Source organism: Scyliorhinus torazame, chromosome 4 (genome assembly GCF_047496885.1).
Source record: "Scyliorhinus torazame isolate Kashiwa2021f chromosome 4, sScyTor2.1, whole genome shotgun sequence".
NCBI lineage: Eukaryota > Metazoa > Chordata > Chondrichthyes > Carcharhiniformes > Scyliorhinidae > Scyliorhinus > Scyliorhinus torazame.
The window spans coordinates 366,871,001-367,378,698 of NC_092710.1; the positions used below are offsets into that span (position 1 = coordinate 366,871,001).

Here is a 507,698-nt window from a genome sequence, read left to right on the forward strand (position 1 = left end):
TAAACATTACAAGCATAAAGGAAGGGGATGGATCTTGGGAACCTCCTTGATCAGTACGTTCTCAGGCTAATGCGGAAGGGGGCATCTCTGGATGTGGTGCCGGGGAATGACGTGAGGCAAGTGGGCCAAGTGACTGTGGGGAACACTTGGGTAAGAGTGATCATAATTTTTTTTTACAAAAACATTTTATTAAGACATTTACGATTTTATAATAGTAATTACAAATGTAAACGTAACTGAATAAATAACCCCCCCCCCAACCCCCCAACCCCCCAACCAACAACCATACTCATCCAACATGGCTTACACACACAGTTCCCCAGTCCCTCCTCCTCCACTCGCTGGCCTCGCCTAAACTAAACTATCTCCCCCTACCCCCCTCATTCCGCAACCCCCCCCCCTTTATTGTATCGGCTAACAGTTTCGTTTTTTCCTAAGAAGTCGATAAATGGCTGCCATCTCCGGACGAACCATAACGGGGGCTGTTTAGCACAGGGCTAAATCGCTGGCTTTGAAAGCAGACCAAGGCAGGCCAGCAGCACGGTTCAATTCCCGCACCAGCCTCCCCGAACAGGCGGTGGAATGTGGCGACTAGGGGCTTTTCACAGTAACTTCATTTGAAACCTACTTGTGACAAGAAGCGATTTACATTTCATTTCAACATTGACCCTCTCAGGGCGAACTGTCCCTCCACGCCAATCAGATCCGTCTCCGGGCTACCAGGGAGGCAAAGGCCAAAACCTCAGCCCCTCTGGCCCCCTGGAATCCCGGGTCCTCCGACACTCCAAGAGTGATCATATTATCATAATGCTTGGACCGGGAATGGAGAAGAGAAAGGAGCAACGTAAAGAAGAGGGTTAACTTCAGTGTGATGAGAGGGGGTCTAGCCAGGGGGAAATGGAATCAGAGACTGACAGGAAAAACTGGAGCAGGAACAGGTGATCTTTAAGGTCCATCTTGGACCATCCAATGGAGTGAAAGGTGGGAGATAGGGAAAATAATTAAACTAAAATAAAGAGCTTGTGAATCATGGCAGGTGAATTCTTCAAGCCAGATCTAAGTGAAATGTTGAGAGAGGAACTGTTCCAACTAGCAAGAGAGAAACTGATAGAATGGCGATGGACGTGAAGGGGAATCAGAAAATCTTCGACCAGCAAATGAGTAATGAGTCGGTAGTCAGAGGTGGGGGTGGGATTTTCCCGCTGCGCAGGCCCAGCGCGGTCCCGGGCGAGACAGGTGAATCACGCGAGAACCCAAATCGTGCTTCACAGTGGGCGCAAGACCTTGCGCAAGTCACGTGACTCGCGGCGCCCGGCGTGATCCGGCCTCAATGGGCATGCGCCAGATAATTATATTTAACTGAGATATTGGGCTCAATGAAAGATCCCGGAGGCGTACGCGCCCTGCGCCCGGGAGCCAATGGGTGGGCCTCAAGCGGGCACCTTTAGCGCTGCAGGCCATTAGACACCCTTGGGTGGTCGGGGACAGGGCAGGGTAGTACCCGGGCACCCCTGCCAGCGCCTGGCACACTCTGGCACCTTGACACTGCCAGCCTGGCCCCCTGGGCCCCTGGGCTCGCCGGCACTGCCAATGTGTCAGGTTCACACTGCCAGGGTTTCGAGCTGGTTTGCTGACAGTTGTGTCGCTGGCCGGGGGGGGGGGGGCTTCTGCCGGGGACTAGTGGGGGATGGCCAGGAGGTGAGCTGTGGGGTCGGGGTGGGCGGGCACGGACCACCATTGCCGCAGCCGGAAAGGCAGGGATGCAGCGGCGCACGCCGCTGACTGCCCCCTGGGTGCCCTCCGGCTCCAGCCGACCCATCAGCTGCATGGGCGCGCTCCAACGTAACCATGCCATCTTGTTGTCTGGGACGAGGGCTTGGTTCTCCGATTCTGCGGCTAGGTGCCGATGCCGGGGTGGGAACTGTGCTGTTTTACAACGGCAAAATTGGTGCCGAACCCTCACCGGTTCCCTGACCGGTTAGGGGCTAACAGCAGCGCCTGGTCGAACCCCCAGTTGGCACGCCAAAAACGGCCAGAGATTGTCAAGCAGTGACTAGTGGGGTATCGCAGGGATCTGTGCTCAGACCCCAACTGTTCACATTGTATATTAATGATTTGGACGAAGGGACTAAATGTATTATTTCCAAATTTGCAGATGATACAAAGTTGGGGGGGAGAGTGAGCTGTGAGGGGGATACAGAGATACTTCAGCGGGGATTTGGACAGGCTGAGTGAGTGGGTATGTGTGAGTGGGCAGATGCAGTGTAATGTGGATAAATGTGAGGTTATCTGCTTCGGGAGCAAAAATAGGAAGGCAGATTATTATTTGAATGGGTGTAAATTGAGAGAGGCGGACACTCAGCGAGACCTTGCTGTCCTCGTGCATCAGTCGCTGAAAGTAAGCGCGCAGGTACAGCAGGCAGTAAAGAAGGCAAATGGTATGTTGGCCTTCATAGCGAGAGGATTGGAGTCTAGGAATAGAGATGTTTCACTGCAATTGTATCGGGCATTGGTGAGGCCACACCTGGAGTATTGTGCCCAGTTTTGGTGTCCTGATCTGAGGAAGGATGTTCTTGCTATGGAGGGAGAGCAGCGAAGGTTAACCAGGCTGATTCCTGGGATGGCGGGACTGTCATATGAGGAGAGACTGAGTCGGTTAGGATTATATTCATTGGAGTTTAGAGAATGAGGGGGTCTCATAGAAACTTACACAATTCTACCAGGATTAGACAGATTCAGAAAGAACGTTCCCGATGGTGGGGGAGTCCAGACCGAGGGGTCATAGTTTGAGGATAAGGGGTAAACCTTTTGGGACTGAGGTGAGGAGAAATGCCTCCACCCAGAGAGCGGTGAATCTGTGGAATTCGCTCCCACAGAAAGTAGTTGAGGCCAAAACATTGTGTAATTTGAGGAAGGAATTAGATTTGCTAACGGGGCTGTTGTGTTCTGTGACCTTGTCCTTGCAATGATTCACACAGAATTGCTAGTGACTTCACGAGAATGATGATTTATTGACGTACACGTGATAAGGTAACAGTCAGAATGCCACACAGACAAAGTTACTGGTTGAGTCACACCGGGCTGGATTCTCCGTTGCTGAGTGCTGACATCAGGGACACCGGCGGGCACGCCCGTGCTGATTCTGCGACCGGTGAGGGGCTAGCAGCGGTGTCGCTGGGATCACCAGCGAAACCCACAAAATATGGTGCGGGAATCGCCGGGTCCGAGACGGACACTCGCAGGAAGCTGCAGCCGCGATATACCCCCCCCCCACACACACACACTGATCAGGGCTGGAAAGATGGGACAGGTTTTGCCGGAGCACCCGTACAGCTGATGCTGGCTGTGGTAACGGTGTTGTGTACCCGTCCGCCATGACTCCACAGCCCGCCTCCTGGCCACCCCCCCCCAGCAAGTGGCACGGCTGGCGGTGAAGACTGGCGGTGCTGGACACTGTCCGTACGCCCTCTCTCTCTCTCTCTCAGCACCCGCCACGCCAGGGTCACGATTAGCGAGAGCACACGTGGACCGCGCCCTCGGGAACTCGGCGCGTCGGAGGCGGAGAATCGCGGGTGGGCCCACGAATGATATGCGAACAGTGTTTCAACGACGCGTGGCGTGCATCACAGTGACGCTGTTTTCGGGGAGCGGAGCATCGTGATCCGGCATCGAACCGACGCTTGCCGCGTTGGGAGCTGTTCTCCGCTCGATCGCACGCCCTGATTTTGACATCGGCCAACGGAGAATCCAGCCCATAAACTCTCCTGGAATTACCCTGATGTACGACTGTCCTTGTGTACGCCTTACAACCTTCTGCCGACAACCCGATGTCACATGACTGATGACTGGCGCCACCTCTTGGTGGGAGGTCATATTACTGAGTGTACACAATATTATTCACAGAAATATCACCACAATGGCTAAAAGCATCAATGGATATGGGGGAGGCTGGATAAGGGCAATGAACGTGATCACAGTGAAGGGTCATGATCTGGAGATGCCGGCGTTGGACTGGGGTGAGCACAGTGAGAAGTCTTACATCACCAGGTTAAAGTCCAACAGGTTTGTTTCAAATCACTAGCTTTCGGAGCACTGCTCCTTCCTCAGGTGAATGAACAGGTAGGTTCCAGAAACAGTGAAAGGTAGCACAGGCTCACAGGGCCGAAAGGCCTCCTCCAGCTTCTATTTTCTATGAGGAATGTGAGTGAGACGTTTAGGCAGGAAAAGCTGGGATTGTTCTGGGATTAAGGAATGGGAGGTTTGAGCGAGGTGAGCAAGGTCAGGACAGGTTCAGATGAGGTCGATGAAGAAAAGCTGATCCTATTGGCTGATCTTCCCATTAGCAGTATAGTTGACACTGCTCGCAGAACAATACTTTGCACTGTACCGCGGGCCACGTGACAATAAACAATCCCAAATCTAACCAGCAGTGCAGCAAGCAGTCAGCAATCCCCAACAAGAGGACAGCACTCACTCAGCACTGACCCTCTGACAGTGCAGCACTCCCTCAGTACTGACCCTCTGACAGTGCTGCACTCCCTCAGTACTGACCCTCTGACAGTACAGCACTCCCTCAGTACTGACCCTCTGACAGTGCAGCACTCCCTCAGTACTGACCCTCTGACAGTGCTGCACTCCCTCAGTACTGACCCTCTGACTGTGCAGCGCTCCCTCAGTACTGACCCTCTGACAGTGCAGCGCTCCCTCAGTACTGACCCTCTGACAGTGCAGCACTCCCTCAGTACTGACCCTCTGACAGTGCGGCACTGCCTCAGTACTGACCCTCTGACAGTGCAGCACTCCCTCAGTACTGACCCTCTGACAGTGCGGCACTCCCTCAGTACTGACCCTCTGACAGTGCAGCTCTCCCTCAGTACTGACCCTCTGACAGTGCAGCACTCCCTCAATACTGACCCTCTGACAGTGCAGCACTCCCTCAATACTGACCCTCTGACAGTGCAGCACTCCCTCAATACTGACCCTCTGACAGTGCAGCACTCCCTCAGTACTGACCCTCTGACAGTGCAGCACTCCCTCAATACTGACCCTCTGACAGTGCAGCACTCCCTCAATACTGACCCTCTGACAGTGCGGCACTCCCTCAGTACTGACCCTCTGACAGTGCGGCACTCCCTCAGTACTGACCCTCTGACAGTGCAGCTCTCCCTCAGTACTGACCCTCTGACAGTGCAGCACTCCCTCAATACTGACCCTCTGACAGTGCGGCACTCCCTCAGTACTGACCCTCTGACAGTGCAGCACTCCCTCAGTACTGACACTCTGACAGTGCAGCGCTCCCTCAGTACTGACCCTCTGACAGTGCAGCACTCCCTCAGTACTGACCCTCTGACAGTGCAGCACTCCCTCAGTATTGACCCTCTGACAGTGCAGCACTCCCTCAATACTGACCCTCTGACAGTGCGGCACTCCCTCAGTACTGACCCTCTGACAGTGCGGCACTCCCTCAGTACTGACCCTCTGACAGTGCAGCTCTCCCTCAGTACTGACCCTCTGACAGTGCAGCACTCCCTCAGTACTGACCCTCTGACAGTGTGGCACTCCCTCAATACTGAACCTCTGACAGTGCGGCACTCCCTCAGTACTGACCCTCTGACAGTGCAGCACTCCCTCAGTACTGACACTCTGACAGTGCAGCGCTCAGTACTGACCCTCTGACAATGCAGCACTCCCTCAGCACTGTCTCTCTGACAGTGCAGCACTCCCTCAGTACTGACCCTCTGACAGTGCGGCACTCCCTCAGTACTGACTCTCTGACAGTGCGGCACTCCCTCAGTACTGACCCTCTGACAGCGCAGCACTCCCTCAGTACTGACCCTCTGGCAGTGCAGCACGCCCTCAGTACTGACCCTCTGACAGTGCAGCACTCCCTCAGTACTGACCCTCTGACAGTGCAGCACTCCCTCAGTACTGACCCTCTGACAGTGCAGCACTCCCTCAGCACTGACCCTCTGACAGTGCAGCACTCCCTCAGTACTGACCCTCTGACAGTGCAGCACTCCCTCAGTACTGACCCTCGGACTGTGCGGCACTCCCTCAGTACTGACCCTCTGACAGTGCGGCACTCCCTCAGTACTGACCCTCTGATAGTGCAGCACTCCCTCAGTACTGACCCTCTGACAGTGCAGCACTCCCTCAGTACTGACCCTCTGACAGTGCAGCACTCCCTCAGTACAAAGAACGAAGAAATGTACAGCACAGGAACAGGCCCTTCGGCCCTCCAAGCCCGTGCCGATCATGCTGTCCGACTAAACTACAATCTTCTACACTTCCTGGGTCCGTATCCCTCTATTCCCATCCTATTCATATATTTGTCAAGATGCCCCTTAAATGTCACTATCGTCCCTGCTTCTACCACCTCCTCCGGTAGCGAGTTCCAGGCACCCACTACCCTCTGCGTAAAAAACTTGCCCCGTACATCTACTCTAAACCTTGCCCCTCTCACCTTAAACCTATGCCCCCTAGTAATTGACCCCTCTACCCTGGGGAAAAACCTCTGACTATCCACTCTGTCTATGCCCCTCATAATTTTGTAGACCTCTATCAGGTCTCCCCTCAACCTCCTTCGTTCCTGTGAGAACAAACCGAGTTCATTCAACCGCTCCTCATAGCTAATGCCCTCCATACCAGGCAACATTCTGGTAAATCTCTTCTGCACCCTCTCTAAAGCCTCCACATCCTTCTGGTAGTGTGGCGACCAGAATTGAACACTATACTCCAAGTGTGGCCTAACTAAGGTTCTATACAGCTGCAACATGACTTGCCAATTCTTATACTCAATGCCCCGGCCAATGAAGGCAAGCATGCCGTTTGCCTTCTTGACTACCTTCTCCACCTGTGTTGCCCCTTTCAATGACCTGTGGACTTGTACTCCTAGATCTCTTTGACTTTCAATACTCTTGAGGGTTCTACCATTCACTGTATATTCCCTTCCTGCATTAGACCTTCCAAAATGCATTACCTCACATTTGTCCGGATTAAACTCCATCTGCCACCTCTCCGCCCAAGTCTCCAAACAATCTAAATCCTGCTGTATCCTCCGACAGTCCTCATCGCTATCCGCAATTCCACCAACCTTTGTGTCGTCTGCAAACTTACTAATCAGACCAGTTACATTTTCCTACCTGCATCAATCATCTTAGTGACGTCCTCGAAAAACTCTATCAAGTTAGTGAGACACGACCTCCCCTTCACAAAACCGTGCTGCCTCTCACTAATACATCCATTTGCTTCCAAATGGGAGTAGATCCTGTCTCGAAGAATTCTCTCCAGTAATTTCCCTACCACTGAAGTAAGGCTCACCGGTCTGTAGTTCCCGGAATTATCCTTGCTACCCTTCTTAAACAGAGGAACAACATTGGCTATTCTCCAGTCCTCCGGGACATCCCCTGAAGACAGCGAGGATCCAAAGATTTCTGTCAAGGCCTCAGCAATTTCCTCTCCAGCCTCCTTCAGTATTCTTGGGTAGATCCCATCAGGCCCTGGGGACTTATCTACCTTAATATTTTTTAATACACCCAACACCTCGTCTTTTTGGATCACAATGTGACCCAGGCTATCTACACACCCATCTCCAGACTCAACATCTACCAATTTCTTCTCTTTGGTGAATACTGATGCAAAGTATTCATTTAGTACCTCGCCCATTTCCTCTGGCTCCACACATAGATTCCCTTGCCTATCCTTCAGTGGGCCAACCCTTTCCCTGGCTACCCTCTTGCTTTTTATGTACGTGTAAAAAGCCTTGGGATTTTCCTTAACCCTATTTGCCAATGACTTTTCGTGACCCCTTCTAGCCCTCCTGACTCCTTGCTTAAGTTCCTTCCTACTTTCCTTATATTCCACGCAGGCTTCATCTGTTCCCAGCCTTTTAGCCCTGACAAATGCCTCCTTTTTCTTTTTGACGATGCCTACAATATCTCTCGTCATCCAAGGTTCCCGAAAATTGCCGTATTTATCCTTCTTCCTCACAGGAACATGCCGGTCCTGAATTCCTTTCAACTGCCACTTGAAAGCCTCCCACATGTCAGATGTTGATTTGCCCTCAAACATCCGCCCCCAATCTATGTTCTTCAGATTCCTCCTAATATTGTTATAATTAGCCTTCCCCCAATTTAGCACATTCATCCTAGGACCACTCTTATCCTTGTCCACCAGTACTTTAAAACTTACTGAATTGTGGTCACTGTTCCTGAAATGCTCCCCTACTGAAACATCTACCACCTGGCCGGGCTCATTCCCCAATACCAGGTCCAGTACCGCCCCTTCCCTAGTTGGACTGTCTACATATTGTTTTAAGAAGCCCTCCTGGATACTCCTTACAAACTCCGCCCCGTCTAAGCCCCTGGCACTAAGTGAGTCCCAGTCAATATTGGGGAAGTTGAAGTTTCCCATCACCACAACCCTGTTGTTTTTACTCTTTTCCAAAATCTGCCTACCTATCTGCTCCTCTATCTCCCGCTGGCTGTTGGGAGGCCTGTAGTAAACCCCCAACATTGTGACTGCACCCTTCTTATTCCTGATCTCTACCCATATAGCCTCACTGCCCTCTGAGGTGTCCTCCCGCAGTACAGCTGTGATATTCTCCCGAACCAGTAGCGCAACTCCGCCTCCCCTTTTACATCCCTCTCTATCCCGCCTGAAACATCTAAATCCTGGAACGTTTAGCTGCCAATCCTGCCCTTCCCTCAACCAGGTCTCTCTAATGGCAACAACATCATAGTTCCAAGTACTAATCCAAGCTCTAAGTTCATCTGCCTTACCCGTAATACTTCTTGCATTAAAACATATGCACTTCAGGCCACCAGACCCGCTGTGTTCAGCAACTTCTCCCTGTCTGCTCTGCTTCAGAGCCCCACTGTCCCTATTCCCTAGTTCTCCCTCAATGCTCTCACCTTCTGACCTATTGCTCCCGTGCCCACCCCCCTGCCATACTAGTTTAAACCCTCCCGTGTGACACTAGCAAACCTCGCGGCCAGGATATTTATGCCTCTCCGGTTTAGATGCAACCCGTCCTTCTTATACAGGTCACACCTGCCCCGGAAAAGCTCCCAGTGGTCCAGATAATGGAAACCCTCCCTCCTACACCAGCTGTTTAGCCACGTGTTTAGCTGCTCTATCTTCCTATTTCTAGCCTCACTGGCACGTGGCACAGGGAGCAATCCCGAGATTACAACCCTAGAGGTCCTGTCTTTTAACTTTCTGCCTAGCTCCCTGAACTCCTGCTGCAGGACCTCATGCCCCTTCCTGCCTATGTCGTTAGTACCAATATGTACAACGTCCTCTGCCTGTTTGCCCTCCCCCTTCAGGATTCCCTCTACCCGTTCGGAGACATCCTGGACCCTGGCACCAGGGAGGCAACATACCATCCTGGAGTCTCTTTCACGTCCACAGAAGCGCCTATCTGTGCCCCTGACTATAGAGTCCCCTATTACTATTACTCTTCTGCGCTTTGACCCTCCCTTCTGAACATCAGAGCCAGCCGTGGTGCCACTGCTCTGGCTGCTGCTGTTTTCCCCTGATAGGCTATCCCCCCCGACAGTATCCAAAGGGGTATATCTGTTCGAGAGGGGGACAACCACAGGGGATTCCTGCACTGACTGCCTGCCCTTTCTGGTGGTCACCCATTTCTCTGCCTGCACCTTGGGTGTGACCACATTTACATAACTGCGATCTATGACGCTTTCCGCCACCTGCATGCTCCTAAGTGCATCCAATTGCTGCTCCAACCGAACCATGCGGTCTGTGAGGAGCTGCAGTTGGGTGCACTTTCTGCAGATGAAGCCATCCGGGACGCTGGAGGCCTCCCGGACCTGCCACATCTCACACTCAGAGCACTGCACCCCTCTAACTGACATTGCGTCAATTAATTAAAATTAAAATTAAACTCCTGCAAAGTACTGATCTTCTGACAGTGATGGTACGCAGTTGATTTAAATTGTTTTATTTGTAAGCTATCCATGAGTTCTTTGAATAACCTTGAAGTAAAATTTGACCCTTGATCCGATTGTTATTCAAAGAAGTTGAATGACCTCAAGCTTATTCAAAGAAGTTACGGATAGCTTAGGAATAAAACAATTTAAATCAACTGCGTACCATCCAGAATCACAGGGAGCATCAGAAAGGTGGCATCAGACATTAAAGACAATGTTGAAGGCTTATTGTCAAGATTGTCCAGAGGATTGGGATAAAGGAATTCCATTCGTACTGTTTGCAATTAGGGATGCTCCTAATGAGTCAACCAAATTTAGTCCTTTTGAACTAATTTTTGGTCATGAGGGAAGAGGACCACTTAAATTGATTCAGGAAAAATTGGTGGGTGAGAAATCGGAAATTACATTACTCCAGATGGTATAATGTAAGTTATGCCATTTGGCATGAAAAACGCCCCAGCCACATTTCAACGGTTAACTAACAAAGTTGTTTCGGGATTACCCAATTGTGCGGTATACATCGACGGTCTGGTAATTTTCACCCAGACATGGACAGAACCAGCTGATGGAGTTATTCGATCGACTTCAGGAGGCGGGTTTGGTGGTAAAACTCGCCAAAAGTGAATTTGGAAAAACAAACAAAGAACAAAGAACAAAGAAATGTACAGCACAGGAACAGGCCCTTCGGCCCTCCAAGCCCGTGCCGACCATGCTGCCCGACTAAACTACAATCTTCTACACTTCCTGGGTCCGTATCCTTCTATTCCCATCCTATTCATATATTTGTCAAGATGCCCCTTAAATGTCCCTATCGTCCCTGCCTCCACTACCTCCTCCGGTAGTGAGTTCCAGGCACCCACTACCCTCTGCGTAAAAAACTTGCCTCGTACATCTACTCTAAACTTTGCCCCTCTCACCTTAAACCTATGCCCCCTAGTAATTGACCCCTCTACCCTGGGGAAAAGCCTCTGACTATCCACTCTGTCTATGCCCCTCATAATTTTGTATACCTCTATCAGGTCGCCCCTCAACCTCCTTCGTTCCAGTGAGAACAAACCGAGTTTATTCAATCGCTCCTCATAGCTTATGCCCTCCATACCAGGCAACATTCTGGTAAATCCCTTCTGCACCCTCTCTAAAGCCTCCACATCCTTCTGGTAGTGTGGCGACCAGAATTGAACACTATACTCCAAGTGTGGCCTAACTAAGGTTCTATACAGCTGCAACATGACTTGCCAATTCTTATACTCAATGCCCCGGCCAATGAAGGCAAGCATGCCGTATGCCTTCTTGACTACCTTCTCCACCTGTGTAGCCCCTTTCAATGACCTGTGGACCTGTACTCCTAGATCTCTTTGACTTTCAATACTCTTGAGGGTTCTACCATTCACTGTATATTCCCTACCTGCATTAGCCCTTCCAAAATGCATTACCTCACATTTGTCCAGGTTAAACTCCATCTGCCATCTCTCTGCCCAAGTCTCCAGACAATCTAAATCCTGCTGTATCCTCAGACAGTCCTCATCGCTATCCGCAATTCCACCAACCTTTGTGTCGTCTGCAAACTTACTAATCAGACCAGTTACATTTTCCTCCAAATCATTTATATATACTACAAAGAGCAAAGGTCCCAGCACTGATCCCTGTGGAACACCACTGGTCACAGCCCAAGTCACTTTCCTTGGCCATACAATCGGACAGGGTCGAATTCTCCCACGGGATGTGAAAATAAAAGTTATTGAGGAGTTTTCAATACCCTCAAGATGAAGGGAAATAATGCGATTTCATGGCATGAGTAGATTTGATCGAACGTTTGTGCAACGTTTCTGTAGCGTGGTTGCTCCACTGATGGACTTGCTGAAGAAATATCGAAAATGTCAGTGGACAGCGGAGTTTCAACAGGCATTTGACTGCCTGAAAGCTGCGATAACCAATGCTCCTGTGTTGGAGAATTACAAGGGACTCTGTGTTCAGGTTGAACTAAAGTATCTGACTTTAAAGAGAAATGCTGAGGCATAGAGAAATGGACAGATCGTGCAGAGACCTTCTTGTTCAAAGGGACTGTCAATCGAGAAAGATTTCAGTTGGAGGAAGAAGAACGAAAAAAGATGGACTATATTATTATACCAGTTTGAGTGTGTTGTTTTTTGAAATGAAAAAGTATATTTACTGTGTGCATATCTTTTTTTTTTAAATAATATTTTATTGAAAATTTTTGGTCAACCAACACAGTACATTGTGCATCCTTTACACAACATTGTAACAATACAGATAATAATGACCTTTTTAAATTTAAACAAAAACAACAAATAAATAAATATTAAATAACAAAAAATAAAAACTAGCCCTAATTGGCAACTGCCTTGTCTCAGGCCACCCCCCCCCCCCCATCCCCCCCCCATCCCTCCCCCCCCCAAGTCCTGGGCCGCTGCTGCTGCCTTCTTTGTTCTCCCCTATCTATCTTTCCGCAAGATATTCGACGAACGGTTGCCACCGCCTAGTAAACCCTTGAGCCGACCCCCTTAGGACGAAATTAATCCGCTCTAACTTTATGAACCCCGCCATATCATTTATCCAGGTCTCCACCCCCGGGGGCTTGGCTTCTTTCCACATTAACAATATTCTGCGCCGGGCTACTAGGGACGCAAAGGCCAAAACATCGGCCTCTCTCGCCTCCTGCACTCCCGGCTCTTGTGCAACCCCAAATATAGCCAAACCCCCAGCTTGGTTCGACCCGGACTCCTACTACTTTCGAAAGCACCTTTGTCACCCCCATCCAAAACCCCTGTAGTGCCGGGCATGACCAAAACATATGGGTATGATTCGCTGGGCTTCTCGAGCACCTCGCACACCTATCCTCCACCCCAAAAAATTTACTGAGCCGTGTTCCAGTCATATGTGCCCTATGTAATACCTTAAACTGAATCAGGCTTAGCCTGGCGCACGAGGACGACGAGTTTACCCTGTTTAGGGCATCTGCCCACATCCCCTCCTCAATCTCCTCCCCTAGCTCTTCTTCCCATTTCCCTTTTAGTTCGTCCATCATAGTCTCCCCTTCGTCCCTCATTTCCCTATATATATCCGACACCTTACCGTCCCCCACCCATTTCTTTGAGATGACTCTGTCCTGCACCTCTTGTGTCGGGAGCTGCGGGAATTCCCTCACCTGTTGCCTCGCAAAAGCCCTCAATTGCATGTACCTGAATGCATTCCCTTGGGGCAACCCATATTTCTCGGTCAGCGCTCCCAGACTCGCAAACTTCCCATCCACAAATAGATCTTTCAGTTGCGTTATTCCTGCTCTTTGCCACATTCCATATCCCCCATCCATTCCCCCCGGGGCAAACCTATGGTTGTTTCTTATCGGGGACCCCCCCAGTGCTCCGGTCTTTCCCCTATGTCGTCTCCACTGTCCCCAAATCTTCAGTGTAGCTACCACCACCGGACTCGTGGTATAGTTCCTTGGTGAGAACGGCAATGGGGCTGTCACCATAGCCTGCAGGCTGGTCCCCCTACAGGACGCCCTCTCTAATCTCTTCCACGCCGCTCCTTCCTCCTTTCCCATCCACTTACTCACCATTGAAATATTAGCGGCCCAATAATACTCATTTAGGCTCGGTAGTGCCAGCCCCCCCCTATCCCTACTACGCTGTAAGAATCCCTTCCTCACTCTCGGAGTCTTCCCGGCCCAAACAAAACCCATGATACTCTTTTCTATCCTTTTGAAAAAAGCCTTCGTGATCACCACCGGGAGACACTGAAACACAAAAAGGAATCTCGGGAGGACCACCATCTTAACCGCCTGCACCCTCCCTGCCATTGACAATGCTACCATATCCCATCTCTTGAAATCTTCCTCCATCTGTTCCACCAACCGCGTCAAATTTAGCCTGTGCAATGTGCCCCAATTCTTAGCTATCTGGATCCCCAGGTAACGAAAGTCTCTTGTTACCTTCCTCAACGGTAGGTCTTCTATTTCTCTACTCTGCTCCCCTGGATGCACCACAAACAGCTCACTCTTCCCCATGTTCAATTTATACCCTGAAAAATCCCCAAACTCCCCAAGTATCCGCATTATTTCTGGCATCCCCTCCGCTGGATCCGCCACATATAGTAGCAGATCATCCGCATATAAAGATACCCGGTGTTCTTCTCCTCCCCTAAGTATTCCCCTCCATCCCTTGGAACCTCTCAGTGCTATCGCCAGGGGCTCAATCGCCAGTGCAAACAGTAATGGGGACAGAGGACATCCCTGCCTTGTCCCTCTATGGAGCCGAAAATATGCCGATCCCCGTCCATTCGTGACCACACTCGCCACTGGGGCCCTATACAACATCTAACATACCCCTCTCCGAACCCAAATCTCCTCAACACCTCCCACAGATAATCCCACTCCACTCTATCAAATGCTTTCTCGGCATCCATCGCCACTACTATCTCCGTTTCACCCTCTGGTGGGGCCATCATCATTACCCCTAACAACCTCCGTATGTTCGTGTTCAGCTGTCTCCCCTTCACAAACCCAGTTTGGTCCTCATGAACCACCCCCGGGACACATTCCTCTATTCTCATTGCCATTACCTTGGCCAAGACCTTGGCATCTACATTGAGGAGGGAGATTGGTCTGTAGGACCCGCATTGTAGCGGATCCTTTTCCTTCTTTAAAAGAAGCGATATCGTTGCTTCTGACATAGTCGGGGGCAGTTGTCCCCTTTCCTTTGCCTCGTTGAAGGTCCTCGTCAGTAGCGGGGCGAGCAAGTCCAAATATTTTCTGTAAAATTCAACTGGGAATCCGTCCGGTCCCGGGGCCTTTCCCGTCTGCATGTTCCTAATTCCTTTCACCACTTCTTCTACCGTGATCTGTGCTCCCAATCCCATCCTTTCCTGCTCTTCCACCTTGGGAATTTCCAGCCGATCCAAAAACTCCATCATTCTCTCCCTCCCATCCGGGGGTTGAGCTTCATACAATTTTTTATAAAATGTCTTAAACACTTCATTCACTCTCTCCGCTCCCCGCTCCGTCTCTCCATCTTCGTCTCTCACCCCCCCTATTTCCCTCGCTGCTCCCCTTTTCCTCAATTGGTGTGCCAGCAATCTGCTCGCCTTCTCTCCATATTCATACTGTACACCCTGCGCCTTCCTCCATTGTGCCTCTGCAGTGCCTGTGGTCAGCAAGTCAAATTCCACATGCAGCCTTTGCCTTTCCCTATACAGTCCCTCCTCCGGTGCTTCCGCATACTGTCTGTCCACCCTCAAAAGTTCTTGCAACAACCGCTCCCGTTCCTTACTCTCCTGCTTCCCTTTATGTGTCCTTATTGATATCAGCTCCCCCCTAACCACCGCCTTCAACGCCTCCCAGACCACTCCCACCTGAACCTCCCCATTGTCATTGAGTTCCAAGTACTTTTCAATGCATCCCCTCACCCTTAAGCACACCCCCTCATCCGCCATTAGTCCCATGTCCATTCTCCAGGGTGGACGCCCTCTTGTTTCCTCCCCTATCTCCAAGTCTACCCAGTGTGGGGCATGATCCGAAATGGCTATAGCCGTATATTCCGTTCCCCTCACCCTCGGGATCAATGCCCTACCCAACACAAAAAAGTCTATGCGTGAATAGACTTTATGGACATAGGAGAAAAACGAGAACTCCTTACTCCTAGGTCTACTGAATCTCCACGGGTCCACCCCTCCCATCTGCTCCATAAAATCCTTAAGCACCTTGGCTGCTGCCGGCCTCCTACCAGTCCTGGACTTCGACCTATCCAGCCTTGGTTCCAACACCGTGTTAAAGTCTCCCCCCATTATCAGCTTTCCGGTCTCTAGGTCTGGGATGCGTCCTAGCATTCGCCTCATAAAATTGGCATCGTCCCAATTCGGGGCATACACGTTTACCAACACCACCATCTCTCCCTGTAATTTGCCACTCACCATCACGTATCTGCCCCCGTTATCCGCCACTATAGTCTTTGCCTCGAACATTACCCGCTTCCCCACTAATATAGCCACCCCCCTGTTTTTCGCATCCAGCCCCGAATGGAACACCTGCCCTACCCATCCTTTGCGCAACCTAACCTGATCTATCAGTTTCAGGTGCGTTTCCTGTAACATGACCACATTTGCTTTAAGTTTCTTAAGGTGTGCGAGTACTCGTGCCCTCTTTATCGGCCCGTTAAGCCCCCTCACGTTCCACGTGATCAGCCGAGTTGGGGGGCTTCCCACCCCCCCCCCTTTGCCGGTTAGCCATCATCTTTTTCCAGCTTCTCGCCCAGTTCCCACGCGGCTGTATTTCTCCAAGACGGTGCCCCCCCGCCCATCCTTTCCCGTACCCACTCCCCCCTTTCCCCAGCAGCAGCAACCCAGTAATTCCCCCTCCCCCCCCCCCCCCCCGCTAGACCCCCCGCTAGCGTAATTACTCCCCCCATGTTGCTCCCAGAAGTCAGCAAACTCTGGCTGACCTCGGCTTCCCCCCGTGATCACGGCTCGCCCCGTGCGGCGCCCCCTCCTTCTTGCTTCTCTATTCCCGCCATAATTATCATAGCGCGGGAACCAAGCCCGCGCCTCTCCCTCGGCCCCGCCTCCCATGGCCAACGCCCCATCTCCTCTCCCTCCCCACCTCCCCCCATCACCACCTGTGGGAGAAAGAAAAGTTACCATACCGCAGGATTAATCATACAATCCCTCTTCGCCCCCCCCCCCCCACTCGTCCCACCACTTTGTCCAAACGTTCATTTTCGTAGTCCAATCATTCCAATTTTTCTTCTACAATAAAAGTCCACGCTTCATCCGCCGTCTCAAAGTAGTGGTGCCTCCCTTGATATGTGACCCACAGTCTTGCCGGTTGCAGCATTCCAAACTTTATCTTTTTTTTGTGAAGTACCGCTTTGGCCCGATTAAAGCTCGCCCTCCTTCTCGCCACCTCTGCACTCCAATCTTGATAGACGCGGATCACCGCGTTCTCCCATTTACTACACCGAGTTTTCTTCGCCCATCTAAGGACCATTTCTCTATCCTTAAAACGGAGAAATCTCACCACTATGGCTCTGGGAGTTTCTCCTGCTCTCGGTCCTCGCACCATAACTCGGTACGCTCCCTCCACCTCCAACGGACCCGTCGGGGCCTCCACTCCCATTAACGAGTGCAGCATCGTGCTCACATATGCCCCGACGTCCGCCCCCTCCACACCTTCAGGAAGGCCAAGAATCCTCAAGTTGTTCCTCCTTGCGTTATTTTCCAGTGCCTCCAACCTCTCCACAGATCGTTTCTGGTGTGCCTCCTGTATCTCCGACTTCACCACCAGGCCCTGTATGTCGTTTTCATTCTCTGCTGCTTTCGCCTTCACGACCCGAAGCTCCTGCTCCTGGGTCTTTTGTTCCTCTTTCAGCCCTTCAATCGCCTGTAATATCGGGGCCAACAACTCTTTCTTCATTTCCTTTTTTATCTCCTCCACGCAGCATTTCAAGAACTCTTGTTGTTCAGGGCCCCATATGAAACTGCCACCTTCCGACGCCATCTTGGTTTCTGCTTGCCTTCCTTGCCGTTGTTCCAAAGGATCCGCTGCAATCCGGCCACTTTCCTCTCCTTTTTCCATCCGTGTCCAGGGGGAACACCCTTCTGGTTTACCGCACGGTGTTTTCAGCCGTTAAAATTGCCGTTGGGGCTCCTATCAAGAGCCCAAAAGTCCGTTTCACAGGGAGCTGCCGAAACGTGCGACTCAGCTGGTCATCGCCGCACCCGGAAGTCACTGTGTGCATATCTTAAAGGATAGTGCAAAGTTGAAAAATGAAACCATCTTGAAGTTGATGGGGTTTTTTTTCCTTGGGGGGAGGTGTCATGTGAGAGTACCTTTAAGAAATGGGTGTTTAAGAAAAGTACCTTTAAGAAATGGGTGTTTATCAATGAGGTCAGAGTCTGGGTGGAGCTGGGCTGTCTATCAGCTTTTTACTTTTGTTTTAGGCTGTTTGGTGCAGGGTGTGTTTTAGTTTTGTTTTCAGAGCTGGATAGCTGCAGTCACAGCCAGAAGGGGTATTAGTCTCTCTCTCTGTGATCTAAAAACTGTAAATCGATCCTTTGGTGATTTAAAACAATAACTGCTCTCAGTCGTGACTTTAACCTGTTGTGCTGCAGTTTAAAGGTTTTTTTAAAAATCTTATGGATGTTAAAAGGACAGCTTACAGGGTTACTGAGTGTTGTAGTCATTGGGGGTTGTATTTGAATTAATGGTTGCTAAGATGTTCACTGTATGTTTTAAAAACGTTACCTTGAGTTCATAGAATAAACATTGTTTTGCTGTAAAAAATACTTTTCCAATTCTGCTGTACCACATATGTAGAGTGGGCCGTGTGCTCCCCACACCACAATCTATTAAAAACTGTGGGTCAGGTGAACTCCATGATACACTTTGGGGTTCTCTAAACACTGGCCCATAACATGAGGCAGTTTTGCACTGTCAGAGGGTCAGTACTGAGGGACTGCTGCACTGTCAGATGGTCAGTACTGAGGGAGTGCTGCACTGTCAGAGGGTCAGTACTGAGGGAGTGCTGCACTGTAAGTGGGTCAGTACTGAGGGAGTGCGCACTGTCAGAGGGTCAGTACTGAGGGAACGCTGCACTGTCAGAGGGTCAGTACTGAGGGAGTGCTGCGCTGTCAGAGGGTCAGTACTGAGGGAGTGCCGCACTGTCAGAGAGTCAGTACTGAGGGAGTGCCGCACTGTCAGAGGGTCAGTACTGAGGGAGTGCCGCACTGTCAGAGGGGCAGTACTGAGGGAGTGCTGCACGGTCTGAGGGTCAGTACTGAGGGAGTGCTGCACTGTCAGAGGGTCAGTACTGAGGGAGTGCTGCATTGTCAGAGGGTCAATACTGAGGGAGTGCCGCACTGTCAGGGGGTCAGTACTGAGGGAGTGCTGCACTGTCAGAGGGTCTGTACTGAGGGAGTGCTGCACTGTCAGAGGGTTAGTACTGAGGGAGTGCTGCTCTGTCAGAGGGTCAGTACAGAGGGAGTGCTGCACTGTCAGAGAGACAGTGCTGAGGGAGTGCTGCATTGTCAGAGGGTCAGTACTGAGCGCTGCACTGTCAGAGGGTCAGTATTGAGGGAGTGCTGCACTGTCAGAGGGTCAGTACTGAGGGAGTGCTGCACTGTCAGAGGGTTAGTACTGAGGGAGTGCTGCTCTGTCAGAGGGTCAGTACAGAGGGAGTGCTGCACTGTCAGAGAGACAGTGCTGAGGGAGTGCTGCACTGTCAGAGGGTCAGTACTGAGCGCTGCACTGTCAGAGGGTCAGTATTGAGGGAGTGCTGCACTGTCAGAGGGTCAGTACTGAGGGAGTGCTGCACTGTCAGAGGGTCAGTACTGAGGGAGTGCTGCACTGTCAGAAGGTCAGTACTGAGGGAGTGCTGCACTGTCAGAGGGTCAGTCCTGAGGGAGTGCTGCTCTGTCAGAGGGTCAGTACTGAGGGAGCGCTGCACTGTGAGAGGGTCAGTACTGAGGGAGTGCTGCACTGTCAGAGGGTCAGTACTGAGGGAATGCTGCACTGTCAGAGGGTCAGTACTGAGGGAATGCTGCACTGTCAGAGGGTCAGTACTGAGGGAATGCTGCACTGTCAGAGGGTCAGTACTGAGGGAGTGCTGCACTGTCAGAGGGTCAGTACTGAGGGAGCGCTGCACTGTGAGAGGGTCAGTACTGAGGGAGTGCCGCACTGTCAGAGGGTCAGTACTGAGGGAGTGCTGCACTGTCAGAGGGTCAGTACTGAGGGAGCGCTGCACTGTGAGAGGGTCAGTACTGAGGGAGTGCTGCACTGTCAGAGGGTTAGTACTGAGGGAATGCTGCACTGTCAGAGGGTCAGTACTGAGGGAGTGCTGCACTGTCAGAGGGCCAGTACTGAGGGAGTGCTGCACTGTCAGAGGGTCAGTACTGAGGGAGCGCTGCACTGTCAGAGGGTCAGTACTGAGGGAGTGCTGCACTCTCAGAGGGTCAGTACTGAGGGAGTGCTGCACTGTCAGAGGGTCAGTACTGAGGGAGTGCTGCACTGTCAGAGGGTCAGTACTGAGGGAGTGCCGCACTGTCAGAGTGTCAGTACTGAGGGAGTGCTGCACTGTCAGAGGGTCAGTACTGAGGGAGTGCCGCACTGTCAGAGGGTCAGTACTGAGGGACTGCTGCATTGTCAGAGGGTCAGTACTGAGGGAGAGCTGCACTGTCAGAGGGTCAGTACTGAGGGAGTGCTGCACTGTCAGTGGGTCAGTACTGAGGGAGTGCTGCACTGTCAGAGGGTCAGTACTGAGAGAGTGCCGCACTGTCAGAGGTTCAATACTGAGGGAGTGCCGCACTGTCAGAGGGTCAGTACTGAGGGAGTGCTGCACTGTCAGAGGGTCAGTACTGAGGGAGTGCCGCACTGTCAGAGGGTCAGTACTGAGTGAGTGCTGCACTGTCAGAGGGTCAGTTCTGAGGGAGAGCTGCACTGTCAGAGGGTCAGTACTGAGGGAGTGTTGCACTGTCTGAGGGTCAGTACTGAGGGAGTGCCGCACTGTCAGAGAGTCAGTACTGAGGGAGTGCTGCACTGTCAGAGGATCAGTACTGAGGGAGTGTTACACGGTCAGAGGGTCAGTACTGAGGGAGTGTTGCACGGTCAGAGAATCAGTACTGAGGGAGTGCCGCACTGTCAGAGGGTCAGTACTGAGGGAGTGTTACACGGTCAGAGAAACAGTACTGAGGGAGTGCCGCACTGTCAGAGGGTCAGTACTGAGTGAGTGCTGCACTGTCAGAGGGTCAGTTCTGAGGGAGAGCTGCACTGTCAGAGGGTCAGTACTGAGGGAGTGTTGCACTGTCTGAGGGTCAGTACTGAGGGAGTGCCGCACTGTCAGAGAGTCAGTACTGAGGGAGTGCTGCACTGTCAGAGGATCAGTACTGAGGGAGAGGAGCACTGTCAGAGGGTCAGTACTGAGGGAGTGCCGCACTGTCAGAGGGTCAGTACTGAGGGAGTGCTGCACTGTCAGAGGGTCAGTACTGAGGGAGTGCCGCACTGTCAGAGGGTCAGTACTGAGGGAGCGCCGCACTGTCAGAGGGTCAGTACTGAGGGAGTGTTGCACTGTCAGAGGATCAGTACTGAGGGAGAGGAGCACTGTCAGAGGGTCAGTTCTGAGGGAGTGCTGCACTGTCAGGGTCTGTACTGAGGGAGTGCTGCACTGTCAGAGGGTCAGTACTGAGGGAGTGCTGCACTGTCAGAGGGTCAGTACTGAGGGAGTGCTGCACTGTCAGAGGGTCAGTACTGAGGGAGTGCTGCACTGTCAGAGGGTCAGTACTGAGGGAGTGCCGCACTGTCAGAGGGTCAGTACTGAGGGAGTGCCGCACTGTCAGAGGGTCAGTACTGAGGGAGTGCTGCACTGTCAGAGGGTCAGTACTGAGGGAGTGCTGCACTGTCAGAGGGTCAGTACTGAGGGAGTGCTGCACTGTCAGAGAGTCAGTACTGAGGGAGTGCTCCCCTGTCAGAGGGTCAGTGTTGAGGGAGCGCTGCACTGTCTGAGGGTCAGTACTTAATGAGTGGCGCACTGTCAGAGGGTCAGTACTGAGGGAGTGCTGCACTGTCAGAGGGTCAGTACTGAGGGAGTGCTGCACTGTCAGAGGGTCAGTACTGAGGGAGTGCCGCACTGTCAGAGGGTCAGTACTGAGGGAGTGCTGCACTGTCAGAAGGTCAGTACTGAGGGCGTGCTGCACTGCCAGAGGGTCAGTACTGAGGGAGTGCTGCACTGTCAGAGGGTCAGTACTGAGGGAGTGCTGCACTGTCAGAGGGTCAGTACTGAGGGAGTGCTGCATTGTCAGAGAGTCAGTACTGAGGGAGTGCCGCACTGTCAGAGGGTCAGTACTGAGGGAGTGCTGCTCTGTCAGAGGGTCAGTACTGAGTGAGTGCCGCACTGTCAGAGGGTCAGTACTGAGGGAGTGCCGCACTGTCAGAGGGTCAGTACTGAGGGAGTGCTGCACTGTCAGAGGGTCAGTACTGAGGGAGTGCTGCACTGTCAGAGGGTCAGTACTGAGGGAGTGCTGCACTGTCAGAGGGTCAGTACTGAGGGAGTGCTGCACTGTCAGAGGGTCAGTACTGAGGGAGTGCTGCACTGTCAGAGGGTCAGTACTGAGGGAGAGGAGCACTGTCAGAGGGTCAGTTCTGAGGGAGTGCTGCACTGTCAGAGGGTCAGTACTGAGGGAGTGCTGCACTGTCAGAGGGTCAGTACTGAGGGAGTGCTGCACTGTCAGAGGGTCAGTACTGAGGGAGTGCTGCACTGTCAGAGGGTCAGTACTGAGGGAGTGCTGCACTGTCAGAGGGTCAGTACTGAGGGTGTGCTGCACTGTCAGAGGGTCAGTACTGAGGGAGTGCCGCACTGTCAGAGGGTCAGTACTGAGGGAGTGCCGCACTGTCAGAGGGTCAGTACTGAGGGAGTGCTGCACTGTCAGAGGGTCAGTACTGAGGGAGTGCTGCACTGTCAGAGGGTCAGTACTGAGGGAGTGCTGCACTGTCAGAGAGTCAGTACTGAGGGAGTGCTCCCCTGTCAGAGGGTCAGTGTTGAGGGAGCGCTGCACTGTCTGAGGGTCAGTACTTAATGAGTGGCGCACTGTCAGAGGGTAAGTACTGAGGGAGTGCTGCACTGTCAGAGGGTCAGTACTGAGGGAGTGCTGCACTGTCAGAGGGTCAGTACTGAGGGAGTGCCGCACTGTCAGAGGGTCAGTACTGAGGGAGTGCTGCACTGTCAGAAGGTCAGTACTGAGGGCGTGCTGCACTGCCAGAGGGTCAGTACTGAGGGAGTGCTGCACTGTCAGAGGGTCAGTACTGAGGGAGTGCTGCATTGTCAGAGAGTCAGTACTGAGTGAGTGCCGCACTGTCAGAGGGTCAGTACTGAGGGAGTGCCGCACTGTCAGAGGGTCAGTACTGAGGGAGTGCTGCACTGTCAGAGGGTCAGTACTGAGGGAGTGCTGCACTGTCAGAGGGTCAGTACTGAGGGAGTGCTGCACTGTCAGAGGGTCAGTACTGAGGGAGTGCTGCACTGTCAGAGGGTCAGTACTGAGGGAGTGCTGCTCTGTCAGAGGGTCAGTACTGAGTGAGTGCCGCACTGTCAGAGGGTCAGTACTGAGGGAGTGCCGCACTGTCAGAGGGTCAGTACTGAGGGAGTGCTGCACTGTCAGAGGGTCAGTACTGAGGGAGTGCTGCACTGTCAGAGGGTCAGTACTGAGGGAGTGCTGCACTGTCAGAGGGTCAGTACTGAGGGAGTGCTGCACTGTCAGAGGGTCAGTACTGAGGGAGTGCTGCACTGTCAGAGGGTCAGTACTGAGGGAGAGGAGCACTGTCAGAGGGTCAGTTCTGAGGGAGTGCTGCACTGTCAGAGGGTCAGTACTGAGGGAGTGCTGCACTGTCAGAGGGTCAGTACTGAGGGAGTGCTGCACTGTCAGAGGGTCAGTACTGAGGGAGTGCTGCACTGTCAGAGGGTCAGTACTGAGGGAGTGCTGCACTGTCAGAGGGTCAGTACTTAGGGAGTGCTGCACTGTCAGAGGGTCAGTACTGAGGGAGTGCCGCACTGTCAGAGGGTCAGTACTGAGGGAGTGCCGCACTGTCAGAGGGTCAGTACTGAGGGAGTGCTGCACTGTCAGAGGGTCAGTACTGAGGGAGTGCTGCACTGTCAGAGGGTCAGTACTGAGGGAGTGCTGCACTGTCAGAGAGTCAGTACTGAGGGAGTGCTCCCCTGTCAGAGGGTCAGTGTTGAGGGAGCGCTGCACTGTCTGAGGGTCAGTACTTAATGAGTGGCGCACTGTCAGAGGGTCAGTACTGAGGGAGTGCTACACTGTCAGAGGGTCAGTACTGAGGGAGTGCCGCACTGTCAGAGGGTCAGTACTGAGGGAGTGCTGCACTGTCAGAAGGTCAGTACTGAGGGCGTGCTGCACTGCCAGAGGGTCAGTACTGAGGGAGTGCTGCACTGTCAGAGGGTCAGTACTGAGGGAGTGCTGCATTGTCAGAGAGTCAGTACTGAGTGAGTGCCGCACTGTCAGAGGGTCAGTACTGAGGGAGTGCCGCACTGTCAGAGGGTCAGTACTGAGGGAGTGCTGCACTGTCAGAGGGTCAGTACTGAGGGAGTGCCGCACTGTCAGAGGGTCAGTACTGAGGGAGTGCTGCACTGTCAGAGGGTCAGTACTGAGGGAGTGCTGCACTGTCAGAGGGTCAGTACTGAGGGAGTGCTGCACTGTCAGAGGGTCAGTACTGAGGGAGTGCTGCACTGTCAGAAGGTCAGTACTGAGGGAGTGCTGCACTGTCAGAGGGTCAGTACTGAGGGAGTGCTGCACTGTCAGAGGGTCAGTACTGAGAGAGTGCTGCACTGTCAGAGGGTCAATACTGAGGGAGTGCTGCACTGTCAGAGGGTCAGTACTGAGGGAGTGCCGCACTGTCAGAGGGTCAGTACTGAGGGAGTGCTGCACTGTCAGAGGGTCAGTACTGAGGGAGTGCCGCACTGTCAGAGGGTCAGTACTGAGGGAGTGCTGCACTGTCAGAGGGTCAGTACTGAGGGAGAGCCGCACTGTCAGAGGGTCAGTACTGAGGGAGTGCTGCACTGTCAGAGGGCCAGTACTGAGGGAGCGCTGCACTGTCAGAGGGTCAGTACTGAGGGAGTGCTGCACTGTCAGAGGGTCAGCACTGAGGGAGTGCTGCACTGTCAGAGGGTCAGTACTGAGGGAGTGCTGCACTGTCAGAGGGTCAGTACTGAGGGAGTGCTGCACTGTCAGAGGGTCAGTACTGAGGGAGTGCTGCACTGTCAGAGGGTCAGTACTGAGGGAGTGCTGCACTGTCAGAGGGTCAGTACTGAGGGAGTGCTGCACTGTCAGAGGGTCAGTACTGATGGAGTGCTGCACTGTCAGAGGGTCAATACTGAGGGAGTGCTGCACTGTCAGAGGGTCAGTACTGAGGGAGTGCTGCACTGTCAGAGGGTCAGTACTAAGGGAGTGCTGCACTGTCAGAGGGTCAGTACTGAGGGAGTGCTGCACTGTCAGAGGGTCAGTACTGAGGGAGTGCTGCACTGTCAGAGGGTCAGTACTAAGGGAGTGCTGCACTGTCAGAGGGTCAGTACTGAGGGAGTGCTGCACTGTCAGAGGGTCAATACTGAGGGAGTGCTGCACTGTCAGAGGGTCAGTACTGAGGGAGTGCTGCACTGTCAGAGGGCCAATACTGAGGGAGTGCTGCACTGTCAGAGGGTCAGTACTGAGGGAGTGCTGCACTGTCAGAGGGTCAATACTGAGGGAGTGCTGCACTGTCAGAGGGTCAGTATTGAGGGAGTGCCGCACTGTCAGAGGGTCAGTATTGAGGGAGCGCTGCACTGTCAGAGGGTCAGTACTGATGGAGTGCTGCCCTGACAGAGGCTCAGTACTGAGGGAGCGCTGCACTGTCAGAGGGTCAGTACTGAGGGAGTGCCGCACTGTCTGAGGGTCAGTACTGAGGGAGTGCTGCACTGACAGAGGCTCAGTACTGAGGGAGCGCTGCACTGTCAGAGGCTCAGTACTGAGGGAGTGCCGCACTGTCAGAGGCTCAGTACTGAGGGAGCGCTGCACTGTCAGAGGCTCAGTACTGAGGGAGTGCCGCACTGTCAGAGGCTCAGTACTGAGGGAGCGCTGCACTGTCAGAGGCTCAGTACTGAGGGAGTGCCGCACTGTCAGAGGCTCAGTACTGAGGGAGCGCTGCACTGTCAGAGAGTCAGTACTGAGGGAGAGCCGCACTGTCAGAGGGTCAGTACTGAGGGAGTGCTGCACTGTCAGAGGGCCAGTACTGAGGGAGCGCTGCACTGTCAGAGGGTTAGTACTGAGGGAGTGCTGCACTGTCAGAGGGTCAGTACTGAGGGAGTGCTGCACTGTCAGAGGGTCAGTACTGAGGGAAAGCCACACTGTCAGAGGGTCAGTACTGAGGGAGTGCCGCACTGTCAGAGGGTCAGTACTGAGGGAGTGCCGCACTGTCAGAGGGTCAGTACTGAGGGAGTGCTGCACTGTCAGAGGGTCAGTGCTGAGGGAGAGCCGCACTGTCAGAGGGTCAGTACTGAGGGAGTGCTGCACTGTCAGAGGGTCAGCACTGAGGGAGTGCTGCACTGTCAGAGGGTCAGTACTGAGGGAGTGCTGCACTGTCAGAGGGTCAGTACTGAGGGAGTGCCGCACTGTCAGAGGGTCAGTACTGAGGGTGTGCTGCACTGTCAGAGGGTCAATACTGAGGGAGTGCTGCACTGTCAGAGGGTCAGTACTGAGGGAGTGCTGCACTGTCAGAGGGTCAGTACTGAGGGAGTGCTGCACTGTCAGAGGGTCAGTACTGAGGGAGTGCTGCACTGTTAGAGGGTCGGTACTGAGGGAGTGCGGCACTGTCAGAGGGTCAGTACTGAGGGAGTGCTGCACTGTCAGAGGGTCAGTACTGAGGGAGTGCTGCACTGTCAGAGGGTCAGTACTGAGGGAGTGCTGCACTGTCAGAGGGTCAGTACTGAGGGAGTGCTGCACTGTCAGAGGGTCAGTACTGAGGGAGTGCTGCACTGTCAGAGGGTCAGTACTAAGGGAGTGCTGCACTGTCAGAGGGTCAGTACTGAGGGAGTGCTGCACTGTCAGAGGGTCAATACTGAGGGAGTGCTGCACTGTCAGAGGGTCAGTACTGAGGGAGTGCCGCACTGTCAGAGGGTCAGTACTGAGGGAGTGCTGCACTGTCAGAGGGTCAATACTGAGGGAGTGCTGCACTGTCAGAGGGTCAGTACTGAGGGAGTGCTGCACTGTCAGAGGGTCAATACTGAGGGAGTGCTGCACTGTCAGAGGGTCAGTACTGAGGGAGAGCTGCACTGTCAGAGGGTCAGTACTGAGGGAGAGCTGCACTGTCAGAGGGTCAGTACTGAGGGAGTGCTGCACTGTCAGAGGGTCAGTACTGAGGGAGTGCTGCACTGTCAGAGGGTCAGTACTGAGGGAGTGCCGCACTGTCAGAGGGTCAGTACTGAGGGAGTGCTGCACTGACAGAGGCTCAGTACTGAGGGAGCGCTGCACTGTCAGAGGCTCAGTACTGAGGGAGTGCCTCACTGTCAGAGGCTCAGTACTGAGGGAGCGCTGCACTGTCAGAGGCTCAGTACTGAGGGAGTGCCGCACTGTCAGAGGCTCAGTACTGAGGGAGCGCTGCACTGTCAGAGGCTCAGTACTGAGGGAGTGCCGCACTGTCAGAGGCTCAGTACTGAGGGAGCGCTGCACTGTCAGAGGCTCAGTACTGAGGGAGTGCCGCACTGTCAGAGGGTCAGTACTGAGGGAGCGCTGCACTGTCAGAGGGTCAGTACTGAGGGAGTGCCGCACTGTCAGAGGGTCAGTACTGAGGGAGTGCCGCACTGTCAGAGGGTCAGTACTGAGGGAGTGCTGCACTGTCAGAGGGTCAGTACTGAGGGAGAGCCGCACTGTCAGAGGGTCAGTACTGAGGGAGTGCTGCACTGTCAGAGGGCCAGTACTGAGGGAGCGCTGCACTGTCAGAGGGTCAGTACTGAGGGAGTGCTGCACTGTCAGAGGGTCAGTACTGAGGGAGTGCTGCACTGTCAGAGGGTCAGCACTGAGTGAGTGCTGCACTGTCAGAGAGTCAGTACTGAGGGAGTGCTGCACTGTCAGAGGGTCAGTACTGAGGGAGTGCTGCACTGTCAGAGGGTCAGTACTGTGGGAGTGCTGCACTGTCAGAGGGTCAGTACTGAGGGAAAGCCACACTGTCAGAGGGTCAGTACTGAGGGAGTGCCGCACTGTCAGAGGGTCAGTACTGAGGGAGTGCCGCACTGTCAGAGGGTCAGTACTGAGGGAGTGCTGCACTGTCAGAGGGTCAGTACTGAGGGAGAGCCGCACTGTCAGAGGGTCAGTACTGAGGGAGTGCTGCACTGTCAGAGGGTCAGTACTGAGGGAGTGCTGCACTGTCAGAGGGTCCGTACTGAGGGAATGCTGCACTGTCAGAGGGTCAGTACTGAGGGAGCGCTGCATTGTCAGAGGGTCAGTACTGAGGGAGCGCTGCACTGTCAGAGGGTCAGTACTGAGGGATTGCTGCACTGTCAGAGGGTCAGTACTGAGGGAGTGCTGCACTGTCAGAGGGTCAGTACTGAGGGAGTGCTGCACTGTCAGAGGGTCAGTACTGAGGGAGTGCTGCACTGTCAGAGGGTCAGTACTGAGGGAGTGCTGCACTGTCAGAGGGTCAGTACTGAGGTATTGCTGCACTGTCAGAGGGTCAGTACTGAGGGAGTGCCACACTGTCAGAGGGTCAGTACTGAGGGAGTGCTGCACTGTCAGAGGGTCAGTACTGAGGGATTGCTGCACTGTCAGAGGGTCAGTATTGAGGGAGTGCTGCACTGTCAGAGGGTCAGTACTGAGGGAGTGCTGCTCTGTCAGAGGGTCAGTACTGAGAGAGTGCCGCACTGTCAGAGGGTCAGTACTGAGGGAGTGCCGCACTGTCAGAGGGTCAGTGCTGAGGGAGTGCCGCACTGTCAGAGGGTCAGTACTGAGGGAGTGCCGCACTGTCAGAGGGTCAGTGCTGAGGGAGTGCCGCACTGTCAGAGGGTCAGTGCTGAGGGAGTGCCGCACTGTCAGAGGGTCAGTGCTGAGGGAGTGACGCACTGTCAGAGGGTCAGTGCTGAGGGAGTGCCGCACTGTCAGAGGGTCAGTGCTGAGGGAGTGACGCACTGTCAGAGGGTCAGTACTGAGGGAGTGCCGCACTGTCAGAGGGTCAGTACTGAGGGAGTGCTGCACTGTCAGAGGGTCAGTACTGAGGGAGTGCCGCACTGTCAGAGGGTCAGTACTGAGGGAGTGCTGCACTGTCAGAGGGTCAGTACTGAAGGAGAGCTGCACTGTCAGAGGGTCAGTACTGAGGGAGTGCTGCACTGTCAGAGGGTCAGTACTGAGGGAGTGCTGCACTGTCAGAGGGTCAGTACTGAAGGAGAGCTGCACTGTCAGAGGGTCAGTACTGAGGGAGTGCCGCACTGTCAGAGGGTCAGTACTGAGGGAGTGCCGCTCTGTCAGAGGGTCAGTACTGAGGGAGTGCTGCACTGTCAGAGGGTCAGTACTGAGGGAGTGCTGCACTGTCAGAGGGTCAGTACTGAGGGAGTGCCGCACTGTCAGAGGGTCAGTACTGAGGGAGTGCCGCTCTGTCAGAGGGTCAGTACTGAGGGAGTGCCGCACTGTCAGAGGGTCAGTACTGAGGGAGTGCCGCACTGTCAGAGGGTCAGTACTGAGGGAGTGCTGCACTGTCAGAGGGTCAGTACTGAGGGAGTGCTGCACTGTCAGAGGGTCAGTACTGAGGGAGTGCCGCTCTGTCAGAGGGTCAGTACTGAGGGAGTGCTGCACTGTCAGAGGGTCAGTACTGAGGGAGTGCTGCACTGTCAGAGGGTCAGTGTCATCGGGGGCGGTGACTGTTTCTGAATGCTCCGCCCCGATGACCCTCCCCCGATGCTCCCCCCGCTGACCCTCCCCCGATGCTCCGCCCCCACTGACCCTCCTCCGATGCTCTGCCCCCACTGACCCTCCCCCGATGCTCCACCCCCGATGACCCTCTCCCGCTGCTCCGCCCCGATGACCCTCCCCCGATGCTCCGCCCCCAATGACCGTCCCCCGATGCTCCCCCCACTGACCCTCCCCGATGCTCCGCCCCCAATGACCGTCCCCCGATGCTCCGCCCCCGCTGACCCTCCCCCGCTGACCCTCCCCCGATGCTCTGCCCCCGCTGACCCTCCCCCGATGCTCTGCCCCCACTGACCCTCCCCCGATGCTCTGCCCCCGCTGACCCTCCCCCGATGCTCTGCCCCCACTGACCCTCCCCGCTGACCCTCCCCCGATGCTCTGCCCCCGCTGACCCTCCCCCGATGACCCTCCCCCGATGCTCTGCCCCCGCTGACCCTCCCCCGATGACCCTCCCCCGATGCTCTGCCCCCGCTGACCCTCCCCCGATGACCCTCCCCCGATGCTCCGCCCCCGCTGACCCTCCCCGATGCTCCGCCCCGATGACCCTCCCCCGATGCTCCGCCCCCAATGACCCCCCCCCGACGCTCTGCCCCCACTGACCCTCCCCGATGCTCCGCCCCCGCAGACCCTCCCCCGATGACCCTCCCCCGATGCTCTGCCCCCACTGACCCTCCCCCGATGCTCCGCCCCCGCTGACCCTCCCCGATGCTCCGCCCCGATGACCCTCCCCCGATGCTCCGCCCCCAATGACCGTCCGCCGATGCTCCCCCCCACTGACCCTCCCCCGATGCTCCGCCCCCGCTGACCCTCCCCCGCTGACCCTCCCCCGATGCTCCGCCCCCGCTGACTCTCCCCGATGCTCCGCCCCCGCTGACCCTCCCCCGCTGACCCTCCCCCGATGCTCTGCCCCCACTGACCCTCCCCCGATGCTCCGCCCCCGCTGACCCTCCCCCGATGCTCCGCCCCCGCTGACCCTCCCCCGATGCTCCGCCCCCGCTGACCCTCCCCCGATGCTCCGCCCCCGCTGACCCTCCCCCGATGCTCTGCCCCCGCTGACCCTCCCCCGATGCTCCGCCCCCGCTGACCCTCCCCCGATGCTCCGCCCCCGCTGACCCTCCCCCGATGCTCCGCCCCCACTGACCCTCCCCCGACGCTCTGCCCCCACTGACCCTCCCCCGACGCTCTGCCCCCACTGACCCTCCCCCGACGCTCTGCCCCCACTGACCCTCCCCGATGCTCCGCCCCCGATGACCTTCCCCGATGCTCCGCCCCCGATGACCCTCTCCCGATGCCCTGCCCCCGATGACCCTCCCCGATGCTACGCCCCCAATGACCCTCCACCGATGCTCACCCCCGATGACCCTCCCCCGATGCTCTGCCCCCACTGACCCTCCCCCGATGCTCCGCCCCCGCTGACTCTCCCCCGCTGACCCTCCCCCGATGACCCTCCCCCGATGCTCTGTCCCCACTGACCCTCCCCCGATGCTCTGCCCCCACTGACCCTCCCCCGATGCTCCCCCCACTGACCCTCCCCCGATGCTCCTCCCCCGCTGACCCTCCCCGATGCTCCGCCCCTAATGACCCTCCCCCGATGACCCTCCCCCGATGCTCCCCCCACTGACCCTCCCCCGATGCTCTGCCCCCACTGACCCTCCCCCGATGCTCCTCCCCCGCTGACCCTCCCCCGATGCTCCGCCCCCACTGACCCTCCCCCGATGCTCTGCCCCCACTGACCCTCCCCCGATGCTCCGCCCCCGCTGACCCTCCCCGATGCTCCACCCCCGATGACCCTCCCCCGATGCTCCGCCCCCAATGACCCTCCCCGATGCTCCGCCCCCGATGACCCTCCCCGATGCTCCGCCCCCGATGACCCTCCCCCGATGCTCCTCCCCCGATGACCCTCTCCCGCTGCTCCGCCCCCGAGGGGCCGTCTCCCCAGCGGTGTGGATCACGCGTGGTCTGAGGTTTCGCCCGCCTTGCGTGACGGCTGCGGACTGTGTCGGGCGCTGCCACAGCCGGGCGGTGGTGGGTGAGGGGACCTTTCCGCTGGCCGGGGGCGGGGCTTTGGCGGGGGCTGGGCGGGACTGGTGGGGGTGGTCCGGGGTTGGCGAGGGGGTGTGCGCAGGGGGGCACTATCTGGCGGGCCGGCGCCATGTTGTACGGCACGACCGCTGCTCATGCGTGGCCACGGAGCCGGCAATTCTCCGACCGGTCCTGTCGGGGGTGCCGGGACTTTTACTGCTCGCCCCCTCCACAGGGCGGCCCACCAAGCTGGCATCTCTCATCCCAGTTTCCAGCACTTGGTCGCCTTGCCGGGTCTGGTTCAAATACTGCTCCAAATACTTGTTCAATGTTGTGAGAGTCCCCGCCTCTCAGGCAGCGAGTTCCAGATTCCCACCCGCTTCGGGTGAAGAAGGTATCCCCCAAATCCCCTTGAAGCCTCTTTACTTACCTCTAATCCGCGCCCCCTGGTTCACGACCCCGTGCTGACCCCAGTCAATGGGACCTTTGTCCATGTTTGCCTTGTATTATCCAAAATATCGCTGGTTTTGAAGGCAGACCAAGGCAGGCCAGCAGCACGGTTCAATTCCCGTATCAGCCTCCCCGAACAGGCGCCGGAATGTGGCGACTAGGGGCTTTTCACGGTAGCTTCATTTGAAGCCTACCCGTGACAAGAAGCGGTTTTCATTTCATTGCCTCCTGATTGAGGGGGATTGAGCTGGCTTTCAGAGAATGTCTCGTGGCGTTAGGACCCTGCGGGAATCAGGTCCAGCAGGCTGCACACAAACACACACAGAATTAGTATGACGGACAGTTGGATCGGACGAGTTTATTGGAGCACTCGGTCTGTGGAAGCCCCAAATGTTGAGACATGGGGATAGGCGTGAGGGAAGTTGGTGAATATTTGCCGGCTGCACTTGTTCTGTTGGCTGGCCCGCTCGGATCAGTCGCTGTGTGAAGGTTGCAGGTAGGCAGCGAACGTGCTTGCGATCAGTGACGGTGGCTGGCTGTGTGTGATTGTGCCAGGCAGCTGATTGTGGGAGTGTTCACGTCTGGGGGCCCCCCGCCCCCCTCCCGCCAGCAGCACAGAGGCAGAACCGGCTGCCTGCGATTTCACTTGGAGCAGATCGCCAAGGATAGCAGTGTCTCTGCGACCCTTACAGACATCAACCAAGGTCGTTGAGAGAAACCCCAACAGACCTTCAGCAGCCTCTGAGAGTCGGGGGGGATTTCTTCTCCAGATCCAGTCTTCAGCCTAATGTGTCTCTGGAATAGATTGTGTGTCTATCTGAGTGGCATCTTGTGTGTGTATCAATGACATGTCTTTCTGCCTGTTATAGTGTGTATATATGACACATGTGTCTCTGTATTGTACTGTTCTCTATACATGACACGTGTGTCTCTGTATTGTACTGTTCTGTATATGTGGCATATCTGTCTCTGTGTGTTGTACAGTATGTGTACGCAGGGCATGTGTGTCTCTGTGTGTTGTACAGTGTGTGTACGCAGGGCATGTGTGTCTCTGTGTGTTGTACAGTGTCTGTACACAGGATGTGTGTCTCTGCGTGTTGTACAGTGTGTGTACGCAGGGCATGTGTGTCTGCGTGTTGCACTGTGTGTATATACAGGACATGTGTGTCTGCGTGTTGCAGTGTGTGCCTATATAGGACATGTGTGCCTGCATGTTGTACTGTGTGTATATACATGACATGTGTGTCTGAGTGTTGCACTGTGTCTATATACAGGACATGTGTGTCTGCGTGTTGCACTGTGTGTATATACAGGACATGTGTGTCTGAGTGTTGCACTGTGTGTATATACAGGACATGTGTGTCTGAGTGTTGCACTGTGTGTATATACAGGACATGTGTGTCTGAGTGTTGCACTGTGTGTATATACAGGACATGTGTGTCTTAGTGTTGCACTGTGTGTATACACAGGACACGTGTGTCTGCGTGTTGCACTGTGTGTATATACAGGACAGTTGTGTCTGCGTGTTGCACTGTGTGTATATACAGGACATGTGTGTCTGAGTGTTGCACTGTGTGTATACACAGGACATGTGTGTCTGAGTGTTGCACTGTGTGTATACACAGGACATGTGTGTCTGAGTGTTGCACTGTGTGTATATACATGACATGTGTGTCTGAGTGTTGCACTGTGTGTATATACATGACATGTGTGTCTGAGTGTTGCACTGTGTGTATATAGAGGACATGTGTGTCTGCGTGTTGCACTGTGTGCCTATACAGGACATGTGTGCCTGCATGTTGTACTGTGTGTATATACATGACATGTGTGTCTGAGTGTTGCACTGTGTGTATATACAGGACATGTGTGTCTGCGTGCTGCACTGTGTGTATATACAGGACATGTGTGTCTGAGTGTTGCACTGTGTGTATGCAGGACATGTGCCTCTATGTGTCATACTGTGTTTGTATACAGGACATGTGTGCCTGAGTGTTGCACTGTGTGTATATACAGGACATGTGTGTCTGAGTGTTGCACTGTGTGTATATACAGGACACGTGTGCCTGAGTGTTGCACTGTGTGTCTATACAGGACATGTGTGTCTGAGTGTTGCACTGTGTGTATGCAGGACATGTGCCTCTATGTGTCATACTGTGTTTGTATACAGGACATGTGTGTCTGAGTGTTGCACTGTGTGTATATACAGGACATGTGTGTCTGTGTGTGCACTGTGTGTATATACAGGACATGTGTGTCTGCGTGTTGCACTGAGTGTATATACAGGACATGTGTGTCTGAGTGTTGCACTGTGTGTATATACAGGACATGTGTGCCTGAGTTTTGCACTGTGTGTATATACAGGGCATGTGTGTCTGAGTGTTGCACTGTGTGTATACACAGGACATGTGTGTCTGAGTGTTGCACTGTGTGTATACACAGGACATGTGTGTCTGAGTGTTGCACTGTGTGTATATACAGGACATGTGTATCTGAGTGTTGCACTGTGTGTATATACAGGACATGTGTGTCTGAGTGTTGCAATGTGTGTATAGACAGGACATGTGTGTCTGCGTGTTGCACTGTGTGTATATACAGGACATGTGTGTCTGAGTGTTGCACTGTGTGCATATACAGGACATGTGTGTCTGAGTGTTGCACTGTGTGTATATACAGGACATGTGTGTCTGAGTGTTGCACTGTGTGTATATACAGGACATGTGTGTCTGAGTGTTGCACTGTGTGTATATACAGGACATGTGTGTCTGAGTGTTGCACTGTGTGTATATACAGGACATGTGTGTCTGAGTGTTGCACTGTGTGTATATACAGGACATGTGTGTCTGAGTGTTGCACTGTGTGTCTATACAGGACATGTGTGTCTGCGTGTTGCACTGTGTGTATATACAGGACATGTGTGTCTGAGTGTTGCACTGTGTGTATATACAGGACATGTGTGTCTGCGTGTTGCACTGTGTGTATATACATGACATGTGTGCCTGCATGTTGTACTGTCTATATACATGACATGTGTGTTTGAGTGTTGCACTGTGTGTATATACAGGGCATGTGTGTCTGCATGTTGAACTGTGTGCCTATACAGGACATGTGTGCCTGCATGTTGTACTGTGTGTATATACATGACATGTGTGTCTGCGTGTGGCACTGTGTGTATATACAGGACATGTGTGCCTGCGTGTTGCACTGTGTGTATATACAGGACATGTGTGTCTGAGTGTTGCACTGTGTGTATATACAGGACATGTGTGTGTGAGTGTTGCACTGTGTGTATGCAGGACTTGTGCCTCTATGTGTCATACTGTGTTTGTACACAGGACATGTGTGTCTCAGTGTTGCACTGTGTGTATATACAGGACATGTGTGTCTGCGTGTTGCACTGTGTGTATATACAGGGCATGTGTGTCTGAGTGTTGCACTGTGTGTATACACAGGACACGTGTGTTTGAGTGTTGCACTGTGTGTATATACAGGACATGTGTGTCTGCGTGTTGCACTGTGTGTATATACAGGACATGTGTGTCTGAGTGTTGCACTGTGTGTATATACAGGACATGTGTGTCTGAGTGTTGCACTGTGTGTATGCTGGACATGTGCCTCTATGTGTCATACTGTGTTTGTATACAGGACATGTGTGTCTGAGTGTTGCACTGTGTGTATATACAGGACATGTGTGTCTGCGTGTGCACTGTGTGTATATACAGGACATGTGTGTCTGCGTGTTGCACTGTGTGTATATACAGGAAATGTGTGTCTGAGTGTTGCACTGTGTGTATATACAGGACATGTGTGTCTGCGTGTTGCACTGTGTGTATATACAGGACATGTGTGTCTGAGTTTTGCACTGTGTGTATATACAGGACATGTGTGTCTGAGTGTTGCACTGTGTGTATATACAGGACATGTGTGTCTGAGTGTTGCACTGTGTGTATATACAGGACATGTGTGTCTGAGTGTTGCACTGTGTGTCTATACAATACATGTGTGTCTGAGTGTTGCACTGTGTGTCTATACAGGACATGTGTGTCTGCGTGTTGCACTGTGTGTATATACAGGACATGTGTGTCTGAGTGTTGCACTGTGTGTATATACAGGACATGTGTGTCTGCGTGTTGCACTGTGTGTATATACATGACATGTGTGTCTGAGTGTTGCAATGTGTGTATAGTCAGGACATGTTTGCCTGCATGTTGCACTGTGTGTATATACAGGACATGTGTGTCTGCGTGTTGCACTGTGTGTATATACAGGACATGTGTGTCTGAGTTTTGCACTGTGTGTATATACAGGGCATGTGTGCCTGAGTGTTGCACTGTGTGTATACACAGGACACGTGTGTCTGAGTGTTGCACTGTGTGTATACACAGGACATGTGTGTCTGAGTGTTGCACTGTGTGTATATACAGGACATGTGTATCTCAGTGTTGCACTGTGTGTATATACAGGACATGTGTGTCTGAGTGTTGCACTGTGTGTATATACAGGACATGTGTGTCTGAGTGTTGCACTGTGTGTATATACAGGACATGTGTGTCTGAGTGTTGCACTGTGTGTATATACAGGACATGTGTGTCTGAGTGTTGCACTGTGTGTATATACAGGACATGTGTGTCTGAGTGTTGCACTGTGTGTCTATACAGGACATGTGTGTCTGAGTGTTGCACTGTGTGTCTATACAGGACATGTGTGTCTGCGTGTTGCACTGTGTGTATATACAGGACATGTGTGTCTGAGTGTTGCACTGTGTGTATATACAGGACATGTGTGTCTGCGTGTTGCACTGTGTGTATATACATGACATGTGTGTCTGAGTGTTGCAATGTGTGTATAGACAGGACATGTTTGCCTGCATGTTGCACTGTGTGTATATCCATGACATGTGTGTCTGAGTGTTGCACTGTGTGTATATACAGGACATGTGTGTCTGCATGTTGCACTGTGTGTATATACATGACATGTGTGCCTGCATGTTGTACTGTCTATATACATGACATGTGTGTCTGAGTGTTGCACTGTGTGTATATACAGGACATGTGTGTCTGCGTGTTGCACTGTGTGCCTATACAGGACATGTCTGCCTGCATGTTGTACTGTGTGTATATACATGACATGTGTGTCTGCATGTGGCACTGTGTGTATATACAGGACATGCATGTCTGCGTGTTGCACTGTGTGTATATACAGGACATGTGTGTCTGAGTGTTGCACTGTGTGTATATACAGGACATGTGTGTGTGAGTGTTGCACTGTGTGTACGCAGGACTTGTGCCTCTATGTGTCATACTGTGTTTGTATACAGGACATGTGTGTCTCAGTGTTGCACTGTGTGTATATACAGGACATGTGTGTCTGCGTGTTGCACTGTGTGTATATACAGGGCATGTGTGTCTGAGAGTTGCACTGTGTGTATATACAGGACATGTGTGTGTGCGTGTTGCACTGTGTGTATATACAGGACATGTGTGTCTGAGTGTTGCACTGTGTGTATATACAGGACATGTGTGTCTGAGTGTTGCACTGTGTGTATGCTGGACATGTGCCTCTATGTGTCATACTGTGTTTGTATACAGGACATATGTGTCTGAGTGTTGCACTGTGTGTATATACAGGACATGTGTGTCTGAGTGTTGCACTGTGTGTATATACAGGACATGTGTGTCTGAGTGTTGCACTGTGTGTATATACAGGACATGTGTGTCTGCGTGTTGCACAGTGTGTATATACAGGACATGTGTGTCTGCGTGTTGCACTGTGCGTATATACAGGACATGTGTGTCTGAGTGTTGCACTGTGTGTATATACAGGACATGTGTGTCTGAGTGTTGCACTGTGTGTATGCTGGACATGTGCCTCTATGTGTCATACTGTGTTTGCATACAGGACATGTGTGTCTGAGTGTTGTACTGTTTGTATATGCAGGACATGTGTGTCTGAATGTTGCACTGTGTGCATATACAGGACATGTGTGTCTGAGTGTTGCACTGTGTGTATATACAGGACATGTATGTCTGAGTGTTGCACTGTGTGTATACACAGGACACGTGTGTCTGCGTGTTGCACTGTGTGTATATACAGGACATGTGTGTCTGAGTGTTGCACTGTGTGTATATACAGGACATGTGTGTCTGAGTGTTGCACTGTGTGTATATACAGGACATGTGTGTCTGCGTGTTGCACTGTGTGTATATACAGGACATGTGTGTCTGAGTGTTGCACTGTGTGTATATACAGGGCATGTGAGTCTGAGTGTTGCACTGTGTGTATACACAGGACACGTGTGTCTGAGTGTTGAACTGTGTGTATACACAGGACATGTGTGTGTGAGTGTTGCACTGTGTGCATATACAGGACATGTGTATCTGAGTGTTGCACTGTGTGTATATACAGGACATGTGTGTCTGAGTGTTGCACTGTGTGTATATACAGGGCATTTGTGCCTGCGTGTTGCACTGTGTGTATATACAGGATGTGTGTGTGAGTGTTGCACTGTGTGTCTATACTGGACATGTGTGTCTGAGTGTTGCACTGTGTGTATATACAGGACATGTGTGTCTGAGTGTTGCACTGTGTGTCAATACAGGACATGTGTGTCTGAGTGTTGCACTGTGTGTGTGTACAGGACATGTGTGTCTGTGTGTTGCACTGTGTGTATATGCGGGACATGTGAGTCTGCGTGTTACACTGTGTGTATATACAGGACATGTGTGTCTGAGTGTTGCACTGTGTGTGTATACAGGACATGTGTGTCTGAGTGTTGCACTGTGTGTATGCTAGACATGTGCCTCTATGTGTCATACTGTGTTTGTATACAGGACATGTGTGTCTGAGTGTTGTACTGTTTGTATATGCGGGACATGTGTGTCTGAATGTTGCACTGTGTGTATATACAGGACATGTGTGTCTGAGTGTTGCACTGTGTGTATATACAGGACATGTGTGTCTGAGTGTTGCACTGTGTGTATACACAGGACACGTGTGTCTGCATGTTGCACTGTGTGTATATACAGGACATGTGTGTCTGAGTGTTGCACTGTGTGTATATACAGGACATGTGTGTCTGAGTGTTGCACTGTGTGTATATACAGGACATGTGTGTCTGCGTGTTGCACTGTGTGTATATACAGGTCATGTGTGTCTGAGTGTTGCACTGTGTGTATATACAGGGCATGTGTGTCTGAGTGTTGCACTGTGTGTATACACAGGACACATGTGTCTGAGTGTTGCACTGTGTGTATACACAGGACATGTGTGTCTGAGTGTTGCACTGTGTATATATACAGGACATGTGTATCTGAGTGTTGCACTGTGTGTATATACAGGACATGTGTGTCTGAGTGTTGCACTGTGTGCATATACAGGACATGTGTGTCTGCGTGTTGCACTGTGTGTATATACAGGACATGTGTGTCTGAGTGTTGCACTGTGTGTCTCTACAGGACATGTGTGTCTGAGTTTTGCACTGTGTGTATATACAGGACATGTGTGTCTGAGTGTTGCACTGTGTGTATATACAGGACATGTGTGTCTGAGTGTAGCACTGTGTGTATATACAGGACATGTGTGTCTGGTTTGTTGCACTGTGTGTCTATACAGGACATGTGTGTCTGCGTGTTGCACTGTGTGTATATACAGGACATGTGTGTCTGAGTGTTGCACTGTGTGTATATACAGGACATGTGTGTCTGCTTGTTGCACTGTGCGTATATACAGGACATGTGTGTCTGAGTTTTGCACTGTGTGTATATACAGGACATGTGTGTCTGAGTGTTGCACTGTGTGTATATACAGGACATGTGTGTCTGCTTGTTGCACTGTGTGTATATACAGGACATGTGTGTCTGAGTGTTGCACTGTGTGTATATACAGGACATGTGTGCCTGCGTGTTGCACTGTGTGTATATACAGGACATGTGTGTCTGAGTGTTGCACTGTGTGTCTATACAGGACATGTGTGTCTGAGTGTTGCACTGTGTGTATATACAGGACATGTGTGTCTCCGTGTTGCACTCTGTGTATATACAGGACATGTGTGTCTGAGTGTTGCACTGTGTGTATATACAGGACATGTGTGTCTGAGTGTTGCACTGTGTGTATGCTAGACATGTGCCTCTATGTGTCATACTGTGTTTGTATACAGGACATGTGTGTCTGAGTGTTGTACTGTTTGTATATGCAGGACATGTGTGTCTGAATGTTGCACTGTGTGTATATACAGGACATGTGTGTCTGAGTGTTGCACTGTGTGGAGATACAGGACATGTGTGTCTGAGTGTTGCACTGTGTGTATACACAGGACACGTGTGTCTGCGTGTTGGACTGTGTGTATATACAGGACATGTGTATCTGAGTGTTGCACTGTGTGTATATACAGGACATGTGTGTCTGAGTGTTGCACTGTGTGCATATACAGGACATGTGTGTCTGCGTGTTGCACTGTGTGTATATACAGGACATGTGTGTCTGAGTGTTGCACTGTGTGTATATACAGGACATGTGTGTCTGAGTGTTGCACTGTGTGTCTATACAGGACATGTGTGTCTGTGTGTTGCACTGTGTGTCTATACAGGACATGTGTGTCTGAGTGTTGCACTGTGTGTGTATACAGGACATGTGTGCCTGCGTGTTGCACTGTGTGTATATACAGGACATGTGTGTCTGCGTGTTGCACTGTGTGTATATACAGGACATGTGTGGCTGCGTGTTGCACTGTGTGTATAGACAGGACATGTGTGTCTGCGTGTTGCTCTGTGTGTATCTACAGGACATGTGTGTCTGAGTGTTGCACTGTGTGTATATACAGGACATGTGTGTCTGCGTGTTGCACTGTGTGTATCTACAGGAAATGTGTGTCTGAGTGTTGCACTGTGTGTATATACAGGACATGTGTCTCTGCGTGTTGCACTGTGTGTATACACAGGACATGTGTGTCTGAGTGTTGCACTGTGTGTATATACAGGACATGTGTGTCTGAGTGTTGCACTGTGTGCCTATACAGGACATGTGTGTCTGAGTGTTGCACTGTGTGTCTATACAGGACATGTGTGTCTGTGTGTTGCACTGTGAGTCTATACAGGACATGTGTGTCTGAGTGTTGCACTGTGTGTGTATACAGGACATGTGTGTCTGCGTGTTGCACTGTGTGTATATACAGGACATGTGTGTCTCCGTGTTGCACTGTGTGTATAGACAGGACATGTGTGACTGAGTGTTGCACTGTGTGTATATACAGGACATGTGTGTCTGAGTGTTGCACTGTGTGTATGCTAGACATGTGCCTCTATGTGTCATACTGTGTTTGTATACAGGACATGTGTGTCTGAGTGTTGTACTGTTTGTATATGCAGGACATGTGTGTCTGAATGTTGCACTGTGTGTATATACAGGACATGTGTGTCTGAGTGTTGCACTGTGTGGACATACAGGACATGTGTGTCTGAGTGTTGCACTGTGTGTATACACAGGACACGTATGTCTGCGTGTTGCACTGTGTGTATATACAGGACATGTGTATCTGAGTGTTGCACTGTGTGTATATACAGGACATGTGTGTCTGAGTGTTGCACTGTGTGCATATACAGGACATGTGTGTCTGCGTGTTGCACTGTGTGTATATACAGGACATGTGTGTCTGAGTGTTGCACTGTGTGTATATACAGGACATGTGTGTCTGAGTGTTGCACTGTGTGTATATTCAGGACATGTGTGTCTGAGTGTTGCACTGTGTGTATATACAGGACATGTGTGTCTGAGTGTTGCACTGTGTGTCGATACAGGACATGTGTGTCTGCGTGTTGCACTGAGTGTATATACAGGACATGTGTGTCTGAGTGTTGCACTGTGTGTATATACAGGACATGTGTGTCTGCTTGTTGCACTGTGTGTATATACAGGACATGTGTGTCTGAGTGTTGCACTGTGTGTATATGCAGGACATGTGTGCCTGCGTGTTGCACTGTGTGTATATACAGGACATGTGTGTCTGAGTGTTGCACTGTGTGTCTATACAGGACATGTGTGTCTGAGTGTTGCACTGTGTGCCTATACAGGACATGTGAGTCTGCTATACAGGACATGTGTGTCTGTGTGTTGCACTGTGTGTCTATACAGGACATGTGTGTCTGAGTGTTGCACTGTGTGTGTATACAGGACATGTGTGCCTGCGTGTTGCACTGTGTGTATATACAGGACATGTGTGTCTGCGTGTTGCACTGTGTGTATATACAGGACATGTGTGTCTGCATGTTGCACTGTGTGTATATACATGACATGTGTGCCTGCATGTTGTACTGTCTATATACATGACATGTGTGTCTGAGTGTTGCACTGTGTGTATATACAGGACATGTGTGTCTGCGTGTTGCACTGTGTGCCTATACAGGACATGTTTGCCTGCATGTTGTACTGTGTGTATATACATGACATGTGTGTCTGCATGTGGCACTGTGTGTATATACAGGACATGCATGTCTGCGTGTTGCACTGTGTGTATATACAGGACATGTGTGTCTGAGTGTTGCACTGTGTGTATATACAGGACATGTGTGTGTGAGTGTTGCACTGTGTGTACGCAGGACTTGTGCCTCTATGTGTCATACTGTGTTTGTATACAGGACATGTGTGTCTCAGTGTTGCACTGTGTGTATATACAGGACATGTGTGTCTGCGTGTTGCACTGTGTGTATATACAGGGCATGTGTGTCTGAGAGTTGCACTGTGTGTATATACAGGACATGTGTGTCTGCGTGTTGCACTGTGTGTATATACAGGACATGTGTGTCTGAGTGTTGCACTGTGTGTATATACAGGACATGTGTGTCTGAGTGTTGCACTGTGTGTATGCTGGACATGTGCCTCTATGTGTCATACTGTGTTTGTATACAGGACATATGTGTCTGAGTGTTGCACTGTGTGTATATACAGGACATGTGTGTCTGAGTGTTGCACTGTGTGTATATACAGGACATGTGTGTCTGAGTGTTGCACTGTGTGTATATACAGGACATGTGTGTCTGCGTGTTGCACAGTGTGTATATACAGGACATGTGTGTCTGCGTGTTGCACTGTGCGTATATACAGGACATGTGTGTCTGAGTGTTGCACTGTGTGTATATACAGGACATGTGTGTCTGAGTGTTGCACTGTGTGTATATACAGGACATGTGTGTCTGAGTGTTGCACTGTGTGTATATACAGGACATGTGTGTCTGAATGTTGCACTGTGTGCATATACAGGACATGTGTGTCTGAGTGTTGCACTGTGTGTATATACAGGACATGTGTGTCTGAGTGTTGCACTGTGTGTATACTCAGGACACGTGTGTCTGCGTGTTGCACTGTGTGTATATACAGGACATGTGTGTCTGAGTGTTGCACTGTGTGTATATACAGGACATGTGTGTCTGAGTGTTGCACTGTGTGTATATACAGGACATGTGAGTCTGCGTGTTGCACTGTGTGTATATACAGGACATGTGTGTCTGAGTGTTGCACTGTGTGTATATACAGGGCATGTGAGTCTGAGTGTTGCACTGTGTGTATACACAGGACACGTGTGTCTGAGTGTTGAACTGTGTGTATACACAGGACATGTGTGTGTGAGTGTTGCACTGTGTGCATATACAGGACATGTGTACCTGAGTGTTGCACTGTGTGTATATACAGGACATGTGTGTCTGAGTGTTGCACTGTGTGTATATACAGGGCATTTGTGCCTGCGTGTTGCACTGTGTGTATATACAGGACATGTGTGTGTGAGTGTTGCACTGTGTGTCTATACAGGACATGTGTGTCTGAGTGTAGCACTGTGTGTGTGTACAGGACATGTGTGTCTGTGTGTTGCACTGTGTGTATATGCGGGACATGTGAGTCTGCGTGTTACACTGTGTGTATATACAGGACATGTGTGTCTGAGTGTTGCACTGTGTGTCTCTACAGGACATGTGTGTCTGAGTGTTGCACTGTGTGCCTATACAGGACATGTGAGTCTGCTATACAGGACATGTGTGTCTGTGTGTTGCACTGTGTGTCTATACAGGACATGTGTGTCTGAGTGTTGCACTGTGTGTGTATACAGGACATGTGTGCCTGCGTGTTGCACTGTGTGCCTATACAGGACATGTCTGCCTGCATGTTGTACTGTGTGTATATACAGGACATGCATGTCTGCGTGTTGCACTGTGTGTATATACAGGACATGTGTGTCTGAGTGTTGCACTGTGTGTATATACAGGACATGTGTGTGTGAGTGTTGCACTGTGTGTACGCAGGACTTGTGCCTCTATGTGTCATACTGTGTTTGTATACAGGACATGTGTGTCTCAGTGTTGCACTGTGTGTATATACAGGACATGTGTGTCTGCGTGTTGCACTGTGTGTATATACAGGGCATGTGTGTCTGAGAGTTGCACTGTGTGTATATACAGGACATGTGTGTCTGCGTGTTGCACTGTGTGTATATACAGGACATGTGTGTCTGAGTGTTGCACTGTGTGTATATACAGGACATGTGTGTCTGAGTGTTGCACTGTGTGTATGCTGGACATGTGCCTCTATGTGTCATACTGTGTTTGTATACAGGACATGTGTGTCTGAGTGTTGTACTGTTTGTATATGCAGGACATGTGTGTCTGAGTGTTGCACTGTGTGTATATACAGGACATGTGTGTCTGAGTGTTGCACTGTGTGTATATACAGGACATGTGTGTCTGAGTGTTGCACTGTGTGTATACACAGGACACGTGTGTCTGCGTGTTGCACTGTGTGTATATACAGGACATGTGTGTCTGAGTGTTGCACTGTGTGTATATACAGGACATGTGTGTCTGAGTGTTGCACTGTGTGTATACACAGGACACGTGTGTCTGAGTGTTGAACTGTGTGTATACACAGGACATGTGTGTGTGAGTGTTGCACTGTGTGCATATACAGGACATGTGTATCTGAGTGTTGCACTGTGTGTATATACAGGACATGTGTGTCTGAGTGTTGCACTGTGTGTATATACAGGGCATTTGTGCCTGCGTGTTGCACTGTGTGTATATACAGGACATGTGTGTCTGAGTGTTGCACTGTGTGTCTATACTGGACATGTGTGTCTGAGTGTTGCACTGTGTGTATATACAGGACATGTGTGTCTGAGTGTTGCACTGTGTGTCTATACAGGACATGTGTGTCTGAGTGTTGCACTGTGTGTGTGTACAGGACATGTGTGTCTGTGTGTTGCACTGTGTGTATATGCGGGACATGTGAGTCTGCGTGTTACACTGTGTGTATATACAGGACATGTGTGTCTGAGTGTTGCACTGTGTGTGTATACAGGACATGTGTGTCTGAGTGTTGCACTGTGTGTATGCTAGACATGTGCCTCAATGTGTCATACTGTGTTTGTATACAGGACATGTGTGTCTGAGTGTTGTACTGTTTGTATATGCAGGACATGTGTGTCTGAATGTTGCACTGTGTGTATATACAGGACATGTGTGTCTGAGTGTTGCACTGTGTGTATATACAGGACATGTGTGTCTGAGTGTTGCACTGTGTGTATACACAGGACACGTGTGTCTGAGTGTTGAACTGTGTGTATACACAGGACATGTGTGTGTGAGTGTTGCACTGTGTGCATATACAGGACATGTGTATCTGAGTGTTGCACTGTGTGTATATACAGGACATGTGTGTCTGAGTGTTGCACTGTGTGTATATACAGGGCATTTGTGCCTGCGTGTTGCACTGTGTGTATATACAGGACATGTGTCTGAGTGTTGCACTGTGTGTCTATACTGGACATGTGTGTCTGAGTGTTGCACTGTGTGTATATACAGGACATGTGTGTCTGAGAGTTGCACTGTGTGTCAGTACAGGACATGTGTGTCTGAGTGTTGCACTGTGTGTGTGTACAGGACATGTGTGTCTGTGTGTTGCACTGTGTGTATATGCGGGACATGTGAGTCTGCGTGTTGCACTGTGTGTATATACAGGGCATGTGTGTCTGAGAGTTGCACTGTGTGTATATACAGGACATGTGTGTCTGCGTGTTGCACTGTGTGTATATACAGGACATGTGTGTCTGAGTGTTGCACTGTGTGTGTATACAGGACATGTGTGTCTGAGTGTTGCACTGTGTGTATGCTAGACATGTGCCTCTATGTGTCATACTGTGTTTGTATACAGGACATGTGTGTCTGAGTGTTGTACTGTTTGTATATGCAGGACATGTGTGTCTGAATGTTGCACTGTGTGTATATACAGGACATGTGTGTCTGAGTGTTGCACTGTGTGTATATACAGGACATGTGTGTCTGAGTGTTGCACTGTGTGTATACACAGGACACGTGTGTCTGCGTGTTGCACTGTGTGTATATACAGGACATGTGTGTCTGAGTGTTGCACTGTGTGTATATACAGGACATGTGTGTCTGAGTGTTGCACTGTGTGTATATACAGGACATGTGTGTCTGCGTGTTGCACTGTGTGTATATACAGGACATGTGTGTCTGAGTGTTGCACTGTGTGTATATACAGGGCATGTGTGTCTGAGTGTTGCACTGTGTGTATACACAGGACACATGTGTCTGAGTGTTGCACTGTGTGTATACACAGGACATGTGTGTCTGAGTGTTGCACTGTGTGTATATACAGGACATGTGTATCTGAGTGTTGCACTGTGTGTATATACAGGACATGTGTGTCCGAGTGTTGCACTGTGTGCATATACAGGACATGTGTGTCTGCGTGTTGCACTGTGTGTATATACAGAACATGTGTGTCTGAGTGTTGCACTGTGTGTCTCTACAGGACATGTGTGTCTGAGTTTTGCACTGTGTGTATATACAGGACATGTGTGTCTGAGTGTTGCACTGTGTGTATATACAGGACATGTGTGTCTGAGTGTAGCACTGTGTGTATATACAGGACATGTGTGTCTGAGTGTTGCACTGTGTGTCTATACAGGACATGTGTGTCTGCGTGTTGCACTGTGTGTATATACAGGACATGTGTGTCTGAGTGTTTCACTGTGTGTATATACAGGACATGTGTGTCTGCTTGTTGCACTGTGTGTATATACAGGACATGTGTGTCTGAGTTTTGCACTGTGTGTATATACAGGACATGTGTGTCTGAGTGTTGCACTGTGTGTATATACAGGACATGTGTGTCTGCTTGTTGCACTGTGTGTATATACAGGACATGTGTGTCTGAGTGTTGCACTGTGTGTATATACAGGACATGTGTGCCTGCGTGTTGCACTGTGTGTATATACAGGACATGTGTGTCTGAGTGTTGCACTGTGTGTCTATACAGGACATGTGTGTCTGAGTGTTGCACTGTGTGTATATACAGGACATGTGTGTCTCCGTGTTGCACTCTGTGTATATACAGGACATGTGTGTCTGAGTGTTGCACTGTGTGTATATACAGGACATGTGTGTCTGAGTGTTGCACTGTGTGTATGCTAGACATGTGCCTCTATGTGTCATACTGTGTTTGTATACAGGACATGTGTGTCTGAGTGTTGTACTGTTTGTATATGCAGGACATGTGTGTCTGAATGTTGCACTGTGTGTATATACAGGACATGTGTGTCTGAGTGTTGCACTGTGTGGAGATACAGGACATGTGTGTCTGAGTGTTGCACTGTGTGTATACACAGGACACGTGTGTCTGCGTGTTGGACTGTGTGTATATACAGGACATGTGTATCTGAGTGTTGCACTGTGTGTATATACAGGACATGTGTGTCTGAGTGTTGCACTGTGTGCATATACAGGACATGTGTGTCTGCGTGTTGCACTGTGTGTATATACAGGACATGTGTGTCTGAGTGTTGCACTGTGTGTATATACAGGACATGTGTGTCTGAGTGTTGCACTGTGTGTCTATACAGGACATGTGTGTCTGTGTGTTGCACTGTGTGTCTATACAGGACATGTGTGTCTGAGTGTTGCACTGTGTGTGTATACAGGACATGTGTGCCTGCGTGTTGCACTGTGTGTATATACAGGACATGTGTGTCTGCGTGTTGCACTGTGTGTATATACAGGACATGTGTGGCTGCGTGTTGCACTGTGTGTATAGACAGGACATGTGTGTCTGCGTGTTGCTCTGTGTGTATCTACAGGACATGTGTGTCTGAGTGTTGCACTGTGTGTATATACAGGACATGTGTGTCTGCGTGTTGCACTGTGTGTATCTACAGGACATGTGTGTCTGAGTGTTGCACTGTGTGTATATACAGGACATGTGTCTCTGCGTGTTGCACTGTGTGTATACACAGGACATGTGTGTCTGAGTGTTGCACTGTGTGTATATACAGGACATGTGTGTCTGAGTGTTGCACTGTGTGCCTATACAGGACATGTGTGTCTGAGTGTTGCACTGTGTGTCTATACAGGGCATGTGTGTCTGTGTGTTGCACTGTGAGTCTCTACAGGACATGTGTGTCTGAGTGTTGCACTGTGTGTATATACAGGACATGTGTGTCTGCGTGTTGCACTGTGTGTGTATACAGGACATGTGTGTCTGCGTGTTGCACTGTGTGTATATACAGGACATGTGTGTCTCCGTGTTGCACTGTGTGTATAGACAGGACATGTGTGACTGAGTGTTGCACTGTGTGTATATACAGGACATGTGTGTCTGAGTGTTGCACTGTGTGTATGCTAGACATGTGCCTCTATGTGTCATATTGTGTTTGTATACAGGACATGTGTGTCTGAGTGTTGTACTGTTTGTATATGCAGGACATGTGTGTCTGAATGTTGCACTGTGTGTATATACAGGACATGTGTGTCTGAGTGTTGCACTGTGTGGACATACAGGACATGTGTGTCTGAGTGTTGCACTGTGTGTATACACAGGACACGTATGTCTGCGTGTTGCACTGTGTGTATATACAGGACATGTGTATCTGAGTGTTGCACTGTGTGTATATACAGGACATGTGTGTCTGAGTGTTGCACTGTGTGCATATACAGGACATGTGTGTCTGCGTGTTGCACTGTGTGTATATACAGGACATGTGTGTCTGAGTGTTGCACTGTGTGTATATACAGGACATGTGTGTCTGAGTGTTGCACTGTGTGTATATTCAGGACATGTGTGTCTGAGTGTTGCACTGTGTGTATATACAGGACATGTGTGTCTGAGTGTTGCACTGTGTGTCGATACAGGACATGTGTGTCTGCGTGTTGCACTGTGTGTATATACAGGACATGTGTGTCTGAGTGTTGCACTGTGTGTATATACAGGACATGTGTGTCTGCTTGTTGCACTGTGTGTACATACAGGACATGTGTGTCTGAGTGTTGCACTGTGTGTATATGCAGGACATGTGTGCCTGCGTGTTGCACTGTGTGTATATACAGGACATGTGTGTCTGAGTGTTGCACTGTGTGTCTATACAGGACATGTGTGTCTGAGTGTTGCACTGTGTGCCTATACAGGACATGTGAGTCTGCTATACAGGACATGTGTGTCTGTGTGTTGCACTGTGTGTCTATACAGGACATGTGTGTCTGAGTGTTGCACTGTGTGTGTATACAGGACATGTGTGCCTGCGTGTTGCACTGTGTGTATATACAGGACATGTGTGTCTGCGTGTTGCACTGTGTGTATATACAGGACATGTGTGTCTGCATGTTGCACTGTGTGTATATACATGACATGTGTGTCTGCGTGTTGCTCTGTGTGTATCTACAGGACATGTGTGTCTGCGTGTTGTACTGTGTGTTTCTACAGGACATGTGTGTCTGCGTGTTGCACTGTGTGTATATACAGGACATGTGTGTCTGCGTGTTGTACTGTGTGTATATACATGACATGTGTGTCTGCATGTGGCACTGTGTGTATATACAGGACATGTGCATCTGTGTGTTGCACTGTGTGTATATACAGGACATGTGTGTCTGAGTATTGCACTGTGTGCATATACAGGACATGTGTGTCTGCGTGTTGCACTGTGTGTATATACAGGACATGTGTGTCTGCGTGTTGCACTGTGTGTATAGACAGGACATGTGTGTCTGCGTGTTGCTCTGTGTGTATCTACAGGACATGTGTGTCTGAGTGTTGCACTGTGTGTATATACAGGACATGTGTGTCTGCGTGTTGCACTGTGTGTATCTACAGGATATGTGTGTCTGAGTGTTGCACTGTGTGTATATACAGGACATGTGTGTCTGCGTGTTGCACTGTGTGTATATACAGGACATGTGTGTCTGAGTGTTGCACTGTGTGGAGATACAGGACATGTGTGTCTGAGTGTTGCACTGTGTGTATACACAGGACACGTGTGTCTGCGTGTTGCACTGTGTGTATATACAGGACATGTGTATCTGAGTGTTGCACTGTGTGTATATACAGGACATGTGTGTCTGAGTGTTGCACTGTGTGCATATACAGGACATGTGTGTCTGCGTGTTGCACTGTGTGTATATACAGGACATGTGTGTCTGAGTGTTGCACTGTGTGTATATACAGGACATGTGTGTCTGAGTGTTGCACTGTGTGTCTATACAGGACATGTGTGTCTGTGTGTTGCACTGTGTGTCTATACAGGACATGTGTGTCTGAGTGTTGCACTGTGTGTGTATACAGGACATGTGTGCCTGCGTGTTGCACTGTGTGTATATACAGGACATGTGTGTCTGCGTGTTGCACTGTGTGTATATACAGGACATGTGTGGCTGCGTGTTGCACTGTGTGTATAGACAGGACATGTGTGTCTGCGTGCTGCTCTGTGTGTATCTACAGGACATGTGTGTCTGAGTGTTGCACTGTGTGTATATACAGGACATGTGTGTCTGCGTGTTGCACTGTGTGTATCTACAGGACATGTGTGTCTGAGTGTTGCACTGTGTGTATATACAGGACATGTGTCTCTGCGTGTTGCACTGTGTGTATACACAGGACATGTGTGTCTGAGTGTTGCACTGTGTGTATATACAGGACATGTGTGTCTGAGTGTTGCACTGTGTGCCTATACAGGACATGTGTGTCTGAGTGTTGCACTGTGTGTCTATACAGGACATGTGTGTCTGTGTGTTGCACTGTGTGTCTATACAGGACATGTGTGTCTGAGTGTTGCACTGTGTGTGTATACAGGACATGTGTGTCTGCGTGTTGCACTGTGTGTATATACAGGACATGTGTGTCTCCGTGTTGCACTGTGTGTATATACAGGACATGTGTGTCTGAGTGTTGCACTGTGTGTATATACAGGACATGTGTGTCTGAGTGTTGCACTGTGTGTATGCTAGACATGTGCCTCTATGTGTCATACTGTGTTTGTATACGGGACATGTGTGTCTGAGTGTTGCACTGTTTGTATATGCAGGACATGTGTGTCTGAATGTTGCACTGTGTGTATACACAGGACACGTGTGTCTGCGTGTTGCACTGTGTGTATATACAGGACATGTGTATCTGAGTGTTGCACTGTGTGTATATACAGGACATGTGTGTCTGAGTGTTGCACTGTGTGCATATACAGGACATGTGTGTCTGCGTGTTGCACTGTGTGTATATACAGGACATGTGTGTCTGAGTGTTGCACTGTGTGTATATACAGGACATGTGTGTCTGAGTGTTGCACTGTGTGTATATACAGGACATGTGTGTCTGAGTGTTGCACTGTGTGTATATACAGGACATGTGTGTCTGAGTGTTGCACTGTGTGTCGATACAGGACATGTGTGTCTGTGTGTTGCACTGTGTGTATATACAGGACATGTGTGTCTGAGTGTTGCACTGTGTGTATATACAGGACATGTGTGTCTGAGTGTTGCACTGTGTGTCTATACAGGACATGTGTGTCTGAGTGTTGCACTGTGTGCCTATACAGGACATGTGAGTCTGCTATACAGGACATGTGTGTCTGTGTGTTGCACTGTGTGTCTATACAGGACATGTGTGTCTGAGTGTTGCACTGTGTGTGTATACAGGACATGTGTGCCTGCGTATTGCACTGTGTGTATATACAGGACATGTGTGTCTGCGTGTTGCACTGTGTGTATATACAGGACATGTGTGTCTGCGTGTTGCACTGTGTGTATAGACAGGACATGTGTGTCTGCGTGTTGCTCTGTGTGTATCTACAGGACATGTGTGTCTGAGTGTTGCACTGTGTGTATATACAGGACATGTGTGTCTGCGTGTTGCACTGTGTGTATCTACAGGACATGTATGTCTGAGTGTAGCACTGTGTGTATATACAGGACATGTGTGTCTGGGTGTTGCACTGTGTGTATATACAGGGCATGTGTGTCTGCGTGTTGCACTGTGTGTATATACAGGACATGTGTTTCTGCGTGTTGCACTGTGTGTATAGACAGGACATGTGTGTCTGCGTGTTGCTCTGTGTGTATCTACAGGACATGTGTGTCTGCGTGTTGTACTGTGTGTTTCTACAGGACATGTGTGTCTGCGTGTTGCACTGTGTGTATATACAGGACATGTGTGTCTGCATGTTGCACTGTGTGTATAGACAGGACATGAGTGTCTGCGTGTTGTACTGTGTGTATATACAGGACATGTGTGTCTGTGTGTTGCACTTTGTGTGTATACAGGACATGTGTGTCTGAGTATTGCACTGTGTGCATATACAGGACATGTGTGTCTGCGTGTTGCACTGTGTGTATATACAGGACATGTGTGTCTGCGTGTTGCACTGTGTGTATAGACAGGACATGTGTGTGTGCGTGTTGCTCTGTGTGTATCTACAGGACATGTGTGTCTGAGTGTTGCACTGTGTGTATATACAGGACATGTGTGTCTGCGTGTTGCACTGTGTGTATCTACAGGACATGTGTGTCTGAGTGTTGCACTGTGTGTATATACAGGACATGTGTGTCTGCGTGTTGCACTGTGTGTATATACAGGACATGTGTGTCTGCGTGTTGCACTGTGTGTATATACAGGACATGTGTGTCTGCGTGTTGCACTGTGTGTATACACAGGACACGTGTGTCTGCGTGTTGGACTGTGTGTATATACAGGACATGTGTATCTGAGTGTTGCACTGTGTGTATATACAGGACATGTGTGTCTGAGTGTTGCACTGTGTGCATATACAGGACATGTGTGTCTGCGTGTTGCACTGTGTGTATATACAGGACATGTGTGTCTGAGTGTTGCACTGTGTGTATATACAGGACATGTGTGTCTGAGTGTTGCACTGTGTGTCTATACAGGACATGTGTGTCTGTGTGTTGCACTGTGTGTCTATACAGGACATGTGTGTCTGAGTGTTGCACTGTGTGTGTATACAGGACATGTGTGCCTGCGTGTTGCACTGTGTGTATATACAGGACATGTGTGTCTGCGTGTTGCACTGTGTGTATATACAGGACATGTGTGGCTGCGTGTTGCACTGTGTGTATAGACAGGACATGTGTGTCTGCGTGTTGCTCTGTGTGTATCTACAGGACATGTGTGTCTGAGTGTTGCACTGTGTGTATATACAGGACATGTGTGTCTAGTGTTGCACTGTGTGTATGCTAGACATGTGCCTCTATGTGTCATACTGTGTTTGTATACAGGACATATGTGTCTGAGTGTTGTACTGTTTGTATATGCAGGACATGTGTGTCTGAATGTTGCACTGTGTGTATATACAGGACATGTGTGTCTGAGTGTTGCACTGTGTGGACATACAGGACATGTGTGTCTGAGTGTTGCACTGTGTGTATACACAGGACACGTATGTCTGCGTGTTGCACTGTGTGTATATACAGGACATGTGTATCTGAGTGTTGCACTGTGTGTATATACAGGACATGTGTGTCTGAGTGTTGCACTGTGTGTATATACAGGACATGTGTGTCTGAGTGTTGCACTGTCTGTATATTCAGGACATGTGTGTCTGAGTGTTGCACTGTGTGTATATACAGGACATGTGTGTCTGAGTGTTGCACTGTGTGTCGATACAGGACATGTGTGTCTGCGTGTTGCACTGTGTGTATATACAGGACATGTGTGTCTGAGTGTTGCACTGTGTGTATATACAGGACATGTGTGTCAGCTTGTTGCACTGTGTGAATATACAGGACATGTGTGTCTGAGTGTTGCACTGTGTGTATATGCAGGACATGTGTGCCTGCGTGTTGCACTGTGTGTATATACAGGACATGTGTGTCTGAGTGTTGCACTGTGTGTCTATACAGGACATGTGTGTCTGAGTGTTGCACTGTGTGCCTATACAGGACATGTGAGTCTGCTATACTGGACATGTGTGTCTGTGTGTTGCACTGTGTGTCAATACAGGACATGTGTGTCTGAGTGTTGCACTGTGTGTGTATACAGGACATGTGTGCCTGCGTGTTGCACTGTGTGCATATACAGGACATGTGTGTCTGCGTGTTGCACTGTGTGTATATACAGGACATGTGTGTCTGCGTGTTGCACTGTGTGTATAGACAGGACATGTGTGTCTGCGTGTTGCTCTGTGTGTATCTACTGGACATGTGTGTCTGCGTGTTGTACTGTGTGTTTCTACAGGACATGTGTGTCTGCGTGTTGCACTGTGTGTATATACAGGACATGTGTGTCTGCGTGTTGCACTGTGTGTATAGACAGGACAAGTGTGTCTGCGTGTTGTACTGTGTGTATATACAGGACATGTGCGTCTGTGTGTTGCACTGTGTGTATATACAGGACATGTGTGTCTGAGTATTGCACTGTGTGCATATACAGGACATGTGTGTCTGCGTGTTGCACTGTGTGTATATACAGGACATGTGTGTCTGCGTGTTGCTCTGTGTGTATCTACAGGACATGTGTGTCTGAGTGTTGCACTGTGTGTATATACAGGACATGTGTGTCTGCGTGTTGCACTGTGTGTATCTACAGGACATGTGTGTCTGAGTGTTGCACTGTGTGTATATACAGGACATGTGTCTCTGCGTGTTGCACTCTGTGTATACACAGGACATGTGTGTCTGAGTGTTGCACTGTGTGTATATACAGGACATGTGTGTCTGAGTGTTGCACTGTGTGCCTATACAGGACATGTGTGTCTGAGTGTTGCACTGTGTGTCTATACAGGACATGTGTGTCTGTGTGTTGCACTGTGTGTCTATACAGGACATGTGTGTCTGCGTGTTGCACTGTGTGTATATACAGGACATGTGTGGCTGCGTGTTGCACTGTGTGTATAGACAGGACATGTGTGTCTGCGTGTTGCTCTGTGTGTATCTACAGGACATGTGTGTCTGAGTGTTGCACTGTGTGTATATACAGGACATGTGTGCCTGAGTGTTGCACTGTGTGTATGCTAGACATGTGCCTCTATGTGTCATACTGTGTTTGTATACAGGACATATGTGTCTGAGTGTTGTACTGTTTGTATATGCAGGACATGTGTGTCTGAATGTTGCACTGTGTGTATATACAGGACATGTGTGTCTGAGTGTTGCACTGTGTGGACATACAGGACATGTGTGTCTGAGTGTTGCACTGTGTGTATACACAGGACACGTATGTCTGCGTGTTGCACTGTGTGTATATACAGGACATGTGTATCTGAGTGTTGCACTGTGTGTATATACAGGACATGTGTGTCTGAGTGTTGCACTGTGTGTATATACAGGACATGTGTGTCTGAGTGTTGCACTGTCTGTATATTCAGGACATGTGTGTCTGAGTGTTGCACTGTGTGTATATACAGGACATGTGTGTCTGAGTGTTGCACTGTGTGTCGATACAGGACATGTGTGTCTGCGTGTTGCACTGTGTGTATATACAGGACATGTGTGTCTGTGTGTTGCACTGTGTGTATATACAGGACATGTGTGTCTGCTTGTTGCACTGTGTGAATATACAGGACATGTGTGTCTGAGTGTTGCACTGTGTGTATATGCAGGACATGTGTGCCTGCGTGTTGCACTGTGTGTATATACAGGACATGTGTGTCTGAGTGTTGCACTGTGTGTCTATACAGGACATGTGTGTCTGAGTGTTGCACTGTGTGCCTATACAGGACATGTGAGTCTGCTATACAGGACATGTGTGTCTGTGTGTTGCACTGTGTGTCAATACAGGACATGTGTGTCTGAGTGTTGCACTGTGTGTGTATACAGGACATGTGTGCCTGCGTGTTGCACTGTGTGTATATACAGGACATGTGTGTCTGCGTGTTGCACTGTGTGTATATACAGGACATGTGTGTCTGCGTGTTGCACTGTGTGTATAGACAGGACATGTGTGTCTGCGTGTTGCTCTGTGTGTATCTACTGGACATGTGTGTCTGCGTGTTGTACTGTGTGTTTCTACAGGACATGTGTGTCTGCGTGTTGCACTGTGTGTATATACAGGACATGTGTGTCTGCGTGTTGCACTGTGTGTATAGACAGGACAAGTGTGTCTGCGTGTTGTACTGTGTGTATATACAGGACATGTGCGTCTGTGTGTTGCACTGTGTGTATATACAGGACATGTGTGTCTGAGTATTGCACTGTGTGCATATACAGGACATGTGTGTCTGCGTGTTGCACTGTGTGTATATACAGGACATGTGTGTCTGCGTGTTGCACTGTGTGTATAGACAGGACATGTGTGTCTGCGTGTTGTTCTGTGTGTATCTACAGGACATGTGTGTCTGAGTGTTGCACTGTGTGTATATACAGGACATGTGTGTCTGCGTGTTGCACTGTGTGTATCTACAGGACATGTGTGTCTGAGTGTTGCACTGTGTGTATATACAGGACATGTGTGTCTGCGTGTTGCACTGTGTGTATATACAGGACATGTGTGTCTGAGTGTTGCACTGTGTGGAGATACAGGACATGTGTGTCTGAGTGTTGCACTGTGTGTATACACAGGACACGTGTGCCTGCGTGTTGCACTGTGTGTATATACAGGACATGTGTGTCTGCGTGTTGCACTGTGTGTATATACAGGACATGTGTGTCTGAGTGTTTCACTGTGTGTCTATACAGGACATGTGTATCTGAGTGTTGCACTGTGTGTATATACAGGACATGTGTGTCTAAGTGTTGCACTGTGTGCATATACAGGACATGTGTGTCTGCGTGTTGCACTGTGTGTATATACAGGACATGTGTGTCTGAGTGTTGCACTGTGTGTATATACAGGACATGTGTGTCTGAGTGTTGCACTGTGTGTCTATACAGGACATGTGTGTCTGTGTGTTGCACTGTGTGTCTATACAGGACATGTGTGTCTGAGTGTTGCACTGTGCGTGTATACAGGACATGTGTGCCTGCGTGTTGCACTGTGTGTATATACAGGACATGTGTGTCTGCGTGTTGCACTGTGTGTATATACAGGACATGTGTGGCTGCGTGTTGCACTGTGTGTATAGACAGGACATGTGTGTCTGCGTGCTGCTCTGTGTGTATCTACAGGACATGTGTGTCTGAGTGTTGCACTGTGTGTATATACAGGACATGTGTGTCTGCGTGTTGCACTGTGTGTATCTACAGGACATGTGTGTCTGAGTGTTGCACTGTGTGTATATACAGGACATGTGTCTCTGCGTGTTGCACTGTGTGTATACACAGGACATGTGTGTCTGAGTGTTGCACTGTGTGTATATACAGGACATGTGTGTCTGAGTGTTGCACTGTGTGCCTATACAGGACATGTGTGTCTGAGTGTTGCACTGTGTGTCTATACAGGACATGTGTCTCTGTGTGTTGCACTGTGTGTCTATACAGGACATGTGTGTCTGAGTGTTGCACTGTGTGTGTATACAGGACATGTGTGTCTGCGTGTTGCACTGTGTGTATATACAGGACATGTGTGTCTCCGTGTTGCACTGTGTGTATATACAGGACATGTGTGTCTGAGTGTTGCACTGTGTGTATATACAGGACATGTGTGTCTGAGTGTTGCACTGTGTGTATATACCGGACATGTGTGTCTGAGTGTTGCACTGTGTGTATATACAGGACATGTGTGTCTGAGTGTTGCACTGTGTGTCGATACAGGACATGTGTGTCTGTGAGTTGCACTGTGTGTATATACAGGACATGTGTGTCTGAGTGTTGCACTGTGTGTATATACAGGACATGTGTGTCTGAGTGTTGCACTGTGTGTCTATACAGGACATGTGTGTCTGAGTGTTGCACTGTGTGCCTATACAGGACATGTGAGTCTGCTATACAGGACATGTGTGTCTGTGTGTTGCACTGTGTGTCTATACAGGACATGTGTGTCTGAGTGTTGCACTGTGTGTGTATACAGGACATGTGTGCCTGCGTATTGCACTGTGTGTATATACAGGACATGTGTGTCTGCGTGTTGCACTGTGTGTATATACAGGACATGTGTGTCTGCGTGTTGCACTGTGTGTATAGACAGGACATGTGTGTCTGCGTGTTGCTCTGTGTGTATCTACAGGACATGTGTGTCTGAGTGTTGCACTGTGTGTATATACAGGACATGTGTGTCTGCGTGTTGCACTGTGTGTATCTACAGGACATGTATGTCTGAGTGTAGCACTGTGTGTATATACAGGACATGTGTGTCTGGGTGTTGCACTGTGTGTATATACAGGGCATGTGTGTCTGCGTGTTGCACTGTGTGTATATACAGGACATGTGTTTCTGCGTGTTGCACTGTGTGTATAGACAGGACATGTGTGTCTGCGTGTTGCTCTGTGTGTATCTACAGGACATGTGTGTCTGCGTGTTGTACTGTGTGTTTCTACAGGACATGTGTGTCTGCGTGTTGCACTGTGTGTATATACAGGACATGTGTGTCTGCATGTTGCACTGTGTGTATAGACAGGACATGAGTGTCTGCGTGTTGTACTGTGTGTATATACAGGACATGTGTGTCTGTGTGTTGCACTTTGTGTGTATACAGGACATGTGTGTCTGAGTATTGCACTGTGTGCATATACAGGACATGTGTGTCTGCGTGTTGCACTGTGTGTATATACAGAACATGTGTGTCTGCGTGTTGCACTGTGTGTATAGACAGGACATGTGTGTGTGCGTGTTGCTCTGTGTGTATCTACAGGACATGTGTGTCTGAGTGTTGCACTGTGTGTATATACAGGACATGTGTGTCTGCGTGTTGCACTGTGTGTATCTACAGGACATGTGTGTCTGAGTGTTGCACTGTGTGTATATACAGGACATGTGTGTCTGCGTGTTGCACTGTGTGTATATACAGGACATGTGTGTCTGCGTGTTGCACTGTGTGTATATACAGGACATGTGTGTCTGCGTGTTGCACTGTGTGTATAGACAGGACATGTGTGTCTGCGTGTTGCTCTGTGTGTATCTACAGGACATGTGTGTCTGCGTGTTGTACTGTGTGTTTCTACAGGACATGTGTGTCTGTGTGTGGCACTGTGTGTATATACAGGACATGTGTGTCTGCGTGTTGCACTGTGTGTATAGACAGGACATGTGTTTCTGCGTGTTGCACTGTGTGTATATACAGGACATGTGTGTCTGTGTGTTGCACTCTGTGTATATACAGGACATGTGTGTCTGCGTGTTGCACTGTGTGTATATACAGGACATGTGTGTCTGCGTGTTGCACTGTGTGTATATAAAGGACATGTGTGTCTGCGTTTTGCACTGTGTGTATATACAGGGCATGTGTGTCTGCGTGTTGCACTGTGTGTATACACAGGACACGTGTGTCTGAGTGTTGCTCTGTGTGTATATATAGGGCATGTGTGTCTGAGTGTTGCACTGTGTGTATATACAGGACATGTGTATCTGAGTGTTGCACTGTGTGTATATACAGGACATGTGTGTCTGAGTGTTGCACTGTGTGCATATACAGGACATGTATGTCTGCGTGTTGCACTGTGTGTATATACAGGACATGTGTGTCTGATAGTTGCACTGTGTGTATATACAGGGCATGTGTGTCTGTGTGTTGCACTGTGTGTATATACAGGACATGTGTGTCTGAGTGTTGCACTGTGTGTATATACAGGACATGTGTGTCTGAGTGTTGCATTGTGTGTCTATACAGGACATGTGTGTCTGCGTGTTGCACTGTGTGTATATACAGGACATGTGTGTCTGAGTGTTGCACTGTGTGTATATACAGGACATGTGTGTCTGCGTGTTGCACTGTGTGTATATACAGGACATGTGTGTCTGAGTGTTGCACTGTGTGTATATACAGGACATGTGTGTCTGCATGTTGCACTGTGTGTATATACAGGACATGTGTGTCTGAGTGTTGCACTGTGTGTATATACAGGACATGTGTGTCTGCGTGTTGCACTGTGTGTATATACAGGACATGTGTGTCTGCGTGTTGCACTGTGTGTATATACAGGACATGTGTGCCTGCGTGTTGCACTGTGTGTGTATACAGGACATGTGTGTCTGCGTGTTGCTCTGTGTGTATATACAGGACATGTGTGTCTGCGTGTTGCTCTGTGTGTATATACAGGACATGTGTGTCTGAGTGTTGCACTGTGTGTGTATACAGGACATGTGTGTCTGTGTGTTGCACTGTGTGTATCTACAGGACATGTGTGTCTGAGTGTTGCACTGTGTGTATATACAGGACATGTGTGTCTGAGTGTTGCACTGTGTGTATATACAGGACATGTGTGTCTGAGTGTTGCACTGTGTGTATATACAGGACATGTGTGTCTGAGTGTTGCACTGTGTGTCTATACAGGACATGTGTGTCTGCGTGTTGCATTGTTTGTATATACAGGACATGTGTGTCTGAGTGTTGCACTGTGTGTATATACAGGACATGTGTGTCTGAGTGTTGCACTGTGTGTATATACAGGACATGTGTGCCTGCGTGTTGCTCTGTGTGTATATACAGGACATGTGTGTCTGAGTGTTGCACTGTGTGCCTATACAGGACATGTGTGTCTGAGTGTTGCACTGTGTGTATATACAGGGCATGTGTGTCTGCTTGTTGCACTGTGCGTATATACAGGACATGTGTGTCTGAGTGTTGCACTGTGTGTATATACAGGACATGTGTGTCTGAGTGTTGCACTGTGTGTATATACAGGGCATGTGTGTCTGCGTGTTGCACTGTGTGTATATACAGGACATGTGTGTCTGCGTGTTGCACTGTGTGTATATACAGGACATGTGTGTCTGCGTGTTGCACTGTGTGTATATACAGGACATGTGTGTCTGAGTGTTGCACTGTGTGTATATACAGGACATGTGTGTCTGCGTGTTGCTCTGTGTGTATATACAGGACATGTGTGTCTGCGTGTTGCTCTATGTGTAACTGTAACTTCCGTGTTTTTATTGAATCATTGATGCTGCGTTGTGGTGGTGAATCCTTCATTGTGTCATTCCCACCGGATCCTGCCCCTCTGCTGTTTCCTCATGTTCCTGAATATCTTTTCGATTATGTGTTGATGCAGTTCCTTATGAATGTTTTAGTCGAATAAACTATCATTTTCCTTCCTAGCAGAGCTTTTTTAGGTCATAACAACTCTCTGTGTAAACAAACCCTCGCTCGGTTCCTGGATCGTGTCCAATAACTTTAAATCAGTGCCCTCTGGTCACCGTCCTCCTTCTGCTACTGATATTGCTCTCTCCTTTTTTATCCTCTTCAAATCTTCATGATTGTTATTGCGTCTATTAAACGTATCCTTCCCCCTTTCTGCTTCCAGGAGAACAACTATCTCGCCACTTAACTGCAGCTCCTCTACCCGACAGCCATCCTAGTGTGATACCCTCAATAACGACGCTTAGAGTGCAAACGGTAAAGAAGACTTTAATAAACTAAGAACTAGACTGGTGCCGAGACGTGTGCTAACAGTGGCGCCACTCACAAGGCGGCCCCTTATATACGGCTCCCAGATGGGCGGAGCCGGAGGCGGAGTCCCCCAGGGTTCCAAGCCCGGTCTTAAAGGGGACATCACCTTACATGATGACAAGGGTACAGTGTTACAGTAACCGTTCATCACGCCTAGTAAATCCGATCTTTTACTTGGGCATTTTACTTGGTGTGGTCCTCAGTCTTGGGCACATTTCTCCTGTTGGAGTTTAACCTGCGATGGTTAAATGTTTAGCGTACCAACCTTACTGTCACACTCTCTGCTCCTGTAAATAATGCCGAGGTTTCCATTTGCTTTGCAACCGCTTTCACAACTTGTCCATAATTCCCAGGGGATCTCTCAAATTGGAACTCAGCCGGCATTTATTTCTCCTCATTCGTAACTAGGCTGCACAGAGTTTGAATCCGGCTGTGAAGAGACACAACGGCCGTCGGGATTCTTGTATCTTGCCGTCAGCGTGCCCCCTCCCATGGGTTTGCTGGCGGCGTTGGGGGGGGGGGGGTCTTCAATGGGAAATCCCACCGCCAGCAAACGGGGCACCTCTGAGAAACAGGCGGCTGGGGAACTGGGAGCAACAAGTTACATTTTATACTGCAGGGGGGAAAGTGTGCTGATTGGTTGGGATAGTCAATTCTTATTGGCGTGGCCATGGAAAAATCCCTGCGCAGCGACATCCTGCCCAAGCTCCCACCTAATGCAGGAAAGCTGCACAGCTCCAACACCTGCTTTTCGTTATCTGAGAGCGGGTCCCTGTGTGTGAACGTCCGTCATTCCACGTACGTACAAATCAGATGCGTTACGAGCTGGATTGATTATCTTACAGTTCCCCGCTGCGTTCTCATGGCAAGCCCTCTGCCAATCAGAGTCACCCTTTTGGCCTCTTGGAAAAATTGTTGTGATTGTTTGAAATTTAGCATTGGTGTGTTTAACCTGATGAGTGCCACATGAAAAACTTTGACAATATATCACTCTTTTCAGCAATCTTCCAAACCCTCTGCCCTTACGAACTCTTCTCGTCCTTTTTTCCATGCACCGAAGTGGGAATTCAGTAGACAATTGCCACTAACATCCGTTTTACAATTCAAGCCCGTTAGAAAATTGGGGGGGAAAAGGTCCAAAAGTCCGACCAGAGCGGGGGCCACCAAATGTGCGACTTACTCCTTCATAGCCCCCACCGGAAGTCTCAGGGAACCAGGGTTGACAGGAGAGGTTGAATGCTTTGTTAAGAGGAAAAAGGTGACTGATGTAAGGCTGAGGAAACAAGGTTCAGACAGGGCATTGGAGGGATACAAGATAGCCAGGAGGGAACTGAAGAAAGGGATTAGGTGAGCAAAGAGAGGGCATGAACAATCTTTGGCGGGTAGGATCAAGGAAAACCCCAAGGCCTTTTACACATATGTGAGAAATATGAGAATGACTAGAGCGAGGGTAGGTCCAATCAAGGACAGTAGCGGGAGATTGCGTATTGAGTCTGAAGAGATAGGAGAGGTCTTGAACGAGTACTTTTCTTCTGTATTTACAAATGAGAGGGGCGATATTGTTGGAGAGGACAGTGTGAAACAGATTGGTAAGCTCGAGGAAACACTTGTTAGGAAGGAAGATGTGTTGGGCATTTTGGAAAACTTGAGGATAGACAAGTCTCCCGGGCCTGACGGGATATATCCAAGGATTCTATGGGAAGCAAGAGATGAAATTGCAGAGCCGTTGGCAATGATCTTTTCGTCCTCACTGTCAACAGGGGTGGTACCAGGGGATTGGAGAGTGGCGAATGTCGTGCCCCTGTTCAAAAAAGGGAATAGGGATGACCCTGGGAATACAGGCCAGTTAGTCTTACTTTGGTGGTAAGTAAAGTAATGGAAAGGGTACTGAAGGATAGGATTTCTGAGCATCTGGAAAGACACTGCTTGATTAGGGGTAGTCAGCATGGATTTGTGAGGGATAGGTCTTGCCTTACAAGTCTTAGTGAATTCTTTGAGGAGGTGACCAAGCACGTGGATGAAGGTAAAGCAGTGGATGTAGTGTACATGGATTTTAGTAAGGCATTTGATAAGGTTCCCCATGGTAGGCTTATGCAGAAAGTAAGGAGGCATGGAATAGTGGGAAATTTGGCCAATTGGATAACGAACTGGCTAACCGATAGAAGTCAGAGAGTGGTGGTGGATGGCAAATATTCAGCCTGGATCCCAGTTACCAGTGGCGTACCGCAGGGATCAGTTCTGGGTCCTCTGCTGTTTGTGATTTTCATTAATGACTTGGATGAGGGAGTTGAAGGGTGGGTCAGTAAATTTGCAGACGATACGAAGATTGGTGGAGTTGTGGATAGTGAGGAGGGCTGTTGTCGGCTGCAAAGAGACATAGATAGGATGCAGAGCTGGGCTGAGAAGTGGCAGATGGAGTTTAACCCTGAAAAGTGTGAGGTTGTCCATTTTGGAAGGACAAATATGAATGTGGAATACAGGGTTAACGGTAGAGTTCTTGGCAATATGGAGGAGCAGAGAGATCTTGGGGTCTATGTTCATACATCTTTGAAAGTTGCCACTCAAGTGGATAGAGCTGTGAAGAAGGCCTATGGTGTGCTCGCGTTCATTAACAGAGGGATTGAATTTAAGAACCGTGAGGTGATGATGCAGCTGTACAAAACTTTGGTAAGGCCACATTTGGAGTACTGTGTACAGTTCTGGTCGCCTCATTTTAGGAAGGATGTGGAAGCTTTGGAAAAGGTGCAAAGGAGATTTACCAGGATGTTGCCTGAAATGGAGAGTAGGTCTTACGAGGAAAGGTTGAGGGTGCTAGGCCTTTTCTCATTAGAACGGAGAAGGGTGAGGGGCGACTTGATAGAGGTTTATAAGATGATCAGGGGAATAGGTAGAGTAGACAGTCAGAGAATTTTTCCCCGGGTGGAACAAACCATTACAAGGGGACATAAATTTAAGGTGAATGGTGGAAGATATAGGGGTGATGTCAGAGGTAGGTTCTTTACCCAGAGAGTAGTGGGGGCATGGAATGCACAGCCTGTGGAAGTAGTTGAGTCGGAAACATTCGGGACCTTCAAGCAGCTACTGGATAGGTACATGGATTACGGTAAAATGATATAGTGTCGATTTATTTGTTCTTAATCTAGGACAAAAGTTCGGCACAACATTGTGGGCCGAAGGGCCTGTTCTGTGCTGTATTTTTCTATGTTCTATGTGTGTGAGTGGTGGCGGGGCGGGGGGGGGGGGGGGGGGGGGGGGCGCGGTGTGGGGGGGGGGAGGGGGGGGATTAGAATATAACGTGTTGCCATGGCAGCACTGGGTAACTAATTAATGTTTCTGAAGAGACGATAAAGGCAAGTATTTTTGGGCAGTGTGTAAACGCTGAAGAGTTTGTGGAGCAGTGCTGGTGAAGAGGCAGACTGACTGGCAGACAGAGGCTCACTGTTTCCCTCTCCACACCCGCTGGGTTTATCCAGCATTTCCTGATTTTATTGTTACTGCTCTGGGAACGCAGGCTGTTCCAGCTGACAACGGAACCTCACAGTCTCGAACACACGAGTCCCGTTGATAGGCTCAGTGACAGCCAATGGTAAGGCTTGCCCGGTCACAGATTTCTCACTGAGCACTGATTGGCTAGACTGACGTCTCTGATGACCGGGTGGACCTTACTTTCAGGTTAAATGGACGCGAATCACATCTGCCGCATTGCCAATTCGGTCCATCAGCCCGGCACTCGGGTGGCATTACCAGAATCCATCGTTCTCCGCTACAGTATCGTGTATTTCCAGCTCAGAAAGCCATCGCTCTCTCTAATCCCATGCTGGACACAGAGGCAGCTGGTTAATTGCCACTAAAATGAGACTATCAAGTGTCTATCCACAAGTGTGAAGTCAGGACCTGAAATTATCTGAATATTGGGTTCCCAACACCTACGGATATTTCGGCCCAATCCGATATTCACGCCACACAAGTGCCCGGCAACGACCATCTCCTACACGAGAGGATCTAACCACCGCCCCGTGACATTCAATAGCATTCCCATCGCTGAATCCCCACAATCAACATCCTGGGGGTTACCATTGATCAGAAACTGAACTGGACCCAGCCACATTAATACTGTGGCTACCAGGGTAGATCAAAGGCTGGGAATCCTACAGCGAGTAACTCACCTCCTGACCCCCCAAAGCCTGTCCACCATCTACAAGGCACAAGTCAGGAGTGCGATGGAATACTCTCCACGTGCCTGGGTGAGCGCAGCTCCAACAACACTCAAGAAGCTCGACACCGTCCAGGACAAAGCAGCCCGCTTGATTGCTCCCCTTCCACAAACATTCAAACCCTCCACCACCGACACACAGTGACAGCCGTGTGTACCATCTACAGGATGCACTGCAGTACCTCACCAAAGTTCCTTCGACAGCACCTTCCACCCCACGATCACTGCCATCTAGAAGGACAAGAGCAGCAGATACCTGGGAACCCCACCACCTGGAGGTTCCCCTCCCAGTCACTCACCACCCTGACTTGGAAATATATCGCCGTTCCTTCACTGTCGCTGTAAACATCCTGGGACTCCCTCCCGAACAGCACAGTGGGTGTACCGACACCTCAGGCACTGCAGCGGTTCAAGAAGGCAGCTCACCCCCACCTTCTGAAGGGCAACTCGGGATGGGCAATAAATGCTGATCTGACCAGCGGCACCCGTGCCCCATGACGGGATTAAAAGAATATTTGACTTCCCACAAGTTTTGAATTTCACCTGCTGGATACCGGTCTCTCTCTCTCTCTCTGTGCCGCTGAAAACTCTTACTGCTCTCCTCTTTCTTTACCCTGTCATTCATAGATTATCATAGAATTTACAGTGCAGAAGGAGGCCATTTGGCCCATCGAGTCTGCACCGGCTCTTGTAAAGAGCACCCTACCCAAGGTCCACACCGCCACCCTATCCCCACAACCCAGCAACCCCACACTACACTAAGGACAATTTTGGACACTAAGGGCAATTTATCATGGCCAATCCACCTAACCTGCACATCTTTGGACTGTGGGAGGAAACCGGAGCACCCGGAAGAAACCCACGCACACACGGGGAGAACGTGCAGACTCCGCACAGACAGCGACCCAGCGGGGAATCGAACCTGGGACCCTGGAGCTGTGAAGCAATTGTGCTGTCCACAATGCTACCGTGCTGGCCATTCTCCCAGTCCAGCTCGTTCATACATGTCAAAAAGAGCTATGGTCCTCACACTCATCCCTGGGGAACACCGCCCAATCCTTAAAACCATTCTCTACTCTCTGTACTGTCACTCCCGTTACTCCCAAACGCTTCCACTTCTCCAACAACACCGTCATCAAGCTCCTATGAAAAGTCCCGAGAAACAGGAAACGTGGGATATCTCAATGGGCCTGGCAGTAACTGTGACGAGACGGTGAATGTTCGGAGTGTGTGTGGCCTCTTCAGTGGGAATGTGATGGTGAGGGAGGGACCAGTGGAGCCAAAAGCAAGGTCAGGGATAGGTTAGAGGGGGGGGGGTGATTAAATGCCAGCGATATCGTGGAGACAAACTCTCCTTTCAGGTGAAGCAGCAACCTCCTCCCGTTTGGTTTCTGGTATTCGCTGTTCCCAATCCGGTCTCCTCTCTGTTGGGAAGACTCACGGCAGACTGGGGGACCACACTGTGGGACTGTTGCTGCCGTTTCACCTCACCGTCCTGCTCTCGTGCCCGCACGTCTGTCCTCGGCCTGCTTCGGTGACCCAGTGAAGCCCAGCGCAAACTGGGGGAACGACACCTCGGGCGCGATTCTCCGACCCCCCCCCCCCACCCCCCCCAGGCCGGGTCGGAGAATCGCCGGGGGGGGGGGCGGCGTGAATCCGCCCCCGCCGGCTGCCGAATTGTCCGGCGCCGTTTCTTGCCGGCCCCGCCGGTGTAAATTAGAGTAGGTCCTTACCGGCGGGACCGGGCGGCGCAGGCGGCCTCCGGGGTCCTCGGGGGGGTCGCGGGCGGATCTCTGCCCCGGGAGGTGCCCCCACAGTGGCCTGGCCCGCGATCGGGGCCCACCGATCCGCGGGCGGGCCTGCGCCGTGGGGGCCTCTATTACTCCGCGTCGGCTGCTATTCCTCCTCCATGGCCGGCGCGGAGATGAACACCCCCGCGCATGCGCCAACTCGCGCCGGCTGGCAGAGGCCCTTCGCCGCCGGTTGGCATGGCGCCAAGCCCCTTCCCCGCCGGCGGGCGCGACACAAACCACTCCGGGGCCGGCCTAGCCCCTGAAGGTGCCGAGGACTCCCCACCTTCGGGGCGGCCCGACGCCGGAGCGGTTCACGCCGCTCCTTCCCGCCGGGACCCCCCGCCCCACCGCCGATTCCCACAGAATCCTGCCCCTCATCTTCCAGCTCGGCAGTTCACAGCCTTCTGAGCTGGACATTGAGTTGAACAACTTCAGATTCTGTCCTCCATTCTGAATTTAATATTGTTGTTTTCCCCCCCAAGTGCTGTTCTGTATCTTGTTTTCATGTTTTACTTTCATTGTGTTTGCGTATATGGCCTGTGTTTGTGGGCTGTATACATTGTGTTTGTGTACATGGCCTGTGTTTGTGGGCTGTATACATTGTGTTTGTATACATGACCTGTGTTTGTGAGATGTATACATTGTGTTTGCATACATGACCTGTGTTTGTGAGATGTATACATTGTGTTTGTATACATGACCTGTGGTTGTGAGCTGTATACATTGTGTTTGTGTACATGGCCTGTGTTTGTGGGCAGTGTAATTGTCGAAATTACACAAGTGTGTGTGTTCATGGTGTGAGTGCGTGTGTGTGTGTAGGGGGGGTGCGGTGTGGATGAAGGTGGTGATGGTAACAAAGGCAACAGGTTTGAAATCCACTCTGCGGTATGCAACCCCCCCCCCCACCCCCACCCCGCTCCGTGAATCCCTCTGCCTCTGTCGCTGACTCTCGTCCTTTACAAACCCTCCTTAAAACCTACATCCAAGCCCCAGTCAGCCCTCCTGATATTTTTCCGATGCCTCTTTGAAAAGTTGTTAAACTGTTTGTTTTCTACATTAAGAACCTGGACGAGGCTTTTGTGGGATGAGATGTTTTGTGGGATGATGCCTGATCTTCACTGACTACTGAGTTAGTTTTTTTGTGTTAAGTATGTGACTGGGGAAAGTAAAGCAACTTGATGGATTATCAACAAAACACTTTGAAAGGAGGGGAGCTGATTCAATATAACAATTGGAACATAAACGATTCCTGTCATTTAAAAGCTTTGCTGTTTTACCTTCCCTGATCGCTATTTCACATTGCTCCACGCCAAAGACACGTGGAACTATTGAACATGGGGGGGGGGGGATTCTCCGCCCACCAACAGCCCGTTAACGGTAGCGGAATCGGCGCCGGTGCGAGCCCGTTAACGGCAGCGGAATCGGCGCCGGTGCCAGCCCGTTAACGGCAGCGGAATCGGTGCCGGTGCGGGCCCGTTAACGGTAGCGGAATCGGCGCCGGTGCGAGCACGTTAACGGTAGCGGAATCGGCGCCGGTGCGAGCCCGTTAACGGCAGCGGAATCGGCGCCGGTGCCGGCTCGTTAACGGTAGCGGAATCGGCGGCGGTGCAAGCCCGTTAACGGTAGAGGAATCGGCGCCGGTGCCAGCCCGTTAACGGTAGCGGAATCGACGCCGGTGCGAGCCCGTTAACGGTGGCGGAATCGGCGGCGGTGCAAGCCCGTTAACGGTAGCGGAATCGGCGCCGGTGCCAGCCCGTTAACGGCAGTGGAATCGGCGCCGGTGCGAGCCCGTTAACGGCGGCGGAATCGGCGATGGTGCGAGCCCGTTAACGGCAGCGGAATCGGCGCCGGTGCGAGCCCATTAAAGGTAGCGGAATCGGCGTCGGTGCGAGCCCGTTAACGGCAGTGGAATCGGCGCCGGTGCGAGCCCGTTAACGGCGGCGGAATCGGCGTCGGTGCGAGCCCGTTAACGGCAGCGGAATCGGTGACGGTGCCAGCCCGTTAACGGTAGCGGAATCGGTGACGGTGCCAGCCCGTTAACGGTGGCGGAATCGGTGCCGGTGCCAGCCCGTTAACGGCAGCGGAATCGGTGCCGGTGCCAGCCCGTTAACGGCAGCGGAATCGGCACCGGTGCGAGCCCGTTAACGGTGGCGGAATCGGCGCCGGTGCGAGCCCGTTAACGGTGGCGGAATCGGCTCCGGTGCGAGCCAGTTAACGGTGGCGGAGTCAGCGCCGGTGACAGCCCGTTAACGGCAGCGGAATCAGCGCCGGTGCGAGCCCGTTAACGGTAGCGGAATCGGCGCCGGTGCCAGCCCGTTAACGGTAGCGGAATCGACGCCGGTGCGAGCCCGTTAACGGTGGCGGAATCAGCGCGGGTGCCAGCCCGTTAACGGTAGCGGAATCGGCGCCGGTGCCAGCCCGTTAACGGCAGCGGAATCGGTGCCGGTGCCAGCCCGTTAACGGCAGCGGAATCGGTGCCGGTGCCAGCCTGTTAACGGTAGCGGAATCGACGCCGGTGCGAGCTCGTTAACGGCAGCGGAATCGGCGCCGGTGCCAGCCCGTTAACGGCGGCGGAATCGGCGCCGGTGCCAGCCCGTTAACGGCAGCGGAATCGGTGCCGGTGCGAGCCTGTTAACGGTAGCGGAATCGACGCCGGTGCGAGCCCGTTAACGGTAGCGGAATCGACGCCGGTGCGAGCCCGTTAACGGCAGCGGAATCGGTGCCGGTGCCAGCCCGTTAACGGTGGCGGAATCGGTGCCGGTGCGAGCCCGTTAACGGTAGCGGAATCGGCGCCGGTGCGAGCCCGTTAACGGTAGCGGAATCGGCGCCGGTGCAAGCCCGTTAACGGTAGCGGTATCGGCGCCGGTGCGAGCCCGTTAACGGCGGCGGAATCGGCGCCGGTGCCAGCCCGTTAACGGTAGCGAAATCGACGCCGGTGCGAGCCCGTTAATGGCAGCGGAATTGGCGCCGGTGCCAGCCCGTTAACGGTGGCGGAATCGGCGCCGGTGCGAGCCCGTTAACGGCAGCGGAATCAGCGCCGGTGCGAGCCCGTTAACGGCGGCGGAATCGGCGATGGTGCGAGCCCGTTAACGGCAGCGGAATCGGCGCCGGTGCGAGCCCATTAAAGGTAGCGGAATCGGCGTCGGTGCGAGCCCGTTAACGGCAGTGGAATCGGCGCCGGTGCGAGCCCGTTAACGGCGGCGGAATCGGCGTCGGTGCGAGCCCGTTAACGGCAGCGGAATCGGTGACGGTGCCAGCCCATTAACGGTAGCGGAATCGGTGACAGTGCCAGCCCGTTAACGGTGGCGGAATCGGTGCCGGTGCCAGCCCGTTAACGGCAGCGGAATCGGTGCCGGTGCCAGCCCGTTAACGGCAGCGGAATCGGCACCGGTGCGAGCCCGTTAACGGTGGCGGAATCGGCGCCGGTGCGAGCCCGTTAACGGTGGCGGAATCGGCTCCGGTGCGAGCCAGTTAACGGTGGCGGAGTCAGCGCCGGTGACAGCCCGTTAACGGCAGCGAAATCAGCGCCGGTGCGAGCCCGTTAACGGTAGCGGAATCGGCGCCGGTGCCAGCCCGTTAACGGTAGCGGAATCGACGCCGGTGCGAGCCCGTTAACGGTGGCGGAATCAGCGCGGGTGCCAGCCCGTTAACGGTAGCGGAATCGACGCCGGTGCGAGCCCGTTAACGGTGGCGGAATCAGCGCGGGTGCCAGCCCGTTAACGGTAGCGGAATCGGCGCCGGTGCCAGCCCGTTAACGGCAGTGGAATCGGTGCCGGTGCCAGCCCGTTAACGGCAGCGGAATCGGTGCCGGTGCCAGCCTGTTAACGGTAGCGGAATCGACGCCGGTGCGAGCTCGTTAACGGCAGCGGAATCGGCGCCGGTGCCAGCCCGTTAACGGCGGCGGAATCGGCGCCGGTGCCAGCCCGTTAACGGCAGCGGAATCGGCGCCGGTGCGAGCCTGTTAACGGTAGCGGAATCGACGCCGGTGCGAGCCCGTTAACGGTAGCGGAATCGGCGCCGGTGCCAGCCCATTAACGGTAGCGGAATCGGCGCCGTGCGAGCCCGTTAACGGCAGCGGAATCGGCGCCGATGCGAGCCCGTTAACGGCAGCGGAATCGGCGCCGGTGCGAGCCCATTAACGGTGGCGGAATCGCCACCGGTGCGAGCCCATTAACGGTGGCGGAATCGGCGCCCGTGCCAGCCCGTTAACGGCAGCGGAATCGGCGCCGATGCGAGCCCGTTAACGGCAGCGGAATCGGCGCCGGTGCCAGCCCGTTAACGGCAGCGGAATCGGCGCCGGTGCGAGTCCGTTAACGGTGGCGGAATCGGCGCCGGTACGAGCCCGTTAACGGTGGTGGAATCGGCGCCGGTACGAGCCCGTTAACGGTGGCGGAATCGGCGCCGGTACGAGCCCGTTAGCGGTGGCGGAATCGGCGCTGGTACGAGCCCGTTAACGGTGGCGGAATCGGCGCCGGTACGAGCCCGTTAGCGGCAGCGGAATCGGCGCGGGTGCCAGCCCGTTAACGGCGGCGGAATCGGCGCCGGTACGAGCCCGTTAGCGGCAGCGGAATCGGCGCGGGTGCCAGCCCGTTAACGGCGGCGGAATCGGCGCTGGTACGAGCCCGTTAACGGTAGCGGAATCGACGCCGGTGCGAGCCCATTAACGGCAGCGGAATTGGCGCCGGTGCGAGCCCGTTAACGGTGGCGGAATCGGCGCCGGTGCGAGCCCGTTAACGGCAGCGGAATCGGCGCCGGTGCGAGCCCGTTAACGGTAGCGGAATCGGCGCCGGTGCGAGCCCGTTAACGGCAGCGGAATCGGCGCCGGTGCCAGCCCGTTAACGGTAGCGGAATCGGTGCAGTTGCGAGCCCGTTAACGGCAGCGGAATCGGCGCCGGTGCCAGCCCGTTAACGGTAGCGGAATCGGTGCAGTTGCGAGCCCGTTAACGGCAGCGGAATCGGCGCCGGTGCGAGCCCGCTAACGGTAGCGGAATCGGCGCCGGTGCCAGCCCATTAACGGTAGCGGAATCGGCGCCGGTGCGAGCCCGTTAACGGTAGCGGAATCGGCGCCGGTGCCAGCCCGTTAACGGTAGCGGAATCGGCGCCGGTGCGAGCCCGTTAACGGTAGCGGAATCGGCGCCGGTGCGAGCCCGTTACCGGTAGCGGAATCGGCGCCGGTGCCAGCCCGTTAACGGCAGCGGAATCGGCGCCGGTACGAGCCCGTTAACGGTGGCGGAATCGGCGCCGGTACGAGCCCGTTAACGGTGGCGGAATCGGCGCCGGTACGAGCCCGTTAACGGTGGCGGAATCGGCGCCGGTACGAGCCCGTTAGCGGTGGCGGAATCGGCGCTGGTACGGGCCCGTTAACGGTGGCGGAATCGGCGCCGGTACGAGCCCGTTAGCGGCAGCGGAATCGGCGCGGGTGCCAGCCCGTTAACGGCGGCGGAATCGGCGCCGGTGCGAGCCCGTTAACGGCAGCGGAATCAGCGCCGGTGCGAGCCCGTTAACGGTTGCGGAATCGGCGCCGGTGCCGGCCATTTAACGGTAGTGGAATTGGCGCCGGTGCGAGCCCGTTAACGGTAGCGGAATCGTCGCCGGTGCCAGCCCGTTAACGGTAGCGGAATCGACGCCGGTGCCAGCCCGTTAACGGTGGCGGAATCGGCGCCGGTGCGAGCCCGTTAACGGCAGCGGAATCGGCGCCGGTGCGAGCCCGTTAACGGTGGCGGAATCGGCGCCGGTGCGAGCCCGTTAACGGCAGCGGAATCGGCACCGGTACGAGCCCGTTAACGGCAGCGGAATCGGCGCCGGTGCGAGCCCGTTAACGGTAGCGGAATCGGCGCCGGTGCGAGCCCGTTAACGGTAGCGGAATCGGAGCCGGTGCGAGCCCGTTAACGGTAGCGGAATCGGTGCCGGTGCCAGCCCGTTAACGGTAGCGGAATCGGAGCCGGTGCGAGCCCGTTAACGGTAGCGGAATCGGTGCCGGTGCCAGCCCGTTAACGGTAGCGGAATCGGAGCCGGTGCGAGCCCGTTAACGGTAGCGGAATCGGTGCCGGTGCCAGCCCATTAACGGTGGCGGAATCGGTGCCGGTGCGAGCTCGTTAACGGCAGCGGAATCGGCGCCGGTGCGAGCCCGTTAACGGTAGCGGAATCGGCGCCGGTGCGAGCCCGTTAACGGTAGCGGAATCGGTGCCGGTGCCAGCCCGTTAACGGTAGCGGAATCGGAGCCGGTGCGAGCCCGTTAACGGTAGCGGAATCGGTGCCGGTGCCAGCCCATTAACGGTGGCGGAATCGGTGCCGGTGCGAGCTCGTTAACGGCAGCGGAATCGGCGCCGGTGCGAGCCCGTTAACGGTAGCGGAATCGGCGCCGGTGCGAGCCCGTTAACGGTAGCGGAATCGGCGCCGGTGCCAGCCCGTTAACGGTAGCGGAATCGGCGCCGGTGCGAGCCCGTTAACGGCAGCGGAATCGGCGCCGGTGCGAGCCCATTAACGGTAGCGGAATCGGCGCCGGTGCCAGCCCGTTAATGGTAGCGGAATCGGCGCCGGTGCGAGCCCGTTAACGGCAGCGGAATCGGCGCCGGCGCGAGCCCATTAACGGTAGCGGAATCGGCGCCGGTGCGAGCCCGTTAACGGTAGCGGAATCGGCGCCGGTGCCAGCCCGTTAACGGTAGCGGAATCGGCGCCGGTGCGAGCCCGTTAACGGCAGCGGAATCGGCGCCGGTGCGAGCCCATTAACGGTAGCGGAATCGACGCCGGTGCCAGCCCGTTAATGGTAGCGGAATCGGCGCCGGTGCGAGCCCGTTAACGGCAGCGGAATCGGCGCCGGCGCGAGCCCATTAACGGTAGCGGAATCGGCGCCGGTGCGAGCCCGTTAACGGTAGCGGAATCGGCGCCGGTGCGAGCCCGTTAACGGCAGCGGAATCGGCGCCGGTGCCAGCCCGTTAACGGTAGCGGAATCGGCGCCGGTGCCAGCCCGTTAACGGTGGCGGAATCGGCGCCGGTACGAGCCCGTTAACGGTAGCGGAATCGGCGCCGTGCGAGGCCGTTAACGACAGCGGAATCGGCGCCGATGCGAGCCCGTTAACGGCAGCGGAATCGGCGCCGGTGCCAGCCCGTTAACAGCAGCGGAATCGGCGCCGGTGCGAGCCCGTTAACGGTGGCGGAATCGGCGCCGGTACGAGCCCGTTAACGGTGGCGGAATCGGCGCCGGTACGAGCCCGTTAGCGGTGGCGGAATCGGCGCTGGTACGAGCCCGTTAACGGTGGCGGAATCGGCGCCGGTACGAGCCCGTTAGCGGCAGCGGAATCGGCGCGGGTGCCAGCCTGTTAACGGCGGCGGAATCGGCGCCGGTACGAGCCCGTTAGCGGCAGCGGAATCGGCGCGGGTGCCAGCCCGTTAACGGCGGCGGAATCGGCGCCGGTACGAGCCCGTTAGCGGCAGCGGAATCGGCGCGGGTGCCAGCCCGTTAACGGCGGCGGAATCGGCGCTGGTACGAGCCCGTTAACGGTAGCGGAATCGACGCCGGTGCGAGCCCATTAGCGGCAGCGGAATCGGTGCAGGTGCGAGTCCGTTAACGGTGGCGGAATCGGTGCCGGTGCGAGCCCGTTAACGGCAGCGGAATCGCCGCCGGTGCGAGCCCGTTAACGGTGACGGAATCGGCGCCGGTGCGAGCCCATTAACGGCAGCGGAATCGGTGCCGGTGCGAGCCCATTAACGGCAGCGGAATTGGCGCCGGTGCGAGCCCGTTAACGGTGGCGGAATCGGCGCCGGTGCGAGCCCGTTAACGGCAGCGGAATCGGCGCCGGTGCGAGCCCGTTAACGGTAGCGGAATCGGCGCCGGTGCGAGCCCGTTAACGGCAGCGGAATCGGCGCCGGTGCCAGCCCGTTAACGGTAGCGGAATCGGTGCAGTTGCGAGCCCGTTAACGGCAGCGGAATCGGCGCCGGTGCCAGCCCGTTAACGGTAGCGGAATCGGTGCAGTTGCGAGCCCGTTAACGGCAGCGGAATCGGCGCCGGTGCGAGCCCGCTAACGGTAGCGGAATCGGCGCCGGTGCCAGCCCATTAACGGTAGCGGAATCGGCGCCGGTGCGAGCCCGTTAACGGTAGCGGAATCGGCGCCGGTGCCAGCCCGTTAACGGTAGCGGAATCGGCGCCGGTGCGAGCCCGTTAACGGTAGCGGAATCGGCGCCGGTGCGAGCCCGTTACCGGTAGCGGAATCGGCGCCGGTGCCAGCCCGTTAACGGCAGCGGAATCGGCGCCGGTACGAGCCCGTTAACGGTGGCGGAATCGGCGCCGGTACGAGCCCGTTAACGGTGGCGGAATCGGCGCCGGTACGAGCCCGTTAACGGTGGCGGAATCGGCGCCGGTACGAGCCCGTTAGCGGTGGCGGAATCGGCGCTGGTACGGGCCCGTTAACGGTGGCGGAATCGGCGCCGGTACGAGCCCGTTAGCGGCAGCGGAATCGGCGCGGGTGCCAGCCCGTTAACGGCGGCGGAATCGGCGCCGGTGCGAGCCCGTTAACGGCAGCGGAATCAGCGCCGGTGCGAGCCCGTTAACGGTTGCGGAATCGGCGCCGGTGCCGGCCATTTAACGGTAGTGGAATTGGCGCCGGTGCGAGCCCGTTAACGGTAGCGGAATCGTCGCCGGTGCCAGCCCGTTAACGGTAGCGGAATCGACGCCGGTGCCAGCCCGTTAACGGTGGCGGAATCGGCGCCGGTGCGAGCCCGTTAACGGCAGCGGAATCGGCGCCGGTGCGAGCCCGTTAACGGTGGCGGAATCGGCGCCGGTGCGAGCCCGTTAACGGCAGCGGAATCGGCACCGGTACGAGCCCGTTAACGGCAGCGGAATCGGCGCCGGTGCGAGCCCGTTAACGGTAGCGGAATCGGCGCCGGTGCGAGCCCGTTAACGGTAGCGGAATCGGAGCCGGTGCGAGCCCGTTAACGGTAGCGGAATCGGTGCCGGTGCCAGCCCGTTAACGGTAGCGGAATCGGAGCCGGTGCGAGCCCGTTAACGGTAGCGGAATCGGTGCCGGTGCCAGCCCGTTAACGGTAGCGGAATCGGAGCCGGTGCGAGCCCGTTAACGGTAGCGGAATCGGTGCCGGTGCCAGCCCATTAACGGTGGCGGAATCGGTGCCGGTGCGAGCTCGTTAACGGCAGCGGAATCGGCGCCGGTGCGAGCCCGTTAACGGTAGCGGAATCGGCGCCGGTGCGAGCCCGTTAACGGTAGCGGAATCGGTGCCGGTGCCAGCCCGTTAACGGTAGCGGAATCGGCGCCGGTGCCAGCCCGTTAATGGTAGCGGAATCGGCGCCGGTGCGAGCCCGTTAACGGTAGCGGAATCGGCGCCGGTGCCAGCCCGTTAACGGTAGCGGAATCGGCGCCGGTGCGAGCCCGTTAACGGCAGCGGAATCGGCGCCGGTGCGAGCCCATTAACGGTAGCGGAATCGGCGCCGGTGCCAGCCCGTTAATGGTAGCGGAATCGGCGCCGGTGCGAGCCCGTTAACGGCAGCGGAATCGGCGCCGGCGCGAGCCCATTAACGGTAGCGGAATCGGCGCCGGTGCGAGCCCGTTAACGGTAGCGGAATCGGCGCCGGTGCGAGCCCGTTAACGGCAGCGGAATCGGCGCCGGCGCGAGCCCATTAACGGTAGCGGAATCGGCGCCGGTGCGAGCCCGTTAACGGTAGCGGAATCGGCGCCGGTGCCAGCCCGTTAACGGTAGCGGAATCGGCGCCGGTGCGAGCCCGTTAACGGCAGCGGAATCGGCGCCGGTGCGAGCCCATTAACGGTAGCGGAATCGGCGGCGGTGCGAGCCCGTTAACGGTAGCGGAATCGGCGCCGGTGCGAGCCCGTTAACGGTAGCGGAATCGGCGCCGGTGCCAGCCCGTTAACGGTAGCGGAATCGGCGCCGGTGCGAGCCCGTTAACAGCAGCGGAATCGGCGCCGGTGCGAGCCCGTTAACGGTGGCGGAATCGGCGCCGGTACGAGCCCGTTAACGGTGGCGGAATCGGCGCCGGTACGAGCCCGTTAACGGTGGCGGAATCGGCGCCGGTACGAGCCCGTTAGCGGTGGCGGAATCGGCGCCGGTGCGAGCCCGTTAACGGTAGCGGAATCGGCGCCGGTGCCAGCCCGTTAATGGTAGCGGAATCGGCGCCGGTGCGAGCCCGTTAACGGTAGCGGAATCGGCGCCGGTGCGAGCCCGTTAACGGTAGCGGAATCGGCGCCGGTGCCAGCCCATTAACGGTAGCGGAATCGGCGCCGGTGCGAGCCCGTTAACGGTAGCCGAATCGGCGCTGGTGCCAGCCCGTTAACGGTAGCGGAATCGGCGCCGTGCGAGCCCGTTAACGGTGGCGGAATCGGCGCCGGTACGAGCCCGTTAGCGGTGGCGGAATCGGCGCTGGTCCGAGCCCGTTAACGGTGGCGGAATCGGCGCCGGTACGAGCCCGTTAGCGGCAGCGGAATCGGCGCGGGTGCCAGCCCGTTAACGGCGGCGGAATCGGCGCCGGTACGAGCCCGTTAGCGGCAGCGGAATCGGCGCGGGTGCCAGCCCGTTAACGGCGGCGGAATCGGCGCCGGTGCGAGCCCGTTAACGGTAGCGGAATCGGCGCCGGTGCGAGCCCGTTAACGGTGGCGGAATCGGCGCCGGTACGAGCCCGTTAACGGTAGCGGAATCGGCGCCGTGCGAGCCCGTTAACGACAGCGGAATCGGCGCCGATGCGAGCCCGTTAACGGCAGCGGAATCGGCGCCGGTGCCAGCCCGTTAACAGCAGCGGAATCGGCGCCGGTGCGAGCCCGTTAACGGTGGCGGAATCGGCGCCGGTACGAGCCCGTTAACGGTGGCGGAATCGGCGCCGGTACGAGCCCGTTAACGGTGGCGGAATCGGCGCCGGTACGAGCCCGTTAGCGGTGGCGGAATCGGCGCCGGTGCGAGCCCGTTAACGGTAGCGGAATCGGCGCCGGTGCCAGCCCGTTAATGGTAGCGGAATCGGCGCCGGTGCGAGCCCGTTAACGGTAGCGGAATCGGCGCCGGTGCGAGCCCGTTAACGGTAGCGGAATCGGCGCCGGTGCCAGCCCATTAACGGTAGCGGAATCGGCGCCGGTGCGAGCCCGTTAACGGTAGCCGAATCGGCGCTGGTGCCAGCCCGTTAACGGTAGCGGAATCGGCGCCGTGCGAGCCCGTTAACGGTGGCGGAATCGGCGCCGGTACGAGCCCGTGAGCGGTGGCGGAATCGGCGCTGGTCCGAGCCCGTTAACGGTGGCGGAATCGGCGCCGGTACGAGCCCGTTAGCGGCAGCGGAATCGGCGCGGGTGCCAGCCCGTTAACGGCGGCGGAATCGGCGCCGGTACGAGCCCGTTAGCGGCAGCGGAATCGGCGCGGGTGCCAGCCCGTTAACGGCGGCGGAATCGGCGCCGGTGCGAGCCCGTTAACGGTAGCGGAATCGGCGCCGGTGCGAGCCCGTTAACGGTAGCGGAATCGGTGCCGGTGCCAGCCCGTTAACGGTAGCGGAATCGGAGCCGGTGCGAGCCCGTTAACGGTAGCGGAATCGGTGCCGGTGCCAGCCCATTAACGGTAGCGGAATCGGCGCCGGTGCGAGCCCGTTAATGGTAGCGGAATCGGCGCCGGTGCGAGCCCGTTAACGGCAGCGGAATCGGCGCCGGTGCCAGCCCGTTAACGGTAGCGGAATCGGCGCCGTGCGAGCCCGTTAACGACAGCGGAATCGGCGCCGATGCGAGCCCGTTAACGGCAGCGGAATCGGCGCCGGTGCCAGCCCGTTAACGGCAGCGGAATCGGCGCCGGTGCGAGCCCGTTAACGGTGGCGGAATCGGCGCCGGTACGAGCCCGTTAACGGTGGCGGAATCGGCGCCGGTACGAGCCCGTTAGCGGTGGCGGAATCGGCGCTGGTACGAGCCCGTTAACGGTGGCGGAATCGGCGCCGGTACGAGCCCGTTAGCGGCAGCGGAATCGGCGCGGGTGCCAGCCCGTTAACGGCGGCGGAATCGGCGCCGGTACGAGCCCGTTAGCGGCAGCGGAATCGGTGCAGGTGCGAGTCCGTTAACGGTGGCGGAATCGGTGCCGGTGCGAGCCCGTTAACGGCAGCGGAATCGCCGCCGGTGCGAGCCCGTTAACGGTGGCGGAATCGGCGCCGGTACGAGCCCGTTAACGGTGGCGGAATCGGCGCCGGTACGAGCCCGTTAGCGGTGGCGGAATCGCCGCCGGTGCGAGCCCGTTAACGGTGGCGGAATCGGCGCCGGTGCGAGCCCGTTAACGGCGGCGGAATCGGCGCCGGTGCGAGCCCGTTAACGGTAGCGGAATCGGCGCCGGTGCGAGCCCGTTAACGGTAGCGGAATCGGCGCCGGTGCCAGCCCGTTAGCGGTGGCGGAATTGGCGCTGGTACGGGCCCGTTAACGGTGGCGGAATCGGCGCCGGTGCGAGCCCGTTACCGGTAGCGGAATCGGCGCCGGTGCCAGCCCGTTAACGGCAGCGGAATCGGCGCCGGTGCGAGCCCGTTAACGGCAGCGGAATCAGCGCCGGTGCGAGCCCGTTAACGGTTGCGGAATCGGCGCCGGTGCCGGCCATTTAACGGTAGTGGAATTGGCGCCGGTGCGAGCCCGCTAACGGTAGCGGAATCGGCGCCGGTGCCAGCCCGTTAACGGTAGCGGAATCGGCGCCGGTGCGAGCCCGTTAACGGTAGCGGAATCGGCGCCGGTGCGAGCCCGTTAACGGTAGCGGAATCGGCGCCGGTGCGAGCCAGTTAACGGTAGCGGAATCGGCGCCGGTGCGAGCCCGTTAACGGTAGCGGAATCGGCGCCGGTGCGAGCCCGTTAACGGTAGCGGAATCGGCGCCGGTGCCAGACCGTTAACGGTAGCGGAATCGGCGCCGGTGCGAGCCAGTTAACGGTAGCGGAATCGGCGCCGGTGCGAGCCCGTTAACGGTAGCGGAATCGGCGCCGGTGCGAGCCCGTTAACGGTAGCGGAATCGGCGCCGGTGCCAGACCGTTAACGGTAGCGGAATCGGCGCCGGTGCGAGCCCGTTAACGGTAGCGGAATCGGGGCCGGTGCGAGCCCGTTAACGGTAGCGGAATCGGGGCCGGTGCGAGCCCGTTACCGGTAGCGGAATCGGCGCCGGTGCCAGCCCGTTAACGGCAGCGGAATCGGCGCCGGTACGAGCCCGTTAACGTTGGCGGAATCGGCGCCGGTGCGAGCCCGTTACCGGTAGCGGAATCGGCGCCGGTGCCAGCCCGTTAACGGCAGCGGAATCGGCGCCGGTACGAGCCCGTTAACGGTGGCGGAATCGGCGCCGGTACGAGCCCGTTAACGGTGGCGGAATCGGCGCCGGTACGAGCCCGTTAACGGCAGCGGAATCAGCGCCGGTGCGAGCCCGTTAACGGTTGCGGAATCGGCGCCGGTGCCGGCCATTTAACGGTAGTGGAATTGGCGCCGGTGCGAGCCCGTTAACGGCAGCGGAATCGGCGCCGGTGCGAGCCCGTTAACGGCAGCGGAATCGGCGCCGGTGCGAGCCCGTTAACGGCAGCGGAATCGGCGCCGGTGCCAGCCCGTTAACGGTAGCGGAATCGGCGCCGGTGCGAGCCCGTTAACGGTAGCGGAATCGGCGCCGGTGCGAGCCCGTTAACGGTAGCGGAATCGGCGCCGGTGCCAGCCCGTTAACGGTAGCGGAATCGGCGCCGGTGCGAGCCCGTTAACGGCAGCGGAATCGGCGCCGGTGCGAGCCCGTTAACGGCAGCGGAATCGGCGCTGGTGCGAGCCCGTTAACGGTGGCGGAATCGGCGCCGGTGCCGGCCCGTTAACGGCAGCGGAATCGGCGCCGGAGCGAGCCCGTTAACGGCAGCGGAATCGGCGCCGGTGCCAGCCCGTTAACGGTAGCGGAATCGTCGCCGGTGCGAGCCCGTTAACGGCAGCGGAATCGGCGCCGGTGCCAGCCCGTTAACGGTGGCGGAATCGGCGCCGGTGCGAGCCCGTTAACGGTTGCGGAATCGGCGCCGGTGCCGGCCATTTAACGGTAGTGGAATTGGCGCCGGTGCGTGCCCGTTAACGGCAGCGGAATCGGCGACGGTGCGAGCCCGTTAACGGCAGCGGAATCGGCACCGGTGCGAGCCCGTTAACGGCAGCGGAATCGGCGCGGGTGCCAGCCCGTTAACGGCGGCGGAATCGTCGCCGGTGCGAGCCCGTTAACGGCAGCGGAATCGGCGCCGGTGCCAGCCCGTTAACGGTGGCGGAATCGGCGCCGGTGCCGGCCATTTAACGGTAGTGGAATTGGCGCCGGTGCGTGCCCGTTAACGGCAGCGGAATCGGCGACGGTGCGAGCCCGTTAACGGCAGCGGAATCAGCACCGGTGCGAGCCCGTTAACGGCAGCGGAATCGGCGCTGGTGCGAGCCCGTTAACGGTGGCGGAATCGGCGCCGGTGCCGGCCCGTTAACGGCAGCGGAATCGGCGCCGGTGCCAGCCCGTTAACGGCAGCGGAATCGGCGCGGGTGCCAGCCCGTTAACGGCGGCGGAATCGGCGCCGGTACGAGCCCGTTAGCGGCAGCGGAATCGGTGCAGGTGCGAGTCCGTTAACGGTGGCGGAATCGGTGCCGGTGCGAGCCCGTTAACGGCAGCGGAATCGCCGCCGGTGCGAGCCCGTTAACGGTGGCGGAATCGGCGCCGGTGCGAGCCCGTTAACGGTAGCGGAATCGGCGCCGGTGCGAGCCCGTTAACGGTAGCGGAATCGGCGCCGGTGCCAGCCCGTTAGCGGTGGCGGAATCGGCGCTGGTACGGGCCCGTTAACGGTGGCGGAATCGGCGCCGGTGCGAGCCCGTTACCGGTAGCGGAATCGGCGCCGGTGCCAGCCCGTTAACGGCAGCGGAATCGGCGCCGGTGCGAGCCCGTTAACGGCAGCGGAATCAGCGCCGGTGCGAGCCCGTTAACGGTTGCGGAATCGGCGCCGGTGCCGGCCATTTAACGGTAGTGGAATTGGCGCCGGTGCGAGCCCGCTAACGGTAGCGGAATCGGCGCCGGTGCCAGCCCGTTAACGGTAGCGGAATCGGCGCCGGTGCGAGCCCGTTAACGGTAGCGGAATCGGCGCCGGTGCGAGCCCGTTAACGGTAGCGGAATCGGCGCCGGTGCGAGCCAGTTAACGGTAGCGGAATCGGCGCCGGTGCGAGCCCGTTAACGGTAGCGGAATCGGCGCCGGTGCGAGCCCGTTAACGGTAGCGGAATCGGCGCCGGTGCCAGACCGTTAGCGGTTGCGGAATCGGCGCCGGTGCCGGCCATTTAACGGTAGTGGAATTGGCGCCGGTGCGAGCCCGCTAACGGTAGCGGAATCGGCGCCGGTGCCAGCCCGTTAACGGTAGCGGAATCGGCGCCGGTGCGAGCCCGTTAACGGTAGCGGAATCGGCGCCGGTGCGAGCCCGTTAACGGTAGCGGAATCGGCGCCGGTGCGAGCCAGTTAACGGTAGCGGAATCGGCGCCGGTGCGAGCCCGTTAACGGTAGCGGAATCGGCGCCGGTGCGAGCCCGTTAACGGCAGCGGAATCGGCGCCGGTGCCAGACCGTTAACGGTAGCGGAATCGGCGCCGGTGCCGGCCATTTAACGGTAGTGGAATTGGCGCCGGTGCGAGCCCGTTAACGGCAGCGGAATCGGCGCCGGTGCGAGCCCGTTAACGGCAGCGGAATCGGCGCCGGTGCGAGCCCGTTAACGGTGGCGGAATCGGCGCCGGTGCCGGCCCGTTAACGGCGGCGGAATCGGCGCCGGTGCGAGCCCGTTAACGGCAGCGGAATCGGCGCCGGTGCGAGCCCGTTAACGGCAGCGGAATCGGCGCCGGTGCGAGCCCGTTAACGGCAGCGGAATCGGCGCCGGTGCGAGCCCGTTAACGGTGGCGGAATCGGCGCCGGTGCCGGCCCGTTAACGGCGGCGGAATCGGCGCCGGTGCGAGCCCGTTAACGGCAGCGGAATCGGCGCCGGTGCCAGCCCGTTAACGGTAGCGGAATCGTCGCCGGTGCGAGCCCGTTAACGGCAGCGGAATCGGCGCCGGTGCGAGCCCGTTAACGGTGGCGGAATCGGCGCCGGTGCCGGCCCGTTAACGGCAGCGGAATCGGCGCCGGTGCCAGCCCGTTAACGGTAGCGGAATCGTCGCCGGTGCGAGCCCGTTAACGGCAGCGGAATCGGCGCCGGTGCCAGCCCGTTAACGGCAGCGGAATCGGCGCCGGTACGAGCCCGTTAACGTTGGCGGAATCGGCGCCGGTGCGAGCCCGTTAACGGTAGCGGAATCGGCGCCGGTGCGAGCCCGTTACCGGTAGCGGAATCGGCGCCGGTGCCAGCCCGTTAACGGCAGCAGAATCGGCGCCGGTACGAGCCCGTTAACGGTGGCGGAATCGGCGCCGGTACGAGCCCGTTAACGGTGGCGGAATCGGCGCCGGTACGAGCCCGTTAACGGCAGCGGAATCAGCGCCGGTGCGAGCCCGTTAACGGTTGCGGAATCGGCGCCGGTGCCGGCCATTTAACGGTAGTGGAATTGGCGCCGGTGCGAGCCCGTTAACGGCAGCGGAATCGGCGCCGGTGCGAGCCCGTTAACGGCAGCGGAATCGGCGCCGGTGCGAGCCCGTTAACGGCAGCGGAATCGGCGCCGGTGCCAGCCCGTTAACGGTAGCGGAATCGGCGCCGGTGCGAGCCCGTTAACGGTAGCGGAATCGGCGCCGGTGCGAGCCCGTTAACGGTAGCGGAATCGGCGCCGGTGCCAGCCCGTTAACGGTAGCGGAATCGGCGCCGGTGCGAGCCCGTTAACGGCAGCGGAATCGGCGCCGGTGCGAGCCCGTTAACGGCAGCGGAATCGGCGCTGGTGCGAGCCCGTTAACGGTGGCGGAATCGGCGCCGGTGCCGGCCCGTTAACGGCAGCGGAATCGGCGCCGGTGCGAGCCCGTTAACGGCAGCGGAATCGGCGCCGGTGCGAGCCCGTTAACGGCAGCGGAATCGGCGCCGGTGCCAGCCCGTTAACGGTGGCGGAATCGGCGCCGGTGCGAGCCCGTTAACGGCAGCGGAATCGGTGCCGGTGCCAGCCCGTTAACGGTAGCGGAATCGGCGCCGGTGCGAGCCCGTTAACGGTAGCGGAATCGGCGCCGGTGCGAGCCCGTTAACGGCGGCGGAATCGGTGCCGGTGCGAGCCCGTTAACGGCGGCGAAATCGGTGCCGGTGCCAGCCCGTTAACGGCGGCGGAATCGGTGCCGGTGCGAGCCCGTTAACGGTGGCGGAATCGGCGCCGGTGCGAGCCCGTTAACGGCGGCGGAATCGGCGCCGGTGCGAGCCCGTTAACGGCAGCGGAATCGGCACCGGTGCGAGCCCGTTAACGGCAGCGGAATCGGCGCTGGTGCGAGCCCGTTAACGGTGGCGGAATCGGCGCCGGTGCCGGCCCGTTAACGGCAGCGGAATCGGCGCCGGTGCGAGCCCGTTAACGGCAGCGGAATCGGCGCCGGTGCCAGCCCGTTAACGGTAGCGGAATCGTCGCCGGTGCGAGCCCGTTAACGGTTGCGGAATCGGCGCCGGTGCCGGCCATTTAACGGTAGTGGAATTGGCGCCGGTGCGTGCCCGTTAACGGCAGCGGAATCGGCGCCGGTGCGAGCCCGTTAACGGCAGCGGAATCGGCACCGGTGCGAGCCCGTTAACGGCAGCGGAATCGGCGCTGGTGCGAGCCCGTTAACGGTGGCGGAATCGGCGCCGGTGCCGGCCCGTTAACGGCAGCGGAATCGGCGCCGGTGCCAGCCCGTTAACGGTAGCGGAATCGTCGCCGGTGCGAGCCCGTTAACGGCAGCAGAATCGGCGCCGGTGCCAGCCCGTTAACGGTGGCGGAATCGGCGCCGGTGCGAGCCCGTTAACGGCAGCGGAATCGGTGCCGGTGCCAGCCCGTTAACGGTAGCGGAATCGGCGCCGGTGCGAGCCCGTTAACGGTAGCGGAATCGGCGCCGGTGCGAGCCCGTTAACGGCGGCGGAATCGGTGCCGGTGCGAGCCCGTTAACGGCGGCGAAATCGGTGCCGGTGCCAGCCCGTTAACGGCGGCGGAATCGGTGCCGGTGCGAGCCCGTTAACGGTGGCGGAATCGGCGCCGGTGCGAGCCCGTTAACGGCGGCGGAATCGGCGCCGGTGCGAGCCCGTTAACGGCAGCGGAATCGGCGCCGGTGCGAGCCCGTTAACGGCAGCGGAATTGGCTCCGGTGCCAGCCCGTTAACGGTGGCGGAATCGGTGCCGGTGCGAGCCCGTTAACGGCGGCGAAATCGGTGCCGGTGCCAGCCCGTTAACGGCGGCGGAATCGGTGCCGGTGCGAGCCCGTTAACGGTGGCGGAATCGGCGCCGGTGCGAGCCCGTTAACGGCGGCGGAATCGGCGCCGGTGCGAGCCCGTTAACGGCAGCGGAATCGGCGCCTGTGCGAGCCCGTTAACGGCAGCGGAATTGGCTCCGGTGCCAGCCCGTTAACGGTGGCGGAATCGGCTCCGGTGCGAGCCCGTTAACGGTGGCGGAATCGGCGCCGGTGCCGGCCCGTTAACGGCAGCGGAATCGGCGCCGGTGCCAGCCCGTTAACGGTAGCGGAATCGTCGCCGGTGCGAGCCCGTTAACGGCAGCGGAATCGGCGCCGGTGCCAGCCCGTTAACGGCAGCGGAATCGGCGCCGGTACGAGCCCGTTAACGTTGGCGGAATCGGCGCCGGTGCGAGCCCGTTAACGGTAGCGGAATCGGCGCCGGTGCGAGCCCGTTACCGGTAGCGGAATCGGCGCCGGTGCCAGCCCGTTAACGGCAGCAGAATCGGCGCCGGTACGAGCCCGTTAACGGTGGCGGAATCGGCGCCGGTACGAGCCCGTTAACGGTGGCGGAATCGGCGCCGGTACGAGCCCGTTAACGGCAGCGGAATCAGCGCCGGTGCGAGCCCGTTAACGGTTGCGGAATCGGCGCCGGTGCCGGCCATTTAACGGTAGTGGAATTGGCGCCGGTGCGAGCCCGTTAACGGCAGCGGAATCGGCGCCGGTGCGAGCCCGTTAACGGCAGCGGAATCGGCGCCGGTGCGAGCCCGTTAACGGCAGCGGAATCGGCGCCGGTGCCAGCCCGTTAACGGTAGCGGAATCGGCGCCGGTGCGAGCCCGTTAACGGTAGCGGAATCGGCGCCGGTGCGAGCCCGTTAACGGTAGCGGAATCGGCGCCGGTGCCAGCCCGTTAACGGTAGCGGAATCGGCGCCGGTGCGAGCCCGTTAACGGCAGCGGAATCGGCGCCGGTGCGAGCCCGTTAACGGCAGCGGAATCGGCGCTGGTGCGAGCCCGTTAACGGTGGCGGAATCGGCGCCGGTGCCGGCCCGTTAACGGCAGCGGAATCGGCGCCGGTGCGAGCCCGTTAACGGCAGCGGAATCGGCGCCGGTGCGAGCCCGTTAACGGCAGCGGAATCGGCGCCGGTGCCAGCCCGTTAACGGTAGCGGAATCGTCGCCGGTGCGAGCCCGTTAACGGCAGCGGAATCGGCGCCGGTGCCAGCCCGTTAACGGTGGCGGAATCGGCGCCGGTGCGAGCCCGTTAACGGTGGCGGAATCGGCGCCGGTGCCGGCCCGTTAACGGCAGCGGAATCGGCGCCGGTGCCAGCCCGTTAACGGTAGCGGAATCGTCGCCGGTGCGAGCCCGTTAACGGCAGCGGAATCGGCGCCGGTGCCAGCCCGTTAACGGTGGCGGAATCGGCGCCGGTGCGAGCCCGTTAACGGCAGCGGAATCGGTGCCGGTGCCAGCCCGTTAACGGTAGCGGAATCGGCGCCGGTGCGAGCCCGTTAACGGTAGCGGAATCGGCGCCGGTGCGAGCCCGTTAACGGCGGCGGAATCGGTGCCGGTGCGAGCCCGTTAACGGCGGCGAAATCGGTGCCGGTGCCAGCCCGTTAACGGCGGCGGAATCGGTGCCGGTGCGAGCCCGTTAACGGTGGCGGAATCGGCGCCGGTGCGAGCCCGTTAACGGCGGCGGAATCGGCGCCGGTGCGAGCCCGTTAACGGCAGCGGAATCGGCACCGGTGCGAGCCCGTTAACGGCAGCGGAATCGGCGCTGGTGCGAGCCCGTTAACGGTGGCGGAATCGGCGCCGGTGCCGGCCCGTTAACGGCAGCGGAATCGGCGCCGGTGCGAGCCCGTTAACGGCAGCGGAATCGGCGCCGGTGCCAGCCCGTTAACGGTAGCGGAATCGTCGCCGGTGCGAGCCCGTTAACGGCGGCGGAATCGGCGCCGGTGCGAGCCCGTTAACGGCAGCGGAATCGGCGCCTGTGCGAGCCCGTTAACGGCAGCGGAATTGGCTCCGGTGCCAGCCCGTTAACGGTGGCGGAATCGGCTCCGGTGCGAGCCCGTTAACGGTGGCGGAATCGGTGCCGGTGCCAGCCCGTTAACGGCAGCGGAATCGACGCCGGTGCGAGCCCGTTAACGGTGGCGGAATCGGCGCCGGTGCGAGCCCGTTAACGGCGGCGGAATCGGTGCCGGTGCGAGCCCATTAACGGCAGCGGAATTGGCTCCGGTGCCAGCCCGTTAACACCCCCACCCCCACACACACCATCCCTCACCCCCACACACACCATCCCAGCCCCACCCCCACACACACCATCCCAGCCCCACCCCCACACACACCATCCCAGCCCCACCCCCACACACACCATCCCAGCCCCACCCCCATACACACCATCCCAGCCCCACCCCCACACACACCATCCCTCACCCCCACACACACCGTCCCTCACCCGCACACACACCATCCCTCACCCCCACACACACCATCCCTCACCCCCACACACACCATCCCAGCCCCACCCCCACACACACCATCCCTCACCCCCACACACACCGTCCCTCACCCGCACACACACCATCCCTCACCCCCACACACACCATCCCTCACCCCCACACACACCATCCCTCACCCCCACACACACCATCCCTCACCCCCACACACACCATCCCTCACCCCCACACACACCAGCCCTCAGCCCCACACACACTATCCCTCACCCCCACACACACCATCCCTCACCCCCACACACACCATCCCTCACCCCCACACACACCATCCCTCACCCCCACACACACCATCCCTCACCCCACACACACCATCCCTCACCCCACACACACCATCCCTCACCCCCACACACACCATCCCTCACCCCCACACACACCATCCCAGCCCCACCCCCACACACACCATCCCTCACCCCCACACACACCATCCCTCACCCCCACACACACCATCCCTCACCCCCACACACACCATCCCAGCCCCACCCCCACACACACCATCCCTCACCCCCACACACACCATCACTCACCCCCACACACACCATCCCTCATCCCCACACACACCATCCCAGCCCCACACACACCATCCCTCACCCCCACACACACCATCCCTCACCCCCACACACACCATCCCTCACCCCCACACACACCATCCCTCACCCCCACACACACCATCCCTCACCCCCACACACACCATCCCTCACCCCCACACACACCATCCCAGCCTCACCCCCACACACACCATCCCTCACCCCCACACACAACATCCCTCACCACCACACACACCATCCCTCACCCCCACACACACCATCCCTCACCCCCACACACACCATCCCTCGCCCCCACACACACCATCCCAGCCTCACCCCCACACACACCATCACTCACCCCCGCACACACCATCCCTCACACCCACACACACCATCCCTCACACCCACACACACCATCCCTCACACCCACACACACCATCCATCACCCCCACACACACCATCCCTCACCCCCACACACACCATCCCTCACCCCCACACACACCATCCCTCAACCCCACACACACCATCCCTCACCCTCACACACACCATCCCTCACCCCCACACACACCATCCCTCACCCCCACACACACCATCCCTCACCCCCACACACACCATCCCTCACCCCCGCACACACCATCCCTCACCCCCACTCACACCATCCCTCACCCCCAGACACACCATCCCTCACCCCCACACACACCATCCCTCACCCCCACACACACCATCCCTCACCCCCACACACACCATCCCAGCCTCACCCCCACACACACCATCCCTCACCCCCACACACACCATCCCTCACCCCACACACACCATCCCTCACCCCCACACACACCATCCCAGCCTCACCCCCACACACACCATCCCTCACCCCCACACACACCATCCCTCACCCCCACACACACCATCCCTCACCCCCACACACACCATCCCAGCCTCACCCCCACACACACCATCCCTCACCCCCACACACACCATCCCTCACCCCCACACACAACATCCCTCACCCCAACACACCATCCCCCACCCCCACACACACCATCCCTCACACCCACACACACCATCCCTCACCCCCACACACACCATCCCTCACCCCCACACACACCTTCCCAGCCTCACCCCCACACACACCATCCCTCACCCCCACACACACCATCCCTCACCCCCACACACACCATCCCAGCCTCACCCCCACACACACCATCCCTCACCCCCACACACACCATCCCTCACCCACACTCACACCATCCCTCACCCCCACACACACCATCCCAGCCTCACCCCCACACACACCATCCCTCACCCCCACACACACCATCCGTCACCCCGACACACACCATCCCAGCCCCACACACACCATCCCTCACCCCCACACACACCATCCCAGCCCCACCCCAACACACACCATCCCAGCCCCACCCCCACACACACCATCCCAGCCCCACCCCCACACACACCATCCCTCACCCCCACACACACCATCCCTCACCCCCACACACACCATCCCAGCCCCACCCCCGCACACACCATCCCAGCCCCACCCCCACACACACCATCCCAGCCCCACCCCCACACACACCATCCCAGCCCCACCCCCACACACACCATCCCAGCCCCACCCACACACACACCAGCCCAGCCCCACCCCCACACACACCATCCCAGCCCTCACCCCCACACACACCATCCCAGCCCCACCCCCACACACACCATCCCAGCCCCACCCGCACACATCGTCCCAGCCTCACCCCCACACACACCATCCCTCACCCCCACACACACCATCCCTCACCCCCACACACACCATCCCAGCCCCACCCCCACACACCATCCCAGCCCCACCCCCACACACACCATCCGAGCCCCACCCCCACACACACCATCCCAGCCACACCCCCACACACACCATCCCAGCCCCACCCCCATACACACCATCCCACCCCCACACACACCATCCCAGCCCCACCCCCACACACACCATCCCAGCCTCACCCCCATACACACCATCCCACCCCCACACACACCATCCCAGCCTCACCCCCACACACACCATCCCAGCCCCACACACACCATCCCTCACCCCCACACACACCATCCCAGCCCCACCCCCACACACACCATCCCAGCCCCACCCCCACACACACCATCCCTCACCCCCACACACACCATCCCAGCCCCACCCCCGCACACACCATCCCAGCCCCACCCCCACACACACCATCCCAGCCCCACCCCCACACACACCATCCCAGCCCCACCCCCACACACACCATCCCAGCCCCACCCACACACACACCATCCCAGCCCCACCCCCACACACACCATCCCAGCCTCACCCCCACACACACCATCCCAGCCCCACCCCCACACACACCATCCCAGCCCCACCCCCACACACACCATCCCAGCCCCACCCACACACACACCATCCCAGCCCCACCCCCACACACACCATCCCAGCCCCACCCCCACACACACCATCCCAGCCCCACCCACACACACACCATCCCAGCCCCACCCCCACACACACCATCCCAGCCTCACCCCCACACACACCATCCCTCACCCCCACACACACACCATCCCTCCCCCACACACACCATCCCAGCCCCACCCCCACACACACCATCCCTCACCCCCACACACACCATCCCAGCCCCACCCCCACACACACCATCCCAGCCCCACCCCCACACACACCATCCCAGCCCCACCCCCACACACCGTCCCAGCCTCACCCCCACACACACCATCCCTCACCCCCACACACACCATCCCTCACCCCCACACACACCATCCAAGCCCCACCCCCACACACACCATCCGAGCCCCACCCCCACACACACCATCCCAGCCCCACCCCCACACACACCATCCCAGCCCCACCCCCACACACACCATCCCAGCCCCACCCCCACACACACCATCCGAGCCCCACCCCCACACACACCATCCCAGCCCCACCCCCACACACACCATCCCTCACCCCCACACACACCATCCCAGCCCCACCCCCACACACACCATCCCAGCCTCACCCCCACACACACCATCCCTCACCCCCACACACACCATCCCTCACCCCCACACACACCATCCCTCACCCCCACACACACCATCCCAGCCCCACCCCCACACACACCATCCCAGCCCCACCCCCACACACACCATCCGAGCCCCACCCCCACACACACCATCCCAGCCCCACCCCCACACACACCATCCCAGCCCCACCCCCACACACACCATCCCTCACCCCCACACACACCATCCCAGCCCCACCCCCACACACACCATCCCACCCCCACACACACCATCCCAGCCCCACCCCCACACACACCATCCTTCACCCCCACACACCGTCCCAGCCTCACCCCCACACACACCATCCCAGCCCCACCCCCACACACACCATCCCTCACCCCCACACACACCATCCCAGCCCCACCCCCACACACACCATCCCAGCCCCACCCCCACACACACCATCCCACCCCCACACACACCATCCCAGCCCCACCCCCACACACACCATCCTTCACCCCCACACACCATCCCAGCCCCACCCCCACACACACCATCCCTCACCCCCACACACACCATCCCAGCCCCACCCCCACACACACCATCCCACCCCCACACACGCCATCCCAGCCCCACCCCCACACACACCATCCCTCACCCCCACACACACCATCCCAGCCGCACCCCCACACACACCATCCCAGCCCCACCCCCACACACACCATCCCAGCCCCACCCCCACACACACCATCCCAGCCCCACCCCCACACACACCATCCGAGCCCCACCCCCACACACACCATCCCAGCCCCACCCCCACACACACCATCCGAGCCCCACCCCCACACACACCATCCCAGCCCCACCCCCACACACACCATCCCAGCCCCACCCCCACACACACCATCCCACCCCCACACACACCATCCCAGCCCCACCCCCACACACACCATCCTTCACCCCCACACACCATCCCAGCCCCACCCCCACACACACCATCCCTCACCCCCACACACACCATCCCAGCCCCACCCCCACACACACCATCCCACCCCCACACACGCCATCCCAGCCCCACCCCCACACACACCATCCCTCACCCCCACACACACCATCCCAGCCGCACTCCCACACACACCATCCCAGCCCCACCCCCACACACACCATCCCAGCCCCACCCCCACACACACCATCCCAGCCCCACCCCCACACACACCATCCGAGCCCCACCCCCACACACACCATCCCAGCCCCACCCCCACACACACCATCCCTCACCCCCACACACACCATCCCAGCCCCACCCCCACACACACCATCCCTCACCCCCACACACACCATCCCAGCCCCACCCCCACAAACACCATTCCAGCCCCACCCCCACACACACCATCCCAGCCCCACCCCCCACACACACCATCCCAGCCCCACCCCCACACACACCATCCCAGCCCCACCCCCACACACACCATCCCAGCCCCACCCCCACACACACCATCCCAGCCCCACCCCCACACACACCATCCCAGCCTCACCCCCACACACACCATCCCTCACCCCCACACACACCATCCCAGCCTCACCCCCACACACACCATCCCAGCCCCACACACACCATCCCAGCCCCACCCCCACACACACCATCCCAGCCCCACCCCCACACACACCATCCCAGCCCCACCCCCACACACACCATCCCAGCCCCACCCCCACACACACCATCCCAGCCCCACCCCCACACACTCCATCCCAGCCCCACCCCCACACACACCATCCCAGCCCCACCCCCACACACACCATCCCAGCCCCACCCCCACACACACCATCCCAGCCCCAGCCCCACACACACAATCCCAGCCCCACCCCCACCCCCAACATCCCACCCCCACCCCCACACACACCATCCCAGCCTCACCCCCACACACACCATTCCTCACCCCCACACACACCATCCCAGCCTCACCCCCACACACACCATCCCTCACCCCCACACACACCATCCCTCACCCCCACACACACCATCCCTCACCCCCACACACACCATCCCAGCCTCACCCCCACACACACCATCACTCACCCCCGCACACACCATCCCTCGCCCCCACACACACCATCCCTCACCCCCACACACACCATCCCTCACCCCCACACACACCATCCCTCGCCCCCACACACACCATCCCAGCCCCACCCCCACACACACCATCCCAGCCCCACCCCCACACACACCATCCCAGCCCCACCCCCACACACACCATCCCAGCCCCACCCCCACACACACCATCCCAGCCCCACCCCCACACACACCATCCCAGCCCCACCCCCACACACACCATCCCAGCCTCACCCCCACACACACCATCCCAGACCCACCCCCACACACACCATCCCAGCCCCAGCCCCACACACACCATCCCAGCCCCACCCCCACCCCCACCATCCCACCCCCACCCCCACACACACCATCCCAGCCTCACCCCCACACACACCATCCCTCACCCCCACACACACCATCCCAGCCTCACCCCCACACACACCATCCCTCACCCCCACACACACCATCCCTCACCCCCACACACACCATCCCTCGCCCCCACACACACCATCCCAGCCCCACCCCCGCACACACCATCACTCACCCCCGCACACACCATCCCTCACACCCACACACACCATCCCTCACACCCACACACACCATCCCTCACACCCACACACACCATCCCTCACCCCCACACACACCATCCCTCACCCCCACACACACCATCCCTCAACCCCACACACACCATCCCTCACCCTCACACACACCATCCCTCACCCCCACACACACCATCCCTCACCCCCACACACACCATCCCTCACCCCCACACACACCATCCCTCACCCCCGCACACACCATCCCTCACCCCCACTCACACCATCCCTCACCCCCAGACACACCATCCCTCACCCCCACACACACCATCCCTCACCCCCACACACACCATCCCTCACCCCCACACACACCATCCCATCCTCACCCCCACACACACCATCCCTCACCCCCACACACACCATCCCTCACCCCCACACACACCATCCCAGCCTCACCCCCACACACACCATCCCTCACCCCCACACACACCATCCCTCACCCCCACACACACCATCCATCACCCCCACACACACCATCCCAGCCTCACCCCCACACACACCATCCCTCACCCCCCACACACACCATCCCTCACCCCCACAGACAACATCCCTCACCCCAACACACCATCCCCCACCCCCACACACACCATCCCTCACACCCACACACACCATCCCTCACCCATACACACACCATCCCTCACCCCCACACACACCTTCCCAGCCTCACCCCCACACACACCATCCCTCACCCCCACACACACCATCCCTCACCCCCACACACACCATCCCAGCCTCACCCCCACACACACCATCCCTCACCCCCACACACACCATCCCTCACCCACACACACACCATCCCTCACCCCCACACACACCATCCCAGCCTCACCCCCACACACACCATCCCTCACCCCCACACACACCATCCGTCACCCCGACACACACCATCCCAGCCCCACACACACCATCCCTCACCCCCACACACACCATCCCAGCCCCACCCCAACACACACCATCCCAGCCCCACCCCCACATACACCATCCCAGCCCCACCCCCACACACACCATCCCTCACCCCCACACACACCATCCCTCACCCCCACACACACCATCCCAGCCCCACCCCCGCACACACCATCCCAGCCCCACCCCCACACACACCATCACAGCCCCACCCCCACACACACCATCCCTCACCCCCACACACACCATCCCAGCCCCACCCCCGCACACACCATCCCAGCCCCACCCCCACACACACCATCCCAGCCCCACACACACCATCCCAGCCCCACCCCCACACACACCATCCCAGCCCCACCCACACACACACCATCCCAGCCCCACCCCCACACACACCATCCCAGCCTCACCCCCACACACACCATCCCAGCCCCACCCCCACACACACCATCCCAGCCCCACCCACACACACACCATCCCAGCCCCACCCCCACACACACCATCCCAGCCTCACCCCCACACACACCATCCCAGCCCCACCCCCACACACACCATCCCAGCCCCACCCCCACACACCATCCCAGCCCCACACACACCATCCCTCACCCCCACACACACCATCCCAGCCCCACCCCCACACACCATCCCTCAGCCCCACACACACCATCCCAGCCTCACCCCCACACACACCATCCCAGCCCCACCCCCACACACCATCCCAGCCCCACACACACCATCCCTCACCCCCACACACACCATCCCAGCCCCACCCCCGCACACACCATCCCAGCCCCACACCCACACACACCATCCCAGCCCCACCCCCACACACACCATCCCAGCCCCACCCCCACACACACCATCCCAGCCCCACCCACACACACACCATCCCAGCCCCACCCCCACACACACCATCCCAGCCTCACCCCCACACACACCATCCCAGCCTCACCCCCACACACACCATCCCAGCCCCACCCCCACACACACCATCCCAGCCCCACACACACCATCCCAGCCCCACCCCCACACACACCATCCCAGCCCCACCCCCACACACCGTCCCAGCCTCACCCCCACACACACCATCCCTCACCCCCACACACACCATCCCTCACCCCCACACACACCATCCAAGCCCCACCCCCACACACACCATCCGAGCCCCACCCCCACACACACCATCCCAGCCCCACCCCCACACACACCATCCCTCACCCCCACACACACCATCCCAGCCCCACCCCCACACACACCATCCCAGCCCCACCCCCACACACACCATCCCAGCCTCACCCCCACACACACCATCCCAGCCCCACCCCCACACACGCCATCCCTCACCCCCACAGACACCATCCCAGCCCCACCCCCACACACACCATCCCAGCCCCACCCCCACACACACCATCCCAGCCCCACCCCCACACACACCATCCCAGCCCCACCCCCACACACACCATCCCAGCCTCACCCCCACACACACCATCCCTCACCCCCACACACACCATCCCTCACCCCCACACACACCATCCCTCACCCCCACACACACCATCCCAGCCCCAACCCCACACACACCATCCCAGCCCCACCCCCACACACACCATCCGAGCCCCACCCCCACACACACCATCCCAGCCCCACCCCCACACACACCATCCCAGCCCCACCCCCACACACACCATCCCACCCCCACACTCACCATCCCAGCCCCACCCCCACACACACCATCCTTCACCCCCACACACGCCATCCCAGCCCCACCCCCACACACACCATCCCTCACCCCCACACACACCATCCCAGCCGCACTCCCACACACACCATCCCAGCCCCACCCCCACACACACCATCCCTCACCTCCACACACACCATCCCAGCCCCACCCCCACACACACCATCCGAGCCCCACCCCCACACACACCATCACAGCCCCACCCCCACACACACCATCCCTCACCCCCACACACACCATCCCAGCCCCACCCCCACACACACCATCCCTCACCCCCACACACACCATCCCAGCCCCACCCCCACAAACACCATTCCAGCCCCACCCCCACACACACCATCCCAGCCCCACCCCCACACACACCATCCCAGCCCCACCCCCACACACACCATCCCAGCCTCACCCCCACACACACCATCCCAGCCCCACACACACCATCCCAGCCTCACCCCCACACACACCATCCCTCACCCCCACACACACCATCCCAGCCCCACCCCCACACACACCATCCCTCACCCCCACACACACCATCCCTCACCCCCACACACACCATCCCAGCCCCACAAACACCATTCCAGCCCCACCCCCACACACACCATCCCACCCCCACCCCCACACACACCATCCCAGCCTCACCCCCACACACACCATCCCAGCCGCACCCCCACACACACCATCCCAGCCCCACCCCCACACACACCATCCCAGCCTCACCCCCACACACACCATCCCAGCCCCACCCCCACCATCCCACCCCCACCCCCACACACACCATCCCAGCCCCACCCCCACACACACCACCCCAGCCTCACCCCCCCACGCACCATCCCAGCCCCAGCCCCACACACACCATCCCAGCCTCACCCCCACACACACCATCCCTCACCCCCACACACACCATCCCAGCCCCACCCCCACACACACCATCCCAGCCTCACCCCCACACACACCATCCCAGCCGCACCCCCACACACACCATCCCTCACCCCCACACACCATCCCAGCCCCACCCCCACACACAACGTCCCAGCCCCACCCCCACACACACCATCCCAGCCCACCCCCACACACACCGTCCCAGCCCCACCCCCACACACACCACCCCAGCCTCACCCCCCCACGCACCATCCCAGCCCCAGCCCCACACACACCATCCCAGCCTCACCCCCACACACACCATCCCTCACCCCCACACACACCATCCCAGCCCCACCCCCACACACACCATCCCAGCCCCACCCCCACACACACCGTCCCAGCCCCACCCCCACACACACCATCCCAGCCCCAGCCCCACACACACCATCCCAGCCCCACCGCCACACACACTATCCCAGCCTCACCCCCACACACACCATCCCAGCCCCACCGCCACACACACCATCCCAGCCCCACCCCCACACACACCGTCCCAGCCCCACCCCCACACACACCATCCCCGCCCCACCCCCACACACACCATCCCTCACCCCCACACACCATCCCAGCCTCACCCCCACACACACCATCCCTGCCCCACCCCCACACACACCACCCCAGCCTCACCCCCACACACACCATCCCAGCCCCACCCCCACACACACCATCCCAGCCCCACCCCCACACACACCATCCCAGCCTCACCCCCACACACACCATCCCTGCCCCACCCCCACACACACCATCCCAGCCTCACCCCCACACACACCATCCCAGCCCCACCCCCACACACACCATCCCAGCCCCACCCCACACACATCATCCCCCACCCCCACACACACCATCCCAGCCTCACCCCCACACACACCATCCCAGCCCCACCCCCACACACACCATCCCAGCCCCACCCCCACACACACCATCCCAGCCCCACCCCCACACACACCATCCCAGCCCCACCCCACACACATCATCCCCCACCCCCACACACACCATCCCAGCCCCACCCCCACACACACCATCCCAGCCCCACACACACCATCCCAGCCTCACCCCCACACACACCATCCCTCACCCCCACACACACCATCCCAGCCTCACCCCCACACACACCATCCCAGCCCCACCCCCACACACACCCCAGCCCCACCCCCACACACATCATCCCCCACACACACCATCCCAGCCCCGGTTAACGGTAGCGGAATCGGCGCCGGTGCGAGCCTGTTAACGGCAGCGGGATCGGCGCCGGTGCCAGTCCGTTAACGGCAGCGGAATCGGCGCCGTGCGAGCCCGTTAACGGCAGCGGAATCGGCGCCGGTGCCAGCCCGTTAACGGCAGCGGAATCGGCGCCGGTGCAAGCCCGTTAGCGGTGGCGGAATCGGCGCCGGTACGAGCCCGTTAACGGTGGCGGAATCGGCGCCGGTACGAGCCCGTTAACGGTGGCGGAATCGGCGCCGGTACGAGCCCGTTAACGGTGGCGGAATCGGCGCCGGTACGAGCCCGTTAGCGGTGGCGGAATCGGCGCTGGTACGAGCCCGTTAACGGTGGCGGAATCGGCGCCGGTACGAGCCCGTTAGCGGCAGCGGAATCGGCGCGGGTGCCAGCCCGTTAACGGCGGCGGAATCGGCGCCGGTACGAGCCCGTTAGCGGTGGCGGAATCGGCGCTGGTACGAGCCCGTTAACGGTAGCGGAATCGACGCCGGTGCGAGCCCATTAGCGGCAGCGGAATCGGTGCAGGTGCGAGTCCGTTAACGGTGGCGGAATCGGTGCCGGTGCGAGCCCGTTAACGGTGGCGGAATCGGCGCCGGTGCGAGCCCATTAACGGCAGCGGAATCGGTGCCGGTGCGAGCCCATTAACGGCAGCGGAATCGGTGCCGGTGCGAGCCCGTTAACGGCAGCGGAATCGGTGCCGGTGCGAGCCCGTTAACGGTAGCGGAATCGGAGCCGGTGCGAGCCCGTTAACGGTAGCGGAATCGGTGCCGGTGCCAGCCCGTTAACGGTAGCGGAATCGGAGCCGGTGCGAGCCCGTTAACGGTAGCGGAATCGTCGCCGGTACGAGCCCGTTAGCAGTGGCGGAATCGGCGCTGGTACGGGCCCGTTAGCGGCAGCGGAATCGGCGCGGGTGCCAGCCCGTTAACGGCGGCGGAATCGGCGCCGGTGCGAGCCCGTTAGCGGCAGCAGAATCGGCGCCGGTGCCAGCCCGTTAACGGCGGCGGAATCGGCGCCGGTGCGAGCCCGTTAGCGGCAGCGGAATCGGCGCCGGTGCGAGCCCGTTAGTGGCAGCGGAATCGGTGCAGGTGCAAGCCCGTTAGCGGCAGCGGAATCGTCGCCGGTGCGAGCCCGTTAGCGGCAGCGGAATCGGCGCCGGTGCCAGCCCGTTAACGGCGGCGGAATCGGCGCCGGTGCGAGCCCGTTAACGGTGGCGGAATCGGCGCCGGTGCAAGCCCGTTAGCGGCAGCGGAATCGTCGCCGGTGCGAGCCCGTTAGCGGCAGCGGAATCGTCGCCGGTGCGAGCCCGTTAGCGGCAGCGGAATCAGCGCCGGTGCCAGCCCGTTAACGGTGGCGGAATCGGCGCCGGTGCGAGCCCGTTAACGGTAGCGGAATCGGCGCCGGTGCGAGCCCGTTAACGGTAGCGGAATCGGCGCCGGTGCGAGCCTGTTAACGGCAGCGGGATCGGCGCCGGTGCCAGTCCGTTAACGGCAGCGGAATCGGCGCCGTCCGAGCCCGTTAACGGCAGCGGAATCGGCGCCGGTGCCAGCCCGTTAACGGCAGCGGAATCGGCGCCGGTGCAAGCCCGTTAGCGGTGGCGGAATCGGCGCGGGTGCCAGCCCGTTAACGGCGGCGGAATCGGCGCCGGTACGAGCCCGTTAGCGGTGGCGGAATCGGCGCTGGTACGAGCCCGTTAACGGTAGCGGAATCGACGCCGGTGCGTGCCCATTAGCGGCAGCGGAATCGGTGCAGGTGCGAGTCCGTTAACGGTGGCGGAATCGGTGCCGGTGCGAGCCCGTTAATGGCAGCGGAATCGCCGCCGGTGCGAGCCCGTTAACGGTGGCGGAATCGGCGCCGGTGCGAGCCCATTAACGGCAGCGGAATCGGTGCCGGTGCGAGCCCGTTAACGGTGGCGGAATCGGCGCCGGTACGAGCCCGTTAACGGTGGCGGAATCGGCGCCGGTACGAGCCCGTTAACGGTGGCGGAATCGGCGCCGGTACGAGCCCGTTAGCGGTGGCGGAATCGGCGCTGGTACGAGCCCGTTAACGGTGGCGGAATCGGCGCCGGTACGAGCCCGTTAGCGGCAGCGGAATCGGCGCGGGTGCCAGCCCGTTAACGGCGGCGGAATCGTCGCCGGTACGAGCCCGTTAGCGGTGGCGGAATCGGCGCTGGTACGAGCCCGTTAACGGTAGCGGAATCGACGCCGGTGCGAGCCCATTAGCGGCAGCGGAATCGGTGCAGGTGCGAGTCCGTTAACGGTGGCGGAATCGGTGCCGGTGCGAGCCCGTTAATGGCAGCGGAATCGCCGCCGGTGCGAGCCCGTTAACGGTGGCGGAATCGGCGCCGGTGCGAGCCCATTAACGGCAGCGGAATCGGTGCCGGTGCGAGCCCATTAACGGCAGCGGAATCAGCGCCGGTGCGAGCCCGTTAACGGTTGCGGAATCGGCGCCGGGGCCGGCCATTTAACGGTAGCGGAATTGGCGCCGGTGCGAGCCCGTTAGCGGCAGCGAAATCGGTGCAGGTGCGAGCCCGTTAGCGGCAGCGGAATCGTCGCCGGTGCGAGCCCGTTAGCGGCAGCGGAATCGGCGCCGGTGCCAGCCCGTTAACGGCGGCGGAATCGGCGCCGGTGCGAGCCCGTTAGCGGCAGCGGAATCGGCGCCGGTGCGAGCCCGTTAGCGGCAGCGGAATCGGTGCAGGTGCAAGCCCGTTAGCGGCAGCGGAATCGTCGCCGGTGCGAGCCCGTTAGCGGCAGCGGAATCGGCGCCGGTGCCAGCCCGTTAACGGCGGCGGAATCGGCGCCGGTGCGAGCCCGTTAACGGTGGCGGAATCGGCGCCGGTGCAAGCCCGTTAGCGGCAGCGGAATCGTCGCCGGTGCGAGCCCGTTAGCGGCGTCGCCGGTGCGAGCCCGTTAGCGGCAGCGGAATCGTCGCCGGTGCGAGCCCGTTAGCGGCAGCGGAATCAGCGCCGGTGCCAGCCCGTTAACGGTGGCGGAATCGGCGCCGGTGCGAGCCCGTTAACGGCAGCGGAATCGGCGCCGGTGCGAGCCCGTTAGCGGCAGCGGAATCGGTGCAGGTGCAAGCCCGTTAGCGGCAGCGGAATCGTCGCCGGTGCGAGCCCGTTAGCGGCAGCGGAATCGGCGCCGGTGCCAGCCCGTTAACGGCGGCGGAATCGGCGCCGGTGCGAGCCCGTTAACGGTGGCGGAATCGGCGCCGGTGCAAGCCCGTTAGCGGCAGCGGAATCGTCGCCGGTGCGAGCCCGTTAGCGGCAGCGGAATCGTCGCCGGTGCGAGCCCGTTAGCGGCAGCGGAATCAGCGCCGGTGCCAGCCCGTTAACGGTGGCGGAATCGGCGCCGGTGCGAGCCCGTTAACGGTAGCGGAATCGGCGCCGGTGCGAGCCCGTTAACGGTAGCGGAATCGGCGCCGGTGCGAGCCTGTTAACGGCAGCGGGATCGGCGCCGGTGCCAGTCCGTTAACGGCAGCGGAATCGGTGCAGGTGCGAGTCCGTTAACGGTGGCGGAATCGGTGCCGGTGCGAGCCCGTTAATGGCAGCGGAATCGCCGCCGGTGCGAGCCCGTTAACGGTGGCGGAATCGGCGCCGGTGCGAGCCCATTAACGGCAGCGGAATCGGTGCCGGTGCGAGCCCATTAACGGCAGCGGAATCGGTGCCGGTGCGAGCCCGTTAACGGCAGCGGAATCGGTGCCGGTGCGAGCCCGTTAACGGTAGCGGAATCGGAGCCGGTGCGAGCCCGTTAACGGTAGCGGAATCGGTGCCGGTGCCAGCCCGTTAACGGTAGCGGAATCGGAGCCGGTGCGAGCCCGTTAACGGTAGCGGAATCGGTGCCGGTGCCAGCCCGCTAACGGTAGCGGAATCGGAGCCGGTGCGAGCCCGTTAGCGGCAGCGGAATCGGTGCAGGTGCAAGCCCGTTAGCGGCAGCGGAATCGTCGCCGGTGCGAGCCCGTTAGCGGCAGCGGAATCGGCGCCGGTGCCAGCCCGTTAACGGCGGCGGAATCGGCGCCGGTGCGAGCCCGTTAACGGTGGCGGAATCGGCGCCGGTGCAAGCCCGTTAGCGGCAGCGGAATCGTCGCCGGTGCGAGCCCGTTAGCGGCAGCGGAATCGTCGCCGGTGCGATCCCGTTAGCGGCAGCGGAATCAGCGCCGGTGCCAGCCCGTTAACGGTGGCGGAATCGGCGCCGGTGCGAGCCCGTTAACGGTAGCGGAATCGGCGCCGGTGCGAGCCCGTTAACGGTAGCGGAATCGGCGCCGGTGCGAGCCTGTTAACGGCAGCGGGATCGGCGCCGGTGCCAGTCCGTTAACGGCAGCGGAATCGGCGCCGTGCGAGCCCGTTAACGGCAGCGGAATCGGCGCCGGTGCCAGCCCGTTAACGGCAGCGGAATCGGCGCCGGTGCAAGCCCGTTAGCGGTGGCGGAATCGGCGCCGGTACGAGCCCGTTAACGGTGGCGGAATCGGCGCCGGTACGAGCCCGTTAACGGTGGCGGAATCGGCGCCGGTACGAGCCCGTTAACGGTGGCGGAATCGGCGCCGGTACGAGCCCGTTAGCGGTGGCGGAATCGGCGCTGGTACGAGCCCGTTAACGGTGGCGGAATCGGCGCCGCTACGAGCCCGTTAGCGGCAGCGGAATCGGCGCGGGTGCCAGCCCGTTAACGGCGGCGGAATCGGCGCCGGTACGAGCCCGTTAGCGGTGGCGGAATCGGCGCTGGTACGAGCCCGTTAACGGTAGCGGAATCGACGCCGGTGCGAGCCCATTAGCGGCAGCGGAATCGGTGCAGGTGCGAGTCCGTTAACGGTGGCGGAATCGGTGCCGGTGCGAGCCCGTTAATGGCAGCGGAATCGCCGCCGGTGCGAGCCCGTTAACGGTGGCGGAATCGGCGCCGGTGCGAGCCCATTAACGGCAGCGGAATCGGTGCCGGTGCGAGCCCATTAACGGCAGCGGAATCGGTGCCGGTGCGAGCCCGTTAACGGCAGCGGAATCGGTGCCGGTGCGAGCCCGTTAACGGTAGCGGAATCGGAGCCGGTGCGAGCCCGTTAACGGTAGCGGAATTGGTGCCGGTGCCAGCCCGTTAACGGTAGCGGAATCGGAGCCGGTGCGAGCCCGTTAACGGTAGCGGAATCGGTGCCGGTGCCAGCCCGTTAACGGTAGCGGAATCGGAGCAGGTGCGAGCCCGTTAACGGTAGCGGAATCGTCGCCGGTACGAGCCCGTTAACGGTGGCGGAATCGGTGCCGGTGCGAGCCCGTTAACGGCAGCGGAATCGGCGCCGGTGCGAGCCCGTTAACGGTGGCGGAATCGGTGCCGGTGCGAGCCCGTTAACGGTAGCGGAATCGGTGCCGGTGCCAGCCCGTTAACAGCAGCGGAATCGGTGCCAGCCCGTTAACGGTAGCGGAATCGGCGCCGGTGCGAGCCCGTTAACGGTAGCGGAATCGGCGCCGGTGCGAGCCCGTTAACGGTGGCGGAATCGGCTCCGGTGCGAGCCCGTTAACGGTAGCGGAATCGGTGCCGGTGCCAGCCCGTTAACGGTGGCGGAACCGGCTCCGGTGCGAGCCCGTTAACGGCAGCGGAATCGGTGCAGGTGCGAGTCCGTTAACGGTGGCGGAATCGGTGCCGGTGCGAGCCCGTTAATGGCAGCGGAATCGCCGCCGGTGCGAGCCCGTTAACGGTGGCGGAATCGGCGCCGGTGCGAGCCCATTAACGGCAGCGGAATCGGTGCCGGTGCGAGCCCATTAACGGCAGCGGAATCGGTGCCGGTGCGAGCCCGTTAACGGCAGCGGAATCGGTGCCGGTGCGAGCCCGTTAACGGTAGCGGAATCGGAGCCGGTGCGAGCCCGTTAACGGTAGCGGAATCGGTGCCGGTGCCAGCCCGTTAACGGTAGCGGAATCGGAGCCGGTGCGAGCCCGTTAACGGTAGCGGAATCGGTGCCGGTGCCAGCCCGTTAACGGTAGCGGAATCGGAGCAGGTGCGAGCCCGTTAACGGTAGCGGAATCGTCGCCGGTACGAGCCCGTTAACGGTGGCGGAATCGGTGCCGGTGCGAGCCCGTTAACGGCAGCGGAATCGGCGCCGGTGCGAGCCCGTTAACGGTGGCGGAATCGGTGCCGGTGCGAGCCCGTTAACGGTAGCGGAATCGGTGCCGGTGCCAGCCCGTTAACAGCAGCGGAATCGGTGCCGGTGCCAGCCCGTTAACGGTAGCGGAATCGGCGCCGGTGCGAGCCCGTTAACGGTAGCGGAATCGGCGCCGGTGCGAGCCCGTTAACGGCAGCGGAATCGGTGCCGGTGCGAGCCCGTTAACGGCGGTGGAATCGGTGCCGGTGCCAGCCCGTTAACGGCGGTGGAATCGGTGCCGGTGCGAGCCCGTTAACGGCGGCGGAATCGGTGCCGGTGCGAGCCCGTTAACGGCGGCGGAATCGGTGCCGGTGCCAGCCCGTTAACGGCGGCTGAATCGGTGCCGGTGCGATCCCGTTAACGGCAGCGGAATTGGCTCCGGTGCCAGCCCGTTAACGGTGGCGGAATCGGCTCCGGTGCGAGCCCGTTAACGGTAGCGGAATCGGTGCCGGTGCCAGCCCGTTAACGGTGGCGGAACCGGCTCCGGTGCGAGCCCGTTAACGGCAGCGGAATCGACGCCGGTGCGAGCTCGTTAACGGCAGCGGAATCGGCGCCGGTGCCAGCCCGTTAACGGTGGCGGAATCGGCTCCGGTGCGAGCCCGTTAACGGTAGCGGAATCGGTGCCGGTGCCAGCCCGTTAACGGCAGCGGAATCGACGCCGGTGCGAGCTCGTTAACGGCAGCGGAATCGGCGCCAGTGCCAGCCCGTTAACGGCAGCGGAATCAGCGCCGGTGCGAGCTCGTTAACGGTAGCGGAATCAGCGCCGGTGCCAGCCCGTTAACGGCAGCGGAATCAGCGCCGGTACGAGCCCGTTAACGGTGGCGGAATCGGCGCCGGTGCGAGCCCGTTAACGGCGGCGGAATCGGCGCCGGTGCGAGCCCGTTAGCGGCAGCGGAATCGGCGCCGGTGCGAGCCCGTTAGCGGCAGCGGAATCGGTGCAGGTGCGAGCCCGTTAGCGGCAGCGGAATCGGTGCAGGTGCGAGCCCGTTAGCGGCAGCGGAATCGTCGCCGGTGCGAGCCCGTTAACGGTAGCGGAATCGGTGCAGGTGCGAGCCCGTTAGCGGCAGCGGAATCGTCGCCGGTGCGAGCCCGTTAGCGGTGGCGGAATCGGCGCTGGTACGAGCCCGTTAACGGTAGCGGAATCGACGCCGGTGCGAGCCCATTAGCGGCAGCGGAATCGGTGCAGGTGCGAGTCCGTTAACGGTGGCGGAATCGGTGCCGGTGCGAGCCCGTTAATGGCAGCGGAATCGCCTCCGGTGCCAGCCCGTTAACGGTGGCGGAATCGGCTCCGGTGCGAGCCCGTTAACGGTAGCGGAATCGGTGCCGGTGCCAGCCCGTTAACGGTGGCGGAAGCGGCTCCGGTGCGAGCCCGTTAACGGCGGCGGAATCGGTGCCGGTGCGAGCCCGTTAACGGCGGCGGAATCGGTGCCGGTGCCAGCCCGTTAACGGCGGCGGAATCGGTGCCGGTGCGATCCCGTTAACGGCAGCGGAATTGGCTCCGGTGCCAGCCCGTTAACGGTGGCGGAATCGGCTCCGGTGCGAGCCCGTTAACGGTAGCGGAATCGGTGCCGGTGCCAGCCCGTTAACGGTGGCGGAACCGGCTCCGGTGCGAGCCCGTTAACGGCAGCGGAATCGACGCCGGTGCGAGCTCGTTAACGGCAGCGGAATCGGCGCCGGTGCCAGCCCGTTAACGGTGGCGGAATCGGCTCCGGTGCGAGCCCGTTAACGGTAGCGGAATCGGTGCCGGTGCCAGCCCGTTAACGGCAGCGGAATCGACGCCGGTGCGAGCTCGTTAACGGCAGCGGAATCGGCGCCAGTGCCAGCCCGTTAACGGCAGCGGAATCGGCGCCGGTGCCAGCCCGTTAACGGTGGCGGAATCGGCTCCGGTGCGAGTCCGTTAACGGCAGCGGAATCGACGCCGGTGCGAGCTCGTTAATGGCAGCGGAATCGGCGCCGGTGCCAGCCCGTTAACAGTGGCGGAATCGGCTCCGGTGCGAGCCCGTTAACGGTAGCGGAATCGGTGCCGGTGCCAGCCCGTTAACGGCAGCGGAATCGACGCCGGTGCGAGCTCGTTAACGGCAGCGGAATCGACGCCGGTGCGAGCTCGTTAACGGCAGCGGAATCGGCGCCGGTGCCAGCCCGTTAACGGTGGCGGAATCGGCTCCGGTGCGAGTCCGTTAACGGTGGCGGAATCGGTGCCGGTGCGATCCCGTTAACGGCAGCGGAATTGGCTCCGGTGCCAGCCCGTTAACGGTGGCGGAATCGGCTCCGGTGCGAGCCCGTTAACGGTAGCGGAATCGGTGCCGGTGCCAGCCCGTTAACGGTGGCGGAACCGGCTCCGGTGCGAGCCCGTTAACGGCGGCGGAATCGGTGCCGGTGCGAGCCCGTTAACGGCGGCGGAATCGGTGCCGGTGCCAGCCCGTTAACGGCGGCGGAATCGGTGCCGGTGCGATCCCGTTAACGGCAGCGGAATTGGCTCCGGTGCCAGCCCGTTAACGGTGGCGGAATCGGCTCCGGTGCGAGCCCGTTAACGGTAGCGGAATCGGTGCCGGTGCCAGCCCGTTAACGGTGGCGGAACCGGCTCCGGTGCGAGCCCGTTAACGGCAGCGGAATCGACGCCGGTGCGAGCTCGTTAACGGCAGCGGAATCGGCGCCGGTGCCAGCCCGTTAACGGTGGCGGAATCGGCTCCGGTGCGAGCCCGTTAACGGTAGCGGAATCGGTGCCGGTGCCAGCCCGTTAACGGCAGCGGAATCGACGCCGGTGCGAGCTCGTTAACGGCAGCGGAATCGGCGCCAGTGCCAGCCCGTTAACGGCAGCGGAATCAGCGCCGGTGCGAGCTCGTTAACGGTAGCGGAATCAGCGCCGGTGCCAGCCCGTTAACGGCAGCGGAATCAGCGCCGGTACGAGCCCGTTAACGGTGGCGGAATCGGCGCCGGTGCGAGCCCGTTAACGGCAGCGGAATCGGCGCCGGTGCGAGCCCGTTAGCGGCAGCGGAATCGTCGCCGGTGCGAGCCCGTTAGCGGCAGCGGAATCGGTGCAGGTGCGAGCCCGTTAGCGGCAGCGGAATCGTCGCCGGTGCGAGCCCGTTAGCGGCAGCGGAATCGGCGCCGGTGCCAGCCCGTTAACGGCGGCGGAATCGGCGCCGGTGCGAGCCCGTTAGCGGCAGCGGAATCGGCGCCGGTGCGAGCCCGTTAGCGGCAGCGGAATCGGTGCAGGTGCGAGCACGTTAGCGGCAGCGGAATCGTCGCCGGTGCGAGCCCGTTAGCGGCAGCGGAATCGGCGCCGGTGCCAGCCCGTTAACGGCGGCGGAATCGGCGCCGGTGCGAGCCCGTTAACGGTGGCGGAATCGGCGCCGGTGCAAGCCCGTTAGCGGCAGCGGAATCGTCGCCGGTGCGAGCCCGTTAGCGGCAGCGGAATCGTCGCCGGTGCGAGCCCGTTAGCGGCAGCGGAATCAGCGCCGGTGCCAGCCCGTTAACGGGCGCGGAATCGGCGCCGGTACGAGCCCGTTAACGGTGGCGGAATCGGCGCCGGTACGAGCCCGTTAACGGCAGCGGAATCAGCGTCGGTGCGAGCCCGTTAGCGGTGGCGGAATCGGCGCCGGTACGAGCCCGTTAACGGTGGCGGAATCGGCGCCGGTACGAGCCCGTTAGCGGCAGCGGAATCAGCGCCGGTGCGAGCCCGTTAGCGGCAGCGGAATCAGCGCCGGTGCCAGCCCGTTAACGGTGGCGGAATCGCCGCCGGTGCGAGCCCGTTAACGGCAGCGGAATCGGCGCCGGTGCGAGCCCGTTAACGGCAGCGGAATCGGCGCCGGTGCCAGCCCGTTAACGGCAGCGGAATCGGCGCCGGTACGAGCCCGTTAACGGTAGCGGAATCGCCGCCGGTGCGAGCCCGTTAACGGCAGCGGAATCGGCGCCGGTGCGAGCCCGTTAACGGCAGCGGAATCAGCGCCGGTGCCAGCCCGTTAACGGCAGCGGAATCGGCGCCGGTGCGAGCCCGTTAACGGCAGCGGAATCGGCGCCGGTGCGAGCCCGTTAGCGGCTGCGGAATCAGCGCCGGTGCGAGCCCGTTAACGGTAGCGGAATTGGCGCCGGTGCGAGCCCGTTAACGGCAGCGGAATCGTCCCCGGTGCGAGCCCGTTAGCGGCAGCGGAATCAGCGCCGGTGCGAGCCCGTTAACGGTAGCGGAATCGGCGCCGGTGCGAGCCCGTTTGCCGCAGCGGAATCGGCGCCGGTGCCAGCCCGTTAACGGCAGCGGAATCGGCGCCGGTGCGGGCCCGTTAACGGCAGCGGAATCGACGCCGGTGCGAGCCCGTTAACGGCAGCGGAATCGGCGCCGGTGCGAGCCCGTTAACGGTGGCGGAATCAGCGCCGGTGCCAGCCCGTTAACGGTAGCGGAATCGACGCCGGTGCGAGCCCGTTAACGGTGGCGGAATCGGCGCCGGTGCGAGCCCATTAACGGTGGCGGAATCAGCGCCGGTGCGAGCCTGTTAACGGTAGCGGAATCGGCGCCGGTGCCAGCCCGTTAACGGTAGCGGAATCGGCGCCGGTGCAGCACCAGTTTTGCTGTCGTGAAAGTCAACAGATTCTGCGTTGGCGTCAATACTGAGACTCGAGAATGGAGATCCGTCCAGGGAAATTTTTCAGAGTAATACCAAGTTACCGGATTGGATTGGAGGATTTATTGTCACGTGTACTGAGGTGCAGTGGACAGTAATGTTCTGCGAGCAGCTCAGACAGATCATTCCGCACATGAAAGGAAAATACTAATAGGGCAAACATAAAATACACAATGTAAATACATAACACCGGCATCGGGTGAAGCATACAGGGTGTAGTGTTAATCAGGTCAGTCCATAAGAGGGTCATTTAGGAGTCTGGTGACAGTGGGGAAGAAGCTGTTTTTGAGTCTGTCCGTGCGTGTTCTCAGACTTCTGTATCTCCTGCCCGATGGAAGAAGTTGGAAGAGTGAGTAAGCCGGGTGGGAGGGATCTTTGATTATGCTGCCCGCTTTCCCCAGGCAGCGGGAGGTGTAGATGGAGTCAATGGATTGGAGGCAGGTTCGTGTGATGGACTGGGCTGTGTTCACGACTCTCTGAAGTTTCTTGTGGTCCTGGGCCGAGCAGTTGCCATGCCAGGCTGTGATGCAGCCCGATAGCAGGCGGGATTCTCCCTTCTGGGGACTTAAGTCCCCATGCCCGCCGGAAAAAGGGCGGGAATCACTCCGGACTTTTTCCAGAAAGTCCGGGGTGATTCTCCATTTTCAACGCGGCTAGCACACCGCTTTCAATGACCCCCGACCGACGCCGTGTCGATCGCGCGCTCAACTCCCGCCGATTCTCCGGTCGCCGGAGAATTGCGTGCCAGCGTGGGAGCCTATTTTGGGTAATTCGACGCCCCCGTGCCGAGTGCGATTTCGGAGCGGAGGGTCGGAGAATCCCACCCAGGATGCTTTCTATGGTGCATCTGTAAAAGTTGGTAAGAGTCAATGTGGACATGCCGAATTTCCTTAGTTTCCTGAGGAAGTATAGGCGCTGTTGTGCTTTCTTGGTGGTAGCGTCAACGTGGGTGGACCAGGTCAGATTTTTGGAGATGTGCACCCCGAGGAATTTGAAACTGTTAACCATCGGCCCAGTTGATGCTGACAGGGATGTTTTCAGTACTTTGCATCCTTTAGTTTTTCTGACATTGAGGGAGAGATTCCGCTGCCGTTAACGGGCTGGCACCTCCACTAGGTTCTCTATCTGTCTCCTGTACTCTGACACATCATTGTTCGAGAACTGGCCCACTGCTGTAGTGTCATCACCAAACTTGTAGATGGAGTTGGAACCAAGTTTTGCCACGCAGTCATGTGTGTACAGGGAGTAGAGTAGGGGGCTAAGTAGGCAGCCTTGCAGGGCCCTGGTATTGAGGACTATTGTAGAGGAGGTGTTGTTGTTCATTCTTACTGATTGTGGTCTGTGGGTCAGAAAGTCGAGGATCTAGTTGCAGGGGGAGGAGCCAAGTCCTAGGTTTTGGAGCATTGACATGAGCTTGGCTGGGATTATGATGTTGAAGGCGGAGCTGTAGTAAATAAACAGGAGTCTGATGTAGGAGTCCTTGTTGTCGAGATGCTCTGGGATGAGTGTAGGGCCAGGGAAATGGTGTCTGATGTGGACCGGTTGCAGCGGTATGCAAATTGCAGTGGATTAAGGCGTTCTGGGAGTATGGAGGTGATGCGCTTCATGATCAACCTCTCGAAGCACTTCATTATGACTGAAGTCAGGGCCACTGGTCGGTAGTCATTGAGGCACGTTGCCTGGTTCTTCTTTGGTAACGGTATGATGGTGGTCTTCTTGAAGCAGGTGGGGACCTTGGAGTGGAGTAGGGATAGGTTAAAGATGTCCACGAATACCTCTCCCAGCTGGTCCGCGCAGGCTCTGAGTGCACGACCAGGGATCCCGTCTGGGCCCGTCGCCTTCCGTGGGTTCACTTTCAGGAAGGCCGATCTGACTTCGGAAGCTGTGATGGTGGGTATGGGTGAATTATGGGCTGCTGGGGCACTTGACAGCGGATTGTTGGTTACCTGCTCGAACCGAGCATAGAATGCATTGAGTTCATCGGGGAGGGGTGCGCTGCTGCCGGAGATACTGCTCGGCTTTGCTTTGTCCAGTGAAAACAATCCTAGTTTATTCAACCTCTCCTCATAGCCAACACCCTCGAGACCAGGCAGGATCCTGGTGAACCTTCTTTGCACTCTCTCCAAAGTTTCCAAGTCCTACTGATATGTGGTTACCAGAACTACACGCAATACTCCAAATGCGGCCTAACCAAGGTTTTATACAGCTGCAACATGATTTCCCAACCCCTGTACTCAATGCCCCGGCTGATGAAGGCAGCGTGCCATATGCCTTCTTAATCACCTTGGCCACCTGTGTTGCCACTTTTAGGGAACTGTGGACCTGCACGCCCAGATCCCTCTGCATGTTAATGTTCGAAGGCTTCTGCCATTTACGGTATAATTCATACCTAGATTTGATCCTCCAAAATTCATCACCTCGCATTTGTCCGGATTAAACTCCATCTGCCATTTCTGTGCCCAAGTCTCCAATCTATCTATATCCTGTTGTATCCTCTGACAATCCTCGGCACTATCAGCAACTCCACCAATCTTTGTCATCCGCAAACCTACTGATCAGATCACCCACATTTTCCTCCAGACATTTATATATACTACAAACAACAGAGGTCCCAGCGCTGATCCCTGCGGAACACCACTAGCTACAGATCTCCATTCTGAAAAACACCTTTCCACCGCGGCTCTGTCTTCTAGAACCGAGCCAGTTCTGTATCCATCCAGCCAGCCCACCCCGAATCCCATGTGATTTTAGTTTTTGTACCAGTCTGCCATGTGGGACCTTGTCAAACGCCTTACTAAAGTCCATATAAACTACATCCACTGCCCTTCCCTCATCAATTTTCTTTGTCACCTCTTCAAAAAACTCAATCAAGTTGGTGAGACATGACCTTCCCTGTACAAAACCATGCTGCCCGTCACTGACCAGTCCATTCCCCTCCTAATGTGCATATATCCTGTCCCTCAGTATCTTTTCCAAAAGCTTCCCCACCACTGATGTCAGGCTCTCCGGCCTTTAGTTTGCCGGGTTATCCCCGCTTCCTTTCTTAAACAAGGGAATAACATTGACTATTCTCCAGTCCTCTGGAACCTCGCCTGTGGTCAAAGAGGATGTGAAGATGTCTGTTAAGGCCCCAGCTATTTCTCCCCTTGCCTCCCTCAGTAACCTGGGATAGATCCCATTGGCCCAGGGGGCTTGACAACCTTAATGCAATTTAGGATATCCAACACTTCCTCCTTTGATATATTGACGTTCTCAAGATCGTTCACACACCTATCCCTGACCTCAACATCCGTCATGTCCTTCTCCCTGGTGAATACCGATACAAAGTACTCATTAAGGATTTCACCCACTTCCTGTGGTTCCACACATAACTCTCCACTGTCCTGGAGTGGGCCTACTCTCTCTCTTGCTCCCCTCTTGCTCCTAAGATATCCATAAAAAGCCTTGGGATTCTCCATGACCATGTCTGCCAAAGACATTTCATGGCCCCTTTTAGCCCTCCTAATTCCACGTTTAAATTCCTTCCTACTTTCACTGTATTCCTCGAGGTCTTCGTCAGTGTTTAGATGCCCCGGTCATCCTTTAACTATTGACTAAGCTTTTAATTTCCCTTGTCATCCATGGTTCCCGAATCCTGCCATTTCCCGAATCCTGCCATTTCCCGAATCCTGCTATTTCTATCCTTCAGTTTCACGGGGACAGCCTGTCCTGCACTTCAATCAACTGGCCTTTAAAAACCTCCCACATGTCAGATGTGGATTTGCCCTCAAATAGCCGCTCCCAATCCACATTCCCCAGTTCCTGTCTAATGAAATGAAATGAAATGACATGAAAATCGCTTATTGTCACAAGTAGGCTTCAATGAAGTTACTGTGAAAAGCCCCTAGTCGCCACATTCCACGCCTGTTCGGGGAGGCTGTTACGGGAATCGAACCGTGCTGCTGGCCTGCCTTGGTCTGCTTTCAAAGCCAGCGATTTAGCCCTGTGCTAAACAGCCCCTTTGGATGTAATTGGCCCTCACCCAAGAAAACACCCTCACCCGCCACTCTTGTCCTTATCCGTGATTCCCCCAAATCTTACGGAATTATGGATCACAATTCCGTACGTTTTAGGGTCCTTTTGGACGGGGATGAGGGTAACCCTCGCGTTAAGGTGCTAAACTTGGGAAAGGCAAATTCCAATAACATTAGGAATTTGGGTTGGGTGCGGCTGTTGGAGGGTAAATCAACATCGGGCATGTGGGAGTCTTTCAAGCGACAGGTGATTAGGATTCAGGAAAGTCACGGGCGCCGGCGCGCGATTCTCCGCTCGCCATTGGGGCCGGCGTGGTTGGCGCGGCACCGGTCGGGGGCCGCGCTACGTGGCTGGCCCGCCGATTCTCGGCCCAGGGTGGGCCGAGCGGCCGAGTTCCGCCGGGTCCGTCCACACCTGCTCTCAGCCGGCGGGAACGCGGCGTGGAAGGGTCGGGAGGCGCCTGTGGGGGGTGAGGGGGGTCCGACCCGGGGGGGGGGGGGCCTATCTTCTTGGTGTCGCTCCGCAGTGTGGGTCGGCCATGTCGCGTGGACCCCCGACCGGAAGAGCAGGGCCCCGTATCGGCTGCTGGAGCGCTCCCGGGCCCTGCTCGCCCCCTGCAAATCACAGAATCACCCTGGACTTCCTCCAGCTAAGTCCAGAGTGATTCGCGCGCGTTTTTCCGCTGGTGTGGGGACACAGCCCATTATTGGAGAACCCCGCCCATGGACCCATAAGCGATAGTATGGTTTTGTGAAGGGGAGGTCGTGCCTCACTAACTTGATCGAGTTTTTTGAGGAGGTGACAAAGATGATTGACGAGGGGAGGGTGGTGGATGTTGTTTACAGGGACTTCAGTAAAGCCTTTGACAAGGTGCCTCATGGCAGACTGGTACAGAAGGTGAAGTCACACGGGATCAGAGGTGAGGTGGTAAGCTGGATACAGAACTGGCTCGGTCACAGAAGGCAAAGGGTAGCAGTAGAAGGGTGTTTTTCTGAATGGAGAGTTGTGACTAGTGGTGTTCCGCAGAGATCAATGCTGGGGCCTCTGTTGTTTGTGGCGTACATAAACGATTTGGAGGAAAATGTAGCCGGTCTGATTAGTAAGTTCACGGATGACACTGAGGTTGGTGGAGTGGCAGATAGTGTTGAGGATTGTCAGAGGATACAGCAGGACAGAGATAGGTTGGAGACATGGGCAGAGAAATGGAATTTAATCCAGACAAATGTGAGGTAATGCATTTTGGTAGGTCTAACATAGAGGGGAAAGATACAGTAAATGGCATAATTCTTAGGAATATAGAAAGTCAGAGAGATCTGGGCGTGGAGGTCCACAGGTCTTTGAAGGTGGCAACACAAGTGGACAAGGTAGTCAAGAAAGCATACAGGGAGGGCGGCATGTGGCGCAGTGGTTAGCACTGGGACCGCGGCGCTGAGGACCCGGGTTTGAATCCCGGCCCTGGGTCACTCTCTGTGTGGAGTTTGCACATTCTCCCCGTGCCTGCGTGGGTTCCATCCCAAATCATACGGAATGCTTGCCTTCATTGGACGGGGCACTGAGTATAAAAACTGGCAAGTCATTCTGTGGGTGTATAGAACCTTGGTAAGGCTGCACTTGGAATATTGCGCACAATTCTGGTCGCCACGCTACCAGAAGGATGAGGAGGCTTTGGAGAGGGTGCAGAGGAGGTTTACCAGGATGTTTCCTGGTCTGGAGGGTGTGAGCTATGTGGAGAGGCTGAATAGACTCGGACTGTTTTCATTAGAAAGTCGGAGGTTGAGGGGGTGACCTGATAGAGGTCGACAAGATTGAGGGGCATGGATAGAGTGGATGGGCGGGCACTCTTTCCCAGGGTGGAGGGGCCAGTCACCAGGGGGCATAGGTTTAAGGTCCGAGGGGCAAGGTTTAGAGGAGATGTGCGAGGCAGGTTTTTACGCAGAGGGTGGTGAGTGTCTGGAACGTGTTGCCAGGGGAGGTTGTGAAGCAGATACATTAACGGTGTTCAAAAGGCATCTTGACAAACACATGGATAGGATGGGCATAGAGGGATACGGCACAAGGAAGTGTCAAAGGTTGGTACCATGACCGGTACAGGCTTGGAGGGCCGAAGGGCCTGTTCCTGTGCTGTATCGTTCTTTGTTCTATTGTCACTCAGCGTAAAATGCTCCCCCACTGAAACATCAATCACCTGGCCTGGCTCCTTCCCCAATACCAAGTGCAGTATGGCCCCTCTCCCTGGTTGGGATTGTCAACCTACTGTATCAAAAAACCCTCCTGGACACACCTCACAAATTTATTTTGTGTTTTCTTTATTCGCTCCTGGCATGTGGCCGTCGCAGGCTGGGCCAGCATTTATTGCCCATCCCTAATTTCCCTTGAGGGTGGAAGATAAGAGGAAACCACACTGCTGTGGGTCTGGAGTCACGTGTAGGCCAGACCGGATAAGGACGGCAGATTTCCTTCCCTAAAGGACATCAGTGAACCAGCTGGGGGGGTTTTTACGACAATCGACACCAGTTTCACAGTCATCGTTAGACTTTTAATTCCAGATTTGTATTGAATTCAGACTTCACCATCTGCAGTGACGGGATTCGAACCTGGATCCCCAGAGCCTTGCCCTGGGTCTCTGGATTACTGGCCCAGTGAGAATGCCCACTGCAGTTTTCAGTACCTGACTACACAACTGCTCCTCTGTCTCCAGCGGGATGCTGGGAGGTCAATAGTACACTCCTGACCTTGTGATTTCACCCGTTTTATTCCTGAGCTCCACCCTTAATGCCTCACTACAATATCCCTCCCTCGATACAGCTGTGACCTGCTCCCTAATCAGCAATGCGACAACCCCACCCTGCTGTCCCGTGTAAAACAACAATAGCGCGGAATGTTAATCTGCCAGTCCCGTCCCTCCTTTAACCTTTTCACCGTGACTTCATTGCAGTGTTAATGTAAGATGACCTGTGACAATAATCGACATTATTATTATACCTCCGTAATTGCAGTTACATCATAGTTCCAAGCAGTAACCCAGGCTCTCAACACGTTTTACCTGTTATACTTCTCGCATTGAAGCAAACGGACTCTAGGCTGACAGTCCCACTGTGCCCTGCGACCTCCCTCTGCCTATGCGCTACGTTTACCTCAGTCTCACTTTGTCCCCAGTCTCTGCACCTACTGGCCTGCTGTTCCGGTTCCCCCCTCCCCACTGCCACGCTAGTTTAAACCCTCCCGCACAGCACAAGGAAACCTCCCACCCAGGTTATTAATGCCCCTCCAGTTCATGTGCAATCCGTCCTTTTGTACAGGTCCCACCGTCCCCAGAATATATATCCATAGATCTGAAGCCCTCCCTCCTACACCGGCTCTTTAGCCACATGTTGAACTGTACTATCTCCCTGGTCCAGGCCTCACTAGCATGTGGCACGGGGAGTAATCCTGAGATTATTACCCGGGAGATCCTGCTGTTTAGCTCCTGACCTAATTCCCAGAATTGTCTTTGCAAGACCTCTTCCCTCTTCCTTGGTGTACAGGTTCACAGGTCAATGAAAGGGGCAACACAGGTGGAGAAGGTAGTCAAGAAGGCATACGGCATGCTTGCCTTCGTTGGCCGGGGCATTGAGTATAAGGATTGGCAAGTCATGTTGCAGCTGTATAGAACCTTAGTTAGGCCACACTTGGAGTATAGTGTTCAATTCTGGTCGCCACACTACCAGAAGGATGTGGAGGCTTTAGAGAGGGTGCAGAAGAGATTTACCAGGATGTTGCCTGGTATGGGGGGCATTAGCTATGAGGAGCGGTTGAATAAACTCGGTTTGTTCTCACTGGAACGACGGAGGTTGAGGGGCGACCTGATAGAGGTCTACAAAATTATGAGGGGCATAGACCAGAGTGGATAGTCAGAGGCTTTTCCCCGGGGTAGAGAGGTCAATTACTAGGGGGCATAGGTTTAAGGTGCGAGGGGCAAGGTTTAGAGTAGATGTACGAGGCAAGTTTTTTACACAGAGGGTAGTGGGTGCCTGGAACTCACTGCTGGAGGAGGTGGTGGAAGCAGGGACGATAGTGACGTTTAAGGGGCATCTTGACAAATACATGAATAGGATGGGAATATCGGGATACGGACCCCGGAAGTGTAGAAGATTTTAGTTTAGACGGGCAGCATGATCGGCACGAGCTTGGAGGGCCGAAGGGCCTGTTCCTGTGCTGTACATTTTCTTTGTTCTTTGTTCCTGCCAATGTCATTAGTACCAATGTGGACAGTGGCATCTGTCTGTTTACCCTCCTGTTTCAGGATGCCCGCTAACCGTTTCAAGACATCCAGGACCTTGGCACCAGGGAGGCAACACACAATCCTAGAGTCCCGTTTGCGGCCACAGAATCGCCTGTCTGTGGCCCTGACTATCGAGTCTCCGACTACCATCACTCGCTTGGACTTAGCCCGGCCATGTTCTGCAGCAGAACCAGTTGTGGTGCCAGAGGCCTGGCTGCTGCTGGTACCTTCCCCTCAGAGGCTACTATCCGTCACCCCCCCCCCCCCCCCTCCCTCCCACAACAGTATCCAAACGGTATACCTGTTTGAGAGGGGATTGGCGCAGGAGACTCCTGCCTTCCCTGCCTGCCTCTCCTGGTGGTCACCCATCTACCTGCCTGGACTTGTGGTGTGACCACCTCCCTGAAGCTCATGCCTATCACACTCTCTGCCCCCTGTGTGCTCCGCAATGTGTGCAGCTGCTGCTCCTACCAAACTACGCCGCCAGTGAGGGACACAGCTGGTCACACTTCCCGCAGATAGAGTCGTCAGGGACATGTTGCCCTTCATTGCGGGAGGATTCGAGTACAGGAGCAGGGATGTGTTGCTGCAATTATACTGGGCCTTGGTGAGGCCACACCGGGAGTAGTGTGGGCAGTTTTGGTCTCATTATCTGAGGAAGGATGTTCTTGCTGTGGAGGGAGTGCAGAGAAGGTTTACCAGACTGATTCCTGGGATGGCGGGACTGACTTACGAGGAGGGATGGAATCGGTTAGGATTGTATTCGCTGGAGCCGAGGAATGAGGGGGAATCTCACAGAAACCTATAAAATTCTAACCGGACTGGACAGGGTCGATGCAGGAAGGATGTTCCCGATGGTGGGTGTGTCCAGAATCGAGGAGCACAGTCTGAGGATACGGGGTAGACATTCAGGACAGAGATGAGGAGAACTTTCTTCACCCAGACAGTGGTCGGCCTGAGGAATTCGTCACCACAGGAAGGAGTTGAGGCCACAAAAATGCCGGCTGGATTTTCCGTTACTCAGACGAAGTGTTGACGCTGGCGCAGGATTCATGGAGTTCCACAGCAGCAAGGCCGGAGCGGCATCCGGACCGAATCAGCGACCGTTAAGGGAAGAGCACCGGCAACACGTGGAACTCAATCGACTGCAATGAGGAACGTGCCAGATTCACCGGGTTCGCAATTGACACTCGGGAGGTGACAAGCTGCAGCAGATACACACGTCACACCCCACACACACCATCCCTCACCCCCACACACACCATCCCTCACCCCCACACACACCATCCCTCACCCCCACACACACCATCCCTCACCCCCACACACACCATCCCTCACCCCCACACACACCATCCCTCACCCCCACACACACCATCCCTCACCCCCACACACACCATCCCTCACCCCACACATACCATCCCTCACCCACACACACACCATCCCTCACCCCCACACACACCATCCCTCACCCCCACACACACCATCCCTCACCCCCACACACACCATCCCTCACCCCCACACACACCATCCCTCACCCCCACACACACCATCCCTCACCCCACACACACCATCCCTCACCCCACACACACCATCCCTCACCCCCACACACACCATCCCTCACCCCACACACACCATCCCTCACCCCACACACACCATCCCTCACCCCCACACACACCATCCCTCACCCCCACACACACCATCCCTCACCCCCACACACACCATCCCAGCCCCACCCCCACACACACCATCCCTCACCCCCACACACACCATTCCTCACCCCCACACACACCATCCCTCACCCCCACACACACCATCCCTCACCCCCACACACACCATCCCTCACTCCCACACACACCATCCCAGCCTCACCCCCACACACACCATCCCTCACCCCCACACACACCATCCCAGCCCCACCCCCACACACACCATCCCTCACCCCCACACACACCATCCCTCACCCCCACACACACCATCCCAGCCCCACCCCCACACACACCATCCCTCACACCCCACACACACCATCCCTCACCCCCACACACACCATTCCTCACCCCCACACACACCATCCCTCACCCCCACACACACAATCCCTCACCCCCACACACACCATCCCTCAACCCCACACACCATCCCCCACACACACCATCCCTCACCCCCACACACACCATCCCTCACCCCACACACACCATCCCTCACCACACACACACCATCCCTCACCCCCACACACACCATCCCTCACCCCCACACACACCATCCCTCACCCCCACACACACCATCCCTCACCCCCACACACACCATCCCTCACCCCCACACACACCATCCCTCACCCCCACACACACCATCTCTCACCCCCACACACACCATCCCTCAGCCCCACACACACCATCCCTCACCCCCACACACACCATCCCTCACCCCCACACACACCATCCCAGCCTCACCCCCACACACACCATCCCTTACCCCCACACACACCATCCCTCACCCCCACACACACCATCCCTCACCCCCACACACACCATCCCAGCCCCACCCCCACACACACCATCCCTCACCCCCACACACACCATCCCAGCCCCACCCCCACACACACCATCCCAGCCCCACCCCCACACACACCATCCCACACCCACCCCCACACACACCATCCCAGCCCCACCCCCACACACACCATCCCTCACCCCCACACACACCATCCCAGCCCCACCCCCACACACACCATCCCAGCCCCACCCCCACACACACCATCCCAGCCCCACCCCCACACACACCATCCCAGCCCCACCCCCACACACACCATCCCAGCACCACCCCCACACACACCATCCCAGCCTCACCCCCACACACACCATCCCACCCCCACACACACCATCCAAGCCTCACCCCCCCACACACCATCCCAGCCCCACTCCCACACACACCATCCCAACCCCACCCCCACACACACCATCCCAGCCCCACCCCCACACACACCATCCCAGCCCCACCCCCACACACACCATCCCAGCCCCACCCCCACACACACCATCCCAGCCCCACCCCCACACACACCATCCCAGCCCCACACACACCATCCCAGCCCCACCCCCACCCACACCATCCCTCACCCCCACCCCACACTCACCATCCCAGCCCCACCCCCACACACACCATCCCTCACCCCCACCCCACACACCACCCCCACCCCACACTCACCATCCCAGCCCCACCCCCACACACACCATCCCTCACCCCCACCCCACACACCATCCCAGCCCCACACACACCATCCCAACCCCACCCCCACACACACCATCCCAGCCCCACCCCAACACACACCATCCCAGCCCCACCCCCACACACACCATCCCACACCCACCCCCACACACACCATCCCAGCCCCACCCCCATACACACCATCCCTCACCCCCACACACACCATCCCTCACCCCCACCCTCACACACACCATCCCAGCCCCACCCCCACACACACCATCCCAGCCTCACCCCCACACACACCAACCCAGCCCCACCCCCACACACACCATCCCAGCCTCACCCCCACACACACCATCCCAGCCTCACCCCCACACACACCATCCCAGCCCCACCCCCACACACACCATCCCAGCCCCACCCCACACCCCGTCCCACCCCCACCCCCACACACACCAGCCCAGCCCCACCCCCACACACACCATCCAAGCCCCACCCCCACACACACCATCCCAGCCCCACCCCCACACACACCATCCCAGCCCCACCCCCACACACACCATCCCAGCCCCACCCCCACACACACCATCCCAGCCCCACCCCCACACACACCATCCCAGACCCACCCCCACACACACCATCCCAGCCCCACCCCCACACACACCATCCCAGCCCCACCCCCACACACACCATCCCAGCCCCACCCCCACACACACTATCCCAGCCCCACCCCCACACACACTATCCCAGCCTCACCCCCACACACACCATCCCAGCCCCACCCCCACACACACCATCCCAGCCTCACCCCCACACACACCATCCGAGCCTCACCCCCACACACACCATCCCAGCCCCACCCCCACACACACCATCCCAGCCCCACCCCCACACACACTATCCCAGCCTCACCCCCACAGACACCATCCCAGCCCCACCCCCCCACACACCATCCCAGCCCCACACACACCATCCCAGCCCCACCCCCACACACACCATCCCAGCCCCACCCCCACACACACCATCCCAGCCCCACCCCCACACACACCATCCCAGCCTCACCCCCACACACACCATCCCAGCCTCACCCCCACACACACCATCCCAACCCCACCCCCACACACACCATTCCAGCCCCACCCCACACACACCATCCCAGCCCCACCCCCACACACACCATCCCAGCCTCACCCCCACACACACCATCCCAGCCCCACCCCCACACACACCATCCCAGCCTCACCCCCACACACACCATCCCAGCCCCACCCCCACACACACCATCCCAGCCCCACACACACCATCCCAGTCCCACCCCCACACACACCATCCCAGCCCCACCCCCACACACACCATCCCAGCCCCACCCCCACACACACCATCCCAGCCCCACCCCCACACACACCATCCCAGCCTCACCCCCACACACACCATCCCAACCCCACCCCCACACACACCATCCCAGCCCCACCCCCACACACACCATCCCAGTCCCACCCCCACACACACCATCCCCGCCCCACCCCCACACACACCATCCCAGCGCCACCCCCACACACACCATCCCAGCCGCACCCCCACACACACCATCCCAGCCCCACCCCCACACACACCATCCCAGCCTCACCCCCACACACACCATCCCAGCCCCACACACACCATCCCAGCCTCACCCCCACACACACCATCCCAACCCCACCCCCACACACACCATCCCAGCCCCACCCCCACACACACCATCCCAGCCCCACCCCCACACACACCATCCCAGCCGCACCCCCACACACACCATCCCAGCCTCACCCCCACACACACCATCCCAGCCCCACCCCCACACACACCATCCCAGCCCCACCCCCACACACACCATCCCAGCCCCACCCCCACCCACACCATCCCAGCCCCACCCCCACACACACCATCCCTCACCCCCACACACACCATCCCAGCCTCACCCCCACACACACCATCCCAGTCCCACCCCCACACACACCATCCCAGCCCCACCCCCACACACACCATCCCAGCCCGACCCCCACACACACCATCCCAGTCCCACCCCCACACACACCATCCCAGCCCCACCCCCACACACACCATCCCAGCCCCACACACACCATCCCAGCCTCACCCCCACACACACCATCCCAGCCCCACCCCCACACACACCATCCCAGCCCCACCCCCACACACACCATCCCAGCCCCACCCCCACACACACCATCCCAGCCCCACCCCCATACACACCATCCCTCACCCCCACACACACCATCCCTCACCCCCACCCTCACACACACCATCCCTCACCCCCACCCTCACACACACCATCCCAGCCCCACCCCCACACACACCATCCCAGCCTCACCCCCACACACACCATCCCAGCCCCACCCCCACACACACCATCCCAGCCTCACCCCCACACACACCATCCCAGCCTCACCCCCACACACACCATCCCAGCCCCACCCCCACACACACCATCCCAGCCCCACCCCACACCCCGTCCCACCCCCACCCCCACACACACCAGCCCAGCCCCACCCCCACACACACCATCCAAGCCCCACCCCCACACACACCATCCCAGCCCCACCCCCACACACACCATCCCAGCCCCACCCCCACACACACCATCCCAGCCCCACCCCCACACACACCATCCCAGCCCCACCCCCACACACACCATCCCAGACCCACCCCCACACACACCATCCCAGCCCCACCCCCACACACACTATCCCAGCCCCACCCCCACACACACTATCCCAGCCTCACCCCCACACACACCATCCCAGCCCCACCCCCACACACACCATCCCAGCCTCACCCCCACACACACCATCCCAGCCCCACCCCCACACACACCATCCCAGCCCCACCCCCACACACACCATCCCAGCCCCACCCCCACACACACTATCCCAGCCTCACCCCCACAGACACCATCCCAGCCCCACCCCCACACACACCATCCCAGCCCCACCCCCACACACACCATCCCAGCCCCACCCCCACACACACCATCCCAGCCCCACACACACCATCCCAGCCCCACCCCCACACACACCATCCCTCACCCCCACACACACCATCCCTCACCCCCACACACACCATCCCTCACCCCCACACACACCATCCCAGCCCCACCCCCACACACACCATCCCAGCCCCACCCCCACACACACCATCCCAGCCCCACCCCCACACACACCATCCCAGCCCCACCCCCACACTGACCATCCCAGCCCCACCCCCACACACACCATCCCAGCCCCACACACACCATCCCAGCCCCACCCCCACACACACCATCCCAGTCCCACCCCCACACACACCATCCCAGCCCCACCCCCACACACACCATCCCAGCCTCACCCCCACACACACCATCCCTCACCCCCACACACACCATCCCTCACCCCCACACACACCATCCCTCACCCCCACACACACCATCCCAGCCCCACCCCCACACACACCATCCCAGCCCCACCCCCACACACACCATCCCAGCCCCACCCCCACACACACCATCCCAGCCTCACCCCCACACACACCATCCCAGCCCCACCCCCACACACACCATCCCAGCCCCACCCCACACACACACCATCCCAGCCCCACCCCCACACACACCATCCCAGCCTCACCCCCACACACACCATCCCAGCCCCACCCCCACACACACCATCCCAGCCCCACCCCCACACACACCATCCCAGCCCCACCCCCACACACACCATCCCTCACCCCCACACACACCATCCCAGCCCCACACACACACACACCATCCGAGCCCCACCCCCACACACACCATCCCAGCCCCACCCCCACACACACCATCCCTCACCCCCACACACACCATCCCAGCCCCACCCCCACACACACCATCCCAGCCCCACCCCCACACACACCATCCCAGCCCCACCCCCACACACACCATCCCTCACCCCCACACACACCATCCCAGCCCCACCCCCACACACACCATCCCAGCCCCACCCCCACACACACCATCCCAGCCCCACCCCACACACTCCATCCCAGCCCCACACACACCATCCCAGCCCCTTCCCCACACACACCATCCCAGCCCCACCCCACACACACACCATCCCAGCCCCACCCCCACACACACCATCCCAGCCCCACACACACCATCCCAGCCCCACCACCACACACACCATCCCAGCCAACACGGAGGCAGTGAGGCGAGCAGCACCGAGATTCACCGACGCCGAACTGGAGACCCTCCTGGACGCGGTGGAGCAGAGACGGGCCTCCCTGTACCCCGTCCCGGGAAGGAGGCCTCCCCCCCCCCCAGCCAGCCTTGCCAGTGTCAGGAATGCCAGCCCCGGTCACAGCTCTCTCCGTCCCACCTCCTCTTCCTCCCTCATCAGCAATGGTGCCTGTTCCTCGATTTTTAAAAGCACCAGCCGGCAGGTGATGGGGTAGCGGTCTTGTCACTGAATTAGTAAACCGAAGACCCAGAGTCTCTGGGGTCCAAGGTTCAAATCCCACAGGGGCAGATAGTGAAATTTCAATTCAATAAAAATCCTGAATTAAAAGTCTAAAGGTCACCATGAAACCATTGTCGATTATCGTTCAAACTCACCTGGTTCACTCATGTCCTTTAGGGAAGGAAATCTGCCGTCCTTACCCGGTCTGGCCTACACGTGACTCCAGACCCACAGCAATGCGGTTAATTCTTAACTGCCCCAAATGATGAGCAACCGAAGTTTACTGTCCGTGCGGAGTGGGAAGCATTAACGACGCTGGGAGTGGGAGCATTAACGACGCTGGGAGTGGGAAGCATTAACGACGCTGGGAGTGGGAAGCATTAACGGTGCTGGGAGTGGGAAGCATTAACGGTGTTGGGAGTGGGAAGCATTAACGGTGTTGGGAGTGGGAAGCATTAACGGTGTTGGGAGTGGGAGCATTAATGGCGCTGGGAGTGGGAAGCATTAACGGTGCTGGGAGTGGGAAGCATTAACGGTGTTGGGAGTGGGAAGCATTAACGGCGTTGGGAGTGGGAAGCATTAACGGTGTTGGGAGTGGGAAGCATTAACGGTGTTGGGAGTGGGAGCATTAATGGCGCTGGGAGTGGGAAGCATTAACGGTGCTGGGAGTGGGAAGCATTAACGGTGCTGGGAGTGGGAAGCATTAACGGTGTTGGGAGTGGGAAGCATTAACGGTGTTGGGAGTGGGAGCATTAACGGCGCTGGGAGTGGGAAGCATTAACGGTGTTGGGAGTGGGAAGCATTAACGGTGTTGGGAGTGGGAGCATTAATGGCGCTGGGAGTGGGAAGCATTAACGGCGTTGGGAGTGGGAGCATTAATGGCGCTGGGAGTGGGAGCATTAATGGCGCTGGGAGTGGGAAGCATTAACGGTGTTGGGAGTGGGAAGCATTAACGGCCCTGGGAGTGGGAAGCATTAACGGTGTTGGGGGAAGCATTAACGGTGCTGGGAGTGGGAAGCATTAACGGTGTTGGGAGTGGGAAGCATTAACGGTGTTGGGAGTGGGAAGCATTAACGGTGTTGGGAGTGGGAGCATTAATGGCGCTGGGAGAGGGAAGCATTAACGGTGTTGGGAGTGGGAAGCATTAACGGCCCTGGGAGTGGGAAGCATTAACGGAGCTGGGAGTGGGAAGCATTAACGGTGTTGGGAGTGGGAGCATTAATGGCGCTGGGAGTGGGAAGCATTAACGGAGCTGGGAGTGGGAAGCATTAACGGTGTTGGGAGTGGGAGCATTAACGGCCCTGGGAGTGGGAAGCAGTAACGTCGCGGGGAGTGGGAAGCATTAACGGCGCTGGGAGTGGGAGCATTAATGGCGCTGGGAGTGGGAGCAGTAATGGCGCTGGGAGTGGGAAGCATTAACGGCGCTGGGAGTGAGAAGCATTAACGTTGCTGGGAGTGGGAAGCATTAACGGCTCTCGGAGTGGGAGCATTAACGGCTCTGGGAGTGGGAAGCATTAACGGCTCTGGGAGTGGGAGCATTAACGGCTCTGGGAGTGGGAAGCATTAACGTTGCTGGGAGTGGGAAGCATTAACGGCCCTGGGAGTGGGAAGCATTAACGGTGCTGGGAGTGGGAGCATTAACGGTGTTGGGAGTGGGAAGCATTAACGGCTCTGGGATTGGGAGCATTAACGGTGTTGGGATTGGGAGCATTAACGGTGCTGGGAGTGGGAAGCATTAACGGTGCTGGGAGTGGGAAGCATTAATGGCGCTGGGAGTGGGAAGCATTAACGGTGTTGGGAGTGGGAATCATTAACGGTGTTGGGAGTGGGAAACATTAACGGCGCTGGGAGTGAGAAGCATTAACGGCGCTGGGAGTGAGAAGCATTAACGGCGCTGGGATTGGGAGCATTAACGGTGTTGGGAGTGGGAAACATTAACGGCGCTGGGAGTGGGAAGCATTAACGGTGTTGGGAGTGGGAAACATTAACGGCGCTGGGAGTGGGAAGCATTAACGGTGCTGGGAGTGGGAAGCATTAACGGTGTTGGGAGTGGGAAACATTAACGGCGCTGGGAGTGGGAGCATTAACGGAGCTGGGAGTGGGAGCATTAACGGTGTTGGGAGTGGGAAGCATTAACGGTGTTGGGAGTGGGAAACATTAACGGCGCTGGGAGTGGGAAGCATTAACGGTGCTGGGAGTGGGAAGCATTAACGGTGTTGGGAGTGGGAGCATTAACGGTGTTGGGAGTGGGAAGCATTAACGGTGTTGGGAGTGGGAAGCATTAACGGTGTTGGGAGTGGGAAGCATTAACGGCGCTGGGAGTGGGAAGCATTAACGGAGCTGGGAGTGGGAGCATTAACGGTGCTGGGAGTGGGAAGCATTAACGGTGCTGGGAGTGGGAAGCATTAACGGCGCTGGGAGTGGGAAGCATTAACGACGCTGGGAGTGGGAGCATTAACGGTGCTGGGAGTGGGAAGCATTAACGGTGTTGGGAGTGGGAAGCATTAACGGAGCTGGGAGTGGGAGCATTAACGGTGTTGGGAGTGGGAAGCATTAATGGCGCTGGGAGTGGGAAGCATTAACGGTGTTGGGAGTGGGAGCATTAACGGTGCTGGGAGTGGGAAGCATTAACGGTGCTGGGAGTGGGAAGCATTAACGGCGCTGGGAGTGGGAAGCATTAACGACGCTGGGAGTGGGAAGCATTAACGGTGTTGGGAGTGGGAAGCATTAACGGTGTTGGGAGTGGGAAGCATTAACGGTGTTGGGAGTGGGAAGCATTAACGGTGCTGGGAGTGGGAAGCATTAACGACGCTGGGAGTGGGAAGCATTAACGGTGTTGGGAGTGGGAAGCATTAACGGCGCTGGGAGTGGGAAGCATTAACGGTGTTGGGAGTGGGAGCATTAACGACGCTGGGAGTGGGAAGCATTAACGGTGTTGGGAGTGGGAAGCATTAACGGCGCTGGGAGTGGGAAGCATTAACGGTGTTGGGAGTGGGAAGCATTAACGGTGTTGGGAGTGGGAAGCATTAACGGTGTTGGGAGTGGGAAGCATTAACGGTGTTGGGAGTGGGAAGCATTAACGGCGCTGGGAGTGGGAAGCATTAACGGTGTTGGGAGTGGGAAGCATTAACGACGCTGGGAGTGGGAAGCATTAACGGTGTTGGGAGTGGGAAGCATTAACGGCGCTGGGAGTGGGAAGCATTAACGGTGTTGGGAGTGGGAAGCATTAACGGTGTTGGGAGTGGGAAGCATTAACGGCCCTGGGAGTGGGAAGCATTAACGACGCTGGGAGTGGGAAGCATTAACGGTGTTGGGAGTGGGAAGCATTAACGGCGCTGGGAGTGGGAAGCATTAACGGCGCTGGGAGTGGGAAGCATTAACGGCGCTGGGAGTGGGAAGCATTAACGGTGTTGGGAGTGGGAAGCATTAACGGCGCTGGGAGTGGGAAGCATTAACGGCGCTGGGAGTGGGAAGCATTAACGGTGCTGGGAGTGGGAAGCATTAACGGTGCTGGGAGTGGGAAGCATTAACGGTGTTGGGAGTGGGAAGCAAAACAGCGCTGGGAGTGAGAAGCATTAACGGTGCTGGGAGTGGGAAGCATTAACGGTGTTGGGAGTGGGAAGCATTAACGGCGCTGGGAGTGGGAGCATTAACGGTGTTGGGAGTGGGAAGCATTAACGGTGCTGGGAGTGGGAAGCATTAACGGTGTTGGGAGTGGGAAGCATTAACGGCGCTGGGAGTGGGAAGCATTAACGGTGTTGGGAGTGGGAAGCATTAACGGCGCTGGGAGTGGGAAGCATTAACGGTGCTGGGAGTGGGAAGCATTAACGGTGTTGGGAGTGGGAAGCATTAACGGCGCTGGGAGTGGGAGCATTAACGGTGTTGGGAGTGGGAAGCATTAACGGTGCTGGGAGTGGGAAGCATTAACGGTGTTGGGAGTGGGAAGCATTAACGACGCTGGGAGTGGGAAGCATTAACGGTGCTGGGAGTGGGAAGCATTAACGGAGCTGGGAGTGGGAGCATTAACGGAGCTGGGAGTGGGAGCATTAACGGCGCTGGGAGTGGGAAGCATTAACGGTGCTGGGAGTGGGAGCATTAACGGCGCTGGGAGTGGGAAGCATTAACGGTGTTGGGAGTGGGAAGCATTAACGGCGCTGGGAGTGGGAAGCATTAACGGTGTTGGGAGTGGGAAGCATTAACGGCGCTGGGAGTGGGAAGCATTAACGGCGCTGGGAGTGGGAAGCATTAACGGCGCTGGGAGTGGGAAGCATTAACGGCGCTGGGAGTGGGAAGCATTAACGGCGCTGGGAGTGGGAAGCATTAACGGCGCTGGGAGTGGGAAGCATTAACGGCGCTGGGAGTGGGAAGCATTAACGGCGCTGGGAGTGGGAAGCATTAACGGCTCTGGGAGTGGGAAGCATTAACGGTGCTGGGAGTGGGAAGCATTAACGGCGCTGGGAGTGGGAAGCATTAACGGCGCTGGGAGTGGGAAGCATTAACGGCGCTGGGAGTGGGAAGCATTAACGGAGCTGGGAGTGGGAGCATTAACGGTGTTGGGAGTGGGAAGCAAAACAGCGCTGGGAGTGGGAAGCATTAACGGCGCTGGGAGTGGGAAGCATTAACGGTGTTGGGAGTGGGAAGCATTAACGGCGCTGGGAGTGGGAAGCATTAACGGCGCTGGGAGTGGGAAGCATTAACGGCGCTGGGAGTGGGAAGCATTAACGGCGCTGGGAGTGGGAGCATTAATGGCGCTGGGAGTGGGAAGCATTAACGGTGCTGGGAGTGGGAAGCATTAACGGTGTTGGGAGTGAGAAGCATTAACGGCGCTGGGAGTGGGAAGCATTAACGGAGCTGGGAGTGGGAGCATTAACGGCGCTGGGAGTGGGAAGCATTAACGGTGCTGGGAGTGGGAAGCATTAACGGTGTTGGGAGTGGGAAGCATTAACGGTGCTGGGAGTGGGAAGCATTAACGGTGTTGGGAGTGGGAAGCATTAACGGTGTTGGGAGTGGGAAGCATTAACGGTGTTGGGAGTGGGAAGCATTAACGGAGCTGGGAGTGGGAAGCATTAACGGTGTTGGGAGTGGGAAGCATTAACGGCGCTGGGAGTGGGAAGCATTAACGGCGCTGGGAGTGGGAAGCATTAACGGCGCTGGGAGTGGGAAGCATTAACGGAGCTGGGAGTGGGAGCATTAACGGTGTTGGGAGTGGGAAGCAAAACAGCGCTGGGAGTGGGAAGCATTAACGGTGTTGGGAGTGGGAGCATTAATGGCGCTGGGAGTGGGAAGCATTAACGGTGCTGGGAGTGGGAAGCATTAACGGCGCTGGGAGTGGGAAGCATTAACGGCGCTGGGAGTGGGAAGCATTAACGGTGTTGGGAGTGGGAAGCATTAACGGTGTTGGGAGTGGGAAGCATTAACGGCGCTGGGAGTGGGAAGCATTAACGGCGCTGGGAGTGGGAAGCATTAACGACGCTGGGAGTGGGAAGCATTAACGGTGTTGGGAGTGAGAAGCATTAACGGTGTTGGGAGTGGGAAGCATTAACGGCGCTGGGAGTGGGAAGCATTAACGACGTTGGGAGTGGGAAGCATTAACGGCTCTGGGAGTGAGAAGCATTAACGGTGTTGGGAGTGGGAAGCATTAACGGTGTTGGGAGTGGGAAGCATTAACGGTGTTGGGAGTGGGAAGCATTAACGGCGCTGGGAGTGGGAGCATTAACGGTGTTGGGAGTGGGAAGCATTAACGGTGTTGGGAGTGGGAAGCATTAACGGTGTTGGGAGTGGGAAGCATTAACGGTGTTGGGAGTGGGAAGCATTAACGGCGCTGGGAGTGGGAATCATTAACGGCGTTGGGAGTGGGAAGCATTAACGGTGTTGGGAGTGGGAAGCATTAACGGCGCTGGGAGTGGGAAGCATTAACGGCGCTGGGAGTGGGAAGCATTAACGGTGTTGGGAGTGGGAGCATTAACGGTGTTGGGAGTGGGAAGCAAAACAGCGCTGGGAGTGGGAAGCATTAACGGCGCTGGGAGTGGGAAGCATTAACGGAGCTGGGAGTGGGAGCATTAACGGTGCTGGGAGTGGGAAGCATTAACGGTGTTGGGAGTGGGAAGCAAAACAGCGCTGGGAGTGGGAAGCATTAACGGCGCTGGGAGTGGGAAGCATTAACGGAGCTGGGAGTGGGAGCATTAACGGCTCTGGGAGTGGGAAGCATTAACGGCGCTGGGAGTGGGAAGCATTAACGGAGCTGGGAGTGGGAGCATTAACGGAGCTGGGAGTGGGAAGCATTAACGGTGTTGGGAGTGGGAAGCATTAACGGTGCTGGGAGTGGGAAGCATTAACGGAGCTGGGAGTGAGAAGCATTAACGGCGCTGGGAGTGGGAAGCATTAACGGTGTTGGGAGTGGAAAGCATTAACGGTGTTGGGAGTGGGAGCATTAACGGCGCTGGGAGTGGGAAGCATTAACGGAGCTGGGAGTGGGAAGCATTAACGGAGCTGGGAGTGGGAAGCATTAACGGCTCTGGGAGTGAGAAGCATTAACGGCGCTGGGAGTGAGAAGCATTAACGGTGTTGGGAGTGGGAAGCATTAACGGTGTTGGGAGTGGGAAGCATTAACGGCCCTGGGAGTGGGAAGCATTAACGGTGTTGGGATTGGGAGCATTAACGGCGTTGGGAGTGGGAAGCATTAACGGTGCTGGGAGTGGGAAGCATTAACGGTGTTGGGAGTGGGAAGCATTAACGGTGTTGGGAGTGGGAAGCATTAACGGTGTTGGGAGTGGGAGCATTAATGGCGCTGGGAGTGGGAAGCATTAACGGTGTTGGGAGTGGGAAGCATTAACGGCCCTGGGAGTGGGAAGCATTAACGGTGTTGGGATTGGGAGCATTAACGGCGTTGGGAGTGGGAAGCATTAACGGAGCTGGGAGTGGGAAGCATTAACGGTGTTGGGAGTGGGAGCATTAATGGCGCTGGGAGTGGGAAGCATTAACGGAGCTGGGAGTGGGAAGCATTAACGGTGTTGGGAGTGGGAGCATTAACGGCCCTGGGAGTGGGAAGCAGTAACGTCGCGGGGAGTGGGAAGCATTAACGGCGCTGGGAGTGGGAGCATTAATGGCGCTGGGAGTGGGAGCAGTAATGGCGCTGGGAGTGGGAAGCATTAACGGCGCTGGGAGTGAGAAGCATTAACGTTGCTGGGAGTGGGAAGCATTAACGGCTCTGGGAGTGGGAGCATTAACGGCTCTGGGAGTGGGAAGCATTAACGGCTCTGGGAGTGGGAGCATTAACGGCTCTGGGAGTGGGAAGCATTAACGTTGCTGGGAGTGGGAAGCATTAACGGCCCTGGGAGTGGGAAGCATTAACGGTGCTGGGAGTGGGAGCATTAACGGTGTTGGGAGTGGGAAGCATTAACGGCTCTGGGATTGGGAGCATTAACGGTGCTGGGAGTGGGAAGCATTAACGGCGCTGGGATTGGGAGCATTAACGGTGCTGGGAGTGGGAAGCATTAACGGTGTTGGGAGTGGGAATCATTAACGGTGTTGGGAGTGGGAAACATTAACGGCGCTGGGAGTGAGAAGCATTAACGGCGCTGGGAGTGGGAAGCATTAACGGCGCTGGGATTGGGAGCATTAACGGTGCTGGGAGTGGGAAGCATTAACGGTGCTGGGAGTGGGAAGCATTAATGGCGCTGGGAGTGGGAAGCATTAACGGTGTTGGGAGTGGGAATCATTAACGGTGTTGGGAGTGGGAAACATTAACGGCGCTGGGAGTGAGAAGCATTAACGGCGCTGGGAGTGAGAAGCATTAACGGCGCTGGGATTGGGAGCATTAACGGTGTTGGGAGTGGGAAACATTAACGGCGCTGGGAGTGGGAAGCATTAACGGTGTTGGGAGTGGGAAACATTAACGGCGCTGGGAGTGGGAAGCATTAACGGTGCTGGGAGTGGGAAGCATTAACGGTGTTGGGAGTGGGAAACATTAACGGCGCTGGGAGTGGGAGCATTAACGGAGCTGGGAGTGGGAGCATTAACGGTGTTGGGAGTGGGAAGCATTAACGGTGTTGGGAGTGGGAAACATTAACGGCGCTGGGAGTGGGAAGCATTAACGGTGCTGGGAGTGGGAAGCATTAACGGTGTTGGGAGTGGGAGCATTAACGGTGTTGGGAGTGGGAAGCATTAACGGTGTTGGGAGTGGGAAGCATTAACGGTGTTGGGAGTGGGAAGCATTAACGGCGCTGGGAGTGGGAAGCATTAACGGAGCTGGGAGTGGGAGCATTAACGGTGCTGGGAGTGGGAAGCATTAACGGTGCTGGGAGTGGGAAGCATTAACGGCGCTGGGAGTGGGAAGCATTAACGACGCTGGGAGTGGGAGCATTAACGGTGCTGGGAGTGGGAAGCATTAACGGTGTTGGGAGTGGGAAGCATTAACGGAGCTGGGAGTGGGAGCATTAACGGTGTTGGGAGTGGGAAGCATTAATGGCGCTGGGAGTGGGAAGCATTAACGGTGTTGGGAGTGGGAGCATTAACGGTGCTGGGAGTGGGAAGCATTAACGGTGCTGGGAGTGGGAAGCATTAACGGCGCTGGGAGTGGGAAGCATTAACGACGCTGGGAGTGGGAAGCATTAACGGTGTTGGGAGTGGGAAGCATTAACGGTGTTGGGAGTGGGAAGCATTAACGGTGTTGGGAGTGGGAAGCATTAACGGTGCTGGGAGTGGGAAGCATTAACGACGCTGGGAGTGGGAAGCATTAACGGTGTTGGGAGTGGGAAGCATTAACGGCGCTGGGAGTGGGAAGCATTAACGGTGTTGGGAGTGGGAGCATTAACGACGCTGGGAGTGGGAAGCATTAACGGTGTTGGGAGTGGGAAGCATTAACGGCGCTGGGAGTGGGAAGCATTAACGGTGTTGGGAGTGGGAAGCATTAACGGTGTTGGGAGTGGGAAGCATTAACGGTGTTGGGAGTGGGAAGCATTAACGGTGTTGGGAGTGGGAAGCATTAACGGCGCTGGGAGTGGGAAGCATTAACGGTGTTGGGAGTGGGAAGCATTAACGACGCTGGGAGTGGGAAGCATTAACGGTGTTGGGAGTGGGAAGCATTAACGGCGCTGGGAGTGGGAAGCATTAACGGTGTTGGGAGTGGGAAGCATTAACGGTGTTGGGAGTGGGAAGCATTAACGGCCCTGGGAGTGGGAAGCATTAACGACGCTGGGAGTGGGAAGCATTAACGGTGTTGGGAGTGGGAAGCATTAACGGCGCTGGGAGTGGGAAGCATTAACGGCGCTGGGAGTGGGAAGCATTAACGGCGCTGGGAGTGGGAAGCATTAACGGTGTTGGGAGTGGGAAGCATTAACGGCGCTGGGAGTAGGAAGCATTAACGGCGCTGGGAGTGGGAAGCATTAACGGTGCTGGGAGTGGGAAGCATTAACGGTGCTGGGAGTGGGAAGCATTAACGGTGTTGGGAGTGGGAAGCAAAACAGCGCTGGGAGTGAGAAGCATTAACGGTGCTGGGAGTGGGAAGCATTAACGGTGTTGGGAGTGGGAAGCATTAACGGCGCTGGGAGTGGGAGCATTAACGGTGTTGGGAGTGGGAAGCATTAACGGTGCTGGGAGTGGGAAGCATTAACGGTGTTGGGAGTGGGAAGCATTAACGGCGCTGGGAGTGGGAAGCATTAACGGTGTTGGGAGTGGGAAGCATTAACGGCGCTGGGAGTGGGAAGCATTAACGGTGCTGGGAGTGGGAAGCATTAACGGTGTTGGGAGTGGGAAGCATTAACGGCGCTGGGAGTGGGAGCATTAACGGTGTTGGGAGTGGGAAGCATTAACGGTGCTGGGAGTGGGAAGCATTAACGGTGTTGGGAGTGGGAAGCATTAACGACGCTGGGAGTGGGAAGCATTAACGGTGCTGGGAGTGGGAAGCATTAACGGAGCTGGGAGTGGGAGCATTAACGGAGCTGGGAGTGGGAGCATTAACGGCGCTGGGAGTGGGAAGCATTAACGGTGCTGGGAGTGGGAGCATTAACGGCGCTGGGAGTGGGAAGCATTAACGGTGTTGGGAGTGGGAAGCATTAACGGCGCTGGGAGTGGGAAGCATTAACGGTGTTGGGAGTGGGAAGCATTAACGACGCTGGGAGTGGGAAGCATTAACGGTGTTGGGAGTGGGAAGCATTAACGGCGCTGGGAGTGGGAAGCATTAACGGCGCTGGGAGTGGGAAGCATTAACGGCGCTGGGAGTGGGAAGCATTAACGGCGCTGGGAGTGGGAAGCATTAACGGCGCTGGGAGTGGGAAGCATTAACGGCGCTGGGAGTGGGAAGCATTAACGGCGCTGGGAGTGGGAAGCATTAACGGCGCTGGGAGTGGGAAGCATTAACGGCTCTGGGAGTGGGAAGCATTAACGGTGCTGGGAGTGGGAAGCATTAACGGCGCTGGGAGTGGGAAGCATTAACGGCGCTGGGAGTGGGAAGCATTAACGGCGCTGGGAGTGGGAAGCATTAACGGAGCTGGGAGTGGGAGCATTAACGGTGTTGGGAGTGGGAAGCAAAACAGCGCTGGGAGTGGGAAGCATTAACGGCGCTGGGAGTGGGAAGCATTAACGGTGTTGGGAGTGGGAAGCATTAACGGCGCTGGGAGTGGGAAGCATTAACGGCGCTGGGAGTGGGAAGCATTAACGGCGCTGGGAGTGGGAAGCATTAACGGCGCTGGGAGTGGGAGCATTAATGGCGCTGGGAGTGGGAAGCATTAACGGTGCTGGGAGTGGGAAGCATTAACGGTGTTGGGAGTGAGAAGCATTAACGGCGCTGGGAGTGGGAAGCATTAACGGAGCTGGGAGTGGGAGCATTAACGGCGCTGGGAGTGGGAAGCATTAACGGTGCTGGGAGTGGGAAGCATTAACGGTGTTGGGAGTGGGAAGCATTAACGGTGCTGGGAGTGGGAAGCATTAACGGTGTTGGGAGTGGGAAGCATTAACGGTGTTGGGAGTGGGAAGCATTAACGGTGTTGGGAGTGGGAAGCATTAACGGAGCTGGGAGTGGGAAGCATTAACGGTGTTGGGAGTGGGAAGCATTAACGGCGCTGGGAGTGGGAAGCATTAACGGCGCTGGGAGTGGGAAGCATTAACGGCGCTGGGAGTGGGAAGCATTAACGGAGCTGGGAGTGGGAGCATTAACGGTGTTGGGAGTGGGAAGCAAAACAGCGCTGGGAGTGGGAAGCATTAACGGTGTTGGGAGTGGGAGCATTAATGGCGCTGGGAGTGGGAAGCATTAACGGTGCTGGGAGTGGGAAGCATTAACGGCGCTGGGAGTGGGAAGCATTAACGGCGCTGGGAGTGGGAAGCATTAACGGTGTTGGGAGTGGGAAGCATTAACGGTGTTGGGAGTGGGAAGCATTAACGGCGCTGGGAGTGGGAAGCATTAACGGCGCTGGGAGTGGGAAGCATTAACGACGCTGGGAGTGGGAAGCATTAACGGTGTTGGGAGTGAGAAGCATTAACGGTGTTGGGAGTGGGAAGCATTAACGGCGCTGGGAGTGGGAAGCATTAACGACGTTGGGAGTGGGAAGCATTAACGGCTCTGGGAGTGAGAAGCATTAACGGTGTTGGGAGTGGGAAGCATTAACGGTGTTGGGAGTGGGAAGCATTAACGGTGTTGGGAGTGGGAAGCATTAACGGCGCTGGGAGTGGGAGCATTAACGGTGTTGGGAGTGGGAAGCATTAACGGTGTTGGGAGTGGGAAGCATTAACGGTGTTGGGAGTGGGAAGCATTAACGGTGTTGGGAGTGGGAAGCATTAACGGCGCTGGGAGTGGGAATCATTAACGGCGTTGGGAGTGGGAAGCATTAACGGTGTTGGGAGTGGGAAGCATTAACGGTGTTGGGAGTGGGAAGCATTAACGGCGCTGGGAGTGGGAAGCATTAACGGCGCTGGGAGTGGGAAGCATTAACGGTGTTGGGAGTGGGAAGCATTAACGGCGCTGGGAGTGGGAAGCATTAACGGAGCTGGGAGTGGGAGCATTAACGGTGCTGGGAGTGGGAAGCATTAACGGTGTTGGGAGTGGGAAGCAAAACAGCGCTGGGAGTGGGAAGCATTAACGGCGCTGGGAGTGGGAAGCATTAACGGAGCTGGGAGTGGGAGCATTAACGGCTCTGGGAGTGGGAAGCATTAACGGCGCTGGGAGTGGGAAGCATTAACGGAGCTGGGAGTGGGAGCATTAACGGAGCTGGGAGTGGGAAGCATTAACGGTGTTGGGAGTGGAAAGCATTAACGGTGTTGGGAGTGGGAGCATTAACGGCGCTGGGAGTGGGAAGCATTAACGGAGCTGGGAGTGGGAAGCATTAACGGAGCTGGGAGTGGGAAGCATTAACGGCTCTGGGAGTGAGAAGCATTAACGGCGCTGGGAGTGAGAAGCATTAACGGTGTTGGGAGTGGGAAGCATTAACGGTGTTGGGAGTGGGAAGCATTAACGGGGCGTGAATCACTCCGGCGGGAAGGAGCGGCGTGAATCACTCCGGCGGGAAGGAGCGGCGTGAATCACTCCGGCGGGAAGGAGCGGCGTGAATCACTCCGGCGGGAAGGAGCGGCGTGAATCACTCCGGCGGGAAGGAGCGGCGTGAATCACTCCGGCGGGACAGAGCGGCGTGAATCACTCCGGCGGAAAGGAGCGGCGTGAGTCACTCCGGCGGGAAGGAGCGGCGTGAATCACTCCGGCGGGAAGGAGCGGCGTGAATCACTCCGGCGGGAAGGAGCGGCGTGAATCACTCCGGCGGAAAGGAGCGGCGTGAGTCACTCCGGCGGGAAGGAGCGGCGTGAATCACTCCGGCGGGAAGGAGCGGCGTGAATCACTCCGGCGGGAAGGAGCGGCGTGAATCACTCCGGCGGGAAGGAGCGGCGTGAATCACTCCGGCGGGAAGGAGCGGCGTGAATCACTCCGGCGGGACAGAGCGGCGTGAATCACTCCGGCGGGACAGAGCGGCGTGAATCACTCCGGCGGGAAGGAGCGGCGTGAATCACTCCGGCGGGAAGGAGCGGCGTGAATCACTCCGGCGGGACAGAGCGGCGTGAATCACTCCGGCGGGACAGAGCGGCGTGAATCACTCCGGCGGGAAGGAGCGGCGTGAATCACTCCGGCGGGAAGGAGCGGCGTGAATCACTCCGGCGGGAAGGAGCGGCGTGAATCACTCCGGCGGGAAGGAGCGGCGTGAATCACTCTGGCGGGAAGGAGCGGCGTGAATCACTCCGGCGGGAAGGAGCGGCGTGAATCACTCCGGCGGGAAGGAGAGGCGTGAATCACTCCGGCGGGAAGGAGCGGCGTGAATCACTCCGGCGGGAAGGAGCAGCGTGAATCACTCCGGCGGGAAGGAGCGGCGTCAATCACTCCGGCGGGACAGAGCGGCGTGAATCACTCCGGCGGGAAGGAGCGGCGTGAATCACTCCGGCGGGAAGGAGCGGCGTGAATCACTCCGGCGGGAAGGAGCGGCGTGAATCACTCCGGCGGGAAGGAGCGGCGTGAATCACTCCAGCGGGAAGGAGCGGCGTGAATCACTCCGGCGGGAAGGAGCGGCGTGAATCACTCCGGCGGGACAGAGCGGCGTGAATCACTCCGGCGGGAAGGAGCGGCGTGAATCACTCCGGCGGGAAGGAGCGGCGTGAATCACTCCGGCGGGAAGGAGCGGCGTGAATCACTCCGGCGGGAAGGAGCGGCGTGAATCACTCCGGCGGGAAGGAGCGGCGTGAATCACTCCGGCGGGAAGGAGCGGCGTGAATCACTCCGGCGGGAAGGAGCGGCGTGAATCACTCCGGCGGGAAGGAGCGGCGTGAATCACTCCGGCGGGAAGGAGCAGCGTGAATCACTCCGGCGGGAAGGAGCGGCGTCAATCACTCCGGCGGGACAGAGCGGCGTGAATCACTCCGGCGGGAAGGAGCGGCGTGAATCACTCCGGCGGGAAGGAGCGGCGTGAATCACTCCGGCGGGAAGGAGCGGCGTGAATCACTCCGGCGGGAAGGAGCGGCGTGAATCACTCCGGCGGGAAGGAGCGGCGTGAATCACTCCGGCGGGAAGGAGCGGCGTGAATCACTCCGGCGGGAAGGAGCGGCGTGAATCACTCCGGCGGGAAGGAGCGGCGTGAATCACTCCGGCGGGAAGGAGCGGCGTGAATCACTCCGGCGGGAAGGAGCGGCGTGAATCACTCCGGCGGGACAGAGCGGCGTGAATCACTCCGGCGGAAAGGAGCGGCGTGAGTCACTCCGGCGGGAAGGAGCGGCGTGAATCACTCCGGCGGGAAGGAGCGGCGTGAATCACTCCGGCGGGAAGGAGCGGCGTGAATCACTCCGGCGGAAAGGAGCGGCGTGAGTCACTCCGGCGGGAAGGAGCGGCGTGAATCACTCCGGCGGGAAGGAGCGGCGTGAATCACTCCGGCGGGAAGGAGCGGCGTGAATCACTCCGGCGGGAAGGAGCGGCGTGAATCACTCCGGCGGGAAGGAGCGGCGTGAATCACTCCGGCGGGAAGGAGCGGCGTGAATCACTCCGGCGGGAAGGAGCGGCGTGAATCACTCCGGCGGGAAGGAGCGGCGTGAATCACTCCGGCGGGAAGGAGCGGCGTGAATCACTCCGGCGGGAAGGAGCGGCGTGAATCACTCCGGCGGGACAGAGCGGCGTGAATCACTCCGGCGGAAAGGAGCGGCGTGAGTCACTCCGGCGGGAAGGAGCGGCGTGAATCACTCCGGCGGGAAGGAGCGGCGTGAATCACTCCGGCGGGAAGGAGCGGCGTGAATCACTCCGGCGGAAAGGAGCGGCGTGAGTCACTCCGGCGGGAAGGAGCGGCGTGAATCACTCCGGCGGGAAGGAGCGGCGTGAATCACTCCGGCGGGAAGGAGCGGCGTGAATCACTCCGGCGGGAAGGAGCGGCGTGAATCACTCCGGCGGGAAGGAGCGGCGTGAATCACTCCGGCGGGACGGAGCGGCGTGAATCACTCCGGCGGGACAGAGCGGCGTGAATCACTCCGGCGGGAAGGAGCGGCGTGAATCACTCCGGCGGGAAGGAGCGGCGTGAATCACTCCGGCGGGACAGAGCGGCGTGAATCACTCCGGCGGGACAGAGCGGCGTGAATCACTCCGGCGGGAAGGAGCGGCGTGAATCACTCCGGCGGGAAGGAGCGGCGTGAATCACTCCGGCGGGAAGGAGCGGCGTGAATCACTCCGGCGGGAAGGAGCGGCGTGAATCACTCTGGCGGGAAGGAGCGGCGTGAATCACTCCGGCGGGAAGGAGCGGCGTGAATCACTCCGGCGGGAAGGAGAGGCGTGAATCACTCCGGCGGGAAGGAGCGGCGTGAATCACTCCGGCGGGAAGGAGCAGCGTGAATCACTCCGGCGGGAAGGAGCGGCGTCAATCACTCCGGCGGGACAGAGCGGCGTGAATCACTCCGGCGGGAAGGAGCGGCGTGAATCACTCCGGCGGGAAGGAGCGGCGTGAATCACTCCGGCGGGAAGGAGCGGCGTGAATCACTCCGGCGGGAAGGAGCGGCGTGAATCACTCCAGCGGGAAGGAGCGGCGTGAATCACTCCGGCGGGAAGGAGCGGCGTGAATCACTCCGGCGGGACAGAGCGGCGTGAATCACTCCGGCGGGAAGGAGCGGCGTGAATCACTCCGGCGGGAAGGAGCGGCGTGAATCACTCCGGCGGGAAGGAGCGGCGTGAATCACTCCGGCGGGAAGGAGCGGCGTGAATCACTCCGGCGGGAAGGAGCGGCGTGAATCACTCCGGCGGGAAGGAGCGGCGTGAATCACTCCGGCGGGAAGGAGCGGCGTGAATCACTCCGGCGGGAAGGAGCGGCGTGAATCACTCCGGCGGGAAGGAGCAGCGTGAATCACTCCGGCGGGAAGGAGCGGCGTCAATCACTCCGGCGGGACAGAGCGGCGTGAATCACTCCGGCGGGAAGGAGCGGCGTGAATCACTCCGGCGGGAAGGAGCGGCGTGAATCACTCCGGCGGGAAGGAGCGGCGTGAATCACTCCGGCGGGAAGGAGCGGCGTGAATCACTCCGGCGGGAAGGAGCGGCGTGAATCACTCCGGCGGGAAGGAGCGGCGTGAATCACTCCGGCGGGACAGAGCGGCGTGAATCACTCCGGCGGGAAGGAGCGGCGTGAATCACTCCGGCGGGAAGGAGCGGCGTGAATCACTCCGGCGGGAAGGAGCGGCGTGAATCACTCCGGCGGGAAGGAGCGGCGTGAATCACTCCGGCGGGAAGGAGCGGCGTGAATCACTCCGGCGGGAAGGAGCGGCGTGAATCACTCCGGCGGGAAGGAGCGGCGTGAATCACTCCGGCGGGAAGGAGCGGCGTGAATCACTCCGGCGGGAAGGAGCGGCGTGAATCACTCCGGCGGGAAGGAGCGGCGTGAATCACTCCGGCGGGAAGGAGCGGCGTGAATCACTCCGGCGGGAAGGAGCGGCGTGAATCACTCCGGCGGCAAGGAGCGGCGTGAATCACTCCGGCGGGAAGGAGCGGCGTGAATCACTCCGGCGGGAAGGTGTGGCGTGAATCACTCCGGCGGGAAGAAGCGGCGTGAATCACTCCGGCGGGAAGGAGCGGCGTGAATCACTCCGGCGGGAAGGTGTGGCGTGAATCACTCCGGCGGGAAGGAGCGGCGTGAATCACTCCGCCGGGAAGGAGCGGCGTGAATCACTCCGGCGGGACAGAGCGGCGTGAATCACTCCGGCGGGAAGGAGCGGCGTGAATCACTCCGGCGGGAAGGAGCGGCGTGAATCACTCCGGCAGGAAGGAGCGGTGTGAATCGCTCCGGCGGGAAGGAGCGGCGTGAATCTCTCCGGCGGGAAGGAGCGGCGTGAATCACTCCGGCGGGAAGGAGCGGCGTGAATCACTCCGGCGGGAAGGAGCGGCGTGAATCACTCCGGCGGGAAGGAGCGGCGTGAATCACTCCGGCGGGAAGGAGCGGCGTGAATCACTCCGGCGGGAAGGAGCGGCGTAAATCACTCCGGCGGGAAGGTGTGGCGTGAATCACTCCGGCGGGAAGGAGCGGCGTGAATCACTCCGGCGGGAAGGAGCGGCGTGAATCACTCCGGCGGGACAGAGCGGCGTGAATCACTCCGGCGGGAAGGAGCGGCGGGAATCACTCCGGCGGGAAGGAGCGGCGTGAATCACTCCGGCGGGAAGGAGCGGCGTGAATCACTCCGGCGGGAAGGAGCGGCGTGAATCACTCCGGCGGGAAGGAGCGGCGTGAATCACTCCGGCGGGAAGGAGCGGCGTGAATCACTCCGGCGGGAAGGAGCGGCGTGAATCACTCCGGCGGGAAGGAGCGGCGTGAATCACTCCGGCGGGAAGGAGCGGCGTGAATCACTCCGGCGGGAAGGAGCGGCGTGAATCACTCCGGCGGGAAGGAGAGGCGTGAATCACTCCGGCGGGAAGGAGAGGCGTGAATCACTCCGGCGGGACAGAGCGGCGTGAATCACTCCGGCGGGAAGGAGCGGCGTGAATCACTCCGGCGGGAAGGAGCGGCGTGAATCACTCCGGCGGGAAGGAGCGGCGTGAATCACTCCGGCGGGAAGGAGCGGCGTGAATCACTCCGGCGGGAAGGAGCGGCGTGAATCACTCCGGCGGGAAGGAGCGGCGTGAATCACTCCGGCGGGAAGGAGCGGCGTGAATCACTCCGGCGGGAAGGAGCGGTGTGAATCACTCCGGCGGGACAGAGCGGCGTGAATCACTCCGGCGGGAACGAGCGGCGTGAATCACTCCGGCGGGAAGGAGCGGCGTGAATCACTCCGGCGGGAAGGAGCGGCGTGAATCACTCCGGCGGGAAGGAGCGGCGTGAATCACTCCGGCGGGACAGAGCGGCGTGAATCACTCCGGCGGGAAGGAGCGGCGTGAATCACTCCGGCGGGAAGGAGCGGCGTGAATCACTCCGGCGGGAAGGAGCGGCGTGAATCACTCCGGCGGGACAGAGCGGCGTGAATCACTCCGGCGGGAAGGAGCGGCGTGAATCACTCCGGCGGGAAGGAGCGGCGTGAATCACTCCGGCGGGAAGGAGCGGCGTGAATCACTCCGGCGGGAAGGAGCGGCGTGAATCACTCCGGCGGGAAGGAGCGGCGTGAATCACTCCGGCGGGAAGGAGCGGCGTGAATCACTCCGGCGGGAAGGAGCGGCGTGAATCACTGCGGCGGGAAGGAGCGGCATGAATCACTCCGGCGGGAAGGAGCGGCGTGAATCACTCCGGCGGGAAGGAGCGGCGTGAATCACTCCGGCGGGAAGGAGCGGCGTGAATCACTCCGGCGGGACAGAGCGGCGTGAATCACTCCGGCGGGAAGGAGCGGCGTGAATCACTCCGGCGGGAAGGAGCGGCGTGAATCACTCCGGCGGGACAGAGCGGCGTGAATCACTCCGGCGGGAAGGAGCGGCGTGAATCACTCCGGCGGGAAGGAGCGGCGTGAATCACTCCGGCGGGAAGGAGCGGCGTGAATCACTCCGGCGGGAAGGAGCGGCGTGAATCACTCCGGCGGGACAGAGCGGCGTGAATCACTCCGGCGGGAAGGAGCGGCGTGAATCACTACGGCGGGAAGGTGTGGCGTGAATCACTCCGGCGGGAAGGTGTGGCGTGAATCACTCCGACGGGACGGAGCGGCGTGAATCACTCCGGCGGGAAGGAGCGGCGTGAATCACTCCGGCGGGAAGGAGCGGCGTGAATCACTCCGGCGGGAAGGAGCGGCGTGAATCACTCCGGCGGGAAGGTGTGGCGTGAATCACTCCGGCGGGAAGGAGCGGCGTGAATCACTCCGGCGGGAAGGAGCGGCGTGAATCACTCCGGCGGGAAGGAGCGGCGTGAATCACTCCGGCGGGAAGGAGCGGCGTGAATCACTCCGGCGGGACAGAGCGGCGTGAATCACTCCGGCGGGAAGGAGCGGCGTGAATCACTCCGGCGGGACAGAGCGGCGTGAATCACTCCGGCGGGACAGAGCGGCGTGAAACACTCCGGCGGGAAGGAGCGGCGTGAATCACTCCGGCGGGAAGGAGCGGCGTGAATCACTCCGGCGGGACAGAGCGGCGTGAATCACTCCGGCGGGAAGGAGCGGCGTGAATCACTCCGGCGGGAAGGAGCGGCGTGAATCACTCCGGCGGGACAGAGCGGCGTGAATCACTCCGGCGGGAAGGAGCGGCGTGAATCACTACGGCGGGAAGGAGCGGCGTGAATCACTCCGGCGGGAAGGAGCGGCGTGAATCACTCCGGCGGGAAGGAGCGGCGTGAATCACTCCGGCGGGAAGGAGCGGCGTGAATCACTCCGGCGGGAAGGAGCGGCGTGAATCACTCCGGCGGGAAGGAGTGGCGTGAATCACTCCGGCGGGAAGGAGCGGCATGAATCACTCCGGCGGGAAGGAGCGGCGTGAATCACTCCGGCGGGAAGGAGCGGCATGAATCACTCCGGCGGGAAGGAGCGGCGTGAATCACTCCGGCGGGAAGGAGCGGCATGAATCACTCCGGCGGGAAGGAGCGGCGTGAATCACTCCGGCTGGAAGGAGCGGCGTGAATCACTCCGGCGGGAAGGTGCGGCGTGAATCACTCCGGCGGGAAGGAGCGGCGTGAATCACTCCGGCGGGAAGGAGCGGCGTGAATCACTCCGGCGGGACAGAGCGGCGTGAATCACTCCGGCGGGAAGGAGCGGCGTGAATCACTCCGGCGGGAAGGAGCGGCGTGAATCACTCCGGCGGGAAGGAGCGGCGTGAATCACTCCGGCGGGAAGGAGCGGCGTGAATCACTCCGGCGGGACAGAGCGGCGTGAATCACTCCGGCGGGAAGGAGCGGCGTGAATCACTCCGGCGGGAAGGAGCGGCGTGAATCACTCCGGCGGGAAGGAGCGGCGTGAATCACTCCGGCGGGAAGGTGTGGCGTGAATCACTCCGGCGGGAAGGAGCGGTGTGAATCACTCCGGCGGGACGGAGCGGCGTGAATCACTCCGGCGGGAAGGAGCGGCGTGAATCACTCCGGCGGGAAGGAGCGGCGTGAATCACTCCGGCGGGACAGAGCGGCGTGAATCACTCCGGCGGGAAGGAGCGGCGTGAATCACTCCGGCGGGAAGGAGCGGCGTGAATCACTCCGGCGGGACAGAGCGGCGTGAATCACTCCGGCGGGAAGGAGCGGCGTGAATCACTCCGGCGGGAAGGAGCGGCGTGAATCACTCCGGCGGGACAGAGCGGCGTGAATCACTCCGGCGGGAAGGAGCGGCGTGAATCACTCCGGCGGGAAGGAGCGGCGTGAATCACTCCGGCGGGACGGAGCGGCGTGAATCACTCCGGCGGGAAGGAGCGGCGTGAATCACTCCGGCGGGAAGGAGCGGCGTGAATCACTCCGGCGGGAAGGAGCGGCGTGAATCACTCCGGCGGGAAGGAGCGGCGTGAATCACTCCGGCGGGAAGGAGCGGCGTGAATCACTCCGGCGGGAAGGAGCGGCGTGAATCACTCCGGCGGGAAGGAGCGGCGTGAATCACTCCGGCGGGAAGGAGCGGCGTGAATCACTCCGGCGGGACAGAGCGGCGTGAATCACTCCGGCGGGAAGGAGCGGCGTGAATCACTACGGCGGGAAGGAGCGGCGTGAATCACTCCGGCGGGAAGGAGCGGCGTGAATCACTCCGGCGGGACAGAGCGGCGTGAATCACTCCGGCGGGAAGGAGCGGCGTGAATCACTCCGGCGGGAAGGAGCGGCGTGAATCACTCCGGCGGGACAGAGCGGCGTGAATCACTCCGGCGGGACAGAGCGGCGTGAATCACTCCGGCGGGACGGAGCGGCGTGAATCACTCCGGCGGGAAGGAGCGGCGTGAATCACTCCGGCGGGAAGGTGCGGCGTGAATCACTCCGGCGGGAAGGAGCGGCGTGAATCACTCCGGCGGGAAGGAGCGGCGTGAATCACTCCGGCGGGACAGAGCGGCGTGAATCACTCCGGCGGGAAGGAGCGGCGTGAATCACTCCGGCGGGAAGGAGCGGCGTGAATCACTCCGGCGGGAAGGAGCGGCGTGAATCACTCCGGCGGGAAGGAGCGGCGTGAATCACTCCGGCGGGACAGAGCGGCGTGAATCACTCCGGCGGGAAGGAGCGGCGTGAATCACTCCGGCGGGAAGGAGCGGCGTGAATCACTCCGGCGGGAAGGAGCGGCGTGAATCACTCCGGCGGGAAGGTGTGGCGTGAATCACTCCGGCGGGAAGGAGCGGTGTGAATCACTCCGGCGGGACGGAGCGGCGTGAATCACTCCGGCGGGAAGGAGCGGCGTGAATCACTCCGGCGGGAAGGAGCGGCGTGAATCACTCCGGCGGGACAGAGCGGCGTGAATCACTCCGGCGGGAAGGAGCGGCGTGAATCACTCCGGCGGGAAGGAGCGGCGTGAATCACTCCGGCGGGACAGAGCGGCGTGAATCACTCCGGCGGGAAGGAGCGGCGTGAATCACTCCGGCGGGAAGGAGCGGCGTGAATCACTCCGGCGGGACAGAGCGGCGTGAATCACTCCGGCGGGAAGGAGCGGCGTGAATCACTCCGGCGGGAAGGAGCGGCGTGAATCACTCCGGCGGGACGGAGCGGCGTGAATCACTCCGGCGGGAAGGAGCGGCGTGAATCACTCCGGCGGGAAGGAGCGGCGTGAATCACTCCGGCGGGAAGGAGCGGCGTGAATCACTCCGGCGGGAAGGAGCGGCGTGAATCACTCCGGCGGGAAGGAGCGGCGTGAATCACTCCGGCGGGAAGGAGCGGCGTGAATCACTCCGGCGGGAAGGAGCGGCGTGAATCACTCCGGCGGGAAGGAGCGGCGTGAATCACTCCGGCGGGACAGAGCGGCGTGAATCACTCCGGCGGGAAGGAGCGGCGTGAATCACTACGGCGGGAAGGAGCGGCGTGAATCACTCCGGCGGGAAGGAGCGGCGTGAATCACTCCGGCGGGACAGAGCGGCGTGAATCACTCCGGCGGGAAGGAGCGGCGTGAATCACTCCGGCGGGAAGGAGCGGCGTGAATCACTCCGGCGGGACAGAGCGGCGTGAATCACTCCGGCGGGACAGAGCGGCGTGAATCACTCCGGCGGGACGGAGCGGCGTGAATCACTCCGGCGGGACAGAGCGGCGTGAATCACTCCGGCGGGACGGAGCGGCGTGAATCACTCCGGCGGGAAGGAGCGGCGTGAATCACTCCGGCGGGAAGGAGCGGCGTGAATCACTCCGGCGGGAAGGAGCGGCGTGAATCACTCCGGCGGGAAGGAGCGGCGTGAATCACTCCGGCGGGAAGGAGCGGCGTGAATCACTCCGGCGGGACAGAGCGGCGTGAATCACTCCGGCGGGAAGGAGCGGCGTGAATCACTCCGGCGGGAAGGAGCGGCGTGAATCACTCCGGCGGGAAGGAGCGGCGTGAATCACTCCGGCGGGAAGGAGCGGCGTGAATCACTCCGGCGGGAAGGAGCGGTGTGAATCACTCCGGCGGGACGGAGCGGCGTGAATCACTCCGGCGGGACGGAGCGGCGTGAATCACTCCGGCGGGAAGGAGCGGCGTGAATCACTCCGGCGGGAAGGAGCGGCGTGAATCACTCCGGCGGGAAGGAGCGGCGTGAATCACTCCGGCGGGAAGGAGCGGCGTGAATCACTCCGGCGGGAAGGAGCGGCGTGAATCACTCCGGCGGGAAGGAGCGGCGTGAATCACTCCGGCGGGACAGAGCGGCGTTAATCACTCCGGCGGGACAGAGCGGCGTGAATCACTCCGGCGGGAAGGAGCGGCGTGAATCACTCCGGCGGGAAGGAGCGGCGTTAATCACTCCGGCGGGACAGAGCGGCGTGAATCACTCCGGCGGGAAGGAGCGGCGTGAATCACTCCGGCGGGAAGGAGCGGCGTGAATCACTCCGGCGGGAAGGAGCGGCGTGAATCACTCCGGCGGGAAGGAGCGGCGTGAATCACTCCGGCGGGACAGAGCGGCGTGAATCACTCCGGCGGGAAGGAGCGGCGTGAATCACTCCGGCGGGAAGGAGCGGCGTGAATCACTCCGGCGGGTAGGAGCGGCGTGAATCACTCCGGCGGGAAGGAGCGGCGTGAATCACTCCGGCGGGAAGGAGCGGCGTGAATCACTCCGGCGGGACAGAGCGGCGTGAATCACTCCGACGGGAAGGAGCGGCGTGAATCACTCCGGCGGGACAGAGCGGCGTGAATCACTCCGGCGGGAAGGAGCGGCGTGATCACTCCGGCGGGAAGGAGCGGCGTGAATCACTCCGGCGGGAAGGTGTGGCGTGAATCACTACGGCGGGAAGGAGCGGCGTGAATCACTACGGCGGGAAGGTGTGGCGTGAATCACTCCGGCGGGAAGGAGCGGCGTGAATCACTACGGCGGGAAGGTGTGGCGTGAATCACTCCGGCGGGAAGGAGCGGCGTGAATCACTCCGGCGGGAAGGAGCGGCGTGAATCACACCGGCGGGAAGGAGCGGCGTGAATCACTCCGGCGGGAAGGAGCGGCGTGAATCACTCCGGCGGGAAGGAGCGGCGTTAATCACTCCGGCGGGAAGGAGCGGCGTGAATCACTCCGGCGGGAAGGAGCGGCGTGAATCACTCCGGCGGGAAGGAGCGGCGTGAATCACTCCGGCGGGAAGGAGCGGCGTGAATCACTCCGGCGGGAAGGAGCGGCGTGAATCACTCCGGCGGGAAGGAGCGGCGTGAATCACTCCGGCGGGAAGGAGCGGCGTGAATCACTCCGGCGGGAAGGAGCGGCGTGAATCACTCCGGCGGGAAGGAGCGGCGTGAATCACTCCGGCGGGAAGGAGCGGCGTGAATCACTCCGGCGGGAAGGAGCGGCGTGAATCACTCCGGCGGGAAGGAGCGGCGTGAATCACTCCGGCGGGAAGGAGCGGCGTGAATCACTCCGGCGGGAAGGAGCGGCGTGAATCACTCCGGCGGGAAGGAGCGGCGTGAATCACTCCGGCGGGAAGGAGCGGCGTGAATCACTCCGGCGGGAAGGAGCGGCGTGAATCACTCCGGCGGGAAGGAGCGGCGTGAATCACTCCGGCGGGAAGGAGCGGCGTGAATCACTCCATCGGGAAGGAGCGGCGTGAATCACTCCGGCGGGAAGGAGCGGCGTGAATCACTCCATCGGGAAGGAGCGGCGTGAATCACTCCGGCGGGAAGGAGCGGCGTGAATCACTCCGGCGGGAAGGAGCGGCGTGAATCACTCCGGCGGGAAGGAGCGGCGTGAATCACTCCGGCGGGAAGGAGCGGCGTGAATCACTCCGGCGGGAAGGAGCGGCGTGAATCACTCCGGCGGGAAGGAGCGGCGTGAATCACTCCGGCGAGACAGAGCGGCGTGAATCACTCCGACGGGAAGGAGCGGCGTGAATCACTCCGGCGGGAAGGAGCGGCGTGAATCACTCCATCGGGAAGGAGCGGCGTGAATCACTCCGGCGGGAAGGAGCGGCGTGAATCACTCCGGCGGGAAGGAGCGGCGTGAATCACTCCGGCGGGAAGGAGCGGCGTGAATCACTCCGGCGGGAAGGAGCGGCGTGAATCACTCCATCGGGAAGGAGCGGCGTGAATCACTCCGGCGGGAAGGAGCGGCGTGAATCACTCCGGCGGGAAGGAGCGGCGTGAATCACTCCGGCGGGAAGGAGCGGCGTGAATCACTCCGGCGGGAAGGAGCGGCGTGAATCACTCCGGCGGGAAGGAGCGGCGTTAATCACTCCGGCGGGAAGGAGCGGCGTGAATCACTCCGGCGGGAAGGAGCGGCGTGAATCACTCCGGCGGGAAGGAGCGGCGTGATCACTCCGGCGGGACAGAGCGGCGTGAATCACTCCGGCGGGAAGGAGCGGCGTGAATCACTCCGGCGGGAAGGAGCGGCGTGAATCACTCCGGCGGGAAGGAGCGGCGTGAATCACTCCGGCGGGAAGGAGCGGCGTGAATCACTCCGGCGGGAAGGAGCGGCGTGAATCACTCCGGCGGGAAGGAGCGGCGTGAATCACTCCGGCGGGACAGAGCGGCGTGAATCACTCCGGCGGGAAGGAGCGGCGTGAATCACTCCGGCGGGAAGGAGCGGCGTGAATCACTCCGGCGGGAAGGAGCGGCGTGAATCACTCCGGCGGGAAGGAGCGGCGTGAATCACTCCGGCGGGAAGGAGCGGCGTGAATCACTCCGGCGGGACAGAGCGGCGTGAATCACTCCGGCGGGAAGGAGCGGCGTGAATCACTCCGGCGGGAAGGAGCGGCGTGAATCACTCCGGCGGGAAGGAGCGGCGTGAATCACTCCGGCGGGAAGGAGCGGCGTGAATCACTCCGGCGGGAAGGAGCGGCGTGAATCACTCCGGCGGGAAGGAGCGGCGTGAATCACTCCGGCGGGACAGAGCGGCGTGTATCACTCCGGCGGGAAGGAGCGGCGTGAATCACTCCGGCGGGAAGGAGCGGCGTGAATCACTCCGGCGGGACAGAGCGGCGTGAATCACTCCGGCGGGAAGGAGCGGCGTGAATCACTCCGGCGGGAAGGAGCGGCGTGAATCACTCCGGCGGGAAGGAGCGGCGTGAATCACTCCGGCGGGAAGGAGCGGCGTTAATCACTCCGGCGGGACAGAGCGGCGTGAATCACTCCGGCGGGAAGGAGCGGCGTGAATCACTCCGGCGGGACAGAGCGGCGTGAATCACTCCGGCGGGAAGGAGCGGCGTGAATCACTCCGGCGGGAAGGAGCGGCATGAATCACTCCGGCGGGAAGGAGCGGCGTGAATCACTCCGGCGGGAAGGAGCGGCGTGAATCACTCCGGCGGGAAGGAGCGGCGTGAATCACTCCGGCGGGAAGGAGCGGCGTGAATCACTCCGGCGGGACAGAGCGGCGTGAATCACTCCGGCGGGAAGGAGCGGCGTGAATCACTCCGGCGGGAAGGAGCGGCGTGAATCACTCCGGCGGGAAGGAGCGGCATGAATCACTCCGGCGGGAAGGAGCGGCGTGAATCACTCCGGCGGGAAGGAGCGGCGTGAATCACTCCGGCGGGAAGGAGCGGCGTGAATCACTCCGGCGGGAAGGAGCGGCGTGAATCACTCCGGCGGGAAGGAGCGGCGTGAATCACTCCGGCGGGAAGGAGCGGCGTGAATCACTCCGGCGGGAAGGAGCGGCGTGAATCACTCCGGCGGGACAGAGCGGCGTGAATCACTCCGGCGGGACGGAGCGGCGTGAATCACTCCGGCGGGAAGGAGCGGCGTGAATCACTCCGGCGGGAAGGAGCGGCGTGAATCACTCCGGCGGGAAGGAGCGGCGTGAATCACTCCGGCGGGACGGAGCGGCGTGAATCACTCCGGCAGGAAGGAGCGGCGTGAATCACTCCGGCGGGAAGGAGCGGCGTGAATCACTCCGGCGGGAAGGAGCGGCGTGAATCACTCCGGCGGGAAGGAGCAGCGTGAATCACTCCGGCGGGAAGGAGCGGCGTGAATCACTCCGGCGGGAAGGAGCGGTGTGAATCACTCCGGCGGGAAGGAGCGGCGTGAATCACTCCGACGGGACGGAGCGGCGTGAATCACTCCGGCGGGAAGGAGCGGCGTGAATCACTCCGGCGGGAAGGAGCGGCGTGAATCACTCCGGCGGGAAGGAGCGGCGTGAATCACTCCGGCGGGAAGGAGCGGCGTGAATCACTCCGGCGGGAAGGAGCGGCGTGAATCACACCGGCGGGAAGGAGCGGCGTGAATCACTCCGGCGGGAAGGAGCTGCGTGAATCACTCCGGCGGGAAGGAGCGGCGTGAATCACTCCGGCGGGACGGAGCGGCGTGAATCACTCCGGCGGGAAGGAGCGGCGTGAATCACTCCGGCGGGAAGGAGCGGCGTGAATCACTCCGGCGGGAAGGAGCGGCGTGAATCACTCCGGCGGGAAGGAGCGGCGTGAATCACTCCGGCGGGAAGGAGCGGCGTGAATCACTCCGGCGGGACAGAGCGGCGTGAATCACTCGGGCGGGAAGGAGCGGCGTGAATCACTCCGGCGGGAAGGAGCGGCGTGAATCACTCCGGCGGGAAGGAGCGGCGTGAATCACTCCGGCGGGAAGGAGCGGCGTCAATCACTCCGGCGGGAAGGAGCGGCGTGAATCACTACGGCGGGAAGGAGCGGCGTGAATCACTCCGGCGGGAAGGAGCGGCGTGAATCACTCCGGCGGGAAGGAGCGGCGTGAATCACTCCGGCGGGAAGGAGCGGCGTGAATCACTCCGGCGGGAAGGAGCGGCGTGAATCACTCCGGCGGGAAGGAGCGGCGTGAATCACTCCGGCGGGAAGGAGCGGCGTGAATCACTCCGGCGGGAAGGAGCGGCGTGAATCACTCCGGCGGGAAGGAGCGGCGTGAATCACTCCGGCGGGAAGGAGCGGCGTGAATCACTCCGGCGGGAAGGAGCGGCGTGAATCACTCCGGCGGGACAGAGCGGCGTGAATCACTCCGGCGGGAAGGAGCGGCGTGAATCACTCCGGCGGGAAGGAGCGGCGTGAATCACTCCGGCGGGAAGGAGCGGCGTGAATCACTCCGGCGGGAAGGAGCGGCGTGAATCACTCCGGCGGGAAGGAGCGGCGTGAATCACTCCGGCGGGAAGGAGCGGCGTGAATCACTCCGGCGGGAAGGAGCGGCGTGAATCACTCCGGCGGGAAGGAGCGGCGTGAATCACTCCGGCGGGAAGGAGCGGCGTGAATCACTCCGGCGGGAAGGAGCGGCGTGAATCACTCCGGCGGGAAGGAGCGGCGTGAATCACTCCGGCGGGAAGGAGCGGCGTGAATCACTCCGGCGGGAAGGAGCGGCGTGAATCACTCCGGCGGGAAGGAGCGGCGTGAATCACTCCGGCGGGAAGGAGCGGCGTGAATCACACCGGCGGGAAGGAGCGGCGTGAATCACTCCGGCGGGACAGAGCGGCGTGAATCACTCCGGCGGGACAGAGCGGCGTGAATCACTCCGGCGGGAAGGAGCGGCGTGAATCACTCCGGCGGGAAGGAGCGGCGTGAATCACTCCGGCGGGACAGAGCGGCGTGAATCACTCCGGCGGGACAGAGCGGCGTTAATCACTCCGGCGGGAAGGAGCGGCGTGAATCACTCCGGCGGGAAGGAGCGGCGTGAATCACTCCGGCGGGAAGGAGCGGCGTGATCACTCCGGCGGGAAGGAGCGGCGTGAATCACTCCGGCGGGAAGGAGCGGCGTGATCACTCCGGCGGGAAGGAGCGGCGTGAATCACTCCGGCGGGAAGGAGCGGCGTGAATCACTCCGGCGGGAAGGAGCGGCGTGAATCACTCCGGCGGGAAGGAGCGGCGTGAATCACTCCGGCGGGACAGAGCGGCGTGAATCACTCCGGCGGGAAGGAGCGGCGTGAATCACTACGGCGGGAAGGTGTGGCGTGAATCACTCCGGCGGGAAGGAGCGGCGTGAATCACTCCGGCGGGAAGGAGCGGCGTGAATCACTCCGGCGGGAAGGAGCGGCGTGAATCACTCCGGCGGGAAGGAGCGGCGTGAATCACTCCGGCGGGACAGAGCGGCGTGAATCACTCCGGCGGGAAGGAGCGGCGTGAATCACTCCGGCGGGAAGGAGCGGCGTGAATCACTCCGGCGGGACAGAGCGGCGTGAATCACTCCGGCGGGAAGGAGCGGCGTGAATCACTACGGCGGGAAGGTGTGGCGTGAATCACTCCGGCGGGAAGGAGCGGCGTGAATCACTCCGGCGGGAAGGAGCGGCGTGAATCACTCCGGCGGGAAGGAGCGGCGTGAATCACTCCGGCGGGAAGGAGCGGCGTGAATCACTCCGGCGGGAAGGAGCGGCGTGATCACTCCGGCGGGAAGGAGCGGTGTGAATCACTCCGGCGGGAAGGAGCGGCGTGAATCACTCCGGCGGGAAGGAGCGGCGTGAATCACTCCGGCGGGAAGGAGCGGCGTCAATCACTCCGGCGGGACAGAGCGGCGTGAATCACTCCGGCGGGAAGGAGCGGCGTGAATCACTCCGGCGGGAAGGAGCGGCGTGAATCACTCCGGCGGGAAGGAGCGGCGTGAATCACTCCGGCGGGAAGGAGCGGCGTGAATCACTCCGGCGTCGGGCCGCGCCGAATGTGCAGAATCCTCCGCACCTTCAGGGGCTGGGCCGGCCGGCGGGGAAGGGGCTTGGCGCCACGGCAACCGCCGCCGAAGAGCCGCTGCCGGCCGGCGTGAGTTGGCGCATGCGCGGGAACGTCAGCGGGTGCAGCATCATCCCAGTGCATACACGGGGGGGGGTTCATCTCCGCGCCGGCCATCGCGGACAGTTACACCGGCCGGCTACTGAGTTGGTCAATCAGCCATGATGATAATGAATGACGGAGCGGGCTCGAGGGGCCGAATGGCCTCCTCCTGCTCCTATTCTCCCTGTTGAAGTCTGGGGTAGATCTATTCTGGATGAGGACGGGAATCCAGGGTAACAGGGAAAGGGCAGGAACGTGGGCGTGAGGAATATCGGGCACGATCCTATTGAACGGTGCAGAAGGCTCGAGGCGCAGAAATGCCTCCTCCTGATCCTATTGCTGATGGTTTGATGATAAAGGTGCTATGGAGCGGCGTGCTGGTGCCATGAAAGGAACTGTTTAAATGCCAGATGTTGTTGTGAGGTTTGGATTGCGCTGGACATTCGGAAGGTGACCTTTCACCTCATGTCCAGGCCAGTCTGGGGTGAACCCTGGACTCATCTGTAACTGTGTCAAGCATTCGGTTGATTCATGAACATGGAATGTGGTGCTGCCCAGATTGGAAGGCACGCGTCTGATGGCAGTAATCAGAATTGATTGCAGTGAGTCAACCAGACCCGGTGTAGTGTGGGGACAAGGGTTGGATCGGGATGAAGAGCAAAGGTGGACATAGGCTGGCAGATTGGCAGGCAGTGTGCCTGGAGAGCTGGTGGGCATTCGGAGATCTGGCGGGCAGTGTGCCTGGAGAGGCGGTGGGCATTCGGAGATCTGGCAGGCAGTGTGCCTGGAGAGCTGGTGGGCATTCGGAGATCTGGCGGGCAGTGTGCCTGGAGAGGCGGTGGGCCTTCGGAGATCTGGCTGGTCCTGTCAGGTGAGTAAGGGCATTTTCCCTCCCCGAATCCTCCCCCCTACGCAGCGCGCACCTCCAGCTCGGTAACATTGGGTCAAGTTCTTACTTTAACCATTTTTCGACTCGGGGCTTTGCACAGTAACTTCATTGCAGTCTTTTCATTGCCGTTGGGGCTCCTCAAGAGAGCCCAAGAGTCTGTTTTAGTGGGAGCTGCTGAATGTGCGGCATAGCTCAGCAGAGCCGCAACTGGAAGTCGGGGTCAGGGCTTTTATTAACTATCAATCCAGTTAGTTTTTTGTGAACTACCTCTTTATTAATGCAAATTTCTTTCATATAATTTCATAGAATTTACAGTGCAGAAGGAGGCCATTCGGCCCATCGAGTCTGCACCAGCTCTTGGAAAGAGCACCGTACCCAAGGTCAACGCCTCCACCCTATCCCCATAACCCAGTAACCCCACCCAACACTAAGGGCAATTTTGGACACTAAGGGCAATTTATCACGGCCAATCCACCTAACCTGCACATCTTTGGACTGTGGGAGGAAACCGGAGCACCCGGAGGAAACCCACGCACACACGGGGAGGACGTGCAGACTCCGCACAGACAGTGACCCAAGCCGGGATTCGAACCTGGGACCCTGGAGCTGTGAAGCAATTATGCTATCCACAATGCTTCCGTGCTGTAAGCCTACTTGCGACAATAATAAAAATCATTATTATTATTGTTTTCTTTGTTCATTGATGCGACATGGGCATCAGTGTTAAGGCCAGTATTTATCGGCAGTCTTTAGTTGTCCTTGAGAAGGTGCTGGTGAATCAGACGGACTCTCCAGAGAGCGACTCAGAAGCTAGTCAAGAATTAGCCTTGTTAGTGTTTGCTGGATAAGAACGGGAGCTGTCCATTTGTCCTTCCCCTTTCTGGGTTACTAACCCAGTAACATAATCGTTACTCCGCTCAAACTGGAATCAGGGATGCCGTGGTGTGGTGGTATTGCATCAGTAATGCAGAGACCCAGAGTAACCGTCTGGGCTCCTGTCTTCCAATGCCACCTCAGCAGATGGGGACATTTGAATTTTTTTTTAAATCTGGAATTAAAAGTCCAATGGTGACCGATTGTGGTAAAAAACTCTCCGGTTCACGAATGTCCTATCGGGAAGGAAATCTGTCGCCCTTACCCGGCCTGGCCGACACGTGACTGCAGACATATGATAGCCCTGTGAAGTGGGCGATAGGTGTGGCACTGCCAACGACACACGACCCTGTGAATAAAAGGCAATCCCGGCATTTAACCCTGCCTGTTCTGCTCAGGGTTTGATCCCGACGGTCAATAAGTGAAACAAGAAATTGCTGATTCCAGTCCCAGCTTCCTGACTATTTGTTTTGACGATATGATTGTGTGATTAGCGTTGCCGAGCGAGTCTTACCCCAATGTCCAGTGTGTCGAATTCGGCCTTCAGTGAAATTGCTCCAATGTAGCTGCTGATTATTCCCCCTCGCCTCCCCTCCCCCTCCCCTCCCCACACCCCTCCCCCACCCCTCCCCTCCCCCCCACCCCTCCCGTCACCACACCCCTCCCCCCACCCCCCCTCGCCTCCCCTCCCCTCCCCTCCCCACACCCCACCCCCACCCCCCCTCGCCTCCCCTCCCCCTCCCCTCCCCACACCCCTCCCCCCACCCCCCCTCGCCTCCCCTCCCCCTCCCCTCCCCCTGCCCTCCACCCCACCCCTCCCCTCCCCACCCCTCCCCTCCCCTGCCCCCCACCCCCCCTCGCCTCCCCTCCCCCTCCCCTCCCCCCACCCCCCCTCGCCTCCCCTCCCCCTCCCCTCCCCCCACCCCCCTCGCCTCCCCTCCCCCTCCCCTGCCCCCCACCCCCCCCTCGCCTCCCCTCCCCCCACCCCCCCTCGCCTCCCCTCCCCCTCCCCTCCCCCACCCCCTTCGCCTCCCCTCCCCCTCCCCTCCCATCCCCCTCCCCTCGCCTCCCCTCCCCACCCCTCCCCCTCCCCTCGCCTCCCCTCCCCCCCACCCCTCCCCTCCCCCCACCCCCCCCTCACCTCCCCTCCCCTCACCCCTCCCCTCGCCTCCTCCCTCGCCTCCTCCCTCCCCCCCTCCCCTCGCCTCCCCTCCCCCTCCCCTCGCCTCCCCTCCCCTCCCCCCCTCCCCTCCCCTCCCCTCCCCTCCCCTCGCCTCCCTTCCCCCCTCACCTCGCCTCCCCTCCCCTCGCCTCCCCTCCCCTCCCCCCTCCCCTCCCCTCCCCTCCCCTCGCCTCCCCTCCCCTCGCCTCCCCTCCCCTCCCCCTCCCCTCCCCTCCCCCTCCCCTTCCCTCCCCCTCCCATCCCCTCCCCTCCCCCTCCCCGCCCCCTCCCCTCACCTCCCCTCCCCTCGCCTCCCCTCCCCTCCCCTCCCACTCCCCTCGCCTCCCCTCCCCTCCCCTCCCCTCCTCCCCTCGCATCCCCTCCCCTCCCCCTCACCTCCCCTCCCCTCACCCCTCCCCTCCCCTCGCCTCCTCCCTCCCCTCCCCTCCCCTCGCCTCCCCTCACCCCTCCCCTCGCCTCCCCTCCCCTCCCCTCCTCTCCCCCTCCCCTCCCCTCCCCTCCCCTCCCCCTCCCCTCCCTTTCCCCCCTCCCCTCGCCTCCCCTCCCCTCGCCTCCCCTCGCCTCCCCTCCCCCCTCCCCTCGCCTCCCCTCCCCCTCCCCTCGCCTCCCCTCCCCTCGCCTCCCCTCGCCTCCCCTCCCCCTCCCCTCGCCTCCCCCCATCCCACTCCCCTCCCCTCCCCTCCCCTCCCCTCCCCTCTCCCCTCCACTCCTCCCTCCCCTCCAATCCTCCCTCCCCACCCCCCTCCCCCTCCCCTCCTCCCTCCCCTCACCCTCCCCTCCCCTCCCACCTCACCTCCCCCTCTACCTCACCTCCCACCCCCTCCCCTCGCCTCCCCTCCCACTCCCCTCCCCTCCCCTCGCCTCGCCTCCCCCTCCCCTCCCCTCCCCTCCACTCCTCCCTCCCCTCCCCCTCCCCTCCTCCCTCCCCTCACCCTCCCCTCCCCTCCTCCCTCGCCTCCCCCTCTACCTCACCTCCCACCCCCTCCCCTCGCCTCCCCTCCCCCTCCCCTCCCCCCTCCCCTCCCCCTACCCTCCCCCCTCCCCTCCCCTCCCCTCGCCTCCCCTCGCCTCGCCTCCCCTCCCCCTCCCCTCCCCCTCCCCTCGCCTCCCCTCCCACCTATCCCACCCCTCCCCCTCCCCTCCTCCCTCACCTCCCCCTCCCCTCCCCTCCCCCCTCGCCTCCCCCTCTACCTCACCTCCCACCCCCTCCCCTCGCCTCCCCTCCCCCTCTCCTCCCCTCCCCCTCCCCTCCCCTCCCCCTCTCCTCCCCTCCCCCTCCCCTCCCCTCGCCTCCCCTCCCCTCGCCTCCCCTCCCCTCCCCCCTCCCCCTCCCCTCCCCCCTCCCCTCCCCTCCCCTCCCTTCGCCTCCCCTCCCCTCGCCTCCCCTCCCCTCCCCTCGCCTCCCCTCCCCCCTCCCCTCCCCTCCCCCTCCCCTCCCCTCCCCCCTCCCATCCCCTCCCCTCCCCCTCCCCGCCCCCTCCCCTCACCTCCCCTCCCCTCGCCTCCCCTCCCCTCCCCCTCCCCTCGCCTCCCCTCCCCTCCCCTCCCCTCCTCCCCTCGCATCCCCTCCCCTCCCCCTCACCTCCCCTCCCCTCACCCCTCCCCTCCCCTCGCCTCCTCCCTCCCCTCCCCTCGCCTCCTCCCTCCCCTCCCCTCCCCTCGCCTCCCCTCACCCCTCCCCTCGCCTCCCCTCCCCTCCCCTCCTCTCCCCCTCCCCTCCCCTCCCCTCCCCCCTCCCCTCCCTTTCCCCCCTCCCCTCGCCTCCCCTCCCCTCGCCTCCCCTCGCCTCCCCTCCCCTCGCCTCCCCTCCCCTCCCCTCGCCTCCCCTCCCCCCTCCCCTCCCCTCCCCCTCCCCTCCCCTCCCCCCTCCCATCCCCTCCCCTCCCCCTCCCCGCCCCCTCCCCTCACCTCCCCTCCCCTCGCCTCCCCTCCCCTCCCCCTCCCCTCGCCTCCCCTCCCCTCCCCTCCCCTCCTCCCCTCGCATCCCCTCCCCTCCCCCTCACCTCCCCTCCCCTCACCCCTCCCCTCCCCTCGCCTCCTCCCTCCCCTCCCCTCGCCTCCTCCCTCCCCTCCCCTCCCCTCGCCTCCCCTCACCCCTCCCCTCGCCTCCCCTCCCCTCCCCTCCTCTCCCCCTCCCCTCCCCTCCCCTCCCCCCTCCCCTCCCTTTCCCCCCTCCCCTCGCCTCCCCTCCCCTCGCCTCCCCTCGCCTCCCCTCCCCCTCCCCTCGCCTCCCCTCCCCCTCCCCTCGCCTCCCCTCCCCCTCCCCTCGCCTCCCCTCCCCTCGCCTCCCCTCGCCTCGCCTCCCCTCGCCTCCCCTCCCCCCTCCCCTCGCCTCCCCCCCTCCCACTCCCCTCCCCCTCCCCTCCCCTCCCCTCCCCTCCCCTCTCCCCTCCACTCCTCCCTCCCCTCCCCTCCAATCCTCCCTCCCCACCCCCCTCCCCCTCCCCTCCTCCCTCCCCTCACCCTCCCCTCCCCTCCCCCTCACCTCCCCCTCTACCTCACCTCCCACCCCCTCCCCTCGCCTCCCCTCCCACTCCCCTCCCCCTCCCCTCGCCTCGCCTCCCCCTCCCCTCCCCTCCCCTCCACTCCTCCCTCCCCTCCCCCTCCCCTCCTCCCTCCCCTCACCCTCCCCTCCCCTCATCCCTCGCCTCCCCCTGTACCTCACCTCCCACCCCCTCCCCTCGCCTCCCCTCCCCCTCCCCTCCCCCCCTCCCTCCCCCCTACCCTCCCCCCTCCCCTCCCCTCCCCTCGCCTCCCCTCCCCTCGCCTCCCCTCGCCTCGCCTCCCCTCCCCTCCCCTCGCCTCCCCTCCCACCTCTCCCACCCCCCTCCCCTCCTCCCTCCTCCCTCACCTCACCCTCCCCTCCCCCCTCGCCTCCCCTCTACCTCACCTCCCACCCCCTCCCTCGCCTCCCCTCGCCTCCCCTCCCCCTCCCCTCGCCTCCCCTCCCCTCCCCTCGCCTCCCCTCCCCCTCCCCTCGCCTCCCCTCCCTCGCCTCCCCTCGCCTCCCCTCCCCCTCCCCTCGCCTCCCCCCTCCCACTCCCCTCCCCCTCCCCTCCCCTCCCCTCCCCTCCCCTCTCCCCTCCACTCCTCCCTCCCCTCCCCTCCAATCCTCCCTCCCCACCCCCCTCCCCCTCCCCTCCTCCCTCCCCTCACCCTCCCCTCCCCTCCCCCCTCACCTCCCCCTCTACCTCACCTCCCACCCCCTCCCCTCGCCTCCCCTCCCACTCCCCTCCCCCTCCCCTCGCCTCGCCTCCCCCTCCCCTCCCCTCCCCTCCACTCCTCCCTCCCCTCCCCCTCCCCTCCTCCCTCCCCTCACCCTCCCTCCCCTCCTCCCTCGCCTCCCCCTCTACCTCACCTCCCACCCCCTCCCCTCGCCTCCCCTCCCCCTCCCCTCCCCCCTCCCCTCCCCCCTACCCTCCCCCCTCCCCTCCCCTCCCCTCGCCTCCCCTCCCCTCGCCTCCCCTCGCCTCGCCTCCCCTCCCCCTCCCCTCCCCCTCCCCTCGCCTCCCCTCCCACCTCTCCCACCCCCTCCCCCTCCCCTCCTCCCTCACCTCACCCTCCCCTCCCCTCCCCCCTCGCCTCCCCCTCTACCTCACCTCCCACCCCCTCCCCTCGCCTCCCCTCCCCCTCTCCTCCCTCCCCCTCCCCTCCCCTCCCCCTCCCCTCCCCTCCCCTCCCACTCCCCTCGCCTCCCCTCCCCTCGCCTCCCCTCCCCTCCCCTCCCCCCTCCCCTCCCCCTCCCCTCCCCTCCCACCCCCATCCACCCCCTCCCCTCCCCCCTCCACTCCCCTCCCCACTCCCCTCGCCTCCCCTCCCCTCGCCTCCCCTCCCCTCCCTCCCCCTCCCCTCCCCTCCCCCCTCCCCTCGCCTCCCCTCCCCTCCCCTCCCCTCGCCTCCCCTCCCCTTCAACCCCCTCCCCTCCCCTCCCCTCCCACCCCCTCCCCTCGCCCATTCCCTCAGTCATCACGAGATTCAAAGGCAGACAATGCTGCAGTGTTGCCTCACACTGATCCCACTTGATGCTGAGGTCCAGGCTAACACCCTGACAACCTGACACCCTGACAACCTGGCTCCCTGACACCCTGACACCCTGACACTCTGACAACCTGGCACCCTGACAACCTGACACCCTGACAACCTGGCACCCTGACAACCTGACACCCTGACAACCTGACACCCTGACAACCTGGCACCCTGACAACCTGGCACCCTGACAACCTGGCTCCCTGACACCCTGACACCCTGACACTCTGACAACCTGGCACCCTGACAACCTGACACCCTGACAACCTGGCACCCTGACAACCTGACACCCTGACAACCTGACACCCTGACAACCTGGCACCCTGACACCCTGACAACCTGACACCCTGACAACCTGGCACCCTGACACCCTGACACCCTGACAACCTGACACCCTGACAACCTGACACCCTGACACCCTGACAACCTGGCACCCTGACACCCTGACACCCTGACAACCTGGCAACCTGGCACCCTGACACCCTGACAACCTGACACCCTGACACCCTGACAACCTGACACCCTGACAACCTGACACCCTGACAACCTGGCACCCTGACAACCTGACACCCTGACAACCTGACACCCTGACACCCTGACACCCTGACAACCTGGCACCCTGACAACCTGGCACCCTGACAACCTGACACCCTGACAACCTGACACCCTGACAACCTGACACCCTGACACCCTGACACCCTGACAACCTGACACCCTGACACCCTGACAACCTGACACCCTGACAACCTGACACCCTGACAACCTGGCACCCTGACACCCTGACAACCTGACACCCTGACAACCTGACACCCTGACAACCTGGCACCCTGACAACCTGACACCCTGACAACCTGACACCCTGACAACCTGACAACCTGGCACCCTGACACCCTGACAACCTGGCACCCTGACAACCTGACACCCTGACAACCTGGCTCCCTGACAACCTGACAACCTGGCACCCTGACAACCTGGCACCCTGACAACCTGACACCCTGACAACCTGGCACCCTGACAACCTGGCACCCTGACAACCTGGCTCCCTGACACCCTGACAACCTGGCACCCTGACAACCTGGCACCCTGACAACCTGGCACCCTGACAACCTGACACCCTGACAACCTGGCACCCTGACACCCTGGCACCCTGACAACCTGGCACCCTGACAACCTGACACCCTGACAACCTGGCACCCTGACACCCTGGCACCCTGACAACCTGGCTCCCTGACAACCTGGCACACTGACAACCTGGCACACTGACAACCTGGCACCCTGACAACCTGGCTCCCTGACACCCTGGCACCCTGACACCCTGACACCCTGACACCCTGACAACCTGGCACACTGAATACCTGACACACTGACAACCTGACACACTGACACCCTGACACCCTGACACTCTGACAACCTGGCACCCTGACAACCTGACAACCTGGCACCCTGACACCCTGACACCCTGACACTCTGACAACCTGGCACCCTGACAACCTGACAACCTGACACCCTGACACCCTGACACCCTGACAACCTGACAACCTGGCACCCTGACAACCTGACAACCTGGCACCCTGACACCCTGACACCCTGACAACCTGGCACCCTGACAACCTGACACCCTGACAACCTGACACCCTGACAACCTGACACCCTGACAACCTGGCTCCCTGACAACCTGGCACCCTGACAACCTGGCACCCTGACACCCTGACAACCTGACACCCTGACACCCTGACAACCTGACAACCTGGCACCCTGACAACCTGGCACCCTTACAACCTGACACACTGACAACCTGACACCCTGACACCCTGACACCCTGACAACCTGACACCCTGACAACCTGGCACCCTTACAACCTGACACCCTGACAACCTGGCACCCTGACAACCTGGCACCCTGACAACCTGACACCCTGACAACCTGACACCCTGGCACCCTGACACCCTGGCACCCTGACAACCTGGCACCCTGACAACCTGACACCCTGACAACCTGACAACCTGACAACCTGGCACCCTGACAACCTGACACCCTGACACCCTGACAACCTGACAACCTGACAACCTGACACCCTGGCACCCTGACAACCTGGCACCCTGACACCCTGACAACCTGACACCCTGGCACCCTGACACCCTGACACCCTGGCACCCTGACAACCTGGCACCCTGACACCCTGACAACCTGACACCCTGACAACCTGACAACCTGACAACCTGGCACCCTGACACCCTGACAACCTGACACCCTGACACCCTGACACCCTGATCACCTGGCACCCTGACAACCTGGCACCCTGACACCCTGACAACCTGACACCCTGGCACCCTGACACCCTGACACCCTGGCACCCTGACACCCTGACAACCTGACAACCTGACAACCTGGCACCCTGACACCCTGACAACCTGACACACTGACACCCTGGCACCATGACAACCTGACGCCCTGACAACCTGGCACCCTGGCACCCTGATCACCTGGCACCCTGACACCCTGATCACCTGGCACCCTGACACCCTGACAACCTGACAACCTGACAACCTGACACCCTGACACCCTGACACCCTGACACCCTGACACCCTGACACCCTGACAACCTGACACCCTGACACCCTGACAACCTGACACCCTGACACTCTGACACCCTGACAACCTGACAACCTGACACCCTGACACCCTGACACCCTGACACCCTGACAACCTGACACCCTGGCACCCTGACACCCTGACAACCTGACAACCTGCCAACCTGGCACCCTGACACCCTGACAACCTGACACCCTGACACTCTGACACCCTGACAACCTGACAACCTGACACCCTGACACCCTGACACCCTGACACCCTGACAACCTGGCACACTGACAACCTGACACCCTGACAACCTGGCACACTGACAACCTGACACCCTGACAACCTGACACCCTGACACCCTGACAACCTGGCACCCTGACAACCTGACACCCTGACACTCTGACACCCTGACAACCTGACACCCTGACACCCTGGCACCCTGACAACCTGACAACCTGACACCCTGACACCCTGACAACCTGACACCCTGACACCCTGACAACCTGACAACCTGACACCCTGACACCCTGACAACCTGACACTCTGACACCCTGGCACCCTGACAAACTGGCACCCTGACACCCTGACACCCTGACAACCTGACAACCTGACACCCTGGCACCCTGACAACCTGACAACCTGACACCCTGACACCCTGACAACCTGGCACCCTGACACCCTGGCACCCTGACACCCTGACACCCTGACACCCTGACAACCTGACACCCTGACACCCTGACAACCTGACACCCTGACACCCTGACACCCTGACACCCTGGCACCCTGACAACCTGACAACCTGACACCCTGACACCCTGGCACCCTGACACCCTGACAACCTGACACCCTGACACCCTGACAACCTGACACCCTGACACCCTGACACCCTGACACCCTGGCACCCTGACAACCTGACACTCTGACACTCTGACACCCTGACAACCTGACAACCTGACACCCTGACAACCTGACACCCTGACAACCTGACACCCTGACACCCTGACAACCTGACACCCTGACACCCTGACAACCTGACACCCTGACAACCTGACAACCTGACAACCTGACAACCTGGCACCCTGAAAACCTGACAACCTGACAACCTGGCACCCTGAAAACCTGACACCCTGACACCCTGACACCCTGACACCCTGGCACCCTGACAACCTGACACTCTGACACTCTGACACCCTGACAACCTGACAACCTGACACCCTGACAACCTGACACCCTGACAACCTGACACCCTGACACCCTGACAACCTGACACCCTGACACCCTGACAACCTGACACCCTGACAACCTGACAACCTGACAACCTGACAACCTGACAACCTGGCACCCTGAAAACCTGACAACCTGACAACCTGGCACCCTGAAAACCTGACACCCTGACACCCTGACAACCTGTCACACTGACACCCTGACACCCTGACAGCCTGACACCCTGACACCCTGACACCCTGACAACCTGACACCCTGACAACCTGACACCCTGACACCCTGACAACCTGGCACTCTGACAACCTGGCACCCTGACAACCTGACACCCTGACACCCTGACACCCTGACACCCTGACAACCTGTCACCCTGACAACCTGACACCCTGACAACCTGACACCCTGACAACCTGGCACCCTGACACCCTGACAACCTGACACCCTGACACCCTGACACCCTGACAACCTGGCACCCTGACACCCTGACAACCTGACACCCTGACAACCTGGCACCCTGACACCCTGACAACCTGGCACCCTGACAACCTGACACCCTGACAACCTGACACCCTGACAACCTGACAACCTGACACCCTGACAACCTGACACCCTGACACCCTGACACCCTGGCACCCTGACAACCTGACACCCTGACAACCTGACACCCTGACAACCTGACACCCTGACAACCTGACACCCTGACACCCTGACAACCTGACACCCTGACACACTGACAACCTGGCACCCTGACACCCTGACACCCTGACACCCTGACACCCTGATACCCTGACAACCTGGCACCCTGACACCCTGACAACCTGACAACCTGACAACCTGGCACCCTGACACCCTGACAACCTGACACCCTGACACTCTGACACCCTGACAACCTGACAACCTGACACCCTGACACCCTGACACCCTGACACCCTGACAACCTGGCACACTGACAACCTGACACCCTGACAACCTGGCACACTGACAACCTGACACCCTGACAACCTGACACCCTGACACCCTGACAACCTGGCACCCTGACAACCTGACACCCTGACACTCTGACACCCTGACAACCTGACACCCTGACACCCTGGCACCCTGACAACCTGACAACCTGACACCCTGACACCCTGACAACCTGACACCCTGACACCCTGACAACCTGACAACCTGACACCCTGACACCCTGACAACCTGACACTCTGACACCCTGGCACCCTGACAAACTGGCACCCTGACACCCTGACACCCTGACAACCTGACAACCTGACACCCTGGCACCCTGACAACCTGACAACCTGACACCCTGACACCCTGACAACCTGACACCCTGACACCCTGACAACCTGACACCCTGACACCCTGACACCCTGACACCCTGGCACCCTGACAACCTGACACTCTGACACTCTGACACCCTGACAACCTGACAACCTGACACCCTGACAACCTGACACCCTGACAACCTGACACCCTGACACCCTGACAACCTGACACCCTGACACCCTGACAACCTGACACCCTGACAACCTGACAACCTGACAACCTGACAACCTGACAACCTGGCACCCTGAAAACCTGACAACCTGACAACCTGGCACCCTGAAAACCTGACACCCTGACACCCTGACACCCTGACACCCTGGCACCCTGACAACCTGACACTCTGACACTCTGACACCCTGACAACCTGACAACCTGACACCCTGACAACCTGACACCCTGACAACCTGACACCCTGACACCCTGACAACCTGACACCCTGACACCCTGACAACCTGACACCCTGACAACCTGACAACCTGACAACCTGACAACCTGACAACCTGGCACCCTGAAAACCTGACAACCTGACAACCTGGCACCCTGAAAACCTGACACCCTGACACCCTGACAACCTGTCACACTGACACCCTGACACCCTGACAACCTGACACCCTGACACCCTGACACCCTGACAACCTGACACCCTGACAACCTGACACCCTGACACCCTGACAACCTGGCACTCTGACAACCTGGCACCCTGACAACCTGACACCCTGACACCCTGACACCCTGACACCCTGACAACCTGTCACCCTGACAACCTGACACCCTGACAACCTGACACCCTGACAACCTGGCACCCTGACACCCTGACAACCTGACACCCTGACACCCTGACACCCTGACAACCTGGCACCCTGACACCCTGACAACCTGACACCCTGACAACCTGGCACCCTGACACCCTGACAACCTGGCACCCTGACAACCTGACACCCTGACAACCTGACACCCTGACAACCTGACAACCTGACACCCTGACAACCTGACACCCTGACACCCTGACACCCTGGCACCCTGACAACCTGACACCCTGACAACCTGACACCCTGACAACCTGACACCCTGACAACCTGACACCCTGACACCCTGACAACCTGACACCCTGACACACTGACAACCTGGCACCCTGACACCCTGACACCCTGACACCCTGACACCCTGATACCCTGACAACCTGGCACCCTGACACCCTGACACCCTGACAACCTGGCACCCTGACACACTGACAACCTGGCACCCTGACACCCTGACAACCTGACACCCTGACACCCTGACACCCTGACACCCTGACACCCTGGTACCCTGACACCCTGACACCCTGACACCCTGACACCCTGGCACCCTGACACCCTGACACCCTGGTACCCTGACACCCTGACACCCTGGCACCCTGACACTCTGACACCCTGGTACCCTGACACCCTGACACCCTGACACCCTGACACCCTGGTACCCTGACACCCTGACAACCTGGCACCCTGACACCCTGACACCCTGACACCCTGGCACCCTGGTACCCTGACACCCTGGTACCCTGACACCCTGACACCCTGGCACCCTGACACTCTGACAACCTGGCACCCTGACACCCTGACACCCTGACAACCTGACACACTGACAACCTGGCACCCTGACACCCTGACACCCTGACACCCTGACACCCTGACACTCTGACAACCTGGCACCCTGACACCCTGACACCCTGACAACCTGACAACCTGGCACCCTGGCACCCTGACACCCTGACAACCTGACACCCTGACACCCTGGCACCCTGACAACCTGGCACCCTGACACTCTGACAACCTGGCACCCTGACAACCTGGCACCCTGACACCCTGACACCCTGACAACCTGGCACCCTGACAACCTGACAACCTGGCTCCCTGACACCCTGACACCCTGACACCCTGGCACCCTGACAACCTGGCACCCTGACAACCTGACACCCTGACAACCGGACACCCTGACAACCTGACAACCTGGCACCCTGACACCCTGACAACCGGACACCCTGACAACCGGACACCCTGACAACCGGACACCCTGACAACCTGACACCCTGGCACCCTGACAACCTGGCACCCTGACAACCTGACACCCTGACAACCGGACACCCTGACACTCTGACAACCTGGCACCCTGACACCCTGGCACCCTGACAACCTGACAACCTGACACACTGGCACCCTGACACTCTGACAACCTGGCACCCTGACACCCTGGCACCCTGACAACCTGACAACCTGACACCCTGGCACCCTGGCACCCTGACAACCTGGCACCCTGACAACCTGGCACCCTGACAACCTGGCACCCTGACAACCTGGCAACCTGACACCCTGGCACCCTGACACTCTGACAACCTGGCACCCTGACACACTGACACCCTGACAACCTGGCACCCTGGTACCCTGACAACCTGGCACCCTGGCACCCTGGCACACTGACAACCTGGCACCCTGACAACCTGGCACCCTGACACACTGACACCCTGACACTCTGACAACCTGGCACCCTGACACACTGACACCCTGACAACCTGGCACCCTGGTACCCTGACAACCTGACAACCTGGCACCCTGACACCCTGGCACCCTGGCACACTGACAACATGACAACCTGGCACACTGAATACCTGACACCCTGACAACCTGACACCCTGACAACCTGGCACACTGAATACCTGACACACTGACAACCTGACACCCTGACAACCTGGCACACTGAATACCTGACACACTGACAACCTGACACCCTGACAACCTGGCACCCTGACAACCTGACACCCTGACAACCTGACACTCTGACACCCTGACACCCTGACAACCTGACACCCTGACAACCTGGCACCCTGACCACCAGGCACCCTGACAACCTGACACACTGACAACCTGGCACACTGAATACCTGACACACTGACAACCTGACACACTGACAACCTGACAACCTGACAACCTGGCACCCTGACAACCTGACACACTGACAACCTGGCTCCCTGACACCCTGACAACCTGACAACCTGGCACACTGACAACCTGACACACTGACAACCTGACACTCTGACAACCTGGCACCCTGACAACCTGGCACACTGAATACCTGACACACTGACAACCTGACACTCTGACAACCTGGCACCCTGACAACCTGGCACACTGACAACCTGGCACCCTTACAACCTGACACCCTGATAACCAGGCTCCCTGACAACCTGGCTCCCTGACACCCTGACAACCTGGCACCCTGACAACCTGACACCCTGACAACCTGGCTCCCTGACAACCTGACACCCTGGCACCCTGGCACCCTGACACCCTGACACCCTGACAACCTGACACCCTGACAACCTGACACCCTGACAACCTGACAACCTGACACACTGACAACCTGACACCCTGACACACTGACACCCTGACACCCTGGCACCCTGGCACCCTGACACCCTGACACCCTGACAACCTGACACACTGACACCCTGACACCCTGACAACCTGACACCCTGACAACCTGACAACCTGGCACCCTGGCACCCTGACACCCTGACACCCTGACAACCTGACACACTGACACCCTGACACCCTGACAACCTGACACCCTGACAACCTGACAACCTGGCACCCTGACACCCTGACACCCTGACACACTGACACACTGACACCCTGACAACCTGGCACCCTGGCACCCTGACACCCTGACACCCTGACAACCTGACACCCTGACAACCTGGCACCCTGGCACACTGACACCCTGACACCCTGACACCCTGACACCCTGACACCCTGACAACCTGACACCCTGACACCCTGACACCCTGACAACCTGACAACCTGGCACCCTGACACCCTGGCACCCTGTCACCCTGACAACCTGACACCCTGACAACCTGACACCCTGACAACCTGGCACACTGACACCCTGACACCCTGACAACCTGGCACCCTGACAACCTGGCACCCTGGCACCCTGACACCCTGGCACCCTGACACCCTGGCACCCTGTCACCCTGACAACCTGACACCCTGACAACCTGACACCCTGACAACCTGACAACCTGACAACCTGACACCCTGACAACCTGACACCCTGACAACCTGACACCCTGGCACCCTGTCACCCTGACAACCTGACACCCTGACAACCTGACACCCTGACAACCTGACAACCTGGCACCCTGACACCCTGACACCCTGGCACCGTGACAACTTGGCACCCTGGCACCCTGACACCCTGACACACTGACACCCTGACAACCTGGCACCCTGACACCCTGGCACCCTGGCACCCTGACACCCTGACAACCTGACACCCTGGCACCCTGGCACCCTGGCACCCTGACAACCTGACAACCTGGCACCCTGACACCCTGACAAACTGGCACCCTGACACACTGGCACCCTGGCACCCTGGCACCCTGACAACCTGACAACCTGACACCCTGGCACCCTGGCACCCTGGCACCCTGACAACCTGACAACCTGGCACCCTGACACCCTGACAACCTGGCACCCTGACACACTGGCACCCTCGCACCCTGGCACCCTGACACCCTGGCACCCTGGCACCCTGGCACCCTGACACCCTGACAACCTGGCACCCTGACACCCTGACAACCTGGCACCCTGACACCCTGGCACCCTGGCAACCTGACACCCTGACAAACTGGCACCCTGACACCCTGACACACTGACACCCTGACACCCTGACAACCTGGCACCCTGACAAACTGGCACCCTGACAACCTGGCACCCTGACAACCTGGCACCCTGACAACCTGGCACCCTGACAACCTGACACCCTGACAACCTGGCACCCTGACACTCTGACAACCTGGCACCCTGACAACCTGACACCCTGACAACCTGGCACCCTGACAACCTGGCACCCTGACAACCTGGCACCCTGACAACCTGGCACCCTGACAACCTGACACCCTGACACCCTGACACCCTGACATCCTGACAACCTGACAACCTGACAACCTGGCACCCTGACAACCTGACACCCTGACAACCTGGCACCCTGACAACCTGACACCCTGACAACCTGGCACCCTGACACCCTGACAACCTGGCACCCTGACAACCTGACACCCTGACACCCTGACAACCTGACAACCTGACACACTGACAACCTGGCACCCTGACAACCTGGCTCCCTGACACCCTGACAACCTGACACCCTGACAACCTGGCACCCTGACACCCTGACAACCTGACACCCTGGCACCCTGACAACCTGACACCCTGGCACCCTGACAACCTGACAACCTGGCACCCTGGCACCCTGACAACCTGGCACCCTGACAACCTGGCTCCCTGACACCCTGACAACCTGGCACCCTGGCAACCTGACACCCTGACAACCTGGCTCCCTGACATCCTGACAACCTGGCTCCCTGACACCCTGACAACCTGGCACCCTGACAACCTGACACCCTGACAACCTGGCACCCTGACACCCTGGCAACCTGACACCCTGACAACCTGGCACCCTGACACCCTGACAACCTGACACCCTGACAACCTGGCACCCTGACACCCTGACACCCTGACAACCTGACACCCTGACAATCTGACACCCTGGCACCCTGACACCCTGACAACCTGGCACCCTGACACCCTGACACCCTGACAACCTGACACCCTGACAACCTGACAACCTGGCACCCTGACAACCTGACACCCTGGCACCCTGACAACCTGGCACCCTGACAACCTGACAACCTGGCACCCTGGCACCCTGACAACCTGGCACCCTGACAACCTGACACCCTGGCACCCTGACAACCTGACACCCTGACAACCTGACACCCTGACAACCTGGCACCCTGACACCCTGGCACCCTGACACCCTGACAACCTGACACTCTGACAACCTGGCACCCTGACACACTGACAACCTGACACCCTGACAACCTGACACCCTGACAACCTGACACCCTGACAAACTGACACCCTGACAACCTGACACCCTGACAACCTGACACCCTGACACCCTGACACCCTGACACACTGACACCCTGACAACCTGACACCCTGACAACCTGGCACCCTGACACCCTGACAACCTGACACTCTGACACACTGACAACCTGACACCCTGACAACCTGACACACTGACAACCTGACACCCTGACAACCTGGCACCCTGGCACCCTGACACCCTGACACCCTGACAACCTGACACCCTGACAACCTGACACCCTGACAACCTGACACCCTGACAACCTGGCACCCTGACACCCTGGCACCCTGACACCCTGGCACCCTGACACCCTGGCACCCTGACAACCTGACAACCTGACAACCTGGCACCCTGACACCCTGGCACCCTGACAACCTGACAACCTGGCACCCTGGCACCCTGACACCCTGGCACCCTGACACCCTGACACCCTGACAACCTGACAACCTGGCACCCTGGCACCCTGACACCCTGGCACCCTGACAACCTGGCACCCTGACAACCTGACAACCTGGCACCCTGACAACCTGACAACCTGACAACCTGGCACCCTGACAACCTGGCACCCTGACACCCTGACAACCTGACAACCTGGCACCCTGACACCCTGGCACCCTGACAACCTGACAACCTGACACCCTGACACCCTGACACTCTGACAACCTGGCACCCTGACACCCTGACACCCTGACAACCTGACACCCTGGCACCCTGACAACCTGACACCCTGACACCCTGACACCCTGGCACCCTGACACCCTGACACCCTGGCACCCTGACACCCTGACACCCTGACACCCTGACACCCTGACACCCTGACACCCTGGCACCCTGACAACCTGGCACCCTGACACCCTGACAACCTGGCACCCTGACACCCTGGCACCCTGACACCCTGACAACCTGACACTCTGACAACCTGGCACCCTGACACACTGACAACCTGACACCCTGACAACCTGACACCCTGACAACCTGACACCCTGACAAACTGACACCCTGACAACCTGACACCCTGACAACCTGACACCCTGACACCCTGACACCCTGACACACTGACACCCTGACAACCTGACACCCTGACAACCTGGCACCCTGACACCCTGACAACCTGACACTCTGACACACTGACAACCTGACACCCTGACAACCTGACACACTGACAACCTGACACCCTGACAACCTGGCACCCTGGCACCCTGACACCCTGACACCCTGACAACCTGACACCCTGACAACCTGACACCCTGACAACCTGACACCCTGACAACCTGGCACCCTGACACCCTGGCACCCTGACACCCTGGCACCCTGACACCCTGGCACCCTGACAACCTGACAACCTGACAACCTGGCACCCTGACACCCTGGCACCCTGACAACCTGACAACCTGGCACCCTGGCACCCTGACACCCTGGCACCCTGACACCCTGACACCCTGACAACCTGACAACCTGGCACCCTGGCACCCTGACACCCTGGCACCCTGACAACCTGGCACCCTGACAACCTGACAACCTGGCACCCTGACAACCTGACAACCTGACAACCTGGCACCCTGACAACCTGGCACCCTGACACCCTGACAACCTGACAACCTGGCACCCTGACACCCTGGCACCCTGACAACCTGACAACCTGACACCCTGACACCCTGACACTCTGACAACCTGGCACCCTGACACCCTGACACCCTGACAACCTGACACCCTGGCACCCTGACAACCTGACACCCTGACACCCTGACACCCTGGCACCCTGACACCCTGACACCCTGGCACCCTGACACCCTGACACCCTGACACCCTGACACCCTGACACCCTGACACCCTGGCACCCTGACAACCTGGCACCCTGGTACCCTGACAACCTGACACCCTGGCACCCTGGCACCCTGACACCCTGACACCCTGACACCCTGGCACCCTGACACCCTGACAACCTGACACCCTGACAACCTGACACCCTGACACCCTGACACCCTGACACCCTGACAACCTGACACCCTGACAACCTGACACCCTGACAACCTGACACCCTGACACCCTGACAACCTGACACCCTGACAACCTGACACCCTGACATCCTGACAACCTGACACACTGACACCCTGACACCCTGACACCCTGACAACCTGACACACTGACACCCTGACAACCTGACAACCTGACACCCTGACACCCTGACACCCTGACACCCTGACACCCTGACACCCTGACACCCTGACACCCTGACAACCTGACAACCTGGCACCCTGACAACCTGACACCCTGGCACCCTGACACCCTGACAACCTGACACACTGACACCCTGACACCCTGACAACCTGACACACTGACACCCTGACACCCTGACAACCTGACACCCTGACACCCTGACACCCTGACAACCTGACACACTGACACCCTGACACCCTGACACCCTGACAACCTGACACACTGACACCCTGACAACCTGACAACCTGACACCCTGACACCCTGACACCCTGACACCCTGACACCCTGACAACCTGGCACCCTGACACCCTGACACCCTGGCACCCTGACACCCTGACAACCTGACACACTGACACCCTGACACCCTGACACCCTGACAACCTGACACCCTGACACCCTGACAACCTGACACCCTGACAACCTGACACCCTGACACCCTGACAACCTGACACACTGACAACCTGACACCCTGACAACCTGACACCCTGACACCCTGACACACTGACACCCTGACAACCTGACACACTGACAACCTGGCTCCCTGACAAACTGACGCCCTGACACCCTGACACACTGACACCCTGACAACCTGGCTCCCTGACAAACTGACGCCCTGACACCCTGACACCCTGACACCCTGACAACCTGACAACCTGACACCCTGACACCCTGGCACCCTGACACCCTGACAACCTGACACACTGACACCCTGACACCCTGACACCCTGACAACCTGACACCCTGACACCCTGACAACCTGACACCCTGACACCCTGACACCCTGACAACCTGACACCCTGACAACCTGACACCCTGACAACCTGACACCCTGACACCCTGACACCCTGACACCCTGACAACCTGACACCCTGACACCCTGACAACCTGACACCCTGACAACCTGACACCCTGACAACCTGACACCCTGACACCCTGACAACCTGACAACCTGACACCCTGACAACCTGACAACCTGACACACTGACACACTGACACCCTGACACCCTGACAACCTGACACCCTGACACCCTGACACCCTGACAACCTGACACCCTGACACCCTGACACCCTGACACCCTGACACCCTGGCACCCTGACAAACTGACACCCTGACACCCTGACACCCTGACACCCTGACACCCTGGCACCCTGACACCCTGACAAACTGACACCCTGACACCCTGGCACCCTGACAACCTGACACCCTGACACCCTGACAACCTGGCACCCTGACACCCTGACACCCTGTCACCCTGACACCCTGACACACTGACACCCTGACACCCTGACACCCTGACACCCTGACAACCTGGCACCCTGACAACCTGACACCCTGACAACCTGACACCCTGGCACCCTGACAACCTGGCACCCTGACACCCTGACAACCTGACAACCTGACACCCTGGCACCCTGACTCCCTGACACCCTGGCACCCTGACACCCTGACAAACTGACACCCTGACACGCTGGCACCCTGACAAACTGACACCCTGACACCCTGGCACCCTGACACCCTGACAAACTGACACCCTGACACCCTGGCACCCTGACTCCCTGACACCCTGGCACCCTGACACCCTGACAACCTGACAACCTGGCACCCTGACACCCTGACACCCTGACACCCTGACACCCTGGCACCCTGACACCCTGACAAACTGACACCCTGACACCCTGACACCCTGACACCCTGACAACCTGACACCCTGACACCCTGACACCCTGACACCCTGACACCCTGACAACCTGACAACCTGACACCCTGACACCCTGACACCCTGACAACCTGACACCCTGACAAACTGACACCCTGACAACCTGACACCCTGACAACCTGACACCCTGGCACCCTGACAACCTGACAACCTGACACACTGACAACCTGACACCCTGACACCCTGACAACCTGACACCCTGGCACCCTGACACCCTGGCACCCTGACAACCTGGCACCCTGACAACCTGACAACCTGGCACCCTGACAACCTGACACCCTGACACCCTGACAACCTGACACCCTGACACCCTGACAACCTGACAACCTGGCACCCTGACAACCTGACAACCTGGCACCCTGACAACCTGACAACCTGACACCCTGACAACCTGGCACCCTGACAACCTGACAACCTGGCACCCTGACAACCTGACACCCTGACAACCTGGCACACTGACAACCTGGCACCCTGACAACCTGACAACCTGGCACCCTGACACCCTGACACCCTGACAACCTGGCACCCTGACAACCTGGCACCCTGACAACCTGGCACCCTGACAACCTGACAACCTGGCACCCTGACACCCTGACACCCTGACAACCTGGCACCCTGACAACCTGGCACCCTGACAACCTGACACCCTGACAACCTGACACCCTGACAACCTGGCACCCTGACAACCTGGCACCCTGACAACCTGGCACCCTGACAACCTGACACCCTGACAACCTGACAACCTGACACACTGACAACCTGACACCCTGACAACCTGGCACCCTGACAACCTGACACCCTGACAACCTGACAACCTGACACACTGACAACCTGGCACCCTGACAACCTGACACCCTGACAACCTGGCACCCTGACAACCTGACACCCTGACAACCTGACAACCTGACACACTGACAACCTGGCACCCTGACAACCTGACACCCTGACAACCTGACAACCTGACACCCTGACAACCTGACAACCTGACACCCTGACAACCTGACAACCTGACACACTGACAACCTGGCACCCTGACACCCTGGCACCCTGACACCCTGGCACCCTGACAACCTGGCACACTGACAACCTGACACCCTGACAACCTGGCACCCTTACAACCTGGCACCCTGACACCCTGGCACCCTGACACCCTGGCACCCTGACAACCTGGCACCCTGACACCCTGGCACCCTGACAACCTGGCACACTGACAACCTGGCACCCTGACAACCTGGCACACTGACAACCTGACACCCTGACAACCTGGCACCCTGACAACCTGACAACCTGGCACCCTGACAACCTGACACCCTGACACCCTGACAACCTGACACCCTGACAACCTGACAACCTGACACCCTGACACCCTGGCACCCTGACACCCTGACACCCTGACACCCTGGCACCCTGACAACCTGGCACCCTGACACCCTGACAAACTGACACCCTGACACCCTGACACACTGACACCCTGACACCCTGGCACCCTGACACCCTGGCACCCTGACACCCTGACACCCTGAAAACCTGGCACCCTGAAAACCTGGCACCCTGACAACCTGGCACCCTGACACACTGACACCCTGACAACCTGACAACCTGACAACCTGACAACCTGGCACCCTGACAACCTGGCACCCTGGCACCCTGACAACCTGACACCCTGACGCCCTGACACCCTGACAACCTGACAACCTGACACCCTGACACCCTGACAACCTGACACCCTGACACCCTGACAACCTGGCACCCTGACACCCTGACAACCTGACAACCTGACACCCTGACACCCTGACAACCTGACACCCTGGCACCCTGACACCCTGACAACCTGACAACCTGACACCCTGACACCCTGACAACCTGACACCCTGACACCCTGACAACCTGACAACCTGGCACCCTGACACACTGACACACTGACACCCTGACAACCTGACACCCTGACACCCTGACAACCTGACAACCTGACAACCTGACACACTGACACCCTGACAACCTGACACCCTGACACCCTGACAACCTGACACCCTGACACCCTGACAACCTGACAACCTGGCACCCTGACAACCTGGCACCCTGACACCCTGACACCCTGACACCCTGACACTCTGACAACCTGACACCCTGACACACTGACACCCTGACAACCTGACACCCTGACACCCTGACACCCTGACACCCTGACAACCTGACACCCTGACAACCTGACAACCTGACACCCTGACACCCTGGCACCCTGACACCCTGACACACTGACAACCTGACACCCTGACAACCTGGCACCCTGGCACCCTGACACCCTGACACCCTGACACCCTGACACCCTGGCACCCTGACACCCTGACACACTGACAACCTGACACCCTGACAACCTGGCACCCTGGCACCCTGACACCCTGACACACTGACAACCTGACACACTGACAACCTGACACCCTGACAACCTGACACCCTGACAACCTGACACCCTGACACCCTGACACCCTGACACCCTGACAACCTGGCACCCTGACACCCTGACACCCTGACACCCTGACACCCTGACACCCTGACACCCTGACACCCTGACACCCTGACAACCTGACACCCTGACACCCTGACAACCTGGCACACTGACACCCTGACACCCTGACAACCTGGCACACTGACACCCTGACACCCTGACAACCTGACACCCTGGCACACTGACACCCTGACACCCTGACACCCTGGCACCCTGACACCCTGACACCCTGACAACCTGACACCCTGGCACCCTGACACCCTGACACCCTGACAACCTGACAACCTGACACACTGACACCCTGGCACCCTGACAACCTGACACACTGACACCCTGGCACCCTGACAACCTGACACACTGACACCCTGGCACCCTGACACCCTGACACCCTGGCACCCTGACAACCTGACACACTGACACCCTGGCACCCTGACAACCTGGCACCCTGACACCCTGACAACCTGGCACCCTGACACCCTGACACCCTGACACCCTGACACCCTGACAACCTGACACCCTGACACCCTGACACCCTGGCACCCTGACAACCTGGCACCCTGACACCCTGACAACCTGGCACCCTGACACCCTGACACCCTGACACCCTGACACCCTGACACCCTGACACCCTGACACCCTGACAACCTGGCACCCTGACACCCTGACACCCTGACACCCTGACAACCTGACACCCTGACACCCTGACAACCTGACACCCTGACACCCTGACAACCTGACACCCTGACACCCTGACACCCTGACACCCTGACACCCTGACAACCTGACAACCTGACACCCTGACACCCTGACACCCTGACACCCTGACACCCTGACAACCTGACAACCTGACACCCTGACACCCTGACACCCTGACACCCTGACACCCTGACAACCTGACACCCTGACACCCTGACACCCTGACACCCTGACACCCTGACAACCTGACACCCTGACACCCTGACACCCTGACACCCTGACACCCTGACAACCTGACACCCTGACACCCTGACACCCTGACAACCTGACACCCTGACACCCTGACACCCTGACAAACTGACAACCTGACACCCTGACAACCTGACACCCTGACAACCTGACACCCTGACAACCTGACACCCTGACGCCCTGACACCCTGACACCCTGACACCCTGACAACCTGACACCCTGACAACCTGGCACCCTGACAACCTGACACCCTGACAAACTGACACCCTGACACCCTGGCACCCTGACAACCTGACAACCTGACACCCTGACAACCTGACACCCTGGCACCCTGACAACCTGGCACCCTGACACCCTGACAACCTGACACCCTGACAACCTGACACCCTGACACCCTGACAACCTGACACCCTGACACCCTGACAACCTGACACCCTGACACCCTGACACCCTGACACCCTGGCACCCTGACAACCTGGCACCCTGACACCCTGACAAACTGACACCCTGACACCCTGGCACCCTGACACCCTGGCACCCTGACAACCTGACACACTGACAACCTGACACCCTGACACCCTGACACCCTGGCACCCTGACAATCTGGCACCCTGACACCCTGACACCCTGACAAACTGACACCCTGACAACCTGACACACTGACAACCTGACACCCTGACAACCTGACACCCTGACACCCTGACACCCTGACAACCTGACAACCTGACACCCTGACACCCTGGCACCCTGACACCCTGACACCCTGACACCCTGGCACCCTGGCACCCTGACACCCTGACACCCTGATACCCTGACACCCTGACACCCTGACAACCTGGCACCCTGACACCCTGACACCCTGACACCCTGACACCCTGACACCCTGACACCCTGACACCCTGACAACCTGGCACCCTGACACCCTGACACCCTGACACCCTGACACCCTGACAACCTGACACCCTGACACCCTGACACCCTGACAACCTGACACCCTGACACCCTGACACCCTGACAAACTGACAACCTGACACCCTGACAACCTGACACCCTGACAACCTGACACCCTGACAACCTGACACCCTGACGCCCTGACACCCTGACAACCTGACACCCTGACGCCCTGACAACCTGGCACCCTGACAACCTGACACCCTGACAAACTGACACCCTGACACCCTGGCACCCTGACAACCTGACAACCTGACACCCTGGCACCCTGACACCCTGACACCCTGACACCCTGGCACCCTGACACCCTGACACCCTGACACCCTGACACCCTGGCACCCTGACACCCTGACACCCTGACAAACTGACACCCTGACACCCTGGCACCCTGACAACCTGACAACCTGACACCCTGGCACCCTGACACCCTGACACCCTGACACCCTGGCACCCTGACACCCTGGCACCCTGACAACCTGACACCCTGGCACCCTGACAACCTGGCACCCTGACAACCTGACACCCTGACAACCTGACACCCTGACACCCTGACAACCTGACACCCTGGCACCCTGACACCCTGACACCCTGACACCCTGGCACCCTGACACCCTGACACCCTGACACCCTGGCACCCTGACAACCTGGCACCCTGACACCCTGACAAACTGACACCCTGACACCCTGGCACCCTGACACCCTGGCACCCTGACAACCTGACACACTGACAACCTGACACCCTGACAACCTGACACCCTGACAACCTGACAACCTGACACCCTGACACCCTGGCACCCTGACACCCTGACAACCTGACACCCTGGCACCCTGACACCCAGACAACCTGGCACCCTGACACCCTGACACCCTGACAACCTGACACCCTGACACCCTGACAACCTGGCACCCTGACAACCTGACACCCTGACACCCTGACACCCTGACACCCTGACACCCTGACAACCTGACACCCTGGCACCCTGACACCCAGACAACCTGGCACCCTGACACCCTGACACCCTGACAACCTGACACCCTGGCACCCTGACAACCTGGCACCCTGACACCCTGACACCCTGGCACCCTGACACCCTGACAACCTGACACCCTGGCACCCTGACACCCAGACAACCTGGCACCCTGACACCCTGACACCCTGACAACCTGACACCCTGGCACCCTGACAACCTGGCACCCTGACAACCTGGCACCCTGACACCCTGACAACCTGACACCCTGGCACCCTGACACCCTGACACCCTGACACCCTGACAACCTGACACCCTGACACCCTGACACCCTGACACCCTGGCACCCTGACACCCTGACAAACTGACACCCTGACACCCTGGCACCCTGACACCCTGACAAACTGACACCCTGGCACCCTGACACCCTGGCACCCTGACACCCTGACACCCTGACACCCTGGCACCCTGACACCCTGGCACCCTGACACCCTGACAACCTGACACCCTGGCACCCTGACACCCTGACAACCTGACACCCTGGCACCCTGGCACCCTGACACCCTGACACCCTGACACCCTGACAAACTGACACCCTGACACCCTGACAACCTGACACCCTGACAACCTGACACCCTGGCACCCTGACAACCTGACACCCTGACACCCTGACACCCTGGCACCCTGACACCCTGACAAACTGACACCCTGACACCCTGGCACCCTGACACCCTGACAAACTGACACCCTGGCACCCTGACACCCTGGCACCCTGACAACCTGACAACCTGACACCCTGGCACCCTGACACCCTGACACCCTGACACCCTGACAACCTGACACCCTGACACCCTGACACCCTGGCACCCTGACACCCTGACAAACTGACACCCTGACACCCTGGCACCCTGACACCCTGACAAACTGACACCCTGGCACCCTGACACCCTGGCACCCTGACACCCTGACACCCTGACACCCTGGCACCCTGACACCCTGACAAACTGACACCCTGACACCCTGGCACCCTGACACCCTGACAACCTGACACCCTGACAACCTGGCACCCTGACACCCTGACAACCTGGCACCCTGACAACCTGACAACCTGACACCCTGACACCCTGACAACCTGACACCCTGACAACCTGGCACCCTGACACCCTGACAACCTGGCACCCTGACGCCCTGACAACCTGACACCCTGACACCCTGACACACTGACAACCTGGCACCCTGACACCCTGGCACCCTGACACCCTGACAACCTGGCACCCTGACAACCTGACAACCTGACACCCTGACACCCTGACAAACTGACACCCTGACGCCCTGACAACCTGACAACCTGACACCCTGGCACCCTGACACCCTGACAACCTGACACCCTGACACCCTGACAACCTGGCACCCTGACAACCTGACAACCTGACACCCTGACACCCTGACAAACTGACACCCTGACACCCTGACACCCTGACACCCTGACACCCTGACAACCTGGCACTCTGGCACCCTGACACCCTGACAAACTGACACCCTGACACCCTGACACCCTGACAACCTGACACCCTGACAACCTGACAAACTGACACCCTGACACCCTGACAACCTGGCACTCTGGCACCCTGACACCCTGACAAACTGACACCCTGACACCCTGACACCCTGACAACCTGACACCCTGACAACCTGACAACCTGGCACCCTGACACCCTGACACCCTGGCACCCTGACACCCTGACACCCTGACACCCTGACAACCTGACAACCTGGCACCCTGACACCCTGACACCCTGACACCCTGACACCCTGACAACCTGGCACCCTGACACCCTGACAACCTGGCACCCTGACAACCTGACACCCTGACACCCTGACAACCTGACAACCTGACACCCTGACACCCTGACAAACTGACAACCTGACAACCTGACACCCTGACAACCTGACAACCTGACACCCTGACACCCTGACACCCTGACAACCTGACAACCTGACACCCTGACACCCTGACACCCTGACACCCTGACAAACTGACACCCTGACACCCTGACAACCTGGCACCCTGACAAACTGACACCCTGACACCCTGACACCCTGACAAACTGACACCCTGACACCCTGACAAACTGACACCCTGACACCCTGACACCCTGACACCCTGACACCCTGGCACCCTGACACCCTGACACCCTGACACCCTGACAACCTGGCACCCTGACACCCTGACAACCTGGCACCCTGGCACCCTGACACCCTGACAAACTGACACCCTGACACCCTGACACCCTGACAAACTGACACACTGACACCCTGGCACCCTGACAACCTGGCACCCTGACACCCTGACAACCTGGCACCCTGGCACCCTGACACCCTGACAAACTGACACCCTGACACCCTGACACCCTGACGCCCTGACACCCTGGCACCCTGACAACCTGACACCCTGACACCCTCACACCCTGACACACTGACACCCTGACACCCTGACACCCTGACAACCTGACACCCTGACACCCTGACACCCTGACACCCTGACACCCTGACACCCTGACAACCTGACACCCTGACACCCTGACAACCTGACACCCTGACACCCTGACACCCTGACACCCTGACACCCTGACACCCTGACACACTGACACCCTGACACCCTGACACCCTGACACCCTGACACCCTGACAACCTGACAACCTGACACCCTGGCACCCTGACAACCTGGCACCCTGACACCCTGACAACCTGACAACCTGACACCCTGACACCCTGACAACCTGACAACCTGACAACCTGACAACCTGACAACCTGGCACCCTGACACCCTGGCACCCTGACAACCTGACACCCTGACAACCTGACACCCTGACACCCTGACAACCTGACAACCTGACAACCTGGCACCCTGACACCCTGGCACCCTGACAACCTGACACCCTGACAACCTGACACCCTGACAACCTGACACCCTGACACCCTGGCACCCTGACACCCTGACACCCTGGCACCCTGACACCCTGACAACCTGACAACCTGACACCCTGACACCCTGACAACCTGACACCCTGACAACCTGACACCCTGACACCCTGGCACCCTGACACCCTGACAACCTGACACCCTGACAACCTGGCACCCTGACAACCTGACACCCTGACACCCTGACAACCTGACACCCTGACACCCTGGCACCCTGACACCCTGACACCCTGACACCCTGACACCCTGACACCCTGACACCCTGACAACCTGACACCCTGACACCCTGACACCCTGACACCCTGACAACCTGACACCCTGACACCCTGACAACCTGACACCCTGACACCCTGACACCCTGACACCCTGACAACCTGGCACCCTGACACCCTGACACCCTGACAACCTGACACCCTGACACCCTGACAACCTGGCACCCTGACAACCTGACACACTGACACCCTGACAACCTGACACCCTGACAACCTGACACACTGACACCCTGACAACCTGACACCCTGACACCCTGACAACCTGACAACCTGACAACCTGACACACTGACACCCTGACAACCTGACAACCTGGCACCCTGACACCCTGACACCCTGACAACCTGACACCCTGGCACCCTGGCACCCTGACACCCTGATTCCCTGACACCCTGGCACCCTGACAACCTGACACCCTGACACCCTGACACCCTGGCGCCCTGGCAACCTGGCACCCTGACAACCTGACAACCTGGCACCCTGACACCCTGACAACCTGACACCCTGGCACCCTGGCACCCTGACACCCTGGCACCCTGACACCCTGACACCCTGGCACCCTGAGACCCTGGCACCCTGACAACTTGGCACCCTGACAACCTGGCACCCTGGTGGACCACTGTGTTCTAGACCAGCATGTTCTGGACCAGCGTGTTCTGGATCAGTGTGTTCTGGACCAGCGTGTTCTGGACCAGCGTGTTCTGGACAAGCGTGTTCTGGATCAGTGTGTTCTGGACCAGCGTGTTCTTGACCAGTGTGTTCTGGTCCAGCGTGTGCTGGACCAGCGTGTTCTGGACCAGCTTGTTCTGGACCAGCTTGTTCTGGACCAGCGTATTCTGGATCAGAGTGTTCTGGACCACGTGTGTTGGACCAGCATGTTCTGGACCAGCTTGTTCTGGACCAGCGTGTACTGGACCAGCGTGTTCTGGATCAGTGTATGCTGGACCATTGTGTGCTGGACAAGTGTGTTCTGGATCAGTGTATTCTGGACAAGTGTGTTCTGGATCAGCGTGTTCTGCACAAGTGTGATCTGGATCAGCGTGTTCTGCGCAAGTGTGTTCTGGACCATCGTGTGCTGGACAAGTGTGTTCTGGATCAGTGTGTTCTGGACAAGTGTGTTCTGGATCAACGTGTTCTGCACAAGTGTGTTCTGGACCAGCGTGTTCTGGATCAGTGTGTACTGGACCATCGTGTGCTGAACAAGTGTGTTCTGGATCAGTGTGTTCTGGACCAGTGTGTTCTGGATCAGCATTTTCTCGACCAGCGTGTTCTGGACCAGCGTGTTCTGGATCAGTGTGTTCTGGACCATCGTGTGCTGGACCAGCGTCTCTGGACCAGTGTATTCTAGACCAGTGTATTCTAGACCAGTGTGTTCTCGACCAGCATGTTCTGGACCAGCGTGTTCTGGATTAGTGTGTTCTGGACCATCGTGTGCTTCTCCAGGGTGGGCACCAGTGAGTTTCCTGATTCTCCAGGGTGGGCACCACTGAGTTTCCTGATTCTCCAGGGTGGGCACCACTGAGTTTCCTGATTCTCCAGGGTGGGCACCAGCCAATTTCCTGATTCTCCTGGGTGGGCTCCAGTGAGTTTCCTGATTCTCCAGGGTGGGCAACAGTGAGTTTCCTGATTCTCCAGGGTGGGCAGCAGCGAGTTTCCTGATTCTCCAGAATGGGCAACAGTGTGTTTCCTGATTCTCCAGGGTGGGCACCAGTGAGTTTCCTGATTCTCCAGAGTGGGAACCAGTGAGTTTCCTGATTCTCCAGGGTGGGCACCAGTGAGTTTCCTGATTCTCCAGAGTGGGAACCAGTGAGTTTCCTGATTCTCCAGGGTGGGCACCAGCGAGTTTCCTGATTCTCCAGGGTGGGCACCAGCGAGTTTCCTGATTCTCCAGGGTGGGCACCAGCGAGTATCCTGATTCTCCAGGGTGGGCACCAGTGAGTTTCCTGATTCTCCCGGATGGGCACCAGCGAGTTTCCTGATTCTCCAGGGTGGGCACCAGCGAGTTTCCTGATTCTCCAGGATGGGCACCAGCGAGTTTCCTGATTCTCCAGGGTGGGCAGCAGCGAGTTTCCTGATTCTCCAGGGTGGGCACCAGTGAGTTTCCTGATTCTCCAGGATGGGCACCAGCGAGTTTCCTGATTCTCCAAAATGGGCACCAGTGAGTTTCCTGATTCTCCAGGATGGGCACCAGCGAGTTTCCTGATTCTCCAGGGTGGGCAGCAGCGAGTTTCCTGATTCTCCAGGGTGGGCACCAGTGAGTTTCCTAATTCAACAGGGTGGGCAACTGTGAGCTTCCTGATTCTCCAGGGTGGACACCAGTGAGTTTCCTGATTCTCCATGATGGGCACCAGCGAGTTTCCTGAATCTCCAGGGTGGGCAGCAGCGAGTTTCCTAATTATCCAGGGTGGGCACCAGTGATTTCCTGATTCTCCAGGATGGGCACCAGTGAGTTTCCTAATTCAACAGGGTGGGCAACTGTGAGCTTCCTGATTCTCCAGGGTGGGCACCAGCGAGTTTCCTGATTCTCCAGGGTGGGCACCAGTGAGTTTCCTGATTCTCCAGGGTGGGCACCAGTGAGTTTCCTGATTCTCCAGAATGGGCACCAGCGAGTTTCCTGATTCTCCAGGATGGGCACCAGTGAGTTTCCTGATTCTCCAGAATGGGCACCAGCGAGTTTCCTGATTCTCCTGGGACGGCACCAGTGAGTTTCCTGATTCTCCAGGGTGGGCACCAGTGAGTTTCCTGATTCTCCAGGGTGGGCACCAGTGAGTTTCCTGATTCTCCAGGGTGGGCACCAGCGAGTATCCTGATTCTCCAGGGTGGGCACCAGTGAGTTTCCTGATTCTCCAGGATGGGCACCAGCGAGTTTCCTGATTCTCCAGGGTGGGCACCAGCGAGTTTCCTGATTCTCCAGGATGGGCACCAGCGAGTTTCCTGATTCTCCAGGGTGGGCAGCAGCGAGTTTCCTGATTCTCCAGGGTGGGCACCAGTGAGTTTCCTGATTCTCCAGGATGGGCACCAGCGAGTTTCCTGATTCTCCAAAATGGGCACCAGTGAGTTTCCTGATTCTCCAGGATGGGCACCAGCGAGTTTCCTGATTCTCCAGGGTGGGCAGCAGCGAGTTTCCTGATTCTCCAGGGTGGGCACCAGTGAGTTTCCTAATTCAACAGGGTGGGCAACTGTGAGCTTCCTGATTCTCCAGGGTGGACACCAGTGAGTTTCCTGATTCTCCAGGATGGGCACCAGCGAGTTTCCTGAATCTCCAGGGTGGGCAGCAGCGAGTTTCCTAATTATCCAGGGTGGGCACCAGTGATTTCCTGATTCTCCAGGATGGGCACCAGTGAGTTTCCTAATTCAACAGGGTGGGCAACTGTGAGCTTCCTGATTCTCCAGGGTGCGCACCAGCGAGTTTCCTGATTCTCCAGGGTGGGCACCAGTGAGTTTCCTGATTCTCCAGGGTGGGCACCAGTGAGTTTCCTGATTCTCCAGAATGGGCACCAGCGAGTTTCCTGATTCTCCAGGATGGGCACCAGTGAGTTTCCTGATTCTCCAGAATGGGCACCAGCGAGTTTCCTGATTCTCCTGGGACGGCACCAGTGAGTTTCCTGATTCTCCAGGGTGGGCACCAGTGAGTTTCCTGATTCTCCAGGGTGGGCACCAGTGAGTTTCCTGATTCTCCAGGGTGGGCACCAGTGAGTATCCTGATTCTCCAGAATGGGCACCAGTGAGTTTCCGGATTCTCCAGGGTGGGCACCAGTGAGTTTCCTGATTCTCCAGGGTGGGCACCAGTGAGTTTCCTGATTCTCCAGGATGGGCACCAGTGAGTTTCCTGATTCTCCAGGGTGGGCACCAGTGAGTTTCCTGATTCTCCAGGGCGGGCACCAGTGAGTTTCCTGATTCTCCAGGATGGGCACCAGTGAATTTCCTGATTCTCCAGGATGGGCACCAGTGAGTTTCCTGATTCTCCAGGGTGGGCACCAGTGAGTTTCCTGATTCTCCAGGATGGGCACCAGTCAGTTTCCTGATTCTCCAGGGTGGGCACCAGTGAGTTTCCTGATTCTCCAGAATGGGCACCAGTGAGTTTCCTGATTCTCCAGAATGGGCACCAGTGAGTTTCCTGATTCTCCAGAATGGGCACCAGCGAGTTTCCTGATTCTCCAGGATGGGCACCAGTGAGTTTCCTGATTCTCCAGGATGGGCACCAGTGAGTTTCCTGATTCTCCAGGGTGGGCACCAGTGAGTTTCCTGATTCTCCAGGATGGGCACCAGTGAATTTCCTGATTCTCCAGGATGGGCACCAGTGAGTTTCCTGATTCTCCAGGGTGGGCACCAGTGAGTATCCTGATTCTCCAGGATGGGCACCAGTGAGTTTCCTGATTCTCCAGGGTGGGCACCAGTGAGTTTCCTGATTCTCCAGGGTGGGCACCAGTGAGTTTCCTGATTCTCTAGGGTGGGCACCAGTGAGTTTCCTGATTCTCCAGAATGGGCACCAGTGAGTTTCCTGATTTCCAGGGTGGGCAACAGTGAGTTTCCTGATTCTCCAGGGTGGGCACCAGTGAGTTTCCTGATTCTACAGAATGGGCACCAGTGAGTTTCCTGATTCTCCAGGGTGGGCACCAGTGAGTTTCCTGATTCTCCAGGGTGGGCACCAATGAGTTTCCTGATTCTCCAGAATGGGCACCAGTGAGTTTCCTGATTCTCCAGGATGGGCACCAGCGAGTTTCCTGATTCTCCAGGGTGGGCACCAGTGAGTTTCCTGATTCTCCAGTGGGGCCACCAGTGAGTTTCCTGATTCTCTCGGATGGGCACCAGTGAGTTTCCTGATTCTCCAGGATGGGCACCAGTGAGTTTCCTGATTCTCCAGGGTGGGCAGCAGTGAGTTTCCTGATTCTCTAGAATGGGCACCAGTGAGTTTCCTGATTCTACAGGGTGGGCAGCAGTGAGTTTCCTGATTCTCTAGAATGGGCACCAGTGAGTTTCCTGATTCTCCAGAGTGGGCACCAGTGAGTTTCCTGATTCTCCAGGGTGGGCACCAGTGAGTTTCCTGATTCTCCAGGATGGGCAGCAGTGAGTTTCCTGATTCTCCAGGGTGGGCACCAGTGAGTTTCCTGATTCTATAGGGTGGGAACCAGCGAGTTTCCTGATTCTCCAGGATGGGCACCAGCGAGTTTCCTGTTTCTCGAGGATGGGCACCAGCGAGTTTCCTGATTCTCCAGGATGGGCACCAGTGAGTTTCCTGATTCTCCAGGGTGGGCACTAGTGAGTTTCCTGATTCTCCAGTGTGGGCAACTGTGAGTTTCCTGATTCTCCAGGGTGGGAACCAGTGAGTTTCCTGATTCTCCAGGGTGGGCACCAGTGAGTTGCCTGATTCTCCAGGGTGGGAACCAGTGAGTTTCCTGATTCTCCAGGGTGGGAACCAGTGAGTTTCCTGATTCTCCAGGGTGGGAACCAGCGAGTTTCCTGATTCTTCAGGATGGGCACCAGTGAGTTTCCTGATTCTCCAGGGTGGGCACCAGTGAATTTCCTGATTCTCCAGGGTGGGAACCAGTGAGTTTCCTGATTCTCCAGGGTGGGCACCAGCGAGTTTACTGATTCTCCAGAGTGGGCACCAGCGAGTTTCCTGATTCTCCAGGATGGGCACCAGTGAGTTTCCTGATTCCCAAGGGTGGGCACCAGTGAGTTTCCTGATTCTCCAGGGTGGGCACCAGTGAGTTTCCTGATTCTCCAGGGTGGGCAGCAGTGAGTTTCCTGATTCTCCAGGGTGGGCACCAGTGTGTTTACTGCTTCTCCAGGGTGGGCAGCAGTGAGATTATTGATTCTCCAGGGTGGGCACCAGTGAGTTTCCTGATTCTCCAGGGTGGGCACCTGTGAGTTTCCTGATTATCCAGGATGGGCACCAGTGAGTTTCCTGATTCTCCAGGGTGGGCACCAGTGAGTTTCCTGATTCTCCAGGATGGGCAGCAGTGAGTTTCCTGATTCCCCAGAGTGGGAACCAGTGAGTTTCCTGATTCTCCAGGGTGGGCACCAGTGAGTTTCCTGATTCTCCAGGGTGGGCACCAGTGAGTTTCCTGATTCTCCAGGGTGGGCACCAGTGAGTTTCCTGATTCTCCAGGGTGGGCAGCAGCGAGTTTCCTGATTCCCCAGAGTGGGAACCAGTGAGTTTCCTGATTCTCCAGGGTGGGCACCAGTGACTTTCCTGATTCTCCAGGGTGGGCACCAGTGAGTTTCCTGATTCTCCAGGGTGGGCACCAGTGAGTTTCCTGATTCTCCAGGGTGGGCACCAGTGAGTTTCCTGATTCTCCAGGGTGGGCACCAGTGAGTTTCCTGATTCTTCAGGATGGGCAGCAGTGAGTTTCCTGATTCCCCAGAGTGGGAACCAGTGAGTTTCCTGATTCTCCAGGGTGGGCACCAGCGAGTTTCCTGATTCTCCAGGGTGGGCACCAGTGAGTTTCCTGATTCTCCAGTGTGAGCACCAGTGAGTTTCCTGATTCTCCAGGGTGGGCACCAGTGAGTTTCCTGATTCTCCAGGGTGGGCACCAGTGAGTTTCCTGATTCTCCAGGGTGGGCACCAGTGATTTCCTGATTCTCCAGGATGGGCACCAGTGAGTTTCCTAATTCAACAGGGTGGGCAACTGTGAGCTTCCTGATTCTCCAGGGTGGGCACCAGCGAGTTTCCTGATTCTCCAGGGTGGGCACCAGTGAGTTTCCTGATTCTCCAGGGTGGGCACCAGTGAGTTTCCTGATTCTCCAGAATGGGCACCAGCGAGTTTCCTGATTCTCCAGGATGGGCACCAGTGAGTTTCCTGATTCTCCAGAATGGGCACCAGCGAGTTTCCTGATTCTCCTGGGACGGCACCAGTGAGTTTCCTGATTCTCCAGGGTGGGCACCAGTGAGTTTCCTGATTCTCCTGGGTGGGCACCAGTGAGTTTCCTGATTCTCCAGGGTGGGCACCAGTGAGTATCCTGATTCTCCAGAATGGGCACCAGTGAGTTTCCGGATTCTCCAGGGTGGGCACCAGTGAGTTTCCTGATTCTCCAGGGTGGGCACCAGTGAGTTTCCTGATTCTCCAGGATGGGCACCAGTGAGTTTCCTGATTCTCCAGGGTGGGCACCAGTGAGTTTCCTGATTCTCCAGGGCGGGCACCAGTGAGTTTCCTGATTCTCCAGGATGGGCACCAGTGAATTTCCTGATTCTCCAGGATGGGCACCAGTGAGTTTCCTGATTCTCCAGGGTGGGCACCAGTGAGTTTCCTGATTCTCCAGGATGGGCACCAGTCAGTTTCCTGATTCTCCAGGGTGGGCACCAGTGAGTTTCCTGATTCTCCAGAATGGGCACCAGCGAGTTTCCTGATTCTCCAGAATGGGCACCAGCGAGTTTCCTGATTCTCCAGGATGGGCACCAGTGAGTTTCCTGATTCTCCAGGATGGGCACCAGTGACTTTCCTGATTCTCCAGAATGGGCACCAGTGAGTTTCCTGATTCTCCAGAATGGGCACCAGTGAGTTTCCTGATTCTCCAGAATGGGCACCAGCGAGTTTCCTGATTCTCCAGGATGGGCACCAGTGAGTTTCCTGATTCTCCAGGATGGGCACCAGTGAGTTTCCTGATTCTCCAGGGTGGGCAACAGTGAGTTTCCTGATTCTCCAGGATGGGCACCAGTGAATTTCCTGATTCTCCAGGATGGGCACCAGTGAGTTTCCTGATTCTCCAGGGTGGGCACCAGTGAGTATCCTGATTCTCCAGGATGGGCACCAGTGAGTTTCCTGATTCTCCAGGGTGGGCACCAGTGAGTTTCCTGATTCTCCAGGGTGGGCACCAGTGAGTTTCCTGATTCTCTAGGGTGGGCACCAGTGAGTTTCCTGATTCTCCAGAATGGGCACCAGTGAGTTTCCTGATTTCCAGGGTGGGCAACAGTGAGTTTCCTGATTCTCCAGGGTGGGCACCAGTGAGTTTCCTGATTCTACAGAATGGGCACCAGTGAGTTTCCTGATTCTCCAGGGTGGGCACCAGTGAGTTTCCTGATTCTCCAGGGTGGGCACCAATGAGTTTCCTGATTCTCCAGAATGGGCACCAGTGAGTTTCCTGATTCTCCAGGATGGGCACCAGCGAGTTTCCTGATTCTCCAGGGTGGGCACCAGTGAGTTTCCTGATTCTCCAGGGGGGCCACCAGTGAGTTTCCTGATTCTCTAGGATGGGCACCAGTGAGTTTCCTGATTCTCCAGGATGGGCACCAGTGAGTTTCCTGATTCTCCAGGGTGGGCAGCAGTGAGTTTCCTGATTCTCTAGAATGGGCACCAGTGAGTTTCCTGATTCTACAGGGTGGGCAGCAGTGAGTTTCCTGATTCTCTAGAATGGGCACCAGTGAGTTTCCTGATTCTCCAGAGTGGGCACCAGTGAGTTTCCTGATTCTCCAGGGTGGGCACCAGTGAGTTTCCTGATTCTCCAGGATGGGCAGCAGTGAGTTTCCTGATTCTCCAGGGTGGGCACCAGTGAGTTTCCTGATTCTATAGGGTGGGAACCAGCGAGTTTCCTGATTCTCCAGGATGGGCACCAGCGAGTTTCCTGTTTCTCGAGGATGGGCACCAGCGAGTTTCCTGATTCTCCAGGATGGGCACCAGTGAGTTTCCTGATTCTCCAGGGTGGGCACTAGTGAGTTTCCTGATTCTCCAGTGTGGGCAACTGTGAGTTTCCTGATTCTCCAGGGTGGGAACCAGTGAGTTTCCTGATTCTCCAGGGTGGGAACCAGCGAGTTTCCTGATTCTCCAGGGTGGGAACCAGTGAGTTTCCTGATTCTCCAGGGTGGGCACCAGTGAGTTGCCTGATTCTCCAGGGTGGGAACCAGTGAGTTTCCTGATTCTCCAGGGTGGGAACCAGTGAGTTTCCTGATTCTCCAGGGTGGGAACCAGCGAGTTTCCTGATTCTTCAGGATGGGCACCAGTGAGTTTCCTGATTCTCCAGGGTGGGCACCAGTGAATTTCCTGATTCTCCAGGGTGGGAACCAGTGAGTTTCCTGATTCTCCAGGGTGGGCACCAGCGAGTTTACTGATTCTCCAGGGTGGGCACCAGCGAGTTTCCTGATTCTCCAGGATGGGCACCAGTGAGTTTCCTGATTCCCAAGGGTGGGCACCAGTGAGTTTCCTGATTCTCCAGGGTGGGCACCAGTGAGTTTCCTGATTCTCCAGGGTGGGCAGCAGTGAGTTTCCTGATTCTCCAGGGTGGGCACCAGTGTGTTTACTGCTTCTCCAGGGTGGGCAGCAGTGAGATTATTGATTCTCCAGGGTGGGCACCAGTGAGTTTCCTGATTCTCCAGGGTGGGCACCTGTGAGTTTCCTGATTATCCAGGATGGGCACCAGTGAGTTTCCTGATTCTCCAGTGTGGGCACCAGTGAGTTTCCTGATTCTCCAGGATGGGCAGCAGTGAGTTTCCTGATTCCCCAGAGTGGGAACCAGTGAGTTTCCTGATTCTCCAGGGTGGGCACCAGTGAGTTTCCTGATTCTCCAGGGTGGGCACCAGTGAGTTTCCTGATTCTCCAGGGTGGGCACCAGTGAGTTTCCTGATTCTCCAGGGTGGGCAGCAGCGAGTTTCCTGATTCCCCAGAGTGGGAACCAGTGAGTTTCCTGATTCTCCAGGGTGGGCAGCAGCGAGTTTCCTGATTCTCCAGGGTGGGCAACAGTGAGTTTCCTGATTCTCCAGGGTGGGCACCAGTGAGTTTCCTGGTTCTCCAGGGTGGGCAGCAGCGAGTTTCCTGATTCTCCAGGATGGGCACCAGTGAGTTTCCTGATTCTCCAGGGTGGGCACCAGCTAGTTTCCTGATTCTCCAGGGTGGGCACCAGTGAGTTTCCTGATTCTCCAGGGTGGGCACCAGTGAGTTTCCTGATTCTCCAGGGTGCACACCAGTGTGTTTCCTGATTCTCCAGGGTGGGCACCAGTGAGTTTCCTGATTCACCTGGGTGGGCACCAGTGAGTTTCCTGCTTCTCCAGAGTGGGCACCACTGAGTTTCCTGATTCTCCAGGATGGGCACCAGTGAATTTCCTGATTCTCCAGGATGGGCACCAGTGAGTTTCCTGATTCTCCAGGGTGGGCACCAGTGAGTTTCCTGATTCTCCAGGGTGGGCACCACTGAGTTTCCTGATTCTCCAGGGTGGGCACCAGTGAGTTTCCTGATTCTCCGGGGTGGGCACCACTGAGTTTCCTGATTCTCCAGGGTGGGCACCACTGAGTTTCCTGATTCTCCAGGGTGGGCACCAGTGAGTTTCCTGATTCTCCAGGATGGGCACCAGTGTGTTTCCTGATTCTCCAGGATGGGTACCAGTGAGTTTCATGATTCTCCAGGGTGGGCACCAGTGAGTATCCTGATTGTCCAGAGTGGGAAACAGTGAGTTTGCTGATTCTCCAGGGTGGGCACCAGTGAGTTTCCTTATTCTCCAGGATGGGCAGCAGTGAGTTTCCTGATTCCCCAGAGTGGGAACCAGTGAGTTTCCTGATTCTCCAGGGTGGGCACCAGTGAGTTTCCTGATTCTCCAAGGTGGGCACCAGTGAGTTTCCTGATTCTCCAGGGTGGGCACCAGTGAGTTTCCTGATTCTCCAGGGTGGGCACCAGTGAGTTTCCTGATTCTCCAGGGTGGGCACCAGTGAGTTTCCTGATTCTCCAGGATGGGCACCAGTGAGTTTCCTGATTCTCCAGGGTGGGCACCAGTGAGTTTCCTGATTCTCCAGGGTGGGCACCAGTTAGTTTCCTGATTCTCCTGGGTGGGCACCAGTGAGTTTCCTGATTCTCCAGGGTGGGCACCACTGAGTTTCCTGATTCTCCAGGGTGGGCACCAGCGAGTTTCCTGATTCTCCAGGGTGGACACCAGTGAGTTTCCTGATTCTCCAGGGTGGGCACCAGTGAGTTTCCTGATTCTCCAGGATGGGCACCAGTGAATTTCCTGATTCTCCAGGATGGGCACCAGTGAGTTTCCTGATTCTCCAGGGTGGGCACCAGTGAGTTTCCTGATTCTCCAGGGTGGGCACCAGTGAGTTTCCTGATTCTCCAGGGTGGGCACCAGTGAGTTTCCTGATTCTCCAGGGTGGGCACCACTGAGTTTCCTGATTCTCCAGAGTGGGCACCACTGAGTTTCCTGATTCTCCAGGGTGGGCACCAGCCAGTTTCCTGATTCTCCAGGGTGGGCACCAGTGAGTTTCCTGATTCTCCAGGGTGGGCACCAGTGAGTTTCCTGATTCTCAGGGATGGGCACCAGTGAGTTTCCTGATTCTCCAGGGTGGGCACCAGTGAGTTTCCTGATTCTCCAGGATGGGCACGAGTGAGTTTCCTGATTCTCCAGGGTGGGCACCAGTGAGTTTCCTGATTCTCCAGGGTGGGCACCAGTGAGTTTCCTGATTATCCAGGATGGGCACCAGTGAGTTTCCTGATTCTCCAGGGTGGGCACCAGTGAGTTTCCTGATTCTCAGGGATGGGCACCAGTGAGTTTCCTGATTCTCCAGAATGGGCACGAGTGAGTTTCCTGATTCTCCAGGATGGGCACGAGTGAGTTTCCTGATTCTCCAGGGTGGGCACCAGTGAGTTTCCTGATTCTCCAGGGTGGGCACCAGTGAGTTTCCTGATTATCCAGGATGGGCACCAGTGAGTTTCCTGATTCTCCAGAGTGGGAACCAGTGAGTTTCATGATTCTCCAGGGTGGGCACCAGTGAGTTTCCTGATTCTCCAGAGTGGGAACCAGTGAGTTTCCTGATTCTCCAGGATGGGCAGCAGTGAGTTTCCTGATTCCCCAGAGTGGGAACAAGTGAGTTTACTGATTCTCCAGGGTGGGCACCAGTGAGTTTCCTGATTCTCCAGGGTGGGCACCAGTGAGTTTCTTGATTCTCCAGGGTGGGCACCAGTGAGTTTCCTGATTCTCCAGGGTGGGCAGCAGCGAGTTTCCTGATTCCCCAATGTGGGAACCAGTGAGTTTCCTGATTCTCCAGGGTGGGCACCAGTGAGTTTCCTGATTCTCCGGGGTGGGCACCAGTGAGTTTCCTGATTCTCCAGGGTGGGCACCAGTGAGTTTCCTGATTCTCCAGGATGGGCACCAGTGAGTTTCCTGATTCTCCAGGGTGGGCACCAGTGAGTATCCTGATTCTCCAGGGTGGGCACCAGTGAATTTCCTGATTCTCCAGGGTGGGCACCAGTGAGTTTCCTGATTCTCCAGGGTGTGCACCAGTGAGTTTCCTGGTGCTCCAGGGTGGGCACCAGTGAGTTTCCTGATTCTCCAGGGTGGGCACCAGTGAGTTTCCTGCTTCTCCAGGGTGGGCACCAGTGAGTTTCCTGATTCTCCAGAATGGGCACCAGTGAGTTTCCTGATTCTCCAGGGTGGGCACCACTGAGTTTCCTGATTCTCCAGGGTGGGCACCAGTGAGTTTCCTGATTCTCCAGGGTGGGCACCAGTGAGTTTCCTGATTCTCCAAAATGGGCACCAGTGAGTTTCCTGATTCTCCAGGGTGGGCACCAGTGAGTTTCCTGATTCTCCAGGGTGGGCACCAGTGAGTTTCCTGATTCTCCAGAATGGGCACCAGTGAGTTTCCTGATTCTCCAGAATGGGCACCAGCGAGTTTCCTGATTATCCAGGGTGGGCAACAGTGACTTTCCTGATTCTCCAGGGTGGGCACCAGTGAGTTTCCTGATTCTCCAGAATGGGCACCAGTGAGTTTCCTGATTCTCCAGGGTGGACAACAGTGAGTTTCCTGATTCTCCAGGGTGGGCACCAGGGAGTTTCCTGATTCTCCAGGGTGGGCACCAGGGAGTTTCCTGATTCTCCAGGATGGGCACCAGCGAGTTTACTGACTCTCCAGGGTGGGCACCAGTGAGTTTCCTGATTCTCCAGGGTGGGCACCAGTGAGTTTCCTGATTCTTCAGGGTGCGCACCAGTGAGTTTCCTGATTCTCCAGGGTGGGCACCAGTGAGTTTCTTGATTCTCCAGGATGGGCACCAGTGAGTTTCCTGATTCTCCAGGGGGGCCACCAGTGAGTTTCCTGATTCTCCAGGGTGGGCACCAGTGAGTTTCCTGATTCTCCAGGGTGGGTACCAGTGAGTTTCCTGATTCTCCACGGTGGTCACCAGTGACTTTCCTGATTCTCCAGGGTGGGCACCAGTGAGTTTCCTGATTCTCCAGGGTGGTCACCAGTGAGTTTCCTGATTCTCCATGGTGGGCACCAGTGAGTTTCCTGATTCTCCATGGTCGGCGCCAGCGAGTTTCCTGATTCTCCAGGGTGGTCACCAGCGTGTTTCCTGATTATGCATGGTGGGCACCAGTGAATTTCCTGATTCTCCAGAATGGGCACCAGTGAATTTCCTGATTCTCCAGGGTGGGCACCAGTGAGTTTCCTGATTCACCAGGGTGGGCAACAGTGAATTTCCTGATTCTCCAGGGTGGGCACCAGTGAGTTTCCTGATTCTCCAGGGTGGGCAACAGTGTGTTTCCTGATTCTCCAGGGTGGGCACCAGTGAGTTTCCTGATTCTCCAGGGTGGGCAGCAGCGAGTTTCCTGATTCTCCAGGGTGGGCAACAGTGAGTTTCCTGATTCTCCAGGGTGGGCACCAGTGAGTTTCCTGGTTCTCCAGGGTGGGCAGCAGCGAGTTTCCTGATTCTCCAGGATGGGCACCAGTGAGTTTCCTGATTCTCCAGGGTGGGCACCAGCTAGTTTCCTGATTCTCCAGGGTGGGCACCAGTGAGTTTCCTGATTCTCCAGGGTGGGCACCAGTGAGTTTCCTGATTCTCCAGGGTGCACACCAGTGTGTTTCCTGATTCTCCAGGGTGGGCACCAGTGAGTTTCCTGATTCACCTGGGTGGGCACCAGTGAGTTTCCTGCTTCTCCAGAGTGGGCACCACTGAGTTTCCTGATTCTCCAGGATGGGCACCAGTGAATTTCCTGATTCTCCAGGATGGGCACCAGTGAGTTTCCTGATTCTCCAGGGTGGGCACCAGTGAGTTTCCTGATTCTCCAGCGTGGGCACCACTGAGTTTCCTGATTCTCCAGGGTGGGCACCAGTGAGTTTCCTGATTCTCCGGGGTGGGCACCACTGAGTTTCCTGATTCTCCAGGGTGGGCACCACTGAGTTTCCTGATTCTCCAGGGTGGGCACCAGTGAGTTTCCTGATTCTCCAGGATGGGCACCAGTGTGTTTCCTGATTCTCCAGGATGGGTACCAGTGAGTTTCATGATTCTCCAGGGTGGGCACCAGTGAGTATCCTGATTGTCCAGAGTGGGAAACAGTGAGTTTGCTGATTCTCCAGGGTGGGCACCAGTGAGTTTCCTTATTCTCCAGGATGGGCAGCAGTGAGTTTCCTGATTCCCCAGAGTGGGAACCAGTGAGTTTCCTGATTCTCCAGGGTGGGCACCAGTGAGTTTCCTGATTCTCCAAGGTGGGCACCAGTGAGTTTCCTGATTCTCCAGGGTGGGCACCAGTGAGTTTCCTGATTCTCCAGGGTGGGCACCAGTGAGTTTCCTGATTCTCCAGGGTGGGCACCAGTGAGTTTCCTGATTCTCCAGGATGGGCACCAGTGAGTTTCCTGATTCTCCAGGGTGGGCACCAGTGAGTTTCCTGATTCTCCAGGGTGGGCACCAGTTAGTTTCCTGATTCTCCTGGGTGGACACCAGTGAGTTTCCTGATTCTCCAGGGTGGGCACCACTGAGTTTCCTGATTCTCCAGGGTGGGCACCAGCGAGTTTCCTGATTCTCCAGGTTGGACACCAGTGAGTTTCCTGATTCTCCAGGGTGGGCACCAGTGAGTTTCCTGATTCTCCAGGATGGGCACCAGTGAATTTCCTGATTCTCCAGGATGGGCACCAGTGAGTTTCCTGATTCTCCAGGGTGGGCACCAGTGAGTTTCCTGATTCTCCAGGGTGGGCACCAGTGAGTTTCCTGATTCTCCAGGGTGGGCACCAGTGAGTTTCCTGATTCTCCAGGGTGGGCACCACTGAGTTTCCTGATTCTCCAGAGTGGGCACCACTGAGTTTCCTGATTCTCCAGGGTGGGCACCAGCCAGTTTCCTGATTCTCCAGGGTGGGCACCAGTGAGTTTCCTGATTCTCCAGGGTGGGCACCAGTGAGTTTCCTGATTCTCAGGGATGGGCACCAGTGAGTTTCCTGATTCTCCAGGGTGGGCACCAGTGAGTTTCCTGATTCTCCAGGATGGGCACGAGTGAGTTTCCTGATTCTCCAGGGTGGGCACCAGTGAGTTTCCTGATTCTCCAGGGTGGGCACCAGTGAGTTTCCTGATTATCCAGGATGGGCACCAGTGAGTTTCCTGATTCTCCAGGGTGGGCACCAGTGAGTTTCCTGATTCTCAGGGATGGGCACCAGTGAGTTTCCTGATTCTCCAGAATGGGCACGAGTGAGTTTCCTGATTCTCCAGGATGGGCACGAGTGAGTTTCCTGATTCTCCAGGGTGGGCACCAGTGAGTTTCCTGATTCTCCAGGGTGGGCACCAGTGAGTTTCCTGATTATCCAGGATGGGCACCAGTGAGTTTCCTGATTCTCCAGAGTGGGAACCAGTGAGTTTCATGATTCTCCAGGGTGGGCACCAGTGAGTTTCCTGATTCTCCAGAGTGGGAACCAGTGAGTTTCCTGATTCTCCAGGATGGGCAGCAGTGAGTTTCCTGATTCCCCAGAGTGGGAACAAGTGAGTTTACTGATTCTCCAGGGTGGGCACCAGTGAGTTTCCTGATTCTCCAGGGTGGGCACCAGTGAGTTTCTTGATTCTCCAGGGTGGGCACCAGTGAGTTTCCTGATTCTCCAGGGTGGGCAGCAGCGAGTTTCCTGATTCCCCAGAGTGGGAACCAGTGAGTTTCCTGATTCTCCAGGGTGGGCACCAGTGAGTTTCCTGATTCTCCGGGGTGGGCACCAGTGAGTTTCCTGATTCTCCAGGGTGGGCACCAGTGAGTTTCCTGATTCTCCAGGATGGGCACCAGTGAGTTTCCTGATTCTCCAGGGTGGGCACCAGTGAGTATCCTGATTCTCCAGGGTGGGCACCAGTGAATTTCCTGATTCTCCAGGGTGGGCACCAGTGAGTTTCCTGATTCTCCAGGGTGTGCACCAGTGAGTTTCCTGGTGCTCCAGGGTGGGCACCAGTGAGTTTCCTGATTCTCCAGGGTGGGCACCAGTGAGTTTCCTGATTCTCCAGGGTGGGCACCAGTGAGTTTCCTGATTCTCCAGAATGGGCACCAGTGAGTTTCCTGATTCTCCAGGGTGGGCACCAGTGAGTTTCCTGATTCTCCAGGGTGGGCACCAGTGAGTTTCCTGATTCTCCAGGGTGGGCACCAGTGAGTTTCCTGATTCTCCAAAATGGGCACCAGTGAGTTTCCTGATTCTCCAGGGTGGGCACCAGTGAGTTTCCTGATTCTCCAGGGTGGGCACCAGTGAGTTTCCTGATTCTCCAGAATGGGCACCAGTGAGTTTCCTGATTCTCCAGAATGGGCACCAGCGAGTTTCCTGATTATCCAGGGTGGGCAACAGTGACTTTCCTGATTCTCCAGGGTGGGCACCAGTGAGTTTCCTGATTCTCCAGAATGGGCACCAGTGAGTTTCCTGATTCTCCAGGGTGGACAACAGTGAGTTTCCTGATTCTCCAGGGTGGGCACCAGGGAGTTTCCTGATTCTCCAGGGTGGGCACCAGGGAGTTTCCTGATTCTCCAGGATGGGCACCAGCGAGTTTACTGACTCTCCAGGGTGGGCACCAGTGAGTTTCCTGATTCTCCAGGGTGGGCACCAGTGAGTTTCCTGATTCTTCAGGGTGCGCACCAGCGAGTTTCCTGATTCTCCAGGGTGGGCACCAGTGAGTTTCTTGATTCTCCAGGATGGGCACCAGTGAGTTTCCTGATTCTCCAGGGGGGCCACCAGTGAGTTTCCTGATTCTCCAGGGTGGGCACCAGTGAGTTTCCTGATTCTCCAGGGTGGGTACCAGTGAGTTTCCTGATTCTCCACGGTGGTCACCAGTGACTTTCCTGATTCTCCAGGGTGGGCACCAGTGAGTTTCCTGATTCTCCAGGGTGGTCACCAGTGAGTTTCCTGATTCTCCATGGTGGGCACCAGTGAGTTTCCTGATTCTCCATGGTCGGCACCAGCGAGTTTCCTGATTCTCCAGGGTGGTCACCAGCGTGTTTCCTGATTATGCATGGTGGGCACCAGTGAGTTTCCTGATTCTCCAGAATGGGCACCAGTGAGTTTCCTGATTCTCCAGAATGGGCACCAGTGAGTTTCCTGATTCTCCAGAATGGGCACCAGTGAGTTTCCTGATTCACCAGGGTGGGCAACAGTGAATTTCCTGATTCTCCAGAATGGGTACCAGCGAGTTTCCTGATTCTCCAGGATGGGCACCAGTTAGTTTCCTGATTCTCCAGGGTGGGCACCAGTGAGTTTCCTGATTCTCCAGGGTGGGCACCAGCGAGTTTCCTGATTCTCCAGGGTGGGCACCAGTGAGTTTCCTGATTCTCCAGGGTGGGCAGCACCGAGTTTCCTGATTCTCCAGGGTGGGCACCAGTGAGTTTCCTGATTCTCCAGGGTGGGTACCAGTGAGTTTCCTGATTCTCCACGGTGGGCACCAGTGAGTTTCCTGATTCTCCAGGGTATGCACCAGTCAGTTTCCTGATTCTCCAGGGTGGTCACCAGTGAGTTTCCTGATTCTCCAGGGTGGGCACCAGTGAGTTTCCTGATTCTCCATGGTCGGCACCAGCGAGTTTCCTGATTCTCCAGGGTGGTCACCAGTGAGTTTCCTGATTCTCCAGGGTGGGCACCAGTGAGTTTCCTGATTCTCCATGGTCGGCACCAGTGAGTTTCCTGATTCTCCAGGGTGGGCACCAGTGAGTTTCCTGATTCTCCAGGGTGGGCACCAGTGAGTTTCCTGATTCTTCAGGGTGCGCACCAGTGAGTTTCCTGATTCTCCAGGGTGGGCACCAGTGAGTTTCTTGATTCTCCAGGATGGGCACCAGTGAGTTTCCTGATTCTCCAGGGTGGGCAGCAGCGAGTTTCCTGATTCTCCAGGGTGGTCATCAGTGATTTTCGTGATTCTCCAGGGTGGGCACCAGTGAGTTTCCTGATTCTCCATGGTCGGCACCAGCGAGTTTCCTGATTCTCCAGGGTGGTCACCAGCGTGTTTCCTGATTATGCATGGTGGGCACCAGTGAGTTTCCTGATTCTCCAGAATGGGCACCAGTGAGTTTCCTGATTCCCCAGGGTGGGCACCAGTGAGTTTCCTGATTCTCCAGGGTGGGCACCAGCGAGTTTCCTGATTCTCCAGGGTGGGCAACAGTGAATTTCCTGATTCTCCAGAATGGGCACCAGTGAATTTCCTGATTCTCCAGGGTGGGCAGCAGTGAGTTTCCTGATTCTCCAGGGTGGGCAGCAGTGAGTTTCCTGATTCTCCAGGATGGGCACCAGTGAGTTTCCTGATTCTCCAGGGTGGGCACCAGTGAGTTTCCTGATTCTCCAGGGTGGGCACCAGTGAGTTTCCTGATTCTCCAGGGCGGGCACCAGTGTGTTTCCTGATTCTCCAGGGTGGGCACCAGTGAGTTTCCTGATTCTCCAGGGTGGGCACCAGTGAGTTTCCTGATTCTCCAGGGTTGGCACCAGTGAGTTTCCTGATTCTCCAGAGTGGGCACCAGTGAGATTCCTGATTCTCCAGGGTGGGCACCAGCTAGTTTCCTGATTCTCCAGGGTGGGCACCAGTGAGTTTCCTGATTCTCCAGGGTGGGCACCAGTGAGTTTCCTGATTCTCCAGGGTTGGCACCAGTGAGTTTCCTGATTCTCCAGAGTGGGCACCAGTGAGTTTCCTGATTCTCCAGGTTGGGCACCAGCTAGTTTCCTGATTCTCCAGGGTGGGCACCAGCGCGTTTCCTGATTCTCCAGGATGGGCAGCAGTGAGTTTCCTGATTCTCCAGGGTGGGCACCAGTGAGTTTCCTGATTCTCCAGGGTGGGCACCAGTGAGTTTCCTGATTCACCAGGGTGGGCACCAGTGAGTTTCCTGATTCTCCAGAATGGGCACCAGCGAGTTTCCTGATTCTCCAGGATGGGCACCAGCGAGTTTCCTGATTCTCCAGCGTGGGCTCCAGTGAGTTTCCTCATTCTCCAGGGTGGGCACCAGTGAGTTTCCTGATTCTCCAGGGTGGGCACCAGTGAGTTTCCTGATTCTCCAGGGTGGGCACCAGTGAGTTTCCTGACTCTCCAGAATGGGTACCAGCGAGTTTCCTGATTCTCCAGGATGGGCACCAGTGAGTTTCCTGATTCTCCAGGGTGGGCACCAGTGAGTTTCCTGATTCTCCAGGGTGGGCACCAGCGAGTTTCCTGATTCTCCAGGGTGGGCACCAGTGAGTTTCCTGATTCTCCAGGGTGGGCAGCACCGAGTTTCCTGATTCTCCAGGGTGGGCACCAGTGAGTTTTCTGATTCTCCAGGGTGGGCACCAGTGAGTTTCCTGATTCTCCAGGGTGGGCACCAGTGAGTTTCCTGCTTCTCCAAGGTGGGCACCAGTGAGTTTCCTGATTCTCCAGGGTGGGCACCAGTGAGTTTCCTGATTCTCCAGGGTGGGCACCAGTGAGTTTCCTGATTCTCCAAGGTGGGCACCAGTGAGTTTCCTGATTCTCCAGGGTGGGCACCAGTGAGTTTCCTGATTCTCCAGGGTTGGCACCAGTGAGTTTCCTGATTCTCCAGAGTGGGCACCAGTGAGATTCCTGATTCTCCAGGGTGGGCACCAGCTAGTTTCCTGATTCTCCAGGGTGGGCACCAGTGAGTTTCCTGATTCTCCAGGGTGGGCACCAGTGAGTTTCCTGATTCTCCAGGGTTGGCACCAGTGAGTTTCCTGATTCTCCAGAGTGGGCACCAGTGAGTTTCCTGATTCTCCAGGGTGGGCACCAGCTAGTTTCCTGATTCTCCAGGGTGGGCACCAGCGAGTTTCCTGATTCTCCAGGATGGGCAGCAGTGAGTTTCCTGATTCTCCAGGGTGGACACCAGTGAGTTTCCTGATTCTCCAGGGTGGGCACCAGTGAGTTTCCTGATTCTCCAGGGTGGTCAACTGTGAGTTTCCTGATTCTCCAGGGTGGGCAGCAATGAGTTTCCTGATTCTCCAGAATGGGCACCAGTGAATTTCCTGATTCTCCAGGGTGGGCACCAGTGAGTTTCCTGATTCTCCAGGGTGGGCACCAGCGAGTTTCCTGATTCTCCAGGATGGGCACCAGTGAGTTTACTGATTTTCCAGGGTGGGCAGCAGTGAGTTTCCTGATTCTCCAGGATGGGCACCAGTGAGTTTCCTGATTCTCCAGGGTGGGCACCAGTGAGTTTCCTGATTCTCCAGGGTGGGCACCAGTGAGTTTCCTGATTCTCCAGGGCGGGCACCAGTGAGTTTCCTGATTCTCCAGGGTGGGCACCAGTGAGTTTCCTGATTCTCCAGGGTGGGCACCAGTGAGTTTCCTGATTCTCCAGGGTGGGCACCAGTGAGTTTCCTGATTCTCCAGAGTGGGCACCAGTGAGTTTCCTGATTCTCCAGGGTGGGCACCAGCTAGTTTCCTGATTCTCCAGGGTGGGCACCAGTGAGTTTCCTGATTCTCCAGGGTGGGCACCAGTGAGTTTCCTGATTCTCCAGGGTTGGCACCAGTGAGTTTCCTGATTCTCCAGGGTGGGCACCAGTGAGTTTCCTGATTCTCCAGGGTGGGCACCAGCTAGTTTCCTGATTCTCCAAGGTGGGCACCAGCGAGTTTCCTGATTCTCCAGGATGGGCAGCAGTGAGTTTCCTGATTCTCCAGGGTGGGCACCAGTGAGTGTCCTGATTCTCCAGGGTGGGCACCAGCGAGTTTCCTGATTCTCCAGGGTGGGCACCAGTGAGTTTCCTGATTCTCCAGGGTGGGCAGCAGTGAGTTTCCTGATTCTCCAGGATGGGCACCAGTGAGTTTCCTGATTCTACAGGGTGGGCACCAGCTAGTTTCCTGATTCTCCAGGGTGGGCACCAGCGAGTTTCCTGATTCTCCAGGATGGGCACCAGTGAGTTTCCTGATTCTCCAGGGTGGGCACCAGTGAGTTTCCTGATTCTCCAGGGTGGGCACCAGTGAGTTTCCTGATTCTCCAGGGTTGGCACCAGTGAGTTTCCTGATTCTCCAGAGTGGGCACCAGTGAGTTTCCTGATTCTCCAGGGTGGGCACCAGCTAGTTTCCTGATTCTCCAGGGTGGGCACCAGTGAGTTTCCTGATTCTCCAGGGTGGGCACCAGTGAGTTTCCTGATTCTCCAGGGTTGGCACCAGTGAGTTTTCTGATTCTCCAGAGTGGGCACCAGTGAGTTTCCTGATTCTCCAGCGTGGGCACCAGCTAGTTTCCTGATTCTCCAGGGTGGGCACCAGCGAGTTTCCTGATTCTCCAGGATGGGCAGCAGTGAGTTTCCTGATTCTCCAGGGTGGGCACCAGTGAGTTTCCTGATTCTCCAGGGTGGGCACCAGCGAGTTTCCTGATTCTCCAGGATGGGCACCAGTGAGTTTACTGATTTTCCAGGGTGGGCAGCAGTGAGTTTCCTGATTCTCCAGGATGGGCACCAGTGAGTTTCCTGATTCTCCAGGGTGGGCACCAGTGAGTTTCCTGATTCTCCAGGGTGGGCACCAGTGAGTTTCCTGATTCTCCAGGGCGGGCACCAGTGAGTTTCCTGATTCTCCAGGGTGGGCACCAGTGAGTTTCCTGATTCTCCAGGGTGGGCACCAGTGAGTTTCCTGATTCTCCAGGGTTGGCACCAGTGAGTTTCCTGATTCTCCAGAGTGGGCACCAGTGAGTTTCCTGATTCTCCAGGGTGGGCACCAGCTAGTTTCCTGATTCTCCAGGGTGGGCACCAGTGAGTTTCCTGATTCTCCAGGGTGGGCACCAGTGAGTTTCCTGATTCTCCAGGGTTGGCACCAGTGAGTTTCCTGATTCTCCAGAGTGGGCACCAGTGAGTTTCCTGATTCTCCAGGGTGGGCACCAGCTAGTTTCCTGATTCTCCAGGGTGGGCACCAGCGAGTTTCCTGATTCTCCAGGATGGGCAGCAGTGAGTTTCCTGATTCTCCAGGGTGGGCACCAGTGAGTTTCCTGATTCTCCAGGGTGGGCACCAGTGAGTTTCCTGATTCACCAGGGTGGGCACCAGTGAGTTTCCTGATTCTCCAGGGTGGGCACCAGCGAGTTTCCTGATTCTCCAGGATGGGCACCAGCGAGTTTCCTGATTCTCCAGCGTGGGCTCCAGTGAGTTTCCTCATTCTCCAGGGTGGGCACCAGTGAGTTTCCTGATTCTCCAGGGTGGGCACCAGTGAGTTTCCTGATTCTCCAGGGTGGGCACCAGTGAGTTTCCTGATTCTCCAGGGTGGGCACCAGCGAGTTTCCTGATTCTCCATGGTGGGCACCAGCGAGTTTCCTGATTCTCCAGGGTGGGCACCAGCGAGTTTCCTGATTCTCCAGGATGGGCACCAGTGAGTTTCTTGATTCTCCAGGGTTGGCACCAGTGAGTTTCCTGATTCTGAAGGGTGGGCACCAGTGAGTTTCCTGATTCTCCAGGGTGGGCACCAGTGAGTTTCCTGATTCTCCCGGGTGGGCACCAGCAAGTTTCCTGATTCTCCAGGGTGGGCAACTGTGGATACGTCCACAGGAAATTCACACTGGCCAAAAAGTATTGGGGGCCTCGCGGCAAGTTCGAGGAAAATGTAACTGGTCTGATTAGTAAGTTTGCGGACGACACATAAGTTGGTGGAATTGCGGATAGCGATGAGGACTGTCAGAGGATACAGCAGGATTTAGATTGTCTGGAGACTTGGGCGGAGAGATGGCAGATGGTGTTTAATCTGGACAAATGTGAGGTAATCCATTTTGGAATGTCTGATGCAGGTAGGGAATATACAGTGAATGGTAGAACCCTCAAGAGTATTGAAAGTCAAAGAGATCTAGGAGTACAGGTCCACAGGTCACTGAAAGGGGCTACACAGGTGGAGAAGGTAGTCAAGAAGGCATACGGCATGCTTGCCTTCATTGGCCGGGGCATTGAGTATAAGAATTGGCAAGTCATGTTGCAGCTGTATAGAACCTTAGTTAGGCCACACTTGGTGTCTAGTGTTCAATTCTGGTCGCCACACTACCAGAAGGATGTGGAGGTTTCAGAGAGGGTGCAGAAGAGATTTACCAGAATGTTGCCTGGTATGGAGGGCATTAGCTATGAGGAGCGATTGAATAAACTCGGTTTGTTCTCACTGGAACGAAGGAGTTGAGGGGCGACCTGATAGAGGTATACAAAATTATGAGGGGCACAGACAGAGTGGATAGTCAGAGGCTTTTTCCCCAGGGTAGAGGGGTCAATTACTCGGGGGCATAGGTTTAAGGTGAGAGGGGCAAGGTTTAGAGTAGATGTACGAGGCAAGTTTTTTACGCAGAGGGTAGTGGGTGCCTGGAACTCGCTACCGGAGGAGGTAGTGGAAGCAGGGACGATAGTGACATTTAAGGGGCATCTTGACAAATATATGAATAGGATGGGAATAGAAGGATACGGACCCAGGAAGTGTAGAAGATTGTAGTTTAGTCGGGCAGTATGGTCGGCACGGGCTTGGAGGGCCGAAGGGCCTGTTCCTGTGCTGTACATTTCTTTGTTCTTTGTTCGCTGTTCAGGTGCAGGGGTAGAGACCACAAACAATATCCTGGCCTTTAGAATTCAAGGCAGACAGTAATAAAACCAAGAAGTTACAGTGAACCTTCCTGAAACACTGGTTTTGTGTCAGCTGCAGTTTTGTGTACATTGTGGACACAATACTTGATGAAGGGCGTGTGATTCTCAGAGACGATGGAGGAGATTCCTGAGAATGAGGAAGGTCAGGCATTGGATCGATTGGAGAGGACGGGACGGTTCTGCTGACACAGGAGAAGATTGAGAGGAGGTTTGAGATAAACATTCAAAACCACGGGATGTGTGGACAGAGTCGAGAGGAAGAAACTATTCCCATTGGTGGGGAGACTCTCATTCCAGAGGAGAACAGACGACGGTGATTATCAAAAATACCAAATGTTAACTCGGAAAATAATCTTTACCCAGCGAGTGGTTAGGATCTGGAATGTTCTCTGAGAGTGTGGGGGAGACACACACATGCTGTACCTGTCCTGGGAGTGTTTGATAGGGACAGTGTAGAGGGAGCGTTACTCTGTATCTAACCCCGTGCTGTACCTGTCCTGGGAGTGTTTGATGAGGACAGTGTAGAGGGAGCTTTACTCTGTATCTAACCCCGTGCTGTACCTGTCCTGGGAGTGTTTGATGGGGACAGTGTAGAGGGAGCTTTACTCTGTATCTAACCCCGTGCTGTCCTTGTCCTGGGAGTGTTTGATGGGGACAGTGTAGAGGGAGCTTTACTCTGCATCTAACCCCGTGCTGTCCTTGTCCTGGGAGTGTTTGATGGGGACAGTGTAGAGGGAGCTTTACTCTGTATCTAACCCTGTGCTGTACCTGTCCTGGGAGTGTTTGATGGGGACAGTGTAGAGGGAGCTTTACTCTGTATCTCACCCCGTGCTGTACCTGTCCTGGGAGTGTTTGATGGGGACAGTGTAGAGGGAGCTTTACTCTGTATCTAACCCTGTGCTGTACCTGTCCTGGGAGTGTTTGATGGGGACAGTGTAGAGGGAGCTTTACTCTGTATCTAACCCCGTGCTGTCCCTGTCCTGGGAGTGTTTGATGGGGACAGTGTAGAGGGAGCTTTACTCTGTACCTAACCCCGTTCTGTATCCATCCTGGGAGTGTTTGATGGGGACAGTGTAGAGGGAGCTTTACTCTGTATCTAACCCCGTGCTGTACCTGTCCTGGGAGATTTTGGACGTTTAATAAAAAATAAATAAAATATCTTTATTGTCACAAGTAGGCTTACATTACCACTGCAGTGAAGCTACTAAACAGAAAGCAAAAAGCCCCTAATCGCCACATTCGGGCGCAATTTTGCTCCCTCTGTAATTATCCTCCGCTCTCTCTCTCTCTGTACTGAAGGCTGAGTTTAAGTTGCGATCTGGGCTTGGTGATGGTGAGCTTGTTTCCGAGTACAACGTGCTGAAAGCTGTTTTTGGATGTGCTTGCACATGTTGTGTAAGTGTGGAGCTGAGGGGATGTGAAAGTGACCCTGTCAGCGTTAGATCCGATGAGTGGGATTTCCAGCCTGGTAACTGGGCCGCTGCTGTGACAATCAGCCTCCAGCTGTGCTGGAGAGACAGGAACAAATAGTCAGGCCCTGACGGAAGTGAGGGAGAAAGACCCGAGTAAACAAGACCGAGGTGGGTAGAGAGAGTGCGAGAGAGACAGGAGGAACGAGAGAGAGGGAGTGACAGATGGAGGTGGAGAGGGGCTGAAGGACTGGACGCGGGACACGCGCACACATGGATTTTCTGTCATGGGCCGTGGACACTGCAGGCTGGGGCAACATTTATTGCCCGTCCCTAATTGCCCATGAGGGGCAGTGAAGTGTCGACCGCATTGCTGTGGGTCTGGAGTCACGTGTAGGCCAGGCCAGGTAAGGACGAGACACTCTTTCCCTAAAGGACATGAGTGAACCAGGTGGGTTTTTACAACGATCGGCAAAGATTTCATGGTCACCACTACTGAGACTAATTTTTAATTCCAGATTTTTTATTAACTGCATTGAAATTCCACCAGCTGCCGTGGTGGAATCTGACCCCATGTCCCAGATCCTCGTCCACTCTACTAGTTACATCCTCAAAGAATTCCAGTAGATTTGTCAAGCATGATTTCCCTTCAGAAATCCATGCTGACTCTGTCCGATCCTGCCACTGGTTTCTGAGTGCTCGGCCATAAAATCTTTAACAATGGATTCTCGAATTTTCCCCGGCACTGACGTCAGTCTTACTGGTCTATAATTCCCTGCGTTTTCTTGACCTCCCTTTTTAAATAGTGGAGTTACATTAGCCACCCTCCAATCTGCAAGAACCGTTCCAGAGTCTATGGAATCCTGGGAGATGACCACCAAAGCAGCCACTATTTCTCGAACCACTTTCTTAAGCACTCTGGGATGCAGATTCTCAGACCCTGGGGATTTATCCGCCGTCAGTCCCATCAGTTTCCCCAACACCATTTCTCTACTAATGTTGATCTCCCTCAGTTCCTCTCAATCACTAAACCCTGCTTTCCCCAACATCGCTAGTATCTGATTGATGTCCTCATTTGCGAAGACAGAACCAAAGTATGTGTTTAGTTGCTCAGCCATTTCTTTATCCCCGATTATATATTCCCCTGTTTCCGACTGACATTTCTCTTCACCAGTCGTTTTCTCTTTGGGTACCAATAGAAACTTTTACAGCCAGTTTTTGGGTGAATTTAATCTCAGACAGAAATGATTAGCCCCCTGAGACAGCAAACTGGGTGTTGGGACACAGAACTGGGTGTCGGGGTACAGCACCGGGTGTTGGGGTACAGCACTGGGTGTTGGGGTACAGCACCGGGTGTTGGGGTACAGCACTGGATGTCGGGGTACAGCACCGGGTGTTGGGGTACAGCACTGGGTGTCGGGGTACAGCACCGGGTGTTGGGGTACAGCACTGGGTGTTGGGACACATAGAACATACATAGAACATAGAAAATACAGCACAGAACAGGCCCTTCGGCCCACGATGTTGTGCCGAACCTTTGTCCTAGATTAATCATAGATTATCATTGAATTTACAGTGCAGAAGGAGGCCATTCGGCCCATCGAGTCTGCATCGGCTCTTGGAAAGAGCACCCCACCCAAACCCAACACCTCCACCCAACACCAAGGGTAATTTGGACATTAAGGGCAATTTATCATTGGCCAATTCACCTAACCCGCACATCTTTGGACTGTGGGAGGAAACCGGAGCACCCGGAGGAAACCCACGCAGACACGGGGAGGACGTGCAGACTCCGCACAGACAGTGACCCAAGCCGGAATCGAACCTGGGACCCTGGAGCTGTGAAGCAATTGTGCTATCCACAATGCTACCGTGCTGCCCTTGAGAACAAATAAATCTACACTATATCATTTTACCGTAATCCATGTACCTATCCAATAGCTGCTTGAAGGTCCCTAATGTTTCCGACTCAACTACTTCCACAGGCAGTGCATTCCATGCCCCCACTACTCTCTGGGTAAAGAACCTACCTCTGATATCCCTCCTATATCTTCCACCTTTCACCTTAAATTTATGTCCCCTTGTAATGGTTTGTTCCACCCGGAGAAAAAGTCTCTGACTGTCTACTCTATCTATTCCCCTGATCATCTTATAAACCTCTATCAAGTCGCCCCTCATCCTTCTCCGTTCTAATGAGAAAAGGCCTAGCACCCTCAACCTTTCCTCGTAAGACCTACTCTCCATTCCAGGCAACACCCTGGTAAATCTTCTTTGCACCTTTTCCAAAGCTTCCACATCCTTCCTAAAATGAGGCGACCAGAACTGTACACAGTACTCCAAATGTGGCCTTACCAAAGTTTTGTACAGCTGCATCATCACCTCACGGCTCTTAAATTCAATCCCTCTGTTAATGAACGCGAGCACACCATAGGCCTTCTTCACAGCTCTATCCACTTGAGTGGCAACTTTCAAAGATGTATGAACATAGACCCCAAGATCTCTCTGCTCCTCCACATTGCCAAGAACTCTACCGTTAACCCTGTATTCCGCATTCATATTTGTCCTTCCAAAATTGACAACCTCACACTTTTCAGGGTTAAACTCCATCTGCCACTTCTCAGCCCAGCTCTGCATCCTATCTATGTCTCTTTGCAGCCGACAACAGCCCTCCTTACTATCCACAACTCCACCAATCTTCGTATCGTCTGCAAATTTACTGACCCACCCTTCAACTCCCTCATCCAAGTCATTAATGAAAATCACAAACAGCAGAGGACCCAGAACTGATCCCTGCGGTACGCCACTGGTAACTGGGATCCAGGCTGAATATTTGCCATCCACCACCACTCTCTGACTTCTATCGGTTAGCCAGTTCGTTATCCAACTGGCCAAATTTCCCACTATCCCATGCCTCCTTACTTTCTGCATAAGCCTACCATGGGGAACTTTATCAAATGCCTTACTAAAATCCATGTACACTACATCCACTGCTTTACCTTCATCCACATGCTTGGTCACCTCCTCAAAGAATTCAATAAGATTTGTAAGGCAAGACCTACCCCTCACAAATCCGTGCTGACTATCCCTAATCAAGCAGTGTCTTTCCAGATGCTCAGAAATCCTATCCTTCAGTACCCTTTCCATTACTTTGCCTACCATCGAAGTAAGACCAACTGGCCTGTAATTCCCAGGGTTATCCCTAGTCCCTTTTTTGAACAGGGGCACGATATTCGCCACTCTCCAATCCCCTGGTACCACCCCTGTTGACAGTGAGGACGAAAAGATAATTGCCAACGGCTCTGCAATTTCATCTCTTGCTTCCCATAGAATCCTTGGATATATCCCGTCAGGCCCGGGGGACTTGTCTATCCTCAAGTTTTTCAAAATGCCCAACACATCTTCCTTCCTAACAAATAATCCCTCGAGCTTACCAATCTGTTTCACACTGTCCTCTCCAACAATATCGCCCCTCTCATTTGTAAATACAGAAGGAAAATACTCGTTCAAGACCTCTCCTATCTCTTCAGACTCAATACACAATCTCCCGCTACTGTCCTTGATCGGACCTACCCTCGCTCTAGTCATTCTCATATTTCTCACATATGTGTAAAAGGCCTTGGGGTTTTCCTTGATCCTACCCGCCAAAGATTGTTCATGCCCTCTCTTAGCTCTCCTAATCCCTTTCTTCAGTTCCCTCCTGGCTATCTTGTATCCCTCCGATGCCCTGTCTGAACCTTGTTTCCTCAGCCTTACATAAGTCACCTTTTTCCTCTTAACAAGACATTCAACCTCTCTTGTCAACCATGGTTCCCTCACTCGACCATCTCTTCCCTGCCTGACAGGGACATACATATCAAGGACACGTAGCACCTGTTCCTTGAACAAGTTCCACATTTCACTTGTGTCCTTCCCTGCCAGCCTATGTTCCCAACTTATGCACTTCAATTCTTGTCTGACAACATCGTATTTACCCTTCCCCCAATTGTAAACCTTGCCCTGTTGCACGTACCTATCCCTCTCCATTACTAACGTGAAAGTCACAGAATTGTGGTCACTATCTCCAAAATGCTCCCCCACTAACAAATCTATCACTTGCCCTGGCTCATTACCCAGTACTAAATCCAATATTGCCCCTCCTCTGGTCGGACAATCTACATACTGTGTTAGAAAAGCTTCCTGGACACACTGCACAAACACCACCCCATCCAAACTATTTGAGTTTCCACTCAATATTTGGGAAGTTAAAGTCGCCCATGACTACTACCCTGTGACTTCTGCACCTTTCCAAAATCTGTTTCCCAATCTGTTCCTCCACATCTCTGCTACTATTGGGGGGCCTATAGAAAACTCCTAACAAGGTGACTGCTCCTTTCCTATTTCTGACTTCAACCCATACTACCTCAATAGGGTGATACTCCTCGAACTGCCTTTCTGCAGCTGTTATACTATCTCTAATTAACAATGCCACGCCCCCCCACCTCTTTTACCACCCTCCCTAATCTTATTGAAACATCTATAACCAGGGACCTCCAACAACCATTTCTGCCCCTCTTCTATCCAAGTTTCCGTGATGGCCACCACATCGTAGTCCCAAGTACCGATCCATGCCTTAAGTTCACCCACCTTATTCCTGATGCTTCTTGCGTTGAAGTATACACACTTCAACCCATCTCCGTGCCTGCAAGTACTCTCCTTTGTCAGTGTTCCCTTCCCCACTGCCTCATTACATGCTTTGGCGTCCTGAATATCGGCTACCTTAGTTGCTGGACTACAAATCCGGTTCCCATTCCCCTGCCAAATTAGTTTAAACCCTCCCGAAGAGTACTAGAAAACCTCCCTCCCAGGATATTGGTGCCCCTCTGGTTCAGATGCAACCCATCCTGCTTGTACAGGTCCCACCTTCCCCAGAATGCGCTCCAATTATCCAAATACCTGAAGCCCTCCCTCCTACACCATTCCTGCAGCCACGTGTTCAACTGCACTCTCTCCCTATTCCTAGCCTCGCTATCACGTGGCACCGGCAACAAACCAGAGATGACAACTCTGTCTGTCCTGGCTTTCAACTTCCAGCCTAACTCCCTAAACTTGTTTATTACCTCCACACCCCTTTTCCTACCTATGTCGTTGGTACCAATGTGCACCACGACTTCTGGCTGCTCCCCCTCCCCCTTAAGGATCCTGAAGACACGATCCGAGACATCCCTGGCCCTGGCACCCGGGAGGCAACATACCTTCCGGGAGTCTCGCTCGCGACCACAGAATCTCCTATCTATTCCCCTAACCATTGAGTCTCCTAACACTATTGCTTTTCTATTCTCCCCCCTTCCCTTCTGAGCCCCAGAGCCAGACTCAGTGCCAGAGACCTGGCCGCTAGGGCCTTCCCCCGGTAGGTCATCCCCCCCAACAGCATCCAAAACGGTATACTTGTTTTGAAGGGGAACGGCCACGAGGGATCCCTGCACTGTCTGCCTGTTTGTTTTTTTCCCCCTGACTGTAACCCAGCTATTCTTGTCCTGTACCTTGGGTGTGGTTACCTCCTTGTAACTCTTCTCAATCACCCCCTCTGCCTCCCGGATGATCCGAAGTTCATCCAGCTTCAGCTCCAGTTCCCTAACACGGTCTTTGAGGAGCTGAAGTTGGGTGCACTTCCCGCAGGTATAGTCAGTGGGGACACTGGTGGTATCCCTCACCACCCACATCCTACAGGAGGAGCATGTAACTGGCCTAGCCTCCATCCCCTCTTACCTGACAGAATATAGCTGCCCTGTGGACTAACTAGATCTCCGCCCTCCGACCCTGCTCCCAGTCAGTTACACTTCCTGTAAACTCCTGGCTCTCTTTGCACTCTTTGCGGAAATGTCGGAAACAAAATGAAAGGAGCACCTTACTCCCTCCTCACCTGACTCCCTCAGTCACCAAACTCTCACTATAGCACTCAAATGCACCAAATTCAGCACTCAGTGCAAAAACACTGAGGGAGTTGGGGTAAAGCACTGGGTGTTGGAGGCACTGGGTGTTGGGATACAGCACCGGGTGTTGGGGTACTGCACTGGGTGTTGGAGAACAGCACTGGGTGTTGGGGTACAGCACTGGGTGTTGGGCTACAGCACTGGGTGTTGGAGACCAGCACTGGGTGTTGGAGAACAGCACTGGGTGTTGCCGTACAGCACTGGGTGTTGGGACACAGAACTGGGTGTTGGCGGTCCAGCACTGGGTGTTGGGGTACAGCACTGTGTGTTGGGGAACAGCACTGGGTGTTGGGGTACAGCACTGGGTGTTGGGGTACAGCACTGGGTGTTGGGGCACAGCACTGGGTGTTGGGGACTGGGTGTTGGGGTACAGCACTGGGTGTTGGGGTACAGCACTGGGTTTTGGGGTACAGCACTCGGTGTTGGGGTCCAGCACTGGGTGTTGGGGTACAGCACTGGGTGTTGGAGAACAGCACTGGGTGTTGGGGTACAGCACTGGGTGTTGGAGAATAGCACTGGGCGTTGGGGTACAGCACTGGGTGTTGGGGTACAGCACTGGGTGTCGGGGTACAGCACTGGGTGTCGGGGTACAGAACTGGGTGTCGGGGTACAGCACTGGGTGTCGGGGTACAGCACTGGGTGTTGGGGTACAGCACTGGGTGTTGGGGTACGGCATTGGGTGTTGGGGACTGGGTGTTGGCGTACAGCACTGGGTGTTGGGGTACAGCACTGGGTGTTGGGGACTGGGTGTTGGGGTACAGCACTGGGTGTTGGGGTACAGCACTGGGTTTTGGGGTACAGCACTGGGTGTTGGGGTACAGCACAGGGTGTTGGGGTACAGCACTGGGAGTTGGGACACAGCACTGGGTGTTGGGGTACAGCACTGGATGTTGGGGTACAGCACTGGGTGTCGGGGTACAGCACTGGGTGTCGGGGTACAGCACTGGGTGTTGGGGTACAGCACTGGTTGTTGGGGTACAGAACTGGGTGTCGGGGTACAGCACTGGGTGTTGGGGTACAGCACTGGGTGTTGGGGTACAGCACTGGGTGTCGGGACACAGCACTGTGTGTTGGGGTACAGCACTGGGTGTTGGGGTACAGCGCTGGGTGTTGGGGTGCAGCACTGGGTGTCGGGGTACAGCACTGGGTGTTGGGGTACAGCACTGGGTGTTCGGGTACAGCACTGGGTGTCTGGGTACAGCACTGGGTGTTGGGGTACAGCACTGGGTGTTGGGATACAGCACTGGGTGTTGGGATGCAGCACTGGGTGTTGGGGTACAGCACTGGGTGTCGGGGTACAGCACTGGGTGTTGGGGTACAGCACTGGGTGTCGGGGTACAGCACTGGATGTTGGGGTACAGCACTGGATGTTGGGGTACAGCACTGGGTGTTGGGATGCAGCACTGGGTGTTGGGGTACAGCACTGGGTGTCGGGGTACAGCACTGGGTGTTGGGGTACAGCACTGGGTGTCGGGAGTCAGCACTGGGTGTTGGAGAACAGCACTGGGTGTTGGGGTACAGCACTGGGTGTCGGGGTACAGAACTGGGTGTTGGGGTTCAGCACTGGGTGTTGGCGTACAGCATTGGGTGTTGGGGTACAGCACTGGGTGTTGGGACACAGCACTGGGTGTTGGGGTACAGCACTGGGTATCGGGACACAGCACTGGGTGTTGGGGTACAGCACTGGGTGTTGGGGTACAGCACTGGGTGTCGGGGTACAGCACTGGGTGTCGGGGTACAGCACTGGGTGTTGGGGAACAGCACTGTGTGTTGGGGTACAGCACTGAGTGTCGCGACACAGCACTGGGTGTCGGGACACAGCACTGGGTGTCGGGACACAGCACTGGGTGTTGGGGTACAGCACTGGGTGTCGGGGTACAGCACTGGGAGTTGGGACACAGCACTGGATGTTGGGGAACAGCACTGGGTGTTGGGACACAGCACTGGGTGTCGGGGTACAGCACTGGGTGTTGGGACACAGCACTGGGTGTCGGGACACAGCACTGGGTGTCGGGTCACAGCACTGGGTGTTGGGGTACAGCACTGGGTGTCGGGGTACAGCACTGGGTGTTGGGGTACAGCACTGGGTGTTGGGGTACAGCACTCGGTGTTGGGGTACAGCACTGGGTGTCGGGGTACAGCACAGGGTGTTGGGACACAGCACTGGGTGTCGGGGTACAGCACAGGGTGATGGGACACAGCACTGGGTGTCGGGGTACAGCACAGGGTGTTGGGGTACAGCACTGGGTGTCGGGGTACAGCACAGGGTGTTGGGACACAGCACTGGGTGTTGGGACACAGCACTGGGTGTCGGGGTACAGCACAGGGTGTTGGGACACAGCACTGGGTGTCGGGGTACAGCACTGGGTGTCGGGGTACAGCACTGGGTGTTGGGGTACAGCACTGGGTGTCGGGGTACAGCACTAGGTGTTGGGGTACAGCACTCGGTGGTGGGGTACAGCACTGGGTGTCGGGGTGCAGCACAGGGTGTTGGGACACAGCACTGGGTGTCGGGGTACAGCACTGGGTGTTGGGGTACAGCACTGGGTGTCGGGGTACAGCACTGGGTGTTGGGTTACAGCACTGGGTGTTGGGGTACAGCACTGGGTGTCGGGGTACAGCACTAGGTGTTGGGGTACAGCACTGGGTGTCGGGGTACAGCACTGGGTGTTGGGGTACAGCACTGGGCGTTGGGGTACAGCACTGGGTGGTGGGGTACAGCACTGGGTATCGGGGTACAGCACTGGGTGTTGGGGTACAGCACTGGGTGTTGGGACACAGCACTGGGTGTCGGCGTACAGCACTGGATGTTGGGGTACAGCACTGGGTGCCGGAGTACAGTGCTGGGTGTTGGGGTACAGCACTGGGTGTCGGGGTACAGCACTCGGTGTTGGGGTACAGCACTGGGTGTCGGGGTACAGCACTCGGTGTTGGGACACAGCACTGGGTGTCGGGGTACAGCACTCGGTGTTGGGGTACAGCACTGGGTGTTGGGACACAGCACTGGGTGTCGGGGTACAGCACTGGATGTTGGGGTACAGCACTGGGTGTCGGGGTACCGCGCTGGGTGTTGGGGTACAGCACTGGGTGTTGGGGTACAGCACTGGGTGTTGAGGTACAGCACTGGGTGTCGGGGTACAGCACTGGGTGTTGGGGTACAGCACTGGGTGTTGGGGTACAGCACTGGGTGTTGAGATAAAGCACTGGGTGTCGGTACACAGCACTTGGTGTTGGGGTACAGCACTGGGTGTTGGGGTACAGCACTGGGTGTTGGGGGTTCCGCACTGGGTGTTGAGGTAAAGCACTGGGTGTCGGTACACAGCACTTGGTGTTGGGGTACAGCACTGGGTGTTGGGGTACAGCACTGGGTGTTGGGACACAGCACTGGGTGTTGGAGGCACTGGGTGTTGGGGTACAGCACTGGGTGTTGGAGGCACTGGGTGTTGGGGTATAGCACTGGGTGTTGGGGTCCAGCACTGGGTATTGGGGTACAGCACAAGGGGGTTTGGGTACAGCACTGGGTGTTGGGACACAGCACTGGGTGTCGGGGTACAGCACAGGGTGTTGGGACACAGCACTGGGTGTCGGGGTACAGCACTGGGTGTCGGGGTACAGCACTGGGTGTTGGGGTACAGCACTGGGTGTCGGGGTACAGCACTAGGTGTTGGGGTACAGCACTCGGTGGTGGGGTACAGCAGTGGGTGTCGGGGTGCAGCACAGGGTGTTGGGACACAGCACTGGGTGTCGGGGTACAGCACTGGGTGTTGGGGTACAGCACTGGGTGTCGGGGTACAGCACTGGGTGTTGGGTTACAGCACTGGGTGTTGGGGTACAGCACTGGGTGTCGGGGTACAGCACTAGGTGTTGGGGTACAGCACTGGGTGTCGGGGTACAGCACTGGGTGTTGGGGTACAGCACTGGGCGTTGGGGTACAGCACTGGGTGTTGGGGTACAGCACTGGGTATCGGGGTACAGCACTGGGTGTTGGGGTACAGCACTGGGTGTTGGGACACAGCACTGGGTGTCGGCGTACAGCACTGGATGTTGGGGTACAGCACTGGGTGCCGGAGTACAGTGCTGGGTGTTGGGGTACAGCACTGGGTGTCGGGGTACAGCACTCGGTGTTGGGGTACAGCACTGGGTGTCGGGGTACAGCACTCGGTGTTGGGACACAGCACTGGGTGTCGGGGTACAGCACTCGGTGTTGGGGTACAGCACTGGGTGTTGGGACACAGCACTGGGTGTCGGGGTACAGCACTGGATGTTGGGGTACAGCACTGGGTGTCGGGGTACCGCGCTGGGTGTTGGGGTACAGCACTGGGTGTTGGGGTACAGCACTGGGTGTTGAGGTACAGCACTGGGTGTCGGGGTACAGCACTGGGTGTTGGGGTACAGCACTGGGTGTTGGGGTACAGCACTGGGTGTTGAGGTAAAGCACTGGGTGTCGGTACACAGCACTTGGTGTTGGGGTACAGCACTGGGTGTTGGGGTACAGCACTGGGTGTTGGGGGTCCAGCACTGGGTGTTGAGGTAAAGCACTGGGTGTCGGTACACAGCACTTGGTGTTGGGGTACAGCACTGGGTGTTGGGGTACAGCACTGGGTGTTGGGACACAGCACTGGGTGTTGGAGGCACTGGGTGTTGGGGTACAGCACTGGGTGTTGGAGGCACTGGGTGTTGGGGTATAGCACTGGGTGTTGGGGTCCAGCACTGGGTATTGGGGTACAGCACAAGGGGGTTCGGGTACAGCACTGGTTGTTGGGGTACAGCACTGGGTGTTGGAGAACAGCACTGGGTGTTGGGGTACAGCACTGGGGGTTGGAGAACAGCACTGGATGTTGGGGTACAGCACTGGGTGTTGCCGTACAGCACTGGTGTTGGGGTACAGCACTGGGTGTTGGGGTACAGCACTGGGTGTTGGGGTACAGCACTGGGTGTTGGGGCACAGCACTGGGTGTTGGGGTACAGCACTGGGTGTTAGGACACAGCACTGGGTGTTGGGGTACAGCACTGGGTGTTGGGGTACAGCACTGGGTGTTGGGGTACAGCACTGGGTGTTGAGACACAGCATTGGGTGTCGGGACAGAGCACTGGGTGTTGGGGTACAGCACTGGGTGTTAGGACACAGCACTGGGTATCGGGGTATAGCACTGGGTGTTGGGGTACAGCACTGGGTGTTGGGGTACAGAACTGGGTGTTGGGGTTCAGCACTGGGTGTTGGGGTACAGCACTCGGTGTTGGGGTACAGCACTGGGTGTTGGGGTACAGCACTGGGTGTTGGGGTACAGCACTCGGTGGTGGGGTACAGCACTAGGTGTTGGGGTACAGCATTGGGTGTTGGAGGCACTGTGTGTTGGGGTACAGCACTGGGTGTTGGGGTACTGCACTGGGTGTTGGGGTACAGCACTGGGTGTTGGAGGCACTTGTTGTTGGGTACAGCACTAGGTGTTGGGGTACAGCACTGGGTGTTGGGGTACAGCACTGGATGTCGGGGTACAGCACTCGGTGTTGGGGTACAGCACTGGGTGTTGGGGTACAGCACTGGGTGTTGAGGTACAGCACTGGGTGTTGGGGTACAGCACTGGGTGTTGGGGTACAGCACTGGGTGTTGAGGTACAGCACTGGGTGTTGGGGTACAGCACTGGGTGTTGGGGCACAGCACTGGGTGTTGGGGTACAGCACTGGGTGTTGGGGCACAGCACTGGGTGTTAGGACACAGCACTAGGTGTCGTGGTACAGCACTGGATGTTGGGGTACAGCATTGGGTGTTGGGGTACAGCACTGGGTGTTGGGGTACAGCACTCGGTGTTGGGGTACAGCACTGGGTGTTGGGGTACAGCACTGGGTGTTGGAGGCACTGGGTGTTGGGGTACAGCACTGGGTGTTGTGGTACAGAACTGGGTTTTGTGGTTCAGCACTGGGTGTTGGGGTACAGCACTCGGTGTTGGGGTCCAGCACTGGGTGTTGGAGGCACTTGTTGTTGGGTACAGCACTAGGTGTTGGGGTACAGCACTGGGTGTTGGGGTACAGCACTGGATGTCGGGGTACAGCACTGGATGTCGGGGTACAGCACTCGGTGTTGCGGTACAGCACTGGGTGTTGGGGTACAGCACTGGGTGTTGAGGTACAGCACTGGGTGTTGGGGTACAGCACTGGGTGGTGGGGTACAGCACTGGGTGTTGAGGTACAGCACTGGGTGTTGGGGTACAGCACTGGGTGTTGGGGTACAGCACTGGGTGTTGGGGCACAGCACTGGGCGTTGGGGTACAGCACTGGGTGTTGGGGCACAGCACTGGGTGTTAGGACACAGCACTAGGTGTCGTGGTACAGCACTGGATGTTGGGGTACAGCATTGGGTGTTGGGGTACAGCACTGGGTGTTGGGGTACAGCACTCGGTGTTGGGGTACAGCACTGGGTGTTGGGGTACAGCACTGGGTGTTGGAGGCACTGGGTGTTGGGGTACAGCACTGGGTGTCGGGGTACAGCACTGGGTGTTGGGGTACAGCACTGGATGTTGGGGTACAGCATTGGGTGTTGGGGTTCAGAACTGAGTGTTGGGGTACAGCACTGGGTGTTGGGGTACAGCACTCGGTGTTGGGGTACAGCACTGGGTGTTGGGGTACAGCGCTGCATGTTGGGACACAGCACTGGGTGTCGGGGTACAGTACTGGATGTTGGGGTACAGCACTGGGTGTTGGGGTACAGCACTGGGTGTTGGAGGCACTGGGTGTTGGGGTACAGCACTGGATGTTGGGGTACAGCACTGGGTGTTGGGGTACAGCGCTGGGTGTTGGGACACAGCACTGGGTGTTGGGGCACAGCACTGGGTGTTGGGGTACAGCACTGGGTGTTGGGGTACAGCACTCGGTGGTGGGGTACAGCACTCGGTGTTGGGGTACAGCATTGGGTGTTGGAGGCACTGGGTGTTGGGGCACAGCACTGGATGTTGGGGTACAGCACTGGGTGTTGGGGTACAGCGCTGGTTGTTGGGGTACATACTGGGTGTTGGGACACAGCACTGGGTGTCGGGGTACAGCACTGGATGTTGGGGTACAGCACTGGGTGTTGGGGTACAGCACTGTGTGTTGGAGGCACTGGGTGTTGGGGTACAGCACTGGGTGTTGGGGTACAGAACTGGGTGTTGGGACACAGCACTACGTGTTGTAGGCACTGGGTGTCGGGGTACAGCACTGGGTGTTGAGGTACATCACTCGGTGTTGGGGTACAGCACTGGGTGTTGGGGTACATACTGGGTGTTGGGGTACAGCACTGGATGTTGGGGTACAGCACTGGGTGTTGGAGAACAGCACTGGGTGTTGGGACACAGCACTGGGTGTTAGGGTACATTACTGGATGTTGAAGTACAGCACTGGGAGTTGGGGTACAGCACTGGGTATTGGGGTACAGCACTGGGTGTCGGGGCACAGCACTGGGTGTCGGGGTACAGCACTGGGTGTTGGGACACAGCACTGGGTGTTGGGGACTTGGTGTTGGGGTACAGCACTGGGTGTTGGAGAACAGCACTGGGTGTTGGGGTACAGTACTGGGTGTTGGTGTATAGCACTGGGTGTTGGGGTACAGCACTGGGTGTTGGGGTACAGCACTGGGTGTTGGGGTACAGCACTGGGTGTTGGGGCACAGCACTGGGTGTTGGGGTGCGGCACTCGGTGTTAGGACACAGCACTGGGTGTTGGGGTACAGCACTGGGTGTTGGGGTACAGCACTGGGTGTTGGGGCACAGCACTGGGTGTTGGGGTACAGCACTGGGTGTTAGGGCACAGCACTGGGTATCGGGGCACAGCACTGGATGTTGGGGTACTGCACTGGGTGTTGTGGTACAGAACTGGGTTTTGTGGTTCAGCACTGGGTGTTGGGGTACAGCACTCGGTGTTGGGATACAGCACTGGGTGTTGGGGTACAGCACTGGGTGTTGGGGTACAGCATTCGGTGTTGGGGTACAGCACTAGGTGTTGGGGTACAGCATTGGGTGTTGGAGGCACTGGGTGTTGGGGTACAGCACTGGCTGTTGGGGTAAAGCACTGGGTGTTGGGGTACAGCATTGGGTGTTGGAGGCACTTGTTGTTGGGTACAGCTCTAGGTGTTGGGGTACAGCACTGGGTGTTGGGGTACAGCACTGGGTGCTGAGGTACAGCACTGGGTTTTGGTGTACAGCACTGGGTGTTGAGGTACAGCACTGAGTGTTGGGGTACAGCACTGGGTGTTGGGGTACAGCACTGGGTGTTGGGGTACAGCACTGGGCGTTGGGGCACAGCACTGGGTGTTGGGGTACAGCACTGGGTGTTGGGGTAGAGCACTGGGTGTTGGGGCACAGCACTGGGTGTTGGGGTACAGCACTGGGTGTTAGGACACAGCACTGGGTGTCGGGGTACAGCACTGGATGTTGGGGTACAGCATTGGGTGTTGGGTTACAGAACTGGGTGTTGGGGTACAGCACTCGGTGTTGGGGTACAGCACTGGGTGTTGGGGTACAGCACTGGGTGTTGGAGGCACTGGGTGTTGGGGTACAGCACTGGGTGTTGGGGTACAGCAATGGGTGTTGGGGTACAGCATTGGGTGTTGGGGTTCAGAACTGGGTGTTGGGGTACATCACTTGGTGTTGGGGTACAGCACTCGGTGTTGGGGTACAGCACTGGGTGTTCGGGTACAGCACTGGGTGTTGGAGGCACTGGGTGTTGGTGTACAGCACTGGGTGTTGGGGTACAGCGCTGGGTGTTGGGGTACAGAACTGGGTGTTGGGACACAGCACTGGGTGTCGGGACACAGCACTGGGTGTTGGGGTACAGCACTGGGTGTTGGGGTACAGCACTGGGTGTTGGAGGCACTGGGTGTTGGGGTACAGCACTGGGTGTTGGGGTACAGAACTGGGTGTTGGGACACAGCACTGGGTGTTGGGGTACAGCACTGGGTGGTGGGGTACAGCACTGGGTGTTGAGGTACAGCACTGGGTGTTGGGGTACAGCACTGGGTGTTGGGGTACAGCACTGGGTGTTGGGGCACAGCACTGGGCGTTGGGGTACAGCACTGGGTGTTGGGGCACAGCACTGGGTGTTAGGACACAGCACTAGGTGTCGTGGTACAGCACTGGATGTTGGGGTACAGCATTGGGTGTTGGGGTACAGCACTGGGTGTTGGGGTACAGCACTCGGTGTTGGGGTACAGCACTGGGTGTTGGGGTACAGCACTGGGTGTTGGAGGCACTGGGTGTTGGGGTACAGCACTGGGTGTCGGGGTACAGCACTGGGTGTTGGGGTACAGCACTGGATGTTGGGGTACAGCATTGGGTGTTGGGGTTCAGAACTGAGTGTTGGGGTACAGCACTGGGTGTTGGGGTACAGCACTCGGTGTTGGGGTACAGCACTGGGTGTTGGGGTACAGCGCTGCATGTTGGGACACAGCACTGGGTGTCGGGGTACAGTACTGGATGTTGGGGTACAGCACTGGGTGTTGGGGTACAGCACTGGGTGTTGGAGGCACTGGGTGTTGGGGTACAGCACTGGATGTTGGGGTACAGCACTGGGTGTTGGGGTACAGCGCTGGGTGTTGGGACACAGCACTGGGTGTTGGGGCACAGCACTGGGTGTTGGGGTACAGCACTGGGTGTTGGGGTACAGCACTCGGTGGTGGGGTACAGCACTCGGTGTTGGGGTACAGCATTGGGTGTTGGAGGCACTGGGTGTTGGGGCACAGCACTGGATGTTGGGGTACAGCACTGGGTGTTGGGGTACAGCGCTGGTTGTTGGGGTACATACTGGGTGTTGGGACACAGCACTGGGTGTCGGGGTACAGCACTGGATGTTGGGGTACAGCACTGGGTGTTGGGGTACAGCACTGTGTGTTGGAGGCACTGGGTGTTGGGGTACAGCACTGGGTGTTGGGGTACAGAACTGGGTGTTGGGACACAGCACTACGTGTTGTAGGCACTGGGTGTCGGGGTACAGCACTGGGTGTTGAGGTACATCACTCGGTGTTGGGGTACAGCACTGGGTGTTGGGGTACATACTGGGTGTTGGGGTACAGCACTGGATGTTGGGGTACAGCACTGGGTGTTGGAGAACAGCACTGGGTGTTGGGACACAGCACTGGGTGTTAGGGTACATTACTGGATGTTGAAGTACAGCACTGGGAGTTGGGGTACAGCACTGGGTATTGGGGTACAGCACTGGGTGTCGGGGCACAGCACTGGGTGTCGGGGTACAGCACTGGGTGTTGGGACACAGCACTGGGTGTTGGGGACTTGGTGTTGGGGTACAGCACTGGGTGTTGGAGAACAGCACTGGGTGTTGGGGTACAGTACTGGGTGTTGGTGTATAGCACTGGGTGTTGGGGTACAGCACTGGGTGTTGGGGTACAGCACTGGGTGTTGGGGTACAGCACTGGGTGTTGGGGCACAGCACTGGGTGTTGGGGTGCGGCACTCGGTGTTAGGACACAGCACTGGGTGTTGGGGTACAGCACTGGGTGTTGGGGTACAGCACTGGGTGTTGGGGCACAGCACTGGGTGTTGGGGTACAGCACTGGGTGTTAGGGCACAGCACTGGGTATCGGGGCACAGCACTGGATGTTGGGGTACTGCACTGGGTGTTGTGGTACAGAACTGGGTTTTGTGGTTCAGCACTGGGTGTTGGGGTACAGCACTCGGTGTTGGGATACAGCACTGGGTGTTGGGGTACAGCACTGGGTGTTGGGGTACAGCATTCGGTGTTGGGGTACAGCACTAGGTGTTGGGGTACAGCATTGGGTGTTGGAGGCACTGGGTGTTGGGGTACAGCACTGGCTGTTGGGGTAAAGCACTGGGTGTTGGGGTACAGCATTGGGTGTTGGAGGCACTTGTTGTTGGGTACAGCTCTAGGTGTTGGGGTACAGCACTGGGTGTTGGGGTACAGCACTGGGTGCTGAGGTACAGCACTGGGTTTTGGTGTACAGCACTGGGTGTTGAGGTACAGCACTGAGTGTTGGGGTACAGCACTGGGTGTTGGGGTACAGCACTGGGTGTTGGGGTACAGCACTGGGCGTTGGGGCACAGCACTGGGTGTTGGGGTACAGCACTGGGTGTTGGGGTAGAGCACTGGGTGTTGGGGCACAGCACTGGGTGTTGGGGTACAGCACTGGGTGTTGGGGTACAGCACTCGGTGTCGGGGTACAGCACTGGATGTTGGGGTACAGCATTGGGTGTTGGGTTACAGAACTGGGTGTTGGGGTACAGCACTCGGTGTTGGGGTACAGCACTGGGTGTTGGGGTACAGCACTGGGTGTTGGAGGCACTGGGTGTTGGGGTACAGCACTGGGTGTTGGGGTACAGCAATGGGTGTTGGGGTACAGCATTGGGTGTTGGGGTTCAGAACTGGGTGTTGGGGTACATCACTTGGTGTTGGGGTACAGCACTCGGTGTTGGGGTACAGCACTGGGTGTTCGGGTACAGCACTGGGTGTTGGAGGCACTGGGTGTTGGTGTACAGCACTGGGTGTTGGGGTACAGCGCTGGGTGTTGGGGTACAGAACTGGGTGTTGGGACACAGCACTGGGTGTCGGGACACAGCACTGGGTGTTGGGGTACAGCACTGGGTGTTGGGGTACAGCACTGGGTGTTGGAGGCACTGGGTGTTGGGGTACAGCACTGGGTGTTGGGGTACAGAACTGGGTGTTGGGACACAGCACTGGGTATTGGTGTACAGCACTGGGTGTCGGGGCACAGCACTGGGTGTCGGGGTACAGCACTGGGTGTTGGGACACAGCACTGGGTGTTGGGGACTTGGTGTTGGGGTACAGCACTGGGTGTTGGAGAACAGCACTGGGTGTTGGGGTACAGTACTGGGTGTTGGTGTACAGCACTGGGTGTTGGGGTACAGCACTGGGTGTTGGGGTACAGCACTGGGTGTTGGGGCACAGCACTGGGTGTTGGGGTGCAGCACTGGGTGTTGGGGTACAGCACTGGGTGTTGGGGTACAACACTGGGTGTTGGGGCACAGCACTGGGTGTTGGGGTACAGCACTGGGTGTTAGGACACAGCACTGGGTATCGGGGCACAGCACTGGGTGTTGGGGCACAGCACTGGGTGTTGGGGTACAGCACTGGGTGTTGGGGCACAGCACTGGGTGTTAGGACACAGCACTAGGTGTCGTGGTACAGCACTGGATGTTGGGGTACAGCATTGGGTGTTGGGGTACAGCACTGGGTGTTGGGGTACAGCACTCGGTGTTGGGGTACAGCACTGGGTGTTGGGGTACAGCACTGGGTGTTGGAGGCACTGGGTGTTGGGGTACAGCACTGGGTGTCGGGGTACAGCACTGGGTGTTGGGGTACAGCACTGGATGTTGGGGTACAGCATTGGGTGTTGGGGTTCAGAACTGAGTGTTGGGGTACAGCACTGGGTGTTGGGGTACAGCACTCGGTGTTGGGGTACAGCACTGGGTGTTGGGGTACAGCGCTGCGTGTTGGGACACAGCACTGGGTGTCGGGGTACAGTACTGGATGTTGGGGTACAGCACTGGGTGTTGGGGTACAGCACTTGGTGTTGGAGGCACTGGGTGTTGGGGTACAGCACTGGATGTTGGGGTACAGCACTGGGTGTTGGGGTACAGCGCTGGGTGTTGGGACACAGCACTGAGTGTTGGGGTACAGCACTGGGTGTTGGGGTACAGCACTGGGTGTTGGGGTACAGCACTGGGCGTTGGGGCACAGCACTGGGTGTTGGGGTACAGCACTGGGTGTTGGGGTAGAGCACTGGGTGTTGGGGCACAGCACTGGGTGTTGGGGTACAGCACTGGGTGTTAGGACACAGCACTGGGTGTCGGGGTACAGCACTGGATGTTGGGGTACAGCATTGGGTGTTGGGTTACAGAACTGGGTGTTGGGGTACAGCACTCGGTGTTGGGGTACAGCACTGGGTGTTGGGGTACAGCACTGGGTGTTGGAGGCACTGGGTGTTGGGGTACAGCACTGGGTGTTGGGGTACAGCAATGGGTGTTGGGGTACAGCATTGGGTGTTGGGGTTCAGAACTGGGTGTTGGGGTACATCACTTGTTGTTGGGGTACAGCACTCGGTGTTGGGGTACAGCACTGGGTGTTCGGGTACAGCACTGGGTGTTGGAGGCACTGGGTGTTGGGGTACAGCACTGGGTGTTGGGGTACAGCGCTGGGTGTTGGGGTACAGAACTGGGTGTTGGGACACAGCACTGGGTGTCGGGACACAGCACTGGATGTTGGGGTACAGAACTGGGTGTTGGGGTACAGCACTGGGTGTTGGAGGCACTGGGTGTTGGGGTACAGCACTGGGTGTTGGGGTACAGAACTGGGTGTTGGGACACAGCACTACGTGTTGTAGGCACTGGGTGTCGGGGTACAGCACTGGGTGTTGAGGTACAGCACTCGGTTTTGGGGTACAGCACTGGGTGTTGGGGTACATACTGGGTGTTGGGGTACAGCACTGGATGTTGGGGTACAGCACTGGGTGTTGGAGAACAGCACTGGGTGTTGGGACACAGCACTGGGTGTTGGGGTACAGCACTGGATGTTGAGGTACAGCACTGGGTGTTGGGGTACAGCACTGGGTATTGGTGTACAGCACTGGGTGTCGGGGCACAGCACTGGGTGTCGGGGTACAGCACTGGGTGTTGGGACACAGCACTGGGTGTTGGGGACTTGGTGTTGGGGTACAGCACTGGGTGTTGGGGTACAGCACTGGGTGTTGGGGTACAGCACTGGGTGTTGGGGCACAGCACTGGGTGTTGGGGTGCAGCACTCGGTGTTAGGACACAGCACTGGGTGTTGGGGTACAGCACTGGGTGTTGGGGTACAGCACTGGGTGTTGGGGTACAACACTGGGTGTTGGGGCACAGCACTGGGTGTTGGGGTACAGCACTGGGTGTTAGGACACAGCACTGGGTATCGGGGCACAGCACTGGGTGTTGGGGCACAGCACTGGGTGTTGGGGTACAGCACTGGGTGTTGGGGCACAGCACTGGGTGTTAGGACACAGCACTAGGTGTCGTGGTACAGCACTGGATGTTGGGGTACAGCATTGGGTGTTGGGGTACAGCACTGGGTGTTGGGGTACAGCACTCGGTGTTGGGGTACAGCACTGGGTGTTGGGGTACAGCACTGGGTGTTGGAGGCACTGGGTGTTGGGGTACAGCACTGGGTGTCGGGGTACAGCACTGGGTGTTGGGGTACAGCACTGGATGTTGGGGTACAGCATTGGGTGTTGGGGTTCAGAACTGAGTGTTGGGGTACAGCACTGGGTGTTGGGGTACAGCACTCGGTGTTGGGGTACAGCACTGGGTGTTGGGGTACAGCGCTGCGTGTTGGGACACAGCACTGGGTGTCGGGGTACAGTACTGGATGTTGGGGTACAGCACTGGGTGTTGGGGTACAGCACTGGGTGTTGGAGGCACTGGGTGTTGGGGTACAGCACTGGATGTTAGGGTACAGCACTGGGTGTTGGGCTACAGCGCTGGGTGTTGGGACACAGCACTGGGTGTTGGGGCACAGCACTGGGTGTTGGGGTACAGCACTGGGTGTTGGGGTACAGCACTCGGTGGTGGGGTACAGCACTCGGTGTTGGGGTACAGCATTGGGTGTTGGAGGCACTGGGTGTTGGGGTACAGCACTGGGTGTTGAGGTACAGCACTCGGTGTTGGGGTACAGCACTGGTTGTTGGGGTACATACTGGGTGTTGGGGTACAGCACTGGGTGTTGGGACACAGCACTGGATGTTGGGGTACAGCACTGGGTGTTGGGGTACAGCGCTGGGTGTTGGGGTACAGAACTGGGTGTTGGGACACAGCACTGGGTGTCGGGGTACAGCACTGGATGTTGGGGTACAGCACTGGGTGTTGGGGTACAGCACTGGGTGTTGGAGGCACTGGGTGTTGGGGTACAGCACTGGGTGTTGGGGTACAGAACTGGGTGTTGGGACACAGCACTACGTGTTGTAGGCACTGGGTGTCGGGGTACAGCACTGGGTGTTGAGGTACATCACTCGGTGTTGGGGTACAGCACTGGGTGTTGGGGTACATACTGGGTGTTGGGGTACAGCACTGGATGTTGGGGTACAGCACTGGGTGTTGGAGAACAGCACTGGGTGTTGGGACGCAGCACTGGGTGTTAGGGTACAGCACTGGATGTTGGGGTACAGCACTGGGTGTTGGGGTACAGCACTGGGTATTGGGGTACAGTACTGGGTGTTGGTGTACAGCACTGGGTGTTGGGGTACAGCACTGGGTGTTGGGGTACAGCACTGGGTGTTGGGGTACAGCACTGGGTGTTGGGTACAGCACTGGGTGTTGGGGTGCGGCACTCGGTGTTAGGACACAGCACTGGGTGTTGGGGTACAGCACCGGGTGTTGGGGTACAGCACTGGGTGTTGGGGCACAGCACTGGGTGTTGGGGTACAGCACTGGGTGTTAGGGCACAGCACTGGGTATCGGGGCACAGCACTGGATGTTGGGGTACAGCACTGGGTGTTGTGGTACAGAACTGGGTTTTGTGGTTCAGCACTGGGTGTTGGGGTACAGCACTCGGTGTTGGGGTACAGCACTGGGTGTTGGGGTACAGCACTGGGTGTTGGGGTACAGCATTCGGTGTTGGGGTACAGCACTAGGTGTTGGGGTACAGCATTGGGTGTTGGAGGCACTGGGTGTTGGGGTACAGCACTGGCTGTTGGGGTAAAGCACTGGGTGTTGGGGTACAGCACTGGGTGTTGGAGGCACTTGTTGTTGGGTACAGCACTAGGTGTTGGGGTACAGCACTGGGTGTTGGGGTACAGCACTGGGTGCTGAGGTACAGCACTGGGTTTTGGTGTACAGCACTGGGTGTTGAGGTACAGCACTGAGTGTTGGGGTACAGCACTGGGTGTTGGGGTACAGCACTGGGTGTTGGGGTACAGCACTGGGCGTTGGGGCACAGCACTGGGTGTTGGGGTACAGCACTCGGTTTGGGGTAGAGCACTGGGTGTTGGGGCACAGCACTGGGTGTTGGGGTACAGCACTGGGTGTTAGGACACAGCACTGGGTGTCGGGGTACAGCACTGGATGTTGGGGTACAGCATTGGGTGTTGGGTTACAGAACTGGGTGTTGGGGTACAGCACTCGGTGTTGGGGTACAGCACTGGGTGTTGGGGTACAGCACTGGGTGTTGGAGGCACTGGGTGTTGGGGTACAGCACTGGGTGTTGGGGTACAGCAATGGGTGTTGGGGAACAGCATTGGGTGTTGGGGTTCAGAACTGGGTGTTGGGGTACATCACTTGGTGTTGGGGTACAGCACTCGGTGTTGGGGTACAGCACTGGGTGTTCGGGTACAGCACTGGGTGTTGGAGGCACTGGGTGTTGGGGTACAGCACTGGGTGTTGGGGTACAGCGCTGGGTGTTGGGGTACAGAACTGGGTGTTGGGACACAGCACTGGGTGTCGGGACACAGCACTGTATGTTGGGGTACAGAACTGGGTGTTGGGGTACAGCACTGGGTGTTGGAGGCACTGGGTGTTGGGGTACAGCACTGGGTGTTGGGGTACAGAACTGGGTGTTGGGACACAGCACTACGTGTTGTAGGCACTGGGTGTCGGGGTACAGCACTGGGTGTTGAGGTACAGCACTCGGTGTTGGGGTACAGCACTGGGTGTTGGGGTACATACTGGGTGTTGGGGTACAGCACTGGATGTTGGGGTACAGCACTGGGTGTTGGAGAACAGCACTGAGTGTTGGGACACAGCACTGGGTGTTGGGGTACAGCACTGGATGTTGAGGTACAGCACTGGGTGTTGGGGTACAGCACTGGGTATTGGTGTACAGCACTGGGTGTCGGGGCACAGCACTGGGTGTCGGGGTACAGCACTGGGTGTTGGGACACAGCACTGGGTGTTGGGGACTTGGTGTTGGGGTACAGCACTGGGTGTTGGAGAACAGCACTGGGTGTTGGGGTACAGTACTGGGTGTTGGTGTACAGTACTGGGTGTTGGGGTACAGCACTGGGTGTTGGGGTACAGCACTGGGTGTTGGGGCACAGCACTGGGTGTTGGGGTGCAGCACTCGGTGTTAGGACACAGCACTGGGTGTTGGGGTACAGCACTGGGTGTTGGGGTACAGCACTGGGTGTTGGGGTACAACACTGGGTGTTGGGGCACAGCACTGGGTGTTGGGGTACAGCACTGGGTGTTTGGACACAGCACTGGGTATCGGGGCACAGCACTGGATGTTGGGGTACAGCACTGGGTGTTGTGGTACAGAACTGGGTGTTGGGGTTCAGCACTGGGTGTTGGCGTACAGCACTCGGTGTTGGGGTACAGCACTGGGTGTTGGGGTACAGCAATGGGTGTTGGGGTACAGCACTCGGTGTTGGGGTACAGCACTAGGTGTTGGGGTACAGCATTGGGTGTTGGAGGCACTGCGTGTTGGGGTACAGCACTGGCTGTTGGGGTAAAGCACTGGGTGTTGGGGTACAGCACTGGGTGTTGGAGGCACTTGTTGTTGGGTACAGCACTAGGTGTTGGCGTACAGCACTGGGTGTTGGGGTACAGCACTGGGTGTTGAGGTACAGCACTGGGTTTTGGGGTACATCACTGGGTGTTGAGGTACAGCACTGGGTGTTGGGGTACAGCACTGGGTGTTGGGGTACAGCACTGGGTGTTAGGACACAGTACTGGGTGTTGGGGCACAGCACTGGGTGTTGGGGTACAGCATTGGGTGTTGGGTTACAGAACTGGGTGTTGGGGTACAGCACTCGGTGTTGGGGTACAGCACTGGGTGTTGGGGTACAGCACTGGGTGTTGGAGGCACTGGGTGTTGGGGTACAGCACTGGGTGTTGGGGTACAGCACTGGGTGTTGGGGTACAGCATTGGGTGTTGGGGTTCAGAACTGGGTGTTGGGGTACAGCACTTGGTGTTGGGGTACAGCACTCGGTGTTGGGGTACAGCACTGGGTGTTGGAGGCACTGGGTGTTGGGGTACAGCGCTGGGTGTTGGGGTACAGAACTGGGTGTTGGGACACAGCACTGGGTGTCGGGGTACAGCACTGGATGTTGGGGTACAGCACTGCGTGTTGGGGTACAGCACTGGGTGTTGGGGTACATAACTAGGTGTTGGGACACAGCACTGTGTGTTGGGGTACAGCACTCGGTGTTGGGGTACAGCATTGGGTGTTGTAGGCACTGGGTGTTGGGGTACAGCACTGGGTGTTGAGGTACAGCACTCGGTGTTGGGGTACAGCACTCGGTGTTGGGGTACAGCACTGGGTGTTGGGGTACAGCACTGGATGTTGGGGTACAGCACTGGGTGTTGGGGTACAGCGCTGGGTGTTGGGGTACAGAACTGGGTGTTGGGACACAGCACTGGGTGTCGGGGTACAGCACTGGATGTTGGGGTACAGCACTGGGTGTTGGGGTACAGCACTGGGTGTTGGAGGCACTGGGTGTTGGGGTACAGCACTGGGTGTTGGGACACAGCACTGGGTGTTGGAGGCACTGGGTGTTGGGGTACAGTACTGGGTGTTGGGGTACAGAACTGGGTGTTGGAGGCACTGGGTGTTGGGGTACAGCACTGGGTGTTGAGGTACAGCACTCGGTGTTGGGGTACAGCACTGGGTGTTGGGGTACATACTGGGTGTTGGGGTACAGCACTGGATGTTGGGGTACAGCACTGGGTGTTGGAGAACAGCACTGGGTGTTGGGACACAGCACTGGGTGTTGGGGTACAGCACTGGGTGTTGGAAAACAGCACTGGGTGTTGGGGTACAGCACTGGGTGTTGGGACACAGCACTGGTTGTTGGGGTACAGCACTGGATGTTGGGGTACAGCACTGGGTGTTGGAGAACAGCACTGGGTGTTGGGGTACAGCACTGGGTATTGGGGTACAGCACTGGATGTCGGGGTACAGCACTGGGTGTTGGGGTACAGCACTGGGTATTGGGGTACAGCACTGGATGTCGGGGTACAGCACTGGGTGTTGGGGTACAGCACTGGTATCCTGTAAGTTTCAATAAGATCCCCCCTCACCCTTAAACTCCAATGAGCACAGACCCAGAGTCCTCAACCGTTCCTCATGAGACAAGTTCTTCATTCCAGGGATCATTCTTGTGGACCTCTTCTGGACCCTTTCCAAGGCCAGCACATCCTTCCTTAGATACGGGGCCCAAAACTGCTCACAATACTCCAAATGGGGTCTGACCAGAGCCTTATACAGCCTCAGAAGTACATCCCTGGTCTTGTATTCTCGCCCTCTTGACATGAAAGCTAACATTGCATTTTCCTTCCTAACTGCCGACTGAACCTGGACGTTAACCTTAAGAGAATCGTGAACAAGGACTCCCAAGTCCCTTTGTGCTTCCGATTTCCTGAGCATCTCCCCATTTAGAAAATAGACTGCCAAAATTCCTCCTTCCAAAGTGCTTAACCTCACACTTTTCCACATTGTATTCCATCTGCCACTTCATTGCCCGCTCTCCAAGCTCGTCCAAGTCCTTCTGCAGCCCGCCTGCTTCCTCAATACTACCTGTCCCTCGACAGATCTTTGTATCATCTGCAAACGTAGCAACAGATTCTTCCAGATCATTAATGTATATTGTGAAAAGTTGTGGTCCCAGCACAGACCCCTGAGGCACACCACTAGTCACCGGCTGCCATCCTGAAAAAGACCCCTTTAGCCCCACTCTCTGCCTTCTGCCAGTCAGCCAATCCTCTATCCATGCCAGGATCTTACCCTGAACACCATGGGCTCTTAATTTATTTAACAGTCTCCTATGCGGCACCTTGTCAAAGGCCTTCTGGAAATCTAAATAAATCACGTCCACTGGTTCTCCTTTGTCTAACTTGCTTGTTACTTCCTCAAAGAACTCTAACAGATTTGTCAGACAGGATCTCTCTTTGACGAAGCCGTGCTGACTCAGTCCTATTTTACCATGCACTTCCAAGTACTCCGCAATCTCATCTTTAATAACAGACTCTAAAGTCTTACCAATGGCCGAAGTCAGGCTAACCGGCCTATAATTCCCCGTCTTCTGCCTCCCTCCCTTCTTTTTCAGGGGTGTTACATTAACCACTTTCCAGTCCTCTGGGACCCTCCCTGCCTCCAGTGAATCACTGCCTCCAGTGATTCCTGAAAGATCGTCACCAGTGCCTCCACACTCTCCACAGCTTCTCTTTTAGGACCCGCTGCAGCCCATCGGCAGCTCAATTTTTAAAAAAGCAGTACTGATCGGTGCGCGCCTGACTGTTGCTGGGGAGGGGGTTAGATCCCGTGAGGACGTTAGATAGCGGGTCACTCCCGTCAATTGTACGGAGATTGGCCTGAAGTGGGGGTTACTGGATTCTCGCCGCGCTGTGGTGGGATTCTGACTTTGCCATTCGGCGTGGGCCGGTTAGATCGCAAACCGATCGGGGCCCAGTGCGGCCCTCGATTTCCGCTCTCTCCGTGATCTAGCGGAGGGTCAGTGCAGTCTCATAGAACATAGAACATAGAACAATACAGCGCAGTACAGGCCCTTCGGCCCACGATGTTGCACCAAAACAAAAGCCATCTAACCTACACTATACCATTATCATCCATATGTTTATCCAATAAACTTTTAAATGCCCTCAATGTTGGCGAGTTCACTACTGTAGCAGGTAGGGCATTCCACGGCCTCACCACTCTTTGCGTAAAGAACCTACCTCTGACCTCTGTCCTATATCTATTACCCCTCAGTTTAAAGTTATGTCCCCTCGTGCCAGCCATATCCATCCGCGGGAAAAGGCTCTCACTGTCCACCCTATCTAACCCCCTGATCATTTTGTATGCCTCGATTAAGTCTCCTCTTAACCTCTAACGCAAACAACCTCAAGTCTATCAGCCTTTCCTCATAAGATTTTCCCTTCATACCAGGCAACATCCTGGTAAATCTCCTCTGCACCCGCTCCAAAGCCTCCACGTCCTTCCTATAATGCGGTGACCAGAACTGTACGCAATACTCCAAATGCGGCCGAACCACAGTTCTGTACAGCTGCAACATGACCTCCCGACTCCGGAACTCAATCCCTCTACCAATAAAGGCCAACACTCCATAGGCCTTCTTCACAACCCTATCAACCTGGGTGGCAACTTTCAGGGATCTATGTACATGGACACCTAGATCCCTCTGCTCATCCACACTTTCAAGAACTTTACCATTAGCCAAATATTCCGCATTCCTGTTATTCCTTCCAAAGTGAATCACCTCACACTTCTCTACATTAAACTCCATTTGCCACCTCTCAGCCCAGCTCTGCAGCTTATCTATATCCCTCTGTAACCTGCTACATCCTTCCACACTATCGACAACACCACCGACTTTAGTATCGTCTGCAAATTTACTCACCCACCCTTCTGCGCCTTCCTCTAGGTCATTGATAAAAATGACAAACAGCAACGGCCCCAGAACAGATCCTTGTGGTACTCCACTTGTGACTGTACTCCATTCTGAACATTTCCCATCAACCACCACCCTCTGTGATCTTTCAGCTAGCCAATTTCTGATCCACATCTCTAAATCACCCTCAATCCCCAGCCTCCGTATTTTTTACAATAGCCTACCGTGGGGAACCTTATCAAATGCTTTGCTGAAATCCATATACACCACATCAACTGCTCTACCCTCGTCTACCTGTTCAGTCACCTTCTCAAAGAACTCAATAAGGTTTGTGAGGCATGACCTACCCTTCACAAAGCCATGCTGACTATCCCTGATCATATTATTCCTATCTAGATGATTATAAATCTTGTCTCTTATAATCCCCTCCAAGACTTTACCCACTACAGGCGTGAGGCTCACCGGTCTATAGTTGCCGGGGTTGTCTCTGCTCCCCTTTTTGAACAAAGGGACCACATTTGCTGTCCTCCAGTCCTCTGGCACTATTCCTGTAGCCAATGATGACATAAAAATCAAAGCCAAAGGTCCAGCAATCCCTTCCCTGGCCTCCCAGAGAATCCTAGGATAAATCCCATCAGGTCCCGGGGACTTATCTATTTTCAGCCTGTCCAGAATTGCCAACACCTCTTCCCTACGTACCTCAATGCCATCTATTCTATTAGCCTGGGGCTCAGCATTCTCCTCCACAACATTATCTTTTTCCTGAGTGAATACTGATGAAAAATATTCATTTAGTATCTCGCCTATCTCTTCAGACTCCACACACAATTTCCCATCCCTGTCCTTGACTGGTCCTACTCTTTCCCTAGTCATTCGCTTATTCCTGACATACCTATAGAAAGCTTTTGGGTTTTCCTTGATCCTTCCTGCCAAATACTTCTCATGTCCCCTCCTTGCTCGTCTTAGCTCTCTCTTTAGATCCTTCCTCGCTACCTTGTAACTATCCATCGCCCCAACTGAAACTTCACACCTCATCTTCACATAGGCCTCCTTCTTCCTCTTAACAAGAGATTCCACTTCCTTGGTAAACCACGGTTCCCTCGCTCGACGCCTTCCTCCCTGTCTGACCGGTACATACTTATCAAGAACACGCAGTAGCTGATCCTTGAACAAGCCCCACTTATCCAGTGTGCCCAACACTTGCAGCCTACTTCTCCACCTTATCCCCCCCAAGTCACGTCTAATGGCATCATAATTGCCCTTCCCCCAGCTATAACTCTTGCCCTGCGGTGTATACTTATCCCTTTCCATCATTAACGTAAACGTCACCGAATTGTGGTCACTGTCCCCAAAGTGCTCTCCTACCTCCAAATCCAACACCTGGCCTGGTTCATTACCCAAAACCAAATCCAACGTGGCCTCGCCTCTTGTTGGCCTGTCAACATATTGTTTCAGGAAACCCTCCTGCACACACTGTACAAAAAACGACCCATCTAATGTACTCGAACTATATCTTTTCCAGTCAATATTTGGAAAGTTAAAGTCTCCCATAATAACTACCCTGTTACTTTCGCTCATATCCAGAATCATCTTCGCCATCCTTTCCTCTACATCCCTAGAAATATTAGGAGGCCTATAAAAAACTCCCAACAGGGTGACCTCTCCTTTCCTGTTTCTAACTTCAGCCCACACTACCTCGGAAGAAGAGTCCCCATCTAGCATCCTCTCCGCCACCGTAATACTGCTCTTGACTAGCAGCGCCACACCTCCCCCTCTTTTGCCTCCTTCTCTGAGCTTACTAAAACACCTAAACCCCGGGACCTGCAACATCCATTCCTGTCCCTGCTCTATCCATGTCTCCGAAATGGAGACGATGGGCCAAGTGGCCTCCTTCGACACTGTGGGGATTCTATTGCTTCTGTGGGGCCTGGCTTCGAGGGGGGTGGGAGTTAGTCCACTGCAAATAAATGTTGGTTTGACAGCATGTTCTACGAGGACGGGGCCTCCTGATGGGCTTCATTGCAAAGCGGTGATGTGACTGGACTCAAAAGCCAAGTCTCCGGGGCAGTGGGAGAATTTTAATTCCGCCCAAAGGAAACGGCTTGGAAATAAAGAGCTGGTCTGTCATTGAAAGTGAATTTGAAACTGTTGGCTCTTTAGAAAAGCTGCAGCAACTCTGATTTCTGTTTGTCCAGAATCTTTAAAGCATGCAAAACTGCTTCGCACTTCAGCCAAATCACCCCAGGAGGGATTCATTCAGACACTTGGTCAGAGAGATGGGGAGCCACTGTTTGCTCAATGATGATATGAACCCGTGATGGAGAGGCTGACTGATTATTCCAATCATGAGAACGGTCTTTAATTCATGTCGACTGAAGCTATTCTCTTGGATAAGGTCGCCTCCTTTCTTTTGGTTAGCATTGTGGAGCAGGATTGAGAGAACGAGCGACTTATTCCAGCTCCTAATTAGTATTTGTATGTAATTTGTTTAGTGAATGAGTCATGTATCTGAAATGAATTTCTGTTTGGACGAGAAAGTGAGTTGAAATGAATCGGAGGGACGGGAGTTTGCAAGCTGAGAGCTCGATGGTGGGCGTTCGAAACCTTGGGTAGCCAAGGGCATGGTCAATGTTGGATGGATTACAATCATGGTTCTAAAAAGACCAGAAATGAGAGAACAAAGAACAAAGAAATGTACAGCACAGGAACAGGCCCTTCGGCCCTCCAAGCCTGTGCCGACCATGCTGCCCGTCTAAACTAAAATCTTCCACACTTCCGGGGTCCGTATCCCGATATTCCCATCCTATTCATGTATTTGTCAAGATGCCCCTTAAACGTCACTATCGTCCCTGCTTCCACCACCTCCTCCGGCAGCGAGTTCCAGGCACCCACTACCCTCTGTGTAAAAAATTTCCCTCGTACATCTCCTCTAAACCTTGCCCCTCTCACCTTAAACCTATGCCCCCTAGTAATTGGCCCCTCTACCTTGGGGAAAAGCCTCTGACTATCCACTCTTTCTATGCCCCTCATAATTTTGTATACTTCTATCAGGTCGCCCCTCAACCTCCTTCGTTCCAGTGAGTTTATTCAACCGCTCCTCATACCTAATGCCCTCCATACTGATGAGCAGAGCGATCCCAGAGAGCTGTGGTGGGGTTATAGAGATAGAGAGGGACAAGGTTCCGGAAGGAATGGAAAACCAGGATGAGAATTGTACAGTCAGGAGCCAATGTCGGTGAATGAGCACAACGGTAGTCGGGAAATAGGAAACAAGAATCGAGGAGCAGAGTTTCAGACGAGCTGATGTTCATCAAATGGAGATTATGGGAAAGCAGCAATTATGGGATGGTCAGGCCCGGCTGTGAGAAAGGCCTGGATGAGGAGTTCAGCAGCTACTGAGATGAGAGAGAGATGGAGTTGGGCAATAAACTTGTCTTGGGCATCGAGTGAGGACTATGCAGTCACAAGGTCATCACAGAATCTGGGGCGAGATTCTCCGACCCCCCGCCGGGTTGGAGAATCGCCGGGGGCTGGCGTGAATCCCGCCCCCGCCGGTTGCCGAAGTCTCCGGCACCGTAGATTCGGCGGGGGCGGGAATTGTGCCGCGCCGGTTGGCGGGCCCCCCCGCGCGATTCTCCGGCCCGCGATGGGCCGAAGTCCCGCCGCTAAAATGCCTGTCCCGCCGGCGTAGATTAAACCACCTACAAGGCGGCGCGGGCGGGCTCCGGGGTCCTGGGGGGGGGGCGCGGGGCGATCTGGCCCCGGGGGGGTGCCCCCACGGTGGCCTGGCCCGCCCGGAGATGTCATTTCCGCGCCAGCTGGCGGAAATTCGTCCGCCGCCGGCCTAGCCCCTTAAGGTTGGGGCTCGGCCCCCAAAGATGCGGCGCATTCCGCACCTTTGGGGCGGCGCGATGCCCGACTGATGTGCGCCGTTTTGGGCGCCAGTCGGCGGACATCGCACCATTTCCGGAGAATTTCGCCCCACATCTATACCAAGTTAGTGATCCTCAGGCTGTGACCCCCTGGTCCTGGAGACCCCCACCATGGGGATCATCCTTCCTGCATCATTCCGTAGGAATTTTATAGGCCCCCTATGAGACCCCTCCCCCTCATTCTTCTGAACTCCAGCGAATTCAATCCTTTCTTTTATATAAATATTTTTATTAAAGTTTGCATTTTTACGCAGTACAAGAGATGGATAAAACGGCTATTATTTACAATTTACACATTGTTCCTTTTTGACATCTCTCACCCCGGCTCTGCCCCCCCCCTTCCGTCCCCCTTTGCCCCCCCGGCCCCCCCCCCCCCCCCCCGCCTCGCCCCACTCCCCTTTCCCACTGTCTCCGGGTCCTATCCAAGGCCCTTCCTGTCACCATAGATGGTTTGTTCTGGGTGTGTTTTATTTTTAGAGTGATGCATGATCAATGACCACTAAAGCGAGGTTGTAGTCCAACTGAAGGCTTTAATAAGCTCGATGTTTCCCCCAGCAGCTCAGGTACAGAATGAAGGCTGCTGGGGAGACACGGGTTCTTATACCCCGCCTAGCAGGGCGGAGCTACCATACACCTTAACCAATAGGAAACATACAATATCTACCAATGGTGTTCCAGCATTATCAGGTACCGTCATACCTCTACACAGACTACCACATCGAGCTTTTCGAGGGGCCCTCTTGGCATTTCCTTGGGTCTTTCCCCCTGTTGCCCCCCCTCCTCATTCCTGTCTGCTTTCTGTGGCCCTAGTGGTTCCCGTGCATCCCCCTGCACCCCCCCCCCCCTCCCCGTTCTATCCCTTGTTGGCTACAAACAGGTCTTGGAACAGGCTGACGACTTTGCCGAATCCACCTTCCCACCCTCGGACGGCGAACTTGATCTTCTCCAGGTGGAGAAATGCCGATCGGTCTGCCAGCCAGTCTGCAGCTGTGGGCGGTGCGGCCGATCGAGCAGGACTCTCCGGCGGGCGATGAGGGAAGCAAATGCAAGGGAGACGGCACCTCTTCCTCAGAGGAAGTTCCAGCTGGCCTGATACCCCGAAGACGGCCACTCTCGGGCACGGCTCCACCCTCACCCCCACCACCTCGGACATCGCCTCGAAGAAGGCTGCCCAGAACCCGACTAGCCTGGGACAGGCCCAGGACATGTGGGCGAGGCTGGCCGGGCCTCGCTGGCACCGCTCACATTTGTGATCTGCCTCCGGGGAGAGCCAGCTCAGGCTCCATCAGGTGCGCCCTGTGCACCACTTTCAGCTGCAGGAGGCTGAGCCTTGCGCAGGAGGAGGTGGAGTTGGCCCAGTTCAGTGCTTCGCTGCAGAGTCCCCACCCTACTTCCATCCCTAACTCTTCCTCCCATTTCTCCCTTGTTCCATCCAGTGGGGGGAGCGTGTGCTTCCTACAAGTCGTCCGTATATGTCCCCGCAGTTCCCCTTTTCCATACTGTCCGCATCCAGTAGCTCCTCCAACATTGTGTCTCTCGGGGCCCTAGGGTGGCCCCGTCGTCTCCTTGTGGAGGATGTTTTTGACTTGTAAATGTTGGAGTTCCTGTCGTTCGATAGTTCCAGTCTCTCCGACAGCTCTTCTAAGGTCGCAAGTCTGTCCCCCCGTGTAGAAGTCCCTGACCGCTAGTGTCCCCCCCATAAGACCATAAGACACAGGAGCAGAATTAGGCCACTTGGCCCATCGAGTCTGCTCCACCATTCTATCATGGCTGATATTTCCTCATCCCCATTCTCCTGCCTTCTCCCCCAATCCGCTGATCCCCGTATTAATCAAGAACCTATCTATCTCTGTCTTAAGACACTCAGTGATTTGGCCTCCCACAGCCTTCTGCGGCAAAGAGTTCCACAGATTCACCACCCTCTGGCTGAAGAAATTCCTCCTTATCTCTGTTTTAAAGGATCGTCCCTTTAGTCTGAGATGGTGTCCTCTGCTTCTAGTTTTTCCTACAAGTGGAAACATCCTCTCCACGTCCACTCTATCCAGGCCTCGCAGTGTCCTGTAAGTTTCAATAAGATCCCCCCCTCATCCTTCTAAACTCCAACGAGTACAGACCCAGAGTCCTCAACCGTTCCTCATACGACAAGCTCTTCATTCCAGGGATCATTCTTGTGAACCTCCTCTGGACCCTTTCCAAGGCCAGCACATCCTTCCTTAGATACGGGGCCCAAAACTGCTCACAATACTCCAAATGGGGTCTGACCAGAGCCTTATACAGCCTCAGAAGTACATCCCTGGTCTTGTATTCTAGCCCTCTTGACATGAATGCTAACATTGCATTTGCCTTCCTACCTGCCGACTGAACCTGCACGTTAACCTTAAGAGAATCGTGAACAAGGACTCCCAAGTCCCTTTGTGCTTCTGATTTCCGAAGCATTTCCCCATTTAGAAAATAGTCTATTCCTAAATTCCACTTTCCAAAGTGCGTAACCTCACACTTTTCCACATTGTATTCCATCTGCCACTTCATTGCCCGCTCTCCTAGCCTGTCCAAGTCCTTCTGCAGCCCGCCTGTTTCCTCAATACTACCTGCCCCTCCACAGATCTTTGTCCTGTCTCCACCTCTTAAAGGTGGTGTCCAGCATGGCTGGTGAAAGCCTGTGGGTGTTGCAGATGGGCACCATGGTGGACACCTCGGTCAAACTGAATTGCTGCCTCATCTGGTTCCAGGTTCGTACTGTTGCTACCAATGAGCTGGTTGAGTGTTATGTCGGCGGGGATGGGAGCGATGTCACAGCGAGGGCTCGGAGGAAGACTCCTCCATCCTCCCCTATTCCATGTTTAGTTCCTTTGCCTCTCCCCTCACTCTCTCGGCTGTGGCTGCCCAGTGGTAGTATAGCAAGTTCGGGAGGGTCAGGCCTCCCCCCCTCCACAACACAAATGCCACAATCATTTTGTCTACCTTTTGGAGAAAGGCCTTGGGGGTGAAGATGGGGATGGATCTAAACAGGAAGAGGAACCCCGGCAGTACGTTCATCTGGATCGCCAGCACCATTCCTGCCAGGGAGAGCGGGAGTGCGTCCCATCTCTGTAGGTCTCTCTTTCATTTCCTCCGCCAGACTGGCCAAATTCCACTTATGGATCGGTGTACAATCGTGGGCTATCTGGATCCCCAGGGCAATAGCCAAAGGTTCAATTGCCAGGGCAAACAGGAGCGGGCACAGCGGGCATCCTTGCCTTGTGGCTCCGTGCAGCTGGAAGTATTCAGACCAGGTGGTGTTGGTCCGAACACGCGCCTTTGGGAGCATTGATCAGGAGTTTCACCCAGGAGGTGTACCCTGTCCCGAGCTCAAACCGCTCTAGTACTTCCATTCGCCTCTGTCGGAGGCCGTTTCTGCGTCCAGGGAGATGATCACCTTTGACGTTCTCTCCCCGATGGGGTCAGTAGCCGTCCGATGACCGCAGTTATCCGTGTACCCTTGACAAAGCCCGCCTGGTCCTCTGCGCCTGGCCAGGACTTTTGCAAGTATCTTCACGTCTACGTCGAGCAGCGCAATCGGTCTATATCACCTACATTCTGTCCGGTCTTTGTCCTTTTTGAGTAGATGTGATACGGTGGCCTGTGTTAGCGTTGCAGGCAGGGTGACCCTTCTAGTGAGACTGCGAACATCTCCCGTAGGTGTGCGGGGCGAGAGCTGGTGTGAATTTTTTATAGAGGTCCGCCGGGGATCCATCAGGTCCTGGCACCTTCCCTGCCTGCATGGAGATGATACTCTCCGTGATCTCTCCCAGTTCCATTGGTGCTTCCGCTCCTCTCGTCTGTCGTCCCCAATGACTGGCATGTTCAGTCCATCGAGGGACCGTTTCCTCCCCGCGTCCCCGTCGAGGGGTTCAGAGGTGTGCAGCCCTCGGTAGAAGGTCTTGAATGCTCGGGTGACCTTTTTTGGTTGGGCTGCCAGTCTGCCTCTGCTGTCCTTTACCTGCGCTATTTCCCTCGTAGCTGCCTGCTTTCTCAGCTGGCGAGCCAATAGGCGGCCAGCCTTGTCTCCATGTTCGTACAAGGTCCCCCGTGTCTCGCGGAGTTGGTGCACTGCCTTCCTGGTGGATGTTGTGGAGATGCCAGCATTGGACTGGGGTGGGCACAGTACTTACAACACCAGGTTAAAGTCCAACAGGTTTGTTTCGAATCACTAGCTTTCAGAGCGCTGCTCCTTCCTCAGGTGAGTGGATAGCAGGTTAAAGTCCATTTGTAGCTTTTTTCTCTCCGCCAGAAGCTCTATTGTCTGGGCCTTCGAGTATTTTCTGTCGACCTCCAGAATGGAGATGATCAGTGGCTATCTGGTCGCCCTCTCTTCCCTGTCTCTACCTGTCTTCTAGGCTAGAATCTGTCCCCTCGCCACTGCCTTCAGTGCCTCCCAGAATGTGGAAGGTGAGATTTCCCTGTTCCGGTTTTTTGTTACGTCGCCTATGGCCCGCGATCCTTTTTGGCAGAAGGCCTTGTCAGCCAGGAGGTCTGTGTCCAGCCTCCACGTAGGGCGCTGGGCACGGCCTATATCCAACCTCACATCCATGTAGTATGGAGCATGGTCAGAGATAACGATCGCGGAGTATTCCTCTCCCGTGATCCCTGGAAGCACCAATTTCCCCACTGCAAAGATATAGATGCTGGTGCAGACCGTATATACTGGTGAGAAGAACGAGAATTCCCTCTCGCCTGGGTGCAGGCCCAACTGCCCCCATCTGTTCCAGAAACATCCCCCGTTCCCTAGCTATGCCTGTCGTTTTCCCCGTTCTGGGGCTTGATAGGTCCGTCAATGGGTCCTGTGCACAGTTAAAGTTCCCCCCGCCCCCCCATGGTCATTTGCCAGGTGTCTATGTCGGGGATTTCCGCCAAGGTCTTCTTTACAAACTCCGCGTTGTCCCAGTCGGGGTGTACACATTCGCCAGGACTACCGGTGCCCCATCCAGGAGACCGCTGACCCCCTGGCCCCTAACTGTCCTCGTCACCGCGAACATCGTCCTCTTGCTAATCAGCATGGCCACCCCCCTGACCGTCGTCCCGTAGCAGGAATGGTAGGCCTGTCCCACCCAGCCCTTCCTGACCCACAGTCGCTCCATCTCCCTCAGGTGGGTCTCTAGGAGGAAGACTAATAATCTTTATTGTCACAAGCAGGCTTACACTAACACTGCAATGAAGTTACTGTGAAAATCCCCTAGTCGCCACATTCCGGCGCCTGTTCGGGTCACAGAGGGAGAATTCAGAATGTCCAATTCACCAACAGCACGTCTTTCGGGACTTGTGGGAGGAAACCGGAGCACCCGGAGGAAACCCACGCAGACACGGGGAGAACGTGCAGACTCCACACAGACAGTGACCCAAGCCGGGAATCGAACCCGGGACCCTGGCGCTGTGAAGCAACAGTGCTAACCACTGTGTTACCGTGGCCACGTGGGCGCGCCCCTGAACTCCGGCCTTTCCCTTTGTTCGGGGACCCTCCAAAGTGGCTGCTTACGGAGCCATCTTGTTTCTTCAAGTGGAACCTGGCCTGCTGGAGCCAGTCTAAACCCCTTACCTTCCTTCTCATTGTGTTCCCCTCGTGGGCCCCCTTCCCACCTCTGCCCCCCTTTCTACCCTCCCTCACCCCCCCCTGTGCTCCCCATCCTCCCCATTCACCCCCTTCTCCTTCCCTCCCCCGCCTGGCGCTCCCTCCCCGCTGGGAGATGGCCACAGCACCCCTCTCTCTCATACCCCCCTGGCGCTAGCTTTCTCCGCGAGTATGGTGCCCCCCCCCCCCGGGCTGACCTTTCCCCCTCATTAATGCCCGATCAATTGCCGTTCCCTTTGTCTCCTCTTCACCCGATGCTACGCTCCACAGCCCTCGCCCCTCCTGCCCCCGAGCTGATGCCCAAAGGGAGGCAGCCCTCGCCCCTCCTGCCCCCGAGCTGATGCCCAAAGGGAGGCAGCCCTCGCCCCTCCTGCCCACGAGCTGATGCCCAGCGAGGCAGCCCTCGCCCCTCCTGCCCCCGAGCTGATGCCCAGCAAGGCAGCCCTCGCCCCTCCTGCCCGCGAGCTGATGCCCAGCGAGGCAGCCCTCGCCCCTCCTGCCCGCGAGCTGATGCCCAGCGAGGCAGCCCTCGCCCCTCCTGCCCGCGAGCTGATGCCCAGCGAGGCAGCCCTCGCCCCTCCTGCCCGCGAGCTGATGCCCAGCGAGGCAGCCCTCGCCCCTCCTGCCCGCGAGCTGATGCCCAGCAAGGCAGCCCTCGCCCCTCCTGCCCGCGAGCTGATGCCCAGCGAGGCAGCCCTCGCCCCTCCTGCCCGCGAGCTGATGCCCAGCGAGGCAGCCCTCGCCCCTCCTGCCCGCGAGCTGATGCCCAGCAAGGCAGCCCTCGCCCCTCCTGCCCGCGAGCTGATGCCCAGCGAGGCAGCCCTCGCCCCTCCTGCCCCCGAGCTGATGCCCAGCGAGGCAGCATTCTGCCGCACAAACATTGTTCATGTCGGTCACTTTTCTTTCCCCTTTCTCTCCCTGCGCCGCCCTGATCGCTGGTTTGTCTGCACTTTGTCCAGGTCCAGGCCAGCCGTGCGCACAAACTCGACCGTCTCTGCCGGGGTGGTGAAATAATATTCTGCAATGTCCCCCAGAGCCTGTCTGGGAATAACATCCCAAACGTTATACCGTTCGTGTACAGGGCCGACTTTGCTTGGTTAACCTGGCCCTGCGATTTGCCAGGTCTGCCCCAATGTCCTGCTCACCCACATTCTGTCCTTCCCACATGCCCACTGTGATCTGCCGGGCCTAACGCAGATCCTCTCCCGATCCTGGTACCTGTGTAGTTTAGTGATTATCGCCCTCGGCCTTGGGCTTTGGTCGGAGGGCCTGTGGGCCCTGTCCATGGTTTGGGCAAGCCGGCAGGCCCTCGATCCCCTCCGCCAGGCCCTCGATCCCCTCCAGCAGGCCCTCGATCCCTTCCGGCAGGCCCTCGATCCCCTCCGCCAGGCCCTCGATCCCCTCCGGCAGGCCCTCGATCCGCTCCGCCAGGCCCTCGATCCCCTCCGGCAGGCCCTCGATCCGCTCCGCCAGGCCCTCGATCCACTCCGCCAGGCCCTCGATCCCCTCCGCCAGGCCCTCGATCCCCTCCGCCAGGCCCTCGATCCCCTCCGCCAGGCCCTCGATCATCTCCGCCAGGCACTCGATCCCCTCCGCCAGGCCCTCGATCCCCTCCGCCAGGCCCTCGATCCCCTCCGGCAGGCCCCCGATCCCCTCCGCCAGGCCCACGATCCCCTCCGCCAGGCCCTCAATCCCCTCCAGCAGGCCCTCGATCCCCTCCAGCAGGCCCTCGATCCCCTCCGCCAGGCCCTCGATCCCCTCCAGCAGGCCCTCGATCCCCTCCGCCAGGCCCTCGATCCCCTCCGGCAGGCCCCCGATCCCCTCCGCCAGGCCCTCGATCCCCTCCGGCAGGCCCTCGATCCCCTCCGCCAGGCCCTCGATCCCCTCCGGCAGGCCCTCGATCCCCTCCGCCAGGCCCTCGATCCCCTCCGGCAGGCCCTCGATCCCCTCCGGCAGGCCCTCGATCCCCTCCGCCAGGCCCTCGATCCCCTCCGGCAGGCCCTCGATCTCCTCCGGCAGGCCCTCGATCCCCTCCGCCAGGCCCTCGATCCCCTCCGGCAAGCCCTCGATCCCCTCCAGCAGGCCCTCGATCCCCTCCGCCAGGCCCTCGATCCCCTCCGCCAGGCCCTCGAGCCCCTCCGGCAGGCCCTCGATCCCCTCCAGCAGGCCCTCGATCCCCTCCGCCAGGCCCTCGATCATCTCCGCCAGGCACTCGATCCCCTCCGCCAGGCCCTCGATCCCCTCCAGCAGGCCCTCGATCCCCTCCGCCAGGCCCTCGAGCCCCTCCGGCAGGCCCTCGATCCCCTCCGCCAGGCCCTCGATCCCCTCCGGCAGGCCCTCGATCCCCTCCGGCAGGCCCTCGATCCCCTCCGGCAGGCCCTCGATCCCCTCCGCCAGGCCCTCGATCCCCTCCGCCAGGCCCTCGATCCCCTCCGGCAGGCCCTCGATCCCCTCCAGCAGGCCCTCGATCCCCTCCGGCAAGCCCTCGATCCCCTCCAGCAGGCCCTCGATCCCCTCCGCCAGGCCCTCGATCCCCTCCGCCAGGCCCTCGAGCCCCTCCGGCAGGCCCTCGATCCCCTCCAGCAGGCCCTCAATCCCCTCCGCCAGGCCCTCAATCACCTCCGCCAGGCCCTCGATCCCCTCCACCAGGCCCTCGATCCCCTCCACCAGGCCCTCGATCCCCTCCGCCAGGCCCTCAATCCCCTCCAGCAGGCCCTCGATCCCCTCCAGCAGGCCCTCGATCCCCTCCGCCAGGCCCTCGATCCCCTCCAGCAGGCCCTCGATCCCCTCCAGCAGGCCCTCGATCCGCTCCGCCAGGCCCTCGATCCCCTCCGCCAGGCCCTCGATTCCCTCCGCCAGGCCCTCGACCCCCTCCGGCAGGCACTCGATCCCCTCCGCCAGGCCCTCGACCCCCTCCGGCAGGCCCTCGATCCCCTCCAGCAGGCCCTCGATCCCCTCCGGCAGGCCCTCGATCCCCTCCGCCAGGCCGTCGATCCCCTCCGCCAGGCCCTCGATCCACTCCGCCAGGCCCTCGATCCCCTCCGCCAGGCCCTCGATCCCCTCCGCCAGGCCCTCGATCCGCTCCGCCAGGCCCTCGATCCCGTCCGGCAGGCCCTCGATTCCCTCCGCCAGGCCCTCGATCCCCTCCAGCAGGCCCTCGATCCCCTCCAGCAGGCCCTCGATCCGCTCCGCCAGGCCCTCGATCCCCTCCGCCAGGCCCTCGATTCCCTCCGCCAGGCCCTCGACCCCCTCCGGCAGGCACTCGATCCCCTCCGCCAGGCCCTCGACCCCCTCCGGCAGGCCCTCGATCCCCTCCAGCAGGCCCTCGATCCCCTCCGCCAGGCCCTCGATCCCCTCCGCCAGGCCCTCGATCCCCTCCAGCAGGCCCTCGATCCCCTCCGGCAGGCCCTCGATCCCCTCCGCCAGGCCGTCGATCCCCTCCGCCAGGCCCTCGATCCACTCCGCCAGGCCCTCGATCCCGTCCGGCAGGCCCTCGATTCCCTCCGCCAGGCCCTCGATCCCCCCTTTGATGGGGACAGAGTAGAGGGAGCTTCACTCTGTATCTAACCCCGTACTGTACCTGTCCTGGGAGTGTTTGATGGGGACAGTGTAGAGGGAGCTTTACTCTGTATCTAACCCCGTGCTGTACCTGTCCTGGGAGTGTTTGATGGGGACAGTGTAGAGGGAGCTTTACTCTGTATCTAACCCCGTACTGTACCTGCCCTGGGAGTGTTTGATGGGGACAGTGTAGAGGGAGCTTTACTCTGTATCTAACCCCGTACTGTACCTGTCCTGGGAGTGTTTGATGGAGACAGTGTAGAGGGAGCTTTACTCTGTATCTAACCCCGTGCTGTTCCTATCCTGGGAGTGTTTGATGGGGACAGTGTAGAGGGAGCTTTACTCTGTATCTAACCTCGTGCTGTACCTGTCCTGGGAGTGTTTGATGGGGACAGTGTAGAGGGAGCTTTACTCTGTATCTAACCTCGTGCTGTACCTGTCCTGGGAGTGTTTGATGGGGACAGTGTAGAGGGAGCTTTACTCTGTATCTAACCCCGTGCTGTACCTGTCCTGGGAATCTTTGATGGCGACAGTGTAGAGGGAGCTTTACTCTGTATCTAACCCCGTGCTGTCACTGTCCTGAGAGTGTTTGATGGGGACAGTGTAGAGGGAGCTTTACTCTGTATCTAACCCCGTGCTGTACCTGTCCTGCGAGTGTTTGATGGGGACAGTGTAGAGGGAGCTTTACTCTGTATCTAACCCCGTGCTGTACCTGGCCTGCGAGTGTTTGATGGGGACAGTGTAGAGGGAGCTTTACTCTGTATCTAACCCCGTGCTATACCTGGCCTGCGAGTGTTTGATGGGGTCAGTGTAGAGGGAGGTTTACCCTGTATCTAACCCCGTGCTGTACCTGTCCTGGGAGTGTTTAATGGGGTCAGTGTAGAGGGAGCTTTATTCTGTATCTAACCCCGTGCTGTACCTGTCCTGGGAGTGTTTGATGGGGACAGTGTAGATGGAGCTTTACTCTGTATCTAACCCCGTGCTGCACCTGTCCTCGGAGTGTTTGATGGGGACAGTGTAGAGGGAGCTTTACTCTGTATCTAACCCCGTGCTGTACCTGTCCTGGGAATGTTTGATGGGGACAGTGTAGAGGGAGCTTTACTCTGTATCTAACCCCGTGCTGTACCTGTCCTACGAGCGTGTTGATGGGGAGAGTATAGAGGGAGTTTTACGCTGTATCTAACCCCATGCTGTACCTGTCCTGCGAGTGTTTGATGGGGACAGTGTAGAGGGAGCTTTACTCTGTATCTAACCCCGTGCTGTACCTGTCCTGCGAGTGTTTGATGGGGACAGTGTAGGGGGAGCTTTACTCTGTATCTAACCCCGTGCTGTACCTGGCCTGCGAGTGTTTGATGGGGACAGTGGAGAGGGAGCTTTACTCTGTATCTAACCCCGTGCTATACCTGGCCTGCGAGTGTTTGATGGGGTCAGTGTAGAGGGAGGTTTACCCTGTATCTAACCCCGTGCTGTACCTGTCCTGGGAGTGTTTAATGGGGTCAGTGTAGAGGGAGCTTTACTCTGTATCTAACCCCGTGCTGTACCTGTCCTGGGAGTGTTTGATGGGGACAGTGTAGAGGGAGCTTTACTCTGTATCAAACCCCGTGCTGTACCTGTCCTGCGAGTGTTTGATGGGGGTAGTGTAGAGGGAGCTTTACTCTGTATCTAACTCCATGCTGTACTTGTCCTAGGAGTGTTTGATGGGGACAGTGTAGAGGGGGCTTTACTCTGGATCTAACCCCGTGCTGTACCTGTCCTGGGAGTGTTTGATGGGGACAGTGTAGAGGGAGCTTTACTCTGTATCTAACCTCGTGCTGTACCTGTCCTCGGAGTGTTTGAATGTGACAGTGTAGAGGGAGCTTTACTCTGGATCTAACCCCGTGCTGTACCTGTCCTGCGAGTGTTTGATGGGGACAGAGTAGAGGGAGCTTTACTCTGTATCGAACCCCATGCTGTACCTGTTCTGGGAGTGTTTGATGGGGACAGTGTAGTGGGAGCTTAACTCTGTATCTAGCCTCATGCTGTACCTGTCCTGGGAGTGTTTGATGGGGACTGTGTAGAGGGAGCTTTACTCTGTATCTAACCCCGTGCTGTACCTGTCCTGGGAGTGTTTGATGGGGACTGTGTAGAGGGAGCTTTACTCTGTATCTAACCCCGTGCTGTACCTGTCCTGGGAGTGTTTGATGGGGACAGTGTAGAGGGAGCTTTACTCTGTATCTAACCCCGTGCTGTACATGTCCTGGGAGTGTTTGATGGGGACAGTGTAGAGGGAGCTTTACTCTGTATCTAACCCCGTGCTGTACCTGTCCTGGGAGTGTTTGATGGGGACAGTGTTGAGGGAGCTTTACTCTGTATCTAACCCCGTTCTGTACCTGTCCTGGGAGTGTTTGATGGGGACAGTGTAGAGGGAGCTTTACTCTGTATCTAACCCCGTGCTGTACCTGTCCTGGGAGTGTTTGATGGGGACAGTGTAGAAGGAGCTTTACTCTGTATCTAACCCCGTGCTGTACCTGTCCTGGGAGTGTTTGATGGGGACAGTGTAGAAGGAGCTTTACTCTGTATCTAACCCCGTGCTGTACCCGTCCAGGGAGTGTTTGATGGGGACAGTGTAGAGGGAGCTTTACTCTGTATCTAACCCCGTGCTGTCCCTGTCCTGGTAGTGTTTGATGGGGACAGTGTAGAGGGAGCTTTACTCTGTATCTAACCCCGTGCTGTCCCTGTCCTGGTAGTGTTTGATGGGGACAGTGTAGAGGGAGCTTTACTCTGTATCTAACCCCGTGCTGTCCCTGTCCTGGTAGTGTTTGATGGGGACAGTGTAGAGGGAGCTTTACTCTGTATCTAACCCCGTGCTGTCCCTGTCCTGGTAGTGTTTGATGGGGACAGTGTAGAGGGAGCTTTACTCTGTATCTAACCCCGTGCTGTATCTGTCCTGGGAGTGTTTGATGGGGACAGTGTAGAGGGAGCTTTACTCTGTATCTAACCCCGTGCTGTCCCTGTCCTGGTAGTGTTTGATGGGGACAGTGTAGAGGGAGCTTTACTCTGTATCTAACCCCGTGCTGTACCTGTCCTGGGAGTGTTTGATGGCGACAGTGGAGAGTGAGTTTTACTCTGTATCTAACCCCATGCTGTACCTGTCCTGGGAGTGTTTGATGTGGACAGTGTAGAGGGGGCTTTACTCTGTATCTAACCCCATGCTGTACCTGTCCTGGGAGTGTTTGATGGGGACAGTGTAGAGGGAGCTTTACTCTGTATCTAACCCTGTGCTGTACCCGTCTGGGGAGTGTTTAATGGGGACTTTGTAGAGCGAACAAAAGTCAGGGGGATGACTGTAAGTTGCGATGCCCATTGCAGAGATAGTACAGACATGATGGGGTAATGGCCTCCTTCCGCTCTGTAACAATTCTGTCATTCTGTATCTAACGTGTCTTAGGTTTTTCTGTTACTCTGTTCATTATTCCCTCCGACACGAGTGTCCCTTTAATCTCTCTGTGTGCTGTCAGCTTTTCCCTGACGCTCTGCTTTCCAGCGGCACACACATGGTTCTGCCTTGGCCACTTCTCAGCACTCTCCCTCTGTCTGCCCCGTCTCTCTGCCTCTTTCAGTCCTGCGCTCTGTCTCCCTCTCTGCCTCTTTCAGTCCTGCGCTCTGTCTCCCTCTCTGCCTCTTTCAGTCCTGCGCTCTGTCTCCCTCTCTGCCTATTTCAGTCCTGCGCTCTGTCTCCCTCTCTGCCTATTTCAGTCCTGCGCTCTGTCTCCCTCTCTGCCCCTTACAGTCCTGCGCTCTGTCTCCCTCTCTGCCACTTTCAGTCCTGCGCTCTGTCTCCCACTCTGCCTCTTTCAGTCCTGCGCTCTGTCTCCCACTCTGCCCCTTTCAGTCCTGCGCTCTGTCTCCCTCTCTGCCTCTGTCAGTCCTGCGCTCTGTCTCTCTCTCTGCCTCTTTCAGTCCTGCGCTCTGTCTCCCTCTCTGCCTCTTTCAGTCCTGCGCTCTGTCTCCCTCTCTGCCTCTTTCAGTCCTGCGCTCTGTCTCCCTCTCTGCCTATTTCAGTCCTGCGCTCTGTCTCCCTCTCTGCCTATTTCAGTCCTGCGCTCTGTCTCCCTCTCTGCCCCTTACAGTCCTGCGCTCTGTCTCCCTCTCTGCCACTTTCAGTCCTGCGCTCTGTCTCCCACTCTGCCTCTTTCAGTCCTGCGCTCTGTCTCCCACTCTGCCCCTTTCAGTCCTGCGCTCTGTCTCCCTCTCTGCCTCTGTCAGTCCTGCGCTCTGTCTCTCTCTCTGCCTCTTTCAGTCCTGCGCTCTGTCTCCCTCTCTGCCTCTTTCAGTCCTGCGCTCTGTCTCCCTCTCTGCCTCTTTCAGTCCTGCGCTCTGTCTCCCTCTCTGCCCCTTTCAGTCCTGCGCTCTGTCTCCCTCTCTGCCTCTTTCAGTCCTGCGCTCTGTCTCCCACTCTGCCTCTTTCAGTCCTGCGCTCTGTCTCCCACTCTGCCCCTTTCAGTCCTGCGTTCTGTCTCCCTCTCTGCCTCTGTCAGTCCTGCGCTCTGTCTCTCTCTCTGCCTCTTTCAGTCCTGCGCTCTGTCTCCCTCTCTGCCTCTTTCAGTCCTGCGCTCTGTCTCCCTCTCTGCCTCTTTCAGTCCTGCGCTCTGTCTCCCTCTCTGCCCCTTTCAGTCCTGCGCTCTGTCTCCCTCTCTGCCTCTTTCAGTCCTGCATTCTGTCTCCCTCACTGCCTCTTTCAGTCCTGCGCTCTGTCTCCCTCTCTGCCTCTTTCAGTCCTGCGCTCTGTCTCCCACGCTGCCTCTTTCAGTCCTGCGCTCTGTCTCCCTCTCTGCCTCTTTCAATCCTGCACTCCGTCTCTCTCTCTGCCTCTTTCAGTCCTGCGCTCAGTCTCCCTCTCTGCCCCTTTCAGTCCTGCGCTCTGTCTCCCTCTCTGCCTCTTTCAGTCCTGCGCTCTGTCTCCCACTCTGCCTCTTTCAGTCCTGCGCTCTGTCTCTCTCTCTGCCTCTTTCAGTCCTGCGCTCTGTCTCCCACTCTGCCTCTTTCAGTCCTGCGCTCTGTCTCCCTCTCTGCCTCTTTCAGTCCTGCACTCCGTCTCCCTCTCTGCCTCTTTCAGTCCTGCACTCTGTCTCCCTCTCTGCCCCTTTCAGTCCTGCGCTCTGTCTCCCTCTCTGCCTCTTTCAGTCCTGCGCTCTGTCTCCCTCTCTGCCCCTTTCAGTCCTGCGCTCTGTCTCTCTCTCTGCCTCTTTCAGTCCTGCGCTCTGTCTCCCTCTCTGCCTCTTTCAGTCCTGCGCTCTGTCTCCGTCTCTGCCTCTTTCAGTCCTGCGCTCTGTCTCCCTCTCTGCCCCTTTCAGTCCTGCGCTCTGTCTCCCACGCTGCCTCTTTCAGTCCTGCGCTCTGTCTCTCTCTCTGCCTCTTTCAGTCCTGCGCTCTGTCTCCCTCTCTGCCTCTTTCAGTCCTGCGCTCTGTCTCCCTCTCTGCCTCTTTCAGTCCTGCGCTCCGTCTCCCTCTCTGCCTCTTTCAGTCCTGCGCTCTGTCTCCCTCTCTGCCTCTTTCAGTCCTGCGCTCTGTCTCCCACTCTGCCTCTTTCAGTCCTGCGCTCTGTCTCCCACTCTGCCTCTTTCAGTCCTGCGCTCTGTCTCCCTCTCTGCCTCTTTCAGTCCTGCGCTCTGTCTCCCTCTCTGCCCCTTTCAGTCCTGCGCTATGTCTCTCTCGCTGCCTCTTTCAGTCCTGCGCTCTGTCTCCCTCTCTGCCTCTTTCAGTCCTGCGCTCTGTCTCCCTCTCTGCCTCTTTCAGTCCTGCACTCTGTCTCCCTCTCTGCCGCTTTCAGTCCTGCGCTCTGTCTCCCTCTCTGCCTCTTTCAGTCCTGCGCTCTGTCTCCCACGCTGCCTCTTTCAGTCCTGCGCTCCGTCTCCCTCTCTGCCTCTTTCAGTCCTGCGCTCTGTCTCCCTCTCTGCCTCTTTCAGTCCTGCGCTCTGTCTCCCACTCTGCCTCTTTCAGTCCTGCGCTCTGTCTCCCACTCTGCCTCTTTCAGTCCTGCGCTCTGTCTCCCTCTCTGCCTCTTTCAGTCCTGCGCTCTGTCTCCCTCTCTGCCTCTTTCAGTCCTGCGCTCTGTCTCCCTCTCTGCCTCTTTCAGTCCTGCGCTCTGTCTCCCTCTCTGCCTCTTTCAGTCCTGCACTCTGTCTCCCTCTCTGCCGCTTTCAGTCCTGCGCTCTGTCTCCCTCTCTGCCTCTTTCAGTCCTGCGCTCTGTCTCCCACGCTGCCTCTTTCAGTCCTGCGCTCTGTCTCCCACGCTGCCTCTTTCAGTCCTGCGCTCTGTCTCCCTCTCTGCCCCTTTCAGTGCTGCGCTCTGTCTCCCTCTCTGCCCCTTTCAGTCCTGCGCTCTGTCTCCCTCTCTGCCTCTTTCAGTACTGCGCCCTGTCTCCCTCTCTGCCTCTTTCAGTCCTGCGCTCTGTCTCCCTCTCTGCCTCTTTCAGTCCTGCGCTCTGTCTCCCTCTCTGCCTCTTTCAGTCCTGCGCTCTGTCTCCCTCTCTGCCTCTTTCAGTCCTGCGCTCTGTCTCCCTCTCTGCCTCTTTCAGTCCTGCGCTCTGTCTCCCTCTCTGCCTCTTTCGGTCCTGCGCTCTGTCTCCCTCTCTGCCCCTTTCAGTCCTACGCTCTGTCTCCCACTCTGCCTCTATCAGTCCTGCGCTCTGTCTCCCTCTCTGCCCCTTTCAGTCCTGCGCTCTGTCTCCCTCTCTGCCCCTTTCAGTCCTGCGCTCTGTCTCCCTCTCTGCCTCTTTCAGTCCTGCGCTCTGTCTCCCTCTCTGCCCCTTTCAGTCCTGCGCTCTGTCTCCCTCTCTGGCTCTTTCAGTCCTGCGCTCTGTCTCCCTCTCTGCATCTTTCAGTCCTGCGCTCTGTCTCCCTCTCTGCCCCTTTCAGTCCTGCGCTCTGTCTCCCTCTCTGCCTCTTTCAGTCCTGCGCTCTGTCTCGCTCTCTGCCTCTTTCAGTCCTGCGCTCTGTCTCCCTCTCTGCCTCTTTCAGTCCTGCGCTCTGTCTCTCTCTCTGCCTCTTTCAGTCCTGCGCTCTGTCTCCCACGCTGCCTCTTTCAGTCCTGCGCTCTGTCTCGCTCTCTGCCTCTTTCAGTCCTGCGCTCTGTCTCCCTCTCTGCCTCTTTCAGTCCTGCGCTCTGTCTCCCTCTCTGCCTCATTCAGTCCTGCGCTCTGTCTCTCTCTCTGCCTCTTTCAGTCCTGCGCTCTGTCTCCCACGCTGCCTCTTTCAGTCCTGCGCTATGTTTCCCTCTCTGCCTCTTTCAGTCCTGCACTCCGTCTCCCTCTCTGCCTCTTTCAGTCCTGCGCTCTGTCTCCCACTCTGCCTCTTTCTGTCCTGCGCTCTGTCTCCCTCTCTGCCCCTTTCAGTCCTGCGCTCTGTCTCCCTCTCTGCCTCTTTCAGTCCTGCGCTCTGTCTCCCTCTCTGCCTCTTTCAGTCCTGCGCTCTGTCTCCCTCTCTGCCTCTTTCAGTCTTGCGCTCTGTCTCCCACGCTGCCTCTTTCAGTCCTGCGTTCTGTCTCCCTCTCTGCCTCTTTCAGTCCTGCGCTCTGTCTCCCTCTCTGCCTCTTTCAGCCTGCGCTCTGTCTCTCTCTCTGCCCCTTTCAGTCCTGCGCTCTGTCTCTCTCTCTGCCTCTTTCAGTCCTGCGCTCTGTCTCTCTCTCTGCCCCTTTCAGTCCTGCGCTCTGTCTCTCTCTGTGCCTATTTCAGTCCTGCGCTCTGTCTCCCACTCTGCCTCTTTCAGTCCTGCGCTCTGTCTCCCTCTCTGCCTCTTTCAGTCCGGCGCTCTGTCTCCCTCTCTGCCTCTTTCAGTCCTGCGCTCTGTCTCCCTCTCTGCCTCTTTCAGTCCTGCACTCTGTCTCCCTCTCTGCCGCTTTCAGTCCTGCGCTCTGTCTCCCTCTCTGCCTCTTTCAGTCCTGCACTCTGTCTCCCTCTCTGCCGCTTTCAGTCCTGCGCTCTGTCTCCCTCTCTGCCTCTCTCAGTCCTGCGCTCTGTCTCCCACGCTGCCTCTTTCAGTCCTGCGCTCTGTCTCCCTCTCTGCCGCTTTCAGTCCTGCGCTCTGTCTCCCTCTCTGCCTCTTTCAGTCCTGCGCTCTGTCTCCCTCTCTGCCTCTTTCAGTCCTGCGCTCTCTCTCCCTCTCTGCCTCTTTCAGTCTTGCGCTCTGTCTCCCTCTCTGCCTCTTTCAGTCCTGCGCTCTGTCTCCCTCTCTTCCTCTTTCAGTCCTGCGCAATGTCTCCCTCTCTGCCTCTTTCAGTCCTGCGCTCTGTCTCCCTCTCTGCCTCTTTCAGTCCTGCGCTCTGTCTCCCTCTCTGCCTCTTTCAGTCCTGCGCTCTGTCTCCCTCTCTGCCTCTTTCAGTCCTGCGCTCTGTCTCCCTCTCTGCCTCTTTCAGTCCTGCGCTCTGCCTCCCTCTCTGCCTCTTTCAGTCCTGCGCTCTGTCTCCCTCTCTGCCTCTTTCAGTCCTGCGCTCTGTCTCCCTCTCTGCCTCTTTCAGTCCTGCGCTCTGTCTCCCTCTCTGCCCCTTTCAGTCCTGCGCTCTGTCTCCCTCTTTCAGTCCTGCGCTCTGTCTCCCTCTCTGCCTCTTTCAGTCCTGCGCTCTGTCTCCCTCTCTGCCCCTTTCAGTCCTGCGCTCTGTCTCCCTCTCTGCCCCTTTCAGTCCTGCCCCCTGTCACCCTCTCTGCCTCTTTCAGTCCTGCGCTCTGTCTCCCTCTCTGCCTCTTTCAGTCCTGCGCTCTGTCTCCCTCTCTGCCTCTTTCAGTCCTGCGCTCTGTCTCCCTCTCTGCCTCTTTCAGTCCTGCGCTCTGTCTCCCTCTCTGCCCCTTTCAGTCCTGCGCTCTGTCTCCCTCTCTGCCTCTTACAGTCCTGCACTCTGTCTCCCTCTCTGCCTTTTTCAGTCCTGCGCTCTGTCTCCCTCTCTGCCTCTTTCAGTCCTGCGCTCTGTCTCCCTCTCTGCCTCTTTCAGTCCTGCACTCTGTCTCCCTCTGTGCCTTTTTCAGTCCTGCGCTCTGTCTCTCTCTCTGCCCCTTTCAGTCCTGCGCTCTGTCTCCCTCTCTGCCTCTTTCAGTCCTGCGCTCTGTCTCCCTCTCTGCCTCTTTCAGTCCTGCGCTCTGTCTCTCTCTCTGCCTCTTTCAGTCCTGCGCTCTGTCTCCCTCTCTGCCTCTTTCAGTCCTGCGCTCTGTCTCTCTCTCTGCCTCTTTCAGTCCTGCGCTCTGTCTCTCTCTCTGCCTCTTTCAGTCCTGCGCTCTGTCTCCCTCTCTGCCTCTTTCAGTCCTGCGCTCTGTCTCCCTCTGTGCCTCCTCCAGTCCTGCGCTCTGTCTCCCTCTCTGCCTCTTTCAGTCCTGCGCTCTGTCTCCCTCTCTGCCTCTTTCAGTCCTGCGCTCTGTCTCTCTCTCTGCTCCTTTCAGTCCTGCGCTCTGTCTCCCTCTCTGCCTCTTTCAGTCCTGCACTCTGTCTCTCTCTCTGCCTCTTTCAGTCCTGCGCTCTGTCTCCCTCTCTGCCTCTTTCAGTCCTGCGCTCTGTCTCCCTCTCTGCCTCTTTCAGTCCTGCGCTCTGTCTCCCTCTGTGCCTCCTCCAGTCCTGCGCTCTGTCTCCCTCTCTGCCTCTTTCAGTCCTGCGCTCTGTCTCCCTCTCTGCCTCTTTCAGTCCTGCGCTCTGTCTCTCTCTCTGCTCCTTTCAGTCCTGCGCTCTGTCTCCCTCTCTGCCTCTTTCAGTCCTGCACTCTGACTCCCTCTCTGCCCCTTTCAGTCCTGCGCTCTGTCTCCCACTCTGCCTCTTTCAGTCCTGCGCTCTGTCTCTCTCTCTCTGCCGCTTTCAGTCCTGCGCTCTGTCTCCCTCTCTGCCTCTCTCAGTCCTGCGCTCTGTCTCCCTCTCTGCCTCTTTCAGTCCAGCGCTCTGTCTCCCTCTCTGCCTCTTTCAGTCCTGCGCTCTGTCTCTCTCTCTCTGCCGCTTTCAGTCCTGCGCTCTGTCTCCCTCTCTGCCCCTTTCAGTCCTGCGCTCTGTCTCCCTCTCTGCCCCTTTCAGTCCTGCCCCCTGTCTCCCTCTCTGCCTCTTTCAGTCCTGCGCTCTGTCTCCCTCTCTGCCTCTTTCAGTCCTGCGCTCTGTCTCCCTGTCTGCCTCTTTCAGTCCTGTGCTCTGTCTCCCTCTCTGCCTCTTTCAGTCCTGCGCTCTGTCTCCCTCTCTGCCCCTTTCAGTCCTGCGCTTTGTCTCCCTCTCTGCCTCTTACAGTCCTGCCCCCTGTCTCCCTCTCTGCCTCTTTCAGTCCTGCGCTCTGTCTCCCTCTCTGCCTCTTTCAGTCCTGCGCTCTGGCTCCCACTCTGCCTCTTTCAGTCCTGCGCTCTGTCTCCCACTCTGCCTCTTTCAGTCCTGCGCTCTGTCTCCCTCTCTGCCTCTTTCAGTCCTGCGCTCTGTCTCCCTCTCTGCCCCTTTCAGTCCTGCGCTCTGTCTCCCTCTCTGCCTCTTTCAGTCCTGCGCTCTGTCTCTCTCTCTGCCCCTTTCAGTCCTGCGCTCTGTCTCCCTCTCTGCCTCTTTCAGTCCTGCGCTCTGTCCCCCTCTCTGCCCCTTTCAGTCCTGCGCTCTGTCTCCGTCTCTGCCTCTTTCAGTCCTGCGCTCTGTCTCCCTCTCTGCCTCTTTCAGTCCTGCGCTCTGTCTCCCTCTCTGCCTCTTTCAGTCCTGCGCTCTGTCTCCCTCTCTGCCTCTTTCAGTCCTGCACTCTGTCTCCCTCTCTGCCTCTTTCAGTCCTGCGCTCTGTCTCCCTCTCTGCCTCTTTCAGTCCTGCGCTCTGTCTCCCTCTCTGCCTCTTTCAGTCCTGCACTCTGTCTCCCTCTCTGCCTCTTTCAGTCCTGCGCTCTGTCTCTCTCGCTGCCTCTTTCAGTCCTGCGCTCTGTCTCCCTCTCTGCCTCTTTCAGTCCTGCGCTCTGTTTCTCTCTCTGCCTTTCAGTCCTGCGCTCTGTCTCTCTCACTGCCTCTTTCAGTCCTGCGCTCTGTCTCCCTCTCTGCCTTTTTCAGTCCTGCGCTCTGTCTCCCTCTGTGCCTCTTTCAGTCCTGCGCTCTGTCTCCCTCTCTGCCTCTTTCAGTCCTGCGCTCTGTCTCCCTCTGTCTCCCTCTCTGTCCCTTTCAGTCCTGCGCTCTGTCTCTCTCTCTGCCCCTTTCAGTCCTGCGCTCTGTCTCCCTCTCTGCCTCTTTCAGTCCTGCGCTCTGTCTCCCTCTCTGCCTCTTTCAGTCCTGCGCTCTGTCTCCCTCTCTGCCCCTTTCAGTCCTGCGCTCTGTCTCCCTCTCTGCCTCTTTCAGTCCTGCGCTCTGTCTCTCTCTCTGCCCCTTTCAGTCCTGCGCTCTGTCTCCCTCTCTGCCTCTTTCAGTCCTGCGCTCTGTCTCTCTCTCTGCCCCTTTCAGTCCTGCGCTCTGTCTCCCTCTCTGCCTCTTTCAGTCCTGCGCTCTGTCTCCCTATCTGCCCCTTTCAGTCCTGCGCTCTGTCTCCCTCTCTGCCCCTTTCAGTCCTGCCCCCTGTCACCCTCTCTGCCTCTTTCAGTCCTGCGCTCTGTCTCCCTCTCTGCCTCTTTCAGTCCTGCGCTCTGTCTCCCTCTCTGCCTCTTTCAGTCCTGCGCTCTGTCTCCCTCTCTGCCCCTTTCAGTCCTGCGCTCTGTCTCCCTCTCTGCCTCTTACAGTCCTGCACTCTGTCTCCCTCTCTGCCTCTTTCAGTCCTGCGCTCTGTCTCCCTCTCTGCCTCTTTCAGTCCTGCGCTCTGTCTCTCTCTCTGCCCCTTTCAGTCCTGCGCTCTGTCTCCCTCTCTGCCTCTTTCAGTCCTGCACTCTGTCTCCCTCTCTGCCCCTTTCAGTCCTGCGCTCTGTCTCCCTCTCTGCCTCTTTCAGTCCTGCGCTCTGTCTCCCTCTCTGCCCCTTTCAGTCCTGCGCTCTGTCTCCCTCTCTGCCTCTTTCAGTCCTGCGCTCTGTCTCCCTCTCTGACTCTTTCAGTCCTGCGCTCTGTCTCCCTCTCTGCCTCTTTCAGTCCTGCGCTCCGTCTCCCTCTCTGCCTCTTTCAGTCCTGCGCTCTGTCTCCCTCTCTGCCTCTTTCAGTCCTGCACTCTGTCTCCCTCTCTGCCCCTTTCAGTCCTGCGCTCTGTCCCCCTCTCTCTCTGCCTCTTTCAGTCCTGCGCTCTGTCTCCCTCTCTGCCCCTTTCAGTCCTGCGCTCTGTCTCCCTCTCTGCCTCTTTCAGTCCTGCGCTCTGTCTCCCTCTCTGCCTCTTTCAGTCCTGCGCTCTGTCTCCCTCTCTGCCTCTTTCAGTCCTGCGCTCCGTCTCCCTCTCTGCCTCTTTCAGTCCTGCGCTCTGTCTCCCTCTGTGCCTCTTTCAGTCCTGCGCTCTGTCTCCCTCTCTGCCTCTTTCAGTCCTGCACTCTGTCTCCCTCTCTATCTCTTTCAGTCCTGCGCTCTGTCTCCCTCTCTGCCTCTTTCAGTCCTGCGCTCTGTCTCCCTCTCTGCCTCTTTCAGTCCTGCACTCTGTCTCCCTCTGTGCCTCGTTCAGTCCTGCGCTCTGTCTCTCTCTCTGCCCCTTTCAGTCCTGCGCTCTGTCTCCCTCTCTGCCTCTTTCAGTCCTGCGCTCTGTCTCCCTCTCTGCCTCTTTCAGTCCTGCGCTCTGTCTCTCTCTCTGCCTCTTTCAGTCCTGCGCTCTGTCTCCCTCTCTGCCTCTTTCAGTCCTGCGCTCTGTCTCTCTCTCTGCCTCTTTCAGTCCTGCGCTCTGTCTCTCTCTCTGCCTCTTTCAGTCCTGCGCTCTGTCTCCCTCTCTGCCTCTTTCAGTCCTGCGCTCTGTCTCCCTCTGTGCCTCCTCCAGTCCTGCGCTCTGTCTCCCTCTCTGCCTCTTTCAGTCCTGCGCTCTGTCTCCCTCTCTGCCCCTTTCAGTCCTGCGCTCTGTCTCTCTCTCTGCCTCTTTCAGTCCTGCGCTCTGTCTCTCTCTCTGCCCCTTTCAGTCCTGCGCTCTGTCTCCCTCTCTGCCCCTTTCAGTCCTGCGCTCTGTCTCCGTCTCTGCCTCTTTCAGTCCTGCGCTCTGTCTCCCTCTCTGCCTCTTTCAGTCCTGCGCTCTGTCTCCCTCTCTGCCTCTTTCAGTCCTGCGCTCTGTCTCCCTCTCTGCCTCTTTCAGTCCTGCGCTCTGTCTCCCTCTCTGCCTCTTTCAGTCCTGCACTCTGTCTCCCTCTCTGCCTCTTTCAGTCCTGCGCTCTGTCTCCCTCTCTGCCTCTTTCAGTCCTGCGCTCTGTCTCCCTCTCTGATTCTTTCAGTCCTGCGCTCTGTCTCTCTCTCTGCCTCTTTCAGTCCTGCGCTCTGTCTCCTTCTCTGCCTCTTTCAGTCCTGCGCTCTGTCTCTCTCTCTTCCTCTTTCAGTCCTGCGCTCTGTCTAACCCTCTGCCTCTTTCAGTCCTGCCCTCTGTCTCCCTCTCTGCCTCTTTCAGTCCTGCGCTCTGTCTCCCTCTCTGCCTCTCTCAGTCCTGCGCTCTGTCTCCCTCTCTGCCTCTTTCAGTCCTGCGCTCTGTCTCCCACTCTGCCTCTTTCAGTCCTGCGCTCTGTCTCCCTCTCTGCCTCTTTCAGTCCTGCACTCTGTCACCCTCTCTGCCTCTTTCAGTCCTGCGCTCTGTCTCACTCTCTGCCTCTTTCAGTCCTGCGCTCTGTCTCCCTCTCTGCCTCTTTCAGTCCTGCGCTCTGTCTCCCACTCTGCCCCTTTCAGTCCTGCGCTCTGTCTCCCTCTCTGCCTCTTTCAGTCCTGCCCTCTGTCTCCCTCTCTGCCTCTTTCAGTCCTGCGCTCTGTCTCCCTCTCTGCCTCTTTCAGTCCTGCGCTCTGTCACCCTCTCTGCCTCTTTCAGTCCTGCGCTCTGTCTCCCTCTCTGCCTCTTTCAGTCCTGCGCTCTGTCTCCCTCTCTGCCTCTTTCAGTCCTGCGCTCTGTCTCTCTCTCTGCCTGTTTCAGTCCTGCGCTCTGTCTCCCTCTCTGCCTCTTTCAGTCCTGCGCTCTGTCTCCCTCTCTGCCTCTTTCAGTCCTGCGCTCTGTCTCTCTCTCTGCCTCTTTCAGTCCTGCGCTCTGTCTCTCTCTCTGCCTCATTCAGTCCTGCGCTCTGTCTCCCTCTCTGCCTCTTTCAGTCCTGCGCTCTGTCTCCCTCTCTGCCTCTTTCAGTCCTGCGCTCTGTCTCCCTCTCTGCCCCTTTCAGTCCTGCGCTCTGTCTCCCTCTCTGCCTCTTTCAGTCCTGCGCTCTGTCTCCCTCTCTGCCTCTTTCAGTCTTGCGCTCTGTTTCCCACGCTGCCTCTTTCAGTCCTGCGTTCTGTCTCCCTCTCTGCCTCTTTCAGTCCTGCGATCTGTCTCCCTCTCTGCCTCTTTCAGCCTGCGCTCTGTCTCTCTCTCTGCCCCTTTCAGTCCTGCGCTCTGTCTCTCTCTCTGCCTCTTTCAGTCCTGCGCTCTGTCTCTCTCTCTGCCCCTTTCAGTCCTGCGCTCTGTCTCTCTCTCTGCCTATTTCAGTCCTGCGCTCTGTCTCCCACTCTGCCTCTTTCAGTCCTGCGCTCTGTCTCCCTCTCTGCCTCTTTCAGTCCGGCGCTCTGTCTCCCTCTCTGCCTCTTTCAGTCCTGCGCTCTGTCTCACTCTCTGCCTCTTTCAGTCCTGCACTCTGTCTCCCTCTCTGCCGCTTTCAGTCCTGCGCTCTGTCTCCCTCTCTGCCTCTTTCAGTCCTGCACTCTGTCTCCCTCTCTGCCGCTTTCAGTCCTGCGCTCTGTCTCCCTCTCTGCCTCTCTCAGTCCTGCGCTTTGTCTCCCACGCTGCCTCTTTCAGTCCTGCGCTCTGTCTCCCTCTCTGCCGCTTTCAGTCCTGCGCTCTGTCTCCCTCTCTGCCTCTTTCAGTCCTGCGCTCTGTCTCCCTCTCTGCCTCTTTCAGTCCTGCGCTCTGTCTCCCTCTCTGCCTCTTTCAGTCCTGCGCTCTCTCTCCCTCTCTGCCTCTTTCAGTCCTGCGCTCTGTCTCCCTCTCTGCCTCTTTCAGTCCTGCGCTCTGTCTCCCTCTCTCCCTCTTTCAGTCCTGCGCAATGTCTCCCTCTCTGCCTCTTTCAGTCCTGCGCTCTGTCTCCCTCTCTGCCTCTTTCAGTCCTGCGCTCTGTCTCCCTCTCTGCCTCTCTCAGTCCTGCGCTTTGTCTCCCACGCTGCCTCTTTCAGTCCTGCGCTCTGTCTCCCTCTCTGCCGCTTTCAGTCCTGCGCTCTGTCTCCCTCTCTGCCTCTTTCAGTCCTGCGCTCTGTCTCCCTCTCTGCCTCTTTCAGTCCTGCGCTCTGTCTCCCTCTCTGCCTCTTTCAGTCCTGCGCTCTCTCTCCCTCTCTGCCTCTTTCAGTCCTGCGCTCTGTCTCCCTCTCTGCCTCTTTCAGTCCTGCGCTCTGTCTCCCTCTCTCCCTCTTTCAGTCCTGCGCAATGTCTCCCTCTCTGCCTCTTTCAGTCCTGCGCTCTGTCTCCCTCTCTGCCTCTTTCAGTCCTGCGCTCTGTCTCCCTCTCTGCCTCTTTCAGTCCTGCGCTCTGTCTCCCTCTCTGCCTCTTTCAGTCCTGCGCTCTGTCTCCCTCTCTGCCTCTTTCAGTCCTGCGCTCTGCCTCCCTCTCTGCCTCTTTCAGTCCTGCGCTCTGTCTCCCTCTCTGCCTCTTTCAGTCCTGCGCTCTGTCTCCCTCTCTGCCTCTTTCAGTCCTGCGCTCTGTCTCCCTCTCTGCCCCTTTCAGTCCTGCGCTCTGTCTCCCTCTCTGCCTCTTTCAGTCCTGCGCTCTGTCTCCCTCTCTGCCTCTTTCAGTCCTGCGCTCTGTCTCCCTCTCTGCCCCTTTCAGTCCTGCGCTCTGTCTCCCTCTCTGCCCCTTTCAGTCCTGCCCCCTTTCAACCTCTCTGCCTCTTTCAGTCCTGCGCTCTGTCTCCCACTCTGCCTCTTTCAGTCCTGCACTCTGTCTCACTCTCTGCCTCTTTCAGTCCTGCGCTCTGTCTCCCTCTCTGCCTCTTTCAGTCCTGCCCTCTGTCTCCCTCTCTGCCTCTTTCAGTCCTGCCCTCTGTCTCCCTCTCTGCCTCTTTCAGTCCTGCGCTCTGTCTCCCACTCTGCCCCTTTCAGTCCTGCGCTCTGTCTCCCTCTCTGCCTCTTTCAGTCCTGCCCTCTGTCTCCCTCTCTGCCTCTTTCAGTCCTGCGCTCTGTCTCCCTCTCTGCCTCTTTCAGTCCTGCGCTCTGTCACCCTCTCTGCCTCTTTCAGTCCTGCGCTCTGTCTCCCTCTCTGCCTCTTTCAGTCCTGCGCTCTGTCTCCCTCTCTGCCTCTTTCAGTCCTGCGCTCTATCTCTCTCTCTGCCTGTTTCAGTCCTGCGCTCTGTCTCCCTCTCTGCCTCTTTCAGTCCTGCGCTCTGTCTCCCTCTCTGCCTCTTTCAGTCCTGCGCTCTGTCTCTCTCTCTGCCTCTTTCAGTCCTGCGCTCTGTCTCCCTCTCTGCCTCTTTCAGTCCTGCGCTCTGTCTCCCTCTCTGCCTCTGTCAGTCCTGCGCTCTGTCTCTCTCTCTGCCTCATTCAGTCCTGCGCTCTGTCTCCCTCTCTGCCTCTTTCAGTCCTGCGCTCTGTCTCCCTCTCTGCCTCTTTCAGTCCTGCGCTCTGTCTCCCTCTCTGCCTCTCTCAGTCCTGCGCTCTGTCTCCCTCTCTGCCTCTTTCAGTCCAGCGCTCTGTCTCCCTCTCTGCCTCTCTCAGTCCTGCGCTCTGTCTCCCACTCTGCCTCTTTCAGTCCTGCACTCTGTCTCCCTCTCTGCCTCTTTCAGTCCTGCACTCCGTCTCTCTCTCTGCCTCTTTCAGTCCTGCGCTCTGTCTCTCTCTCTGCCCCTTTCAGTCCTGCGCTCTGTCTCTCTCTCTGCCTATTTCAGTCCTGCGCTCTGTCTCCCACTCTGCCTCTTTCAGTCCTGCGCTCTGTCTCCCTCTCTGCCTCTTTCAGTCCGGCGCTCTGTCTCCCTCTCTGCCTCTTTCAGTCCTGCGCTCTGTCTCACTCTCTGCCTCTTTCAGTCCTGCACTCTGTCTCCCTCTCTGCCGCTTTCAGTCCTGCGCTCTGTCTCCCTCTCTGCCTCTTTCAGTCCTGCACTCTGTCTCCCTCTCTGCCGCTTTCAGTCCTGCGCTCTGTCTCCCTCTCTGCCTCTCTCAGTCCTGCGCTTTGTCTCCCACGCTGCCTCTTTCAGTCCTGCGCTCTGTCTCCCTCTCTGCCGCTTTCAGTCCTGCGCTCTGTCTCCCTCTCTGCCTCTTTCAGTCCTGCGCTCTGTCTCCCTCTCTGCCTCTTTCAGTCCTGCGCTCTGTCTCCCTCTCTGCCTCTTTCAGTCCTGCGCTCTCTCTCCCTCTCTGCCTCTTTCAGTCCTGCGCTCTGTCTCCCTCTCTGCCTCTTTCAGTCCTGCGCTCTGTCTCCCTCTCTCCCTCTTTCAGTCCTGCGCAATGTCTCCCTCTCTGCCTCTTTCAGTCCTGCGCTCTGTCTCCCTCTCTGCCTCTTTCAGTCCTGCGCTCTGTCTCCCTCTCTGCCTCTTTCAGTCCTGCGCTCTGTCTCCCTCTCTGCCTCTTTCAGTCCTGCGCTCTGTCTCCCTCTCTGCCTCTTTCAGTCCTGCGCTCTGCCTCCCTCTCTGCCTCTTTCAGTCCTGCGCTCTGTCTCCCTCTCTGCCTCTTTCAGTCCTGCGCTCTGTCTCCCTCTCTGCCTCTTTCAGTCCTGCGCTCTGTCTCCCTCTCTGCCCCTTTCAGTCCTGCGCTCTGTCTCCCTCTCTGCCTCTTTCAGTCCTGCGCTCTGTCTCCCTCTCTGCCTCTTTCAGTCCTGCGCTCTGTCTCCCTCTCTGCCCCTTTCAGTCCTGCGCTCTGTCTCCCTCTCTGCCCCTTTCAGTCCTGCCCCCTTTCAACCTCTCTGCCTCTTTCAGTCCTGCGCTCTGTCTCCCACTCTGCCTCTTTCAGTCCTGCACTCTGTCTCACTCTCTGCCTCTTTCAGTCCTGCGCTCTGTCTCCCTCTCTGCCTCTTTCAGTCCTGCCCTCTGTCTCCCTCTCTGCCTCTTTCAGTCCTGCCCTCTGTCTCCCTCTCTGCCTCTTTCAGTCCTGCGCTCTGTCTCCCACTCTGCCCCTTTCAGTCCTGCGCTCTGTCTCCCTCTCTGCCTCTTTCAGTCCTGCCCTCTGTCTCCCTCTCTGCCTCTTTCAGTCCTGCGCTCTGTCTCCCTCTCTGCCTCTTTCAGTCCTGCGCTCTGTCACCCTCTCTGCCTCTTTCAGTCCTGCGCTCTGTCTCCCTCTCTGCCTCTTTCAGTCCTGCGCTCTGTCTCCCTCTCTGCCTCTTTCAGTCCTGCGCTCTATCTCTCTCTCTGCCTGTTTCAGTCCTGCGCTCTGTCTCCCTCTCTGCCTCTTTCAGTCCTGCGCTCTGTCTCCCTCTCTGCCTCTTTCAGTCCTGCGCTCTGTCTCTCTCTCTGCCTCTTTCAGTCCTGCGCTCTGTCTCCCTCTCTGCCTCTTTCAGTCCTGCGCTCTGTCTCCCTCTCTGCCTCTGTCAGTCCTGCGCTCTGTCTCTCTCTCTGCCTCATTCAGTCCTGCGCTCTGTCTCCCTCTCTGCCTCTTTCAGTCCTGCGCTCTGTCTCCCTCTCTGCCTCTTTCAGTCCTGCGCTCTGTCTCCCTCTCTGCCTCTCTCAGTCCTGCGCTCTGTCTCCCTCTCTGCCTCTTTCAGTCCAGCGCTCTGTCTCCCTCTCTGCCTCTCTCAGTCCTGCGCTCTGTCTCCCACTCTGCCTCTTTCAGTCCTGCACTCTGTCTCCCTCTCTGCCTCTTTCAGTCCTGCACTCCGTCTCCCTCTCTGCCTCTTTCAGTCCTGCGCTCTGTCTCCCACTCTGCCTCTTTCAGTCCTGCACTCTGTCTCCCTCTCTGCCTCTTTCAGTCCTGCACTCCGTCTCCCTCTCTGCCTCATTCAGTCCTGCGCTCTGTCTCCCTCTCTGCCTCTTTCAGTCCTGCACTCCGTCTCCCTCTCTGCCTCTCTCAGTCCTGCGCTCTGTCTCCCACTCTGCCTCTTTCAGTCCTGCGCTCTGTCTCCCACTCTGCCTCTTTCTGTCCTGCGCTCTGTCTCCCTCTCTGCCCCTTTCAGTCCTGCGCTCTGTCTCCCTCTCTGCCTCTTTCAGTCCTGCGCTCTGTCTCCCTCTCTGCCTCTTTCAGTCTTGCGCTCTGTTTCCCACGCTGCCTCTTTCAGTCCTGCGTTCTGTCTCCCTCTCTGCCTCTTTCAGTCCTGCGATCTGTCTCCCTCTCTGCCTCTTTCAGCCTGCGCTCTGTCTCTCTCTCTGCCCCTTTCAGTCCTGCGCTCTGTCTCTCTCTCTGCCTCTTTCAGTCCTGCGCTCTGTCTCTCTCTCTGCCCCTTTCAGTCCTGCGCTCTGTCTCTCTCTCTGCCTATTTCAGTCCTGCGCTCTGTCTCCCACTCTGCCTCTTTCAGTCCTGCGCTCTGTCTCCCTCTCTGCCTCTTTCAGTCCGGCGCTCTGTCTCCCTCTCTGCCTCTTTCAGTCCTGCGCTCTGTCTCCCTCTCTGCCTCTTTCAGTCCTGCACTCTGTCTCCCTCTCTGCCGCTTTCAGTCCTGCGCTCTGTCTCCCTCTCTGCCTCTTTCAGTCCTGCACTCTGTCTCCCTCTCTGCCTCTTTCAGTCCTGCGCTCTGTCTCCCTCTCTGCCTCTCTCAGTCCTGCGCTCTGTCTCCCACGCTGCCTCTTTCAGTCCTGCGCTCTGTCTCCCTCTCTGCCGCTTTCAGTCCTGCGCTCTGTCTCCCTCTCTGCCTCTTTCAGTCCTGCGCTCTGTCTCCCTCTCTGCCTCTTTCAGTCCTGCGCTCTGTCTCCCTCTCTGCCTCTTTCAGTCCTGCGCTCTCTCTCCCTCTCTGCCTCTTTCAGTCCTGCGCTCTGTCTCCCTCTCTGCCTCTTTCAGTCCTGCGCTCTGTCTCCCTCTCTCCCTCTTTCAGTCCTGCGCAATGTCTCCCTCTCTGCCTCTTTCAGTCCTGCGCTCTGTCTCCCTCTCTGCCTCTTTCAGTCCTGCGCTCTGTCTCCCTCTCTGCCTCTTTCAGTCCTGCGCTCTGTCTCCCTCTCTGCCTCTTTCAGTCCTGCGCTCTGTCTCCCTCTCTGCCTCTTTCAGTCCTGCGCTCTGCCTCCCTCTCTGCCTCTTTCAGTCCTGCGCTCTGTCTCCCTCTCTGCCTCTTTCAGTCCTGCGCTCTGTCTCCCTCTCTGCCTCTTTCAGTCCTGCGCTCTGTCTCCCTCTCTGCCCCTTTCAGTCCTGCGCTCTGTCTCCCTCTCTGCCTCTTTCAGTCCTGCGCTCTGTCTCCCTCTCTGCCTCTTTCAGTCCTGCGCTCTGTCTCCCTCTCTGCCCCTTTCAGTCCTGCGCTCTGTCTCCCTCTCTGCCCCTTTCAGTCCTGCCCCCTGTCAACCTCTCTGCCTCTTTCAGTCCTGCGCTCTGTCTCCCTCTCTGCCTCTTTCAGTCCTGCGCTCTGTCTCCCTCTCTGCCTCTTTCAGTCCTGCGCTCTGTCTCCCTCTCTGCCTCTTTCAGTCCTGCGCTCTGTCTCCCTCTCTGCCCATTTCAGTCCTGCGCTCTGTCTCCCTCTCTGCCTCTTACAGTCCTGCACTCTGTCTCCCTCTCTGCCTTTTTCAGTCCTGCGCTCTGTCTCCCTCTCTGCCTCTTTCAGTCCTGCGCTCTGTCTCTCTCTCTGCCCCTTTCAGTCCTGCGCTCTGTCTCCCTCTCTGCCTCTTTCAGTCCTGCACTCTGTCTCCCTCTCTGCCCCTTTCAGTCCTGCGCTCTGTCTCCCTCTCTCTCTGCCTCTTTCAGTCCTGCGCTCTGTCTCCCTCTCTGCCCCTTTCAGTCCTGCGCTCTGTCTCCCTCTCTGCCTCTTTCAGTCCTGCGCTCTGTCTCCCTCTCTGCCTCTTTCAGTCCTGCGCTCTGTCTCCCTCTCTGCCTCTTTCAGTCCTGCGCTCTGTCTCCCTCTCTGCCACTTTCAGTCCTGCACTCTGTCTCCCTCTGTGCCTCTTTCAGTCCTGCGCTCTGTCTCCCTCTCTGCCTCTTTAAGTCCTGCGCTCTGTCTCCCTCTCTGCCTCTTTCAGTCCTGCACTCTGTCTCCCTCTCTGCCTTTTTCAGTCCTGCGCTCTGTCTCCCTCTCTGCCTCTTTCAGTCCTGCGCTCTGTCTCTCTCTCTGCCCCTTTCAGTCCTGCGCTCTGTCTCCCTCTCTGCCTCTTTCAGTCCTGCACTCTGTCTCCCTCTCTGCCCCTTTCAGTCCTGCGCTCTGTCTCCCTCTCTCTCTGCCTCTTTCAGTCCTGCGCTCTGTCTCCCTCTCTGCCCCTTTCAGTCCTGCGCTCTGTCTCCCTCTCTGCCTCTTTCAGTCCTGCGCTCTGTCTCCCTCTCTGCCTCTTTCAGTCCTGCGCTCTGTCTCCCTCTCTGCCTCTTTCAGTCCTGCGCTCTGTCTCCCTCTCTGCCACTTTCAGTCCTGCACTCTGTCTCCCTCTGTGCCTCTTTCAGTCCTGCGCTCTGTCTCCCTCTCTGCCTCTTTCAGTCCTGCGCTCTGTCTCCCTCTCTGCCTCTTTCAGTCCTGCACTCTGTCTCCCTCTGTGCCTCTTTCAGTCCTGCGCTCTGTCTCTCTCTCTGCCCCTTTCAGTCCTGCGCTCTGTCTCCCTCTCTGCCTCTTTCAGTCCTGCGCTCTGTCTCCCTCTCTGCCTCTTTCAGTCCTGCGCTCTGTCTCTCTCTCTGCCTCTTTCAGTCCTGCGCTCTGTCTCCCTCTCTGCCTCTTTCAGTCCTGCGCTCTGTCTCTCTCTCTGCCTCTTTCAGTCCTGCGCTCTGTCTCCCTCTGTGCCTCCTCCAGTCCTGCGCTCTGTCTCCCTCTCTGCCTCTTTCAGTCCTGCGCTCTGTCTCCCTCTGTGCCTCCTCCAGTCCTGCGCTCTGTCTCCCTCTCTGCCTCTTTCAGTCCTGCGCTCTGTCTCCCTCTCTGCCTCTTTCAGTCCTGCGCTCTGTCTCTCTCTCTGCTCCTTTCAGTCCTGCGCTCTGTCTCCCTCTCTGCCTCTTTCAGTCCTGCGCTCTGTCTCCCTCTCTGCCCCTTTCAGTCCTGCGCTCTGTCTCCCACTCTGCCTCTTTCAGTCCTGCACTCTGTCTCCCTCTCTGCCTCTTTCAGTCCTGCGCTCTGTCTCCCTCTCTGCCTCTTTCAGTCCTGCGCTCTGTCTCTCTCTCTGCCGCTTTCAGTCCTGCGCTCTGTCTCCCTCTCTGCCCCTTTCAGTCCTGCGCTCTGTCTCCCTCTCTGCCCCTTTCAGTCCTGCCCCCTGTCTCCCTCTCTGCCTCTTTCAGTCCTGCGCTCTGTCTCCCTCTCTGCCTCTTTCAGTCCTGCGCTCTGTCTCCCTGTCTGCCTCTTTCAGTCCTGCGCTCTGTCTCCCTCTCTGCCTCTTTCAGTCCTGCGCTCTGTCTCCCTCTCTGCCCCTTTCAGTCCTGCGCTTTGTCTCCCTCTCTGCCTCTTACAGTCCTGCCCCCTGTCTCCCTCTCTGCCTCTTTCAGTCCTGCGCTCTGTCTCCCTCTCTGCCTCTTTCAGTCCTGCGCTCTGGCTCCCACTCTGCCTCTTTCAGTCCTGCGCTCTGTCTCCCTCTCTGCCTCTTTCAGTCCTGCGCTCTGTCTCCCTCTCTGCCTCTTTCAGTCCTGCGCTCTGTCTCCCTCTCTGCCCCTTTCAGTCCTGCGCTCTGTCTCTCTCTCTGCCCCTTTCAGTCCTGCGCTCTGTCTCCCTCTCTGCCTCTTTCAGTCCTGCGCTCTGTCTCCCTCTCTGCCCCTTTCAGTCCTGCGCTCTGTCTCCGTCTCTGCCTCTTTCAGTCCTGCGCTCTGTCTCCCTCTCTGCCTCTTTCAGTCCTGCGCTCTGTCTCCCTCTCTGCCTCTTTCAGTCCTGCGCTCTGCCTCCCTCTCTGCCTCTTTCAGTCCTGCACTCTGTCTCCCTCTCTGCCTCTTTCAGTCCTGCGCTCTGTCTCCCTCTCTGCCTCTTTCAGTCCTGCGCTCTGTCTCCCTCTCTGCCTCTTTCAGTCCTGCGCTCTGTCTCCCTCTCTGCCTCTTTCAGTCCTGCACTCTGTCTCCCTCTCTGCCTCTTTCAGTCCTGCGCTCTGTCTCCCTCTCTGCCTCTTTCAGTCCTGCGCTCTGCCTCCCTCTCTGCCTCTTTCAGTCCTGCACTCTGTCTCCCTCTCTGCCTCTTTCAGTCCTGCACTCTGTCTCCCTCTCTGCCTCTTTCAGTCCTGCTCTCTGTCTCTCTCGCTGCCTCTTTCAGTCCTGCGCTCTGTCTCCCTCTCTGCCTCTTTCAGTCCTGCGCTCTGTTTCTCTCTCTGCCTTTCAGTCCTGCGCTCTGTCTCTCTCACTGCCTCTTTCAGTCCTGCGCTCTGTCTCCCTCTCTGCCTTTTTCAGTCCTGCGCTCTGTCTCCCTCTGTGCCTCTTTCAGTCCTGCGCTCTGTCTCCCTCTCTGCCTCTTTCAGTCCTGCGCTCTGTCTCCCTCTGTCTCCCTCTCTGTCCCTTTCAGTCCTGCGCTCTGTCTCTCTCTCTGCCCCTTTCAGTCCTGCGCTCTGTCTCCCTCTCTGCCTCTTTCAGTCCTGCGCTCTGCCTCCCTCTCTGCCCCTTTCAGTCCTGCGCTCTGTCTCCCTCTCTGCCCCTTTCAGTCCTGCCCCCTGTCACCCTCTCTGCCTCTTTCAGTCCTGCGCTCTGTCTCCCTCTCTGCCTCTTTCAGTCCTGCGCTCTGTCTCCCTCTCTGCCTCTTTCAGTCCTGCGCTCTGTCTCCCTCTCTGCCTCTTTCAGTCCTGCGCTCTGTCTCCCTCTCTGCCCCTTTCAGTCCTGCGCTCTGTCTCCCTCTCTGCCTCTTACAGTCCTGCACTCTGTCTCCCTCTCTGCCTCTTTCAGTCCTGCGCTCTGTCTCCCTCTCTGCCTCTTTCAGTCCTGCGCTCTGTCTCTCTCTCTGCCCCTTTCAGTCCTGCGCTCTGTCTCCCTCTCTGCCTCTTTCAGTCCTGCACTCTGTCTCCCTCTCTGCCCCTTTCAGTCCTGCGCTCTGTCTCCCTCTCTCTCTGCCTCTTTCAGTCCTGCGCTCTGTCTCCCTCTCTGCCTCTTTCAGTCCTGCGCTCTGTCTCCCTCTCTGCCCCTTTCAGTCCTGCGCTCTGTCTCCCTCTCTGCCTCTTTCAGTCCTGCGCTCTGTCTCCCTCTCTGCCTCTTTCAGTCCTGCGCTCCGTCTCCCTCTCTGCCTCTTTCAGTCCTGCGCTCTGTCTCCCTCTCTGCCTCTTTCAGTCCTGCACTCTGTCTCCCTCTGTGACTCTTTCAGTCCTGCGCTCTGTCTCCCTCTCTGCCTCTTTCAGTCCTGCACTCTGTCTCCCTCTCTGCCTCTTTCAGTCCTGCGCTCTGTCTCCCTCTCTGCCTCTTTCAGTCCTGCGCTCTGTCTCCCTCTCTGCCTCTTTCAGTCCTGCACTCTGTCTCCCTCTGTGCCTCGTTCAGTCCTGCGCTCTGTCTATCTCTCTGCCCCTTTCAGTCCTGCGCTCTGTCTCCCTCTCTGCCTCTTTCAGTCCCCTGCTCTGTCTCCCTCTCTGCCTCTTTCAGTCCTGCGCTCTGTCTCTCTCTCTGCCTCTTTCAGTCCTGCGCTCTGTCTCCCTCTCTGCCTCTTTCAGTCCTGCGCTCTGTCTCTCTCTCTGCCTCTTTCAGTCCTGCGCTCTGTCTCTCTCTCTGCCTCTTTCAGTCCTGCGCTCTGTCTCCCTCTCTGCCTCTTTCAGTCCTGCGCTCTGTCTCCCTCTGTGCCTCCTCCAGTCCTGCGCTCTGTCTCCCTCTCTGCCTCTTTCAGTCCTGCGCTCTGTCTCCCTCTGTCTCCCTCTCTGCCCCATTCAGTCCTGCGCTCTGTCTCTCTCTCTGCTCCTTTCAGTCCTGCGCTCTGTCTCCTTCTCTGCCTCTTTCAGTCCTGCGCTCTGTCTCCCTCTCTGCCCCTTTCAGTCCTGCGCTCTGTCTCCCACTCTGCCTCTTTCAGTCCTGCACTCTGTCTCCCTCTCTGCCTCTTTCAGTCCTGCTCTCTGTCTCCCTCTCTGCCTCTTTCAGTCCTGCGCTCTGTCTCTCTCTCTGCCCCTTTCAGTCCTGCGCTCTGTCTCCCTCTCTGCCCCTTTCAGTCCTGCGCTCTGTCTCCCTCTCTGCCCCTTTCGGTCCTGCCCCCTGTCTCCCTCTCTGCCTCTTTCAGTCCTGCGCTCTGTCTCCCTCTCTGCCTCTTTCAGTCCTGCGCTCTGTCTCCCTCTCTGCCCCTTTCAGTCCTGCGCTCTGTCTCCCTCTCTGCCTCTTACAGTCCTGCCCCCTGTCTCCCTCTCTGCCTCTTTCAGTCCTGCGCTCTGCCTCCCTCTCTGCCTCTTTCAGTCCTGCGCTCTGTCTCCCACTCTGCCTCTTTCAGTCCTGCACTCTGTCTCCCTCTCTGCCCCTTTCAGTCCTGCACTCCGTCTCCCTCTCTGCCTCTTTCAGTCCTGCGCTCTGTCTCCCACTCTGCCTCTTTCTGTCCTGCGCTCTGTCTCCCTCTCTGCCCCTTTCAGTCCTGCGCTCTGTCTCCCTCTCTGCCTCTTTCAGTCCTGCGCTCTGTCTCCCTCTCTGCCTCTTTCAGTCTTGCGCTCTGTTTCCCACGCTGCCTCTTTCAGTCCTGCGTTCTGTCTCCCTCTCTGCCTCTTTCAGTCCTGCGATCTGTCTCCCTCTCTGCCTCTTTCAGACTGCGCTCTGTCTCTCTCTCTGCCCCTTTCAGTCCTGCGCTCTGTCTCTCTCTCTGCCTCTTTCAGTCCTGCGCTCTGTCTCTCTCTCTGCCCCTTTCAGTCCTGCGCTCTGTCTCTCTCTCTGCCTATTTCAGTCCTGCGCTCTGTCTCCCACTCTGCCTCTTTCAGTCCTGCGCTCTGTCTCCCTCTCTGCCTCTTTCAGTCCGGCGCTCTGTCTCCCTCTCTGCCTCTTTCAGTCCTGCGCTCTGTCTCCCTCTCTGCCTCTTTCAGTCCTGCACTCTGTCTCCCTCTCTGCCGCTTTCAGTCCTGCGCTCTGTCTCCCTCTCTGCCTCTTTCAGTCCTGCACTCTGTCTCCCTCTCTGCCTCTTTCAGTCCTGCGCTCTGTCTCCCTCTCTGCCTCTCTCAGTCCTGCGCTCTGTCTCCCACGCTGCCTCTTTCAGTCCTGCGCTCTGTCTCCCTCTCTGCCGCTTTCAGTCCTGCGCTCTGTCTCCCTCTCTGCCTCTTTCAGTCCTGCGCTCTGTCTCCCTCTCTGCCTCTTTCAGTCCTGCGCTCTGTCTCCCTCTCTGCCTCTTTCAGTCCTGCGCTCTCTCTCCCTCTCTGCCTCTTTCAGTCCTGCGCTCTGTCTCCCTCTCTGCCTCTTTCAGTCCTGCGCTCTGTCTCCCTCTCTCCCTCTTTCAGTCCTGCGCAATGTCTCCCTCTCTGCCTCTTTCAGTCCTGCGCTCTGTCTCCCTCTCTGCCTCTTTCAGTCCTGCGCTCTGTCTCCCTCTCTGCCTCTTTCAGTCCTGCGCTCTGTCTCCCTCTCTGCCTCTTTCAGTCCTGCGCTCTGTCTCCCTCTCTGCCTCTTTCAGTCCTGCGCTCTGCCTCCCTCTCTGCCTCTTTCAGTCCTGCGCTCTGTCTCCCTCTCTGCCTCTTTCAGTCCAGCGCTCTGTCTCCCTCTCTGCCTCTTTCAGTCCTGCGCTCTGTCTCCCTCTCTGCCCCTTTCAGTCCTGCGCTCTGTCTCCCTCTCTGCCTCTTTCAGTCCTGCGCTCTGTCTCCCTCTCTGCCTCTTTCAGTCCTGCGCTCTGTCTCCCTCTCTGCCCCTTTCAGTCCTGCGCTCTGTCTCCCTCTCTGCCCCTTTCAGTCCTGCCCCCTGTCAACCTCTCTGCCTCTTTCAGTCCTGCGCTCTGTCTCCCTCTCTGCCTCTTTCAGTCCTGCGCTCTGTCTCCCTCTCTGCCTCTTTCAGTCCTGCGCTCTGTCTCCCTCTCTGCCTCTTTCAGTCCTGCGCTCTGTCTCCCTCTCTGCCCCTTTCAGTCCTGCGCTCTGTCTCCCTCTCTGCCTCTTACAGTCCTGCACTCTGTCTCCCTCTCTGCCTTTTTCAGTCCTGCGCTCTGTCTCCCTCTCTGCCTCTTTCAGTCCTGCGCTCTGTCTCTCTCTCTGCCCCTTTCAGTCCTGCGCTCTGTCTCCCTCTCTGCCTCTTTCAGTCCTGCACTCTGTCTCCCTCTCTGCCCCTTTCAGTCCTGCGCTCTGTCTCCCTCTCTCTCTGCCTCTTTCAGTCCTGCGCTCTGTCTCCCTCTCTGCCCCTTTCAGTCCTGCGCTCTGTCTCCCTCTCTGCCTCTTTCAGTCCTGCGCTCTGTCTCCCTCTCTGCCTCTTTCAGTCCTGCGCTCTGTCTCCCTCTCTGCCTCTTTCAGTCCTGCGCTCTGTCTCCCTCTCTGCCTCTTTCAGTCCTGCACTCTGTCTCCCTCTGTGCCTCTTTCAGTCCTGCGCTCTGTCTCCCTCTCTGCCTCTTTCAGTCCTGCGCTCTGTCTCCCTCTCTGCCTCTTTCAGTCCTGCACTCTGTCTCCCTCTGTGCCTCTTTCAGTCCTGCGCTCTGTCTCTCTCTCTGCCCCTTTCAGTCCTGCGCTCTGTCTCCCTCTCTGCCTCTTTCAGTCCTGCGCTCTGTCTCCCTCTCTGCCTCTTTCAGTCCTGCGCTCTGTCTCTCTCTCTGCCTCTTTCAGTCCTGCGCTCTGTCTCCCTCTCTGCCTCTTTCAGTCCTGCGCTCTGTCTCTCTCTCTGCCTCTTTCAGTCCTGCGCTCTGTCTCCCTCTGTGCCTCCTCCAGTCCTGCGCACTGTCTCCCTCTCTGCCTCTTTCAGTCCTGCGCTCTGTCTCCCTCTGTGCCTCCTCCAGTCCTGCGCTCTGTCTCCCTCTCTGCCTCTTTCAGTCCTGCGCTCTGTCTCCCTCTCTGCCTCTTTCAGTCCTGCGCTCTGTCTCTCTCTCTGCTCCTTTCAGTCCTGCGCTCTGTCTCCCTCTCTGCCTCTTTCAGTCCTGCGCTCTGTCTCCCTCTCTGCCCCTTTCAGTCCTGCGCTCTGTCTCCCACTCTGCCTCTTTCAGTCCTGCACTCTGTCTCCCTCTCTGCCTCTTTCAGTCCTGCGCTCTGTCTCCCTCTCTGCCTCTTTCAGTCCTGCGCTCTGTCTCTCTCTCTGCCGCTTTCAGTCCTGCGCTCTGTCTCCCTCTCTGCCCCTTTCAGTCCTGCGCTCTGTCTCCCTCTCTGCCCCTTTCAGTCCTGCCCCCTGTCTCCCTCTCTGCCTCTTTCAGTCCTGCGCTCTGTCTCCCTCTCTGCCTCTTTCAGTCCTGCGCTCTGTCTCCCTGTCTGCCTCTTTCAGTCCTGCGCTCTGTCTCCCTCTCTGCCTCTTTCAGTCCTGCGCTCTGTCTCCCTCTCTGCCCCTTTCAGTCCTGCGCTTTGTCTCCCTCTCTGCCTCTTACAGTCCTGCCCCCTGTCTCCCTCTCTGCCTCTTTCAGTCCTACGCTCTGTCTCCCTCTCTGCCTCTTTCAGCCCTGCGCTCTGGCTCCCACTCTGCCTCTTTCAGTCCTGCGCTCTGTCTCCCTCTCTGCCTCTTTCAGTCCTGCGCTCTGTCTCCCTCTCTGCCTCTTTCAGTCCTGCGCTCTGTCTCCCTCTCTGCCCCTTTCAGTCCTGCGCTCTGTCTCTCTCTCTGCCCCTTTCAGTCCTGCGCTCTGTCTCCCTCTCTGCCTCTTTCAGTCCAGCGCTCTGTCTCCCTCTCTGCCCCTTTCAGTCCTGCGCTCTGTCTCCGTCTCTGCCTCTTTCAGTCGTGCGCTCTGTCTCCCTCTCTGCCTCTTTCAGTCCTGCGCTCTGTCTCCCTCTCGGCCTCTTTCAGTCCTGCGCTCTGTCTCCCTCTCTGCCTCTTTCAGTCCTGCACTCTGTCTCCCTCTCTGCCTCTTTCAGTCCTGCGCTCTGTCTCCCTCTCTGCCTCTTTCAGTCCTGCGCTCTGCCTCCCTCTCTGCCTCTTTCAGTCCTGCACTCTGTCTCCCTCTCTGCCTCTTTCAGTCCTGCGTTCTGTCTCTCTCGCTGCCTCTTTCAGTCCTGCGCTCTGTCTCCCTCTCTGCCTCTTTCAGTCCTGCGCTCTGTTTCTCTCTCTGCCTTTCAGTCCTGCGCTCTGTCTCTCTCACTGCCTCTTTCAGTCCTGCGCTCTGTCTCCCTCTCTGCCTTTTTCAGTCCTGCGCTCTGTCTCCCTCTGTGCCTCTTTCAGTCCTGCGCTCTGTCTCCCTCTCTGCCTCTTTCAGTCCTGCGCTCTGTCTCCCTCTGTCTCCCTCTCTGTCCCTTTCAGTCCTGCGCTCTGTCTCTCTCTCTGCCCCTTTCAGTCCTGCGCTCTGTCTCCCTCTCTGCCTCTTTCAGTCCTGCGCTCTGCCTCCCTCTCTGCCCCTTTCAGTCCTGCGCTCTGTCTCCCTCTCTGCCCCTTTCAGTCCTGCCCCCTGTCACCCTCTCTGCCTCTTTCAGTCCTGCGCTCTGTCTCCCTCTCTGCCTCTTTCAGTCCTGCGCTCTGTCTCCCTCTCTGCCTCTTTCAGTCCTGCGCTCTGTCTCCCTCTCTGCCTCTTTCAGTCCGGCGCTCTGTCTCCCTCTCTGCCCCTTTCAGTCCTGCGCTCTGTCTCCCTCTCTGCCTCTTACAGTCCTGCACTCTGTCTCCCTCTCTGCCTCTTTCAGTCCTGCGCTCTGTCTCCCTCTCTGCCTCTTTCAGTCCTGCGCTCTGTCTCTCTCTCTGCCCCTTTCAGTCCTGCGCTCTGTCTCCCGCTCTGCCTCTTTCAGTCCTGCACTCTGTCTCCCTCTCTGCCCCTTTCAGTCCTGCGCTCTGTCTCCCTCTCTCTCTGCCTCTTTCAGTCCTGCGCTCTGTCTCCCTCTCTGCCCCTTTCAGTCCTGCGCTCTGTCTCCCTCTCTGCCTCTTTCAGTCCTGCGCTCTGTCTCCCTCTCTGCCTCTTTCAGTCCTGCGCTCTGTCTCCCTCTCTGCCTCTTTCAGTCCTGCGCTCCGTCTCCCTCTCTGCCTCTTTCAGTCCTGCGCTCTGTCTCCCTCTCTGCCTCTTTCAGTCCTGCACTCTGTCTCCCTCTGTGCCTCTTTCAGTCCTGCGCTCTGTCTCCCTCTCTGCCTCTTTCAGTCCTGCACTCTGTCTCCCTCTCTGCCTCTTTCAGTCCTGCGCTCTGTCTCCCTCTCTGCCTCTTTCAGTCCTGCGCTCTGTCTCCCTCTCTGCCTCTTTCAGTCCTGCACTCTGTCTCCCTCTGTGCCTCGTTCAGTCCTGCGCTCTGTCTCTCTCTCTGCCCCTTTCAGTCCAGCGCTCTGTCTCCCTCTCTGCCTCTTTCAGTCCTGTGCTCTGTCTCCCTCTCTGCCTCTTTCAGTCCTGCGCTCTGTCTCTCTCTCTGCCTCTTTCAGTCCTGCGCTCTGTCTCCCTCTCTGCCTCTTTCAGTCCTGCGCTCTGTCTCTCTCTCTGCCTCTTTCAGTCCTGCGCTCTGTCTCTCTCTCTGCCTCTTTCAGTCCTGCGCTCTGTCTCCCTCTCTGCCTCTTTCAGTCCTGCGCTCTGTCTCCCTCTGTGCCTCCTCCAGTCCTGCGCTCTGTCTCCCTCTCTGCCTCTTTCAGTCCTGCGCTCTGTCTCCCTCTGTCTCCCTCTCTGCCCCATTCAGTCCTGCGCTCTGTCTCTCTCTCTGCTCCTTTCAGTCCTGCGCTCTGTCTCCTTCTCTGCCTCTTTCAGTCCTGCGCTCTGTCTCCCTCTCTGCCCCTTTCAGTCCTGCGCTCTGTCTCCCACTCTGCCTCTTTCAGTCCTGCACTCTGTCTCCCTCTCTGCCTCTTTCAGTCCTGCTCTCTGTCTCCCTCTCTGCCTCTTTCAGTCCTGCGCTCTGTCTCTCTCTCTGCCCCTTTCAGTCCTGCGCTCTGTCTCCCTCTCTGCCCCATTCAGTCCTGCGCTCTGTCTCCCTCTCTGCCCCTTTCAGTCCTGCCCCCTGTCTCCCTCTCTGCCTCTTTCAGTCCTGCGCTCTGTCTCCCTCTCTGCCTCTTTCAGTCCTGCGCTCTGTCTCCCTCTCTGCCCCTTTCAGTCCTGCGCTCTGTCTCCCTCTCTGCCTCTTACAGTCCTGCCCCCTGTCTCCCTCTCTGCCTCTTTCAGTCCTGCGCTCTGTCTCCCTCTCTGCCTCTTTCAGTCCTGCGCTCTGTCTCCCACTCTGCCTCTTTCAGTCCTGCGCTCTGTCTCCCTCTCTGCCTCTTTCAGTCCTGCGCTCTGTCTCCCTCTCTGCCTCTTTCAGTCCTGCGCTCTGTCTCCCTCTCTGCCCCTTTCAGTCCTGCGCTCTGTCTCTCTCTCTGCCTCTTTCAGTCCTGCGCTCTGTCTCTCTCTCTGCCCCTTTCAGTCCTGCGCTCTGTCTCCCTCTCTGCCCCTTTCAGTCCTGCGCTCTGTCTCCGTCTCTGCCTCTTTCAGTCCTGCGCTCTGTCTCCCTCTCTGCCTCTTTCAGTCCTGCGCTCTGTCTCCCTCTCTGCCTCTTTCAGTCCTGCGCTCTGTCTCCCTCTCTGCCTCTTTCAGTCCTGCGCTCTGTCTCCCTCTCTGCCTCTTTCAGTCCTGCGCTCTGTCTCCCTCTCTGCCTCTTTCAGTCCTGCACTCTGTCTCCCTCTCTGCCTCTTTCAGTCCTGCGCTCTGTCTCCCTCTCTGCCTCTTTCAGGCCTGCGCTCTGTCTCACTCTCTGATTCTTTCAGTCCTGCGCTCTGTCTCTCTCTCTGCCTCTTTCAGTCCTGCGCTCTGTCTCCCTCTCAGCCTCTTTCAGTCCTGCGCTCTGTCTCTCTCTCTGCCTCTTTCAGTCCTGCGCTCTGTCTAACCCTCTGCCTCTTTCAGTCCTGCCCTCTGTCTCCCTCTCTGCCTCTTTCAGTCCTGCGCTCTGTCTCCCTCTCTGCCTCTCTCAGTCCTGCGCTCTGTCTCCCTCTCTGCCTCTTTCAGTCCTGCGCTCTGTCTCCCACTCTGCCTCTTTCAGTCCTGCACTCTGTCTCCCTCTCTGCCTCTTTCAGTCCTGCGCTCTGTCTCCCTCTCTGCCTCTTTCAGTCCTGCGCTCTGTCTCCCTCTCTGCCTCTTTCAGTCCTGCGCTCTGTCTCCCACTCTGCCCCTTTCAGTCCTGCGCTCTGTCTCCCTCTCTCCCTCTTTCAGTCCTGCCCTCTGTCTCCCTCTCTGCCTCTTTCAGTCCTGCGCTCTGTCTCCCTCTCTGCCTCTTTCAGTCCTGCGCTCTGTCACCCTCTCTGCCTCTTTCAGTCCTGCGCTCTGTCTCCCTCTCTGCCTCTTTCAGTCCTGCGCTCTGTCTCCCTCTCTGCCTCTTTCAGTCCTGCACTCTGTCTCTCTCTCTGCCTGTTTCAGTCCTGCGCTCTGTCTCCCTCTCTGCCTCTTTCAGTCCTGCGCTCTGTCTCCCTCTCTGCCTCTTTCAGTCCTGCGCTCTGTCTCTCTCTCTGCCTCTTTCAGTCCTGCGCTCTGTCTCTCGCTCTGCCTCTTTCAGTCCTGCACTCTGTCTCCCTCTCTGCCTCTTTCAGTCCTGCGCTCTGTCTCCCTCTCTGCCTCTCTCAGTCCTGCGCTCTGTCTCCCTCTCTGCCTCTTTCAGTCCAGCGCTCTGTCTCCCTCTCTGCCTCTCTCAGTCCTGCGCTCTGTCTCCCACTCTGCCTCTTTCAGTCCTGCACTCTGTCTCCCTCTCTGCCTCTTTCAGTCCTGCGCTCTGTCTCCCTCTCTGCCTCTTTCAGTCCTGCGCTCTGTCTCCCTCTCTGCCTCTTTCAGTCCTGCGCTCTGTCTCCCTCTCTGCCTCTTTCAGTCCGGCCCTCTGTCTCCCTCTCTGCCTCTTTCAGTCCTGCACTCTGTCTAACCCTCTGCCTCTTTCAGTCCTGCCCTCTGTCTCCCTCTCTGCCTCTTTCAGTCCTGCGCTCTGTCTCCCTCTCTGCCTCTTTCAGTCCTGCGCTCTGTCTCCCTCTCTGCCTCTTTCAGTCCTGCGCTCTGTCTCCCTCTCTGCCTCTTTCAGTCCTGCGCTCTGTCTCTCTCTCTGCCCCTTTCAGTCCTGCGCTCTGTCTCCCTCTCTGCCTCTTTCAGTCCTGCGCTCTGTCTCCCACTCTGCCTCTTTCAGTCCTGCGCTCTGTCTCCCTCTCTGCCTCTTTCAGTCCTGCGCTCTGTCTCCCTCTCTGCCTCTTTCAGTCCGGCCCTCTGTCTCCCTCTCTGCCTCTTTCAGTCCTGCGCTCTGTCTCTCTCTCTGCCCCTTTCAGTCCTGCGCTCTGTCTCCCTCTCTGCCTCTTTCAGTCCTGCGCTCTGTCTCCCACTCTGCCTCTTTCAGTCCTGCGCTCTGTCTCCCTCTCTGCCTCTTTCAGTCCTGCGCTCTGTCTCTCTCTCTGCCCCTTTCAGTCCTGCGCTCTGTCTCCCTCTCTGCCTCTTTCAGTCCTGCGCTCTGTCTCCCTCTCTGCCTCTTTCAGCCCTGCGCTCTGTCGCTCTCTCTGCCCCTTTTAGTCCTGCGCTCTGTCTCCCTCTCTGCCTGTTTCAGTCCTGCGCTCTGTCTCCCTCTCTGCCCCTTTCAGTCCTGCGCTCTGTCTCCCTCTCTGCCTTTTTCAGTCCTGCGCTCTGTCTCCCTCTCTGCCTCTTTCAGCCCTGCGCTCTGTCTCTCTCTCTGCCCCTTTCAGTCCTGCACTCTGTCTCCCTCTCTGCCTCTTTCAGTCCTGCGCTCTGTCTCCCTCTCTGCCCCTTTCAGTCCTGCGCTCTGTCTCCCTCTCTGCCCCTTTCAGTCCTGCGCTCTGTCTCCCTCTCTGCCTCTTACAGTCCTGCCCCCTGTCTCCCTCTCTGCCTCTTTCAGTCCTGCGCTCTGTCTCCCTCTCTGCCTCTTTCAGTCCTGCGCTCTGTCTCCCACTCTGCCTCTTTCAGTCCTGCGCTCTGTCTCCCTCTCTGCCTCTTTCAGTCCTGCGCTCTGTCTCCCTCTCTGCCTCTTTCAGTCCTGCTCTCTGTCTCCCTCTCTGCCCCTTTCAGTCCTGCGCTCTGTCTCTCTCTCTGCCTCTTTCAGTCCTGCGCTCTGTGTCTCTCTGCCCCTTTCAGTCCTGCGCTCTGTCTCCCTCTCTGCCCCTTTCAGTCCTGCGCTCTGTCTCCGTCTCTGCCTCTTTCAGTCCTGCGCTCTGTCTCCCTCTCTGCCTCTTTCAGTCCTGCGCTCTGTCTCCCTCTCTGCCTCTTTCAGTCCTGCGCTCTGTCTCCCTCTCTGCCTCTTTCAGTCCTGCACTCTGTCTCCCTCTCTGCCTCTTTCAGTCCTGCGCTCTGTCTCCCTCTCTGCCTCTTTCAGTCCTGCGCTCTGTCTCCCTCTCTGATTCTTTCAGTCCTGCGCTCTGTCTCTCTCTCTGCCTCTTTCAGTCCTGCGCTCTGTCTCCCTCTCTGCCTCTTTCAGTCCTGCGCTCTGTCTCTCTCTCTGCCTCTTTCAGTCCTGCGCTCTGTCTAACCCTCTGCCTCTTTCAGTCCTGCCCTCTGTCTCCCTCTCTGCCTCTTTCAGTCCTGCGCTCTGTCTCCCTCTCTGCCTCTCTCAGTCCTGCGCTCTGTCTCCCTCTCTGCCTCTTTCAGTCCTGCGCTCTGTCTCCCACTCTGCCTGTTTCAGTCCTGCACTCTGTCTCCCTCTCTGCCTCTTTCAGTCCTGCGCTCTGTCTCCCTCTCTGCCTCTTTCAGTCCTGCGCTCTGTCTCCCTCTCTGCCTCTTTCAGTCCTGCGCTCTGTCTCCCACTCTGCCCCTTTCAGTCCTGCGCTCTGTCTCCCTCTCTGCCTCTTTCAGTCCTGCCCTCTGTCTCCCTCTCTGCCTCTTTCAGTCCTGCGCTCTGTCTCCCTCTCTGCCTCTTTCAGTCCTGCGCTCTGTCACCCTCTCTGCCTCTTTCAGTCCTGCGCTCTGTCTCCCTCTCTGCCTCTTTCAGTCCTGCGCTCTGTCTCCCTCTCTGCCTCTTTCAGTCCTGCACTCTGTCTCTCTCTCTGCCTGTTTCAGTCCTGCGCTCTGTCTCCCTCTCTGCCTCTTTCAGTCCTGCGCTCTGTCTCCCTCTCTGCCTCTTTCAGTCCTGCGCTCTGTCTCTCTCTCTGCCTCTTTCAGTCCTGCGCTCTGTCTCTCTCTCTGCCTCTTTCAGTCCTGCACTCTGTCTCCCTCTCTGCCTCTTTCAGTCCTGCGCTCTGTCTCCCTCTCTGCCTCTTTCAGTCCTGGGCTCTGTCTCCCTCTCTGCCTCTCTCAGTCCTGCGCTCTGTCTCCCTCTCTGCCTCTTTCAGTCCAGCGCTCTGTCTCCCTCTCTGCCTCTCTCAGTCCTGCGCTCTGTCTCCCACTCTGCCTCTTTCAGTCCTGCACTCTGTCTCCCTCTCTGCCTCTTTCAGTCCTGCGCTCTGTCTCCCTCTCTGCCTCTTTCAGTCCTGCGCTCTGTCTCCCTCTCTGCCTCTTTCAGTCCTGCGCTCTGTCTCCCTCTCTGCCTCTTTCAGTCCGGCCCTCTGTCTCCCTCTCTGCCTCTTTCAGTCCTGCACTCTGTCTAACCCTCTGCCTCTTTCAGTCCTGCCCTCTGTCTCCCTCTCTGCCTCTTTCAGTCCTGCGCTCTGTCTCCCTCTCTGCCTCTTTCAGTCCTGCGCTCTGTCTCCCTCTCTGCCTCTTTCAGTCCTGCGCTCTGTCTCCCTCTCTGCCTCTTTCAGTCCTGCGCTCTGTCTCTCTCTCTGCCCCTTTCAGTCCTGCGCTCTGTCTCCCTCTCTGCCTCTTTCAGTCCTGCGCTCTGTCTCCCACTCTGCCTCTTTCAGTCCTGCGCTCTGTCTCCCTCTCTGCCTCTTTCAGTCCTGCGCTCTGTCTCCCTCTCTGCCTCTTTCAGTCCTGCGCTCTGTCTCCCACTCTGCCTCTTTCAGTCCTGCGCTCTGTCTCCCTCTCTGCCTCTTTCAGTCCTGCGCTCTGTCTCCCTCTCTGCCTCTTTCAGTCCTGCTCTCTGTCTCCCTCTCTGCCCCTTTCAGTCCTGCGCTCTGTCTCTCTCTCTGCCTCTTTCAGTCCTGCGCTCTGTGTCTCTCTGCCCCTTTCAGTCCTGCGCTCTGTCTCCCTCTCTGCCCCTTTCAGTCCTGCGCTCTGTCTCCGTCTCTGCCTCTTTCAGTCCTGCGCTCTGTCTCCCTCTCTGCCTCTTTCAGTCCTGCGCTCTGTCTCCCTCTCTGCCTCTTTCAGTCCTGCGCTCTGTCTCCCTCTCTGCCTCTTTCAGTCCTGCACTCTGTCTCCCTCTCTGCCTCTTTCAGTCCTGCGCTCTGTCTCCCTCTCTGCCTCTTTCAGTCCTGCGCTCTGTCTCCCTCTCTGATTCTTTCAGTCCTGCGCTCTGTCTCTCTCTCTGCCTCTTTCAGTCCTGCGCTCTGTCTCCCTCTCTGCCTCTTTCAGTCCTGCGCTCTGTCTCTCTCTCTGCCTCTTTCAGTCCTGCGCTCTGTCTAACCCTCTGCCTCTTTCAGTCCTGCCCTCTGTCTCCCTCTCTGCCTCTTTCAGTCCTGCGCTCTGTCTCCCTCTCTGCCTCTCTCAGTCCTGCGCTCTGTCTCCCTCTCTGCCTCTTTCAGTCCTGCGCTCTGTCTCCCACTCTGCCTGTTTCAGTCCTGCACTCTGTCTCCCTCTCTGCCTCTTTCAGTCCTGCGCTCTGTCTCCCTCTCTGCCTCTTTGAGTCCTGCGCTCTGTCTCCCTCTCTGCCTCTTTCAGTCCTGCGCTCTGTCTCCCACTCTGCCCCTTTCAGTCCTGCGCTCTGTCTCCCTCTCTGCCTCTTTCAGTCCTGCCCTCTGTCTCCCTCTCTGCCTCTTTCAGTCCTGCGCTCTGTCTCCCTCTCTGCCTCTTTCAGTCCTGCGCTCTGTCACCCTCTCTGCCTCTTTCAGTCCTGCGCTCTGTCTCCCTCTCTGCCTCTTTCAGTCCTGCGCTCTGTCTCCCTCTCTGCCTCTTTCAGTCCTGCACTCTGTCTCTCTCTCTGCCTGTTTCAGTCCTGCGCTCTGTCTCCCTCTCTGCCTCTTTCAGTCCTGCGCTCTGTCTCCCTCTCTGCCTCTTTCAGTCCTGCGCTCTGTCTCTCTCTCTGCCTCTTTCAGTCCTGCGCTCTGTCTCTCTCTCTGCCTCTTTCAGTCCTGCACTCTGTCTCCCTCTCTGCCTCTTTCAGTCCTGCGCTCTGTCTCCCTCTCTGCCTCTTTCAGTCCTGGGCTCTGTCTCCCTCTCTGCCTCTCTCAGTCCTGCGCTCTGTCTCCCTCTCTGCCTCTTTCAGTCCAGCGCTCTGTCTCCCTCTCTGCCTCTCTCAGTCCTGCGCTCTGTCTCCCACTCTGCCTCTTTCAGTCCTGCACTCTGTCTCCCTCTCTGCCTCTTTCAGTCCTGCGCTCTGTCTCCCTCTCTGCCTCTTTCAGTCCTGCGCTCTGTCTCCCTCTCTGCCTCTTTCAGTCCTGCGCTCTGTCTCCCTCTCTGCCTCTTTCAGTCCGGCCCTCTGTCTCCCTCTCTGCCTCTTTCAGTCCTGCACTCTGTCTAACCCTCTGCCTCTTTCAGTCCTGCCCTCTGTCTCCCTCTCTGCCTCTTTCAGTCCTGCGCTCTGTCTCCCTCTCTGCCTCTTTCAGTCCTGCGCTCTGTCTCCCTCTCTGCCTCTTTCAGTCCTGCGCTCTGTCTCCCTCTCTGCCTCTTTCAGTCCTGCGCTCTGTCTCTCTCTCTGCCCCTTTCAGTCCTGCGCTCTGTCTCCCTCTCTGCCTCTTTCAGTCCTGCGCTCTGTCTCCCACTCTGCCTCTTTCAGTCCTGCGCTCTGTCTCCCTCTCTGCCTCTTTCAGTCCTGCGCTCTGTCTCCCTCTCTGCCTCTTTCAGTCCGGCCCTCTGTCTCCCTCTCTGCCTCTTTCAGTCCTGCGCTCTGTCTCTCTCTCTGCCCCTTTCAGTCCTGCGCTCTGTCTCCCTCTCTGCCTCTTTCAGTCCTGCGCTCTGTCTCCCACTCTGCCTCTTTCAGTCCTGCGCTCTGTCTCCCTCTCTGCCTCTTTCAGTCCTGCGCTCTGTCTCTCTCTCGGCCCCTTTCAGTCCTGCGCTCTGTCTCCCTCTCTGCCTCTTTCAGTCCTGCGCTCTGTCTCCCTCTCTGCCTCTTTCAGCCCTGCGCTCTGTCTCTCTCTCTGCCCCTTTCAGTCCTGCACTCTGTCTCCCTCTCTGCCTCTTTCAGTCCTGCGCTCTGTCTCCCTCTCTGCCCCTTTCAGTCCTGCGCTCTGTCTCCCTCTCTGCCTTTTTCAGTCCCGCGCTCTGTCTCTCTCTCTGCCTCTTTCAGTCCTGCGCTCTGTCTCCCTCTCTGCCCCTTTCTGTCCTGCGCTCTGTCTCCCTCTCTGCCCCTTTCAGTCCTGCGCTCTGTCTCCCTCTCTGCCTCTGTCAGTCCTGCGCTCTGTCTCCCTCTCTGCCTCTTTCAGTCCTGCGCTCTGTCTCCCTCTCTGCCTCTTTCAGTCCTGCGCTCTGTCTCCCTCTCTGCCTCTTTCAGTCCTGCGCTCTGTCTCCCTCTCTGCCTCTTTCAGTCCTGCGCTCTGTCTCCCTCTCTGCCTCTTTCAGTCCTGCGCTCTGTCTCCCTCTCTGCACCTTTCAGTCCTGCGCTCTGTCTCCCTCTCTGCCTCTTTCAGTCCTGCGCTCTGTCTCCCTCTCTGCCCCTTTCAGTCCTGTGCTCTGTCTCCCTCTCTGCCCCTTTCAGTCCTGCGCTCTGTCTCCCTCTCTGCCTCTTTCAGTCCTGCACTCCGTCTCCCTCTCTGCCTCTTTCAGTCCTGCGCTCTGTCTCCCTCTCTGCCTCTTTCAGTCCTGCGCTCTGTCTCCCTCTCTGCCTCTTTCAGTCCTGCACTCTGTCTCCCTCTCTGCCCCTTTCAGTCCTGCGCTCTGTCTCCCTCTCTGCCTCTTTCAGTCCTGCGCTCTGTCTCCCACTCTGCCTCTTTCAGTCCTGCGCTCTGTCTCCCTCTCTGCCTCTTTCAGTCCTGCGCTCTGTCTCCCTCTCTGCCTCTTTCAGTCCTGCACTCTGTCTCCCTCTCTGCCTCTTTCAGTCATGCGCTGTGTCTCCTCTCTGCCTCTTTCAGTCCTGCGCTCTGTCTCCATCTCTGCCTCTTTCAGTCCTGCGCTCTGTCTCCCTCTCAGCCTCTTTCAGTCCTGCACTCTGTCTCCCTCTCTGCCTCTTTCAGTCATGCGCTCTGTCTCCTCTCTGCCTCTTTCAGTCCTGCGCTCTGTCTCCATCTCTGCTTCTTTCAGTCCTGCGCTCTGTCTCCCTCTCTTCCTCTTTCAGTCCTGCGCTCTGTCTCCCTCTCTGCCTCTTTCAGTCCTGCGCTCTGTCTCCCTCTCTGCCTCTTTCAGTCCTGCGCTCTGTCTCCCACTCTGCCCCTTTCAGTCCTGCGCTCTGTCTCCCTCTCTGCCTCTTTCAGTCCTGCCCTCTGTCTCCCTCTCTGCCTCTTTCAGTCCTGCGCTCTGTCTCCCTCTCTGCCTCTTTCAGTCCTGCGCTCTGTCACCCTCTCTGCCTCTTTCAGTCCTGCGCTCTGTCTCCCTCTCTGCCTCTTTCAGTCCTGCGCTCTGTCTCCCTCTCTGCCTCTTTCAGTCCTGCACTCTGTCTCTCTCTCTGCCTGTTTCAGTCCTGCGCTCTGTCTCCCTCTCTGCCTCTTTCAGTCCTGCGCTCTGTCTCCCTCTCTGCCTCTTTCAGTCCTGCGCTCTGTCTCTCTCTCTGCCTCTTTCAGTCCTGCGCTCTGTCTCTCTCTCTGCCTCTTTCAGTCCTGCACTCTGTCTCCCTCTCTGCCTCTTTCAGTCCTGCGCTCTGTCTCCCTCTCTGCCTCTTTCAGTCCTGGGCTCTGTCTCCCTCTCTGCCTCTCTCAGTCCTGCGCTCTGTCTCCCTCTCTGCCTCTTTCAGTCCAGCGCTCTGTCTCCCTCTCTGCCTCTCTCAGTCCTGCGCTCTGTCTCCCACTCTGCCTCTTTCAGTCCTGCACTCTGTCTCCCTCTCTGCCTCTTTCAGTCCTGCGCTCTGTCTCCCTCTCTGCCTCTTTCAGTCCTGCGCTCTGTCTCCCTCTCTGCCTCTTTCAGTCCTGCGCTCTGTCTCCCTCTCTGCCTCTTTCAGTCCGGCCCTCTGTCTCCCTCTCTGCCTCTTTCAGTCCTGCACTCTGTCTAACCCTCTGCCTCTTTCAGTCCTGCCCTCTGTCTCCCTCTCTGCCTCTTTCAGTCCTGCGCTCTGTCTCCCTCTCTGCCTCTTTCAGTCCTGCGCTCTGTCTCCCTCTCTGCCTCTTTCAGTCCTGCGCTCTGTCTCCCTCTCTGCCTCTTTCAGTCCTGCGCTCTGTCTCTCTCTCTGCCCCTTTCAGTCCTGCGCTCTGTCTCCCTCTCTGCCTCTTTCAGTCCTGCGCTCTGTCTCCCACTCTGCCTCTTTCAGTCCTGCGCTCTGTCTCCCTCTCTGCCTCTTTCAGTCCTGCGCTCTGTCTCCCTCTCTGCCTCTTTCAGTCCGGCCCTCTGTCTCCCTCTCTGCCTCTTTCAGTCCTGCGCTCTGTCTCTCTCTCTGCCCCTTTCAGTCCTGCGCTCTGTCTCCCTCTCTGCCTCTTTCAGTCCTGCGCTCTGTCTCCCACTCTGCCTCTTTCAGTCCTGCGCTCTGTCTCCCTCTCTGCCTCTTTCAGTCCTGCGCTCTGTCTCTCTCTCGGCCCCTTTCAGTCCTGCGCTCTGTCTCCCTCTCTGCCTCTTTCAGTCCTGCGCTCTGTCTCCCTCTCTGCCTCTTTCAGCCCTGCGCTCTGTCTCTCTCTCTGCCCCTTTCAGTCCTGCACTCTGTCTCCCTCTCTGCCTCTTTCAGTCCTGCGCTCTGTCTCCCTCTCTGCCCCTTTCAGTCCTGCGCTCTGTCTCCCTCTCTGCCTTTTTCAGTCCCGCGCTCTGTCTCTCTCTCTGCCTCTTTCAGTCCTGCGCTCTGTCTCCCTCTCTGCCCCTTTCTGTCCTGCGCTCTGTCTCCCTCTCTGCCCCTTTCAGTCCTGCGCTCTGTCTCCCTCTCTGCCTCTGTCAGTCCTGCGCTCTGTCTCCCTCTCTGCCTCTTTCAGTCCTGCGCTCTGTCTCCCTCTCTGCCTCTTTCAGTCCTGCGCTCTGTCTCCCTCTCTGCCTCTTTCAGTCCTGCGCTCTGTCTCCCTCTCTGCCTCTTTCAGTCCTGCGCTCTGTCTCCCTCTCTGCCTCTTTCAGTCCTGCGCTCTGTCTCAAAAAAGAACAAAGAACAAAGAAATGTACAGCACAGGAACAGGCCCTTCGGCCCTCCAAGCCCGTGCCGACCATACTGCCCGACTAAACTACAATCTTCTACACTTCCTGGGTCCGTATCCTTCTATTCCCATCCTATTCATAGGATTCATATTCATAGTCCTGCACTCTGTCTCCCTCTCTGCCTCTTTCATTCCTGCGCTCTGTCTCCCTCTCTGCCTCTTTCAGTCCTGCGCTCTGTCTCCCTCTCTGCCTCTTTCAGTCCTGCGCTCTGTCTCCCTCTCTGCCTCTTTCAGTCCTGCGCTCTGTCTCCCTCTCTGCCTCTTTCAGTCCTGCGCTCTGTCTCCCTCTCTGCCTCTTTCATTCCTGCGCTCTGTCTCCCTCTCTGCCTCTTTCAGTCCTGCGCTCTGTCTCCCTCTCTGCCTCTTTCAGTCCTGCGCTCTGTCTCTCTCTCTGCCTCTTTCAGTCCTGCGCTCTGTCTCCCTCTCTGCCTCTTTCAGTCCTGCGCTCTGTCTCCCTCTCTGCCTCTTTCAGTCCTGCGCTCTGTCTCCCTCTCTGCCTATTTCAGTCCTGCGCTCTGTCTCCCTCTCTGCCTCTTTCAGTCCTGCGCTCTGTCTCCCTCTCTGCCTCTTTCAGTCCTGCGCTCTGTCTCCCTCTCTGCCTCTTTCAGTCCTGCGCTCTGTCTCCCTCTCTGCCTCTTTCAGTCCTGCGCTCTGTCTCCCTCTCTGCCTCTTTCATTCCTGCGCTCTGTCTCCCTCTCTGCCTCTTTCAGTCCTGCGCTCTGTCTCCCTCTCTGCCTCTTTCAGTCCTGCGCTCTGTCTCCCTCTCTGCCTCTTTCAGTCCTGCGCTCTGTCTCCCTCTCTGCCTCTTTCAGTCCTGCGCTCTGTCTCCCTCTCTGCCTCTTTCAGTCCTGCGCTCTGTCTCCCTCTCTGCCTCTTTCAGTCCTGCGCTCTGTCTCGCTCTCTGCCTCTTTCAGTCCTGCGCTCTGTCTCCCTCTCTGCCTCTTTCAGTCCTGCGCTCTGTCTCCCTCTCTGCCTCTTTCAGTCCTGCACTCTGTCTCCCTCTCTGCCTCTTTCAGTCCTGCGCTCTGTCTCCCTCTCTGCCTCTTTCAGTCCTGCGCTCTGTCTCCCTCTCTGCCCCTTTCAGTCCTGCGCTCTGTCTCCCTCTCTGCCTCTTTCAGTCCTGCGCTCTGTCTCCCTCTCTGCCTCTTTCAGTCCTGGCTCTGTCTCTCTCTCTGCCTCTTTTAGTCCTGCGCTCTGTCTCCCTCTCTGCCTCTTTCAGTCCTGCGCTCTGTCTCCCTCTCTGCCCCTTTCAGTCCTGCGCTCTGTCTCCCTCTCTGCCTCTTTCAGTCCTGCGCTCTGTCTCCCTCTCTGCCTCTTTCAGTCCTGCGCTCTGTCTCTCTCTCTGCCTCTTTTAGTCCTGCGCTCTGTCTCCCTCTCTGCCCCTTTCAGTCCTGCGCTCTGTCTCCCTCTCTGCCCCTTTCAGTCCTGCGCTCTGTCTCCCTCTCTGCCTCTTTCAGTCCTGCGCTCTGTCTCCCTCTCTGCCTCTTTCAGTCCTGCGCTCTGTCTCTCTCTCTGCCTCTTTTAGTCCTGCGCTCTGTCTCCCTCTCTGCCCCTTTCAGTCCTGCGCTCTGTCCCCCTCTCTGCCTCTTTCAGTCCTGCGCTCTGTCTCTCTCTCTGCCTCTTTCAGTCCTGCGCTCTGTCTCCCTCTCTGCCCCTTTCAGTCCGGCGCTCTGTCTCCCTCCCTGCCCCTTTCAGTCCTGCGCTCTGTCTCACTCTCTGCCTCTTTCAGTCCTGCGCTCTGTCTCCCTCTCTGCCCCTTTCAGTCCTGCGCTCTGTCTCCCTCTCTGCCTCTTTCAGTCCTGCGCTCTGTCTAACCCTCTGCCTCTTTCAGTCCTGCCCTCTGTCTCCCTCTCTGCCTCTTTCAGTCCTGCGCTCTGTCTCCCACTCTGCCTGTTTCAGTCCTGCACTCTGTCTCCCTCTCTGCCTCTTTCAGTCCTGCGCTCTGTCTCCCTCTCTGCCTCTTTGAGTCCTGCGCTCTGTCTCCCTCTCTGCCTCTTTCAGTCCTGCGCTCTGTCTCCCACTCTGCCCCTTTCAGTCCTGCGCTCTGTCTCCCTCTCTGCCTCTTTCAGTCCTGCCCTCTGTCTCCCTCTCTGCCTCTTTCAGTCCTGCGCTCTGTCTCCCTCTCTGCCTCTTTCAGTCCTGCGCTCTGTCACCCTCTCTGCCTCTTTCAGTCCTGCGCTCTGTCTCCCTCTCTGCCTCTTTCAGTCCTGCGCTCTGTCTCCCTCTCTGCCTCTTTCAGTCCTGCACTCTGTCTCTCTCTCTGCCTGTTTCAGTCCTGCGCTCTGTCTCCCTCTCTGCCTCTTTCAGTCCTGCGCTCTGTCTCCCTCTCTGCCTCTTTCAGTCCTGCGCTCTGTCTCTCTCTCTGCCTCTTTCAGTCCTGCGCTCTGTCTCTCTCTCTGCCTCTTTCAGTCCTGCACTCTGTCTCCCTCTCTGCCTCTTTCAGTCCTGCGCTCTGTCTCCCTCTCTGCCTCTTTCAGTCCTGGGCTCTGTCTCCCTCTCTGCCTCTCTCAGTCCTGCGCTCTGTCTCCCTCTCTGCCTCTTTCAGTCCAGCGCTCTGTCTCCCTCTCTGCCTCTCTCAGTCCTGCGCTCTGTCTCCCACTCTGCCTCTTTCAGTCCTGCACTCTGTCTCCCTCTCTGCCTCTTTCAGTCCTGCGCTCTGTCTCCCTCTCTGCCTCTTTCAGTCCTGCGCTCTGTCTCCCTCTCTGCCTCTTTCAGTCCTGCGCTCTGTCTCCCTCTCTGCCTCTTTCAGTCCGGCCCTCTGTCTCCCTCTCTGCCTCTTTCAGTCCTGCACTCTGTCTAACCCTCTGCCTCTTTCAGTCCTGCCCTCTGTCTCCCTCTCTGCCTCTTTCAGTCCTGCGCTCTGTCTCCCTCTCTGCCTCTTTCAGTCCTGCGCTCTGTCTCCCTCTCTGCCTCTTTCAGTCCTGCGCTCTGTCTCCCTCTCTGCCTCTTTCAGTCCTGCGCTCTGTCTCTCTCTCTGCCCCTTTCAGTCCTGCGCTCTGTCTCCCTCTCTGCCTCTTTCAGTCCTGCGCTCTGTCTCCCACTCTGCCTCTTTCAGTCCTGCGCTCTGTCTCCCTCTCTGCCTCTTTCAGTCCTGCGCTCTGTCTCCCTCTCTGCCTCTTTCAGTCCGGCCCTCTGTCTCCCTCTCTGCCTCTTTCAGTCCTGCGCTCTGTCTCTCTCTCTGCCCCTTTCAGTCCTGCGCTCTGTCTCCCTCTCTGCCTCTTTCAGTCCTGCGCTCTGTCTCCCACTCTGCCTCTTTCAGTCCTGCGCTCTGTCTCCCTCTCTGCCTCTTTCAGTCCTGCGCTCTGTCTCTCTCTCGGCCCCTTTCAGTCCTGCGCTCTGTCTCCCTCTCTGCCTCTTTCAGTCCTGCGCTCTGTCTCCCTCTCTGCCTCTTTCAGCCCTGCGCTCTGTCTCTCTCTCTGCCCCTTTCAGTCCTGCACTCTGTCTCCCTCTCTGCCTCTTTCAGTCCTGCGCTCTGTCTCCCTCTCTGCCCCTTTCAGTCCTGCGCTCTGTCTCCCTCTCTGCCTTTTTCAGTCCCGCGCTCTGTCTCTCTCTCTGCCTCTTTCAGTCCTGCGCTCTGTCTCCCTCTCTGCCCCTTTCTGTCCTGCGCTCTGTCTCCCTCTCTGCCCCTTTCAGTCCTGCGCTCTGTCTCCCTCTCTGCCTCTGTCAGTCCTGCGCTCTGTCTCCCTCTCTGCCTCTTTCAGTCCTGCGCTCTGTCTCCCTCTCTGCCTCTTTCAGTCCTGCGCTCTGTCTCCCTCTCTGCCTCTTTCAGTCCTGCGCTCTGTCTCCCTCTCTGCCTCTTTCAGTCCTGCGCTCTGTCTCCCTCTCTGCCTCTTTCAGTCCTGCGCTCTGTCTCCCTCTCTGCACCTTTCAGTCCTGCGCTCTGTCTCCCTCTCTGCCTCTTTCAGTCCTGCGCTCTGTCTCCCTCTCTGCCCCTTTCAGTCCTGTGCTCTGTCTCCCTCTCTGCCCCTTTCAGTCCTGCGCTCTGTCTCCCTCTCTGCCTCTTTCAGTCCTGCACTCCGTCTCCCTCTCTGCCTCTTTCAGTCCTGCGCTCTGTCTCCCTCTCTGCCTCTTTCAGTCCTGCGCTCTGTCTCCCTCTCTGCCTCTTTCAGTCCTGCACTCTGTCTCCCTCTCTGCCCCTTTCAGTCCTGCGCTCTGTCTCCCTCTCTGCCTCTTTCAGTCCTGCGCTCTGTCTCCCACTCTGCCTCTTTCAGTCCTGCGCTCTGTCTCCCTCTCTGCCTCTTTCAGTCCTGCGCTCTGTCTCCCTCTCTGCCTCTTTCAGTCCTGCACTCTGTCTCCCTCTCTGCCTCTTTCAGTCATGCGCTGTGTCTCCTCTCTGCCTCTTTCAGTCCTGCGCTCTGTCTCCATCTCTGCCTCTTTCAGTCCTGCGCTCTGTCTCCCTCTCAGCCTCTTTCAGTCCTGCACTCTGTCTCCCTCTCTGCCTCTTTCAGTCATGCGCTCTGTCTCCTCTCTGCCTCTTTCAGTCCTGCGCTCTGTCTCCATCTCTGCTTCTTTCAGTCCTGCGCTCTGTCTCCCTCTCTTCCTCTTTCAGTCCTGCGCTCTGTCTCCCTCTCTGCCTCTTTCAGTCCTGCGCTCTGTCTCCCTCTCTGCCTCTTTCAGTCCTGCGCTCTGTCTCCCACTCTGCCCCTTTCAGTCCTGCGCTCTGTCTCCCTCTCTGCCTCTTTCAGTCCTGCCCTCTGTCTCCCTCTCTGCCTCTTTCAGTCCTGCGCTCTGTCTCCCTCTCTGCCTCTTTCAGTCCTGCGCTCTGTCACCCTCTCTGCCTCTTTCAGTCCTGCGCTCTGTCTCCCTCTCTGCCTCTTTCAGTCCTGCGCTCTGTCTCCCTCTCTGCCTCTTTCAGTCCTGCACTCTGTCTCTCTCTCTGCCTGTTTCAGTCCTGCGCTCTGTCTCCCTCTCTGCCTCTTTCAGTCCTGCGCTCTGTCTCCCTCTCTGCCTCTTTCAGTCCTGCGCTCTGTCTCTCTCTCTGCCTCTTTCAGTCCTGCGCTCTGTCTCTCTCTCTGCCTCTTTCAGTCCTGCACTCTGTCTCCCTCTCTGCCTCTTTCAGTCCTGCGCTCTGTCTCCCTCTCTGCCTCTTTCAGTCCTGGGCTCTGTCTCCCTCTCTGCCTCTCTCAGTCCTGCGCTCTGTCTCCCTCTCTGCCTCTTTCAGTCCAGCGCTCTGTCTCCCTCTCTGCCTCTCTCAGTCCTGCGCTCTGTCTCCCACTCTGCCTCTTTCAGTCCTGCACTCTGTCTCCCTCTCTGCCTCTTTCAGTCCTGCGCTCTGTCTCCCTCTCTGCCTCTTTCAGTCCTGCGCTCTGTCTCCCTCTCTGCCTCTTTCAGTCCTGCGCTCTGTCTCCCTCTCTGCCTCTTTCAGTCCGGCCCTCTGTCTCCCTCTCTGCCTCTTTCAGTCCTGCACTCTGTCTAACCCTCTGCCTCTTTCAGTCCTGCCCTCTGTCTCCCTCTCTGCCTCTTTCAGTCCTGCGCTCTGTCTCCCTCTCTGCCTCTTTCAGTCCTGCGCTCTGTCTCCCTCTCTGCCTCTTTCAGTCCTGCGCTCTGTCTCCCTCTCTGCCTCTTTCAGTCCTGCGCTCTGTCTCTCTCTCTGCCCCTTTCAGTCCTGCGCTCTGTCTCCCTCTCTGCCTCTTTCAGTCCTGCGCTCTGTCTCCCACTCTGCCTCTTTCAGTCCTGCGCTCTGTCTCCCTCTCTGCCTCTTTCAGTCCTGCGCTCTGTCTCCCTCTCTGCCTCTTTCAGTCCGGCCCTCTGTCTCCCTCTCTGCCTCTTTCAGTCCTGCGCTCTGTCTCTCTCTCTGCCCCTTTCAGTCCTGCGCTCTGTCTCCCTCTCTGCCTCTTTCAGTCCTGCGCTCTGTCTCCCACTCTGCCTCTTTCAGTCCTGCGCTCTGTCTCCCTCTCTGCCTCTTTCAGTCCTGCGCTCTGTCTCTCTCTCGGCCCCTTTCAGTCCTGCGCTCTGTCTCCCTCTCTGCCTCTTTCAGTCCTGCGCTCTGTCTCCCTCTCTGCCTCTTTCAGCCCTGCGCTCTGTCTCTCTCTCTGCCCCTTTCAGTCCTGCACTCTGTCTCCCTCTCTGCCTCTTTCAGTCCTGCGCTCTGTCTCCCTCTCTGCCCCTTTCAGTCCTGCGCTCTGTCTCCCTCTCTGCCTTTTTCAGTCCCGCGCTCTGTCTCTCTCTCTGCCTCTTTCAGTCCTGCGCTCTGTCTCCCTCTCTGCCCCTTTCTGTCCTGCGCTCTGTCTCCCTCTCTGCCCCTTTCAGTCCTGCGCTCTGTCTCCCTCTCTGCCTCTGTCAGTCCTGCGCTCTGTCTCCCTCTCTGCCTCTTTCAGTCCTGCGCTCTGTCTCCCTCTCTGCCTCTTTCAGTCCTGCGCTCTGTCTCCCTCTCTGCCTCTTTCAGTCCTGCGCTCTGTCTCCCTCTCTGCCTCTTTCAGTCCTGCGCTCTGTCTCCCTCTCTGCCTCTTTCAGTCCTGCGCTCTGTCTCAAAAAAGAACAAAGAACAAAGAAATGTACAGCACAGGAACAGGCCCTTCGGCCCTCCAAGCCCGTGCCGACCATACTGCCCGACTAAACTACAATCTTCTACACTTCCTGGGTCCGTATCCTTCTATTCCCATCCTATTCATAGGATTCATATTCATAGTCCTGCACTCTGTCTCCCTCTCTGCCTCTTTCATTCCTGCGCTCTGTCTCCCTCTCTGCCTCTTTCAGTCCTGCGCTCTGTCTCCCTCTCTGCCTCTTTCAGTCCTGCGCTCTGTCTCCCTCTCTGCCTCTTTCAGTCCTGCGCTCTGTCTCCCTCTCTGCCTCTTTCAGTCCTGCGCTCTGTCTCCCTCTCTGCCTCTTTCATTCCTGCGCTCTGTCTCCCTCTCTGCCTCTTTCAGTCCTGCGCTCTGTCTCCCTCTCTGCCTCTTTCAGTCCTGCGCTCTGTCTCTCTCTCTGCCTCTTTCAGTCCTGCGCTCTGTCTCCCTCTCTGCCTCTTTCAGTCCTGCGCTCTGTCTCCCTCTCTGCCTCTTTCAGTCCTGCGCTCTGTCTCCCTCTCTGCCTATTTCAGTCCTGCGCTCTGTCTCCCTCTCTGCCTCTTTCAGTCCTGCGCTCTGTCTCCCTCTCTGCCTCTTTCAGTCCTGCGCTCTGTCTCCCTCTCTGCCTCTTTCAGTCCTGCGCTCTGTCTCCCTCTCTGCCTCTTTCAGTCCTGCGCTCTGTCTCCCTCTCTGCCTCTTTCATTCCTGCGCTCTGTCTCCCTCTCTGCCTCTTTCAGTCCTGCGCTCTGTCTCCCTCTCTGCCTCTTTCAGTCCTGCGCTCTGTCTCCCTCTCTGCCTCTTTCAGTCCTGCGCTCTGTCTCCCTCTCTGCCTCTTTCAGTCCTGCGCTCTGTCTCCCTCTCTGCCTCTTTCAGTCCTGCGCTCTGTCTCCCTCTCTGCCTCTTTCAGTCCTGCGCTCTGTCTCGCTCTCTGCCTCTTTCAGTCCTGCGCTCTGTCTCCCTCTCTGCCTCTTTCAGTCCTGCGCTCTGTCTCCCTCTCTGCCTCTTTCAGTCCTGCACTCTGTCTCCCTCTCTGCCTCTTTCAGTCCTGCGCTCTGTCTCCCTCTCTGCCTCTTTCAGTCCTGCGCTCTGTCTCCCTCTCTGCCCCTTTCAGTCCTGCGCTCTGTCTCCCTCTCTGCCTCTTTCAGTCCTGCGCTCTGTCTCCCTCTCTGCCTCTTTCAGTCCTGGCTCTGTCTCTCTCTCTGCCTCTTTTAGTCCTGCGCTCTGTCTCCCTCTCTGCCTCTTTCAGTCCTGCGCTCTGTCTCCCTCTCTGCCCCTTTCAGTCCTGCGCTCTGTCTCCCTCTCTGCCTCTTTCAGTCCTGCGCTCTGTCTCCCTCTCTGCCTCTTTCAGTCCTGCGCTCTGTCTCTCTCTCTGCCTCTTTTAGTCCTGCGCTCTGTCTCCCTCTCTGCCCCTTTCAGTCCTGCGCTCTGTCTCCCTCTCTGCCCCTTTCAGTCCTGCGCTCTGTCTCCCTCTCTGCCTCTTTCAGTCCTGCGCTCTGTCTCCCTCTCTGCCTCTTTCAGTCCTGCGCTCTGTCTCTCTCTCTGCCTCTTTTAGTCCTGCGCTCTGTCTCCCTCTCTGCCCCTTTCAGTCCTGCGCTCTGTCCCCCTCTCTGCCTCTTTCAGTCCTGCGCTCTGTCTCTCTCTCTGCCTCTTTCAGTCCTGCGCTCTGTCTCCCTCTCTGCCCCTTTCAGTCCGGCGCTCTGTCTCCCTCCCTGCCCCTTTCAGTCCTGCGCTCTGTCTCACTCTCTGCCTCTTTCAGTCCTGCGCTCTGTCTCCCTCTCTGCCCCTTTCAGTCCTGCGCTCTGTCTCCCTCTCTGCCTCTTTCAGTCCTGCGCTCTGTCTCCCTCTCTGCCCCTTTCAGTCCTGCGCTCTGTCTCCCTCTCTGCCCCTTTCAGTCCTGCGCTCTGTCTCCCTCTCTGCCTCTTTCAGTCCTGCGCATGTCTCGCTCTCTGCCTCTTTCAGTCCTGCGCTCTGTCTCCCTCTCTGCCTCTTTCAGTCCTGCGCTCTGTCTCCCTCTCTGCCTCTTTCAGTCCTGCGCTCTGTCTCCCTCTCTGCCTCTTTCAGTCCTGCGCTCTGTCTCCCTCTCTGCCTCTTTCAGTCCTGCGCTCTGTCTCCCTCTCTGCCCCTTTCAGTCCTGCGCTCTGTCTCCCTCTCTGCCTCTTTCAGCCCTGCGCTCTGTCTCCCTCTCTGCCTCTTTCAGTCCTGCGCTCTGTCTCTCTCTCTGCCTCTTTCAGTCCTGCGCTGTGTCTCCCTCTCTGTCCCTTTCAGTCCTGCGCTCTGTCTCCCTCTCTGCCTCTTTCAGTCCTGCGCTCTGTCTCCATCTCTGCCTCTTTCAGTCCTGCGCTCTGTCTCCCTCTCTGCCCCTTTCAGTCCTGCGCTCTGTCTCCCTCCCTGCCCCTTTCAGTCCTGCGCTCTGTCTCTCTCTCTGCCTCTTTCAGTCCTGCGCTCTGTCTCCCTCTCTGCCCCTTTCAGTCCTGCGCTCTGTCTCCCTCTCTGCCTCTTTCAGTCCTGCGCTCTGTCTCCCTCTCTGATTCTTTCAGTCCTGCGCTCTGTCTCTCTCTCTGCCTCTTTCAGTCCTGCGCTCTGTCTCCCTCTCTGCCTCTTTCAGTCCTGCGCTCTGTCTCTCTCTCTGCCTCTTTCAGTCCTGCGCTCTGTCTAACCCTCTGCCTCTTTCAGTCCTGCCCTCTGTCTCCCTCTCTGCCTCTTTCAGTCCTGCGCTCTGTCTCCCTCTCTGCCTCTCTCAGTCCTGCGCTCTGTCTCCCTCTCTGCCTCTTTCAGTCCTGCGCTCTGTCTCCCATTCTGCCTCTTTCAGTCCTGCACTCTGTCTCCCTCTCTGCCTCTTTCAGTCCTGCGCTCTGTCTCCCTCTCTGCCTCTTTCAGTCCTGCGCTCTGTCTCCCTCTCTGCCTCTTTCAGTCCTGCGCTCTGTCTCCCACTCTGCCCCTTTCAGTCCTGCGCTCTGTCTCCCTCTCTGCCTCTTTCAGTCCTGCCCTCTGTCTCCTTCTCTGCCTCTTTCAGTCCTGCGCTCTGTCTCCCTCTCTGCCTCTTTCAGTCCTGCGCTCTGTCTCCCTCTCTGCCTCTTTCAGTCCTGCGCTCTGTCTCCCTCTCTGCCTCTTTCAGTCCTGCGCTCTGTCTCCCTCTCTGCCTCTTTCAGTCCTGCGCTCTGTCTCTCTCTCTGCCTCTTTCAGTCCTGCGCTCTGTCTCCCTCTCTGCCTCTTTCAGTCCTGCGCTCTGTCTCCCTCTCTGCCTCTTTCAGTCCTGCGCTCTGTCTCTCTCTCTGCCTCTTTCAGTCCTGCGCTCTGTCTCTCTCTCTGCCTCTTTCAGTCCTGCGCTCTGTCTCCCTCTCTGCCTCTTTCAGTCCTGCGCTCTGTCTCCCTCTCTGCCTCTTTCAGTCCTGCGCTCTGTCTCCCTCTCTGCCTCTCTCAGTCCTGCGCTCTGTCTCCCTCTCTGCCTCTTTCAGTCCAGCGCTCTGTCTCCCTCTCTGCCTCTCTCAGTCCTGCGCTCTGTCTCCCACTCTGCCTCTTTCAGTCCTGCACTCTGGCTCCCTCTCTGCCTCTTTCAGTCCTGCGCTCTGTCTCCCTCTCTGCCTCTTTCAGTCCAGCGCTCTGTCTCCCTCTCTGCCTCTCTCAGTCCTGCGCTCTGTCTCCCACTCTGCCTCTTTCAGTCCTGCACTCTGTCTCCCTCTCTGCCTCTTTCAGTCCTGCGCTCTGTCTCCCTCTCTGCCTCTTTCAGTCCTGCGCTCTGTCTCCCTCTCTGCCTCTTTCAGTCCTGCGCTCTGTCTCTCTCTCTGCCTCTTTCAGTCCTGCGCTCTGTCTCCCTCTCTGCCTCTTTCAGTCCTGCGCTCTGTCTCCCTCTCTGCCTCTTTCAGTCCTGCACTCTGTCTAGCCCTCTGCCTCTTTCAGTCCTGCCCTCTGTCTCCCTCTCGGCCTCTTTCAGTCCTGCGCTCTGTCTCCCTCTCTGCCTCTTTCAGTCCTGCGCTCTGTCTCCCTCTCTGCCTCTTTCAGTCCTGCGCTCTGTCTCCCTCTCTGCCTCTTTCAGTCCGGCCCTCTGTCTCCCTCTCTGCCTCTTTCAGTCCTGCGCTCTGTCTCTCTCTCTGCCCCTTTCAGTCCTGCGCTCTGTCTCCCTCTCTGCCTCTTTCAGTCCTGCGCTCTGTCTCCCACTCTGCCTCTTTCAGTCCTGCGCTCTGTCTCCCTCTCTGCCTCTTTCAGTCCTGCGCTCTGTCTCCCTCTCTGCCTCTTTCAGTCCTGCGCTCTGTCTCTCTCTCTGCCTCTTTCAGTCCTGCGCTCTGTCTCCCTCTCTGCCTCTTTCAGTCCTGCGCTCTGTCTCCCTCTCTGCCCCTTTCAGTCCTGCGCTCTGTCTCCCTCTCTGCCTCTTTCAGTCCTGCGCTCTGTCTCCCTCTCTGCCTCTTTCAGTCCTGCGCTCTGTCTCCCTCTCTGCCTCTTTCAGCCCTGCGCTCTGTCTCTCTCTCTGCCCATTTCAGTCCTGCACTCTGTCTCCCTCTCTGCCTCTTTCAGTCCTGCGCTCTGTCTCCCTCTCTGCCCCTTTCAGTCCTGCGCTCTGTCTCCCTCTCTGCCTTTTTCAGTCCCGCGCTCTGTCTCTCTCTCTGCCTCTTTCAGTCCTGCGCTCTGTCTCCCTCTCTGCCCCTTTCTGTCCTGCGCTCTGTCTCCCTCTCTGCCGCTTTCAGTCCTGCGCTCTGTCTCCCTCTCTGCCTCTTTCAGTCCTGCGCTCTGTCTCCCTCTCTGCCTCTTTCAGTCCTGCGCTCTGTCTCCCTCTCTGCCCCTTTCAGTCCTGCGCTCTGTCTCCCTCTCTGCCTCTGTCAGTCCTGCGCTCTGTCTCCCTCTCTGCCTCTTTCAGTCCTGCGCTCTGTCTCCCTCTCTGCCTCTTTCAGTCCTGCGCTCTGTCTCCCTCTCTGCCTCTTTCAGTCCTGCGCTCTGTCTCCCTCTCTGCCTCTTTCAGTCCTGCGCTCTGTCTCCCTCTCTGCCTCTTTCAGTCCTGCGCTCTGTCTCCCTCTCTGCCCCTTTCAGTCCTGCGCTCTGTCTCCCTCTCTGCCTCTTTCAGTCCTGCGCTCTGTCTCCCTCTCTGCCCCTTTCAGTCCTGTGCTCTGTCTCCCTCTCTGCCCCTTTCAGTCCTGCGCTCTGTCTCCCTCTCTGCCTCTTTTAGTCCTGCACTCCGTCTCCCTCTCTGCCTCTTTCAGTCCTGCGCTCTGTCTCCCTCTCTGCCTCTTTCAGTCCTGCGCTCTGTCTCCCTCTCTGCCCCTTTCAGTCCTGCGCTCTGTCTCCCTCTCTGCCTCTTTCAGTCCTGCACTCTGTCTCCCTCTCTGCCTCTTTCAGTCATGCGCTCTGTCTCCTCTCTGCCTCTTTCAGTCCTGCGCTCTGTCTCCCTCTCTGCCCCTTTCAGTCCTGCGCTCTGTCTCCCTCTCTGCCTCTTTCAGTCCTGCACTCTGTCTCCCTCTCTGCCTCTTTCAGTCATGCGCTCTGTCTCCTCTCTGCCTCTTTCAGTCCTGCGCTCTGTCTCCATCTCTGCCTCTTTCAGTCCTGCGCTCTGTCTCCCTCTCTGCCCCTTTCAGTCCTGTGCTCTGTCTCCCTCTCTGCCTCTTTCAGTCCTGCGCTCTGTCTCCCACTCTGCCTCTTTCAGTCCTGCGCTCTGTCTCCCTCTCTGCCTCTTTCAGTCCTGCGCTCTGTCTCCCTCTCTGCCTCTTTCAGTCCTGCGCTCTGTCTCCCACTCTGCCTCTTTCAGTCCTGCGCTCTGTCTCCCTCTCTGCCTCTTTCAGTCCTGCGCTCTGTCTCCCTCTCTGCCTCTTTCAGTCCTGCACTCTGTCTCCCTCTCTGCCTCTTTCAGTCCTGCGCTCTGTCTCCCTCTCTGCCTCTTTCAGTCCTGCGCTCTGTCTCCCTCTCTGCCTCTTTCAGTCCTGCGTTCTGTCTCTCTCTCTGCCTCTTTCAGTCCTGCGCTCTGTCTCCTCTCTGCCTCTTTCAGTCCTGCGCTCTGTCTCCCTCTCTCTCTGCCCCTTTCAGTCCTGCACTCTGTCTCCCTCTCTGCCTCTTTCAGTCCTGCGCTCTGTCTCCCTCTCTGCCTCTTTCAGTCCTGCACTCTGTCTCCCTCTCTGCCTCTGTCAGTCCTGCGCTCTGTCTCCATCTCTGCTTCTTTCAGTCCTGCACTCTGTCTCCCTCTCTGCCTCTTTCAGTCCTGCGCTCTGTCTCCCTCTCTTCCTCTTTCAGTCCTGCGCTCTGTCTCCCTCTCTGCCTCTTTCAGTCCTGCGCTCTGTCTCCCTCTCTGCCTCTTTCAGTCCTGCGCTCTGTCTCCCTCTCTGCCTCTTTCATTCCTGCGCTCTGTCTCCCTCTCTGCCTCTTTCAGTCCTGCGCTCTGTCTCCCTCTCTGCCTCTTTCAGTCCTGCGCTCTGTCTCCCTCTCTGCCTCTTTCAGACCTGCGCTCTGTCTCCCTCTCTGCCTCTTTCAGTCCTGCGCTCTGTCTCCCTCTCTGCCTCTTTCAGTCCTGCGCTCTGTCTCCCTCTCTGCCTCTTTCAGTCCTGCGCTCTGTCTCCCTCTCTGCCTCTTTCAGTCCTGCGCTCTGTCTCCCTCTCTGCCTCTTTCAGTCCTGCGCTCTGTCTCCCTCTCTGCCTCTTTCAGTCCTGCGCTCTGTCTCCCTCTCTGCCTCTTTCAGTCCTGCGCTCTGTCTCCCACTCTGCCTCTTTCTGTCCTGCGCTCTGTCTCCCTCACTGCCTCTTTCAGTCCTGCGCTCTGTCTCCCTCTCTGCCTCTTTCAGGCCTGCGCTCTGTTTCCCTCTCTGCCTCTTTCAGTCCTGCGCTCTGTCTCCCTCTCTGCCCCTTTCAGTCCTGCGCTCTGTCTCCCTCTCTGCCCCTTTCAGTCCTGCGCTCTGTCTCCCTCTCTGCCTCTTTCAGTCCTGCGCTCTGTCTCGCTCTCTGCCTCTTTCAGTCCTGCGCTCTGTCTCCCTCTCTGCCTCTTTCAGTCCTGCGCTCTGTCTCCCTCTATGCCTCCTTCAGTCCTGCGCTCTGTCTCCCTCTCTGCCTCTTTCAGTCCTGCGCTCTGTCTCCCTCTCTGCCTCTTTCAGTCCTGCGCTCTGTCTCCCTCTCTGCCCCTTTCAGTCCTGCGCTCTGTCTCCCTCTCTGCCTCTTTCAGTCCTGCGCTCTGTCTCCCTCTCTGCCTCTTTCAGTCCTGCGCTCTGTCTCTCTCTCTGCCTCTTTCAGTCCTGCGCTCTGTCTCCCTCTCTGCCCCTTTCAGTCCTGCGCTCTGTCTCCCTCTCTGCCTCTTTCAGTCCTGCGCTCTGTCTCTCTCTCTGCCTCTTTCAGTCCTGCGTTCTGTCTCCCTCTCTGCCCCATTCAGTCCTGCGCTCTGTCTCCCTCCCTGCCCCTTTCAGTCCTGCGCTCTGTCTCTCTCTCTGCCTCTTTCAGTCCTGCGCTCTGTCTCCCTCTCTGCCCCTTTCAGTCCTGCGCTCTGTCTCCCTCTCTGCCTCTTTCAGTCCTGCGCTCTGTCTCCCTCTCTGCCCCTTTCAGTCCTGCGCTCTGTCTCCCTCTCTGCCACTTTCAGTCCTGCGCTCTGTCTCCCTCTCTGCCTCTTTCAGTCCTGCGCTCTGTCTCGTCCTCTGCCTCTTTCAGTCCTGCGCTCTGTCTCCCTCTCTGCCTCTTTCAGTCCTGCGCTCTGTCTCCCTCTCTGCCTCTTTCAGTCCTGCGCTCTGTCTCCCTCTCTGCCTCTTTCAGTCCTGCGCTCTGTCTCCCTCTCTGCCTCTTTCAGTCCTGCGCTCTGTCTCCCTCTCTGCCCCTTTCAGTCCTGCGCTCTGTCTCCCTCTCTGCCTCTTTCAGCCCTGCGCTCTGTCTCCCTCTCTGCCTCTTTCAGTCCTGCGCTCTGTCTCTCTCTCTGCCTCTTTCAGTCCTGCGCTCTGTCTCTCTCTCTGCCTCTCCCTCTCTGCCTCTTTCAGTCCTGCGCTCTGTCTCCCTCTCTGCCCCTTTCAGTCCTGTGCTCTGTCTCCCTCTCTGCCTCTTTCAGTCCTGCGCTCTGTCTCCCACTTTGCCTCTTTCAGTCCTGCGCTCTGTCTCCCTCTCTGCCTCTTTCAGTCCTGCGGTCTGTCTCCCTCTCTGCCTCTTTCAGTCCTGCGCTCTGTCTCCCTCTCTGCCTCTTTCAGTCCTGCGGTCTGTCTCCCTCTCTGCCTCTTTCAGTCCTGCGCTCTGTCTCCCTCTCTGCCTCTTTCAGCCCTGCGCTCTGTCTCTCTCTCTGCCCCTTTCAGTCCTGCACTCTGTCTCCCTCTCTGCCTCTTTCAGTCCTGCGCTCTGTCTCCCTCTCTGCCCCTTTCAGTCCTGCGCTCTGTCTCCCTCTCTGCCTCTTTCAGTCCTGCGCTCTGTCTCCCTCTCTGCCTCTTTCAGTCCTGCGGTCTGTCTCCCTCTCTGCCTCTTTCAGTCCTGCACTCTGTCTCCCTCTCTGCCTCTTTCAGTCATGCGCTCTGTCTCTCTCTCTGCCTCTTTCAGTCCTGCGCTCTGTCTCCCTCTCTGCCTCTTTCAGTCCTGCGCTCTGTCACCCTCTCTGCCTCTTTCAGTCCTGCGCTCTGTCTCCCTCTCTGCCTCTTTCAGTCCTGCGCTCTGTCTCCCACTCTGCCTCTTTCAGTCCTGCGCTCTGTCTCCATCTCTGCTTCTTTCAGTCCTGCACTCTGTCTCCCTCTCTGCCTCTTTCAGTCCTGCGCTCTGTCTCCCTCTCTGCCTCTTTCAGCCCTGCGCTCTGTCTCCCTCTCTGCCTCTTTCAGTCCTGCGCTCTGTCTCCCTCTCTGCCTCTTTCAGTCCTGCGCTCTGTCTCCCTCTCTGCCTCTTTCAGTCCTGCACTCTGTCTCCCACGCTGCCTCTTTCAGTCCTGCGCTCTGTCTCCCTCTCTGCCTCTTTCAGTCCTGCGCTCTGTCTCGCTCTCTGCCTCTTTCAGTCCTGCGCTCTGTCTCCCTCTCTGGCTCTTTCAGTCCTGCGCTCTGTCTCCCACTCTGCCTCTTTCAGTCCTGCGCTCTGTCTGCCTCTCTGCCTCTTTCAGTCCTGCGCTCTGTCTCCCTCTCTGCCTCTTTCAGTCCTTCGCTCTGTCTCGCTCTCTGCCTCTTTCAGTCCTGCGCTCTGTCTCCCACTCTGCCTCTTTCAGTCCTGCGCTCTGTCTGCCTCTCTGCCTCTTTCAGTCCTGCGCTCTGTCTCCCTCTCTGCCTCTTTCAGTCCTTCGCTCTGTCTCCCTCTCTGCCTCTTTCAGTCCTGCGCTCTGTCTCCCTCTCTGCCTCTTTCAGTCCTGCGCTCTGTCTCCCACGCTGCCTCTTTCAGTCCTGCGCTCTGTCTCCCTCTCTGCCTCTTTCAGTCCTGCGCTCTGTCTCGCTCTCTGCCTCTTTCAGTCCTGCGCTCTGTCTCCCTCTCTGGCTCTTTCAGTCCTGCGCTCTGTCTCCCACTCTGCCTCTTTCAGTCCTGCGCTCTGTCTGCCTCTCTGCCTCTTTCAGTCCTGCGCTCTGTCTCCCTCTCTGCCTCTTTCAGTCCTTCGCTCTGTCTCGCTCTCTGCCTCTTTCAGTCCTGCGCTCTGTCTCCCTCTCTGCCTCTTTCAGTCCTGCGCTCTGTCTCCCTCTCTGCCTCTTTCAGTCCTGCGCTCTGTCTCCCTCTCTGCCTCTTTCAGTCCTGCGCTCTGTCTCCCTCTCTGCCTCTTTCAGTCCTGCGCTCTGTCTCCCTCTCTGCCTCTTTCAGTCCTGCGCTCTGTCTCCCTCTCTGCCTCTTTCAGTCCTGCGCTCTGTCTCCCTCTCTGCCCCTTTCAGTCCTGCGCTCTGTCTCCCTCTCTGCCTCTTTCCGTCCTGCGCTCTGTCTCTCTCTCTGCCTCTCCCTCTCTGCCTCTTTCAGTCCTGCGCTCTGTCTCCCTCTCTGCCTCTTTCAGTCCTGCGCTCTGTCTCCCTCTCTGCCTCTTTCAGTCCTGCGCTCTGTCTCCCTCTCTGCCCTTTCAGTCCTGCGCTCTGTCTCCGTCTCTGCCTCTTTCAGTCCTGCGCTCTGTCTCCCTCTCTGCCCCTTTCAGTCCTGCGCTCTGTCTCCCTCTCTGCCTCTTTCAGTCCTGCGCTCTGTCTCCCTCTCTGCCCCTTTCAGTCCTGCGCTCTGTCTCCCTCTCTGCCTCTTTCAGTCCTGCGCTCTGTCTCTCTCTCTGCCTCTTTCAGTCCTGTGCTCTGTCTCCCTCCCTGCCCCTTTCAGTCCTGCGCTCTGTCTCCCTCTCTGCCTCTTTCAGTCCTGCGCTCTGTCTCTCTCTCTGCCTCTTTCAGTCCTGCGCTCTGTCTCTCTCTCTGCCTCTCCCTCTCTGCCTCTTTCAGTCCTGCGCTCTGTCTCCCTCTCTGCCTCTTTCAGTCCTGCGCTCTGTCTCTCTCTCTGCCTCTTTCAGTCCAGCGCTCTGTCTCCCTCCCTGCCCCTTTCAGTCCTGCGCTCTGCCTCTCTCTCTGCCTCTTTCAGTCCTGCGCTCTGTCTCCCTCTCTGCCTCTTTCAGTCCTGCGCTCTGTCTCCCTCTCTGCCTCTTTCAGTCCTGCGCTCTGTCTCCCTCTCTGCCTCTTTCAGTCCTGCGCTCTGTCTCCCTCTCTGCCCCTGTCATTCCTGCGCTCTGTCTCCGTCTCTGCCTCTTTCAGTCCTGCGCTCTGTCTCCCTCTCTGCCCCTTTCAGTCCTGCGCTCTGTCTCCCTCTCTGCCTCTTTCAGTCATGCGCTCTGTCTCCTTCTCTGCCCCTTTCAGTCCTGCGCTCTGTCTCCGTCTCTGCCCCTTTCAGTCCTGCGCTCTGTCTCCCTCTCTGCCCCTTTCAGTCCTGCGCTCTGTCTCCCTCTCTGCCTCTTTCAGTCCTGCGCTCTGTCTCTCTCTCTGCCTCCTTCAGTCCTGCGCTCTGTCTCCCTCTCTGCCTCTTTCAGTCCTGCGCTCTGTCTCCCTCTCTGCCCCTTTCAGTCCTGCGCTCTGTCTCCGTCTCTGCCCCTTTCAGTCCTGCGCTCTGTCTCCCTCTCTGCCCCTTTCAGTCCTGCGCTCTGTCTCCCTCTCTGCCTCTTTCAGTCCTGCGCTCTGTCTCACTCTCTGCCCCTTTCAGTCCTGCGCTCTGTCTCCCTCTCTGCCTCTTTCAGTCCTGCGCTCTGTCTCCCTCTCTGCCCCTTTCAGTCCTGCGCTCTGTCTCCCTCTCTGTCTCTTTCAGTCCTGCGCTCTGTCTCCCTCTCTGCCTCTTTCAGTCCAGCGCTCTGTCTCCCTCTCTGCCCCTTTCAGTCCTGCGCTCTGTCTCTCTCTCTGCCTCTTTCAGTCCTGCGCTCTGTCTCCCTCTCTGCCTCTTTCAGTCCTGCGCTCTGTCTCTCTCTCTGCCTCTTTCAGTCCTGCGCTCTATCTCCCTCTCTGCCTCTTTCAGTCCTGCGCTCTGTCTCCCTCTCTGCCTCTTTCAGTCCTGCGCTCTGTCTCTCTCTCTGCCTCTCCCTCTCTGCCTCTTTCAGTCCTGCGCTCTGTCTCCCTCTCTGCCTCTTTCAGTCCTGCGCTCTGTCTCCGTCTCTGCCTCTTTCAGTCCTGCGCTTTGTCTCCCTCTCTGCCCCTTTCAGTCCTGCGCTCTGTCTCCCTCTCTGCCTCTTTCAGTCCTGCGCTCTGTCTCCCTCTCTGCCTCTTTCAGTCCTGCGCTCTGTCTCCGTCTCTGCCTCTTTCAGTCCTGCGCTTTGTCTCCCTCTCTGCCTCTTTCAGTCCTGCGCTCTGTCTCCCTCTCTGCCCCTTTCAGTTCTGCGCTCTGTCTCCCTCTCTGCCTCTTTCAGTCCTGCGCTCTGTCTCTCTCTCTGCCTCTTTCAGTCCTGCGCTCTGTCTCCCTCCCTGCCCCTTTCAGTCCTGCGCTCTGTCTCCCACTCTGCCTCTTTCAGTCCTGCGCTCTGTCTCTCTCTCTGCCTCTCCCTCTCTGCCTCTTTCAGTCCTGCGCTCTGTCTCCCTCTCTGCCTCTTTCAGTCCTGCGCTCTGTCTCTCTCTCTGCCTCTTTCAGTCCAGCGCTCTGTCTCCCTCCCTGCCCCTTTCAGTCCTGCGCTCTGTCTCTCTCTCTGCCTCTTTCAGTCCTGCGCTCTGTCTCCCTCTCTGCCTCTTTCAGTCCTGCGCTCTGTCTCCCTCTCTGCCCCTGTCATTCCTGCGCTCTGTCTCCGTCTCTGCCTCTTTCAGTCCTGCGCTCTGTCTCCCTCTCTGCCCCTTTCAGTCCTGCGCTCTGTCTCCCTCTCTGCCTCTTTCAGTCATGCGCTCTGTCTCCTTCTCTGCCCCTTTCAGTCCTGCGCTCTGTCTCCGTCTCTGCCCCTTTCAGTCCTGCGCTCTGTCTCCCTCTCTGCCCCTTTCAGTCCTGCGCTCTGTCTCCCTCTCTGCCTCTTTCAGTCCTGCGCTCTGTCTCTCTCTCTGCCTCCTTCAGTCCTGCGCTCTGTCTCCCTCTCTGCCTCTTTCAGTCCTGCGCTCTGTCTCCCTCTCTGCCCCTTTCAGTCCTGCGCTCTGTCTCCGTCTCTGCCCCTTTCAGTCCTGCGCTCTGTCTCCCTCTCTGCCCCTTTCAGTCCTGCGCTCTGTCTCCCTCTCTGCCTCTTTCAGTCCTGCGCTCTGTCTCACTCTCTGCCCCTTTCAGTCCTGCGCTCTGTCTCCCTCTCTGCCTCTTTCAGTCCTGTGCTCTGTCTCCCTCTCTGCCCCTTTCAGTCCTGCGCTCTGTCTCCCTCTCTGTCTCTTTCAGTCCTGCGCTCTGTCTCCCTCTCTGCCTCTTTCAGTCCAGCGCTCTGTCTCCCTCTCTGCCCCTTTCAGTCCTGCGCTCTGTCTCTCTCTCTGCCTCTTTCAGTCCTGCGCTCTGTCTCCCTCTCTGCATCTTTCAGTCCTGCGCTCTGTCTCTCTCTCTGCCTCTTTCAGTCCTGCGCTCTGTCTCCCTCTCTGCCTCTTTCAGTCCTGCGCTCTGTCTCTCTCTCTGCCTCTCCCTCTCTGCCTCTTTCAGTCCTGCGCTCTGTCTCCCTCTCTGCCTCTTTCAGTCCTGCGCTCTGTCTCCGTCTCTGCCTCTTTCAGTCCTGCGCTTTGTCTCCCTCTCTGCCCCTTTCAGTCCTGCGCTCTGTCTCCCTCTCTGCCTCTTTCAGTCCTGCGCTCTGTCTCCCACTCTGCCTCTTTCAGTCCTGCGCTCTGTCTCCCTCTCTGCCTCTTTCAGTCCTGCGCTCTGTCTCTCTCTCTGCCTCTCCCTCTCTGCCTCTTTCAGTCCTGCGCTCTGTCTCCCTCTCTGCCTCTTTCAGTCCTGCGCTCTGTCTCCGTCTCTGCCTCTTTCAGTCCTGCGCTTTGTCTCCCTCTCTGCCTCTTTCAGTCCTGCGCTCTGTCTCCCTCTCTGCCCCTTTCAGTTCTGCGCTCTGTCTCCCTCTCTGCCTCTTTCAGTCCTGCGCTCTGTCTCTCTCTCTGCCTCTTTCAGTCCTGCGCTCTGTCTCCCTCCCTGCCCCTTTCAGTCCTGCGCTCTGTCTCCCACTCTGCCTCTTTCAGTCCTGCGCTCTGTCTCTCTCTCTGCCTCTCCCTCTCTGCCTCTTTCAGTCCTGCGCTCTGTCTCCCTCTCTGCCTCTTTCAGTCCTGCGCTCTGTCTCCCTCTCTGCCTCTTTCAGTCCTGCGCTCTGTCTCCGTCTCTGCCTCTTTCAGTCCTGCGCTCTGTCTCCCTCTCTGCCCCTTTCAGTGCTGCGCTCTGTCTCCCTCTCTGCCTCTTTCAGTCCTGCGCTCTGTCTCCCTCTCTGCCCCTTTCAGTCCTGCGCTCTGTCTCCGTCTCTGCCCCTTTCAGTCCTGCGCTCTGTCTCCCTCTCTGCCTCTTTCAGTCCTGCGCTCTGTCTCTCTCTCTGCCTCTTTCAGTCCTGCGCTCTGTCTCCCTCTCTGCCTCTTTCAGTCCTGCGCTCTGTCTCCGTCTCTGCCCCTTTCAGTCCTGCGCTCTGTCTCCCTCTCTGCCTCTTTCAGTCCTGCGCTCTGTCTCACTCTCTGCCCCTTTCAGTCCTGCGCTCTGTCTCCCTCTCTGCCTCTTTCAGTCCTGCGCTCTGTCTCCCTCTCTGCCCCTTTCAGTCCTGCGCTCTGTCTCCCTCTCTGCCCCTTTCAGTCCTGCGCTCTATCTCCCTCTCTGCCTCTTTCAGTCCTGCGCTCTGTCTCCCTCTCTGCCTCTTTCAGTCCAGCGCTCTGTCTCCCTCTCTGCCCCTTTCAGTCCTGCGCTCTGTCTCTCTCTCTGCCTCTTTCAGTCCTGCGCTCTGTCTCCCTCTCTGCCTCATTCAGTCCTGCGTTCTGTCTCCACCTCTGCCTCTTTCAGTCCTGCGCTCTGTCTCCCTCTCTGCCTCTTTCAGTCCTGCGCTCTGTCTCCTTCTCTGCCTCTTTCAGTCCTGCGCTCTGTCTCCCTCTCTGCCCCTTTCAGTCCTGCGCTCTGTCTCCGTCTCTGCCCCTTTCAGTCCTGCGCTCTGTCTCCCTCTCTGCCCCTTTCAGTCCTGCGCTCTGTCTCCCTCTCTGCCTCTTTCAGTCCTGCGCTCTGTCTCTCTCTCTGCCTCTTTCAGTCCTGCACTCTGTCTCACTCTCTGCCCCTTTCAGTCCTGCGCTCTGTCTCCCTCTCTGCCTCTTTCAGTCCTGCGCTCTGTCTCCGTCTCTGCCCCTTTCAGTCCTGCGCTCTGTCTCCCTCTCTGCCCCTTTCAGTCCTGCGCTCTGTCTCCCTCTCTGCCTCTTTCAGTCCTGCGCTCTGTCTCCCTCTCTGCCTCTTTCAGTCCTGCGCTCTGTCTCTCTCTCTGCCTCTTTCAGTCCTGCGCTCTGTCTCCCTCTCTGCCTCTTTCAGTCCTGCGCTCTGTCTCCCTCTCTGCCTCTTTCAGTCCTGCGCTCTGTCTCTCTCTCTGCCTCTTTCAGTCCTGCGCTCTGTCTCCCTGTCTGCCCCTTTCAGTCCTGAGCTCTGTCTCCCTCCCTGCCCCTTTCAGTCCTGCGCTCTGTCTCTCTCTCTGCCTCTTTCAGTCCTGCGCTCTGTCTCCCTCTCTGCCCCTTTCAGTCCTGCGCTCTGTCTCCCTCTCTGCCTCTTTCAGTCCTGCGCTCTATCTCCCTCTCTGCCTCTTTCAGTCCTGCGCTCTGTCTCTCTCTCTGCCTCTTTCAGTCCTGCGCTCTGTCTCCCTCTCTGCCTCTTTCAGTCCTGCGCTCTGTCTCCCTCTCTGCCTCTTTCAGTCCTGCGCTCTGTCTCTCTCTCTGCCTCTTTCAGTCCTGCGCTCTGTCTCCCTGTCTGCCCCTTTCAGTCCTGAGCTCTGTCTCCCTCCCTGCCCCTTTCAGTCCTGCGCTCTGTCTCTCTCTCTGCCTCTTTCAGTCCTGCGCTCTGTCTCCCTCCCTGCCCCTTTCAGTCCTGCGCTCTGTCTCTCTCTCTGCCTCTTTCAGTCCTGCGCTCTGTCTCCCTCTCTGCCTCTTTCAGTCCTGCGCTCTGTCTCTCTCTCTGCCTCTCCCTCTCTGCCTCTTTCAGTCCTGCGCTCCGTCTCCCTCTCTGCCTCTTTCAGTCCTGCGCTCTGTCTCCCTCTCTGCCTCTTTCAGTCCTGCGCTCTGTCTCCCACGCTGCCTCTTTCAGTCCTGCGCTCTGTCTCCCTCTCTGCCTCTTTCAGTCCTGAGCTCTGTCTCGCTCTCTGCCTCTTTCAGTCCTGCGCTCTGTCTCCCTCTCTGGCTCTTTCAGTCCTGCGCTCTGTCTCCCACTCTGCCTCTTTCAGTCCTGCGCTCTGTCTCCCTCTCTGCCTCTTTCAGTCCTGCGCTCTGTCTCCCTCTCTGCCTCTTTCAGTCCTGCGCTCTGTCTCGCTCTCTGCCTCTTTCAGTCCTGCGCTCTGTCTCCCTCTCTGCCTCTTTCAGTCCTGCGCTCTGTCTCCCTCTCTGCCTCTTTCAGTCCTGCGCTCTGTCTCCCTCTCTGCCTCTTTCAGTCCTGCGCTCTGTCTCCCTCTCTGCCTCTTTCAGTCCTGCGCTCTGTCTCCCTCTCTGCCTCTTTCAGTCCTGCGCTCTGTCTCTCTCTCTGCCTCTTTCAGTCCTGCGCTCTGTCTCCCTCTCTGCCTCTTTCAGTCCTGCGCTCTGTCTCCCTCTCTGCCTCTTTCAGTCCTGCGCTCTGTCTCTCTCTCTGCCTCTCCCTCTCTGCCTCTTTCAGTCCTGCGCTCTGTCTCCCTCTCTGCCTCTTTCAGTCCTGCGCTCTGTCTCCGTCTCTGCCTCTTTCAGTCCTGCGCTTTATCTCCCTCTCTGCCCCTTTCAGTCCTGCGCTCTGTCTCCCTCTCTGCCTCTTTCAGTCCTGCGCTCTGTCTCCCTCTCTGCCTCTTTCAGTCCTGCGCTCTGTCTCCCTCTCTGCCTCTTTCAGTCCTGCGCTCTGTCTCCACCTCTGCCTCTTTCAGTCCTGCGCTCTGTCTCCCTCTCTGCCTCTTTCAGTCCTGCGCTCTGTCTCCCTCTCTGCCTCTTTCAGTCCAGCGCTCTGTCTCCCTCTCTGCCCCTTTCAGTCCTGCGCTCTGTCTCTCTCTCTGCCTCTTTCAGTCCTGCGCTCTGTCTCCCTCTCTGCCTCATTCAGTCCTGCGTTCTGTCTCCACCTCTGCCTCTTTCAGTCCTGCGCTCTGTCTCCCTCTCTGCCTCTTTCAGTCCTGCGCTCTGTCTCCTTCTCTGCCTCTTTCAGTCCTGCGCTCTGTCTCCCTCTCTGCCCCTTTCAGTCCTGCGCTCTGTCTCCGTCTCTGCCCCTTTCAGTCCTGCGCTCTGTCTCCCTCTCTGCCCCTTTCAGTCCTGCGCTCTGTCTCCCTCTCTGCCTCTTTCAGTCCTGCGCTCTGTCTCTCTCTCTGCCTCTTTCAGTCCTGCACTCTGTCTCACTCTCTGCCCCTTTCAGTCCTGCGCTCTGTCTCCCTCTCTGCCTCTTTCAGTCCTGCGCTCTGTCTCCGTCTCTGCCCCATTCAGTCCTGCGCTCTGTCTCCCTCTCTGCCCCTTTCAGTCCTGCGCTCTGTCTCCCTCTCTGCCTCTTTCAGTCCTGCGCTCTGTCTCCCTCTCTGCCTCTTTCAGTCCTGCGCTCTGTCTCTCTCTCTGCCTCTTTCAGTCCTGCGCTCTGTCTCCCTCTCTGCCCCTTTCAGTCCTGCACTCTGTCTCCCTCTCTGCCTCTTTCAGTCCTGCGCTCTGTCTCTCTCTCTGCCTCTTTCAGTCCTGCGCTCTGTCTCCCTCTCTGCCCATTTCAGTCCTGAGCTCTGTCTCTCTCCCTGCCCCTTTCAGTCCTGCGCTCTGTCTCTCTCTCTGCCTCTTTCAGTCCTGCGCTCTGTCTCCATCTCTGCCCCTTTCAGTCCTGCGCTCTGTCTCCCTCTCTGCCTCTTTCAGTCCTGCGCTCTGTCTCTCTCTCTGCCTCTCCCTCTCTGCCTCTTTCAGTCCTGCGCTCTGTCTCCCTCTCTGCCTCTTTCAGTCCTGCGCTCTGTCTCCCACGCTGCCTCTTTCAGTCCTGCGCTCTGTCTCCCTCTCTGCCTCTTTCAGTCCTGCGCTCTGTCTCGCTCTCTGCCTCTTTCAGTCCTGCGCTCTGTCTCCCTCTCTGGCTCTTTCAGTCCTGCGCTCTGTCTCCCACTCTGCCTCTTTCAGTCCTGCGCTCTGTCTCCCTCTCTGCCTCTTTCAGTCCTGCGCTCTGTCTCCCTCTCTGCCTCTTTCAGTCCTGCGCTCTGTCTCCCTCTCTGCCTCTTTCAGTCCTGCGCTCTGTCTCCCTCTCTGCCTCTTTCAGTCCTGCGCTCTGTCTCCCTCTCTGCCTCTTTCAGTCCTGCGCTCTGTCTCCCTCTCTGCCTCTTTCAGTCCTGCGCTCTGTCTCCCTCTCTGCCTCTTTCAGTCCTGCGCTCTGTCTCCCTCTCTGCCTCTTTCAGTCCTGCGCTCTGTCTCTCTCTCTGCCTCTTTCAGTCCTGCGCTCTGTCTCCCTCTCTGCCTCTTTCAGTCCTGCGCTCTGTCTCCCTCTCTGCCTCTTTCAGTCCTGCGCTCTGTCTCTCTCTCTGCCTCATTCAGTCCTGCGCTCTGTCTCCCTCTCTGCCTCTTTCAGTCCTGCGCTCTGTCTCCCTCTCTGCCTCTTTCAGTCCTGCGCTCTGTCTCCCTCTCTGCCTCATTCAGTCCTGCGCTCTGTCTCCCTCTCTGCCTCTTTCAGTCCTGCGCTCTGTCTCCGTCTCTGCCTCTTTCAGTCCTGCGCTTTATCTCCCTCTCTGCCCCTTTCAGTCCTGCGCTCTGTCTCCCTCTCTGCCTCTTTCAGTCCTGCGCTCTGTCTCTCTCTCTGCCTCTTTCAGTCCTGCGCTCTGTCTCCCTCTCTGCCTCTTTCAGTCCTGCGCTCTGTCTCTCTCTCTGCCTCTCCCTCTCTGCCTCTTTCAGTCCTGCGCTCTGTCTCCCTCTCTGCCTCTTTCAGTCCTGCGCTCTGTCTCCGTCTCTGCCTCTTTCAGTCCTGCGCTTTGTCTCCCTCTCTGCCTCTTTCAGTCCTGCGCTCTGTCTCCCTCTCTGCCCCTTTCAGTCCTGCGCTCTGTCTCCCTCTCTGCCTCTTTCAGTCCTGCGCTCTGTCTCTCTCTCTGCCTCTTTCAGTCCTGCGCTCTGTCTCCCTCCCTGCCCCTTTCAGTCCTGCGCTCTGTCTCCCTCTCTGCCTCTTTCAGTCCTGCGCTCTGTCTCTCTCTCTGCCTCTCCCTCTCTGCCTCTTTCAGTCCTGCGCTCTGTCTCTCTCTCTGCCTCTTTCAGTCCTGCGCTCTGTCTCCCTCTCTGCCTCTTTCAGTCCTGCGCTCTGTCTCCCTCCCTGCCCCTTTCAGTCCTGCGCTCTGTCTCCCTCTCTGCCTCTTTCAGACCTGCGCTCTGTCTCCCTCTCTGCCTCTTTCAGTCCTGCGCTCTGTCTCTCTCTCTGCCTCTTTCAGTCCTGCGCTCTGTCTCTCTCTCTGCCTCTTTCAGTCCTGCGCTCTGTCTCCCTCCCTGCCCCTTTCAGTCCTGCGCTCTGTCTCCCTCTCTGCCTCTTTCAGACCTGCGCTCTGTCTCCCTCTCTGCCTCTTTCAGTCCTGCGCTCTGTCTCCCTCTCTGCCTCTTCAGTCCTGCGCTCTGTCGCCCTCTCTGCCCCTGTCAGTCCTGCGCTCTGTCTCCGTCTCTGCCTCTTTCAGTCCTGCGCTCTGTCTCCCTCTCTGCCCCTTTCAGTGCTGCGCTCTGTCTCCCTCTCTGCCTCTTTCAGTCCTGCGCTCTGTCTCCCTCTCTACCCCTTTCAGTCCTGCGCTCTGTCTCCGTCTCTGCCCCTTTCAGTCCTGCGCTCTGTCTCCCTCTCTGCCCCTTTCAGTCCTGCGCTCTGTCTCCCTCTCTGCCTCTTTCAGTCCTGCGCTCTGTCTCTCTCTCTGCCTCTTTCAGTCCTGCACTCTGTCTCACTCTCTGCCCCTTTCAGTCCTGCGCTCTGTCTCCCTCTCTGCCTCTTTCAGTCCTGCGCTCTGTCTCCCTCTCTGCCGCTTTCAGTCCTGCGCTCTGTTTCCCTCTCTGCCTCTTTCAGTCCTGCGCTCTGTCTCCCTCTCTGCCTCTTTCAGTCCAGCGCTCTGTCTCCCTCTCTGCCCCTTTCAGTCCTGCGCTCTGTCTCTCTCTCTGCCTCTTTCAGTCCTGCGCTCTGTCTCCCTCTCTGCCTCATTCAGTCCTGCGTTCTGTCTCCACCTCTGCCTCTTTCAGTCCTGCGCTCTGTCTCCCTCTCTGCCTCTTTCAGTCCTGCGCTCTGTCTCCTTCTCTGCCTCTTTCAGTCCTGCGCTCTGTCTCCCTCTCTGCCCCTTTCAGTCCTGCGCTCTGTCTCCGTCTCTGCCCCTTTCAGTCCTGCGCTCTGTCTCCCTCTCTGCCCCTTTCAGTCCTGCGCTCTGTCTCCCTCTCTGCCTCTTTCAGTCCTGCGCTCTGTCTCTCTCTCTGCCTCTTTCAGTCCTGCACTCTGTCTCACTCTCTGCCCCTTTCAGTCCTGCGCTCTGTCTCCCTCTCTGCCTCTTTCAGTCCTGCGCTCTGTCTCCGTCTCTGCCCCATTCAGTCCTGCGCTCTGTCTCCCTCTCTGCCCCTTTCAGTCCTGCGCTCTGTCTCCCTCTCTGCCTCTTTCAGTCCTGCGCTCTGTCTCCCTCTCTGCCTCTTTCAGTCCTGCGCTCTGTCTCTCTCTCTGCCTCTTTCAGTCCTGCGCTCTGTCTCCCTCTCTGCCCCTTTCAGTCCTGCACTCTGTCTCCCTCTCTGCCTCTTTCAGTCCTGCGCTCTGTCTCTCTCTCTGCCTCTTTCAGTCCTGCGCTCTGTCTCCCTCTCTGCCCATTTCAGTCCTGAGCTCTGTCTCTCTCCCTGCCCCTTTCAGTCCTGCGCTCTGTCTCTCTCTCTGCCTCTTTCAGTCCTGCGCTCTGTCTCCATCTCTGCCCCTTTCAGTCCTGCGCTCTGTCTCCCTCTCTGCCTCTTTCAGTCCTGCGCTCTGTCTCTCTCTCTGCCTCTCCCTCTCTGCCTCTTTCAGTCCTGCGCTCTGTCTCCCTCTCTGCCTCTTTCAGTCCTGCGCTCTGTCTCCCACGCTGCCTCTTTCAGTCCTGCGCTCTGTCTCCCTCTCTGCCTCTTTCAGTCCTGCGCTCTGTCTCGCTCTCTGCCTCTTTCAGTCCTGCGCTCTGTCTCCCTCTCTGGCTCTTTCAGTCCTGCGCTCTGTCTCCCACTCTGCCTCTTTCAGTCCTGCGCTCTGTCTCCCTCTCTGCCTCTTTCAGTCCTGCGCTCTGTCTCCCTCTCTGCCTCTTTCAGTCCTGCGCTCTGTCTCCCTCTCTGCCTCTTTCAGTCCTGCGCTCTGTCTCCCTCTCTGCCTCTTTCAGTCCTGCGCTCTGTCTCCCTCTCTGCCTCTTTCAGTCCTGCGCTCTGTCTCCCTCTCTGCCTCTTTCAGTCCTGCGCTCTGTCTCCCTCTCTGCCTCTTTCAGTCCTGCGCTCTGTCTCCCTCTCTGCCTCTTTCAGTCCTGCGCTCTGTCTCTCTCTCTGCCTCTTTCAGTCCTGCGCTCTGTCTCCCTCTCTGCCTCTTTCAGTCCTGCGCTCTGTCTCCCTCTCTGCCTCTTTCAGTCCTGCGCTCTGTCTCTCTCTCTGCCTCATTCAGTCCTGCGCTCTGTCTCCCTCTCTGCCTCTTTCAGTCCTGCGCTCTGTCTCCCTCTCTGCCTCTTTCAGTCCTGCGCTCTGTCTCCCTCTCTGCCTCATTCAGTCCTGCGCTCTGTCTCCCTCTCTGCCTCTTTCAGTCCTGCGCTCTGTCTCCGTCTCTGCCTCTTTCAGTCCTGCGCTTTATCTCCCTCTCTGCCCCTTTCAGTCCTGCGCTCTGTCTCCCTCTCTGCCTCTTTCAGTCCTGCGCTCTGTCTCTCTCTCTGCCTCTTTCAGTCCTGCGCTCTGTCTCCCTCTCTGCCTCTTTCAGTCCTGCGCTCTGTCTCTCTCTCTGCCTCTCCCTCTCTGCCTCTTTCAGTCCTGCGCTCTGTCTCCCTCTCTGCCTCTTTCAGTCCTGCGCTCTGTCTCCGTCTCTGCCTCTTTCAGTCCTGCGCTTTGTCTCCCTCTCTGCCTCTTTCAGTCCTGCGCTCTGTCTCCCTCTCTGCCCCTTTCAGTCCTGCGCTCTGTCTCCCTCTCTGCCTCTTTCAGTCCTGCGCTCTGTCTCTCTCTCTGCCTCTTTCAGTCCTGCGCTCTGTCTCCCTCCCTGCCCCTTTCAGTCCTGCGCTCTGTCTCCCTCTCTGCCTCTTTCAGTCCTGCGCTCTGTCTCTCTCTCTGCCTCTCCCTCTCTGCCTCTTTCAGTCCTGCGCTCTGTCTCTCTCTCTGCCTCTTTCAGTCCTGCGCTCTGTCTCCCTCTCTGCCTCTTTCAGTCCTGCGCTCTGTCTCCCTCCCTGCCCCTTTCAGTCCTGCGCTCTGTCTCCCTCTCTGCCTCTTTCAGACCTGCGCTCTGTCTCCCTCTCTGCCTCTTTCAGTCCTGCGCTCTGTCTCTCTCTCTGCCTCTTTCAGTCCTGCGCTCTGTCTCTCTCTCTGCCTCTTTCAGTCCTGCGCTCTGTCTCCCTCCCTGCCCCTTTCAGTCCTGCGCTCTGTCTCCCTCTCTGCCTCTTTCAGACCTGCGCTCTGTCTCCCTCTCTGCCTCTTTCAGTCCTGCGCTCTGTCTCCCTCTCTGCCTCTTCAGTCCTGCGCTCTGTCGCCCTCTCTGCCCCTGTCAGTCCTGCGCTCTGTCTCCGTCTCTGCCTCTTTCAGTCCTGCGCTCTGTCTCCCTCTCTGCCCCTTTCAGTGCTGCGCTCTGTCTCCCTCTCTGCCTCTTTCAGTCCTGCGCTCTGTCTCCCTCTCTACCCCTTTCAGTCCTGCGCTCTGTCTCCGTCTCTGCCCCTTTCAGTCCTGCGCTCTGTCTCCCTCTCTGCCCCTTTCAGTCCTGCGCTCTGTCTCCCTCTCTGCCTCTTTCAGTCCTGCGCTCTGTCTCTCTCTCTGCCTCTTTCAGTCCTGCACTCTGTCTCACTCTCTGCCCCTTTCAGTCCTGCGCTCTGTCTCCCTCTCTGCCTCTTTCAGTCCTGCGCTCTGTCTCCCTCTCTGCCGCTTTCAGTCCTGCGCTCTGTTTCCCTCTCTGCCTCTTTCAGTCCTGCGCTCTGTCTCCCTCTCTGCCTCTTTCAGTCCAGCGCTCTGTCTCCCTCTCTGCCCCTTTCAGTCCTGCGCTCTGTCTCTCTCTCTGCCTCTTTCAGTCCTGCGCTCTGTCTCCCTCTCTGCCTCATTCAGTCCTGCGTTCTGTCTCCACCTCTGCCTCTTTCAGTCCTGCGCTCTGTCTCCCTCTCTGCCTCTTTCAGTCCTGCGCTCTGTCTCCTTCTCTGCCTCTTTCAGTCCTGCGCTCTCTCTCCCTCTCTGCCTCTTTTAGTCCTGCGCTCTGTCTCCCTCTCTGCCCCTTTCAGTCCTGCACTCTGTCTCCCTCTCTGCCTCTTTCAGTCCTGCGCTCTGTCTCCCTCTCTGCCTCTTTCAGTCCTGCGCTCTGTCTCCCTCTCTGCCTCTTTCAGTCCTGCGCTCTGTCTCCCTCTCTGCCTCTTTCAGTCCTGCGCTCTGTCTCCCTCTCTCTCTGCCTCTTTCAGTCCTGCGCTCTGTCTCCCTCTCTCTCTGCCTCTTTCAGTCCTGCGCTCTGTCTCCCTCTCTGCCTCTTTCAGTCCTGCGCTCTGTCTCCCTCTCTGCCCCTTTCAGTCCTGCGCTCTGTCTCCCTCCCTGCCCCTTTCAGTCCTGCGCTCTGTCTCCCACGCTGCCTCTTTCAGTCCTGCGCTCTGTCTCCCTCTCTGCCCCTTTCAGTCCTGCGCTCCGTCTCCCTCTCTGCCCCTTTCAGTCCTGCGCTCTGTCTCCCTCTCTCTCTGCCTCTTTCAGTCCTGCGCTCTGTCTCCCACGCTGCCTCTTTCAGTCCTGCGCTCTGTCTCCCTCTCTGCCCCTTTCAGTCCTGCGCTCCGTCTCCCTCTCTGCCCCTTTCAGTCCTGTGCTCTGTCTCTCTCTCTGCCTCTGTCAGTCCTGCGCTCTGTCTCCCTCTCTGCCTCTTTCAGTCCTGCGCTCCGTCTCCCTCTCTGCCCCTTTCAGTCCTGCGCTCTGTCTCCCTCTCTGCCCCTTTCAGTCCTGCGCTCTGTCTCCCTCTCTGCCCCTTTCAGTCCTGCGCTCTGTCTCTCTCTCTGCCTCTTTCAGTCCTGCGCTCTGTCTCCCTCTCTGCCTCTTTCAGTCCTGCACTCTGTCTCCGTCTCTCTCTCTTTCAGTCCTGCGCTCTGTCTCCCTCTCTGCCTCTTTCAGTCCTGCGCTCTGTCTCCCTCTCTGCCTCTTTCAGTCCTGCGCTCTGTCTCCCTCTCTGCCTCTTTCAGTCCTGCGCTCTGTCTCCCTCTCTGCCTCTTTCAGTCCTGCGCTCTGTCTCTCTCTCTGCCTCTTTCAGTCCTGCGCTCTGTCTCCCTCTCTGCCTCTTTCAGTCCTGCGCTCTGTCTCTCTCTCTGCCTCTCCCTCTCTGCCTCTTTCAGTCCTGAGCTCTGTCTCCCTCTCTGCCTCTTTCACTCCTGCGCTCTGTCTCCCTCTCTGCCTCTTTCAGTCCTGCGCTCTGTCTCCGTCTCTGCCTCTTTCAGTCCTGCGCTTTGTCTCCCTCTCTGCCCCTTTCAGTCCTGCGCTCTGTCTCCCTCTCTGCCTCTTTCAGTCCTGCGCTCTGTCTCCCTCTCTGCCCCTTTCAGTCCTGCGCTCTGTCTCCCTCTCTGCCTCTTCAGTCCTGCGCTCTGTCTCTCTCTCTGCCTCTTTCAGTCCTGCGCTCTGTCTCCCTCCCTGCCCCTTTCAGTCCTGCGCTCTGTCTCCCTCTCTACCTCTTTCAGTCCTGCGCTCTGTCTCCTTCTCTGCCTCTTTCAGTCCTGCGCTCTGTCTCCCTCTCTGCCCCTTTCAGTCCTGCGCTCTGTCTCCCTCTCTGCCTCTTTCAGTCCTGCGCTCTGTCTCTCTCTCTGCCTCTTTCAGTCCTGCACTCTGTCTCACTCTCTGCCCCTTTCAGTCCTGCGCTCTGTCTCCCTCTCTGCCTCTTTCAGTCCTGCGCTCTGTCTCCCTCTCTGCCGCTTTCAGTCCTGCGCTCTGTTTCCCTCTCTGCCTCTTTCAGTCCTGCGCTCTGTCTCCCTCTCTGCCTCTTTCAGTCCAGCGCTCTGTCTCCCTCTCTGCCCCTTTCAGTCCTGCGCTCTGTCTCTCTCTCTGCCTCTTTCAGTCCTGCGCTCTGTCTCCCTCTCTGCCTCATTCAGTCCTGCGTTCTGTCTCCACCTCTGCCTCTTTCAGTCCTGCGCTCTGTCTCCCTCTCTGCCTCTTTCAGTCCTGCGCTCTGTCTCCTTCTCTGCCTCTTTCAGTCCTGCGCTCTGTCTCCCTCTCTGCCCCTTTCAGTCCTGCGCTCTGTCTCCGTCTCTGCCCCTTTCAGTCCTGCGCTCTGTCTCCCTCTCTGCCCCTTTCAGTCCTGCGCTCTGTCTCCCTCTCTGCCTCTTTCAGTCCTGCGCTCTGTCTCTCTCTCTGCCTCTTTCAGTCCTGCACTCTGTCTCACTCTCTGCCCCTTTCAGTCCTGCGCTCTGTCTCCCTCTCTGCCTCTTTCAGTCCTGCGCTCTGTCTCCGTCTCTGCCCCATTCAGTCCTGCGCTCTGTCTCCCTCTCTGCCCCTTTCAGTCCTGCGCTCTGTCTCCCTCTCTGCCTCTTTCAGTCCTGCGCTCTGTCTCCCTCTCTGCCTCTTTCAGTCCTGCGCTCTGTCTCTCTCTCTGCCTCTTTCAGTCCTGCGCTCTGTCTCCCTCTCTGCCCCTTTCAGTCCTGCACTCTGTCTCCCTCTCTGCCTCTTTCAGTCCTGCGCTCTGTCTCTCTCTCTGCCTCTTTCAGTCCTGCGCTCTGTCTCCCTCTCTGCCCATTTCAGTCCTGAGCTCTGTCTCTCTCCCTGCCCCTTTCAGTCCTGCGCTCTGTCTCTCTCTCTGCCTCTTTCAGTCCTGCGCTCTGTCTCCATCTCTGCCCCTTTCAGTCCTGCGCTCTGTCTCCCTCTCTGCCTCTTTCAGTCCTGCGCTCTGTCTCTCTCTCTGCCTCTCCCTCTCTGCCTCTTTCAGTCCTGCGCTCTGTCTCCCTCTCTGCCTCTTTCAGTCCTGCGCTCTGTCTCCCACGCTGCCTCTTTCAGTCCTGCGCTCTGTCTCCCTCTCTGCCTCTTTCAGTCCTGCGCTCTGTCTCGCTCTCTGCCTCTTTCAGTCCTGCGCTCTGTCTCCCTCTCTGGCTCTTTCAGTCCTGCGCTCTGTCTCCCACTCTGCCTCTTTCAGTCCTGCGCTCTGTCTCCCTCTCTGCCTCTTTCAGTCCTGCGCTCTGTCTCCCTCTCTGCCTCTTTCAGTCCTGCGCTCTGTCTCCCTCTCTGCCTCTTTCAGTCCTGCGCTCTGTCTCCCTCTCTGCCTCTTTCAGTCCTGCGCTCTGTCTCCCTCTCTGCCTCTTTCAGTCCTGCGCTCTGTCTCCCTCTCTGCCTCTTTCAGTCCTGCGCTCTGTCTCCCTCTCTGCCTCTTTCAGTCCTGCGCTCTGTCTCCCTCTCTGCCTCTTTCAGTCCTGCGCTCTGTCTCTCTCTCTGCCTCTTTCAGTCCTGCGCTCTGTCTCCCTCTCTGCCTCTTTCAGTCCTGCGCTCTGTCTCCCTCTCTGCCTCTTTCAGTCCTGCGCTCTGTCTCTCTCTCTGCCTCATTCAGTCCTGCGCTCTGTCTCCCTCTCTGCCTCTTTCAGTCCTGCGCTCTGTCTCCCTCTCTGCCTCTTTCAGTCCTGCGCTCTGTCTCCCTCTCTGCCTCATTCAGTCCTGCGCTCTGTCTCCCTCTCTGCCTCTTTCAGTCCTGCGCTCTGTCTCCGTCTCTGCCTCTTTCAGTCCTGCGCTTTATCTCCCTCTCTGCCCCTTTCAGTCCTGCGCTCTGTCTCCCTCTCTGCCTCTTTCAGTCCTGCGCTCTGTCTCTCTCTCTGCCTCTTTCAGTCCTGCGCTCTGTCTCCCTCTCTGCCTCTTTCAGTCCTGCGCTCTGTCTCTCTCTCTGCCTCTCCCTCTCTGCCTCTTTCAGTCCTGCGCTCTGTCTCCCTCTCTGCCTCTTTCAGTCCTGCGCTCTGTCTCCGTCTCTGCCTCTTTCAGTCCTGCGCTTTGTCTCCCTCTCTGCCTCTTTCAGTCCTGCGCTCTGTCTCCCTCTCTGCCCCTTTCAGTCCTGCGCTCTGTCTCCCTCTCTGCCTCTTTCAGTCCTGCGCTCTGTCTCTCTCTCTGCCTCTTTCAGTCCTGCGCTCTGTCTCCCTCCCTGCCCCTTTCAGTCCTGCGCTCTGTCTCCCTCTCTGCCTCTTTCAGTCCTGCGCTCTGTCTCTCTCTCTGCCTCTCCCTCTCTGCCTCTTTCAGTCCTGCGCTCTGTCTCTCTCTCTGCCTCTTTCAGTCCTGCGCTCTGTCTCCCTCTCTGCCTCTTTCAGTCCTGCGCTCTGTCTCCCTCCCTGCCCCTTTCAGTCCTGCGCTCTGTCTCCCTCTCTGCCTCTTTCAGACCTGCGCTCTGTCTCCCTCTCTGCCTCTTTCAGTCCTGCGCTCTGTCTCTCTCTCTGCCTCTTTCAGTCCTGCGCTCTGTCTCTCTCTCTGCCTCTTTCAGTCCTGCGCTCTGTCTCCCTCCCTGCCCCTTTCAGTCCTGCGCTCTGTCTCCCTCTCTGCCTCTTTCAGACCTGCGCTCTGTCTCCCTCTCTGCCTCTTTCAGTCCTGCGCTCTGTCTCCCTCTCTGCCTCTTCAGTCCTGCGCTCTGTCGCCCTCTCTGCCCCTGTCAGTCCTGCGCTCTGTCTCCGTCTCTGCCTCTTTCAGTCCTGCGCTCTGTCTCCCTCTCTGCCCCTTTCAGTGCTGCGCTCTGTCTCCCTCTCTGCCTCTTTCAGTCCTGCGCTCTGTCTCCCTCTCTACCCCTTTCAGTCCTGCGCTCTGTCTCCGTCTCTGCCCCTTTCAGTCCTGCGCTCTGTCTCCCTCTCTGCCCCTTTCAGTCCTGCGCTCTGTCTCCCTCTCTGCCTCTTTCAGTCCTGCGCTCTGTCTCTCTCTCTGCCTCTTTCAGTCCTGCACTCTGTCTCACTCTCTGCCCCTTTCAGTCCTGCGCTCTGTCTCCCTCTCTGCCTCTTTCAGTCCTGCGCTCTGTCTCCCTCTCTGCCGCTTTCAGTCCTGCGCTCTGTTTCCCTCTCTGCCTCTTTCAGTCCTGCGCTCTGTCTCCCTCTCTGCCTCTTTCAGTCCAGCGCTCTGTCTCCCTCTCTGCCCCTTTCAGTCCTGCGCTCTGTCTCTCTCTCTGCCTCTTTCAGTCCTGCGCTCTGTCTCCCTCTCTGCCTCATTCAGTCCTGCGTTCTGTCTCCACCTCTGCCTCTTTCAGTCCTGCGCTCTGTCTCCCTCTCTGCCTCTTTCAGTCCTGCGCTCTGTCTCCTTCTCTGCCTCTTTCAGTCCTGCGCTCTCTCTCCCTCTCTGCCTCTTTTAGTCCTGCGCTCTGTCTCCCTCTCTGCCCCTTTCAGTCCTGCACTCTGTCTCCCTCTCTGCCTCTTTCAGTCCTGCGCTCTGTCTCCCTCTCTGCCTCTTTCAGTCCTGCGCTCTGTCTCCCTCTCTGCCTCTTTCAGTCCTGCGCTCTGTCTCCCTCTCTGCCTCTTTCAGTCCTGCGCTCTGTCTCCCTCTCTCTCTGCCTCTTTCAGTCCTGCGCTCTGTCTCCCTCTCTCTCTGCCTCTTTCAGTCCTGCGCTCTGTCTCCCTCTCTGCCTCTTTCAGTCCTGCGCTCTGTCTCCCTCTCTGCCCCTTTCAGTCCTGCGCTCTGTCTCCCTCCCTGCCCCTTTCAGTCCTGCGCTCTGTCTCCCACGCTGCCTCTTTCAGTCCTGCGCTCTGTCTCCCTCTCTGCCCCTTTCAGTCCTGCGCTCCGTCTCCCTCTCTGCCCCTTTCAGTCCTGCGCTCTGTCTCCCTCTCTCTCTGCCTCTTTCAGTCCTGCGCTCTGTCTCCCACGCTGCCTCTTTCAGTCCTGCGCTCTGTCTCCCTCTCTGCCCCTTTCAGTCCTGCGCTCCGTCTCCCTCTCTGCCCCTTTCAGTCCTGTGCTCTGTCTCTCTCTCTGCCTCTGTCAGTCCTGCGCTCTGTCTCCCTCTCTGCCTCTTTCAGTCCTGCGCTCCGTCTCCCTCTCTGCCCCTTTCAGTCCTGCGCTCTGTCTCCCTCTCTGCCCCTTTCAGTCCTGCGCTCTGTCTCCCTCTCTGCCCCTTTCAGTCCTGCGCTCTGTCTCTCTCTCTGCCTCTTTCAGTCCTGCGCTCTGTCTCCCTCTCTGCCTCTTTCAGTCCTGCACTCTGTCTCCGTCTCTCTCTCTTTCAGTCCTGCGCTCTGTCTCCCTCTCTGCCTCTTTCAGTCCTGCGCTCTGTCTCCCTCTCTGCCTCTTTCAGTCCTGCGCTCTGTCTCCCTCTCTGCCTCTTTCAGTCCTGCGCTCTGTCTCCCTCTCTGCCTCTTTCAGTCCTGCGCTCTGTCTCTCTCTCTGCCTCTTTCAGTCCTGCGCTCTGTCTCCCTCTCTGCCTCTTTCAGTCCTGCGCTCTGTCTCTCTCTCTGCCTCTCCCTCTCTGCCTCTTTCAGTCCTGAGCTCTGTCTCCCTCTCTGCCTCTTTCACTCCTGCGCTCTGTCTCCCTCTCTGCCTCTTTCAGTCCTGCGCTCTGTCTCCGTCTCTGCCTCTTTCAGTCCTGCGCTTTGTCTCCCTCTCTGCCCCTTTCAGTCCTGCGCTCTGTCTCCCTCTCTGCCTCTTTCAGTCCTGCGCTCTGTCTCCCTCTCTGCCCCTTTCAGTCCTGCGCTCTGTCTCCCTCTCTGCCTCTTTCAGTCCTGCGCTCTGTCTCTCTCTCTGCCTCTTTCAGTCCTGCGCTCTGTCTCCCTCCCTGCCCCTTTCAGTCCTGCGCTCTGTCTCCCTCTCTGCCTCTTTCAGTCCTGCGCTCTGTCTCCCTCTCTGCCTCTTTCAGTCCTGCGCTCTGTCTCCCTCTCTGCCTCTTTCAGTCCTGCGCTCTGTCTCCCTCTCTGCCTCTTCAGTCCTGCGCTCTGTCTCCCTCTCTGCCCCTGTCAGTCCTGCGCTCTGTCTCCGTCTCTGCCTCTTTCAGTCCTGCGCTCTGTCTCCCTCTCTGCCCCTTTCAGTGCTGCGCTCTGTCTCCCTCTCTGCCTCTTTCAGCCCTGCGCTCTGTCTCCCTCTCTGCCCCTTTCAGTCCGGCGCTCTGTCTCCGTCTCTGCCCCTTTCAGTCCTGCGCTCTGTCTCCCTCTCTGCCCCTTTCAGTCCAACGCTCTGTCTCCCTCTCTGCCTCTTTCAGTCCTGCGCTCTGTCTCTCTCTCTGCCTCTTTCAGTCCTGCACTCTGTCTCACTCTCTGCCCCTTTCAGTCCTGCGCTCTGTCTCCCTCTCTGCCTCTTTCAGTCCTGCGCTCTGTCTCCCTCTCTGCCCCTTTCAGTCCTGCGCTCTGTCTCCCTCTCTGCCTCTTTCAGTCCTGCGCTCTGTCTCCCTCTCTGCCTCTTTCAGTCCAGCGCTCTGTCTCCCTCTCTGCCCCTTTCAGTCCTGCGCTCTGTCTCCCTCTCTGCCCCTTTCAGTCCAACGCTCTGTCTCCCTCTCTGCCTCTTTCAGTCCTGCGCTCTGTCTCTCTCTCTGCCTCTTTCAGTCCTGCACTCTGTCTCACTCTCTGCCCCTTTCAGTCCTGCGCTCTGTCTCCCTCTCTGCCTCTTTCAGTCCTGCGCTCTGTCTCCCTCTCTGCCCCTTTCAGTCCTGCGCTCTGTCTCCCTCTCTGCCTCTTTCAGTCCTGCGCTCTGTCTCCCTCTCTGCCTCTTTCAGTCCAGCGCTCTGTCTCCCTCTCTGCCCCTTTCAGTCCTGCGCTCTGTCTCTCTCTCTGCCTCTTTCAGTCCTGCGCTCTGTCTCCCTCTCTGCCTCTTTCAGTCCTGCGCTCTGTCTCCCTCTCTGCCTCTTTCAGTCCTGCGTTCTGTCTCCACCTCTGCCTCTTTCAGTCCTGCGCTCTGTCTCCCTCTCTGCCTCTTTCAGTCCTGCGCTCTGTCTCCTTCTCTGCCTCTTTCAGTCCTGCGCTCTGTCTCCCTCTCTGCCTCTTTTAGTCCTGCGCTCTGTCTCCCTCTCTGCCCCTTTCAGTCCTGCACTCTGTCTCCCTCTCTGCCTCTTTCAGTCCTGCGCTCTGTCTCCCTCTCTGCCTCTTTCAGTCCTGCGCTCTGTCTCCCTCTCTGCCTCTTTCAGTCCTGCGCTCTGTCTCCCTCTCTGCCTCTTTCAGTCCTGCGCTCTGTCTCCCTCTCTCTCTGCCTCTTTCACTCCTGCGCTCTGTCTCCCTCTCTCTCTGCCTCTTTCAGTCCTGCGCTCTGTCTCCCTCTCTGCCTCTTTCAGTCCTGCGCTCTGTCTCCCTCTCTGCCCCTTTCAGTCCTGCGCTCTGTCTCCCTCCCTGCCCCTTTCAGTCCTGCGCTCTGTCTCCCACGCTGCCTCTTTCAGTCCTGCGCTCTGTCTCCCTCTCTGCCCCTTTCAGTCCTGCGCTCCGTCTCCCTCTCTGCCCCTTTCAGTCCTGCGCTCTGTCTCCCTCTCTCTCTGCCTCTTTCAGTCCTGCGCTCTGTCTCCCACGCTGCCTCTTTCAGTCCTGCGCTCTGTCTCCCTCTCTGCCCCTTTCAGTCCTGCGCTCCGTCTCCCTCTCTGCCCCTTTCAGTCCTGTGCTCTGTCTCTCTCTCTGCCTCTGTCAGTCCTGCGCTCTGTCTCCCTCTCTGCCTCTTTCAGTCCTGCGCTCCGTCTCCCTCTCTGCCCCTTTCAGTCCTGCGCTCTGTCTCCGTCTCTGCCTCTTTCAGTCCTGCGCTCTGTCTCCCTCTCTGCCTCTTTCAGTCCTGCGCTCTGTCTCCCTCTCTGCCCCTTTCAGTCCTGCGCTCTGTCTCCGTCTCTGCCCCTTTCAGTCCTGCGCTCTGTCTCCCTCTCTGCCCCTTTCAGTCCTGCGCTCTGTCTCCCTCTCTGCCTCTTTCAGCCCTGCGCTCTGTCTCTCTCTCTGCCTCTTTCAGTCCTGCACTCTGTCTCACTCTCTGCCCCTTTCAGTCCTGCGCTCTGTCTCCCTCTCTGCCTCTTTCAGTCCTGCGCTCTGTCTCCCTCTCTGCCCCTTTCAGTCCTGCGCTCTGTCTCCCTCTCTGCCTCTTTCAGTCCTGCGCTCTGTCTCCCTCTCTGCCTCTTTCAGTCCAGCGCTCTGTCTCCCTCTCTGCCCCTTTCAGTCCTGCGCTCTGTCTCTCTCTCTGCCTCTTTCAGTCCTGCGCTCTGTCTCCCTCTCTGCCTCATTCAGTCCTGCGTTCTGTCTCCACCTCTGCCTCTTTCAGTCCTGCGCTCTGTCTCCCTCTCTGCCTCTTTCAGTCCTGCGCTCTGTCTCCTTCTCTGCCTCTTTCAGTCCTGCGCTCTGTCTCCCTCTCTGCCTCTTTTAGTCCTGCGCTCTGTCTCCCTCTCTGCCCCGTTCAGTCCTGCACTCTGTCTCCCTCTCTGCCTCTTTCAGTCCTGCGCTCTGTCTCCCTCTCTGCCTCTTTCAGTCCTGCGCTCTGTCTCCCTCTCTGCCTCTTTCAGTCCTGCGCTCTGTCTCCCTCTCTGCCTCTTTCAGTCCTGCGCTCTGTCTCCCTCTCTCTCTGCCTCTTTCAGTCCTGCGCTCTGTCTCCCTCTCTCTCTGCCTCTTTCAGTCCTGCGCTCTGTCTCCCTCTCTGCCTCTTTCAGTCCTGCGCTCTGTCTCCCTCTCTGCCCCTTTCAGTCCTGCGCTCTGTCTCCCTCTCTGCCCCTTTCAGTCCTGCGCTCTGTCTCCCTCTCTGCCTCTTTCAGTCCTGCGCTCTGTCTCCCTCCCTGCCCCTTTCAGTCCTGCGCTCTGTCTCCCACGCTGCCTCTTTCAATCCTGCGCTCTGTCTCCCTCTCTGCCCCTTTCAGTCCTGCGCTCCGTCTCCCTCTCTGCCCCTTTCAGTCCTGCGCTCTGTCTCCCTCTCTCTCTGCCTCTTTCAGTCCTGCGCTCTGTCTCCCACGCTGCCTCTTTCAGTCCTGCGCTCTGTCTCCCTCTCTGCCCCTTTCAGTCCTGCGCTCCGTCTCCCTCTCTGCCCTTTTCAGTCCTATGCTCTGTCTCTCTCTCTGCCTCTGTCTCCCTCTCTGCCTCTTTCAGTACTGCGCTCCGTCTCCCTCTCTGCCCCTTCAGTCCTGCGCTCTGTCTCCCTCTCTGCCCCTTTCAGTCCTGCGCTCTGTCTCCCTCTCTGCCCCTTTCAGTCCTGCGCTCTGTCTCTCTCTCTGCCTCTTTCAGTCCTGCGCTCTGTCTCCCTCTCTGCCTCTTTCAGTCCTGCGCTCTGTCTCCGTCTCTCTCTCTTTCAGTCCTGCGTTCTGTCTCCCTCTCTGCCTCTTTCAGTCCTGCGCTCTGTCTCCCTCTCTGCCTCTTTCAGTCCTGCGCTCTGTCTCTCTCTCTGCCTCTTTCAGTCCTGCCCTCTGTCTCCCTCTCTGCCTCTTTCAGTCCTGCGCTCTGTCTCCCTCTCTCTCTGCACCTTTCAGTCCTGCACTCTGTCTCCCTCTCTGCCTCTTTCAGTCCTGCCCTCTGTCTCCCTCTCTGCCTCTTTCAGTCCTGCGCTCTGTCTCCCTCTCTGCCTCTTTCAGTCCTGCGCTCTGTCTCTCTCTCTGCCTCTTTCAGTCCTGCGCTCTGTCTCCCTCATTGCCTCTTTCAGTCCTGCTCTCTGTCTCCCTCTCTGCCTCTTTCAGTCCTGCGCTCTGTCTCTCTCTCTGCCTCTTTCAGTCCTGCGCTCTGTCTCCCTCATTGCCTCTTTCAGTCCTGCGCTCTGTCTCTCTCTCTGCCTCTTTCAGTCCTGCGCTCTGTCTCTCTCTCTGCCTCTTTCAACCCTGCGCTCTGTCTCCCTCATTGCCTCTTTCAGTCCTGCGCTCTGTCTCTCTCTCTGCCTCTTTCAGTCCTGCGCTCTGTCTCTCTCTCTGCCTCTTTCAGTCCTGCGCTCTGTCTCCCTCATTGCCTCTTTCAGTCCTGCGCTCTGTCTCCCTCTCTGCCTCTTTCAGTCCTGCGCTCTGTCTCCCTCTCTGCCTCTTTCAGTCCTGCGCTCTGTCTCCCTCTCTGCCTCTTTCAGTCCTGCGCTCTGTCTCCCTCTCTGCCTCATTCAGTCCTGCGCTCTGTCTCCCTCTCTGCCTCTTTCAGTCCTGCACTCTGTCTCCCTCTCTGCCTCTTTCAGTCCTGCGCTCTGTCTCCCTCTCTGCCTCTTTCAGTCCTGCGCTCTGTCTCCCTCTCTGCCTCTTTCAGTCCTGCGCTCTGTCTCCCTCTCTGCCTCTTTCAGTCCTGCGCTCTGTCTCCCTCTCTGCCTCTTTCAGTCCTGCGCTCTGTCTCCCTCTCTGCCTCTTTCAGTCCTGCGCTCTGTCTCCCTCTCTCTCTGCCTCTTTCAGTCCTGCGCTCTGTCTCCCGCTCTCTCTGCCTCTTTCAGTCCTGCGCTCTGTCTCCCTCTCTGCCTCTTTCAGTCCTGCGCTCTGTCTCCCTCTCTGCCTCTTTCAGTCCTGCGCTCTGTCTCCCTCTCTGCCTCTTTCAGTCCTGCGCTCTGTCTCCCTCTCTCTCTGCCTCTTTCAGTCCTGCGCTCTGTCTCCCTCCCTGCCCCTTTCAGTCCTGCGCTCTGTCTCCCACGCTGCCTCTTTCAGTCCTGCGCTCTGTCTCCCTCTCTGCCCCTTTCAGTCCTGCGCTCCGTCTCCCTCTCTGCCCCTTTCAGTCCTGCGCTCTGTCTCCCTCTCTGCCTCTTTCAGTCCTGCGCTCTGTCTCCCTCTCTGCCGCTTTCAGTCCTGCGCTCTGTCTCGCTCTCTGCCTCTTTCAGTCCTGCGCTCTGTCTCCCTCTCTGCCCCTTTCAGTCCTGCGCTCTGTCTCCCACGCTGCCTCTTTCAGCCCTGCGCTCTGTCTCCCTCTCTGCCCCTTTCAGTCCTGCGCTCCGTCTCCCTCTCTGCCCCTTTCACTCCTGCGCTCTGTCTCCCTCTCTGCCTCTTTCAGTCCTGCGCTCTGTCTCCCACTCTGCCTCTTTCAGTCCTGCGCTCTGTCTCCCACTCTTCCTCTTTCAGTCCTGCGCTCTGTCTCCCTCTCTGCCCCTTTCAGTCCTGCGCTCTGTCTCCCTCCCTGCCCCTTTCAGTCCTGCGCTATGTCTCTCTCGCTGCCTCTTTCAGTCCTGCGCTCTGTCTCACTCTCTGCCTCTTTCAGTCCTGCGTTCTGTCTCCCTCTCTGCCTCTTTCAGTCCTGCGCTCTGTCTCCCTCTCTGCCTCTTTCAGTCCTGCACTCTGTCTCCCTCTCTGCCTCTTTCAGTCCTGCGCTCTGTCTCTCTCTCTGCCTCTTTCAGTCCTGCGCTCTGTCTCACTCTCTGCCTCTTTCAGTCCTGCGCTCTGTCTCCCTCTCTGCCTCTTTCAGTCCTGCGCTCTGTCTCCCTCTCTGCCTCTTTCAGTCCTGCGCTCTGTCTCCCTCTCTGCCTCTTTCAGTCCTGCGCTCTGTCTCCCTCTCTCTCTGCCCCTTTCAGTCCAGCGCTCTGTCTCCCTCTCTGCCTCTTTCAGTCCTGCGTCTGTCTCTCTCTCTGCCTCTTTCAGTCCTGCGCTCTGTCTCCCTCTCTGCCTCTTTCAGTCCTGCGCTCTGTCTCACTCTCTGCCTCTTTCAGTCCTGCGCTCTGTCTCCCTCTCTGCCCCTTTCAGTCCTGCGCTCTGTCTCCCTCTCTGCCCCTTTCAGTCCTGCGCTCTGTCTCCCTCTCTGCCTCTTTCAGTCCTGCGTTCTGTCTCTCTCTCTGCCTCTTTCAGTCCTGCGCTCTGTCTCCCTCTCTGCCTCTTTCAGTCCTGCGCTCTGTCTCCCTCTCTGCCTCTTTCAGTTCTGCGCTCTGTCTCCCTCTCTGCCTCTTTCAGTCCTGCGCTCTGTCTCCCTCTCTGCCTCTTTCAGTCCTGCGCTCTGTCTCCCTCTCTGCCTCTTTCAGTCCTGCGCTCTGTCTCCCTCTCTGCCTCTTTCAGTCCTGCGCTCTGTCTCTCTCTCTGCCTCTTTCAGTCCTGCGCTCTGTCTCCCTCTCTGCCTCTTTCAGTCCTGCGCTCTGTCTCCCTCTCTGCCTCTTTCAGTCCTGCGCTCTGTCTCCCTCTCTGCCTCTTTCAGTCCTGCGCTCTGTCTCCCTCTCTGCCTCTTTCAGTCCTGCGCTCTGTCTCCCTCTCTGCCTCTTTCAGTCCTGCGCTCTGTCTCTCTCTCTGCCTCTTTCAGTCCAGCGTTCTGTCTCCCTCTCCGCCCCTTTCAGTCCTGCGCTCTGTCTCCCTCTCTGCCTCTTTCAGTCCTGCGCTCTGTCTCCCTCATTGCCTCTTTCAGTCCTGCGCTCTGTCTCTCTCTCTGCCTCTTTCAGTCCTGCGCTCTGTCTCCCTCTCTGCCTCTTTCAGTCCTGCGCTCTGTCTCCCACTCTGCATCTTTCAGTCCTGCGCTCTGTCTCCCTCTCTGCCTCTTTCAGTCCTCCGCTCTGTCTCCCTCTCTGCCTCTTTCAGTCCTGCCCTCTGTCTCCCTCTCTGCCTCTTTCAGTCCTCCGCTCTGTCTCCCTCTCTGCCTCTTTCAGTCCTGCGCTCTGTCTCCCTCTCTGCCTCTTTCAGTCCTGCGCTCTGTCTCTCTCTCTGCCTCTTTCAGTCCTGCGCTCTGTCTCTCTCTCTGCCCCTTTCAGTCCTGCGCTCTGTCTCCCTCTCTGCCTCTTTCAGTCCTGCGCTCTGTCTCTCTCTCTGCCCCTTTCAGTCCTGCGCTCTGTCTCCCTCTCTGCCTCTTTCAGTCCTGCGCTCTGTCTCTCTCTCTGCCCCTTTCAGTCCTGCCCTCTGTCTCCCACTCTGCCTCTTTCAGTCCTGCGCTCTGTCTCTCTCTCTGCCTCTTTCAGTACTGCGCTCTGTCTCCCTCTCTGCCTCTTTCAGTCCTGCCCTCTGTCTCCCTCTCTGCCCCTTTCAATCCTGCACTCTGTCTCCCTCTCTGCCCCTTTCAGTCCTGCGCTCTGTCTCCCTCTCTGCCTCTTTCAGTCCTGCGCTCTGTCTCCCTCTCTGCCTCTTTCAGTACTGCGCTCTGTCTCCCTCTCTGCCTCTTTCAGTCCTGCGCTCTGTCTCCCTCTCTGCCTCTTTCAGTCCTGCGCTCTGTCTCCCTCTCTGCCTCTTTCAGTCCTGCCCTCTGTCTCCCTCTCTGACTCTTTCAGTCCTGCGCTGTCTCCCTCTCTGCCCCTTTCAGTCCTGCGCTCTGTCTCCCTCTCTGCCACTTTCAGTCCTGCCCTCTGTCTCCCTCTCTGACTCTTTCAGTCCTGCGCTGTCTCCCTCTCTGCCCCTTTTAGTCCTGCGCTCTGTCTCTCTCTCTGCCTCTTTCAGTCCTGCGCTCTGTCTCCCACTCTGCCTCTTTCAGTCCTGCGCTCTGTCTCTCTCTCTGCCTCTTTCAGTCCTGCGCTCTGTCTCCCTCTCTGCCTCTTTCAGTCCTGCGCTCTGTCTCCCTCTCTGCCTCTTTCAGTCCTGCACTCTGTCTCCCTCACTGCCTCTTTCAGTCCTGCGCTCTGTCTCCCTCTCTGCCTCTTTCAGTCCTGCGCTCTGTCTCCCTCTCTGCCTCTTTCAGTCCTGCGCTCTGTCTCCCTCTCTGCCTCTTTCAGTCCTGCGCTCTGTCTCCCTCTCTGCCTCTTTCAGTCCTGCGCTGTCTCCCTCTCTGCCCCTTTCAGTCCTGCGCTCTGTCTCCCTCTCTGCCTCTTTCAGTCCTGCGCTCTGCCTCCCTCTCTGCCTCTCTCAGTCCTGCGCTCTGTCTCTCTCTCTGCCCCTTTCAGTGCTGCGCTCTGTCTCCCTCTCTGCCTCTTTCAGTCCTGCGCTCTGTCTCCCTCTCTGCCTCTTTCAGTCCTGCGCTCTGTCTCCCTCTGTCTCTTTCAGTCCTGCGCTCTGTCTCCCTCTCTGCCTCTTTCAGTCCTGCGCTCTGTCTCCCTCTCTGCCCATTTCAGTCCTGCGCTCTGTCTCCCTCTCTGCCTCTTTCAGTCCTGCGCTCTGTCTCCCTCTGTCTCCCTCTCTGCCTCTTTCAGTCCTGCGCTCTGTCTCTCTCTCTGTCCCTTTCAGTCCTGCGCTCTGTCTCCCTCTCTGCCCCTTTCAGTCCTGCGCTCTGTCTTCCTCTCTGCCTCTTTCAGTCCTGCGCTCTGTCTCCCTCTCTGCCCCTTTCAGTCCTGCGCTCTGTCTCCCTCTCTGCCCCTTTCAGTCCTGCGCTCTGTCTCCCTCTCTGCCCCTTTCAGTCCTGCGCTCTGTCTCCCTCTCTGCCCCTTTCAGTCCTGCGCTCTGTCTCCCTCTCTGCCTCTTTCAGTCCTGCGCTCTGTCTCCTTCTGTGCCCCTTTCAGTCCTGCGCTCTGTCTCCCTCTCTGCCTCTTTCAGTCCTGCGCTCTGTCTCCCTCTCTGCCTCTTTCAGTCCTGCGCTCTGTCTCCTTCTCTGCCCCTTTCAGTCCTGCGCTCTGTCTCCCTCTCTGCCTCTTTCAGTCCTGCGCTCTGTCTCCCTCTCTGCCTCTTTCAGTCCTGCGCTCTGTCTCCCTCTCTGCCTCTTTCAGTCCTGCGCTCTGTCTCCCTCTCTGCCTCTTTCAGTCCTGCGCTCTGTCTCCCTCTCTGCCTCTTTCAGTCCTGCGCTCTGTCTACCTCTGTGCCCCTTACAGTCCTGCGCTCTGTCTCTCTCTCTGCCCCTTTCAGTCCTGCGCTCTGTCTCCCTCTCTGCCTCTTTCAGTCCTGCGCTCTATCTCCCTCTCTGCCCCTTTCAGTCCTGCGCTCTGTCTCTCTCTCTGCCGCTTTCAGTCCTGCCCCCTGTCTCCCTCTCTGCCTCTTTCAGTCCTGCGCTCTGTCTCACTCTCTGCCTCTTTCAGTCCTGCGCTCTGTCTCCCACTCTGCCTCTTTCAGTCCTGCGCTCTGTCTCCCTCTCTGCCTCTTTCAGTCCTGCGCTCTGTCTCCCTCTCTGCCTCTTTCAGTCCTGCGCTCTGTCTCCCTCTCTGCCCCTTTCAGTCCTGCGCTCTGTCTCCCTCTCTGCCCCTTTCAGTCCTGCACTCTGTCTCCCTCTCTGCCCCTTTCAGTCCTGCGCTCTGTCTCCCTCTCTGCCTCTTTCAGTCCTGCGCTCTGTCTCCCTCTCTGCCCCTTTCAGTCCTGCGCTCTGTCTCCCTCTCTGCCCCTTTCAGTCCTGCGCTCTGTCTCCCTCTCTCTCTGCCTCTTTCAGTCCTGCGCTCTGTCTCCCTCTCTGCCTCTTTCAGTCCTGCGCTCTGTCTCCCTCTCTGCCCCTTTCAGTCCTGCGCTCTGTCTCCCTCTCTGCCCCTTTCAGTCCTGCGCTCTGTCTCCCTCTCTGCCTCTTTCAGTCCTGCGCTCTGTCTCCCTCCCTGCCCCTTTCAGTCCTGCGCTCTGTCTCCCACGCTGCCTCTTTCAATCCTGCGCTCTGTCTCCCTCTCTGCCCCTTTCAGTCCTGCGCTCCGTCTCCCTCTCTGCCCCTTTCAGTCCTGCGCTCTGTCTCCCTCTCTCTCTGCCTCTTTCAGTCCTGCGCTCTGTCTCCCACGCTGCCTCTTTCAGTCCTGCGCTCTGTCTCCCTCTCTGCCCCTTTCAGTCCTGCGCTCCGTCTCCCTCTCTGCCCCTTTCAGTCCTATGCTCTGTCTCTCTCTCTGCCTCTGTCTCCCTCTCTGGCTCTTTCAGTACTGCGCTCCGTCTCCCTCTCTGCCCCTTCAGTCCTGCGCTCTGTCTCCCTCTCTGCCCCTTTCAGTCCTGCGCTCTGTCTCCCTCTCTGCCCCTTTCAGTCCTGCGCTCTGTCTCTCTCTCTGCCTCTTTCAGTACTGCGCTCTGTCTCCCTCTCTGCCTCTTTCAGTCCTGCGCTCTGTCTCCGTCTCTCTCTCTTTCAGTCCTGCGTTCTGTCTCCCTCTCTGCCTCTTTCAGTCCTGCGCTCTGTCTCCCTCTCTGCCTCTTTCAGTCCTGCGCTCTGTCTCTCTCTCTGCCTCTTTCAGTCCAGCCCTCTGTCTCCCTCTCTGCCTCTTTCAGTCCTGCGCTCTGTCTCCCTCTCTCTCTGCCCCTTTCAGTCCTGCACTCTGTCTCCCTCTCTGCCTCTTTCAGTCCTGCGCTCTGTCTCCCTCTCTGCCTCTTTCAGTCCTGCGCTCTGTCTCTCTCTCTGCCTCTTTCAGTCCTGCGCTCTGTCTCCCTCATTGCCTCTTTCAGTCCTGCTCTCTGTCTCCCTCTCTGCCTCTTTCAGTCCTGCGCTCTGTCTCTCTCTCTGCCTCTTTCAGTCCTGCGCTCTGTCTCCCTCATTGCCTCTTTCAGTCCTGCGCTCTGTCTCTCTCTCTGCCTCTTTCAGTCCTGCGCTCTGTCTCTCTCTCTGCCTCTTTCAGTCCTGCGCTCTGTCTCCCTCATTGCCTCTTTCAGTCCTGCGCTCTGTCTCTCTCTCTGCCTCTTTCAGTCCTGCGCTCTGTCTCTCTCTCTGCCTCTTTCAGTCCTGCGCTCTGTCTCCCTCATTGCCTCTTTCAGTCCTGCGCTCTGTCTCCCTCTCTGCCTCTTTCAGTCCTGCGCTCTGTCTCCCTCTCTGCCTCTTTCAGTCCTGCGCTCTGTCTCCCTCTCTGCCTCATTCAGTCCTGCGCTCTGTCTCCCTCTCTGCCTCTTTCAGTCCTGCACTCTGTCTCCCTCTCTGCCTCTTTCAGTCCTGCGCTCTGTCTCTCTCTCTGCCTCTTTCAGTCCTGCGCTCTGTCTCCCTCTCTGCCTCTTTCAGTCCTGCGCTCTGTCTCCCTCTCTGCCTCTTTCAGTCCTGCGCTCTGTCTCCCTCTCTGCCTCATTCAGTCCTGCGCTCTGTCTCCCTCTCTGCCTCTTTCAGTCCTGCACTCTGTCTCCCTCTCTGCCTCTTTCAGTACTGCGCCCTGTCTCCCTCTCTGCCCCTTTCAGTCCTGCGCTCTGTCTCTCTCTCTGCCTCTTTCAGTCCTGCGCTCTGTCTCCCTCATTGCCTCTTTCAGTCCTGCGCTCTGTCTCCCTCTCTGCCTCTTTCAGTCCTGCGCTCTGTCTCCCTCTCTGCCTCTTTCAGTCCTGCGCTCTGTCTCCCTCTCTGCCTCATTCAGTCCTGCGCTCTGTCTCCCTCTCTGCCTCTTTCAGTCCTGCACTCTGTCTCCCTCTCTGCCTCTTTCAGTCCTGCGCTCTGTCTCCCTCTCTGCCTCTTTCAGTCCTGCGCTCTGTCTCCCTCTCTGCCTCTTTCAGTCCTGCGCTCTGTCTCCCTCTCTGCCTCTTTCAGTCCTGCGCTCTGTCTCCCTCTCTGCCTCTTTCAGTCCTGCGCTCTGTCTCCCTCTCTGCCTCTTTCAGTCCTGCGCTCTGTCTCCCTCTCTCTCTGCCTCTTTCAGTCCTGCGCTCTGTCTCCCGCTCTCTCTGCCTCTTTCAGTCCTGCGCTCTGTCTCCCTCTCTGCCTCTTTCAGTCCTGCGCTCTGTCTCCCTCTCTGCCTCTTTCAGTCCTGCGCTCTGTCTCCCTCTCTGCCTCTTTCAGTCCTGCGCTCTGTCTCCCTCTCTCTCTGCCTCTTTCAGTCCTGCGCTCTGTCTCCCTCCCTGCCCCTTTCAGTCCTGCGCTCTGTCTCCCACGCTGCCTCTTTCAGTCCTGCGCTCTGTCTCCCTCTCTGCCCCTTTCAGTCCTGCGCTCCGTCTCCCTCTCTGCCCCTTTCAGTCCTGCGCTCTGTCTCCCTCTCTGCCTCTTTCAGTCCTGCGCTCTGTCTCCCTCTCTGCCGCTTTCAGTCCTGCGCTCTGTCTCGCTCTCTGCCTCTTTCAGTCCTGCGCTCTGTCTCCCTCTCTGCCCCTTTCAGTCCTGCGCTCTGTCTCCCACGCTGCCTCTTTCAGCCCTGCGCTCTGTCTCCCTCTCTGCCCCTTTCAGTCCTGCGCTCCGTCTCCCACTCTGCCCCTTTCAGTCCTGCGCTCTGTCTCCCTCCCTGCCCCTTTCAGTCCTGCGCTATGTCTCTCTCGCTGCCTCTTTCAGTCCTGCGCTCTGTCTCACTCTCTGCCTCTTTCAGTCCTGCGCTCTGTCTCCCTCTCTGCCTCTTTCAGTCCTGCGCTCTGTCTCCCTCTCTGCCTCTTTCAGTCCTGCACTCTGTCTCCCTCTCTGCCTCTTTCTGTCCTGCGCTCTGTCTCTCTCTCTGCCTCTTTCAGTCCTGCGCTCTGTCTCACTCTCTGCCTCTTTCAGTCCTGCGCTCTGTCTCCCTCTCTGCCTCTTTCAGTCCTGCGCTCTGTCTCCCTCTCTGCCTCTTTCAGTCCTGCGCTCTGTCTCCCTCTCTGCCTCTTTCAGTCCTGCGCTCTGTCTCCCTCTCTCTCTGCCCCTTTCAGTCCAGCGCTCTGTCTCCCTCTCTGCCTCTTTCAGTCCTGCGTCTGTCTCTCTCTCTGCCTCTTTCAGTCCTGCGCTCTGTCTCCCTCTCTGCCTCTTTCAGTCCTGCGCTCTGTCTCTCTCTCTGCCTCTTTCAGTCCTGCGCTCTGTCTCTCTCTCTGCCCCTTTCAGTCCTGCGCTCTGTCTCCCTCTCTGCCTCTTTCAGTCCTGCGCTCTGTCTCTCTCTCTGCCCCTTTCAGTCCTGCGCTCTGTCTCCCTCTCTGCCTCTTTCAGTCCTGCGCTCTGTCTCTCTCTCTGCCCCTTTCAGTCCTGCCCTCTGTCTCCCACTCTGCCTCTTTCAGTCCTGCGCTCTGTCTCCCTCTCTGCCTCTTTCAGTACTGCGCTCTGTCTCCCTCTCTGCCTCTTTCAGTCCTGCCCTCTGTCTCCCTCTCTGCCCCTTTCAATCCTGCACTCTGTCTCCCTCTCTGCCCCTTTCAGTCCTGCGCTCTGTCTCCCTCTCTGCCTCTTTCAGTCCTGCGCTCTGTCTCCCTCTCTGCCTCTTTCAGTACTGCGCTCTGTCTCCCTCTCTGCCTCTTTCAGTCCTGCGCTCTGTCTCCCTCTCTGCCTCTTTCAGTCCTGCGCTCTGTCTCCCTCTCTGCCTCTTTCAGTCCTGCCCTCTGTCTCCCTCTCTGACTCTTTCAGTCCTGCGCTGTCTCCCTCTCTGCCCCTTTCAGTCCTGCGCTCTGTCTCCCTCTCTGCCACTTTCAGTCCTGCCCTCTGTCTCCCTCTCTGACTCTTTCAGTCCTGCGCTGTCTCCCTCTCTGCCCCTTTTAGTCCTGCGCTCTGTCTCTCTCTCTGCCTCTTTCAGTCCTGCGCTCTGTCTCCCACTCTGCCTCTTTCAGTCCTGCGCTCTGTCTCTCTCTCTGCCTCTTTCAGTCCTGCGCTCTGTCTCCCTCTCTGCCTCTTTCAGTCCTGCGCTCTGTCTCCCTCTCTGCCTCTTTCAGTCCTGCGCTCTGTCTCCCTCTCTGCCCCTTTCAGTCCTGCGCTCTGTCTCCCTCTCTGCCCCTTTCAGTCCTGCGCTCTGTCTCCCTCTCTGCCTCTTTCAGTCCTGCGCTCTGTCTCCCTCTCTGCCTCTTTCAGTCCTGCGCTCTGTCTCCCTCTCTGCCTCTTTCACTCCTGCACTCTGTCTCCCTCACTGCCTCTTTCAGTCCTGCGCTCTGTCTCCCTCTCTGCCTCTTTCAGTCCTGCGCTCTGTCTCCCTCTCTGCCTCTTTCAGTCCTGCGCTCTGTCTCCCTCTCTGCCTCTTTCAGTCCTGCGCTCTGTCTCCCTCTCTGCCTCTTTCAGTCCTGCGCTGTCTCCCTCTCTGCCCCTTTCAGTCCTGCGCTCTGTCTCCCTCTCTGCCTCTTTCAGTCCTGCGCTCTGTCTCCCTCTCTGCCTCTTTCAGTCCTGCGCTCTGTCTCCCTCTCTGCCTCTTTCAGTCCTGCGCTCTGTCTCCCTCTCTGCCTCTTTCAGTCCTGCACTCTGTCTCCCTCTCTGCCTCTTTCAGTCCTGCGCTCTGTCTCCCTCTCTGCCTCTTTCAGTCCTGCGCTCTGTCTCCCTCTCTGCCTCTCTCAGTCCTGCGCTCTGTCTCCCACTCTGCCTCTTTCAGTCCTGCGCTCTGTCTAACCCTCTGCCTCTTTCAGTCCTGCGCTCTGTCTCTCTCTCTGCCCCTTTCAGTGCTGCGCTCTGTCTCCCTCTCTGCCTCTTTCAGTCCTGCGCTCTGTCTCTCTCTCTGCCCCTTTCAGTCCTGCGCTCTGTCTCCCTCTCTGCCTCTTTCAGTCCTGCGCTGTCTCCCTCTCTGCCTCTTTCAGTCCTGCGCTCTGTCTCCCTCTCTGCCTCTTTCAGTCCTGCGCTCTGTCTCCCTCTCTGCCTCTTTCAGTCCTGCGCTCTGTCTCCCACTCTGCCTCTTTCAGTCCTGCGCTCTGTCTCCCTCTCTGCCTCTTTCAGTCCTGCGCTCTGTCTCCCTCTCTGCCTCTTTCAGTCCTGCACTCTGTCTCCCTCTCTGCCTCTTTCAGTCCTGCGCTCTGTCTCCCTCTCTGCCTCTTTCAGTCCTGCACTCTGTCTCCCTCTCTGCCTCTTTCAGTCCTGCGCTCTGTCTCCCTCTCTGCCTCTTTCAGTCCTGCGCTCTGTCTAACCCTCTGCCTCTTTCAGTCCTGCGCTCTGTCTCTCTCTCTGCCCCTTTCAGTGCTGCGCTCTGTCTCCCTCTCTGCCTCTTTCAGTCCTGCGCTCTGTCTCCCTCTCTGCCTCTTTCAGTCCTGCGCTCTGTCTCTCTCTCTGCCCCTTTCAGTGCTGCGCTCTGTCTCCCTCTCTGCCTCTTTCAGTCCTGCGCTCTGTCTCCCTCTCTGCCTCTTTCAGTCCTGCGCTCTGTCTCCCTCTGTCTCCCTCTCTGCCTCTTTCAGTCCTGCGCTCTGTCTCCCTCTCTGCCCATTTCAGTCCTGCGCTCTGTCTCCCTCACTGCCTCTTTCAGTCCTGCGCTCTGTCTCCCTCTGTCTCCCTCTCTGCCTCTTTCAGTCCTGCGCTCTGTCTCTCTCTCTGTCCCTTTCAGTCCTGCGCTCTGTCTCCCTCTCTGCCCCTTTCAGTCCTGCGCTCTGTCTCCCTCTCTGCCTCTTTCAGTCCTGCGCTCTGTCTCCCTCTCTGCCCCTTTCAGTCCTGCGCTCTGTCTCCCTCTCTGCCCCTTTCAGTCCTGCGCTCTGTCTCCCTCTCTGCCCCTTTCAGTCCTGCGCTCTGTCTCCCTCTCTGCCCCTTTCAGTCCTGCGCTCTGTCTCTCTCTCTGCCTCTTTCAGTCCTGCGCTCTGTCTCCCTCTCTGCCTCTTTCAGTCCTGCGCTCTGTCTCCTTCTCTGCCCCTTTCAGTCCTGCGCTCTGTCTCCCTCTCTGCCTCTTTCAGTCCTGCGCTCTGTCTCCCTCTCTGCCTCTTTCAGTCCTGCGCTCTGTCTCCCTCTCTGCCCCTTTCAGTCCTGCGCTCTGTCTCCCTCTCTGCCCCTTTCAGTCCTGCGCTCTGTCTCCGTCTCTGCCTCTTTCAGTCCTGCACTCCGTCTCCCTCTCTGCTTCTTTCAGTCCTGCGCTCTGTCTCCCTCTCTGCCTCTTTCAGTCCTGCACTCTGTCTAACCCTCTGCCTCTTTCAGTCCTGCCCTCTGTCTCCCTCTCTGCCTCTTTCAGTCCTGCGCTCTGTCTCCCTCTCTGCCTCTTTCAGTCCTGCGCTCTGTCTCCCTCTCTGCCTCTTTCAGTCCTGCGCTCTGTCTCCCTCTCTGCCTCTTTCAGTCCTGCGCTCTGTCTCTCTCTCTGCCCCTTTCAGTCCTGCGCTCTGTCTCCCTCTCTGCCCCTTTCAGTCCTGCGCTCCGTCTCCCTCTCTGCCCCTTTCAGTCCTATGCTCTGTCTCTCTCTCTGCCTCTGTCTCCCTCTCTGGCTCTTTCAGTACTGCGCTCCGTCTCCCTCTCTGCCCCTTCAGTCCTGCGCTCTGTCTCCCTCTCTGCCCCTTTCAGTCCTGCGCTCTGTCTCCCTCTCTGCCCCTTTCAGTCCTGCGCTCTGTCTCTCTCTCTGCCTCTTTCAGTACTGCGCTCTGTCTCCCTCTCTGCCTCTTTCAGTCCTGCGCTCTGTCTCCGTCTCTCTCTCTTTCAGTCCTGCGTTCTGTCTCCCTCTCTGCCTCTTTCAGTCCTGCGCTCTGTCTCCCTCTCTGCCTCTTTCAGTCCTGCGCTCTGTCTCTCTCTCTGCCTCTTTCAGTCCAGCCCTCTGTCTCCCTCTCTGCCTCTTTCAGTCCTGCGCTCTGTCTCCCTCTCTCTCTGCCCCTTTCAGTCCTGCACTCTGTCTCCCTCTCTGCCTCTTTCAGTCCTGCGCTCTGTCTCCCTCTCTGCCTCTTTCAGTCCTGCGCTCTGTCTCTCTCTCTGCCTCTTTCAGTCCTGCGCTCTGTCTCCCTCATTGCCTCTTTCAGTCCTGCTCTCTGTCTCCCTCTCTGCCTCTTTCAGTCCTGCGCTCTGTCTCTCTCTCTGCCTCTTTCAGTCCTGCGCTCTGTCTCCCTCATTGCCTCTTTCAGTCCTGCGCTCTGTCTCTCTCTCTGCCTCTTCCAGTCCTGCGCTCTGTCTCTCTCTCTGCCTCTTTCAGTCCTGCGCTCTGTCTCCCTCATTGCCTCTTTCAGTCCTGCGCTCTGTCTCTCTCTCTGCCTCTTTCAGTCCTGCGCTCTGTCTCTCTCTCTGCCTCTTTCAGTCCTGCGCTCTGTCTCCCTCATTGCCTCTTTCAGTCCTGCGCTCTGTCTCCCTCTCTGCCTCTTTCAGTCCTGCGCTCTGTCTCCCTCTCTGCCTCTTTCAGTCCTGCGCTCTGTCTCCCTCTCTGCCTCATTCAGTCCTGCGCTCTGTCTCCCTCTCTGCCTCTTTCAGTCCTGCACTCTGTCTCCCTCTCTGCCTCTTTCAGTCCTGCGCTCTGTCTCTCTCTCTGCCTCTTTCAGTCCTGCGCTCTGTCTCCCTCTCTGCCTCTTTCAGTCCTGCGCTCTGTCTCCCTCTCTGCCTCTTTCAGTCCTGCGCTCTGTCTCCCTCTCTGCCTCATTCAGTCCTGCGCTCTGTCTCCCTCTCTGCCTCTTTCAGTCCTGCACTCTGTCTCCCTCTCTGCCTCTTTCAGTACTGCGCCCTGTCTCCCTCTCTGCCCCTTTCAGTCCTGCGCTCTGTCTCTCTCTCTGCCTCTTTCAGTCCTGCGCTCTGTCTCCCTCATTGCCTCTTTCAGTCCTGCGCTCTGTCTCCCTCTCTGCCTCTTTCAGTCCTGCGCTCTGTCTCCCTCTCTGCCTCTTTCAGTCCTGCGCTCTGTCTCCCTCTCTGCCTCATTCAGTCCTGCGCTCTGTCTCCCTCTCTGCCTCTTTCAGTCCTGCACTCTGTCTCCCTCTCTGCCTCTTTCAGTCCTGCGCTCTGTCTCCCTCTCTGCCTCTTTCAGTCCTGCGCTCTGTCTCCCTCTCTGCCTCTTTCAGTCCTGCGCTCTGTCTCCCTCTCTGCCTCTTTCAGTCCTGCGCTCTGTCTCCCTCTCTGCCTCTTTCAGTCCTGCGCTCTGTCTCCCTCTCTGCCTCTTTCAGTCCTGCGCTCTGTCTCCCTCTCTCTCTGCCTCTTTCAGTCCTGCGCTCTGTCTCCCGCTCTCTCTGCCTCTTTCAGTCCTGCGCTCTGTCTCCCTCTCTGCCTCTTTCAGTCCTGCGCTCTGTCTCCCTCTCTGCCTCTTTCAGTCCTGCGCTCTGTCTCCCTCTCTGCCTCTTTCAGTCCTGCGCTCTGTCTCCCTCTCTCTCTGCCTCTTTCAGTCCTGCGCTCTGTCTCCCTCCCTGCCCCTTTCAGTCCTGCGCTCTGTCTCCCACGCTGCCTCTTTCAGTCCTGCGCTCTGTCTCCCTCTCTGCCCCTTTCAGTCCTGCGCTCCGTCTCCCTCTCTGCCCCTTTCAGTCCTGCGCTCTGTCTCCCTCTCTGCCTCTTTCAGTCCTGCGCTCTGTCTCCCTCTCTGCCGCTTTCAGTCCTGCGCTCTGTCTCGCTCTCTGCCTCTTTCAGTCCTGCGCTCTGTCTCCCTCTCTGCCCCTTTCAGTCCTGCGCTCTGTCTCCCACGCTGCCTCTTTCAGCCCTGCGCTCTGTCTCCCTCTCTGCCCCTTTCAGTCCTGCGCTCCGTCTCCCACTCTGCCCCTTTCAGTCCTGCGCTCTGTCTCCCTCCCTGCCCCTTTCAGTCCTGCGCTATGTCTCTCTCGCTGCCTCTTTCAGTCCTGCGCTCTGTCTCACTCTCTGCCTCTTTCAGTCCTGCGCTCTGTCTCCCTCTCTGCCTCTTTCAGTCCTGCGCTCTGTCTCCCTCTCTGCCTCTTTCAGTCCTGCACTCTGTCTCCCTCTCTGCCTCTTTCTGTCCTGCGCTCTGTCTCTCTCTCTGCCTCTTTCAGTCCTGCGCTCTGTCTCACTCTCTGCCTCTTTCAGTCCTGCGCTCTGTCTCCCTCTCTGCCTCTTTCAGTCCTGCGCTCTGTCTCCCTCTCTGCCTCTTTCAGTCCTGCGCTCTGTCTCCCTCTCTGCCTCTTTCAGTCCTGCGCTCTGTCTCCCTCTCTCTCTGCCCCTTTCAGTCCAGCGCTCTGTCTCCCTCTCTGCCTCTTTCAGTCCTGCGTCTGTCTCTCTCTCTGCCTCTTTCAGTCCTGCGCTCTGTCTCCCTCTCTGCCTCTTTCAGTCCTGCGCTCTGTCTCTCTCTCTGCCTCTTTCAGTCCTGCGCTCTGTCTCTCTCTCTGCCCCTTTCAGTCCTGCGCTCTGTCTCCCTCTCTGCCTCTTTCAGTCCTGCGCTCTGTCTCTCTCTCTGCCCCTTTCAGTCCTGCGCTCTGTCTCCCTCTCTGCCTCTTTCAGTCCTGCGCTCTGTCTCTCTCTCTGCCCCTTTCAGTCCTGCCCTCTGTCTCCCACTCTGCCTCTTTCAGTCCTGCGCTCTGTCTCCCTCTCTGCCTCTTTCAGTACTGCGCTCTGTCTCCCTCTCTGCCTCTTTCAGTCCTGCCCTCTGTCTCCCTCTCTGCCCCTTTCAATCCTGCACTCTGTCTCCCTCTCTGCCCCTTTCAGTCCTGCGCTCTGTCTCCCTCTCTGCCTCTTTCAGTCCTGCGCTCTGTCTCCCTCTCTGCCTCTTTCAGTACTGCGCTCTGTCTCCCTCTCTGCCTCTTTCAGTCCTGCGCTCTGTCTCCCTCTCTGCCTCTTTCAGTCCTGCGCTCTGTCTCCCTCTCTGCCTCTTTCAGTCCTGCCCTCTGTCTCCCTCTCTGACTCTTTCAGTCCTGCGCTGTCTCCCTCTCTGCCCCTTTCAGTCCTGCGCTCTGTCTCCCTCTCTGCCACTTTCAGTCCTGCCCTCTGTCTCCCTCTCTGACTCTTTCAGTCCTGCGCTGTCTCCCTCTCTGCCCCTTTTAGTCCTGCGCTCTGTCTCTCTCTCTGCCTCTTTCAGTCCTGCGCTCTGTCTCCCACTCTGCCTCTTTCAGTCCTGCGCTCTGTCTCTCTCTCTGCCTCTTTCAGTCCTGCGCTCTGTCTCCCTCTCTGCCTCTTTCAGTCCTGCGCTCTGTCTCCCTCTCTGCCTCTTTCAGTCCTGCGCTCTGTCTCCCTCTCTGCCCCTTTCAGTCCTGCGCTCTGTCTCCCTCTCTGCCCCTTTCAGTCCTGCGCTCTGTCTCCCTCTCTGCCTCTTTCAGTCCTGCGCTCTGTCTCCCTCTCTGCCTCTTTCAGTCCTGCGCTCTGTCTCCCTCTCTGCCTCTTTCAGTCCTGCACTCTGTCTCCCTCACTGCCTCTTTCAGTCCTGCGCTCTGTCTCCCTCTCTGCCTCTTTCAGTCCTGCGCTCTGTCTCCCTCTCTGCCTCTTTCAGTCCTGCGCTCTGTCTCCCTCTCTGCCTCTTTCAGTCCTGCGCTCTGTCTCCCTCTCTGCCTCTTTCAGTCCTGCGCTGTCTCCCTCTCTGCCCCTTTCAGTCCTGCGCTCTGTCTCCCTCTCTGCCTCTTTCAGTCCTGCACTCTGTCTCCCTCTCTGCCTCTTTCAGTCCTGCGCTCTGTCTCTCTCTCTGCCCCTTTCAGTGCTGCGCTCTGTCTCCCTCTCTGCCTCTTTCAGTCCTGCGCTCTGTCTCCCTCTCTGCCTCTTTCAGTCCTGCGCTCTGTCTCCCTCTGTCTCCCTCTCTGCCTCTTTCAGTCCTGCGCTCTGTCTCCCTCTCTGCCCATTTCAGTCCTGCGCTCTGTCTCCCTCACTGCCTCTTTCAGTCCTGCGCTCTGTCTCCCTCTGTCTCCCTCTCTGCCTCTTTCAGTCCTGCGCTCTGTCTCTCTCTCTGTCCCTTTCAGTCCTGCGCTCTGTCTCCCTCTCTGCCCCTTTCAGTCCTGCGCTCTGTCTCCCTCTCTGCCTCTTTCAGTCCTGCGCTCTGTCTCCCTCTCTGCCCCTTTCAGTCCTGCGCTCTGTCTCCCTCTCTGCCCCTTTCAGTCCTGCGCTCTGTCTCCCTCTCTGCCCCTTTCAGTCCTGCGCTCTGTCTCCCTCTCTGCCCCTTTCAGTCCTGCGCTCTGTCTCTCTCTCTGCCTCTTTCAGTCCTGCGCTCTGTCTCCCTCTCTGCCTCTTTCAGTCCTGCGCTCTGTCTCCTTCTCTGCCCCTTTCAGTCCTGCGCTCTGTCTCCCTCTCTGCCTCTTTCAGTCCTGCGCTCTGTCTCCCTCTCTGCCTCTTTCAGTCCTGCGCTCTGTCTCCCTCTCTGCCCCTTTCAGTCCTGCGCTCTGTCTCCCTCTCTGCCCCTTTCAGTCCTGCGCTCTGTCTCCGTCTCTGCCTCTTTCAGTCCTGCACTCCGTCTCCCTCTCTGCTTCTTTCAGTCCTGCGCTCTGTCTCCCTCTCTGCCTCTTTCAGTCCTGCACTCTGTCTAACCCTCTGCCTCTTTCAGTCCTGCCCTCTGTCTCCCTCTCTGCCTCTTTCAGTCCTGCGCTCTGTCTCCCTCTCTGCCTCTTTCAGTCCTGCGCTCTGTCTCCCTCTCTGCCTCTTTCAGTCCTGCGCTCTGTCTCCCTCTCTGCCTCTTTCAGTCCTGCGCTCTGTCTCTCTCTCTGCCCCTTTCAGTCCTGCGCTCTGTCTCCCTCTCTGCCTCTTTCAGTCCTGCGCTCTGTCTCCCACTCTGCCTCTTTCAGTCCTGCGCTCTGTCTCCCACTCTGCCTCTTTCAGTCCTGCACTCTGTCTCACTCTCTGCCTCTTTCAGTCCTGCGCTCTGTCTCTCTCTCTGCCTCTTTCAGTCCTGCGCTCTGTCTCCCTCTCTGCCTCTTTCAGTCCTGCGCTCTGTCTCCCTCTCTGCCTCTTTCAGTCCTGCGCTCTGTCTCCCTCTCTGCCCCTTTCAGTCCTGCGCTCTGTCTCCCTCTCTGCCTCTTTCAGTCCTGCGCTCTGTCTCCCTCTCTATCTCTTTCAGTCCTGCGCTCTGTCTCCCTCTCTGCCCCTTTCAGTCCTGCGCTCTGTCTCCCTCTCTGCCTCTTTCAGTCCTGCGCTCTGTCTCCCTCTCTGCCTCTTTCAGTCCTGCGCTCTGTCTCCCTCTCTGCCTCTTTCAGTCCTGCGCTCTGTCTCTCTCTCTGCCTCTTTCAGTCCTGCACTCCGTCTCCCTCTCTGCTTCTTTCAGTCCTGCGCTCTGTCTCCCTCTCTGCCTCTTTCAGTCCTGCGCTCTGTCTACCTCTGTGCCCCTTACAGTCCTGCGCTCTGTCTCTCTCTCTGCCCCTTTCAGTCCTGCGCTCTGTCTCCCTCTCTGCCTCTTTCAGTCCTGCGCTCTATCTCCCTCTCTGCCCCTTTCAGTCCTGCGCTCTGTCTCTCTCTCTGCCCCTTTCAGTCCTGCCCCCTGTCTCCCTCTCTGCCTCTTTCAGTCCTGCGCTCTGTCTCCCTCTCTGCCTCTTTCAGTCCTGCACTCCGTCTCCCTCTCTGCTTCTTTCAGTCCTGCGCTCTGTCTCCCTCTCTGCCTCTTTCAGTCCTGCGCTCTGTCTACCTCTGTGCCCCTTACAGTCCTGCACTCTGTCTCCCTCTCTGCCTCTTTCAGTCCTGCACTCTGTCTCCCTCTCTGCCTCTTTCAGTCCTGCGCTCTGTCTCCCTCTCTGCCTCTTTCAGTCCTGCGCTCTGTCTCCCTCTCTGCCTCTTTCAGTCCTGCGCTCTGTCTCCCTCTCTGCCCCTTTCAGTCCTGCGCTCTGTCTCCCTCTCTGCCCCTTTCAGTCCTGCACTCTGTCTCCCTCTCTGCCCCTTTCAGTCCTGCGCTCTGTCTCCCTCTCTGCCTCTTTCAGTCCTGCGCTCTGTCTCCCTCTCTGCCCCTTTCAGTCCTGCGCTCTGTCTCCCTCTCTGCCCCTTTCAGTCCTGCGCTCTGTCTCCCTCTCTGCCTTTTTCAGTCCTGCGCTCTGTCTCCCTCTCTGTCCCTTTCAGTCCTGCGCTCTGTCTCTCTCTCTGCCCCTTTCAGTCCTGCGCTCTGTCTCCCTCTCTGCCTCTTTCAGTCCTGCGCTCTGTCTCCCTCTCTGCCCCTTTCAGTCCTGCGCTCTGTCTCCGTCTCTGCCTCTTTCAGTCCTGCGCTCTGTCTCCCTCTCTGCCTCTTTCAGTCCTGCGCTCTGTCTCCCTCTCTGCCTCTTTCAGTCCTGCGCTCTGTCTCCCTCTCTGCCTCTTTCAGTCCTGCGCTCTGTATAACTCTCTGCCTCTTTCAGTCCTGCCCTCTGTCTCCCTCTCTGCCTCTTTCAGTCCTGCGCTCTGTCTCCCTCTCTGCCTCTCTCAGTCCTGCCCTCTGTCTCCCACTCTGCCTCTTTCAGTCCTGCGCTTTGTCTCCCTCTCTGCCTCTTTCAGTCCTGCGCTCTGTCTCCCTCTCTGCCTCTTTCAGTCCTGCGCTCTGTCTCCCTCTCTGCCTCTTTCAGTCCTGCGCTCTGTCTCCCTCTCTGCCTCTTTCAGTCCTGCCCTCTGTCTCCCTCTCTGCCTCTTTCAGTCCTGCGCTCTGTCTCCCTCTCTGGCTCTTTCAGTCCTGCGCTCTGTCTCCCTCTCTGCCTCTGTCAGTCCTGCGCTCTGTCTCTCTCTCTGCCTCTTTCAGTCCTGCGCTCTGTCACCCTCTCTGCCTCTTTCAGTCCTGTGCTCTGTCTCCCTCTCTGCCTCTTTCAGTCCTGCGCTCTGTCTCCCTCTCTGCTCCATTCAGTCCTGCGCTCTGTCTCTCTCTCTGCCTCTTTCAGTCCTGCGCTCTGTCACCCTCTCTGCCTCTTTCAGTCCTGTGCTCTGTCTCCCTCTCTGCCTCTTTCAGTCCTGCGCTCTGTCTCCCTCTCTGCTCCATTCAGTCCTGCGCTCTGTCTCCCTCTCTGCCTCTTTCAGTCCTGCGCTCTGTCTCCCTCTCTGCCCCTTTCAGTCCTAGAACATAGAACATAGAACAATACAGCGCAGTACAGGCCCTTCGGCCCACGATGTTGCACCGAAACAAAAACCATCCAACCTACACTATGCCATTATCATCCATATGTTTATCCAATAAACTTCTAAATGCCCTCAATGTTGGCGAGTTCACTACTGTAGCAGGTAGGGCATTTCACGGCCTCACTACTCTTTGCGTAAAGAACCTACCTCTGACCTCTGTCCTATATCTATTACCCCTCAGTTTAAAGTTATGTCCCCTCGTGCCAGCCATATCCATCCGCGGGAGAAGGCTCTCACTGTCCACCCTATCCAACCCCCTGATCATTTTGTATGCCTCTATTAAGTCTCCTCTTAACCTTCTTCTCTCCAACGCAAACAACCTCAAGTCCATCAGCCTTTCCTCATAAGATTTTCCCTCCATACCAGGCAACATCCTGGTAAATCTCCTCTGCACTCGCTCCAAAGCCTCCACGTCCTTCCTATAATGCGGTGACCAGAACTGTACGCAATACTCCAAATGCGGCCGTACCAGAGTTCTGTACAGCTGCAACATGACCTCCCGACTCCGGAACTCAATTCCTCTACCAATAAAGGCCAACACTCCATAGGCCTTCTTCACAACCCTATCAACCTGGGTGGCAACTTTCAGGGATCTATGTACATGGACACCTAGATCCCTCTGCTCATCCACACTTTCAAGAACTTTACCATTAGCCAAATATTCCGCATTCCTGTTATTCCTTCCAAAGTGAATCACCTCACACTTCTCTACATTAAACTCCATTTGCCACCTCTCAGCCCAGCTCTGCAGCTTATCTATATCCCTCTAGAACATAGAACATAGAACAATACAGCGCAGTACAGGCCCTTCGGCCCACGATGTTGCACCGAAACAAAAGCCATCTAACCTACACTATGCCATTATCATCTATATGTTTATCCAATAAACTTTTAAATGCCCTCAATGTTGGCGAGTTCACTACTGTAGCAGGTAGGGCATTCCACGGCCTCACTACTCTTTGCGTAAAGAACCTACCTCTGACCTCTGTCCTATATCTATTACCCCTCAGTTTAAAGTTATGTCCCCTCGTGCCAGCCATATCCATCCGCGGGAGAAGGCTCTCACTGTCCACCCTATCCAACCCCCTGATCATTTTGTATGCCTCTATTAAGTCTCCTCTTAACCTTCTTCTCTCCAACGAAAACAACCTCAAGTCCGTCAGCCTTTCCTCATAAGATTTTCCCTCCATACCAGGCAACATCCTGGTAAATCTCCTCTGCACCCGTTCCAAAGCCTCCACGTCCTTCCTATAATGCGGTGACCAGAACTGTACGCAATACTCCAAATGCGGCCGGACCAGAGTTCTGTACAGTTGCAACATGACCTCCCGACTCCGGAACTCAATCCCTCTACCAATAAAGGCCAACACTCCATAGGCCTTCTTCACAACCCTATCAACCTGGGTGGCAACTTTCAGGGATCTATGTACATGGACACCTAGATCCCTCTGCTCAGCCACACTTTCAAGAACTTTACCATTAGCCAAATATTCCGCATTCCTGTTATTCCTTCCAAAGTGAATCACCTCACACTTCTCTACATTAAACTCCATTTGCCACCTCTCAGCCCAGCTCTGCAGCTTATCTATATCCCTCTGTAACCTGCTACATCCTTCCACACTATCGACAACACCACCGACTTTAGTATCGTCTGCAAATTTACTCACCCACCCTTCTGCGCCTTCCTCTAGGTCATTGATAAAAATGACAAACAGCAACGGCCCCAGAACAGATCCCTGTGGTACTCCACTTGTGACTGTACTCCATTCTGAACATATCCCATCAACCACCACCCTCTGTCTTCTTTCAGCTAGCCAATTTCTGATCCACATCTCTAAATCACCCTCAATCCCCAGCCTCCGTATTTTTTGCAATAGCCTACCGTGGGGAACCTTATCAAACGCTTTGCTGAAATCCATATACACCACATCAACTGCTCTACCCTCGTCTACCTGTTCAGTCACCTTCTCAAAGAACTCAATAAGGTTTGTGAAACATGACCTACCCTTCACAAAGCCATGCTGACTATCCCTGATCATATTATTCCGATCTAGATGATTATAAATCTTGTCTCTTATAATCCCCTCCAAGACTTTACCCACTACAGACGTGAGGCTCACCGGTCTATAGTTGCCGGGGTTGTCTCTGCTCCCCTTTTTGAACAAAGGGACCACATTTGCTGTCCTCCAGTCCTCTGGCACTATTCCTGTAGCCAATGATGACATAAAAATCAAAGCCAAAGGTCCAGCAATCTCTTCCCTGGCCTCCCAGAGAATCCTAGGATAAATCCCATCAGGTCCCGGGGACTTATCTATTTTCAGCCTGTCCAGAATTGCCAACACCTCTTCCCTACGTACCTCAATGCCATCTATTCTATTAGCCTGGGGCTCAGCATTCTCCTAAACAACATTATCTTTTTCCTGAGTGAATACTGACGAAAAATATTCATTTAGTATCTCACCTATCTCTTCAGACTCCACACACAATTTCCGATCCCTGTCCTTGACTGGTCCTACTCTTTCCCTAGTCATTCGCTTATTCCTGACATACCTATAGAAAGCTTTTGGGTTTTCCTTGATCCTTCCTGCCAAATACTTCTCATGTCCCCTCCTTGCTCGTCTTAGCTCTCTCTTTAGATCCTTCCTCGCTACCTTGTAACTATCCATCGCCCCAACCGAAACTTCACACTTCATCTTCACATAGGCCTCCTTCTTCCTCTTAACAAGAGATTCCACTTCCTTGGTAAACCACGGTTCCCTCGCTCGACGCCTTCCTCCCTGTCTGACCGGTACATACTTATCAAGAACACGCAGTAGCTGATCCTTGAACAAGCCCCACTTATCCAGTGTGCCCAACACTTGCAGCCTACTTCTCCACCTTATCCCCCCCTATCATGGCCAATCCACCTAACCTGCACATCGCTGGACACTAGGGTCAATTTATCATGGCCAATCCACCTAACCTGCACATCGCTGGACACTAGGGACAATTTATCATGGCCAATCCACCTAACCTGCACATCGCTGGACACTAGGGGCAATTTATCATGGCCAATCCACTTAACCTGCACATCGCTGGACACTGAGGGCAATTTATCATGGCCAATCCACCTAACCTGCACATCGCTGGACACTAGGGGCAATTTATCACGGCCAATCCACCTAACCTGCACATCGCTGGACACGAGGGGCAATTTATCATGGCCAATCCACCTAACCTGCACATCGTTGGACACTAAGGGCAAATTATCATGGCTAATCCACCTGTCCTGCACATCGCTGGACACTAGGGGCAATTTATCACGGCCAATCCACCTAACCTGCACATCGCTGGACACTAGGGGCAATTTATCATGGCCAATCCACCTAACCTGCACATCGCTGGACACTAAGGGCAATTTATCATGGCCAATCCACCAAACCTGCACATCGCTGGACACTAGGGGCAATTTATCATGGCCAATCCACCTAACCTGCACATCGCTGGACACTAGGGGCAATTTATCACGGCCAATCCACCTAACCGGCACATCGCTGGACACTAGGGGCAATTTATCATGGCCAATCCACCTAACCTGCACATCGCTGGACACTAAGGGCAATTTATCATGGCCAATCCACCTAACCTGCACATCGCTGGACACTAGGGACAATTTATCACGGCCAATCCACCTAACCTGCACATCGCTGGGCACTAGGGGCAATTTATCATGGCCAATCCACCTAACCTGCACATCGCTGGACACTAGGGGCAATTTATCATGGCCAATCCACCTAACCTGCACATCGCTGGACACTAGGGGCAATTTATCATGGCCAATCCACCTAATCTGCACATCGCTGGACACTAGGGGCAATTTATCATGGCCAATCCACCTAACCTGCACATCGCTGGATACGAAGGGCAATTTATCATGGCCAATCCACCTAACCTGCACATCGCTGGACACGAGGGGCAATTTATCATGGCCAATCCACCTAACCTGCACATCGCTGGACACTTGGGGCAATTTATCATGGTCAATCCACCTAACCTGCACATCGCTGGACACTAGGGGCAATTTATCATGGCCAATCCACCTAACCTGCACATCGCTGGACACTAAGGACAATTTATCATGGCCAATCCACTAAACCTGCACATCGCTGGACACTAGGGGCAATTTATCATGGCCAATCCACCTAACCTGCACATCGCTGGACACTAGGGGCAATTTATCATGGCCAATCCACCTAACCTGCACATCGCTAGACACTAGGGGCAATTTATCATGGCCAATCCACCTAACCTGCACATCGCTGGACACTAGGGGCAAGTTATCACGGCCAATCCACCTAACCTGCACATCGCTGGACACTAGGGGCAAGTTATCACGGCCAATCCACCTAACCTGCACATCGCTGGACACTAAGGGCAATTTATCATGGCCTATCTACCTAATCTGCACATCGCTGGACACTAAGGACAATTTATCATGGCCAATCCACCTAACCTGCACATTGCTGGACACTAAGGGCAATTTATCACGGCCAATCCACCTAACCTGCACATCGCTGGACACTCGGGGCAATTTATCATGGCCAATCCACTTAACCTGCACATCGCTGGACACTGAGGGCAATTTATCATGGCCAATCCACCTAACCTGCACATCGCTAGACATTAAGGGCAATTTATCATGGCCTATCTACCTAACCTGCACATCGCTGGACACTAGGGACAATTTATCATGGCCAATCCACCTAACCTGCACATCGCTGGACACTAAGGGCAATTTATCATGGCCTATCTACCTAACCTGCACATCGCTGGACACTAGGGACAATTTATCATGGCCAATCCACCTAACCTGCACATTGCTGGACACTAAGGGCAATTTATCACGGACAATGCACCTAACCTGCACATCGCTGGACACTCGGGGCAATTTATCATGGCCAATCCACTTAACCTGCACATCGCTGGACACTGAGGGCAATTTATCATGGCCAATCCGCCTAACCTGCACATCGCTGGACACTAGGGGCAATTTATCATGGCCAATCCACCTAACCTGCACATCGCTGGACACTAAGGGCAATTTATCACGGCCAATCCACCTAACCTGCACATCGCTGGACACTAGGGGCAATTTATCACGGCCAATCCACCTAACCTGCACATCGCTGGACACTAAGGGCAATTTATCATGGCCAATCCACCTAACCTGCACATCGCTGGACACTAGGGGCAATTTATCACGGCCAATCCACCTAACCTGCACATCGCTGGACACTAGGGGCAATTTATCATGGCCAATCCACCTAACCTGCACATCGCTGGACACTAAGGGCAATTTATCATGGCCATTCCACCTAACCTGCACATCGCTGGACACTCGGGGCAATTTATCATGGCCAATCCACCTAACCTGCACATCGCTGGACACTAGGGACAATTTATCATGGCCAATCCACCTAACCTGCACATCGCTGGACACTAAGGGCAATTTATCATGGCCAATCCACTTAACCTGCACATCGCTGGACACTAGGGGACAATTTATCATGGCCAATCCACCTAACCTGCACATCGCTGGACACTAGGGGCAATTTATCATGGCTAATCCACCTAACCTTCACATCGCTGGACACTAGGGGCAATTTATCATGGCCAATCCACCTAACCTGCACATCGCTGGACACTAGGGGCAATTTATCATGGCCAATCCACCTAACCTGCACATCGCTGGACACTAAGGGCAATTTATCATGGCTAATCCACCTAACCTTCACATCGCTGGACACTAGGAGCAATTTATCAAGGCCAATCCACCTAACCTGCACATCGCTGGACACTAGGGGCAATTTATCATGGCCAATCCACCTAACCTGCACATCGCTGGACACTAAGGGCAATTTATCATGGCCAATCCACCTGACCTGCACATCGCTAGACACTAAGGGCAATTTATCATGGCCAATCCACCTAACCTGCACATCGCTGGACACTAGGGGCAATTTATCATGGCCAATCCACCTAACCTGCACATCGCTGGACACTAGGGGCAATTTATCATGGCCAATCCACCTAACCTGCACATCGCTGGACACTAGGGGCAATTTATCACGGCCAATCCACCTAACCTGCACATCGCTGGACACTAAGGGCAATTTATCACGGCCAATCCACCTAACCTGCACATCGCTGGACACTAGGGGCAAGTTATCACGGCCAATCCACCTAACCTGCACATCGCTGGACCCTAAGGGCAATTTATCATGGCCTATCTACCTAACCTGCACATCGCTGGACACTAGGGACAATTTATCATGGCCAATCCACCTAACCTGCACATTGCTGGACACTAAGGGCAATTTATCACGGCCAATCCACCTAACCTGCACATCGCTGGACACTCGGGGCAATTTATCATGGCCAATCCACTTAACCTGCACATCGCTGGACACTGAGGGCAATTTATCATGGCCAATCCGCCTAACCTGCACATCGCTGGACACTCGGGGCAATTTATCATGGCCAAGCCACCTAACCTGCACATCGCTGGACACGAGGGGCAATTTATCATGGCCAATCCACCTAACCTGCACATCGCTGGACACTAAGGGCAATTTATCACGGCCAATCCACCTAACCTGCACATCGCTGGACACTAGGGGCAATTTATCACGGCCAATCCACCTAACCTACACATCGCTGGACACTAAGGGCAATTTATCATGGCCAATCCACCTAACCTGCACATCGCTGGACACTAGGGGCAATTTATCACGGCCAATCCACCTAACCTGCACATCGCTGGACACTAGGGGCAATTTATCATGGCCAATCCACCTAACCTGCACATCGCTGGACACTAAGGGCAATTTATCATGGCCAATCCACCTAACCTGCACATCGCTGGACACTCGGGGCAATTTATCATGGCCAATCCACCTAACCTGCACATCGCTGGACACTAGGGACAATTTATCATGGCCAATCCACCTAACCTGCACATCGCTGGACACTAAGGGCAATTTATCATGGCCAATCCACCTAACCTGCACATCGCTGGACACTAAGGGCAATTTATCATGGCCAATCCACTTAACCTGCACATCGCTGGACACTAGGGGACAATTTATCATGGCCAATCCACCTAACCTGCACATCGCTGGACACTAGGGGCAATTTATCATGGCTAATCCACCTAACCTTCACATCGCTGGACACTAGGGGCAATTTATCATGGCCAATCCACCTAACCTGCACATCGCTGGACACTAGGGGCAATTTATCATGGCCAATCCACCTAACCTGCACATCGCTGGACACTAAGGGCAATTTATCATGGCTAATCCACCTAACCTTCACATCGCTGGACACTAGGAGCAATTTATCAAGGCCAATCCACCTAACCTGCACATCGCTGGACACTAGGGGCAATTTATCATGGCCAATCCACCTAACCTGCACATCGCTGGACACTAAGGGCAATTTATCATGGCCAATCCACCTGACCTGCACATCGCTAGACACTAAGGGCAATTTATCATGGCCAATCCACCTAACCTGCACATCGCTGGACACTAGGGGCAATTTATCATGGCCAATCCACCTAACCTGCACATCGCTGGACACTAGGGGCAATTTATCATGGCCAATCCACCTAACCTGCAAATCGCTGGACACTAGGGGCAATTTATCACGGCGAATCCACCTAACCTGCACATCGCTGGACACTAAGGGCAATTTATCACGGCCAATCCACCTAACCTGCACATCGCTGGACACTAGGGGCAATTTATCACGGCCAATCCACCTAACCTGCACATCGCTGGACACTAAGGGCAATTTATCATGGCCAATCCACCTAACCTGCACATCGCTGGACACTAGGGGCAATTTATCACGGCCAATCCACCTAACCTGCACATCGCTGGACACTAGGGGCAATTTATCATGGCCAATCCACCTAACCTGCACATCGCTGGACACTAAGGGCAATTTATCATGGCCAATCCACCTAACCTGCACATCGCTGGACACTAGGGGCAATTTATCATGGCTAATCCACCTAACCTTCACATCGCTGGACACTAGGGACAATTTATCATGGCCAATCCACCTAACCTGCACATCGCTGGACACTAGGGGCAATTTATCATGTCCAATCCACCTAACCTGCACATCGCTGGACACTAGGGGCAATTTATCATGGCCAATCCACCTAACCTGCACATCGCTGGACACTAGGGGCAATTTATCATGGCCAATCCACCTAACCTGCACATCGCTGGACACTAGGTGCAATTTATCATGGCCAATCCACCTAACCTGCACATCGCTGGACACTAAGGGCAATTTATCATGGCCAATCCACCTAACCTGCACGTCGCTGGACACTAGGGACAATTTATCATGGCCAATCCACCTAACCTGCACATCGCTGGACACTAAGGGCAATTTATCACGGCCAATCCACCTAACCTGCACATCGCTGGACACTAGGGGCAATTTATCATGGCCAATCCACCTAACCTGCACATTGCTGGACACTAAGGGCAATTTATCATGGCCAATCCACCTAACCTGCACATCGCTGGACACTCGGGGCAATTTATCATGGCCAATCCACTTAACCTGCACATCGCTGGACACTAGGGGCAATTTATCACGGCGAATCCACCTAACCTGCACATCGCTGGACACTAGGGGCAATTTATCATGGCTAATCCACCTAACCTTCACATCGCTGGACACGAGGGGCAATTTATCATGGCCAATCCACCTAACCTGCACATCGCTGGACACTAGGGGCAATTTATCATGGCCAATCCACCTAACCTGCACATCGCTGGACACTAAGGGCAATTTATCATGGCTAATCCACCTAACCTTCACATCGCTGGACACTAGGAGCAATTTATCATGGCCAATCCACCTAACCTGCACATCGCTGGACACTAGGGGCAATTTATCATGGCCAATCCACCTAAGCTGCACATCGCTGGACACTAGGGGCAATTTATCATGGCCAATCCACCTAACCTGCACATCGCTGGACACTAGGGGCAATTTATCATGGCCAATCCACCTAACCTGCACACCGCTGGACACTAGGGACAATTTATCATGGCCAATCCACCTAACCTGCACATCGCTGGACACTAGGGGCAATTTATCATGGCCAATCCACCTAACCTGCACATCGCTGGACACTAAGGGCAATTTATCATGGCCAATCCACCTAACCTGCACATCGCTGGACACTAGGGGACAATTTACCATGGCCAATCCACCTAACCTGCACATCGCTGGACTCTGGGGGCAATTTATCATGGCCAATCCACCTAACCTGCACATCGCTGGACACTAAGGACAATTTATCATGGCCTATCTACCTAACCTGCACATCGCTGGACACTAAGGGGCAATTTATCATGGCCAATCCACCTAACCTGCACATCGCTGGACACTAAGGGCAGTTTATCATGGCCAATCCACCTAATCTGCACATCGCTGGACACTAGGTGCAATTTATCATGGCCAATCCACCTAACCTGCACATCGCTGGACACTAAGGGCAATTTATCATGGCTAATCCACCTAACCTTCACATCGCTGGACACTAGGAGCAATTTATCATGGCCAATCCACCTAACCTGCACATCGCTGGACACTAGGGGCAATTTATCATGGCCAATCCACCTAACCTGCACATCGCTGGACACTAAGGGCAATTTATCATGGCCAATACACCTGACCTGCTCATCGCTAGACACTAAGGGCAATTTATCACGGCCAATCCACCTAACCTGCACATCGCTGGACACTAGGGGCAATTTATCACGGCCAATCCACCTAACCTGCACATCGCTGGACTCTAAGGGCAATTTATCATGGCCAATCCACCTAACCTGCACATCGCTGGACACTAGGGGCAATTTATCATGGCCAATCCACCTAACCTGCACATCGCTGGACACTAAGGGCAATTTATCATGGCCAATACACCTGACCTGCTCATCGCTAGACACTAAGGGCAATTTATCACGGCCAATCCACCTAACCTGCACATCGCTGGACACTAGGGGCAATTTATCACGGCCAATCCACCTAACCTGCACATCGCTGGACACTAAGGGCAATTTATCATGGCCAATCCACCTAACCTGCACATCGCTGGACACTAGGGGCAATTTATCACGGCCAATCCACCTAACCTGCACATCGCTGGACACTAGGGGCAATTTATCATGGCCAATCCACCTAACCTTCACATCGCTGGACACTAGGGGCAATTTATCATGGCCAATCCACCTAACCTGCACATCGCTGGACACTAGGGGCAATTTATCATGGCCAATCCACCTAACCTGCACATCGCTGGACACTAGGGGCAATTTATCATGGCCAATCCACCTAACCTGCACATCGCTGGACACTAGGGGCAATTTATCATGGCCAATCCACCTAACCTGCACATCGCTGGACACTAGGTGCAATTTATCATGGCCAATCCACCTAACCTGCACATCGCTGGACACGAAGGGCAATTTATCATGGCCAATCCACCTAACCTGCACGTCGCTGGACACTAGGGACAATTTATCATGGCCAATCCACCTAACCTGCACATCGCTGGACACGAAGGGCAATTTATCATGGCCAATCCACCTAACCTGCACATCGCTGGACACTAGGGGCAATTTATCATGGCCAATCCACCTAACCTGCACACCGCTGGACACTAGGGACAATTTATCATGGCCAATCCACCTAACCTGCACATCGCTGGACACTAGGGGCAATTTATCATGGCCAATCCACCTAACCTGCACATCGCTGGACACTAAGGGCAATTTATCATGGCCAATCCACCTAACCTGCACATCGCTGGACACTAGGGGACAATTTACCATGGCCAATCCACCTAACCTGCACATCGCTGGACACTCGGGGCAATTTATCATGGCCAATCCACCTAACCTGCACATCGCTGGACACTAAGGGCAATTTATCATGGCCTATCTACCTAACCTGCACATCGCTGGACACTAAGGGGCAATTTATCATGGCCAATCCACCTAAGCTGCACATCGCTGGACACTAAGGGCAGTTTATCATGGCCAATCCACCTAATCTGCACATCGCTGGACACTAGGGGCAATTTATCATGGCCAATCCACCTAACCTGCACATCGCTGGACACTAAGGGCAATTTATCATGGCTAATCCACCTAACCTTCACATCGCTGGACACTAGGAGCAATTTATCATGGCCAATCCACCTAACCTGCACATCGCTGGACACTAGGGGCAATTTATCATGGCCAATCCACCTAACCTGCACATCGCTGGACACTAAGGGCAATTTATCATGGCCAATACACCTGACCTGCTCATCGCTAGACACTAAGGGCAATTTATCATGGCCAATCCACCTAACCTGCACATCGCTGGACACTAGGGGCAATTTATCATGGCCAATCCACCTAACCTGCACATCGCTGGACACTAGGGGCAATTTATCATGGCCAATCCACCTAACCTGCACATCGCTGGACACTAGGGGCAATTTATCACGGCCAATCCACCTAACCTACACATCGCTGGACACTAAGGGCAATTTATTACGGCCAATCCACCTAACCTGCACATCGCTGGACACTAGGGGCAATTTATCACGGCCAATCCACCTAACCTGCACATCGCTGGACACTAAGGGCAATTTATCATGGCCAATCCACCTAACCTGCACATCGCTGGACACTAGGGGCAATTTATCACGGCCAATCCACCTAACCTGCACATCGCTGGACACTAGGGGCAATTTATCATGGCCAATCCACCTAACCTGCACATCGCTGGACACTAAGGGCAATTTATCATGGCCAATCCACCTAACCTGCACATCGCTGGACACTAGGGGCAATTTATCATTGCTAATCCACCTAACCTTCACATCGCTGGACACTAGGGGCAATTTATCATGGCCAATCCACCCAACCTGCACATCGCTGGACACTAGGGGCAATTTATCATGGCTAATCCACCTAACCTGCACATCGCTGGACACTAGGGGCAATTTATCATGGCCAATCCACCTAACCTGCACATCGCTGGACACTAGGGGCAATTTATCATGGCCAATCCACCTAACCTGCACATCGCTGGACACTAGGTGCAATTTATCATGGCCAATCCACCTAACCTGCACATCGCTGGACACTAAGGGCAATTTATCATGGCCAATCCACCTAACCTGCACGTCGCTGGACACTAGGGACAATTTATCATGACCAATCCACCTAACCTGCACATCTCTGGACACTAAGGGCAATTTATCATGGCCAATCCACCTAACCTGCACATCGCTGGACACTAGGGGCAATTTATCATGGCCAATCCACCTAACCTGCACACCGCTGGACACTAGGGGCAATTTATCATGGCCAATCCACCTAACCTGCACATCGCTGGACACTAGGGGCAATTTATCATGGCCAATCCACCTAACCTGCACATCGCTGGACACTAAGGGCAATTTATCATGGCCAATCCACCTAACCTGCACATCGCTGGACACTCGGGGCATTTTATAATGGCCAATCCACCTAACCTGCACATCGCTGGACACTAGGGACAATTTATCATGGCCAATCCACCTAACCTGCACATCGCTGGACACTAAGGGCAATTTATCATGGCCAATCCACCTAACCTGCACATCGCTGGACACTAAGGGCAATTTATCATGGCCAATCCACTTAACCTGCACATCGCTGGACACTAGGGGACAATTTATCATGGCCAATCCACCTAACCTGCACATCGCTGGACACTAGGGGCAATTTATCATGGCTAATCCACCTAACCTTCACATCGCTGGACACTAGGGGCAATTTATCATGGCCAATCCACCTAACCTGCACATCGCTGGACACTAGGGGCAATTTATCATGGCCAATCCACCTAACCTGCACATCGCTGGACACTAAGGGCAATTTATCATGGCTAATCCACCTAACCTTCACATCGCTGGACACTAGGAGCAATTTATCAAGGCCAATCCACCTAACCTGCACATCGCTGGACACTAGGGGCAATTTATCATGGCCAATCCACCTAACCTGCACATCGCTGGACACTAGGGGCAATTTATCATGGCCAATCCACCTGACCTGCACATCGCTAGACACTAAGGGCAATTTATCATGGCCAATCCACCTAACCTGCACATCGCTGGACACTAGGGGCAATTTATCATGGCCAATCCACCTAACCTGCACATCGCTGGACACTAGGGGCAATTTATCATGGCCAATCCACCTAACCTGCACATCGCTGGACACTAGGGGCAATTTATCACGGCGAATCCACCTAACCTGCACATCGCTGGACACTAACGGCAATTTATCACGGCCAATCCACCTAACCTGCACATCGCTGGACACTAGGGGCAATTTATCACGGCCAATCCACCTAACCTGCACATCGCTGGACACTAAGGGCAATTTATCATGGCCAATCCACCTAACCTGCACATCGCTGGACACTAGGGGCAATTTATCACGGCCAATCCACGTAACCTGCACATCGCTGGACACTAGGGGCAATTTATCATGGCCAATCCACCTAACCTGCACATCGCTGGACACTAAGGGCAATTTATCATGGCCAATCCACCTAACCTGCACATCGCTGGACACTAGGGGCAATTTATCATGGCTAATCCACCTAACCTTCACATCGCTGGACACTAGGGACAATTTATCATGGCCAATCCACCTAACCTGCACATCGCTGGACACTAGGGGCAATTTATCATGGCCAATCCACCTAACCTGCACATCGCTGGACACTAGGGGCAATTTATCATGGCCAATCCACCTAACCTGCACATCGCTGGACACTAGGGGCAATTTATCATGGCCAATCCACCAAACCTGCACATCGCTGGACACTAGGTGCAATTTATCATGGCCAATCCACCTAACCTGCACATCGCTGGACACTAAGGGCAATTTATCATGGCCAATCCACCTAACCTGCACATCGCTGGACACTAGGGGCAATTTATCATGGCTAATCCACCTAACCTTCACATCGCTGGACACTAGGGGCAATTTATCATGGCCAATCCACCTAACCTGCACATCGCTGGACACTAGGGGCAATTTATCATGGCCAATCCACCTAACCTGCACATCGCTGGACACTAAGGGCAATTTATCATGGCTAATCCACCTAACCTTCACATCGCTGGACACTAGGAGCAATTTATCATGGCCAATCCACCTAACCTGCACATCGCTGGACACTAGGGTCAATTTATCACGGCCAATCCACCTAAGCTGCACATCGCTGGACACTAGGGGCAATTTATGATGGCCAATCCACCTAACCTGCACATCGCTGGACACTAGGGGCAATTTATCATGGCCAATCCACCTAACCTGCACACCGCTGGACACTAGGGACAATTTATCATGGCCAATCCACCTAACCTGCACATCGCTGGACACTAGGGGCAATTTATCATGGCCAATCCACCTAACCTGCACATCGCTGGACACTAAGGGCAATTTATCATGGCCAATCCACCTAACCTGCACATCGCTGGACACTAGGGGACAATTTACCATGGCCAATCCACCTAACCTGCACATCGCTGGACACTGGGGGCAATTTATCATGGCCAATCCACCTAACCTGCACATCGCTGGACACTAAAGACAATTTATCATGGCCTATCTACCTAACCTGCACACCGCTGGACACTAAGGGGCAATTTATCATGGCCAATCCACCTAACCTGCACATCGCTGGACACTAAGGGCAGTTTATCATGGCCAATCCACCTAATCTGCACATCGCTGGACACCAGGGGCAATTTATCATGGCCAATCCACCTAACCTGCACATCGCTGGACACTAAGGGCAATTTATCATGGCTAATCCACCTAACCTTCACATCGCTGGACACTAGGAGCAATTTATCATGGCCAATCCACCTAACCTGCACATCGCTGGACACTAGGGGCAATTTATCATGGCCAATCCACCTAACCTGCACATCGCTGGACACTAAGGGCAATTTATCATGGCCAATCCACCTAACCTGCACATCGCTGGACACTAGGGGCAATTTATCATGGCCAATACACCTGACCTGCTCATCGCTAGACACTAAGGGCAATTTATCACGGCCAATCCACCTAACCTGCACATCGCTGGACACTAGGGGCAATTTATCACGGCCAATCCACCTAACCTGCACATCGCTGGACACTAAGGGCAATTTATCATGGCCAATCCACCTAACCTGCACATCGCTGGACACTAGGGGCAATTTATCACGGCCAATCCACCTAACCTGCACATCGCTGGACACTAGGGGCAATTTATCATGGCCAATCCACCTAACCTGCACATCGCTGGACACTAAGGGCAATTTATCATGGCCAATCCACCTAACCTGCACATCGCTGGACACTAGGGGCAATTTATCATGGCTAATCCACCTAACCTTCACATCGCTGGACACTAGGGGCAATTTATCATGGCCAATCCACCTAACCTGCACATCGCTGGACACTAGGGGCAATTTATCATGGCCAATCCACCTAACCTGCACATCGCTGGACACTAGGGGCAATTTATCATGGCCAATCCACCTAACCTGCACATCGCTGGACACTAGGGGCAATTTATCATGGCCAATCCACCTAACCTGCACATCGCTGGACACTAGGTGCAATTTATCATGGCCAATCCACCTAACCTGCACATCGCTGGACACGAAGGGCAATTTATCATGGCCAATCCACCTAACCTGCACGTCGCTGGACACTAGGGACAATTTATCATGGCCAATCCACCTAACCTGCACATCGCTGGACACGAAGGGCAATTTATCATGGCCAATCCACCTAACCTGCACATCGCTGGACACTAGGGGCAATTTATCATGGCCAATCCACCTAACCTGCACACCGCTGGACACTAGGGACAATTTATCATGGCCAATCCACCTAACCTGCACATCGCTGGACACTAGGGGCAATTTATCATGGCCAATCCACCTAACCTGCACATCGCTGGACACTAAGGGCAATTTATCATGGCCAATCCACCTAACCTGCACATCGCTGGACACTAGGGGACAATTTACCATGGCCAATCCACCTAACCTGCACATCGCTGGACACTAGGGGCAATTTATCATGGCCAATCCACCTAACCTGCACATCGCTGGACACTAAGGGCAATTTATCATGGCCTATCTACCTAACCTGCACATCGCTGGACACTAAGGGGCAATTTATCATGGCCAATCCACCTAAGCTGCACATCGCTGGACACTAAGGGCAGTTTATCATGGCCAATCCACCTAATCTGCACATCGCTGGACACTAGGGGCAATTTATCATGGCCAATCCACCTAACCTGCACATCGCTGGACACTAAGGGCAATTTATCATGGCTAATCCACCTAACCTTCACATCGCTGGACACTAGGAGCAATTTATCATGGCCAATCCACCTAACCAGCACATCGCTGGACACTAGGGGCAATTTATCATGGCCAATCCACCTAACCTGCACATCGCTGGACACTAAGGGCAATTTATCATGGCCAATACACCTGACCTGCTCATCGCTAGACACTAAGGGCAATTTATCATGGCCAATCCACCTAACCTGCACATCGCTGGACACTAGGGGCAATTTATCATGGCCAATCCACCTAACCTGCACATCGCTGGACACTAGGGGCAATTTATCATGGCCAATCCACCTAACCTGCACATCGCTGGACACTAGGGGCAATTTATCACGGCCAATCCACCTAACCTACACATCGCTGGACACTAAGGGCAATTTATCATGGCCAATCCACCTAACCTGCACATCGCTGGACACTAAGGGCAATTTATCATGGCCAATACACCTGACCTGCTCATCGCTAGACACTAAGGGCAATTTATCATGGCCAATCCACCTAACCTGCACATCGCTGGACACTAGGGGCAATTTATCATGGCCAATCCACCTAACCTGCACATCGCTGGACACTAGGGGCAATTTATCATGGCCAATCCACCTAACCTGCACATCGCTGGACACTAGGGGCAATTTATCACGGCCAATCCACCTAACCTACACATCGCTGGACACTAAGGGCAATTTATCACGGCCAATCCACCTAACCTGCACATCGCTGGACACTAGGGGCAATTTATCACGGCCAATCCACCTAACCTGCACATCGCTGGACACTAAGGGCAATTTATCATGGCCAATCCACCTAACCTGCACATCGCTGGACACTAGGGGCAATTTATCACGGCCAATCCACCTAACCTGCACATCGCTGGACACTAGGGGCAATTTATCATGGCCAATCCACCTAACCTGCACATCGCTGGACACTAGGGGCAATTTATCATGGCTAATCCACCTAACCTTCACATCGCTGGACACTAGGGGCAATTTATCATGGCCAATCCACCCAACCTGCACATCGCTGGACACTAGGGGCAATTTATCATGGCCAATCCACCTAACCTGCACATCGCTGGACACTAGGGGCAATTTATCATGGCCAATCCACCTAACCTGCACATCGCTGGACACTTGGGGCAATTTATCATGGCCAATCCACCTACCCTGCACATCGCTGGACACTAGGTGCAATTTATCATGGCCAATCCACCTAACCTGCACATCGCTGGACACTAAGGGCAATTTATCATGGCCAATCCACCTAACCTGCACGTCGCTGGACACTAGGGACAATTTATCATGACCAATCCACCTAACCTGCACATCTCTGGACACTAAGGGCAATTTATCATGGCCAATCCACCTAACCTGCACATCGCTGGACACTAGGGGCAATTTATCATGGCCAATCCACCTAACCTGCACACCGCTGGACACTAGGGGCAATTTATCATGGCCAATCCACCTAACCTGTACACCGCTGGACACTAAGGGCAATTTATCATGGCCAATCCACCTAACCTGCACATCGCTAGACACAAAGGGCAATTTATCATGGCCAATCCACCTAACCTGCACATCGTTGGACACTAGGGGCAATTTATCATGGCCAATCCACCTAACCTGCACATCGCTGGACACTAAGGGCAATTTATCATGGCCAATCCACCTAACCTGCACATCGCTAGACACTAAGGGCAATTTATCATGGCCAATCCACCTAACCTGCACATCGCTGGACACTAGGGGCAATTTATCATGGCCAATCCACCTAACCTGCACATCGCTGGACACTAGGGGCAATTTATCATGGCCAATCCACCTAACCTGCACATCGCTGGACACTAGGGGCAATTTATCACGGCCAATCCACCTAACCTGCACATCGCTGGACACTAAGGGCAATTTATCACGGCCAATCCACCTAACCTGCACATCGCTGGACACTAGGGGCAATTTATCACGGCCAATCCACCTAACCTGCACATCGCTGGACACTAAGGGCAATTTATCATGGCCAATCCACCTAACCTGCACATCGCTGGACACTAGGGGCAATTTATCACGGCCAATCCACCTAACCTGCACATCGCTGGACACTAGGGGCAATTTATCATGGCCAATCCACCTAACCTGCACATCGCTGGACACTAAGGGCAATTTATCATGGCCAATCCACCTAACCTGCACATCGCTGGACACTAGGGGCAATTTATCATGGCTAATCCACCTAACCTTCACATCGCTGGACACTAGGGGCAATTTATCATGGCCAATCCACCTAACCTGCACATCGCTGGACACTAAGGGCAATTTATCATGGCTAATCCACCTAACCTTCACATCGCTGGACACTAGGAGCAATTTATCATGGCCAATCCACCTAACCTGCACATCGCTGGACACTAGGGGTAATTTATCATGGCCAATCCACCTAACCTGCACATCGCTGGACACTAAGGGCAATTTATCATGGCCAATCCACCTGACCTGCACATCGCTAGACACTAAGGGCAATTTATCATGGCCAATCCACCTAACCTGCACATCGCTGGACACTAGGGGCAATTTATCATGGCCAATCCACCTAACCTGCACATCGCTGGACACTAGGGACAATTTATCATGGCCAATCCACCTAACCTGCACATCGCTGGACACTAGGGGCAATTTATCACGGCCAATCCACCTAACCTGCACATCGCTGGACACTAAGGGCAATTTATCACGGCCAATCCACCTAACCTGCACATCGCTGGACACTAGGGGCAATTTATCACGGCCAATCCACCTAACCTGCACATCGCTGGACACTAAGGGCAATTTATCATGGCCAATCCACCTAACCTGCACATCGCTGGACACTAGTTGCAATTTATCATGGCCAATCCACCTAACCTGCACATCGCTGGACACTAAGGGCAATTTATCATGGCCAATCCACCTAACCTGCACATCGCTGGACACAAGGGGACAATTTACCATGGCCAATCCACCTAACCTGCACATCGCTGGACACTAGGGGCAATTTATCATGGCCAATCCACCTAACCTGCACATCGCTGGACACTAAGGGCAATTTATCATGGCCTATCTACCTAACCTGCACATCGCTGGACACTAAGGGGCAATTTATCATGGCCAATCCACCTAACCTGCAAATCGCTGGACACTAAGGGCAGTTTATCATGGCCAATCCACCTAACCTGCACATCGCTGGACACTAGGGACAATTTATCATGGCCAATCCACCTAACCTGCACATCGCTGGACACTAATGGCAATTTATCATGGCCTATCTACCTAACCTGCACATCGCTGGACACTAGGTGCAATTTATCATGGCCAATCCACCTAACCTGCACATCGCTGGAGACTAGGGGCAATTTATCATGGCCAATCCACCTAACCTGCACATCGCTGGACACTAGCGGCAATTTATCATGGCCAATCCACCTAACCTGCACATCGCTGGACACTCGGGGCAATTTATCATGGCCAATCCACCTAACCTGCACATCGCTGGACACTAGGTGCAATTTATCATGGCCAATCCACCTAACCTGCACATCGCTGGACACTAAGGGCAATTTATCATGGCCAATCCACCTAACCTGCACATCGCTGGACACTAGGTGCAATTTATCATTGCCAATCCACCTAACCTGCACATCGCTAGACACTAAGGGGCAATTTATCATGGCCAATCCACCTAACCTGCACATTGCTGGACACTAAGGGCAATTTATCATGGCCTATCTACCTAACCTGCACATCGCTGGACACTAGGTGCAATTTATCATGGCCAATCCACCTAACCTGCACATCGCTAGACACTAAGGGCAATTTATCATGGCCAATCCACCTAACCTGCACATCGCTGGACACTAGGTGCAATTTAGCATGGCTAATCCACCTAACCTGCACATCGCTGGACACTAGGGGCAATTTATCATGGCCAATCCACCTAACCTGCACATCGCTGGACACTAGGGGCAATTTATCATGGCCAATCCACCTGACCTGCACATCTTTGGACTGTGGGAGGAAACCGGAGCACCCGGAGGAAAACCCACGAAGACACGGGGAGAACGTGCATTCTCCGCACAGACATCGACCCACGCCGGGAATCGAACCTGAGACCCAGGCGCTGTAAAGCAACAGTGCTAACGACTGTGCTACTGTGGCACCGCCATTATCTCTCTTTTTTTTCTCTCTGTCTCTGCCTCTTTCTCTCCGTCCTCACTGTGACTTGACAGGCAGTATAAAAACATGTCCCCCTGCCCTGACCAATTGAGTGGAGGTGAAATCGCCTGCTGACCAATCAGTAGTGGTGATGAGGTGGGTGTGGGTGTGTGTGTGTGAATGTTTGGAGCTGGGTCCTGGTTTTATGAATGAACCTCTTGTGAATCAGTGAATGTGCAGAACTCACTTGCTGTTCCCCACGTGAGGAATATTATAGCAGTCAGCTGGGTCCTTACCAATTACACAGCAATGTGATCACTTTACTCAGCAGAGTGCAATTCAGAGCAGAGAGCCAACCGATCACAGGACCCGGCTCCGACTCCCATCAGTAACCTTCAAATACTCACTGGCTGCAAACAACCAAATTCTTCTCTCGTCTTCCTGAGGCCCTGTCCTGACAAAGCCAAGACAGTCGACCATGTGGCAGGTTAGAGGGGAAAGGTCCGATGGGTTTGGTGTGAGACAGACAGGAAATCTGTGGTCAAACCAGCTGTAAATTCAAACCAACAGCGGCTCCTTGCTGCTCAACGTCTGAACAATCAGACAGTTAATGTGTCAAAGGTAAATACTAAACGTATCTTCCCAACAGTGCAGAGGGAGCTTTACTCTGTATCTTACACTGTGGGGTACATGTCCTGGGAATGTTTGATGGGGACAGTGTAGAGGGAGCTTTACTCTGTATCTAACCCCGTGCTGTACCTGTCCTGGGAGTGTTTGATGGGGACAGTGTAGAGGGAGCTTTACTCTGTATCTAACCCCGTGCTGTACCTGCCTGGGAGTGTTTGATGGGGACAGTGTAGAGGGAGCTTTACTCTGTATCTAACCCCGTGTTGTCCTTGTCCTGGGAGTGTTTGATGGGGACAGTGTAGAGGGAGCTTTACTCTGTATCTAACCCTGTGCTGTACCTGTCCTGGGAGTGTTTAATGGGGACAGTGTAGAGGGAGCTTTACTCTGTATCTAACCCCGTGCTGTACCTGTCCTGGGAGTGTTTGATGGGAACAGTGTAGAGGGAGCTTTACTCTGTACCTAACCCCGTGCTGTACCTGTCCTGGGAGTGTTTGATGGGGACAGTGTAGAGGGAGCTTTACTCTGTATCTAACCCCGTGCTGTACCTGTCCTGGGAGTGTTTGATGGGGACAGTGTAAGGGGAGCTTTACTCTGTATCTAACCCTGTGCTGTACTTGTCCTGGGAGTGTTTAATGGGGACAGTGTAGAGGGAGCTTTACTCTGTATCTAACTCCGTGCTGTCCCTGTCCTGGGAGTGATTGATGGGGACACTGTAGAGGGAGCTTTACTCTGTATCTAACCCCGTGCTGTCCCTGTCCTGGGAGTGTTTGATGGGGACACTGTAGAGGGAGCTTTACTCTGTATCTAACCCCGTGCTGTTCCTGTCCTGGGAGTGTTTGATGGGGACAGTGTAGATGGAGCTTTACTCTGTATCTAACCCCGTGCTGTACCTGTCCTGGGAGTGTTTGATGGGGACAGTGTACAGGGAGCTTTACTCTGCATCTAACCCCGTGCTGTACCTGTCCTGGGAGTGTTTGATGGGGACAGTGTAGAGGGAGCTTTACTCTGTATCTAGCCCCGTACTGTACCTGTCCTGGGAGTGTTTGATGGGGACAGTGTACAGGGAGCTTTACTCTGTATCTAACCCCGTGCTGTACCTGTCCTGGGAGTGTTTGATGGGGACAGTGTAGAGGGAGCTTTACTCTGTATCTAACCCCGTGCTGTACCTGTCCTGGGAGTGTTTGATGGGGACAGTGTAGAGGGCACTTTACTCTGTATCTAACTCTGTGCTGTACCTGTCCTGGGAGTGTTTGATGGGGACAGTGTAGAGGGAGCTGTACTCTGTATCAAACCCGTGCTGTACCCCTCCTGGGAGTGTTTGATGGGGACAGTGTAGAGGGAGATTTACTCTGGATCTAACTCCGTGCTGTACCTGTCCTGGGAGTGTTTGATGGGGAACAGTGTAGAGGGAGCTTTACTCTGTAGCTAACCCCGTGCTGTCCCTGGCCTGGGAGTGTTTGATGAGGACAGTGTAGAGGGGACTTTACTCTGTATCTAACCCCGTGCTGTACCTGTCCTGGGAATGTTTGATGGGGAAAGTGTAGAGGGAGATTTACTCTGTATCTAACCCCGTGCTGTCTCTGTCCTGGAAGTGTTTGATGGGGACAGTGTAGAGTGAGATTTACTCTGTATCTAACCCCGTGCTGTACCTGTCCTGGGAGTTTTTGATGGGGACAGTGTAGAGGCAACTTTACTCTGTATCTAACCCCGTGCTGTACCTGTCCAGGGAGTGTTTGATGGGGGACAGTGTAGAGGGAGCTTTACTCTGTAATTAACCCCGTGCTGTCCCTGTCCTGGGAGTGTTTGATGCGGACAGTGTAGAGGGGACTTTACTCCGTATCTAACCCCGTGCTGTACCTGTCCTGGGAATGTTTGATGGGGACAGTGTAGAGGGAGATTTACTCTGTATCTAACCCCGTGCTGTCCCTGTCCTGGGAGTGTTTGACGGGGACAGTGTAGAGGGAGCTTTACTCTGTATCAAACCCCGTGCTGTACCTGTCCTGGGAGTGTTTGATGGGGACAGTGTAGAGGGAGCTTTACTCTATATCTAACCCCGTGCTGTACCAGTCGTGGGTGTGTTTGATGGGGACAGTGGAGAGCGAGCTTTACTCTGTATCTAACCCCGTGCTGTGCCTGACCTGGGAGTGTTTGATGGGGACAGTGTAGAGGGAGCTTTACTCTGTATCAAACCCCGTGCTGTACCTGTCCTGGGAGTGTTTGATGGGGACAGTGTAGAGGGAGCTTTACTCTGTATCTAACCCTGTGCTGTACCTGTCCTGGGAGTGTTTGATGGGATAGTGTGGAGGGAGCTTTACTCTGTATCTAACCCCGTGCTGTACCTGTGCTGGGAGTGTTTAATGGGGACTGTGTCGAGGAAGCTTTACTCTGTATCTAACCCTGTACAGTACCTGTCCTGGGAGAATGTGATGGGGACAGTATAGAGGGAGCTTTACTCTGTATCTAACCCCGTGCTGTACCTGTTCTGGGAGTGTTTGATGGGACAGTCTAGAGGGAGCTTTACTCTGTATCTAAGCCCGTGCTGTACATGTGCTGGGAGTGTTTGATGGGGTCAGTGTAGAGGGAGCTTTACTCTGTATCTAACCCCGTGCTTTACCTGTCCTGGGTGTGTTTAATGGGGACAGTGTGGAGGGAGCTTTACTCTGTATCTAACCCTGTGCTGTACCTGTCCTGGGAGTGTTTGATGGGGGACAGTGTCGAGGAAGCTTTACTCTGTATCTAACCCTGCACAGTACCTGTCCTGGGAGTGTTTGATGGGGACAGTGTAGAGGGAGCTTTACTCTGTATCTAACTCCGTGCTGTCCCTGTCCTGGGAGTGTTTGATGGGGACAGTGTCGAGGGAGCTTTACTCTGAATCTAACCCCGTGCTGTACCTGTCCTGAGAGTGCTTGATGGGGACAGTGTAGAGGCAGCTTTACTTAGTATCTAACCCTGTGCTGCACCTGTCCTGAGAGTGTTTGATAGGTACAGTGTAGAGGAAACTATACTCTGTATCTAACCCCGTGCTGTACTTGTCCTCGGAGTTTTTGATGGGGACAGCGTAGAGTGAGATTTACTCTGTATCTAACCCGGTGCTGTAACTGTCCTGGGAGTGTTTGATGGGGACAGTGGAGAGGGAGCTTTACTCTGTATTAACCCCGTGCTGTACCTGTCCTGGCAGTGTTTGATGGGGACAGTGTTGAGGCCAATTTACTCTATATCTAATCCCATGCTGTACCAGTCGTGGGTGTGTTTGATGGGGACAGTGGAGAGGGAGCTTTACTCTGTATCAAACCCCGTGCTGTACCTGTCCTGGGTGTGTTTAATGGGGACAGTGTGGAGGGAGCTTTACTCTGTATCTAACCCTGTGCTGTACCTGTCCTGGGAGTGTTTGATGGGGGACAGTGTCGAGGAAGCTTTACTCTGTATCTAACCCTGCACAGTACCTGTCCTGGGAGTGTTTGATGGGGACAGTGTAGAGGGAGCTTTACTCTGTATCTAAATCCGTGCTGTCCCTGTCCTGGGAGTGTTTGATGGGGACAGTGTCGAGGGAGCTTTACTCTGAATCTAACCCCGTGCTGTACCTGTCCTGAGAGTGCTTGATGGGGACAGTGTAGAGGCAGCTTTACTTAGTATCTAACCCTGTGCTGCACCTGTCCTGAGAGTGTTTGATAGGTACAGTGTAGAGGAAACTATACTCTGTATCTAACCCCGTGCTGTACTTGTCCTGGGAGTTTTTGATGGGGACAGTGTAGAGTGAGATTTACTCTGTATCTAACCCGGTGCTGTAACTGTCCTGGGAGTGTTTGATGGGGACAGTGGAGAGGGAGCTTTACTCTGTATTAACCCCGTGCTGTACCTGTCCTGGCAGTGTTTGATGGGGACAGTGTTGAGGCCAATTTACTCTATATCTAATCCCATGCTGTACCAGTCGTGGGTGTGTTTGATGGGGACAGTGGAGAGGGAGCTTTACTCTGTATCAAACCCCGTGCTGTACCTGTCCTGGGAGTGTTTGATGGGGACAGTGTAGAGGGAGCTTTACTCTATGTCTAACCCCGTGCTGTACGAGTCGTGGGTGTGTTTGATGGGACAGTGGAGAGGGGGTTTTACTCTGTATCTAACCCCGTGCTGTACCTGTCCTGGGAGTGTTTGATGGGACAGTGTGGAGGGAGCTTTACTCTGTATCTAACCCCGTGCTGTACCTGTCCTGGGAGTGTTTGATGGGACAGTGGAGAGGGGGTTTTACTCTGTATCTAACCCCGTGCTGTACCTGTCCTGGGAGTGTTTGATGGGACAGTGTGGAGGGAGCTTTACTCTGTATCTAACCCCGTGCTGTACCTGTCCTGGGAGTGTTTGATGTGGACAGTGTAGAGGGAGCTTTACTCTGTATCTAACCCTGTGCAGGACCAGTCCTGGGAGAGTTTGATGGGGACAGTGTAGAAGGAGCTTTACTCTGTATCTAACCCCGTGCTGTACCTGTCTTGGGAGTGTTTGATTGGACAGTCTAGAGGGACCTTTAATCTGTATCTAACCCCGTGCTGTACCTGTGCTGGGAGTGTTTAATGGGGACTGAGTCGGGGAAGCTTTACTCTGTATCTAACCCTGTACAGTACCTGTCCTGGGAGAATGTGATGGGGACAGTGTAGAGGGAGCTTTACTCTGTATCTAACCCTGTGCTGTACCTGTTCTGGGAGTGTTTGATGGGGACAGTGTAGAGGGAGCTTTACTCAGTATCTAACCCCGTGCTGTACCTGTCCTGGGAGTGTTTGACGGTGACAGTGTAGAGTGAGATTTACTCTGTATCTAACCCCGTGCTGCACCTGTCCTGAGAGTGTTTGATGGGGACAGTGTAGAGGAAACAATACTCTGTATCTAACCCCGTGCTGTACCTGTTCTGGGAGTGTTTAATGGGGTCAGTGCAGAGGGAGCTTTACTCTGTATCTAACCCCGTGCTGTACCTGTCCTGGGACTGTTTGATGCGGACAGTGTAGAGGGAGCTTTACTTTAGATCTAACCCTGTGCTGTACATGTGCTGGGAGTGTTTAATAGGGACAGTGTAGAGGGAGCTTTACTCTGTATCTTATCCTGTGCAGTACCTGTCCTGGGAGTGTTTGATGGGGTCAGTGTAGAGGGAGCTTTACTCTGTATCTAACCGGTGCTGTACCTGTCCTGGGAGCGTTTGGTGGGACAGTGGGAGCTTTACTTTGCATCTAACCCCGAGCTGGACCTGTCCTGGGAGTGTTTGATGGAGACAGTGTAGAGTGAGCTTTACTCTGTATCTAACCCCATGCTGCACCTGTCCTGGTAGTGTTTGATGGGGACAGTGTAGAGGGAGCTTTACTCTGTATCTAACCCCGTGCTGCACCTGTCCTGGGAGTGTTTGATGGGGACACTGTAGAGGGAGCTTTACTCTGTATCTAACCCCGTGCTGTACCTGTCCTGGGATTGTTTGATGGGGACACTGTAGAGGGAGCTTTACTCTGTATCTAACCCCGTGCTGTCCCTGTCCTGGGAGTGTTTGATGGGGACAGTGTAGTGGGAGCTTCAATCTGTATCTAACCCCGTGCTGTACCTGTCCTGGGAGTGTTTGATGGGGACAGTGTAGAGAGATCTGTACTCTGTATCTAACCACTTCCTGTTCCTGTCCCGGGAGTGTTTGATGAGGACAGTGTAGAGGGAGCTTCACTCTGTATCTAACCCCGTGCTGTACCTGTCCTGGGAGTGTTTGACGGGGACAGTGTCGAGGGAGCTTTACTCTCTATCTAACCCCGTGCTGTACCTGTCTGGGAGTGTTTGATGGTGACAGTGTAGATGGAGCTTTACTCTGTATCTAACCCCGTGCTGTCCCTCTCCTGGGAGTGTTTGATGGGGACAGTGTAGATGGAGGTTTACTCTGGATCTAACTCTGTGCTGTACCTGTCCTGAGAGTGTTTGGTGGGGACATTGGACAGGTAGCTTTTCTCTGTATCTAACCCCGTGCTGTACCTGTGCTGGGAGTGTTTGACGGGGACAGTGTAGAGGGAGCTTTACTCTGTATCTTATCCTGTGCAGTAGCTGTCCTGGGAGTGTTTGATGTGGACAGTGTAGAGGGAGCTTTACTCTGTAACTAACCCCGTGCTGTACCTGTCCTGGGAGTGTTTGACGGTGACAGTGTAGAGTGAGATTTACTCTGTATCTAACCCCGTGCTGCACCTGTCCTGAGAGTGTTTGATGGGGACAGTGTAGAGGAAACAATACTCTGTATCTAACCCCGTGCTGTACCTGTTCTGGGAGTGTTTAATGGGGTCAGTGCAGAGGGAGCTTTACTCTGTATCTAACCCCGTGCTGTACCTGTCCTGGGACTGTTTGATGCGGACAGTGTAGAGGGAGCTTTACTTTAGATCTAGCCCTGTGCTGTACATGTGCTGGGAGTGTTTAATAGGGACAGTGTAGAGGGAGCTTTACTCTGTATCTTATCCTGTGCAGTACCTGTCCTGGGAGTGTTTGATGGGGTCAGTGTAGAGGGAGCTTTACTCTGTATCTAACCGGTGCTGTACCTGTCCTGGGAGCGTTTGGTGGGACAGTGGGAGCTTTACTTTGCATCTAACCCCGTGCTGGACCTGTCCTGGGAGTGTTTGATGGAGACAGTGGGAGCTTTACTCTGTATCTAACCCCGTGCTTTACCTGACCTTGGAGTGTTTGATGGAGACAGTGTAGAGGGAGCATTCCTCTGTGTCTAACCCCGTGCTGCACCTCTCCTGGGAGTGTTTGATGGGGAAAGTGTAGAGGGAGCTTTGCTCTGTATCTAACCCCGTGCTGTACCTGTCCTGGGAGTGTTTGATGAGGACAGTGTAGAGGGAGCTTCACTCTGTATCTTATCCCGTGCTGTACCTGTCCTGGGAGTGTTTGACCGGGACAGTTAGAGGGAGCTTTACTCTGTATCTAACCCCGTGCTGTACCTGTCCTCGGAGTGTTTGGTGAGGACAGTGTAGTGGGAGCTTTACTCTGTGTCTAACCCCGTGCTGTACCTGTCCTGGGAGTGTTTGATGGGGACAGTGTAGAGTGAGCTTTACTCTGTATCTTATCCCGTGCTGTACCTGTCCTGGGAGTGTTTGACCGGGACAGTTAGAGGGAGCTTTACTTTGTATCTAACCCCGTGCTGTCCCTGTCCTGGGAGTGTTTGATGGGGACAGTGTAGAGGGAGCTTTACTCTGTATCTAACCCCGTGCTGTCCCTGTCCTGGGAGATTTTGATGGGTACAGTGTAGAGGGGGCATTACTCTGTATCTAACCTGTACTGTACCTGTTCTGGGAGTGTTTGATGGGGTCAGTGTCGAGGGAGTTTTACTCTGTATCTAACTCTGTGCTGTACCTGTCCTGAGAGTATTTGGTGGGGACAGTCTAGAGGCAGCTTTACTTTGTATCTAACCCTGTGGTGCACCTGTCCTGAGAGTGTTTGATGGGGACAGTGTAGAGGAAACTATACTCTGTATCTAACCCCGTGCTGTACTTGTCCTGGGAGTTTTTGATGGGGACAGTGTAGAGGCAAATTTACTCTATATCTAACACCGTGCTGTCCCTGTCCTGGGAGTGTTTGATGGGGACAGTGTAGAGTGAGATTTACTCTGTATCTAACCCCGTGCTGTACCTGTCCTGGGAGTGTTTGATGGGGACAGTGTAGAGGGAGCTTTACTCTGTATTAACCCCGTGCTGTACCTGTCCTGGGAGTGTTTGATGGGGACAGTGTAGAGGCCTCATTACTCTATATCTAACCCCATGCTGTACCAGTCGTGGGTGTGTTTGATGGGGACGGTGGAGAGGGAGTTTTACTCTGTATCTAACCCCGTGCTGTACCTGTCCTGGGAGTGTTTGATGGGACAGTGTGGAGGGAGCTTTACTCTGTATCTAACCCCGTGCTTTACCTGTGCTGGGAGTGTTTAATGGGGACAGTGTAGAGGAAGATTTACTCTATATCTAACCCTGTGCTGGACCAGTCCGGGGATAGTTTGATGGGGACAGTGTAGAGGGAGCTTTACTCTGTATCTAACCCGTGCTGTACCTGTCTTGGGAGTGTTTGATGGGACAGTCTAGAGGGAGCTTTAATCTGTATCTAACCCCGTGCTGTACCTGTGCTGGGAGTGTTTGACCGGGACAGTTAGAGGGAGCTTTACTCTGTATCTAACCCCGTGCTGTCCCTGTCCTGGGAATGTTTGATGGGGACAGTGTAGAGCGAGCTTTACTCTGTATCTAACCCCGTGCTGTCCCTGTCCTCGCAGTGTTTGGTGAGGACAGTGTAGTGGGAGCTTTACTCTGTGTCTAACCCCGTGCTTAGCTCTCCTGGGAGTGTTTGATGGGGATCGTGTAGAGGGAGCTTTACTCTGTATCTAACCCCGTGCTGTACCTGTCTGGGAGTGTTTGATGGGGACAGTGTAGATGGAGCTTTACTCTGTATCTAACTCTGTGCTGTACCTGTCCTGGGAGTGTTTGACGGGGACAGTGTCGAGGGAGCTTTACTCTGTATCTTATCCCGTGCTGTACCTGTCCTGGGAGTGTTTGACCGGGACAGTTAGAGGGAGCTTTACTTTGTATCTAACCCCGTGCTGTCCCTGTCCTGGGAGTGTTTGATGGGGACAGTGTAGAGGGAGCTTAACTCTGTATCTAATCCTGTGCTGTACCTGTCTGGGAGTGTTTGATGGGGTCAGTGTAGAGGGAGCTTTACTCTGTATCTAACCCGGTGCTGTACCTGTCCTGGGAGTGTTTGATTGGGTCAATGTCGAGGGAGCTTTACTCTGTATCTAACCCCGTGCTGTACTTGTCCTGAGAGTGTTTGATGTGGTCAGTCTAGAGGGAGCATTAATCTGTAACTAACCCCGTGCTGTCTGTGTCCTGGGAGTGTTTGATGGAGACAGTGTACAGTGAGCATTACTTTGTATCTAACCCCGTGCTGTACCTGTCCTGGGAGTGTTTGATGGAGACAGTGTAGAGGGAGCTTTACTCTGTCTCTAACCCCGTGCTGTACCTGTCCTGAGAGTGTTTGATGGGACAGTCTAGAGGGAGCTTTACACTGTATCTAAACCCGTGCTGTACCTGTGCTGGGAGTGTTTAATGGGGACAGTGTAGAGGAAGCTTTACTCTGTATCTAACCCTGTACAGTGCCTGTCCTGGGAGAGTTTGATGGGGACAGTGTAGAGGGAGCGTTACTCTGTATCTAATCCTTGCTGTACCTGTCCTTGGAGTGTTTGATGGGGTCAGTGTAGAGGGAGCTTTACTCTGTATCTAACGCCGCGCTGTACCTGTCCTGGGAGTGTTTGATGGGGACAGTGTAGATGGAGCTTTACTCTGTATCTAACCCCGTGCTGTACCTGTCCTGGGAGTGTTTGACGGTGACAGTGAAGAGTGAGATTTACTCTGAATCTAACTCTGTGCTGTACCTGTCCTGAGAGTGTTTGATGGGGACAGTGTGGAGGGAGCTTTACTCTGAATCTAACTCTGTGCTGTACCTGTCCTGAGAGTGTTTGGTGGGGACAGTGGACAGGTAGCTTTACCTTGTATCTAACCCCGTGCTGCATCTGTCCTGAGAGTGTTTGATGGGAACAGTGTGGAGGGAGCTTGACTCTGTATCTAACCCCGTGCTGTCCCTGTCCTGGGAAAGTTTGATGGGGACAGTGTAGAGGGAGCTTTACTCTGGATCTAACCTGTGCTGTACCTGTTCTGGGAGTGTTTGATGGGGACAGTGTAGAGGGGGCTTTACTCTGTATCTAACCTGTGCTGTACCTGTTCTGGGAGTGTTTGATGGGGACAGTGTAGTGGGAGCTTTACTCTGTATCTAACCCCGTGCTGTACCTGTCCTGGGACTGTTTGATGCGGACAGTGTAGAGGGAGCTTTACTCTAGATCGAACCCCGTGCTGTACCTGTGCTGGGAGTGTTTAATGGGGACAGTGTAGAGTGAGCTTTACTCTGTATCTTATCCTGTGCAGTACCTGTCCTGGGAGTGTTTGATGGGGTCAGTGTAGCGGGAGCTTTACTCTGTATCTAACCCCGTGCTTTACCTGTCCTGGGAGTGTTTGATGGAGACAGTGTAGAGGGAGCTTTACTCTGTATCTAACCCCGTGCTGCACCTGTCCTGGGAGTGTTTGATGGGGACACTGTAGTGGGAGCTTTACTCTGCATCTAACCCCGTGCTTTACCTGTCCTGGGAGTGTTTGATGAGGACAGAGTAGAGGGAGATTTATTCTGTATCTAACCCCGTGCTGCACCTGTCCTGGGAGTGTTTGATGGGGACACTGTAGAGGGAGCTTTACTCTGTATCTAACCCCGTGCTGTCCCTGTCCTGGGAGATTTTGATGGGTACAGTGTAGAGGGGGCATTACTCTGTATCTAACCTGTGCTGTACCTGTTCTGGGAGTGTTTGATGGGGTCAGTGTCGAGGGAGTTTTACTCTGTATCTAACTCTGTGCTGTACCTGTCCTGAGAGTATTTGGTGGGGACAGTCTAGAGGCAGCTTTACTTTGTATCTAACCCTGTGGTGCACCTGTCCTGAGAGTGTTTGATGGGGACAGTGTAGAGGAAACTATACTCTGTATCTAACCCCGTGCTGTACTTGTCCTGGGAGTTTTTGATGGGGACAGTGTAGAGGCAAATTTACTCTATATCTAACACCGTGCTGTCCCTGTCCTGGGAGTGTTTGATGGGGACAGTGTAGAGTGAGATTTACTCTGTATCTAACCCCGTGCTGTACCTGTCCTGGGAGTGTTTGATGGGGACAGTGTAGAGGGAGCTTTACTCTGTATTAACCCCGTGCTGTACCTGTCCTGGGAGTGTTTGATGGGGACAGTGTAGAGGCCTCATTACTCTATATCTAACCCCATGCTGTACCAGTCGTGGGTGTGTTTGATGGGGACGGTGGAGAGGGAGTTTTACTCTGTATCTAACCCCGTGCTGTACCTGTCCTGGGAGTGTTTGATGGGACAGTGTGGAGGGAGCTTTACTCTGTATCTAACCCCGTGCTTTACCTGTGCTGGGAGTGTTTAATGGGGACAGTGTAGAGGAAGATTTACTCTATATCTAACCCTGTGCTGGACCAGTCCGGGGATAGTTTGATGGGGACAGTGTAGAGGGAGCTTTACTCTGTATCTAACCCGTGCTGTACCTGTCTTGGGAGTGTTTGATGGGACAGTCTAGAGGGAGCTTTAATCTGTATCTAACCCCGTGCTGTACCTGTGCTGGGAGTGTTTGACCGGGACAGTTAGAGGGAGCTTTACTCTGTATCTAACCCCGTGCTGTCCCTGTCCTGGGAATGTTTGATGGGGACAGTGTAGAGCGAGCTTTACTCTGGATCTAACCCCGTGCTGTCCCTGTCCTCGCAGTGTTTGGTGAGGACAGTGTAGTGGGAGCTTTACTCTGTGTCTAACCCCGTGCTTAGCTCTCCTGGGAGTGTTTGATGGGGATCGTGTAGAGGGAGCTTTACTCTGTATCTAACCCCGTGCTGTACCTGTCTGGGAGTGTTTGATGGGGACAGTGTAGATGGAGCTTTACTCTGTATCTAACTCTGTGCTGTACCTGTCCTGGGAGTGTTTGACGGGGACAGTGTCGAGGGAGCTTTACTCTGTATCTTATCCCGTGCTGTACCTGTCCTGGGAGTGTTTGACCGGGACAGTTAGAGGGAGCTTTACTTTGTATCTAACCCCGTGCTGTCCCTGTCCTGGGAGTGTTTGATGGGGACAGTGTAGAGGGAGCTTAACTCTGTATCTAATCCTGTGCTGTACCTGTCTGGGAGTGTTTGATGGGGTCAGTGTAGAGGGAGCTTTACTCTGTATCTAACCCGGTGCTGTACCTGTCCTGGGAGTGTTTGATTGGGTCAATGTCGAGGGAGCTTTACTCTGTATCTAACCCCGTGCTGTACTTGTCCTGAGAGTGTTTGATGTGGTCAGTCTAGAGGGAGCATTAATCTGTAACTAACCCCGTGCTGTCTGTGTCCTGGGAGTGTTTGATGGAGACAGTGTACAGTGAGCATTACTTTGTATCTAACCCCGTGCTGTACCTGTCCTGGGAGTGTTTGATGGAGACAGTGTAGAGGGAGCTTTACTCTGTCTCTAACCCCGTGCTGTACCTGTCCTGAGAGTGTTTGATGGGACAGTCTAGAGGGAGCTTTACACTGTATCTAAACCCGTGCTGTACCTGTGCTGGGAGTGTTTAATGGGGACAGTGTAGAGGAAGCTTTACTCTGTATCTAACCCTGTACAGTGCCTGTCCTGGGAGAGTTTGATGGGGACAGTGTAGAGGGAGCGTTACTCTGTATCTAATCCTTGCTGTACCTGTCCTTGGAGTGTTTGATGGGGTCAGTGTAGAGGGAGCTTTACTCTGTATCTAACGCCGCGCTGTACCTGTCCTGGGAGTGTTTGATGGGGACAGTGTAGATGGAGCTTTACTCTGTATCTAACCCCGTGCTGTACCTGTCCTGGGAGTGTTTGATGGGGACAGTGTAGAGGCAAATTTACTCTATATCTAACACCGTGCTGTCCCTGTCCTGGGAGTGTTTGATGGGGACAGTGTAGAGTGAGATTTACTCTGTATCTAACCCCGTGCTGTACCTGTCCTGGGAGTGTTTGATGGGGACAGTGTAGAGGGAGCTTTACTCTGTATTAACCCCGTGCTGTACCTGTCCTGGGAGTGTTTGATGGGGACAGTGTAGAGGCCTCATTACTCTATATCTAACCCCATGCTGTACCAGTCGTGGGTGTGTTTGATGGGGACGGTGGAGAGGGAGTTTTACTCTGTATCTAACCCCGTGCTGTACCTGTCCTGGGAGTGTTTGATGGGACAGTGTGGAGGGAGCTTTACTCTGTATCTAACCCCGTGCTTTACCTGTGCTGGGAGTGTTTAATGGGGACAGTGTAGAGGAAGATTTACTCTATATCTAACCCTGTGCTGGACCAGTCCGGGGATAGTTTGATGGGGACAGTGTAGAGGGAGCTTTACTCTGTATCTAACCCGTGCTGTACCTGTCTTGGGAGTGTTTGATGGGACAGTCTAGAGGGAGCTTTAATCTGTATCTAACCCCGTGCTGTACCTGTGCTGGGAGTGTTTGACCGGGACAGTTAGAGGGAGCTTTACTCTGTATCTAACCCCGTGCTGTCCCTGTCCTGGGAATGTTTGATGGGGACAGTGTAGAGCGAGCTTTACTCTGGATCTAACCCCGTGCTGTCCCTGTCCTCGCAGTGTTTGGTGAGGACAGTGTAGTGGGAGCTTTACTCTGTGTCTAACCCCGTGCTGAGCTCTCCTGGGAGTGTTTGATGGGGATCGTGTAGAGGGAGCTTTACTCTGTATCTAACCCCGTGCTGTACCTGTCTGGGAGTGTTTGATGGGGACAGTGTAGATGGAGCTTTACTCTGTATCTAACTCTGTGCTGTACCTGTCCTGGGAGTGTTTGACGGGGACAGTGTCGAGGGAGCTTTACTCTGTATCTTATCCCGTGCTGTACCTGTCCTGGGAGTGTTTGACCGGGACAGTTAGAGGGAGCTTTACTTTGTATCTAACCCCGTGCTGTCCCTGTCCTGGGAGTGTTTGATGGGGACAGTGTAGAGGGAGCTTAACTCTGTATCTAATCCTGTGCTGTACCTGTCTGGGAGTGTTTGATGGGGTCAGTGTAGAGGGAGCTTTACTCTGTATCTAACCCGGTGCTGTACCTGTCCTGGGAGTGTTTGATTGGGTCAATGTCGAGGGAGCTTTACTCTGTATCTAACCCCGTGCTGTACTTGTCCTGAGAGTGTTTGATGTGGTCAGTCTAGAGGGAGCATTAATCTGTAACTAACCCCGTGCTGTCTGTGTCCTGGGAGTGTTTGATGGAGACAGTGTACAGTGAGCATTACTTTGTATCTAACCCCGTGCTGTACCTGTCCTGGGAGTGTTTGATGGAGACAGTGTAGAGGGAGCTTTACTCTGTCTCTAACCCCGTGCTGTACCTGTCCTGAGAGTGTTTGATGGGACAGTCTAGAGGGAGCTTTACACTGTATCTAAACCCGTGCTGTACCTGTGCTGGGAGTGTTTAATGGGGACAGTGTAGAGGAAGCTTTACTCTGTATCTAACCCTGTACAGTGCCTGTCCTGGGAGAGTTTGATGGGGACAGTGTAGAGGGAGCGTTACTCTGTATCTAATCCTTGCTGTACCTGTCCTTGGAGTGTTTGATGGGGTCAGTGTAGAGGGAGCTTTACTCTGTATCTAACGCCGCGCTGTACCTGTCCTGGGAGTGTTTGATGGGGACAGTGTAGATGGAGCTTTACTCTGTATCTAACCCCGTGCTGTACCTGTCCTGGGAGTGTTTGACGGTGACAGTGAAGAGTGAGATTTACTCTGAATCTAACTCTGTGCTGTACCTGTCCTGAGAGTGTTTGGTGGGGACAGTGGACAGGTAGCTTTACCTTGTATCTAACCCCGTGCTGCATCTGTCCTGAGAGTGTTTGATGGGAACAGTGTGGAGGGAGCTTGACTCTGTATCTAACCCCGTGCTGTCCCTGTCCTGGGAAAGTTTGATGGGGACAGTGTAGAGGGAGCTTTACTCTGGATCTAACCTGTGCTGTACCTGTTCTGGGAGTGTTTGATGGGGACAGTGTAGAGGGGGCTTTACTCTGTATCTAACCTGTGCTGTACCTGTTCTGGGAGTGTTTGATGGGGACAGTGTAGTGGGAGCTTTACTCTGTATCTAACCCCGTGCTGTACCTGTCCTGGGACTGTTTGATGCGGACAGTGTAGAGGGAGCTTTACTCTAGATCGAACCCCGTGCTGTACCTGTGCTGGGAGTGTTTAATGGGGACAGTGTAGAGTGAGCTTTACTCTGTATCTTATCCCGTGCTGTACCTGTCCTGGGAGTGTTTGACCGGGACAGTTAGAGGGAGCTTTACTCTGTATCTAACCCCGTGTTGTCCTTGTCCTGGGAGTGTTTGATGGGGACAGTGTAGAGGGAGCTTTACTCTGTATCTAACCCTGTGCTGTACCTGTCCTGGGAGTGTTTAATGGGGACAGTGTAGAGGGAGCTTTACTCTGTATCTAACCCCGTGCTGTACCTGTCCTGGGAGTGTTTGATGGGAACAGTGTAGAGGGAGCTTTACTCTGTACCTAACCCCGTGCTGTACCTGTCCTGGGAGTGTTTGATGGGGACAGTGTAGAGGGAGCTTTACTCTGCATCTAACCCCGTGCTGTACCTGTCCTGGGAGTGTTTGATGGGGACAGTGTAAGGGGAGCTTTACTCTGTATCTAACCCTGTGCTGTACTTGTCCTGGGAGTGTTTAATGGGGACAGTGTAGAGGGAGCTTTACTCTGTATCTAACTCCGTGCTGTCCCTGTCCTGGGAGTGATTGATGGGGACACTGTAGAGGGAGCTTTACTCTGTATCTAACCCCGTGCTGTCCCTGTCCTGGGAGTGTTTGATGGGGACACTGTAGAGGGAGCTTTACTCTGTATCTAACCCCGTGCTGTTCCTGTCCTGGGAGTGTTTGATGGGGACAGTGTAGATGGAGCTTTACTCTGTATCTAACCCCGTGCTGTACCTGTCCTGGGAGTGTTTGATGGGGACAGTGTACAGGGAGCTTTACTCTGCATCTAACCCCGTGCTGTACCTGTCCTGGGAGTGTTTGATGGGGACAGTGTAGAGGGAGCTTTACTCTGTATCTAGCCCCGTACTGTACCTGTCCTGGGAGTGTTTGATGGGGACAGTGTACAGGGAGCTTTACTCTGTATCTAACCCCGTGCTGTACCTGTCCTGGGAGTGTTTGATGGGGACAGTGTAGAGGGAGCTTTACTCTGTATCTAACCCCGTGCTGTACCTGTCCTGGGAGTGTTTGATGGGGACAGTGTAGAGGGCACTTTACTCTGTATCTAACTCTGTGCTGTACCTGTCCTGGGAGTGTTTGATGGGGACAGTGTAGAGGGAGCTGTACTCTGTATCAAACCCGTGCTGTACCCCTCCTGGGAGTGTTTGATGGGGACAGTGTAGAGGGAGATTTACTCTGGATCTAACTCCGTGCTGTACCTGTCCTGGGAGTGTTTGATGGGGAACAGTGTAGAGGGAGCTTTACTCTGTAGCTAACCCCGTGCTGTCCCTGGCCTGGGAGTGTTTGATGAGGACAGTGTAGAGGGGACTTTACTCTGTATCTAACCCCGTGCTGTACCTGTCCTGGGAATGTTTGATGGGGAAAGTGTAGAGGGAGATTTACTCTGTATCTAACCCCGTGCTGTCCCTGTCCTGGAAGTGTTTGATGGGGACAGTGTAGAGTGAGATTTACTCTGTATCTAACCCCGTGCTGTACCTGTCCTGGGAGTTTTTGATGGGGACAGTGTAGAGGCAACTTTACTCTGTATCTAACCCCGTGCTGTACCTGTCCAGGGAGTGTTTGATGGGGGACAGTGTAGAGGGAGCTTTACTCTGTAATTAACCCCGTGCTGTCCCTGTCCTGGGAGTGTTTGATGCGGACAGTGTAGAGGGGACTTTACTCCGTATCTAACCCCGTGCTGTACCTGTCCTGGGAATGTTTGATGGGGACAGTGTAGAGGGAGATTTACTCTGTATCTAACCCCGTGCTGTCCCTGTCCTGGGAGTGTTTGACGGGGACAGTGTAGAGGGAGCTTTACTCTGTATCAAACCCCGTGCTGTACCTGTCCTGGGAGTGTTTGATGGGGACAGTGTAGAGGGAGCTTTACTCTATATCTAACCCCGTGCTGTACCAGTCGTGGGTGTGTTTGATGGGGACAGTGGAGAGCGAGCTTTACTCTGTATCTAACCCCGTGCTGTGCCTGACCTGGGAGTGTTTGATGGGGACAGTGTAGAGGGAGCTTTACTCTGTATCAAACCCCGTGCTGTACCTGTCCTGGGAGTGTTTGATGGGGACAGTGTAGAGGGAGCTTTACTCTGTATCTAACCCTGTGCTGTACCTGTCCTGGGAGTGTTTGATGGGATAGTGTGGAGGGAGCTTTACTCTGTATCTAACCCCGTGCTGTACCTGTGCTGGGAGTGTTTAATGGGGACTGTGTCGAGGAAGCTTTACTCTGTATCTAACCCTGTACAGTACCTGTCCTGGGAGAATGTGATGGGGACAGTATAGAGGGAGCTTTACTCTGTATCTAACCCCGTGCTGTACCTGTTCTGGGAGTGTTTGATGGGACAGTCTAGAGGGAGCTTTACTCTGTATCTAAGCCCGTGCTGTACATGTGCTGGGAGTGTTTGATGGGGTCAGTGTAGAGGGAGCTTTACTCTGTATCTAACCCCGTGCTTTACCTGTCCTGGGTGTGTTTAATGGGGACAGTGTGGAGGGAGCTTTACTCTGTATCTAACCCTGTGCTGTACCTGTCCTGGGAGTGTTTGATGGGGGACAGTGTCGAGGAAGCTTTACTCTGTATCTAACCCTGCACAGTACCTGTCCTGGGAGTGTTTGATGGGGACAGTGTAGAGGGAGCTTTACTCTGTATCTAACTCCGTGCTGTCCCTGTCCTGGGAGTGTTTGATGGGGACAGTGTCGAGGGAGCTTTACTCTGAATCTAACCCCGTGCTGTACCTGTCCTGAGAGTGCTTGATGGGGACAGTGTAGAGGCAGCTTTACTTAGTATCTAACCCTGTGCTGCACCTGTCCTGAGAGTGTTTGATAGGTACAGTGTAGAGGAAACTATACTCTGTATCTAACCCCGTGCTGTACTTGTCCTCGGAGTTTTTGATGGGGACAGCGTAGAGTGAGATTTACTCTGTATCTAACCCGGTGCTGTAACTGTCCTGGGAGTGTTTGATGGGGACAGTGGAGAGGGAGCTTTACTCTGTATTAACCCCGTGCTGTACCTGTCCTGGCAGTGTTTGATGGGGACAGTGTTGAGGCCAATTTACTCTATATCTAATCCCATGCTGTACCAGTCGTGGGTGTGTTTGATGGGGACAGTGGAGAGGGAGCTTTACTCTGTATCAAACCCCGTGCTGTACCTGTCCTGGGTGTGTTTAATGGGGACAGTGTGGAGGGAGCTTTACTCTGTATCTAACCCTGTGCTGTACCTGTCCTGGGAGTGTTTGATGGGGGACAGTGTCGAGGAAGCTTTACTCTGTATCTAACCCTGCACAGTACCTGTCCTGGGAGTGTTTGATGGGGACAGTGTAGAGGGAGCTTTACTCTGTATCTAAATCCGTGCTGTCCCTGTCCTGGGAGTGTTTGATGGGGACAGTGTCGAGGGAGCTTTACTCTGAATCTAACCCCGTGCTGTACCTGTCCTGAGAGTGCTTGATGGGGACAGTGTAGAGGCAGCTTTACTTAGTATCTAACCCTGTGCTGCACCTGTCCTGAGAGTGTTTGATAGGTACAGTGTAGAGGAAACTATACTCTGTATCTAACCCCGTGCTGTACTTGTCCTGGGAGTTTTTGATGGGGACAGTGTAGAGTGAGATTTACTCTGTATCTAACCCGGTGCTGTAACTGTCCTGGGAGTGTTTGATGGGGACAGTGGAGAGGGAGCTTTACTCTGTATTAACCCCGTGCTGTACCTGTCCTGGCAGTGTTTGATGGGGACAGTGTTGAGGCCAATTTACTCTATATCTAATCCCATGCTGTACCAGTCGTGGGTGTGTTTGATGGGGACAGTGGAGAGGGAGCTTTACTCTGTATCAAACCCCGTGCTGTACCTGTCCTGGGAGTGTTTGATGGGGACAGTGTAGAGGGAGCTTTACTCTATGTCTAACCCCGTGCTGTACGAGTCGTGGGTGTGTTTGATGGGACAGTGGAGAGGGGGTTTTACTCTGTATCTAACCCCGTGCTGTACCTGTCCTGGGAGTGTTTGATGGGACAGTGTGGAGGGAGCTTTACTCTGTATCTAACCCCGTGCTGTACCTGTCCTGGGAGTGTTTGATGGGACAGTGGAGAGGGGGTTTTACTCTGTATCTAACCCCGTGCTGTACCTGTCCTGGGAGTGTTTGATGGGACAGTGTGGAGGGAGCTTTACTCTGTATCTAACCCCGTGCTGTACCTGTCCTGGGAGTGTTTGATGTGGACAGTGTAGAGGGAGCTTTACTCTGTATCTAACCCTGTGCAGGACCAGTCCTGGGAGAGTTTGATGGGGACAGTGTAGAAGGAGCTTTACTCTGTATCTAACCCCGTGCTGTACCTGTCTTGGGAGTGTTTGATTGGACAGTCTAGAGGGACCTTTAATCTGTATCTAACCCCGTGCTGTACCTGTGCTGGGAGTGTTTAATGGGGACTGAGTCGGGGAAGCTTTACTCTGTATCTAACCCTGTACAGTACCTGTCCTGGGAGAATGTGATGGGGACAGTGTAGAGGGAGCTTTACTCTGTATCTAACCCTGTGCTGTACCTGTTCTGGGAGTGTTTGATGGGGACAGTGTAGAGGGAGCTTTACTCAGTATCTAACCCCGTGCTGTACCTGTCCTGGGAGTGTTTGACGGTGACAGTGTAGAGTGAGATTTACTCTGTATCTAACCCCGTGCTGCACCTGTCCTGAGAGTGTTTGATGGGGACAGTGTAGAGGAAACAATACTCTGTATCTAACCCCGTGCTGTACCTGTTCTGGGAGTGTTTAATGGGGTCAGTGCAGAGGGAGCTTTACTCTGTATCTAACCCCGTGCTGTACCTGTCCTGGGACTGTTTGATGCGGACAGTGTAGAGGGAGCTTTACTTTAGATCTAACCCTGTGCTGTACATGTGCTGGGAGTGTTTAATAGGGACAGTGTAGAGGGAGCTTTACTCTGTATCTTATCCTGTGCAGTACCTGTCCTGGGAGTGTTTGATGGGGTCAGTGTAGAGGGAGCTTTACTCTGTATCTAACCGGTGCTGTACCTGTCCTGGGAGCGTTTGGTGGGACAGTGGGAGCTTTACTTTGCATCTAACCCCGAGCTGGACCTGTCCTGGGAGTGTTTGATGGAGACAGTGTAGAGTGAGCTTTACTCTGTATCTAACCCCATGCTGCACCTGTCCTGGTAGTGTTTGATGGGGACAGTGTAGAGGGAGCTTTACTCTGTATCTAACCCCGTGCTGCACCTGTCCTGGGAGTGTTTGATGGGGACACTGTAGAGGGAGCTTTACTCTGTATCTAACCCCGTGCTGTACCTGTCCTGGGATTGTTTGATGGGGACACTGTAGAGGGAGCTTTACTCTGTATCTCACCCCGTGCTGTCCCTGTCCTGGGAGTGTTTGATGGGGACAGTGTAGTGGGAGCTTCAATCTGTATCTAACCCCGTGCTGTACCTGTCCTGGGAGTGTTTGATGGGGACAGTGTAGAGGGATCTGTACTCTGTATCTAACCACTTCCTGTTCCTGTCCCGGGAGTGTTTGATGAGGACAGTGTAGAGGGAGCTTCACTCTGTATCTAACCCCGTGCTGTACCTGTCCTGGGAGTGTTTGACGGGGACAGTGTCGAGGGAGCTTTACTCTCTATCTAACCCCGTGCTGTACCTGTCTGGGAGTGTTTGATGGTGACAGTGTAGATGGAGCTTTACTCTGTATCTAACCCCGTGCTGTCCCTCTCCTGGGAGTGTTTGATGGGGACAGTGTAGATGGAGGTTTACTCTGGATCTAACTCTGTGCTGTACCTGTCCTGAGAGTGTTTGGTGGGGACATTGGACAGGTAGCTTTTCTCTGTATCTAACCCCGTGCTGTACCTGTGCTGGGAGTGTTTGACGGGGACAGTGTAGAGGGAGCTTTACTCTGTATCTTATCCTGTGCAGTAGCTGTCCTGGGAGTGTTTGATGTGGACAGTGTAGAGGGAGCTTTACTCTGTAACTAACCCCGTGCTGTACCTGTCCTGGGAGTGTTTGACGGTGACAGTGTAGAGTGAGATTTACTCTGTATCTAACCCCGTGCTGCACCTGTCCTGAGAGTGTTTGATGGGGACAGTGTAGAGGAAACAATACTCTGTATCTAACCCCGTGCTGTACCTGTTCTGGGAGTGTTTAATGGGGTCAGTGCAGAGGGAGCTTTACTCTGTATCTAACCCCGTGCTGTACCTGTCCTGGGACTGTTTGATGCGGACAGTGTAGAGGGAGCTTTACTTTAGATCTAGCCCTGTGCTGTACATGTGCTGGGAGTGTTTAATAGGGACAGTGTAGAGGGAGCTTTACTCTGTATCTTATCCTGTGCAGTACCTGTCCTGGGAGTGTTTGATGGGGTCAGTGTAGAGGGAGCTTTACTCTGTATCTAACCGGTGCTGTACCTGTCCTGGGAGCGTTTGGTGGGACAGTGGGAGCTTTACTTTGCATCTAACCCCGTGCTGGACCTGTCCTGGGAGTGTTTGATGGAGACAGTGGGAGCTTTACTCTGTATCTAACCCCGTGCTTTACCTGACCTTGGAGTGTTTGATGGAGACAGTGTAGAGGGAGCATTCCTCTGTGTCTAACCCCGTGCTGCACCTCTCCTGGGAGTGTTTGATGGGGAAAGTGTAGAGGGAGCTTTGCTCTGTATCTAACCCCGTGCTGTACCTGTCCTGGGAGTGTTTGATGAGGACAGTGTAGAGGGAGCTTCACTCTGTATCTTATCCCGTGCTGTACCTGTCCTGGGAGTGTTTGACCGGGACAGTTAGAGGGAGCTTTACTCTGTATCTAACCCCGTGCTGTACCTGTCCTCGGAGTGTTTGGTGAGGACAGTGTAGTGGGAGCTTTACTCTGTGTCTAACCCCGTGCTGTACCTGTCCTGGGAGTGTTTGATGGGGACAGTGTAGAGTGAGCTTTACTCTGTATCTTATCCCGTGCTGTACCTGTCCTGGGAGTGTTTGACCGGGACAGTTAGAGGGAGCTTTACTTTGTATCTAACCCCGTGCTGTCCCTGTCCTGGGAGTGTTTGATGGGGACAGTGTAGAGGGAGCTTTACTCTGTATCTAACCCCGTGCTGTCCCTGTCCTGGGAGATTTTGATGGGTACAGTGTAGAGGGGGCATTACTCTGTATCTAACCTGTACTGTACCTGTTCTGGGAGTGTTTGATGGGGTCAGTGTCGAGGGAGTTTTACTCTGTATCTAACTCTGTGCTGTACCTGTCCTGAGAGTATTTGGTGGGGACAGTCTAGAGGCAGCTTTACTTTGTATCTAACCCTGTGGTGCACCTGTCCTGAGAGTGTTTGATGGGGACAGTGTAGAGGAAACTATACTCTGTATCTAACCCCGTGCTGTACTTGTCCTGGGAGTTTTTGATGGGGACAGTGTAGAGGCAAATTTACTCTATATCTAACACCGTGCTGTCCCTGTCCTGGGAGTGTTTGATGGGGACAGTGTAGAGTGAGATTTACTCTGTATCTAACCCCGTGCTGTACCTGTCCTGGGAGTGTTTGATGGGGACAGTGTAGAGGGAGCTTTACTCTGTATTAACCCCGTGCTGTACCTGTCCTGGGAGTGTTTGATGGGGACAGTGTAGAGGCCTCATTACTCTATATCTAACCCCATGCTGTACCAGTCGTGGGTGTGTTTGATGGGGACGGTGGAGAGGGAGTTTTACTCTGTATCTAACCCCGTGCTGTACCTGTCCTGGGAGTGTTTGATGGGACAGTGTGGAGGGAGCTTTACTCTGTATCTAACCCCGTGCTTTACCTGTGCTGGGAGTGTTTAATGGGGACAGTGTAGAGGAAGATTTACTCTATATCTAACCCTGTGCTGGACCAGTCCGGGGATAGTTTGATGGGGACAGTGTAGAGGGAGCTTTACTCTGTATCTAACCCGTGCTGTACCTGTCTTGGGAGTGTTTGATGGGACAGTCTAGAGGGAGCTTTAATCTGTATCTAACCCCGTGCTGTACCTGTGCTGGGAGTGTTTGACCGGGACAGTTAGAGGGAGCTTTACTCTGTATCTAACCCCGTGCTGTCCCTGTCCTGGGAATGTTTGATGGGGACAGTGTAGAGCGAGCTTTACTCTGTATCTAACCCCGTGCTGTCCCTGTCCTCGCAGTGTTTGGTGAGGACAGTGTAGTGGGAGCTTTACTCTGTGTCTAACCCCGTGCTTAGCTCTCCTGGGAGTGTTTGATGGGGATCGTGTAGAGGGAGCTTTACTCTGTATCTAACCCCGTGCTGTACCTGTCTGGGAGTGTTTGATGGGGACAGTGTAGATGGAGCTTTACTCTGTATCTAACTCTGTGCTGTACCTGTCCTGGGAGTGTTTGACGGGGACAGTGTCGAGGGAGCTTTACTCTGTATCTTATCCCGTGCTGTACCTGTCCTGGGAGTGTTTGACCGGGACAGTTAGAGGGAGCTTTACTTTGTATCTAACCCCGTGCTGTCCCTGTCCTGGGAGTGTTTGATGGGGACAGTGTAGAGGGAGCTTAACTCTGTATCTAATCCTGTGCTGTACCTGTCTGGGAGTGTTTGATGGGGTCAGTGTAGAGGGAGCTTTACTCTGTATCTAACCCGGTGCTGTACCTGTCCTGGGAGTGTTTGATTGGGTCAATGTCGAGGGAGCTTTACTCTGTATCTAACCCCGTGCTGTACTTGTCCTGAGAGTGTTTGATGTGGTCAGTCTAGAGGGAGCATTAATCTGTAACTAACCCCGTGCTGTCTGTGTCCTGGGAGTGTTTGATGGAGACAGTGTACAGTGAGCATTACTTTGTATCTAACCCCGTGCTGTACCTGTCCTGGGAGTGTTTGATGGAGACAGTGTAGAGGGAGCTTTACTCTGTCTCTAACCCCGTGCTGTACCTGTCCTGAGAGTGTTTGATGGGACAGTCTAGAGGGAGCTTTACACTGTATCTAAACCCGTGCTGTACCTGTGCTGGGAGTGTTTAATGGGGACAGTGTAGAGGAAGCTTTACTCTGTATCTAACCCTGTACAGTGCCTGTCCTGGGAGAGTTTGATGGGGACAGTGTAGAGGGAGCGTTACTCTGTATCTAATCCTTGCTGTACCTGTCCTTGGAGTGTTTGATGGGGTCAGTGTAGAGGGAGCTTTACTCTGTATCTAACGCCGCGCTGTACCTGTCCTGGGAGTGTTTGATGGGGACAGTGTAGATGGAGCTTTACTCTGTATCTAACCCCGTGCTGTACCTGTCCTGGGAGTGTTTGACGGTGACAGTGAGGAGTGAGATTTACTCTGAATCTAACTCTGTGCTGTACCTGTCCTGAGAGTGTTTGGTGGGGACAGTGGACAGGTAGCTTTACCTTGTATCTAACCCCGTGCTGCATCTGTCCTGAGAGTGTTTGATGGGAACAGTGTGGAGGGAGCTTGACTCTGTATCTAACCCCGTGCTGTCCCTGTCCTGGGAAAGTTTGATGGGGACAGTGTAGAGGGAGCTTTACTCTGGATCTAACCTGTGCTGTACCTGTTCTGGGAGTGTTTGATGGGGACAGTGTAGAGGGGGCTTTACTCTGTATCTAACCTGTGCTGTACCTGTTCTGGGAGTGTTTGATGGGGACAGTGTAGTGGGAGCTTTACTCTGTATCTAACCCCGTGCTGTACCTGTCCTGGGACTGTTTGATGCGGACAGTGTAGAGGGAGCTTTACTCTAGATCGAACCCCGTGCTGTACCTGTGCTGGGAGTGTTTAATGGGGACAGTGTAGAGTGAGCTTTACTCTGTATCTTATCCTGTGCAGTACCTGTCCTGGGAGTGTTTGATGGGGTCAGTGTAGCGGGAGCTTTACTCTGTATCTAACCCCGTGCTTTACCTGTCCTGGGAGTGTTTGATGGAGACAGTGTAGAGGGAGCTTTACTCTGTATCTAACCCCGTGCTGCACCTGTCCTGGGAGTGTTTGATGGGGACACTGTAGTGGGAGCTTTACTCTGCATCTAACCCCGTGCTTTACCTGTCCTGGGAGTGTTTGATGAGGACAGAGTAGAGGGAGATTTATTCTGTATCTAACCCCGTGCTGCACCTGTCCTGGGAGTGTTTGATGGGGACACTGTAGAGGGAGCTTTACTCTGTATCTAACCCCGTGCTGTCCCTGTCCTGGGAGATTTTGATGGGTACAGTGTAGAGGGGGCATTACTCTGTATCTAACCTGTGCTGTACCTGTTCTGGGAGTGTTTGATGGGGTCAGTGTCGAGGGAGTTTTACTCTGTATCTAACTCTGTGCTGTACCTGTCCTGAGAGTATTTGGTGGGGACAGTCTAGAGGCAGCTTTACTTTGTATCTAACCCTGTGGTGCACCTGTCCTGAGAGTGTTTGATGGGGACAGTGTAGAGGAAACTATACTCTGTATCTAACCCCGTGCTGTACTTGTCCTGGGAGTTTTTGATGGGGACAGTGTAGAGGCAAATTTACTCTATATCTAACACCGTGCTGTCCCTGTCCTGGGAGTGTTTGATGGGGACAGTGTAGAGTGAGATTTACTCTGTATCTAACCCCGTGCTGTACCTGTCCTGGGAGTGTTTGATGGGGACAGTGTAGAGGGAGCTTTACTCTGTATTAACCCCGTGCTGTACCTGTCCTGGGAGTGTTTGATGGGGACAGTGTAGAGGCCTCATTACTCTATATCTAACCCCATGCTGTACCAGTCGTGGGTGTGTTTGATGGGGACGGTGGAGAGGGAGTTTTACTCTGTATCTAACCCCGTGCTGTACCTGTCCTGGGAGTGTTTGATGGGACAGTGTGGAGGGAGCTTTACTCTGTATCTAACCCCGTGCTTTACCTGTGCTGGGAGTGTTTAATGGGGACAGTGTAGAGGAAGATTTACTCTATATCTAACCCTGTGCTGGACCAGTCCGGGGATAGTTTGATGGGGACAGTGTAGAGGGAGCTTTACTCTGTATCTAACCCGTGCTGTACCTGTCTTGGGAGTGTTTGATGGGACAGTCTAGAGGGAGCTTTAATCTGTATCTAACCCCGTGCTGTACCTGTGCTGGGAGTGTTTGACCGGGACAGTTAGAGGGAGCTTTACTCTGTATCTAACCCCGTGCTGTCCCTGTCCTGGGAATGTTTGATGGGGACAGTGTAGAGCGAGCTTTACTCTGTATCTAACCCCGTGCTGTCCCTGTCCTCGCAGTGTTTGGTGAGGACAGTGTAGTGGGAGCTTTACTCTGTGTCTAACCCCGTGCTTAGCTCTCCTGGGAGTGTTTGATGGGGATCGTGTAGAGGGAGCTTTACTCTGTATCTAACCCCGTGCTGTACCTGTCTGGGAGTGTTTGATGGGGACAGTGTAGATGGAGCTTTACTCTGTATCTAACTCTGTGCTGTACCTGTCCTGGGAGTGTTTGACGGGGACAGTGTCGAGGGAGCTTTACTCTGTATCTTATCCCGTGCTGTACCTGTCCTGGGAGTGTTTGACCGGGACAGTTAGAGGGAGCTTTACTTTGTATCTAACCCCGTGCTGTCCCTGTCCTGGGAGTGTTTGATGGGGACAGTGTAGAGGGAGCTTAACTCTGTATCTAATCCTGTGCTGTACCTGTCTGGGAGTGTTTGATGGGGTCAGTGTAGAGGGAGCTTTACTCTGTATCTAACCCGGTGCTGTACCTGTCCTGGGAGTGTTTGATTGGGTCAATGTCGAGGGAGCTTTACTCTGTATCTAACCCCGTGCTGTACTTGTCCTGAGAGTGTTTGATGTGGTCAGTCTAGAGGGAGCATTAATCTGTAACTAACCCCGTGCTGTCTGTGTCCTGGGAGTGTTTGATGGAGACAGTGTACAGTGAGCATTACTTTGTATCTAACCCCGTGCTGTACCTGTCCTGGGAGTGTTTGATGGAGACAGTGTAGAGGGAGCTTTACTCTGTCTCTAACCCCGTGCTGTACCTGTCCTGAGAGTGTTTGATGGGACAGTCTAGAGGGAGCTTTACACTGTATCTAAACCCGTGCTGTACCTGTGCTGGGAGTGTTTAATGGGGACAGTGTAGAGGAAGCTTTACTCTGTATCTAACCCTGTACAGTGCCTGTCCTGGGAGAGTTTGATGGGGACAGTGTAGAGGGAGCGTTACTCTGTATCTAATCCTTGCTGTACCTGTCCTTGGAGTGTTTGATGGGGTCAGTGTAGAGGGAGCTTTACTCTGTATCTAACGCCGCGCTGTACCTGTCCTGGGAGTGTTTGATGGGGACAGTGTAGATGGAGCTTTACTCTGTATCTAACCCCGTGCTGTACCTGTCCTGGGAGTGTTTGACGGTGACAGTGAAGAGTGAGATTTACTCTGAATCTAACTCTGTGCTGTACCTGTCCTGAGAGTGTTTGGTGGGGACAGTGGACAGGTAGCTTTACCTTGTATCTAACCCCGTGCTGCATCTGTCCTGAGAGTGTTTGATGGGAACAGTGTGGAGGGAGCTTGACTCTGTATCTAACCCCGTGCTGTCCCTGTCCTGGGAAAGTTTGATGGGGACAGTGTAGAGGGAGCTTTACTCTGGATCTAACCTGTGCTGTACCTGTTCTGGGAGTGTTTGATGGGGACAGTGTAGAGGGGGCTTTACTCTGTATCTAACCTGTGCTGTACCTGTTCTGGGAGTGTTTGATGGGGACAGTGTAGTGGGAGCTTTACTCTGTATCTAACCCCGTGCTGTACCTGTCCTGGGACTGTTTGATGCGGACAGTGTAGAGGGAGCTTTACTCTAGATCGAACCCCGTGCTGTACCTGTGCTGGGAGTGTTTAATGGGGACAGTGTAGAGTGAGCTTTACTCTGTATCTTATCCCGTGCTGTACCTGTCCTGGGAGTGTTTGACCGGGACAGTTAGAGGGAGCTTTACTTTGTATCTAACCCCGTGCTGTCCCTGTCCTGGGAGTGTTTGATGGTGACAGTGTAGAGGGAGCTTAACTCTGTATCTAATCCTGTGCTGTACCTGTCTGGGAGTGTTTGATGGGGTCAGTGTAGAGGGAGCTTTACTCTGTATCTAACCCGGTGCTGTACCTGTCCTGGGAGTGTTTGATTGGGTCAATGTCGAGGGAGCTTTACTCTGTATCTAACCCCGTGCTGTACTTGTCCTGAGAGTGTTTGATGTGGTCAGTCTAGAGGGAACATTAATCTGTAACTAACCCCGTGCTGTCTGTGTCCTGGGAGTGTTTGATGGAGACAGTGTACAGTGAGCATTACTTTGTATCTAACCCCGTGCTGTACCTGTCCTGGGAGTGTTTGATGCAGACAGTGTAGAGGGAGCTTTACTCTGTCTCTAACCCCGTGCTGTACCTGTCCTGAGAGTGTTTGATGGGACAGTCTAGAGGGAGCTTTACACTGTATCTAAACCCGTGCTGTACCTGTGCTGGGAGTGTTTAATGGGGACAGTGTAGAGGAAGCTTTACTCTGTATCTAACCCTGTACAGTGCCTGTCCTGGGAGAGTTTGATGGGGACAGTGTAGAGGGAGCGTTACTCTGTATCTAATCCTTGCTGTACCTGTCCTTGGAGTGTTTGATGGGGTCAGTGTAGAGGGAGCTTTACTCTGTATCTCACGCCGCGCTGTACCTGTCCTGGGAGTGTTTGATGGGGACAGTGTAGATGGAGCTTTACTCTGTATCTAACCCCGTGCTGTACCTGTCCTGGGAGTGTTTGACGGTGACAGTGAAGAGTGAGATTTACTCTGAATCTAACTCTGTGCTGTACCTGTCCTGAGAGTGTTTGATGGGGACAGTGTAGAGGGAGCTTTACTCTGAATCTAACTCTGTGCTGTACCTGTCCTGAGAGTGTTTGGTGGGGACAGTGGACAGGTAGCTTTACCTTGTATCTAACCCCGTGCTGCATCTGTCCTGAGAGTGTTTGATGGGAACAGTGTGGAGGGAGCTTGACTCTGTATCTAACCCCGTGCTGTCCCTGTCCTGGGAAAGTTTGATGGGGACAGTGTAGAGGGAGCTTTACTCTGGATCTAACCTGTGCTGTACCTGTTCTGGGAGTGTTTGATGGGGACAGTGTAGAGGGGGCTTTACTCTGTATCTAACCTGTGCTGTACCTGTTCTGGGAGTGTTTGATGGGGACAGTGTAGTGGGAGCTTTACTCTGTATCTAACCCCGTGCTGTACCTGTCCTGGGACTGTTTGATGCGGACAGTGTAGAGGGAGCTTTACTCTAGATCGAACCCCGTGCTGTACCTGTGCTGGGAGTGTTTAATGGGGACAGTGTAGAGTGAGCTTTACTCTGTATCTAACCCCGTGCTTTACCTGTCCTGGGAGTGTTTGATGGAGACAGTGTAGAGGGAGCTTTACTCTGTATCTAACCCCGTGCTGCACCTGTCCTGGGAGTGTTTGATGGGGACACTGTAGTGGGAGCTTTACTCTGCATCTAACCCCGTGCTTTACCTGTCCTGGGAGTGTTTGATGAGGACAGAGTAGAGGGAGATTTATTCTGTATCTAACCCCGTGCTGCACCTGTCCTGGGAGTGTTTGATGGGGACACTGTAGAGGGAGCTTTACTCTGTATCTAACCCCGTGCTGTAACTGTCCTGGGAGTGTTTGATGAGGACAGTGTAGAGGGAGCTTCACTCTGTATCTTATCCCGTGCTGTACCTGTCCTGGGAGTGTTTGACCGGTGCAGTTAGAGGGAGCTTTACTCTGTATCTAACCCCGTGCTGTACCTGTCCTGAGAGTGTTTGATGGGGACAGTGCAGAGGGATCTTTACTCTGTATCTAACCCCGTGCGTACCTCTCCTGGGAGTGTTTGATGGAGACAGTGTAGAGGGAGCTTTACTCTGTGTCTAACCCCGTGCGTACCTCTCCTGGGAGTGTTTGATGGGGCAAGTATAGAGGGATCTTTACTCTGTATCTAACCACTTCCTGTTCCTGTCCTGGGAGTGTTTGATGAGGACAGTGTAGAGGGAGCTTCACTCTGTATCTAACCCCGTACTGTACCTGTCCTGGGAGTGTTTGATGGGGACATGGAGAGGCAGCTTTACTCTCTATCTAACCCCGTGCTGTACCTGTCTGGGAGTGTTTAATGGGGACAGTGTAGAGGAAGCTTTACTCTGTATCTAACCCTGTACAGTGCCTGTCCTGGGAGAGTTTGATGGGGACAGTGTAGAGGGAGCGTTACTCTGTATCTAATCCTTGCTGTACCTGTCCTTGGAGTGTTTGATGGGGTCAGTGTAGAGGGAGCTTTACTCTGTATCTAACACCGTGCTGTACCTGTCCTGGGAGTGTTTGATGGGGACAGTGTAGAGGGAGCGTTACTCTGTATCTAATCCTTGCTGTACCTGTCCTGGGAGTGTTTGATGGGGACAGTGTAGATGGAGCTTTACTCTGTATCTAACCCCGTGCTGTACCTGCCCTGGGAGTGTTTGACGGTGACAGTGAAGAGTGAGATTTACTCTGAATCTAACTCTGTGCTGTACCTGTCCTGAGAGTGTTTGGTGGGGACAGTGGACAGGTAGCTTTACCTTGTATCTAACCCCGTGCTGTACCTGTCCTGAGAGTGTTTGATGGGGACAGTGGACAGGTAGCTTTACCTTGTATCTAACCCCGTGCTGCATCTGTCCTGAGAGTGTTTGATGGGAACAGTGTGGAGGGAGCTTGACTCTGTATCTAACCCCGTGCTGTCCCTGTCCTGGGAAAGTTTGATGGGGACAGTGTAGAGGGAGCTTTACTCTGGATCGAACCTGTGCTGTACCTGTTCTGGGAGTGTTTGATGGGGACAGTGTAGAGGGAGCTTTACTCTGTATCTAACCCCGTGCTGTACCTGTCCTGGGAGTGTTTGATGGGGACAGTGTAGTGGGAGCTTTACTTTGTATCTAACCCCGTGCTGTCCCTGTCCTGGGAGTGTTTGATGGTGACAGTGTAGAGGGAGCTTAACTCTGTATCTAATCCTGTGCTGTACCTGTCTGGGAGTGTTTGATGGGGTCAGTGTAGAGGGAGCTTTACTCTGTATCTAACCCGGTGCTGTACCTGTCCTGGGAGTGTTTGATTGGGTCAATGTCGAGGGAGCTTTACTCTGTATCTAACCCCGTGCTGTACTTGTCCTGAGAGTGTTTGATGTGGTCAGTCTAGAGGGAGCATTAATCTGTAACTAACCCCGTGCTGTCTGTGTCCTGGGAGTGTTTGATGGAGACAGTGTACAGTGAGCATTACTTTGTATCTAACCCCGTGCTGTACCTGTCCTGGGAGTGTTTGATGGAGACAGTGTAGAGGGAGCTTTACTCTGTCTCTAACCCCGTGCTGTACCTGTCCTGAGAGTGTTTGATGGGACAGTCTAGAGGGAGCTTTACACTGTATCTAAACCCGTGCTGTACCTGTGCTGGGAGTGTTTAATGGGGACAGTGTAGAGGAAGCTTTACTCTGTATCTAACCCTGTACAGTGCCTGTCCTGGGAGAGTTTGATGGGGACAGTGTAGAGGGAGCGTTACTCTGTATCTAATCCTTGCTGTACCTGTCCTTGGAGTGTTTGATGGGGTCAGTGTAGAGGGAGCTTTACTCTGTATCTAACGCCGCGCTGTACCTGTCCTGGGAGTGTTTGATGGGGACAGTGTAGATGGAGCTTTACTCTGAATCTAACTCTGTGCTGTACCTGTCCTGGGAGTGTTTGATGGGGACAGTGTAGAGGGAGCTTTACTCTGAATCTAACTCTGTGCTGTACCTGTCCTGAGAGTGTTTGGTGGGGACAGTGGACAGGTAGCTTTACCTTGTATCTAACCCCGTGCTGCATCTGTCCTGAGAGTGTTTGATGGGAACAGTGTGGAGGGAGCTTGACTCTGTATCTAACCCCGTGCTGTCCCTGTCCTGGGAAAGTTTGATGGGGACAGTGTAGAGGGAGCTTTACTCTGGATCTAACCTGTGCTGTACCTGTTCTGGGAGTGTTTGATGGGGACAGTGTAGAGGGGGCTTTACTCTGTATCTAACCTGTGCTGTACCTGTTCTGGGAGTGTTTGATGGGGACAGTGTAGTGGGAGCTTTACTCTGTATCTAACCCCGTGCTGTACCTGTCCTGGGACTGTTTGATGCGGACAGTGTAGAGGGAGCTTTACTCTAGATCGAACCCCGTGCTGTACCTGTGCTGGGAGTGTTTAATGGGGACAGTGTAGAGTGAGCTTTACTCTGTATCTTATCCTGTGCAGTACCTGTCCTGGGAGTGTTTGATGGGGTCAGTGTAGCGGGAGCTTTACTCTGTATCTAACCCCGTGCTTTACCTGTCCTGGGAGTGTTTGATGGAGACAGTGTAGAGGGAGCTTTACTCTGTATCTAACCCCGTGCTGCACCTGTCCTGGGAGTGTTTGATGGGGACACTGTAGTGGGAGCTTTACTCTGCATCTAACCCCGTGCTTTACCTGTCCTGGGAGTGTTTGATGAGGACAGAGTAGAGGGAGATTTATTCTGTATCTAACCCCGTGCTGCACCTGTCCTGGGAGTGTTTGATGGGGACACTGTAGAGGGAGCTTTACTCTGTATCTAACCCCGTGCTGTAACTGTCCTGGGAGTGTTTGATGAGGACAGTGTAGAGGGAGCTTCACTCTGTATCTTATCCCGTGCTGTACCTGTCCTGGGAGTGTTTGACCGGTGCAGTTAGAGGGAGCTTTACTCTGTATCTAACCCCGTGCTGTACCTGTCCTGAGAGTGTTTGATGGGGACAGTGCAGAGGGATCTTTACTCTGTATCTAACCCCGTGCGTACCTCTCCTGGGAGTGTTTGATGGAGACAGTGTAGAGCGAGCTTTACTCTGTGTCTAACCCCGTGCGTACCTCTCCTGGGAGTGTTTGATGGGGCAAGTATAGAGGGATCTTTACTCTGTATCTAACCACTTCCTGTTCCTGTCCTGGGAGTGTTTGATGAGGACAGTGTAGAGGGAGCTTCACTCTGTATCTAACCCCGAACTGTACCTGTCCTGGGAGTGTTTGACGGGTACAGTGTCGAGGAAGCTTTACTCTCTATCTAACCCCGTGCTGTACCTGTCTGGGAGTGTTTGATGGGGACAGTGTAGATGGAGCTTTACTCTGTATCTAACTCTGTGCTGTACCTGTCCTGGGAGTGTTTGATGGGGACAGAGTAGATGGAGCTTTACTCTGTATCTAACCCCGTGCTGTACCTGTCCTGGGAGTGTTTGATGGGGACAGAGTAGATGGAGCTTTACTCTGTATCTAACTCTGTGCTGTACCTGTCCTGGGAGTGTTTGATGGGGACAGTGTAGAGGGAGCTTTACTCTGTATCTAACCCCGTGCTGTACCTGTCTGCGAGTGTTTGATGGGGACAGTGTAGAGGGAGCTTTACTCTGTATCTAACCCCGTGCTGTACCTGTCCTGGGAGTGTTTGATGGGGACAGTGTAGAGGGAGCTTTACTCTGTATCTAACCCCGTGCTGTACCTGTCCTGGGAGTGGTTGATGGAGTCAGTGCAGAGGGAGCTTTACTCTGTATCAAACCCCTTGCTGTTCCTGTCCTGGGAGTAGTTGATGAGGACAGTGTAGAGGGAGCTTCACTCTGTATCTAACCCCGTGCTGTACCTGTCCTGGGAGTGTTTGATGGGGACAGTGTAGAGGGTGCTTTACTCTGTATCTAACCCCGTTCTGTACCTGTCCTGGGAGTGTTTGATGGGGAAAGTGTAGAGGGAGCTTTACTCTGTATCTAACCCCGTGATGTACCTGTCCTGGGAGTGGTTGATAAGGGCAGTGTAGAGAGAGCTTCACTCTGTATCTTATCCCGTGCTGTACCTGTCCTGGGAGTGTTTGACCGGGACAGTTAGAGGGAGCTTTACTCTGTATCTAACCCCGTGCTGTCCCTGTCCTGGGAGTGTTTGATGGGGACGGTGTAGAGGGAGCTTTACTCTGTAACTAACCCCGTGCTGTCCCTGTCCTGGGAGTGTTTGGTGAAACAGTGGGAGCTTTACTCTGTATCTAACCCCGTGCTTTACCTGTCCTGGGAGTGTTTGATGGAGACAGTGTAGAGGGAGCTTTACTCTGTATCTCATCCTGTGCAGTACCTGCCCTGGGAGTGTTTGATGGGGTCAGTGTAGATGGAGCTTTACTCTGTATCTAACTCTGTGCTGCACCTGTCCTGGGAGTGTTTGATGGGGACAGTGTCGAGGGAGCTTTACTCCGTATCTAACCACGTGCTGTACCTGTCCTGGGAGTGTTTGGTGAGGACAGTGTAGAGGGAGCTTCACTCTGTATCTAACCCCGTGCTGTCCCTGTCCTGGAAGTGTTTGATGGGGACAGTGTAAAGGGAGCTTTACTCTGTATCTTATCCCGTGCTGTACCTGTCCTGAGAGTGTTTGACCGGGACAGTTAAAGGGAGCTTTCCTCTGTATCTAACCCCGTGCTGTCCCTGCCCTGGGAGTGTTTGATGGGAACAGTGTAAAGGGAGCTTTACTCTGTATCTAACCCCGTGCTGTCCCTGTCCTGGGAGTGTTTGATGAGGGCAGTGTAGTGGGAGCTTCACTCTGTATCTAACCCCGTGCTGTACCTGTCCTAGGAGTGTTTGACAGGGACAGTGTAGAGGGAGCTTTACTCTGTATCCAACCCCGTGCTGTCCCTGTCCTGGGAGTGTTTGATTGGGACAGTGTAGAGGGAGCTTTACTCTGTATCTAGCCCCATGCTGTCCCTGTCCTCGGAGTGTTTGGTGAGGACAGTGTAGTGGGAGCTGTACTCTGTATATAACCCCGTGCTGTACCTGTCCTGGGAGTGTTTGATGGGGACAGTGTAGAGTGAGTTTTACTCTGTATCTAACCCCGTGCTGTACCTGTCCTGGTAGTGTTTGATGGGGACAGTGCAGGGGGAGCTTTACTCTGTATCTAACCCCGTGCGTAGCTCTCCTGGGAGTGTTTGATGGAGACAGTGTAGAGGGAGCTTTACTCTGTATCTAACCCCGTGCGTACCTCTCCTGGGAGTGTTTGATGGGGACAGTGTAGAGGGAGCTTCACTCTGTATCTAACCCCGTGCTGTACCTGTCCTGGGAGTGTTTGACGTGGACAGTGTCGAGGGAGCTTTACTCTGTATCTAACCCTGTGCTGTACCTGTCCTGGGAGAGTTTGATGGTGACAGTGTAGAGGGAGCTTTACTCTGTATCTAACCCTGTGCTGTACCTGTCCTGAGACTGTTTGATGGGGATAGTGTAGAGGGAGCTTTACTCTGTATCTAACTCTGTGCTGTACCTGTCCTCAGACAATTTGGTGGGGACAGTGGATAGGTAGCTTTTCTCTGTATCTAACCCCGTGCTGCACCTGTCCTCGGAGTGTTTGATGGGGAAAGTGTAGAAGGATCTTTACTCTGTATCTAACCCCGTGCTGTACCTGTCCTGGGAGTGTTTGATGGGGACAGTGCAGAGGGAGCTTCACTCTGTATCTAACCCCGTGCTGTACCTGTCCTGGGAATGTTTGATGGAGAAAGTGTGCAGGGATCTTTACTCTATATCTAACGCCGTGCTGTACCTGTCCTGAGAGTGTTTGATGGGGTACAGTGTAGAGGGAGCTTTACTCTGTGTCTAACCCCGTGCTGTACCTGTCCTGGGACTGTTTGATGGGGACAGTGTCAAGGGAGATTTATTCTGTATCTAACCCCGTGCTGTATCTGTCCTGGGAGTGTTTGATGGGGACAGTGTAGAGGGAGCTTTACTCAGTATCTAACCCCGAGCTGTACCTTTCCTGGGAGTGTTTGATGGGGACAGTGTAGAGGGAGCTTCACTCTGTATCTAACCCCATGCTGTACCTGTCCTGGGAGTGTTTGACGGGGACAGTGTCGAGGGAGCTTTACTCTGTATCTAACCCTGTGCTGTACCTGTCCTGGGAGTGTTTGATGGCGACAGTGTAGAGGGATCTTTACTCTGTATCTAACCCCGTGCTGTACCTGTCCTGGGAGTGTTTGATGGGGACAGTGCAGAGGGAGCTTTACTCTGTGTCTAACCCCGTGTTGTACCTGTCCTGGGACTGTTTGATGGGGACAGTGTCAAGGGAGATTTATTCTGTATCTAACCCCGTGCTGTACCTGTCCTGGGAGTGTTTGATGGGGACAGTGTCGAGGGAGCTTCACTCTGTATCTAACCCCGTGCTGTACCTGTCCTGGGAGTGTTTGATGGGGACAGTGTAGAGGGAGCTTTACTCTGTATCTAACCCCGTGCTGCACCTGTCTGGGAGTGTTTATTGGGGACAGTCGAGAGGGAGCTTTACTCTGTATCTAACCCCGTGCTGTACCTGTCCTGGGATTGTTTGATGGGGTCACTGTAGACGGAGCTTTACTCTGTATCTATCCCCCGTGCTGTGTGTGTCCTGGGAGTGTTTGATGGGGACAGTGTAGAGGGAGCTTTACTCTGTATCTAACCCCGAGCTGTACCTTTCCTGGGAGTGTTTGATGGGGACAGTGTAGAGGGAGCTTCACTCTGTATCTAACCCCATGCTGTACCTGTCCTGGGAGTGTTTGACGGGGACAGTGTCGAGGGAGCTTTACTCTGTATCTAACCCTGTGCTGTACCTGTCCTGGGAGTGTTTGATGGCGACAGTGTAGAGGGATCTTTACTCTATATCTAACCCCGTGCTGTACCTGTCCTGGGAGTGTTTGATGGGGACAGTGCAGAGGGAGCTTCACTCTGTATCTAACCCCGTGCTGTTCCTGTCCTGGGAATGTTTGATGGAGAAAGTGTAGGGGGATCTTTACTCTCTATCTAACGCCGTGCTGTACCTGTCCTGAGAGTGTTTGATGGGGGACAGTGTAGAGGGAGCTTTACTCTGTGTCTAACCCTGTGTTGTACCTGTCCTGGGAATGTTTGATGGGGACAGTGTCAAGGGAGATGTCTTCTGTATCTAACCCCGTGCTGTACCTGTCCTGGGAGTGTTTGATGGGAACAGTGTCGAGGGAGCTTTACTCTGTATCTAACCCTGTGCTGTACCTGTCCTGGGACTGTTTGATGGCGACAGTGTAGAGGGATCTTTACTCTATATCTAACCCCGTGCTGTACCTGTCCTGGGAGTGTTTGATGGGGACAGTGCAGAGGGAGCTTCACTCTGCATCTAACCCCGTGCTGTTCCTGTCCTGGGAATGTTTGATGGAGAAAGTGTAGGGGGATCTTTACTCTCTATCTAACGCCGTGCTGTACCTGTCCTGAGAGTGTTTGATGGGGGACAGTGTAGAGGGAGCTTTACTCTGTGTCTAACCCCGTGTTGTACCTGTCCTGGGAATGTTTGATGGGGACAGTGTCAAGGGAGATGTCTTCTGTATCTAACCCCGTGCTGTACCTGTCCTGGGAGTGTTTGATGGGGACAGTGTAGAGGGAGCTTTACTCTCTATCTAACCCCGTGCTGTACCTGTCTGGGAGTGTTTGATGGGGTCAGTGTAGACGGCGCTTTACTCTGTATCTATCCCCCGTGCTGTGTGTGTCCTGGGAGTGTTTGATGGGGACAGTGTAGAGGGAGCGTTACTCTGTATCTAACCCCGAGCTGTACCTTTCCTGGGAGTGTTTGATGGGGACAGTGTAGAGGGAGATTTACTCTGTATTTGACTCTGTACTGTACCTGTCCTGGGAGTGTTTGATGGGGACAGTGTAGAGGGAGCTTTACTCTGTATCTAACCCCGTGCTGTACCTGTCCTGAAAGTGTTTGATCGGGACACTGCAGAGGGAGCTTTACTCTGTATCTAATCCCGTGCTGTACCTGTCCTGGGAGTGTTTGATGGGGACAGTGTAGAGGGAGCTTTACTCTGTATCTAACCCCGTGCTGTACCTGTCCTGGGAGTGTTTGATGGGAACAGTGTAGAGGGAGCTTTACTCAGTATCTAACCCCGTGCTGTACCTGTCCTGGGAGTGTTTGATGGGGACAGTGTAGAGGGAGCTTTACTCTGTATCTAACCCCGTGCTGTACCTGTCCTGGGAGTGTTTGATGGGGACAGTGTAGAGGGAGCTTTACTCTGTATCTAACCCCGTGCTGTCCCTGTCCTGGGAGTGTTTGATGGGGACAGTGTAGAGGGAGCTTTACTCTGTATCTAACCCCGTGCTGTAACTGTCCTGGGAGTGTTTGATGGGGACAGTGTAGAGGGAGCTTTACTCTGTATCTAACCCCGTGCTGTCCTTGTCCTGGGAGTGTTTGATGGGGACAGTGTAGAGGGAGCTTTACTCTGTATCTAACCCCGTGCTGTACCTGTCCTGGGAGTGTTTGATGGTGACAGTGTAGAGGGAGCTTTACTCTGTATCTAACCCCGTGCTGTACCTTTCATAGAATTTACAGTGCAGAAGAAGGCCTTTCGGCCCATCGAGTCTGCACTGGCTCTTGGAAAGAGCAACCTACCCGAGGTCTACACCTCCACCCTATCCCCATAACCCAGCAACCACACCCAACACTCTGGGCAATTTTGGACAGTAAGGGCAATTTATCATGGCCAATCCACCTAACCTGCACATCTTTGGACTGTGGGAGGAAACTGGAGCACCCGCAGTATACTCACGCACACACGAGTAGGATGTGCAGACTCCGCACAGACAGTGACCCAAGCCGGAATCGAACCTGGGACCCTGGAGCTGTGAAGCAATTAGGTGGACTGGCCATGATAAATTGCCCTTGGTGTCCAAATTGCCTTTAGTGATGGGTGGGGTTACTGGGTTATGGGGATAGGGTGGAGGTGTGGACCTTGGGTAGGGTGCTCTTTCCAAGAGCCAGTGCAGACGCGATGGGCTGAATGGCCTCCTGTACTGTAAATTCGATGTAAATTAGGTAACAGTGAAGTAGCCATCGTCCCAGATGACCGTAGGCTGTTTTCCCCTTTGAGAGGGGGAGCTGACTGGTGGTAATTTAACCTGAGGGTCACCACTCCTCAGGCAAGGGACAAGGGTGAGGCCTACATGAATAAGCTGAGCCAGTCTGAGAATTGAACCCACACCGTTGGCCTTGCTCTGCATCACGAACCAGCTGTCTAGTCCACTGTGCTAAACAGCTGAGACGGGGACCTGATTGAAACTTACACAATTCTACCAGGGTTAGACAGATTCAGAAAGAACGTTCCCGATGGTGGGGGAGTCCAGACCGAGGGGTCAGAGTTTGAGGATAAGGGGTAAACCTTTTAGGACTGAGGTGAGGAGAAATTTCTCCACCCAGAGAGCGGTGAATCTGTGGAATTCACTCCCACAGAAAGTAGTTGAGGCCAAAATGTGGTGTAACTTCAAGATGGAATTAGATATAGCTCTTGCGGGTAAAGGCGTATGGGGGGAAGGCGGGATCAGCCCATGATGATAATGAATGGCGGAGCAGTCTCGAAGGGCTGAATGGCCTCCTCCTGCTTCTATTTTCTCTGTTCGTTTCTGTGCCTGTAACAATAGATCTTATTCGGTTTGTCTACATTGAGAATTAGGGGTTTCACCATGTGAACCAGCCATTCGGCTCAGCCGGGTAGGGACATGAAAAAGTAGTGCGATCGATGTTACACTTCTCAACATATTCTGAAATGGATTACCGCTAAACCCCAGACCATCAGCCACGATGGTCTCTCTCGACATATCAGTTGAATTTAAAACCGCATTTTGACGTGCATGGCCAGTTGTGCTTGACATATTGTGTAATTGTCGAATATTGGGGTGCATGGTAAAGTAGTCAATGATGACGATGGAGTCACTTACACGTGAAAGAGGTTAGATGCCATCTTGGACCAATGATGGGCAGGAACGTCATGTGGAATGAGTGGGGTTTCATGCTGATTTCATGCAGGGGCTGGTTCAGCTCAGTGGGCTAGACAGCTGGTTTGTGATGCAGAACAAGGCCAGCAGCGAGGGTTCAATTCCCGTACCCGCTGAGAATTCGGAATTCTCCCTCTGCGACCCGAACAGGCGCGGAATGTGGCGACGAGGGGATTTTCACAGTAACTTCATTGCAGTGTTAATGTAAGCCTACTTGTGACAATAATAAAGATTATTATAATGAATTGGTACCTGCTCTTGACATGCCACACACATCACGATGGCGACTTCAATGTCAATCTCCATTCCCAGACTGTCTCTGTTACAAATCTCCTCGTCCAATCTCTGCCCATGTGATGAAGTTGCTGAAAAATATCAGGTTGCAAACATTCTGATATGGTGATCTGCTTACCTTGAAACATTTCTTTCCCCCAATTGTTTGTGAACATGGACTGAGTCAGGCCATCCTTCAGTAGTGGTTTTCCGGGGCAGAACACAGCGTACATTCTGTGACACAGCAAGATCGGGAAAGCATTTACTACTTTCACCACTTGTTTTCTATGGTCTATAGTTTGTGAAGGCTATATACTGTGGTAACGAGGAGCAGGAAAGAAGGGTCTTCGAGAGACTGATATTATCTGATATTCAGCATCTTCCAAAGCTTTAAGTTAAAGGGCACGTCATGGCAGGAGAACTCAAAGCCTTGGTTTGCTCCTCCCGCTCTATGTGGGAAGCATGGATCATTTCCAGTGCCTGGGGCCAGCACGTGGGCAGGAAGTGCCTCCAGCTGCAGCTCCTGGAAGCCCGGGTTTCCCAGCTGGGGCGGCGGCTAGGGACACTGTGGAACATCGGCGAGGTGGAGAGCATCGTGGACAGCACGTATAGAGAGGTGGTCACACCGCAGGCCCAGACTCCACAGGCAGGAAGGGAATGGGTGACCACCAGGTCGGTTTGGGCTTCCTGGCCCAAGAGGACTCGGCAGTCGGTGCAGGAATCTCCAGTGGCCATTCCCAGCAAAGCAGCTACACCGTTTGGGATACTGCTGAGGGGAATGGCCACTCAGGGGAAAGCAGCAGCAGCCAAATTCGTTGCACCCTGGTTGTTTTGTCGCTCAAACCCTTCGTATACCAACTCCCATAGATCGCATCCACCCCCCCTGGAATAAACCTGCGGTTCCCACATTTTCAGGCCAATTCCGACATAGGCCCGATGTTAAAGCAACACCTTAACCGGTTCCAAATTTCGAGAGACGACAAAATGGTGGGACTACCAGGAGCAGAGCCGGCGGTGGTCCCCACACGCGAGGCCTCCTATACCTGTACCCATTCTGACCCCCCCCCCCTCTCCCCACCATCATCTCACCCCCTCCATGTTCGCCCCCCCCAGGCTAGGGAGTGCCAACTCCGCCACCCGTCACTCTCTCGACAAAAAGGTCCTTCGGATCCGAGGCGTCTTGCCTGTCCAAACAAACTCCAAAATTAATTCATCCACCCTCCGGAAAAACGCCTCAGGAAGGAGTATTGGGAGATACTGAAAAGTAAATAAAGACAGCGGCAGAATGTTCATGGTCACGGTTTGTACCCTCCTCACTGTGGACAGTGATCGGGCAACACATCTCCTCAAATCCCCTTTGACCCCCTCTACCAAACTGGCCAGGTTCCATTTATGCATCGTGGTCCAATCACAGACCACTTGAATACCCAGCTACCAAACCCTTATCCAGAACAACTTGAATGTCAGAGCTCCCCGCGGAATAAACCTGTGGTTCCCACATTTTTCAGGCCACTCCCTCTAGCTGTGTCTCACTCTGGATGTGTCTCACTCTGGCTGTGTCTCACTCTGGCTGTGTCTCACTCTGGCTGTGTCTCACTCTGGCTGTGTCTCACTCTGGATGTGTCTCACTCTGGCTGTGTCTCACTCTGGCTGTATCTCACTCTGGCTGTGTCTCACTCTGGCTGTGTCTCACTCTGGCTGTGTCTCACTCTGGCTGTGTCTCACTCTGGCTGTGTCTCACTCTGGCTGTGTCTCACTCTGGCTGTGTCTCACTCTGGCTGTGTCTCACCCTGGCTGTGTCTCACTCTGGATGTGTCTCACTCTGGCTGTGTCTCACTCTGGATGTGTCTCACTCTGGATGCGTCTCAGTCTGGCTGTGCTTCACTCTGGATGTGCCTCACTCTGGCGGTGTCTACTCAGGCTGTGCCTCACTCTGGCTGTGTATCACTCTGGCTGTGTCTCACTCTGGCTGTGTCTCACTCTGGCTGTGTCTCACTCTGGCTGTGCCTCACTCTGGCTGTGCCTGACTCTGGATGTGTCCCACTCTGGCTGTGCCTCACTCTGGCTATGCCTCACTCTGGCTGTGTCTACTCAGGCTGTGTCTACTCAGGCTGTGTCTTACTCTGGCTGTGTCTCACTCTGGCTGTGTCTCACTCTGGCTGTGTCTCACTCTGGCTGTGTCTCACTCTGGCTGTGTCTCACTCTGGCTATGTCTCACTCTGGCTGTGTCTCACTCTGGCTGTGCCTCACTCTGGCTGTGCCTCACACTGGCTGTGTTTCCCTCTGGCTGTGTCTCAATCTGGATGTGCCTCTCTCTGGATGTGCCTCAGTCTGGCTGTGTCTCACTCTGGCTGTGCCTCACTCTGGCTGTGTTTCCCTCTGGCTGTGCATCACACTGGGTGTGTCCCACTCTGGCTGTGTTGCACTCTGGCGGTGTCTCACTCTGGCTGTGTCTCACTCTGGCTGTGCCTCACTCTGGCTCTGTCTCACTCTGGCAGTGCCTCACTCTGGATGCGTCTCACCCTGGCTGCGTCTCACTCTGGATGTGTCTCAGTCTGGCTGTGCTTCACTCTGGATGTGCCTCACTCTGGCGGTGTCTCGCTCTGGCTCTGTCTCAGTCTGTCTGAGTCTCACTCTGGCTGTGCCTCACTCTGGCTGTGTCTTGCTCTGACTGTGCCTCGCTCTGGCTGTGGCTCACTCTGGCTGTGTCCCACTCTGGCTGTGTCCCACTCTGGCTGTTTCTCACTCTGGATGTGCCTCCCTCTGCCTGTGTCTCAACCTGGCTGTGTCTCACTCTGGCTGTGTCTCACTCTGGCTGTGTCTCACTCTGGCTGTGTCTCACTCTGGCTGTGTCTCACTCTGGCTGTGTCTCACTCTGGCTGTGTCTCACTCTGGATCTGTCTCACTCTGGCTGTGTCTCACTCTGGCTGTGTCTCACTCTGGCTGTGCCTCACTTTGGCTGTGCCTGACTCTGGATGTGTCCCACTCTGGCTGTGCCTCACTCTGGCTATGCCTCACTCTGGCTGTGTCTACTCAGGCTGTGTCTACTCAGGCTGTGTCTTACTCTGGCTGTGTCTCACTCTGGCTGTGTCTCACTCTGGCTGTGTCTCACTCAGGCTGTGTCTCACTCTGGCTGTGTCTCACTCTGGCTGTGTCTCACTCTGGCTGTGTCTCACTCTGGCTGTGCCTCACTCTGGCTGTGCCTCACACTGGCTCTGTTTCCCTCTGGCTGTGTCTCAGTCTGGATGTGCCTCTCTCTGGATGTGCCTCAGTCTGGCTGTGTCTCACTCTGGCTGTGCCTCACTCTGGCTGTGTTTCCCTCTGGCTGTGCCTCACTCTGGCTGTGCCTCACTCTGGCTCTGTCTCACTCTGGCAGTGCCTCACTCTGGATGCGTCTCACCCTGGCTGCGTCTCACTCTGGATGTGTCTCAGTCTGGCTGTGCTTCACTCTGGATGTGCCTCACTCTGGCGGTGTCTCGCTCTGGCTCTGTCTCAGTCTGTCTGAGTCTCACTCTGGCTGTGCCTCACTCTGGCTGTGTCTTGCTCTGGCTGTGCCTCGCTCTGGCTGTGGCTCGCTCTGGCTGTGGCCCACTCTGGCTGTGTCCCACTCTGGCTGTTTCTCACTCTGGATGTGCCTCCCTCTGGCTATGCCTCACTCTGGCTGTGTCTCACTCAGGCTGTGCCTCACTATGGCTGTGTCTCACTCAGGCAGTGCCTCACTATGGCTGTGCCTCACTCTGGATGTGTCTCCATCTGGCTGTGTCTCTCTCTGGCAGTGCCTCACTCTGGCTGTGCCTCACTCTGGATGTGCCTCACTCTGGCTGTGTCTCCGTCTGGCTGTGCCTCACTCTGGCTGTATCTCACTCTGGATGTGTCTCCATCTGGCTGTGTCTCGCTCTGGCAGTGCCTCACTCTGGCTGTGCCTCACTCTGGATGTGTCTCACTCTAGCTGTGTCTCACTCTGGCTGTGTCTCACTCAGGCTGTGCCTCACTCTGGCTGTGCCTCACTATGGCTGTGCCTCACTCTGGATGTGTCTCCATCTGGCTGTGTCTCGCTCTGGCAGTGCCTCACTCTGGCTGTGCCTCACTCTGGATGTGCCTCACTCTGGCTGTGTCTCCGTCTGGCTGTGCCTCACTCTGGCTGTATCTCACTCTGGCTGTGCCTCACTCTGGCTGTGTCCCACTCTGGCTGTGACTCACTCTGGCTGTGTCTCATTCTGGCTGTGTCTGACTGTGTCTGCGTCTCACTCTGGCTGTGCCTCATTCTGGCTGTGTCTCCCTCTGGCTGTGCCTCACTCTGGCTGTGTCTGACTGTGGCTGCGTCTCACTCTGGCTGTGCCTCACTCTGGCTGTGCCTCACTCTGGCTGTGTCTCACTCTGGCTGTGTCTCACTCTGGCTGTGTCTCGCTCTGGCTGTGTCTCGCTCTGGCTGTGTCTCGCTCAGGCTGTGTCTCACTCTGGCTGTGTCTCACCCTGGCTGTGTATCACTCAGGCTGTGCCACGCTTTGGCTGTGTCTCGCTCTGGCTGTGTCTCACTCTGGCTGTGTCTCACTCTGGCTGTGTCCCACTCTGGCTTTGTCCCACTCTGGCTGTGTCCCACTCTGGCTGTGTCCCACTCTGGCTGTGTCCCACTCCGGCTGTGTCCCACTCTGGCGGTGTCTCACTCTGGCTGTGTCTCACTCTGGCTGTGTCTCACTCTGGCTGTGTCTCACTCTGGCTGTGTCTCACTCTGGCTGTGTCTCACTCTGGCTGTGTCTCACTCTGGCTGTGTCCCACACTGGCTGTGTCTCACTCTGGATGTGTCTCACTCTGGCTGTGCCTCACACTGGCTGTGTCCCACTCTGGCTGTGTCCCACTCTGGCTGTGTCCCACTCTGGCTGTGTCCCACTCTGGCTGTATCGCACTCTGGCTGTGCCTCACTCTGGATCTGTCTCACTCTGGCTGTGCCTCACTCTGGCTGTGCCTCACTCTGGCTGTGTCTCACTCTGGCTGTGTCTCACTCTGGCTGTGCCTCACTCTGGCTGTGTCTCACTCTGGCTGTGCCTCACTCTGGCTCTGTCTCACTCTGGCTGTGTCTCACTCTGGCTGTGTCTCACTCTGGCTGTGTCTCACTCTGCCTGTGTCTCACTCTGACTGTGTCTCACTCTGGCTGTGTCTCACTCTGGCTGTGTATCACTCTGGCTGTGTCTCACTCTGGCTGTGTCTCACTCTGGCTGTGTCTCACTCTGCCTGTGTCTCACTCTGGCTGTGTCTCACTCTGACTGTGTCTCACTCTGGCTGTGTCTCAGTCTGGATGTGTCTCACTCCGATGGTATCTCACTCTGGCTGTGCCTCACTCTGGCTGTATCTCACTCTGGCTGTGCCTCACTCTGGCTGTGTCCCACTCTGGCTGTGACTCACTCTGGCTGTGTCTCACTCTGGCTGTGCCTCATTCTGGCTGAGCCTCACTCTGGCAGTGTCTCACTCTGGCTGTGTCTCACTCTGGATGTGTCTCACTCTGGCTGTGTCTCCCTCTGGCTGTGTCTCACTCTGGCTGTGTCTCACTCTGGCTGTGTCTCACTCTGGATGTGTCTCACTCTGGCTGTGTCTCACTCTGGCTGTATCTCACTCTGGCTGTGTCTCACTCTGGCTGTGTCTCACTCTGGCTGTGTCTCACTCTGGCTGTGTCTCACTCTGGCTGTGTCTCACTCTGGCTGTGTCTCACTCTGGCTGTGTCTCACCCTGGCTGTGTCTCACTCTGGATGTGTCTCACTCTGGCTGTGTCTCACTCTGGATGTGTCTCACTCTGGATGCGTCTCAGTCTGGCTGTGCTTCACTCTGGATGTGCCTCACTCTGGCGGTGTCTACTCAGGCTGTGCCTCACTCTGGCTGTGTATCACTCTGGCTGTGTCTCACTCTGGCTGTGTCTCACTCTGGCTGTGTCTCACTCTGGCTGTGCCTCACTCTGGCTGTGCCTGACTCTGGATGTGTCCCACTCTGGCTGTGCCTCACTCTGGCTATGCCTCACTCTGGCTGTGTCTACTCAGGCTGTGTCTACTCAGGCTGTGTCTTACTCTGGCTGTGTCTCACTCTGGCTGTGTCTCACTCTGGCTGTGTCTCACTCTGGCTGTGTCTCACTCTGGCTGTGTCTCACTCTGGCTATGTCTCACTCTGGCTGTGTCTCACTCTGGCTGTGCCTCACTCTGGCTGTGCCTCACACTGGCTGTGTTTCCCTCTGGCTGTGTCTCAATCTGGATGTGCCTCTCTCTGGATGTGCCTCAGTCTGGCTGTGTCTCACTCTGGCTGTGCCTCACTCTGGCTGTGTTTCCCTCTGGCTGTGCATCACACTGGGTGTGTCCCACTCTGGCTGTGTTGCACTCTGGCGGTGTCTCACTCTGGCTGTGTCTCACTTTGGCTGTGCCTCACTCTGGCTCTGTCTCACTCTGGCAGTGCCTCACTCTGGATGCGTCTCACCCTGGCTGCGTCTCACTCTGGATGTGTCTCAGTCTGGCTGTGCTTCACTCTGGATGTGCCTCACTCTGGCGGTGTCTCGCTCTGGCTCTGTCTCAGTCTGTCTGAGTCTCACTCTGGCTGTGCCTCACTCTGGCTGTGTCTTGCTCTGGCTGTGCCTCGCTCTGGCTGTGGCTCACTCTGGCTGTGTCCCACTCTGGCTGTGTCCCACTCTGGCTGTTTCTCACTCTGGATGTGCCTCCCTCTGCCTGTGTCTCAACCTGGCTGTGTCTCACTCTGGCTGTGTCTCACTCTGGCTGTGTCTCACTCTGGCTGTGTCTCACTCTGGCTGTGTCTCACTCTGGCTGTGTCTCACTCTGGCTGTGTCTCACTCTGGCTGTGTCTCACTCTGGCTGTGTCTCACTCTGGCTGTGTCTCACTCTGGCTGTGTCTCACTCTGGATCTGTCTCACTCTGGCTGTGTCTCACTCTGGCTGTGTCTCACTCTGGCTGTGCCTCACTTTGGCTGTGCCTGACTCTGGATGTGTCCCACTCTGGCTGTGCCTCACTCTGGCTATGCCTCACTCTGGCTGTGTCTACTCAGGCTGTGTCTACTCAGGCTGTGTCTTACTCTGGCTGTGTCTCACTCTGGCTGTGTCTCACTCTGGCTGTGTCTCACTCAGGCTGTGTCTCACTCTGGCTGTGTCTCACTCTGGCTGTGTCTCACTCTGGCTGTGTCTCACTCTGGCTGTGCCTCACTCTGGCTGTGCCTCACACTGGCTGTGTTTCCCTCTGGCTGTGTCTCAGTCTGGATGTGCCTCTCTCTGGATGTGCCTCAGTCTGGCTGTGTCTCACTCTGGCTGTGCCTCACTCTGGCTGTGTTTCCCTCTGGCTGTGCCTCACTCTGGCTGTGCCTCACTCTGGCTCTGTCTCACTCTGGCAGTGCCTCACTCTGGATGCGTCTCACCCTGGCTGCGTCTCACTCTGGATGTGTCTCAGTCTGGCTGTGCTTCACTCTGGATGTGCCTCACTCTGGCGGTGTCTCGCTCTGGCTCTGTCTCAGTCTGTCTGAGTCTCACTCTGGCTGTGCCTCACTCTGGCTGTGTCTTGCTCTGGCTGTGCCTCGCTCTGGCTGTGGCTCGCTCTGGCTGTGGCCCACTCTGGCTGTGTCCCACTCTGGCTGTTTCTCACTCTGGATGTGCCTCCCTCTGGCTATGCCTCACTCTGGCTGTGTCTCACTCAGGCTGTGCCTCACTATGGCTGTGTCTCACTCAGGCTGTGCCTCACTATGGCTGTGCCTCACTCTGGATGTGTCTCCATCTGGCTGTGTCTCTCTCTGGCAGTGCCTCACTCTGGCTGTGCCTCACTCTGGATGTGCCTCACTCTGGCTGTGTCTCCGTCTGGCTGTGCCTCACTCTGGCTGTATCTCACTCTGGATGTGTCTCCATCTGGCTGTGTCTCGCTCTGGCAGTGCCTCACTCTGGCTGTGCCTCACTCTGGATGTGTCTCACTCTAGCTGTGTCTCACTCTGGCTGTGTCTCACTCTAGCTGTGTCTCACTCTGGCTGTGTCTCACTCAGGCTGTGCCTCACTATGGCTGTGCCTCACTCTGGATGTGTCTCCATCTGGCTGTGTCTCGCTCTGGCAGTGCCTCACTCTGGCTGTGCCTCACTCTGGATGTGCCTCACTCTGGCTGTGTCTCCGTCTGGCTGTGCCTCACTCTGGCTGTATCTCACTCTGGCTGTGCCTCACTCTGGCTGTGTCCCACTCTGGCTGTGACTCACTCTGGCTGTGTCTCATTCTGGCTGTGTCTGACTGTGTCTGCGTCTCACTCTGGCTGTGCCTCATTCTGGCTGTGTCTCCCTCTGGCTGTGCCTCACTCTGGCTGTGTCTGACTGTGGCTGTGCCTCACTCTGGCTGTGCCTCACTCTGGCTGTGCCTCACTCTGGCTGTGTCTCACTCTGGCTGTGTCTCGCTCTGGCTGTGTCTCGCTCTGGCTGTGTCTCGCTCAGGCTGTGTCTCACTCTGGCTGTGTCTCACCCTGGCTGTGTATCACTCCGGCTGTGCCACGCTTTGGCTGTGTCTCGCTATGGCTGTGTCTCACTCTGGCTGTGTCTCACTCTGGCTGTGTCCCACTCTGGCTTTGTCCCACTCTGGCTGTGTCCCACTCTGGCTGTGTCCCACTCTGGCTGTGTCCCACTCTGGCTGTGTCCCACTCTGGCGGTGTCTCACTCTGGCTGTGTCTCACTCTGGCTGTGTCTCACTCTGGCTGTGTCTCACTCTGGCTGTGTCTCACTCTGGCTGTGTCTCACTCTGGCTGTGTCTCACTCTGGCTGTGTCCCACACTGGCTGTGTCTCACTCTGGATGTGTCTCACTCTGGCTGTGCCTCACACTGGCTGTGTCCCACTCTGGCTGTGTCCCACTCTGGCTGTGTCCCACTCTGGCTGTGTCCCACTCTGGCTGTGTCCCACTGTGGCTGTATCGCACTCTGGCTGTGCCTCACTCTGGATCTGTCTCACTCTGGCTGTGCCTCACTCTGGCTGTGCCTCACTCTGGCTGTGTCTCACTCTGGCTGTGTCTCACTCTGGCTGTGCCTCACTCTGGCTGTGTCTCACTCTGGCTGTGCCTCACTCTGGCTCTGTCTCACTCTGGCTGTGTCTCACTCTGGCTGTGTCTCACTCTGGCTGTGTCTCACTCTGCCTGTGTCTCACTCTGGCTGTGTCTCACTCTGACTGTGTCTCACTCTGGCTGTGTCTCACTCTGGCTGTGTCTCACTCTGGCTGTGTCTCACTCTGGCTGTGTCTCACTCTGGCTGTGTCTCACTCTGACTGTGTCTCACTCTGGCTGTGTCTCACTCTGGCTGTGTCTCACTCTGCCTGTGTCTCACTCTGGCTGTGTCTCACTCTGACTGAGTCTCACTCTGGCTGTGTCTCAGTCTGGATGTGTCTCACTCCGACGGTATCTCACTCTGGCTGTGCCTCACTCTGGCTGTATCTCACTCTGGCTGTGCCTCACTCTGGCTGTGTCCCACTCTGGCTGTGACTCACTCTGGCTGTGTCTCACTCTGGCTGTGCCTCATTCTGGCTGAGCCTCACTCTGGCTGTGGCTTACTCTGGCTGTGCCACACTCTGGCTGTGCCTCCCTCTGCCTGAGTCTCACTCTGGCTGTGGCTCCCTCTGGCTGTGTCTCACTCTGGATGTGTCTCAGCCCGGATGTGTCTCACTCCGTATGTGTCTCACTCTGGCTGTCTCTCATCTGGCTGTGCCTCACTCTGGGTGTGCCTCACTCTGGCTGTGCCTCCCTCTGGCTGGGCCTCACTCTGGCTGTATCTCACTTTGGCTGTGGATCACTCTGGCTGTGTCCCACTCTGGCTGTGTCCCACTCTGGCTTTGTCCCACTCTGGCTGGGTCACACTCTGGCTGTTTCTCACTCTGGATGTGTCTCCCTCTGCCTGTGTCTCACTCTGGCTGTGTCTCACTCTGGCTGTGCCTCACTCTGGCTGTGTCTCACTCTGGCTGTGTCTCACTCTGGCTGTGTCTCACTCTGGCTGTGCCTCACTCTTGGTGTGCCTCACTCTGGCTGTGTCTCACTCTGCCTGTGTCTCACTCAGGCTGCGTCTCACTCTTGCTGTGTTTCACTCTGGCTGTGTCTCCCTCTGCCTGTGTCTCACTCTGGCTGTGTCTCACTCTGGCTGTGCCTCACTCTTGGTGTGCCTCACTCTTGGTGTGCCTCACTCTTTGTGTGCCTCACTCTGGCTGTGTCTCCCTCTGCCTGTGTCTCACTCTGGCTTTGTCTCACTCAGGCTGTGCCTCTCTCTGGCTGTGTCTCCCTCTGCCTGTGTCTCACTCTGGCTGTGTCTCACTCTGGCTGTGTCTCCCTCTGCCTGTGTCTCACTCTGGCTGTGTCTCACTCTGGCTGTGTCTCACTCTGGCTGTGTCTCACTCTGGCTGTGTCTCACTCCATATGTGTCTCACTCTGGCTGTGTCTCACTCTGGCTGTTCTCACTCTGGCTGTGTCTCACTCTGGCTGTGTCTCACTCTGGCTGTGCCTCACTCTGGCTATGTTTCCCTCTGGCTGTGCCTCAGTCTGGCTGTGCCTCACTCTGGCTCTGTCTCACTGGCAGTGCCTCGCTCTGGATGCGTCTCACTCTGGCTGTGTCTCACTCTGGCTGTGCCTCACTCTGGCGGTGTCTACTCAGGCTGTGTCTCACTCTGGCTGTGTCTCACTCTGGCTGTGTCTCACTCTGACTGTGTCTCACTCTGACTGTGTCTCACTCTGGCTGTGTCTCACTCTGGCTGTGTCTCATTCTGGCTGTGTCTCACTCTGGCTGTGTCTCACTCTGGCTGTGTCTCACTCTGGCTGTGCCTCACTCTGGCTGTGCCTGAATCTGGATGTGTCCCACTCTGGCTGTGCCTCACACTGGCTATGCCTCACTCTGGCTGTGTCTCACTCAGGCTGTGTCTCACTCAGGCTGTGTCTCACTCAGGCTGTGTCTCACTCAGGCTGCGTCTCACTCTGGCTGTGTCTCACTCTGGCTGTGTCTCACTCTGGCTGTGTCTCACTCTGGCTGTGTCTCACTCTGGCTGTGTCTCACTCTGGCTGTGCCTCACTCTGACTGTGCCTCACACTGGCTGTGTCTCCCTCTGGCTGTGTCTCAGTCTGGATGTGCCTCTCTCTGGATGTGCCTCAGTCTGGCTGTGTCTCACTCTGGCTGTGTCACACTCTGGCTGTGTCCCTCTGGCTGTGCCTCAGTCTGGCTGTGCCTCACTCTGGCTGTGCCTCACTCTGGCTGTGCCTCACTTTGGCTCTGTCTCACTCTGGCAGTGCCTCGCTCTGGATGCGTCTCACTCCGGATGTGTCTCAGTCTGGCTGTGCTTCTCTCTGGATGTGCCTCACTCTGGCTGTGTCCCACTCTGGCTGTGACTCACTCTGGCTGTGTCTCATTCTGGCTGTGTCTGACTGTGTCTGCGTCTCACTCTGGCTGTGCCTCATTCTGGCTGTGTCTCCCTCTGGCTGTGCCTCACTCTGGCTGTGTCTGACTGTGGCTGCGTCTCACTCTGGCTGTGCCTCACTCTGGCTGTGCCTCACTCTGGCTGTGTCTCACTCTGGCTGTGTCTCACTCTGGCTGTGTCTCGCTCTGGCTGTGTCTCGCTCTGGCTGTGTCTCGCTCAGGCTGTGTCTCACTCTGGCTGTGTCTCACCCTGGCTGTGTATCACTCAGGCTGTGCCACGCTTTGGCTGTGTCTCGCTCTGGCTGTGTCTCACTCTGGCTGTGTCTCACTCTGGCTGTGTCCCACTCTGGCTTTGTCCCACTCTGGCTGTGTCCCACTCTGGCTGTGTCCCACTCTGGCTGTGTCCCACTCCGGCTGTGTCCCACTCTGGCGGTGTCTCACTCTGGCTGTGTCTCACTCTGGCTGTGTCTCACTCTGGCTGTGTCTCACTCTGGCTGTGTCTCACTCTGGCTGTGTCTCACTCTGGCTGTGTCTCACTCTGGCTGTGTCCCACACTGGCTGTGTCTCACTCTGGATGTGTCTCACTCTGGCTGTGCCTCACACTGGCTGTGTCCCACTCTGGCTGTGTCCCACTCTGGCTGTGTCCCACTCTGGCTGTGTCCCACTCTGGCTGTGTCCCACTCTGGCTGTATCGCACTCTGGCTGTGCCTCACTCTGGATCTGTCTCACTCTGGCTGTGCCTCACTCTGGCTGTGCCTCACTCTGGCTGTGTCTCACTCTGGCTGTGTCTCACTCTGGCTGTGCCTCACTCTGGCTGTGTCTCACTCTGGCTGTGCCTCACTCTGGCTCTGTCTCACTCTGGCTGTGTCTCACTCTGGCTGTGTCTCACTCTGGCTGTGTCTCACTCTGCCTGTGTCTCACTCTGGCTGTGTCTCACTCTGACTGTGTCTCACTCTGGCTGTGTCTCACTCTGGCTGTGTCTCACTCTGGCTGTGTCTCACTCTGGCTGTGTCTCACTCTGGCTGTGTCTCACTCTGACTGTGTCTCACTCTGGCTGTGTCTCACTCTGGCTGTGTCTCACTCTGCCTGTGTCTCACTCTGGCTGTGTCTCACTCTGACTGTGTCTCACTCTGGCTGTGTCTCAGTCTGGATGTGTCTCACTCCGATGGTATCTCACTCTGGCTGTGCCTCACTCTGGCTGTATCTCACTCTGGCTGTGCCTCACTCTGGCTGTGTCCCACTCTGGCTGTGACTCACTCTGGCTGTGTCTCACTCTGGCTGTGCCTCATTCTGGCTGAGCCTCACTCTGGCAGTGTCTCACTCTGGCTGTGTCTCACTCTGGATGTGTCTCACTCTGGCTGTGTCTCCCTCTGGCTGTGTCTCACTCTGGCTGTGTCTCACTCTGGCTGTGTCTCACTCTGGATGTGTCTCACTCTGGCTGTGTCTCACTCTGGCTGTATCTCACTCTGGCTGTGTCTCACTCTGGCTGTGTCTCACTCTGGCTGTGTCTCACTCTGGCTGTGTCTCACTCTGGCTGTGTCTCACTCTGGCTGTGTCTCACTCGGGCTGTGTCTCACTCTGGCTGTGTCTCACCCTGGCTGTGTCTCACTCTGGATGTGTCTCACTCTGGCTGTGTCTCACTCTGGATATGTCTCACTCTGGATGCGTCTCAGTCTGGCTGTGCTTCACTCTGGATGTGCCTCACTCTGGCGGTGTCTACTCAGGCTGTGCCTCACTCTGGCTGTGTATCACTCTGGCTGTGTCTCACTCTGGCTGTGTCTCACTCTGGCTGTGTCTCACTCTGGCTGTGCCTCACTCTGGCTGTGCCTGACTCTGGATGTGTCCCACTCTGGCTGTGCCTCACTCTGGCTATGCCTCACTCTGGCTGTGTCTACTCAGGCTGTGTCTACTCAGGCTGTGTCTTACTCTGGCTGTGTCTCACTCTGGCTGTGTCTCACTCTGGCTGTGTCTCACTCTGGCTGTGTCTCACTCTGGCTGTGTCTCACTCTGGCTATGTCTCACTCTGGCTGTGTCTCACTCTGGCTGTGCCTCACTCTGGCTGTGCCTCACACTGGCTGTGTTTCCCTCTGGCTGTGTCTCAATCTGGATGTGCCTCTCTCTGGATGTGCCTCAGTCTGGCTGTGTCTCACTCTGGCTGTGCCTCACTCTGGCTGTGTTTCCCTCTGGCTGTGCATCACACTGGGTGTGTCCCACTCTGGCTGTGTTGCACTCTGGCGGTGTCTCACTCTGGCTGTGTCTCACTTTGGCTGTGCCTCACTCTGGCTCTGTCTCACTCTGGCAGTGCCTCACTCTGGATGCGTCTCACCCTGGCTGCGTCTCACTCTGGATGTGTCTCAGTCTGGCTGTGCTTCACTCTGGATGTGCCTCACTCTGGCGGTGTCTCGCTCTGGCTCTGTCTCAGTCTGTCTGAGTCTCACTCTGGCTGTGCCTCACTCTGGCTGTGTCTTGCTCTGGCTGTGCCTCGCTCTGGCTGTGGCTCACTCTGGCTGTGTCCCACTCTGGCTGTGTCCCACTCTGGCTGTTTCTCACTCTGGATGTGCCTCCCTCTGCCTGTGTCTCAACCTGGCTGTGTCTCACTCTGGCTGTGTCTCACTCTGGCTGTGTCTCACTCTGGCTGTGTCTCACTCTGGCTGTGTCTCACTCTGGCTGTGTCTCACTCTGGCTGTGTCTCACTCTGGCTGTGTCTCACTCTGGCTGTGTCTCACTCTGGCTGTGTCTCACTCTGGCTGTGTCTCACTCTGGATCTGTCTCACTCTGGCTGTGTCTCACTCTGGCTGTGTCTCACTCTGGCTGTGCCTCACTTTGGCTGTGCCTGACTCTGGATGTGTCCCACTCTGGCTGTGCCTCACTCTGGCTATGCCTCACTCTGGCTGTGTCTACTCAGGCTGTGTCTACTCAGGCTGTGTCTTACTCTGGCTGTGTCTCACTCTGGCTGTGTCTCACTCTGGCTGTGTCTCACTCAGGCTGTGTCTCACTCTGGCTGTGTCTCACTCTGGCTGTGTCTCACTCTGGCTGTGTCTCACTCTGGCTGTGCCTCACTCTGGCTGTGCCTCACACTGGCTGTGTTTCCCTCTGGCTGTGTCTCAGTCTGGATGTGCCTCTCTCTGGATGTGCCTCAGTCTGGCTGTGTCTCACTCTGGCTGTGCCTCACTCTGGCTGTGTTTCCCTCTGGCTGTGCCTCACTCTGGCTGTGCCTCACTCTGGCTCTGTCTCACTCTGGCAGTGCCTCACTCTGGATGCGTCTCACCCTGGCTGCGTCTCACTCTGGATGTGTCTCAGTCTGGCTGTGCTTCACTCTGGATGTGCCTCACTCTGGCGGTGTCTCGCTCTGGCTCTGTCTCAGTCTGTCTGAGTCTCACTCTGGCTGTGCCTCACTCTGGCTGTGTCTTGCTCTGGCTGTGCCTCGCTCTGGCTGTGGCTCGCTCTGGCTGTGGCCCACTCTGGCTGTGTCCCACTCTGGCTGTTTCTCACTCTGGATGTGCCTCCCTCTGGCTATGCCTCACTCTGGCTGTGTCTCACTCAGGCTGTGCCTCACTATGGCTGTGTCTCACTCAGGCTGTGCCTCACTATGGCTGTGCCTCACTCTGGATGTGTCTCCATCTGGCTGTGTCTCTCTCTGGCAGTGCCTCACTCTGGCTGTGCCTCACTCTGGATGTGCCTCACTCTGGCTGTGTCTCCGTCTGGCTGTGCCTCACTCTGGCTGTATCTCACTCTGGATGTGTCTCCATCTGGCTGTGTCTCGCTCTGGCAGTGCCTCACTCTGGCTGTGCCTCACTCTGGATGTGTCTCACTCTAGCTGTGTCTCACTCTGGCTGTGTCTCACTCTAGCTGTGTCTCACTCTGGCTGTGTCTCACTCAGGCTGTGCCTCACTATGGCTGTGCCTCACTCTGGATGTGTCTCCATCTGGCTGTGTCTCGCTCTGGCAGTGCCTCACTCTGGCTGTGCCTCACTCTGGATGTGCCTCACTCTGGCTGTGTCTCCGTCTGGCTGTGCCTCACTCTGGCTGTATCTCACTCTGGCTGTGCCTCACTCTGGCTGTGTCCCACTCTGGCTGTGACTCACTCTGGCTGTGTCTCATTCTGGCTGTGTCTGACTGTGTCTGCGTCTCACTCTGGCTGTGCCTCATTCTGGCTGTGTCTCCCTCTGGCTGTGCCTCACTCTGGCTGTGTCTGACTGTGGCTGTGCCTCACTCTGGCTGTGCCTCACTCTGGCTGTGCCTCACTCTGGCTGTGTCTCACTCTGGCTGTGTCTCGCTCTGGCTGTGTCTCGCTCTGGCTGTGTCTCGCTCAGGCTGTGTCTCACTCTGGCTGTGTCTCACCCTGGCTGTGTATCACTCAGGCTGTGCCACGCTTTGGCTGTGTCTCGCTATGGCTGTGTCTCACTCTGGCTGTGTCTCACTCTGGCTGTGTCCCACTCTGGCTTTGTCCCACTCTGGCTGTGTCCCACTCTGGCTGTGTCCCACTCTGGCTGTGTCCCACTCTGGCTGTGTCCCACTCTGGCGGTGTCTCACTCTGGCTGTGTCTCACTCTGGCTGTGTCTCACTCTGGCTGTGTCTCACTCTGGCTGTGTCTCACTCTGGCTGTGTCTCACTCTGGCTGTGTCCCACACTGGCTGTGTCTCACTCTGGATGTGTCTCACTCTGGCTGTGCCTCACAGTGGCTGTGTCCCACTCTGGCTGTGTCCCACTCTGGCTGTGTCCCACTCTGGCTGTGTCCCACTCTGGCTGTGTCCCACTGTGGCTGTATCGCACTCTGGCTGTGCCTCACTCTGGATCTGTCTCACTCTGGCTGTGCCTCACTCTGGCTGTGCCTCACTCTGGCTGTGTCTCACTCTGGCTGTGTCTCACTCTGGCTGTGCCTCACTCTGGCTGTGTCTCACTCTGGCTGTGCCTCACTCTGGCTCTGTCTCACTCTGGCTGTGTCTCACTCTGGCTGTGTCTCACTCTGGCTGTGTCTCACTCTGCCTGTGTCTCACTCTGGCTGTGTCTCACTCTGACTGTGTCTCACTCTGGCTGTGTCTCACTCTGGCTGTGTCTCACTCTGGCTGTGTCTCACTCTGGCTGTGTCTCACTCTGACTGTGTTTCACTCTGGCTGTGTCTCACTCTGGCTGTGTCTCACTCTGCCTGTGTCTCACTCTGGCTGTGTCTCACTCTGACTGAGTCTCACTCTGGCTGTGTCTCAGTCTGGATGTGTCTCACTCCGACGGTATCTCACTCTGGCTGTGCCTCACTCTGGCTGTATCTCACTCTGGCTGTGCCTCACTCTGGCTGTGTCCCACTCTGGCTGTGACTCACTCTGGCTGTGTCTCACTCTGGCTGTGCCTCATTCTGGCTGAGCCTCACTCTGGCTGTGGCTTACTCTGGCTGTGCCACACTCTGGCTGTGCCTCCCTCTGCCTGAGTCTCACTCTGGCTGTGGCTCCCTCTGGCTGTGTCTCACTCTGGATGTGTCTCAGCCCGGATGTGTCTCACTCCGTATGTGTCTCACTCTGGCTGTCTCTCATCTGGCTGTGCCTCACTCTGGGTGTGCCTCACTCTGGCTGTGCCTCCCTCTGGCTGGGCCTCACTCTGGCTGTATCTCACTTTGGCTGTGCCTCACTCTGGCTGTGTCCCACTCTGCCTGTGCGTCACTCTTGCTGTGCCACACTCTGGCTGTGCCTCGCTCTGGCTGTGGATCACTCTGGCTGTGTCCCACTCTGGCTGTGTCCCACTCTGGCTTTGTCCCACTCTGGCTGGGTCACACTCTGGCTGTTTCTCACTCTGGATGTGTCTCCCTCTGCCTGTGTCTCACTCTGGCTGTGTCTCACTCTGGCTGTGCCTCACTCTGGCTGTGTCTCACTCTGGCTGTGTCTCACTCTGGCTGTGTCTCACTCTGGCTGTGCCTCACTCTTGGTGTGCCTCACTCTGGCTGTGTCTCACTCTGCCTGTGTCTCACTCAGGCTGCGTCTCACTCTTGCTGTGTTTCACTCTGGCTGTGTCTCCCTCTGCCTGTGTCTCACTCTGGCTGTGTCTCACTCTGGCTGTGCCTCACTCTTGGTGTGCCTCACTCTTGGTGTGCCTCACTCTTTGTGTGCCTCACTCTGGCTGTGTCTCCCTCTGCTTGTGTCTCACTCTGGCTTTGTCTCACTCAGGCTGTGCCTCTCTCTGGCTGTGTCTCCCTCTGCCTGTGTCTCACTCTGGCTGTGTCTCACTCTGGCTGTGTCTCCCTCTGCCTGTGTCTCACTCTGGCTGTGTCTCACTCTGGCTGTGTCTCACTCTGGCTGTGTCTCACTCTGGCTGTGTCTCACTCCATATGTGTCTCACTCTGGCTGTGTCTCACTCTGGCTGTTCTCACTCTGGCTGTGTCTCACTCTGGCTGTGTCTCACTCTGGCTGTGCCTCACTCTGGCTATGTTTCCCTCTGGCTGTGCCTCAGTCTGGCTGTGCCTCACTCTGGCTCTGTCTCACTGGCAGTGCCTCGCTCTGGATGCGTCTCACTCTGGCTGTGTCTCACTCTGGCTGTGCCTCACTCTGGCGGTGTCTACTCAGGCTGTGTCTCACTCTGGCTGTGTCTCACTCTGGCTGTGTCTCACTCTGGCTGTGTCTCACTCTGACTGTGTCTCACTCTGACTGTGTCTCACTCTGGCTGTGTCTCACTCTGGCTGTGTCTCATTCTGGCTGTGTCTCACTCTGGCTGTGTCTCACTCTGGCTGTGTCTCACTCTGGCTGTGCCTCACTCTGGCTGTGCCTGAATCTGGATGTGTCCCACTCTGGCTGTGCCTCACACTGGCTATGCCTCACTCTGGCTGTGTCTCACTCAGGCTGTGTCTCACTCAGGCTGTGTCTCACTCAGGCTGTGTCTCACTCAGGCTGCGTCTCACTCTGGCTGTGTCTCACTCTGGCTGTGTCTCACTCTGGCTGTGTCTCACTCTGGCTGTGTCTCACTCTGGCTGTGTCTCACTCTGGCTGTGCCTCACTCTGACTGTGCCTCACACTGGCTGTGTCTCCCTCTGGCTGTGTCTCAGTCTGGATGTGCCTCTCTCTGGATGTGCCTCAGTCTGGCTGTGTCTCACTCTGGCTGTGTCACACTCTGGCTGTGTCCCTCTGGCTGTGCCTCAGTCTGGCTGTGCCTCACTCTGGCTGTGCCTCACTCTGGCTGTGCCTCACTTTGGCTCTGTCTCACTCTGGCAGTGCCTCGCTCTGGATGCGTCTCACTCCGGATGTGTCTCAGTCTGGCTGTGCTTCTCTCTGGATGTGCCTCACTCTGGCGGTTTCTCGCTCTGGCTGTGTCTCAGTCTGTCTGAGTCTCACTCTGGCTGTGGCTCACTCTGGCAGTGTCTTCCTCTGGCTGTGCCTCGCTCTGGCTGTGCCTCGCTCTGGCTGTGGCTTACCCTGGCTGTGCCTCACACTGGCTGTGCCTCACACTGGCTGTGTCTCACTCTGGCTGTGCCTCAACCTGGCTGTGTCTCACTCTGGCTGTGTCTCACTCTGGCTGTGTCTCACTCTGGCTGTGCCTCACTCTGGCTGTGTCTCACTCTGGCTGTGTCTCACTCTGGCTGTGCCTCACTCTGGCTGTGCCTCACTCTGGGTGTGCCTCACTCTGGCTGTGCCACACTCTGGCTGTGACCCACTCTGGCTGTGTCCCACTCTGGCTGTGTCCCACTCTGGCTGTGTCCCACTCTGGCTGTGTCCCTCTCTGGCTGTGTCCCACTCTGGCTGTGTCCCACTCTGGCTGTGTCCCACTCTGGCTGTGTCCCACTCTGGCTGTGTCCCACTCTGCCTGTGTCACACTCTGGCTGTGTCCCACTCTGGCTGTGTCCCAATCTGGCTGTGTCCCACTGTGGCTGTATCCCACTGTGGCTGTGTCTCACTCTGGAAGTGTCTCACTCTGGCTGTGCCTCACTCTTGCTGTGTCTCACTCTGGCTGTGTCTCACTCTGGCTGTGCCTGACTCTGGCTCTGTCTCATTCTGGCTGTGTCTCACTCTGGCTGTGCCTCACTCTGGCTGTGTCACACTCTGGCTGTATCCCACACTGGCTGTGTCTCACTCTGTATGTGTCTCACTCTGTATGTGTCTCACTCTGGCTGTGCCTCACTCTTGCTGTGCCTCACTCTGGCTGTGCCTCACTCTGGCTGTGTCTCACTCTGGCTGTGCCTCACTCTGGCTGTGTCTCTCTCTGGCTGTGCCTCACACTGGCTCTGTCTCACTCTGGCTGTGTCTCACTCTGGCTGTGTCTCACTCTGGCTGTGTCTCATTCTGGCTGTGTCTGACTGTGTCTGCGTCTCACTCTGGCTGTGCCTCATTCTGGCTGTGTCTCCCTCTGGCTGTGCCTCACTCTGGCTGTGTCTGACTGTGGCTGCGTCTCACTCTGGCTGTGCCTCACTCTGGCTGTGCCTCACACTGGCTGTGTCTCACTCTGGCTGTGTCTCACTCTGGCTGTGTCTCGCTCTGGCTGTGTCTCGCTCTGGCTGTGTCTCGCTCAGGCTGTGTCTCACTCTGGCTGTGTCTCACCCTGGCTGTGTATCACTCAGACTGTGCCACGCTTTGGCTGTGTCTCGCTCTGGCTGTGTCTCACTCTGGCTGTGCCTCACTCTGGCTGTGCCTGACTCTGGATGTGTCCCACTCTGGCTGTGCCTCACTCTGGCTATGCCTCACTCTGGCTGTGTCTACTCAGGCTGTGTCTACTCAGGCTGTGTCTTACTCTGGCTGTGTCTCACTCTGGCTGTGTCTCACTCTGGCTGTGTCTCACTCTGGCTGTGTCTCACTCTGGCTGTGTCTCACTCTGGCTATGTCTCACTCTGGCTGTGTCTCACTCTGGCTGTGCCTCACTCTGGCTGTGCCTCACACTGGCTGTGTTTCCCTCTGGCTGTGTCTCAATCTGGATGTGCCTCTCTCTGGATGTGCCTCAGTCTGGCTGTGTCTCACTCTGGCTGTGCCTCGCTCTGGCTGTGGCTTACCCTGGCTGTGCCTCACACTGGCTGTGCCTCACACTGGCTGTGTCTCACTCTGGCTGTGCCTCAACCTGGCTGTGTCTCACTCTGGCTGTGTCTCACTCTGGCTGTGTCTCACTCTGGCTGTGCCTCACTCTGGCTGTGTCTCACTCTGGCTGTGTCTCACTCTGGCTGTGCCTCACTCTGGCTGTGCCTCACTCTGGCTGTGCCTCACTCTGGCTGTGCCACACTCTGGCTGTGACCCACTCTGGCTGTGTCCCACTCTGGCTGTGTCCCACTCTGGCTGTGTCCCACTCTGGCTGTGTCCCTCTCTGGCTGTGTCCCACTCTGGCTGTGTCCCACTCTGGCTGTGTCCCACTCTGGCTGTGTCCCACTCTGCCTGTGTCACACTCTGGCTGTGTCCCACTCTGGCTGTGTCCCAATCTGGCTGTGTCCCACTGTGGCTGTATCCCACTGTGGCTGTGTCTCACTCTGGAAGTGTCTCACTCTGGCTGTGCCTCACTCTTGCTGTGTCTCACTCTGGCTGTGTCTCACTCTGGCTGTGCCTGACTCTGGCTCTGTCTCATTCTGGCTGTGTCTCACTCTGGCTGTGTCTCACTCTGGCTGTGTCACACTCTGGCTGTATCCCACACTGGCTGTGTCTCACTCTGTATGTTTCTCACTCTGTATGTGTCTCACTCTGGCTGTGCCTCACTCTTGCTGTGCCTCACTCTGGCTGTGCCTCACTCTGGCTGTGTCTCACTCTGGCTGTGCCTCACTCTGGCTGTGTCTCACTCTGGCTGTGCCCCACACTGGCTCTGTCTCACTCTGGCTGTGTCTCACTCTGGCTGTGTCTCACTCTGGCTGTGTCTCATTCTGGCTGTGTCTGACTGTGTCTGCGTCTCACTCTGGCTGTGCCTCATTCTGGCTGTGTCTCCCTCTGGCTGTGCCTCACTCTGGCTGTGTCTGACTGTGGCTGCGTCTCACTCTGGCTGTGCCTCACTCTGGCTGTGCCTCACACTGGCTGTGTCTCACTCTGGCTGTGTCTCACTCTGGCTGTGTCTCGCTCTGGCTGTGTCTCACTCTGGCTGTGTCTCGCTCAGGCTGTGTCTCACTCTGGCTGTGTCTCACCCTGGCTGTGTATCACTCAGGCTGTGCCACGCTTTGGCTGTGTCTCGCTCTGGCTGTGTCTCACTCTGGCTGTGCCTCACTCTGGCTGTGCCTGACTCTGGATGTGTCCCACTCTGGCTGTGCCTCACTCTGGCTATGCCTCACTCTGGCTGTGTCTACTCAGGCTGTGTCTACTCAGGCTGTGTCTTACTCTGGCTGTGTCTCACTCTGGCTGTGTCTCACTCTGGCTGTGTCTCACTCTGGCTGTGTCTCACTCTGGCTGTGTCTCACTCTGGCTATGTCTCAATCTGGCTGTGTCTCACTCTGGCTGTGCCTCACTCTGGCTGTGCCTCACACTGGCTGTGTTTCCCTCTGGCTGTGTCTCAATCTGGATGTGCCTCTCTCTGGATGTGCCTCAGTCTGGCTGTGTCTCACTCTGGCTGTGCCTCACTCTGGCTGTGTTTCCCTCTGGCTGTGCATCACACTGGGTGTGTCCCACTCTGGCTGTGTTGCACTCTGGCGGAGTCTCACTCTGGCTGTGTCTCACTCTGGCTGTGCCTCACTCTGGCTCTGTCTCACTCTGGCAGTGCCTCACTCTGGATGCGTCTCACCCTGGCTGCGTCTCACTCTGGATGTGTCTCAGTCTGGCTGTGCTTCACTCTGGATGTGCCTCACTCTGGCGGTGTCTCGCTCTGGCTCTGTCTCAGTCTGTCTGAGTCTCACTCTGGCTGTTTCTCACTCTGGCTGTGTCCCACTCTGGCTGTTTCTCACTCTGGATGTGCCTCCCTCTGCCTGTGTCTCAACCTGGCTGTGTCTCACTCTGGCTGTGTCTCACTCTGGCTGTGTCTCACTCTGGCTGTGTCTCACTCTGGCTGTGTCTCACTCTGGCTGTGTCTCACTCTGGCTGTGTCTCACACTGGCTGTGTCTAACTCTGGCTGTGTCTCACTCTGGCTGTGTCTCACTCTGGCTGTGTCTCACTCTGGATCTGTCTCACTCTGGCTGTGTCTCACTCTGGCTGTGTCTCACTCTGGCTGTGCCTCACTTTGGCTGTGCCTGACTCTGGATGTGTTCCACTCTGGCTGTGCCTCACTCTGGCTATGCCTCACTCTGGCTGTGTCTACTCAGGCTGTGTCTACTCAGGCTGTGTCTTACTCTGGCTCTGTCTCACTCTGGCTGTGTCTCACTCTGGCTGTGTCTCACTCAGGCTGTGTCTCACTCTGGCTGTGTCTCACTCTGGCTGTGTCTCACTCTGGCTGTGTCTCACTCTGGCTGTGCCTCACTCTGGCTGTGCCTCACACTGGCTGTGTTTCCCTCTGGCTGTGTCTCAGTCTGGATGTGCCTCTCTCTGGATGTGCCTCACTCTGGCTGTGCCTCACTCTGGATGTGCCTCACTCTGGCTGTGTCTCCGTCTGGCTGTGCCTCACTCTGGCTGTATCTCACTCTGGCTGTGCCTCACTCTGGCTATGTCCCACTCTGGCTGTGACTCACTCTGGCTGTGTCTCATTCTGGCTGTGTCTGACTGTGTCTGCGTCTCACTCTGGCTGTGCCTCATTCTGGCTGTGTCTCCCTCTGGCTGTGCCTCACTCTGGCTGTGTCTGACTGTGGCTGCGTCTCACTCTGGCTGTGCCTCATTCTGGCTGTGTCTCCCTCTGGCTGTGCCTCACTCTGGCTGTGTCTGACTGTGGCTGCGTCTCACTCTGGCTGTGCCTCACTCTGGCTGTGCCTCACTCTGGCTGTGTCTCACTCTGGCTGTGTCTCACTCTGGCTGTGTCTCGCTCTGGCTGTGTCTCGCTCTGGCTGTGTCTCGCTCAGGCTGTGTCTCACTCTGGCTGTGTCTCACCCTGGCTGTGTATCACTCAGGCTGTGCCACGCTTTGGCTGTGTCTCGCTCTGGCTGTGTCTCACTCTGGCTGTGTCTCACTCTGGCTGTGCCTCACTCTGGCTGTGCCTCACTCTGGCTGTGCCTCACTCTGGCTGTGCCACACTCTGGCTGTGTCCCACTCTGGCTGTGTCCCACTCTGGCTGTGTCCCTCTCTGGCTGTGTCCCACTCTGGCTGTGTCCCACTCTGGCTGTGTCCCACTCTGGCTGTGTCCCACTCTGGCTGTGTCCCACTCTGGCTGTGTCCCACTCTGCCTGTGTCCCACTCTGCCTGTGTCACACTCTGGCTGTGTCCCACTCTGGCTGTGTCCCAATCTGGCTGTGTCCCACTGTGGCTGTATCCCACTGTGGCTGTGTCTCACTCTGGAAGTGTCTCACTCTGGCTGTGCCTCACTCTTGCTGTGTCTCACTCTGGCTGTGTCTCACTCTGGCTGTGCCTGACTCTGGCTCTGTCTCATTCTGGCTGTGTCTCACTCTGGCTGTGTCTCACTCTGGCTGTGTCACACTCTGGCTGTATCCCACACTGGCTGTGTCTCACTCTGTATGTGTCTCACTCTGTATGTGTCTCACTCTGGCTGTGCCTCACTCTTGCTGTGCCTCACTCTGGCTGTGCCTCACTCTGGCTGTGTCTCACTCTGGCTGTGCCTCACTCTGGCTGTGTCTCAATCTGGCTGTGCCTCACACTGGCTTGGTCTCACTCTGGCTGTGTCTCACTCTGGATCTGTCTCACTCTGGCTGTGTCTCACTCTGGCTGTGTCTCACTCTGGCTGTGCCTCACTTTGGCTGTGCCTGACTCTGGATGTGTTCCACTCTGGCTGTGCCTCACTCTGGCTATGCCTCACTCTGGCTGTGTCTACTCAGGCTGTGTCTACTCAGGCTGTGTCTTACTCTGGCTCTGTCTCACTCTGGCTGTGTCTCACTCTGGCTGTGTCTCACTCAGGCTGTGTCTCACTCTGGCTGTGTCTCACTCTGGCTGTGTCTCACTCTGGCTGTGTCTCACTCTGGCTGTGCCTCACACTGGCTGTGTTTCCCTCTGGCTGTGTCTCAGTCTGGATGTGCCTCTCTCTGGATGTGCCTCACTCTGGCTGTGCCTCACTCTGGATGTGCCTCACTCTGGCTGTGTCTCCGTCTGGCTGTGCCTCACTCTGGCTGTATCTCACTCTGGCTGTGCCTCACTCTGGCTATGTCCCACTCTGGCTGTGACTCACTCTGGCTGTGTCTCATTCTGGCTGTGTCTGACTGTGTCTGCGTCTCACTCTGGCTGTGCCTCATTCTGGCTGTGTCTCCCTCTGGCTGTGCCTCACTCTGGCTGTGTCTGACTGTGGCTGCGTCTCACTCTGGCTGTGCCTCACTCTGGCTGTGCCTCACTCTGGCTGTGTCTCACTCTGGCTGTGTCTCACTCTGGCTGTGTCTCGCTCTGGCTGTGTCTCGCTCTGGCTGTGTCTCGCTCAGGCTGTGTCTCACTCTGGCTGTGTCTCACCCTGGCTGTGTATCACTCAGGCTGTGCCACGCTTTGGCTGTGTCTCGCTCTGGCTGTGTCTCACTCTGGCTGTGTCTCACTCTGGCTGTGCCTCACTCTGGCTGTGCCTCACTCTGGCTGTGCCTCACTCTGGCTGTGCCACACTCTGGCTGTGTCCCACTCTGGCTGTGTCCCACTCTGGCTGTGTCCCTCTCTGGCTGTGTCCCACTCTGGCTGTGTCCCACTCTGGCTGTGTCCCACTCTGGCTGTGTCCCACTCTGGCTGTGTCCCACTCTGGCTGTGTCCCACTCTGGCTGTGTCCCACTCTGCCTGTGTCCCACTCTGCCTGTGTCACACTCTGGCTGTGTCCCACTCTGGCTGTGTCCCAATCTGGCTGTGTCCCACTGTGGCTGTATCCCACTGTGGCTGTGTCTCACTCTGGAAGTGTCTCACTCTGGCTGTGTCTCACTCTGGCTGTGTCTCACTCTGGCTGTGCCTGACTCTGGCTCTGTCTCATTCTGGCTGTGTCTCACTCTGGCTGTGTCTCACTCTGGCTGTGTCACACTCTGGCTGTATCCCACACTGGCTGTGTCTCACTCTGTATGTGTCTCACTCTGTATGTGTCTCACTCTGGCTGTGCCTCACTCTTGCTGTGCCTCACTCTGGCTGTGCCTCACTCTGGCTGTGTCTCACTCTGGCTGTGCCTCACTCTGGCTGTGTCTCACTCTGGCTGTGCCTCACACTGGCTTTGTCTCACTCTGGCTGTGTCTCACTCTGGCTGTGTCTCACTCTGGCTGTGTCTCATTCTGGCTGTGTCTGACTGTGTCTGCGTCTCACTCTGGCTGTGCCTCATTCTGGCTGTGTCTCCCTCTGGCTGTGCCTCACTCTGGCTGTGTCTGACTGTGGCTGCGTCTCACTCTGGCTGTGCCTCACTCTGGCTGTGCCTCACTCTGGCTGTGTCTCACTCTGGCTGTGTCTCACTCTGGCTGTGTCTCGCTCTGGCTGTGTCTCGCTCTGGCTGTGTCTCGCTCAGGCTGTGTCTCACTCTGGCTGTGTCTCACCCTGGCTGTGTATCACTCAGGCTGTGCCACGCTTTGGCTGTGTCTCGCTCTGGCTGTGTCTCACTCTGGCTGTGTCTCACTCTGGCTGTGTCCCACTCTGGCTGTGTCCCACTCTGGCTGTGTCACTCTCTGGCTGTGTCCCACTCTGGCTGTGTCCCACTCTGGCTGTGTCCCACTCTGGCTGTGTCTCACTCTGGCTGTGTCTCACTCTGGCTGTGTCTCACTCTGGCTGTGTCTCACTCTGGCTGTGTCTCACTCTGGCTGTGTCCCACACTGGCTGTGTCTCACTCTGGATGTGTCTCACTCTGGCTGTGCCTCACACTGGCTGTGTCCCACTGTGGCTGTGTCCCACTCTGGCTGTGTCCCACTCTGGCTGTGTCCCACTCTGGCTGTGTCCCACTGTGGCTGTATCCCACTCTGGCTGTGCCTCACTCTGGATCTGTCTCACTCTGGCTGTGCCTCACTCTGGCTGTGCCTCACTCTGGCTGTGTCTCACTCTGGCTGTGTCTCACTCTGGCTGTGCCTCACTCTGGCAGTGTCTCACTCTGGCTGTGCCTCACTCTGGCTCTGTCTCACTCTGGCTGTGTCTCACTCTGGCTGTGTCTCACTCTGGCTGTGTCTCACTCTGCCTGTGTCTCACTCTGGCTGTGTCTCACTCTGACTGTGTCTCACTCTGGCTGTGTCTCACTCTGGCTGTGTCTCACTCTGGCTGTGTCTCACTCTGGCTGTGTCTCACTCTGGCTGTGTCTCACTCTGACTGTGTCTCACTCTGGCTGTGTCTCACGCTGGCTGTGTCTCACTCTGCCTGTGTCTCACTCTGGCTGTGTCTCACTCTGACTGTGTCTCACTCTGGCTGTGTCTCAGTCTGGATGTGTCTCACTCCGACGGTATCTCACTCTGGCTGTGCCTCACTCTGGCTGTATCTCACTCTGGCTGTGCCTCACTCTGGCTGTGTCCCACTCTGGCTGTAACTCACTCTGGCTGTGTCTCACTCTGGCTGTGCCTCATTCTGGCTGAGCCTCACTCTGGCTGTGGCTTACTCTGGCTGTGCCACACTCTGGCTGTGCCTCCCTCTGCCTGAGTCTCACTCTGGCTGTGGCTCCCTCTGGCTGTGTCTCACTCTGGATGTGTCTCAGCCCGGATGTGTCTCACTCTGGCTGTCTCTCATCTGGCTGTGCCTCACTCTGGGTGTGCCTCACTCTGGCTGTGCCTCCCTCTGGCTGGGCCTCACTCTGGCTGTATCTCACTCTGGCTGTGCCTCACTCTGGCTGTGTCACACTCTGCCTGTGCGTCACTCTTGCTGTGCCACACTCTGGCTGTGCCTCGCTCTGGCTGTGGATCACTCTGGCTGTGTCCCACTCTGGCTGTGTCCCACTCTGGCTGTGTCTCACGCTGGCTGTGCCTCACTCTGGCTGTGTCTCACACATGGCTGTGTCTCACTCTGGCTGTGTCTCACTCTGGCTGTGCCTCACTCTTGGTGTGCCTCACTCTGGCTGTGTCTCACTCTGCCTGTGTCTCCCTCAGGCTGCGTCTCACTCTGGCTGTGTCTCACTCTGGCTGTGTCTCCCTCTGCCTGTGTCTCACTCTGGCTGTGTCTCACTCTGGCTGTGTCTCACTCTGGCTGTGCCTCACTCTTGGTGTGCCTCACTCTTGGTGTGCCTCACTCTTGGTGTGCCTCACTCTGGCTGTGTCTCCCTCTGCCTGTGTCTCACTCTGGCTGTGTCTCACTCTGGCTGTGCCTCACTCTGGCTGTGTCTCCCTCTGCCTGTGTCTCACTCTGGCTGTGTCTCACTCTGGCTGTGTCTCCCTCTGCCTGTGTCTCACTCTGGCTGTGTCTCACTCTGGCTGTGTCTCACTCTGGCTGTGTCTCACTCTGGCTGTGTCTCACTCCATATGTGTCTCACTCTGGCTGTGTCTCACTCTGGCTGTTCTCACTCTGGCTGTGTCTCACTCTGGATGTGTCTCGCTCTGGCTGTGGCCCACTCTGGCTATGCCTCCCTCTGGCTGTGTCTCACTCTGGCTGTGTCTCACTCTGGCTGTGTATCACTCTGGCTGTGTCTCCCTCTGACTGAAACTCACTCTGGCTGTTTCCCACTCTGGCTGTGTCTCACTCTGGCTGTGTCTCACCCTCGCTGTGTCCCACACTGGCTGTGCCTCACTCTGGCTGTGTCTTACTCAGGCTGTGTCTCACTCTGGCTGTGTCTCACTCTGGCTGTGTCTCACTCTGGCTGTGTCTCACTCTGGCTGTGTCTCACTCTGGCTGTGTCTCACTTTGGCTGTGTCTCCCTCTAGCTGTGTCTCTGTCTGGATGTGCCTCACTCTGGCTGTGGCTCACTCTGGCAGTGTCTTCCTCTGGCTGTGCCTCGCTCTGGCTGTGCCTCGCTCTGGCTGTGGCTTACCCTGGCTGTGCCTCACACTGGCTGTGCCTCACACTGGCTGTGTCTCACTCTGGCTGTGCCTCAACCTGGCTGTGTCTCACTCTGGCTGTGTCTCACTCTGGCTGTGTCTCACTCTGGCTGTGCCTCACTCTGGCTGTGTCTCACTCTGGCTGTGTCTCACTCTGGCTGTGCCTCACTCTGGCTGTGCCTCACTCTGGCTGTGCCTCACTCTGGCTGTGCCACACTCTGGCTGTGACCCACTCTGGCTGTGTCCCACTCTGGCTGTGTCCCACTCTGGCTGTGTCCCACTCTGGCTGTGTCCCTCTCTGGCTGTGTCCCACTCTGGCTGTGTCCCACTCTGGCTGTGTCCCACTCTGGCTGTGTCCCACTCTGGCTGTGTCCCACTCTGGCTGTGTCCCACTCTGCCTGTGTCACACTCTGGCTGTGTCCCACTCTGGCTGTGTCCCAATCTGGCTGTGTCCCACTGTGGCTGTATCCCACTGTGGCTGTGTCTCACTCTGGAAGTGTCTCACTCTGGCTGTGCCTCACTCTTGCTGTGTCTCACTCTGGCTGTGTCTCACTCTGGCTGTGCCTGACTCTGGCTCTGTCTCATTCTGGCTGTGTCTCACTCTGGCTGTGTCTCACTCTGGCTGTGTCACACTCTGGCTGTATCCCACACTGGCTGTGTCTCACTCTGTATGTGTCTCACTCTGTATGTGTCTCACTCTGGCTGTGCCTCACTCTTGCTGTGCCTCACTCTGGCTGTGCCTCACTCTGGCTGTGTCTCACTCTGGCTGTGCCTCACTCTGGCTGTGTCTCACTCTGGCTGTGCCTCACACTGGCTCTGTCTCACTCTGGCTGTGTCTCACTCTGGCTGTGTCTCACTCTGGCTGTGTCTCATTCTGGCTGTGTCTGACTGTGTCTGCGTCTCACTCTGGCTGTGCCTCATTCTGGCTGTGTCTCCCTCTGGCTGTGCCTCACTCTGGCTGTGTCTGACTGTGGCTGCGTCTCACTCTGGCTGTGCCTCACTCTGGCTGTGCCTCACTCTGGCTGTGTCTCACTCTGGCTGTGTCTCACTCTGGCTGTGTCTCACTCTGGCTGTGTCTCGCTCTGGCTGTGTCTCGCTCTGGCTGTGTCTCGCTCAGGCTGTGTCTCACTCTGGCTGTGTCTCACGCTGGCTGTGTATCACTCAGGCTGTGCCACGCTTTGGCTGTGTCTCGCTCTGGCTGTGTCTCACTCTGGCTGTGTCTCACTCTGGCTGTGTCCCACTCTGGCTTTGTCCCACTCTGGCTGTGTCCCACTCTGGCTGTGTCCCACTCTGGCTGTGTCCCACTCTGGCTGTGTCCCACTCTGGCTGTGTCTCACTCTGGCTGTGTCTCACTCTGGCTGTGTCTCACTCTGGCTGTGTCCCACACTGGCTGTGTCTCACTCTGGATGTGTCTCACTCTGGCTGTGCCTCACACTGGCTGTGTCCCACTCTGGCTGTGTCCCACTCTGGCTGTGTCCCACTCTGGCTGTGTCCCACTCTGGCTGTGTCCCACTGTGGCTGTATCCCACTCTGGCTGTGCCTCACTCTGGATCTGTCTCACTCTGGCTGTGCCTCACTCTGGCTGTGCCTCACTCTGGCTGTGTCTCACTCTGGCTGTGTCTCACTCTGGCTGTGCCTCACTCTGGCTGTGTCTCACTCTGGCTGTGCCTCACTCTGGCTCTGTCTCACTCTGGCTGTGTCTCACTCTGGCTGTGTCACACTCTGGCTGTATCCCACACTGGCTGTGTCTCACTCTGGATGTGTCTCACTCTGGCTGTGCCTCACTCTTGCTGTGTCTCACTCTGGCTGTGTCTCACTCTGGCTGTGTCTCACTCTCGCTGTGCCTCAGTCTGGCTGTGCCTCACTCTGGCTGTGTCTCACTCTGGCTGTGTCTCACTCTGGCTGTGTCTCATTCTGGCTGTGTCTGACTGTGTCTGCGTCTCACTCTGTCTGTGCCTCATTCTGGCTGTGTCTCACTCTGGCTGTGTCTGACTCTGGCTGTGTCTCACTCTGGCTGTGTCTCACTCTGGCTGTGTCTCACTGTGGCTGTGTCTCACTGTGGCTGTGTCTCACTCTGGCTGTGTCTCACTCTGGCTGTGTCTCACTCTGGCTGTATCCCACACTGGCTGTGTCTCACTCTGGATGTGTCTCACTCTGGCTGTGCCTCACACTGGCTGTGCACCACTCTGGCTGTGTACTACTCTTGCTGTGTCTCACTCTGGCTGTGTCTCACTCTGGATGTGTCTCACTCTGGCTGTGCCTCACTCTGGCTGTGTCCCACTCAGACTGTGTTCCACTCTGGCTGTGTCTCTATCTGGCTGTGTCTCACTCTGGCTGTGCCTCACTCTGGCTGTGCCTCACTCTGGCTGTGTTTCACTCTGGCTGTGTCTCACTCTCGCTGTGCCTCACTCTGGTTGTGCCTCACTCTGGCTGTGTTTCACTCTGGCTGTGCCTCACTCTGGCTGTGCCTCACTCTGGCTGTGTCCCACTCTGGCTGTGTCTCACTCTGGCTGTGTCTCACTCTGGCTGTGCCTCACTCTGGCTGTGTCCCACTCTGGCTGTGTCCCACTCTAGCTGTGTCCCACTCTAGCTGTGTCCCACTCTGGCTGTGTCCCACTCTGGCTGTGTCCCACTCTGGGCTGTGTCCCACTCTGGGCTGTGTCTCACTCTGTCTGTGTCTCACTCTGGCTGTGTCTCACTCTGGATGTGTCTCACTCTGGCTGTGCCTCACTCTGGCTCTGTCTCACTCTGGCTGTGTCTCACTCTGGCTGTGTCGCACTCTGGCTGTATCCCACACTGGCTGTGTCTCACTCTGGATGTGTCTCACTCTGGCTGTGCCTCACTCTTGCTGTGTCTCACTCTGGCTGTGTCTCACTCTGGCTGTGTCTCACTCTGGCTGTGCCTCAGTCTGGCTGTGCCTCACTCTGGCTGTGTCTCACTCTGGCTGTGTCTCACTCTGGCTGTGTCTCATTCTGACTGTGTCTGACTGTGTCTGCGTCTCACTCTGTCTGTGCCTCATTCTGGCTGTGTCTCACTCTGGCTGTGTCTCACTCTGGCTGTGTCTCACTCTGGATGTGTCCCACTCTGGCTGTGTCTCAATCTGGCTGTGTCCCGCTCTGGCTGTGTACCACTCTGGCTGTGTCTCACTCTGGCCGTGTCTCACTCTGGCTGTGTCTCACTCTGGCTGTGTCTCACTCTGGCTGTGCCTCACTCTGGCTGTGCCTCACTCTGGCTGTGCCTCACGCTAGCTGTGTCTCAATCTGGCTGTGTCTCACTCTGGATCTGTCTCACTCTGGCTGTGCCTCACTCTGGCTGTGCCTCACTCTGGCTGTGTCTCACTCTGGATGTGTCCCACACTGTCTGTGTCTCACTCTGGCTGTGTCTCACTCTGGCTGTGCCTCACTCTGGATCTGTCTCACTCTGGCTGTGCCTCACTCTGGCTGTGCCTCACTCTGGCTGTGCCTCACTCTGGCTGTGTCTCACTCTGGCTGTGTCTCACTCTGGCTGTGTCTCACTCTGGCTGTGTCTCACTCTGGCTGTGCCTCACTCTGGATCTGTCTCACTCTGGCTGTGCCTCACTCTGGCTGTGCCTCACTCTGGCTGGGCTCTATCCCAGTGCTCGCCCTCAAATCTCACTAATGAGGTCAGGAGCTGAGTGACCCTGGGCGGAACCCACACTGAGCGTCCGTGAGCAGGTTATTGCTGAGTAAGTGCCGCTGGATAGCTCTGCTGATGACTCCTTCCGTCACTGTGCTGATGATGGAGAGGAGACTGATAGGGCGGTAACTGGCTGGTTGGATTTGTCCTGTTTCTTGTGTACAGGACACACCTGGGCACCTTTCCACATTGCCGGGTAGATGTCAGTGTTGTAGCTGTACTGGAACAGCGTGGCTAGGGGTGCGGCAAGTTCTGGAGAACAAGTCTTCAGTACTATTGCTGGGATATTGTCAGGGCCCACAGCCTTTGCCGTATCCAGAGCCTTCAGCCGTTTCCTGGTATCGAGTGGAGTGAATCGTATTGGCTGAAGACTGAATCTGTGATGCTGGGGACCTCCGGAGGAGACCGAGACGGATCATCCACTCGGCACTTCTCGCTGAAGATTGTTGCGAATGCCTCAGCCTCGTCTTTTGCCCAGATGTGCTGGGCTCCTCCAGCATTGAGGATGGGGATATTCGTGGAGCCTCCTCCACTAGTGAGTTGTTTAATTGTCCACCATTCACGGCTGGGTGTGGCAGGACTGCAGAGCTTAGATCTGACACGTCCGCTATGGAATCGCTTCGCTCTGTCCATCACTTGCTGCTTCTGCGTTTGGCACACGAGTAGTCCTGTGTTGTAGCTTCAGATAAGTTCCCTGGGCCTGACGGGATATACCCAAGATTACTCCGGGAAGCGAGGGAGGAGATTGCAGGACCGTTGGCGATGATCTTTGCGTCCTCACTCTCCACTGGAGTAGTACCGGATGATTGGAGGGAGGCGAATGTTGTTCCCCTATTCAAGAAAGGGAATAGGGAAATCCCTGGGAATTACAGACCCATCAGTCTTGCGTCTGTGCTGAGCAAAATATTGGCAAGGATTCTGATAGGTAACGGGCGGGAATCTCTGATCCTGGGACTAAGTGTTTACGGCATCGCAAAGGCCGTCACGTTTTACGACGGCGTCAACAGACGCTCAGGAGCAGCGATTCTGACCCCTACAGGAGACCAGCACGACACTGGACCGACCCACGCTGCTCCAGCTGCCATACCGTCGTCAACTGGGCGCCGCAGGTCTGTGCGTGCGCTCTGCAACCGGCCCGAATGCACGCATGGCGCAGGGCTACAGGGGCCGCCCCGGAACAAAGAGGCCCCCAGCCCGAGAGGCCGGTCCGCCGGTCGGAAAGCCCCGATTGCGGGCCAGGCCACACCGGAGGCCCCCACCGGGGTCGGACCCCCCTCTACGCTGACCAGGTTGCCCCCGAAAGGATGCACGCCGAGGTCCCGCCGGGTAAGACCACAGGTGGACTTACCGGAGAATCGGCAGGCGGGCCGCGTAGAGCGGCTCCCGACCAGCGCCACACCGACCGCGCGGACGCCAGTGGTGCCGATTCTCCGGTAAGCAGAACAGCGTCGGGGTGGCATTGCGCGATTCGTTCCCGGCCCGGCAATTCTCCGACCCGGCGTGGGCTGAGAGAATCCCGCCCAGGATTTATGATTATTTAGAAAAACATAGTTTGAGAGTCAGCATGGCTTTGAGAGGGGCAGGGCATGCCTCACAAGCCTCATTGAATTCTTTGAGGATGTGAAATGAAATGAAAATCACTTATTGTCACAAGTCGGCTTCAAATGGAGTTCCTGTGAAAAGCCCCTAGTCTCCACATTCCGGCACCTGTTCAGGGAATTGAACCGTGCTGCTGGCCTGCCTTGGTCTGCTTTAAAAGCCATCGATTTAGCCCTGTGCTAAACCAGCCTCTAATGTGACGAGACACATTGATGAAGGTCAGGCAGTGGATGTGGTGTATATGGATTTCAGTAAGGCATTTGATAAGGTTCCCCATGGTAGGCTCATTCAGAAAGTTAGGGGGCATGGGATACAGGGAAATTTGGCTGTCTGGATACAGAATTGGCTGGCCAAAAGAAGACAGCGAGTGGTAGTGGATGGAAAGTATTCCGCCTGGAGGTCAGTGACCAGTCATGTCCTGCGGGGATCTGTTCTGGGACCTCTGCTCTTTGTGTTTTTCTGAATGACTTGGACGAGCAAGTGGAAGGGTGGGTTAGTAAGTTTGCCGATGACACGAAGGTTGGTGGAGTTGTAGATAGTGTCGAGGCATCTTGCAGGTTACAATAGGGCATTGACAGGATGCAGAGCTGGGCTGAGAAGTGGCAGATGGAGTTCAACCTAGATAAATGTGAAGTGATTAATTTTGGAAGGTCGAATGTGAATGCTGAATACAGGGTTAAAGGCAGGATTCTTGGAAGTGTGGCAGGACAGAGGGATCTTGGGATCCACGGACATAAATTTCTCAAAGTTGCCACCCAGGTTGATAGGGTTGTTAAGAAGGTGTATGGTGTGTTAGCTTTCATTAACAGGGGGATTGAGTTTAAGAGCCGCGAGGTTTTACTGCAGCTTTATAAAACCCTGGTTAGACCACACTTGGAATATTGTGTCCAGTTCTGGTCGCCTCATTATAGGAAGGATGTGGATGCTTTGGAGAGGGTGCAGAGGAGATTTACCAGGATGTTGCCTGGACTGGAGGGCATGTCTTATGAAGAAAGGTTGAGGGAGCTCGGGCTTTTCTCACTGGAGCGAAGAAGGAAGAGAGGTGACTTGATAGAGGTGTACAAGGTGCTGAGAGGCCTGGATAGAGTGGATAGCCAGAGACTTTTCCCCAGGGCGGAAGTGGCTGTCACGAGGGGACATAATTTTAAGGTGATTGGAGGAAGGTAGAGGGGAGATGTCAGAGGTTCTTTACACAGCGAGTGATGGGTGTGTGGATGCACTGGTGGTGGAGGAGTCTGAGTCATTCGGGACATTTAAGCGGCTCTTGGACAGGCACATGGACAGCAGTAAATTGAAAGGAGAAGGTTAGGTTGATCTTAGATTCGGATAAATGGTCGGCACAACATTGTGGGCCGAAGGGCCTGAACTGTGCTATACGGTTCTATGTTCACCTGATTGACACCTCATTTTCCTGGCTGCCTGATGTTGCTCCTGGCACGCTCTCCTGCTCTCTTCATTGGACCAGGGTTGTTCCCTGGCTGGGTGGTAATGGTAGAGTGGGGGATAGGCCGGGCCAGGAGGTTGCAGATTGGGGTTGAGTACAATTCTCCTGTTGCTGATGGCCAACAGACCCTCATGGATGCCCAGTCTGGAGTTGCTCGATCTGTTTGAAGTCTGTTCCATTTAGCACGGTGGTCGTGCCACACAACACGATGGGGGGGATCCTCAATGTGAAGACGGGACTTTGTCTCCACAAGGACTGGGCGGTGGTCACTTCTACCGATCCTGTCATGGACAGATCCCTCTGCAGCAGCTTGGTGAGGATGGGGTCAAGTATGTTTGTCCCTCGTGTTGGTTCCCTCACCGCCTGCCACAGTCCCCGTCCAGCAGCTCGGTCCTTTACGACCCGGCCAGCTCGGTCTGTGGTGGTACCGAGCCAGTCTTGGTGATGGACATAGAAGCCCCCAGAGCACATTCTGCACCCTTACCACCCGCAGTGCTTCCTCCAAGTGGTGTTCACCATGGAGGAGCACGGATTCAGCATTACTACCAGTACGTGGTAATCAGCAGGAGGTTTCCCTGCCCATGTTTAACCTGAAGCCTCGAGACTTCATGGGGTCCAGAGTTCAAAGAAGTCTTGTGATATAATCCTGTTTTAAAAAATAATCTTTATTATTGTCACAAGTAGACTTACATTAACACTGTGATGAAGTTACTGTGAAAAGCCCCTAGTCACCACATTCCGACGCCTGTTCGGGTCACAGAGGGAGAATTCAGAATGTCCAATTCACCTAACAGCACGTCTTTCGGGACTTGTGGGAGGAAACCGGAGCACCCGGAGGAAACCCACGCAGACACAGGGAGAACGTACAGACTCCACACATACAGTGACCCAAGCTGGGAATCAAACCAGGGACCCTGGAGCTGTGTAGCAACAGTGCTAACCCCTGTGCTAGTGATATATCTTTCCTAAAGTTTTGTGGGAATATGACCGGAATTTTGTGGTGAAACATCTGTTGCCAAGGCAGTGTTTACTTGGGTGGCTAACCAAATGAGGTTATTTTGAGGAACATTATGTTCAGCAAATTTTAACTGTGTAATTATTAACATGGTGTGCTTAGTTTTCATTTTCTTTTGGTCATAAATGTTAATTTAGACTTTAAAATCCCAAAAGTGTTACTGGAAGGTGTGGCTTCTGAACTCAGAAGATTATTATAACGTTGTCAGAATATTTGAGGGGAAAAAAGGTTGTGGTACATAGGCCAAGTTTCCCTTTTGGGATTTGTTTGTACAGCAATTAGTATGTGCTGGATCACAAAACTGTTGAATAACACCCCCCTTTCTTTGTATCCCGTTAATACCCCACTGTTGCCCGATGAGAGACCTCTGCTCATTTTAGTCACCCTCTCCCTTTTACAATACTTATAGAAAATCTTAGTATCTAGCTATTATTATTTCTAGCAGCTTTCTCTCAGACTCGAATTTCTCCCTCCTTATTATTCCCCTTCTGACCTACCACTGATATCTTCAGTATGGTGTGTTTTTATTTCAATTTGATTCTGCCCGAAACGTATTTATTTACTCATGGATACTGCTCATAGAGAGCAGTGTTTCATGCTGAAGGTTATGAACTATCTCCTTAGATGCCTGCTGTTTGTCTCCCGTCCACGTTTTAACATGTTTTCCAAGTTCACTTTATTCAATTCTGTCCACAGGACCGCATAATTGCCTTTATTAAGTATAAGATGCTAGTCTTTGTCCGACACATCTTACCCTCAAACATAATGTGAAATTCTATTGTGTTAAGGTCAATGACTCAGTACAGTTACACAGTGAGTGATCCTCACCCTGCTGAATAAACAGTGACTCTATACAGTTACACAGTGAGTGACCCTAACCCTGCTGAATAAACAGTGACTCTGTACAGTTACCCAGTGAGTGACCGTGACCCTGAATAAACAGTGACTCTGTGCAGTTACACAGTGAGTGATCCTCACCCTGCTGAATAAACAGTGACTCTATACAGTTACACAGTGAGTGATCCTCACCATGCTGAATAAACAGTGACTCTGTACAGTTACCCAGTGAGTGATCCTCACCCTGAATAAACAGTGACTCTGTACAGTTACACAGCGAGTGATCCTCACCCTGAATAAACAGTGACTCTGTACAGTTACACAGTGAGTGACCGTGACCCTGAATAAACAGTGACTCTGTACAGTTACACAGTGAGTGATTCTCACCCTGAATAAACAGTGACTCTGTACAGTTACACAGTGAGTGATTCTCACCCTGAATAAACAGTGACTCTGTATAGTTACACAGTGAGTGACCCTCACCCTGCTGAATAAACAGTGACTCTATACAGTTACACAGTGAGTGGCCCTCGCCCTGCTGAATAAACAGTGACTCTGTACAGTTACACAGTGAGTGACCCTCACTCTGCTGAATAAACAGTGACTCTGTACAGTTACACAGTGAGTGACCCTCACCCTGCTGAATAAACAGTGACTCTGTACAGTTACACAATGAGTGACCCTCGCCCTGCTGAATAAACAGTGAGTCTGTACAGTTACACAGTGAGTGATCCTCACCCTGCTGAATAAACAGTGACTCTGTACATAGAACATAGAACAATACAGCGCAGTACAGGCCCTTCGGCCCACGATGTTGCACCGAAACAAAAGCCATCTAACCTACACTATGCCATTATCATCCATATGTTTATCCAATAAACTTTTAAATGCCCTCAATGTTGGCGAGTTCACTACTGTAGCAGGTAGGGCATTCCACGGCCTCACTACTCTTTGCGTAAAGAACCTACCTCTGACCTCTGTCCTATATCTATTACCCCTCAGTTTAAAGTTATGTCCCCTCATGCCAGCCATATCCATCCGCGGGAGAAGGCTCTCACTGTCCACCCTATCCAACCCCCTGATCATTTTGTATGCCTCTATTAAGTCTCCTCTCAACCTTCTTCTCTCCAACGAAAACAACCTCAAGTCCATCAGCCTTTCCTCATAAGATTTTCCCTCCATACCAGGCAACATCCTGGTAAATCTCCTCTGCACCCGCTCCAAAGCCGCCACGTCCTTCCTATAATGCGGTGACCAGAACTGTACGCAATACTCCAAATGCGGCCGTACCAGAGTTCTGTACAGCTGCAACATGACCTCCCGACTCCGGAACTCAATCCCTCTACCAATAAAGGTCAACACTCCATAGGCCTTCTTCACAACCCTATCAACCTGGGTGGCAACTTTCAGGGATCTATGTACATGGACACCTAGATCCCTCTGCTCATCCACACTTTCAAGAACTTTACCATTAGCCAAATATTCCACATTCCTGTTATTCCTTCCAAAGAGAATCACCTCACACTTCTCTACATTAAACTCCATTTGCCACCTCTCAGCCCAGCTCTGCAGCTTATCTATATCCCTCTGTAACCTGCTACATCCTTCCACACTATCGACAACACCACCGACTTTAGTATCGTCTGCAAATTTACTCACCCACCCTTCTGCGCCTTCCTCTAGGTCATTGATAAAAATGACAAACAGCAACGGCCCCAGAACAGATCCTTGTGGTACTCCACTTGTGACTGTACTCCATTCTGAACATTTCCCATCAACCACCTCTGTCTTCTTTCAGCTAGCCAATTTCTGATCCACATCTCTAAATCACCCTCAATCCCCAGCCTCCGTATTTTTTGCAATAGCCTACCGTGGGGAACCTTATCAAACGCTTTGCTGAAATCCATATACACCACATCAACTGCTCTACCCTCGTCTACCTGTTCAGTCACCTTCTCAAAGAACTCAATAAGGTTTGTGAGGCATGACCTACCCTTCACAAAGCCATGCTGACTATCCCTGATCATATTATTCCTATCTAGATGATTATAAATCTTGTCTCTTATAATCCCCTCCAAGACTTTACCCACTACAGACGTGAGGCTCACCGGTCTATAGTTGCCAGAGTTGTCTCTGCTCCCCTTTTTGAACAAAGGGGCCACATTTGCTGTCCTCCAGTCCTCTGGCACTATTCCTGTAGCCAATGATGACATAAAAATCAAAGCCAAAGGTCCAGCAATCTCTTCCCTGGCCTCCCATAGAATCCTAGGATAAATCCCATCAGGTCCCGGGGACTTATCTATTTTCAGCCTGTCCAGAATTGCCAACACCTCTTCCCTACGTACCTCAATGCCATCTATTCTATTAGCCTGGGGCTCAGCATTCTCCTCCACAACATTATCTTTTTCCTGAGTGAATACTGACGAAAAATATTCATTTAGTATCTCGCCTATCTCTTCAGACTCCACACACAATTTCCCATCCCTGTCCTTGACTGGTCCTACTCTTTCCCTAGTCATTCGCTTATTCCTGACATACCTATAGAAAGCTTTTGGGTTTTCCTTGATCCTTCCTGCCAAATACTTCTCATGTCCCCTCCTTGCTCGTCTTAGCTCTCTCTTTAGATCCTTCCTCGCTACCTTGTAACTATCCATCGCCCCAACCGAAACTTCACACTTCATCTTCACATAGGCCTTCTTCTTCCTCTTAACAAGAGATTCCACTTCCTTGGTAAACCACGGTTCCCTCGCTCGACGCCTTCCTCCCTGTCTGACCGGTACATACTTATCAAGAACACGCAGTAGCTGATCCTTGAACAAGCCCCACTTATCCAGTGTGCCCAACACTTGCAGCCGACTTCTCCACCTTATCCCCCCAAGTCACGTCTAATGGCATCATAATTGCCCTTCCCCCAGCTATAACTCTTGCCCTGCGGTGTATACTTATCCCTTTCCATCATTAACGTAAACGTCACCGAATTGTGGTCACTGTCCCCAAAGTGCTCTCCTACCTCCAAATCCAACACCTGGCCTGGTTCATTACCCAAAACCAAATCCAACGTGGCCTCGCCTCTTGTTGGCCTGTCAACATATTGTTTCAGGAAACCCTCCTGCACACACTGTACAAAAAACGACCCATCTATTGTACTCGAACTATATCTTTTCCAGTCAATATTTGGAAAGTTAAAGTCTCCCATAATAACTACCCTGTTACTTTCGCTCATATCCAGAATCATCTTTGCCATCCTTTCCTCTACATCCCTAGAACTATTAGGAGGCCTATAAAAAACTCCCAACAGGGTGACCTCTCCTTTCCTGTTTCTAACTTCAGCCCATACTACCTCGGAAGAAGAGTCCCCATCTAGCATCCTCTCCGCCACCGTAATACTGCTCTTGACTAGCAGCGCCACACCTCCCCCTCTTTTGCCTCCTTCTCTGAGCTTACTAAAACACCTAAACCCCGGAACCTGCAACATCCATTCCTGTCCCTGCTCTATCCATGTCTCCGAAATGGCCACAACATCGAAGTCCCAGGTACCAACCCATGCTGCCAGTTCCCCTACCTTGTTTTGTATACTCCTGGCATTGAAGTAGACACACTTCAAACCACCCACCTGAACACTGGCCCCCTCCTGCGACGTCAAATCTGTGCTCCTGACCTTTATACTCTCATTCTCCCTTACCCTAAAACTACAATCCAGGTTCCCATGCCCCTGCTGCATTAGTTAAAACCCCCCCAAAGAGCACTAACAAATCTCCCCCCCAGGATATTTGTGCCCCTCAGGTTCAGATGTAGACCATCCTGTCTGTCGAGGTCCCACCTTCCCCAGAAAGAGCCCCAGTTATCCAGAAATCTGAATCCCTCCCGCCTGCACCATCCCTGTAGCCACGTGTTTAAATGCTCTCTCTCCCTATTCCTCATCTCACTATCACGTGGCACGGGCAACAACCCAGAGATAACAACTCTGTTTGTTCTAGTTCTGAGCTTCCATCCTAGCTCCCTGAAAGCCTGCCCGACATCCTTGTCCCCTTTCCTACCTATGTCATTAGTGCCAATGTGGACCACGACTTGGGGCTGCTCCCCCTCACCCCTAAGGACCCGGAAAACACGGTCAGAGACATCACGTACCCTTGCACCTGGGAGGCAACATACCAAACGTGAGTCTCTCACGCTCCCACAAAATCTCCTATCTGTGCCCCTGACTATAGAGTCCCCAATTACTAATGCTCTGCTCCTCTCCCCCCTTCCCTTCTGAGCAACAGGGACAGACTCCGTGCCAGAGGCCCGTACCCCATGGCGTACCCCTGGTAAGTCCCCCCCCCGCAAGTATCCAAAGCGGTATACTTGTTTCTCAGGGGAACGACCGCAGGGGATCCCTGCACTGACTGCTTTTTCCCAGTCCCTCTTACAGTTACCCACCTATCTCCAATCTTTGGTGTAACTAATTCCCTGAAGCTGCTATCTATGACCCCTTCTGCCTCCCGAATGATCCGAAGTTCTTCCAACTCCAGCTCCAGTTCCCTAACTCGGTCTTGGAGGAGCTGGAGATGGCAGCACTTCCTGCAGGTAAAATCAGCAGAGACACTAACTGCATCCCTCACCTCAAACATCCTGCAGGAACAGTTACACAGTGAGTGATCCTCACCCTGAATAAACAGTGACTCTGTACATTTACACAGTGCGTGATCCTCTCTCTGCTGAATAAACAGTGACTCTGTACAGTTACACAGTGAGTGATCCTCACCCTGCTGAATAAACAGTGACTCTGTACAGTTACACAGTGAGTGACCCTCACCCTGCTGAATAAACAGTGACTCTGCACAGTTACACAGTGAGTGATCCTCACCCTGCTGAATAAACAGTGACTCTGTTCAGTTACACAGTGAGTGATCCTGACCCTGCTGAATAAACAATGACTCTGTACAGTTACACAGTGAGTGATCCTCACCCTGCTGAATAAACAGTGACTCTGTACAGTTACACAGTGAGTGATCCTCACCCTGCTGAATAAACAGTGACTCTGTACATTTACACAGTGAGTGATCCTCACCCTGCTGAATAAACAGTGACTCTGTACAGTTACAGAGTGAGTGATAGAACAAAGAACAAAGAACAAAGAAATGTACAGCACAGGAACAGGCCCTTCGGCCCTCCAAGCCCGTGCCGACCATACTGCCCGACTAAACTACAATCTTCTACACTTCCTGGGTCCGTATCCTTCTATTCCCATCCTATTCATATATTTGTCAAGATGCCCCTTAAATGTCCCGATCGTCCCTGCTTCCACCACCTCCTCCGGTAGCGAGTTCCAGGCACCCACTACCCTCTGCGTAAAAAACTTGCCTCGTACATCTACTCTAAACCTTGCCCCTCTCACCTTAAACCTATGCCCCCTAGTAATTGACCCCTCTACCCTGGGGAAAAGCCTCTGACTATCCACTCTGTCTATGCCCCTCATAATTTTGTATACCTCTATCAGGTCGCCCCTCAACCTCCTTCGTTCCAGTGAGAACAAACCGAGTTTATTCAATCGCTCCTCATAGCTTATGCCCTCCATACCAGGCAACATTCTGGTAAATCTCTTCTGCACCCTCTCTAAAGCCTCCACATCCTTCTGGTAGTGTGGCGACCAGAATTGAACACTATACTCCAAGTGTGGCCTAACTAAGGTTCTATACAGCAACATGACTTGCCAATTCTTATACTCAATGCCCCGGCCAATGAAGGCAAGCATGCCGTATGCCTTCTTGACTACCTTCTCCACCTGTGTTGCCCCTTTCAATGACCTGTGGACCTGTACTCCTAGATCTCTTTGACTTTCAATACTCTTGAGGGTTCCACCATTCACTGTATATTCCCTACCTGCATTAGCCCTTCCAAAATGCATTACCTCACATTTGTCCGGATTAAACTCCATCTGCCATCTCTCCGCCCAAGTCTCCAGACAATCTAAATCCTGCTGTATCCTCAGACAGTCCTCATCGCTATCCGCAATTCCACCAACCTTTGTGTCGTCTGCAAACTTACTAATCAGACCAGTTACATTTTCCTCCAAATCATTTATATATACTACAAAGAGCAAAGGTCCCAGCACTGATCCCTGTGGAACACCACTGGTCACAGCCCTCCAATTAGAAAAGCATCCCTCCATTGCTACCCTCTGCCTTCTATGGCCTAGCCAGTTCTGTATCCACCTTGCCAGTTCACCCCTGATCCCGTGTGACTTCACCTTTTGTACTAGTCTACCATGAGGGACCTTGTCAAAGGCCTTACTGAAGTCCATATAGACAACATCTACTGCCCTACCTGCATCAATCATCTTAGTGACCTCCTCGAAAAACTCTATCAAGTTAGTGAGACACGACCTCCCCTTCACAAAACCGTGCTGCCTCTCACTAATACGTCCATTTGCTTCCAAATGGGAGTAGATCCTGTCTCTAAGAATTCTCTCCAGTAATTTCCCTACCACTGAAGTAAGGCTCACCGGCCTGTAGTTCCCGGGATTATCCTTGCTACCCTTCTTAAACAGAGGAACAACATTGGCTATTCTCCAGTCCTCCGGGACATCCCCTGAAGACAGCGAGGTTCCAAAGATTTCTGTCAAGGCCTCAGCAATTTCCTCTCCAGCCTCCTTCAGTATTCTGGGGTAGATCCCATCAGGCCCTGGGGACTTATCTACCTTAATATTTTTTAAGACACCCAACACCTCGTCTTTTTGGATGACAATGTGACCCAGGCTATCTACACCCCCTTCTCCAGACTCAACATCTCCCAATTCCTTCTCTTTGGTGAATACTGATGCAAAGTATTCATTTAGTACCTCGCCCATTTCCTCTGGCTCCACACATAGATTCCCTTGCCTATCCTTCAGTGGGCCAACCCTTTCCCTGGCTACCCTCTTGCTTTTTATGTACGTGTAAAAAGCCTTGGGATTTTCCTTAACCCTATTTGCCAATGACTTTTCATGACCCCTTCTAGCCCTCCTGACTCCTTGCTTAAGTTCCTTCCTACTTTCCTTATATGCCACACAGGCTTCGTCTGTTCCCAGCCTTTTAGCCCTGACAAATGCCTCCTTTTTCTTTTTGACGAGGCCTACAATATCACTCGTCATCCAAGGTTCCCGAAAATTGCCGTATTTATCTTTCTTCCTCACAGGAACATGCCTGTCCTGTATTCCTTTCAACTGACACTTGAAAGCCTCCCACATGTCAGATGTTGATTTGCCCTCAAACATCCGCCCCCAATCTATGTTCTTCAGTTCCCGCCTAATATTGTTATAATTAGCCTTCCCCCAATTTAGCACATTCATCCTCGGACCACTCTTATCCTTGTCCACCAGTACTTTAAAACTTACTGAATTGTGGTCACTGTTACCGAAATGCTCCCCTACTGAAACATCTAACTCCTGGCCGGGCTCATTCCCCAATACCAGGTCCAGTACTGCCCTTTCCCTAGTTGGACTGTTTACATATTGTTTTAAGAAGCCCTCCTGGATGCTCCTTACAAACTCCGCCCCGTCTAAGCCCCTGGCACTAAGTGAGTCCCAGTCAATATTGGGGAAGTTGAAGTCTCCCATCACCACAACCCTGTTGTTTTTACTCTTTTCCAAAATCTGTCTACCTATCTGCTCCTCTATCTCCCGCTGGCTGTTGGGAGGCCTGTAGTATACCCCCAACATTGTGACTGCACCCTTCTTATTCCTGATCTCTACCCATATAGCCTCACTGCCCTCTGAGGTGTCCTCTCGCAGTATAGCTGTGATATTCTCCCGAACAAGTAGCGCAACTCCGCCTCCCCTTTTACATCCCCCTCTATCCCGCCTGAAACATCTAAATCCTGGAACGTTTAGCTGCCAATCCTGCCCTTCCCTCAACCAGGTCTCTGTAATGGCAATAACATCATAGTTCCAAGTAGTAATCCAAGCTCTAAATTCATCTGCCTTACCCGTAATGCTCCTTGCATTAAAACATATGCACTTCAGGCCACCAGACCCGCTGTGTTCAGCAACTTTTCCCCGTCTGCTCTGCCTCAGAGCCACACTGTCCCTATTCCCTAGTTCTCCCTCAATGCTCTCACCTTCTGACCTATTGCTCCCGTACCCACCCCCCTGCCATACTAGTTTAAACCCTCCCGTGTGACACTAGCAAACCTCGCGGCCAGGATATTTATACCTCTCCGGTTTAGATGCAACCCGTCCATCTTATACAGGTCACACCTGCCCCGGAAGAGCTCCCAGTGGTCCAGAAAACGGAAACCCTCCCTCCTACACCAGCTGTTTAGCCACGTGTTTGTCTGCTCTATCTTCCTATTTCTAGCCTCACTGGCACGTGGCACAGGGAGTAATCCCGAGATTACAACCCTCGAGGTCCTGTCTTTTAACTTTCTGCCTAGCTCCCTGAACTCCTGCTGCAAGACCTCATGCCCCTTCCTGCCTATGTCGTTAGTACCAATATGTACAATGACCTCTGCCTGTTTGCCCTCCCCCTTCAGGATTCCCTCTACCCGTTCGGAGACATCCTGGACCCTGGCACCAGGGAGGCAACATACCATCCTGGAGTCTCTTTCACGTCCACAGAAGCGCCTATCTGTGCCCCTGACTATAGAATCCCCTATTACTTTTACTCTTCTGCACTTTGACCCTCCCTTCTGAACATCAGAGCCAGCCGTGGTGCCACTGCTCTGGCTGCTGCTGTTTTCCCCTGATAGGCTATCCCCCCCGACAGTATCCAAAGGGGTATATCTGTTCGAGAGGGGGACAACCACAGGGGATTCCTGCACTGACTGCCTGCCCTTTCTGGTGGTCACCCATTTCTCTGCCTGCACCTTGGGTGTGACCACATTTACATAACTGCGATCTATGACGCTTTCCGCCACCTGCATGCTCCTAAGTGCATCCAATTGCTGCTCCAACCGAACCATGCGGTCTGTGAGGAGCTGCAGTTGGGTGCACTTTCTGCAGATGAAGGCATCCGGGACGCTGGAAGCCTCCCGGACCTGCCACATCTCACAGTCAGAGCACTGCACACCTCTAACTGACATTGCGTCAATTAATTAAAATTAAAATTTGTCTTTTTTTTTTAATACTTTTTTTTTTAAATTGCAAAGTTACTGTCAACTATCTGTTTCCTAACACTGGATTTCTAATAGAAATGCGATAGCTAACTATAATACTCTCTCTAACAGAAATGCGATAGCTAACTATAATACTCTCAGTGTGATCCTCACACTGAATAAACAGTGACTCTGTGCAGTTACACAGTGAGTGATCCTCACCCTGAATAAACAGTGACTCTGTACAGTTACACAGTGAGTGACCGTGACCCTGAATAAACAGTGACTCTGTGCAGTTACACAGTGAGTGATCCTCACCCTGAATAAACAGTGACTCTGTACAGTTACACAGTGAGTGATCCTCACCCTGAATAAACAGTGACTCTGTACAGTTACACAGTGAGTGATCCTCACCCTGAATAAACAGTGACTCTGTACAGTTACACAGTGAGTGATCCTCACCCTGAATAAACAGTGACTCTGTACAGTTACACAGTGAGTGATCCTCACCCTGAATAAACAGTGACTCTGTACAGTTACACAGTGAGTGATCCTCACCCTGAATAAACAGTGACTCTGTACAGTTACACAGTGAGTGATCCTCACCCTGAATAAACAGTGACTCTGTACAGTTACACAGTGAGTGACCGTGACCCTGAATAAACAGTGACTCTGTGCAGTTACACAGTGAGTGATCCTCACCCTGAATAAACAGTGACTCTGTACAGTTACACAGTGAGTGATCCTCACCCTGAATAAACAGTGACTCTGTACAGTTACACAGTGAGTCATCCTCACCCTGAATAAACAGTGACTCTGTACAGTTACACAGTGAGCGACCCTCACCCTGAATAAACAGTGACTCTGTACATTTACACAGTGAGTGACCCTCACCCTGCTGAATAAACAGTGACTCTGTACAGTTACACAGTGAGTGACCCTCGCCCTGCTGAATAAACAATGACTCTGTACAGTTACACAGTGAGTGACCCTCACCCTGCTGAATAAACAGTGACTCTGTACAGTTACACAGTGAGTGACCCTCACCCTGAATAAACAGTGACTGTAAAGTTACACAGTGAGTGACCGTGACCCTGAATAAACAGTGACTCTGTACAGTTACACAGTGAGTGATCCTCACCCTGCTGAATAAACAGTGACTCTGTACAGTTACACAGTGAAGTGATCCTCACCCTGCTGAAGAAACAGTGACTCTGTACAGTTACACAGTGAGTGATCCTCACCCTGAATAAACAGTGACTCTGTACAGTTACACAGTGAGTGACCCTCACCCTGCTGAATAAACAATGACTCTGTACAGTTACACAGTGAGTGACCCTCACCCTGCTGAATAAACAGTGACTCTGTACAGTTACACAGTGAGTGACCCTCACCCTGAATAAACAGTGACTCTGTACAGCTACACAGTGAGTGACCCTGACCCTGAATAAACAGTGACTCTGTACAGTTACACAGTGAGTGATCCTCACCCTGCTGAATAAACAGTGACTCTGTACAGTTACACAGTGAAGTGATCCTCACCCTGCTGAATAAACAGTGACTCTGTACAGTTACACAGTGAGTGATCCTCACCCTGCTGAATAAACAGTGACTCTGTACAGTTACACAGTGAGTGATCCTCACCCTGCTGAATATACAGTGACTCTGTACAGTTACACAGTGAGTGATCCTCACCCTGCTGAATAAACAGTGACTCTGTACAGTTACACAGTGAGTGATCCTCACCCTGCTGAATAAACAGTGACTCTGTACAGTTACACAGTGAGTGATCCTCACCCTGCTGAATAAACAGTGACTCTGTACAGTTACACAGTGAGTGATCCTCACCCTGCTGAATAAACAGTGACTCTGTACAGTTACACAGTGAGTGACCCTCACCCTGAATAAACAGTGACTGTAAAGTTACACAGTGAGTGACCGTGACCCTGAATAAACAGTGACTCTGTACAGTTACACAGTGAGTGATCCTCACCCTGCTGAATAAACAGTGACTCTGTACAGTTACACAGTGAAGTGATCCTCACCCTGCTGAATAAACAGTGACTCTGTACAGTTACACAGTGAGTGATCCTCACCCTGCTGAATAAACAGTGACTCTGTACAGTTACACAGTGAGTGATCCTCACCCTGCTGAATATACAGTGACTCTGTACAGTTACACAGTGAGTGATCCTCACCCTGCTGAATAAACAGTGACTCTGTACAGTTACACAGTGAGTGATCCTCACCCTGAATAAACAGTGACTCTGTACAGTTACACAGTGAGTGATCCTCACCCTGCTGAATAAACAGTGACTCTGTACAGTTACACAGTGAGTGATCCTCACCCTGCTGAATATACAGTGACTCTGTACAGTTACACAGTGAGTGATCCTCACCCTGCTGAATAAACAGTCACTCTGTACAGTTACACAGTGAGTGATCCTCACCCTGCTGAATAAACAGTGACTCTGTACAGTTACACAGTGAGTGATCATCACCCTGAATAAACAGTGACTCTGTACAGTTACACAGTGAGTGATCCTCACCCTGAATAAACAGTTACTCTGTACAGTTACACAGTGAGTGATCCTCACCCTGAATAAACAGTGACTCTGTACAGTTACACAGTGAGTGACCCTCACCCTGCTGAATAAACACTGACTCTGTACAGTTACACAGTGAGTGATCATCACCCTGAATAAACAGTGACTCTGTACAGTTACACAGTGAGTGATCCTCACCCTGCTGAATAAACAGTGACTGCACAGTTACACAGTGAGTGATCCTACTCCTGCTGAATAAACAGTGACTGTAAAGTTACACAGTGAGTGACCCTGACCCTGAATAAACAGTGACTCTGTACAGTTACACAGCGAGTGACCCTCACCCTGCTGAATAAACAGTGACTCTGTACAGTTACACAGTGAGTGATCCTCACCCTGCTGAATAAACAGTGACCTGTACAGTTACACAGTGAGTGATCCTCACCCTGCTGAATAAACAGTGACTCTGTACAGTTACACAGTGAGTGACCCTCATCCTGCTGAATAAACAGTGACTCTGTACAGTTACACAGTGAGTGACCCTCACCCTGCTGAATAAACAGTGACTCTGTACAGTTACACAGTGAGTGATCCTCACCCTGCTGAATAAACAGTGACTCTGTACAGTTACACAGTGAGTGACCCTCACACTGAATAAACAGTGACTCTGTACAGTTACACAGTGAGTGATCCTCACCCTGCTGAATAAACAGTGACTGTAAAGTTACACAGTGAGTGACCCTGACCCTGAATAAACAGTGACTCTGTACAGTTACACAGCGAGTGACCCTCACCCTGCTGAATAAACAGTGACTCTGTACAGTTACACAGTGAGTGATCCTCACCCTGCTGAATAAACAGTGACTCTGTACAGTTACACAGTGAGTGACCCTCACACTGAATAAACAGTGACTCTGTACAGTTACACAGTGAGTGATCCTCACCCTGCTGAATAAACAGTGACTGTAAAGTTACACAGTGAGTGACCCTGACCCTGAATAAACAGTGACTCTGTACAGTTACACAGTGAGTGATCCTCACCCTGCTGAATAAACAGTGACCTGTACAGTTACACAGTGAGTGATCCTCACCCTGCTGAACAAACAGTGACTCTGTACAGTTACACAGTGAGTGATCCTCACCCTGCTGAATAAACAGTGACTCTGTACAGTTACACAGTGAGTGACCCTGACCCTGAATAAACAGTGACTCTGTACAGTTACACAGTGAGTGATCCTCACCCTGTTGAATAAACACTGACTCTGCACTGTTACACAGTGCGTGACCCTGACCCTGAATAAACAGTGACTCTGTACAGTTACACAGTGAGTGACCCTGACCCTGCTGAATAAACAGTGACTCTGTACAGTTACACAGTGAGTGATCCTCACCCTGAATAAACAGTGACTCTATACAGTTACACAGTGAGTGACCCTGACCCTGCTGAATAAACAGTGACTCTGTACAGTTACACAGTGAGTGATCCTCACCCTGAATAAACAGTGACTCTGTACAGTTACACAGTGAGTGACCCTCACCCTGCTGAATAAACAGTGACTCTGTACAGTTACACAGTGAGTGATCCTCACGCTGCTGAATAAACAGTGACTCTGTACAGTTACACAGTGAGTTATACTCACCCTGAATAAACAGTGACTCTGTACAGTTACACAGTGAGTGATCCTCACCCTGCTGAATAAACAGTGACTCTGTACAGTTACACAGTGAGTGACCCTCATCCTGCTGAATAAACAGTGACTCTGTACAGTTACACAGTGAGTGACCCTCACCCTGCTGAATAAACAGTGACTCTGTACAGTTACACAGTGAGTGACCCTGACCCTGCTGAATAAACAGTGACTGTAAAGTTACACAGTGAGTGACCCTGACCCTGAATAAACAGTGACTCTGTACAGTTACCCAGTGAGTGATCCTCACCCTGTTGAATAAACAGTGACTCTGTACAGTTACACAGTGAGTGATCCTCACCCTGCTGAATAAACAGTGACTCTGTACAGTTACACAGTGAATGATCCTCACCCTGAATAAACAGTGACTCTGTACAGTTACACAGTGAGTGATCCTCACCCTGAATAAACAGTGACTCTGTACAGTTACACAGTGAGTGATCCTCACCCTGAATAAACAGAGACTCTGTACAGTTACACAGTGAGTGATCCTCACCCTGCTGAATAAACAGTGACTCTGTACAGTTACACAGTGAATGATCCTCACCCTGAATAAACAGTGACTCTGTACAGTTACACAGTGAGTGATCCTCACCCTGAATAAACAGTGACTCTGTACAGTTACACAGTGAGTGATCCTCACCCTGAATAAACAGAGACTCTGTACAGTTACACAGTGAGTGACCCTCACCCTGCTGAATAAACAGTGACTCTGTACAGTTACACAGTGAGTGACCCTCACCCTGCTGAATAAACAGTGACTCTGTGCAGTTACACAGTGAGTGATCCTCACCCTGCTGAATAAACAGAGACTCTGTATAGTTACACAGTGAGTGATCCTCACCCTGAATAAACAGTGACTCTGTACAGTTACACAGTGAGTGACCCTCACCCTGAATAAACAGTGACTCTGTACAGTTACACAGTGAGTGATCATCACCCTGCTGAATAAACAGTGACTCTGTACAGTTACACAGTGAGTGACCCTGACCCTGCTGAATAAACAGTGACTCTGTACAGTTACACAGTGAGTGATCCTCACCCTGCTGAATAAACAGTGACTCTGTACAGTTACACAGTGAGTGACCCTCATCCTGCTGAATAAACAGTGACTGTAAAGTTAAACAGTGAATGAACCTCACCCTGAATAAACAGTGACTCTGGACAGTTACACAGTGAGTGATCCTCACCCTGTTGAATCAACAGTGACTCTGTACAGTTACACAGTGAGTGATCCTCATCCTGCTGAATAAACAGTGACTCTGTACAGTTACACAGTGAGCGACCCTCACCCTGAATAAACAGTGACTCTGTACATTTACACAGTGAGCGACCCTCACCCTGAATAAACAGTGACTCTGTACATTTACACAGTGAGTGACCCTCACCCTGCTGAATAAACAGTGACTCTGTACAGTTACACAGTGAGTGACCCTCACCCTGCTGAATAAACAGTGAGACTGTACAGTTACACAGTGAGTGATCCTCACCCTGTTGAATAAACAGTGACTCTGCACAGTTACACAGTGAGCGACCCTCACCCTGAATAAACAGTGACTCTGTACATTTACACAGTGAGTGACCCTCACTCTGCTGAATAAACAGTGACTCTGTACAGTTACACAGTGAGTGACCCTCACCCTGAATAAACAGTGACTCTGTACAGTTACACAGTGAGTGATCCTCACCCTGCTGAATAAACAGTGACTCTGTACAGTTACACAGTGAGTGACCCTCGCCCTGCTGAATAAACAATGACTCTGTACAGTTACACAGTGAGTGACCCTCACCCTGCTGAATAAACAGTGACTCTGTACAGTTACACAGTGAGTGACCGTGACCCTGAATAAACAGTGACTCTGTACAGTTACACAGTGAGTGATCCTCACCCTGCTGAATAAACAGTGACTCTGTACAGTTACACAGTGAGTGACCCTGACCCTGAATAAACAGTGACTCTGTACAGTTACACAGTGAGTGACCCTCACACTGAATAAACAGTGACTCTGTACAGTTACACAGTGAGTGATCCTCACCCTGCTGAATAAACAGTGACTCTGTACAGTTACACAGTGAGTGACCCTGACCCTGAATAAACAGTGACTCTGTACAGTTACCCAGTGAGTGACCCTGACCCTGAATAAACAGTGACTCTGTACAGATACACAGTGAGTGGTCCTCACCCTGAATAAACAGTGTCTCTGTACAGTTACACAGTGAGTGATCCTCACCCTGCTGAATAAACAGTGACTCTGTACAGTTACACAGTGAGTGACCCTGACCCTGAATAAACAGTGACTCTGTACAGTTACCCAGTGAGTGATCCTCACCCTCCTGAATAAATAGTGACTCTGTACAGTTACACAGTGAGTGATCCTCATCCTGCTGAATAAACAGTGACTGTAAAGTTACACAGTGAGTGACCCTTACCCTGAATAAACAGTGACTCTGTACAGTTACACAGTGAGTGATCCTCACCCTGTTGAATAAACAGTGACTCTGTGCAGTTACACAGTGAGTGATCCTCACCCTGAATAAACAGTGACTCTATACAGTTACACAGTGAGTGACCCTGACCCTGCTGAATAAACAGTGACTCTGTAAAGTTACACAGTGAGTGATCCTCACCCTGAATAAACAGTGACTCTGTACAGTTACACAGTGAGTGATCCTCACGCTGCTGAATAAACAGTGACTCTGTGCAGTTACACAGTGAGTGATCCTCATCCTGCTGAATAAACAGTGACTCTGTACAGTTACACAGTGAGTGATCCTCACCCTGCTGAATAAACAGTGACTCTGTACAGTTACACAGTGAGTGACCCTCATCCTGCTGAATAAACAGTGACTCTGTACAGTTACACAGTGAGTGATCCTCACCCTGCTGAATAAACAGTGACTCTGTACATTTACACAGTGAGTGATCCTCACCCTGCTGAATAAACAGTGACTCTGTACAGTTACACAGTGAGTGATCCTCACCCTGAATAAACAGTGACTCTGTACAGTTACACAGTGAGTGACCCTCACCCTGCTGAATAAACAGTGAGTCTATACAGTTACACAGTGAGTGACCCTCATCCTGCTGAATAAACAGTGACTCTGTACAGTTACACAGTGAGTGACCCTCATCCTGCTGAATAAACAGTGACTCTGTACAGTTACACAGTGAGTGATCCTCACCCTGCTGAATAAACAGTGACTCTGTACAGTTACACAGTGAGTGACCCTCATCCTGCTGAATAAACAGTGACTCTGTACAGTTACACAGTGAGTGACCCTGACCCTGCTGAATAAACAGTGACTGTAAAGTTACACAGTGAGTGACCCTGACCCTGAATAAACAGTGACTCTGTACAGTTACACAGTGAGTGACCCTCACCCTGCAGAATAAACAGTGACTCTGTACAGTTACACAGTGAGTGATCCTCACCCTGTTGAATAAACAGTGACTCTGTACAGTTACACAGTGAGTGATCCTCACCCTGCTGAATAAACAGTGACTCTGTACAGTTACACAGTGAAAGATCCTCACCCTGAATAAACAGTGACTCTGTACAGTTACACAGTGAGAGATCCTCATCCTGCTGAATAAACAGTGACTCTGTACAGTTACACAGTGAGTGACCCTGACCCTGCTGAATAAACAGTGACTCTGTACAGTTACACAGTGAGTGATCCTCACCCTGCTGAATAAACAGTGACTCTGTACAGTTACACAGTGAGTGAACCTCATCCTGCTGAATAAACAGTGACTGTAAAGTTACACAGTGAGTGATCCTCACCCTGCTGAATAAACAGTGACTCTGTACAGTTACCCAGTGAATGATCCTCACCCTGAATAAACAGTGACTCTGGACAGTTACACAGTGAGTGATCCTCACCCTGTTGAATAAACAGTGACTCTGTACAGTTACACAGTGAGTGATCCTCATCCTGCTGAATAAACAGTGACTCTGTACAGTTACACAGTGAGTGATCCTCACCCTGCTGAATAAACAGTGACTCTGTACAGTTACCCAGTGAATGATCCTCACCCTGAATAAACAGTGACTCTGGACAGTTACACAGTGAGTGATCCTCACCCTGTTGAATAAACAGTGACTCTGTACAGTTACACAGTGAGTGATCCTCATCCTGCTGAATAAACAGTGACTCTGTACAGTTACACAGTGAGTGATCCTCACCCTGCTGAATAAACAGTGACTCTGTACAGTTGCACAGTGAGTGACCCTCATCCTGCTGAATAAACAGTGACTCTGTACAGTTACACAGTGAGTGATCCTCACCCTGCTGAATAAACAGTGACTCTGTACAGTTACACAGTGAGTGATCCTCACCCTGCTGAATAAACAGTGACTCTGTACAGTTACACAGTGAGTGATCCTCACCCTGCTGAATATACAGTGACTCTGTACAGTTACACAGTGAGTGATCCTCACCCTGCTGAATAAACAGTGACTCTGTACAGTTACACAGTGAGTGATCCTCACCCTGAATAAACAGTGACTCTGTACAGTTACACAGTGAGTGATCCTCACCCTGCTGAATAAACAGTGACTCTGTACAGTTACACAGTGAGTGATCCTCACCCTGCTGAATATACAGTGACTCTGTACAGTTACACAGTGAGTGATCCTCACCCTGCTGAATAAACAGTCACTCTGTACAGTTACACAGTGAGTGATCCTCACCCTGCTGAATAAACAGTGACTCTGTACAGTTACACAGTGAGTGATCATCACCCTGAATAAACAGTGACTCTGTACAGTTACACAGTGAGTGATCCTCACCCTGAATAAACAGTTACTCTGTACAGTTACACAGTGAGTGACCCTCACCCTGAATAAACAGTGACTCTGTACAGTTACACAGTGAGTGATCCTCACCCTGAATAAACAGTGACTCTGTACAGTTACACAGTGAGTGACCCTCACCCTGCTGAATAAACACTGACTCTGTACAGTTACACAGTGAGTGATCATCACCCTGAATAAACAGTGACTCTGTACAGTTACACAGTGAGTGATCCTCACCCTGCTGAATAAACAGTGACTGTAAAGTTACACAGTGAGTGACCCTGACCCTGAATAAACAGTGACTCTGTACAGTTACCCAGTGAGTGATCCTCACCCTGCTGAATAAATAGTGACTCTGTACAGTTACACAGTGAGTGATCCTCATCCTGCTGAATAAACAGTGACTCTGCACAGTTACACAGCGAGTGACCCTCACCCTGCTGAATAAACAGTGACTCTGTACAGTTACACAGTGAGTGATCCTCACCCTGCTGAATAAACAGTGACCTGTACAGTTACACAGTGAGTGACCCTCACCCTGAATAAACAGTGACTCTGTACAGTTACACAGTGAGTGATCCTCACCCTGAATAAACAGTGACTCTGTACAGTTACACAGTGAGTGATCCTCACCCTGCTGAATAAACAGTGACTCTGTACAGTTACACAGTGAGTGACCCTCACCCTGAATAAACAGTGACTCTGTACAGTTACACAGTGAGTGATCCTCACCCTGTTGAATAAACAGTGACTCTGTGCAGTTACACAGTGAGTGATCCTCACCCTGAATAAACAGTGACTCTATACAGTTACACAGTGAGTGACCCTGACCCTGCTGAATAAACAGTGACTCTGTACAGTTACACAGTGAGTGATCCTCACCCTGAATAAACAGTGACTCTGTACAGTTACACAGTGAGTGACCCTCACCCTGCTGAATAAACAGTGACTCTGTACAGTTACACAGTGAGTGATCCTCACCCTGCTGAATAAACAGTGACTCTGTACAGTTACACAGTGAGTGATCCTCACCCTGCTGAATAAACAGTGACTCTGTACAGTTACACAGTGAGTGATCCTCACCCTGCTGAATAAACAGTGACTCTGTACAGTTACACAGTGAGTGACCCTCATCCTGCTGAATAAACAGTGACTCTGTACAGTTACACAGTGAGTGATCCTCACCCTGCTGAATAAACAGTGACTCTGTACAGTTACACAGTGAGTGACCCTCATCCTGCTGAATAAACAGTGACTCTGTACAGTTACACAGTGAGTGACCCTCACCCTGCTGAATAAACAGTGACTCTGTACAGTTACACAGTGAGTGACCCTGACCCTGCTGAATAAACAGTGACTGTAAAGTTACACAGTGAGTGACCGTGACCCTGAATAAACAGTGACTCTGTACAGTTACCCAGTGAGTGATCCTCACCCTGTTGAATAAACAGTGACTCTGTACAGTTACACAGTGAGTGATCCTCACCCTGTTGAATAAACAGTGACTCTGTACAGTTACACAGTGAGTGATCCTCACCCTGCTGAATAAACAGTGACTCTGTATAGTTACACAGTGAGTGATCCTCACCCTGAATAAACAGTGACTCTGTACAGTTACACAGTGAGTGACCCTCACCCTGAATAAACAGTGACTCTGTACAGTTACACAGTGAGTGATCATCACCCTGCTGAATAAACAGTGACTCTGTACAGTTACACAGTGAGTGACCCTGACCCTGCTGAATAAACAGTGACTCTGTACAGTTACACAGTGAGTGATCCTCACCCTGCTGAATAAACAGTGACTCTGTACAGTTACACAGTGAGTGATCCTCACCCTGCTGAATAAACAGTGACTCTGTACAGTTACACAGTGAGTGACCCTCATCCTGCTGAATAAACAGTGACTGTAAAGTTACACAGTGAGTGACCCTGACCCTGAATAAACAGTGACTCTGTACAGTTACACAGTGAGTGATCCTCACCCTGTTGAATCAACAGTGACTCTGTACAGTTACACAGTGAATGAACCTCACCCTGAATAAACAGTGACTCTGGACAGTTACACAGTGAGTGATCCTCACCCTGTTGAATCAACAGTGACTCTGTACAGTTACACAGTGAGTGATCCTCATCCTGCTGAATAAACAGTGACTCTGTACAGTTACACAGTGAGCGACCCTCACCCTGAATAAACAGTGACTCTGTACATTTACACAGTGAGCGACCCTCACCCTGAATAAACAGTGACTCTGTACATTTACACAGTGAGTGACCCTCACCCTGCTGAATAAACAGTGACTCTGTACAGTTACACAGTGAGTGACCCTCACCCTGCTGAATAAACAGTGAGACTGTACAGTTACACAGTGAGTGATCCTCACCCTGTTGAATAAACAGTGACTCTGCACAGTTACACAGTGAGCGACCCTCACCCTGAATAAACAGTGACTCTGTACATTTACACAGTGAGTGACCCTCACCCTGCTGAATAAACAGTGACTCTGTACAGTTACACAGTGAGTGACCCTCACCCTGAATAAACAGTGACTCTGTACAGTTACACAGTGAGTGATCCTCACCCTGCTGAATAAACAGTGACTCTGTACAGTTACACAGTGAGTGACCCTCGCCCTGCTGAATAAACAATGACTCTGTACAGTTACACAGTGAGTGACCCTCACCCTGCTGAATAAACAGTGACTCTGTACAGTTACACAGTGAGTGACCGTGACCCTGAATAAACAGTGACTCTGTACAGTTACACAGTGAGTGATCCTCACCCTGCTGAATAAACAGTGACTCTGTACAGTTACACAGTGAGTGACCCTGACCCTGAATAAACAGTGACTCTGTACAGTTACACAGTGAGTGACCCTCACACTGAATAAACAGTGACTCTGTACAGTTACACAGTGAGTGATCCTCACCCTGCTGAATAAACAGTGACTCTGTACAGTTACACAGTGAGTGACCCTGACCCTGAATAAACAGTGACTCTGTACAGTTACCCAGTGAGTGACCCTGACCCTGAATAAACAGTGACTCTGTACAGATACACAGTGAGTGGTCCTCACCCTGAATAAACAGTGTCTCTGTACAGTTACACAGTGAGTGATCCTCACCCTGCTGAATAAACAGTGACTCTGTACAGTTACACAGTGAGTGACCCTGACCCTGAATAAACAGTGACTCTGTACAGTTACCCAGTGAGTGATCCTCACCCTCCTGAATAAATAGTGACTCTGTACAGTTACACAGTGAGTGATCCTCATCCTGCTGAATAAACAGTGACTGTAAAGTTACACAGTGAGTGACCCTTACCCTGAATAAACAGTGACTCTGTACAGTTACACAGTGAGTGATCCTCACCCTGTTGAATAAACAGTGACTCTGTGCAGTTACACAGTGAGTGATCCTCACCCTGAATAAACAGTGACTCTATACAGTTACACAGTGAGTGACCCTGACCCTGCTGAATAAACAGTGACTCTGTAAAGTTACACAGTGAGTGATCCTCACCCTGAATAAACAGTGACTCTGTACAGTTACACAGTGAGTGATCCTCACGCTGCTGAATAAACAGTGACTCTGTGCAGTTACACAGTGAGTGATCCTCATCCTGCTGAATAAACAGTGACTCTGTACAGTTACACAGTGAGTGATCCTCACCCTGCTGAATAAACAGTGACTCTGTACAGTTACACAGTGAGTGACCCTCATCCTGCTGAATAAACAGTGACTCTGTACAGTTACACAGTGAGTGATCCTCACCCTGCTGAATAAACAGTGACTCTGTACAGTTACACAGTGAGTGATCATCACCCTGAATAAACAGTGACTCTGTACAGTTACACAGTGAGTGACCCTCACCCTGCTGAATAAACAGTGACTCTGTACAGTTACACAGTGAGTGACCCTCATCCTGCTGAATAAACAGTGACTCTGTACAGTTACACAGTGAGTGATCATCACCCTGCTGAATAAACAGTGACTCTGTACAGTTACACAGTGAGTGACCCTGACCCTGAATAAACAGTGACTCTGTACAGTTACCCAGTGAGTGATCCTCACCCTGCTGAATAAACAGTGACTCTGTACAGTTACACAGTGAGTGACCCTCATCCTGCTGAATAAACAGTGACTGTAAAGTTACACAGTGAATGATCCTCACCCTGAATAAACAGTGACTCTGGACAGTTACACAGTGAGTGATCCTCACCCTGTTGAATAAACAGTGACTCTGTACAGTTACACAGTGAGTGATCCTCATCCTGCTGAATAAACAGTGACTCTGTACAGTTACACAGTGAGTGATCCTCACCCTGCTGAATAAACAGTGACTCTGTACAGTTGCACAGTGAGTGACCCTCATCCTGCTGAATAAACAGTGACTCTGTACAGTTACACAGTGAGTGATCCTCACCCTGCTGAATAAACAGTGACTCTGTACAGTTACACAGTGAGTGATCCTCACCCTGAATAAACAGTGACTCTGTACAGTTACACAGTGAGTGATCCTCACCCTGCTGAATAAACAGTGACTCTGTACAGTTACACAGTGAGTGATCCTCACCCTGCTGAATAAACAGTGACTCTGTACAGTTACACAGTGAGTGACCCTCATCCTGCTGAATAAACAGTGACTCTGTACAGTTACACAGTGAGTGATCCTCACCCTGCTGAATAAACAGTGACTCTGTACAGTTACACAGTGAGTGATCCTCACCCTGAATAAACAGTGACTCTGTACAGTTACACAGTGAGTGATCCTCACCCTGCTGAATAAACAGTGACTCTGTACAGTTACACAGTGAGTGATCCTCACCCTGCTGAATAAACAGTGACTCTGTACAGTTACACAGTGAGTGACCCTCATCCTGCTGAATAAACAGTGACTGTAAAGTTACACAGTGAGTGATCCTCATCCTGCTGAATAAACAGTGACTCTGTACAGTTACACAGTGAGTGATCCTCACCCTGCTGAATAAACAGTGACTCTGTACAGTTACACAGTGAGTGATCCTCACCCTGCTGAATAAACAGTGACTCTGTACAGTTACACAGTGAGTGATCCTCACCCTGAATAAACAGTGACTCTGCACAGTTACACAGTGAGTGACCCTGACCCTGAATAAACAGTGACTCTGTACAGTTACACAGTGAGTGACCCTGACCCTGAATAAACAGTGACTCTGTACAGTTACCCAGTGAGTGATCCTCACCCTGTTGAATAAACAGTGACTCTGTACAGTTACACAGTGAGTGACCCTGACCCTGAATAAACAGTGACTCTGTACAGTTACACAGTGAGTGACCCTGACCCTGCTGAATAAACAGTGACTCTGTACAGTTACACAGTGAGTGACCCTGACCCTGCTGAATAAACAGTGACTCTGTACAGTTACAGTGAGTGACCCTCACCCTGCTGAATAAACAGTGACTCTGTACAGTTACACAGTGAAGTGATCCTCACTCTGCTGAATAAACAGTGACTCTGTACAGTTACACAGTGAGTGATCCTCACCCTGAATAAACAGTGACTCTGTACAGTTACACAGTGAGTGACCCTCACCCTGCTGAATAAACAGTGACTCTGTACAGTTACACAGTGAGTGACCCTCACCCTGCTGAATAAACAGTGACTCTGTACAGTTACAGTGAGTGACCCTCACCCTGCTGAATAAACAGTGACTCTGTACAGTTACACAGTGAAGTGATCCTCACTCTGCTGAATAAACAGTGACTCTGTACAGTTACACAGTGAGTGATCCTCACCATGCTGAATAAACAGTGACTCTGTACAGTTACACAGTGAGTGATCATCACCCTAAATAAACAGTGACTCTGTACAGTTACACAGTGAGTGACCCTGACCCTGAATAAACAGTGACTCTGTACAGTTACACAGTGAGTGACCCTCATCCTGCTGAGTAAACAGTGACTGTAAAGTTACACAGTGAGTGACCCTGACCCTGAATAAACAGTGACTCTGTACAGTTAGACAGTGAGTGATCCTCACCCTGCTGAATAAACAGTGACTGTGTACAGTTACCCAGTGAGTGATCATCACCCTGAATAAACAGTGACTCTGTACAGTTACACAGTGAGTGATCGTCACCCTGCTGAATAAACAGTGACTCTGTACAGTTACACAGTGAGTGATCCTCACCCTGCTGAATAAACAGTGACTCTGTAGAGTGACACAGTGAGTGATCCTCACCCTGCTGAATATACAGTGACTCTGTACAGTTACACAGTGAGTGATCATCACACTGAATAAACAGTGACTCTGTACAGTTACACAGTGAGTAACCCTCACCCTGCTGAATAAACAGTGACTCTGCACAGTTACACAGTGAGTGACCCTGATACTGCTGAATAAACAGTGACTCTGTACAGTTAGACAGTGAGTGACCGTGACCCTGAATAAACAGTGACTCTGTACAGTTACACAGTGAGTGATCCTCACCCTGCTGAATAAACAGTGACTCTGTACAGTTACACAGTGAGTGACCCTGACCCTGCTGAATAAACAGTGACTCTGTACAGTTACACAGTGAGTGACCCTGACCCTGCTGAATAAACAGTGACTCTGTACAGTTACACAGTGAGTGATCCTCACCCTGCTGAATAAACAGTGACACTGTACAGTTACACAGTGAGTGGTCATCACCCTGAATAAACAGTGACTCTGTACAGTTACACAGTGAGTGATCCTCACCCTGAATAAACAGTCAGACTGTACAGTTACACAGTGAGTGACCCACACCCTGCTGAATAAACAGTGACTCTGTACAGTTACACAGTGAGTGACCCTTACCCTGAATAAACAGTGACTCTGTACAGTTAGACAGTGAGTGATCCTCACCCTGCGGAATAAACAGTGACTCTGTACAGTTACACAGTGAGTGACCCTCACCCTGTTGAATAAACAGTGACTCTGTACAGTTACACAGTGAGTGACCCTCACCCTGCTGAATAAACAGTGACTCTGTACATTTACACAGTGAGTGAGCCTCACCCTGCTGAATAAACAGTGACTCTGTATAGTTACACAGTGAATGATCCTCACCCTGAATAAACAGTGACTCTATACAGTTACACAGTGAGTGATCCTCACCCTGAATAAACAGTGACTCTGTACAGTTACACAGTGAGTGACCCTCACCCTGAATAAACAGTGACTCTGTACAGTTACACAGTGAGTGATCCTCACCCTGCTGAATAAACAGTGACTCTGTACAGTTACACAGTGAGTGATCATCACCCTGAATAAACAGTGACTCTGTACAGTTACACAGTGAGTGATCCTCACCCTGAATAAACAGTGACTCTGTACAGTTACACAGTGAGTGACCCTCACCCTGCTGAATAAACAGTGACTCTGTACAGTGTCACAGTGAGTGATCCTCACCCTGCTGAATAAACAGTGACTCTGTACAGTTACACAGTGAATGATCCTCATCCTGCTGAATAAATAGTGACTCTGTACAGTTACACAGTGAGTGACCCTAACCCTGAATAAACAGTGACTCTGTACAGTGTCACAGTGAGTGATCCTCACCCTGCTGAATAAACAGTGACTCTGTACAGTTACACAGCGAATGATCCTCATCCTGCTGAATAAACAGTGACTCTGTACAGTTACACAGTGAATGATCCTCATCCTGCTGAATAAACAGTGACTCTGTACAGTTACACAGTGAGTGATCCTCACCCTGAATAAACAGTCACTCTGTACAGTTACACAGTGAGTGATCCTCACCCTGCTGAATATACAGTGACTCTGTACAGTTACACAGTGAGTGATCCTCACCCGGAATAAACAGTGACTCTGTACAGTTACACAGCGAGTGATCGTCACCCTGCTGAATAAACAGTGACTCTGTACAGTTACACAGTGAGTGATCCTCACCCTGAATAAACAGTGACTCTGTACAGTTGCACAGTGAGTGACCGTGACCCTGAATAAACACTGACTCTGTACAGTTACATAGTGAGTGATCCACACCCTGCTGAATAAACAGTGACTCTGTACAGTTACACAGTGAGTGATCCTCACCCTGCTGAATAAACAGTGACTCTGTACAGTTACACAGTGAGTAAACCTCATCCTGCTGAATAAACAGTGACTCTGTACAGTTGCACAGTGAGTGATCCTCACCCTGAATAAACAGTGACTCTGTACAGTTACATAGTGAGTGATCCACACCCTGCTGAATAAACAGTGACTCTGTACAGTTAAACAGTGAGTGATCCTCACCCTGCTGAATAAACAGTGACTCTGTACAGTTACACAGTGAGTAAACCTCATCCTGCTGAATAAACAGTGACTCTGTACAGTTACACAGTGAGTGATCCTCACCCTGCAGAATAAACAGTGACTCTGTACAGTTACACAGTGAGTGACCCTCATCCTGCTGAATAAACAGTGACTCTGTACAGTTACACAGTGAGTGATCCTCACCCTGAATAAACAGTGACTCTGTACAGTTACACAGTGAGTGATCATCACCCTGAATAAACAGTGACTCTGTACAGTTACCCAGTGAGTGATCATCACCCTGTTGAATAAACAGTGACTCTGTACAGTTACACAGTGAGTGACCCTGACCCTGCTGAATAAACAGTGACTCTGTACAGTTATAGTGAGTGACCCTCACCCTGAATAAACAGTGACTCTGGACAGTTACACAGTGAGTGATCCTCACCCTGCTGAATAAACAGTGACTCTGTACAGTTACAGAGTGAGTGACCGTGACCCTGAATAAACAGTGACTCTGTACGTTTACACAGTGAGTGACCCTGACCCTGCTGAATAAACAGTGACTCTGTACAGTTACACAGTGAGTGATCCTCACCCTGCTGAATAAACAGTGACTCTGTACAGTTACACAGTGAGTGATCCTCACCCTGCTGAATAAACAGTGACTCTGTACAGTTACACAGTGAGTGATCATCACCCTGAATAAACAGTGACTCTGTACAGTTACACAGTGAGTGATCCTCACCCTGAATAAACAGTGAGACTGTACAGTTACACAGTGAGTGACCCTCACCCTGTTGAATAAACAGTGACTCTGTACAGTTACACAGTGAGTGACCCTCACCCTGCTGAATAAACAGTGACTCTGTACAGTTGCACAGTGAGTGATCCTCACCCTGAATAAACAGTGACTCTGTACAGTTACATAGTGAGTGATCCACACCCTGCTGAATCAAGAGTGACTCTGTACAGTTACACAGTGAGTGATCCACACCCTGCTGAATAAACAGTGACTCTGTACAGTTACACAGTGAGTGATCCTCACCCTGCTGAATAAACAGTGACTCTGTACAGTTACACAGTGAGTAAACCTCATCCTGCTGAATAAACAGTGACTCTGTACAGTTACACAGTGAGTGATCCTCACCCTGCAGAATAAACAGTGACTCTGTACAGTTACACAGTGAGTGACCCTCATCCTGCTGAATAAACAGTGACTGTAAAGTTACACAGTGAGTGACCCTGACCCTGAATAAACAGTGACTCTGTACAGTTACCCAGTGAGTGATCATCACCCTGTTGAATAAACAGTGACTCTGTACAGTTACACAGTGAGTGACCCTGACCCTGCTGAATAAACAGTGACTCTGTACAGTTATAGTGAGTGACCCTCACCCTGAATAAACAGTGACTCTGGACAGTTACACAGTGAGTGATCCTCACCCTGCTGAATAAACAGTGACTCTGTACAGTTACACAGTGAGTGACCGTGACCCTGAATAAACAGTGACTCTGTACATTTACACAGTGAGTGACCCTGACCCTGCTGAATAAACAGTGACTCTGTACAGTTACACAGTGAGTGATCCTCACCCTGCTGAATAAACAGTGACTCTGTACAGTTACACAGTGAGTGATCCTCACCCTGCTGAATAAACAGTGACTCTGTACAGTTACACAGTGAGTGATCATCACCCTGAATAAACAGTGACTCTGTACAGTTACACAGTGAGTGATCCTCACCCTGAATAAACAGTGAGACTGTACAGTTACACAGTGAGTGACCCTCACCCTGTTGAATAAACAGTGACTCTGTACAGTTACACAGTGAGTGACCCTCACCCTGCTGAATAAACAGTGACTCTGTACATTTACACAGTGAGTGATCCTCACCCTGCTGAATAAACAGTGACTCTGTACAGTTACACAGTGAGTGATCCTCACCCTGAATAAACAGTGACTCTGTACAGTTACACAGTGAGTGACCCTCACCCTGAATAAACAGTGACTCTGTACAGTTACACAGTGAGTGATCCTCACCCTGCTGAATAAACAGTGACTCTGTACATTTACACAGTGAGTGATCCTCACCCTGCTGAATAAACAGTGACTCTGTACAGTTACACAGTGAGCGATCCTCACCTTGCTGAATAAACAGTGACACTGTACAGTTACACAGTGAGTGATCCTCACCCTGCTGAATAAACAGTGACTCTGTACAGTTACACAGTGAGTGACCCTCACCCTGCTGAATAAACAGTGACTCTGCAGTTACACAGTGAGTGACCCTCACCCTGCTGAATAAACAGTGACTCTGCACAGTTACACAGTGAGTGACCCTGACCCTGCTGAATAAACAGTGACTCTGTACAGTTACACAGTGAGTGACCGTGACCCTGCTGAATAAACAGTGACTCTGCACAGTTACACAGTGAGTGATCCTCACCCTGCTGAATAAACAGTGACTCTGTACAGTTACACAGTGAGTGACCGTGACCCTGAATAAACAGTGACTCTGTACAGTTACACAGTGAGTGATCCTCACCCTGCTGAATAAACAGTGACTCTGTACAGTTACACAGTGAGTGACCCTGACCCTGCTGAATAAACAGTGACTCTGCACAGTTACACAGTGAGTGACCCTGACCCTGAATAAACAGTGACTCTGTACAGTTACACAGTGAGTGATCGTCACCCTGAATAAACAGTGACTCTGTACAGTTACACAGTGAGTGACCCTGACCCTGCTGAATAAACACTGACTCTGCACAGTTACACAGTGAGTGACCCTGACCCTGAATAAACAGTGACTCTGCACAGTTACACAGCGAGTGACCCTGACCCTGCTGAATAAACAGTGACTGTGCACAGTTACACAGTGAGTGACCCTCACCCTGCTGAATAAACAGTGACTCTGCACAGTTACACAGTGAGTGACCCTGACCCTGAATAAACAGTGACTCTGCACAGTTACACAGTGAGTGACCCTGACACTGCTGAATAAACAGTGACTCTGTACAGTTACACAGTGAGTGATCCTCACCCTGCTGAATAAACAGTGACTCTGCACAGTTACACAGTGAATGATCCTCATCCTGCTGAATAAACAGTGACTCTGTACAGTTACACGGTGAGTGACCCTAACCCTGAATAAACAGTGACTCTGTACAGTGTCACAGTGAGTGATCCTCACCCTGCTGAATAAACAGTGACTCTGTACAGTTACACAGTGAATGATCCTCATCCTGCTGAATAAACAGTGACTCTGTACAGTTACACAGTGAATGATCCTCATCCTGCTGAATAAACAGTGACTCTGTACAGTTACACCGTGAGTGATCCTCACCCTGAATAAACAGTCACTCTGTACAGTTACACAGTGAGTGATCCTCACCCTGCTGAATAAACAGTGACTCTGTACAGTTACACAGTGAGTGATCCTCACCCTGAATAAACAGTGATTCTGTACAGTTACACAGCGAGTGATCGTCACCCTGCTGAATAAACAGTGACTCTGTACAGTTACACAGTGAGTGATCCTCACCCTGAATAAACAGTGACTCTGTACAGTTGCACAGTGAGTGACCGTGACCCTGAATAAACACTGACTCTGTACAGTTACACAGTGAGTGATCCTCACCCTGCTGAATAAACAGTGACTCTGTACACTTACACAGTGAGTAATCCTCATCCTGCTGAATAAACAGTGACTCTGTACAGTTACACAGTGAGTGATCCTCACCCTGCTGAATAAACAGTGACTCTGTACAGTTACACAGTGAGTGACCCTCATCCTGCTGAATAAATAGTGACTGTAAATTTACACAGTGAGTGACCCTGACCCTGAATAAACAGTGACTCTGTACAGTTACCCAGTGAGTGATCATCACCCTGTTGAATAAACAGTGACTCTGTACAGTTACACAGTGAGTGTCCCTGACCCTGCTGAATAAACAGTGACTCTGTACAGTTATAGTGAGTGACCCTCACCCTGAATAAACAGTGACTCTGGACAGTTACACAGTGAGTGATCCTCACCCTGCTGCATAAACAATGACTCTGTACAGTTACACAGTGAGTGATCCTCACCCTGCTGAATAAACAGTGACTCTGTACAGTTACACAGTGAGTGACATTGACCCTGAATAGACAGTGACTCTGTACATTTACACAGTGAGTGACCCTGACCCTGCTGAATAAACAGTGACTCTGTACAGTTACACAGTGAGTGATCCTCAACCTGCTGAATAAACAGTGACTCTGTACAGTTACACAGTGAGTGATCCTCACCCTGCTGAATAAACAGTGACTCTGTACAGTTACACAGTGAGTGATCATCACCCTGAATAAACAGTGACTCTGCACAGTTACGCAGTGAGTGATCCTCACCCTGAATAAACAGTGAGACTGTACAGTTACACAGTGAGTGACCCTCACCCTGTTGAAAAAACAGTGACTCTGTACAGTTACACAGTGAGTGACCCTCACCCTGCTGAATAAACAGTGACTCTGTACATTTACACAGTGAGTGATCCTCACCCTGCTGAATAAACAGTGATTCTGTACAGTTACACAGTGAGTGATCCTCACCCTGAATAAACAGTGACTCTGTACAGTTACACAGTGAGTGACCCTCACCCGGAATAAACAGTGACTCTGTACAGTTACACAGTGAGTGATCCTCACCCTGCTGAATAAACAGTGACTCTGTACAGTTACACAGTGAGTGATCCTCACCCTGCTGAATAAACAGTGACTCTGTACAGTTACACAGTGAGCGATCCTCACTCTGCTGAATAAACAGTGACACTGTACAGTTACACAGTGAGTGATCCTCACCCTGCTGAATAAACAGTGACTCTGTACAGTTACACAGTGAGTGACCCTCACTCTGCTGAATAAACAGTGACTCTGCAGTTACACAGTGAGTGACCCTCACCCTGCTGAATAAACAGTGACTCTGCACAGTTACACAGTGAGTGACCCTGACCCTGCTGAATAAACAGTGACTCTGTACAGTTACACAGTGAGTGACCCTGACCCTGCTGAATAAACAGTGACTGCACAGTTACACAGTGAGTGATCGTCACCCTGCTGAATAAACAGTGACTCTGTACAGTTACACAGTGAGTGACCCTGACCCTGCTGAATAAACACTGACTCTGCACAGTTACACAGTGAGTGACCCTGACCCTGAATAAACAGTGACTCTGCACAGTTACACAGTGAGTGACCCTGACCCTGCTGAATAAACAGTGACTCTGTACAGTTACACAGTGAGTAATCCTCATCCTGCTGAATAAACAGTGACTCTGCACAGTTACACAGTGAGTGACCCTGACCCTGAATAAACAGTGACTCTGTACAGTTACACAGTGAGTGACCCTGACCCTGCTGAATAAACAGTTACTCTGTACAGTTACACAGTGAGTGATCCTGACCCTGCTGAATAAACAGTGACTCTGCACAGTTACACAGTGAGTGACCCTGATGCTGAATAAACAGTGACTCTGCAGTTACACAGTGAGTGACCCTGACCCTGCTGAATAAACAGTGACTCTGCACAGTTACACAGTGAGTGATCCTCATCCTGCTGAATAAACAGTGACTCTATACAGTTACACAGTGAGTGACCCTGACCCTGCTGAATAAACAGTGACTCTGTACAGTTACACAGTGAGTGACCCTCACCCTGAATAAACAGTGACTCTGTACAGTTACACAGTGAGTCACCCTCACCCTGCTGAATAAACAGTGACTCTGCACAGTTACACAGTGAGTGACCCTGACCCTGAATAAACAGTGACTCTGTACAGTTACACAGTGAGTGACCCTGACCCTGAATAAACAGTGACTCTGCACAGTTACACAGTGAGTGACCCTGCTGAATAAACAGTGACTCTGTACAGTTACACAGTGAGTGACCCTCACCCTGCTGAATAAACAGTGACTCTGTACAGTTACACAGTGAGTGATCCTCACCCTGAATAAACAGTGACTCTGTACAGTTACACAGTGAGTGATCCTCACCCTGCTGAATAAACAGTGACTCTGTACAGTTACACAGTGAGTGATCCTCACTCTGCTGAATAAACAGTGACTCTGTACAGTTACACAGTGAGTGACCCTCGCCCTGCTGAATAAACAGTGACTCTGTACAGTTACACAGTTAGTGATCCTCAACCTGAATAAACAGTGACTCTGTACAGTTACACAGTGAGTGATCCTCATCCTGCTGAATAAACAGTGACTCTGCACAGTTACACAGTGAGTGACCCTGACCCTGAATAAACAGTGACTCTGTACAGTTACACAGTGAGTGACCCTGACCCTGCTGAATAAACAGTGACTCTGCACAGTTACACAGTGAGTGACCCTGATGCTGAATAAACAGTGACTCTGCAGTTACACAGTGAGTGACCCTGACCCTGCTGAATAAACAGTGACTCTGCACCGTTACACAGTGAGTGACCCTCACCCTGCTGAATAAACAGTGACTCTGCACAGTTACACAGTGAGTGACCCTGACCCTGAATAAACAGTGACTCTGTACAGTTACACAGTGAGTGACCCTGACCCTGAATAAACAGTGACTCTGCACAGTTACACAGTGAGTGATCCTCACCCTGAATAAACAGTGACTCTGTACAGTTACACAGTGAGTGATCCTCACCCTGCTGAATAAACAGTGACTCTGTACAGTTACACAGTGAGTGATCCTCACTCTGCTGAATAAACAGTGACTCTGTACAGTTACACAGTGAGTGACCCTGATGCTGAATAAACAGTGACTCTGTACAGTTACACAGTGAGTGACCCTGACCCTGAATAAACAGTGACTCTGTGCAGTTGCACAGCGAGTGATCCTCACCCTGAATAAACAGTGACTCTGTACAGTTACACAGTGAGTGATCCTCACCCTGAATAAACAGTGACTCTGTACAGTTACACAGTGAGTGACCCTGACCCTGAATAAACAGTGACTCTGTACAGTTACACAGTGAGTGATCCTCACCCTGCTGAATAAACAGTGACTCTGCACAGTTACACAGTGAGTGACCCTGACCCTGAATAAACAGTGACTCTGTACAGTTACACAGTGAGTGACCCTGACCCTGCTGAATAAACAGTGACTCTGCACAGTTACACAGTGAGTGACCCTGATGCTGAATAAACAGTGACTCTGCAGTTACACAGTGAGTGACCCTGACCCTGCTGAATAAACAGTGACTCTGCACCGTTACACAGTGAGTGACCCTCACCCTGCTGAATAAACAGTGACTCTGCACAGTTACACAGTGAGTGACCCTGACCCTGAATAAACAGTGACTCTGTACAGTTACACAGTGAGTGACCCTGACCCTGAATAAACAGTGACTCTGCACAGTTACACAGTGAGTGATCCTCACCCTGAATAAACAGTGACTCTGTACAGTTACACAGTGAGTGATCCTCACCCTGCTGAATAAACAGTGACTCTGTACAGTTACACAGTGAGTGATCCTCACTCTGCTGAATAAACAGTGACTCTGTACAGTTACACAGTGAGTGACCCTGATGCTGAATAAACAGTGACTCTGTACAGTTACACAGTGAGTGACCCTGACCCTGAATAAACAGTGACTCTGTGCAGTTACACAGCGAGTGATCCTCACCCTGAATAAACAGTGACTCTGTACAGTTACACAGTGAGTGATCCTCACCCTGAATAAACAGTGACTCTGTACAGTTACACAGTGAGTGACCCTGACCCTGAATAAACAGTGACTCTGTACAGTTACACAGTGAGTGATCCTCACCCTGCTGAATAAACAGTGACTCTGTACAGTTACACAGTGAGTGACCCTGACCCTGAATAAACAGTGACTCTGTACAGTTACACAGTGAGTGATCCTCACCCTGCTGAATAAACAGTGACTCTGTACAGTTACACAGTGAGTGACCCTCCCCCTGCTGAATAAACAGTGACTCTGTACAGTTACACAGTGAGTGACCCTGACCCTGAATAAACAGTGACTCTGTGCAGTTACACAGTGAGTGACCCTGACCCTGAATAAACAGTGACTCTGTACAGTTACAGTGAGTGACCCTGACCCTGAATAAACAGTGACTCTGTGCAGTTACACAGTGAGTGACCCTGACCCTGAATAAACAGTGACTCTGTACAGTTACAGTGAGTGACCCTGACCCTGAATAAACAGTGACTCTGTACAGTTACACAGTGAGTGACCCTGACCCTGAATAAACAGTGACTCTGTGCAGTTACACAGTGAGTGACCCTGACCCTGAATAAACAGTGACTCTGTACAGTTACAGTGAGTGACCCTGACCCTGAATAAACAGTGACTCTGCACAGTTACACAGTGAGTGACCCTGACCCTGAATAAACAGTGACTCTGTACAGTTACACAGTGAGTGACCCTGAATAAACAGTGACTCTGCACAGTTACACAGTGAGTGACCCTGCTGAATAAACAGTGACTCTGTACAGTTACACAGTGAGTGACCCTCACCCTGCTGAATAAACAGTGACTCTGCACAGTTACACAGTGAGTGACCCTCACCCTGCTGAATAAACAGTGACTCTGTACAGTTACACAGTGAGTGACCCTGACCCTGAATAAACAGTGACTCTGCACAGTTACACAGTGAGTGACCCTGCTGAATAAACAGTGACTCTGTACAGTTACACAGTGAGTGACCCTCACCCTGCTGAATAAACAGTGACTCTGCACAGTTACACAGTGAGTGACCCTCACCCTGCTGAATAAACAGTGACTCTGTACAGTTACACAGTGAGTGACCCTGACCCTGAATAAACAGTGACTCTGTGCAGTTACACAGTGAGTGATCCTCACCCTGCTGAATAAACAGTGACTCTGCACAGTTACACAGTGAGTGACCCTGATGCTGAATAAACAGTGACTCTGTACAGTTACACAGTGAGTGACCCTGACCCTGAATAAACAGTGACTCTGTGCAGTTACACAGCGAGTGATCCTCACCCTGAATAAACAGTGACTCTGTACTGTTACACAGTGAGTGATCCTCACCCTGAATAAACAGTGACTCTGTACAGTTACACAGTGAGTGACCCTGACCCTGAATAAACAGTGACTCTGTACAGTTACACAGTGAGTGATCCTCACCCTGCTGAATAAACAGTGACTCTGTACAGTTACACAGTGAGTGACCCTGACCCTGAATAAACAGTGACTCTGTACAGTTACACAGTGAGTGATCCTCACCCTGCTGAATAAACAGTGACTCTGTACAGTTACACAGTGAGTGACCCTCACCCTGCTGAATAAACAGTGACTCTGTACAGTTACACAGTGAGTGATCCTCACGCTGCTGAATAAACAGTGACTCTGTACAGTTACACAGTGAGTGACCCTGACCCTGAATAAACAGTGACTCTGTGCAGTTACACAGTGAGTGACCCTGACCCTGAATAAACAGTGACTCTGTACAGTTACAGTGAGTGACCCTGACCCTGAATAAACAGTGACTCTGTACAGTTACACAGTGAGTGACCCTGACCCTGAATAAACAGTGACTCTGTGCAGTTACACAGTGAGTGATCCTCACCCTGCTGAATAAACAGTGACTCTGTGCAGTTACACAGTGAGTGACCCTGACCCTGAATAAACAGTGACTCTGTACAGTTACAGTGAGTGACCCTGACCCTGAATAAACAGTGACTCTGTACAGTTACACAGTGAGTGACCCTGACCCTGAATAAACAGTGACTCTGTGCAGTTACACAGTGAGTGATCCTCACCCTGCTGAATAAACAGTGACTCTGTGCAGTTACACAGTGAGTGACCGTGACCCTGAATAAACAGTGACTCTGTACAGTTACACAGTGAGTGACCCTCACCCTGCTGAATAAACAGTGACTCTGTACAGTTACACAGTGAGTGACCCTGACCCTGAATAAACAGTGACTCTGTACAGTTACACAGTGAGTGACCCTGACCCTGAATAAACAGTGACTCTGTACAGTTACACAGTGAGTGACCCTGACCCTGAATAAACAGTGACTCTGTACAGTTACACAGTGAGTGAGCCTGACCCTGAACCAATAGTGGCTGTGCGCAGTGACACCGGGACTCTGGGTGGCCACTGTCTGGGCTAGCTTGGTTTTCTGGCCATGGGGCTGCATGCTCGGACCCCCTACCTTCCCTGACTGATCAGAATTGTGACACGGTGTTGAAGACAGATCTGTAAACTGATCTGCTCCCAGACTCGTGCTTCATGCTCGATAGGGTGCGTGGAAAGCGGGTGCCTCCCTGCTAACTCACTGTCGTCTCTTCGCAGAGGCAGCTTCTGGAGACGGCGATATCAAGCTGGGTGTTGTTTTTGAACATTCTCTCCAAGAGCCTGCACACAGTGGAACCAGTGAGAGGGCAACTCCTTCGCAAACACAGGTCAGTTCGACAACTACTCTCAGTACTGCTGGGGACAGATTCCGAAGGGTTCGGGAGAGGTTTCTCATGGCAAGGATACAGGCTAGAGGACGTGATGGGCGTTGGGGACAGACAGAGGGTCCCGTCCAGTGAGGAGAGAGCCATGGCGACTGTGCTTTTCGAGAAGGGAGGGCGGGTGAGCAGAAGGTTATCTAATATGGGTCAGACAAGAGGCAGTATTAATCTAATTTTGAAGGCTGCATTTCGAACATGCATCAGGAAAGGTTTTTCACGCATTTAGAGGTCCGGGTCTGGAATATACTATCCGGAACTGGATTGCAATCTGTGAAAGAATAATGTGCAAGGTTACGGAGATGGAATGGGCTGCCACATGAAGTACATTGCTCAAACGGAGAGACAATGCTCACATAAGGGGCTGAATGGTGAACATATTGCTTTGATATTGAGGGATTGCCGCACTGTCAGAGGGTCAGTACTGAGGGAGTGCTGCACTGTCAGAGGGTCAGTACTGAGGGAGTGCTACACTGTCAGAGGGTCAGTACTGAGGGAGTGCTGCACTGTCAGAGGGTCAGTACTGAGGGAGTGATGCACTGTCAGAGTGTCAGTACTGAGGGAGTGCCGCACTGTCAGAGGGTCAGTACTGAGGGAGTGCCGCACTGTCGGAGGGTCAGTACTGAGGGAGTGCTGCACTGTCAGAGGGTCAGTACTGAGGGAGTGCTGCACTGTCAGGGGGTCAGCACTGAGGGAGTGCTGCACTGTCAGAGGGTCAGTACTGAGGGAGTGATGCACTGTCAGAGTGTCAGTACTGAGGGAGAGCCGCACTGTCAGAGTGTCAGTACTGAGGGAGTGCTGCACTGTCAGAGGGTCAGTACTGAGGGAGTGCTACACTGTCAGAGGGTCAGTACTGAGGGAGTGCTACACTGTCAGAGGGTCAGTACTGAGGGAGTGCTGCACTGTCGGAGGGTCAGTACTGAGGGAGTGCCGCACTGTCGGAGGGTCAGTACTGAGGGAGTGCTGCACTGTCAGAGGGTCAGTACTGAGGGATTGCTGCACTGTCAGAGGGTCAGTACTGAGGGAGTGCTGCTCTGTCAGAGGGTCAGTACTGAGGGAGTGCTGCACTGTCAGAGGGTCAGTACTGAGGGAGTGCTGCACTGTCAGAGGGTCAGTACTGAGGGAGTGCTGCACTGTCAGAAAGTCAGTACTGAGGGAGTGCTGCACTGTCAGAGGGTCAGTACTGAGGGAGTGCTGCACTGTCAGAGAGTCAGTACTGAGGGAGTGCTGCACTGTCAGAGGGTCAGTACTGAAGGAGTGCCGCGCTGTCAGAGGGTCAGTACTGAGGGAGTGCTGCACTGTCAGAGGGTCAGTACTGTGGGAGAGCTGCACTGTCAGAGGGTCAGTACTGAGGGAGTGCCGCACTCTCAGAGGGTCAGCACTGAGGGAGTGCCGCACTGTCAGAGGGTCAGTGCTGAGGGAGTGCCGCACTGTCAGAGGGTAAGTACTGAGGGAGAGCTGCACTGTCAGAGGGTCAGTACTGAGGGAGTGCCGCACAGTCAGAGGGTCAGTACTGAGGGAGTGCCGCACTGTCAGAGGGTCAGTACTGAGGGAGCGCTGTACTGTCAGAGGGTCAGTACTGAGGGAGTGCCGCACTGTCAGAGGGTCAGTACTGAGGGAGTGCAGCACAGTCAGAGGGTCAGTACTGAGAGAATGCTGCACTGTCAGAGGGTCAGTACTGAGGGAGTGCTGCACTGTCAGAGGGTCAGTACTGAGGGAGTGCAGCACAGTCAGAGGGTCAGTACTGAGGGAGTGCTGCACTGTCAGAGGGTCAGTACTGAGGGAGTGCAGCACAGTCAGAGGGTCAGTACTGAGGGAATGCTACACTGTCAGAGGGTCAGTACTGAGGGATTGACGCACTGTCAGAGGGTCAGTACTGAGGGAGCGCTACACTGTCAGAGGGTCAGTACTGATGGAGTGCCGCACTGTCAGAGGGTCAGTACTGAGGGAGTGCCGCACTGTCAGGTGGTCAGTACTGAGGGAGTGCCGCACTGTCAGAGGGTCAGTACTGAGGGAGTGCTGCACTGTCAGAGGGTCAGTACTGAGGGAGTGCCCCACTGTCAGAGGGTCAGTACTGAGGGAGTGCTGCACTGTCAGAGGGTCAGTACTGAGGGAGTGCTGCACTGTCAGAGGGTCAGTACTGAGGGAGTGCTGCACTGTCAGAGGGTCAGTACTGAGGGCATGCTGCACTGTCAGAGGGTCAGTACTGAGGGAGTGCTGCACTGTCAGAAAGTCAGTACTGAGGGAGTGCTGCACTGTCAGAGGGTCAGTACTGAGGGAGTGCTGCACTGTCAGAGAGTCAGTACTGAGGGAGTGCTGCACTGTCAGAGGGTCAGTACTGAAGGAGTGCCGCGCTGTCAGAGGGTCAGTACTGATGGAGTGCTGCACTGTCAGAGGGTCAGTACTGTGGGAGAGCTGCACTGTCAGAGGGTCAGTACTGAGGGAGTGCCGCACTCTCAGAGGGTCAGCACTGAGGGAGTGCCGCACTGTCAGAGGGTCAGTGCTGAGGGAGAGCTGCACTGTCAGAGGGTCAGTACTGAGGGAGTGCCGCACAGTCAGAGGGTCAGTACTGAGGGAGTGCCGCACTGTCAGAGGGTCAGTACTGAGGGAGTGCTGCACTGTCAGAGGGTCAGTACTGAGGGAGTGCCGCACTGTCAGAGGGTCAGTACTGAGGGAGTGCAGCACAGTCAGAGGGTCAGTACTGAGGGAATGCTGCACTGTCAGAGGGTCAGTACTGAGGGAGTGCTGCACTGTCAGAGAATCAGTACTGAGGGAGTGCTACACTGTCAGAGGGTCAGTACTGAGGGATTGACGCACTGTCAGAGGGTCAGTACTGAGGGAGCGCTACACTGTCAGAGGGTCAGTACTGAGGGAGTGCCGCACTGTCAGAGGGTCAGTACTGAGGGAGTGCCGCACTGTCAGTACTGAGGGAGTGCCGCACTGTCAGAGGGTCAGTACTGAGGGAGTGCTGCACTGTCAGAGGGTCAGTACTGAGGGAGTGCCCCACTGTCAGAGGGTCAGTACTGAGGGAGTGCTGCACTGTCAGAGGGTCAGTACTGAGGGAGTGCCGCAGTATCAGAGGGTCAGTACAGAGGGAGTGCTGCACTGTCAGAGGGTCAGTAATGAGGGAGTGCCGCGCTGTCAGAGGGTCAGTACTGATGGAGTGCTGCACTGTCAGAGGGTCAGTACTGTGGGAGAGCTGCACTGTCAGAGGGTCAGTACTGAGGGAGTGCCGCACTCTCAGAGGGTCAGCACTGAGGGAGTGCCGCACTGTCAGAGGGTCAGTACTGAGGGAGAGCTGCACTGTCAGAGGGTCAGTACTGAGGGAGTGCCGCACAGTCAGAGGGTCAGTACTGAGGGAGTGCCGCACTGTCAGAGGGTCAGTACTGAGGGAGCGCTGTACTGTCAGAGGGTCAGTACTGAGGGAGTGCCGCACTGTCAGAGGGTCAGTACTGAGGGAGTGCAGCACAGTCAGAGGGTCAGTACTGAGGGAATGCTGCACTGTCAGAGGGTCAGTACTGAGGGAGTGCTGCACTGTCAGAGAATCAGTACTGAGGGAGTGCTACACTGTCAGAGGGTCAGTACTGAGGGAGTGCCGCACTGTCAGTACTGAGGGAGTGCCGCACTGTCAGAGGGTCAGTACTGAGGGAGTGCTGCACTGTCAGAGGGTCAGTACTGAGGGAGTGCCCCACTGTCAGAGGGTCAGTACTGAGGGAGTGCTGCACTGTCAGAGGGTCAGTACTGAGGGAGTGCCGCAGTATCAGAGGGTCAGTACAGAGGGAGTGCTGCACTGTCAGAGGGTCAGTAATGAGGGAGTGCCGCACTGTCAGAGGGTCAGTACTGAGGGAGTGCTGTACTGTCAGAGGGTCAGTACTGAGGGAGTGCCGCACTGTCAGAGGGTCAGTACTGAGGGAGTGCTGCACTGTCAGAGGGTCAGTACTGAGGGAGAGCCACACTGTCAGAGGGTCAGTACTGAGGGAGCACCGCACTGTCAGAGGGTCAGTACTGAGGGAGTGCTGCACTGTCAGAGGGTCAGTACTGAGGGAGTGCTGCACTGTCAGAGGGTCAGTACTGAGGGAGTGCCGCACTGTCAGGCAGTCAGTACTGAGGGAGTGCTGCACTGTCAGAGGGTCAGTACTGAGGGAGAGCCACACTGTCAGAGGGTCAGTACTGAGGGAGCACCGCACTGTCAGAGGGTCAGTACTGAGGGAGTGCTGCACTGTCAGAGGGTCAGTACTGAGGGAGTGCCACACTGTCAGAGGGTCAGTACTGAGGGAGTGCCGCACTGTCAGAGGGTCAGTACTGAGGGAGAGCCACACTGTCAGAGGGTCAGTACTGAGTGAGTGCTGCACTGTCAGAGGGTCAGTACTGAGGGAGTGCCGCAGTATCAGAGGGTCAGTACAGAGGGAGTGCTGCACTGTCAGAGGGTCAGTACTGAGGGAGTGACGCACTGTCAGAGGGTCAGTACTGAGGGAGTGCTGCACTGTCAGAGGGTCAGTACTGAGGGTGTGCCGCACTGTCAGAGGGTCAGTACTGAGGGAGTGCTGCACTGTCAGAGGGTCAGTACTGAGGGAGAGCCACACTGTCAGAGGGTCAGTACTGAGGGAGCACCGCACTGTCAGAGGGTCAGTACTGAGGGAGTGCTGCACTGTCAGAGGGTCAGTACTGAGGGAGTGCTGCACTGTCAGAGGGTCAGTACTGAGGGAGTACTGCACTGTCAGAGGGTCAGTACTGAGGGAGAGCTGCTCTGTCAGAGGGTCAGTACTGAGGGAGTGCTGCACTGTCAGAGGGTCAGTACTGAGGGAGAGCCACACTGTCAGAGGGTCAGGACTGAGGGAGAGCCGCACTGTCAGAGGGTCAGTACTGAGGGAGTGCTGCACTGTCAGAGGGTCAGTACTGAGGGAGTGCTGCACTGTCAGAGGGTCAGTACTGAGGGAGTGCTGCACTATCAGAGGGTCAGTACTGAGGGAGAGCCACACTGTCAGAGGGTCAATACTGAGGGAGTGCCGCACTGTCAGAGGGTCAGTAATTAAGGGAGTGCTGCACCGTCAGAGGGTCAGTACTGAGGGTGTGCTGCACTGTCAGAGGGTCAGTACTGAGGGAGCGCTGCACTGTCAGAGGGTCAGTACTGAGGGTGTGCTGCACTGTCAGAGGGTCAGTACTGAGGGAGCGCTGCACTGTCAGAGGGTCAGTACTGAGGGAGTGCTGCACTGTCATGGGGTCCGTACTGAGGGAGTGCCGCACTGTCAGGGGGTCAGTACTGAGGGAGTGCCGCACTGTCAGAGGGTCAGTACTGAGGGAGTGCTGCACTGTCAGAGGGTCAGTACTGAGGGAGTGCCGCACTGTCAGAGGGTCAGTACTGAGGGAGTGCCGCACTGTCAGAGGGTCCGTACTGAGGGAGTGCCGCACTGTCAGGGGGTCAGTACTGAGGGAGGGCCGCACTGTCAGAGGGTCAGTACTGAGGGAGTGCTGCACTGTCAGAGGGTCAGTACTGAGGGAGTGCTGCACTGTCAGAGGGTCAGTATTGAGGGAGTGCCGCACTGTCAGAGGGTCAGTACTGAGGGAGTGCCGCACTGTCAGAGGGTCAGTACTGAGGGAGTGCGGCGCTGTCAGAGGGTCAGTACTGAGGGAGTGCCGCTCTGTCAGGTGGTCAGTACTGAGGGAGTGCTGCACTGTCAGAGGGTCAGTACTGAGGGAGTGCTGCGCTGTCAGAGAGTCAGTACTGAGGGAGTGCTGCACTGTCAGAGGGTCAGTACTGAGGGAGTGCTGCACTGTCAGAGGGTCAGTATTGAGGGAGTGCTGCACTGTCAGAGGGTCAGTACTGAGGGAGTGCTGCACTGTCAGATGTCAGTACTGAGGGAGTGCTGCACTGTCAGAGGGTCCGTACTGAGGGAGTGCTGCACTGTCAGAGGGTCAGTACTGAGGGAGTGCTGCACTGTCAGAGGGTCAGTACTGAGGGAGTGCTGCACTGTCAGAGGGTCAGTACTGAGGGAGTGCCGCACTGTCAGAGGGTCCGTACTGAGGGAGTGCTGCACTGTCAGAGGGTCAGTACTGAGGGAATACTGCACTGTCAGAGGGTCAGTACTGAGGGAGCGCTGCTCTGTCAGAGGGTCAGTACTGAGGGAGTGCTGCACTGTCAGATGTCAGTACTGAGGGAGTGCTGCACTGTCAGAGGGTCAGTACTGAGGGAGTGCTGCACTGTCAGAGGGTCAGTACTGAGGGAGTGCCGCACTGTCAGAGGGTCAGTACTGAGGGAGTGCCGCACTGTCAGAGGATCAGTACTGAGGGAGTGCTGTACAGTCAGAGGGTCAGTACTGAGGGAGCGCTGCATTGTCAGAGGTCAGTACTGAGGGAGTGCTGCACTGTCAGAGGTCACTACTGAGGGAGTGCTGCACTGTCAGAGGGTCAGTACTGAGGGAGTGCCGCACTGTCAGAGGGTCAGTACTGAGGGAGTGCTGCACTGTCAGAGGGTCAGTACTGAGGGAGCGCTGCACTGTCAGAGGGTCAGTACTGAGGGAGTGCTGCACTGTCAGAGGTCAGTACTGAGGGAGTGCTGCACTGTCAGAGGGTCAGTACTGAAGGAGTGCCGCACTGTCAGAGGGTCAGTACTGAGGGAGTGCCGCACTGTCAGAGGGTCAGTACTGAGGGAGTGCTGCACTGTCAGAGGTCACTACTGAGGGAGAGCTGCACTGTCAGAGGGTCAGTACTGAGGGAGTGCCGCACTGTCAGAGGGTCAGTACTGAGGGAGTGCCGCACTGTCAGAGGGTCAGTACTGAGGGAGTGCAGCACAGTCAGAGGGTCAGTACTGAGGGAATGCTGCACTGTCAGAGGGTCAGTACTGAGGGAGCGCTACACTGTCAGAGGGTCAGTACTGAGGGAGTGCCGCACTGTCAGAGGGTCAGTACTGAGGGAGTGCCGCACTGTCAGGTGGTCAGTACTGAGGGAGTGCCGCACTGTCAGAGTGTCAGTACTGAGGGAGTGCTGCACTGTCAGAGGGTCAGTACTGAGGGAGTGCCGCACTGTCAGAGGGTCAGTACTGAGGGAGTGCCCCACTGTCAGAGGGTCAGTACTGAGCGAATGCTGCACTGTCAGAGGGTCAGTACTGAGCGAGTGCTGCACTGTCAGAGGGTCAGTACTGAGGGAGTGCTGCACTGTCAGAGGGTCAGTACTGAGGGAGTGCTGCACTGTCAGAGGGTCAGTGCTGAGGGAGCGCTGCATTGTCAGAGGGTCAGTACCGATGGAGTGCTGCACTGTCAGAGGGTCAGTACTGAGGGAGTGCCACACTGTCAGAGGGTCAGTACTGAGGGAGTGCTGCACTGTCAGAGGGTCAGTACTGAGGGAGTGCTGCACTGTCAGAGGGTCAGTACGGAGGGAGTGCTGCACTGTCAGAGGGTCAGTACTGAGGGAGTGCTGCACTGTCAGAGGGTCAGTACTGAGGGAGTGCTGCACTGTCAGAGGGTCAGTACTGAGGGAGTGCGGCACTGTCAGAGGGTCAGTACTGAGGGAGTGCCGCACTGTCAGAGGGTCAGTACTGAGGGAGTGCCGCACTGTCAGAGGGACAGTACTGAGGGAGAGCTGCCCTGTCAGAGGGTCAGTACCGAGGGAGTGCCGCACTGTCAGAGGGTCAGTACTGAGGGAGTGCCGCACTGTCAGAGGGTCAGTACTGAGGGAATGCCGCACTGTCAGAGGGTCAGTACTGAGGGAGTGCCGCACTGTCAGAGGGTCAGTACTGAGGGAGTGCTGCACTGTCAGAGGGTCAGTACTGAGGGAGAGCTGCACTGTCAGAGGGTCAGTACAGAGGGAGTGCTGCACTGTCAGAGGGTCAGTACTGAGGGAGAGCTGCACTGTCAGAGGGTCAGTACTGAGGGAGAGCTGCACTCTCTTTGTCCCTCAGACTCTCACATTCTTTCTCTGTCCATGTCTCACTTTGCCCCTCTCTTGCTCTGACCCTCCTTCCCTGCCTGTTTCGATTGTCTTTCTCAGTTTCTCTCTCTCTCTGTTCCCTCTCTATCTCCCTCTCTCTCTCTCTCTCTCTGTGTATCTCTTTTAGGTCTCCCCCTCATCTGTCTCTTTTTCTCTCTCTCTGTATCTCCATGTCTGCCTCTCTCTCTCTGTCTCTCTCGGGGGCTCCCCCTCTCTCTGTCTCTCGTTCTCCCTCGCTGTATCTCCCTGTCTCTGTTTGTCTCTCTCTCTCTGTCTCTCTATCTGTCTCTCTGAGGCTCTCTCTCTCTCTCTCTGTCTCTCTCTCTCTGAGGCTCTGTCTCTCTCTCTCGGTCTCTCTCTGTCTGTCTCTCTCTCTGTCTCTCTGAGGCTCTGTCTCTCTCTCTCTGTCTCTCTCTCTCTGAGGCTCTGTCTCTCTCTCTCTCTGTCTCTCTCTCTGAGGCTCTGTCTCTCTCTCTCTGTCTCTCTCTCTCTGAGGCTCTGTCTCTCTCTCTCTGTCTGTCTCTCTCTCTCTCTGAGGCTCTGTCTCTCTCTCTCTGTCTCTCTCTCTCTGAGGCTCTGTCTCTCTCTCTCTCTGTCTCTCTCTCTGAGGCTCTGTCTCTCTCTCTCTGTCTCTCTCTCTCTGAGGCTCTGTCTCTCTCTCTCTCTGTCTCTCTCTCTGAGGCTCTGTCTCTCTCTCTCGGTCTCTCTCTGTCTGTCTCTCTCTCTGTCTCTCTCTCTCGGTCTCTCTCTGTCTGTCTCTCTCTCTGTCTCTCTGAAGCTCTGTCTCTCTCTCTCTCTCTGCCTCTCTCTCTGAGGCTCTGTCTCTCTCTCTGTCTCTCTCTCTGTTTCTCTCTCTCTCAGGCTCTGGTTCTCTCGCTCTCTGTCTCTCTCTCTCTCTCTCTCGCGCTCTCTGCCAAGTTCTGTCTCTCTCTCTCTCTCTCTGCCAAGCTCTGTCTCTCTCTCTCTGCCAAGCTCTGGCTCTCTCTCTCGCTCTCTGCCAAGCTCTGTCTCTCGCTCTCTCTCTCTGCCAAGCTCTGACTCTCTCGCTCTCTGCCAAGCTCTGTCTCTCTCTCTCTCTCTGCCAAGCTCTGTCTCTCTCTCTCTCTCTCTCTCTCGCTCTCTGCCAAGCTCTGTCTCTCGCTCTCTCTCTCTGCCAAGCTCTGACTCTCTCTCTCTCTGCCAAGCTCTGTCTCTCTCTCTCTCTGTCTCTCTCTCTGAGGCTCTGTCTCTCTCTCTCTCTGTCTCTCTCTCTGAGGCTCTGTCTCTCTCTCTCGGTCTCTCTCTGTCTGTCTCTCTCTCTGTCTCTCTCTCTCGGTCTCTCTCTGTCTGTCTCTCTCTCTGTCTCTCTGAAGCTCTGTCTCTCTCTCTCTCTCTGCCTCTCTCTCTGAGGCTCTGTCTCTCTCTCTGTCTCTCTCTCTGTTTCTCTCTCTCTCAGGCTCTGGTTCTCTCGCTCTCTGTCTCTCTCTCTCTCTCTCTCGCGCTCTCTGCCAAGTTCTGTCTCTCTCTCTCTCTCTCTGCCAAGCTCTGTCTCTCTCTCTCTGCCAAGCTCTGGCTCTCTCTCTCGCTCTCTGCCAAGCTCTGTCTCTCGCTCTCTCTCTCTGCCAAGCTCTGACTCTCTCTCTCTCTGCCAAGCTCTGTCTCTCTCTCTCTCTCTGCCAAGCTCTGTCTCTCTCTCTCTCTCTCTCGCTCTCTGCCAAGCTCTGTCTCTCGCTCTCTCTCTCTGCCAAGCTCTGACTCTCTCTCTCTCTGCCAAGCTCTGTCTCTCTCTCTCTCTCTGCCAAGCTCTGTCTCTCTCTCTCTCTCTCTCGCTCTCTGCCAAGCTCTGTCTCTCGCTCTCTCTCTCTGCCAAGCTCTGACTCTCTCTCTCTCTGCCAAGCTCTGACTCTCTCTCTCTCTGCCAAGCTCTGTCTGTCTCTCTCTCTCTCTGCCAAGCTCTGTCTCTCTCTCTCTCTCTCTCGCTCTCTGCCAAGCTCTGTCTCTCTCTCTCTCTCTGCCAAGCTCTGTCTCTCTCTCTCTCTGCCAAGCTCTGTCTGTCTCTCTCTCTCTCTCTGCCAAGCTCTGTCTCTCTCTCTCTCGCTCTCTGCCAAGCTCTGTCTCTCTCTCTCTCTCTGCCAAGCTCTGTCTCTCTCTCTGCCAAGCTCTGTCTCTCTCTCTCTCTCTCTCTGCCAAGTTCTGTCTCTCTCAGGCTGTCTCCCTCAGACTCCCTGTCTCCCTAAGACCATAAGACATAGGAGCAGAATTAGGCCACTCGGCCCATCGAGTCTGTTCCGCCATTCTATCATGGCTGATATTTTCTCATCCCCATTCTCCTGCCCTCTCCCCCAATCCGCCGATCCCCGTATTAATCAAGAACCTATCTATCTCGGTCTTAAAGACACTCAGTGATTTGGCCTCCACAGCCTTCTGCGGCAAAGGGTTCCACAGATTCACCACCCTCTGGCTGAAGAAATTCCTCCTCATCTCTGTTTTAAAGGATCGTCCCTTTAGTCTGAGCTGGTGTCCTCTGGTTCTAGTTTTTCCTACAAGTGGAAACATTCTCTCCACGTCCACTCTATCCAGGCCTCGCAGTATCCTGTAAGTTTCAATAAGATCTCACCTCATCTTTCTAAACTCCAACGAGTACAGACCCAGAGTCCTCAACCGTTCCTCATACGACAAGTTCTTCATTCCAGGGATCATTCTTGTGAACCTCCTCTGGACCCTTTCCAAGGCCAGCACATCCTTCCTTAGATACGGGGCCCAAAACTGGTCCCAATATTCCAAATGGGGTCTGACCAGAGCCTTATACAGCCTCTGAAGTACATCCCGTTAGAATTTCACAGGTTTCTCTGAGATCCCCCCTCATTCTTCTGAACTCCAGCGAGAACAATCCCAACGTCGTCAATCTCTCCTCATCCGTCAGTCCCGCCATCCCAGGAATCAGCCTGGTAAACCTTCGAGAGCAAGGACATCCTTCCTCAGAGAAGGAGGCCAAAACTGCCCACAGTCCTCCCGGTGTGGCCTCACCAAGGCCCAGTATAATTGCAGCAACACATCCCTGCTCCTGTACTAATCAAAGACAATACCAACACAGCCCTTCCAAAAACTAGAAAAAACAATAAACACAAACAGACCACAGAGCCATAACCCAGATCGCACAGCGAATAACTCGTGCCTTTCAACAAAACAGTCTACATCTCCCGGCGGGTCGAAGAAATCGTCGTTTTCCTCCAACGTGACTTTAAGCCAAGCTGCCTGGACCGTCCTGAACCTGACTCCACTTTGTACAGGGCAGCCTCCACTCCATCGGCTCGTTCCTTTGCTAACTCCACACCCATGTCCTGATGCAGCCTGACAGAGTGGCCTTCCCACACTTCGCCGCCTTCCCTTTCCCATCGCAGGACCCTCGCGTTTCCGTTAAAATGGTCAAATCGCACGATCACCACCTCCTGTAGATCAGCAGACCGAGGCTTCAGTGACAGTGAGCGATGGGCCAGGTCAAATTCAGGCAGGGTCAGAATCCACCCTCACCCACCATTCTGAGGGACATGTCCGAGAAATAGTCCAAATCTTTGACAATGAATTCTCGGATTTTTCCCACTACCGCTGTCAGTCTTACAGGTCTACAATTCCCTGCGTTCTCTCGACCTCCCTTTGTAAATAGTGGAGTTACATTAACCACTCTCCAATCTGCACAAACAGCCAAGTCTATAGAATCCTGGAAGGTGACCACCACAGCATCCACTTTTACCCAAAGTACCGATGGATGCTCTCTCTCGCCCTCTCTGTCCCTCTCTCTCTCTGTCTCTCTCTCTCTCTGTCTCTCTCTCTCTCCCTCTCTGTCCCTCTCTCTCCCTCTCTGTCCCTCTCTCTCTCTGTCCCTCTCTCTCTCTGTCCCTCTCTCTCTCTGACCCTCAAACCTCTCTGTCCCTCTCTCTCCCTCTCTGTCCCTCTCTCTCTCTGTCCCTCGCTCTCACTTTGTCCCTCTCTCTCTGTCCCTCTCTCTCTCTCTGTCTCTCTCTCTGTCCCTCTCTCTCTCTGTCCCTCTCTCTCTCTCTCTCTGTCTCTCTCTCTGTCCTCCTCTCTCTCTCTGTCCCTCTCTCCCTCTCTGTCCCTCTCTCTCCCTCTCGCTCTCTCTCCCTCTCTGTCCCTCTCTCTCTGTCCCTCTCTCTCTCTGACCCTCAAACCTCTCTGTCCCTCTCTATCTCTGTCCCTCTCTCTCTCTCTGTCTCTCTCTCTGTCCCTCTCTCTCTCTGTCCCTCTCTCTCTAAGTCCCCCTCTCTCTAAGTCCCTCTCTCTCTTTCTGTCTCTCTCTCTCTGTCCCTCTCTCTCTCTGTCCCTCTCTCTCTGTGTCCCTCTCTCTCTCTGTCGCTCTATCTCTCGGTCCCTCTCTCTCTCTGTCCCTCTCTCTCTCTGTCGCTCTCTCTCTCGGTCCCTCTCTCTCTCTCTGTCCCTCTCTCTCTCTGTCCCTCTCTCTCTCTGTCTCTCTCTCTGTCCCTCTCTCTCGCTGTCCCTCTCTCTCTCTCTCTCTGTCCCTCTCTGTCTCTGTCCCTCTCTCTCTGTCCCTCTCTCTCTGTCCCTTTCTCTCTTTCTGTCCCTCTCTCTCTGTCCCTCTCTCTCTCTGTCCCTCTACCCTCTCTGTCCCTCTCTCTCTCTGTCCCTCTACCCTCTCTGTCCCTCTCTCTCTGTCCCTCTCCCTCTCTCTCTGTCCCTCTCTCTCTCTCTGTCCCTCTCTCTCGCTGTCTCTCTCTCTCTCTCTGTCCCTCTCTCTCTCTGTCCTCTCTCTGTCCCTCTCTCTCTCTGTCCTCTCTCTGTCCCTCTCTCTCTCTGTTCAAGGAACAGCTACTGCGTGTCCTTGATATGTATGTACCTGTCAGGCAGGGAGGAAGTGGTCGAGCGAGGTAACCGTGGTTTACTAAGGCAGTCGAAACACTCGTCAGGAGGAAGAAGGAGGCTTATGTAAAGATGAGACATGAAGGTTCAGTAAGGGCGCTCGAGAGTTACAAGTTAACTAGGAAGGACCTAAAGAGAGAGCTAAGAAGAGCCAGGAGAGGACATGAGAAGTCTTTGGCAGGTAGGATCAAGGATAACCCTAAAGCTTTCTATAGATATGTCAGGAATAAAAGAATGACTCGGGTAAGAGTAGGGCCAGTCAAGGACAGTAGTGGGAAGTTGTGCTTGGAGTCCGAGGAGTTAGGACAGGTGCTAAATGAATATTTTTCATCAGTATTCACACAGGAAAAAGACAATGTTGTCGAGGAGAATACTGAGATTCAGGCTACTAGACTAGAAGGGCTTGAGGTTCATAAGGAGGAGGTGTTAACAATTCCGGAAAGGGTGAAAAAAGATAAGTCCCCTGGGCCGGATGGGATTTATCCTAGGATTCTCTGGGAAGCTAGGGAGGAGATTGCTGAGCCTTTGGCTTTGATCTTTAAGTCATCTTTGTCAACAGGGATAGTGCCAGAAGACTGGAGGAGAGCAAATGTTGTCCCCTTGTTCAAGAGGGGGAGTAGAGACAACCCCGGTAACTATAGACCAGTGAGCCTTACTTCTGTTGTGGGCAAAATCTTGGAAAGGTTTACAAGAGATAGGGTGTATAATCATCTGGAAAGGAATAATTTGATTAGACATAGTCAACACAGTTTCGTGAAGGGTAGGTCGTGCCTCACTAATCTTATTGAGTTCTTTGAGAAGGTGACCAAACAGGTGGATGAGGGTAAAGCAGTTGATGTGGTGTATATGGATTTCAGTAAAGCGTTTGATAAGGTTCCCCACGGTAGGCTACTGCAGAAAATACGGAGGCTGGGGATTGAGGGTGATTTAGCAGTTTGGATCAGAAATTGGCTAGCTGGAAGAAGGCAAAGGGTGGTGGTTGATGGGAAGTGTTCAGACTGGAGTCCAGTTACTAGTGGTGTACCACAAGGATCTGTTTTGGGGCCACTGCTGTTTGTCATTTTCATAAATGACCTGGAGGAGGGTGTAGAAGGATGGGTGAGTAAATTTGCAGATGACACTAAAGTCGGTGGAGTTGTGGACAGTGCGGAAGGATGTTACAAGTTACAGAGGGACACAGATAAGCTGCAGAGCTGGGCTGAGAGGTGGCAAATGGAGTTTAATGCAGAAAAGTGTGAGGTGATTCATTTTGGAAGGAATAACTGGAAGACAGAGTACTGGGCTAATGGTAAGATTCTTGGCAGTGTGGATGAGCAGAGAGATCTCGGTGTCCATGTACATAGATCCCTGAAAGTTGCCACTCAGGTTGAGAAGGTTGTTAAGAAGGCGTATGGTGTGTTAGCTTTTATTGGTAGAAGGCTTGAGTTTCGGAGCCATGAGGTCATGTTACAGCTGTACAAAACTCTGGTGCGGCCGCATTTGGAGTATTGCGTGCAATTCTAGTCGCCGCATTATAGGAAGGATGTGGAAGCATTGGAAAGGGTGCAGAGGCTGTTTTTGTTAGAGAGAAGAAGGTTAAGAGGTGACTTAATTGAGGCATACAAGATGATCAGAGGATTGGATAGGGTGGACAGTGAGAGCCTTTTTCCTCGGATGGTGATGTCTCGCACGAGGGGACATAGCTTTAAATTGAGGGGAGATAGATATAGGACAGATGTCAGAGGTAGGTTCTTTACTCAGAGAGTAGTAAGGGCGTGGAATGCCCTGCCTGCAACAGTAGTGGACTCGCCAACACTAAGGGCATTCAAATGGTCATTGGATAGACATATGGACGATAAGGGAATAGTGTAGATGGGCTTTAGAGTGGTTTCACAGGTCGGCGCAACATCGAGGGCCGAAGGGCCTGTACTGCGCTGTAATGTTCTATGTTCTATGTTCTCTGTCCCACTCTCTCTCTCTGTCCCTCCCTCTCTGTCCCTCTCTCTCTCTGTCCCTCTACCCTCTCTGTCCGTCTCTCTCTCTTTGTCCCTCTCCCCTCTCTGTCACTCTCTCTCTCTCTGTCCCTCTCTCTCTCTCTGTCACTCTCCCTTCTCTGTCCCTCTCTCTCTGTCCCTCTCTCTCTCTGTCCCTCCCTCTCTGTCCCTCTACCCTCTCTGTCCCTCTCTCTCTCTCTCTGTCCCTCTCTTTCTCTGTCCCACTCTCTCTCTGTTCCATTCTCTCTCTTTCTGTCCCTCTCTCTCTGTCCTTCTCTCTCACTCTCTCCCTCTCTTTCTCGGTCTCTCTCTCTCTTTCTGTCCCTTGCCCCTCTCTGTCCCTCACCCCTCTCTGTCTGTCTCTCTTCATCTGTCCCTCACTCTCTCTCTGTCCTTCTCTCTCTCTGTCCCTCTCTCTCTCTGTCTCTCTCTCTCTGTGTCCCTCTCTCTCTTTCTGTCCCTCGCCCCTCTCTGTCCCTCACCCCTCTCTGTCTGTCTCTCTTCATCTGTCCCTCACTCTCTCTCTGTCCGTCTCTCTCTCTGTCCCTCTCTCTCTCTGTCTCTCTCTCTCTGTGTCCCTCTCTCTCTTTCTGTCCCTCACCCCTCTCTGTCCCTCGCCCCTCTCTATCCCGCTCCCTCTGTCCCTCTCTCTCTCTCTCTGTCCCTGTCTCTCTCTGTCCCTCTCTCTCGCCGTCTCTCTTTCTGTCTGTCCCTCTCTCTCTGTCCCTCTCCCCTCTCTGTCCCTCTCTCTCTCTCTGTCCCTCTCCCCTCTCTGTCCCTCTCTCTCTGTCCCTCTCTCTCTCTGTCCCCCTCTCTCTCTGTCCCTCTCTCTCTGTCCCTCTCTCTCTGTCCCTCTCTCTCTGTCCCTCTCTCTCTGTCCCTCTCCCTCTCTGTCCCTCTCTCTCTCTCTGTCCCCCTCTCTCTCTCTGTCCCACTCCCTTCTCTGTCCCTCTCTCTCTGTCCCTCTTTCTCTCTGTCCCTCCCTCTCTGTCCCTCTCCCTCTCTGTCCCCCTCTCTCTCTCTCTCTGTCCCTCTCTCTCTGTCCCTCTCCCCTCTCTGTCCCTCTCTCTTTCTGTCCCTCTCTCTTTCTGTCCCTCTCTCTTTCTGTCTCTCACTCTCTCTGTCCCTCTCTCTCTCTCTCTCTGTCCCTCTCTCTCTCTGTCCCTCTCCCTCTCTGTCCCTCTCTCTCTCTCTCTCTGTCCCTCTCCCCTCTCTGTCCCTCTCTCTTTCTGTCCCTCTCTCTTTCTGTCCCTCTCTCTTTCTGTCTCTCACTCTCTCTGTCCCTCTCTCTCTCCCTCTCTGTCCCTCTCCCCTCTCTGTCCCTCTCCCTCTCTGTCCCTCTCCCCTCTCTGTCCCTCTCTCTCTCTGTCCCTCTCCCTCTCTGTCCCTCTCCCTCTCTGTCCCTCTCCCCTCTCTGTCCCTCTCCCTCTCTGTCCCTCTCCCCTCTCTGTCCCTCTCCCCTCTCTGTCCCTCTCTCTCTCTGTCCCTCTCCCTCTCTGTCCCTCTCCCTCTCTGTCCCTCTCCCCTCTCTGTCCCTCTCCCTCTCTGTCCCTCTCCCTCTCTGTCCCTCTCCCCTCTCTGTCCCTCTCTCTCTGTCCCTCTCTCTCTCTGTCCCCCTCTCTCTCTGTCCCTCTCTCTCTGTCCCTCTCTCTCTGTCCCTCTCTCTCTGTCCCTCTCTCTCTGTCCCTCTCCCCTCTCTGTCCCTCTCTCTCTGTCCCTCTCTCTCTCTGTCCCCCTCTCTCTCTGTCCCTCTCTCTCTGTCCCTCTCTCTCTGTCCCTCTCTCTCTGTCCCTCTCTCTCTGTCCCTCTCCCCTCTCTGTCCCTCTCCCTCTCTGTCCCTCTCCCCTCTCTGTCCCTCTCCCTCTCTGTCCCTCTCCCTCTCTGTCCCTCTCCCCTCTCTGTCCCTCTCTCTCTGTCCCTCTCTCTCTCTGTCCCCCTCTCTCTCTGTCCCTCTCTCTCTGTCCCTCTCTCTCTGTCCCTCTCTCTCTGTCCCTCTCTCTCTGTCCCTCTCCCTCTCTGTCCCTCTCTCTCTCTCTGTCCCCCTCTCTCTCTCTGTCCCACTCCCTTCTCTGTCCCTCTCTCTCTGTCCCTCTTTCTCTCTGTCCCTCCCTCTCTGTCCCTCTCCCTCTCTGTCCCCCTCTCTCTCTCTCTCTGTCCCTCTCTCTCTGTCCCTCTCCCCTCTCTGTCCCTCTCTCTTTCTGTCCCTCTCTCTTTCTGTCCCTCTCTCTTTCTGTCTCTCACTCTCTCTGTCCCTCTCTCTCTCTCTCTCTGTCCCTCTCTCTCTCTGTCCCTCTCCCTCTCTGTCCCTCTCTCTCTCTCTCTCTGTCCCTCTCCCCTCTCTGTCCCTCTCTCTTTCTGTCCCTCTCTCTTTCTGTCCCTCTCTCTTTCTGTCTCTCACTCTCTCTGTCCCTCTCTCTCTCTCTCTCTGTCCCTCTCTCTCTCTGTCCCTCTCCCTCTCTGTCCCTCTCCCCTCTCTGTCCCTCTCCCTCTCTGTCCCTCTCCCCTCTCTGTCCCTCTCCCCTCTCTGTCCCTCTCTCTCTCTGTCCCTCTCCCTCTCTGTCCCTCTCCCTCTCTGTCCCTCTCCCCTCTCTGTCCCTCTCCCTCTCTGTCCCTCTCCCCTCTCTGTCCCTCTCCCCTCTCTGTCCCTCTCTCTCTCTGTCCCTCTCCCTCTCTGTCCCTCTCCCTCTCTGTCTCTCTCTCCCTCTCTGTCCCTCTCTCTCTCTGTCCCTCTCCCCTCTCTGTCCCTCTCTCTCTCTGTCCCTCTCTCTCTGTCCCTCTCTCTCTCTGTCCCTCTCCCTCTCTGTCCCTCTCCCCTCTCTGTCCCTCTCTCTCTCTGTCCCTCTCCCTCTCTGTCCCTCTCCCCTCTCTGTCCCTCTCCCCTCTCTGTCCCTCTCTCTCTCTGTCCCTCTCCCTCTCTGTCCCTCTCCCCTCTCTGTCCCTCTCCCTCTCTGTCCCTCTCCCTCTCTGTCCCTCTCCCCTCTCTGTCCCTCTCCCCTCTCTGTCCCTCTCCCTCTCTGTCCCTCTCCCCTCTCTGTCCCTCTCTCTCTCTGTCCCTCTCTCTCTGTGTCCCTCTCTCTCTCTGTCGCTCTCTCTCTCTGTCCCACTCTCTCTCTGTCCCTCTCCCCTCTCTGTCCCTCTCTCTCTCTGTCCCTCTCTCTCTCTGTCCCACTCTCTCTCTGTCCCTCTCCCCTCTCTGTCCCTCTCTCTCTCTGTCCCTCTCCCCTCTCTGTCTCTCTCTCTTTCTGTCCCTCTCTCTCTCTCTCTCTGTGTCTCTCTCTCTGTCCCTCTCTCTTTCTGTCCCTCTCTCTCTCTGTCCCTCTCCCCTCTCTGTCCCTCTCTCTTTCTGTCCCTCTCTCTCTCTCTGTCTCTCTCTACCCTCTCTATCCTTCTCTATCTCTCCGTCCCCCCCTCTCTGTCTCTCTACCCTCTCTGTCCCTCTCTCTCTCTGTCCCTCTCTCTCTCTGTCCCTCTCTCTCTGTTCCTCTCTCTCTCTGTCCCTCTCCCCACTCTGTCCCTCTCTCTCTGTCTCTCTCTCAGTCCCTCTCTCTCTCTGTCCCTCTCTCTCTCTGTCCCTCCCTCTGTCCCTCTACCCTCTCTGTCCCTCTCTCTCTCTGTCCCTCTCCCTCTCTGTCCCTCTCTCTCTCTGTCCCTCTCTCTCTCTCTGTCTCTCTCTACCCTCTCTATCCTTCTCTATCTCTCCGTCCCCCCTCTCTGTCTCTCTACCCTCTCTGTCCCTCTCTCTCTCTCTGTCCCTCTCTCTCTCTCTCTGTGTCTCTCTCTCTGTCCCTCTCTCTTTCTGTCCCTCTCTCTCTCTGTCCCTCTCCCCTCTCTGTCCCTCTCTCTTTCTGTCCCTCTCTCTCTCTCTGTCTCTCTCTACCCTCTCTATCCTTCTCTATCTCTCCGTCCCCCCCTCTCTGTCTCTCTACCCTCTCTGTCCCTCTCTCTCTCTCTGTCCCTCTCTCTCTGTCCCTCTCTCTCTCTGTCCCTCCCTCTCTGTCCCTCTACCCTCTCTGTCCCTCTCTCTCTGTCCCTCTTTCTTTCTGTCCCTCTCTCTCTCTCTCTGTCTCTCTCTGTCCCTCTACCCTCTCTGTCCCTCTCTCTCTCTCTGTCCCTCTCCCCTCTCTGTCTCTCTCTCAGTCCCTCTCTCTGTCCCTCTCTCTCTCTGTCCCTCTCTCTCTGTCCCTCTCTCTCTCTGTCCCTCTCTCTCAGTCCCTCTCTCTGTCCCTCTCTCTCTCTGTCCCTCTCTCTCTGTCCCTCTCTCTCTGTGTCCCTCTCTCTGTGTCCCTCTTGATGTACCGTCAGTTACCACGAGACGTGAATGGTGAAACAATCAAGGCTTTATTGCACAGAATGTTGTGCCTCCTGTACCAGAATGGGAGCAGCGCAGGAGAGCAGACACTTTTATACCCCGCCTGCTGGGCGGAGCCTGCAGTCGGGGATTTACCTTCGTACTTGTAATACACGGGCAGTGTCGTAATACATACAATATCACACTAATGGTGTTTACCACATTCACCCCCTGTTTAAAAAAGAGTCCGACAGGGTTGACGAAAACAGATTGAGTCTGTCGGGGGCTTTGACCTTCCGCTGCGATCGCCTCAGTCCTGGTGGTGGTGTGGGCGCCGACGTTGTCACCTGCGACTCCGGGAGCGTGTTCTCCTCTCGTCACCCCGGAGTGGATCCAGTGGGAGGACGGATCCCGCTGGGGTGTGGGCTGCGTTGAGGTGCGCTGGAGGGAGGGTGGGTGGCGCAGGTGTAAATGAGGCAACCGGGGGGGGGGAGGGGCGGTGTCAGGCCGGGGGTCGTGGGCAGGGACCCAGCGGGTGCCAGGTCCCGGAGGGAGACTGTGTCCTGTCGCCCGTCGGTAAGTGCCATGTAGGCGTACTGTGGGTTTGCATGGAGGAGGTTGACTTTCTCGACCAGGGGATCTGATTTATGGCTCCTCGCATGCTTCCAGAGGAGGAGGATGGGCCCAGGAACTGTCTGCCATGTTGGGAGCGAGACCCCGGAGATGGACTTCCTGGGGATGGCAAACACACGTTTGTGAGGGGTCTCGTTAGTCACGGTGCACAGGAGCGACCGGATGGAGTGGAGCGTCGGGGAGGACCTCCTGCCAGCGGGAAACCGGGAGATTCCTAGACCAAAGGGCCAGCAGGACGGCCTTCCAGAGCGTCCCGTTCTCCCTCTCCACCTGCCCGTTCCCCCGGGGGTTGTAGCTGGTCACGTACACGTTGCGGCCGGTGGAGGGGAGGGGCCCTTTGAAGTCCATGCTGAGGCGCTCTAAGGGGCGGGAGGCCTTCACCAGGTGCGCTCTATCTGGCCGGTAGAAGTGCGGCTTGCTCTCCGCGCAGACCTGGCAGTCTCTGGTCACGGTCCTGACCTCCTCAATGGAGTAGGGCAGGTTGCGGGCCTTGCTAAAATGGAAGAACCGGGTGACCCCCGGGTGGCAGAGGTCATTGTGGAGGGCCCGGAGTCGGTCCACCTGTGCGCTGGCACATGTACCGCGGGACAGGGCATCTTGGGGCACATTGAGCTTCCCCGGGCGATACAAGATCTCGTAGTTATAGGTGGAGAGCTCGATCCTCCACCTCAGGATCTTGTCATTCTTGATCTTGCCCCGCTGCGTATTGCTAAACATAAAGGCAACCGACCGTTGGTCAGTGCGGAGACTGAATCTGCTGCCGGCCAGGTAATGCCTCCAACGCCGCACAGCTTCCACAATGGCTTGGGCCTCCTCCTCGACAGTGGAGTGCCGGATTTCGGAGGCATGGAGGGTGCGGGAGAAGAAAGCCAGGGGCCTGCCTGCCTGGTTGAGGGTGGCGGCCAGAGCCACGTCTGATGCATCGCTCTCCACCTGAAAGGGGAGCGTCTCGTTGACCGCGTGCATCGCGGCCTTGGCGATGTCGGCCTTGATGTGGTTGAAGGCCTGGTGAGCCTCGGCCATCAGGGGGAAAACGGTGGAGTGGATGAGTGGGCGGGCCCTGTCCGCATAATTCGGGACCCACTGGGCGGAATACGAGAAAAACCCCAGGCATCGTTTCAGGGCCTTGGGGCAGTGGGGGAGGGGGAGTTCCATGAGGGGGCGCATGCGGTCGGGGTCGGGCCCTAGGACGGATGGGGAACTGGTGGTAGGCGGATTTCAAGTCAACTGTGGAGAAGACTCGATATTCGCAATCTGATTGACCATGTCAGATATGCGTGGGAGGGGGCACGCGTCGAGCTGCATGTACCGGTTGATGGTCTGACTGTAGTCAATGACCATCCTGTGCTTCTCCCCAGTCTTCACTACCCCCACTTGAGCTCTCCGGGGGCTGTTCCTGGCCTCAATGATCCCTTCCCGCAGAAGCCGTTGGACCTCCGACCTGATGAAGGTCCTGTCCTGGGCACTGTACCGTCTGCTCCTAATGGCGACGGGCTTGCAGTCCGGGGTGAGGTTCGCAAACAGCGAACGTGGATCGACCTTAAGGGTTGTGAGGCCGCAGGCGGTGAGGGGGGGGCAGGGGTCTGCCGAATTTCAGAGTAAGGCTTTGGAGGTGGTACTGAACATCCAGACCTAGTAACAGGGCAGCGCAGAGATGGGGGAGGACGTAGAGCCTGGAGTTGCTGAACTCAACCCCCTGGACGGTGAGGGTCGCGACACTGTACCCCCGGATTTCCACGGAATGGGATTCGGAGGCCAGGGAGATTTTCTGGGTGACTGGGAGTACCGGGAGGGAGCAGCGCCTTACCGTAACAGGGTGGCTGAAACTCTCTGTGCTCCCGGAGTCAAAGAGGCAGGTCGTCTCGTGCCCGTTGGTCTTCACCGTCGTTGTAGCGGTCGCGAGGTTGCGGGGCCGAGACGGATCCAGGGCGATGGAGGCGAGCTGCAGAAGATGCTGGGAGGTTCCGGGCTGATCAGAAGTGACGGAGGTATCGGCA

General features: G+C 56.1%; 1 long non-coding RNA gene across 1 annotated transcript; it reads left to right on the forward strand.

Annotated features, from left to right (window-relative positions):
- Positions 1–32,003: 32,003 nt before the first annotated feature.
- LOC140411776 (uncharacterized) lies at positions 32,004–485,957 on the forward strand. Its single transcript, XR_011941001.1, has 3 exons — positions 32,004–32,355; positions 61,465–61,556; positions 485,852–485,957. It is a non-coding gene; the product is annotated as an uncharacterized lncRNA (long non-coding RNA).
- The last annotated feature ends 21,741 nt before the right edge of the window (positions 485,958–507,698 follow it).